The following is a 487587-nucleotide window of genomic DNA, read 5'->3' on the forward strand; positions in this document are numbered from 1 at the left end:
AATCAATGTTTTTCGAGAATGTAGCTATTGCTAAAAACAATTATTTTCCTATTCCGAATTTTGTCTCGCTAAAAATATCTGAAAAACGAGATCATTTCAAATTACTATTTGCATTACATCCCACTTGAAATATTTTGTACCATAACGGAAGAGGAGCTGAAAAAATTTAAGATATTTTCCCGTCGTTACCTTGGACAAATAAATAAAAAATTCAACATCCCCATATCCCTCTACGTGAGCAAAAGGACCTGCCGAAAACCCTTCCACAGATATGATATGCAGCACGGATTTTCTGAATTGGAATTTTTTTCGCCATCTAAAATTCTAGCGAGTCACACACATTGAGCATTGATTATATGTGATATGTTCTCGCGTATCAACAAGGACAAATTATTTATATTCTAGCTCCTAATAAAGAAACTCTTATTAATATTGTATAAAAATGTAATTGTAAACAAGTGTTTTATTTATAAATTTAAAGTATTAAAGCACGGTGTTAATATGCACGTAATTTACATTATATGTAAATGCAAGTTACGTAACAACATCCACCCCTTTTTGTATTTCTTCGATTTTTCTGATATTTTTCAACACGATATTCGTGAATCAAAAATTTCTCAATTTATGCTTCAACGACCGTAAGTATATACTCTAAACGTCTTGCGAAACACAGGTATTTTGGCTAGTGTTTCTATAAATGAAAACTTAATGAAACGATAATTCACTTTTGCTATTAAAGTGTCTTGCTTTTTATTAATAATTCCTTAAAAAAGGATTCATTGGTAAATCAAAAAGTATAAAGAAAAAAGTAAATTTAAAACAACTGAACGGTCAAAGTTCGTTACAGCAAACTGCATTATAATTAATTAAATTATAATGAAATTAAAAAAACGAAATACGGATAGGAAGTAAGAAATCGTCTGTGATTGATGCTGAAGCAAACAATTCGATGGAAGTGAGGCTGAATAATTGAAATCAGCGAAACGTAGGTAATCATGCGGGAGAAAAGCTCTGGTTGTTGTTCGTATTCCGCTTTTAGATGCTCTACTCCTGTTTTCCCATGTTGTTAATCTTGTTCGTCGAGATTTGACAAGTGTTAATTGTTTCCCGAGCGATGAAAAAAAAAGCTGTTACACACACGAGCTGTGGAATTGAAAAGGCACGAAACATATGCCGATGTTATCCCGAAAAACCGGGAGCTGTTTACGTTCGACCTCCTGTTTTTTCTCGTAAGATCATGAGCTAATAAATCTAGTACAATTACTCTTTAATAAAACGATGCTAAGAAAACTTTACCCTTATTTATCCTGTCCTCCCTTAATTTTAAAATATTAGAACTCTCTGAACGAATGAATAAGTCGACACCTTTCGTTTTATTTCTTTGAACTACATTATTGTGCAAAGCTTTTCAATCCTCAAAAAAAAAAAGAAATCGAATGAATCAAAGAAATAAAGCGAAAGTATCTAGGCTATTTACTTATTCATCTATTTCAAAAAAGAGCCCTCTACCAAACATGTTTTAAAAAAATTTCTGAAATAGTTTTCCTAAATTCCTATATTTAGTGGCAAAGCATTGAGGCACCAAAATCTCAGGTATTTAATATTTCCACTTGACATTTTTTCATCTTATTTTTTTTACACTTACTTAAAAACATGCTATACCTCCTGCTGATGAATTATCAAAGTATTTAAAATAATTTCTTAATGATTTTTTAATTTTTTATGTCGAGTTCATGTATACTATAGATTGAGACATGATGTAATGTATTGTTTTCCACCTTTAGTGGGAGGGAACGCAATTGACACATGCCACTATCGGAGAGGGGTTGAGGGAAGAAACAGACGTTCCACCGGCAGAAATTATATTCGCGAAATATGACGGTAAGAGAAAAGTGCAAGAAAAATTATCGCGGGGAAAAACTCGCAGGAGAATATGGTAGAAAACAGGATGATTAGAAAATGTGGAGCATATCTCAGGAATTAATTATGTACACTGCATTGAAAGAACTCTTATTCATTGAGAACGAAAAGTTCATAACAAATGACTTGTAAATTAAATAATTTCAGTTACCTAAATTAGAAGTTACAGCATCTTTGACACTTCAGGTTCTCCTCCTCGTGTTCAATGCTCTTACAGAGAAAACCAGTTGCTTCATACTGATTCATTTTGAAGATCCGATATGTGACATACTGATCGGCCAACTCTTCCTTCTGCCTCCTCCTTGTGAATTCTGTGAATATTCGTGAATTCCTGCCAACTTTAAGGATTCTTCGATGGCGAATGTAATTCACCTCCGATTTGTGATAGGTTTTGAAAGTTCTAATGGACGTAAATAATAAGTTGAGTCTCGTCAATTCGGGTATTTTCATAAACTTAAAGCATATTAAGCCAGCTTTGATTGAGAAAAATATTTTTTAGAGGTAACAGAGCTCTAAATTTCAGCCTGAAAAAATAAGAGAACAACGATCTAGAGATGAGATAAACGTGGAAAGAGTCTAATTTAAAAACCGGAACACTATCGGCGCGCTATTGACGGTTGTTACTTCGAAAGAATTTTGATTGCGATGAACTCGTAGCCCGATATTAGCTTACACAATGTCACAAATACTCGTTATACAGCAATACCGAAATGATGAGACCGCCTCAACTTTTGCTGTTGTTAATTTAACGGAGTGACCCGAAGTAAATGTTCTGCGAAATAATTTTGAGGTCTCCTACAGTAACGCACGCGGAAAATAATGCGAAAAAGCGGCACTGCAAACAAAATTTTATCGCACAAAACAACAGAAAATATGGAACGCGCACTGTTATTCAGAACATTTTAAATTGTGATTGAACTTCGTCGAGGCGACGGACCCCAAATTTTTTCATCCTTAAATTAGATTTGATCACTCGCGTATTTTCGACTTGTAGTAGCGACTTTTGAAATTTAGTCTCAGGGCGAATTCGGACTTCATCTCGATAGTCCGACGGGCCGCGCACACCCGAATTTGGAGTCGGAAGAAGGAGACCCGAGAAGGTGCAGACTCGAACACCGACTGACTTGGAGGATCCTCTGGAGGCATAAAGAAATATGACAGGAGTCTGAATCAAGAATCAGGTTCGGAGCTTTTTTTCCTCAGGTGCAGCGATGAATGGGGAGATGCCTCCACGGTGCCGAGTCGAAACCGCAGATCGCCACGGGATATCCCCTCGAGTTAAGTTGTTCTGGCTTAGCGGGCGAGGGCGCGGAGAAGTTTCGCGAATTCCCACAGAGCGTAGGCGGAGGATGCGCCCCACGATTGCCTAAGCCATTTATTGCGTAGGCGTCTTGTCGCCTCATTGAATGACAATAGGGCCACCGCGCCGTGCGAAAAAACTTGTCTTCGTGTTCGGTTCCGAAGTCACCAACGGTGCGCCAGGAGCTCGGGCGGTTCCAACCGCCGCCGGGACCTATCCTATTGTTCTGTGTTATCCCTTCTTGAGATTCACCGGAATTTGTCTGACTTTGCGGGTTGCTAAGACCTTAAAGGGATATAACTTACAATGTAACAGTCGCCAGGATCCAAGGAAATCAACCTTCCCGTGCGTAAGCTGGAAAAAATGCAAATTCAAACTCTTCCTCTGTGAGTTGCACACTGAAAAAAAATTCTCGGCGTTTTTACGAAGGTCCGTTGGTACCTTTACCATCTCACTTTTTTCACCAATTATTGGTAATTTTACCAAGACGAACTGGTAAGTTTACCAAAAATCGGTATTCTTACTGTTTTTCCAGGTAAGAATACCACTTTTATTGGTAATCAATGCCCGGTAACTTTGCCATTTTATCTCGGTAATTCTACCACAGTCGATAAAAAATATTGGTGATTTTACCAAGGTCCAGTAAAATTACCGAGAAAGTTCAATAATTTTACCGAGATTTCTCGTTAAAATTACCAATTCCATAAATGGTAGTTTTACCAAGAAAAAACTGGGATCAAATAGAACCCTGAATTCTTGGTAATTTTTCCCTTTTCTTAGCAAATACACCGAGATTTTTTTTTCAGTGCACCGCGAAAAATCGGAAGTGGGAACATTACAAACGTTTTGAATGGGGGCTCGATAATTTGAGACCACAGTGCTATTTTTATGACAGGCATAGCTGAAATCATGCTGCCTGAGTCATCTACAGATATGCGGGTACAATGTGAGTCGCGAATATTGCGTTAGAACCACCCAAGCACCAAGCATTGCCGGAACTTTACATGTGTCTGAAATTTGATGGATTTCAGTTTTATACTGCTGTACACACACTATTGAATGAATTCAGCACGAAAATACTTTGGTTTCAAAATTGAACAGCTGCTGAAGAAGTTATGATAATTATTTGATTTGCTACAATACATGCACTTATTTAAATGGGACGTCACAAGACTGAACTTATTTTTCACCTTTGAAGATTAAATTATAACAAAACCATGAGCTCAGTTCGTCAAGTACTTTCACACGTAATACAATTTTCTTATGCGACTTCTCCGTTGCAGAGATTATAAGCTCGTTTGCTCGGAATTTCTACAAAATAAAACATGAGTACAAAAAACGAAATTAATATAAGAAATGAAAATAAAAACGCAAAATTCCATTATCTCACTGTCAAATGTTCGCAAATAAGAATATCACACTAAATTTTTTGATCTTCCCTCTACTTTAAACTTCGAGAGACTTCCGTCTATTTCTCGCTTTAAAACTGTTACATTTCATGAAAAGCTTCGGTTGAGCTTTCGCAAATTCGACGTGTGATTTGAACTGATATCCAAATTCGTGATCGAAATCTATTCCAATTATGTTCATTAGCTCTGCATTTAAATTAATTTCTTCGATTGGATGTCTAAATTTTTTGACAGGCACAAAAAGTACCTGTTCTCGACCCGGTTGAGGTCAGCTGATGGGAAGTCAGTGGGAGCGTCCGGTCAGAATAGTTACGAATTATTTCTCATCATTATCCATTCTTTTTTTATTCATATTTTGTTGTACAAAACATTCCCTAAATATCCTTGAGAGTCATTTTTCAATTTTTTTGAATTCAGTATTTCTCCCTACCATAACTCTGATATGAAATACCTCATTTTTAAAAGTTCTCTGAGGAAAACGATGAATGTGACATTTGTATGCGCGTTTCCGAGTATTTTACATGTTCGGCTGAATGACTAGTATATTCCTGTTCATGAGAGGAGTAATCAAGGCACTTGAAAACAAAACTTAAAAGAGTCGAAAGCGTAGCGCCATCTAGACAATATTTATTCAGAGAAAAAATTGAAAAAAGCAAAGAGGAAAAATTCCATCCTGATTAAATACGTTTGCATTTCTGCATTTCCAAGTGTCAACTCAGTCTGAGCGAGTGCATCGCATTTCCAACACATTTTTTTTTTCTTTATTAGAAGCACTTATTGCATTCCTCCAGTTAATAAAACAGGGCGACTCGCTTTAAGAGCCTGCCTTTCAGCGGATTCGCTCATTCTAGAGTGTCTAGCCAAGTGCAGGGTTTTCTGTTTGAAAACGTCGAGCGCATGTAAAAACGCAGCTCATTGGTGCAATGCTATCGATGGACGTCGGAAAAAGGGAGGGCTGTGGAGGGGAGGGAAGTAAACAGTGTTTAGCTCCCTTTTTTACCCCTTTGAAGTGAGATATTTAGGGTGCTCAGCACTCAGGTACTTCTATGCTCATCGTGAAACGAAAGGGAGGGGATATAAAAGTAGTAGCTGCACATAATGGTAGAAAATTAAAAAGTTGAGTTCCATGGACAAAGCTGCTTTTCCTTTATCTCTTCCTCCACCGATAGCTCACCGTTTTTTTGTATACCTCATTTCCCTTTATTTCTCTTTTTTCCCTGCGACTTTACCGCCTGGTGCAATTGGATACGACGGCTTATTCTTGACGTTTTTCCATTTGTTTGTTCATTTATCATTAAGTCTTGATCCTAATTTATCTGAAACTGCAATTATTGCGCACAGACTGAAAATAAAAATTTTAAACAAAATTAAAACCAAGCAAACTCTCTTCAGTTCGCTCCGTGGATTCCATTGAAATGACATTCTAGTGCTTATTGCACTCATTTTATCAGTACCTAACAGCAAAAAAGTGCCTCGCACACACTTTTTCGAAAAACTGCACAAGTGACGTTTTGGATACCTCCGGCACAGTGTTCGAATCTCACAGGCGCCAACGCGCAAAATGCGCCTAAGAAATCGGTCATGGCGCCTAAAAAATGAAGGCTCTGTGCCATCGTAGCCCCTAAAAATTAACCCCTCCCCCCAAAAAAAAATAAAAATCATATTTTTTCTGTTTGGTGATTTTTCGAAATTTCCCCCCAAGTATCAGCTACTATAGTTCTGTAACTAAAACATCTTGCGTCTGACTTGTCACTAAATGCACCGTGATACATAGGCAAAAAGTCAATTTGGCCCCTAAAAAATCTTTCATGGCCCCTAAAAATCGACCTTGCTGCGCCACACGGCTCCTGAAACTCCAATGTGAGTTTCGAACCAGTGGCGTGGCGTGATTTGCGATATGTCGATTCTTATGCCATTTATACCCATGGAAAAGGATCGATAAACAGGGTGTTCGCAGCGAACACCTTAAGTATCGATTCTTTACCATAGGTTTAAATGGCATAGCAATCGATACATCGCAAATCACGCCACGCCACTGTTTCGAACACTGCTCCGACAACTATTCCGTATTAGAGTCCTTTTATACCCAGAGTTAAGACAACTCACTTTTGGTTGGGCTGGAAGTGGCCTAAAAAAAATCCAATTCTGATCGGTTCTCGGTCATGGAGGCCGAAACGAGTGCACCAAGATGGCGGTACCTCGAATGTGAACAAGAGTAATGAAAATATTACCTAATTGTGGTTTATCAAGAGTAAGTTGTTATTTCCATCGGTTCAAAATGAAAATAGATTAAGAAATTATTCACAAACCAATCTCATTCTCTTTTTAATTGATCAATTTGTTGATGTTGTTGTTTTTGTGTGACAGACATCGCAGGATTCCTGATCCTTATCCTTCAATATCGTTCATTAGGGTGCACTCGTTTCGGCCTCCATGGCCAGCCAAGGCCGGCTGCCAGTCAGCTGATAATCGAGTTGTCTTAACTCTGGGTATAAAGGGACTCTATTCCGTATGGAACTCTGATACCCTGATTTACACTGGAAAAAAACACATACAGGGTGTTTCAGACCACCCGTACCAGGCCTTTTTCTCGGTTGGTATAGGTCGCACGAAGTCGGAGACCGCGGGGTTGAATAGGGAATTGACCCCAAGGAATCCGAATTTCGTGGTCCCGAAACCCTCCCATCCCCCCTTGGGAGGTAAAGGGGGGGTCACGATGCTAAAAGTCACGGTTCCCGACCAAATTGCGGATAGATCGCATCAGAATTGAGAAGCACGGAAAATTTCACGTGGAATTGACCCCTAAAAATCCAAAATCGGACCATCCAAGGCCCAAAAATGACCCTTTAAAGAGGGGGACAGTACCCCCCTCCATACTTTCTCTTTGGTCTCAAAATTGACGTAAATTCTCCAGAAAAAGACAGTTTCCGAGGTAATCGACCTTGAGAAATCCAAATTTCATGGTCCCGAAGCTCCTCCAGCTCCCCTTGGGAGGTAAACGGGGGGGCCCAATTTTAAAAATCGGGACTCCTTTCCGAATCGCAAATTGATTGCATCCAAATTGAGGAGCAGAACACATTTACATCTTAAGTGACTCCTAAGAGTTCTAATTGACCCCCTGAACGGCAGAAAGTAACCCCCTGAGGAGGGGGGCCTCGCCCCCGCCAAAAATTTCTCAGGATTCCTCTTTGGTCGCAAAATTGACGTCGATTCTCCAGAAAAAGATGGTTTCTCATGTAATCGACCCCGAGGACTCTAAATTTCATGTTCCCTGAGCTCCTCGGGGTCGATTACATGGGAGACCGTCTTTTTCTGCAGAATCGACGTCAATTTTGCGACCACAGAGGAGTCTTGTGAAATTTTTGGCGGGGGCGAAGCCCCCCTCCTCAGGCAGTTACTTTCTGCCTTACAGGGGGTCTATTAGAACTCTTAGGAGTCACTTAAGATGTAAATGTGTTCTGCTCCTCAATTTGGATGCAATCAATTTGCGATTCGGAAAGGAGCCCCGATTTTCAAAATTGGGCCCCCCCGTTTACTCCCCAAGGGGGGCTAAAGGAGCTTCGGGACCATGAAATTTGGATTTCTCAAGGTCGATTACCTCGGAAACTGTCTTTTTCTGGAGAATTTATGTCAATTTTGAGACCAAAGAGAAAGTATGGAGGAGGGTACTGTCCCCCTCTTTAAAGGGTCATTTTTGGGCCTTGGATGGTCCGATTTTGGATTTTTAGGGGTCAATTCCACGTGAAATTTTCCGTGCTTCTCAATTCTGATGCGATCTATCCGCAATTTGGTCGGGAACCGTGCCTTTTAGCATCGTGACCCCCCCTTTACCCCCCAAGGGGGGTGGGAGGGTTTCGGGACCACGAAATTCGGATTCCTTGGGGTCAATTCCCTATTCAACCCCGCGGTCTCCGACTTCGTGCGGCCTAAACCAACCGAGAAAAAGGCCTGGTACGGGTGGTCTGAAACACCCTGTATGATCTAGAGTCCAGACTCTTGAAAACATTGACAAGAAAAAATACTCTTGACTCAATCAGATTTTTGCTTAAATCAAAAGGAAATCCGCTCAAATTAAGAGGCTTGGTTCTTGATTAAGGCAAAAATCCGATTGAATCAAGAGTATTTCTTCTTGTCGATGTTTTTAAGAGTCTGGACTCTAGATCCAATGTGTTTTTTTTTTCCAGTGTATTGCCCCGGCTGGTTTGTAAAAATTTGGTGTTCCATAAACATCACGAGTTACACTTCCGCACGATGCAGTTGAGTACCTTATGCAACAAAGTTCTGACATAATAAGAGGGAAAAAACTGTACATGGATTTCCAAAACCATTATAAACACCATATTCTCATCCTTTTATCAGAAAGGCTGAAATCCCGAAATAAATACCAGTATCAGGAAATAAACACAGTAAACTGCCTCCTACAAAATATAAATGGAAGAATAAGGATCAACTCTACATTAAAAATTGGGAATCAAACTCAAAACTACCAAAGTCTCTGTGTCCATATCCGGGGTCAGCCGGACGGCACAAACCTGCGACACACAGTGGAACGAGCTATAATAAGAGAGGTCGGACATGAATTTTTTGGATAAAATTTCAAATTTTAATGCTTTTTACGTCCCAAATTCTATTTCTGGGGGTGTTTTCGAGAGGAAATTACACGAGAAACCCATCAGAACCACTTTTGAACTTTTTTGTTTTATATTTTTGGAAATATAAGCTTTCAAATTTTCCAGATTTTGTCCGACTTCCTCTATGGACTCGGTCCAATGTGCGACGACTGCGATGCACCGAGATGCTCAAGACCTCGCTAGAACCTAGAAGTCTCTTTCGAGCCAAAAATTTGGCGAGCGAATAGTGGTTGCCAGGTGACGGACTTAAAGTAAAACGCGGAATAGAACCGCACATCCAAGAAAAATACGCATACGCCAAATCGATGGTGAATTGTATTGCCGTGCAACGCAAAAACGCCGTAAATGCCATTATAATTTTTTTGGAAACAATGTTTCATAGCAAAGAAACTTGTTTACTTTAGGTTAGGTTACTTACACATTTTTCTCTCAAATTATATCAAGAACTAAACCTGAAAATTTGAGGTCCCTGGTAAAAATTGGCGAAAGGAGCAGCGTTTCAAAATACCATGAAGGAGTTCTTATAGCCTACTAAATAAGGCTATTGAAAATTATATAGCTGGCTGTAGAAAGCGGAGCAAATCATATAGCCGGGCTATACGAAGCTATAAAAAAGTATACAGTCGGGCTATAGTTCCTATCGCCGGGCTTTACACTTTATCGCCATTGGCTATAAAAGGCTATAAGAAATTGTGTAGAAATTCGTGTGCTTTGGAAATCATTAATTTTGATACGGAACTACCTTAATATTTACAAAACGCACATTATATTTTCCTTTAAAACATTTTTTTTTTTCATCAATTCAAATGAGAATAGTCCGTACACAGTGTGCAAACATTTCAAAATCATGAGCTAAAAAACGCTGACACCGCGAGTTTAAATATTAGAGCCTAACACAAAGCAGAGCGGCGACGCACTGGCGCCTACAAACCCAACAGGGATACTTCACGCATTGCGCAATGCGTGAAGTATCCCTGTTAGGTTTGTAGGCGCTAATGCGCGTTTCGCGCTCTCTGCCCGCCCGCCGCGCCGCAGCGTGCCACGGCGTCTGAAGCAACTATTTCACACCAGAGGTCACAGTATCATACGAAATTAAAGGCGCTCCAACTTATTAAGAATGACAGGCATCCTTCTTATGTACGGAACATTCCTCGCAAAATAAATCAAGATACTACGGCACAAAAAGAGAGCGGTAGTCCAAAAACTAACTAAGTCCTAGTATCCGTATTTAGTGACATTTAGCATAAACTTTATCGTCTGGCTGTTGCTTAGTCGCCATCGGCAATAAAAGGCTATAAGAAATTGTACAGCCGGCTACAGAAGCTATTGGAAATCTTACAGCCGGCTGTAGGTCTATGGTATTTTGGAACACAGATTCTACTGCCAATTTTTACCAGGGGTACATAGGTAAAACAGTTTTTATTTTATTAAGTGTTAAGTTTCAAAAAATGCAGGAAAATCTTGATGGATTTACGGCGTTCTTGCTCATGCACAGCAGTGTAGAAATGCATATCGACGGTATAGGTCGGCAATCACATAACTCGGTTTGCGACGTAGCAGACTTCCTGTCATGTTTTATTTTTTAACGGCAATTTTAATGGAAAACCACTCAACGGCAATTCTTTAAAACTGCCCTCATTCGTAATTCGATCTTGAAAGTCCGAAAATTTTAAGGGAAAATGTTCATGAGTGTCCTCAAAAATAAATATTTTCTGAGAGAAAATTTTGCAATATTCGGATGATCATACGGCATTTTTACTAAGCACGGCAGAAATTCCCTTATCTGATAGTTGGAGACAGTTGGATGAAAAAAAAAGAGTGGAAACAAGGCGAAAAATACATAAACTTTTGCAGGACGTTTCGGTGTCTCACGAAACCATTATCACCCGGAAAAAAGTAAAAAAAAAAAAAATAAAAAAGTTAGAATCAAACCAGCGCGTTACATGGTGATGACGTCCTGCAAAATTGTATGTGTCTTTAGCCTTGATTCCAATGTTTCTTGTTTTCATCCTACTATTTCCGTTTTGAGCTTTCTTTGTGCTTCGTTTTCTATATGGTTGAGAACTTTACATTTCTTCCTCCTCTTCATTTTCTCAGTTTTTTTCCTCATTTCCTCTTTTTTCTTCTTCTTTTAAGCATTCTTCTCATTATTTGTGAACGCACTAATGCATGAGAATAAACGCACTTTATATTATTGGTAAATATAGCATATTTAAATGAATTGATCGTACAGCAAATGTGAATAGTAATGGTGCGTCGAGTAAAATATATACCACCCTCAAAACAGACAATTTTGAAACTTCGTATCATTGTATTTTTTTTTCTTGTTTTCCATGATTTTCAAAGAAAAAAAATACACAAACCAACGAGAGGAGCCCGGAATCAGCTCGAGGACAGCTCCATGTCAAAGAGCACTTTAAGATAACTGCGGCCAATCATTTTCACTCCCCCAGAGTTGGCTTGATGAGCAAACGCGGCTCTTATCATCCGATTTTTGCATTTAATGCCCAGTGGCGTGGCGTGAATGATCGATTATCGATATTCCCCCATTTGAGGCGTGGCAAAGAATCGATATATCGCAAAGCACGCCACGCCACTGTTAATGTCCAGGTGCCTAATTGCTCGAGACGAAAAAGGGACCGGGAAAAGCGTAATGGCGGGAGGTCGCAAAAAGGCTGCAACAAACTTGTCGAACAATCGCTTTTTAACACACTGCTCTTCGGCGGTGGAACGTCAAAAGCAAAAAGAAAAAAAAAGAGATAAGTTTTAACGGCAACGGCAGGGTTTAAAAGGGTTTTCAGTAAATTTGATATTAATTATTTTGAGTTGTCGATCAGTTTTCAATTTCCAATTATCTTGTCCGTTCCTCCGCGCGGCACTCAGGCCCCGTGCACAATAGAGCAGGCTAGAGCGTAAAAACGAAAAACAAAAATAAAGGGCCCAGGTTATAATGGGCCGAGTTTTTCCGCTCTCCCGTCCGTTTTTTCCGGCGTCGCCGCCCGTTGCGCACGCGTCGCGCCACGTCGCGTCGCACGGTGGGTCGGAGCAATAGGAGAGGTCGGACAGAATGGACCACTAGACAGGGTATGAAATTCAGCATTCTGATACATGTTTCTCAGCCAAAATTTTACGTAGAATACGTTGCGCACAACGAAAATTACCGAAATCAACTCCTTACGAAGATATTTATTGATTCTTGATGCGTGAATTCAAACCACCCGCTCATGAAAACTCAATGCTCTACGTGATTCACATCGCGCGCTAAACGTTATCATGACAATCTCTGCGATATAAAAATCTAGCAACCTCAATCTTGACGCTTTGGCTCAGTTATAGCGAATTGCTAATAGTTTGAACAACACATGGTGGGAAATGAACATTGCTCGATCGAGAAGCTTGCTGAAACCGTTGTAGTGCGCGATTTGCCTCACGTAGAGCTTTGAGTTTCTTGTGAGCGGGCAGTGCAAATTCCTCGTAACCAATGTGAAATAAAAACGTTAATATCTTCGTAAGGAGTTAGTTTCAGTAACTTTTGTTGCGTGAATCGTGTTCTATGTGAAATTCTGGTTAAGAAACAGATATCAGAATGCTTAAATTCGTACCTTGTCTAGTGCTCCATTTGGAAACTTCAAACGCTTAGGTCTTGTCCACGCGAACGCGGTTCGCGGAACTTACTTCGAGGAACTTGTTCCTCCTAAACCCGGAACTTCCCCCGTACTCCGAGCCTCTACATATCGACAGTGTAAGTCGGCAATCACTGAATCACATAACCGTTTGCGGTGTCTGAAAATCTCCATCGCTGTTATTTTTATAAAGGAGAACAAATGGACACCATTCCTTGAAGTTTTTGCAGAATTTTCTTCACACAGAGAAGAAAAATCACGGCAGATTTAAAGATTTGCCGTAGAGTAGTTTTCCGTTTAAAAAATAAAATATGACAGGAAGTCTGCGACGTCGCAAACCGAGTTATGTGATTGCCGACTTACACCGTCGATATGTTTCTTTTGATGTGAATTTGTTTGTTTCTGTTTATTACGTCCTTTACATGTCTTGACATTTACTTTTGTTACTTTGGCGGCCGTAATAATCTATTATTCTGCAATAATTGTATAGTTTTATTGAGGTTCCGATTCCAGTTCGGGCGAACTCGTGTGGACAGCATGCCTCGTTTTAAAGAATAAGTTCCGGGAACCGAGCAGTTCGAGGAATAAGTTCCGCGAACTGCACTGAAAAAAAAGTAGCTTGGATCAAGCATGATAATTCTTGAATTTGCCGCCAAGAATTTTCTTTATCTTGCTTTAAGCTGACTTTTTCTTGATTCAAGAAAATTAATGCTTGGGTTAAGCAAAAAAGTAGCTTATATTAACCAGCGAAATTCTTGATTTAAGAAGAAATACTTCTTGGCGGCAAATTTAAGATTCTTTTTTTTCCAGTGTGCGCTCGTGTGGACAGGGCCTTATAACTCCCTTTACACAAAACTTTGAGGTTCTCGAAGTGGCTTTATCGGTTTCCTCGTGAAATTTTCTTCCGGACGCACCAGTTGAAATTAAAATGTGACGAAATGAACATCAAAATTTGACGTATTAATCAAAAATTTCACGAGCGACCTCTCTGATTGACTCGATCCACTGTGCTTCGCGTCGTCAGCCCCGAGCGCGCTCGCCGCCGGCCCGATACAAAAACCAAATAAACAAAGCACCGAGCGAGAATTTATTCTAATTTATATGCAAAACTATCGGGTTTCCTGGGGAGGCGCGGGGCCGACGTTGCCAGGTTGCGCGATGTGACGCGTTCAGATCATACGGGGGCAATGTTGATTTTAGGCACCGTCCGGCAACTACGCGCGGGACCGGGTGCGGCCGCACTGGCGGAATTTCATGCCGGCCCCGGCGCGAAGATGCGATATTCATCTGAAAAGTTCGGTTTCATACAGAAACAAGAGAGCTCGTTTCGCATTATAATTTTATTGTTTCAAAATAATGAGTTTCTCGAATCGCATTAAGGGCTGAATGCGAAATAAAATAAAATAAAATGCGCTGCGCTGATTTTCATGAAAATGAACTGCCCGCTCGCCGACCGCGCTCGCTCCCGCGAGTTTCTTCGCCGGCACGGCGCACAGACGACCCTCCCTGCCGAGATGCGGCAAACGAGTTTCACCGAAAAACCTTCAAATTTCTGCACTAACCACAAACCGTTGCGAAGCTGCTTTTGAGGTTATAAACACAGTTTTGATAACAGAGATAAGGGCTGATATGCTGATAACACTAGTGAACTGCTGGGACGACGTAAGAATCCTAAAATTTCATGAAATAATTTAATTTTTCGAAGCAAGCTCAGTTCGGTACTAGAAATTCATATCCAAAGCTATTCAGTCGATCCAGGTTCTCTAATTTTCGTGTCACTTTCATAGTTCCATCGTCTAAAATTTAAAACGAGGAAAGTCTATGTAAAAGTTGTATCCCTATTTATCACATCGTGTTTCTTTTACAGCCGAACAGTATCAATCAATTTTTTGTTCTTTACTCTCAAACTGCATAGTACTTGAATTTATATCATGCTGTTTGATGAGTGGTTAAAAATTGAGGAGTTGAATCATCGGATTCTTCAGATAGAAACTTAAATCTTTTAATTGCATTTACAAAATACCTGTCACTTCAACTCAACAATCCTCAATGAATAAATTTTTGCTCATTCTTGTTTCTCGGTAGGAGTTTGTCACTGGAGGTTCGCCTTCTTGGGCCCTAAGTAATATTCACGATCTATATGTTTTGATGAGAGACATTTTTTTATGAGCCAAAGATTCAACCAGCAATTCTTGATACTGATTCACCTACAACTCACTCAGTAATCATCAGTACAGGATTCAGCCACCCTCAATTAAATATGAGAGGTCATATTGATGCTGCAAGCATAGAATAATAACTAGCATTTATTATTCTATGCTGCAAGTGTGTTCACAAGTTTTTGACTTTAATACATCATAATTGTATACAAAAATGTTGAATTTTCTTCCCTGCGTTAAAGCAAATAATCTTGGATACTGTAAGCCAAACTTTATCTCGCCCAGAAATTTCTTTACAGCCAAAAATTGTTTTACTATCCACAATTTTCTCTTCGGGAGGAAAATGAGTTTCATCCAATTAGTAAACTCTGACTCGTCCCCAGTGATTGTAAAAATTTGGGAACTAAACAGATAATCTCGTGAATAACACCAATGACACATTTTCCCTCTGTGTATGGGCATCATTGAAAAAAGCTTACGTAATATATCATTTTATTTCTTTGACCTCCCGTAAGAAAAGTGACACATAAGGCTTTAAATTTTTTTATGATGCTGCTGATCAGTTTCCTACTGTTTCTGCAATTGGGGAAAAATTACAAACCAAATGAGATTTGACTTACTCTCAGAAAAAAATAAAAGCAGGGCATCTCTGCTTTTTTTGAATATGATCGACAGTCTCCCTTTGAAAGACGTCTAGGCATTCTTGACCAAATCAAGTCATCAAATGGCCAAGGCCAGAAGCTTTTTCTTCAAATAAAAATGACCCACAGGTATTTGATGGAATGACCATGAATATAGGTACAATTAAAAGTTTAGGTCCTTTTCTGCCGGACACAAGTGCACATGGACGAAGTATTTAGGTAACGTAGATGCACCAAACTTGAACCATAGGAAAGAGATTCAAAGTCTTATTCCTCCATAATAATGAGGACCAAGTTTGAGGATTTTTTGCAACGTTCAAAATATTTTGACAGAGAAAAATTTAAGGCTCTTGTTTAATGCCAAACTACTCCAAAGTCATATTTTCCTTAATGCACCTTTAGCCTTGATAAAGATCGCAAGGATCGAAAAGCTTCAGCTATAATCTAATAAATGTATCTCTCTTAACACCTTGGCGTTTTGTATTCACATGTTCCTACTATTAGTAACGCACTTTGTTGCATTTTTGTCAAAGTATTCGTTCAAATGATGATAATGCGATATTGCTCACAAATTTCTAGGAATTTAAGGCACATGAGTCAAAATTGAATCACAACATCAAGTCTAATGATATCGAGATCCTGTCAGCAGTTCAGCATCAATATTGCTTGATCAATTAAGTATTTGCTGGTTGCAAATCCAGTTTGCTTATTAGGAAAGCATCGGTATTTGCTGCTCTCAATTCAAACTTTATCAGGTATTGAGCAACATGAATGAAATGGTAAGAAAAGTGGAACTAATCTGGCCATCATAACCAGGGCCAAATCATGATATTTGGATAACATTGCAAAATGTAAAGTATGTAATAGTAGTGTAACAGAAGAGAAAGGAAGGAGATGTCAATGCAATACCCCCTAGACTGACCAGGTCAGTCTAGGGGGTATTGGTCAATGACAGTGAGTGAGTGAGATCTATCAGCGTTCATTACATGGCAAGGGTACCCAAGTAGCATTTTTCAACGGAAAAATCGCGATTTTATCGCCGATAAAGTCGCGATTATCCTCGATTTTATCGGCGATAAAATCGCTAGGATCATCAACATTTGAGCGATTATCCTCGATCTTTTCGCGATTTTATTGCGATTTTATCGGCCCGAAAAAATTGCGATTTTATCGCGATAAGATCGAGGATGATCGCTCAGATGTTGATGATCCTAGCGATTGATAAAATCGCCAAAAAAAAGGGGTTAAAGTTGTCAGCCGATTGCCGTTAGGTTCAGCCGTCAGGTCCTTTGACGAAGACGAGCGTAAAATCCCCGGAGCCTCCGCGGGGATTCGAACCCCAATCGCTACGGTGGAAGGCCAGCACATTGTCACTATGCTATGACCGCTATATGACTTGCGTGTGCGAATTGAAGCCTCTTATACATGGATCGGCGCTTCGCAACCTCACAACTTATGTCTTTGCGTTGACTGACACCGATTTTTCATTGGATTATTTTTTTTTTTTTTTTTTTTTAATTTTCCCTCCTCTGTATTTTATTTCATACCTTGAAATACGGTTGGTAAAATAAGGTTCTATTGGTAATCTCATCATTCTGTCTCTGTAAAATTACCAATAATAGTGAGATGGCAAAGTTACCGATGGACCTTGGGAAAAACGCCAATAGTTTTTATCGACTGTGGTAGAATTACCGAGATAAAATGGTAAAGTTACCGGGGATTGATTACCAATAAAAGTGGCATTCTTACCTGAAAAAATCAGTAAAAATACCGGTTTTCAGGTAAGCTTACCAGTCTGTCTTTGTAACATTATACTAATAATTGATAAAAAAAAATGAGATGGTTAAGTTACCAACGGATCTCGGTAAAAACGGCGGCGGCGGAATAGAAACATCTTTCATATGCGTCATTCATGCGTTAATGAAAAATTGCAATTTATTGCAATTTTATCTCTATAAAATCGCGTTCGATAATATCGCGATTTTGTTGCAATTTATCGCGATTTTTCTCCCGATAATATTGCAATAAATCGCGACGTCGATAAAATCGCGATACATTCTCCAATTAAATCGCAATTTATCGCGATCACTGCTACTTGGGTACTATGATCTTGCTGGCTAAGATTCACATTCATACACTGATACTTCTTGCATCCTTGGAAGCATTCTGTTTTGACACAAACAGAAGCTTCACAAAAATTCAAAGGACGTAGCTCATGTAGATAAAGAAACAATATGTAGAATGTACAATGATTTACATTACAAAAATACAATAGTAGTGATAAGAGGAAATCAATTTCAAAAGCGCGGTGTTTACGTTACGATAGTTGAGAGGTGACACTCCGTGGTGTACGTTGCTTGTCGTTTGCCGCATCTCAGCAGGAAGCAAAAACCCACGGCGCACGGTGGGTCGAGTCGACAGGAAAAATCGGACGGATCCTGGACACTTTGAAAGCTTTTATTTTCGAAATTATGAAACAAATGAAGTTCATCAATGGCTCCACTGGGTTTTTCTTGGAATTTCATTTAGGAGACACCCCTCGAAATTGACTTTTTGACCTTATAAATATCACAATTTGAAATTTTAGCCAAAAAATTCATAACCGACCTCTTCTACATAGAGTACATAGAGTCGTAATGTAAATGGGGGAGCTGGCGCCATGTTCTGCTCGACGAGTTCCTAGCCAGGTGTGCGCCGAGTTCGGGTCACTTTTTCGATACATGTTCGATCCAAAATGGCGGTATGTAATACGTGGTGGTTCCTATCTTCTTTGTTTACATCGGATGGCCGGGTACCCGTGTATCGCAAACAATCGATAATGTATCGAAAAAGTGACCCGGCGTCACACAGGAGTCTCGGAATTCGGGACCTGGAAAATGCTTAAAAGTGGCGCCAGCTCGCCCACTTACATTACGACTCTATGTACTCTATGCTCTTCTATTAGCTCGTTTCGCGCACAGTGGATCCAGAGGATTAGAGAGGTCGGACATGAAATTCTTGACTAAAACTGCAAAGTTTGTAGTTGATTTCGTCACATTTTAAAGTTTCAGGAGTGCTTCGAGATGAAAATTCCACGAGGAAACCAATAGAACCACTTTCAGAACCTCGAAGTTTTGTATAGATGGAGTTATGAGCGTTTAAAGTTTTCAACTTTTGTCCGACCTATCCTATAGATCCGATCCACTGTGCGGCGTCCCGCGTTCGAGGCCTTCCACAATTTTCCAGATGACCGTGCGAGGGCGAGTGCGGCTCGTCGAATTAAAAACTCTGTCGCTTCAGATAAAAGTTTGATCCGTCCGAGATCAAAATTGGAATTAGTTTGCATCAGAAATACTGACGAATCATTAACATTTCACCCGAGCGCGAGGAGGAGAAAAATGCGGTCATCTGCACCCAGCGGGCGGAGTTCACTTCTTTCGCCTCATTTAAATCAGTTGTATTCAAAAGGGAACACGTCCATTTTTGCATGTCGACGGTGAAACTACCAAACCACGTATCTCGGTTTGCGACGTCGCAGACTTCCTGTCATACTTTATTTTTTAAATGAAAAACTACTTAACGTCCAGTCTTGAAAATTTCTGTGATTTTTCCTCTCCGTGCGGAGAAAATTCTGTGAAAATTTCAAGGAATGATATTGATTTGGTCTACTTCAAAAAAAGAAAATGTGAGCGTAGATTTTTAAACGCCGCAAACGAGATACGTGGTTTGGTAGTTTCACCGTCGATGTGCTTTACCTTGCATTAAAGGACATGCTTTAACTAAGACTCGTCGAGGAATGGACCTGTTCCCTTTTGAAAAAAATTGATTCATTAATTTGGACCGAGTCAACAGAAATCGTCGTTTCCTTCACGAGAGAACGTATAACTCCATTCCAATGTTGCCAAATTTCCCCTCCTCAAGTGCATATTGACCAAGAAGATCTTGGGCATTTGTTAGAGTCCCTTTATACCCAGAGTTAAGACAACTCACTTTTGGTTGGGCTGAAAGTGGCCTAAAAAAAAATCCAATTCTGATTGGTTCTCGCTCATTGAGGCCGAAACGAGTGCACCAAGATGGCGGTACCTCGAGTGTGAACAAGAATAATGAAGATATCACCTAATTGTGGTTTATCAAGAGTAAATTGTTATTTCCATCGGTCCAAAATGAAAATAGATTAAGAAATTATTCACAAACCAATCTCATTTTCTTTTTAATTGATCAATTTGTTGATGTTGTTGTTTTCGTGTGACAGACATCGCAGGATTCCTGATCCTTATCCCTCGATATCGTTCCTTTGGGTGCACTCGTTTCGGCCTCCATGGCCAGCCAAGGCCGGCTGCCAGTCAGCTGATAATCGAGTTGTCTTAACTCTGGGTATAAAGGGACTCTAGCATTTGTGTAAATGACAGTTTCACTGATTTTTTCTCAGATTTCATGCTAAAATCAGAGAATTTTGGATGAAAATTGCACCAATGTGTTTTTATAAAAAAAAAATTTATTGTTCAAGTCAAATTGGTAACATTAGAATGGAGTTTCGTTCCTTCCTCTGGGAGACTACGAAATGTGTCTCCTCGCATTCCGTGTCGTAACGAGGAACGCCGTATGGAGTACCCCCGGAGTAGCCGGTTTGTGACCTGCAATGTCGAAATTTGCAATTTTTCTTGCAAGTTTTGCAATGTTGAACATTGGAATTACAAGTATAATTCCTTAGGAATTTGTAATCAGTGCAAACGATTTTTAGAAAACAGGACTATTTTATATTTTGGTCGCAAATATCTCGGCGGAGCATATCGTAAAGACTCCCATATTAGCTCATAATTTTTTTTCATTGTCCTTGAAATTGTCATTCGGTAATTTTGAGTTTGGGTCCACCCAGCAGCCTGGGGGTGCCGCGGGCCGCCTCCAAAATTTTAAGTATGCCCAAAAGTAGTTCCTTTCATCCAAAGAACAGTGTAAAAATTCCATTTGTCTGAAAGCGACCGATCAAAAGTTAAAGAGTGGAGGGGGGGAGCCAAACTTTTACAAGGCCCTGTATGGATCGTATTCGATAGTGGTTTGATGTATCGTTCGGTTCATACAATAGAACATAACCTCACACAAAAATTTTAGGATTCCAAATTTCCAAAATGACCGCTGGATAAAGTTCAAAATGACCGCTGGATAAAGTTCAAAATGACCAAAAATTGGTTTTCTAAGAAATCTAAGTTCAAATGTGTTAATCTTATGCCAAAATACCCTCAAATTCCAAGTTTTAAGCAAATATACATATGAGTCGCTTTTATAGCGCTCTTTGGCGCTTCACGACGCCTAATCGCCACAAAGCTCGGTCTTCCCACAGGTCATCAGGGAGTTGACACTCCCTCATCTCATTTAACACCACCTGTCGCCAACCTCTCACACGGCGTCCCCTACGTCTCCTCCCAGGAGGAACCCAATCAAGCATCTTTTTTGGCAGCCTCTCTTCCGTCATCCTATTGACAATTGTTTTAGGCAAATCAATCAGCATAAAACCGAGGTGGCAATTTTCGGCCATTTTGAACTTTAACCGGCGGCCATTTTGGAAATTTCGGTTTCTTGGAAAATCTAACGTCAAATTCGTTTTTTTCATGTCAAAATACCTCTAGATACCGATTTTCGCCCAAATCCATTGACAAAGAACCGGTGTGAGTTTTCGGCCATTTTGAACTTTAACCGGCCGCCGCGCGCCGTTTTGAAACGGTTTGAGATATCGACTTCGGGTTTGCGCGAAAAGTTTTCTTTTTTTATGCTCTTTCAAACAAGCTATCACAAAGAGGGTCTTCCCCTCCCTAAAAATTGTAGGGGGGCAAAAAAGTAGCTCCCTTTTGACCCGGAAACAACCCCCCAAGTTTCAAATCTTTACCTCAATTAAAAAATTAGAGGGAATGGAAGGGACTTTTGGATCACCCTGTATAAGATCCAAGTATAATAAGTATACCTAACGTTGGAGAAGCTTTTTAATTTTTAAATATGTTAGTAAAAAAATGCCGGGGTGATAAATGTTTGGAAAGCAGTCAGCGTTTTCCAAAGAATTTTATTCTAAGACAATCACAATAATTATACAGTTTTGATATAAAATTTAGTATACTTAATATGATAAAACAAACGACGCTATTGAGATTTTCCCATTATTCACGGTTTGCGAGAAGTTTTGCAGGATACCTGTTTTTCTCGATAACCCTCGTGAATTCTCTATTGGTTCTAATTACATTTGTCATCAATGTCCATAGGTCGAACATTGAGTATATGACGGAAGTGATGAGAAGTCAGGGTCATGGATATTCTACTCGTATTATTCACGAAAACGGTCTAATCGTGACATCATACCAGTTTATACTGACAACGTCACAGTTATAGACATTGACGAAAATCGTATATGATCAGGCTATCACGTGCATTGCGAGATCGGAGCCAAGTGGTTTCTCACTTGATTGTTGCAGTACGTCATTTTCAAAGGGGAAAACATATTAATCATTTTACCCACCTTTTCCTTTGCTCTTTCTCTAACAGTTTTCGCCTCTTTCTCTATCACATGGCATAAGCACGCTTTAACGGCAGAATCACAGTTGCCTCGGTAGAGTGCTATGCGGTCGCAACCTCTCTTCCCATACGATCCATTACCAATCTCTGCTGCTCTGGCCATGAGGGTGCATTGTAGCTTGCAGTTATTTTCGATTAATTTTATTGTTTCATTCGACAGTCTTCCTTTTCCTCCCTTAAGGTATAAGATGTAACAAGGATCGATGACGGAGTTGAGCATGATCTTGATGAGGATGTGTAGGTTTTGCCTCTCTTCTTCTCTTCGTAGTTGCTCCGCATCTTCACTCTGCTTCCCCGGACTTAGCGTTGCCGCGGCCGATTCCTCTGTGTCCAACGCGATGTTTTTATAAGTCGAATCCATTGAGGCGCTACGCGACAAGTTTGGTGACTGCGTGCCCGATGGCGGGCCTGACCATCTCCCCGACACTCTCCCGGACTGTGATCCCGACTTTCTCCCGGACTGTGATCTCGATGTTATTCCCGGTAACAATTGGCTGAACGACCACGACCTCGATTTCCATTTGAATAGGTTTCTCATAGATGACGTTGCTGTCAACTTGACCTGGAAAATGTGGGGAAAAAGCTTGAACAATCTAGAGTACAGCCTGTATAGCAGGAGTATAGACGGATGTGAAACTCCAAAAATCCATCAGGCCTTCACCGATGTCTCCGCGAATAAAGTTAGGGCCCAGAAATGCAGCCAACTTATGAATCTCAATTATCCAGAGCGCTTTACTAATACAATTCTTACGAGCCATCGTTTATAAAGCACGTATTTGACTTAGTTTTTGCATGAATTTACTCGTTTTGCGGAAGAACGCTCATTTATGTACATTCTTAGCCATCTTGGTTAGAATTGGAATCTGCAGACTGGCAGTGAAATTTTGTGCGTTAGAAGTTGGTTAGAAGGGTGGCTGCATTTTTGGGCCCTAAGACCTCCATGAAGCGATCTGTCCATACTCTCGCTATACAGGTACTCTAGAACAATCCACCGCAAATCTTTGTGGGTCGTGCCTGGTTCAAGTTAGAGTACCTTTACAGACAGAGTATGGCCATTCGTATCTTTTTACTACAGGAAAACTGTCCCGCTTTTTGATTGGTCAACGAGTTTTTAGGCTTCATGCTGCTCTTACGGCCGTACATAAACGAACAAGATGGCGGCTCACCGTAACATCGAAAAGAAGCTAAAGACTATAATTTCAACTATACAGCAGTAACAATTTAAACCAGCATATCTACGAATAACACACGAAATACACACGAAAACATTGTTAAATCGCCTTTCACCTTTATCACAGGAGGATGTAAGATGTGCATAACCTCAAACTTGCTTGCTGATAAAAGCCATCTTGCTTGTTTATTTACGGCCGTAAGAACAACGTGTCAGCCTATTTTCACGCGACCAATGAAAAACCGGAACAGAAATGGCCATACTCTGTCTATAAAGGTACTCTAGTTCAAGTATGCCGGTCTAAATCAGTCTGACGTCAGCCTGAAAACCGAGGCTGCCTTTAAGCCTGTGTTTCAATGTCAATGCTAGCCATCAAAGTATCAAGGGTAGGTGTTGTGATTGGATAATTCGATGACTTGGACGAATCACAGCCCTTGACCTTGACATTTTGATGGAGTATTTTGATAGTGTGACGCAGGCTGTTGCCTGTTCCGGCTGCTCGAGCTGTCATCAAACTGACTTCTGACTCACTTTTATTTAGAGTCCCTTTATACCCAGAGTTGAGACAACTCGATTATCAGCTGACTGGCAGCCGGCCTTGGCTGGCCATGGAGGCCGAAACGAGTGCACCCAAACGAACGATATTGAGGGATAAGGATCAGGAATCCTGCGATGTCTGTCACACAAAAACAACAACATCAACAAATTGATCAATTAAAACGAAAATTAGATTGGTTTGTGAATAATTTCTTAATCTATCTTCATTTTAGACCGATGGAAATAACAATTTACTCTTGATAAACCACAATTAGGTAATATTTTCATTATTCTTGTTCACATTCGAGGTACCGCCATCTTGGTGCACTCGTTTCGGCCTCCATGAGCGAGAACCAATCAGAATTGGATTTTTTTTAGGCCACTTTCAGCCCAACCAAAAGTGAGTTGTCTTAACTCTGGGTATAAAGGGACTCTATTATTAGGAAAATTTCTTTCTTCAGGGAGGTCTCTTACGATATTCTTAAAGTAAACAAGCATTATGCTTGAAGTAATGGCAAATCCTTTCGATTGGTAACTAGGAGACGGGGTTCATATCCCTGTGCTAACCAAGGAATTAATCAGACTCGGGCTAACATATGATGGTGACAATCTGGTGGTGAAAACACGAAATGTTGTGTAGGCTGGCGATAACCGAATGGTTGAAAAGCTTCCCTACGGATAAAATCTGTAATATGTAAGTCGCCAGATTCTCATACATTCCTTGTTTAGCACAGGGATATTAGCCCGGTCTCCTAGCTCTTACTATATACTTGCATCGCGATTAAGGGATGTTTAAAAAGCCTCCAAACATAATATTAGGCAGAAGACAATGGGCCTGTTGCAAACTTTTGCTAGAGCAGAATGAAGAGTTGTTTCCTATAGATAATGCCTCAAAAATCACGATGAGCGCGTCGGCAAAGTCTGAAATGCACTCATAAATTCACAATCTGCGTAAAAAATTTGCGTTATTTTGAGCTTCCCGCTTCAAAAACGATACTACTGCACAGGTGAACATTTTGTTTGACGTTTGTGTTTGAGGAGTCGCTCCATCGTCGGCAATATTCATCATGGCCGACGCTTGCGAAGTTCCTCGCGTGATTCGAGGAGAGTTCAAGGTCAGTTAAGGCGGGCGAGGAAAATATGAACGTAAACACGCCGATTGTTATATGGTTTAATCCTGTTCAGGTGTTATCTCGTCCCATCACACGTGTTTTGGCGGACTGGCGTCGGCCATGATGAGTATTGTCGCCAATGGAACGACTCCTCTAACAAAATGTTCACCTGTACCGTAGTATCGTTTTCGAAGCGGGAAGCTCAAAAAACCGCAAATTTCTTACGCAGATTGTGAAGTTATGAGTGCATTTCAGACTTTGCCGATGCGCTCATCGTGATTTTTGAGGCATTATCTGCAGGATACAACTCTTAGTTTTGCTCTAGCAAAAGTTTGCAACAGGCCCATTGGACTACATTTTGTAATTTGGAACTACAATTTCGGGCTCAGTTTAGAAACGACGCACAAACAGGGTGTCCCAAACCACCCGTACCAGGCATTTTTAAGCGTGCCAGTGGGGCTCGCTTTTTGAAATTACTCGGATGTATCACAGTACAGCACACCGTTCAAATTGACCCTCTCAACCCCCAAAAGTATCCACCTGAAGAAAGGGTCGGTGCCCGCTCCACAAATTGCTCATTGGTCGGAAATTTTACGTGGATTCTTTAGAGAATGGTATCCCAGTCAGTCCGCAATTTTTTAAAAACATTTTAAAAATATTTTCATTATTGCTATTAAAATATCCTCTGAAAAATATTGATACAACTTTTTTAAAATAGTTTTAAAAAATATTTTTGAAAAAGTTTTAAATAACATTGCTGAAAATTTTTGAAAATAATTGGAAAATACTTTTAAAAAATAATTTACATAGCAATATTGTAAAAATATTTAATGTAATTATTTATAAAATGAAAGCATAAAAATATTTTTATAATATTGTCACGTAAATAATTTTTAAAAAATATTTTCCAACTATTTTCAAAAATATTTCAAAACTTTTTAAAGTAATATTTTGAAAATATGGTTTCGAAAATATTTTGAAAATAATTCAAAAATATTGTCTGTAAACATTTTTAAAATATTAATAAAAAAGTTTTGAAAATATTTTTAAAGTATTTTTTAAAAAATATTTACAAACAATATTTTTGAATTATTTTAAAAATATTTTTTAAAAATATTTTCAAGTCCTTATTTTCAGTTATTATGAGGTGTTATTTACATTAGTGTAAATTTAATGTAAGTACCTATTACGTGAGATCGAAAAAAACAAATAACAGGAACGAGCCGCGCACTGACGCAACGCATGCTATAACAGGCGTGATTTTAACCCGGCCCACCATGAGCTCTCTGTGGCTCAGTGGCTAGAATGCTCGGCTACCAAACCCGCGGCCCAGGTTCCAGTCCGCACGAGGGCGTCCGGGTATTTTACGCTCCTAAACGTCGCAGGAATTCAGGTAAGTGGTTTAAAATGTTCAGTACTTGTGTATTTCATGTTTCAAATGTAATAAAATTGCAGTACTATGAAAATGACGAAATTTGTCTGTACTTCCACATCTACTTGACAGAGCGCGCTGAGTATACAGAAGGGAATAGTGTCAATAACCATTGATAGAGCGCGCATGGTATACAAATAGGTAAACATTCCGGTAAAATATTTTCGATAAAATATTTTGAAAATATTTTTAAAATTTTCCTTGAAAATATTCTTAAAATTTTCCTTGAAAATATGTTTAAAATTTTCCTTGGAAATATTTTTAAAATATGTACATGGAGTTAACATGTAGCAATTTTGAAAATATTTTGACAATGTTTTAAAAATAATTACAAAATAATGTCAAAAATGTTTTAAAAATATTGCGGTGCTGACTGGGATGCTGATCAACTGACATCGAGGAATTCAAATTTCATGGTTTTAGAGCTTCCTTGACATCTCTTGGCGATTTGAGGGGGAGGGAGACACTATCATACCATCTTTTTCCGAAGAATCTACGTAAGTTTTCCGACCAATGAGCAATTTGTGGAGAAGGCGCCGACCCCCTCTTCGGGTGAATACTTTTGGGGGTTGATTGAGTCAATTTTAACTCCTAGGCGTAATTAAATTTTAAATTTGTTGCAGTGTTCAATTCGGATGCCATCAATTTGCGATTCCGCGGAAGGGAACCCCGGCATTTGAAATGAAGCCCCCCCTCCCCCCTCCGTTCACTACCCACGGGGAGCTAGGGGGCTTCGGAACTATGAAATTCGAATTCTTTTGGATCGATTCTCTATTCAACCCCGCGGTCCCGACTTCGTGCGACCTAAACCAACCGAAAAAAATGCCTGGTACGGGTAGTCTGGGACACCCCGTATGCATCGTTAAGTTCCTTCTGCATATGAGTGTTTTTGCAGATGAGCCAAAAATTTTAGTTTCGAATTGCAAAATGTAATTCAATGTTCACGATCCTCGAATAAAATCTTACAGTATAACTGAGGGGAGAGATTGACATTTTTTGCTGCTTCCAGGACTTTATGTCCATCTACCTTTCGTCCATTAAATAAATGTCCACCGCTATTTATGTCCACTAAACGTTAAGTCCAGTCTTTATTAAGTCCACATGATTTAATTTCCAACCATGAATATGTCCAAAATTGTCCAAATTGTGGACATGTTATGTCCACATTTTTTCTTCTCATAGGAACCACCTCAAAAATAAATGCACATTACTACTGCCTTCATTCTTACAAACATTTCATTCATGAATCAAGTCATGAAAGAGTTAGTTAGTCATTATAATTTTAAGACATTCAGCAGTCTCAGGCTATTAACGTCTTTACAGATAATTTTGAAAATGGGAGTATAAACGAAAATTTAGATTTTTAAATTAAGAGAGGTGAAGAGTTTTAGAATTTTGATGGTAATATTGGGTTCATCGCATGAACTAAGAGCAGATAAAAACATATGTTCATGTGCACACTGTATGGATATGATTAGATGAAAACCAAAGCGGGAGCCTAGGAAACGCTCCAATGCCAAATTAAGCATTTTTCAGTAATAATCTATACTAATAAAGTAGACTTCACGTTGATTGACTCACTCACTGACTGACTGACTGACTCACTCACTCACGTATCAGCGGATCTCGTGAACGGGAGGCCGTGTGACCCTGAGATTCCGCACTGGGATCCCTCTCTACCCCGAGGCGCCGGATAAGGGAGGATTTCGCGATCCGCCCGCCGGTTCGCGGGATATCGCGATTCGCGTGGGTCGATTTTTCCGTAAGGACAACGGGTGCGAGAGAGAGTGCGAGCGAGATAGAGCGATTTCCGCGTCTCGCGCTGGAAGACAGCTGATAAATTTTACGTACGTTCTTCTGGTACGCGCAACGGGTGCGAAGAAGATGGAAGGAGTTCGGCGTCCAACGAGTGCGAGGAGGATGGAACGAGTTCGGCGTCGCGCTGTTGGAAACGCCGCGCCATGATTTTTGCGAGCTCCGACTCGTGCATCCGTTGCCGGGCTACTCTCTCAGGGATGTGAAAATCTGGAAAATCTGTCTGTGCATTAGTTCTGTTTTGAAATGATTTAGGCGAATTCTCGAAAAATTTTGAGAGAAGCTGTTGTTTGGCTTCAAAAATAAAATAAATAAACCCAAATGGAACATAAAGACGGTGTGCAACGTTGCAATCGGAGGAGAAGCGGGGTTTTTGCGCGCATTTCATCAATACTTGACTCCGATCGTGGAAGGCGCTCTTGATACAACTATTTCACCACGGGGGATGTCCACATTGCTGCTCGCTATATTGAAGGCGTTTTGTACTGTGATGACGGCTCGGTCGAACAGCGCCTGCAGACGCGGTGCTGACAGCAGAGCAAAACTAGAACATCGTTTCGACATTCTCCACCTGCTTTCTGTTTCTATCATAGTTTACCGAAACACATGAGTCATACTTGCAAAATTTTGGATCATCGCTAATGTTTTTTCCTTTTTTTTTTTCTTAATTTCAAAGCATTAAATCTTATACAAGGAAACCGATGGTTACATCCCATAGTTCTCGTAAAATCGAGATTGGATTCTTGCAATTCGTCACTTTTAACAAGCAGAAATGAAGCGAGCAACTATTTGAACTCCGGAGTGGGTATGTGGTATCATAAAAAATTGAAGGAAAATCATACGTTTTCGCCCATCCCAAGTAACAGATGTTTATGAGTTTTATGCGCACATTTACGTAGTCTTAGTTGAGTAAGAAATTCGCGTGTATGCCACGATATTGATTTGAATAACGCGCAATTATAATACTCTTAGAAATTCGCCAGGAACACGACGTATTTGCCGTGATATCGTGGTGATTATCGTGTAATTTCTAATTTGTTTTTCAAAATCCCTGGAAAAATCACGTTTTCTCCGCGATGTCGATGACAAACCCGCCATTGCTGAGAATTAAACGAAACCGTTGGTTAAATCCCGTAATTTTCGCGGCTGAAACTCACCAGCTGTAACTTCAATTAAACATTGGACTGACAAAAGTAACACATCTTTATGAAAATAACCAACTTTTGATTGGGTATTGTTGATTATTATAATGATCATATGACCTTACTGCAGAACAGACCAAAATAGCAGCTTTAATCAGCATACTACTAAGCTCTGCATTTTTATCAAACCAGTGCGTCTCGCCAATTTTGAAATAGTAAAAAATAATTCAGAAACACAATTAGTAACTGATCACTAATCACAGTGATTGCTGATGGTGGGGGTTTTCCTGTGCGTAGCACGGGTTTCCTGCTAGTGTAAAAATATTTTAAATCTCATTGCAAAATGAAAAGAAGGGTAGGTGGAGATTAAATCAATTTTGAATTTGATTTTAGTGGACTTTACATTTGTGGACTTAACTTAGTGGACGTTTAAGTAATGGACTTAACAATAGTGAATAGGCTTTAGAACTGTGGACGTAAAAATTGTGGACGAAAAGTCTGTGATCGTAAAAAAAGTGGACATAAAGTCCGTGTACCGCAGCAAAAAGGTACAAACAATACGAAATAAAAACAAAAACACGAAATACCCCCTCCCCCCAATGTGGCGTCTGCCCCCTCCCCCCCCCCCCCTATGCAGGTACTTCTACTTCAAAGTTCAAATGCTCTAAGTTCAACTTGACGTGCTTTTTGAGGGCCCGCGGCATTCGCACTACTCTGAACTCAGTTTGTTAATTTCATTTCAGACTCGGCTCAAATTCGCAGGGAGGTGCTTCCTGACTCTGGACCCGGCGTTGATTTTGAGACCAACACCCGAAACGCGACGTTGCCATTATTTTAAGTCGAAACACGTTTGCAGACATAGCTTTTTCACAGTTAAAGATATCGAATTGCTGTATTAACTTGAGTGGATAGCGCAGTAGTTCCCAACCGGTACGCAGTGCGAAACTTCCATAAGCGGTGTGGACAAAATCTAGGGCACCGTTAAAATAGACATACGGAGCCAAAAAAGGCATTAGATATTTAGTTGAGCTCCACAGGACCTTTGTTTAACGAATTTTGACTTTCTCAATCATCTAAGAGGCGGCGCAATGGGCCAAAAGAGGCTATCCGTTAAATGCACGTATATTTAAAAGTTATGAAACTAAATATTGCGACTAAAATTGCTGAGTTTAACCTGGTTTTACCAATTTTTAAATGCAAATATCTCCGATAGTTGCAAAAAGTTGCAAAAGTTCTTTTGAAGGATTAAAATTGAGTGTCCAAAGAGTGAGGACATGTCAACCTTCCAAAGGGATATTCCCAGTTTTTTAGAAAGTTTTATCTAAATAAGTTGACAACCAAAATACTGTGTATTTCTTACGGGACAGTTCCTTTTCGATCGAATTAACTTGCACTTCAAACCCATATCTAGACGGGTTTTTGGAGGAAATTAAAACAAAAGTATGCCCTCGTGTCCGAAAACTTGTCTTGATCACAAATATTTAGAAAATATGAGGGTCAGTTTTCGATTGTCCGTGGGATTCCGCACTGTGCGGTGGTCCGCGGGCTGCTACTTGCTGGTCCGCGAAAGCTCGCCGATATTTTTTATTTTTCGGCTGACAAGCAGCAAGACCGAAAAAAATTATTTTCTGCGGAAAGGAAGAATTTTCACGGTCACTTTGATATTGAAGTCTGTTTGTCGTTGTGACGAATTCAAACCTTGATTGATTCGAAATTATCATCATTAATATGGACGAGGAAAGATTCCACTTTATTCCGTTCCAAAAGTATCTTGCTCTATGCTGCCGTGTTAAGGAAAAAGGCCGTATGAACATCCGAGAGTTGCCAAATTTCCCTTGATAAAACATGTGTTTTTTGCAACAGTCATGCACATTTTCTTTTAAATTTTCCGATATTTTAGATTAAATTGCGTAAAACATTTGTTGAAAAATTTTGGAAAAAAATATTCACAATAATCTTAGTAAACTTGGCTTTTATGGAAGGAAACTTGGCAACGCCTGAAGGTTCATACGGCGATCTTCCTTAGCATGGCAGGATGGAAGTGAAGTGTAGCCTTTGACGAAAAGAACGCAAGAAATGTTGAGGGCAACTGAAATGGATTTTTGGCGATGATCTGCCGGTATTTCGTGACGGGGCCGTGTCCGTAATGAAAGAATTCGCCAGGTGATGCAGGTTGAATAAGATATCGTGCACGACGTCATGTCCAGGCAGCTATGCTGGTACGGACATGTGCAAAGAATGTCGGAGGAGAGGTTGCTCAGACAAGTTCTGGATTGGGTACCCCCTTGGAAGAGGCGACGGGGACGTCCCGCAAAGGGGTGGCGGCAGGGCGTTGACGAAGAGATGTTGCGGTGTCAGTTGCCTGATAACCTCTGGGAGGATAGGCATTTGTGGCTTTTAGGTATCGCAGGACGCCAGAGTGAGTTGTAGGCGCGAATATATATATCATCATGTATTCGAGTCGAACAGGGGACGGTAGGGATAGTGCGAGTTCGAAGCAGCCGAATGGGAGGGAAGGCCTCGACGGGCAGCCCCTAGGCTAGTATTAATAAAGTCGCTAAGTTCAAAATTTTAGCTCTACATAATCTAGACTAATCAGCCTAGAGTCGGAGCTGAGGATCCAACTTTCTAATACTAATCCGGATGATGATGAATCCACCGGTCGGCTGGAATTTCTAGAAGAGATCGGGTCCGCAATGATAGAGTGAGTCATCATGCGAGAGGAAAATTAGAGTAACTTTTTCAGACAGAGTATGGCCATTCGCACCTTTAAACTACAGGAAAACTGTGCCGCTTTTTGATTGGTCAACGAGTTTTTAGGCTTCATGATGATCTTACGGCCGTAAATAAACAAACGAGATGGAGACTCATCGTAACATTGATAAGAAGCTAAAATTTGAAAAAAATTTCAATTATACGGCAGTAACAATTTAGAATAGCATAGCTACGAATAACATATGAAAAACACATGAAAACACTGTTAATTGCCTTTCGTGTTTATCACAGGAGGATGTATGATGTGCATAACCTCAAACTTGCGTGCTGATAGCAGCCATCTTGTTTGTTTATTTACGGCCGTAGGAACATCGTGTCAGCCTATTTGCTGGCGACCAATAAAAGACCGGCACAGAAATGGCCATACTCTGTCTAAAAAGGTACTCTGAGGAAAATGGCATCGTATCCGACGTCATGACCAAATAGCTTGTCTGGTATCGTCGAGGTAACAGGATGAAGGTTAAAAAGGCTGCCGAAGCAGTTGCTTGATTATGTCCCTTCTAGACGGAGACGGAGGGGACGCCCAGTGAAAGGGTGTCGACAGGGGGTTTTATAGGGAATGAGGGAGTGCCAACTCCCTGAAATTCTTTGGGAAGATGCAGGACTTGGGCGGCTAGGTGTCGCAAAGCGCCGAAGAGCGCCATGAAAGCTGCTTTTATGTATGTATAATGACAAATTGGTGCAGAGATGCTAGTCTCAACGCTTTGTTCCTCTTCTTTGACTTGGTAACTGTTAGGTGGTTCCCCCTACCTTTTTTCTATTATAGCACTTGTGATAAGTCGAATTCAAAAAACAAACCCCCCAAAAAACCGTTCCTTTTTGTTGGTGCTATCCGCGGCCTCCTCTCTCGGAAGAAGGTGGTCCACGGCCTAAAAGGTTGGGAACCGCTAGGATAGCGCGTATAAAGGGCTTCAATTTATGGTTGATTTGTACCCACAGTTGCCAAATTCATCGGGAAATTTCTTATTTTCCCTTTATTTAGGAATAAAATAAATGGTTTATCTACAGAAAAATGGATCAAAAACATGGACATGGATTGGTTACAGGCTTTCGTGCATGACTTCCTGATTATTATAACAGGAACGTACTTTTGGATGAAATACCATGTCGTTTATCATCCAACAAGGCACGCCTTGCAACCTCATTAACTGCATCATATGAACTTCGAAAGCTTAAATCTTGCGACACATTTGCCCCTCTCCGAAATATCAATGAATCGTTGGATAGCTCATACATAGCTCTTAACATAACCGCTGTATGCGTTTCTGTTGTACATGTTCGCCGTGCTGCTTTTATTTTTGGGAATAATGAGAATCTTTTTTTTAGTTTTACAGTGGAACGTTTCTTATCCGTTAGCTTAGCTTTGCTACCAACCCTCCTTTTTCTAGTTTCTTAACCCCCTCATTGAGCGGGAAGGAGAAGGGGGCCGAATTTGCTGTTTGGGTGGTTGACGATTTATCCTCGCGATGGCCTCGGCGACTTGGAATGTTCATACGAATGCATGCAGAGGTCCAAAAATTCTACTTACCTCGTCGTCGTTCCTTGACTCTGACTTCTTGATTGACTTGCTACCCGAATCAATTCTTTTTGGTGATTCCGCCCTCTGAAGCGATCCCGAACGCTGAAGCGATTTGGATGATATTGGAGTCCTCAGATAATCTTTTTTTTTCATTCTTTTCGAGATATTATCGATAACAATGTTTACAGATTTCATAATCTTTACCCTCTCATCGGCTCTCTTGTCGCCAAAACAAAGCAAAGGGTCGTTGCAGCAGAATAATCCTGTTAGTGCCGCGACCTCCTCTTGGGTTCTAGGGAGATATGGCTCGAACACTGGGGCAGTTGCTATTTCGTTACGCGCGGTACAGGTATATTCTTGCAAGAATCCTGGGGAGTCTGGGTGTTGCTGCGCAAATCCAATCATCATCACCGCGGGGAGCTTTGTCACCTGTTTTCCGTTAAAGGTCAGAATTTGGTTGTCTTTGAGCCGAGCGCCTGAGATCATGAAGAAGCTCGCCCCGTGGTAGGCCTGCTCCCATAAGGATTTCTGTAAATACCGATCCTTCGGAGCCATTACGCAACGTACTTCTTCATTGACGGTACGTTGGACTATCATATCTCGTACTTCATCATCCCTCATTCCTTCATCCTTCATCGCAACCTGAAACACAGAAAATCTGTTTTTAATGTGCTCCTTCCAGGTTTTTTTTTTTTTTTTTTTTTTTTTTTTTTTTTTTTTTTTTTTTTTAAATAAAGATTCGATCGTCGATTGATCAATCAATTGAAAGTATCCGGTTTTTAAGGCACTGCTGTGGTGAGTCATATATCGATGGTGTAAGTCGGCAATCACATAACTCGGAAAACGCGATTTTTCAGGGGAGGGAAAAAACCCTCTACATTCCTCATTTTTGAGGGTAGAGGGGAAATAATTGTTGAAGACAGCAAGGATAAGATACTTTATAAGACTCTAGCATCATTTTGAATAATATTCTCGTCTGTCAGGAGAAATGACCGAAAAACCGAGTTATGTGTTAGTGGAACTAAGGTCCAACGTACTGAATTCCGAGATACGTGGTTGGCGAATCACTGATTCAAACCTATTCTTTGCGGATGTTGACTGAATAAAGACTGAATAAGACTCCCCTCACTTTAAGTAGCCTAAAGTTCCTTTTAACAAACTTTAATTAGTAGCGAATCTTAAGAATGACACCAGAAAACAATTCGACGGCTTAAGTCGGCAATCACATAACTCGGTAGTGCGGTAAGTGTAGTAGAGGCCTGCTACACATGTTTGCAAGAGCGAGAAAAAATGGACTACATTTTGGAATTTGGAACTATAAATTAATTCCAGCCCGATTTTAAATCAATTCATGTGCCATTAGTTTCCCGATGCACCTAAGTGTTTTTCCAGAAGAACCAGAATTTATAGTTCCAAATTGCAAAATGCAGTCCAAATGTTTTTGCCAACCACCCCTTGCGAAAACATAGGCTCGAACATCACGATATGCTTAGCGGGTACTTTTAACTCCAAAATCTGTGCATCAGTTCTCGTATTGTTGAGCTTCCCGCTTGAAAATTATACAGAACCAAGGACGTAATTTGACAAAAATCTTACCCCGCGTAATCCCTTGAATGATAGCTATCGTGTGAGGTAGACATTGTATTACTAATCAATAACAAAGACTTACGAGCACGAACTCACAAAAATCTAAAGGAATCCGAACACCCGATAAATAAAATATACGAGCATTTAAAATAATACAAAAATACCATAACAGGGCCACTTATTATGAATCGAATCGCATGCATTTAGCCACCAAGGTATAAGCTAGTCTTACAATTAGTCTAATGCACAAAGGTTTTTTCCATAGCTCTCAACTTAAATATCGATCGACGTTTTAAGACCGCAAACATGCATCTCGTTTCCAGTGTTTGAAAATCTCCGCTCCTTAATTGTTTTTTTAAAGGAGAACAAATCGACATCATTCCTTGAAGTTTTCGCAGAATGCTCTTCGCGCAGAGAAGAAAAATCACGGCAGTTTTTAAGCATTACCGTTGATTGGTTTTCCGTTTGAAAAATGAAGTGTGTCAGGAAGTCTGCGACGTCGCACAGTGCGGCACCCTTATGGACGATGCGGACAAAAATCGGCAAAAGACACTGAACTTTAAATAATGAAGATAACAGCACCGACATAGGAAAACCCTTTGGCATTATCAAAGTAAAACACTCGAGGAATAAGAAAATGTTATACCTCAGGTTTTTTTGCGTATTTTTCAAGAAAAGTTCATTCGAAGTTGGCAACCTCGAATTAGCCCTGTATTAACAATGTAAAAGCAACGTGAAACACCCAAACTTTAACTGCAAATATCTCTGATAGTCGCAAAAAGTCGCAACATCTTTTTCTTAGAATTGAAGTTGGATATCTGAGGATTAAGAAAATGTCAACCACCCAGAGCATTTTGCGTTTCAAGCGAGAAATCTCCATTTGAAGTTGACGTCTTTTACCCGTGTATTTCCTACGGACCAGTGATTCCCGACCTATTTCCTGCCCACTTTCTACCCACATTTGAGGTAGTTTTGAGCGGAAAATTTGAAAATGAACCATCATAGTGAGTCAAAAATATCTTTAAGATAACAAATTCCGAAAAAAATATTCAGATGTCGAGTTGTGAATTTTTGACTTTTGTCCACAGAGGGCCGCACTGTGCGTCGCGTCGCAAAGCGAGATACGTGAGTGCGAACTTACATCGTCGATGTCTCTTTTGCTTAATTGGACTGCATTTTGCAATTTGGAACTATAAATTCTGGCTCTTATGGAAAAACACTTATGTGCATATGGAAACTAATGGCACATAGAGCACATACGTTGTTTTTTTAACCAGGCTAGAATTTATAGTTCCAAATTGCAAAATGTTGTCCAATTAGTCCTATCCATTTTAGGGCGATTGATAAGGACTTAGTGTTAGCGTACCGTGACAGAGACGACCTTTGGTTGTATCGTGGTAGTTGAACATTTATACAGTCCACCCGTCAGGCCGGATAACTTGCCTTCTGTGGTACTTTTACAGGATTGCGCATCGTCATTGTCTGCGCCAGGCTGCTCCGCATCTATACGTTGTTTCGCACCTTTGAATTTGCCCGCCTCTTTAGGGTTTTCCCCAGCGATCTCTATGAAGTAACCGCCGAATACTTGCGCAATGAAGCTTAGCGACAAGAGCGCCGTCAGAGCTGCGGCGAACTTCATCTGATAACACACAAATTCGAATCTCATTTTGAGACACGTCAAAATCAGATCACAAAAACTCTAAATGGTGTTGCTTACACTAGAAATGGATGGGTACATTTTGGAACAAAATCATTATATGCACAACAGAAATAACTGGAACTTTTTCATCTTTACAACTTTTACATCTTACAACTTACAAATGCGGCGTGATACCCCCCGCATCCCGGAGAGTTCAAATAGTTGTATCATTGTGCCGTAAGAATGTGACGGAAGATTTAAATGGAAATAGCCTCCATGCACGCTAGGCGTGTCGATTTCCTTTGACATTTTTGCAGTGGTGAATGCATAGCTGAAGTGCGCTTCAGCTAGAATTGTATTTACAAATGGGTGGTTTTTCTACGAGGATTAAAAATAAACGAGTGGTACGGAATATAACAAATGAATATGAACTATGCAAAACAATAATCCAGGTATCGAAACTTGGCTTTTTTGACAACGCCTTAAATGCGGCGTGATACCTCACGCATTCCAGAGAGTTCAAATAGTTGTATCATTGCGCCGTAAGAATGTGACGGAAGATTTAAATCGAAATAGCCTCCATGCACGCTGGGCGTGTCGATTCCTTTGACATTTTTGCAGTGGTGAATGCATAGCTGAACTACGCTCCAGCTCCATTGTATTTAGCAAATGGGTGGTTTTTATAGGAGGATTATAACTAAACAAGTGGTTAGAAATGGAAAGAAAATAATGTGAACTATGCAAAACGATTATTCCGATAACGGATCTTGGCTGTTTTGAAAACGCCTTCAAATGCTGCGTGATACCTCACGCATTCCGGAGAGTTCAAATAGTTATATCATTGCGCCGTAATTAATATAAGTCTATATAAGTAAGAGTTTAATATAAGTCTTTTAATTTTTAAAAAATTCCTCCCTAAAAAATTAGTTTTTAATAAAAAATTCCTCCCTTCTAATAAAAAGTTAGTTCTCAATAAAAAACACAATATTTATGATTTCACTTATTAAAATACAAAGCTTAAAAAGATGTCTTTCAATGTACAGTGCTTCACCATCTTAATAATTAAACGCTTGTACTAGCCCGTGGCGATAATCACACATGCACATACTTATAATAAAGCGCTAACATCCTTAAATGGTCCTTTTTGAATACTTCAAAAAACTCTATTTTATCCATCTTATCTTTTTTTATAGGTACATGCGCCTAAATGGCGCCAATATGGGGCATTTTGCGATGAAATGAAAAGTGTCTTCTTCCTCATTTAAATTACAGAGTGAGCAGTTTGTATTTTCAATATTAAACGGATACTTATTAAGCTGAAAAAGTTCCCCCTCTTGCCTTGAAAACCCATGCAATTTCCGATGTTTCAAATCCAGGTAAGAACGAGTTAATTTCGTTGTGAATCTTTGCCTTATCAATTACCGTCGCGTCGTACCGCGATACGTCCAGTAGCTTTTACTCGATTCTTCCGGCGGAAAACAATTCTGATATAGTGACATTGAGATAAGTCGCAAGTGTTAGAATTTAATACCATTCTTGCACTCATATCTGAATAAGTAAAAGCATCAGTGGGAAATAGAGTTCGCCTTCAACTAAATGGGTGCAATTTGAGCGGCTCATGAGTTAAGATGGTTGTATCACGGAGTTTAGTTTAGCGCTATGTTCGAATGGCGAGCGACTTTCGTTGTAATCTTCGTGTTTTCAAGAACTCGGAACTCCGCGCAATGGCGAGCGACTTTCGTTGTAATCTTCGTGTTTTCAATGACCATCGCAGCGGAACGTCCGGTAACGTTTACTCTACGTACAAAATCAGTTTGAAAGTGCCATCGAGGTAGAGCGAAAGTTGGAATTCAGCATCTGAATAACTAAAAATGGGAGCGAGAAATCAAGTTTGCTTTTACCCCGATGGATGCAATTTGATAAGCTCACGAGTTGAAATAGTTGTGTCATGGATTTTGGTTCGGCACGCGATGTTCGAAAAGCGAGTTGCTTGTTGCGAGTTGCGAGTTGTAACCTTCTTCTTTTTTTTATGGAAAGAGGATTTTTGCCACACCGCCGGATCCGAATACCCGAAAGAACTAGACCGAGTAAAAAAGTTCGATAATGCAAACCGGATAGTTAGGAGCATGTATGGAACCACGAACTACTCGGTATAAATTGGTGAACTAGTTCGGTACCGGAACTACCGAATAGCTCGGTTGTGGTTATCCGAATTATTCGGTTCGTTGCACCGAACTTTTGGTGATTATTTTTCAGCCAAAATGATTAAATTTAGGCGCGCTACACGTTTATTGTGTTTATTTTATATCACGAACACCAGTACCAGTGGCGTGACTTTGAGTACCCAAGAATCAAAGTTGGACGGGATCAAACCACGCTGCGCCTGGGTCCCTAGGCGGTCACCCATCGAAGTACATACTAACTACCCGACATTGCTGAACTTCGATGATCGCCCGAGTCTGCCTCGCAGAAATGGATGTCGGGGGGGGGGGGGGGGTAGAGGCTAATTTAACACTAATGAACGTCCCCACATCTGGTTCAATGATTGGTAGCAATGATATTCTTGCAATTCCGTAGGTACATCATTCAGTTTCACACTGAAGGATACGAAACTAATTTAAGTAGATCAAGTTTTTAAAAGGAATTAGTAATGAGCAACACGTGAAAAAAATAAAACAAAATATGGACGGATAAATAGTTATTAAAATAAATAAAATGAAGTAAATGAAATACGATTAATAAATCATAAAATTAGTGAAAAATGAATGACCCAACATTTCTGGATCATTACTTATTATTTAAACATTCTTTTAAGAGTATAGAATAAGTGAAAAAATCGTTAAGCTCAAGCTAAAGCCAGGAAGGAAGTGATGATCTCTAAAATATAGCCAAATGCAACGAAAATTTTTTTTTTATAATTACTTCCCGGTCCCATCTAAATTGAGCAACATTCTTTTGACTTTACACCGCATATATAAATTAAATTTTATTCAATGCACAAAGGAGTTGGGAACGTAAAATAGATGAAAAAAATGTTTAAAGGAAAATTTACTCACAGAAAAAATATCAACATGGATTTCAAAAATTAACAAGAGACAAAGGCAAAAATAAGAAAACCGTCTTTGAACATATCTATGAATCAACACAGACGCCAACCGAACGTTTCCGACTTTCTCCGAATATGTACTGAATTCGGTGCGAATTACCGAATGATCAGTTTCCATGACCTTTGAAGTTTGGTGAAACCCTACCGAACTCGGTTGGTAATATGTGTTCCATGTGCCGTAATGCCGTTCGGTCCACGAAACCCAATACTTAGGTTTGTGCCACCGAACAACCGTATAGCGAAGGGTTCGGTAAAAAATACCGAACTTTTTTATTCAGGGTATTTAGAGAGAGGATAAAAACTTTTAGAGGAGAGCAATACTCGCCGAATATTATCGCAGGGCAATTATTACAGTTCGCTTCTAACTTTTGAATTGTCTTTCCTCCGTGATCGCGCCGTTAGGATTCGACCATTTTGAAGTCTTGGCCGGCCTAGAAATAAAATGTAGAACTCAAAACCGAAGAAAAATCTTTGCAGTTATTTCCAAGTAGACGAGGTCTGTTACTTACCGCTTGAAAGAGATGCCGCAGTAGTTATCAACAGTTAATGACCCCGTGAAGGGTCGACGATCGGTCGACAAAGGCTCATACAAAGCAAACTAGATGGCACCTCTACTCTTCACGATCGACTGGAATTTGAAAAACTGTTGGAGTTTCTTCCATGGTATGCGCATTTATAAATTTTTCTCTTTTACTCTCTCCCCCTCCCCACCCCTACAATATCAGAAAAACTCGAATGCGAACGAGGGAGGATAGAACTTCTTGCGTCATGTTCGCCAACGATATGGAAATTTTTCATGGAAAACGCACATTTTTTCTCAAGGTTACACTCGCGAATCATACTCGGCCGCATTTACGCAGCAGTCTACATTGCCGTGTTTCAAAAGAGAGCATTTGCGTAAAAATCAAGTTTTGAAAAAACAGATACAGTTATCACGCGAGCAGAGGACAACAGCCTGAGCGAGCCTGTCGAAAAAAGGCTAATCGGCTTTTTGTGCCCCTTTTTAAGAATTTGGGGATTTCATTCAGTTGTATCCCCTAGAATTAAATACAATTTCATTTATATCTGCGGCGTAAAGTCAAAAGAATGTTGCTCAATTTAGATGGGACCGGGAAGTAATTATAAAAAAAAATTTCGTTGCATTTTGCTATATTTTAGAGATCATCACTTCCTTCCTGGCTTTAGCTTGAGCTTAACGATTTTTTCACTTATTCTAAACTCTTAAAAAAATGTTTAAATAATAAATAATGATCCAGAAATGTTGGGTTATTCATTTTTCATGAAACCCTAGGAAAAGCCAACCCTCCCTTAGAAGTTTTCGCTTGAGTTCTGCTCATTTTAGCAATAGAATTTTGCAACATTTACGTTTCTCTCATTGAAACATGATAATGTTTTGAATGTTCCAGTTTAATGAAACCCTTTCTGTTGATCTCTTTAAGAGGACCTTCAAACTCTTCCGATTTTCCAATGGTTAATACCACGGAGAAAAAAAGGTAGGGGTTAAGTCCTAACCGTTTGATGATATGGACATTCCCAATTAATTGGACGTATTTCTGGCAAACGGAACTATGGCTCATGTCTTTATGCACATAGTTCCGATTGGCAGAAATACGTCCAATTGTGGTTGTATCCCAATTAATTATGGTAGTATCCCGATAAATTAGGTTACTAACACTGGAAAAAAACGTCCAATTGTGGTAGTATCCCAATTAATTATGGTGGTGTTCCGATAAATCAGGTTACTAACACTGGAAAAAAACACATTGGATCTAGAGTCCAGACTCTTGAAAACATTGACAAGAAAAAGGACTCTTGGTTCAAGCAGATTTAAGCTTAAATCAAAAGGAAATCCGCTCAAATTAAGAGGCTTGGTTCTTGATTTAAACTTAAATCTGATTGAATCGAGAGTATTTTTTCTTGTCGATGTTTTTAAGAGTCTGGACTCTAGATCCAATGTTTTTTTTGTTTTTTGTTTTTTTTTTCCAGTGAACCCAAATGTTGCGGTGATATCCCAACTTTAGTTGCGGTGCTACCAAAATTAATTGGAAATGTCCATATCATCCAACAAATTCGGGAAGAAGAAAAATTTTGGGGGATGACTCCTGACACTTTTTTTCCGTGAATGTAAACTTTGCAACGATGTATCGCCCACACTAGCTCAGAATTCAATTGTTCATTCTGGTTTCACCAGGTTCTTTCATTGTTTCCCCTTTTTTATGGGCAGTTATGTTGTTCAACGTTACTACACGGATCCGGGTGTTTTCTAGGAAATTTGAGACCACACGGAATTAATAGGATGGTAGTCACAAGCAGCCGCCGGTTGTGACGACAATCCTGTTTTTCTCCGGACATATCAAGCGACACAAGAATTAAAATGTAAAAGTTAAAATTTGCTCCTGAGCATTGAGTTTGACATTACGAGGTTTCGTTCCGAACACATTTGAGCGAGATTCTTGTGCGCTAAAAAAGGAAATGTAGCATCACGTCCATGATATTGGACTCCATGCTCACCCTTGATCAGGCCCGCCACATCCCATCTCGGGCCCTGGTACCAGTTTTAAGGTCTGGGCCCCAAGCACTGGGGGGGGGGGGGAGGTCCGAGGGGCATCTCCCGAGAAATTTTAAAATTTTTACGACTAATCGGACGCATTTTGAAGCTTCCATAAAGAATTTATCCATAAATTTCTGCGGAATAATTATGTTTTTTTTTATACTTTCAGCACAAAATACTTGCGAATTGTTGCATTCAAAACATCTGGAAAATTTGAATTTTTTTTTTTTTTTTTTGGGGGGGGCATATGATACTATTTTCAGTTCTATGAGGGCCAGGCCCCCCTGGACTCCCCCTTTGTTTGTCTATGGCAAGGGAGTTGAGCCATGAGCCATTGAAGTCGAGGATGCCCAGACTGGAGACTCTTAGCATCTGACGACGGAAGAAAATGAAACGCAGTTACTAAAAATATCCCTCTGTACTGAAAATCTTGAAAATAGAAAGAAATTTTCATAGAAGTATACTTCTTCGAAAATTTAAGAAGAATTCTACAGTGCCCCAGCGTGTTTCTAAAAACCTATTCACCTTTTGCGAAATTTTTAGGGTAAATTTCTCACTTTTTCTAACGAAACAAGGGTTGCATGTGAATTCGTAGTGGTATTTAACGGGTAACACGGGCCCCTTTCGGTGTCCGGGCCCCGGTACCAGGGACCCAGTATCCCTCCCCCCCTTGTAGCGGGCCTGCCCTTGATATATTTGCCTGCTCATCTCGTCCAAGATCTTGGACTCCATGCTCATCGCTAAACTTCTCACTTCTTTGCTTGAGCGTAAAGTCCAATAGCAAGTAGACGTCTCTTAGTTTTAAAGTTCATCATGATAGAAACGTATACTTCCCTTATCTGATCTAAATTGAACTAACCTCTAACCTAACCCAACCTAACCCAACCTGACCTGACCTAACCAATGCAAAAAATTTTAAGAAAAAAAAACTTTATTTCACGAAAATTGTCTTAATAACTTTGTGGGCCATATATGCTCGTGTGTTGTCAAAGAATAACTGCATCCCACAATTTTGGACGCTATGCTCACATCGATTTTTCTAGAAAATTATCCATCATTAAAAAGAGCATGGAATCCAAGATCTTGGACGTGATGAGCAACCGAACATTATATAGGTGATCATGGAGTCCAATATCATGGACGCGATGCTATATTACCCTTTTTTACTTGATTTTCAATAAATGAATCCTTGGATCTATGTAACATTGTCAATAATCATCTACTGGACTTTTAGAAACTGTTCAGATGATTGAAAATCGATAAATGTTTTAACTTCAGCTCTCACCTCATTTGGACTACATTTTGCAACTAAGAACTATAAATTTCAGCCCTGTTTAAAAACAACGTATGTGTCATTAGTTTCTCTATGCACATAAGTGTTTTTTCAGATGAGTTAGAATGTGTAGCTCCAAATTGCAAAATGCAGTCCGCATTCAATGCTTTTTTATTTCATGTTAAGCGAGACAGCGGTAGGTATGTGCTATATTCTGCGCCCTTGTGTGATGAAGTTTTGAACGAATAACAAACAAATCTTAACCTTTAGAATTCTGCAGAAAAGCGTACCAACTTAAGACAACGTTAAATCCAGATAAATTGATGACTTTCTTTCTATTAAGAAAGAATCTCATGTCGTATTTTTCATTCAGTCAGAACAAAAACACTTGTCTTATTCGAATGGGGCTTATACTATGCTGTTTCGACCAAAATTATGTCAATTTCTGCCAACGAAATGGAAAGAATTTTGCTCAATTGGTTGGATTAGTGAATGCATTTAAAATATATTAGTCGAATTTTGCGGAAAAGTCGCTTCCAAAAATGCGTGTCATAGGGCGAAATGCAGATGATCAAGACATCCGATTATTTTTTAAGCTTAAAAAAGGGCATGCGTCTATTCTAAGAACATCAAGTAATTGTACAAGTTTTTCCCTCCATGCCAAACTCAAGTAATGAAATTTTCGCCATAGGTCAGGCACCTCTCGATCTTTCCACTCCATTCGCACCATAAAAGCATTTTGCTAATCGACAAAATTGTAATTTTGCAAAAGATTAATGTAAGTAGAAGAAATTATTTGATTATACATTTTCTGTGTTGTTTTGCTGACCTTCCACGAAACAAACGGGAACTAGGTAGTGCCGGTTTGGCACTTGTTCTTAAAAATACATCAGCATATAGGTTAAGAAGGGAGGGGGGGATCGGCTAAAACTTATCAACCTTTCGAGTTGAAATAAGAATTTTAATTTTAATTATTTTTGACGTGCCGCACAGTGGATCGAGTCAATAGGAGAGGTTGGACAAAATTTGGAAACTTAAATAGGTTGCAACTCCGTTTTTACAAAATTTCGATGGTCTAAAAGTGATTCTATTGGTTTCCTCGTGAAATATTCTTCCAGTAGCACCCCTTAAATTTTAAAATGTGACGAAATAAACATCAAAAATTCATGTCCGATTTCTCTGATCGACTTGATCCTCTGTGCGCCGAAACCGCTCGGTAGCTCTACTGTAACAGGTTATCAGGGATTTTTTCCTCATATCAGGGATGACATGCTTGATTAATATATGTATACATATGAATACCATTCCATTTTTCCATCATCCCCAGAACATTCTTCCTTCTGCATTTCGTGCTTTGCGATGCATCAATTGATCTGCCAAACTTACGGAGAGGGATCGATAAACAGGATAGGGTATTCGCAACAAAACTCTTAATAATCGATTCTTTACCACATCTTCAATTAGGGAAATATCGACTATATATTGATCAATGACGCCTCACCACTGGCATTCTCTAGGAGGAATAGAGCATTGAGATGAGGATGCTCTCGACTTTTAGTATTTCACTTTTGACAAAAAAGAAAGTACTGCGTATTTGATTGATACCGCTGTTCCCAAATACAAACGCAGTGTATTTTCCTCCCGTTCAAGTGTTCACGCAATTGTTTCTGTCAAATAGTGAAAACTTTGTTTTGAAGGCTGTCATAATGAATTTCATTCGACGGACATTGAAAAAAGAAATTGTGATTGAATGTAAATGTGCATGTATAATTTTCATGGAAATACGCGTATTTCGGCTTTAAAACGGGACAAACAGGAAATGGCCAAAACAGAAAGAGGAAAAACCGTAAAAAAGTAAAATTCTGGCGTGGAAAGCCCATAATTATTGGTATAAATGAAAGAGAAAGAACAAGACACATTCTGTAGAAAGAAAAAGAAATAGATCTGGAGATAAGTTGATCATATGGCTGCCAGTGTCACAAAATTGCCAATAATTGATTGGTTAACAAAATAAAATACACATTTTTTTATGATAGGTATTCTAATTTGTTTTATTTCAATTTACTAGAGAATTTTGTTCGCAATTCTATCGAAAGTAAAACGGAAAAAAATTGGAGAGCGTTCAAATGAATCCGAAAGTGTTTGCGACCAGACAGTATGGTCTCTTACGTTAAACGCTAATGGGCCCTCACTTTTCCTCTAAAATTAGAAGTGTGAAAATGAGTTTTCATCGGTAGTGGATTTTTTTACTGGAGAAAAATAAGAGCTCCCTCCACTCTCAATCATACTCGTGTTAAGTGCTCGAAAAAGTAGAAATATAGGCCTTGGTGACACCTTTATGGCATTTACCAGGTTGAAAATCTCCTCTTCGATAAAGATGGCCTTGAACTGAGTATTGACGTACATTACAGTCACTACCATGAAAAATGCTCCCAAGCTGAAAATATCACGAAAGTAAGAAAATTAAATAAAGAGAGCTGTATACGTCATCATAAATTATTTTGTTTAGCTCAAAGGCCACAAGATATCTTTCGTAAAAGGAGCAGGTAGAGCTGTGAGAAAACGTTGCCTTAAAAAGGATTTACGAACAGTTTGTGGGGACAAAAGCACTTTTGGGTGCCTCAGTTTTAGGGAAAAACTTTTTTTTTCGACTTTCCGCAGGAATACCTGGCAATAAGTTACCATTCGGTCAGAAAAAAAGTGCAAAACATAGTGCTAGCACCGTAGCTCCTACTTGTATGCGCCCCATACCCCAGTGAGCACTTCAATTTTCCACAAAAAAATAAGCTCGGCGTTTTGCACGATTCCAAATGGTTTTTTCTCGTTTCATACACTCGAGTAAGAATAATCGATGGATTACACGAGTATCTGGTGAGCATTTTCCGCCATTTTGAAAAAAATTGTTTTGATATAGCGGCTACGCATGACGAAAACTCCCGGATTTAGTTAATGTTTTGAATAGCTGACATAATTTTGAAGAAAATGGTATATACATATGCTAGATTTGCTTAAAAATTGAGGAAGATACAGCATCGTGAACATGGCGCCCATTCACGTTTTCGCGGCGCACCCATCAACGCGCGATCCAGCTCGCCGCGGCCAGCCAAGTTCCGTAGCGTTCCAAAGTTCCGAGATCTGAGGTTCCTCAATTTTTGAGCAAACCTAGCATATTCATATACCATTTTCTTCCAAATTATGTCAGCTATTCAAAACATTAACTAAATCCGGGAATTTTTGTCATGCGTAGCCGCTATATCAAAAAACCGCAAAAAAAGGCCTTTTTAGGTCATTTTTTCAACATGGCGGAAAATGCTCACCAGATACGCGGTAGGAAACTTCAGATTCGAATTTAGCAACCCAAAAAAATCGCTGTGTACCCGAAATTCCAGGTAGCTTCATTTTTAGCTACCAGGTGCCTGGACTACTATGTGCACAGGCAGGCCCGCCACATCCCATCTCGGGCCCTGGTACCAGTTTTAAGGTCCGGGCCCCAAGCACGGAGAGGGTGGGGGGGGGGGGTCCGAGGGGCATCTCCCGAGAAATTTCAGAATTTATACGACTAATCGGACTCATTTTGAAGCTTCCATAAAGAAATTTTCCATCAATTTCTGCGGAATAATTATGTTTTTTTTATACTTTCAGCACATATTACTTGCGAATTGTTGCATTCAAAACATCTGGAAAATTTTTATTTTTTTTTGGGGGGGGGGGTGGGCATATGATACTATTTTCAGTTCTAAGAGGGCCAGGCCCCCCTGGACTCCCCCTTCGTTTGTCTAGGGCAAGGGAGTTGAGCCATGAGCCATTGAAGTCGAGGATGCCCAGACTGGAGACCCTGAAACGCAGTTACTAAAAAGATCCCTCTGTACTGAAAATCTTGAAAATAGATAGGAATTTTCCAAGAAGTATACTTCTTTGAAAATGTAAGAAGAATTCTACAGTGCCCCAAGCGTGTTTCTGAAAATCTATTCACCTTTAGCGAAATTTTTAGGGTAAATTTTTCACTTTTTCTCACGAAACAAGGGTTGCATGTGAATTCGTAGTGGTTTTTCACGGGTAACACGGGCCCCCTCCGGGGCCCGGGCCCCGGTACCAGGGACCCAGTATCCCCCCCCCTTGTGGCGGGCCTGTGCACAGGTCTCATGAGTGACAGACGACGAATGGCTACTGGAGTTGCGGCTACGTCACTAGCGCTTTATCATTCCCATTCATTGTTATGGCCCAACCCCTGACGAGCACATCCTATCTTTCCCAGCTCCACAATTTCCGTTTGATAGAAATACGTCCAAATTTACCGCGTATGCGGTCAGTTTTTCTTTGCGGCCGCGGGTATAGTCAGGTTTTCCCGAAGAATGACTTAACGTTCTCGCGAACTGCCATAAACTATGTGTAAGATCTCAATCGATTCGAGGCTTTGGTTTTTGGTAAACAAAGAAAGAAAAAGGGTGAAACGGTTGAGAACGACTGAAATCGTGCAATAGAAAAAGTTAGTGAAATCGTCTGTTTACTCAAATCAGTTTTTCGGACTCCTCTCTCTGTCGGTGGCCAGGCGTGAATGATCGATAATCGATAATTCCCCATTTGAAAGAGTGGTAAAGAATCGATTATTAAGGTGTTTCGGTGTGATTCGTAGCGAACATCCTGTTTATCTATCCTTATCCATTGGTTTAAACGGCAGACCAATCAATATATTGCAAAGCACGCTAGGCCACTGCTCTCCGTCCGAACGTGGTCGACGGTGACCGATAAAAAATTGCCCTTAAACAGGAAAGGTGAATGAGCTTGTTACAAACTACGCAGATTGCATAAAAAGAAATGGATTTCAGACTTTTCTGACGTGCTCACCATGATTTTCGTGCAATATTACTTCTTGTGAAGAGGGTATTTTTTTGTCTGTGCATCTTGCGTGCGACAAACCCATTAGGGAGAAATTCGAACTTTTTTGCTGTCTGACTGGAGCAACTCTTTTTAAAATGGAACCTCCTCGAGTTCTCAGTACTACTACTTCTATTTAATGGAAAAACCTTTTTGTTTTCTTCACATAATTTGCGCTGGAAAAAAAAAATAATCTTAAATTTGCCGCCAAGAGGTATATCCTCCCTATTCTAATATAACCATTTTTAAAACGCTTGATGGACGGAGTGAGAAAGGGGAGTAAAGCGGTCGATGGGCTGTATTTCAAAGTCCGTAAGTGGGAAAATTCTAATAAAATTAGTTTTAAGGTGCTCGATGGGCGGGGTGAGGGAGGGAGGTAAGAAGAGTTCTAAGAAGCGGCCTTGGGGGGTGCGCAGCGCCCCAGGGGTTGGGCTGCGACCATAAAATGCTGTCACACCAACTTTGGACCAAAAAAACTAGAAAAATTGCCCTGGTATAAAAATATCACATTGATCACCATTTAGCTAATTTTTCTTTATTCAGAGGTATATCGTTATTTTTAGTCTAGGATGTGCCAATGAAAAATATAAATTCAAAGTCAAAATACTTCTATGTGAGTCAATAACCCAGTATTCAATGATTGTGCTAAAATGGAAGGCAAGGATTAACCAGAGGATCACGTCCAATTGACTATAAAAACTTACTGCCTTTTCCGGGATCCCAAAGTCATGAATTACGACCAACAGGGATGGGTAAACTCGGCTTCAAATAAAGAAACTGTGCGCTATCAAACTTTCGACCCGGATGGAATTTGAAAAGAATGTGAATGATCCCGCTGAAGCATCGTATCTCTCATACCAAGCTATACTAGCCAACGATACGAGGCAATTGTTCGCATCATGTGTGATACCACTATTCGAGCTTGAAGGATGCTGTTTTGCCTACCCAATGAATTGAAGGAAAACTGCATGTGAGTGACCCACACTTTCTCATCATTCGTGTGAGGGTCTGCTAGCCAACGCTGCGGGATGGTGAACGCAGCAAACGTGATACCACTATTCGAGCTTGAAGGATGCTGTTTTGCCTACCCAATGAATTGAAGGAAAACTGCATGTGAGTGACCCACACTTCCTCATAACTCGTGTGAGGGTCTGCTAGCCAACGCTGCGGGATGATGGTGAGCGCAGCAAACGTGATACTGCACTATTCGAGCATGAAGGATGCTGTTTTGCCTACCTAATGAGTTGAAGGAAAACTGCGAGTGACATAAGTGGTACCGAACCTCTAAATAAAATTCGCCCTATGTTGATGAATATTGTACTTTGAATGGACCACTAGACAAGATACGAATTTAATCAATCTGATACTAGTTTCTTAACCAGAATTTCACGTAGAACACGATTCGCGCAACGAAAATTACTGAAATGAACTCCTTATGAAGATATAAACGCTTTTATTTCACATTGGTTACGAAGAATTTGAACTACCCATTCTCCAGAAACTTACTTAAAGCTCTACGTGAGTCAAATCGAGCACTACAACAGTTTCAGCAAGCTTCTCAAACGAGCAATGTTCATTTCCCACCGTGTGTTGTTCAAACTATAAGCAATTTGCTATAGCTGAGCCAAAGCATCAAGATTGAGGTTGCCACATTTTTATATCGCAAAGACTGTCATGATAACGTTTAGCGAGGGATATGAATCACGTAGTGTATTGAGTTTTAACGAGCGAATGATTTAAATTCACGCATCAAGAATCATTAATTATCTTCGTAAGGAGTTGATTTCGGTGATTTTCATTGTGGGCATTGTGTTTTACGTGAAATTTCGGTTCAGAAACATCTATCAGAATGCTGAAATTCGTGCCTTGTCCAGTGGTCCATTGTCAGTTTTTGTTAGCCAGAATATGCCTTGAGTTGCCGTTGTTAGTTTCCAAACACGGTGACTAGGAACTGCTACCGGATGCGGGAAAATAGAATAGGCGTGTTCCGAAGTGCGCAAACTGCGCACTGAAAAGTGAATCACAGATATTTTTTATGTGACCATCATCATCCTTACAAAATATCCCCACACGACTGTATCTCTTGATTGTGCACTCGCACCCATTCACAACTGTGCAATCAAAGCGCCACGTCAGCCGCAGTGTCACTATATCAATGTCCATGTACTGCGAGTGAACTTGTCAAGAAACATCTTCGGAATTCTGAAAAAGGAAGGTCATTAAAATTCTGATTGTTCAGACGTGGTGATTGCTCTATTGACGTGGTAAGACAAAAAAATGCACACAGAATCTTTTATTGTCTGACCATACTGCAGTGGTGCCTCTGGAAACTTTGCAACGCTATTTTCCCCCATAGTGACGGTGAAAGTCGACAATCACATAACTCTGCTTGTGACGTCGCGGACTTCTTTTCATACTTGATTTTTCAACGGAAAACTACTCAACGGCAATTCTTTAAAACTGCCGTGATTTTTCCACTCTGTGCGAGGATAGAGTTTGTTCTTCTTAGAAAAATAACATAGAGGCGGAGATTTTCAGACACCGCAAACGAGATATGTGATTGCGGTCTTACGCCGTCGATATAAAGCCACCATGCATATCGATTTCAGGTGAGGCAAGCTGCTTTACCGAGCATCGATTGTTTTACATACACTTAAATGAAAGAAAAACTGTGTCGCCAACTTATGAGAATCACCACGGTCGCCATGCCGAGGAAGAACACCGCATAAATGTTTGAAAATTTGAGTGTTTTCAAATAATTCCCTGTAAAATATTTATTTTTGAGGAGAGTTATGGATGTTTTTCCTCGAAATTTTCGGGTAAATCAGATTGAATTACAAACTAGATTTGCTGAAAAATTTGAGGATAAGCATTCAACAATTTCCCTGTAGATTCGTATTTTATCACGTTTTTGTTTATTATAAAAGTTGAAGTACTTAAATTGAGGTTTTGATGAATAAATAGAGAATTTGCAGGTATCTGAAATTTGATGAATTTTGTGTTTAAGTGGAAACTACTGCGAGTGAACTGAACACGAAGACCTTGGTTCATGAATTAAACGATTATTGGAGAAGATGTGACAAAATGATCTAATCTGCTAAAATACATGTGTTTAAATGGAAAATGCCGGCATATGACATATGACGTCACTAAGCGGTGCATTTTCTCACTTTGAAATATCTTTTTATACCATTTCCCATATCAGAAAAAAAGCATGATAAATACTGTGAAATCAGCTCTTCCGGCACTCTCAGATGAAGCAATAAATAATTTGCATGCAAATTCTCCATTACGATTTTCTCATAATACATGTTGATTTAGTTTCATATTTCTCATTGTAATATTGACCCTTACATCATGCCGTGCTAATCACTTTGTAACTATTGTAACGCAATCACCATTTTGCATTGAAAATTCATCAAACTGAAGCCACTTATGCTTGTCATTTTTCCACGTAACGAACACACAATCGAAAAACCCAAGTCAACGGAGGTTGCGGAGATTATTCGGTTCAAAACGGGAAGTACGATTTTATACCATTATATCGCAATCATCATTTTGCACTAACAATTCATCATACCAAAGCCAGTTTTATTTTGCCATTTTTCCCAAAATGAACATATCTTCCATACAAAAAACGCAAGTAAACGGAAGTTGCGGAGATTATCCCATTCAAAATTGGGAGTAAGATTTTATTTTATGGTGAATTGTTGGGTTAAACTGATGTAGCACAGAAGTTTATGAAAATGCACCCAGGAATTAAAATTAGACATCATTTAATTAAATGCCCAAAAAAATTAATTGTAAATTGAGATAAAAGTTTCTCGCGATTCTCACGATCGCAAGATCGGGTCCCGCTTGTTTAAACCCTCTATTGCCTACATACACATATCGACGGTGAAACTACCAAACCACGTATCTCGGTTTGCGACGTCGCAGACTTCCTGTCATACTTTATTTTTTAAATGAAAAACTACTCAACGTCTAGTCTTGAAAATTTCTGTGATTTTTCCTCTTTGTGCGGAGAAAATTCCGTGAAAATTTCAAGGAATGATATTGATTTGGTCGACTTCAAAAAAATAAAATGCGAGCGTAGATTTTTAAACACCGCAAACGAGATACGTGGTTTGGTAGTTTCACCGTCGATATACGTAATTTAACGTATTTTCTTTTTTAAAAAATTCTGTACGAGCGCAACAATCTTTCTGAATGCATCCACGCAAGCCCAAGGTTGAATTCTATTGGATAAAAATTACGGAGCCCACTCCAATGTTGCTAAATTAGGTTAAAAAACGTGTTTTTCTCGGCAACCCCGGGCTGCGTAGGTCGGCTCTGGCAACGCATTTTCGGCACAGGATTTGGGTTGGTAAGAGTGGTCCTAGGACAATCGAAAAATATTTGCATATACAGCACACGTCAAAATTTTTTTAGGTGACAACAGGAAATATTAGATGCAAAATGGGTTTTTAATAAATTGATTTAAAACCGAATAACATATCGACGGTGTAAGTCGGCAATCACATAACTCGGTTTGCGACGTCGCAGACTTCCTATCATACTTTATTTATTAAACGGGAAACTACTCAACGGCCATTCTTTAAAACTGCCGTGATTTTTCCTCTCTATGCGAAGAAAATTCTGCAAAAACTTCAAGGAATGATGTCAATTTGTTGTCCTTAAAAAAAATAATATACAAGCGGAGATTTTCAGATATCGCAAAGGAGTTATGTGATCGCCGACTTACACCGTCGATATATGTGATCTCATGCAACTTACTCTGGCGGCGAAAATCACAAGTTACATATGTCATTCCATGCAACCTAGTGTGGCCAATAAAAATATTCACCTATAATTTGATTCATGCTGGCAAAAACAGTGTTCTCTTAATATCTAATCTCTGGTAAGACTAATTTTCTCTCTCTTTTTTTCAATGAAATGTACTTCCGCATGTTTTTTATGTAACATCTATTAATAGGGTTTTTACCAAAGTTGCATAGAATCACATATATGTAATTTCTCTTTTTATTTTTTTTATCAAAGTTGCATGGACCTACATATATGTAGCTACCACTTTGGGGGGCCATTGGGGGGGGGGGGAGCCCCGTCTCGCCCAAAAAAAAATTGGGACTCCATTTTTTTCAAAGATCTTTCAAAAAAAAAAAAATAATTATTTCAAAATCCGTGATCCAAAATTAATTCATGCAATAGAGGGTTAACCATACCTCTCTCTCTCTTACAACTACTGCGGCAAGTGGCTCAGAAGATATGAAACGTTTCCATTTTTCTTTAATGAATTTGTCGCAAGAGGACAAAATAAGTCTCGAAGCTAGCGGAGACTGAAATTCTTCAGTGCAGTATAAACCTGGTTTGAATTTACAAATTTCAATTTTCTATTCTCGATGCTGAACAATTCCTGATTTTTTTAAGAACGTTATGGGTCGAAGTTTCAAGTCAAAATTTGCAACGTGAATGAAAGCTCGAGGTGAAAAGCTCTTAATCAGATTCAGTGACGTGGCGTCCTTTGCGATTCATCGATTGATCTGCCACTTAAATCTATTGAAAAGGATTAACAGATGTTCGCAATGAACACTTTAAGAATCGATTCTTTACCACAGCTTCAGATGGGAAAATATCGATACTCGATCATTCACGCACTGATCAGACGGGTAACCGTGCCGGTAACAGTCATCGTGTTTAAATGGATGCATCGCGCGCAAATTTTTTATTGCTTCATCTGCAAGTGCTTGAAGAGCGAATTTTGCAGTTTTTTTGTAATTTCCCTCCGATATGGGAAGAAGTATCAAAATAGCTTTAAGAGTGAGGAAATGTGCCTCCTATCGTGACGTCATCTAGCGGATTTTCAAATTTGGACACACGGATTTTAGCAGAACGGAGCATTTTGCCACATCTCCGCCAATAATTGTTTAATTTAGAGATCAAGGGTGTCGTATCCTTGTGTTCAGTTCACTTGGTTCCCAGACTTTTGAAACGTTTATCAGACGGTTTGAATGGTGCACTGGAAAAAAAAAACATTGGATCTAGAGTCCAGACTCTTGAAAACATTGACGAGAAAAAATACTCTTGATTCAATCGGATTTCTGCTTGAATCAAAACGAAATCCGCTTAAATTAAGAGGCTTGGTTCTTGATTTAAGCTAGATTCTGATTGAATCAAGAGTACTTTTTCTTGTCCATGTTTTTAAGAACCTGGACTCTTGATCCAATGTGTTTTTTTTTTTTTTTTTTTTTTTTTTTTTTTTTTTCCAGTGTGGTATGCGGACCAAAAATGCGGTAGAAGGATGACACTGCACATTTCAAAGGAGAATTGTGCCGCACCACCAAAACATGTGGAAATATATAGATTACCCACTTAAAGAAAGAAGAATCAAACAACAGAGGGTTAATCACTCAATTATTTGCAGGACACCGAAGGAACCGCTATCCTATTAAAAAAAGTACGTTACCAATTTGCGTGGAATGAAAGAAATGGTCAACGCAACCACGGGGAATACAAGGCGGATGGAAGGATACCTGCGTAACCTCGCGGAGGCTAAACGTCAATCCTGAGGAGCTGTTAGACAAGGAAGAGGAAGATGAGGAATAGGTATGCCTGCATCAATACAAATTGAATGAAGTGGGCATGACAGGACACAGAAAAAAATAATAGCTCAAATTGAGCTCATTTTGAGCTCAATAATAATTAATCGACCCGTTATTTTGTGGACAGTATATTTGTGGACGGTGGTGAAAGGGTGGCGACAGGGGATTTTAGAAGAAATGAGGGTTTGTCAACTCCCTGAAGGGCTTTGGGAGGATAGGGGACTTTGGCGGCTAGGGGTCGCAGAGCGCCAAAGAGTGCTATAAAAGCGACTTTATACATACATACATATTTGTGGACGAATATTTATGCACACGAATTTAGGTAGACATTTGTCAGTGAGCGTAACAAATTGGACGAACAATCCAACCGTTCACTCAGTGGTTTCCACTTAAACACGAAATTCATCAAACTTCAGACACTTGTAAATTCTCCATCCCCAACACTGTAGGTTTTTTATTACATTTTAGGGCTTCAAAGAAGAATCAACGAGCATTTTTTCTGCTTTATCCTCCGTGAAGTGTTGCGTCAAAATTTGTGACGAGAATATCACTGGAAAAAAAAAAAACACATTGGATCTAGAGTCCAGACTCTTTAAAACATCGACAAGAAAAAGTGCTTTTGATTCAATCAGATTTTTGCTTCAATCGAAAGGAAATCCGCTCAAATTAAGAGACTTGGTTCTTGATTTAAGCAAACATCCGATTGAATCAAGAGTACTTTTCCTTGTCGATGCTTTTAAGAGTCTGGACTCTAGATCCAATGTTTTTTTTTTCCAGTGCGCTGAAAGCAAGTGCGGAAGTCAAAAAAGTCAGGAACCCCGTCAGCTGTGATAATGTCTTGCATGGCGAAAATTGTATCCGTCAACTTCCACCTTTCTTGCATGTGAAAGTATTTAATTGATTTTGATATTCGTCGTGCAAAAAGCAAATGTTCGAATGCATATGGGTCGTGTGAGACATTATAGGTAACAACTGCTGATGAGTCCATGGTTTCAGCGCATTTATTTGTCTTATCGGGCTGTTTTTAACTTTCAGGAGTCGCCCCGTGTTTTTTTTCCAGTGATTGGTTTTCCCCAAGACAAAACTGAAAAACAGTAACAAAGTAAATTTCGAAACGTTGAATTCGAGATACTTGTTTTCGAACTTTGACCACCGCTCGGTTCAACTGTGTTTCATTCGAGGATGGAACCGCGTACTTCCGTCGCGGGCCCGCGCCAAATATTTGCCGGTCGCCGAGGTTCGGGGAAATTTTACAAGTGCAACGTTTGAAGCTCCGCTTTGATCATAGATGAATGGCAATCGGCAAGCGCTGTTGCGAGCGGGGCTCTTTGTCTACGTTGAAAAAGCGGGACGAGTCTCGGGGCGGGACGAAGGAGGCGGGTGAAAAATGAGGCAGGGAAACTTGACATTACCCACGGCGGGGGCATAATAATGATAGAGTCGCCCTTCCCCGCTCCGGACTGCACATTTTTCGCATTAACATTTTTGCCGGCCTTGCGCAAAAACACAGGAAATCATTAAGCCGGGGAAAAAGGAAAAATAAGCGTTTCTATGACAACGACATGCACATTAATATGCGACTTCACCTTTCCTCCCTCCGACCCTTGCGCCGCGCGCCCTCCCCCACGCGCGCCCCCCGACGAGATGCCTCCGCCTGATGCGCCCCGCCGAAAAATCCATTGCAGGGCGCCTCTCTTTTCTTCTCACATCCGCTTCCTGGATTCTCCTGCGCCGCGCCGACCGCGCCACCTCCACCCGCGCTCTCTCGCGAATTGATTAAAATTTCCACGACCCCCGCGAGCCGCGACCATTAAACTATTTCCCCGAATTTCGTCTACCTCCGAAACCCGCTCACTCGCCCGGTCGTGGTATCCCTCGTTTCTCCGTCGCACAGTGGATCGAATCACTGAAAAAAAAATCTCGGTGTATTTACTAAGAAAAGGGTAAAATTACCAAGAATTCAGGGTTCTATTTGATACCAGTTTTTTCTTGGTAAAATTATCATTTATGGAATTGGTAATTTTACCGAGAAATCTCGGTAAAATTATTGAGTTTCTCGGTAATTTTACTGGACCCCGGTAGAAACGCCAATATTCTTTATCGACTGTGGTAGAATTACCGAGATAAAATGGCAAAGTTACCGGGAATTGATTACCGATAAAAGTGGTATTCTTACTTGAGAAAAACAGTAAAAATACCGGTTTTTAGGTAAGCTTACCAGTCTGTCTTGGTAAAATTACCAATAATTGGTAAAAAAAAGTGAGATGGTAAAGGTACCAACGGACCTTGGTAAAAACGCCGAGAATTTGTTTTCAGTGAATCAATAGGAGAGGTCGGACAAAATTTGGAAACTTTGAAAAGCTCATAACTCCGTTTATACAAAACTTTGGGATTTTAAAAGTGGTTCCATTTGTTTCCTCGTGAAATGTTCTTCTAGAAGCACCCCTCAAAGTTTAAAATCTGACGAAATAAACATCAAAGTTTGAAGTTTTAGGCAAACATTTCACGTCCGACCTCTTTGATCGACTTGATCCACTGTGCGTCACGTCGCTTCGGCGTTAACCGACCGGTAAATGAAAATGTAGAAAGAGGGAATAAAGGGTCCGAGGAGAATGACGCGTGAAAAGTCGAAAGGAGAGCTCGAAAGATCTCACCCGTGGAAACATGAAATAACACGTAAAGTAAAAAATACAAATTCTGCAAATGATTCGTTGTGACTGAATCATTATGATGAGTATCATTCATGTTCGTGTGTGTGTACTTGAGAATAAACACTAAATAAAACCCTAAGAGGTGGCCCGAACTCTGCAGTGCTGAGCAAAAACGCCGTAGAAGCATTAGAATGTTGCCAAATTTACTCTTAGAAAACATTTATTTTTGAAGAGTTTTCAATATTCTGCCTTAATATTTTCAGCCTCTTCAGATCAAATTACGAACTTCTCTGAAAAATCGGAGAAGAAATAATCTCAGGTTTTGCTGAAAATTCGTCATTTGTCAAAGGAAATTTGGCAACGCCTGATGGCTATTGCGGCGCTGCGTTCTTTTTTAGCAAGGCAGAACTGTAGGTAACAAGGTGATGATATAATGCTGGTTCTACATCATTTCGCGGGGAAAACAAGCCAAAAAGTTCCAAGAATCTCAATTATAGTGAAAGTTCTGAGCTCTAATGATCACCAGTGCATGACTGAGGGAGGATGAGTGGTCAGCTCAGGCAGCATGCGTTGGAATATTCAATGAAAGTAACGCCGAGTCTTCTGAAACATTTTGGGTTTTTTCAGACCTCCTTAGTGAATCGCATTCGTCAGTGAACCCAACTTGGAATCCCGCAAAATCCAAAACGGCATCGAAACGCCGTCATGAAAATAATGCGAGGCATGACACAAAAGTGTGATCCTCGCTCCATCCACCGTCACTGCTGAACAATTCTCTTAGAAAAAAACAAGGAAACCCTGAAAAAATTATTATCAGGCTGGTTGGGCATGCGAACGCGTCTAGACTCAACCGCCCGCTCTCAAACGGGGAAAAAACACATATCCCCAGACTGTAAGTACAAATGAGGAAAAATACTAAGAAATAGCCCGAATGATCTGTTTCAAGGTGGTGAAATAATGCTGGGTCCACGCCATTTGGCGGGGAAAACAAAGCCAAAAAGTTCCAAGAATTTCAATTTCAGCTCTAATGCGTGCCAGTCTGAGGGGGGAAGGTGCCATTTCAGAAAAAATGTCGGATCCAATGGAGATGTTGCGTGTGTGAGGGTCAATTTGACTGTTGATTCTTATGTAAAAGTTCGCAAGAAACACGATGGTGCCTCTGGTTATCTCTGAAATCAACTCCCAAACTCAAAAAAAGCTCTCAAGTTGAGGCCAAAATGGAGGGAATATCCCACGCTATCCTGAGAGTCCACCTCTACATCAAAACAAACTCTCCATGCAGAGATAGGGAGCAAATACATTGACAGGGCTGCCACTTTATTTGGGGACTCCAAAACTAAAAACACGGCATCCCTGCTAATGTATTTGCTCCCTATCTTTGGCATGGAGAGTTCGTCTTGATGTAGAGGTGGACTCTTAAGATAGCGTGGGATATCGACGGTGAAACTACCAAACCACGTATCTCGGTTTGCGACGTCGCAGACTTCCTGTCATACTTTATTTTTTAAATAGAAAACTACTCAATGTCAATTCGTGAAAACTTCTGTGATTTTTCCTCTTTGTGCGGAGAAAAATCTGTAAAAATTGTAAGGAATGATATTGATTTGATCTCCTTCAAAAAAATAAAATTTGAGTGGAGATTTTTAAACACCGCAAACGAGATACGTGGTCTGGTAGTTTCACCGTCGATATCCCCTCCATTTTGGCCTCAACTTGAGAGCTTTTTTTGAGCTTGGGAGTTGATTTCAGAGAAAATCACCGCCACCATCGTGTTTCTCGCAAACTTTTGCATAAGAATCAACAGTCAAATCGCAAATTCCTCATATATCGACGGTGAAACTACCAAACCACGTATCTCGTTTGCGGTGTTTAAAAATCTACGCTCACATTTTATTTTTTTGAAGTAGACCAAATCAATATCATTCCTTGAAATTTTCACGGAATTTTCTCCGCACAAAGAGGAAAAATCACAGAAATTTTCAAGACTGGATGTTAAGTAGTTTTTCATTTAAAAAATAAAGTATGACAGGAAGTCTGCGACGTCGCAAACCGAGATACGTGGTTTGGTAGTTTCACCGTCGATATGCAACATCTTCATTTTTAATCAAGGAAAGACGGCCAAAAACGATCAGAATCCCTATATAGTCTTCAAAATCCGTCCCTCCCGCGTTCTTTCCCCCGTGTCTGAAAGTCTACGTGTGAACCCCGTCCAGAGCCAGAATCTCCCTCAGATACAGAACCCTCTCCCCGTCCTGAATCAATGGCAGAATTCTGCAGGACACCGAACCTGGGTTATGTCTATGTGCCGCCGTGTTACGCTTCTCCCAAAAGTTGAGAAGACGTAACGTTCTATTATTAGAAATTGAATCGCAACATTCTTCAACCTCCTACATGCACTCCAACCCCCCTAATCCCTTTTGCATGACGCTCTGATTTCCCTTGCAACTGCCCACCAGAGATCGCGCCACAGGTCTATTTATGGAGGTCGCCAAGTGCATAATAGAGTCCCTTTATACTGAGAGTCAAGACAACACCCCCTCATGGAGTCACAAACGGGAATTAAGATTACAGAAATTGAACGTTTTTGGTAATCTTTGATCGGCCCATTCTCAAATTCCTTTCTCCGTTCCCTCTCTCATTCCGTTTGTTCCTTGCGGAACTCGTAATTCCCTGGTCCAATCCAGATAATAATCTTTGCTATCGGTAAAAATGTAATCTTTATTCCCGTTTGTGACACGGTGCAGGCCTAAAATACGGGAACCAATCAGAAATGGATTCACATTGTCTTGACTCTCAGTATAAAAGGACTCTAGTGCATAAGCTGTCCACGAACGACGAAAGCGCCCCTCAGCTGCAAGTTCAACCACGTGCAGTGCACGACATGCTAAAGTACGTTCTTCCTTTTTTTGTGTGAGGTCATTATCAGCCGGTTAGTGAAGATAATGACCATCAATAATTAAAGATACCTACTATTCTAAGGATAGAAGGGTCGCTTGTTGGCGGGCCATGGACATCAATGGCTAGGGGCGAGAATGGCCCCTGGGTGTTTTTTTCAGCTCCTCTTTTCCGGGATGATGCAAATAAATAGTAGACAGTAAACAGTATTTAAAAGCACTCTTCTTAGTTTTCGGTCCATTGCGTCCAACTCCTTAAGTATCAGAGGTAGTATTGCTCCATAATTATCAGAGGTATAGTATTTTACTTCTTAAGATAAAAATTGCAACTTAAAGTTAAGTGTACAGTTAACGATTTAATTAAGCTTTTAAAAGTCTTATCCAAGGTCGAAAAGTGTTTCCTTGTACATATTTTGTTTGTGTAATGAAAAAAAAAATGCGTTTAAACGAAATTTAATGCTCTGAAGACTAACTAACTAACACAAATAGTGGACATTTTAGAAAAAAGGCTTTACCCAAAGTATCCATCAGACAAGTGTTGATCATAATTTTTTTAGGGTTGCTAACATACTTGATTACTTTGCAAATAAACATGGGTGCTGCGCATTCAAATGCACCTCAAGAAGTGATCGGAAAGATAAAGAGAAAGAGAATAAAGAGAATATTTCCATGTTCAGGTTTGTATTTTCCTGTTTGGCAAGTACGCATCGTAAAGTTAGCTGAGACTGCGTTTGATCTAGACTCAATCATGTGTAACCAGGTTCTCTTTCTCAATTACTGTCCTGGTTTTCACATCAAAATTAGGTATACTTAAATTAATGACCTCGAAAATTCAATCTCTGGAGAATAATGGTAACTTGGCTCATCGAGATCATTTTGTCACATGAAATTCCTATCATTTCGCTCAGTGTCGGCAAAAGAAGGAAGGAGAGGGTGTGGGCCTTCAAGAGCTGTAACCTCCTGTGCTTGCTTTTTTACTTTAATACTCGAACATTCTATTGTGTTTGTTTAAATTTCTTCAAAGTCATTGGTCTTTTCTAGAAAACTCATTTTTGTAGTCTGTTTTTTTCTACCCGCTTAATTATGGTCTTAGCTTCTTCAGGTTTACAGCCTTGTATCTCGTATAATGCCACTCCTTCTTCATGTTTTAAAATGTACTGTGGTCCCTATGAAGGCCTATTTCTAGGCCCAGTTTTTTTTTTTTTTTTTTCTCTCCAACATCATCATGAGATTTTCACTCAGTGCTCTCTGTGTCACGAAGTTCTCTTTAAATTGTTTCCCATTAAAAAGTATTGCTTATAATCGATGTTTTGAAACATATTCTTTTTTAAATATTGTTAGATTGCCCCTTTCAAATGAAAAAGTTCTAGAATAATGGCTCAGGCTTACAAGGAGAGAAAATTGGACGCCGAATGAAAACTCAGGGATTTGCTTCATATCCACTTTTGCCCAAATTGTGTCATTCGAAACCCCAAATTAGGAAACTTACTCCTACTGAAACTGGAAATTGGAACTTACTCCTACTGTGGGACCCTCAATATTTCCCTCTTTTCAGAAGCAAAAAGAGAGAGGATCGGTGTAATATGACATAAGTTTTTTATCGGAATTAATTAAAAATTATCATGGTACTTTCTCTTGCTTTTTTAACATCTAATTTTTTCTCTATTCTTTTTGGAGTGGTTTGTGGAAATTTACTGAATTCTCGAATTTATTGACTAAAAAATATTAATGAGAGAAGTAAGAGGTTTAAATGCTGCTCAATTCGATACACAACATATTTATTTATAAACAATTTAAATGAAAAAGAAAAGTAACGTAACCTACACCTGTCATTATAACATAGTAGCTAAGCTGCATAATGCAGTTTACTACTTCCTAGCATGACTGATATACCAAATTTACCGCTACGAAAGTATACGGTTAAATAATAGAGCTGTGTTATTACTGCGGCTGTAGCTGTGAAAAATGGAAATTAGAGCAGCATATGATCCTGATCCTGATTTCTGACTCTGTTATTAATTTTTGTAAACTACCATTCTATGCATCTATACATTTCTACCATCTATGCATATCTTACTGGTTCTACTACCGGTATCCCTCTTGCAAGATTTTTAATAACTTCAAAGGAAGTAAACCATTAGCTCCACTGTTGGTTTTGATTATACAAACTAACTCATTTTGATTGCACTTGAGAAGCCTCTGAAGTAAACATGAAATTAATGACTTGCTTTTTAAAGCAAACCGTTCTCTCATCACCAGTCTTGTTCCTATCTTTTCTATATTTTCTCTGTCTACCTAAAAAAAATATTAGGTACCTCTTTCTATTTTGCTTCTTTCTATCCTTTTTCTAGTGCCCATTGAGAGAGACTGTCCCAAGATAATGTATATGAAAATTCCCAACCCCTCCAAGAACAAGAGGAAAGTCCAAGCCCTCCTTCTATTGGACGCAGTGGCGTGGCGTGAATAATCGATTATCGATATCTCGCCATTTGAAACTATGGTAAAGAATGGATTACTAAGGTGTTCGCCTGATAATCGATCTTCTTTCATAGGTTTAAATGGCATAACAATCGATAGATCGCAATTCACGCCACGCCACTGATTGGACGTCACACAGTAAATCCAGTCAATCAGAGAGGTTGGACATGAAATGTTTGGCAAAAATGTGGATTTTGATGTTTCTTTCGTCACATTATAAATTTTAAGTGGTGGCTCTGGAAGAAAATTTCACGAAGAAACCAAGAGCCTCAAAGTTTTGTATGAACGGAGTTATAAGCGTTTAAACTTTCCAAATTTTGACCGACCTCTCCTATTGACTCAATCCACTGTGCGTCGTAGACATGGACGGTGATCCTTGAAAAAAATGAAACACGAAAGTTATTGTACTTTGAATGTGACAGAGTAAAAATGCACAATAGAATTTTGAGCTTTGAGCTGCGTCACGGAATTGCACGCAAAGTATGCACCTCGGTGAAACCCCGGCATAACCAAATCTGCTAATACATTCAATAAAATGAAGAAATTATACTAGAACCTATCTTTAATATCCAAACAAAATCAGACGTACAAAAAACGATGGCCAATACGTGTTAAAATTGTTGAGCCCCTCTTGACGTTAGAAAAGTCAAATAATCCAATGGGACCATAACGGCAAGACCAAAACCTCTCGAGGACCTCCGAAATCTCATGCCGTTCTCCCACACTTGGGTGACCATAAGAGGGGTCTTAAAAAAAGTTTGAAAGCAGCAGCTGCTCCTTCAAAAAAAAGTAACCCAGGTTCGAGACGAAAAATTGAAGGAAAAAATAAACTGGTGAAGAAGAAACAAGCACGGCGTTGCAATGATATCCTAACGAATGAGGGAAAGAAATATTTACAAAGCTTTTGAATATTATTAAAATCAATTCAAAATATTTTTTTCTATCACCTAAGAAATACAAGATCTCAATAGAGTATCGGTTCAGCATGCAACAAGCTCAAAAACTTGTACTCCTGTTCCTCGCTATGGAACCAGTTTCTCATTCAATGGGGCAAAAAATTGTCTAAAACTCGGACGGTATGAAAAAATCGCGAGCCCTTCCACGCTACATTCAAAGAAGTTAAATTAATTAAATGAGAGGGACATTTATGTATCGCATCTGTACAGGTATTTTGATCGAGGCTTTATAGGGTCAGTACCGAGGAGACCTGCTGTCAGACTTCCTGTTAGTATAAAATTGAGGGTCCATGTTTCCTCTTGACCCTTGACCTCCCTCCTCAAAACAAAATCATTCGTCTTCCTTTCAGACCCCTTTCCTCTTTTGATTTAAAGCTCTTTTAGGGTGACTCGTGAGGCAGGCTAACGCTTAAGTGAACTTGCAATGGACCACTAGACAAGGTACGAATTTCAGCATTCTGATACATGCTTCTTAACCAAAATTTCACGTAGAACACGATGCCTACAACGAAAATTACCGAAATCAACTCCTTACGAAGGTATTTAATAATTCTTGATGCGTGAATTCAAACCACCCGCTCATTAAAACCCAATGCTCTACGTGATACACATCGCGCTAAACGTTTATCGTGACAGTCTCTGCGTTATAAAAATCTGGCAACCTCAATCTTGACACTTTGGCTCAGCTATAGCAAATTGCTAATAGTTTGAACAACACATGGTGGTAAATGAACATTGCTCGATTGAGAAGCTTGCTGAAACCGTTGTAGTGCGCGATTTGACTCACGTAGAGCTTTGAGTTTCTTGTGAGCAGGCAGTTCAAATTCCTCTTAACCAATGTGAAATAAAAATGTTAATATCTCCGTTAGGAGTTGGTTCCAGTAATTTTCATTGCGCGAATCGTGTTTTACGTGAAATTCTGGTTGAGATTCATGTATCAGAATGCTTAAATTCGTACCTTGTCTAGTGGTCCATTATTTCTCTTAAATAGACCTTCAAAGTTGTGTCCAATCCCCGATCGGGACCAGCTGATGGAGTCTTGGAGAGGAACATGTTTATATTCACTAACCTGTTGGTGCGAGAAATGCGAAATAGTTTTTCTTGTTCGTTAGTACCCAAAAAAGTTTCTTAAAAGTTAAAAGCTTCATCCCAAAAGTGGAGTTCCTTTTTTGTTCGTCCCCTGAGGGTCCTTTACGCTTACCTGAATCCCACTTGGACTGCATATTGCAATTAGGAACTATAAATTCTAGCCCGGTTTAAAAACAACGTATGTGGTATGTGCCATTAGTTTCCCATTGCGCATAAGTGTCTTTTTTTTCAGAAGAGCCAGAATTTATAGTTCCAAATTGCAAAATGCAGTCCAATCATTTTTCAAGTTGTAATGCCAATAAAACTAGCCCTGTCAGTACTTATTATATTGGCTGACTTTCCAATATCAACCAATTACGGTGGTCAAAAATATGCCGCGATGGGTGGGACACTAAAAGTACCCCTCTTCTTTCGAAAACAATACTGTAGAGAAATATATCCTCTCCTGGCACAGATATCTTTTTAAATGTTGAGGCCAAGAGATTGGGTGTGATTATCCCATTCTACGTATTTTATGAGTTCGGGCAAAAGCAATTATCATATAAGCGAGAGACTCGGTGTGACGGCTGGAACACATAATATTTTAAAAGTTTCGATCAAGTTCCTGGAAAATAAAGAAATTTCTTTTGTGTCAATTTTTAAGTCAATTTTAAAAAGGGAACATTTGAACAAAACAGTGCCCATCATTATGAGCAAGTTTCAGCGATACGCTGATGGTGGGTCTAATGTGTGTGATGGAAGAGATAAACGAAAAATGAAATTCACACTTTTATCAGAGCAACGTCGTTCAGTGCGAGATTCCAAAGTTTGAATGCATTTTTATTCCCGCCAGACGCGGCAACGCTAGTCTCGGCGGTTGAGTTTTTCCAGGATTTTTTTGTATCTTTCTCGTCCTTCATAAAATATTATGGAAACCCTTTTTTTCCAGCAACTTGATCGAAACTTTTAACATTGCATGTGTTCCAGCCGTCACGCCAAGTCTTTCGCTTCTAAAATGATTACTTTTCTCCCAACTCATAAAATAGAATGGGATAATCACACCCAATCTCTTATCGGCCTCAACCTTGAAATATGTACATGGAATGGGAAAATGTCCCAGACAAAGCTCTTCAGACACTATGCTATACATGAAAGATCATTTCAGGCAGTCGAAGTTTTAATCTTTTCTGTCCAACCTGCATCTCTCGGAAAAAAAGTCAAATAAAACTGTATTAGCAACGAGTTTTGCCAACAACGCCGAAGACATCGATGGCTCGATGGACGATCGTCATGGTACACAATTACCAATTCTCAAGAAATCAGGGATCGAACTTTCCTAGAGGAGATGTCCTATGAACTATTGACAGTCTGGTCTGCATCAATGTTTTGCGTCAAACTAGAACTCTCTCACTTGCATCGGTATTTTCCGTTTACTCAGGCAATTTAAAGCAGCTGCGACGAGAGCATATTTAATTGATGGTTTCGTGCGAACTTCCATCACTGGGTCCACACCATTTCGCGGGGAAAACGAGGCCAAAAAGTTTTAATATGAGTCAAAAAAAATGTTTTGCTCTGATAAGTACCAGTACAAGACTGAGGGAGGGGGGTGTTTATATTAAGGCTCAGCTTATATTAAGCATCTCTCCGAAATACGATAGAATTTGCTGGATAAATATGGTTCGGGAGGTGATTACAGGTGTTAACGATAAAGATGTACTATAATGGCTCTGCTAGGAAGGTACCTGCTAAAACTTATTGATAACGTGGCAGAAAGAAGCAGAGGCAACCAGTCACTGCTTCGATTTTGGCTAAATATAATTAGCTTCGACTGACCATTGATGCATAATTATCATGCTGTTAGGTGTTTTTTTATTAGAATATTTCTTTACTTTTTATTTTCTATCAATTAACAATTAATTTTTCGTAGTACATGGTAGTTGTTAAAGCTATCTAGCCTCATGAGAATTTTCTCTTGGTCCGTAAACTTTTCGTTCAGTAATGTGGAATTGCAAATGCCGCACCAACCGTGGTCTTCTACCAGGGAAAAGCTTTCGGTGAAAATGATGAAAGGGATAAGGACGGGAATGAGAGTCAGGTTTCTCGGTTAGCCAGCAGAGAGCGCGTCATGATAAGTCACCCTGCCGGGCTGGAGAGAGCTTCGAACTTTCGTCGGTAGGTTGCACTGTGAGTAATTTGAATCTCAGTGCTCTTCGCAAACGACGCATAGCCGAATACTCGTTTTACCTTAGAAATTATACTTTTCAAATTATCCTTTAAAATGTTTATGTGACAAGGTGAAGAAATGGTGCTGAGTTCACACCATTTGGAGGGGAGAACAAAACCAAGAAAGTCCAAAAATTATAATTAGAGTCAAAAATAATTTTTTATAACTCTAATGAGTACCAGCGCAAAACTGAGGGAGGAGAGTGTTTAGGTCAGGCAGCTTGCGTTGGAATATTAAGTTGAGGTCACACCGAGAGATCTATAACGTTTTTGGCTTTTTTAGACCTCATCAGTAGAACACATTCGTCTGTGCACCCTCACACACGTCACACTTGTACTGCCACTTATTAGAGCTCAAACATTTTTTGACTCTAATTGCCATTTTGGAACTTTTTGGCTCTGTTTTCACCGCGAAATGATGTGGACCAAGCACCATTTCTCCACCTTGTTACATTCAGTTCGGGCCATTTCTTAGTGTCTTTTCTCATTCGTAATTTTTGGTAATAGCGTCAAATTTCAATTTATGGAAGGTCGCGCCTCAAAAAAGTTTTAAAAAAATATAAAATAAAAAAATATTATTATTTAAACAGTTTCCTACATTGGAACGATATGAATTACAGGCACAAGGGTCTATGCTAAGTTGTCAATTTGATGCATATGAAAAGCGAATACCAAACTAACTGGACCTACTGGGGCTCATCATTCTTTACTCCTTTCTGTTTGGCTTCTTCTCATTCGATTGCTCTAATTTAAAAAATATTTTTATCTGATATAAGTCTTGAAGATTTTTGGATAAAAAAAGCGAAATTGGAGGCAAATTCTTTTTCCTACAATTGGCGGAGTGGTCTCTTGGATAAATTGTTCTCTCCTTCTGTCATACACCTAAAGACAAATTTTGAACGTCGACACCTGTAATAGGAAAATCCTTAGAAACGTTCAAAGAACATCAGCCTTTTTCTTTTTTAATGCATAAATGGTAATACTAATGTTATAGGGGATCATGGTTGTTCAGAATGAATGAGTTACGACGCAAACCGTGAGGAAATCAACCGAATCCGTCATAAACTTACTACTTAAAACAATTTACAATAAAACGTGTTTTTTTTTTTTTTTTTTTTTTTTTTTTTTGTAAATGGTTGTACGTGGTAGGTTTACTTTCGTCTAAAATAAACTAGGTTGATTTTCTCATGAAGTGTTAGTCATAAGTCATAAGTTTATACTGTAATAATATTGGTAGTTTTAGGTAAAGTCATACAAAATACTTAACACAAACTGATTGCGGTGGACGCACTCATAAGACAGTGTGTTGGATTTTTTCTTCTTTTTTTCTTTTTTTTCGTTATTTTTTTTAATCTTGAGGGAAAACTGTGCTCAAATAAGCTTTTTTCCTCTGTATTGAAATTTTCAGCAAGAATTTATAACGCACGTTGGCAAGAAAAAAAAAAATTAACTGTGATTCATAGTTTTTGTTTAAAATTACTTGCACTTATTTATTATTACAAATGCATTTTTTATGATAGCTATATAAAGGTTTCACATAGCACCTTAGCATAATGAAGAATACCGAAAATGGCCTTTCAAGGTCTCCTCAACGTTCCTCTTAGCGCGTTTTGGAACGGTGAGACGTGCCTTGATGCGAGGATGCGACCATATGATAAAGCAGAGCAGCGCGCCTTCAAATTTTCGTATATGCATCAGAGACGTTCACCGAGTACGAATAGTTGTATCCATCAACAGCTACTCTCTTAAGCTGTTCAATTGAAGGCGCTGCTAGCGCTTTTTGTCTTTTGAGGCTTAGTTGATTTTTTCTTTTATTTTTACGAAACAATATGTGCAGCTTTGAGGGTGTTCCCTGATCCAAAGCTAGTGCGTGAAATTAAGGTATACCTATACTTTTCTCGGAATCTATTCGGACAATCAAAAGTGTTCCGACTCCTTTGAAGATGTTATATCGTTTATTTACAGACCTATTCTTGAAAATAAAAAGTTTCTACCATTATTTCTTTTTGAGTGCTCAATTTCTCTCTTGATAATAATATATCTCGATTCAACGAACTTTTAATGTTGTGCTTGCAAAAGTCAATGCTTTAAAATGAGTTATCACCTTAACCATTATATAAGAATACCAGTTTAAACCACTGTTCTGGTGATGAACTTGAGGAAACTTTCTGAAAAGTTAAAAGAATGTGCTATGATTTTAATTTCCAATCAGGCCGAAATTGTAACGAGAAGGTTATGTATTTCAATCGTGCTCGCAATATTACCGCTGTCTGGGGTGAATATTCGAGTCATTTTTTAGTGATTAAATAGTTTTTTCGTGATTTAAATCGTCCAGCGGCCATTTTGCATTGGATTCTATAGGTAATTGAAACCATGAGTCGTCATCTTGTGGAACGTCATATGCGCTTCGGACCAACGAGAAACTCTCTTTCTCTTTCTTATAACAATGCTTATGGGCCTCCGACGCCGGAATTTTACTTTATAGTATATTTCCTTTTTCTGTCTAGGTATTTTCCTGTTTTTTTCTAATCATAGCCAAAATTTGTGAAATTCCATGAAAATTCTGCATGAATATGTATTTTCCATCTAACCTCAAATTTTGGCATTAACCTCGATTATTGGTAACTCTGTGACACTGGCAGTAATATAATTGATAAAACTGGATCTAATTTAGAAAAAAGGAACCAGCACGATTACAGTATGTTTTCAAAATCGTGCGACTTCTTCTTTCCTTTTAAAAATTCTCAATTTATGTACAATATTAAATTTTACACAGTTATTTCCTTTAAAAGTAACAAGTTTTAAGTAGGAAGCAGAAGATATTTGCTATTCTGAGACTGAGAGATTTATTAGATAGCCACGAAGAGTCGACATTTTCACAACCCTGTAATCGCGCTGCTTCCTTTTTGCAAAATGCAATCCAACTTATTTCCTAACTAATGTCCTTGTTCTCTCTATGAAGTGTATGTCTTGTTCTTATCTCTTCATTGACAACAGAAAGGTTCCTCTTATAACTTCAACTTTAAGCCTTTTTAATCAGACAAAACCCTGGTTTTAGCCTACCAAATATAAAAAATTGCGTACTTCGCAACGAGTTTTTTCAGATACACGTGTTTTTAAGGCTATTCCTGAATCTTGCAACAGCCCTATTCTGCCGTACTGAGAAAAGACGCCGTAAGAACATTCGAGAGTTGCCAAATTTCCTTCGATAAAATGTTTATTTTTGAGTAAAGACATGTATATTTTTCCTTGAAATTTCCAGGAACTTCAGGTGAAATTGCGAACAAAATTATCTGAAAAATTGGAGGAATAATATTTACAAGTTCTCCCAAAAATTAGTGATTTGCCGGAGGAAATTTGGCAACAACTGAAGGTTCACACGGCGTTCTTCCTTAGCACGGCAGTATTAGTAGGCCAGGACTTAGTCATGAAAAGACTGGAATTATTAGGAGTAATGCCCGTGTTAAGTAATAAGATAGGTACCGCGGACGAGGGCGAGGTTATTAAATATTTAGACCAGGAAACAACGTATTAGCAGCCCAAGAGCCGGGCAGGAAGAATAACTGATACGTTTTATCTGCGCCGGTGATCATCAGCGGCGGATGACTTATTTTCTATCACGCAATATTGCAATCGACTGTTGCGTTGCATGGATATCATAATTCACCCGTCGTTCTCAGCCCCAACCTCTTCCGCAAGATCTTATCAGTTCCCCTGAAATACCGTCAATTATTCAACTCTCTGTCCTCATACGACAACTTGCGATCTTCAGGGCTTTGGCTTGGCTGTTTCTCACAAAAATAATGAATTCTTGATTCGTTTCCCTCAACACGGAGAAAAAAACCTCGTGCGTGAGACCCGAAACTTAGGTCACATGGATCTCTGAAGTTTTCAGATTGAGCATCTGAACACTTTAGGTCTAGCTGTCGAGGTGTCTGAAGTACTTCAGATGTAAGAACTGAAGTTTCAGATGTGTGATCCAAACCTCAGCAGTTGGACCTTAGGTGTTCGGATGCTCAATCCAAAACTTCAGAGATTCATAATTATGTTCTAAACTTCGGGTCCCACGCACGAAGTTTTTTTCTCCAAAATAAATCCAAAGACAAAACGTATTGGATATGCCGAGAAAAACCCATTTGTAACGGGAGAGCAACGACCGCGTCTGATCCGTTAACGATCATAAAGGCAAGCTGCGAAGAGGAGCATACTCACGCGCCCAATCCGGAGGCTGCAAAAGCGGCGGTAATTAGAGATAGTTTGAAAAGAAAAGCGGAGGACCGACCAAAAGCGGGCCCAAGTCGATTGATTCGAGATGAACTGAGCGGAGTGCCCTCGGAAATTTTGTCAGAGCTCCCACAGCAGGAATCATTGCGGCGGATGATGAACAAAAAGCGTCAATCACAGCTGCCAAAAAATCAGTTTTTGATTATGCAAATAGCAGACTTTGCTACTTCCACCTCGCACAATCAGTGTACAGACACGTACAGGATGCAGGATTGCAGGCTCAATACCGAGATGAAAATGATAGGTCAATAAAAATCGGTGTCCACAGTATCCTCGGGTTGGCGTTCGTTCCAACTGACGACGTGGCAGAAGCCCTCGACTTACTTGAGGAAGATCTGCCAGATGAACTTTTAGGAACAGTCGAGTACTTTGACCGGGTTTACGTCCGAGGAATTGCAGCACGAGGGAGGCGTCGAGCGGTCCCGCCTCGATTCCCACCAAAATTATGGAACCAGCATCAAGCGACACTGCTCTCTGGTCCTCGTACGAATAATGACTGTGAAGGTTGGAACCGTCGTCTAAACGCAGTGGTTGGGAAGAGCCATCCATCTTTTTACCACTTTCTGCGGGAGCTTCGGAAAGAACAAGGTGGCGTAGAGACGATGCTCCTGGACCGGCAGCTGGGTAAGGCCGTTCGACCGCCACAACGTAAAAAATACAAACAGCTAAACGAGCGGCTTCAAAATCTATGTATGTCAAAAGTACCAGCAGTACAAAGAAGAAAAGAACCTTCTAAAGTTCTTAAAAGGATGCGGCCTGTGCATTCATCTTTAGGTACGTGCACCTTATTCACCTACGGTACTTGGTGAAATTACACATTACGTGAAATTGCACGTTAGGTGAAATGACAGGAGGTGTAGTGGTCCGTAGGTCTGTAGGCCCGTAGGTGAAAAGTTTTAGGTGAAACGTCTTTAGGTAAAAAGGATTAGGTGAAATATCCAATAGATGAAAAGGCTTTAGGTGAGTAGTCCGGTATCGCTATTAAGGCGATCGCGTATTCTCCAGAACTATACGATATACTAAAGGTATGTATTATTTTTTTCCTAAAAAAAAAAAAAAAAAAAAAAAAAAAAAAACAAACACACAATTCATTTTATTTATCTCTTCCTCTACTTATATTTATTTAAAGTGATTTTTACTTTGGAATTATTTATTCTATAATAAATTATGGTATTTGAAATCGAATACATTCCTATTTTATTGTTACTTTTTTTCAATATGTCACTGGACGGGTAAGGACCGTGGTCGGCTCGGCTGTCGCTCGGCTTGCGCTGCTTGCCGGGGCTCCTTGACCCCCTCGAGTGGCTATTTAAAGTTATGATTTTGCCACTGCAAGTAATTAAACGATCCTTGATTAAGATGATTTTTTATATTCCTACCTTTAGCGAAAATCTTTTTTCTTTTCGTGTTGTTATTGTTTCTTTTAACTACCTAATCATTACTTCTTTCATTTTTTAGGAAGAAGAGACTGTGAAATTGTCAGAATTAAAAATTTCACGTAACAAATATTCAAAGCAATTGGAACTTCAGTTAAATAAAAAAAGTGTTGTTCACTTAACGGAAAAACTAAATTTACAATATTTTTTAAAATGGTGCAATTTTACAATGATGGTTTTTGTTCATTTTGTTTCATTAATAATTGACGGGGATTATTAGGAGAACTTGAATCAGAAAAATTAAAGCATAACACATTCTGTGAAAATAAAGGGGCCGAAATTGTCTGATCGGCTCCTGATTTCTGGGTTTTATGTCAAAATTGTAATAACCAAATAATAGATTTGGTTGAAATTTCTGTAGTAGAATTAGAACTTTTATTAAATCCAAATTTAAATTTTTGTAAAGATAAAAAATTTAAAGGATCAGAAGACCATGGAACTTAAAATGATTAGTACATAGACAATCTGGGTTTCCTTCATCCTATAGCAACGAATGTTGGATCTATTTTTTCCTTCCCAGTTATTCCTAAGTTAATTAAAATAAATTTTTTTATGACGTTTCGCACCAAAATTTTAAAAAAAAATCTACATTTTATTATGTCAAAATTTTACTCTCAAAATTTCATTTTCAAGATTAGATGTCAAAAATTAACAAGTGGTTAATTTTTAAGGGGGCATATTGGCGTATCATCGTCAAGCGTCAGCTGTTTTAAAGTTTTGTTTTTCCAGTTCCCTTTTTGGATCTTTTTTTCTAGCTCAGTTCTGTCTGCAACCTCGTAGGATGAAGGTGTATAAAAACGTCCCTCGCAGTGTTCTTTTTCTTTCCCAACTACCTTTACTTAATTAGATGAAAACGAAAAGGACAACGAAGCTATAATTTCTCGACCGCTACCTGGAGACATAGAACATCAAGACAAAATACACATAATGAAATCTATACTAATAAAGCAGACTTCACGTTGATTGACTCACTCACTCACTGACTGACTCACTCACGTATCAGCGGATCTCGTGAACGGGAGGCCGTGTGACCCTGAGATTCCGCACTGGGATCCCTCTCTACCCCGAGGCGCCGGATAAGGGAGGATTTTGCGATCCGCCCGCCGGTTCGCGGGATATCGCGGTCCGCGTGTGTCGATTTTCCCGTAAGGACAACGGGTGCGAGAGAGAGTGCGAGTGAGATGGAGCAAGTTCCGCGGCTCGCGCTGGAAGACAGCTGATAAATTTTCAGATGCCGTATGCACGTGGATGCCTGCAGCGCAAAAATTTAAAAGTTTAAAATTTTTTTCGAGTGCTGAATTCCTTGAAAAGCTAAGCATTTGCTTTACGTAACCTTGCTTTGTCTTAATAGTTCTGTGAAAAATGTGCTCTGCGGAACCTTTGAACTTTTGCATTTTCAATTGCAAAAGTTTACTTGTGAAAGTGAAAAATTTACTACTTTGGATTGTCCCGTTTTCCTAACTTGATAAAGTTCCTTTCTTTTAGTCATCTTTTGTGAAGAATGTTCTCTGCGGAACCTTTTAAGTGCTGAAGGCTGAACTTTTGCATTTTCAATTGCAAAAGTTTACTTGTGAAAGTGAAAAATTTACTACTTTGGATTGTCCCGTATTTGTCTTCAAGTAAACTCCTCAAGGTTTGTATTTTTTTGAAATTTTTTGTTTTCTTTGTATGTTTCTTTTAATTGGCTTTTGAACTTTTCCGAAACATTTTCATCCTTGAATCCGGCCCTTGCAAGCTCATTTTTCGGTCCATAAATTGGTGCAAATGGTACACATAAATATTGCTGTTAAACACAAGAAAATTACGGACTATTTAAAAAAAAAAAGTTACTGCATTTCAAATATTAAGAGCCATATTTCAATGGCGTCTTCGACTCATCAACTTCCAGCGACATTGCAACCTTAGTCTCCGCCTTCAAATTAAGGAGAGTGCGTTAAAATCTATATAATCGATACAATCGATATAATCGATTATAATAGAGTACCTGTATAGCGATAGTGAGACAGATGTGACATGCGAAAATCCATCAGGCCTTCACCAACGCCTCCGCGAATGATTAGGGCCTAAAATTTTAGCCAATCTATGAATTTCAAAAATCCAAAGCGATTTGCTAATGCAATTGTTACAAACCATCGTTTATAAAACAAGTATTTGACTTAGGTTTTGCATAAATTTACTCATTTTTGCGGAAGAACGCTCATTTATGTACATATAGTAGCTATTTACGTTAGAATTGGAATTGACTGGCAGTGAAATTGCGTTAGAAGTAGGTTAGAAGGGTGGCTTCACTTTTGGGCCGTACGACCTACACGAGGTGATTTGTCCATACTCTCGCTATATAGGTGCTCTAAGTTATAACCCATATCGATTATAACAACCAAGACCGGTACTTGCAAGGTCGTTATGAGCGATATCCACTGTAATAGGATTATTTTTAATAGTTACATTATTATAGTTTCGTTTTTTTATCCCGAACCGTTCAAAAGTTAGAGGAGGAGATGCCACCCCCTACAACCCAAACGATTTAATGGTTTTCCTAAAACGTACCTCACTTCTCAACTACAAAACTTAGGTTCAATACACGTTACGGCTTCGCTGAAGCCATCCTTCACCGCTAAACCTCATGAAACTTGAACTTTCACGTTTAATAAAATCGACCATAATAATATACATCAAACTATAAACAAATGCTGAGATGCATTAATGATTATACTAAAATTATTAATTAAATAGCAAACAGTTCATTTCAGTATTCATTCATGGAATGACAATTTTTCTGTTTCAGACATCATGGGAAAATTCACGAGCTCCCCTAAAACTACAAAACTAAAAATTAAGGATGGGACGGAGAAACGCAAATTTTTTGGCGAGTTCACAGACGAAGAATCAACTGTAAGTACTTATACATTTTATAAAATGTTTTTAACTTTCAAAATTATTTTCCTTTGAGCGAGTGGAAATCAACGTATTGTTAGGAACATGTTAACTATTAATTGTTACGTGTATAAATAAAGCATTACAATAATAGCTACATATAGCTACAATAGTCAAGTACTTTGACAGTACATGACTAGATATCAACGATACTAAATTAATCTATTTAACTTGTTTTCGCAACTGTTTCAGATATACATCAATGCCTGGGGCGAGAACATTCCAAACGAAGATCTTTCTGCCAAAAAAATCAAGTTCTTTAACTTGGTATTAAAAGAATACAAAAGTACGAAACATCTCGAATATAATTCAAGATCTTTCTATGAATTTGTAAACGAATAATTCACCTGCAATAAAATCCTTATATGTATTAAAATCTGTATTACTTCTGTACCATATTTTACCGAAACACATGAGTCATACTTGCAAAATGTTTGATTAAAAAAAATTAAAGAAAGAAAAAGTAGAAAAAAAACATTAAATCTTGTATGAGGAAACCTATGGTTACATTCCATAGTTCTCGTGCAGTCTCGTGCATAGTTTTCGCCCATCCCAAGCAACAGATGTTTATGAGTTTTATGCGCACATTTACGTAGTCTTAATTGAGTCAGAAATTCGCGTGTATGCCACGATATTGATGTGAATAACTCGCAATTAATTATAATGATCTTAGAAATTCGCTAGGAACGCGACGTATTTGCCGTGATATCGTGTAATTTCTAATTTGTTTTACAAAATCCCTGGAAAAATCAAGTTCTCTCCGCGATGTAGATGACAAACCCGCCATTGCTGAGAATTAAACGAAACCGCTGGTTAAATCCCGTAATTTTCGCGGCTGAAAATCACCAGCTAACTTCAATTAAACATTGAACTGACAAAAGTATCAAATCTTCATGAAAATAACCAACTTTTGATTGGGTATTTTTCATTATTACAATTATCATATGAGCTTACTGAAGAACAGACCAAAATAGCAGCATACTACTAATTTCTACTTTTTTATCAAACCAGTGTGTCTCGCCAATTTTGAAATAGTAGATGATAATTCAGAAACACAATTAGTAACTGATCACTAATCACAGTGATTTCTGATGGTGGGGTTTTCCTGTGCGTAGCACGGGTTTTCTGCTAGTTAAAAATAAAAGAGTAGGTCAAGTCTTCTTCATTAAAGTAGAATTAGATGGGCTGCTCTTCGGTTGATTAGGTGGACTTTGGGTTGCTTGCAATAATAATTAAAAAGGTAAAAAGTTGACCGTAAGAAGCGGAGGCAACAGATACGAACTACGAGGGGAATGAAGAAAAGAAAGCTCAACTCGACATTCGCGGGAGGAAGAGTTGAGAAAACGTAAAGCGTGCCTCTCCTCCTATAACTTCCCGCGCCCACCCCGAGTAAGTTTTTTAATTAACATTTGAAAATCTTTTATATTCTTAAAAGTTATTCGTTGTAATTAAGGTGAAGTTAGGGATGGAAGTTTGCTCGTAGATTTTTCGCTAATGCAGGCGATTTCATCTTCTCGGGCTACTTTCAGTCGACGTGGACTTCATTAAAATCGAACTCACTCGATAGTGGGCAACCATTCAGAGAGGTAAAAAGACTCTAATTGATGTAATCCTTCACACAAACTTCCCTCCTTTTTCTTCTAAGCTTCATTCTTTACAAGCCGACGGTCGAAGGACAGTGAGGAACTGGAAAATGATACCGGAAAGTTTGACTTTCAAATGGCTCCTGTCTGACCGAAAATTCGAGGTAGGAGTATAATAATTATATAGCTTCGTGCTATACAAATCGAATGAAACGTGGCTGTTCACTTAAGCTGTCGTTTTCTTTTTGTCATTACGCCAAGGATCTTCAAAATTACCCGAAAGTATTGATTTTCTCGGTAATTTTAGAAATACCACATTCAATTGGTCAGGGTGTAATAATGTTGGCAATTTGACATCAAATTCGAAATCAGCGACTCAAATTCAACAGGTAACCAAAACTTTCGTGATCTTTCAGTCATTAACCGACTTAATTCTTCCTGTTTTTGAGATGTGGACCATGACGCACCGCAAAGTTGACCACGGCGCATGCATACAACTATTCGTACTCGATGGATGTCCGTGTTGCGTACAAAAAAGTTGAAGGCGTTTTGACTTTCCTCGCTCTCTATATTTTCAATCCCTGCATTTATGTCTGAAAACTAGAGAGTGCACAGAGTTCACATGAATTTTCCCCGATTTTTTTCGAGCAATATCAACCCACGGAAAACGAGCTTAAAGTTGCGTATTCTGAGCTCCCATTTAAACGCGCGTCGGCGGGTCACGCAAGATGACCACCGTTGGTGCCTGACGGAGAATGGATATTTTTGAATACAGCGTGAAAAAGTATATATATGACACCTACCATATGTTGAGCTTTGTTTTCGGATGCAGGCCTATGAGATTCATCACCGCCTTTTACCATTTTTTAGCGTTTTCGAATAGATGCTTCAGTTGACCCCTAAAACGAGGAGAAATTTTTTTTTTTTTTTTTTTTTTTTTTTTTTTGGAGGTGTCCGATATAACTTCGCCCGCTTAATTTTTGCTGCTGAAGTTGAATATGCCCTCAGATTTTTTCTAGAAATTACACATTCTATATAACATATTTTATATTTTTCGGTATTAATGACACTCAATGGTCTACTTACGGCAACATGGCAACACGTTTTCCTTACCCCGCTCTTCACTAGTGTTTCCGAAATTCTAAATTTCTTAACTCACAACAGGATTGCAAAAGGTGTGGTCACGTTGTTATTAAAGGGCTACGAATCGCAACAACTTGCGCCTATTTCATTCATTAGGTTGAGTCCTTTTTAGATTATGTTTGGACGCCTTATATCAGATGAGTTCTTATTAGATATTTTCATAACCTTTTGAGCCTTATTAAAAATAATATGCACCGCAAGTCTCCGCTTTACAGTTTCTCTTTTAAATACCCCTTTAAGATCCCTTTGAAAAATTTCCCTAAAAAGTGAGAAAATACGGTAAGAGAGGAAAATCTAAGATTTGCTTTATGGAAAAATAAATTAAAAGAATAAGACAACCAATACCATTTCTGATAAATTTACTCTCTACCCTGCTTTTCCTACTGGCGAGGCAGTCAAGAGTTCTCTCAGCTCGACGTTTGATAAGGACGGAAAATCGATGCTAGATAAAATTTGTGGCTTACGCACCTGCCTCACATCCGATCCAAGAAATGCGTCTGTATCTTAGCACAGAAATAAAAACAAGATTATTCCAGCGCTCTAAACGGCTTAAAAGCCTTCTTATCAGGAGTGTTAAAACAACTCTTAAAGATACCCTCAACAGCTTTATTTCTACGCATCATCTCTTTCTCGCTCTTATCTTCGTTGTTTGAACAACTGTAGCATAAGTGACAAGCCTACTGATACCAAAACAACTTGGTTTTTTTTTTTTCACCCTCTGTAATAAAGTAGTTTTTCAGAAATGCTCCATCGGTTTCAAATTTTAAAAGTGGATATCACAATAATGAAATTATGATATGAATACTTACTCTAAGGACCTACTAATTACTTTGATGCATGTTTGTGCTGACTTTAAATGTGTGCAAGTGATTTAAATGTAAAGGAATTCTGTTAAACCAAGCCAGTCTTATAACTCAATATGCCCCGAAAGCCTTAAAACGATTAAATTCCATCACTTTGTATCGTGTACAAGATATCATGTATGTGATAGCTGAATTGACCGCAAAATCAAATTTAAAATCTCTTAGAACAATTAGTGACAGATTGGGTTTAGTTAATTTCGAGCTTGAATAGGCCATTGGCTTCAAAATGAATGTGCCAACCATAAACAATAACTCCACCTCTCATCGAAGTTTTCCAGAAAATTATCAGATGCTAATATATAATCCCCAAACTGTGCGAAGTACGGCCACGACACTGCCATGCTAAGGAAAAACGCCGTGTGAACCTTCAAGCGTTGCAAAATTTCCTTTGATAAAACGCGAATTTCCTGGAAAATTTATGAATATTTTCCTCCCAATTTTTCAGATAATTTAGTTCGCAATTTTACCTAGAGATGCTGAAAATTTAATGTAAAAATATCCATAATTTTCGTAAAAAATAAACATTTTATCGAAGGAAATTTGGCAACTCTCGAATGTTCATACGGCGTTCTTCCCTGGCACGGCAGTACAGCTGAGATATAAAATAACATGCCAAGAAAAAATTATATTCGAACAGCTATTACTTCAATAAAAACTAATGAAAAATACTGGGTCACATAACTCCCCCCCCCCCCGCCGTAATAGAGGGGCAGCTCTTAAAAAGGCAAGTATGTTATAAACGGCCCTCTTACACAAAGAGATTAGTTTTACTTTCATTATGAACCCTCCACGTGAATCTTATGAATTCAACCACGGAGAGATTCTCTAGCGGTTTGGTGCGCCTTCAAATTGTCGCGTATACTACAATATTACCAGAGTGTTCGAATAGTTGTATCAAAAATTGTCCCGTTGCGAATACAACTGCTTTGAAGGCGCTTGTGAGAGATTCGTAATACGTAAATCCACAAGTGTTCATGACGATTATTAACAAACCGTGCGTTTATGCAAATTGTTAACGCGTTCAAAATGTATGATTAACAGTATGATTGTAACATACAGTTTAACAAGAGAAACGTGGTATCGATTTAGTAATGTATTCTAATGAATGAATGGAAGGTTAGGCAAAAAAAATGGTGAAAATATTATGGAGAATGGGAATATTATGGGTATTATGGATGGTAGAAGCTTGGCTGTACAGCGCAGAAAGGAGGTACTACTGCCGAGCTAAAGAAAAACGCCGTATGAGCCTACAGAAGTTGTCAAATTTCCCCTTTTAATACAATAATTTTTGAGGAAAGTCATGAGCATTGATCCTTGAAATTTCTAATACTTTAATCAAATTTCGAATGAAATTCTCTGAATAATTGACACAGAAATACCCTAAATTTTCCGTGAAAATTCGTGTTTTATCGAAGGAAATTTGGCGACTCCTGGAGGCTCATACGGCGTTTTTCCTTTGCGCGGCAGAATAGAAGGTGGCAGATGGGCGGAATCGTGAACTTAAGTTCCACGAGGGATTGGAAAACTGCAAAGCAGTCATTAATCATAGGAGGATGAGATTGCATTGATGGTACCATTCAGAGCGAGCTCCTTGCCTTATCACTCCCTAAACAATAATCTTCTCCACCAAGGCGAGTTCACACGACAAATTGCCACCGGTGCAATCTACCATAAATGCCTGCCTTCCTTCCCTTCCCTGTTGCTATGCCGACTTTCCATCTAAATGCAACAAAGGGGTCGGTTCCTCTTATCAGGCTATGTTCATGTATCAATGAGGCGCTACCGATCAATTCGCGGAGAAAAATAATAACGTGCTGAGGAATACTGCCATGCTGAGGGAGAACACCGTATGATCCTTCAGACGTTGCCAAGTTTCCTTCGATAAAAACCGAATTTACTGGGAAAATTGTGAATGTTTTTTTCCCAAAATTTTCAGACTATTTGGTACGCAATTTAATCTAAAATATCTGAAGATTTCAAAGAAAAATGTGTGTAAATGTCGTCAAAAATTCATGTTATATCAAGGGAAATTTGGCAACTCTCGAATATTCATACGGCGTTCTTCCTTAGCACGACAGAATAGACCGCGTTTCAGCACAGTCGGTGGATATCGATTTTTCATCCATTTTTCAATCCGTAAGTTTTTATTTATTTTATTTTCAGAAATGACTGAGGACTTTAAAATAGAGAACCAGGAAATTGGCTGCTATACAAGACAAGCTAGTTCTCAGATTAATATTTGCGCACAGCTGAGCTGTTTGCAGCGTTGCTACGTAAGGTTTAAAAATCTACACCGTACCTGGGCTGGGGTACAGCCGTCAACTTTAAAGAGTCCTCGGTGCATTCTTATCGCGCGATGGGTGACGGTTTTTCTGTCCTCTGGTATAATCATAGCTAGTTGAAGCAATATTAATTTCATCTCCGTATTTGACGAGCATTATAAGTGTAATTGTAGTTGCATCAGAAAGGGTTTGCCATGATTTAAGAAAGATGGGGAGTGTAAAAATAATCACACTTACTCGGCTTTTGGGTGTAATAATATATGTATGTGGCTTTTGGGTGTAATAATATATGTATGTGTCATTATTTTTAATTGACATTACCAGTGGCGATTAGGAGACTTCGCAGGAGAGGTTCTCGCGGCAGAAGTTGCAGTCGCAGTGCACCTTAAGGTAAGCATCAATCAACTCAGTCTTTCAATTGCAGTAGCCGCCACCGTTTTGCCAGTAGACAAAACTATTTTTCATCAATTTAAATATACATAATGAAACAATTGATTCTAGGTGAGGCAGCCTGCCTAGCCTATAAAGAATCATTACTTTTGATACATCCAATGGATTAAAAACAGTGTTTCCAACATGCAAAATCGCTAATGGACATATTTGTTACAATAAAAATGAAAAATGAAAAAAAGTGAGAACAAAGCTAGAGAAATGAAGACAATCATCGTGGAACGTTTTAGGTAGTTTTGTATTTATTTTCGGATTCAGGTGCTGGGAAAAATTATAGAAACTAAGACTGAAGTTCAACATTTCCTGACTGTAAAAATAGAGGCAACAAAAGTAGCTGTAAGAACCTGTGAAAAGTCATTTTTCTTGATTTTTTTCCGATTACAAGTTTTTCCAGATACTTGTTCACAACGTATCCCACAAACACTTCCTTCTTCATCCCTTAAATGTAACTTTATTATTTTTTTTGGCTTTTTTGGACCTCTGCAACTGGAAGACACCGCTCTTCAATCGTGCCTCCTCATTTCCAATTATCGATATTTCTCCATTTGAAGCTATGGTAAAGAATCGATTATTAAGGTCTGCGAACGATTCTTTCCCTTAGGTTTAAATGGCAATCAATCGATTTTTCGCAAAGCACGCCGCGCCACTGTTTCCAACACGTTTGTATGTCAACCAGTCATCAGGAAGCAAGAATATTTATCGCAAATATTATTTTTACCGATCCCACTACGTTGGCATTGATTTTGTAGATACAGCAGGCATATACAAGGAATAATAGCTGTGTAAAACTAATTTCTTTCAATCTGCAACCAAGATTTGCGATATTTCATTCGTCTTGCGAATCGGGGTGGGAGAATAAGACAAAGAGGAAATGACTCTGAAATGCTAATAACTTAGCCCTTCGGTGATTGCGACTTAGTGGGCAGCGAGAGAAGTACAAAGGCGGTGAGATATTCGAAGTCTCCTCAGAACTTCCAGAGTTGTCAAGTAGTTCGAAAATAATTTCAATAGCTTGTATGGTGGTTTTAATTTAAGAGTTAAGATTTAAGTTAAGATTTGAGTTAAGATTCGTTGACATGAACAAGTAATTATTCATACCTCCATAGAAATCAAACTGAATGGAGTTATTTAAATTTATTTTTTGTTGTTGTTGAGTTTTTTTTTATGTGGCCTTGTTCCACGTTGCGGATCGACAGCCACTTCGAATGGCACTTTGGGCTCATCAAAAAGTTAATTTCTTCGACTATAGAGTACTTCTCTAGAAAAAATTATGCCAACTAATATGTTCCAACATATTATCATGTTTGGACCAGAGATGAGGAATTGCATCCGTGCTCTTGAGGGCCTTCTGGACCAGAGTAGACAGAACGCGTTTTCGGCACGAGCCCGCATTTTTTGCTTTATAAAAACGCAACATTTTTGTTTAAACAAGGCTCAACAAGAAAAGTCCCCCAAAATCCGTTGTTGCAATGCTTTTTGAACACTATCAGGAATGTTATTGCGTAAAAATTACCCGGTATATCCGCTAATCTGTGAGAGGGGTTCATTTCCTCCCCCGCAAGGCGTAAGGTGAACCTCAGATTTTCTCTCCTAATACTATTCATTTAGGAGCCCAGATTAATAATTATTTTTCTTTTTATTTTATTTTATTATTATTATCTGTTTGCCTATTATTATTTTTATTTTATTGTTATTTGTTCCAGTGCTTTACCGTCACGGCTTGGCTGCATCATGCGATTTCGAATCGGGCTGCCGCTTGCGGGACGTCAAAGTTGAAGAGGCTCGTCGCAGGTTCATCGCTGCGCCAGAGAACTTTAACCGGCTGTCCCGGTCCCTTGCCCTTTAACTGTGCATATACTACTTTTGCAAGGTCGGTACCATGACTCACGGAAATCCTCGCACCTGTCATGTTTCAATCCATCATTTAAGCAACGTTAGAGCTGTCACGTTACGATCCCAACACCGGGGAGTTCGGCGTCAAGGGCATGGCCAAGCGTATCAAGAAGATCCAGGGCGACGTCATGAAAATCCGCAAGGTGGGTGCTATAACTTCACGTTCAGAATTACTCCTGGAAGACATCGAGAGCATCCGGCGCGACGTTGCGGACTTCCGGGAGCTCGCCGCCCTCAATTGGGATGCTGCCATGGCAAATAGAACTCGCCGCCCCAAACTGGGATGCAACCATAGCAGGTGGGTTCTATAACCTCACGTTCAGAATTACTCCTGGAAGACATGGACAGCATCCGGCGCGACGTTGCGGACTTCTGGGAGCTTGCCACCCTCAACTGGGATGCTGCCATTGCAAACAGAGCTCGCCCATGGAAATCCTCGCGCCTGCCATGTTCCAAGCTATCGTTCGGGCATCGTTAGAGCTGTCACGTTACAATCCTAACACCGGAGAGGGACGGTTCAACGATGCGCCAAAGAACTTTAAACGTTTGCTCCCGTCTTTTGCCCTGTACCTGGTTATTTACAGCTTCCGACGCCCCGCCGCAGTCTCGAGCGCCACGGTAGCTGACCGGACCGAAAGATACCTCGGCTGGTACGCAGAAAGCTGCTGCTGCTCTGAACAACCTCTAGTCCCATCCTTATTTTCGGGCAGACGTTGGTCAATCGCCCGCCTGCTAACAAAGCTCAAGCAGGGTCTGTAGCCGACCAAATTGACCACGGTGACGACGTCCGGCTCAGCCACTGTCGGCTCCGGACCAAATAGTTCCAAAATCCTGCGGATGCTTGTTTCAATCCAAAAAATACATCATTTTATTGGCGGTGCGCGGAGAGGAAAGTATGTAATGCACGCTGTATCACAAATGCCAATTTTGAAGAAATTACCATAAAAAAAAGTGGAGGAAAGAGCCACTAGAAGACATTTTAACCGATTTTGAGGCAGCTGCCATTCACGCTTTTCGAACAGCCTTCCTTAGTGCAACACAATACGGCTGATTGTTTTATTGGACTCAAGCGATTTGGCGGAACGTCGTGAATAAGTTTTCTCCAAAATTCTAGCAGAGAGTTTTATCCCAATTTGACCCGTGTTTTCTTCCAGACTTGTTTCAACATGCAGCACCCACAATCATGTAGGGCGCGGGTTCTCAGACATTGGAAAACCACTTTAAAATGCCCAATTTGTCTCTTCACGGCGGAGCCACCGTTTGAATTATGCATCAATGGACATAGAATTTGCCAGATATGTAGAAGTCGTCTGGAAAATTGTCTATTTTGTAGAGCGTCATTAGAAAGGAAAATAAAAAATAAAGCAATGGAGGAACTTTATCAAGTAGTAAGGCCACCACCTGGAGCAGGTGGAGGACGCCCCTCAACGGCCCATACCATTGCGCCGGAGAATTTCAACCGGCTGTCCCGGTCCCTTGCCCTGTACCTGGTCATTCACAGCGTCTGACGTCCGACGCTCCACCGAAGTCTCGCGCGCCGCGGTGGCTGACTGAAGTGCGCGCCGCCTCGGCTCGTGCCCAGCCGATGGCACAACTGCAATCTCGAGGGACTTCCGGACCAAGGGAGATGTGGACGCGGTTTTGGCGCGAGCACTGGAGCAGGTGGAGGACGCCCCTCAACGGCCCATACCATTGCGCCGGAGAATTTCAACCGGCTGTCCCGGTCCCTTGCCCTGTACCTGGTCATTCACAGCGTCTGACGTCCGACGCTCCACCGAAGTCTCGCGCGCCGCGGTGGCTGACTGAAGTGCGCGCCGCCTCGGCTCGTGCCCAGCCGATGGCACAACTGCAATCTCGAGGGACTTCCGGACCAAGGGAGATGTGGACGCGGTTTTGGCGCGAGCACTGGAGCAGGTGGAGGACGCCCCTCAACGGCCCATACCATTGCGCCGGAGAATTTCAACCGGCTGTCCCGGTCCCTTGCCCTGTACCTGGTCATTCACAGCGTCTGACGTCCGACGCTCCACCGAAGTCTCGCGCGCCGCGGTGGCTGACTGAAGTGCGCGCCGCCTCGGCTCGTGCCCAGCCGATGGCACAACTGCAATCTCGAGGGACTTCCGGACCAAGGGAGATGTGGACGCGGTTTTGGCGCGAGCACTGGAGCAGGTGGAGGACGCCCCTCAACGGCCCATACCATTGCGCCGGAGAATTTCAACCAGCTGTCCCGGTCCCTTGCCCTGTACCTGGTCATTCGCAGCATCACAGCGTCAGACATGTACCTGGACGCCCTTCAACGGCTCATACCGATACGCCGGAGAATTTCAACCAGCTGTCTCGGTCACTTACCTCGGTCCTACCTCGTCATTCACAGCGTCCGACGCTCCACTGAAGTCAAGAAAGAAATAAATAAAAATGAAATAAAATAAAACAAGGAATAAGAAAAATTAAAAAAAAAAATAATGGATAGTGTAAAAAACTAAATTGAGAAAAGATATTTGAGAGAAAAAAAACCAGCAAAATGGAAAACAAGAATAAGAAAATGAAGAAAAGCGATGAATATCGATTTCACTGGCGATTGGGAGTCGCAGAGCGCTATAGTGGTCCGATGTACAGCGGCTTGATATATTTTGTTTAAGTAATAGATTTTGTTTAAGATTTTTTTTTAAGTAATATATTTTCTTTTGTTGATATATTGTGTTTAAGCAAGGATAAAAGTAATGCAGATGGTAGTACTTACGGTTGCATTACTTAACCCTAACCTCAGATGAAAATGAAAAAGGCTTGTTGATGGAAATTGGACAAAAAAATGGAGGCTTCTTTCAATACAATTTCACACTCAGACGCTACAAGGCCCATTTTCGGAAAAATTCGTTTTTACTTTTCCGGCTCCCTCCTCCATTAGTAACCCGGCAGAATTGTGGATTGTGTCACTGCTCGAAACTAGCAGATACCTACCCTCGGTGCCGTGGCGTTGGTAATTGAGGAAGCGCCACAAACGTGGCAACAACCCCTGCGAGACGCGGACAGGTCAATTGAGCCGTGGAATTGTTGAGCAATTCGCCAGCCGGATTCACAAAGTAAACATTCTCCTGAGACATAAATTATCAACAATCACACTTCTTGGTCAGTTGTGAGCTGGCTGCTCTTCTCTCGGGCGGCCCGAGCCCGCGGGCGTTTTAAAACTTGGTAATCGGGCAGGAACCCCGGACGCGGACGCCCCGCGATCTGCCCGCGCCCCGGGACCGCCGACCAGGGACCCGAAGCATGAAATCGTACAAGTTGGCCCTCTTGTAATTTCCACCACTTGGGGAGTTGGATAAGTTAGCAGGCTTACAAGTTCTCAAATACCTCTTGGCCAACTGGACAAGTGGCCGGCATAGCGGAGCCGCGAAAGTTCCTAGTTTCGCTCTGGGCGCCGCGCTACTGTCTCCCTCGCCGCCCGTAACTTTAATGCTGCTTCCTCCACTTGTTTATATTTTCATAAATTATTGTTTAATAGATTCCAGACGTCAAATTTAAAGTGTTTTATGATCTTCTTCTTGTCTTTCGCTCGAGTCGCCGCGCCGAGTTCGTCCTTCGTGCGGTCTTTGTGTCCTGGTCCGTGAATCCGTCCCTTCTCGCGATTAATTATACCCCCGCGATGTCATCAAATCAAACTCCTTGACTTGGTAATAAAACCATGCTCGAAGTTTGTAACTCAGTTTGAGTGGGAGCTTTCAGCCATACGTGCTCCCTTGTAGAGTTCCTTGATAAATTGGACTGCATTTTGCAATTAGAGACTAAAATTTCTGACTCAGTTTAGAAACGTCGGATTTCCTATTAGTTTCCCTATCCACAAAAGTGTTCTTACGAATGAGGCAGAAATTTTAGTTCTTAATTTCAAAATGGACGTATTTCTACCAAACGAAAATATGTGCATTATGACGTGGGCCCTGTTATGCATATATTCTTATGGGTCTCAAGGCTCATGTTTCAATGCACATAGTTTCGTTTGGCAGAAATAATAGTCCAAATGTAGTCCAATTGATTAAGAGAAAGGAATGTGCTGCACAAAATGTTTACCTGTAAGCATAGTATGAAACTTGTCATTTTTCAGGAAAATGGTGATAAAAAGAGTGCAATAATGCTAAGTCTCTATGATGCGGCTTTTTCGACTAAAGCGAGAAAATAAATTTCATGAATGTTCGAAAAGCGGAGGACTCTGCACGGCAACGTATGATAAAAATATTTTAACTCTGGTGTTAGCGGTGAAGTATCGCGCAAAACTGAAGGCGTTTTCGACTGGTGACAACAATACGCCGCGGCTCACCGCAAAAATGTGCCAACGTAAGTGGCTAACCAAAAACGATGGCGGAATTTTATGGAAAACCAAATCTCGCATACGTGTATGTGCCGCCCGGACACGATCCCTCTAAAAGTTGGGACGATGTCACTTTTTATTATTAAAATGTCGTGCGTTCTAAATTCATCGTTTTGTAATATTTGAAAATTCTCTCCCTCCTGCTACGTTTCTCACTTTTTTTTCCCAATCCGCTTCTTTTGTTCTGGTTGACCTTGCAGATGTCGACTCGGGAAAGAGTGATCGGACTCTTTTTAGAAAATGTTACTTGTATCAGCTGTCCAAGCCCCGATCGGCATCAGCTGATGGAGCCTTGAAGAGGGAGGAGTTTTTGAGTTAAAATTGTTATAACCTAAAGAGCTTGATGCAAAAACGGCTTTTTTCGCCCCCCCTCTGGAAGTTCTTCAGACTTTGTCTATTGATTACTCATACTTGAGCGCTTCTTTTCCCAAATTTTCAGACCCCCAAAAAATTTTGGGGGGGAGCTAGGGGGGGTGGAAGTCAAAACCTATGAACCTCGATATCTCTTGAACAAAGAAAGATATCGAAGTCCGGTTTGGACGAAAAATCGTCTAAAATTGCATACTTTAAGATTCTAAAGGTCGAAATCCCGATATCACATTTTTAAGTCAACATATGTGCTTTTTTCCAGTTTTTAGGTCTAGAAAATTTCTTTTAAACGAAAAATTTACAAAGATCTCAATTTTTTATTTGAACCAAAACCAGTTTTTTAAATTGTTCGTCTTTTTCCGCATCCAACGAGTGGTCCAATAAGCTGGGGAACCAAACGGTTCCGGAGTTATGATCGATTGAAGTTTCCGCTCAACGCGCGCCGACCGATTTTCGCGCGCAAAAAAGTCGGATTTGACTGTTATTAGATCAGATTGAATGTTCAAACTGAGCAAAATGCTTTATTAGGGACTCTTGAGGGTCGCTGAGTTCAGAAATTACCGATACTTCCAAAAAATTCACGTTTTTAAAATTGCAGCTTCGGACAGGACCACTGAGCGGCCGGTCGGCGCTCAGTGGGCCTCTAAAATAGCGCTGCGGAGCTGCAATTTTAAAAACGTGAATTTTTTGGAAGTATCGGTAATTTCTGAACTCAGCGACCCTCAAGAGTCCCTAATAAAGCATTTTGCTCAGTTTGAACATTCAATCTGATCTAATAACAGTCAAATCCGACTTTTTTGCGCGCGAAAATCGGTCGGCGCGCGTTGAGCGGAAACTTCAATCGATCATAACTCCGGAACCGTTTGGTTCCCCAGCTTATTGGACCACTCGTTGGATGCGGAAAAAGACGAACAATTTAAAAAACTGGTTTTGGTTCAAATAAAAAATTGAGATCTTTGTAAATTTTTCGTTTAAAAGAAATTTTCTAGACCTAAAAACTGGAAAAAAGCACATATGTTGACTTAAAAATGTGATATCGGGATTTCGACCTTTAGAATCTTAAAGTATGCAATTTTAGACGATTTTTCGTCCAAACCGGACTTCGATATCTTTCTTTGTTCAAGAGATATCGAGGTTCATAGGTTTTGACTTCCACCCCCCCTAGCTCCCCCCCAAAATTTTTTGGGGGTCTGAAAATTTGGGAAAAGAAGCGCTCAAGTATGAGTAATCAATAGACAAAGTCTGAAGAACTTCCAGAGGGGGGGCGAAAAAAGCCGTTTTTGCATCAAGCTCTTTGTTGCAAAAGTAAGTTTTGTATTCGCATTGTGGTCTCTTGTTCCATCCAAAAAGAAAAGTTTTGTTCCATCCCAAAAGTGAGTATTCTCTCTCCTGCGGTTCCTTTAAGGTTCCTGAATCCCAATATTCCTCATCAGCTGCCAAAAGACAACCACAGCCCCGTTCTGGGCGTGTAAACTTGACCATGTCCAGTGCTCCGTTTGTCATAGAAGAAGATGTCCTCTTTGCCGAAATATGCTGCGGAGAAGTCGACTGTTGGATCGTTTTGAGAAAGCAATTTTTGACGAAGTGAGAATTTTTCGCGGCCCCCCATGACGAACAACTCTGATTCAGAACTTCGGGGAAGTTCAGGGGGGGGGGGGCAAAATGAAGCGGGTCCCCCCTTGATTGCATTGGTTGCCAAAATCTTTAGTGTCTAATTAACCTCTGTTATCCATCGTGTGTTACCTCTGTTATATTATATTTCCTCTTAAAAAATCTCCGTCGTTTTTTCTCTGTCCGTCTTTGTCGGTTATATTTTTCTGAAAAATTAAAAGGTTAAAACCTCAATTCAAGTAGTTAAGATTTTATCAAATCCTTAAACGTAAGTGGGCCAAATAAACCCGCATCCCTCCAGTCATTTTTTTTAAGACTTGAATGAAGATATCTGGAACTTAACATTCGCAAATTAGGCAAACAGCCTCTTTAAGTTTTTTTTCCGACGAAGAGCCATACAACTTGGGAAACAAAGCTCACAAACTTCTTTAATTTTTATTAAAATACTTCGTTCATTTTTTTCCGAGATAGTTAAAATATTAATTTTAAAAAAATGTAAGTGAACGGCATAAAAATTATAACTCAGAGGCACTTTGTAGAATATTATATCGATTGAAAATTATATCCGGCGTGACATACATCAAAAATGAGAAGAACAAGGAACTCTGAATTTAATGATGATTCAGAGATTATGGATGGAGCATATTACGAAGGAAATCCACTAAATACTTCTAACAGTAAGTATTGCATTACGTATTGAAAATAAAAACTCAACTTTAAATATTAAAGCATGTCAATTGAAGAATTTTTCCATGAGTAATAATGCTGTCAAGAGGTTTCGTCCAATGGAAATTTATCCAACGTAAATGTCCCCAGAAAAAGTTTTCCAAGAAGATAATATAAAAAGTCCGATAAAATTTGTCCGGGGCCCACTTTATCAAATATCAATGTGTCCAAAAAAAAATGTCCAATGTGAGTTTTATTGTAATTTTAAGAGGAAAAAAAATCTACATAATATAACAATGATATGCGAGTTGACAATGCGCTCCCACAAAAACGGATATATAAATCTTTTCCGTTAAAATAAAAGTTTCAGTCGGAAAATCTTGAGTATACATTTTCTAAATCATGATAGTATAACATTTTGCGAAACGTCTCTAAATTACTATTTGTCATGTCGAGTATTGGATCTAAATTATTATGTTTAGTGAAATTATGACTATGTGATTTATTACGGGAACGAACGAAAATGTTAAAAACGCAAAGGAGTAAGCCATTACTGAAGCATCGTCTTAAGTACTTGTCCTAAGCGTTGGCCTATCAGAGAAATGATCGAAGGTATCGATGACATCCCTCTATACGTCCCGAGGGCACTTATAAGCTCCACTTGAAAGATGCAGAGCAGCGTGAATAAGCTTAGAAAGTAGAAGGAGCCGGAGCGCACCTGACGCGGCAACGCAAGACCTTTTAAGAGGGAAGCGGCGCGATCGACACACTGGGGCCGAAATTGGTCAATATATCTGTGGGTCAGAGCCAGGGACGGTGATCGCGTTTCCCTGTCTGGCCGGACCCTGGTGCGCGAGCCCGCTGGGATAATGTCCCGTTAAGGGTCCTCGCCTCGTAAAAACGGGGATCGACGACGCGCCCAAGGAGCAACAAAGGAGCAACTAAGAACGTCCGACCAAAGTGAATCCATCGTCGTTTAAACCCCATCGTTTTCGAGCCCTAAAGGTCATGTATTAATATGCGTCGCGGGGTTCATTCAGGGATGGACATGGTCCCTTTCGCGGGGCGGACTCAAGTACGAACTTTCCGGGGTGGTTGCGACCCTCCTCGCCGAGTTCTTGAACGAGTTCTTTTATCGGGCGAGCCCTCGCCGCTGCGTTGCCGCTTTGAGGAATTGGCGAGGTTTTTGAGGGGGGAATGGCGATTTTGGGCGGGTATGTGGCAGCGGCTGCTGGACTGTTGTTCGCGGCCAGTGTGCCCTTCAGCTCTTTCCGGCCTTTATTTAATTTTCCCACAGGCCTCTTGGCTGTCGATCTGTCGGGACATCTCGTGGCTCGTAGACTCCTGAGGAGATGAAATGTCGATGGCAAAGTGCAACGGTCTTATATTCTTGCCAGAACGGCAGTGACAAGCTGCTGACAACTCGAGTAGAGCAACAGATCAAATTTTCCAATCTTCAATTTTGAGGAGCTAAGAGCCTCTGCAAAATCTCAAATTTCAGATTTTTTTTTTTTTTTTTTTTTTTTTTTTTTTTTTTTTTTTTTTTTTTTTTTTTTTTTTTTGGTTAGTTAGATAAATAGCAATATTGACAGAAATAAAAAAAAAAAAAAAAAAATACAATTCTGGCATTATAGGAGAGATGCACATATTATTGAGGAAATTTGACAACCGATGACCAAATGTCATCGATAACTTTTATATTTTTAATGAAGCCTGTATCAGAAATTAAATAAATTATCAGGTTAAGGGCCACACGGCAAATTAAAGTAAAATAAGTGCCTGAGTTAGTGTCAAAAAGTGAAATATCGGTTAACTGTTGAAAAATTAAGTCATCAAATAAAATATCAGTTTATTATGGTGGATCCAGCAAAATTTGTAAAAATCTCTAATTTTTCGATAAAGCCACTCGCGTCCCAAAAAGAATAATGGCCGGTTTGGAAGCGCAAAATTTGTGACTTGTGAGATTACCGTGACGGTGCTTCGCAAGTGGTTCATGGAAAAATTGGAAACTCCTCCCTTAAATATATCTTTTTTAAGTAGGTATATAACCTATATCAGAGAATAAATCATATCACATATTACTGCAGGCATAATACAACTGTGAAATAGACATGGAGAAGTCGGATTTGAGCTATCCGATATCTGGCATACATTTTTAGATTGAAAGATAGTTGGTATTCCGATTTAGAGAGGTTATTTTTAAAAAAAAATCATTTCAAGGTTGAAACGCTCTAAAAGGAACGCTCATTACTGAACGAACAGTCCTAAATTGCAAAAATATGTTCCATCTTAAAATAATGTTTTAGTGAAATAAAATAAAAAGTCACTTTGCGAGGAAACTTATATGTTCCACTCTTTTTACAAAAGGGTGGTGATACATGGAAGTTTAAACCAGCTCGTTAAAAGAAACATCTCAAGTCATTTTCACTCCTTTAATTTGAAAATGATAATCAAATAGAGGAGTGCGGTGCGCGGAAATGGACTTCAGGAGAAGGAACTCCCTCAAAAATGGTTTACTTGGAAACTGTTTATTTCCTGGACTTTCCCTTTTTAATTCATAGACGGCTGATTTCAAAAAAAAAAAAAAAAAAAAAAAAAAAAAAAAAAAAAAAAAACTCCTAGAAAAAAGAGACAAAACACTGCAGTTAATCTATGTATGTTCCTCCAAAAATGTACAATTTTCCACACAGGATTGCAAAACTGAAACCGAAGAAGGAGGTCATTTGTTGCGTCTTCCTTAAGTAATTCTTCAAACAATGTCTCCTTCATGATTTTCAGTTCAGGAGTTTATACGTCCTCGTTTGCTTACGAGTCACCTGATGCAATCATTTCAAATCCAAAGTTATTTGTGCATATTTCATTTAATGAAGGCGCATTTTCACCATCGAGTGTGCCGTCTTTACTCAGCTCACTCATTCTCAATTTTCGTGGATAGGTTTTAACATAAATAACGGAACTTCTTTAAAAAAAAATTTGAACAACGCAAATTTGACTCTTCTAAGTTACAATTACTCGAGTCGGTTTCATTAAGATCTGATGTGAAATTAAAGCAGGTCAAAGTCGCACATCCATTGCCCGAAAAATCAATTTACTCCGAGGTTTGAAGAGTCATTCTCTTAGCAGGATACTAAATCAAACATGACCAAAGAAACAACCCCAGAAGACTCGGATATTACCAACATGCTGAGGTTGAATTTATCAAGGATTTCTCTGCGTAATCATAATACTGGCAGGAGCACAAAATGATAAGACAGAGTTGCCAGTTTGAAAAATTTTTCTATTTCTTCGTCAGATTTTGACAATAAGCTCTCTTTAGTGTCCTATAGAATGAGTGGCAAATGGTTTAGTTCATTTCTGTGGCAAAAAAGGGCGAAAAGTAACGTGGTAATACGGCAAGTGTGTGCCTTAACGTAGCAGATTAAGGATATGAATCGTTTTTTTTAGAAATTAGTATTTCGATCTGGAAACTTCAAAGCAACATGACTACGGTTTGGTGTGACATTTTTCAGCTTTTTTTTATCTTCAGATGTTCCTAGAATCCTAGACCACCTCTTTACGCCCTCATATCGATAATTCCATTTTGAGGATTTTTTGGATTTTTGGTAAATTATTCCATTAAAATTCACGGCAAATGGGCCAAATTTAACAGGAACCCACCGAGTTGCATCCCAATTGAACTTTGAATAGTAATAAGTTTGAAGCTTTATTCCTACGTATATGACTTAATGCTAACTACAAACTTTGTAGAAAATTATACACTTTTTTATGTACTTACAATGTTTTTTTACTTGACTTTGTCTTTTTGACAGTAGAAACTTTACGGCTGGTTGAATTTAAAACATAGTAACGGAAAATTTGAATTGACGAGGATAGAAAACGATTGTAAATGAGTCAAATTTTGGGAATTCACCGTATCCATCACAATCTGGGTGAAATTTTGATGAAATAACCAGGGTGTCTTCTAAAACAGGCTGGTCAAAAATAAGTACTTTTACAGTACTTTTTAAGAACATTCTCAAGAAATTCAGTACCTCCTCCAGCGGAAAAATCTCGTTCTTTTTCAGTACCTCCATTTGACGAAATTAGGAAAATTTCAAAAATTTGAAATTGCGACAAAAGTTTAAAAAAAAAACTTTAAAAAATTCCGGACCTTTTATCGGAATTTCCGCCTTTTTCAGTACTTCCGGACCGCCCTTAGAAAATCGGTACTATTTCCGGACTTTCCGGAAATTCCGGACTTGTAGACGCTCTGAGTAACGTACATTGAGGTATTGATATTTGGACGGAGTTGAACAGAAATGAACCAAGCCACATTGGGATCGAACTGAGGAAAAGAGGCTTAAAGTTTAGCTTCTGCATGAGACTCAATGTAAAAGTTAAACTTCAAGTTCAATTTATGCAAAATTTGCTCCAACAAAAACTTTGAATTTTTGGCGATAGATAGTAGAGCAGTGGTTGAGTTCAAAACCACTCATAACTCAATTTTTTCCAAAATGTGGGTTGGTTCCTTTCTGCTCAACTCAGTTCGTTTGACCACTCTGTCCGGGATCCACTGTAGCTCTCAACGCCAAAATGGCCGAAAATAGTAGGCTCCTAGACAACGCTGGACGGTACATTTCTTTATCAAGTATAAATCTTCATTGGGAGGATGTTCCCGTATGCAAATAAATTTGGCGGTCATCTTGGGCCCAGCTGGTCGGTAAGGAAGTCTTTGGGAAGACACGGGTAATGCTCATCCCGTTAATGAGAAGCGCGCTCGTAAATATTCTCGACGACAAGTCTTCTGACCGGTGCCCAGCCCGCCCCATAGCAACCCCTGCATCACATTCTGAGACTCCCATGCAGGGTTCGCAGCTAAGTTAGTCGTAGAAAGCCTCCACCCCGTCCGCCCTAAGAAGTCGACTTGGTCAGGGGTATGCTCGATTCCTCTGGGGGAAAAAAATTAACCTAAGGGATGCTTCAGCACTTTCGAGAACGATTCAAGAGTGGTTGATGATTTCTGGATTTTAGGAAATTTCTTTAGAATTTCGGAACATTGCAGCACACTGCATACATGGTGCAAGATATTTCCACGAGACAGCTTGTCTGCTATGGGCATGTGCAACGGATGCCGGATGATAGGTTGCCTAAGAAGGTTCTGGATTGGGTCCCCCCTGGCAGAAAACGTAGAACTATCAGTGGCGGTTGGGTGTCACAGTGCGCACACTAGCGCTTTAAGAGTGAATTTCCAGTAGTAGTAGCACAGCACACTGTGTTACGTCACGTATTTGTAACTAAAATTTGTAATAAAAAAACGCTTCGAAAGTGCGTTCCGAGTGAATACCGTATGTTGAGAAATGAAGCAACTACAGTAACGAGCGAGGCTCTTTTATCACTGTTTTCTGCGTGACATAACCTTGTGAAAATACATAGTATAATATTGTAAATATTTATCTTATTGTGTTTGATTATTGCCCTAATTGGTAGCACCGTAGGTAGTTTTGCATTTAACTCATTGACGTATTACACAGTTTTGAAAATTTTCTGACAATTTTTATAAAAAATGGGGGGAAAATATTTCAATACAATTTTCGTTTAATCCAGTGAGACAAAAACTTAACTTCATTAGAAAAATGAAAAAGAAAGATCTTTTGGTCGTGTGAAATACACAGCAGTAAATCGACGGTGAAAGTCAGCAATCACATAACTCGTTTGCGGTGTCTGAAAATCTCCGCCTCTACGTCATTTTTTTAAAGGAGAGCAAATTGACATTATTTCTTGAAGTTTTTGCAGAATTTTCTTCGCATTGAGAAGAAAAATCATGACAGTTTTAAAGAATTGCCGTTGAGTAGTTTTCCATTTAAAAAATAAAGTATGACAGGAAGTCTACGACGTCGCAAATCGAGTTATGTGATTGCCGACTTGCACCGTCGAAATGGTCTTACCAAGGAATTTAAAGCCAGAACAATTTTTCTATAGAGTTTGTCCCGTTGAATGCAACTGCTAGCGGCCTGAAGGACAGAGGGCAACAGGTTTATTCCTCGAATTTGCAAGGTGCGTTACCTGTTTAAAAGACTACCATGGCACAATTTTGGTCCTGTAAAAGGGATCATGTCCAATGTACTGTTTATTAAGGTCGGGACCATCGGTGACGGCATGTTCTGGTCCTGTTTTCATATTGTCATCGTCGTAAAAATATTGAAATATCACCACCTCAAATCAGTGTCAAGTGGGAAAGCACAGTCCCTAGTATCAGGGTTGACTTCTCCTGAAGAAAATTATGATGTTGCAATTTTAACTTTGAAAGAAAGATTCCAAAATAAGGGACATTTCATTCAGAAAAACATAATAAAGCTCTTAAATGCTACAAGCAGTACATCCTCTAACAGTATCACACAGTTGGATGCCAAAGGTGTATAAAAGAAATATAATATCTATCTAATCTAATCTAATAAATAAAATTATACGTGGTCCACCGTGACCTTGAACTTCTCGGCCCCGTCCCGCGGCCCCCCTGTGTCCCACGGGGACGGGGGGTTACTGGAGTTGTGAAGAGACTAACACCGATTCGTAATCGTAAGAAAGTCTCTTCCTTTTATTTCACAGTGTCGGACCAGAGTGGTAGTATGAAGTGAGTTTGCCTCAGTAGTAACATGCATTCCAAAATTACCGTGAGTAGTTTATTTCATTTAGTTATTCTTTAGATATTAATTACACAATTCTTTTGGTTCTTGAGATAATTAATTTGCTTACTATGCTTGCTAATATATCTATGAGGGATTTTCGAGGAAATCATTTTCAGTCGTGAGTGTTAAGGTGCAGGCTCTTTGGGATTTAACCCTCTTTATTTTTCATTATTAGATTAAACTTTAATTGTTTCCACTAAAATTTCTTAGTTTTTCCTCCAAATCAGTACTAGATCTAGCATAACTGTTTAATTATTAGTAATTTCCCACCCCTTCCCTCCACAGGACCCGAAACGAATAGGCTCCCGAACCGCTGGATGGATTTACGCCGGGTTTAGCCCCGAGATCCTTTTTCGTACTACTATATAAGTACTTATGAACTTTTATGAATTATTCTTACTTTCAAAGATTCTTGGAAGTGATAAAAAATAAAAAGCATGACAATAGTCAGCTTAATATCTGTCTCGCCGTATGTCAACGATAATCATTAAATCAATCTATTCAACTTGTTTCCATGCCTGTTTCAGATCAATATAAATGCATGGGGAGACAAGGTTCCTGACGCTGACTTCGCGCTAAAGAAAGTCAAGTTTTTCAATTTAACGCTGAAAAAATATAAGCATGCATACAAAGCATATATTACAATATTTCGATGTTAATGACAACCCTTTTGAGCAAAGCTCAAGGGGAAAGAATGCAAAGTAAAAACAGCTAATACTTATACTTCTAGGTTAGATATATTTTTCATTGGTCATTCGTTTATGTGCTGTCGACAAGTAATGATCATAATGAGAAAACCATAAATAAAAATTCATTATTTCAAAGTGCGTTTTAATGTTGTTATTTAATTCATCATTTTGCGTAAGTGGAATACAATAATCCTAATAACAGTGAGGCAAAAATTGGATTTTCTAATTTTCTTTCTAAATTATTGGGTGAAATTGTTGGGTGAATTTTCTTTGGATGAATTTTTGGTGGTTTTTAGGGTGAAAAAAAGTAGGGACAAATGACTCTGAACATTTTGGCTATTGGGGAAAATAGTTTGGGCGAAAAGGCCTCCTACCAACCAACTTTTGATTTAATTGGGTATTTTTGATTATTAGAATTATCATATGAGCTTGCCGCAGAAAAGATCCAGATATAGCAGCGCTGATCAGCATACCAGCATACTGATCTCTGCATTTTTATCAAACCAGTGCGACTCGCCAATTTTGAAAAAGTAAAAAAAATCACAGAAACAAAATTTCTAACTGATCACCGATCACCGTGATTGCTGATCGTGGGGGTTTTCCTATGCATACGGCACGGGTTTCATGCTAGTTCAACTAAAGTAAAACCGGTCAAAATCGTATGTAAAACTATCAATAAAGTTATTTCAGTTAAAAAGAGAGAGACATTCGTCCAGTATATTATCTTCTCGTGACGTAGACGCCTGCCTTAGAAGATCTGTTGATAAAGAGTTACCAAGTCTCAACACCGGTGCAAAACTAGCTAGGAATCGGATGAGATTGCTTGTTCAATATTATGATGGACAACAGAATTTACTCCCTTTGGTGAAATGGATTGGGATTTTTTTTATTTTTTATTTTAACAGTTTAACAAAATGCTATATGAAAGGTAAGTTGAAGATACATCACGTTTTTCTTACCTCAAAACTGATATCAGCAACAACTCAAATACTTTATGAACCTTCCGTGGAAACCCCACAACCGTGACCCAGTCCCTCTCAGCTGATATGTAATTTATTTTGGCGGGAATATCTCCTTGACTGCTGACCCTTCTTCCGAGCCATAACGGAATAGTTACAGCAACTTGAGCTATGATAATTTGAGTTCGCATTTGTAAAAATCAAACTTCTTGACCATGTATGAACTGAAATTAAAAAGAGACAAAATTGACATCAATGGTAAAACTCTCTCAGCTGAAAGTGGGTGACAGTGCTACCAACAGTAAACGGCTGTTAAAAAATTTCAAATCCTTTGAAATGTTTAAACTAAAAAATAAGTTAATAAAAATCATCTTAAAGCGTCAACCATTGCGAGATGGATGTATAAGATACTCATTCCGGATTGGTTTTTATTGATATGCAGCTTAACTGCCTACGGCAATTGTGATCGTGATGCAAGTTGACGAAACCCGTTAGTGTGTCCGATTGGAAACGAATTCCAACGAAGAAAAGAAAAGCTACAGCCGAAATAGACCTCACAGTGCAAAACGCTAAAAAAGAACTCTAAAGTACAGACAAAAATCAGTTAAAAATTCTTAATAGCTATGCTACTCTGAGAAATTGCGTCCTAGACCAATTTTTCTCACAACGCCTGAAAACATTGATGCCTTATAGAAATGGACTGCTTTAAGCAGAGAGGAACCAAGCCAAATCAGCTATTGCCAAATTTAATTTTTTATGTGAAAACGGTTGTGCGGATTTTTAGGCTAATTTCGGAGAATTTTCTTCATGGTGCAAAGCAAATTCCATAAAATGTTCAACGGAATCCGCACAATCGTTTCCTTGTAAAAAATTAAATTGTTCAGTGAAATTTGGCAACAGCGGATGTGGCTAGGTTCCTTACTGCTTAACGCGGTCCAAAATGATTATTGGCCGAAGGGGCAAAACCAACATTTTCCCTGAAATTGGAAAAAGAATCCATGAAACTGCAACTTGAAACTACTACAGAATTTCGACCGATCCAACGGGCTTTAAAAGCTGAAAATAAAACATTGTATTATTGTCAACTCCCACAAGACAAACCCTTTAAAGTAGTAATGTTCGCATCTCTTATTCTGAGGAGGATGTTACATGTATCATACACTTACAAATTCACATACAACTACACACATGTAGAGGGCTATCAAAATGATTTCATGTTTCTTTTGTTTCTTACCATTTCTCGATTTTTAGTCGCATTTATCACATCGGAGTCACCATTTTTTTCCGTAAAACAAGAATAAATACTCACTAGATGTGCACAGCAAGATATACGTTGAATAACTGATAACTGAACTAGGGGCACGTATGAGAGGTAAAAAGGATAGGACTCAGTCTTGAGACAGCTGATCCATTGACAGTGTTGTCTAACGAGAAAAAAGTAAACTCTCAATTCCTCTCAGCTACTTTCATCTTCTTTGTGGATCACTAATCTGTGGTAAGGATATGATATTTGCCACATCATCTGAAACGACCAGAGTTGCCGAAGTATCAACAAATTTTTTCTAATTTTCTCCGCGAACCGAGGTATCAATTTATATGTAAGTAATTTTCACTTTTTAATCTACAGAAATAAAACTGTAAGGGTCAAAACCTTATGATCCTTAATTCGGAGGAACCGCTGGGCCGATTTACGTGATTTTTGCTGCAAAGAAAAGAAGCTGTTGATGTCGAGATGATACCAAAAATCCGAAAGTTTCAATATCCGCTCTTGAAAGTTTTCCGCGCATTCTCGAAGCGGCTAGGTGCGGATGTGAGCGAAGCACGGTGAAGCAGCTAGTCTCATTAAAAACTGAGTTTTCCTTTTTTTTAAATCTAAAAACACGATTCTCCTCTATTCGATACTAGGGGGCTACGCCCCCTGGCCGCTACGCGGCCCAACCCCCTGAAGGCGCTCCGCGCCATCAATGGGCCGCTTCGCGGCCCTATTTTTACCCTCCTATCGGTGTTAGTTTTATTTTTCCCTTAAAAAATTACGATATGAGGTATACTTACTTTTAGAATGAAATAATTTTTGGTTTTGATGAATAAAGAAACAAATTTTTTTTTTTTTTGAAGTCTAATGGACGCGTTTTGGAATGACTACTTGATGAAATATTGCAGTAAAACAACGAACATTGATGATCAGGTATTAACTAAGAAATTCGGGAGACGGGGATCGAACCCACATCATAATTTAAGTGGACGCTTTCGGCGTCTTTGACGACTCGGCCACCGCTCGTCTAGTGGAATCAGGGGCGAATCTTGTGTAGATAAGTGTAGAGCTGATGCGCAGGCTACACAGCTACTGCGCAACCTCCTCGACCACTGCGCATCCTCCCGCGCATAGCGGTAGCAGTCTCGGAGCATTCTGAAAATTCACTCACTTTTATAACGTGATTGTAAAAAAACCTGGGTCCTATTTCCAAAATCTGAATAGAGCGGGCTCATCTAGGGCCAATTACCCGTCGATTACCGCAAAAAACTTAGAAATCGGCCCGGTAGAACGCTCAAACGAACTATGACAAAAAATATAAATTTACATTGTTTAAATGGGAGAATTCGCAACTTTACCACTTAATATAAAAAAACCTAGGCCATATTTTGAAAATCTGAAAAGAGTTGGCTTATCTAGAGACAATTGCCCGTCGATAGCCGCAAAAATCATAAAAATCGGCTTTGTAGAACGCTGGAACTAAGCGTCACCAGTTTCGCAAAATTAGGAGGCTTGAGAGCTTATAGTATAGAAGATATAGGCAATATTAACTAACTTCAAGTCTGAACAGCTGTATCTATCATTTTGGGTAAAAATTAAGGAGAAAAGACCGAAATATTTTCAATAGACAATAAACAGAAAAATTAAAAATACTTCTTTTAATTTTTTTTTTTTTTTTAACTGTTTGAAACATTAATTATGTATCTTTTTTTTTTTGACCTCATCTCTTTCATCTTCATTCTTTGAGTTTTTTTCTATTATTCTGCTTTCTGTTATCGGTGAATCTTTCAGCAGATGAAAAACAAAATGCGTATCGCAAAATATCAAACACGTCTCTTCATCAACACATCCTAAGTCTAATAGCATGTTAAAATATTCACATCGGAGGCATTACAACTTGAAGTAATCGATAGCTTTTCAATCGCAGAACATTTAAAGATAAACCTCCCTCGTTTAGTGCATGACTTGTAAAGAAAAATGCATAAAAATGACGCTTACAAAGATACCTGATGGGAAAAAAGGGCTGACTTTGTACAAACAAACTCATCAACGTAAGAAGACACGCTAAAAACAAGGAGAAAAGAGGTTACAGGCACAGTTGCCGTGCTTGGCTGTAAACCCTCACCCCTCAGCGATAAAAATCATTTTTGCCACGCGAACTGGCTGCTATTGACATGGGCCGTATATTAATACATTTAAGACAGACACCACGAGACTCGTATCCTTCGAGTCCCTCGGGGCGAAAGCAGGCGTGCCCAAGGGTGTGGCCCACTCTGTCAGATAAGAAAATTAACTAATTACCATAAAAATGTGTTCTGTGGTTTATAGTTTTCTTAACAAGCAGTCTCTGAGTACCAGGAGAATTAATGAAACCCAACTCCTTTCCATATCTCGCCACGACTCCACTGGACGCACACCCCCTTGTTACTGCGAATGATTTTAAAGTTTCCGAACGAAACGGCTGCATGTTTATGCATCTAAGTGATGAGCTTGATGTTGGCTCCCAAAATGTTTGCTTTGGATAATTTATTTTAAAAGTTTTACATTCATTTCCTCGTTTTTCTTATTTTCTTTAACACTCACCTTAATTTGGATATTTACGAGAAAAAAAAACACTAAGAAGTGACCCGATCACTGAGAAAAAGCTACGGCTTATAAAACAATTAGTGGTTCATATAGAAAACCACTAATAGTAGTAAATGCTACGTATTATAATAGCATATATACCTTGGTGATAGGATATATACCTTAGTATGGCACGAGATACCTACGAGTATGGTTCACAGACCGATTATCATTAATTCATTTACGACTATTAGTGGTGTAATTAGTGGTGGTATAATTGGTTTATAAAGCCATAGATTATTCTCCGTGTATGCAACAAGGTAGAGAATTCATTTATTTCCTTTTCTTTGGTAACGAAAATACGATCGATGACCAAAATGCAAAACCACGTATATCCATTGTAGTATTTCATAAGTTCCGCTCCTATTTTATTTTTTCACAGAGAAACAAGCCAATTTTTTAGCTTGAAATTTTTATAGAATTGTCCACAACATTGAAGGAAAATCAAGGAAGCGTTCAAGAAATTGATATTGACTGGTTTTCAACAAAAAATTAACCTTTGATCAGGGCCGGATTTTCCTACCTACCGCCCATGGGCCGCCTGTATTTTGCGGCCCACTTCTCATTCGTTTTGAAACATCAATAAAAACCATCGAGTGAACGTGCCAGCGGGAGAGGGGTGCATAAGACGCGTTTACTCGTGTTGGACACATTTTTTGGGAAAGCCCTGTCAACACTACTGGCAAAAGGTCACGGAACTTTGCGCGAAAGTCAAGTTTCGTAAACCTATTTCTAATGGACAAGGCTATCCATTCATAAGAAATGAACGAAAAAATTATGAAAGAACAAACACAAAATTTGGTTTAATGATTTTAACTTCCGCCGCCGCGCCGACCGCACCGTGTTAAGCGCAATGCGTGAAGTATTCACGCAGGCTTGTAGGCGCTATGCGTTTCACGCTGACCACAATAACCGCACTGTGTTTGATGCGATGCGTGAAGTATTCGTGCAGTCTTGTAGGCGCTAATATGTGTCACATGCCGATTGCCGCGCCGAGGGCTTCTCCTATTCATCTCAAGTCCTCGTCATCATTTCTCCCAAAGTCGCGCCGTTCCAGGCCAAATTGTGTGTTTGGTTTCTCTCTTAACTCGACTAATTACAGGTGCTGTCTCTTGTATCACTGAAAGACGACAAAATTAGAAATTACTATACTCTGCGGAAATGAGAGATTTTGTGGCCCTTTCTCGTTTGTAATTTTTTTTTCTAAATCCGATTTCTTCTTATACCTACATTTAAAAAGATTGCGAAATTCGCCGCCCCCTAGATTTGCCTCCATGGGCTGCGGCCCATGTGGCCACCCCCTTAATCCGGCCCTGACTTTGACAGGAAGTCTACAACATTGCAAACGGAAACACGTGATTTTGCACTTTGGTCATCGATTTACTTTTACTTACGACAGTTTCCAATTTTTTTAACACTATTACTATTGCTGCTTTCTTCTTTTCCTTTTTAAGGGTTTTCGTCGCTCCTCACTCTTCCACGGGTTTTTTCAATTGGTCACACCGCAAACTTATATGAAAGTGTCATCTGTATTGCAAAATTGTGCACTTGGTTTAACATATGTGATCAACACAATGACTCACAACCCAGTTGGCGAACAAAACCATAGTGGAATGTTGATCGAGCTAAAATTTTTAAATGCCCTTTTGAATTCTCATTACTTGAAAACATGTATGGTGAGCAATCTTAAAGACCCTTGTTTCAATTCAGGGAAGAAACACAATAAAGCGAGCTCGTGTCGTTTGATTAGGACTGTTCGACCGTCACTCGCCTTGATTGAAAATCCGATGTTTGTTGACTGTTCGCTGAAACGACACGGAGAAAATCTTTACGACTGAAAGGTCGTTCGAGGCGCCAAGAACAGGCGCAATTGTTTCAGGTCGTTTCGACTGGCTGAAAATTAAAGGTGTCTCGGAGAGGGTTTGCAACGTCGTGTGTCAAATCTCTTCTACTTGGTAGTATTCAAATAATTGAGAACAATTTCAGCCTCAGACAATAACTATGGTACTATACATGCTGCTTTTGACAAGATTAAAAAAAAAAAAAAAAAAAAAAAAAAAAAAAAAAGTGCTTTATCAAAGACATTCTCGTGGAAATGGCATATCCACCAGAGCCACTTAAATCCTCATTTCGACTCCTTCGAAAACTACATAGTAATTTTAAAATTAGTGACTTGATTAACTTTGACCAATTTTAAAGGTAAATTGATTGATTGACTGACGGAAACTCGAAGTTTTTCTTTTGATGGTTCCGCACATAATTTTGGGTCTCTAAAAGAGATCTTACGAGTATAGTCTGCTAAAATGTACTTTGAGTTTAATAGAGGATTCATGTTTCTGATAAAAATCGTATTTGATTGAATCTTCTCCGTGTGCCTTTTGACTATTTTTCCACGTAGATTTCAATAAAAAATTTGATACTTTAGTTCGATACTTTCGTAAGTAATGTTCCAAATTTGTAAAGATTTCATCACCTGGAATGTCTGAAAATAAATTATTTACCTTCCTAAGAGAAAGGCGGGGACAATGTTGTACCTTTCTCTTGTTTACAGTTCTCGCACGTTTTTTCTTTTTTAATCTATGCATCAGGGACTGAATTTGACGCCACTTTCCTGTTTTTTCCATTGATTTTCCTTGAAGTCTTCATTCTAAGTCTCTACACTGGAAAAAAAAGGAAATTCGGTCACGTGAACCAAACGTTCGGTATTCCATACCTATCATCTGAAATATTCGGTTTGTCAAACTGAACTGTCGGTCCACGTAACCGAACGTTCGCCATATACCGGGTGTCCGTAAAGTATGACCAAACTATGTTCGTCAGTTCACTATACCGCACAAGTTCGGCAAACCGAAAATTCAGTTTGACAAACCGAATTAGTTGGGATGATATGGAACACCGAACCAAAATTGATACATGCGACCAAACTTTTATTTCAGCGAGAGTTTTAAGGATGACAAAATCTAGATTTGGTAGCTAGACACTTTACCCAATTTTTTTCACCCGATACCTAGTTTGGCCAACAAATTTAATCCAAGTTAAACATCGGCTGTGTTGTTCACGTAGCCCTCAAAGCACCGCCACAAATAAGACAAACGAAGCCAACACAATATGGAAGTAGAAAAATGAAAGGGTTCGCTTTGATGACGGCGCAGAGATACAATTATTCGTGCTAGATGAATGTCCGTGTTGTATCTGCAAAATTGAAAGCGCGATGCGTGAACTCGCAATGCTCCGCTCTATTCTGTCAGTGATGTGTCGCTTACATTCGGGAGAGAGTGTGAAAAATAAGGCACAATTACATCTCATGTATCTTCGGCTACTTTGCTAACGTAGCCCTTAAAGCACCACCACAAATAAGAAAAATGGAGCCAACACCATATGGGAATGGGAGCAAAGGAAAGAACTCGCGTTATGACGGCGCAGGGATACAACTATTCGTGCTTGATGGATGACCGTGTTGTATCTGCAAAATTGAAGGCGTGATGGCGAGAGGTGTGGGATTGCGATGCTCTGTTCTATGCGCCAATAAAATGTCGCTTTGATTGGGGAGAAATGTTTAAAGAAAAATAAACTGAAAAGCGTCTCTCCTATTTTCTGCCGTGTTGATATTTAATGATTTCTTCTTTTTTTCAATTTGAGGTCTTATTCTTTTTTTAAGATGTACTTGTGGCCTACGTCTAAAGTTTGGATGTGTCACCTCCATAAAACCCGCGGGGCACATTTTTCAACGATCTTATACGGGTCAGTTTGATTCGGTTTTGATATCTAAGTGTTAAATTTCATTATTTGATGGAATCTCAGCACCTATATCATGCACTGGAAAAAAAAAAAAACATTGGATCTAGAGTCCAGACTCTTGAAAACATTGACAAGAAAAAGGACTCTGGATTTGATCAGATTTAAGCTTAAATTAAAAGGAAATATGCTCAAATTAGGAGGCTTGGTTCCTGATTTAAGCAAAAATCCGATCGAATCAAGAGTATTATTTCTTGTCGATGTTTTTAAGAGTCTGGACTCTGGATCCAATGTGTTTTTTTCCCAGTGTATAACTGGATTAAGTAAACTTTTAGTTCAATAAACATTGCATGAAAAAACTATTGAACAATCTTCATAAATGGACCTTAAAAACTTTGGACCAAACAAAATTGGGTAAAGTGTCTGGCCACCCTAGATTTTTGGCGCTACAACATAATCTCGTTATTATGAAATTATACCTTCAATATCCCCAACAAAGAAGTGCAACGCACTATAATCAAGCATGCAGGTAGGAAGGATCCACCTGAAACCTGTGCGTCCTATTCACGACAGCACGACGGCAACGACGAGGAAAAATGAGTGTTTTATAGCTAATTTGCGTTCTGGCGGTCTCTGTCTGTGGGGAAATGAATTAAGGGGGAGGCTCGTCGCCGGCACGGGCGCGGGTCTCCAAGAACGCGAACGGGTAATTTCGGGATAGGCGAAAGCAACAACTTGTCGGATATGTAAAGATAAAGAGCTCATCACGTGGTATTTCGTGTCTGGTTACTAGATTCACACTTCCCCCTCCCCGCCCTCGGACCATCCCTTTAATCACCCCCGCCCCCGCTGCCGGTTGACGACGCCTTCGGGCCGTGCGCCCGGCGACGCCGACGCCAGCGACGCCCTGTGCCCGTACGCGTGGCGTGGCGTAACGTGGCGTGGCTCGCTAAGTGCTCCGAGTATATGACTTACGGCTCCGGCTCTATTTACTTAATGTCCCCGCATTTGTTCCGAGCGAGGCTTCGGCGATTTCCTGATAAGAAAAGTGTTTCGGCGTCAAACCACCGACTAATAACTGCGGTCTGATTATTGGAATTGATTGACAAAGCGATAGACATAAAGACCGAGGGAAAGTGGGGTGATTCTATTGCTAGAAGCGGGTGGTTGCAATGGGTTTCCTGATAAGAAAAGTGTTCTGGCGCCTAATCACCAACTAATAACCGTGGGCTGATCATTGAAATTGGTAGACAGAGCGATAGACATAAAAACCGAGAGGAAATGGGGCGGTTCTATTGCTAGAGGCGGATAGTTGCAATTGATTTTCTGATAAGAAAAGTGTTTTGGCGTCAAACTACCAACTAATAACTGCGGGTTGATTATTGGAATTGATGGACAAAGCGATAGACATAAAGACCGAGGGAAAATGGGGCGATCCTATCGCTAGAGGCGGGTCGCTGCAATGGATTTTCTGATAAGAAAAGTGTTTCAGCGTCAAATCACCAACTAATAACTGTGGGCTGGTTATTGAAATTGATAGACAAAGCTATAGACATAAAGACCGAGGGAGAGTGGGGCGATCCTATTGCTAGAAGCGGATGGTTGCAATGAATATCCTGATAAGAAAAGTGTTCCGGCGTCAAATCACCAACTAGTAACTGCGGGCTGATTCATGGAAATGACTTCCTCAGTTAGAAATTTTTATTATGCTCTAATTTTTTGGAAGAAGGATTCCTAGTAATTTAGAATCTCCTTTCATTGGTCCATTTTCTACAAGCGTTAGCGTTGAAATTAATATCGTACGATATCTTACTTTCTGAAATAGTTTTAAATCAAGTCTCTCGACTTTTTTCATCAGCGAGTTGTATTCTGTGACGTCTATGGGACACTCCACAGTGCACAGGAGGCTTCGTATAATCGTGGCACTTCTCAAATTTTTTGGCCCGACAGCAAAGCAAATTACATCAACACAGTTTTCGTCCATGGATGCGTTTAGCCCACCCTCTGAGGTTTTTTCACACGATGTAATACTCGTGTAATTTCTAGAGAGGTAAAAAAGCGGGCAGGGTGGATTTAGGGGGTGGCCACGTAGGCCGCGGCCCATGGCGGCAAATTGGGCGGCAATTTTGCAATTCATTTAAATGTAGCTTTGCAAAAAAATCGGATTCAGAAAAAAAATTACAAACGAGAAATGGTGACAAAATCTCTCATCTCCTGAGAGTATACCTCTAATTTTGTCGTCTTTCTGTGATACAATAGACAGCACCTTTAATTATAGTCGAGTTAAGACCAAGAGAGAAGCCGAACTCGGAATTTGGCCCGGAACGGCGCGGCGCAGAGAGCAATAATGACGAGAACTTGAGATGAAAAGGAGAGACCCTCGACGCGGCGCGGCGGTTTGCATGTAACACATATTAGCGCCTACAAGACCGCATGAATACTTCACGCATTGCGTCAAACAGTGCGTGCAGCAGCGGGCGGCCGGCGTGAAACGCATAGCGCCTACAAGACTGCATAGATGCTTCACGCATTGCTCCAAACACAGTGCGTGCAGCAGCGCAGCGGTCGGCGTGAAACGCATAGCGCATGCATGACTGTAGGAATACTTCACGCATTGCGCCAAACACAGTGCGGTCAGCGCAGCGCGGCGGCGGTAGAATAATTTTTCTTTTATATTATTTTCGTTCATCTTATGTATAAAGTAAAGGTCGGTTTTGACGGTTTTCACGAAATGGGGGTAGTTTTCATATAAAAGGAAGGTCTTGTCCACACAGAGATAGATTTACGGAACTTAACTTTCGTGCCAAGTTCCGTGAACTTTTGCTAGTGGTGTTGACAGGGCTTTCGCAAAAAATGTGTCCAACACGAGTAGAGGTCAGAGTTTTAATAGAGTGGGACTTTACTTTCAGAGGCTTTTCCTTAGTCATGGACAGCTATGTGGCCTTGTCATGGTCGACTTCCAAAAAAGGAATCAAAATTCAGAGTAAAAATGAAAGTTTTTAGGAATATTGTTTGGCAGAAAATTGTTCTTTGAAACATATTTTTGTTATTCAATTAAAATTGTTTGCTCATTAACCGCCAGCGGGCTATTTCGACGATTTCGCTAACCATGCACGAAGCAGCCTTTGGGGGCGCGCAGCACCCCGGGGGTTGGGCCGCGTAGCGGCCAGGGGTTATAACCCTCTAGTAAGATTCGAAACTCATCTACCTAACAATCACATCCTTTCGCAAAAATTCCATCCGTTCTACGCCATAAAAAGCGCTCTGAAGAAAAAACCAACCCGTCCTGCCTTAAAAAGACGGAGGAGCGAAGAAACAAGCGAAACCGCGGAGCTGGAGTTTGAATATAATCATCATACCTGGTTGAATGAGTACTTGAAACTCAAACATTATTGCGGGAGGATTGTCCCGAGGGGCGGGGGGCGAGCGGGGGCGGGGGTCGAGGAAGTCGTGTGCCGGGTCCAGCACGGCGAAGACCCCAAGCGGAACAAAATAGTAACGAACTAAGGATAATAGGACGAGGTGCTTGGCGTCGTCTTTGTCTTAGCCGCGTCTTAAAGATGCTCACAACCGTGTCCGGATGCGACGGGACCAGTGGCGTGGCGTGAATTGCGATGTATCGATTGTTATGCCATTTAAACCTATGGAAAAGGATCGATTATCAGGGTGTTCGCAGCGAACACCTTAGTAATCGATTCTTTACCATAGTTTCAAATGGCGAGATATCGATAATCGATCATTCACGCCACGGGACGGGGCGGGGTGGGGACGCGGGGACCCTTGCGAGCTCCTCGAGATTTCAACAACTCTCTTAACCCTTCCAGCACGGCCCCTCCAGTCGCGCCACCTTCCGTGGATATGAATGGACCCGGCGCTCGTAATCAAAGAGCTTAAAAAGGGAAGAAAAGCCACGAATCTTCCTCCGGACCCCAACATCTCAATATTAACTCGAGAGGACCGCGAAAAAAGGAAAGGGGGAAAAAGTGAAACACGCTAAGTCCGTGGCGATGTTGCGGGAACTTTGCAGGGTTTTTGCGTCATGGAGAAGTTGCAGGATTTTGCCGAAGTATAGGCTTAAAGGTTTGAGCGGAGTGTCGTCTCGGCGACGTGACGCTATCTTCGACTTTTTAGAAACACATAAAAAGGTTGAAAAAAAGTGGAATTGCTCTGTTTTACAAGTATTTTCAGTGATTTTGAGAAAAAATAGGGATTTCACCCTTTTTTCCCTAAACAAGCTTAAGAACGATTATGATTTGAATGCAAACGATTTTTATCGTCTGCTCTTGGATGGGCGAAACTAAACCTCTTTCAGGTTAATTAACGATGAATATAACTTGAATTTACTCGCTTTAATCATAGAGATTTAATTACTAGCGTATTTGACTTCTGCCCTATTATCAAGCTATCCGAGCTAGCTCTATCGTTACTCCTCCGTTGCATTAAAGATATTAAAAAAAAAAAAAAAAAAGCTGCAATTGAAACACTACGACCATGTTTGAACACTTATTTTATCATAATTTCGTATTTTTTAACCCACTCATATTGTCATGTGTACAGGGGTGGGATCCAACATAAATTTTGGAACCGGTTCCGGTTCCAGCAATGCCAAAATTTTGGTTCCGGTTTTGATTGAGAGTATTATTTCGATTCCGGTTCCCGAGCCGGTTTCATTTCTGGCCTGTAAAGCCGCAACTCCAAATTAATTCTGAGTAAGAAATTGTAAAACCAAGGATTTGTAAAAATGATGATCGAAGATTTATAAAAGAAATTATGAAATAGGAGTGGCGCATAGCTTCATATCATCTTTTCGCCTTTAAGTAAAATGAATTTCTGAGGACACGTTTGCAATACACATGATTTTACATGGATTTTCTAATATTCCGGGAATAATTCAAATGTCTCTATTAGATCCAACGTCCCCAAAATATCATTTCAATTGTTTACCTGTAGAGAGAAATATCCCTCCCAACATTCAAGAGATAAAAAAAGAAGATTACGTAATGAATAAAAGCTCAGGACTAAAAACTCGAGCGTAAGACGGAAACTGCACAAGGCGGGTCGCAAGTCAGAATCAATTAAGGTCAAGAGACATCGATTTGATAAAGTGAGTGAAACGTTTTGCATACTCAAGAGAGAGAAGGGGCGGCTCGCAACTCGTCAGACGCTCGTCCACCCTCCTTACTCGTCTCGTGTGCAAGCCTAATTACTTGCCAGTCACTGACGACGTCGGTAAATTAGACTCATAGGGACGCCCTGTCGTCAAATTGAGCGCAAAAGCCTTTCCCTTTTTGCCCCTTCCTAGAATTACCTCGTTTGAGTCAAGGAAAGTATGAAGTCCAGGATTATTAATCCAACATATATACATAAATTACATGACTTGATGAGGAATAACCTGAGCTACAATCTTGTATAATTCTACACATTATGTAGCATCATTCGATGTTCCTACTCTTCATCCCCTTTGCGTCGGAGAGTGTAACATTTTTCAACACTCTATAAAAAGAACGACATTTTCTCGTAATTACCTCTTTTAAGTCGAGGGAAATATATAGTTGAGGAAATTATATAGTCAAGACATTATAATCTGAAATGTAAACGTAAATTGAATAGCTCGATTAGGAAATCCTAAGTTAGTCCTGTCTATTCCAACACAAACTGAAGCATCTATGCTAATTTTCCTTCCCTTCATTTCCTTTGCGTTGGAGAATGTGACACTTTTTAAGAATCTATGGTAAGAGAGAAGAGACATTTTTATTAAAAATCGTGCGTCCCAAATTAATCTGCCGGTTTAAAAAAGTGCAAGAGTGGTTGCACGCATCCTTTATTTTTTATTTTTTAATCCAAATTCAAATAAAACACCGTCAACAAAAACACAACAAAAGTCACAACAAAGTTAGTCAACGAAAAGTCAACAAATTACCTAGCGCAACAAAGAGTAAGTGTTTTTCATAACTTGGCAGGGCGCTTAGGTAAATTAGTGGGAAAACAACTATGTTAAAAATATCATCTGCTTACGTCTATCACTGAGAATATTTCAGAGTTGTTGGTGCAAAGGAAAAAAAGAAGTTATTATTGTACTAATTTGAAACTCTACGGAGTCTTAATCGTTATATGATGATATCCACTTAGAATTTATACCTTAGATACTTGCTATGCATTGACAAACCAGAATTTTTTTAATGTATTTTGATCATAGCTTTGATCATAACTTTGCCCATGAGAAGCTTTGATCCATAGCAAACGCCAAAGAAATAGAAGATTGACGCCTTTGTAGGATGTATTTTTGGATTGATAGTGTTAACCCCAGCTTTTGTACCCGTAAATGTAATGAATGCAGTATTAGATTTGATAGCTGATGCACATAGCCTACTAGGTCAGTCCCGATCTTACGTCCCAATCGCTTATCCAATCTCAATTGGGCTCTATGAACCTTTCTTGAAACTACCGCAAATTGAAGCGAGCTAAAAGTAACCATTCTTATCCCTCCAATCATAAACGCAGTTATTCTTGAAAATCATCTTGTAATATTTTTTTGTACTTTGTACCTATTCTTAACTCACCCTTAAGTTGAATTATTTTTAGAAATTGGGCAGAATTAACTCTTGAACAGGTTACATATAGTTGACCGTGTGAAAAGCAGTCTTCTCTGAGGTCTTCCTCGACACCTCTCAAAGTTGAACTTTGAGATTTACTAATGGTCATCGCTAAACATGACCTCGCAAGAAATTGTGATCTTTTAAATTCGAATCTTTCAAATTCCCTCGAGAGATGATTCGAAGATTCAGGAGGTCGGGGAAGAGCTATCTGAAGAGGGTAAGCGGGCCCTAGGAGCTACGTCCGTTCGGCAGGTGAGAGGGAATCACCGGACTGTAACGGCGTGTGTTCCTCGCGAGCCCTGCAGACGTCACAGGAGCGTGGTGCGAGGCACTTCCGTGGCTACCAACTCAACGCACAGTGCACACCTACAGCATTATTTTGGATGTGTATTGGATGTAATTAAATATCTCTTGAGGTTCACATGGTTACTAAACGCCGCAAATCACGGGGTCACCAAAAACTGGAGCAGCGAGGGAAAAGGGATGGAAATAAAAAGTGAATTGACGAACGGAGGAGCTTGTGCATCTCAGCATAGGAGAGGAGACAAAAACCCAAGGCGTAACCTAGGAAACATGCATAATCGATGGCCAAAGTGCGATTTCACGTATATCCTTTGCGGTGTGTCATAACCTCTCTATTTTCTTTATGCGTAAAGAAACAAATCAACATGCAGCTTGAAGTGCAGAGCCGGATTAAGAGGGTGGCCACATGGGCCGCGGCCCATGGCGGCAAATCTATAGGGGGCGGCAAATTTTGCAATTTTTTCAAATGTAGGTATAAAAAAAATCGGATTTAGAAAAAAAATTACAAACGAGAGAAGGCGACAAAATCTCTTATTTCCTGAGAGTATAATAATTTCTAATTTTGTCGTCTTTCAGAGATACAAGAGATAGCACCTTTAATTATTCAAGTTAAGAGAGAAACCAAATAGTTAAAACACGCAATTTGGCCCAGAACGGCGCGAATTAGAGAGACATGATAACGAGGACTTGAAATGAAAAGGAGAAGCCCTCGGCGCGGCGATCGGCATGTAACATATATTAGCGCCTACAAGACTGCACGAATACTTCACGCATTGCATCAAACAGAGTGCGGTCAGCGTAAAACGGATAGCGCCTACAAGACTGCGTGAATACATCACGCATTGCGTCAAACACAGTGCGTTCAGCAGCGGTCGGCGTGAAACTCACAGCGCCTACAAGACTGTTGGAATACTTCACGCATTGCGCCAAACTTGGTGCGATCAGCGCGGCGCGGCGGCGAAAGTGAAAATCATTAATCCACGTTTATGTTTGTTCTTTCATATTTTTTTTTCGTTAATTTCTTATGAATGGAAGGCCTTGTCCAAACAGAGATAGGTTTACGAAACTTGACTTTCGCGCAAAGTTCCGTGACCTTTTGCCAGTAGTGTTGACAGGGCTTTCCCAAAAAATGTGTCCAACACGAGTAAACGCGTCTTATGCACCCCTCTCCCGCTGGCACGTTCATTTGATGGTTTTTATTGATGTTTCAAAACTAATGAGAAGGGGGCGGCAAAATACAGGCGGCCCATGGGCGGCAAGTAGGTAAATCCGGCCCTGTTGAAGTGCATAAAAGTTTGCATGGAAGTTTCCAAGAAAAACACGTTTAAAAAACCACCATAGTTCTAGGCTTCATAAAAATAAAAGTTTATCACGAACATAAAATTTTTCGTCGCAGACAGTTCTTTACACGTTTCAGTGTTTCAAAATATTTGCCTTACAACAGCGATGATTTTGGAAAAACAAGTGAATGAATATGACGAACTTCGAGGGTGAAGACGAATATTTTTCCGTTACTTCCCCAATTTCATGTCTATTGTGCGGAGATATCAGTGATTGAGCGGGTTTTTGGCGTCTGGTGGAATCTTGTCATCGCTTATTGGTTTTAGGTGATTCCCCCACAAAATCCATGATACGTTTCATACGGTTAGCGGCTTCGCTCTGTGCACAGGTTAAAAAGCCGGCTCGCGCTGATAGAATGCTTCATAAACGCTTCATGCACTATCAATCTCTGTTGAATAACGATTTCCGCTTTGACCCGTGTCCCTTTGATTTAAAGAATAGCGTGACGTCAATTTCTTGACTCTGGACTGATTTTCTAACTTCTCATTTTTATCGTTATTATGGTTTCATGCTATTTGACTTCATCGACCGCAACCCTTCGAATCCGTTCACGTTAACTGATGATTTACATTATTTTGAATGTTATGCAGTGCACAATGGAACTTTTAAGTAAAATTTCATGATTTCTCTTTCCTATGCTGACTTCCTTTTCTCTCCTGTCTCCTTTTCTGCAGTTCCTCCCTGGTCAGCGGTTCCGAAGTTACGGCGATCATCGATGACTACGTGATCAGTCAACTTTACTCGCGTTTACATGTATAGATATTTATTAATTTTGTTTCAAAATTGTATAACATTTGTTTGAAATATGCTCAAAGGATTAAATTTACATTTAATTTTGATCAAATTGCTAATCTTTCCATCAAATTAGTAACAACGTCTTTGATTTTGACTAATCGACGTGTATCCCGTGCCTGGACACAGCGAAAGCGACAAAACATCTGCGCGCAACTATTCGTACTCTTAGACAACGCATATTGCCATCACGGTTATTGAAGGCGAACTCGACTAAGTGAGAAACACGCAGTGAGGCAAGTTACTAACGTGTGTTCCTTGCTGAGACGGGAAGTAAGATGGTGCTATTCTGATACCGGTTTTCTCATCGAAATCTTAAGTAGAACACGTTTTGGACAGTAAGAGTCACTGAAACAAACTCCTAATTAAGATATTTGACGTTTTTTGTTGCGTTCATTTAAACATTCCACTCATGAAAAAACAAAAGTCGAGCTGAGTCCAATCGCACACTAAATGTTATCGTAACAGTCCTTGGAAATAGACTGGTAGGAAAAAATGGCAACTTCAACTTCGGTGCTTTGGTCCAGCTTTTGCTCGTTGTTAACACTTTAAACAACACAAGGCGTGGAAGAATCAGTGCTCGCTCAGAAAATCTATCAAAACATTGTGGTGTGCAATTTGATTTACGTATATTGTTTCTCTTGTGAGCGGGATTTCCAAACTCTCGTAATAAATGTAAACTAAAGACGTTAATATCTTGGGTAGGAATTAATGCCAGTAATTTACGTCACGAGAATCGTGTTCTCCATGAAATTTTCGTAAGGAAGCAAACATCATAATACTTAAATTCTCACTTTGCCTTGTACTCTATTAAGCATTGATTCGTCTTAAATTTCATTTAAAAACCAGGGCTCAGCTGAGATTTTACAGATAATAAAAACAAGAGAGGGAAATTACAAACGGCGCGACCTGCTTTTCGACTTTCGATCTTTGCGGTTTATTTCCCCATACCGTCTGTCAAACTGTGTAAAGGGGTCAAAGACAAGCAACGCCCTGCAGAGAGAAAGCCATCAAAGGCAATCTTGAGAGATTTATTGTCAGCACAATGAGAACTGTTCAGTCGAACCCTTTTTCTATAAACAATTTTGGCTTTATTTCTACCCCTAACCCATATACATTCGGACCTCTACAAATTAACGTATAAGCAAGTTTCCGAATTTGACGCAGAGAGAGACAAAGTTGTAGGGGACAAACGTATATACTTACTTTTTCACGAAATATTGAGTCGAAATTAACGTCATCGATGCTTTCTTTTTGGCCTAAAATTACGTCATCCTCAAATTCTTAGGGGTCATTTTTAAACCTTTCCTCATTACACATCCCCTGCAACCGACTTGTGTGTAGACACATTATCTCATGTTGGAATTGCAAGAAATTATTCAAATTTTTCGTTTGTGTTCCATGCTGATGTCAATTCATTCAAATTCGATTTCAATCAGTTACATCGTTCTCAATTACCATATCACGTGTATTTTTGCTCATTTTGTTACATACAAACAAAATAAAAAATCAAATACTCTAGGCCATAGAAGAAGTAAAAACTGCCCGACGGGGTGGGAAGTAAGCTATAAAATAGGCACAACAAAAGGATAGGAAAAAGTAAAAATAGAAAGAATATTGAAAAAAATATTGCATTAGAGGAGCTCCTGACCCTATCGAGGTTCTATCTCTGGTGGATGTCCTTCTCTACGTTAAGTATTGAAGCACTAGTCTGTTCTGAAAACATCGATGACCTTTTACTTTTCTCTTTTCTGCTCAGTCAACGTCTGCTAGTCAAGAGAGAGATAGTCAGACATGAGAATTATTGAGTCTAATTATTGTCAAGCGTCTTACGTTCTGCAAAAAGAAGCCATAATCATTTTGTCGAGGATCTTTTAATATTTCTTGGAAACTCTATTTCCGACTATGACTGGGTAATTACAGGGTTAGAATCAGTCGGCAAATATAAGGGTGCTGCAATGCCATGATCAGCGCAGGAAATGTCGAGCTGGAGCGGAGCTGATTTTAAACGTCCCGGAAGCTTGGATGAATTAGAAAACGTACAGGTGTTTTTGTCGTGATGCCGATCTGTTCAAGAATATTATGAAACTTTCGTATTCGTCAAGAAAATAAAAATATGAATATCATTCAAGTTTATGCAATTTTACAGAGCTTTTTACACCAAGACAGGAAACAGGAAAATTAGATTTAATTACTGCTTGCAAATAGTCCAAATGATAAATGTTACAGAATTGCAGTTTTAATTTTTTACAACTGGAGAGAGAGGAGGTGATTTTATTATTTTCACGAGACCAAGAGCGGAATTACTAAAGACAGAGAGAAAACATTGAACGCAAATCAGTTCAGAAATTTAAAACATATTATTGATTTTAAAAATTGTTTAAAGACTATATTTTTCCAATTTTTTTCATCTGGAAGATGAAATACCGATGACAAATGGGAACTCATTTTCCTTGCATTCCTTACATTCTCTTCTTTTGAGCGGAGATGAAGACCCTAGCCTCTATCCCAAATCCGCAAATGGCACCATTAGCTCAACGCCTTAGTGATAAAATCGCGTACAGAAAAATTACCCGCGTTTTATGATGTTACGTTAGAGATCTGCTTAAACCAGTGGCGAGACGTGAATGTTCGATTATCGATAGTTCCCCATTTGAATCTATGGTAAAGAATCGATTACTAAGGTGTTCGTTGCGAACACCCTGTTCATCGATCCTTTTCCATTAGTTTAAACGGCAGATCATTCGACAGATCGCAAGGCACGCCACGCCACTGGCTTAAACCTACCATCGTCACAATCAAACCATACCCCCCCTTCCCCCCCGGTCTGAGCTGTTAAAGGTGTGATTGTGGATGCGGACCCCACACTGAAAAAAAAAGTAGCTTGGATCAAGCATGATTATTCTCGACTTGGCCGCCAAGAATTTTTTTATCTTGCTTTAAGCTGACTTCTTCTTGATACAAGAAAAATAATGTTCGGGTTAAGCAAAAAAGTTACGTATATTAACCAGAAAAATTCTTGATTTAAGAAGAAATACTTCTTGGCGGCAAATTTAAGATTATTTTTTTTCAGTGCATATAAGTTATACAAATTAATTATCACAACATTTTCGCAATTTGCCGCAAATTTTTCTCCTACGCTCCTAATAAAACGCTCCTTGGAGTGCATTATACTTGCAGCACTCAGTTGGAGGATGATGATACACGAGGTCATGGTGTTATGAGTAGTTTGTGGCACGCGCGGGGCGCACGCCGGCGCAGCGCAACCGTCAAAAAAAGCACGCAACCTTGACGGGGAGCAAGATGTCTAGGAAACGGCCGATAATTACCATCTCCAGATCAACTCTCGGGGGTGATCCAGCCGAGAGGGCCCCCAATGGTCGTTAAAGCCACCCTCCCCCACCACCCCTCGCCACCCCGTGATCCGCCAACCGTGGAGATCTCCGTTTTCTTAAGGCGGTTTTGTTCCCGAGCATCTTACATCAATCTTGATCTAGTTATCACCCGCGCTGGTTCCTGTGCGGTTGTCGGTGTGATAGTGCCCTTAACGAGACGATTGTGTTTTTTTAGCGGTTTCGCACGGACTGAAGTTAATATTTTTTTAGCCCGTCTTACTTTCACTTCCAATACTACCTCGCTGTTTTTGTTTGGTTTTTAGTTGTTTTTTTTTTTTTTTTACTTTTTTTTCTCTACTTAAGTTTTTTTATTATTTTTCTCATTCCCCAACCCACTAGATCTCATTTTTCCTAATTCAATTTTTCCCCTTTTTTTACTTATTCGACTAAATCTTCGGATTAGTTACGCCTAATTTTGCCGTAAAAAGTTTTTCGCATCAAAGGAGTTCCCCTTGTTAAATTTTCTTTTCAATTTTTTAAATCATCATCCTCTCTAGACGGTTTTTTAAAAATATTTTTGGTGTTAAATGAGGACATAAAGAGAAAAGTAAAACTTTTTACTAGTGCAATTTCTTAGGAATAAATTATCCCTCTCTTTATCCTTAAATCCAAAAAATGAACTCTTGATTTACGGTCTACTTTCCTTTTAGAGTACCTTCCTTTGCTGATTACCTCATTTTCTCGCTTTCCTCCGATTTCTTTCTGTGGCTTGTTGTGTTGGTTTTTTCCCTTTTTTGCAGAAAAAACGAAACTTGTGATTACTTTAATCGTTTACCGTGTGCTGATTTGTTGGATAATCTAAGGTAAGCAACAAAAACTTAATCAATTTATTACCATTCATCTCTATTTAAATTTTTTAAAAAAATAAACGGCGTTTTTTATGAGGAGGTAATGTCTTTATCGGCCAAGAGGGGCCCTTTAATTTTACCGTAAATAACTAATGGAGGGAAGAAGTCCAAGCTTACTTTATCACATCTTACAAGAGGGAGAGGGGGGGGGGGGTTCAGGCCAGTCTTAATTGATTGTCCCTCTTTAAAAACAAAATAGTAGTTGTCACAATAAACAATTTTATTTTTTCCGCCATTTTTCAAATTATCTCTTTTCTTATCTGAGAAATGGGGGTTTAGGCCAATCTTACGTTATTTGAAAGTTTGGAGAAAAGAGATTATCAGACGGGTACCCCACAAGGGTGATGGGGGGGAGGGGTGTAGAAATGGGCCAAGAATCGGCCGAAATGCCTCACTTGACAATGAACAACCGTAAAGAGCAGCTTCGCGGAGGGTAGAGGGGAAACTGTCCTAAATTATACCACTACATACACAAATATGTAAATTCTGTAATAATTCTTACCTTGAAAGACACAGAGCAAAGACTACAACTGAATAGTTTTTTTACCAGTATGCACCGTTATAGGTGTGATACATACGTTATTCTGCAGAGTCTGAATTCAATATTGCAAAAACAGAGACTAGTGCACATGTACTTATCGCTGTAAGAATGAACTGTCGAGTTTGTCAGTTGCTCTGTGCAGTGTCGGCTTCGTGAATTTTGATAACTGGTGCGCGATATATTTAGCGTCCCATGAAGGGACTGGAAGGAGAGAGGTCTCGATGCCTCAATGCAAACGTAGGATCCAGGGAAAGACTCCCAAAAATGTTTAAAAATTAAGAGTCTTTCACGTGGCATGTTACGCATATTCAGTATGCTCCTCCCTTTGATCAATAAATAAGCTGAAAATAAAAGCAAAAAATTCCTTAGTTCTCTTGTACTTCTCGGTCAGCGGGGATTCTCTCTCTGTTTTTACATTTAATTGACCGCATTCGATCAACATAAATAAATGAATCACTTCAAAAATTCTAGGGCAATATTTACCGTGACTCCTACAATAAATTAAAAAAGATTAAAAACATTTCACGAGCCGCAATTTTCTCGGCAGTTCAAGGATTGATAATCTTACAGCCCTGTCTGATTAAAGCTCTCAAAGTTTAAAGATCGGGAGATTGTATGCGTCGTTCGAGAAGATATATCTCTTCGCTCTCCGTGGTAGGTTTGTTGCATACAGCGAAATTGAAGGCGCACCTCAAGTAGACGATTTCTTCTCATAGGATAGGTCATTGCATTCTCTATTCACTCCATCGAAGTTCTTGAACCGAGATATACAAATGTGTGTTATTTGAATAGATTACAATTCGACCGTGCTCCCTGGCAAGTTTGTTGCCTATTCGGTGACATTGATGGCGAACTTAGAGTTGACGATTATCGTCAGACGAAATCTGCAATTCGAACAGATGACAATTCGCGCTACCTGGTTTATTTGTTGCCTATGTGGCGAAATTGAAGGCAAGCTTCAAGTTGACTACATCTTTCAATAGGCTCAGGCATCATCTTTTTGGCCTTATCGGAGTTTTTGGAGCGAGATATTTGTACTGTTGTCATCTCCAGATGCAATTCGTAAGCTCTAAATCAATGTGAGCTACAACTTTAGCTGGCGTCATTTTAAACTTTGACTCCTTTTCCCTATTTTCCCGCTCTTTTTACCTTTAGTCTTCCTTTCTCCCTTTTATTTTTTCTCTTTTCTCATATTAGCGCCCCTTTTGAGATGACAACTGGTGCAGCTGGTCTTAATACGACCTCACCCCCTGCTTAATGTGAGATAAAAATCTCAAAAGTAAAGGTGTGCGGCAACAGTATCGATCACATCTTCGATCACTTGACCCATAAGCTTTAGTCCGAAAGCTACCGATACAATGTCATCCCTCGGATTTGTAAAGCTAGGATTCCTTACTGAAACATGTCATACATGTTCTAAACCTCCGTTCGAGATCTAAGAAAAACCTCACGGCAACTTTAAAATAAATTTATGAGCTTAACATACGTTTGATACGTTTCAGAGGCAAAAAGTCCTGATGAGCACCGATAGACGTTTCTCTTTATGTCGAGTATACGATGAAGAATTAAAAATGTTCAGCCTCGTTCAACAGTTAGGATGCGGAAATGAGAAGTCGTCATGCAATACAAAGTACTTACCATTAAAAAACACTTTTTGAGCTTAACAAACATTTGATACATTTCAGAGGCAAAAAGGCCGCATGAGTACCGATGGAAGTCCCTCCTATTTTCGAGTATACGATGAAAAATTCGACTTTTTCAGATTCGTCCAACAGTTAAAATACGGACATGAGATGTCGCCAATGGGCACCAGTCTTAGTGCGACGAGTGTAATTCTTCGCCTTCCTAACAAAAGGACGTAACTACACTTCGCGATGAAGCCTGTTGTCCATACAGCTCAATGCTTCCCTTGGCTCATCGCTGAGTGTAGTTACGCTCTTATGTGAGCCGAGCGACGAATTACGAACCTGCCGAAGCTGGCTCCTGAAGCGTAGGCAAGATCAAGACTAAATTAAGTTGGCAGACGCTGAGGGTTGCTTCGGAGACTGGAGCAAGTTGTCTCTTGACAGAGGTCGCTCGTAAGATGCTTGGATTGGAGCCAGATGACCCGTGTCATGATAACCCTGCAAATCAACGACGCAGACGGATGTTAGCTCGGACACCCTCCTCCACCCTCCCCTACGCAGTCCACACTACCCACCCTCAGAAATCGAACATAGCACTTTACTTCTCAAGACTTTGCGCGAGTGCATTGAGTTTGAAAGATACACCCTGTTGGAGGCTAGGAATATTTTTGGTGGTCTTCTTTAAACGACATGACCTATATCATGACTCTATTTTTTAAAGTTTTTGATTTGCTTGTTTCTGATTCAAACTGAAATACGTCAGATACGTGATGCGTGGTTTTCCTTTTTTTACGTGCTTTTATCCTTTCAATATTTCGATGTGACATATTTTTTCAATATCGCTCATTTTTTCTTAAATTCTTAACTTTTTTCTATCTTTCCATAACTTTCTGAGTAAATTCAGAATAAAAAATACAGTCAACTGAACAGAAATGGACGGAGGCATGTCCATCTTCCACGCAATGCTGAAAAAAAGCATTATAACGAAGAAAGAGCGATTGATTTTAGTATTAGTTAAAGAGTCTACCAACGTCAAAAATGTGTATATAGGTCTTATTATTTTTCATTTACGGAACAAATTTGCGCAGCGTGCACTTTTATGTTGATTGATGTTCATAAATGAAAAGAACACATCACGGTTTGCGATTTTTTTTAGAATGTAGTTGCCATCCTCTCCGTAGTTAAATTTTGCAGACTGCATTGAAAAGTATTAGGATAATGCAACCCTTTACAGTTCCTGTTTCCGGAAATATAACTATTTTCTCCCTAAAAATATTCTTGATGAAATTGTGGGAAGAGTCATAACAGGATCTTAACATCTTAAAATCCCCTATGGTCTACAATAATTTCTACCATTTTATCCAAAGCTTAGAGGAAAATCATCGAGACCAATATAGCCGCTATGTACTGGACCGTCGATAAAGCCACTTTATGAGGATATTTTGTCCTTCGCTCGTGTGCGACGACTGGCAACACCGTATGAGCGGGGCCCCAGCTTCGCTCAGAAAATAAAAGTATAAAATGTATTTCATGACAACCAGAAGTTTCGCACATATTTGGAGTTGCATATTCGAAATTACTACATAGTTGACTTGGGTCAACATAATTTGCCGAAATTCGCGGAAAATAATTATAGATGTAAATGAATAAAACCCAAAAACCACTCGCGGCCCGCGTATCCTCCCGTTAAAAAATGCCTTATGGTTTCCAGAAGATTTGCACTTTTCGGCGAACGAGAGGCTAGAAATACATCAATCCAGGTGACTTTATCTACGCTCCAGTGCATTGCAACTATATGTATTGTACTCTATGTGGAAAATATAACATAACCAGAAAAACATAAAAGTAATGGAGATGAGAAGAAAATATTTTCTTGTAGATAATTTTTATCCTCTTGAAAACGAACATGGATCCCTCTTTATATTGACAGACACGGTGACGATGCAGCGAAGACCTTGGACAGCGTTTTGAAGAGGTATAACCGATAGTTTAAGTCAGGAGGGCCCTCATTTTTCAGGCGAACGCCATGGTGCTTCCTCTCTGTGTACATCGCTTCTTGTCCAGGGTACTTTCATTATCGGACAAACGATCTTTTGTCCCTAGATAAGTACGTTTCAGTGATGCTGTCACTCTCCGATATAGTTCACATCTTTACTGCGGCATTCTCTAGGACGCTGGACCAAGCTCAAAACAATTGAAAAGAGCTATGCCACTTAAAAATCATTTTCCATTGTTTTTTTTTAATCTCGAATGTCATCCCTCAACGCAAAATTGTCCAGGCTGGAAGCCCCTTTCCGCAAGGCTCCTTTTCTGAACATTCCAACAGCTCAACATCAACAAGCTGTCGCGAGAAAACAACACGACAGCTCTTTATTTTTCTAGCATGCCTTCAGTCTTCGATGTATCTTAAGTCTCTTAAGTCTTAGGATCAACTTTGAGTGTTAGCCTCACAAAGCTGCGTGAGGATATGTTAAAAAAAAAATTTAAAAAAAAAAAAAAAAAAAAAAAAAAAAAAAAAAATCGAGAAGAATTTTCGCCAGGATTTTAGAATACATGAAAGAAAACACACTGACCGAAATCGAGCTTGCATCTTTTATGAAAAAGAGTAGGTATTTACGATCTTATTGGAGCACGGTTGTAGAGTGAACCTAGGTGGTTTTTTCCTCGATCGCGTTGTATCACCCTCTCGTACGATACATGACAAAAAAAAGTAGCTTTTCAATCTGGTGCCAGAGAAATTAACAAAAAACAAGTTGGAAAACTAGGTTAGTAGGTCTTTATAATGCCCTGGCTTGATAACCCCCCCCCCCCCTTAATTCCCATCAGCCGGACCCAACCGTGGCGTAAACAATACGGAACCAGTCAACCAGAGTCCAAAATCAGAATGTATCTTTTAGATTCTAACATTTCAACAAATAATAATTGCCATTCTCCCAAAAACCGTCTCCATGAAGGTTCTGGGATCGTAATATTGGGGCATAGAGTCGAAATGTAAAAGAGAGAGCTGGCGCCAATTTTAAGTATTTTTCAGGTCCCGAATTCTAAGACTCCTGTATCACGCCGGGTCACTTTTCCGATACATAATCGGTTGTATTCGATACACGGAGACCCGGTGATGTAAGCAAAGAGGATAGAAATTACTATATACGTATTCTACATCGCCATTTTTGATGTACCGAACAAAAATGTACCGAAAAAGTGACAGAAGCTCGGCGCACACTGGGCTCGGAACTCGTCGACCAGAACATGGCTCTCCCATTTATATTAGGGCTTTATGTACTCTATGTATTGGAGATCAAGTGAGAGTGAGATATCGTGTGGAAACCCAAGTTCACATTCTTGTTATAGGAGGCAACGGATATACTTCCTTTACTGTGATATGAGTCCTTCTTGAATGATTCCTTCTCCTTTTTCTTATTTTTCTTTCTCTCTCCCTCCCCTCTCTATCTCTCGCCTTCCTTTCCCTCTTTATTTCTTCATAGAGGAAATAAGTTATCAAGATTCCGGCTCTAGCAAAACTCTGCAGTGGTATGATTCATCTAATATGACACGTCTTTGACAAAGCCTTATCATAGAGAGGCATTTTTTCCTGGATCCCTGACATGAGTAACCCTGCGCCTCATCAACTCCACCCGGCAAAGAAACACGCAGATTAGAAATTTTTACAGCAATCTTTATCTGACTCCTGCCCCACCAGATGCTGAGTAATTTGATCCTCGCGTTGCAAACGCATAATCTCTAAAAAGACCGTGTTGACAGCTTCCGTTTTCGAACTATCAGCTTCGAATTTTAGACCTACTCTTTTACAGAATTTCTTTTCTCTTATCCAGATGTCAGTCAAAGAAGAAAAAAAAAAGGGGGGGGGGAAACCCTTATTTAATTGAAATTGTAGTCTACATGTGCAGAATGCAACTTGAATGCAAATCACAGTGCCAGGGCGAAGAAGATCTAAGTAGCCTTGAAACCATTTTGGTTAATGAAAACAACTGCATTCATGTATCGCGAAATTTTGGGGGTCTTCTTCTTTTCTATATTTACATTTCTCATAACGTTTATGAAAAGAAAAGTGCGGTGTAACATTAAATAAATTGGTAAAAAATATCATCGACTAGGAATTGGCAATCGCTTTTGATTTAGTTCTTCAAAAGAAAGCCATCATTATTTTGTTTTTAAATTCTGTGTATATTTTCTTCACTATAATTCAAAAATAATCAAGTTATGGTTTGACTGGTTTCCTTTAAACAGATAACAGTAAGCGGATATTTTGAAACGTTGCAATTACGATGTGCATGTTAACCTTAGCTTTCAATATGATTAATATGATGATAGCGAAGATACTCATATTGTTTCCTTAACCAAATTTTATTCTAAAAAAACAGCATTACAGTCTAAACGAGTTTTAAAACTTTCAATCAAGACCCTCTAAAAGTGTTGAAAGAGGAGCCAAACCGTGCCACACACTGGCGAGGCGTGAATGATCGATTATCAGAGACCCGAGTCTCACATCTGGAGGTAAGAACTGAGAAGACAGAGTCGTTCGGGGGCCTCTCAGACTAATTTTTAAAAAATCTTCAATGGTTGGACGTACATTTTGCCGAAAAATAGGAGCAATGCCAGGGCATCAAGAAACCTGAAAAATCAAAATTATCAATTATTTTTTATTTTCGGCATAAGTAACAAAACCTTGAAAAACTTCATAGGTAGATCTGACTTTAGCGTACTGTCAGTTTGCCTTCAGTTTTCAGTGTAGGCAGCCCGAGCGCCCACGTGGCCTAATAGTGGTATCACTCTCAGATGTCACGATTGATCGAGGAAGAAAGCGGGAACAATTCACCAAGCGTAGTGTGCGGGAGCGGTGACTTTAGCTCACTGCCAGTTTGCCTTTAGTTTCCAGAGTAGGCAACCCGAGCGCCCATGTGGCCGAATAGTGGTATCACTCTCAAATGTCACTATTCAGGATTAATTCAACTAATGTCCAACCAGCGCGTTTGGGATGGAGCGGCAACTTTGCGAGATATTTACTCCCTATCATTTTGAAATCGCTCGATTGAAAAATGTATACTCTGAAATTTCTGTATTGGTGTGTCGAGATACATATGTCATTTAAAACACAATGAAAACACGGATAAATGAATATAACTAATTAAAAACACCTAATGAAAATTGATTTTATATGAAAGTAGTTTTTTGTGTAAACAGAGACGGGCCCCTAATTTTACTTCTGATGGGTCCAAGTCCTCCGTGCAAGTAGTAATTTGCACTCAGAATTGGTCTCACAAATTCCAGTACTTTTATTTTTCATTCCATTTTCCTCTGTTTTCACACTTTCACCGCATTTCACCTTTTCTACCATCTGGGCCCAGAGACTCCCAAAATCTGAAGCCCGGATGGCGATCCTCACCATGCCGCCCGGGAAAGTCCGGCTCTGAATGTGATTGCGGTTTAAAGAAAGTGGTGACAAAGTTTTAGCCCAATCCAAACAAGTCAGTAACAACTTTGTTTTTATGATTTCTCATTTAACCGTGGGCCGTGCAGAATGGACCACTAGACATGGTCTGAATGAAAGGAAAACGTGACATGCTTTTTCTTTAAAATCTAACACAGAAAGCAATTCACCCAACGAGAAGTTTTGAAATCAACCTCTAAACGAGATATTAACAAGCAGGGCCGGATTTAGGGGATGGCCACATGGGCCGCGGCCCATGGCGGCAAATTTAGGGGGCAGCAAATTTTGCAATTTTTTTTTAAATATAGCTATAAAGAAAAATTGGATTCAGAGAAAAAATTACAAACGAAAAAAGGTGACAAAATCTCTCATTTCCCGAGAGTATATCTCTAATTTTGTCGTCTTCCTGTGATACAATAGACAGCCCCTTTAATTAGAGTTAAGACTAAGAGAGAAACCGAACACGGAATTTGGCCTGGCACGGCGCGGCGCAGAGAGCAATTATGACGAGAACTTGAGATGAACAGGAGAAACCCGCGGCGCGGCGCGGCGGTCGGCATGTAACACATATTAGCGCCTACAAGACTGCATGAATACTTCACGCTTTGCGTAAAAGGTAGTGCGGTCGCTACGGTCAGCAGCGGGCGGCATGACGCGTGAAACGCATAGCGCCTACAAGACTGCACGAATACTTCTCGCATTACGTCAAACTTAGTGCGTGCAGCAGCGGTCGTGAAACGCATAGCGCATACAAGACTGTAGGAATACTTCACGCATTGCGCCAAGACGGTGTAATCAGCGCGGCGCGGCGGCGGAAGTTAAAATTATTAAAGCACATTTATGTTTGTGCTTTCATAATATTTTCGTTCATTTCTTGTAAATTGAAGGCCTTGTCCACACAGAGATAGGTTTACGGAACTTAACTTTCGCGCCAAGTTACGTGAATTTTTGCTAGTAGTGTTGACAGGGCTTTCGCAAAAAAAGTGTCCAACATGAGTAAACGCGTCTTATGCACCCCTCCCCCACCGGCACGTCCACTTGGTAGTTTTTATTGATGTTTCAAAACGATTGAGAAGAGAGCGGCAAAATACAGGCGGCCCATGGGCGGCAAGCAAGTCAATCCGGCCCTGTTATCAAATCTTCTAAACACAGATCAAACGGCAGTTCGATTTTACAAATGATGTCATTAGTATTTGATTATGTTGATAAAAAACACTTATATCTGTTCAGGAGTTGATTTTCAGACTTCCCGTTGTGTGGTGTGTTTCCCTTGTAGAATTTTGAAGAAAAAACACGCAGCGTTGTGCTTTAATTCATACCTCGTATGGAGGCCCATTGGCTCCCTTCCAAATGGACCGCATTTTGCAAAAAGGAACCACTAGCATTGCAATGATGCTAAGATTGTGCAACTTCATCCTTTGCAATAAAATTGCGGAAATTGTGAAAAACTATGAAATTTAGATGGTAATTTTTGTCTTAAATTTACAGTTTTTAGCGAGTAAAATAGAAACTATGAAGGGATAGTCGGGGTTTTCCTCCAAGACAAAAGAGGGTGCACAATCTTAGCAACATTGCAATGCTAGTGGTTCCTTTTTGCAAAATGCAATCCAAATGACGTAATAAAAAATGCATTGGATCTAAAGATCCCAGCGTAATTATAGGAGGTTGCTGGTGAAAGAACCCAAATTCCAGCGTTGCGTTCTCATGAACGATCCCATTAGTATCAGACTTTTTTAGCTCTTCTAGTGCGGGGGAAAAAGAGTGTTATCACTAAATTATGAGTGCATTTCGAGTGCGTAGATAAAATTAAGGGGCATGAGAGCGGGGACCGGTAACTGATACACGAAGAGTGGATTATTCGACAACGAATAAATAACATAAATCATTCCCGAAGGAATTCACGCAACGTGTGACGCGCTCCGGTGTCGGGATTGGCACGCGGGACCAGGCCGGACCCTCCACCTGTGCGAGGTCCCCGGTCCTCCCGACATGCCGGCAGTGACTGAGGGGCAGCTGTCAAAATCCCCGCGGTAATTACTCATATCGAATATCAACTGCACAAAATTCGGCCCGGTAAGGAGCGAAAAGCCCAGCGCCCACTGCACAAAAAGCGAAAAATATTAATTATTAAAACCCGATGCACCGTCCAACTTCCCCGTGTCGAAGGAAAACGCAATACCAACCTCTGGGCGTTGCCAAATTTCCCTTGATAATGTCAACATTTTCTGGGAAACTTTTGAGTACTTGCCAGAGACAAGAGACCCTCCACTCGTATCTTGGCTATGGTGGAGGCTTTTACTTTCGGGACTTCAACATTAAACTGTTGACTTACCTACATGGTTGATGTTTAACAACGTGTTGGCAGTTCCATTTTGCAAACAAGCCGAAGCTTGAGAAACATGTTTGGCTCATGGCGTCACCCGAAGCTCATCATCCACCATATAGGTAGGTCAGTAGCCGAAAAAAGAGTGATAACTGGTGCTCCCCTATAATTTTCCACTAGGAACTGTTGAATTCCCAAAAGTAAAAGCTTCCACCTGTCCCCAAGAGGCCAGTGGAGGGTCTCTTGTCTCTGATATTTGCCCTCCAATTTTTCATAATTTTTAATTTTCACTTTAATCTACAGTATCTAAAAATTTCTAGGATGATAATTGAGGGACTTAGAAAACAAGGCGTATATGTACAGTTTTTGCAATTTCGAGAAATACGCGTTTGGAGTTACGAAATTACGTGGATCCTAATAGCGGAAAGAAAGTTCAAACTGATTTTTTGATGCTTAAAAATTGGAATTTGGAAGCGAATTTTTCACAGAATATGTATTAGGACTAGTTTCACCTGAAATCATTAAAAATTCAATATTTTCAATAACTGCACCTATGCGCCTTGTCCTCCAAGCCTCTTTATTCATAACTGGACCGCCGTAAGCAGAAAGGGACCAAGTCACATCAGTATTGCAAACTTCAATTGGGCAATTTTATTTTTTACATGAAAACGGTTGTGCGGATTTTTGTGCAAATTTCAGTGAATTTTCTGCATCAAGCAAAGCAAATTCCTCGACATTTTAAAGGAATCCGCACAAACGTTCTCTTGTAAAAAACTGAATTGTTCAGTTAAATTTGGCAATAGGTGATGGGTGATGTGGCTTGGCTCCTTTCTACTTAACGCGGTCCAACTTTCTTTAAAAATAAAAATTTTCCAAAAAGACATTTGGCAACATTAGAATGTTCATACGTTGTTTTTCCTCGGCCCGGCAGGGCTCGTTGGGGGAAATGAAACTCGGGTATATGAATGAGAGGGAAAAAAGGTTGAATGAGCTTTGGCGGCGGCGGGGGTGCGAAGCGCGGGTAGATGGCGCCACCGGACGGTGAAACAAAGCGGCCTGTAATTATTAGGAATCGGGGTGAGCTTTGGAAAGCGAGCTTCGAGGAAGCTCCCAAAGATACCGTTAGCTGCCGGGCGGAGGGGCTCGTGGAAAGCTCTCGCAGGGGCGTTTCTTCACCGCGCGCGTCCGTTTACACATGCGCCGCGCGTGGCGACGCATTATCTTGCTCGGCGTGCGTCTTACGGCCGCCGCGTCTTAGTGCTTTTTTCACACTTGCAATATGCATCGCGGACTTAGTTGAGTTTTCGCCGCGGGTTCGCTTGGACTCTCCCAACGAGGTGTCCGTCGACCTCTCCTCTTCGGCTCGCCCGCGCGTATCCTCTAATAACATTCTATCTCGCTTTTATTTTTATTCTATTTTTTTTTTTATTTTTTTAACCTTCACGGTTTTTTTGTGATCAAGGAAATTGGTGACAAGACTTGGTGACTTTTGTGCGTTACGTGTTTGAAACCGATATTTTTTAAAACGGTGTTTTTATCCGGGAAAATTACGTGTTGTTGTTGATACATACTTTAATCGACGTGGAGTCTCTCATGACTTGAAGTTTCATGTGCGCTGAGAGCCCCCTCGGGAAACTCGGATTTTCGCCGGAAAATTGACAGCCACCAGGTACCAAAAAAATTAAAAATTCACGACTTGTATTTAATGTTTTTTGTTCGATTTTTCTTCGTTATTGTAAACCGAATTTGAAGTCTTTAATTAATCTTTTAAATTCTTGAAAAAGTCGACAAAAAAAAATTATCTTGCGGTCACTGCTCTTCTCCACCCCTGCCGTAGTTTAAAGGGGGCGAACAACTCATATCCATACTGAGCAAACAGCGTGTAAGATATATAGTCCGTGGCGGCGACACACCAGGTGCACTGTAAACACGTTCCGAGTCTTAAATAACTAACTAGTTTTATTCCTCTTCTTCTTTATATTTTTTCTGCGAAGGGTTGAGCCCACCTCCCCGTCCAGTGGTCGTGGAAACCAGTTTTGCCGGTAGATTTGGTCCACTCAGCTGCCGAGCTCTGCTTCATCTCAGTGTTTGAAATCCTCTGACTGTGATTGTGCCTCGTGTTGACTCCGCATTTTTTTTCCACAGATTAAAAAAAATTATAAATTATTTTAAAGCTTTTAATCATTTGAGTGTCCTTGCAGGGTAGAATTGTATGAAGTGGTGATCAGTGTTCGATACTTATTGGATTAGTGATGCTCCACCTACGTTATGAAAATTCCACAGTATTAGTACTATATTCTTTCGGATTTCTAAAATTAAATTTTTTTATTTTTAATTCTCTTCGCGTGCCATGGACCTAATTAAATACGATTGATTGATAAAAATAAATAAATTGTTAAATTAAAATATTACGCAAATTATTCGGACGTCCTAAATTTTAAATGTTTTGGTGAGTTTAAAGAATAAGCAATCAATACATTATTTTGAAAATAAAAAATAAACAATGAAGTATATCCTCTGAATTATTGCATAGTTTAACCTTGAAAATTTGCATGAAAATGAAGTTATTAATTACTTTGAAAACTATAGTCTTCACTTTTAACACCACGCGTTTCACTCGCTTTCAAAATTTTTTCGTATTTTATAAAAATAAAATTGCAATGCGACATGCGATTATTCAACTTCGGTGTACAGTTTTCACACAAGATCAGCATACGGTCAATTGAAGTTGAACGTCCAAAACGTGCGATATCATACACATTAATAATAAAAAGGAAGTGTAATGTATAAGTTGATTCCCCGATGCCCAAAGCATAACTGCTTCATTTTGTTTTACAATATTCTTCGTCTAAATAATGACAAAAGTTTAACCAAAAAGTTATAAACATACAAAAAATAGAATGTATTAGGAGCCTTTTGGGTAATTCAAGTAAAATTCCGCAGGGTGGAGAGAAGGAAATGAAGGAAATACGTAATAATTTTTTTTTTTTTTTTTTTTTTTTTTATTTTCCATATTATTTCGATTTTGGATAGACCGTGTTTTAGAGGAGGAAACCTTGCCCTCTAGTTTCACAACACAACATTTTCAATAAAAACGTAACAATCTGACTAACACAGATACAACATTTTCAGCATGTATCACGATATATTTTTGGATTTCCTCTCATTTCTTGAGCGCAAAAATATTAATCCAAAACATTTGGAAATAACATTATGGACCCGTTTTACTAACACGATGCTCCAATGCATGCAGAAAACAGTTTGTGTTATTGCTTTTCATGTTCCTGCTCCTCTTTACTTGAACTTATTTTTTGAAGTTTCTCTTTCAAATGCTTTGTAATAGTCTGAAAGTCAATATTCATCGACAGATAACATTTAAAAACTATTTCTAGCGGTCATAATTATTCTTATTCTTGATTGACGTCGTAAGTGATAGTTACTGAGTCGTGCATCTACGCCCCCTATCATGCGATACTGGACAAGAAATTCTATGACACTGGATACTGAGTGCGTAATGAATCTTATCTAAACGGAAATAGTTGAACCGTTAAATTTTACGCTGAACCACAGCATCATGCTCAAAGCTTATGCCTGACACCTCATTTCGACAATATCCTTCGAGTTTTTAAATTGCTCTTGATTATTTTGTTTACGATAGAAGATTTATTTCCCATCCTCATAGTAATCAGCGGCCTGGTCGGAATGTATCAGATAAAATGACCCAGTCGACTTTCTTTTTGGCAATTTTTTATCATTCGCACCCAGCTCCATTTTCTTTACAACATCAGCAAGAAGTGTCGAGTGTCTTAATTAAGCAAGAGAAGAAAAGAAAAGAAATTATCCTGATCCTGCTTTTAGCGCTAGGAGCACTTTTCCTAATTTTCCTACCTCAGCAAAATCCAAGACTTTCCCCCCTCACTGGGGAAGGTTTTTGAGGAAGAGTGTCGATAAGGAGACTGCTTTCATAGCGTCGATCCAATGTCCTCTCTAAAAACGAGTCGGTGTTTACGGAACACTCAAGCGAGACGATGGCTCTGCCCCTCTCTTTCTTCGCGGAGAAAATATTGGCACGGTTTTTTAATAAAACACTCTGCGGTGAGTGAGGTCACTTAAAGCTCAAAGACTGTCTCGAGCGCGAGCGCAAGGGTTGACTACTCGAAAGCTTTTCCTTGTTTTTTAATACATTTGATGGGTTAACCAAAAGGTGGGCGGGCGTATTAATTTCTGGGGTGTTATCTTGGAATGCGAAATTGAAAGAAGACTCGAAAGCAGGTGGCGAAGGGCGAGCTGAAGGACCGAGATCGTAGATATAAGATGCTGGCGAGACAGTCGCTCGAGGGATGAGCGGAGTGGGCCCGGCTCGGAAGATGGACTGAAAAGCAACGGAGAAAGGAGGAAACAAAAAGGACGCGAGTAAGAAAATCGCTCCTTCATGAATAAGGAAACTCTCTCTCCCCTCCGCGCGGAGTTTCCCTCTTAGCGACCCCCACTCCGGCGCGCTGCGGGGTGGAAGGCGGAGTTCCGCGAAAAGGGAAAAGGGGAAGAATGAAAAAAGGCCGAAGGAGAAAGCTGGAGAAGGAAAGAGGGGAACTTTTGAGAGCGGCGGCATGGCGCAAGTCTCTTCCTCTTTCCCGCTCGCTCTTCGGGCTTTTTCACTCTTTTCATTTTTTATTTTTGCCTACCTTTTCCGGGATCGCGGAAATCTCTGGCCCCGCGTCCACTCAGGATGCAGTCGTAATTCCGTCGCGCAATGATTAAGAGTATTTATCCAACCATGTTCCTAATTTACCAAACATCTTTCAACTTTCACGAACCTTCGGCCTCGAGTTAGGATTTTACTTACACCTAGTGCTCCATCAGTGATTGCCCACGACCTTAGCTTAATTTTTCCCGTAGATCACAATTTTAAGGTAAAAATTCCGACTGTAACCTGATAACTTGGATTTTGCTCGCTCGCATGCTTATACAGCCATTTGTTTACATGCGTGTTTCTGTTTTCTCTCAGCCGGTTCCTTGCAATTCACTTGTAAAACTGTGCTCTTGTGCCGCAATAAGATTGCAACGACGACTTGCGATGTATTTTACCTCTTCGTTTTAACATGTATCATATGGAAAGTGTTTGTGTGCTCCGTCTCATGGATTAGACTGTGCTCACCTTATTGGACTAATTTTGGACAAGCCCCATGAATACTTCGTGCCTCCCACTTAGTGGAAGAATTTTCGAAGGATAAGCTTACGAGGTAAACATTTGATGAATTTAGGTTTAAAAATGTGCCGGACTTGGGGAAAAAACACTTATCAGTGTTGACACCATACGCCCAAATATCAATGATATTTGATTCGTATCTTCTGTTTTTTATTTCATTGAAACCCGCCGGTGAATGTTTCAAAAAATATGATGCGCCAGGATTAAGTTAGTTACTTAGTTATTATTGTTTAGGGACATTCAGCTACTGAAGCTATTGATGTCTCGAGTCACTAAAGAATGAAGTGTTCAATTTTTCCGCTTCGTCGAAAATTTTAGGCAGGCTATGTAAACAAAACGACGATGGATTGACAAACTCTTCAAAAATATAAATACTGAATTTTATTTTATTCCTGATACTGCATCTTTGGCCAAAAAATACTTATTATTATATCACATCTTTGGAAGCGAACTCGTCCCAAAAATTACTTTATTAAATTTAAACATGCATCTACTTATCATTTACATATTTACTTATTACTGATCTTGCGGCAGGCTAAAAATAGATCTTCAAATGACATGTATTTACACATTTATATGTTATTTTCGTTGATTATCACGATACGCCAATCTATTGCGTTAGATATAAACTGTGGAACACTAAGAATTAAACCAGAGCTTTTCACATGTATAGATTCAAGTTATTTACATTTTTCTTAATACCAGGTTAGGATGATGATGAGTTAACTTAAACCACAAAAAGTATCGCTTAATTTAGTAAAATGGCTTGTTTCTGTGGTTTAATCAATCTCAAGCAAAAGATGTTGGAAAATCAATAATTTCTAGACATAAGAAACTTCTAATTTACCCATGCTACGATAAAAATCCAAGCGTAAACCTTAAAAACCCCGCCGAATGTGTCACAGAAAATTCAAGATTTAAATAATACACCTGTAAACAATGGGCAGCCTTTGAAGAGGATACATATTAAATATTATCGTTCAATCGTACTATTAAACCAATGTTTGCAAGGCTAAATGATAACACACCTCCGTGGTGGAAAAAGCCTTTCGTCAAAAGTTGTCAGTGCTTAAATAGTAACCAGAAAATCCTATATCTTTTGCAACGATGCAAACTTTGTGTGAAATTTAATTCAATCGACCGTTTTTACTTTTGTAGATTTCCAGTTTTTTATTTGCTTATTCAGATAACTTAAAAATTTTTTTAAAAATAATCTTAGTAGGACCGGAAAATTTGAAACACTGCAATTGAATTATGAAATGATCTCTAATATCACCATAAAATTAATATTCTTAACATCAGAGAAGTCATACGACCGAAAACAATTGGACGTAAAGCGTGTAAATTTCATTAAGTTAGGAGAGAAAAGAGAAACTAGCATCGGTTACATTTCACCAGATATTTTATACGATGATTGCATAGGTGGAAAAACTAGTCTTAACGGGATGTTTTGTAGGACTTACACTGCAATTTATCATCAGCGGAAACCCCTTCTCTTCCCCCACCTTGCCCCCTATTCATTCCATCGTTCATGGCTGACGCACTCCGGATTATTTCGTAATATATGAACTTTTACTAAGGTGAGGGGGGGGGGGGGTAATTTAATTAAGGCGCCAACATAGCACAATACATCGACAAGTCTGCACAGGTACTGAATAAGGGTTCCTGTTCCGAAATAGTACTGTTCTCAAGAAAAACATATTTCAAGACGCGTGATTATCACTTTGCCACTTTTTATTGCGTTTGGCATCGGAACTCCTTATAATCTTCTCTTTCTCTCATGAGGCTGAGAAGGAGTACGTTCCTGATTGATAATATTGGAGGTTGCTGAAAAAAAGGGTTTCATGGAAGGATGAAAGAGTTCTTCATAGAACAAATAATATTCAAATTCCAACACGATTTTTCTCGAAATCTACTCTGAGCATAAGGATCATGACTACCATATTGTGACATGCATTTTGCTAATGTGATCAAATTTGACTGTACACTTAGTTTATATGTAGTAGAATAGAGTATTTCTCAAGAGGTTGTCTCTTCCGATTTTATATTGGAATCCAGAATACTATTTTCCATTTTAGTATCATTCCATAATGTTTTATTATACGTACTGATATCCATAATTTAACTGCCTACCTCATCAGCATTGCTCGAATTTGTATTAGGATTTCCTTTGAAATTAGAAAAAAGCACTCGTACACACTCAAAAGGCATGCACTCGTGTCTGGCCTGATAAATAGTGTAACCGCATTTATATTAAGCCGGTAAGTTTCTTGTTATGGAACAACCGATTGCCATCTAATAATTTTATTTTACTAAAGGCATTTTGAAGTAAAAAAAATTTCCATTTACGTGTGAAGTATCAAAATAAAATATGAAATAAACAGCCTCTAATTGTGTCGTTAAGGGTGTATTGGATTGCTTAAAAGTAATAGGGGCATCATGTTAAATACAAACGTGGGTCGAGACTAGCCAAAACAATTCAACGTCTCATCATAAACCATTGGCAACTGTCTCTTCTTCGATTTCCGTTTCGAAATTTTCGCGAACCATTTGTTTTAAAGAAATTCATATTCATTGATCGACGTCACACGAACTTCATTTAACCTCTTTATCTTCAACTGATTTGCCAGATTAGTGACGAAAAAATCGTCTCAAGAAATGAGAGATATTTTTCGCACCCCTACATAAATTTTAGTTCCTTCACTGATGGTCTAATGTAGGTATACAGCTCTTAAAGTTCAGAATAACCTTAAGAACTTTCAGGAGAATCAATTTTAATCCTTATTTTTCCTGGATAATTTAGAGTTATCTCAATTTTAAAAAGAGGCGCATTTAAAAATTAATCATACGTATATACGACCAACGTCAACGTTTGGTCTCGTTTTTTACGAAGTCACGCATGTATCACACAGGAAACTTCCTTTCAGAAAGTATGACTTTCTTACGTCAAATAAGATTAGGATGAGGAAAAGTATGGATAAATTAATTCTGTGTAAACTTCAGCTCTATCCAACGCACGGTCAATCCTGAATAAAAAATTATGAAGATAGACAGCTGTATACGGGCGTACAGAGTTAGTTAGTTAGTTAGTTATTTTATTTATAGACATTCAGCATCCTAGGCTGTCACAGAGGGATTCCATTGAAACATTGATTATTTACGTTCGAAAATGCTTTGCTCCGTTTTTACGCTAAAATGTATTATTGTGGTTCCCTTACTTATTTATTTATTTATTTTTTGTCAAATATTTTCAAGAGAAAACTGACGGAAATGTCTCTTTAAAATTTTCTGGAAATATGTTTGAATAATTTAGGAAAATCCACAATAAAATTATAGAGAAACCAAATTTTAGGCGCCCACTACAATCAGAAAACATGAAAAAAGATTTGCAACGTCGAAATCAGTTGAAAAAACAGGCTGATTCACACTTGATGTGACCATAGGGATTTTAATCAAAACAAGAAGCGGTTTTATCAAATTTGTTTGGAACAGTAACATAACTTCTAAACTACCAAATCGGCATTTATCGTTATCAGAACAGACCTATATATTTCTGCGATTTGAATCTGAATCAGTCAATTGGACTTATTTCTCCCAAACGGAACTATATGCATTATGGCGTGAGCCATGTTATGCATATATTCTAATGGATCTCAGGGCTCATGTCTTAACGCACATAGTTCTGTTTGGAAGAAATACGTCCAATTTGTTTCTGCACTTTCCCTCTTGGGCACTGGAGTACACCCGTTTTCATAAAAAACATATATGGACTACTTTTTGCGTGCAACGTTATCCGTCTGCAGCAGTCCAGCCAACCCCACACAACGAACCTGAATCGTGACAGTGGCGAGGCGTGAGTAATCGATTTTGCCTATTTAAAGCTATGGCACAGAATCGATTATTAAGGTATACCCCTATAATCGATCCTTTTCCATTGGTTCAAATGGCAGATAAACGATTCCTCGCGAAGCACGCTACGCCACCGAGTCGTGGACCGGGACCGGGGTGGGCCAGTCTCAGACCGCGAGTCCCGGCGATCTTTTGACCCTTACAAAAAAACCGGACCAAACGATGCTGCGGTAAAAGATATCTGCAGCGTTGCCAAACGATTTTAAAATATTTAAATTTTCTGGCATCAAAATTCTATCGGGCATTAATCGTGTCATTCCCTCCAATCTTGAGACATCGCTGTCTTCTCGATTATTCCCTGACCTTCGCGATGAAACGTCTTGGTGTTTAAGACATCATCCCGTGTCTGAATGGCTTTTGGTTGTCCCTTCTTCCTTCCGAGCAAGATGAGGGAATTCCAAACCTGTTTTGCAGGCTCCCAGCCTCGAGACGGGCACAGTTAGGATCGAGGCTCTATTGAATTTTGTTTTGTTTTTTTATTCGTGATTTCAAGCTCTTCCCTGAAATTTGGCAGGAATTTACAGGAGTAATATGGAAGAGGTTGTAACCGAGTTTTTCGAGGTAGTAAAGCAGTGGCAAAACCTTGATGCGATGGATACAAAGAAAAATTGCGCATAATCATCGCAAAAAACTTTAAAAGAACTAGGCTTTGGTAGCAGAATGTTCGTAGTGTTAAAATGAGTCGTCACATAAAACCCATGTAGCAGACAAGCAAACAGCTCAGGAAATGCGGCACCGACTAATTTCCTCCGGTATCACTAAAATCTTTAAAATTTCTTTCAATTTCTTTGTGTGCAGTTTTGTTGGTTGGCGAAACGTTGATGGAGATTTGGGCATTTCCTTGGAAATTTTCAAACCATCTCGTTCAGCACACACAAAAATACCCAAAAAGTCTTGCAAGATTTAATTTTTTAGCAAAATGTACTCTAATACTTAAGAGTTCCAATTTGTATACATTTTAGTGAGAATCACCGGAATTTTACTCTCCTATTTTGAAAGGAAGAGAGTCAGTATGTGCGTTGTCATGCACAGTAACTTGAATTCAAAGAAATCACGTTTGAATGTAAAATTGTGCGTAGAAATCGCTATTCCTTTCATTTCTAGCAGTGAATATTACGTTCATGTAATTAAAAAACATCAAAATTTTACACACTCATCTGTAATTTTTCTTCTTCTTTCAAACAAGGCAAATTTTCTGCGTTTTCTAACGAATTAAAAAATAAGTTCCCATAAACTGAAAGTTACAACCAGGTTAGGAGCCAAGACACCAAATTTAAAGTTTCCGAACGAGATGAAAAAGAAGGATAACGAGCATTAATTTTTTAACCTAAGACTAAAATTACTTACCATTCATCCTAAAAACTACAATGTTTTTCAAAGATGTCTCTCCGGTCTCATGGCAATAATGTGGATGAAAATGGTAACTACCTTAAGACACGTTTGAAATGTTTTAAAAGAGGAAAACACTTTTTGTAGATATTTTACCGAAAGTTTTTGACATCACATTTTTACTAGACAGAGGAAAACTCCATCCGGAAATGACAGTCATCAGATGACTCAAAAAAATAAACTGGTCTACAAGAATTTCTTTTAGTTTCATTAATCTCTTCCAATTTTTCTGAAGATGTTTTCATTCTGCAGTTTTGTTGTTCAGCAAGATATTTCTAAGAATGTGGGTATTACCTTAGAAAGTTAAAAACGCCATCTTACGTGACACACCAAAAGATAAAAAGATGGGAAAAATGATCGCGGTGAAATGCGTTTATATCATATCCAGAAATGGTGGGTTGGTTTGTACCCAACCTCATAGTTAGTAAATAGTCTAAAATCAGGAGCAAAATGATGATTACGCACTACCGACTACACTCTAATTTTGCGGTACAGGCATAATACATTCAGTGCCATAAGTTTATATGATGATGTTATTTAAGATAAGTCAAAAGAGTTAAATAAAAATATTAAAAGCTGAAGTCGAAACATTCGTATTTCTGATTATGCTTCTTGCAGTTCTGCAGTTATATTCTTTTTTTTTAAAATTAAAACAAAATTAGAGATTCTAAAACGCTGAAACGGTGATTTACCGATCGTAGCCACCGATATGTAAGTTAAACGAAAATTTAAAAAAAAAAAATTAAAAAAATAAAAATAAAAAAAAACAGTCGGACGTAATCTTTGAAGTTATTGAGCATATCCTCTGATTTGTGACTGTCTTCATATCGGAATCTTTCACGTTTATATGCGTTAAAAACTGTACAGGCAGTGATACAAATATTACAACGATGCAACTTCAAGATATGGTCCTTTCAGAGGTAATGTGATGGACTCTAGCTTTTTCTCCTTGTTAAGTATACTAATAATAATTAAAGGAAAGTTTAATAAAATGAAATAATAAAAGACGCGGTACGGGCGAAGACGACGGTGGGTGGGAGACGGAGAAGGAGGAGTAAAAATACGAAAAAAGATGGAGAGAAAGGAGATGGAGTCTCTCGAGACTGGACGGGGTTCCGCGAGCATCGCGGTGAGAGGCGGAGGGTCGCGAGGTGCCTTTGCGCAAACGCAAAAGGCCTCTCGCCGCAGTTGACTGGTGGCGCTCTGATAGCGGCAAAGGCTCAAAGTTTCTCGCAAGGTCGCAAGTTCAGTTGCTCGCCGCCGGTGAACACTGCCGAATGTGCGATATCCTCTCAGCAAATGGGCGACAAATATTTTTTTCATTTCAATATGTATCCAAATGCGCTTCATGCCAAATGCATCAAAAACTTCAGGTACACAGGAAGAAAAAAAGTAGCTTTTACAATCCGAAGAATTTGATTGATATGGGACACCAAGAGTTTGCCTCATAAAATCGAACGTTTTTTACTATAGTTTAATTTTTTACTTTTTCCAATCGCGCCTTTTAACAAATGCACCAAAAGAGATGTACCCTGCACTTACAAGTTCGTATGCGCACCGAATGTTCAGTATTCCATCTCGATCAAACAAGGCAAAGCGTCTATTTAAGCAAGATTTCGGTTCCGAAGAAGATCAAACGTTCGGTTATTTTCCTCGAACTTCCCTTATCAGTTCCGTTTAATCGAAGAGTTCGATCTCACGAACCGAAAGTTCTATCCTACAAATTGAAATTTCGCTTTGACAAAAAAACGAATGATTCAACCGGTTCACCGTCTGATTTTTTTTATTTCATCGCAATTTTTTATTGTTTAAGGAGGAGAAAAAGAAAGAGAGGAAGATAGAAAAAGTGAAAAGAATAGAGAGAGAAGGGGAAGAAAATGTTGAGAGAAAAAGTTATTTGATAGAAAATATAAACAATAATAAATTCAATAAAAGCTTTTTTTGTGGGTAAATATCCACTGGTTAGTTTGATGGCATTAAATCTCTTTACTCACAATTATTGAAGATCTATAAAATTTTTGGAAACTGAATAAATGAGAACACCATTGATCACAACCATTTCGTCAATTCAAAGAGAGATGTTGCATGTAAACGTTCAAATGGGTTTGTCAGCCACCGCGTGGAAGAAAAATGAGAATAGGAACAGAGGAAGATTACAAGCAGACAGGATCTAAACGACGGGAAATACTTTACGATGATACAGTTTTGTATTAAACAGTCTGGGGCTACAAATGAGAGCAACTTGCTGCAGGGAAATCCTCAGCTATGAACCATCACATCTCATTAAAGTCGGGGCAAAATTCCAAATACAACGGAAGTTATGCCGTACACCAGCATGGCGAGAACATTATGTATTCTTAAAGACGTCAAAACAGGGGATACTTCCGCAGATAAAATCCCATTAAAATACAAATAAACAATGAACTTTAAGATGAAGGAAAAGTTGAGCGAACATCCTTGGATGTATTCCAAACTTTTAAGCCGGGAGCCTGTCCAGCACTGGAAAAGTCTCGTCGAGGAGCAGGATTTCAGTCGCGAGAAATAATTTTTTCGGAGCCAGGCTGGAAGGAACATTATGAGCTTTTTTGGCTCGGCAGAAATACGACGCGTGTTAGTGCCAAAATCTCTTGGAAGACATATTTTTGGACCGGAGATAATTTTGCGGCCATGTGTGAGCGTATTAAGCGTATTCTTTGCACAAGAGGAAGACTTTTTATCGCGCATCAATTAAGTTTTAGCTACTAGGGATAATGAAGACTCTTGTGTCAGATGATTTATCTAGGCTTTCACGAACAAATAGTCATTCTGATGGTAACCCAACATGAAATAATTGTATTAAGAGTAAATCATTCATTGGCTGCCTTTTAGTCCGTATGTCGCACTGCAGAGACATTGGTGATGGCCTCATTAATTTCCATTCTTTCAAACGAATCTGTATACCCTCCGAATTCACGCAATCTATCCTAAATGAGCAAAATTTATTGTTTCACAGTTGCATCCAATTTTTTTTTTTTTTTTTTTTCTTGTTTATTTTTATTTTGTACATCGATTGGCTGAGGAGCAATACCGCCTATCTGCCAACTAACGATTTTCAGGACGAAGAAAGTTCGCCATTTTTGTAATATTTAGGTGAGCTATATACGTATTCTTTTATACATTAATGCGTCATTACAATGCTCCCATGCCGCATTGGGAAAAAATAAAAATATCAGCTTGCCTATTTTATATTGTAGAACGCGGCAAAGTAGGTAGCTATAATTAACTCATTTACGCCAAAATTTTCAGTTAGGCTATTTTGTTCCTTAGCCCTTAATATGTATTTATGAGTTTTGATGGTATTAAAATATTCAATTAAAAACCGAGCTAAGCAGATACAATTTTTCTTTCCAATCAACAAAAATACACAAACAAAAATCAAGAGAAAATTCATGAAACTGCGAAAGTTAGCGGTTGACACATGGATTACATTTTGCAGTAAGGAACTACTATCTTTGGCTCTTCTGTAGAAGCACCTTCCTTTATAGGGAAACCGACGGCATATAAGTTGTTTCTAAAATGAGCCAGGTCTAGTGGTTCCTTATTGCTAAATGTGATCCACATTTCCAGAGCAGTAATTCTGGTTTAGGGGTACCAGTGCCGGTTTGACTCTTGACGCGAGCTTTTGCCCGTGTGAATTTGAGTTTCCCGTCGCCAGAATCCTCGCCTCATCGTGAATCTTTAAGGAGATGAGAATTTCTCGAGCTTTCCTTGCTCTTAACGGACGAGGAAGCTGGAGTGTGAAGGGAAGCAATTAAAACAGTGGTAAAACGCTGGTGGATGTGTAATACGATGTACGGTACTAATTTGCTGGATGGCGAGCAGTTTGACTCTGTTAGGACATCTTAAGAGCGGCACCCGGGTCCTCGAGGCCTCCTTCACCTTACGGCCCGGACTGGGGGGAGGGGGAAGGGGGCGCCACGAAATGAGACGAGAGGGGGACCCAAGAGTCTCGATGGCGTCTACTTTGCAGCCCTCCCTTGCATTCGACTGCAAGTGCAGTGCACTGCCGCCAAGTTTTCGCGCTTTCCTAAGTTTCGGGCCGGTATGATCTCGAAGAATGCCATTTACCATATGACCTCTGGATCGATAGGTAAGGATGGCGATTAGGTGTCGCAGAGCGCCCGGGCGCGCTGTAAAGCGACTCGAATGTATGTATGATCTCGAAGAAAAGTGATAAGTATTTAAATTGTTAAGCACTTCTCTCAATATTTACGTCTTAAGAATGGCCCGCTGGCATTATAGGAATTTAAGCAATATTTTAAATATTTTCCCTCAAAAATGTTGCGTTTAAAGCAATTGGCGCAATAGGGAGCTTGAGATTAGGTTCTAATTTTGAGATTTTATATGTACACATGACATTCGACAAAAGATGTTTTTTTAGCAATTAACTAACGATAATTGGAAATTTTTATTTATTCTTTAGCAGTCAAGCTCAAAACTTCTCTCTCTATGAATCATTTTTCATGTAAAATTTGAAAGTGGGAACATGAGAGTAGATTCCTAATATTTTTACTTTGTCTAATGTCCCAGTCAACCTGTTTACAAAAGAAAAAAAGAAGGATTCAATTGATATAAAAGGAACTTCTTTTGAAACAGAAATGCATTCTTTCTGTAACGAACACGGTTTTTTTGCGGGAAATATTCATTAAGATGTATCTTTCAATGCCGTTAACAACTTTTCTCGGCTTATCTGCGTATAGTGGGCAAAAGGAAGCTATTATAGCAGCTTTACTGAAGTATACAAGAATATGATTCTATTCAATTCAATTCTCAAGGACCAAGCGGTTTAAACAATTTTTCTTAACTCAGAGGAACAATTCAATATATGAGTCTGAAAAATTATTTGAAAGAAAAACGAAAGAAAAAAACAGGGAAGGATAAGAATCGCAGGAATCATTCAATCGGCTTGGATATATATCATAAAAAAATAAAGTAAACTAGTAGACGATAGTATTTTTTTTATCGATATCCACGCTCTTCCTTCATTGAAATACCATCATTAATGAGAATGCGACTAAATCAGCACGCGGGGTAGTTTTTGACCTGCTCGGCCAGAAATGAAGGCGCACGTGTGCAACTACCAATCCGCCCATAAAAGCTGCGTTTCTTTTTTTCAAAGCTAAATTTACAATATACACAGAGTTCATTAGGAATTTTGCTCAATTGTAATCGTGCGTCAACTTCAACACTTAAAAAATAATTACAACAAAATTCATTTTCTTTCGGTCGGTATTTCTTTTCCTTTCTTTGCAAGTTAATATCTTATTAGGAGTTGAAAGAAACGACTGAGACCGGCGAACTTGAATAAAATTTAAGCCTCAAGATTACAGCCCACTCAACGCTATTTCAGCAATTAAAAGTGAAAAATCCTGACCCCGAGCAAAGTCGAAGCGGGGGTAAATTAAGAGAGGCCGTTTCGGTCCCCACGCAGCCGTGGCGGTGCCCGATGCACAACCGGACGTATTCCTCCAAAAGAAACTATCTGTATCATGACGTGAGCCCTGTTATGCATGTATCCTTATGGGTCTCAGGGCTCATGTCTCAACGCACATAGTTCCGTTCGGCAGAAATACGTCCAACTTAAAGGTCGCGAAATCTCGCAAACCTCCTACGGGTGTACAGTGCACACATTCGCGTAGCTCTTTCATCCCCCATCGCGCGGTTGCCAAACCGCCCACCCAAACATCCCCTCGCATCGATTTAAAAGCGAGCGATTTCCCCGATCGGCAGCGTCGCCCGACTGCATTGCCTACCTAATCAGGGCCGCTATTCCTGTTTTTCTACTAATGAGATTTCCCCCTTTTCCCTTTTTATTCGGGAACAAACGGCGGACGGATGTTTCCTCAGGATCGGCGCGCCGTTTTTGCCCGTAGGAAAATCGACGCGGATACGTAACATTTATTCCGCGTCTGCTTAAAAACATCCTCCTCGGCGCGTCTTCATAGACAATTGCCCGGCTAGATGTGTAGGCTTTGTCTCCCACCCCCTTCCGCGAGTTCTATCCTGAAAGTTGGAGGAACTATCGAGAGTTACAACTAGTGCGGGTAATTAGCCGATAGTATTAGCTTCTCGTTTCCATTGTCCCGAGGGCTAGCGCTGGCATGGTGTCTCCGAGTCGGGAAATGTCGTCGCCCATCTGAAGTAAGGGCGTACCTCAATTTTTGCATGAGCCCTGTTCTCCGTTTATTTCCATGCTTTTCAGGATGCTTTTTCGTCCTTACGTCAGAGAAACGACGATGTATCTGCTTCCCCTTGCTCCCTTGCTCATTGAAATTCGAATCTCTGACTCCGGGTGAAAACGGTCCTGCTGATTTCCTCAAAATGGCTTAAATACGAAGAATGGTGAATACTTGTTGGGGTTCAACCGATGAGGACACTATCTCCATTCTCAGGAACTGGTGAACGATAACTACGGTAGTGAGAAAAAGTTAGTGAGGAACATTCTTCAATGGAAAGCCCATGGAGAAAACATTTTCCGCGAGAAATATTCAAAACATGACCTCTGGGAATGATATTACCGTCTTCAATATTTGATGCCTTCATCTAGTCTGTAAGTCATATGCTTAAATCAACGCGGAAAGGCCTTATATTTTAATTATTTAAATATTGTGTTCTGCAGTATGTTAAAGCAATTTTAAGGTACCCATCATGCACTCATTATTTTCATGCCCCTGGGATAAGTTTGTAATTCAATCAAGTTCAAGGCTATCCCGCTGAAAAAAGACTAATTTATTTCAAAACTTTCTTTAATATTTAAACAAAATTGCTCTCTTTCAGATATAGATACAAGGAAAATTTAATTTCCATGTATTTATATGCAGAGTATTGCGGAGATTTAAAAATGTCTCTATTTATAGTTTTATTTAACCTGAGGGGATGACTTATTTGCGGCTGTAACCAACGAAATACAACAATTTTGTCAAGTCTTGTTTCTGGTGCAATACGTACTCTGTCACGGGTATCTTATTTGTTCGTTTCTTTTGTTCACAGTGCTGTATTTTTTCTCAAGAACCACGGAATCAAACAGTCAAAATTCAGAACGGAGCGCCTTCACCTTTCCCTGGGTAAGCATAACTGAATCTCTCAGTCATAAATTATGTTCTATTTGCATGTTTATAAGTCAGAGGTATAATATAGGTATATATTGAGTCAAATTTGCGGTGAGAAAAATTAGGGTAAAAGGATTACAGAACGCTCCAACTTTCTCTTTTTCTTCATTCTGAGCAATTTTTTTCTTCCTCATCTCCTCCTCCTCCTTTTCTATTTTATAAGAAACCCCTTCATCACACCGTGCGATGGCACGTATTGCTTCCCTCCCAGTTTCCCTGAATTTAATCTCTTGAGGGACGGCGCAGACTTCTCGGGAATGTTGAATCAAATCTGCTTTACTGATGCGCAACGCTCTCATTGGTGAATAATTTGCAATACGCACCGACGCACCCATGTATGAAAAATTGTGGATTAAAAATGGCGTGTCTTAAAGGACAATTCGGAGATGAGTCGGATCAATTTTCTTCATAAATTAAGGGATGAAATTCTGTGCATAATGGTCCAATTTCAGAGTGACGAGTACACAATATAAAGCGGGATTTTTTTCCATGTCAGAGAGAAATTGCAAGAATAATATGTGCAGTGGGCAAAATTTAGAATGGCATAAGTTTTGCTAATCGTGTTTGTGGTTAATTTTTTCAATCTTTACTTTACCGAAATTGATTTGCAGATTCTTCCGATTAACCTGATATGTTCCACGACCCTGAAATCTCACCGCATCAATGGTATGTACTGAACAGATTACCTTGCGAGAATATAGGAGAGAAAACAAGCATTTTCATGGGTATTCCTCCTTCCTAGAAAATGCGTCTGTGTTTTGTGATATCTCATCCTCGAACTATAGTGTCTTTGCCTCAAATCAAAATGCCGAGCATGAATGATGCTAGTCTCGATGTCCCCAAGCAACGAAAAAAATGCCGTTTTCACACCTTAAAAAAACTACAAAATTTGAAACATAGGCTGTGAAATATAGATTAATCTTGGTGGAGATTAAATCAGCCCCGTTTCACAGATACGCAAAGTTCAATAATAATTCTTCCATTTAGGCTAGGTAGTAACAACTGACAAGACCCTTTATATTCATAGATTTTGAGAGAAGTAAGGATGTAATGGAGGTGTGAGTAGGATGGCATAATTTGTCACAGCGTAAAAAGATAGTATTCCGGTAAGTAAGTGAAATCTTTACCGACCGATTAAACGTATAATATTCCAAAAAGCATCTTTTGTTTCCAAGTTTGCACTAAAACGCACTTTCAAGAGGGGAGTGAGTGAGAGAGACGGAAATATGAGCTCTGGGCTGGAGGGGGAGCGGAGAGGACTAGAGCAGGGCAAATTTGCAAAGAGTTGATGAAATCTTGAATATGTCACTAAGACAATGGCCTCAGCCTCCCTCTCTTCACTAAAGAAATCGCACAAAGAAGTGGATAAAGCCCTGGAGCGGGGAAGAAAGGAAGAAGAAGAATAATGAAAAACGCGAATTCGCCTCAACCCTCTCCTTACCACTCGGCGACGGAAGCGAGAGAGACGCAGATGAGAGTCATCCCTGTCGAAATATATTGTTGGGAAAAAGGAGTGAAAAAATTAAGTGAAAGATTTCTTTGTTTTAGACTTGATTTATTTTGTGTCCATTGTTTCGGCGCTAACAACGGTTCGCGCGACGTGTGCAATTATCGTGTACTCCGGCGTATATACACTCATTCACGCGTTCTAAACATGCAAAGCCAAGAGGTGTGTGAGAGTTATGTCATTCCTAATTTGTCAATTCGCTGTCTTTGCGAGTTGTCAGCAGGTTCAAAGCGCGGACTGAAAGGGGGAGTCGGCCCTTTAAAACTACTAATTTTTAGCGGTTACGCTCGTGGTAAATTCGTTGATCTTCTCACAAAAGTACCGCGCTTGAAGTATAACTGTGGAAACTCGTTCTCAGGAGCGAATGGAAGAATTTAGAAATTCTTCGAAACTTCCAATTTGCGCCTCCCAGCGAATCTAACTAAAGTGTTTCCGAGTGAAAGTAATAAATTATTCTATTCTCAATATTCTGGAGTATCCTCAAAATAATATACGATTTGTACAATAGGTAAATCAATCACGTAATGCTTCCATTTGCACTATCAAATTAATGACGTGTTCCGCATGTTTATTACATATTAACAGCAATTTGCGAGTAAAAAAGTGAGTACGCTAGAAGGGGACGTTCGAGTATTACGGGAGGTTTTTTGACAGATTTTTTACCACTTACCCTCCCCTTCTGTAAGGCACTCGCAAAACAGCCTACTCTCTCACCCCCCCCCCCCCCGAATTTCGTAAAATTTGCAGGACCCCCTTCTCCGGATTTTTTATTTTCCAAAGAACAAATGTATCCCAAAAAGTAGCTGAAAAATGTATTCAGAATAACACTTTTTTTTTTTTTCATAATGGGAGATTTACGAAATACTGAGCTTGCATCCCCATTCCCTTCGTCATATCTGATAAGGTAAAGTCACAATTAGACCTCTCCTCCAAGTAGCTTTCGCAATACTCGAATGGCCCCCATCTTGCTGAAAATAAGAAAGGTGACAGAAGAGAAGAAAGTAAGTATACACGGAGAGAGGAAATTCATGTCACCGATTGGCATTTCCCTAATCGACGAAAGCGGAAGGAGATAAAGCCGGTCTTTCTCGATTGGTGGCGCGGTCACCGCGGGAAAAAACACAATGCCGCAGTTGTGAAAAGATGGACTTGCGGCACTCCTCGTGACAATCTTGGGAAAAGGCAGGAGCGATAAGTTATCTGCTGCGCGGTTATCGGTGAAGAAACATCGGTCCATCCCGACCAACAGGAAGCAGCGACAGGAAGAAGATCAAAGTCAACCTCCCTCATCCTTAATATCATATCATTTGAAAAACGAATGGGCTTTATCAAGTTATTGGCGGTTTTGCGTTTCAGCCCTCTTTCTCGGCCTCCTCCATCCTGGACGGCTCGACTCAAAGAGTTAGCCAACCAGAAAGCTGATAAATCTCAATCGGTGGCAGCAACGGCTCTAGTTGGCAACACTGGGGTTTGTCCCGGCTAAAACATTACTAATAATAATCGATATTTATAGAATAGGGCTTTCTCACCTAGAATCGGTTTTTCATTATGGGTTTAAATGGAGAAATTAGAATGTTGCCATTTTGCAAGAATTGCACTGGAAAAAAAACACATTGAATCTAGAGTCCAGACTCTTGAAAACATTGACAAGAAAAAATAGTCTTGATTCAATGAGATTTAAGCTTAAATCAGAAGGAAATCCGCTCAAATTAAGAGGCTTGCTTCTTGATTTAAGCAAAAATCCGATTGAATCAAGAGTATTTTTTCTTGTCGATGTTTTTAAGAGTCTGGACTCTAGATCCAATGTGTTTTTTTTTTCCAGTGTGCCACTAAACAGTAATGCCGTTTCCGACCAAAATTTGGTGGATAAAAATTCTCTGACCGCGCTTGGGAATGTAATTGTGTATTTTAGAAATTGCTCATGGATATCTCAAAATTTAGAGTGTAAGTTAGTTAAAATTATATATCGCCTCAAAAGATTTGCATTAATGCGATTCTTCAACATTGACGAGAATCATTTTAAGGTCAATATTGATTGATTCTTTGATTTGGTACGAACAAAATTTTCTTTTATATTTCCATCCATTTCATCCATAATTTTCATCTATTTTATTCCCTTCTAGATAGTGCAAAATGTATACAGTTTTAAAAAAATGAATAAATAAAACATTTTGAATGTGGAAATATTGTTCTAATTAACAATTTGGGCAAATATAAAGGAGGCGCGGTTCGTGCGGTGTATATGACAAATGCAAAAATGAAAAAATTCACCTGCAAAAACATGGCCCGCAGGCCGCAAATAATACAAAACAAAAAGTGAAAATGAGAGTTAAATGAGTAATACTGATGCTGATTACAAGCGAGTGAAATTTCCTTCAAAACAACGAGTAGGCCACAAATGGGCAAGGCCAACTGAAACGTTTGAATAGTTGACTACCATACCAGGCGTTCTGAGCCCTCGTCTACATTGATGTGGACTCCACTCTCGAGAGCAGCTGCACGGATGATTGTGTGCGGCACGCTGCCTACCTAGCCGGGCGTTTTATACGCTCAACTTTTCCGCGAGGACTCACCGGGAGGGTCGAGGACTCGAGGTGGGACGATCAGCTACTTGACAGAAGGTGTGCGTTGTGTTGCATATACTGGCATATGTTGGGCGTTTTATGTCGGTAAGATGTCATCGCGTCGCGTCCGTAGCTACGTTTATTCCATGCCTATGCTAGCGAAGGGATTAAAATCTCGCAGATTTCTTTAAACATCGATTTTCTTTTATTCTTTCTCTCCTCTTCATCCCGTTTTGACGACCATCCATGATATCCTTTTTTTACTGTAAATCAATCAATTAATTGCGAATTTAAAAAGCATCGCGTGAAAAAGACATCTGTTCACTTCATTCAAAATGCATATAATAGGATAAAATTAATTCACTGAGAGAAATCGAAGTTATATTGCTTTTATTTCCTTATACTGAGATCTATACCGACTGACCGACGAGCAAACTCCTCGTTTCGCGCTAAACGTTTCTATTTATGCTCACACGACTCCATACCTCATGTCGTTAAAAAACTTTTAAAGGGGGCGTCCTTTATTTCTTGAATAAAAAATTGGCCGTAGGAATGATTTCAGTTTCATAGAAACGCGTTCAGTCACCTCCAAACTGAGTCATCCGACATTTTTTCTTCAGATGCATGATGACACTACCCGTAAAAAGGTCAATGTAAGTAGACGCATAATTTACCAGGTTAGCCACTTGCTTGCAGCTCATAATTTTCCGCCACGATCAGTGCCTGCTCGGCAGTGGGGTGGCGTGCTTTGCGATGTATCGACTGATCGGCCATTTAAACCTATGGAAAAGGATCGATAAACAGGGTGTTCGTAGCGAATACCTTAATAATCGATTCTTTACCATGAGCTTAAATGATATAACAATCGATATATCGCAATTCACGCCACGGCAACGCCACTGCTGCTCGGAGTGAATAACCGGGATGATGAATGCAGCTTGCACGCACGCTGCAATACAATCGCTGAAAATCTGCCGTTCACATGAATGAGCGGTTTTCTTTTTTCTTCTTTTTTGGAAAAAAGGTGCCTGTGTATTCAAATCTGCGTGGGTGGAAAATTAATATTGCCATTTTTTTAATCACAGTATCTTGCATGAATAATGGCGGTTATATAATAACTGAGTTGGTGTCCACATGAAGCTATTTTTGAAATTTTAACACAAACCTGTTTCGAGGCTATAAATAACTCTTCCAATTGAGATTTTCTAACTTGTTTCTCTTTTCGCGTGCTTCCGTAACAACAGCCTTTTTGCATCATTGATTTGTGGGTTGATGAGAAACCTTGGTATCTGATCAATGCGTAGGTTGATCTGATGTGAACTTTCAAAATAACATCATAGCCATCCCGCGCGAATATTAAGATGAGGAAAGCTCAATCCGACTGCCTGTCGTAAAAGAATGTTTTATTTATTACATGATAGATGCGTGGTTTTGCATTTTGGTTATCAATATATAGTGCCGTGTTGGTTTTCATACAAGTCCCACAAACTAGAGCCCATTTACCTGAATTGTCACATCATGAGGATTCTTTCGAGGGGTATAGAATAGGAAAAAGTACCCTGAAAATTAGAGAAAGAGTTTGCAGTCAAGAAGATTTTCTTTATCTTACGAATCAAGAAGAAAATTGCTCGAATCAAGCAGGTTTTCGATTGATATATGATACTTTCTTCAAGCTGCAAGCCTATTTTTCTCATAGTTTCCAAGAAATTTCTTGGCGGCAAATTTAATAATATTTTTGTGAGAAATATTCCATGTCGCAGAGCTTTCAAAAATAGGAGTTTGATAGTGATAAATGGCAATTAAGTAGCCATTAACAATTCAACAAATAGGTGATGAAAGAAGTCCAAAATAGTTGTCAAGAATAGCGATCTCATAGCAATAAATATCAATTAAATAGCTATTTCGTATTCAAAAATCGAATACGAATATTCATAGCAAGTTTGTACATCACATGTAAATTAAAATCGCTGTTAGGAAGACGTTTTTTAGCAATAAAAATACAGTAAATTGACTATAAATAGCTTATTTCAATCATCAATCAATCTTCAATCCTCTTCCATCAATTTTAAAATTCCCTTACATGGGTGAATCATCACTGGAAAAAAAACACATTTGATCTAGAGTCCAGACTCTTAAAAACATTGACAAGAAAAAGTACTCTTGATTCAATCAGAATCTAGTTTAAATCAAGAACCAAGCCTCTTAATATAAGCGGATTTCGTTTTGATTCAAGCAAAAATCCGATTGAATCAAGAGTATTTTTTCTTGTCAATGTTTTCAAGAGTCTGGACTCTAGATCCAATGTGGTTTTTCTTCCAGTTATAGATGAATCATGTCCTTGTTTTCAAATAAGAGAATCAACAGGTTGATTTCGATTAGTGGTGACGTCACCATGGAGTTTCTCCGTCATATCGAAGTGGATGGGTAAATAACAATGCCGTAACCTCTTCCGATACAATCAATGAGAATAAATCGATATAAATCGCTGTTTTGCGACTTCAGATTGGTTGGCGTCGAGTTCCCGACGCACGTGGATCGACGCCCGCGGGCATAAAATCACGCATAGATGAGCCGCGTCGCTTGGCCACCCGAATATATAAATACACGCAATTACGCGCGCAGCACCGAGACGGAACCGGGGCCCGGGGGGTGGGGGTGGGGGGAGCCTAAAAATGCCGTAAGAAAACGACGCCGACCAATGGGAAGCGGCCCGGCGCGCCACCAATCACGAGCTCTCTCTCTCCTCAGCCTCCTTTGGCGCAATAAAAAACCGTCGGGGGCCGGAGGGGGGAGCTAGCGCGGGATCGTGATTTTACACCGATCCTCACTATCGAGCCGCTCGTGCTGCGCGATAGCGACCGGCACCCGTTCGAATAATGATGGTGTTTGCGTCGACGATGTTTTTTTAAACTTTAGCGACGATTTCGGAATTTGTCTCTAGGTTTTAAAAATCTTGAAAAATAATTTGGGAAAGTTAAATTAGTCCACAAACACTGGGGGAAAAAAACACATTGGATCTAGAGTCCAGACTCTTAAAAACATCGACAAGAAAAAATACTCTTGATTCAATCAGATCTAAGCTTAAATCAAGAACCAAGCCTCTTAATTTGAGCGGATTTCCTTTTGATTTAAGCTTAAATCTGATTGAATCAAGAGTCCTTTTCCTTGTCAATGTTTTCAAGAGTCTGGACTCTAGATTCAATGTGTTTTTCTTCCCAGTGAATGGACCGAGTTTATCAGAAAGGAACCAACCCACATTTTCGAAAAATTGAATTGAGAATGTTTTTGGATTTCACTAGCCGTATATTTTCTCCTGCCAAAAACTGACAGTCTACCTACAAAACAATTTTTGTGAAAAGAGGGGTTAAAGTTTATTTTTTGTATGAGCCTTATGCAGTAATAAAACTTCAAATATCTTTTTCTCAGTTTTAACTTATTGTGGGTTGGTTCCTTTCTAATGAAGTCGGTTCAAATATTACTCGACTAAGAATGATAAATTTTGCTGGCTGTGTTAGTCGGTTTGAAATTCGAGCCCTTCAAATGTATTGAAAAAAACATTTACCTACATGTGTATGATCCTCTAAAAATCGAGAGGCTGTCTGCTCAAAAACTTTCAAAAATTATGAAAAATCGACTCATTACAAAATGAAAGGAAACTGGTCATTTTAAATGGAAGTAGTTCTGCCAAACGGAACCATGTGCATTATGATGGGAGCTCTGTTATTCATACACTCTTATGGGTCTCAGGGCTCATGTCTTAATGCACATAGTTCCTTCTGGCAGAAATACGTCCAAATTGATTTTGGAAAATCTGGTCTAGATTGTCGCTTTTTTGGAGCTTGGAAACCCAGCGATGAGTAATGCAAAGACGTCGAAATCGCAATAATTGCTACTTTGGCTCGCACGTGTGTAATTTTTTGAAAGAATTTTACAATTCAACCAATATTGAACAAGGAAACACCATACAAAATAAAAATACCAAAACTAGCAAAAATAACGTCATCCGCGGATAAAAAGAAAAAATGCCAATTACCAGGAATATACAGTTTGATCTTCAAAAAAGCCGATTGTTTCGGGTCGATGTGTCGAGTCTGTCTATTGCTAGCACCCAACCATTATAAAAAATTAAATCGACGGATTCCGGCTAGAAATAAAGCTCAGAATCGAGGAAATTTAAAGCAGTTTTCAATGTGAGCTCTGAGACAAACGATCTCGATGACGCTGTAGCATTCAGGTCCGGGGGGATAAAATATTGAAAAAGAGAGTAAAATTCCACAAACGTCAAGAACGCGCTCTTTATCAGTCCCGTGTCATTAAGGCCCCGAAGTGAATATATCAGTGGGCCTGTTGACTTCGCTCATTCATGATTTCTTGGAACTCGACGTTTTTTACGAACGAGGAAAAGAAAAGACCACACTCGTTCCAGAGAATATGCATCGAGTCCACAGAGGAGGTCTACAAAAAAAGTCGCGGTATCGAATTTTGAGAGAAGCAGACGACTTACTCGGAATCTGACACTGAGGGCTCAACTTTTGCCATATTCATGAGCTTTTTTCATTTCTTTGCGTCAAGCTCAAACGAGATATGCCAGTTATTCAAATGTGAAAGTATGCGTCTCCTATAATCATTCGGAGCTCGCCGCAACACCCCCCCCCCCGCCCTCCGCGGCGTCTCATTATGAAGGACAAATGATATGCATTAAACTCTCATTAAAACAATATCATCAAAAATCCATTCTTTTCATCCCCCCATCCGCTCATTTTCTCTTGCTCTGCTTTCCAAGCCTTGACTTGTCTTAAAGTCGTTAAGTGAACCTCAGAAACAAACAGAACTATCATCTTTTGAACGGGATATCCGCGTTTACTGATCCTCTGAAAGATTCTCCTGAATCTCAAATTTCAGTATGCATCAAAGCACCCACCTTATATCTTATAGATGTCTCAGAAACAAAATGTTTACGAAGCTCTCAAGAATATATTGCCCAGCATTTTATCACGCAAACATTGTTTTCCATTTTCGATATGGGGCGCAGCTCCGAGAAAATTTTTAAACATAAAAAAAAGCTTGTGAAAGTTAAGTTTGACTGGCTTGTTCATTACCGCGATTAAACATCAAGCATTGTTTGGTCACACTAACAACTAACATCCCTATACATGTTCGATTGCGAAATTAAACTTAGGTGTATCCAACCACCTGACCCTTTCTTCCAATCTGCGACCCTAAATTCCGAGGTAGGTACTCTGCGATACAGGTGTATAATTGGATTAGGCACATTTTGCAATAAGGAACCACGATCTCTGGCTTTCCCATGAAAGCGCATATCTGCAAGGGGAAACTAATGGCATGTTTGTTGTTTCTAAAATAGGCCAGAGATTGTGGTTCCTTGTTGCAAAATGTAATCTAAATCTCTTCCTATTGAAACTAAGAATCTACTTCGTGAGGGTATCTTAGTGGGTATTTCTATCAATTAAAAAACGTCTTCCTTAAAAATGGCCAGGTGAGTGGGAGTCAAATTTGTTTTCTAGTAGAATGTTAATCGATAGATATCATCGATTATAGGGTGACAGTTTTGATACGCACATGAGCGCCTCCATGCGTTACCATTGGGTTGCAGGAGGAAAATGTTCCAAAACGGTCCTAATTTGGGATGGTTTGATTGATAAACTGCCATTCTGATCGATAAAATTACCGTTAAATTACGCATTGGCCCCATTTCAACAAAATTATAGCATTTGAGGTTTTTTTATGTTTTGTTGAGCCCTCTGACTGTGTTGCCATGTTTGTCTTTTTATGTGTTTTTCGTTGTATCTATCAATAATGAAGTCCCTACTAGTGTGAAGAGTGCTGAGGAAAATCAAAGAAATAATTAGAAAGGAGGATCATCCATTCCGATTAAAAGAAAAACAGACGCAAGATGCAAAAAAGGCTGTGAAAAGCATATTTTAGACAGATTTGGGCTTGCAAATTTCATTTGTAATGGCTAGGTTCGTCCCAAGAGAATGTATGATTTTTTAAACAAACTATTTTTTAACATTGTATCTTTATTTCTTCAGTCTAAAACTAACTTTCAATCGTATTAAAAGCTCTAAAAGTTGAGACCGTATTTGTGACTCGTTATTATACTATAAAAACGCACCTATCTAATTATTCTAGGCTTTTTTATAATTAAGAGCGTAGCTAGTATTGAAATTTTAAAATTAAAAAATACAAATGTAATTAATGGAGAAAATTAAATAGAAAGGAACGAAGTCGGAATAAAAACGAACCATAAAAAGGAGGTTGGAAGTAATTATTCCTCAAAATCCAAGGTTAGCGATAAATTTCAACGCCTACTTTCACATTAAGATTTTTTTTACTTAAAATTTATGACACGAGAAAAGTATGCGGCTAGTGGAGCTGAGAACTACTGCTACCTCAGTTTGTTTCCTAAAGTTGGCGCGGTTCTTTTCTGCTTGAATAAGCCCTGATATCAGAACTCAATTTTTATGTTTGGCTAAAGTGCTTCCAGTCATTTTTCACATTTAAACCTATTTTTCGTTGAATCACACAGACGTCAGCTGCCTGCTCATGCAATAGCCCCCTCAAATATCATTAGCGGTTGATCCATCAAATATCCATAGTCGGGAGTATAGTCGCATCGCGTTCGTTTTCGTTTGCCTCACTTTCAAGTGCTTTAATGTACGTTCTCATTTTATTTTATGACCCGACGATGAGGCGGTAAATTTCTAAACGGTCATTGTTACACAGCAAGTTAAACCTTCAATGTTCTCAGGTGAGTCGATTGAAAAATTATTCGTCCTGCTTTGTCGTTGTTAACAGCTTCAAATGTATGAGAGCACTCCCACGCAGCAGAAGTGAAACATCTGAAAGCGCGAATTTTTTTTTACCGAGTTTGAACCACAGAAAATGGAAAGTTCACAGCGATGTGTTCATTGTTTGGATAGAGTATAGCAAATGAAGTTGAGCAATGGGTGAATGGATATCATTAAGTAAAAGGCGTCATCCACATTACATCTTTTCCTGAACGAAGGAACGCACACTATCACACAATTGCAAAATTTACTCACACTATTCAATTTCATAACAAGAACAATGAGCGTTGGATTCTGTTCAAAATTTGTCTGTTTTTTGCGTGTGACCAGAAGAAAATTTAATGCAATTTTTAGCCAAGAACAGACAGAAACGGCCAAAAACAGCCAAAAATTTCCATGTAAAAATAGAATCATGAGTCAAAATTTTGCAGTTTCGGAATGAAGTTACGTTCTTCTATTCGAGGGGCTTTAAGGACAAGGCGCATACGTGCAGTTTTTGCTATTTCGAGAATTTTCAAAATTACAAGGAACCTCATGGTAAAAAGAAAGCTCAAATTAACTTTTTGATGCTTAAAATTAGAATTCGGGAGCGAATATTTCACATTTTCACAGAATATGCATTGAGACTAGTTTCTCTTAAAATCATTAATACCTTAATTTTTTTCAAAAACTACACTATGCGCCTTGTCCTCCAATCCTTTCATTTGGAAAACAACTAAAATAGACTGCGATGAGAAATTTCATCTTTAGATTGATGTTTTTAGTTCAGTAACGTCCAAATATAATTTGATTTTCCGCCCTCCGTTTCCTTGTGAGCACAGCACCGAACGAGGTCCCACCACGAGGCTGGTAAAAATTCTATTTGAATGATTTTTATGGCGGAGCCAACTGTGGAAACAAAGCGAGTGACATCTTTTCTCGCTGCCGCGACTTGTTTTGTACTAATGTCTGCTTTGAAGACGCTCAAATATTGACTTAGGAGAGCACGCGCGAACTTGTCAGTCTCTGCCAGTTTCCTACGTTTCCCGCTCCTCCGCGACCCCCTATTTTTTACGTAGTCTCCCCGTCACGTATGGACGTAACCGAGGAAGAGTGACCCATCTACATTCCTGCCGTGCTAAGGAAGAACGCCGTATGAACCTTCGTGCGTTGCCAAAATTCTTTTGATAAAAAACGAATTTTCAGGAAAACTTGTGAAAATTTTCCAGAGATTTTTCTTCGCAATGTAATCACAAGTATCAGATAATCTCACGTATAGAAATATTCATTATTTGTCTCAAAAATCAGTATTTTAAGAAGGGAAATTTGGCGACTCTTGCACGTTCATACAGAGTTTTTCCTTAGCACGGCAGATCGAACGTAAATGGACAATAACGGCGTATCTGCCAAAGTTAGGGTACCTACATAGGGAGACTACAGACACGTCAAAATATAAAGCTCTGAAGGGTCAAAAGAACAGCCAACCTTCGAAAACGAAAAATGTTACCACCGATCTTCAGATTCCAATATCAAACCAAAATGGCCGAGAATATCCATAAATGAACGTTCTACCGCAAAAATGAGTAAATTTATGCAAAAACGTGAGCCAAGCTAGAGTCCGCCCTTTTTAGAGAGAGTTAAGACAACGCGGCTCATGGATGTCACAAACGGGAATTAAGATTACACAAATTGAACGTTTTTCGTAATATTTGATCAACTCATTCCCGAAGACAAAAATGTCTCCCGGACGAGATAAGGTGATCCTTATGTATTTTGAGGCGCTGAATCCGAATATGACCTCCGTTTTTTCCCATCACCCTCCAGTTTTCCGGAAAAGTCGATTTTACCCGGAAAAATGGCCATTTTTGGGCATTTTTGGTGTTTTTGCGACTATTACCCCCTGCAGAATGTAGGTAAAATTTTTCTCCGGTACGAGAAACGGCTAATCCGATGTATTTTGAGCCGCTGAGTCCGAAAATGACCTCCGTTTTTTCCCATCACCCTCCAGTTTTTCGGAAAAGCGACTTTTCCCCCGGAAAATGAGCAAATTTGAAGTATATTTGTCATGCATGCAATTTATTTGTATAAATTTTTCTGGACCCGTGGTACAGTCATTCTTATGTATTTTAAGCCGCTGAATCCGAATATGACCTCGGTTTTTTTCCATCACCCCCCAATTTTCCGGTAAAGTCGATTTTTCCGAGCCTAAATTTGTGTATAAGCTTTCCCGGACTCAAAGGGGATCAAAAATATATTTTAAACGTGTCCGCGACGTGCGATACATCGATTCTTATGTATTTTGACTCGCTGAACCCGAATATGATCTTGGATTTTTCCGATCACCCACGATTTTCCCGGAAAATCGATTTTCCTTGGAAAACTACCTTTTTCGGTGTTTTTTGGACGATTTTCCTGTTGTGAGGAGTCTAAGAAATTTTCTGAGATCCTCTCTAGGTCTCTTCTGCTATATTAAGAGCAGCTGAATCCAAATTTGACCTCTATTCATCTCTGACAACCCCCCGTTTTCTAGAAAGTCCGATTTTTCAGGGAAAAAAGCTTTTCCGAACCGTCCCCACCTCCAGGGAAATTTGAAAATTTTTCCGCACGTGTGATACATCGATTCTTATGTAATTTGAGCTGGAAAACCCGAATATGACCTCAGAAATTCGTTATCACCCACCATTTTTACGAAAAACTCGATCTTTTGGGAAAAATGGGTATTTTTGACCATTTACGGTGTTTTTGCGACTGTTGCTCCTTGTGGAATGTGCGTAAGATTGTTCTTAGCTACAAATTAGATTGTGCATCAGGTATTGTGAGTCCCTGAGTACGGAAATGGCCTCTATTTTTTTCTATGAGCCCTTAGTTTTGTAAAAAATACACTTTTTGCAGGGGGACTGAGTGAAATTGACTTATTTTAGTCTGGCATGCAATTCTTTATTTAAATAATTATCCTGGATCCGTGAAGGGGAGATTCCTATGTAGTTTCAGATGCTAAATCAGAATATGACCTCAAATTTTTCCCATCACCCTCCATTTTGTCGGAAAAGTAGATTTTTCTTGGAGAACGTGTTTTTTGGTATATTTCCGAAATTTTCCCAGAAAATCGAGTTTTTCGTAAAAATGGTGGGTGATAACGAATTTCTGAGGTCATATTCGGGTTTTCCAGCTCAAATTACATAAGAATCGATGTATCACACGTGCGGAAAAATTTTCAAATTTCCCTGGAGGTGGGGACGGTTCGGAAAAGCTTTTTTCCCTGAAAAATCGGACTTTCTAGAAAACGGGGGGTTGTCAGAGATGAATAGAGGTCAAATTTGGATTCAGCTGCTCTTAATATAGCAGAAGAGACCTAGAGAGGATCTCAGAAAATTTCTTAGACTCCTCACAACAGGAAAATCGTCCAAAAAACACCGAAAAAGGTAGTTTTCCAAGGAAAATCGATTTTCCGGGAAAATCGTGGGTGATCGGAAAAATCCAAGATCATATTCGGGTTCAGCGAGTCAAAATACATAAGAATCGATGTATCGCACGTCGCGGACACGTTTAAAATATATTTTTGATCCCCTTTGAGTCCGGGAAAGCTTATACACAAATTTAGGCTCGGAAAAATCGACTTTACCGGAAAATTGGGGGGTGATGGAAAAAAACCGAGGTCATATTCGGATTCAGCGGCTTAAAATACATAAGAATGACTGTACCACGGGTCCAGAAAAATTTATACAAATAAATTGCATGCATGACAAATATACTTCAAATTTGCTCATTTTCCGGGGGAAAAGTCGCTTTTCCGAAAAACTGGAGGGTGATGGGAAAAAACGGAGGTCATTTTCGGACTCAGCGGCTCAAAATACATCGGATTAGCCGTTTCTCGTACCGGAGAAAAATTTTACCTACATTCTGCAGGGGGTAATAGTCGCAAAAACACCAAAAATGCCCAAAAATGGCCATTTTTCCGGGTAAAATCGACTTTTCCGGAAAACTGGAGGGTGATGGGAAAAAACGGAGGTCATATTCGGATTCAGCGCCTCAAAATACATAAGGATCACCTTATCTCGTCCGGGAGACTTTTCTGTCTCCGTTCGTTCCCTCATTCCGTGTGTTCCTTGCCGTGCCCCCAATTACCCGGTCCATTCCAGTTTATAGTCGTGAAAACGTAATATTCATTCCCGTTTGTGACACTGTGGAGGCCTCAAAATACGGGAACCAATCAGAAATGGATTCGTATTGTCTTTACTTTCAGTATAAAGGAACTCTAAACCTGACCAACGCCGACATCGGTTGGTCCAGTGGTTAGCGCAACTGATCACAGACCTAGATGTCCCGGGTTCGAATCCCGGCCACGGTGGCAAGATTTGATGGTCTCAGATCTTGTCTCCGTGGAGTGGCATGGATGTTCGCTCTTCGTTTCTTCCTCCTTCGTTTCTTCCTTTGTACTTCCGTTTCTACTGTTGTTGTAAACTCTCCTTCATTTAGCGGTGGCTGTTTGTCTACATGACTAAAGCCAATAAACTATACCTAGAGTGCGCAAGCTCTAAAAAAAAAAAAAAAAAAGAAAAAAAAAGAAAACCTGACCAACGACGGATTGTAAGAATTGTAACAATAAATCACTCTGGAAAATTTGAATTCATAGATTGGCCACCGGCCACCGTTTTGGGCCCTAAGAGCTCCGTAACTTAACCTCAAAATTACCGAATTGCCCGTACTCTTAGGTGCTCTAGTCAAAGCACACGACGACGCGAGACGATACGATGCTCTTCGAATCCCGGATAATTTTTCATGAGTGACGTCCACTTAATAGCCCGTCACGATTGACGTGCTTACCGTGTTGTTTGCCATCGGTTATTATCCGCAAACCTCGTTATTCTTGGTAATGGTCCAATCACACAGTACTTGGCCTGAGCACGCCCATAAAGGCAGGCTTTATGGAGTTTAGCCCGACGTAGGAAAGAAAAAATAAGTAGGATCTGCGTAAGGTGATTCGTTACGAGAGCCAAAAGGCATACGTATTTTCAAATCAACTCAATGAATCATGACTAAATGATTAAATGAATGAATTTTGCTAATATTTTTCGAAAAATATTAATTGCCTAAGCGCAAACCTCAGAGAGACTTTTATGTTAACTTCGGCTAAGACGAGAAAAAAAGAATTAGCCATTAGTATTCGATGAAAACTTTGTTTTAAATATGACTCACAATGGGACTTCAATGGGTATTTTTACTCACTTAAGTTTCTTTTCTATAAATCTCTACCAAAAGGTAATAATGTTAGACATTTTCAAACCATAATTTTAAATTAATTATCTTTAAATCGGAGGTTTTGCGGCTTGAAGTTGTTAAATCATAACAAAACCAAAGTAATTTGGGAGGTAGATTTGAGATCAATGTTTCTAGTACGGTGGAAAAGCTTTGCAATTTTCTCCCATTCAATCTATTGTATGATTGAGCATTCTAAGACTATTTCAACTTGGTAAAATGCCTGCCTGCCAGTCGTTGGTCTTGCACCTTACCACGACAGTTAATCCTACCTATAACACGGAAAAATTGTATTTTCAGCACTATCTGGCATCAACGTTTTCAGTCATCATCTTTCATTAACGAGGAAAAAATGCTGACAGTATTGTGCGCCGTCTCGGTCAAGAGAAAAATTCCAGGAAATCAGAAAAAAAATGCATAATTTAATATGGCAGAACACTAGCAGCTGTAAATTTGATTATAAAAATTGTGATCTGTGCGTCTCTTTTTTGCGTCATTTTATACCTGGCTCGATCAAAAAATTTAGCCTTGAAGCAAAAACTCGCTTTTCACCGTTTCTCTCTCTCCTCCCCTGCTTCAAATGATATTCATCCTTCTTCTGCTTTCGCTAATGATCTTCTCGTCAGCGCTGGAAAATTTTAAAGTTTTTTACCGCCGAACACTTGAGAGAGTTTTCACGCGAAAAAGAGTCAGACGCACAGACATTGACGTCATTTTTTCAGTGGCGAGGTGTGATAATCGACTATCGATATTTTCCCATTTTTAGGTATATTAAAGAATCGATTATTATGGTGGTCGTTGCGAACACCCTCATAATCAATCCTTTTCCATAGATTTGAAAGACAGATTCATCGATTTATCGCAAAGTACGCCACCGATTTTTTCTATATTTTTCCCCCAGAGCTTTTAGAGTAAAATACCAAGCCTCATTTACAGCAAATGCGCAGAAGTTACGCAGAGTAAAATTAAGACCTTTTTTCCCAGAAACCTACTAGAGACTCAAAATCAGTATTGAAATTAGGCATGTGCATTGTGCACCGATTCACTGTAAATGACATTGGCCTGACTTGCTCTTAAAAGATAAATTACACGTATGATCTACAACCTGAAGTTCGAGATGTCATAGCCAATATTATCCTTGAAAAAGGTCTAGTGAGTTTTCTTTTTCACAAGACCCGTGTGTCAATCAACTACGAATGCTGATGAACTCAACTTGTAAATTTACTAAGCGTCTATTTGTATTCTTGCTGACGTTTTCGTCGTACAGTATTGAAACTATGTTCGACGACAAACTATTTGAACTACTACGTTAGAAACGACTGAAATCGGCAAGAAATTTAAAGAAAACATACAGAGAGAGCTAACAGAGTCTAAAAGGCTCTCAATCCTTTCTCCTCCGCTCACCTTCTTAAATCTATTTCTTTTAAGCTGTAATCATTAGCCTACTTTTCCCTGAATTTCCTACCAATTTTTCTCCAGATTGGAAGAATAGTCAAAGAAAAAAAACTTCACTTAGTTTCATCATAATTCTTTATTATTTTAATTTATTTTACTGTGCTACTATTTGCAATTTAATCAATTTTTAAGGGGACCTCTATGCTTTTGCTTTAGCTTTAAATTCTCTAAAAAATGAAAATTCAAACTTGCCTCTATTAGTCTCAATTCGTGCCTCTATAAATTTCTCTGAAAAACAAATTCTTGATCAAAGGTTTCGCTGAGTTTAGCCTTACTCAACCTTCAAATCCATCGAGCATTTTCACAGTCAGACGATGATATTTATAAATTTCCTTGAAGGAAGGATCATTTTTTCTCCCAATTTGTAGCTCTACGTGACAGTTAATTGGTTTTGTTTCGAAGTTTTTCCATTTGTTCGCAGAATATTTATTGTTCCCATACGACTGCAAAAGAATTTTTGAAAAAGGATGATTATGGATTTTTTCACTGAAAAAATAGTTCTGTTCACACGGCTTTTGTAACAGTCACAGAAGCTTCCGTTATGAGGACAGAGTACTCTGTTCCCACGACCGAAGTTCTGTTCTCACAACAGAAAAATTCTGTATGTGTAACAAAAAAACTGCAGGAGCCCTGTGAACAGAGGGTTGTCGTCAGCACCACCTATTTTTTCCTGTATTCTTCCATATTACCTCGTTCAACATTCTTAATTTCCAAATTCCTTAGTTGAAACCCAGATAAAATCCGCGCAAAGAAAAATGTTTCTACTTCCACGTTTAAAGTCTTCCTGGGTTCCCCAGCAAATGATGGCCAAGAAAATCAAAATCAAAGTATGTTCTCTAGCGTAACATACACACATCATCTCTACCTTTCAACGATTCGATGGATTTGAAAAAATGAGGAAAAGCACTTCTCGTCAAAATGTGTGATTTAAGTAATTGTGCGTTCAAATTCGCTGGAAATTTTGAAGTCCGCGTGTTCTCCACGAATTTCCGTACGAACACTGAGACTAAAAAAGGCAAGCTTTGGGCTTTTTTTCATGGTTCTTGCCAGTGACGCACCTGACGCACCTTACTTGAGCTTTGATTGAGTCGCAGTTCGTTGGCGACAAGTGTGTTCTGGCGAGTGACTGGAACGTCGATGGAAATTGAACAAGACACTCCTGATTGGAACAGTAGCGTGGCGTGCTTTGCGATAGATCGATGGATCTGCCATTTAAACCAAGGGAAAAGGATCGATAAATAGGGTGTTCGCGACGAACACCTTGATAATCGATTCTTTACCAGTTGCTTCAAATGGGGAAATATCGATAATCGATCATTCGCGCCTCGCCTCTGGATTGGAAGCACCACGAAGAGTGTGAGACTTTACGCCTCGGGCCCCCAAATATTGAGGAGAAACATCGTATGAAGATTCGCATGTTGCCAAGCAGCCTGACCAAACAGTGCCCCTTTTGGAGGGGACCCAGAGATTTCGTTCAAATGTGTCTTAAACGAAACCTTATGATGTGATAATTCTCCACTGAAAATTTTAGCTTGAGTTCAAGGCTTATTTTTGAAACACAGCGTTGCGAAGTTTACATTTTTACCATTGAAATGTGCTATTATTTTGAAGTTCCTCGGTTAGGAAAAACAGCTTTAGTTGGCCTCGTTTTATTTTCTAAAGCATAGTATCATCAGTTAATATTAATCATCATTAAAATTCTAGGCCTCAGAGAATTAAAGATCGATTGAAGTTGTCTTTTCATCCGAAAAACTTCAGATTATCAGATTCTTTCAACGGTAAAAAATGTGAACTTTGCAACGCTCTATGGTAGAAAAGAGCTTTGAACTGTAGGTAAAACTTTCAGTAGAGGATTGTCTCGTTTTAGGGATTTGTTTAGGCCACATTTGAAAAAAAAAATCCCTAAATTCCCCCGAGAAGGGCAAAGAAAGGCCGGTTTAAGGACATATTTCTCTCCGTATAAAATTTTTATTAGTAGGAAAAGTAATGATTATTCTTTTCTTTGAAATTTTGAGATACGTTACCTAACCTGACCTTACTTTTAAATGTTAATAATATCTACATTAATTTCGCTAAGTATTAGCGAATAAAATTCTCTGAATAGATGCTTGATTGGGTTCCTCCTGGGAGGATACTAAGGGGACGTCCAGTGAATGGGTGGCGACAGGGGGTTTTAGAATAAATGAGGGTGTGCCAACTCCCTGAAGGGCTTTGGGAGGATAGGTGACTTTGGCGGCCAGGTGTCGCAGAGCGCCAGAGAACGCTATAAAAGCAGTTTTATATGTATGCAAATTCTCTGAAAATTTTTGGGAAATATTTCCGCAAGTGCACCGAAGAATTGATATGTTATTGGGGAGAGATTGGCAACGTCTGAATGCGCATAGGTCGCTTTGCCCCAGGCCGGGAGTGCTGGTCGCGTCGCGGTGGGTGCACGCGAACTTTGGGGCGTCTGTTGGAGCAGATGTCTATTAATATCGGCTATTGCTAGGAAATCGTTCGAAGACGAAGCTCCTCACAACTGTTGCCTTGTTTGTTTCCCCAAGTTCTAGTCCCGTTTATCAAGAGTATTTAAACAGATGTTCCGTCGCGGCGGCGGCGACGCCGGAGAACTGCAACCGTAACGCCGCCGTAACGGGCCACTTTCTAGGACGTTAACTGCAGGGGAACCCGCGACACCGACGCCCTGAAGACGCGGCTCCTGTTTCAGGCCCCAATTTTATCTACTCGCGTGTACCTGCTTATCTTCAGTTGCACCGAAACCGTTAACTCAACGGATTTCTGAAGCGCATAGTGCGGCCTCGCAAAGTCAAAACCACGCAAGGTATACGTAACAGAGTGCATATTTGCCGTGTTAAGGAAGAACGCCGTGAGTGCCTTTAGACATTGACGAGTTTTCTTTGACGGATCACGTAATTTCCGGGAAAATTTGAAAATATTTTTCTTTTAATTTTTCCGAGAATCTCGTTCGAGCTTTGTTCTTCCGTGTTAGACACTATCAGAAAAAAGTATTTATAACTTCCTCTCAAAAATAAATATTTTCGGAGAGGAAATTCGGCAACATTCAAATGCACTTACGACGTTTTTCCTTGGGACGCCAGATCTAAGTAGGGTGTCCCAGGATTGAACGATCACGATCAGACTGCAGTTGCGGATGTATGATTCAAGTAAGACTTTTTTCTTCAGTAAAGTTTTTTTTGAGGTGCCCTTAGTTGGTGCTCCATCCCCTAACATTTAGGAAAAGTATCGTTTTCACCTCCTGAGATCTCCGGCACTCCCGTTTGATTCCCGTTGGAAATCACCGATGTCAAATACGAAAATGATAAAGAAGAAAGGGAGAAACAGTTAGAAAAATAACATTTGAAAAAACGTCTGAATGGAAACCCAAGATGTTCAAAAAATTTTCACAGCTTTAAATGGAGCATTCAATCGGTGAGAGGAAGCGTTTGACTTGCTGTAAATTTTCCCATTTTTTTTCTTTCCTATTAATGCATAAAACTTACTTTACAAAATCGAGAAAAGTTGTTCAAATTCATGACTTCGCCCGCCTAACGTAAACTGCCTCTGCCGACAACCGCGATTTTCTTGCTGTCATTAAAATCCGATGATTATGAGGACATGCACTGCATGGCGCAACACTCCACCGCATCGCGCTCCTCGCAGCCCAAGAGTGCGTGTGATAACCATTGTCTTACCAGATACGTGAGTACGGCACAGGATATGCTCTGTAAAGACAAACGCTGCAATTAAAATCGCTTTAATTGTCGTCTGAGATTGGCCCTTTTGGCATTACTCCTAGCATCCGCTCCGTTTTACCGCCGTTTTCCTCGATCGGAACTTTATTCAACTTGGAATCTCGGTTCATCCGTTTAACCTTGTCCTAAATCGACATCTTGATCAGACGAACGACTGCTAGAGTGGGTTTTTATTTTCTTGACGAATATGGTTTATCCATATGGTTTAGCCACCTTCCCTCCTACCCCTCCTCCCCGTTCGATCATTCTTTATTGCCTCGGTGTCATCAATAATGGGCTACAGAAGAAATGTCTAATGAATAGGTATATGTTTTAAGAATATGTTTTTGATATCACCATTGTTACAGGCTGCTTTTTTAGAAACCTAACCGCTAAAGAAGAATCTATGCACAATCAAAGCAGAAATAACTAAGCTTAATGAATCCATCAATATAATTTTAAACTAGCTTTAAAGTAAAGGAAAAATATTCATACATTTGTTTTCGTAAATTTTTCTACTTCGTGTAAGATTTCCACTCAACTTTTTACTGGATAGTGTGATTTAGATTTCATTTTTTATGGAGGATGTGATTACTTTCCATCACCTCTCGAAAAATGATATTTCAAATCCTGAATGGATACGAACTAGGGATGCTCGCATTTTTAAACTCGCTTCAAAGTAAAGTAAAAAAAAATATATGTTCGTATATTATTTTTGCTTTGTATAAGATTAAATCCTCAACTTTTTACTGGAGAGTGTGATTTAGATTGCATTTTTTATGAAGAATGTGATTACTCACCATCACCTCTCCCAAAATGATATCTCAAATCCTGAATGGATACGAACCAGTGTTTTTTGCTCTTTTCCTCCCCGGCCCCACTCTTTTTGGGATTAATTAAAAAATTTACGCGGCTCTCAATGTCTAATCCTCAAAATGATCCACATCGTCAGTAAAACTCTTAACCCACGTGCCTTGATTTGGAGCGTTTCAGACTTCCTATCATACCTTATTTTTTTATGGAAAAGTACTCGATGGCAGTGCTTAAAAACTGCCGTGATTTGTTTTTCTCTTAGTGCGAAATACATTCTATAAAAACTTCTAGTTAAATATTTTATATTTTTCCATTAAAAAATAAAATAGGAGCGGAAATTTTAAAACGCGTCGCAAACGAGATATGTGGTTTGGAAGTTTTACCAGTGACATGAAACTCAGCTGTATAGACATCGAGGCAATGAGACTATCTAAAGAAATGAATTAAGGAGCTTGGGTGGATAAGACGCGTGAGTACAGCTTTTGAAAAAATTGATTTATTATTTATTTAAATTAGAACTAGTCTTAATGCATAATCTGTGAAAAATTCGCTCAAGTTTCAAATTTGTAAGCATCAATAAGTCAGTTTGGACTTTTTCTCCGCCGTAAGGGTCCATGTATTTTCGAAACTTCAAACACGTATTTCTCGAAATATTAAAAACTGCACCTATACGCCTTGTCCTCCAAGCCCCTCAATTCAGCACGAACATGTTCTGTCGTTCCTCTAGTAGAAGCAAGGGCCTCGACGGGCCGAAAAGTAAAACACATGCAAGGATTGACGAGGCTGGGTCCTCAGTTTTCCAGCCAAGGTCGAGTCCACCGAGCGGAAATGATTCTCGCAAAGTTCCCGACTTCCGGTCGTTAGAATGGAATGAAAATGGGCGAATAAAACGAGGCAGGAGACTGAATACAGAATACATTCACACAGAGCCACTGGAGGCTAATAAGCGTCGCTGTATCTTCGATCCGTGTCTTTCATGGCGATGTATCCGTGCTCGGATGGATCTGGATAGATAATTGACGAGAGGAAGTCGCCAGTGGACAGGAAGTAAAAAAACAAAGAGAAAATGTCGGTGCCGGCGAAAAGAGAGCAAAGAGGAGGAAGTTAGACAGAGAAAGAGCGTGGAAGATTGAAATTCCTCAGACTTTACCGACCGTAGCCTGCAACTCCGCTACTGTTTGTACACGTTTTCACAATGTGTAATGAAGGCCCGGACATCACCTACGCTGGTACGGAACTTCGTTTCTCATTTTCGTGCGGTGTACGCGCAATATTTTAAAAGTTGCATACGTTATGCCATGCATGCTTGCAAAGAATTAATTTGTATCTAAGTCAAATGTGATTAACTTTAGATTTAAGTCAAATGTGATTAACTTTAGATTTAGAATTGATACCGTTTATTGACTTCACTCCAGTCTATACGAAACGAACCGCATCGTTACAAATTCATCGCTGCAAAATTAAAGAAACTACTTTGAACTCTGAAAGCTTTTGATTCTTACAGCTTTTTGTGGGTGGCTTTTTTGTGCACAGAGAAAAATTTTCTCGGTCCTAGAGCTTAGGCCCTTAAAAAATTTGACAAGAAAAATCACTTTTGATTCTATCGGATTTTCGCTTGAATTGAGAGCCAAGCCTCTTAATTTTAGCGAATTTCCTTTCGAACCAGGCAAAAATGTCATTGAATCAAGAGTATTTTTTCTTAACAATTTTTTTTAAGAGTCTGGTATCTCTGTATCCAGAGATTACTTTATCCAGCGTGTCTTCACAGACCTTGTCTCCTGAGTTTGAAATAAGCTCTTTAAGGTGATTCGATGGACGCCATATTTTGTGTCAGAACGGCATGGGATATATCGCATCAATTAGTTCCATATTTTCAGCTCCTCGTCATTTTTCTCCTATTTTGAGATCGCACTTCTGTTGTCAGGAGTCTAAAGCACTCACTTACCAATTTTAACAAAGAAATTCAACGTAATAAAGGCGTGGTTTTTTCAGAGAGAAAATATCGCATTCGAGTGCAGTTTCGATATCAGTATCGAATGCGATGTTTTCTCTCTGAAAAAACCACGCCTTTATTAAGTTGAATTTCTTTATTAAAATTTGTAAGGGAGTGCTTTAGACTCCTGACAACAGAAGTGCGATCTCAAAATAGGAGAAAAATGACGAGTAGCTGAAAATATGGAACCAATTGATGCGATATATCGCATGCCGTTCTGACACAAAATATGGCGTCCATCGAATCACCTTAAGTGAATGAATACAAACAAAACATTATTGCAAAAAATGAGGATTGTGATTTTAATCCTGCGACCGAGTTTATATTATTTTTCCTTTTTTTAACAGAATGGGTACCCATCATTAAGAAATATATAAATTTCGCTAATTTCCCTCTCCCTCCACAAAAAGCAGAAAAACTGAAAAAAAGTTTTAAATTGACAATCTGCTTTCGATTTCACCATCGAATTAATTGTATACCTGACAAATTCGATCAGACACAAACCAACATAGGTCTCAGACGCTGTCACCAAATCCTAATCAGGCACCCATGCCTATTCGGGTTGTACCGTTGCACAACTCCTCTTTCCCTCCGCCACATACCTCTCACTTTTGTTGGAACATATGTGCCTAAACCTTAAATGATCAAAACCACGCGACCCGACCAGACCCACTTCGGAATGAGGTTATTTTTTACTTTATGTGTTTGTTTATTTCGATCCTCCAGTCAGGCTCGTCTGGTGATCTTTCCTTTTTATCAAATCGGTCCACAAAGAGAGACGCAGGAATCAATAGCTATTAAACAAGTTTGAGGAGATAGAAAAACAGCACCCATAACGCATTCGAGTCGTGGCATTCAAAGGGAGTGAGAAATGGGATCTCTCATTTACCGCGCGGGAGAAAGGTCGGAACGCGCAACATATGATCCCGACCCTTAAGTAATCATTTAAAGCGTGCCAGACACAAAAAAGCAGGTACCCCCGCGAACTAGAACGTCGGTTTTGAGTCAACACGGCTCGCGCTACCTGGCTGCTTCGCTGTTCTAAGGAAAAACACCGTATGTGCTTCGGATGTTGTCAAAATTCCCCTGATAAAATACAAGTTTTCCCCTAAAATTTATGGCAGTTTTATTCCAAGTCTCCAGAAATTTAATCGCCGTTTACTAAAGTTAGGGGCTGTCCCTAAATTGCGTAACCCACATTTTCGGCATTTTTCACCCCCCCCCCCCTTCTTGTAACGATTTTTTTGCATATGTTCGTATCATTTAACACATAAAAGAAAATGACGTAACACTCTTCTTGACCCCCCTCCCTCCCCCCTAGAGCGGTACATAATTTAGGGACGGCCCCTAACGCACTTTTTCGGCATTCCTGACCCCCCCCCCCCCCTCGTAAAGATTTTGTTGCGTAGGTTCCTATCCTTTAACACAAAAAACAAAATGGCGTAGGGCGGATAACGCTCTCCTCGACCCCCCCCCCCCCCCCCTAGAGCGTTACGTAATTTAGGGATGACCCCTCACGCGGAAAATATCAGAGAACTATACTAGTGACTTTCGCCCAAAATGAATGATTTTTAAGGAGAAATTCGGCAACTTGTGGATGTCCATATGCCGTTTCTGCTCAGCACGGAAGTAGCTCCTATCAAAGCGGACACACGTAGCACGCGTTAAAACCCCGCATTCATCTCGAGGGCCGAGAGTCTGCCTCCCGCAAGTTGGCAAGATTGCGTTTCCGCATATAACTCAAGCCCCCTTCATTTGTCTGGCCCTCGATTCGGGGGTGAATGAAATTAAGCCGAAGATATCTAATTTCACCTCAAGAGGTCCGGCCGCGACGCTGACCGAGGCCCGTGCTCAGCGGTCACTCTCAGCGGCCGCCCGGCAGCTGAACCCACCAGCTGACTCCCCCGGCCGGAGTAATCTTATCGGGGCTACTTCATCCCCCGACCAAAAACAATCGTCGAAACAATTCCTTTCGCCCCGAAAAAAGAGGGCGAATTAGCGGAGGTGGTTTTACACTCCTCCTTGAGGGTCCGACTAGACAGTTGGGGATGATCGGGGGTAGTTCTGCCGTGCTAAGGAAGAACGCCGTATGAACATTCGAGAGTTGCCAAATTTCCCTCGATGAAACATGTATTTTTGACCACATTCATGCATATTTTTCTTTGAAATTTCCAGATGTTTTAGATTAAATTGCGTACAAAATTGCCCGAAAATTTTGGGGAAAAATATTTACAATATTCCCAGTAAATTCGGCTTTTATCAAAGGAAATTTGGCAACGCCTGAAGTTGTATACGGCGTTCTTCCTTAGCGCGGCAGAGTTGGGGGTGGCTGGGGAGGATAGCGGTGCATCCCGACTGCTTTACCCATCCACGTGTTCAAACCGTGCGAGACTCGTGACTTTCGTTTTCTATTGGAGAAAATATTCTGATTAAAATTTAACGCGAATCGGCGTCGGAACAGATACACAGACGCATTTCGCAGCTGACATCGGCTTGTAACTCACTCGGCGATGTCTGGTAATGCGTTTCCACCGTCGATGCTTAAGTGTGTCTAGTTCCTTGTAACTTATTACCGCCGTAATCGAGCGATTCCCCGAAATCATAAAAAGTCGTCATCAGACACGAGGGGGAAAAATTCAAATTTCTGAAAAGGCGTAGTTACGGGCGGATGATGAGTCCAAAGGGGAAAGCAAATTGCTTTCAGCATTTGTGACGATTTAGATGGCGGTGAGGCAAAGAAATTACGATGAAGCCTCGAAAAGCTCAAAATTTAGAACCATTAACCGTGTGCCTTTACGATTGTGGTCGGTGCGTCAAATTGTGAACGAATTGAAACCATCAGTTTGTAAAAAAAATTATGCATGCATATATCAGGGGTTCCATTGCTTCTCTAATCGTCCTGGCTTGATCGTATTTTCCATTGTGGACCATTTTTTGACATTCTTTCAAGAATTGAACAGTATTTCACACACAAGGTTTAAATAATCATTGACGTGAGGGCACTTTTCAAAATGAGTGTTTTGTCGGATCTAAGTGAGAACTTTTCCGGTCTCCGGAAGTTGTCAGCAAGTTTCGGCAAAAATCTACTTTCCAAAAAAAACTTTAACAGAAAAATACGCACGCGTGCACATATACTCGGTATCACCCACGCTTTGATGAACCGTCGTTTAAAACGTTCCAGGGAACTGTCCCGATAATTCCCCGAATCTTTTCCGTTCCCGGCAATTGACTTTCCCAGAAAACTTTGATTCCTACTCTTCTATGATGAAATGGCGAAAACCACTCAATTAGAATAGAACTTCCGCGTGTCAATCAACTTTTTACGTCTTCTGTCAATGCCATCCGAAGCCCTCGCTTTACCGAAGTATGCGATTTTACTCACACTCAAATTCGATAATTTACATTTGAATTATCCACGTCTCATTCGGAAGCTCTCAACTCGGATGAGATGGCATTGAATATTTTTTAATCTAAAAAATTAAGTTTGCTCAAATCGAGGTAGACATTTTTTTTTAGTTTAGTCTACATGTCAAAAGGTATTCTTTAGGGCGTAAAATAACAACCCTCTTGTAAATTGATATTTTAAAGTTGTATTCACCATGACGGGAATCATTTGCAGGAATTTTGGGATTACGTTTGATCCATCCGTGAGTGAAGGAACGTTAAGAAAGCAACGCACAGTGGATCGAGTCAATCAGAGAGGTCGGGCATGAAATTTTCTACCATAACTGCAAATTTTGATATTTAATTCGTCATATTTTAAATTTTTAGGGGGTGCTTTGCGATGAAAATTTTACGAGAAAAGCAATGGAGCTCCTTTTACAACCTCAAAGTTTTGCACAGAGTCACGAGCTTTTAAAGTTTCCAAATTTTGTCCGACTTCCCCTATTGCCTCGATCAACATGGAAAAACCACATTGGATCTAGCGTCCAGACTCTTAAAAACATCGACAAGAAAAATGACTCTTGATTCAATCAGATTTAAGCTTAAATCAAGAACCAAGCCTCTTAATTTGAACGGATTTCCTTTTGATTTAAGCTTAAATCTGATTGAATCAAGAGTCCTTTTTCTTGTCAATGTTTTCAAGAGTCTGGACTCTAGATCCAATGTGTTTTTTTTTCCAGTGTGAGCTTTTAAAGTTTCCAAATTTTGTCCGACTTCCCCTATTGCCTCGATCCACTGTACGACGGAAACCGCCGATACAAGACGGTTGGAGTAAACCGTTGACGTAGAAATACGAGCAGCGGCACTTGAACAGTCTCTATGAAGGTGTCAAGAAAAAATTCGGTGTAGGCAACCCGACTTGAGGGATCCGAGGGTGGGAAGGAGGGGGTGGGGGAATTAAGAACTAATCCAAGGCGGAAACGGGGATAAACTTATTAATTGGTTGGGGTTTCTTGTGCGATAATGCACTCGAATTGCCGGTATCACTCGCTTGCTTGCCCCCGCCCGAAGTTTCGGGTCATTCCCTTAAGTTGACCCTAAGTTTCGGTCGATTAACTTAGCACTCCATTTAAACTTTGCCGCGTCGGGCGTAATCGTTTGATTTAACTTGGGAGTCTTATCAATTTATCTCTACCCCTGGAAGGCGGGCCCTCGCCCTGGCATATTTCCTCCTCACACGTCACCCGGAGACTTGGTCACGGAACTTGCAAACGGCGCACACAATCTTTATACCTGGATACGATGCTCAATTGCCATATCGACGGCGTAACCCCGCAACCACGCACTGGAAAAGAAGTACTTGGACCTAGAGTTCTTCTTCTTCTTCTTGTAACTTCTGACTAGGGCCGTGACCCTGTTTGTCCAGCCTCTAAATTATTAAAATGAATCAGTGAGTTCGAAAACACACCAACTCGGGTTTTTTCGATTTCCACTTTTTTACGGTTCGGTAACACTTATGGATAGAAGCATCTGCACGCAAAAGGAAATTTCGGAATTGCAATCGGAAGTGCTCGAAACAGCGACAAGAAAAGGGACAAATCGAAGCATTTCATTGGAAATACCAATTTTTGGCCATTTCAAGGGAAACGGGTGACCATCCGATCTTGCGGTTTTCTTTTTTGGGTTTAGTATACCTTGTACCAACAAGTTATACAAATATTCAAGCATTATTCAGGTCGAAAAATATACATGTTTCAGGGCAGACTATGAAAAATCAGTATCTGAAAGTCGGTGAGAATGAAAACACGCCCACTCGGAAATTTTTAAACGCTTGATTCTCTGTCATCAAACATGGTGTATCGATTTCAACTTGGTGCTTTACAAAGTCTCTAAGTACTTGTCTTTTGGCACCAAAAAGGTTTTTCTCAAACTAACTTCTTCGCCCGCTGCGCAGTTTTAGGTGTTTCCTGAACAATTTTTTTTTTCCGAGTTGGTGTGTTCTTGAACTCACTGATTCAATTTGCGTTAATTGTAGGGAGGAGCCGCGAAAATCTAATGAAAAGAATGTGAAAAATAAGAGAATTTAAATTAATTAGTTTCCGGAAAAAAAAGAAGATGCCATCTCTTCTTTCCTTCGTCAGTAAGGTTTTTGTTTCATCGTGGTATACCTATCTCACTTGATGACTTTCTCCTTGTTTCCTCCGGCTCAGTGTCTTCCCATTATTCTTGAGGTTATTTCAAAGGACATCCTTTTCACGGCTGTACCCATATCTTTTCACGCAGACGTACTAAAAGAGCTCATTGAAGACAGGAAACTAAATGTGAATTTTAATAACAGTTGGTCTACATTCCTTTGAGTAGTCGTCTTAAGGGTTCATTAATTTTGATCTTGTCAGCGCTCAGGGTGAAAGGGTTGCTGTGATTATGTTTGAAGGAGCTCCTATGCACCCTTACTTGAGTTTTTTAACGCTGCGAGGATGGTATCGCGCTGCATCACTCTCGCCAACGCTAAGACAAGATTCAAGTGCGTCAGATAACTTAAGAGCGTTCATCACCCCTCACCACTCTTTCACGGACCCCCCACCCCTCCGTAAGCCCCCAGCCCCTCTGCCCCCACCTTTTTTACTCCCCCAAGAACCCTGTGCGAAGCCCGTGTTTCAAATCCTTCCATTTTCTGGTTCCTGTCTTCGAACCGGTCCTCAAAAAGCTCTCGAGCGCTGAATTTTAGGAATCCATAAAACCTATCTTTCTTGAAAAAAATGTAACGATATTTTTGAATGCACAAAAAAAGTCACCTTGCACACATCGATATGTAAATTGCGTGACTATTAATACAAACTTGTATTTTATTTAAAACTATCGCTTTTGAATGAACCAACATTTTGCGATTAATAACTTAAATTTCTGCCTTATCCGTAAAAGCACTTACGTGCATAGGGAAACTAACGGTACAAACGCTGTTTATTAATTGAGCCATAAATCGTTCAGTTCCTATTTGCAAATTGCAGTCCAAACATGGAAAATAAAATAGAAATATTTCTTTTAAGAGCCATGCATAAACTTGATATAATCCCACGATTATCGCGAGTACCTTTGAAAAATGAGACTTGCGGCTTGGTAACAGGCTTGGAAATCGAAATGGCTTATTTAAAACCTGTTCTACTGAGTATAGACCGACAAAAAACACATATATCTCCGTTGCTGAGGTATTTTATCTGAGAATCGCATTATCTTTGAAACTCCTCGGATCTTTCCCACAAAAATTCTTCGTCCTAAAATTTATTACCGCAGTTTGAATGAAGACACCTTCTCCCGGGGATTGTGCAACATTCTTTTCGAACAGTGTTTCCTCTTTCTTTTCCCGTAAGTTTAATGCTTTCTCCTTCCGAGAACAGCGCCTTACACCCTTAAGACCAAGGGCTTAACGAGGACTCCTATTCAAATTTTATGGTCAACCGAGAATGTCTATACCACCCTCGATGTGACTCTTGATTGAGGTCCGGGTGGAAATGGAGAAAGGTCCCGTTGACCAACAAATAAACAATTAACCGATGACTGACGAAGGAAGGAATTAGCATCCGGGAACATTCGGGATAAGGAGGAGGGATGCGGGAGGATAAGCGAGATCTCACAAACTGAGCGCCTTCATTGTAAACGTATTGGGCATTCATTCACACACTCGGAAATTAGAATATCCTCACGTGACGCAATTCGGTAGCGGGCTCCTGTCTCCTTTTGTGCACTTGCTTGTCTGAAAAGACTTTGAAGGTGTGCCATGCCCTCGGCCGTATTGTCCGTGTTTGTTTCCTGTAGTTGGCATAATTGATGTGATCTGTGTCAAACATTTCGACAACATTGTGACTCGTGTCGCCCCGCAGTTCTTCGAGCATCCTCCCCTTCCCCCGCCCATCCTCCCTAACACACGTTCGCCGGCAAGTGCCCTCCCCACAAAAGCGCACAAGCTGCGCATATGTGTATATCGCATAACTAAATGAAGTCTAAGTTTCAATCACCATAGGTGATACAGATTTCCTCGCTTTTTTTTTTTTTTTTTTGTCGCACTAGGTGGTTTTAAAATTTTCAAGGAAACACCCAGATCCGTAGAAAACATTTTGCCTAACAACAAAACTGCCCAAGAAAAATTTGGAAGAAATTTGAAAGAGCTTCAAGTGAAACTAGAAAAATTATTGAATGACACATTTCTTGTATTGTTTTGCTGTGGAAACGAGTTAAAGCAACGAGCCAAAGCAAGTAATGGAGCTCTTGCATGTTTGGGGGAACGGCGATTTAAATATTTCTTCTTGCGGTAAATTTCGCGAGAAGCATGATGGTGCTATTGGTTTTCTCTGAAACGAACCCCAAAGCTCAAAAAAAGCTCTTAAAGTTGAGGCCGTGATGGAGGGGATGTCTCATACGTTATATTCTGAGAGTCCACCTCTAGGTCAAGTCCCTTGTTGTTGTTTATTTGTTTCACTTGCCACTTCGTTTGGGGACTTCAAAACTGAAAACACGGCAACCCTGCTAATGTACTATCTTTCCATGGAGAGTTTGACTAGATATAGAGGTGGACTCTTAGGGTAGCGTGGGACATCCCCTCCATTACAGCCTCAACTTTAAGAGCTTTTGTTGAGCTTTTGAGTTTGTTCCAGAAAAACCAGAGGCATAATCGCGTTCCTCGCAAATTTTACACAGGAATCAGTACTTAAATCGCAAATTCCCAACACATGCAAGAGCTCTCATTTAAGTTTTCCACACCCCGAAAAAGGTGGTGAGTGGCAGCCCTTCTTTTACCCGGGTCGCAATCTGAATAGTGTGATAAACGGCAATCCAAAAGCTCAGGAGGGGCGCTCGAGTAGTTAAACGCTCGAAACAATCCCAGCACGAGGCGACGGAAAGTTGTGCTTTTCTGATTGGGACTAAGTGGCCGCGATAAGAAAGTCGCTGGCGGGAGAAGGAGGCGGATGAGTTTAAACGGAAGGTGGGAAAGTGAGAACTGGGAAAGCGGTGTGAGGGAAACCGACACTTCTTAAGACGGCGAGACCGGCAAGAAAATTAGACCCCCCGAACTCGGTACAAACCGCGTATCTCCCGTACGGTTTTCATGGCAGTTAGGTGCTTCTTCCGAAGGAGGGCGACGGAGGGAAGCAACAGGTGACTTGGATTTCTTCCCCCGCCCAGCCCCGCCTACGACGCCCCCCGAGCTCTAAGAACTCCGCTTAAATTAAATAAGAAACCCCGCTCTGTAAACTTATCCTGACGTTTGAGGGTAGATTTTATCTATAAGTAGACGCGGCGCGATTATTTCTCCTCCTTGCTTTCTCCTCGCTTTCGACTCGGGCTTTTCTTTCGCGCTCTCGTGACGACGATTTCATCGCCGTCTTAAAGTGGAACTCGCCGAAGGAGAAGTCTCTCGAGTGTACTCAAACACCTCGCAACCTTCTCTTGATTATTCACTTCCCGGTGATTTTTGCTCGCGATAAACTTCTTTTCAAACGTCTTAACGAATTGCGCTGTGCTTGTGGATTAAAGGGTCATTCATGGAAGGCTCCTTCAGAGGTGTTTAATGTATCTACGCTGGGCGCTGTTTCCTCGAAGGACGTTGAGAATGGATTATTATTTTTATATTATAATGTTTTTATAATCTTATCAATCACCTACATGTGAATAGAGGATGAAAGTCAATATTAATATCGTTAATTGTAATGAAACATAATTTAGAGAAAACTAGGGTCGATTATGAAGACAACACAAGAAACAAATCCTTGATTGACACGAGGGATGATTCCTGGCCTCCCACGAAAGTTTAAGGCGAAGTAATAATGCGCGTAACCTCAACCTCTGATGACCCTCGTGTGAATTCTGTTTTCTTTAAATTTTCCGACGGAAAACAGTATTGGCACCTGGAGTTTTCTATTGAAGTTGCCGAAATCGCAAATGCCCAAAAATTGTTCAATTATTTTCTTTTTCCTTTTCTTTTTTTCGCGCGGTACTACGTCTTTTACACGATCACGAGATTTTGAAGTATCTTTAATTGGTCAAGACACGACATGCTCTTGACAAATCAAAACGAAGGATTTAGTCAAATGGCATTCCCAAGAGGGTCTACGATTATCTGCAGTTTTCAGAGTTTTGCAATTACACATAGATTTCGTCATTGGAAATGACGTCATCGCATGAATGACTGTACATTGATGATGACGTTAAAATCTATTTGTTCCAGTGACGTTATGACGTCGTCATTTATAAATAACTCAACCAACGCCTTTTGTTTTTTGATACCTGGTTGGTTGGCATTGCATGTTCAAATCCAAGATTGAAAAATACCTTAATTTGTAAATTAGACCAAAATAAAACTTCAATTCCACAAAAACTTTATTTCAAAGAAAACGTAGGCTTCATTTTCACCATACCGTACAAGATGTATTTCATCTTTTATTCACTTGTGTCAAATGAATTTGCACGAAACAATGTGTACTCGCCCTCCCACCTCTGTTGCCTGAAGAATCTCTCAGTAGTAACCGTGTATACCACTACTCTTTTCCTTTAACTCTTGACCCTCTCTTCTCGACTTACTTCCAATAATACACTCGCAGAAAATATATTACACATAGAACCTATAGGCTGGAAATAAAAACGAAGACACACATGAAGCGTCGGTGTATACGTCGTTTGAACAATTTTAATTCCAGGGAAAATAATAGCCATCTATGTTTTAATCTCCATAGGCCTTCCTTTCCAGATATAGTATAGTATCAAGTAGAGATATATTTAGAAATCAAATTACATGCAGCTTATATCTGATGACGGTAGAGACTGCAGTAAGGTCTATTTTATCCTCGCTTATGATGATAGACAAAAAAAATGTGTACGCTTTAAAAGACGAGGAAAAAATGAAAATTGAGCGTCTGATGATGGTTGGGAGGAAAACCAAGCAAAGGCCATTAAAGCGAAGCACCTGCGTAAAAGTTCCGATTCGCAAATACCGTGACTGTAGTATTTCCCCTTTGTTTCCCAGTACACTGAAAAAAATGCTGAGGCCTCTTATTTAGCGGAATAAATGAGATGGCTGGGCGACCGACTCAGCAAAAAGTTGCGAGTAGTGCTTCTCATTGGCTCGTCATTTCGTGGTTGAATCACAGAGGTTAACGCAAATTAATACGAAAAGCTCTTTGTGTTTTACGTCCAACATCATCAACAGAACTATCGCCTTTTGAACTTTAAAATCACCATAGCTGACAATCCTCGCAATGACGTAATTTCAGCTGAATTTCAGGAAGGGGGGTAACTTTACGTGGAAAAGTTGCGTAACTCAAAAAACATATCAAAAAGTACTCTAAAACGGATCTAAAGTGCTACCCATCCCCTCTCCTTCTCCACATGACAATCAATTTTCTTTAGCAAGAAATTTTACGATCTAAAAACTGATCCTCTCGCCCTTCGAAATTGCGTCATCGATTGTCCACCGCGTTGGTGCATGCTGTAGGCAACAAAAATCTTGCTCGGCGCGGCGATCGATCGGCATGTAACACATATTAGCGCCTACAAGACTGCACGAATACTTCACGCATTGCATCAAACACAGTGCGGTCTCTGCGGTCAGCGTGAAACAGATAGCGCCTGCAAGAATGCATGAATACTTCACGCATTGCGTCAAACACAGTGCGTTCCGCAGCGGTCGGCGTGAAAATCATAGTACCTACAAGACTGTCGGAATACTTCACGCATTGCGCCAAACACGGTGCGGTTTGCGCGGCGCGGCGCGGCGCGGCGGAAGTTAAAATCATTAAACCACATTTATGTATGTTCTTTCATAATTTTTTCGTTCATTTCTCATGAATGGAAGGCCTTGTCCACAAAGAGATAGGTTTCCGAAACTTAAATTTCGCGCGAAGTTCCGTGAACTTTTGCTAGTAGTGTTGACAGGGCTTTCCCAAAAAATGTGTCCAACACGAGTAAACGCGTCTTATGCACCCCTCCCCCGCTGGCACGTTCACTTGATGGTTTTTATTGATGTTTCCAAACGAATGAGAAGGGTGCGGCAAGATACAGGCGGCCCATCATGGGCGGCAAGTACGTAAATCCGGCCCTGCGTGCAATATGCTGACCCATACATGCTGACTGATTTGTTTGATTACATACAAAAAACAGCAGAATTTTGAATATAAATTTAAGTCATATTTTTGTGAAAATTTGCATTGTTTTCGAGTCTTCAAAACTTCAGAATAGATTTACGTCTTTCCGTCGAAGGAATGAGTAAGTGTCAAACATTAGATAAACGCTTTCGAGTGGAAACCATTGAGAGAACCGAACACGAGGGTACCCTTGGTTTATAAATTGAAAAAATATTGGCGACGTGACAAAATGATCTGATCTGCTAAAATACATGTGTTTAAGTCGGAAATGCCACCAGATAACATCACTAGACGCACATTTTCTCACTTTTAAATCTATTTTTAAAAGTATGTCCCTTATCAGAAAAAAATTATTCACAAAACTGTGTAATCAGCTCTATATGCACTGTTAGATGAAGAGCCAAAATATTTGGGTAAAAATTCTCCAAGAAGGGTACAAATGCCTAAGTATTAACGCTAGGAACTAGGCTTTTAGGCTGATATTTTCATTCGTCACTGCATGAAATGCAACCATCAAAAAATGATCCTGGAAGTATTACAACTTGCCCATTTTAACGTCGCCTCCAAACTGGATGCATTCAGGTCCGCTAAACTCACAAACGCGAGGCGGAACGCCCAGAGGAAGTTGGATGTTATGACAAGTCTTTTAGGTGCTCATTGACAGACTTTTGAGGAGACGAGCAGAGGTGTGACGAGGCCTAGTTCCTGACACACGGCACCGCGCACGAGCGAATGACTGAAATTAGCCTGATTGACTGTCGTACGCATCAATTTCAAACGGGGGTATAATTTCACGGTTTCGAGGATGGGTCAGAAAGTCGTTTCACGGGCGACCACCCCCGAACGCCCCGACGCCCCGCACGAGCCAAAAGCCGGACCCGGAAGGGCCCCAGCGACAAATCGAGGCAGGAAACCCCGCTGGAGAGGGGGGGGGGGGGTGCGAGCAAAAAAGGCCCGTCTAATAGAAATTAAAAGGAAATGAAACTTTGTCATAAGTCACCGGGGCCCGGGGTGCGGTGGAAGCGCTGGTGGAGGTGGTTAAGTGGGGGTGTAAGTTGCGTCACCGCTCGAGCGAGGCGCAGGCGTGTAAGGAAGTCGACGGGCCCACCTCTTCTCCGGATCTGTCCCACGATGCCACGCCGCTCATCCTTCTTCGTCAATTTTTGGAAGCACCCGAAAGCTTCCTTACACAGTCATTATCTCTATAAGTAGGCTCAAATTTTCCAATTCCACATGCATGCGCTCAAATGGAGAAAAATTTTTCGGCAGTATCTGCACCCCGAAAAGCTTCACGCAGCTGATTCTCAGTCTGGTGCCAGACTTTCTCGTGGTGCGGATATTGCCGAAAAAGTCTTCTTTCCGTGCATGTGGATCTTCGGGAGCCGTTCATAATGACTTGAGACAACTTTTCCAATTTTGGTTACCCCATTCTCTCCTATTATGTCCCCTCCTCCTTCCTCCTTCTCCCTTTCTTAAAAAAGACATTTCTAGACAGTCCTGAATCCCCTCCCCTTGAGTGCCTGTTATCATTTATGGACGTTCTCTCAAATTTTTTACCGATTTCTTCCTCATTCAATCACTTGATCAATCGTTCATTCCGATTTTATCGTTATTTTGCGTCATAGCTTGGTAGGTTCTGGTCCCAGGGCCGCCGCCCCCCTTCCCTAAAAAAGCTGTTTCCACTCCGGTTAAATGTCATCGCTTGTTGAATGTACTAGTTCCATAATAAACTCCAAGCACTAGTTTTCTTACTCATGAACTAATTTTGAACACTTTCAATACCTTGAACTTGTCCAGGGTAAAATTGTGATGAGAAAATATGCTCCATGACAGTTTGACACTTAATCTGTCTTGTCGCTTTTTTGCACCGGAAAGTTGTGAGATTTTTCAAATAGGACTAAATGTACGAGAAATGGGACTTGAAAAAGTTCGTGGAGGTGGAAATCTGGCACTTGGAGGACGGAGTCAGCCACGCGGACGAACCGGACACAGGAACAATTGTTGAATGATGCTCCGCAATGCATGTAGCCTAGTATCCGGCGGAGTACCCATCTCCTTCCGGTGGCGCCTTTCCGTGTCACCGCAACTACCGCCGCACGCCAGCCCCCCTACCTTGCCCCCCCCCCCCCCTCCGCACCGCACCGTGTCGGCAAGTGGCAAGTAAGACAGGTCACACTCCTGGCAACGCTCCTTGAGACGGTGCTTTTAATTGTTCTCCTTCTCACCTCCGCTCCCGTAAGACACTCCTTTTGGAATTTCATTCATGAGTCCAGATCTTTTCGAGGACGAGGTGCACCTGTTCTTCCGCGAGTAGGGTCAGTGGTGTCATACGTATCGTCGCTCCTCTGCGTTAGGGCGTATCTTGATTTTCACGTGAGCCCTGTTGTACATAAGAATATATGCTTTCTGGGGCTCATGCGAGACTCAAGATGCGTCCTCATGCCAGAGAAGTGACGGTGTGTGCTCTCCTGTCAGGGACTTCTATATCTTATAGAGCCCGCGCTAAAAATTGAAGCAATGTAATTGGGTGAGTCGGAGGTAGGTATAAGTTCAACGGAGGGCAACACTACTTTTTGCTTGATGATGATTGATGAGCAACTATGTTGAGCATAACATCATATAAAATTCCCCTGGTGATGAATGTAAAGAGCTCTTTGCTGGGAAGTTTTTGCAAAGTCGGTTGGATTGCCAAACCAATTGCTCAACCGTTCGGTCAATTGTCATCATCAAGCAAATCGGAGCGTTGACTCTCGGAAGTAACCTCTATGCTGCAGGGCAAATAGCAGTGCAAGGTTTCTAAAAAATATTGTTTCGGCCAATGAGACATCATTTAACCATTAACTGTTTCGACTAATGCCCTAATGCATTGCAAAATCCAGCTCTGTCTTGGTAACTAAAATGCCTCTCTCGAAATCTGAAACAGCTGCTGACGTTTATCAAATTTTAAATTACATAGCAAAGCAAAGTTCAGGTATTTAGGGCCATAATCTTATTATTCGAATAAATGAACAACTTTATATAATTTGAACCAAATTGTGACTGAGGTGTCTTGAAAGCTTCCATATTTTTCAAAATAATAAAGATTTGCATGAAAATAGTTGCATCGTTAGCTTGCTAATTTTGCGTGATCGCATCGCACTTTCCAGTTTCACGTCCGAAGACTCTGTAAGGGAGCAGCTTTGGCTTTCTCAAGAATTTGTGGGGTTGGTTTCTCCAAATTTCAAAGCGCCACAGACCCTGCTACACAACGGTAGAGAAAACCTACCGCTAAGTCTGAGAAGCACTCACCATAAAATACTGAGAGCATAGAAGCAAGCTTTTGAAAAAGCATTACCGCCGCAACTTGCAGGGAGGAGTGCGTGGACGTAGACCAGAGGGTTGGGCGAGGGGGGTAGGTGTAGGAGCGGAGGGAGGGGGTCATTCCTCGCCTGGAATAATTATCACCCGGGATGCCGGGATGCCCGGGGATGGGTGTCCTAGTGTCCCACTCGATGAAGATGTTCCCTCATCACCGCAGCTGGAAGATCGCAGCTCCGATATTAGTGACATCGTGGATGCATCGCACCTTATCGACCATTTTATCAAGCCCGGCCAATAAAAGGGTGGAAGGGTGGAGGGGTGATGGTGGACTAAAAACAAACACCTTTAGCTCTGAGTGCCATAAAATATAGACGCCGCTGTAAATTGTCTGGGTCGGTGTGTGTCTGTGTCATGCGTTCTCCGCGGGTCGCCAGTTCAAATCTCCTTCCTCTCTCGAAGAGAAAGTATATATTTATATGCGTCTTCATTAGAGATATACACTAGGAAATAGCTCACGGTGGTTTAATTATTGGAATAAAAATCACGATGTAATTAGATTTATGAAAATTTTAATTTTTAGGACTAAAACTAGACTAAAATTGAATGAGAAGTTGTTTTCTTTAGGAAGCTGTTGAAAAAAAAGAAGGAAAAAAAGTTTTTTATTCGCTAAATGATGTAAAGGTGCATTTCACATTTTGATCACTTAACTCGTAAAAAAAGGCCGTGCAGAGTATACTGAAAGTTACTAAGTATACTGAGTACGCTATAATTTTAAGTATTTGGCGCCTATCAGATATAAAATAGGTTTTTAGATATAGCATAAAAAATATCGAAAGTAAATGCAGAACTAACCGCTTCATCGGAAAGGAACTTGGTCAAGACAGATCTACTGTTTTTCCTCTAAATCGTGTATGCTTAAACGTTTTTTCTCCATTTTGATAGAAACAATAAAGCAGAACGTTCATAAAGTGGCAGAAACACTTCCGAGACTCTACTTTCTCCTTCATTGGAGAGGCTATGCAATTTGACCTGCCTAGGAGTTGATAGAATTGTATCACGGTTTTCGCTCGTAAAATGACAGTTTTGCCGAGAGTTGCTCGACCGTATCCACCTCGAAACAAGCAGCTTCGGGATGGATGAGCATGGCTGATGTTTATTAATTCTAACAATAGGTTTGAGAAGTTATTCCAACTCAGAGCGAATTCCTCAACAAACATGTTTTGAAAATTCGATACGATAAATGGAGAGCGTCCTCGTATTTTAGATTCAAGAGTTCTGCAAAGGTCTTCTCAGTGCAGTCGTAAGACTACAGTCTCAGTATCGAGTCGAACTCAACCTCTTAGCAACTCGGTGATGCAGTGAAACTTGAGTTTTTGGTCGAACGAACTCATTGTCTTAAGTATTTCTTCATCAGAAGACAGGGGTCGTCGCGGAACTTCCTTTTATGATCCCCCCTCCTCCTTTCATGGTCGATGATGAAACAGTCGCCTGAATAGATATTTCTCGCCATCTATCGACGATTTCTTCTTTTTTTTTCAAAGCGCTCGCGGATCAATCTTAATGCAGTTCTCAAGACTCATTTTCCCATCCTTTAACCTCACATTTTCTTCGCGGCCCGCGATTCAGCGAGCTCGAACAGTCCTTTGAAAGGCATGACCGTTTCGCGACAGGAAAGCTTAGACGTAATCATCGTCGTTAAAACTCCGCCGAGGCCTCCCGGAACGAGGAATAAAACGGTGCATGAGTGTGTGTGAGCCCGGGCCCGTGTCGGGGGGCATGCATGGTGGTATGTGTGCCGAGTAATACATATATTGAAGTGCATCAAATGCAAGCTAAGATGCATCAGCGCTTACTCCCTATGATCATCCAAAGTCTTTGATCTCCTCGTCGCACCCTGTTCCCCTCTCTCTCTCGCTCACTTTCTCCTCTCCGGCTCCGCGTTTCGAAACCGCACTCTCCCGACGAGCCCTTTCCTTAACAAGTCTTATCCCCTTTACTTTCAGCAGAATAAGAATTTAATGCGGCTCTCTTCGTTTTTTTCCTTTTGCTCTTTCCCTCTTTTTTCCTTCTCCGTGCTTTTTGTAATTATTGATACTGGTATAATAAAACAGCTACTGGCTGCTCCCTTTCAACTATCTGTACCCTGAGTTGCGCCTATCTTAATATCTGCCGTATCCCGTGTATGCACTAGTTTTTCCACGACTTTCTCTCTCGCTCGTCTCCGTTTTCTCCCGGTTTTCCAATAATGGGTAGTTTTCATCTCGTTGTTCTTCGAATCCCACCATTCTCGCGTTTTGAGATTTAATCATTTAAATCCTCTTCCTTCGAGCTCTCGCCGCATGCTACACGCATTTTCTACTGTCCTGCTTAGCAACATGATGCCGAGCATTTACTTACTCCTGAAACTGTCATAAAGTGTGGAGGCACTTAAAATATAGGGTAGAAAAACCACACTAAAAAGAAAGAGAGGATAAAAAAAACCGCAAGGAACTAAAACTCTAAAATAAGCAATACAATGGTTATGCATTTTTAGAGTCATATTTAGTTAATGAAGAAGCTGCATTTGAAATGGAAGTTGGAAAATCAATGCTTTAAGCTAAACTTGATGAGACTTTTCCTATCGATAAACATCCCAGATTTAATTACTTTATATTTCAGTGACATCAAACTATACAGCTCTGTAGCTACATACTCGTATAGCCCCATCGAACCATAGCCACTTTAAAATGGCTCCACTTCCAGTCCACTCAAAGCTAAAATGTAGACTTTTTCTCGATCATAATTTGATTTGATTAAATGAACGAAATTTCATCGTTCACAATCTCTTGCACTGAATGTCTAACATGATAAATCTAATTATTAGAGAGCATAAACTCTGAGGACATGCACTTTGAATTTTGAGGTTGCAAACTTAACTTAAACTGCATACTTCAACTTTCTAAAACAAGAATTAATCAACGGAATATCTTCTGCACATTCAAAATACGCTGGGATGATTGCACTAAAGTTTGCAATTTGGAACAACAATTTATGGTTTACCCGTAAAAACATTTAGGTGCTCAGGGAAACTAATGGTACGCACGTTGTTTTTAAACTGAGCCAAACATTGTAGCTCCTAATTGCAAAATGTAGCCCAATTATGAGGCATAATGTTACGTCATTTTTCTAAAGACGAACAAAATGTGAGCGAGAATTCTGAGGTATATCACAACTAAAATAATGTGGTTTTAGATTTTAACTATCAATTACATGATTATTGCCTGAGATTTAGATAAAAATTTCGAATTGACGTAAAGAGGACCCAGATTTTTAGTTGAAATACGGAGAAGGTTACGTCTGCTACATCAGTAAGATACTTTTCGTGACTGCACTTGCACAATACAATCCCGCGAGCATGACCTGCGACAAACTTGCTCGTGGGTATGAGCTTATTTACACAAGGAGATAGAAGATTTGAATAAAGAGAGGAAACGGTTCGCGAGCCTTACCCATGCGTATGATAATCTCTTCATTACCTGCTCCATTGCTCCTTCCTCGCGTATCCTTTGCGCTTGCATAGCTTTTGTTCAGATCAGGAAACTACCGGTATTGTCTTGAGTCGTCGAAGGAATACACGTAGGGTACATTATCCTCCGACAATTATTACCACCCACTCGCACTCTAGTTTTAATTAAAAGGAGACAAGAACGCTCGATTCAGAACTAAGAATCGCTGGTCTTTCATACGAACTACCCTCCAGCGGCTAGGGCTACTCAGATCTACGTCTTCTGCCAAGATCTGAAATAATATCTTTGTAAAATATGCGTCAGTAGGTTTAAATCATAGGGGTAGCATACAAATGATGGCGATTGTAAAGTTTCAAAGTTTTTCCCACCGCTCGGCGCAAGTATGGGCTTTTGAAACCAAGGCATAATTTCGAAAATTGGGTAATGCGGACTGAAAGCTGGGCAGCTCGTACACTGTTAAAAATCGTTGATTCCGTCCGACGGAAAATCCGGAGTGAGAATGAACACGGGAGTGCGGTTCAGCGCGTAGGTGCTGAGACGGGCTGCATGTGTAGTCAAAGCACTCCGCACCGGAGCTGCAGTACGGCCCGGAGTCACGCGCACCTTCTCTCCCTCGCACTAGCGCTATATACTGTCTCTTCTCCCCTTTAAGCCTACCACTCTCAGAATGAAAATGAAAAATTTAAAGAGAAAAAAATAGAAAAAATAATAGAATAGTGGAAATAATAGAATAGTCGAAATTATGGTATAACAGAGACAATAGAAAAGAAATAAAATAAAGTAAATCAAATATATGATAAAATGAAGTCAAAGACTAAATTGAAGTAAATAATTAGAGGGAGCAAGGAGATGAAGAAAAAAATAAAATAAGGGAAACAACTAAATGATGTTAAAGAATAGAATGAATTTTAAGAGTAAAGTGAAGTCCAAAAATTATGATGAAGTATTAAAAGAAATCACAGTAAATATAAAACAAAGTAAAGGAATGAGAAGTAAATAATTAAAGAAAAAAAAATGAAGTGCTTGAAAAAATAAAATAGAGTGAAGAAAAAATAGAGACAACAAGGAAATAAAACAAAGTAAAACGATAAAATATAGTTAAAAAATATAGTAAAGTAAACTAAATACACGGACAAATCCAGGTAGATTGAAAATATCTTAGCGGCCCGTTCAAATCGACGTTAAATACCGTTTTTGCGTCACATTCATGCATCGTTCGCTATAGCTCAATCGGTAGGGTCGTCGGTTAGTGTTAGGTAGGTCCCGGGTTCAATTCCCAAGGTAGGTAGAAAATTTCTAACCTTCAATATCGGTTAAATCACGTACCAATGGTTTCATTATTTTTATTTTTCATGGTTTCAAAAATTATTTCCACAATTAACCCCTTTCCACCATCCCCTAGCTGCGAACCCCTAAATTTGCGGCTCCCGCGAATCCGTCCGGCGTCGGAGTGATTTCTATGCGTACGGCACCCAAAATCCGTCCAGCCGATTCTCCGTCGGAGTGACTCCTCGGTCCGGCGAAGTGAGGGCCCGTTCTTACTCGCGCTTGTGCTGAGTCTCACTCCGTTTTTTTTTAACAGTGTAAGTCAATGTATGAACTGCGTCATAAGCGGATACCATACTTATGATATGCTGACGTATTTTATATGATTTTTAAATGTTTTCGGGTGGAATAATTTCCTCTCATCCTTTTTAGAAGGAATATCGATTTTTAGTGTCTACACGCAGGGTAAAGGTACATACATGTATAAACTTACCATTTTAAACTCTACGTCTGAAATGCATACTGTATCTAACACTGAACCTAACTTATTCTCTTAATGTTTGTTTCAGGTAAGCACTGTCAAAATCTGGAACCATCATTCATTCTTTAAGGCAGGGCATTCTAGTAAGTAAGTAGCTCTGACGTAATTTGCATTCACAATATGACAAAAAGGGGCGTTCCGATAAGGAACATCGAGGATTCAAGAACTCTTTGCTCGTCCTGAGAAAATAATTGCAAAAAATCGTATCCGTAAAATAACTTCTATTCGTCGACAGTTGCCGTGAGGAATATTTTTTAAACAATTTCAAGAAACAATGGTCTTTCATTTTCAGAACGCATACCATACGAAAATTTTTTCGATATTATTTCTATGTTTCTATGTAACTCAACAAAAGCCTTCTTTATGCTATACCCTGAAAAAAATGACTCGAATTTGTCGTCAAGATGTTCTCTAGATAGAAGCATTTGTAAGTTTCTGTCTCGGTGCATTGAAATGCGCCTCCTCAACGAAATTACATAAGACGCTGGAATCATTCACATGCACACATAAAACTATCGTCAAGGTGCAACTTCTGATATCCACAGGGGATTTCCAGCCCTCCGAACTTTCTCCAGTTTCCCGGTAGGCAAAGTACGCGATAATACGGCCAGTTCGAAAGTACAAAAGTTGCGAGGGAGGCATGGACATGCTTATCGTTTAAGATACCTTGACATCAGTTAACATGATTGCGTGTCTAATTGCCGGTTCCGGGGGTGAGGCGGTCTAGGGGTCTAGGGGGTGGTTAGGGGATGGGGGTGGCTCGGCGGCGCGGCGGACCCGCTAAGAGCGCGCGGTGCTCGAAACGATCCAGGGGAAGCCGAGTGACTTAAGGGAACTAACAGTCCGCTATCAAGGCATTTTCTTGCGCAATTAATTAACTTTGAAATTTCCCGCCTTCAAAGTCATTCTGCATTTAATCCGATATGCTTATTAAATGATTATCAACGCGGCTGCTTGTGCTTGGATCCAGAACTTTCTTACGTCACTCTCCGACTGATAGTGATTCCCCCTTGGTTAATTAGACGCATTTCTACCGAACGGAACTATATGCATTATGACGTGAGCTCTGCTATGCATATATCCGTTTGGGTCTCAGGGCTCATGTCTTAATGCACATAGTTCCGTTCGGCAGAAATACGTCCAATTTATTCTCGGCTGTTTAAATGAGCTTTGATTGGACTTCAAATACTTCGCTTCAACTCCGAAGAAATTATTAATTAGAAGTAATAGGTAAATTAGCAATCTTCAAGCCTTTGATAATCGATCGGACTTTATCTCTTTACCTCTCTTAAGTCATATTTCCCTTTACTGAAGCGAGTAATGGACAAAACAGATTTTATTGTGTTGAGGCAATTGTTGTAAGAGCGCAATGAATTTCGTCAAACTAGGCTTGAAAACGAAAGGGTGGACTTTTCTCAAAAAAATCTCTCGTATATCTCTGTGAAACTTGTCTCCTTTATCAGTAGTAGGAGGCGTTAACATCGCATTTTATTCAACGATTCTAAGCCCCAAGCTGATACATACTTGAAATAGCTCTCTCTCCCCCCCCCCCCCCATTTCTCTCCTTACTAAACAGGAAACGTTCTGGCAAGAGCAAACTTTTTTTAATTACTAAAACTCCGGCCTAGTTTGAAATGTTTGGGAATTTTTCGTACTGAAATGTACATCGTTTTAGCAATAGCACCGAAATCATAATTCTTATTTTTTTAGCATTCGAGCCTATTTTTCCGTTGACGTTTAGTTTTGTAGACAATCCGTCGTTTCCCCGAAATTAGGAGCGTAAATACATTCCAGTGTCGCAAATTGTATTTTTACTAGACATTTTTGGGAGTTTTTACCTAAAAATTTCGCCAATTTCTTTTGATTACACACAAAAATCGTGGGTGAATTTTTTAAAACAAATTGCACGTCGTACTCTCATGAATATTTAAATTGCCTAAATACATTATGCAACCTGGGAATGGAGTTACATTCCTGCGTCAAGTAAACGACGAAATGTGCATTAAAATTCTGCATCAAGATTGTTCCTCGCAAGATTTCAAGCGATAACATCTCCCCCTATTATGAAAGACTTCGAAAATATCAAATCAGCACCCTGTTATATTTTCATTTCGAAAATGCACAAACTTTAGGCGGGTGCGTAGGTGTGGAGCAACATCCTCCTGGCCGGCTGTCATTTTATCTCCGAGGCCTTGCAATTTGCGCACACGTCTTTCGGATTCGTGGACAGAAAGGATTGGATCCGGCGAGTCACGGTCGATTTTTGAATCGTTATTGAATAATCCCGATCGATAAATCCCAATCTTAGGAATGCATTTTATCGATTAAGGTCATTTGGTATCGATTCAACGATCGCACCGCTGGTTCGTGACACGGGCGAAAAGCGAGGGCTTTCAAGGAGGATCACAGATCAAAAGAACGCATTTAAATCAAAAAGAACTTAACCATTGTACCATGAGCCCTGCCATGAATATATTCTTATGGATCTCAGGGCTCGTGTTAGGATGGATATAGTTCGTTTTGATTTAAACGCGTCGAAAAGAAAGTATCTCATTGTCCGGACGACCGCGACGGAGAGGGTTGAAATTTGCACATGTCACGATTCGGCCTTGCACCTTTTCGCGATAAGAGCCGGGCCGAGCGAGCGCCCCAGACGGACGCGCGTCTGCTCGAAAGGGTCAAAGAACGGGGCGAGATAATTGAAGGGTTGTGTCCAGCTGTGTGTTGTTTTGCTCCAAGACACTTTTGATTCTTCGGTGATCGAGGCAGCTGTTTTCGGGGACCCCGCGCCCGCAGGGCTGGGGCGCAGCCCTTCTCCGCAAGAATGTGCACCCTCCGGGTTCTCCGGGCGGCCTCCCCGTGAGCCGCGACCCCTTGCTCGGTCAAGTCACTCCTGTTCCTGGTCGCGGTAAACAATCGCTCGTCTCGTGGGCTGTCCGTAGCTCGTGCCTCGTGTCTTGTATCAATCATGTAAATCCATCGGTCGCTGAACCTACCTCCTAGCGCAGACACCCCGGTTTTCTAAACGATTGAATTAATAGCTTGGTCTAGCTCAGGTTTTTTTTCCCCAATTAATTTTTGAAGCTTTGATGGAGCCTCGATACATGAAATTGGGCTGCGGGTGAAAGTATCATTACTCATCACATCGTTGACTATATCTCTTAACCCTTTGACTCTTGAGTTAGATCATCACACCTTGCTCTCCAGCCTAGGTTAGGATTGGGAAATCATGCAAAAATGACTATGTTTAGTTTTGTTAAGTCCGTTTGCTTATTTTTCAACCAAACACCTTGAAACTTGGGGTGCTTCATCCATAAATACGTAGGAGTGAAGATCAGTCGCCAAAAATTAATTTTCAGCAACTATTTTCTTTGAAAAAATAAATAATATAAAAATAGAAGACTTTTTAAGTTCCAAGACGAGAATTCTTATCCGTAGGAATCAAAAAGTTAAAGCAGGCTGTGAAAGCATGTCAATAATTTGAGGTCGGAATATATTTCGTATTGGGCAATCGTCGAAAAGTTCCCATTAAAACCATTTGCTCGAAATGAAAGAGAAAATTGTAGTCATTTTCCACAGAAAGAATAACACTTGATAAAACAATGTATGCATACAGTTAATAAAGTCTATTTTTGGAGGTAGCTCGCCTTTATTGTATCGGTAAATAAAAAAGAGCTATTTTGAGGCAATCTACATTATGTTATCAGTTTCCTCTTTCTTCTTTCACAATTTCTGCCAGGATTAGTCAATTTTTCCCAGGATTTGTCAATTTTTGCCAGGATTAGTCAATTTTTTTTTACGTAACTAGTTCACATAATATGTGATTATTGACTTCACCAGGGGAGAGGGGAAATGCACATAAACGTGGATTCAGAGGTTTTTGTTTGGTCTGCATGCTTGCATAATTTGGACATTTTTATACAGAAAAAAACTATGTACAAGTAAATTGAATCAAAAGAAATTACATGCATAGGATTTGCGCGCTTTGTAAGTCCTTCACTGAAAATAAGTATGAACCATGTAGTACCATTTACTATGAGACTACCCGATTTTTTACAGTGATACTATTAAGTTAAAATAACCATAATCATAGTAGTATTCACCAGAATTCAAGTGATTCTTATACCATAATATGGTAAATGCTACCATAGTCTTGTGTTTATTACCATACTCGAATCACTGTGTCAGATTATGGTAAAATCTACCATTTTTCTTTTCAGTGTTCAGGTACCTAAATGATGATTGATACAAAGTTCCTTTTAACGAGAATAGTTCAACTCTATTTATCTTTTATCGCACTTCTGTTTGATTACATAAAAACCGTGCAAAGAGAGAAAGATTAAAAAACAAAGTTTAAAAAAATATAAAAAAAAATCGAAACTTAGGTCTTGAGTTCTATTAACACCTTTTTTGAGTAACCGATCGATTGAATTTTTGAAAAAATGATGGCTACAACGGGAGTCCTGGCACTCAAAGCTAGGGCAGAACACTATAATTACCATTTCACTCACACAACAGCATGATAAACTTCTCTTCGAGTGAAGGAACACCCGACGTGTGTGTACGACAAATTGGATAAAGCAGCCTCGCCTCCAGGCAACTCGACGAAGGCATGCATGCAGCTGGACGGGGAGAGAAAATTTATGCACGAATAAATATAGGCCAGTGTCGCATCGTAAGATAAGTGTCTACCTTCAATTTCCAACCAACTTCGGGTCCATAACCACCCTCTTCTCTGCTTCGATACCATGCAGCGATACCGGTAGGAAAGTGGCTGTCTACTTGGACGCCGCGGTGCGACATCCAAGAGCCTCGAGCAAGACTATAAGGGTCGATATTAGACCCCGGTTAATAATTCATAACCACAAGTATGGACAACATTAAATAAGCCCTTATGCACTCAGAAACTAATTGATCAAAGAATGAATAGAAATAGCTTGCAATAAAGATCTAGACTCTGTAGGACGTCCTCTCCTCATCTTGGAGCTGAGAGGTTCTGGAACCTTTCAATGGCGAATTGCCCGCACTTTTCTTACGTGCATGCTTTGTTTGCCAATCTCATCGACACTTAGCACACGCGGTGTAAGTAGATGGTTGCTCTTTTCGCTGGTGAATTTATACGGCGTCTATCAGCTGCCACTCAAAGCACGCTCTGTACTAGAGAATTTCTTTCATCGATCAACTTGGAACTTTACTTCGTCTTAGAAAACTCATTCCTTACTCTAGCGTAGCGAAAATACATACATCAACTACAGCGCTTAAGGCCACCTCATTTTATCAAGCAGCGTCGTGTGCGTGAATTTTGTCCGACTTACCGTCATTATCCGTCATTTTTTTATTAAATTTCAATTTGTTTTCTCAGTTCAAAAGTCACTTTAATTTTTGGAAGATAAAACTCCTGGAAGTCTGAGAATTATGAGCATCGCATGAAATGTTTTGTTTTCCAACGAAGGGACGTAACTAATTCCAAAATTGACGCTAACAATTCAACTTTTTACACCTAATTTGACTGTACAATTCGTATCCAAAATTTTACTAATTCTTGCGTGCAATCAAAAGCAAAATCAGTAAAATTTTTAGTCAGAAACTTTCAACAGTTTTCTGGTAAGAGCATAGTTTGTGAGTGGAAATTTCGCAACTTTAAAAGGAATTTTGGGAAAACGACGAATTGGAATAGAACGCATGATACGCTACATGTATTTGTAATAATCATGAGGTTATACCAGAAAAGCTTGTCAACTATATCAGCAGGTGCGATAAACGATTAGAAGGAAGGGGAGGTAGACTTGAAAGGAGGCACTGATTCCGCAGTTTTTTCTTCCCTTTTTTAAGTAGGCCCTCTATTAAAATAATTAGACTTGTACGCGCGCTTAAGGGCGCCAACCAGTGGAGTAAAACACCTTTCCGCATTTTATAGCTGCACCGAGAGCGAACATCTGCCAAGTTGAGGAGGACTCACTCGGAGCCTTGTAGAACAATCGCGGGCAACTGGATTTACACGGCGAACAAAAAGGAACCCGAGCAAGAAAACAAAATATGCAAATGCAAATTCACTATTCGCCGCACGGAGACAAGGTGTTTAGCAGTTTTGGGGGAGGGCGAGAGGGTCCTAGGCAAGCGCGAGAGGGCCGAAGGGGTTGGCGGGCTCGTGTGTAGCACGCGCAGCATTGTCTAAGGAGCAGGGCGCGGCCTGCGGGGTGCACCCCTGAAATATTTCCTTTTGACAGAGAGCGCAGCTTCGATTCTTTTTATTGTCAAGTTTTCAATGAGGTCTCTGCCCTTCCCCTAACCTTAATCTCCATCTCACCCCGTAACTTTTCGAGGTCTACTCGCTTCATCGGTTGCAACCTCTGGATTTTTCGCGCACTGAAGCTTGCGTCCACGCTGAGATTATACCGTAGATTTGGCAACGACGGGTTGAGAATATTACTAGCTTTGGCTCGTGCCGAGACCCATCAAACGCCTTCCCTCCGTTTTTGACCAATTTTCCCTCGTCTTTTTTATTATGTAAGGAACATATCGCTGAAGAATAATTATTGATGACATTGGGGTCTTTAAACCCCTAATTTTCTTCTTATACGCACATGCTGTTTGCATCTATTGTTACAAACCGCTTAATCTTATACTTGTTTTCTTCTCGTTTTCAAGTGGCTGTCATAGAATTCTACCTGCGGTGGTCTCTTTAATTATTTGTTTCGCGTGCAATAACTTCTCTTGAGAAGGCACGAAATTCCTCCAAAGGGAGCGTGATTGTATCTCGCTGCGCGATAATATATTTTTTAATGAATATTAAATAATGATCTAATTAACATGATCAAGAATAGTAGAGGAGAAGCTTAAGTTTGTTACTGTTTCAGTTGTGTGCACTCTTCGGAGAGTTTATCAAGATACAGCTAGTTACAAACTAATGAGTGCGAAAGGCACGGCGCAAGGCGCAATAGAGCAACTATTCGCCCTTGAGCGTAGCGCAAAAAGTATCAAAAAACTTGAAGGCGTTTTGCACTCATTGCCGGTGATATCAACCTCTCCGCACGCTTTAAAATAATTGACTATGATTAAATCCGACTGGGTCACATTTCAGTTTATTTTTAGTTCCTTATTGTCCAAACGAACCCATATTTGCGTCAATAATGACGTATTACCCACCATTTAATCCAATATGACCGTCTACAGCTTTAATATTTACTGTGCAAATGGTAAAATTAGTCGCGACGATGTAAAAATTGTAACACATACAATGAAATCATCCTGAGTATATGCAGACGTCCGTTTTGTCTAGACGGAAGATTTTCTCTCCTGTTTTCCTAAAAAATATAGCAAACCTCGTAATTAACAAAAAAGAAAAAAATATTAGCTGGCAAACCACAACATTTTGTAATACTCTCTTCAGCTTTGAACACAATGTTCAGTGCAAAATCACTTTTTTGGAAGAAATGTAGCAATTTTTATGAAGACATACTGGCGGTGTCAGCGTACCTTCGCCCGGTAACAGCGCGTCGCGTAATACGCTGCGCAGGAAAGAAAAGCAACGCGCCTTCAATTTTTCGCAAGCAACACGCTCATCGAATAGACACGTATAGTTGTATCAAGGCGCCGTTAACGTATCCTCGCCGATTTCTCTCACTCTGAAGATCGAAATCCACTGCGTTTTCCCCGGTAATCGCCATTTCACCTCTCGAATTGATTTTGTAGAAAGTAAATTATTGATTTCCTCTTACCGTCCTCTTGCTTTTCAAGACCTTAATACAAAAATACGTAGTACTCTATTATATTTATAAATCAAATCATCAGTTATTATGAGTCTTAATACATTTTACAATTGTTATATATCATTTTTCCATTATTTTTTTTTTTTTTTCAATATTTGTCTATGAACTAGGAGGTACGTCCCCTGACCGCTTCGTGGTCCAACCCACCTTAGGCAGAGGCGGATCCAGCACTTTGGCAACACCGGATTTCCTCCATTTAAACCTATGCAAATAATCGATTCTTGTCGGAGCACCTGGCCCCCTATGAATCGATACATTTCCATAGGTTTAAGTGTAGGAAATTCAGTGTTGCCAAATCGTTGGATCCGCCTATGACCTTAGGTAATTCATGATATTATGTTATAGAGTAAGATTTGTTCAATTAATATTTATGAAATAGGTCTTTTCTGATACCATTCGATCATCAAAAACACCAATCGTCATTTTCCCAGAATCATGGGGGTGCCGAGGCCAGCGCAGGAGATAAAAACGGTCACCCGTCACCCGTCGGTTGCGCGGCTGTCACTCCGCGAGCCGTGACGTCAATTTTCGGGGTTGATCGACGCCAGTGCTCACGCTGCGCGTCACGCCGCCCCGCGAAGATCAGCGCGTGCGCCATCCACATGAATAAAAAGTATCTTGGACAAAATACAAAGTACGAAAACGGTGAAGAGCGAAAAAAAATCCAGTTTGATAACGCCTTTGTTATTGAAATTGAAGAGAATCGCATGACGCTCAACTTCATTACGGCGGGGGGAGGGGAGGCCGCTCTAATAGTCGTTCACCAAACATCGGGCCGATTTCTTACAACGGCCATCTGCTGCGAGCCCCTCAGCCTCGGCCCCTCTTGCTCTTGGGGAGGGTAACAAAGAAGGGGGAAGTGAGCGACCGTTTGCTCTTGGAAGTCGAGGCTCCAGGTACCTATTCTTTGACGGTGGCTCCCTCTTACTAGGACTTAATCTATTAAATTGTTCTCCCTGCCGAGGCTGAAGTCAGCTGTACCTATACGCCGCACTGCACCGGTGGCGGCGCAGCCCCCCTAAGCTAAAACAACGCAACTCGAACCACTTCCTCGTTGGGGTTGCGTGGTTTAGGGTGGTTGCGATGATGATTGCGGTGGAATTGGTGATGGTCTCATCTAGCCCCTGCGCATCGCACCGCTGCGCTCCACCCGTGTTTACTCGCCACTTTTCTCGCTCTTAATTATTTCTCTCGTGCCGCTACCCCCACCCCCCCCCCTCTCCGCGGCCCGCTGCTAGCACTCCGTCAATTCCATTATCGGTATCTGCTTTTTTCGTTATTTATAACTCTTTAATGCCTCCGTCTAGCAGTAGCATTTGTCTTAATTGCCGACGCTTATTCTTCCTTCCCCTAAATTTTACACCTTTTTTTGTCGTTTTTTTAAACTGAAATCCGCCTTGTGCCCGTATGTTCCTTTTTCTCCTTCGATTAGCCTCTCTCAGTTGTTTTTCTTATTTTTTTGGTACCAAACTTGATAAATGCAACGATTCTCCAGATTGCCAGTTTGCATGTAAGAGAATACATTTACTTATTATGAACTATCCCAGCTTCATTTTTAATTTAAATTAAAACATCTCGTAATTTTCATAAAATTGCATATTGCAAAAAAATAGTAGTCTTACGAATACGTATGATTTTGAAAAATTCTCGGATTTCACAGCTCATTCACGCGCATATCAGAGAAAACTTTTTTATACTATCAGATCTTTTTTTTTTTTTTAGTTTTCGACATCTTATTCTTAGATTTGGTTCCTACACCATATTTTTCCATTTCCCTTTCACCCCCCCCCCTTCATCCAAAAACTTCTTATTTATTGCCCTCATTCTCACCTCCTTCATGTGCGCAACTAACCTCAACTTCACCGTCGAATCTCAAGTGAATAGAAAATTCGAAAGTGTTTCGGCGAATCGCGCATAAGAGCCCCATGCCGCCACTTTCTATCAAGACCCTGCCTGCGCTGAAGAAATGTGAAAGGACCTTGACTAGCACCTTACGGGCGCCACAATAGGATAAAACACTTGATCGGGAATATTAAAAAACGCAGGTTGCCGCGGACAAAAGAAAAGAAAAGTAGATGCACCTTCATTCATGTTTGAAAGGACCCCTCAAGAAGGCCCGAACAATCGGCCGAAGGAGAGCCGAACATTTTGAGGACGGCTAGTAAAAAAGGTGAGCCCGAGGGATACGTCACAAGAAAATGACGTCACGCGAAGGGAGCGGGATCAGCTGTTGCATTGTTAAGAAAGGTCGGAAGGAGCCGAGTGTAGTAAGATAGTAAAAAGGGGTCCCAGCTGATTTGTAAGGAGGGGAAGTGTCTTTAACCGCGGGCCCATTCAGTCTGACGCACCTCAAGGTCGGGCCGCTTCCTCCTTGGGCCCGGCGCCTCCTTCCGTGACGTCACAGAAGGTCCCCGACCCCAGACGCGAAACCTGCACCCGAGGACGAGATCCGATCCACGACCTCCATCTCGCCTCCTTCCCACATAATTGACAATGCAGATTTACCTATCCTTCGGGATCCCCTGCCATCGAGGGCCCCCGCCCCCTTCTCTTCCCGCTCGGTTGGATCTTGTTCTTTCTCCGGTTGAAGATTATTATCGTCCGATCTATCATGTGACTGTGTCACACCGTCGAAAAAGAATCAACAGGTTATTTTTGCTTTCTTTGACACGCGACACCCACTTCACCCTCGATATGATCGAATGACACTTTTTGGCGAAACATCCTCCTATTGCGCACACTTTTTAAAATTGCATCCGTGTCAAGAGTTGTTTTGACAACCGAATAGACCTCCTTAGTCATTTTTGCCTTTTTTAAGCATCGGGGCCTTTATTGTGGAGACCACAAAATGTCAAGGGTTTGCTAGGTATTTTTGCACTGTTATGGAGACTCTCGGAACGCCCGTTGATATATTTTTAAAAGAGAGGCAATAATATATGTATTCGGTATTAAAAACTGTCTCGCTATGACTTTTTTTTGACTGATCAATTTAGAACCAACAGCAGCTGTATCATGCGAAGATTTTCTGATCACAAAGGCATAACTTCCGCATATACAAATCAATAAATATGAGGAAGTAATCGACTCCAGGCCTCTTATGTGTCCGGTAATCTTGGTCAATTTCTGGTTTTAGACCAGAAAGGTCTCTCTCGAAGCAATAGACTCTGTTTTAGAATTCATTTCTAACACTTTTATTTCCACATTCGATGTATCTCCTACCCTGTTTCTCTCGTTATTCTCTCGTTTCTGACGTATTCTCTCATTTTCCCTCTTTCCCTCTGTTTCAATCTCCTAGGGTATCAGAGACCTTGGAAATAGAGTGAAATTTTCCCAAAAATGATCACTTCTCAGAATGGCCTCATTGCAAGTTTGACGTAAATAAAGGTTCAAAGATCTAAATATAATTTTCACGGATAAAGGATAAATCAATGCCTTGTTTTCCTTGCCTGCGGAACATTGAAAATGGGAGAGGAAAGTCGATGTGGAAAGGAAACGAAGATTACCGAAAGGGGAAAGAGGATGGAAAAATTCGATGCTTAACAGGGAAAAAAGAAAGAAAAAGGGAAAAAATTAAAACAACCCAACTTTACGACAACACGAAGCACTCACCACGCTTTTGCTTTTCTTGTTTTTTAGCGCTTTTTTGTGCGATGTTAATATATTTTTTCATCGATTTCAGGAATCACTTTCGTTCGAGCGAGGTGGATACTCCTCCGAAAGAGTAAAGATTTTGATCCGCACTTCATGCTAGGATGTACGTCAAAGAGGAACGCGATTATGAACATTGTAATTTTAGAACCCGGCTTGAAATTGATTGCATGCGGCCTTGGGAGGGTGAAAAAATCCTTGCCGTTGAAAAAAAATTATCCAGTCATTGTGTCGCTAACCAAATTACTGGAATGAGCTGAGACGAAAAAAAGAGGGTTTAACTTTAAAATCTATATTTGTGAAAGATTTTGCTGTACCTATACCAGTTTATGCACGATGGCTAACGTCATACACATGTACATGCGCATGTTATCCCGTCAAGGCCGTATCCATACTAGAATTTTACGTTCTTCGAAATTTGATTACTAGACACGCCCAAAAAACACTTGGACGTGATCAAGCGTTAACAGAACATTCTCCAATTAAAATTGGTCAGTTTCTTCTATCAATTGGACTACATTTTGCAATTATTAACTATAAATTCTATAATTCTATTTTAAAAACAACGTATATGTCATTAGTGCACATAAGTGTTTTTCCAGAAGAGCCATATGTTATAGTTCCAAATTGCAAAATGCAGTCCAATTGATAAGTACCCAATGGGAGGGAAGTTCAAAAACTCTTCTCCTCATGATTTGACATTTTCCACCAGAAATTTTAATTTTCTAAAATGTCAGGAATTTATTCCTGAATGTAGTTCAACAGAAACGCAAAAAGTCGCATTTTGGGGGAAGAAATGAGTCTGAAGTATTTTGAATTCAAATCATTCGATTCATTCTCCTATCAATTTTCAAAGTAAAGCGAAATATCTTGAAGCGGAAATAGTCGAGAAACTTTGCCTTAACCTACAATTTTACAGATGTAAAAGGCATCAAATCTCTTTCTTCTTAGTTCAAATTTGGTGCGACTCGGCGCGTCTCCTTTTGACTCGAACTTCTCCTCACTTTTTAAACCCATACGATTTGGTTCCTATTTTGCACTGTCCTAATGATCAGTGACCATCATCGCTGTCCAACGTGATTTCTGCCTGCATGCTCCGAAAGCTGTCACCTTCGAGATTATCACGTAGATCAATACGGCTGTAAGCCTCCATTTTTCTCAAAAGGCTTTTCTTGAAAATCCTCGGGATGAAGACGTCACCGTCGCGTCATTTTGTTTCCTCCCCGATAAATCTTGACCACCTCGCATCCAACCTTACATTTGAATAGACCGCTGTCGTTAAACCATTCGGCGCGTAAAAACATGCATAACAAGTGAAGAACCTTTCCCGAAAGTGGCGAGTGTTTGCGTAAGACAAATTGGGGAAACAGAGAGTCCCTTTTACGAGCCGCGCGGAATGACCACCAATTTTCTTGTATCGTTTCCGGCCGATTTTACGTGACTCGCGGGCCGGGCACAAGAGGCCTCGTCAAACAAAACATTAAGGATTAGGGACATCAAAGAGATTTAAATCAGGTCAGCACGGTGACCTTATTAGGCTTCGAGAGACAGATAAATAGGCGTATAAATCAATCGGGGCTGAGGTGGGCAAACACTCGGGCCCGCCGAAGACATTTCGGGGGTAAGTGACACACAAGTTGCGTGAACACGTTTCCTTATTGTTGTTTTTTGTCGTTGGCGAGAGCTGAGCACAGGCACGCGCGGGGGTTGCACCCCCTCCCCCCCTCTGGCAACCCCCGAAACCGCGGGAGGTGGGCGGGCAGAGTATCTGCCAAGATCACCTGACGAACGCTATGAATGGGATAACAGGATAGTTCCCCAGCAGCTCAGCTCGCCCTTCGAGCTCTCTTCGAGAGAAATTCGTCGCTTTCTTTCCGCTTTTTCTCTCCGGGCTATAAGTAGGTGATTAAAGAGTCATTGTGTCGCGTTTACAACCGCTCCTAAATTCGCCTCAGATCTCAATTACTGAATGGTCAGAGTATAATAGGTTCGTTATTTCGGGGCGTCTTCTGTTGACACAATGTGGAGTAACGTAACTTCTCTATCAGTGTTCCTCTTTGTTTGCCTTGAGTAGCAGGATGCACTGTTGTCGTCCGCTGTTTTAATTGTCGATCGATCTACCGGAAGCTTTTTTGTTGTCTCCAACGATATCTAGAGGAAGCTCTTAGCGTCTCTGTCTTCGTGCGTGGCATGCTGCCGCTGCCATGATAGTCGGCGGGCCGTCGCGTCGTCGCATTTCGTGACTCCGATGTGCTGTACTTTTGCCATTACAGTATCGTAAATTTTACAGCCAATGAGTTGTAGATGTAGCCGACGTGCGTTAAAATCCAGAAAACTGGAAATCTCAATACAGAGGGAAAAATCTCATTCGAGCACAATTTTCCTCGAAGAAATACGATATTTGGTGCAACACTAAATATTGGTTAGGTATTGCAGTGTTTTGTGCACTGTTTTGTGCACTGTTTTGTGCACTGTTTGGTGCACTATTTGGTGCACTCTGTATTGAGATTTCAAGTTTTCTGGATTTTAACGCACCTTGGCTACATATCCAACTTATTGTCTATAAAACTAATGCGTCTACCCGCAATCGATATGTAAATGTTATGGTAAAAAATGATCATGTGTCAACAATACCATTTTCATTTGTCGCAGACAAGAGAGAAAATCCGGCGCACAGTCAAATGCCTAGACAAAGGTCAACAATTGAGAGTTTTTTAGGTTGTTCATCTAAGCGTTTGACTAAATTCAGAGCGCATGTTGAGCCAAGGGTAAATGGTGTTTTAATACAACGAATCTCAATGATTTTTTTCGTTCATTCCCTATGTGCCTGCGCATTTGACTAAATGCCGGATTTGCCTTTTAGCCTACCACTCATGCCCAGCAGGTGATGATCGCTAAAATTTCCAAAAAAATCCTTTTTTCGGTACATTTTTATCCTTTATTTCATATTTGAACTGTTCAAATAGCGACCTTAAAATTCCAGGGAAAAGCTCTGAGAAAAATTAAACAAAAATCAATTATGAAAAAAAAAAATATATCAATGGAATCACGCAAAATTAAAGAGGCAAAATAATTCGTGCAGAAATAAATTAACTTCCAAGAAAATTAGGTACCAATGAATCGATTCTTGATATACACGTGTGGCCTATTAAACACCTCACTTTTGTGCTGCTACGAAATCTGCACCAGCATTTTATTAATTATGACAACCGCAGGTATTTAGTTCATATTGTTTCCTTAACCATTCTAGTGCTTAGTTTGAGCACCAGCATACCAATAAATGTTTACTACTTACGGAGTACCTGTTTGCGCTGACAACTAAATTTTCATTTTTTGGAGCTGTCAATAACATGTCAATGCAGCGTTAGCGCGATCGACATCCCATCAATTCGATTCCACCATTTTACAGCTCATCCTCCCCTTCCCTTAAAAACTTGATCGGGAAGTATGCATGACGATGCGTCCAATTCATTGTCCAACTTTGTAGTTTTTCAAACAGGTGGAAGGAAGAGAACTATATGTAGTGTACGGCAGAACTGACACAGTGACATACACCCAATTATCATCAGCACCTATCATGTTTATGTGACATCAAACGTTAATGATCAGTGACACAGAGAGAATGTTCATTCTGACCAGATATGTGTATTGCCTGATTCCTAATGAAAGTCATTGTGATTAGAATTACTCACAGTGAAGAACTGAGATTTCTTAGGTCTCGTTCATTCAAGTCTTTAATAATATCGCCCTTTAAAAAATTGTCTGTTTATACCGTCAGTTTCGTTTAGAAAGAGCTTAAAACTTGATGCGATAGGAAAAACAATTCAAAAATTAAAATTTAAATGCCCCACAATACTGAATTTTGAAACGAAATGCAACATAGAGCCAAAATATTTAGTTTAAAGCTCTCATGGATATAGCCTTCATTCTGAGTTGAATAATCCGCCATTCAAAACCCAATTTATAATAGAGATAGTTAAATTAATAGATATCACAAATAAAATTTAACGACTCTTCTTTTATTTTTATTTTTTATACTTCCTTCTTCATATTTTGCTTAATATCCAGTATTTTTAGCAACTAATGCATCGGTATGCATACACACACTAACAGATTTGTTGCATAATGGCTTTCAAAAATTATCTCACTTCGTTTAGTGTTCATAATTTTTTATCGTCCTCGCTATCATCTGTGCCTAACTTGATGTATTTCTGCCAAACGGAACTATGTGCATTAAGTCATGAGCCCTGAAACCCATAAGAATATAAGACATAACAGGGCTCACATTACAAGGGACATAATTCCGTTTGGCAAAATACATCCAACTGAAAGTGGCAGTTTCCGCAAAGACCGTCTTGCGAGGTGGCTTGATCAAATCTTTTCATCTCATGTCTGGCACTCAATCATATTTCCTCATTTAGCAACAAAGGTGCTCAGACTCGTTGGGCGCTTGAGACTTTTTAAAAAGGGCTCTTTTTAAGTGTTCCGAAGTTTCCTTTTTCTGCAAAACTAGGATTCTCATTCAAGAAGAAGCGATACTTGTGCGAGGATTTCGCAGACACCATTCAAGGCGCGTGTACCGAAACGTGTGGTCGCGCTCATTGAAATACCTTTTAAAAACATATGGCACGGTTCCTCCACAAGTTAATCGAGGGTAAATAGGTCGCGGGCGTAATCCACACAGAAAAATCAGTTCATTCCTTTTTTTCTGATTTCGCCTTCCTTTTTCAAGATGCCATGCGATCAACTTAAGTTACCTTTTATCCGCAGTTTAATTTCGTCTGATCGATGTGAATCGCCATGTGGTATTTTCAGATTTCATTTTCTGCATTCTAAAGAACGATCGCGTGAGGAAGTGATCCCTCACTTTTTCGAAGCGCATTCTCGATTCTGAATTCTGAAACATCTAGTTATATCAATGAGTTTATTCAGGTGACTTTTAATTTTGACTCTTACATGTCGAAATGAGAAAATCTCAAGCGCTTTAAGTGCACCTTTCATGGTAGTGACAAAAATTCATGTAAAAGCATATAAATTGTGCAAAACTTGGAACACGAGGTAAGAATGTGACTAAAGAATGACATACCTTGCCGTATTTCTTCCAAAAAATCATGTGAACATTCATTTCACTCTCTCAATTTTTCCCTCTTTATTCGCGACTTTTTTATGAAAGTCTTGAACCCTAATTGTTTATGACTCTAATCTACTGACACAATTTGAAAACACAATTAAAATTTTCGATTGGTAATACGTTTCATTACAAACTGCGCCATCATGGTTATAATGAAAGTTTGTGGGACATCAAGGATGTGTGTTAATTTTTAACATTATTATATCGCAGACGAATTATATCCACAGTTACAGATCAATAATTTCGTTACTTAATTGTTAAAACTAACGCAACTCTTACATCAGTTTACAAAACTTCCTGACATTTATTTCAATGATGGAGAACCAATCGTTTATATTCTCAGAATCACGTTATTGTTCTTATCGTTCTAAAATATTTTCTAAAATTTGCCTGCAAAATTATTGATTATTTTTCTCTCGGAAAAATGAAGCGAGTGCAAAAATATTGAAATGCCACAGACAAGATACGGGCTTTTTTCAGTTTCGCCATTGATGTGCACTTCTATAGAAGCAAGCTACATCTCGGATGAGACAACTTAATCCGAGCTTGTTTACAACGACGCAAAAGACTCAATGACATATTGAGTCACTTGTGCGATTCACAGTGACATGTTACTCAGAACCCGCGTGAGCAAAAATTTGCGGTCGGCGCGCGGCTGAATGGAATTATAAATATTTTATTAGGGTTTTGTTTTATAATTTTTGTTTAGTTTTTGGGTTTTGTTTTTTGTTTATTTTATTTCTTTGTTATTTTTTATTTTTTGGGCTTTTTAGTTATATTTTTTTTTTTCTTTTTTAAGCCTTTATAGATTTATTTGTATTACTTTTCTTTATTTTACGTCTTTTATTAGTTAGATAAATATAATAATTTTGTTTATTTTAATACATTTTTGGATATTGGTTAGTGATAATTTGTGTTTTTTTTTTTAGTATGTTTTTTTAGATTAAATTTAAATATAAGAAGGTCATTTTAATAGTGTTTTTTATTAATATCTAATTTTAATTTCTTTTTATTTTAAAGTTATTTTTGTAGTTAGTTTATGATTAATAGATATATATTAATAAAAATTATACATTATATATATATATTCAAATATATATAAAGGATTAATATATGAATTTTGTAATGTTATAATTATAAATAAATATATAATAATATATCATCTTATTATTGGAAGAATGATAATATTTATTAAATTTAATTATTTAGTATTTTAGTTTTAATTTTATAAAACTTTTTTAAATTTTATGGATATGTCTATATATTTATTTATAGGTTTTTGATTTTTATTTTTTTTTGTGTTATAGTTTGATTGATATGATGCATATTGTTTTAATATTTTTTAAGAATTATTTTAATATATTTGTTTTTATAAAATTTTGTATTTACGTATTTAATATTTATTTTTTTATTTTTTTTTTTAATTATTTATGATTAAGACGATTAATGAGTTGGGTTTTTTCCACTTTTTTTCGGCGTTAAGTTTCCCCGCTCCCTAAAAAAGAAAGGCGTAAGAGCATGTAATCTACACCGCGCCCGGCTAAAACGTATAAAATTCTCCTCAACGTCTTGCACATTGCCATTTGGAATCATGATTCCGCTATGCCAGAAGGTCACTCTAAGGATTTTTCTCGTTTTTCAAACGCGATGTTGGGTTCTGAAAATTCCGAACGTAGTAAAATAAAAAAAATATAAAATAACAAAAAATTACACCGCGGTTATAAGGTTTTTTATCTTCGAAACATGGCTGCATTTGCAATTTGGACACTCTAAATTCTGGTCTTATGGGAAAAACACTTATGTGCATAGGGAAACTAATGGCACTTACGTGTTTTTTACAGGCTAGACTTTATAGTTCCCCATTGACAATGTAGTCAAATACGCTATGTTGCTCGCCGAGATCGGTATAATGTTTACACGGTATTTTTACCTATGTTCATTCCATTCTGGAACTTTATGGTCTTCGTGCATGTTTTTTGTGCATCTTTTGTATTATGTTTAACTGTGTTGATGTAGGTGCTAAGACGCCCGCGTATGCGCTAGGCGTTTGCCATTTTTCTTTAGAATCGCTAATTTCCGGAACTGTTGAATATTTTTCTGTCAATTTCTGGATACTTTTGTTTGTAATTTGATCTGACGTGTCCGAAAATTTCAAGGAAAAATATTCATAATTTTCGTCATAATAAATCTTTATTCGAGGACTTTGGCATCTCGATTTTCATACGGCGTGCTTTTAGCCGGGCCAGTGTAGATGGCTGCTCAAACTATTGTGCCTGCGAGGCGTACGCTTTCAACAATTAAGAATCGACTCTGATGATATGTGCCTATTTTGAAAAATTGTGTCTCCTGAAAAGTATTTAGAGAGGGCACTGTCAAATTAAAACAAATACGCTTGCAGGCTCGTCAAGTCTTGTTTTGCAACAAGGTTTTAATTGACCGTACACCGCAACGCTAGAGTGTTGCTAATCTTTTGACAATTCTAATTTATACCCATGAGACCGATGAAAAAATATTTGAACAAGCAGAGTTAAACTATTAAAAGTAATTAGTGGCCGAAACGAATTTTATGAGCGCGGTTTTGCGTTCCCTCCCTCGCCAACCCTTCCTGCATGGTGGTGGGGTGAGCGAGACGTCGGTCCTGTCCGATAATGCTTCGACCTAACAAACTTGAATCGACGCGCCTTGTTTCTGCTGATGGATAACTTACTTGTTTAGGCTGTAACTGTGAACGAACCCTACATGCAAAGTCGGAGTAGTTTATCTATACCCATTATTTTTTAGAGGGGCGATCTTCTCTCTCACCTTCCCCACCGGTTCTGATTTTTCTTTCAGTTTTATAACCTGATCGTGTCGGGATGCTGACGTTGCGCGTGCCATCCTACCCCCCCCGTTAACAAAAACACCTCACACCCTACTTAAAATGGAGAACCCATGGATTACAGCTTACGTATTTTGCTGTATAATCACTAATACTAAAGTTAATACTGTGTGTAAGTAACTAAACAATAAACTACTCATTTAACATTTTCATTTTTTTTGTGACATACATAGAACAAAACACACTTGGATCTCAGAGTCCGGCTCTTAAAAACATCGCACAAGAAAAAAATACTCTATGATTCACTCGGATTTCTAGCTTAATAAGACCCCAGCCTTTCTTAGTTTGAGGCGGATGTTCCTTTTGGATTTAAGCAAAAATCTGAGCTTGAATCAAGAGTCCTTTTTCTTGTCCAATGTTTTCCAGAGACTCTGGACTCTAGATCAACATGTGCCCCCCCCCCTCCCCCCCCCCCCAGTGTATCATTGACTTTTTTATTCCTTATATTTTCGCAATAAATTTTCTAGACGGATTGATATTTCAACTTCCAATTTAAAGCATTGAATTGTGGCTTGGTCTTCCTGTAATACGGTTCTCGGTTCAAAATAGAAAATATTGTCTCGGCATAAAAACCGATTCACGTTAAAGAGGGATGTGCTCGCTGAAAAAGGCAAGGGCACAACAGCTTTGTTTTTCCTCTAGTTGTCGTTCTTAGACCCGAGGGGTTACGTGATAAACTTTCAAGTTTGGGTTACCACCCACCCCAAAAAAACTTCACCTCAATAGGTTTGGTTAACTTTTAGTGTTGCGTGTGCGTGCACCCCCACCTTCTTACTCGATCCTCAAGTTCACGCGAAACAAAAGGGTAGAAGCATTGCCCTCCCATCCACTCACAATATTACTCACCTTACCCCTTCAGAAGTTTTGTGTTGCGCTCTCGCGAAGCCGCAGAACAATGTCTGCACGCCGTGTTTCATATTTTTTATTTTCTGCCAAATGCACAATCAATTTATGTACCGCTGACTTCTTGAAGTCAAGCATAATTTATGTGTCGGTTTCACTGGACGGCTCAATTTTATTGATTTATTTTTCTTACCTATGACCACTCCGATTAGAGTGTCAGGAGAATTTTTTTCGAAGAGAGAGTCTTGCCACTTTCTTTGAAAACCCATCACCTTTTCTGCCTTACATCCAAAAATGGACTTCATTTTGCAACTAGGAAATACTATTTCTGGCTCATTTTGAGAAGCACCCGTGTGCATAGGGCAAGTAATTTCAGATATGTTAAGTATGAGCCAAGAATAGTGGTCTTTGATTGAAACGTAAAGTCCAAATGATTTAATTTATTCTACTCACAGCGCTTTTCCTATTATTTCCTACGTTGACCTTTCCTAGTATGCCTCCAGCAGCGTTCCTATCTGTGGACCGTGGTTGACGCCGGAATTTCACTACTTCTGCTTCCCCGAATCTGGCCCTCGGATTTTTTAAGAATTTTCATGGTTTTATTTCTTGGAGCATTGGATTTTTCGGAACTTTCCCCGCGTTTGATCCGGGGCCTGCAACAAGATTTCCACTGGAACCTGCCTACCGTACGTGAATGGACTTCATTTACATTGGAGAACTCTATTTTGGCTTATCAGATACGTATTATCTGCCTTGGTTGGAATCGCTATTTTTTATTTCAAAAATGCGTCAGGAATAGTAGCTCCTCGTTGCAAAATGAAGCCCAATGAGATAAAAAAAAAAGATCCGGCGGTGTTTGGATGATTGGCCATTTCTATAAATTTGGTACTACCCAATAAATAGATACTAACCCAAACGTTGCGGTACTACACTTAATTGGAACTGTCCAACTTATCACAATTGGGGGTGTAGTACCACACTTTTGGGGCGATACTCCCTTACTTTTTTCGTGCAATTTGCTTTTCCCAGAAATGACGCGGTGCTGATTTTTCATTGCAATTCTTCGGGAGTATTTGGCACGAAGAAGAAACCGTCGCAAATAAATCGCCAGCTCATTACGCGAAGAAGTTGCGTGCTTCATAGCCCTTTTGATTGCATCATGGTGCGCAGTTCATGGGATAAACCGTTCATTTGGAAATGGATTCAGTATCGAAATTACAAGCGGGGAGTAAAAACACCATTGGACGGATCCGGTTGCCCGCATAGGCAACTGGGAGGCCGAGCTAGAGGAGGCATGTGGGTGGCGGGGGGGGGGGAGTTGACTATGTCATACGCCGTGGCATTTGCACGGCTAGGCGGGGCTGAAAGCATTAATGGATGGCGTTTGCAGTAGGGTTTATGCGGAGCTTTGCGCGACGGGAGGGTTTGGTAAGTCGGGCGAAGGGTTGTGCGCGGGGCGTGGGGCTGCGGGGCGAGTGCACGGACGACGGGCGGAGGTAGTACTGGAGGAGGGATTGCGTATCCCCTTGATTATCGGGGCTATCTATTTTATGCGTTTTTTTATCATTGTATCATTCAATTTCGCGGCTGGGCCGCGTCTAACGAAGGTAAGGGTCATTCGGTTGGGTAGGGGTGAGGCAGATTACGAAATTGGGAATGGAGGCGGTGGTGGGGTTATTTCGGGGCCCTGATCTGAATGGTTGGGCGCGCCGAACGCGCACGTGGTTCTCGGTTCGGCGATGTCGACCCTAAAGTTTTGCTAACCTGCCAATTTACATGTATAAATGTCCCACTTTTTAAAATATCAGGTGGTCTCCCGACGCAAATCACACGAGGAAACAATGGAGCCACTTCTTAGAACCTCAAAGTTTAGTCTCAAATGGAGTTGAAGTTTCAAGTTTGATGAACATCCGTAGCTCGGTCTTGTGGGGGGGAGCGGGGTTGGCGGGGCTAGGCTTGGAGCCCGTAGGGAAGGTTACCTTGTTGACGTATATCTTCGGGATCGCTGCGACCGCGATGCCGCCCGCGTATCGATGATGTAATGTCTTCGTAACAAGTCTGTGGGCTTCTCCACAAGGCAACCTGTTCGTCGACCCGAATACGTGAAAAGGATCACCACCCTTGTGTTTTTCCGATTCAACTTTGGTTTTTTTGTTTGCAATTTAGTCTCGTGCGTTGAATAACGTTTATTGAGTCAAAGCAGCAGGTAAGGAAACGGGGTAAAGGGTTTGGGGGAGGGTGGTCCTTGTTTCCAGAAAATTTGAATTTTAACCTTATACTTACACGACTTACTGCTGCCCCTTGTATAACATTAGCGCAAAAAAATTGAACGTGATTAATTTTATCTCAATGGTGTATGGCAAAAATACGCGTATATTTTTGCGAGCAGCCGACTGTTCATTTTATCAGTGGTTAGATTTTGCATAGAGACTTAAAACAGTGGACCAAGGAATCGACATATGATGCGATTTTGATATGACATTTTTAGTGTATTGAGTGTTCCCACTTTAGACAACTTCACGCATACTTCAGTAGCGATGGAGTTTGCTCTCTATAAGATAAATGACTGAATAGAAGTGCAATTTATTACTCTTCTAATTGGAAATTTCCTTGATATTCGCAACATAATGCTGTGTTAAACAAATTAATTGAAAATCGATCTTAGAGGGTCCATAGTTGAAAATGAGGTGAAATCGCAATGGAATAATGCTATGAATTATGGACATAATTAATAACTGGTTGAAAAATTGACAACGAGAGAACACGGACGATGAGAGGGGAGGGGCAATGTTGTTAGGTTGTGCGTAGAAATAATGGTCTATCCTGGGGCCTTATTGGGAAATAAGTGTCATTTTTACAATGGTCCAATGCTTCGACGATTAAGGGTTGTCAACAGGCGCAGAGTCTTCGTTGCCCTAGTTTTCTCCTATTTTTTGACCGGCAGGCTGACATTGGGTCCAATCAAGCTAGTATAGATTTAAGCCCTCTCACTATATAAGAGCCTATTTCGGCCAATGAATCGGCATTTTTTTTAACCTGAAACCGAGTCAACGACCCCGTTTTACTTGCTGTCTTAAAGTCGTCTTTTAGCATAAACTGTACACCATGCTACTGCCTTCATTACAGTTATGTTCAGCGGCGGCGCTTTGAGGCGCCGCTTTGAGTGTGCTGTCTCTCCTCTTAAATCGCTCCTGCAATTTTGTTTTTTTCCTTCCACAAATTCGCGGGGGTGAATTAATGTAATCTTCCGATTATCCCGTATCAGATTGTTTTTTTTTTTGTTTTTTTACTCTTTCTCGCTCGCCTTCTTTTCTAGTTTTTTGCTCTTTTTACAGGCACCTTTTGCAAATTCATTGATTTGTTTTATGACGAGATCACAGACCACCTTTACATTCCTACACGCCGTATTCGACAGACTAAACTAGGCAATGATTGCGAGATACCAAATGTTCGTTAGTTCGTGGGGATTTTATGAGGGTTCGTGTATTGTTGCTTGCTTTAGTAGCGATGTTGGTGTATCTGTATTTTAACCGGCAGAGAATATTCGACCCTTTATATTCGTATTAATAGTCATTATTCTTTCTACAAATAATGAACCCAATAATTGCACCGTGTATATCTTAAAAATTGTGGGCAACCTTGGGAAAGATGCCAAATTTAGACCAGATAACATTCGGAACTGGCATGATTCTTTCATGCTTTTCGTGCTGAAATTGGACGGCGTGTTAATAAGACTTGATTTTTTTGATGCGAATGAGATAAATTTCTGGCTTGAGAGTCATTGGTGTGCAGACGCCATTTCACAAAGTAATTCCGGATGTAGAGCGTTTCATTCAAATTCACTCAATACTAATTTCAAATCGATTGATATTGGGCGTTTAAGAAGTTGAAAATATGCTAAGTAGAACTCCCGACTTTGATACCACATTTCTGGCAGAACCATAGTACTGCGAAAACCATTCACAACGCATCAGCTTCTAGAATACTGGTCTCTTTCTAACCCCTTTGGAATCTTTTCACGTACTTTTTTTTGCACTTTCCATTTGTAATATCATGATAAAGGCTTGAATTAGAGACAATTCCTCCACAGTGCTGCTGAGAAGCAAAGCAAGAGAATTGAAGCAAGCAAGCGGTGAAAACTAGATATGACAAGGGTTCGAGCGGGTGTCCTATTAGGTGTCAAATTGCAGCCCAGGTGGGAAGTGGAAGACCGAGTGGGGAAAAGATTAAAAATAAACAATTCATTCCCGGATAAAGGCCCGGTTCCACAAGAGCAATTCCTTTAAAACGGTATCCAAAGATGGCGAGAGGCCATTGAGCGTATTAAGATTGGATTGGACCGTGGGGTAAGCGGAATAGTAGAGAACTTCCCAGGAAGAAGCAGCTGCGCAGTCCCCTACAGAACATAAAACTACCGGAAGTTGAGGGGGGGTTGGTCCGGACCCCGCCTCCTCCGTGCATCGCAACAATAAACCTCCGCTGGCCGAGCGTCTGGGCAAGTGAGCATTGAAGTCACTAAGTGTATATCTCTAAACATATGACTATTGTGAGTTAAGTAACCGGGTCGTACGTTGTTGGCGTGGGAGCAAGGAAAAAAATTAGGCAATTTGCATTCAATGGTTATATATATTTAGAGCAGCTTGGTGGCGGCAGGGGCATGTAAAGGCTGCGCTTTGCAGAAAACTCTTTTCGGAAAGAGACCTGGTGGCACCGAAAGCCAACGGTCATATCGTGGGCTTGGACAGCACTCGCGCAGGAGACTTGGATAAGTATTCATTTAGGCTCTTTTATTCCATACCCTTCTCACCCAACTAACCACTATGGTCATTAGTGCAGGATGTGGATGTGGGGCTGGTCGATAATCGAATTATAGCAGGATCGGGGGGGGGGGTGGTGTTCACATTAGCGCTACTTCCAGCCGGAACTAAACATATCTGTCGGCCAAAAATAATTTTTTTGTTCTTCGGCCTCGGTTAAAGGATGCTGCTCCGCAAGCCGGATCGTTGTTTTCATGATGGCCATACTTCACCTCTCTGTTACACAAAGCCATGTCCGTGGAAATCTCACGGTTAAGCGAGTAATTCGTTGATGGCGCAGGAGTGGGTGATAGGCAGCTCCAAGTTAGTGACTTCAACATTGCAGCGTGCAAGAACGTGTGGTGCTATACAATCGGGGAGGGATGAAGCGCAACAGCCTATTGCCCAGGGGAGATCATGAACGGCTCATTGTATCTGACTTTTATGAGAGGCGACAGTTGCTTATTGGGGTAATCTTAAGAATCACAAGCTTTTAATATCGGATAAATTCTTTATGGGTGAGGTTCTTTATGCGCGTTGGAAACTAATATTGATACCAAAATACCAAAGGAGGGTCGAAACTCTTGACCATTTTCTAAGGAAGTAATGGTAAGGATGTAGAGGTAGGGTAGGATGGCGTGCTCCGCGGCATGAGCATATTAGTTACTACAAAACTACCCATTATTTATTTCGTAGAGACTATTAACAATACCTCTAGTGCATGGTTTAACCCTCTCACTAACACAAATAAAACCAATAAAAAAACAAATTATACTAAATCAAATAACACTATCTATCATGACATGTCAGTCATTAAACCCAGCCCAAATTTACTAATACTTTACAAAAGAGTACATACTACATACATCGTCCAAACCTGTACTCCTTCAACAACATACTTTACTAATCAACCCAAAAACCATCTGTTAACACTAGTAACCTATCCTTTCCCCTCATACAAATCCTCTATTACCTAAAACACAAAACCCAACAATGTGAAAATACACTTACAAGAACAACACTTTTTCTATCAGTCCTTCCAAAAGTGATCACAATCGTTTAACAAAAATTTATTTCAGTTTGCCCATTTTGGTCGAGCGATATGGCGGTTGTTTAACAAGCAAAATGCTATCACCCACCCATCCCCGTAGAGGCTCGGTCGCCCTGAGACATGCATAACTTCCATTGGTGTGATCCGATCACTCAAGCAAAATTGGTTATTTTGAGCTAGCATTAACAAGGCTTCCTGCACGTGTGACACAAATAGTAAGGCGGGTCGTCGTCGACCCTATTCTAGGACCGAGTAGGGTTCCGCGTAATTCAAGAGTCGTGAGATCAAGGTAATATGGCGGAGCGAGGAAATCTGAACGTAACAGGATTAATGTTACTGTGGTAAATCCTGAGTTAGGTGATATACTTCATCACACGTTTTTTGGCGGAATGGCGTGGCCTGTGCTTAAAGCTCGCCATGGAAGCACCTTTACACATATTGTTCCAGTTCCGTAGTACTCGATTAGCAGGGGTCGACAAACAACAACCGCAATTTTCAACCGCCGCTTACTTGTAGGACCAGTTATGATTAGGGAATTATCGGTCTATTTGCGATTCGTGTCCTCGAGATTTTTAGGGCACTATTGTACGCAACAATCATAGTTTAGTTAGCAAACAGATTGAACAGGGCTCCATTGAACTAACATACTACCTTTTCACACTCATGAAAAAGTAGAAGTTTTTGGCTGATGATTTTCACATCATGAAAATCAAGCTAGGCTTTCTGCCGAATACTAGAACATTCGATAGAAGAACAATTTCGAGGAGGCATATGCAACTAGCTCATTTTCAACACTATGTAACAAGGACTTAAATGAGGGGCGACGTCCGAGTCGCAAGGTGAAGGCGGGCGGTCGTCAGAAGCGCGAATCTGAAAACGGCACAGCATGGTTAATTAGAGGGATATTTCGCAAAACAGGAAAGAGTTGAGGAAGGAGGGGCATCAACCAACACCCCCCTCAATATTCCTGAATTTGCTCCTAGACTCCCTGCAAACGATTCTTGCGGCTGTCGACTTGGGTTACGTTATCTTCTGCGAACTTACTCGGTTTACCATTGACCGATCGGTGCAATGAAGAATATAATTATACATGAATAATTCCAAGGGTTGAGTCTGCAACAAGTTCCGAAATTTCTGTTTTAGGATGTATTTTACCGATCTCTCCTTGTTCAAATCTATAGAAAATTCCACTCACTAAATGTGCGAAATTATTTCCTTGAATTCCCGAGTGCAAAATATACAAATCGGACTGTTAGTCAAAGGAAAAATATCATGTTTTGTTTTTTCTTTATTTTCCAACGTGAGCGTATTCTGTCAGGTATGAACCATATATCTTAGTACACCAACCGAATATCAATGACTGGTGATGGTTTGTGTGATGATATGATGAAATGCACTGACCCCGTATCTTCGGCTTAGCGAACGTTGTAGCAATTTTGCTTTATCTATATTTTAATTTGAAATCATGAATAATGTTTACATTCTGGAACTACTTCATTACTTATTACTTTGAATTAATACAAACTACAGGTCATGACGATAATTTGTTTATCTCTAATACACAACCCCCTACTACACCAACAAATAACAACCACTCTCACAACGAGGCAGGACACCTATTATAAGTCCCGACCAAGGTATGGTGCTCCTGGTCGTCTTTCGCACCGTTGAAATGAGTTTCGTCATACAATAACAGACCAATTAATTTTAAACGGAAATCGAGGCAAGCGCTCGGCATGGAGAAGGGATCGCGCACGAATCCGAGGGACAATGAGGCAAAAAAAAACAAAACCAAACGATGAGAAAGTAGGGCATAGAATTTCAATCGGCAAAGGTGGGCTTGTTACTTGGCCATCGGTGATCTTTTACCTTGTCTTCTTTTCCTTTTATTCAATTTACTAGTTCGTTCGTGATTTGCGTGTGTTGAAACGCTCTAGATATGGGAGTCGGTTTGATGGTGCGGGGATTTCTGCGCGGTATTTCACCTCATTGTAGGATTAGTCGTTGGCCAAATGCAGGTTCGGTCTGATAAACTATTCCCCTGGCAAAAAACAAAGTTTTGTAAGCAGAGTTCTCATACTTTAACGGTCTTTCGCGTAAACGATATGACAGCCTTTATGCTGTCGAAGTTTTTCAACCATAACAGGTATTTTTTATTCCCACATGCTTAGCCAAGTTAGTCATGCCAGTCACGGGTTCAATTTTTCTGCGACCACTCTAGGAGAGTTGTGATATTATAGAGCTGGCAATATCGTCCAGTATATTTAAACACAAGATCGATAAATGCTTCAGGGATGAGTGACGTCTTAAATCCGATGTCAGGCAGTCATAGGTATTGATTTACACAACTAGAAGCGATAAACACTACGGTCCACACCCGGGGTGTTTCGGTTTTGCGTTGACACTCCCGCCCCGTATCTTTTAGTGTCGAGATTACGTGTTTTGACGCCACGCACGTAAACTCTGTGTCCAGTCAAGGTGCAAAAAAGTTGTCCTAAAACTTTTTTTTTTATTTATTTAAGCATTATACTTTAAATTTTTAAGATTTTTTGCTGTTGGGGAGTATTCGGAAGAAACACTTAGTGACTTTACTTGGCGAAGTCCATAGTTATTGCTTCATCACATTACACGTTCCCATTGGCAAGTACGAATGTAGTTAATGTTTTTTCGGTCTTTATTGCAAGATGGCCAGGCACCAGCCACATACACAAGCAAGTATAGACGATTACTAAACATACGTAGAAAATTGTATCGTCCTCGTGCTCAATGCGGTAAACTAGAATAATCCGCTAAAGCAACAGGGATATCATCTAGTCCTTACCCTCTGGACCGTGTGGGCTCGTTGTCTCGTGCATACGAACGTGCGATCACGTACCTGGACAACCCCACAGGATCAGAGTCCAGGATTTAACCATTGAACGAACCCTTCTCTTAGATTCACAGCTTTAAGCTTAAATCAGCCAGCATTCATTTGCGGTGCCTAATTATTTGATTTAATATCTTGATAGTGTATAATTGCTTTGTACACTATTCCATAAATATCAATACAACTCTTATATAATGGGATCGCACGTGGCACCAGGGGTGGATAGTCTCGGATGAGAACGGATACAATGCGGAGAATTTTTGTTTCTCAAAGGGCTGGAATATATCTTACAGTTAGTTTTGTATCTGCGATCACATGAGGATCAACGGTAGTGGACAGCGCAGGGATTACGGTTGTTTCTGTGTACCCACATTATTGCAAGACCTATATACTCATTTCTTGTTTCATGCTGCGGTTTCATTTTTATCAGATACAAACTCTGACTTTTTTTGTTTATCAACACGCGCCTATTGTGGTGGTGGTAAACTCTGGCACTCTGCGAGTGGCTCTGTAACCACGTACAAAAGAATAATGTTATGTTATATCATTTCTTGGGGTTGGTAGGGGGGCGGCATCGCTGGGGGCCGGGGGGGGGGCTCTATAAGGCAATTAAGAAAGTATGAAAGCACAGCGGACAAAGTGAGCCAGAGTTATCCCCCTCATAATGGACTTTCTTACAGCATCTATTATTACTCCGATTTTCGAAAAATCCTTTTTAAGCGTTAGAGTTGGTAAGCAAGGTGGGTTTGCAGGGTTAAACCTTCTGACTTGAAAAAATTGAGTATGGTATGTCAGCATTTTTTTACAAAGAACACTACTCCATTGGACAAAAAAAAACACAACAATCTTATGATTTGAGGCATTAAAGCAACCGACTAAGATTTTGGGTGCGTCGCCATGCTCAATCAGTCCAACCCCACCCGCTAAATATATCAACAATATAGGTTAAAAAAGCCCCGAACCTTCTACCACTGAATCGTACAGAGTAAACAACCCATCAGCAACAAATATATTAAGTACATTTGGCGACACAGCTATTGCCTAACCCATACCGACAAGTTATTGGGACACAACCACCACATAAACACCTGAATTACGGATTTTAATTCACGAATTAGACGATAATGTAGAGCAGGAAGTGTCTACTGTCCTTGTTCATATACATCAATTTCCACGCAACCTTCTTAACTCTTGATAATTTATCATCTTTTTACAATTTTGCAGTTTGTTATTGCACTAAGGCGGAGTTGTGCAAGTGGTAATAGTGTTTTGGTACCATTTTGTTTAGGCATTCGGTGATGGGATCATATGCAAAAAAGTATGAGTTAAGGGAGTAAAGGAACATAGAAATAACAATGACCAATAGAAACAACTTACAAATTAACTACCTTGGTGCCAGAAGGGTAAAGCTTTAAATTGATTGAATAAGAGTAATTTTCTTGTCAAGTTTTAACATGAAGTTGGGCTTAAGATCCATGAGTTCTTTTTTCGAGTTCATGAAATGTTTTGTTTCGAGCTTTCAAAGCTTGCGTCATAAGTGGAGACGTAAGTGGCATCATCCCACATTATCCAGATCATGACTGCGTTCGCTGTGCTTATTGTGCACGCTGGACCGCCTTTTTGTGGAGTAAGGGAGGCGGCTCGGCTGAGTCAACAGCGCAGCAGACGGCGCGATCTTCTTCTTCTCGTCGATGAGCCAGTCAAAAATGTCCTTTTCTTCACGGTTTACTCAGCGTCGACAACTACGCCAGTTATATTTATGGCGACAGTATGTTGTAGATGGGTAGGGTTTTGTGAGGCGCCCGCACTGCGGATCCATGAGATATGGCAGGTAACTTACTTTTTCATTTATTATAATACCAACAGCACCCGCATTCCTTCTTCCTATAGTCGAAGCACTATATTATCCTTGAATTCGAGGCAAAACTATTTAGTATTAAGATCTGCACCTTCGTGCCACCAAAGAATGGTCTCATTAAATTTATTTACTATTAGGTATCTTACAGATGTTGGATCTGGTAAGGCCCCGGGCCACTGGGTAGCTCTCGGTAGTAGAATTGGTACTATGATTGGGTTTTCTGGGACAGGAGGGTAACGGGGAGTCAGTACTTGATGCTAGGATGGAATTAAGTGCCTACGATGCCATTTCCAATGACTGGGATCGATAGGCAAGGATGGAGATATAGGTGATCGCGGGCGTGTCCCAGGACTCCGCCAGTCTGTAATTTACTAATTAGTTATGCTATTTGTTATTTTACACGATGCTACTCTATAATCTTTCACCGAATTCCCAGCTCTGAATATATCCCAATGAAGATATACGCCTCATCATGTCTACATGTCACCTTAGTTGGTTTTCCTTATACTGTGTCGAGTTGTTCAGATTGAATGGCAAAATCCATATTTTTTCAGTGTTCTCCCATGTTAAATTTCCGTTATAACTAGACAAAAAAGTTGAAATTCTTTCTCTATAATATTTAATCGTTTACAAAGTTTTAATCGTGGTACCATAATTTTCAGTGATCTGATATAGTTTTGGAGGTGCCGGTTTGATTACCCTTTTGTGATTTGCCCATACACTTGGCGGCAGGTCCGTTCCTGAGCTATGCTACAAATGAAAAGCTTTGCCCTTCTTTGGCCACACTACTCCCAATTGTTTAGGAGGCACTTCACATTTGAGCTGTGGACCCTCCTGGACCTCGTTGTTTTAACCCCGGCTGACCTTATATCGATCATATCCCACATTAGACACATTCATTGCATGATGGTCTAGACAACCGTACTCATTTGATGCATCCTTGGATCTGCGGGTGTAAACATATTTCCTCCCCTCTCGTGCACACTTGAGTAATTAAACATCTGTCTAGATATATTTTACAATTCGATCCCTGAAGTGGAATTAGGTCGGATTGATAGCCGCATGCCATAAGCCAGAAAGCGTTTATTTTGGCCCTAATCCCGCGTGCAATTTTGGCAGCAGTTAAGCTATAGTACCATGCCGTCGCCCGGATTCACTTTATAAGTACTCCAACTATCGGCCTATACAATTGATGCTGTACGCTTTCGAGACACATATAAGCACTGAACACACAACTATCCACAAACATATAATTAGTAATGAAGTTGAAGTTTCTGAGGGCCGACCTTTCAGAGATTAGATGACTTATATCTACCGCGGGCCGGGTTGACGCTTATTCCAAAGCTATTACGGAGGAAAATCTCGTTTTCTCTGGTAATATGCAGTTCTCGAAATGGGATGCGAAAAAGCCGGACCAGCCATCGTATTTCCTCTCAATAATGGGATTTCATTTTTACTGACAAACGCGTTGTTTGGTCTTTTGAGCCGAACTTTCCGTGCAAAATATCAGGTGCGACGCAAATTCCTTATACCTAAATATGAAGAAATCGGACCCTCCTAATCGCCCACCATTTCAATTGCCGAAAAACTTGGCATAGTGATGTGACTTGGTTCTTTCTCTTAAACACGGTGCACATATAAGACAAATCTTTTTATCCTAACTTTGTTCGGTGAGGTGCAGGACAATGGTTTTTCCGCTGTGAGCAGTCAATTTAATTTTTTTACCTCTTTTTTGAACATGTAACTATTATATATTAAAATTTTACTTTCTCGGCAGGTAACACACTTTTAACATATCATTTGTATGTCACCTATCAATCTCAAGGGACGCCGCTTTCTTGTATATCATACGACTGCACGCACATAATCCCACAGTGCGGAATTCGAGGCTATATTCTCACTCTCCTATCCAAATGACCTGCATTTGACCTCCTCTGAGACGGTCCTGCATTAGAGTTATCGAGGAGCAATTGTTGGGCGGAGCGCGAAGGTGTAAACTTCTCTACCTTGGGTGCGGGCCCCTAAATTCCGCCACACATCCCCACAAAATCCCTGCTGACGGTATTAACTGTTCACAGCCGAGGATACGTAGGCACTTCTACGATGAAGAGCGCGCGGCGAGAATCCAGGACGCTCGCGCCTTCGCGCTTTCATTTATCAATACTGCTATCCCAAAAAAAGGGTCGGAGCAGTCTCTCCCATTCGCGTTGTCTGGCCGCAGTGAAACGCGAATATGCAAGGCAGGGCGCGGCTGGGATGGGACAACCAGGTCCGGGGGCGGAGAGGGGGAGGGGAGGAGAGAGGGAGGGTCTCAATTTGTCTCGTCAGTTGAGTTGGACGGCGTACAACAATAAAGGATCGCCCTATAGAGGATAATCATTTTATCTGCGTAGAAGGCCGAGTATCCTGCCGTGGAATTCGACTAGAGGAGTGGCTCCGGGGTGGTACCGTCAGCGGCGTGACGACCTCTACCCAGCTAACAGTATAGCTATCCCCCCCTCTTGCGGACAAACATTGTCGAGAGGAGGTGAGACAGCTGTGTGCGAAGAACACGGTTCTGCGCTTGGGCGCGTTGCCAAATTTCCCTGGACACATCTAAATTTTCGGTAAATTGAGAACTCTTTAACTACGGTTTTTAGCAGTATTTTGTTCGTATTTTGAAACCTTTGCCAGATTCAGGAAAAATCATCCATCGCTTAGAACTCACCTTTTATTAGACAAGGCAAATAGGCATTTGACATGTTGTCCCGGATTCTTAGCGCGGGAGAATGAGGATGAGAACGAGACGGAGCGGGCCGTTAACGCCGCGTTAGTTCCGTTGGGAAAGGGGAGCAGTACATAAGTACCCATAATGGCACAACACGTAAAAGGGACACAAATTCTGCGGTGGATACGGCGGGGTGACTTGGGGCGTTGAGGGGAGCTCTCTGTGTTTTGTAGCAAGCGAAGAATGTGGAAAATGAATGCGGAGCTTTCTGAGCATTAGAAATTACGATGCAGCTATGCTCAGGCGAGCCGATAATTTCTATTGCTTCGCTTTATATAGTGTGTCTGCGGTGTTATTCTAACTTTGTCTCTTCTTATTCTTCCTTAAGTTGGCTCCGATAAATAACGAACAAAACTTTCAAATTCTTTAAACTTCAACAATCTTCTATTAAACGGTCTCCGGGTACGACTCGGTTAGTCTCCGTTTCATCCGAGAATTACTTGAATACTCATATATTCTATCTGCAACAGCCAGTATATTTCCATGTGTCTGCGTTATCTATACACATTTTTTCATTAATTTCTTCTGTAGGCCAATAATTAAATACTTCTGTCGCATTTCACAGGCACTCATCAAAGCATGGTATCGATATAACGGTTTGAAACGATGATTGTTCAATTGACCGGTTGATCCTCTTCCGGGGCGAGATCAGCATATAGGCAAGTCGGCTTATCACTTTACACAAGTTTCTCATAACATGCTTTTTGTGGACGCCTTGCTTCAGACATGCTACTTTCATCTAGGTTTTCAATTGAGCGAAAACGCAGTTGCCACTTTGATGGGATCCAAATGCTATTTTACTCACTATACACATTCCATAATCTAGAAGGAACTAAGGTTAGAACATGTATTTATTTTTCAACTGCATGACGGCTTATCTGATCATTCTTATCTCGTAATTTATTAACCGAGAGCTGCGACGCTAGAGAATGACATATTTTAATATCTCTTTGTGTACCTAACGATTGAACGAACAACAGGTGTCCAATGTCAGCTCCTACAATAATCATGACCTCCGCGTTTTTTTAAAAATCTGCCCTGGCCTGCAATTGCCAATGCTCTGTGGTTAGCGCGATGAATTTCAGCTTCACGATCCACTAGAATCAACTGACACAGCCTCAGATACTCTATGGTCATAATACAACGCGTGGAAATAGACAATATAGCGAAGTTCAGGCATTGGTATCCTACTTTCAGATATCTGCATAAAGTAAACTAATTGCAGACGTATTTGAACATGAGTACCAAAAATCGTAGTTTTTCGCGAGAGCAAACTTAGTCCATTTTTGTTGCTAATTGTGTCGATTCTTCGAGCTGTCCGTGGAAGGCATATGTTTTATCCAGTTCCAAAAGGTCGCCATTTAAAATCGTGTGTACGGTATGGGGAATAGGACTGGGTTTAGCACGGTATGTGGAGGGAGTAAGAGGGGCAGACGAGTTATGCAGGGGCGCTTATGTGCATAGATCTCTTTGGGGTTACAGTTGTTAGCCCTTCTTACTCTCTTCGCATCCGCGCGTTGTTATTGACCTCAGTACTCTGTCGGCGGAATCTTATGCTGTGTATTCAAAAGATGTTTCAATAATTGGTCTTTAATCACATATTATCTTGATAACGACAACAACTAATTTTCCCACCGTATAACTTATGACTAACCCATACTATCGGTTTATGGATCGCATAATAGTTTGCAAAAATGACATTTTGGCCATTTAGATTGATGCAGGCTTTATCGGGCACCTCGTATGTACGCCGAGAGACTATTCTCTGCGCACCCCCCAATTGCTGATCACTTTATGAAACCAATATGGAACTCTTGGTGATAAACTTTCTAGTACCTGTAAACGTGACGATATGAAACTAAGGCTTTCATTCACTATCAATGTTACATATTTGTACTGAACATGCGAGTTTTATCATTTTTGAAATAGTTCCTAGCGCGCGCGTTAAACACTGGATACTTGGAGTTGTCGTCACAATACAGGAAAAATTATGTGTCATTGCGAAGATATGGCACTTTTATTTGAAAACTTGTTAGGCAAAAAACAAAAGGCACATTAAGAGCTCATACCTGTTTTACTCCTATATCTGTAAGGGGATTAATATGGGAGAGCTAAGGCAGGATGACTCTGGCGATGCCAGCCGGGGACTATGGTGGCACCGGACCCAGTGTATTTCCGTATGTGGTTCCAACGTTTTCTGGGGCTCGCCATTTTGTTATTTGCGCAGGCCATTCATTGGCACAGTGTGCCTTACCCTGCAGTCATAGGCCACAGTCCATAGAATAGGATGTATAAAGATAGAATCCCCTGCTTATTCCTTTTTATTATCAAGTCGCTTGGTAGGTGGCTTTAAGTATAGAAATCGGCAGGTGCTACCGGCGTTTACACCGTCCCTATTAGCTCGTGCACTTTCCTCAAGACTCCATGAATGATATGTATAATAAATCCATCGACTGCCATTGTAACGATTGATATTTGACGCGCTTCATGGAGGCCCACAATGTTCCATGTCATTGATTCAAGAATGAAGAAATTGATATCTAGTAATCACTTCAAGCTATCAATTTGAGTGTACTCGTGGTTTACGGGCTTTTCGCAGCCTTCACTTTTGCGCGACGCATCAGGCTGAATTCCACGAGACAGCATAGCGGCTCTGCGGAGTTCATTCCGATCCAACACCGTTTCGGCTCAACTCTTGAGGCGGCATTTGCAAACTGCTTTGCCTTGCGCTCCTTATCGTAAACAAGGACATTTTCTCCACAAATTTTGCTCGCGAACTGAGGAAGAACGCGTGTGTGCTTTCAGTCAAGTCGAATTTCCTTAGGATAAGTATCGAATATTTGGGCAAGGGACAACCACTATTACCACTTTTCGATATTATATTGCCGCCTTTAAATTGCCGTATCAGATCGGTTACGATCCTCTCATTCTGATTGCAGGTCGAAGCGACCGACAGGCATCTTGTGTTAACGGTGGATCCTATCGTCCACCGCGTTAACGCTATCATACCCAACAAAGCATGAGAAGTCTCACATTATATCCATTTTCAGTTATCTTTTTCAAATGACAATGCACACCTTTAGCTAATTCGCCACAGTTGTCTTCACCATGACCGTCGCAGAGGCATTTATGCCCCGCCCACACCGCTGCTTTTTTGCCTACAGAACCTATATTCCACAAAAATACTAAATTTAATCGGGGGAAATAAGGCAATTTCAATTGGTTATAGGCGTTTTTCCTTTCTGTCCGGTAGTCTCGGAGGGCAGGGGCACACGGATCCAAGGCGCCGCCTCGCTAAGGATCTCTTCGCGGCACTCGGTGTGGGCAGTCTGAATCCAACAGCGGGGACGAAGGGAGCAAGGTGGGGGAAGGTCGCGGTCCTTTGTTTATTGTTTTGTAGGGGCACGGGCGCAGAGACACTGGGAGGCGGTGGGTTGCCGGCGCATATAACCGGTCCGGCTCGCAATCTTTAGGTTCGCCAAGCACCCAATACGTATGAGCAATCGAAAAACCGTTGGGAACTTCTTAGCCGTAACGGTTGACTCGCTCAGACGTCTTTTGTCCGGATTACCACTTCCACTTCCCCCTCGGCACCGGGTCCTTTTTGCTCCAAGACTCCGAGTGACTTGAGATTCCGTCTTCGGCGACAGGGGTGACTTCTTAAGGAGAATAATGCCTCCAGCAAAGAGGGTCGCGCGGTGTTGCATTCGATTTTTTTTTATCTCCCTCCCCTGGCTCACCTGGGCTCCGCCGCGGCAATGACTCCTTTCAAGCAGGGGAAAAACCGTTACATCATTTTGTGCACCACCGCGCCGTTCCCGTCTTTCCTTCGCGACTCTGAGTCTTATTCTTAAACTACCCCAGTAAATGAGAACCGCGTAACTGCTATAAGGGTTTTGTGGGTAGGTATGCTGTTTCTGCTTAGTATGGTAATGCACCCGTAGGCCCTCGCTAATCTTCCCCAGCAACTTGCGAAGGCTCATCTCTCCGGCCCCTTCGCGATTTCTTCCCTGGGTCACCTCAAGTTTTTCGTCGTTCGAATCTTCTGTTGCCGCATCTCGTTCCTCGAGTTGATTACAGTGTTTTTTTCTTATATAAAATTGTCTTTGCTGATACTAACTAACAGAAAAAAATAAAAAACACGGAAAACAGATCTTTATTTTTTTCCCTTTTTCATTTATTTCGAAAACTAACACGTCTTCGTGTATGTTAAAAGTAGCAAATAGCGAACTTCTCCAGTGTAAACTTTCTTCTTCCTATGGATGGACAGAATCTAAAAACATGTGTAGCATAAAAAATTGATGGCAGATTGCGGATCGCGTTGGTAGATGGAAAATAAATGTAAAATTGCAAAAAATAGACTGAAATCAATAAAGGAGAGACGGATAGAAAAAAATCATGGGAACAAAAACAGAGCAAAAGTCACCTAACACCTTGCAAGTCTACGCACTACCAAGTAATGTAACCACCAATGTGGATCACCACTCATTTGCATTAAACTTTGCATTAGTGGACTGAATAGTGCATCGTTGCGCGCTTACGCTGGCCAGTTCGCCTTCAATACTAAAGTAGGCAATGTGAGCGGCTTGGGAGCAGTAATAGTTGCTCGCAATAATAAAGCCACGTTCATTCGTATCAGCATTACACCAAATGACTACTTTTTACTAACAAACGCCGTCTCACACTCATTCAACCAGTTCACCTTCAATTCTAAAAAAGGCCATATGGCCGGCCAAGAACCAGTAGTAGTTGCTTACAGCAGTGCATTGCGGCCACGCTGATCTATTTTAATGTAAAAACATCATGATTGATCGAGGTATGAAGGGCTCTGTCTTGTAGGTACCTGTGAATAACCACATCATTGATTGACTTTCAGTAAGTTTCCTTTGTATTTGGACTGTGATGTAAAACATATTAGTTTGAAACAAACTTAATTTGGCTCTTGTAAGTATGAAGGTGCAGTATTAACTCCAATTTATTTGAGTTACTATTTTAAAATTATATTGAATAGAAAGACTGCTCTAACCTTCCCATCCTATCACAGTCGCCTCTATTTTCTGCTGCTGTAGGACGGAGTCGAGTTATATGAGCAGTCTCTTCCACTACGTATGCCCTCCAGTAAAAATATCATCACAAGCACCGTGGTTGTTGAAAATTCCCCACGATGATAAAATCAGAAAATTCCGGTCTATGACTATGTTCGTTTTTTTGTCCAGAAGGTGAGAGAAACTTTAAGAGAATATATTATGGCACGTAATCAGATTACGCGAATAACACAAAAAAATAGGAAGGTCATACTGTGCGTGATTACTTTCCAGGAAAACCGTTCAAACATTTCGAATTAAATTACGAAAGGGAGTAAAAAATATGGAATTTTCAAGCAGCGAAAGAGAGAGATAATTTTTTGTCTTCTTTTGAAAATATCCCAGCTCGCTGATAGATAAGTCCGTGTAACATGAGAGTAAGAACGATCATTTTCACAAAATACAGAAGTTCCGATTACCAAGAAATACGTTTTTCGAAAAATATAACTGCATGAAAAATAAGTTTTAAAAAAATATATAACTTACTTTCTCTAATTTTTTTCTACTTTTAGAGAACGTCGCGACAGTAATTTCACTCAACAACAGCGAAGCAGCAAAAACGCAAATCTCATTTGCAGTGTTTCAAAATCTCCGCTCTCATTTATATTATCAAGGGGGCACGAACCAACGTTATTGCTTGACATTTTTACAGATTATTTTTCACGCAAAGGTGAAAAATCAAGAAAGTTTTGAAGAAATAACGTTAAGTGTTTTTTCATTTATAAAATAAAGTATGACAGTAAGCCTGCAGCGTCGTATTGCCCAAGATTTGCTTTGTTTTTTTTTCAAATTCGCCGTCGATGAGCAGTGTTTATCAATTTTATATTTTATGACGCAAAATATTGTCTAATCAGTATGATATTTTATGTCTACAAATTTCATATCTTTATTGAAAGAGCGCATTTGAGCCTTTCTTGAACACAATTTATGGAAATCTTACCAGAAAGGAGCTGGCTTGGATTCCTGTTGACACGGATAAGTAAATAGTAAGGAAACAAGACGGTTGACCAGAACTTCCAGCCATCATATCTTCTTTATCTAAGAGTGGGAATTTGTATGATTCCAAGTAAAAAATGAACATGCGTGATGTCGATATGAACTTGGAATTGAAATGAAAATCGATCATAATAGTGGCGCAGGAAATCTTGTCGGCAAGTGGTCGATCTGATTGCTTGATTATACGCAAAAAATTGTTCGATAATGTTTCGAAAAAACAGGAGGTTGATTCAAGCTTTGGAAAACCCACGTGTTTTCATCGTCTGAGCCGCCCTTGTTATACAGTTTGACGTATTTAAACTACACTGGAAAAAAAACCACATTGTATTTAGAGTCCAGACTCTTAAAAACATCGACAAGAAAAAATGCTCTTTATTCAATCAGAATCTGGCTTAAATCAAGAACCAAGCCTCTTTTAAGCGGATTTCGTTTGGATTCAAGCAAAATCCGATTGAATCAAGAGTATTTTTTCTTCCCAATGTTTTCAAGAGTCTTGACTCTAGATCCAATGTGTTTTTTTTCCAGTGTAGAAGGAACTATGTCGCATGCTTACCCAATACACATAGTTCCTTTTTAAGCATAAATACGTCCAGTTCTGAATGATAGTAAATCAGAGGCGGTGGATCCGGATTCTTGTCGACGCGATTTCTGGCGTCATCTCAATTAAAAGTCTTCAAGTTTTTATGGGCTCAAATGCCTGGAACAAACGATATAAAATGCAGGAAGCGACCGATAAGGAGAGAATGAGCTCCCTCCAGTGGCGAGCTTTGTTTTTCAAAGGCAATTACGCCGAGTCCGGGTCCGCGACTCGCGACATAGCTCCCTTCGATATTTTTCCATTTAAACCTACGCAAAGAATCGATTATTAAAGTCTACCCTGATAATCGATCCTTTTCCATAGGTTTAAATGGTAGATTCATCGATTAATCGCATCACTGCTGGTGAGGGCACTCGCGGTGAGCCTCGCGCCCGGACCAGACGCGTCTCAAGTCCGTCCATCCTCTCAGCATCCCTCTGCATCCCATTGTCCACCGTTTTCAACTTCTGATTCACTTTTATTGCTGTTTTGTTTGCCTCTAAACGACACTCTCGCCGGCTAATGAATTGCTGTCGACATCTTTTCTTTCCTCTCTCCTCTCATATTCGCGCCCAAGAGCCAAGACTTACACGCTTTCATGCTACGGTCGGTTTAAGAGATGAACTTGCTGCTCTATCGGAGATGTCAAGTAATTAGATATAATGGATGTGTAATAGGTTTTCTAAATTTTGTGATGATTGAATAGCATCGTCGGATTTATCCTTAAAAAAGTCAGCTTACGTTTCAATATATTTGACTTGAGGAGGACTTCAGACAAATTGTATGTATATATTTTGTGCTCCTAAAGTATAAAATATAGTCTAGCCTTGTTGACTCAAGTTACAGGGTAACGGAAAATAGTCAGGCTTTCGAATTTTTATACTTATTCACTTTCATTTTTCACTTATTGCAGTGAACTCATTGTCATTGGCAGTAAGTCGAGGTTTCCAAAATCAGGGAAAACCTGGAGATACCAGGGCAAATAATGAAAAAGCCACGAAATCACCTTTATTTGCCGTCTAGAGTGTGGTTGACGTTTCAAATGATAAATTTTGCGTGAGAACTGTTTCAAATTAATGTATTTTGAACCATCTCTCATATCTTCAAATATCAGGAAGTTTTACAAAAACTTTTGAAAAAAATCCTGGAAATGTCAGATATATAGTTTCAATTTCTCAATTCCGTGGAAACTCTGGTTAGTTTTTAACTCGTGAAACCTCCAAACTACCCTCCATATGCCCACTAAATAACTAAAACTAGGTATTCTTGCTTCCATTTGAGGTCACCTCTTTAAAATTTTAATTTTCGACGAATCATTCAATGCTGGATAAAACTTTTCCAAGGGTGGAGAGTTTCAAGTGAAAGAAAGAAAGAGCGGACAAGAATGAGAACTGCATCTCTGATATAAATATAAACATGCAGATAAAACCAAATATTAATTTGATTCAACTCTAAGAGGTGAACTTATCATGCTATTATCACTTAAATCACATTAATATTTATTTTTCCGGTAAAATCCAGCGATTACAAAAGCTCCTCTAGTGAACGACCCGACAGTAATCATTGCCAACATGTTCAGCTCCAGCGCCTATGATAATGTACCTGTTGTGGAGCGAAGCGGGTGAGATGTGCTTTATGGGAATCCATGAGAACCAGGCTCGGGAAAGAGGGGCCCGAGGGGGAGGGGGGGCGCTCGGGTACAGCGGCGGTCAGGAGTGGGCAGTGCCGTGGCGGGACCGGCGACCGGTCGGCCAATCGGTCTTGGAGGGGCCGCGGGACCGTGGAGCAACCTGTTGCGCGCGGCGCGCGGGGCCGCTAACCTAACCGCGAGAGACGCGCAATGGCCGAGGCCGGAGCGGACTTGACGGCCGAAATGGGCGTAGCCAATCGCGGCCGCAACTTAGTGAGTTCAATTAACGAGCGTCGAGATTTGCGGAGGCAGAGGCGTAGAACCTGCTCGCAGGTGACCACTGGGCCTTAGTTCCGACTTCTCGGCCCCGCTTCCGGCGCGGATCCGGCTTCCGGAAACCTTATTGTTCTTTCCGGAGCCGGGAGATGCTCGACTCAGGATGTGGAACAATCCTCTCTGATAGTGTGTTATCGTCGCCCGTCACCCGCTCACTGCGGAAAAACGCCGTATGAACTTTCAGGCGTTGCCAAACTTCCTTTCAGAAAATGTACATTTTCGAAGAAAGTTATGAAGATTTTTCCTTGGAATTTTCACACTTTTTTTTATCGAATTTAGAACGAAATCTTCCGGAAAATCGGTGGAGAAATATCCACAAATTTTCCTGAAAATTCGTCGTTTCTCGAGGGAAATATGGCAACGCCTGATGGCCCATACGGCGTTCTTCCTTAGCACGGCACCACTGCAGTGCCGTACTATGGAAGAACGCCGTATGCGCCTTCAGAAGTTGCCGTATTTATATCAAGAAAAACCGAATTTACTGAAAAAATGGTGAATATTTACCGTCAAATTTTTCAGTCAATTTTGTTCACGATGTAATCTAAAATATCTGAAAATGTCAAGGAAAAATATGCGCAACTTTCCTCAAAAATACATGCTTTATTCGGGGAAATTTGGCAACTCTCGAATGTTCATACGGCGTTCTTCCTTAGCGCGGCACTGTTCTCCCGTCCACGTCCATGTCCACCCCCTCGGCGCCCGGCGCGGTGCGCTACTGTTTCCAAACAGGTCATTTGAAAGAAGTATCAGTCAAGAATGTATTTCTATTTCCTGCGGGGCACTCACACGCTCGCCGGCGACACGCACACATGCCCGGGTAATAGCCGCTGTTTCCCGGTGGCGACTGGGAAACGAGCAAGCAGTCGTTCTGCCAATCAACTCATTAGCATCCAGAATTGGTTCTTCTGCCTCCCTCGTTCCGCGCTTGCCCGGTGCCCACCGCCGGTGATCTAATGCCCATGCGATCGGGGTGATAAAAAACACGACAGCCAGGTACAGGACGGGAAGCTACCGGTCTCGCTGACAACGTTGATACGTAGAAATCGGAAGCTTTGTCGATCCCCGTTGGGCAGAGAAAATCGAATATTTCCTGTTGCTCTATCCCGCCTGGTGCCGACGCCTTTTCTCTTCCGCTATAGATTTGACCGCCTGCCTCTGTATCGACATTTAAACCCAGCTTCAATCATTCCAACCACACTTTTAAGTGTGCCCTTATCAAATTAAGGAGGAATATGCACTCTTCTTGCATACATAACTGTCGCTTCTAACACACTCTAGCGCTCTGAAATACTCAAACGCCACAGGTGCCACAGGTGCCACAGGTGATGTTGCGTTGTCAGATAACCCTCGGGAAGATAGGCATCTTCCCGAGGGTTATCTGACAACGCAACATCTCTTCGTCGACGTCTTAGCGCCATCCCCTCATAGGACGTACTCGTCGCCTTTTTTCAGATAGTGCCCGAATGCACTCCTTTTATTCATTCAAATTATTGATGCATTCGTGAGGTAAAATGAAATGTATCACATTAATGTGGTGAAGAGCGAAGAGCAAGGGAAAAAATTGACTCTCAGTTCAATTATCTTGTAAGTTTAGGTGGATAAAAGAAGCAATAGGAAACCTAGTAGGTATCGAGATAAATTGCCAAATCCAATGATGTAATGGTTACATCTTATATATTTCACCTTCTCCAGATCTTCACAGATCGCATTAGTGGTTTATTACTCTCGGGAAAAAAATTCAACCACAAAAAGATCCTCATTTGATTAAAGAGTTACTTCAGGTTGATGAGACCTTTCCTTTAAAGTAACCAGCATGTTAGACATGCTGATCAACTGAAATAAAAAAAGAATAGAAAAAAATTTGCTACACACAAAATCCTCCTAAAAATCGTTGATTTAAATTAAATTTGAGACATTCATGAGAGAGAGATACTTAAATTTCAAGGACAAAGGCAGATATTGTGGCCTGCGGGTAGGAAAAAAATGAGGGGGCTGAGCAAGCTTCCCCTTAACGTTGACATCCCCCCCCCCTTTCACCTTTGTCCTCAGCTACAAGGCTAATTAAACCTTTGTCGAGGCGTTTTCTTATAGTCAACTTTTGTTCGGTTGTTTGTTTGATGCTCGGAGATTCGGTGCGGTGGTGGTGGTGTGGTGTAAGACGGCGCGGTGCGCGACGCTGGCGTTAAGTTTTGCGCCTCTCATTAAGGTCCTCTAATTGCATTCTTTTTCGAGGCTCCTGCAACCCTTTCGTTTTGACCCTTTCACTCGTGCTTCTTATTCACTCTCCTCCTTACCTCAGCCCCCCGCCCCCCTATCCTCCACCCCCCATCTCCACCCTGCGCCCTCCACTCATGGCAACACTTATCCATGCAGTTCTGAACCGACGACCTAAGACTGCGCGAGTGTCAGCGTTAATTAATTGGGCCGAACTCGGAACAAGTATGTATTTAAAATAGGGAGGTAATGAAAACATAAAGACCAAAATTTTACAAGTCGCAGGGAAACATCGACACCCTCTCTTTTAATTTTTGCGTTAGTCTTAATAATGAGAAACTTTGGCCGAACCGAAAGTACTACAACTTTAATTATAGTCTCTCTCATCAGCCAGTTATTGAATTCGTAACTGATGCTAGCATGAAATTGCGTAATCCCTCTTCTTTCAGTCATGTCATTCAAAAGAACTTTTTGACTGTTCTTTCTCTGTCTGCTTCATTTTCAAATCAACTTTCTTCCTTGTTTCCGAAAAGGGGGGCTTCCAGGGCCGGATTAAGGGGATGGCCACATGGGCCGTGGCCCATGGCGGCAAATTTAGGGGGCGGCAAATTTTGCAATTTTTTTAAATGTAGCTATAAAAAAAATCGGATGTAGAGAAAAAAATTACAAACGAGAAAAGGCTACAAAATCTCTCATTTCCTGAGAGTATAGTAATTTCTAATTTTTTCGTCTTTCAGTGATACAAGAGACAGCACCTGTAATTAGTCGAGTTAAGAGAGAAACCAAACACACAATTTGGCCTGGAACGGCGCGACTTGGGGAGAATTGATGACGAGGACTTGAGACGAAAAGGAGAAGCCCTCGGCGCGGCAATCGGCATGTAACACATATTAGCGCCTACAAGACTGCACGAATACTTCACGCATTGCATCAAACACAGTGCGGTTATTGTGGTCAGCATGAAACGGATAGCGCCTACAAGAATGCATGAATCCCTTTCGCATTGCGCCAAACACAGTGCGGTCAGCGTGAAACGCATAGCGCCTACAAGACTGCGTGGATACTTCACGCATTGCGCCTAACACGGCGCGGCGGCGGAAGATAAAATCATTAAACCAAATTTTGTGTTTGTTCTTTCATAATTTTTTCGTTCATTTCTTATGAATGGAAGGCCTTGTCCATTAGAGATAGGTTTACGAAACTTGACTTTCTCGCAAAGTTCCGTGACCTTTTGCTAGTAGTGTTGACAGAGCTTACGCAAAAAATGTGTCCAACACGAGTGAACGCGTCTTATGCAACCTTCTCCCGGCACGTTCACTTGATGGTTTTTATCGATGTTTCAAAATGAATGAGAAGAGGGCAGCAAGTAGGTAAATCCGGCCATGCGCAGTTGTGGACTGCTGGTGGTGCATCCGTAAAAAAACATTTAATTAGGTAAACAAAGCGAGTTAAAAAGATCATCCGAGGTTAACCGTTCGGCTGGCGTTTCTTCGAGTGCAATTTAATGAAATCTGATACGGACACAGATGTACATCCCCTCGTCGTGTCTTGTTTACAAATTCTTCAAGAGAGCGCCCCGCCGCCCCGCGCTCACCGCAGCGTGCCGCGGTATCTTCACCTTAATAAGGTCATTATCGTAGTCACTCAAGGGATGATTTCATTCGGAGACTTCTGCCCACGTCTTCGCCGAAACTAGGTCACTGCGCGTAGGGTGACTAACCTTCTCAACGCGTTAACGGTTGATGTTCACGGTCCCTTTCATCAGATTTTCGAGGGGAGGCGTATCATTTTGAAAATTAGTGGTTGTGACAGGGGAGCATGCTTTATGCCCCGGTAATTGAGTAATTTATAAATTGGTCTTCTCGGATTGTTGGAGGAAACTGAATGCTGCACTTCCTTTTTTAAGGGGTTTTAAATTTTGCAACATCTCTGAACGAATTAAATTGTATGAGAGCGCAAGTCCATTGTAACGTTTCAAAATTCCTGAGGACCGACTATGATTGTATGATTGATATGTATTGACAAAAAGCTGAGCACATTTTTTGGAAAATGAAAAAATCCTACTTACGACTAACCAAATCCAATGAAATTTTTAAGGAGCTTTTCTGGATGTTCATGTTTTTTGTGTTAAGGGAAAACATAGTATATATGAGCTTTCGCAAAACCATCTTTTGTGCAATTAAGTACTTATTCTTTGGGAAAGCCACACATGTTTTTCCTTAAAATTTGTAGTGATTCAGCTGAATTGGCGATTAAAATTCTTTAAGAAATAAAATATTTAAAAATCTCCCTGAAAAGTGGCATTTTATCAAAGTAAATTTAGCAAAATTTGTCAACTAGTACGGTTTAGTTTCGGTTGAGTTTGCATAGTAGACCTGCACAAAAATAATCTATTCGTGATAATTTTAAATCGTTTGGATTGACTCATGTTCTTATGCAAAAAGATTATTTAAATATAGAATTTGTGTTTCGGTTGACCGAAAGAGTGGGTGCTCCGGAAATCTTAACGTTTAATGAGGGATGAATTTTTAGTTTCATTTCCGTACATGAATCCCTGAGTCATTTTCTTGTGTTCGTTCATTTTTATTTCTAATTCAGAATAAGGGCAAATGTAGTATTTGAAAATTTAGTTGAGGTTGTTTTGTTCGCCCACCTCGATAGTACTGATGGGAACATGTCGCGCGATAAAAGTAATGTGTTTCTGTGAAAGCCTGCATGATACGAGCTGATCACGCTGATGCCTTGCTTCCACAACTTTTTCTATGATACGTGAAATTAGAAGGAGGAGGCGAAGCCATTAGGGATCTCAACGCAAAAATAGATATCAAAGTTGCGTCAACGAAACTAAAACGCAAACGATTTTTTACTACGTGATTTCCCTCTCTTTCCTTTCTCTTTGATCGCTGCATAGTAACTTGTAATGAGTAGATCTGCCACCACACCATGGCTGCGTGAGTAAATGAAGTTCTCTGCTCTTCCTCCTTTCCTGACTCATGTTTCAGGTGTGTTTCTTTCTCCTTTTCCACCACGGGAAAATGAAACCGAAATGGTAGAGGTAATCACTGGAAATGAAAAATGAGGGAATGGATTTGGAAGCTGAATCTGGTGATTATAGCTATGACCTTTTCTAGATGTGGGCATTTTCCATTTTACACGTGGCAAGTCCCTTAACTAAGGAAACTTCTCACTCTCTGATTACACGAAAATAATCCGAGGTAATGTGTTTCTGGCAGTTGGTAAAGTCTAAACCCGTTGCCAAAGGTACAAAAAGCACGCAGTAGCTATCGTAAGGGCGCCAAAATGTCTCGCATTTTTTGTATTTATTTAATTTTTAAAGATTTAATTCTCGTGGGATTTATTTCTCATGTGTTTCTCTCTTCTTCCTCCTCTCTCACCTCTTCTTCTTTTTCTTCTTCCTCCTCTTCTTCTTTTTCTTCTTCCTCCTCTTCTTCTTTTTCCTCTTCTTTTTCTGCCTCAGCCTCCTCTTCTTCTTTCACTTCATTTTCTATATATTTTCCTCTTTCTCTTCGCCTCTTTCTCTTTGCCTCTTTCTTTTCGCCCCTTTCTCTTCTTCCCAACCTCCCCGTCTCCTTCCTGTTCCAACATTCTTTTGCGTGAGTGACAATTTGCCTTCAAGACTGCCCTAGGAAAGTCCTTGCAGAGCAAGAGACAAACTAAGTGCTCCTTCATCTTCATACGTAGGCAACACTATCAGTCGTCGAGTGCGAATAGTTGTGTCAAAGCGCAGACTGCAGACAACGCAACGTTACAATCAAAGAAATCACGCCTCGAAGAAAACATTGCATCGAGCGGGCATTTTCACATATTTCCTTCAAGAATTTTATTCAAGCGGGGCCAAGGGGCTTTTAAGGGGAGATCCTGAAAAATGAGACGTTTTTGGAACAATTATAGTTTTCTCTACCGAAAAATCTATTAAAATAAAGTCTCAAAGATGATAGAAATGTTGAGAATTTGTTTTCGTTTCAAAATCAGTTACATACTTCGAGGAGGCCAATTGAGGGAGTCAGGCCCCTTCGACCCCCCCCCCCCCCCCCCAGTTCTGTCCATGCTTAAGTCTTACTCTGTTTGGTGATCTACCTAGGGCGGAAGCGGTGCTTGAGTCGTCGTGAGTCGCGTTTGACACATCATCAAAAGGCAGCGACACGATTGATATATGACTCCGGCGCGCACTTGCCGGGCCTTTACGGACAGGACGCGATCTTAAATCGAGCCCATTACTGCGCCCTGATTGAAACAATGAGCCCTGGGCCCCCCTCCCTCGCCCCCGGATCGGGGGCCCGGTGAGAACCCGGACAAGCGATCCGACGCCCCCGAGTAAGTGACGAGTTATTACTTGGTGGATGCTGGATCACGATTAAGATGGGAATTCGCGGGCCGGTGAGTGGTGAGCGGTGAGTGGTGAGCGTCGAGTGGTGACTTGATTAGCGCCGCGCGGCCCAGCCAAGCAGTTGGGAGAAACAATTAGACGCCGCGACGTAATTCGTAGCTCGTAAGTAACCGGAGCAAACAGAGCCGCCGTGAGGCCACTTTGTCGCCCCGGCCGCAGCCAAGTTGCCTCCTCGGACTCGCACTTCACGGCCGAAGCTCGTTTCAGCCGAATCTTGGGAGGAAGAGGGGGGGTAGTTGAGGTAACAGATGTTCATATGAGGCTTCAAGTTGCTTTCAAAGATTGGGGCTGGATAGGCACATATATTAAAAATTACAGAAAATAGAGTGAGATGAAGAAGAAGAAGAAGAAGAAAAAGGAAAAAATGAAAAGAAGAAAAAGAAAACGAAGAGAAAGAAAGAGAAGAAAAAGAGGCAGAGGAGCAAATAGGAAACTAAGGGAAAAAAGAAGAGGAGGAATTAGAAAACTAAGGAAAAGAGGAAGAAAAGAAAATAGAAAAGTAAGAGAACTAAGAAAAAGTAGAAGAAGATAACGAAGAAAAAGAAGAAGAAAAAGAAAAGAAAAAGAAGAAGAAAAAGAAAAGAAAAAGAAAAGAAAATTTTGAAAGTTAAGTGTACTTGAAGTAAGCGGGGAGAGTAGGCAAACCTTTACATAATCTCCTAAATTACCGTAGCATTGATTAAAATGAACTAAAATTGCCTCAATGAGGGTCATCTTTCAAATGTAGGGCCGGGAAGTTCGTCATTATTGCCTCGTTCGCCCTCCTCAAATAACGCTTCTGTGACACTACAATAAACTTTTAAAAATACGTTAATTTAAAGGAATAACCCTATAATCAACGATCCGCTTTTACCGTAGGTTGCTTTTGCTTCGAAATTTTAATCTATAATGACCATTCAGTTCTGTAGCATAATTGGAATGGATACAACTTAATGGATGTTTTTGGCGCTAAGTCGCAAAACTGAAAATCGAAGGCATTTTTACAACCATTTTCTGGTTTACAACACAGTTGCCGCGTAATAATGCAACTGCTTAAAGTTGTGGATTGTGCTAAGGCGCAAGATACAACTTAATCAACTCTCGGGTCGTGAAATTGCATAATCAATTAGTTGAAGGCACTTTCCGAAACCGTCAACCGTTCCTACAGCAACTTCTGGTTTCAAAGAGACTTCACGTTCATTATTGCAGTATGCTCCGTTGAAGAGGATACAACTTAATTAACGTCCTGGTCGTGAAATTGCATAACCTGTTGATTGAAGGATTTTTCAAATCTTATAGGGTCGTGCAGTTATATAAACAATCAAAACAAATCAAACATATTAATCAAAGTTTATATTCTGGAGTAATCGGCTGCACTGCCGACCGCGAATATTATTATAGCTCTGATATTTTGGGCACTGAATTTTTTCAAAGGTAGAGACTATGAGATTTTGAAGAAAAAAAATTAGTTCGCTGGAACTGAAATATGTCTAATTAAATCGCGTTGACTACTCGACTATACTTTTTTTCGATAGAATTGATCTATTTTCAAGTGGTTCTCAATTTTTTTTTTTATTTATTTTTTTTTTTTTATTTTGAAACATTATGAGACTAGAAGCAAAATCGATCGAACTTCAGTCATATTTTCTGATTTTGAGTATAGTCTAACTATCTTCTGAGTAAATGTGCGCATTTTGGTTTTGATGCATCAATCCTGTGATTCATTTCAATGTCAATCCACCGCAAAGCCCAAAATAAGTTATCCCTCTTTGAGGTTTTGCAGTCTAGCAGATCAAAACAAATTTTTTCTCACTCATTAAGTCAGCCCTTTCACCTTGAGGGGCGAAGGGGGGGGGGGGGGCAAAGAATAAAACCGAATGGCAAGCAGCTCATAATGCTGACCTACATGTATCGGTCTCGCAATAACATCGAATCGACGACTTATTTTTATTTAATTTTTGTTTCCGGCTCATAATGCATTGTAATTATTTCGAACCGTTCCGGGTTTTTCTTTTGATTTGTTCCCCTTTTACAGCCTTTACCCAAATTAAGTTGTTATTTTATTGCTTACCTACAGAGTCACGGATAAAAAATGTAAAAAATTGGCAGCTATGGTAAAGCGCGAAGTAGTGAAGAGTGATGCAATTTGTTTAACTTATCAACAAGGTTTGTCCGGTCGTCTTGCGGTTCCCAGACTCCGCGCCCCCGCCTCCTCTAACTCACACTTCCTCATTATAAGTCACCCCAGTTCCTCCTACGTTGACTTCCAAGTCATATTTTCAATTCGCCCCCCCCCCCCCCTCGCTAGCACTTGGGTGCCCTCTGCCACTCTGGCCGGACCACTAGGCCTTCAGCGTTTAGCTGCACTTATCTGTTATCATCAAAATGACATCTCCTTTCCCGTGTCATCGCTCGCGCTAAAACTCTCTGTCATATTTCTTAGGACAAGATCACAAAATGCCCTTGAGGGGCATAATTACTGCCTCTTCATCATTTGCTCCTAACCCTGCTTTTATTTTAAAAAGTTTTGCCATTTTCACGGATATCTCATAGTTAATCAGTCTTGTACATCAATCCTATCTAATCCTCGGGGGCTGACCATTAGATGAGGTCCTGATCCTACGGGGAGAGGGAGGGTCAATCTGACATTTACCTGATGATCGGAGGCAAGGAGGGGTTCGAGTCAAACTTGATAAGTAATATTGGAAAGTTGATCCAAATATGACGTAATTTTCAATGGGAGCTCAACAGTACCTAGCATTTATCTGAAAAGAGAAAAAATTGAAAAAAGCCTAACATAATTTATGAACCGCTCATTAATTGTTAAAAAAAATTAATAAAAACATGAACCAGGAGTCATTCACTTTAATTTTTGTGTAATAGCCGCATTTGAGACCTCAGTTTTTCTCAAAATCTAACTTTTTAACGCACTCATCTCCAAAGTCTTTGCCCCTACAGATGCAGTTTTATTTTTTAAAAAATGATAACTGTTTTATTTTCTCGTTACCCTCTCTAAATTTCTAACTCCTCTTGGATGATGGTAAGCTAAAATACACGTACATTTTGGGTAAAAAGAGATGCATAAGTGTGTATCGCATAAATGGTTTTTTGGGAGTTCGCAAGGAGATTTTACAGGCTTTTGCTTTTACGATTAACCTGAACAAGTGGATCATTTGCACGTACTTTTTTGGTGCGGAAACTACTAAAATCACATTGTTCCGTCCGGAGTGCATGTGTCCGGGATCAATCCTCCCAAAGCTTTTATTGACTTTCACACCACTTTTAAGAGTGACTCCCGCACCACTTGCGATTAAAAAGTGTAGTTCGGTGACAGTGAAGTATTAAGGGATAAAAAAGCAACAGATGAAACTGCGTGTTGCATAAAACAGAAGTGCGCACCGTGACTCCCACGGTTTCAGGTAAGACCCCAGTGCGTGCCGCGCCATGATGCCAAATTTAAAGCTAACGCATTATATTTCCCCCATCCGAAGGGATTAAATAGGGGAGATCTGGTGGAGTTGCCAACCCCACAACGGTGCGATGGTCGGTGGCCCGGCCAGAGACTATCTCTCCACCTTAGCGTGGGCTTTCAATTAGTAACTTCCTACCCCGAACCGACATATGCTGATGGCAATTCACCTGGGCAAGACGAGGACTAGAGGAGCTCGCTCTAGCGTGACTTTACCGGAAATAGCTATGTGATCAATGGCATGTTTTTCGTGACGTCATCCTAGGTACCCGCTCTCCCCTTCGCTCGCTTCCTAGGTTGGGCTGTGTTGGTACTGCAGTTGTCTTAATTTTTTTCCATTATAATTGTAATTATGGGATCCGACGGTAAGGGTCCAGGTCCGCGAGGGTGGATGATAGAACGGACCTGGGGCGCACTGTGAGGGGGTGAGTGGGGTGAGATAGGGAAGACAATGAGAGGGAAAGGTGAATTTTGCATTCCCTCGACTTGGTGCTGACCAGTGAGGATGTGGTGGGAACTGTTCTCACACGAAATTCTTAATTAACTGCACGTAGAATGATCTAATTTACGCACGCACAGGAGCTTTCCCCCTTTGTCTCTCGCACTTGCTCTGTTTGCTTTTTATTGGCCCAATTCCTTGGACGAGAGGTTTTGGTTCTAATTTTTTCTAAAATGTTTTCCTATTTCCCGATCACTGTTCCACATATTTTCAGATTATACGACTCTTCATTTAAAAGACATAACAATCTCTCATAAACAGGATAAAAACAGTGGCGATTCTTGAGAGTTGTCATCACTGTTTTCCCTCCTTTAAATGTATGTAAAACAATCGATTCTTGGTGAGGCAGCTTGCTTCGCCTAAAATCGATATTTTTCATGGATTTAAACGGAGGAAAAACAGTGTTGCCAACTTGGAAAATTGCCACTGGATAGTTTGCTGATTTTGTTTAAAAGGAGGTACGTAGATTCTGGGCGCGTCGAAGGCATGAATTAATCAACGATCTTGAAGAAAAAAATGAGAAATACAGGCAGACTCAAATTTTCTGCTATCTTTATTACATAAAATACCGTTCACCAAATAAACCTCACCTTTCTCATTTCACTCTTCTTTGAAATAACTTTTCGCGGCGGAGTTATTGTTTTAAAAGAAGATTGTGGCTTGCACCAAGTTCACAGCAAGGAACAAAGCTCTCTCGACTTCGTTAAGGTCTTTTTTTCAAAGCTGTGGGACTTGCCGAGTTTAGAAAATTCCTACTTTTTGAAACCAAAATGAATAAGTAGTTTTTATAATTACAGGAAAGAGATGACGAAAGACGCAAAGCCTCTTAGATCTTCAACCCTTAAGTCTCTAATGACAAGACTGTTTGAGTCACTTTTATAAAGACTCATTATTATTATTATCATCATAAGTCGCATTTCGTCAGTGATTCTAATTGTTATCTGCCCCCTTTAAAGGTATTTTCACTAATGAGGTACACATTATTCTGATAGTTTTTATTTGGACTAATAATATGCCTTTCGTCTTTGAATATAATTGACACAAACAATTTAATTTTCTTTAGGATTATGATCCTGCACGTTCTGTCCAAAATTTTGCTGAATTTTTACGCTTTCAAAAGACAGATCGGTGTTATTTTTAGAGAGGAATGATTAACGGTTTCCTGGTAAAAATGAGATTTGGAAATAGAAATTTTGCAACATTGAAATGGAGTGACCTCTTTTCTAGGAAACGACTTTTTCATAGTGAAAAATCCATTAAGATATTTTTTTTCATAATTTAATAGCAGAAAATCGTTTTCTCTCGTTACCTTTTAGGCAAAATCTCTTTGGAAATCTGTCCATATCCCATTTTACTCTCACGTTTGAGTCATGAATATCGCACAGAGGTTAAATCATCAACTATTCTGAATAAATTAAAATGAAATGATTGCCGCTTAACTAGGCGTATTTAAGATACAACTTCTATTCGTATTCACATTCCTCTTCCAAAAATTAAACCGGCTCGGCGCTGATATGTCACAAAAATAGGATTTGACAAAATCCAAACTGAATTCGTTCTGTTTCAAATCGGGGGAAAATAACGATTTTGTACAGAAGTCTCATCTATAAGGTGATATCGATTTATAAAGGCATGGGTTGACCGAAACACATGTCAAGGGTGCAGAGGTGTTGTAAATGTTGGATTCACAAAACGTCATCATCGGCAAAGTCAAAATCCGAAGATTTCTTTCGGAATCACGTTTGACTCCACGGTTGACGCGGCAAAATTGTCCTCTGCTCTCATCACTATTTTAGGCTGTCTCGGTTGATAAAGCACTAAACAGATATGTCTTTCTGTGGTTTTCTTCACTTAATTTCAGCAACATTAATATGCACAGAACAGTTTCTTACACTGGATCCAGAAGATTTCCTGTCAAAATGTTCTATAGTATAGAAAGGGGGGGGGGGGGGGTAGGGCAAAACGCGTCCTTCGAATTTCACCGCTGTTTCCACACAATGCTAATGCAGTTCAAGAAGTTTGAAAATTACAACTGCCTTAAAGTAACATTTAATGTGATCACGCCTTAAAATTCTCTCCGCTGTGTATGCCTCTTATTTGTCATATTCTGAATGCAAAGTACGTCGCACTTTTTGATGCAAATCAGAGCAAAACTCTAGGAAAATAAAGAGAGGGTTGAGTGGCTGCTTGCATGCTGCCAAAAAACAGCTCTTTATTGTCAAATGTTTTAAAATGCCTCAAATATTCATCTCCTCCATGCAACTTTATTAAGTGTGTTCATGAAACCAAGACAATGTGTCCGTAGCGTAATTTCAAGTCCACAGTGAATGAACATCTCTGGGAAGTTTAAATCTGATATAAATATTACGGCCAAGAAAGTTTCGATCAAGTCAATTTTGTCAAACGTGCCACCGAAGACGAAGCTTCGCCCGAGTGGTTGAAGTTAAACTTGAAGGGATCCGTTAAGAGGATTAAGTCTAATCATCGGCAAGAAATGAGGCGACTTCTTCAGTAATGGTGAGAGTCAACTTGTTGGTAATGGCACGTTTGAACTTCCACACACACACAATCGTCATTTAAATGCCTCATAATCAGATGCTTTCTTACGTGGTTGAATTTTCATGTTTCTAAGCTTTTAAATGACGTGTCGCAAAAGTTCTCCAAGACCATTTCCTCGCTCATGTAATCAGCATTGTTATGAAGCTACTCGCTACAATGTTCTCGAATGCAAAGTGAAGCTAGTCAAAGAATCTACTCATGCCCAAAAAACTTTCATGAGGCCATTTTTCTCGATCTTACAAAACGGCGTAGAATACCTGAATAGGTACAAAAATTTTAAAGCCCAAAACTTATTGTAATATATCTTCCCGAATTCTGTCAAAATGCCCATTCTCTCTATTAAATACTAGTGCACACGGTTTTAAATTGACTATTTGTCGCTTAATTTCTTCACAGGTGAGATGTACACTTAACGTACTCAATTTTTGAACCAAAAAAAAAGTAGGGAAAATTTAACGAGGACTGATAAATCTGTTTTTCCATCGTTATCGAAGCGAAGGACACTATTTTATGAATTGGAATAAAGCGTAACCCGAAATCGTTATGCAAACAACGTTTTACGAAATTTTTGATCTATGACTTACAAGTTGGAATAAAGGTAGACGATTGTTCAATCTGTTTAAGTCACGCACATTTGTAGAGACAAGTGTTACAAGCAAACAAACTTCAACCAAATGATTCACATTTAGTTCGTATTCAGATTCTCCCAATTCCCTCATTATCGGTCTTTTTTTCTTTTTTCGGATAGTTACATAAAATTCCTGCTGGTTCGTTCGGTTTCTAGTCCTCTTAGATTTTGATCATAGCACAGAGATAACTCTTTCTATTCAAATTATTTTTCAAATTTATTCATGCCAATTCGAGTATCAGATTGATCCTCTCTTTCTATTTTTCTGTATTTTATTTTCAATTTCATTTATGTATTAAAATTTTCCATCCGTCACGTAATAAACCAATAGTTAAAAAGAATACATTTTCTCTTTAATATTCGTTTGAATCATATAAATTGTAACCCAAAAAATAAAACAATTTAGTCATGGGCACTTCTACACTTCGGTCGAAAAAAAATGAGGCTGTGGTAAACCAAGTAAACAATTATTGAGGTTGAAACGAAAATTTCACGTTATATCTGTTCTTTTAATTAATGAATAAAGTAAGACAAATAAATAAATGAAATAAAAAAGTCTGCGTTCCAAAGGGCATTTACTGTAGATGGTCTTTCCCGCCAAAAAATTTATCACACCTCAATACATCTCTTGCCCGATCCAGTTTCTTTTGTGAAAGCACGATAAGGTAACAATCTTCACGTAAATGTTTATTTATTAATTCAAATTTCAAAAATTCCCCAGGTTTTATAGTTTTGTAAAACTCGAGGAAAAAATTAATGAAAGTATATAAACTATTTTCCTTTTTCAAAAAATTAAAACGCTGTATCATAGGATGCTTCCTAAAGTTTCATAATTAGTTTTGATTAGCTGATAGAAAACTTTCAGACGAATGAGGACCTGTCAGTGTATTTTCCGAAGAGAATGCACTATTTTTAATGGTAAGTTTTAAAAACCCCAGAAAAGAGCAATTGAGGGGAAAATTACCAATTAGCGGGATGCTTTTCATGCATTTTGGAGACATGAGGAATCTAAAATTGTGTACATGTCATCGAAAAACTTATCGATAACACGGAAAATTCTTCCACGAAAAAAGCTAATGAATTATATCATTTCCACAGGTTTCGAGGCGACAAAAAACGGTTTTTATTAATCTTCATAGCATGTGTTTTGTCCTTTCTCTTTTATGCGTGTAATTGATTGTTCTTTTGGGTGAAATTGAATAATGAGAGTAAGAAGTGGGTAAAATTCACAAGAAGAGAGTGATGGAGATAGAAAGTGAATGAAAATAATGCGAGGTGATGCTGGAGCGATAGTTTCGATGATAGTTCACCGGAGAGGAGGAGAGAAGTAATGAGAAGAGAGAGGGGAAGAGGAGGTGAGGGTTGATGAGCCCGGTTGGGCGCTGAGCTCCGAGTGGAAGTAGTGGCTTGAGGAGCCGGAGCCAGCGGTAACGCAGCTGTGAAGGTGAATGAAGAGCGAGAGAGGGGGGCAGGTGTGTTTAGTTTTTCGTTCCCCTCCCGGCTCGAAGCTCGGGAAGGCATAGGCACGAGCCGTGGAGTTGGGAGCCTCATAATGCACATAATAGTGACAGTTGGTATTGTTGTGGACGTTTGCAGGTCCCCCCATGGGTGCGTAGAGGGGCCGCCCTCTGCCGCGGCGGCAGACCAATCACAGGCGGAGGCTCAGATGATGTCATCAGAAGAGGAAAACGACAGCTTCGGGTTGCTGAAGAACAAGAAAAGGGCCAGACAACGTGTAGACGCCGGCGAGCCGCGTAACAGCTACTCCTCGATCCCCAACTTCAGCTCGCGTCCGAGTTTTTTGAATAGTAATTTGTACAGTGCGTTTTTTAGTCAAAACCCCCAACATTTCGGGCTGTTCAACCAGGGCTGCGCGCCCGCCAAAATGCTCAACGAGTTGTTCGCGCGTCAAGTGAAAACTGCTTCGGAAGCGGACGGCTCGACAATGATGACCATGGACACAGGAAATACGGACGTCAACGTGGGCGTCAACTTCGACTGCCTCGGACAAACCCCGGCCATCCACCGAGGACTCGACGTCAATTCCTCCCCGCCGCCGGGCGACGTCGCCTCTTATCACAAGCTCCGCGATATTCTCCAAGGCAGGAAAAAGGACATTCTCGCGCTCGAACAGGAGTTCCACAGTGTAAACAACAGTGCTCAAGATAGAAATTCCCCCGATAACAATAACACGATCACTAACAATAACAACAATAATAACGAACTTAAAAACGGTTTAACCAACGGTAGTGGTGTCAGTGATAACAGTGCAGTGTACAAAAATGTCAAGTCTGAAATTAACCTAGAGGAACAAAGTGGCGATGAGGATGCCACAGGTGATGAAGAAATGAACGAGGTAGGTGATGATATCAAATCAGAATTATTAGTTGAAAATTTAAACGGTCACGCCTCGGATTCTGAGCGTGGCACTCCGTCCCCCGTCTCTGATTCCCCCAAGGATGATAACGACGATTCCAACAGGGATCCCTCCGCCCCCAAAACTGAGCAAATTGAATTGAAAAGGGCCCGAGTTGAAAATATCGTCTCCAGTATGCGATCTAGTCCTTCGTTAATTACTCAAGTCAAAGGCTGCAACAAAAGAAAATTGTACCACCCACAACAGCATGACAACAGCGCAGTCGAGCGCTTTGCTAACATGAATGTTAATGATAATTTAAATTTATCAATGGACGAAGATGAAGAAATGGAAGAAGATGATGATAACGATAATGAAAATGATACCGATGAAACTAGTCCCAATGAGCTGAAGCAAAAAATTGTAGAAAAAGATGCTTTGAAAAATCAGTTGAGGACAATGCAGGAGGCTTTAGTTGAAATGCAAGAAAAATATGTGCGTTTGTGCTCGCGAATGGATCGGGATCAAAATGATGACACCGGTAGTGACGTTGAAGAAAATTTACCGGAAAAAGCTCAAGTGACCCCCTCGTCGACCCCCGTCAAAGAACCCACGACCCCCCGTGCATCCACCCCCGTCTCGCAGCCAGTCATCCCTCCAGCCATGTCAAAAATGATTTCCAAATTGCAGCATCCCAAAAACCCATACCTCCCCCCTCACCTCCCAGTGGCCCCGAATTTTAACAATGGTGCTCTCTCCATGATCCAGCAACAAGTCTTGCAGGAACACAACTCGTCCAACCTCGGTCAACACCACCATCTGCCTCACCACCCCGCTCTCAGCAACACCGCAGCTATGTACCTAGGAGTTAGTCATAAACTGTTCATGGAACAAGAGGCCAGGATGGCCAAAGAGGCCGCCATGGCTGCCGAGCAACAGCATTTACACCAGCAACAACAATTCATGAACCAACACCACCACCACTCCCACGCTCAGCAACATCAACATCACCAACAGCAACAACAGCAGGCGCAACAACACCAGCAACATCAGCAACAAAAACATCAGTCGAGTAACCAAGCGCAGTTATCACAGTCCGGCAACGCAGCGAACTCCCAAAAATCCCTAGCCGAAAACCAACCCAACGATTTTTCAGAGAGGTTATCCATGCTGAGGTCGAGCGTGATGGGTTCATCCGCGAATCACGATCTAGAGGGTCTAGCCGATGTCCTGAAATCGGAAATCACTTCTTCGTTATCGCATCTGATCGATTCGATAATGAGCCGGTTCATGCAGCAGAGGCGGTACCTGGGCAAGCTCCCCGAGTCTGCATCCGCGGCCAGCGCCGAGCAACTCAACAAGGATCTCCTCCTGGCATCGCAGCTATTGGACCGAAAAACTCCTCGCACGAAAGTGATCGATAGAGGCAATGCGGGCGCCGTCAGCGACCGACCTAACGGCAACGGCCCGAGCAACGTCAACAACCCGCTCGTCGGCCTCCCCCAAAAGATCAACGGAAGTAATTTCTCATCGATGAACCCCGGACACCAGAACAATCCATCAAGCATGGCCAGCAGCAACGCCAACTCAATCAGCACACCAACCACGGTCAATTCAAACGTCTCGTCTAGCAACCCGGAAAACAATCTCAACACGATAAACCTACCCCACGTGAAAGCATCACCCACCGCGCCGATGTTCTCGACGCCGAAGCCGCCGCCGAACAACATCGGTGCCCTGTACAACATGTCATCGCTGGCGCCGTTCAACCTCTCGGAGAGCCGGGAGTCCCTCTCGGAGCAGAACGAGGCTCTGAGTTTAGTCGTCGGGCCTAAGAAGAAGCGACACAAGGTGACGGACACGCGGATCACCCCGCGGACGGTGAGTCGGATCCTGGCTCAAGACGGACCCGGGGGCAACGTCGAGATGCCCGGGAAGTTCAACAACCTCTTGGCGATGGTCCCGAGCGGTTCGGAATCGCCCCCAGCCCCGTCGCAGCAGAAGCGACCCTACCACGCGCCGCCACCCCCGATGCTCCCCGTGTCGCTCCCGACTTCGGTGGCCATCCCGAACCCAAGTCTGCACGAATCTCAGGTCTACTCGCCGTACAGTCCGTTCTACCACCAAAGCTCCCACATGCCGTCCTCTAGTCCGCCGGGAATGGAACTCCGGGATTCGCCGCCGCTCCCGCACCCGCCCTCGCTCCTCCACCCGGCCCTCCTGGCCGCGGCCCAGCACGGAGGATCGCCCGACTACGGGAACATGCGGTCCAGCTCGACCCTCGGAGGAGCCGACAGCATGGACCGGGGATCAGACTGCGCCTCTGCCGATGGAATGACGCCTACTATATCCTTTTCAGACAAAAACTTAAATCGTAAGATTTTTTCACAAAAAACTTTATTTGCATGCTCACACTGGAAAAAACACACATTGGATCTAGAGTCCAGACTCTTGAAAACGTTGACAAGAAAAAATACTCTTGATCCAATCGGATTTAAGCTTAAATCAAGAACCAAGTCTATTAATTTGAGTGGATTTCCTTTTGATTTAAGCTTAAATCTGCTTCAATCAAGAGTCCTTTTTCTTGTCAATGTTTTCAAGAGTCTGGACTCTAGAACCAATGTGTTTTTTTTTTTTTTCCAGTGCAGTAACTCAAGTAAGTCAGTTGCACGTATCACAGAATCGTCTTTGAGTGACCAAATGTTTAAATTCAGTAAAACACAATAACATCTGCTTGAACGTCAACTTTCAATACAGCTCTTTGGGGTTCCTGTGAAATACGTGATGGATGACGTCATCCGGCATGTTTCGGGTGTGCACTGAGAAAAAAAATGTACGTATTTCATACTGATCACGGAAATTTTTCGGTTCAGATAACCGAAAGACTTCGGTGCTAAACATGAACAGATTTTCAATATCTGTAACAAACTTTTTTCTCAGTTAGAGGTGTTGAACTCGAAAACTTGGCCTTCAAACAGATGTCATTGCTTTTTGCTCCTTTGCCAATTTCAATCATGAAAACACAACTCTGTGACATGCACAACGGACCATTAATAGAGAGAGAAAGAGAGCAATTTACATTTCCAAAAGAGAAAAAAAAATAGTTGAAATTGATTTTAAATAGATTTGGCGGCAAAATTTGCCTTTGGCGAGTAAAGAATCATGAGTCAAATTTTAGTCCAAGTATTTATTTCGAAATTGATCAGTGCCATCTAGATCAATACATATAATTTCAATCTTAAGACCTTCATTTTCAAAAATAAGTTCATGTAAATTGGTCTCTCTGACTTGACTTTCATCAAAATGCACGGCTCAGATTTCAAATGTGACTTATCTTTAGTAAAATGCGCCCAAAAGAACTCTGAATGCTTTTCTTTTCACACATTAAAGAGAGGTTTTTTCAACAAAAATGATTGTCAAACTTTGGTAATGATAATTTCAATAATATTCGTATAGAACTTTCTTTTAGGTGTCCGTCTATCTCTGAAAAACAAGAGAAAACGGTTACAGAGTAATCGCATTGTTGCCGTGCACTTCCGTCGCACGACTTTTAGAACTTTCAAAATGGAAACATAGAATTCAGGAGGTGCAGTGAACCATGCGGCAACCCTGCGTTGAGGCGATTAATTAAGGGTGCATTGATCTGAATTTTAAGGGTAGGGGACAATGCGGGTTTGTTCGGGTGAGTTGTACAACGAAAGAAACCATATTTGAATGAGCCCTTAATATCTGAATACCTCTTCAGTACAAAAAAAGAAGAGAAAAAAATCACTCTTAGTACTTACGGATGAACTTAAGAATTTGTGATTTATGAATTAAATTAAATTGAAAAAGGATTAAAAAAACGTGCGAATTGGTTTCTACCCAATAGTGAAATGAGAGAAAAGAGTCTTGTAATGCTATTATTTTTCATAAAATCTCTTGAAACTATTTAACATTATTCTAACGCATTATTTTTTCTTCTCTTTTTTCTGAAGATGTAAAAAAAAATAAGCACCCGAAAATTTTTCTCTGACTTTATGAGAAAAATGAAAGAAATTTTGCCGTGATAACTCCTCTTGTCGAAGTTAGAGTGATAGCAGATCTTTTGATAGGTTATGTACACAGATGTCATTCCGCTGAGTTAAGCTGATTAGAAAACTTGACGGTCTCCTAACAAGATAATCTAAGTAAACGGCAAAATAAGAAGCCGTAAAAGTCGCAATCGAAGTAGCTGAACAAACAGAAGAATATGATATCTTAACCTCCTTGCGTTAAAAGCTCTGACAGCATTTTTGTCCTCTCTACAACATTTCATCCCCTAAGTATTTTTCTTTTTGACGATTTGATTACCATTAGAGCGATGAACAAACTTGCATGATCTTTTCCCGCCAAAAAATTAATGACCCGCTAAATTCTTTGCTCATTCAAAGCCTTCCTTTATATCAAACGAGGTATAAAATGTAATTAGTAATGATTATATAACTTTTATCTTGAACATCTTGCGGAATTTAAGAAGACCGAAGACATTTGAATGACTGATAATGATTTCAACCTAAATAATTCACATTTATTTGGCTTAAATAAAAAGTAATATTAGCAGTCTGCCTTAATTTTTGTAGAAGTAGGTACGCGGTGAATTTTACTGTGTAACTCCTAGGTGTCTATCACGTAACACTAATTTACATAGTCTTTACTATTTAGGATTCCAAGTCTTTCCAAATAATATTAATTACTAAAAAAGAAGAATTACTAAAAAAAAATGCCGAATGCCAACCTGAAGTAATCGAGCCAAAAATGTATTCGTAAGTTTAAAAAAAAACTCTCCTTTCAACCCTAATGAAAGCCTCTTTTATTGATTTATTTCAAATTATCATTCCCTCGTATACTTGTATTTTAATTACTAAAGTTCGAAAATCGGGAAAGTTTCATCAAATACGGTTAGAACAACTTTAAAAGAGTAACATCATTTAAGATTTCAATAAATATTTCCTGACGAATTTAGGTTTTTAATGCTAAACTCATTCTACCTCACGCGATAGGTAACAGTCAGCTTTCAAGGTATAGCTTTTTTTAATTTAAGGATACAAAGGAGAGAATAAATAAATAAAAATGTCTTCATAAACTTTATTTCCGGATCCGGCTATGCAGTCCGATGCATAACTGCTTGAAAGGGGTGAAAGAGGGGGGGGGGGGGGTAAACGAAAGGACATTGTTGCGTGTATTTGTCGGATTAAATTCCCCTAACCTCCAATCATCGTTAAAGATGAGAGGAAAGCGACACCTCGTAAGTCGATTTTCCGGCGCGATCCGACCAGCCCTCTTTTTTCGAAGGAAATAGAATCCTTACAGGAAAAGAATTATAGAAAGGTCGTCATCCTTGTGTAGGTCTTCAATCCACCGTTGACTTAGTATCTGAATCACAGTATTCCGATACATTTGTAAGGCTTCTAGATATCCCGGCAAATCGCTCTTATTCTTTATCTTTGTTTAATTAAAAGGTGAACCTTCTGCTCGATGCCAGAACTTCTCACTCAAAAGTCATTATTCCGGTGTAATGAGTTGAAATTACTGCTACCAAAAATTAAAATTGCAAAATTTTCTCTTTAGATATCAGTTTACTTTACTTCACTTCTTTTGTCAGCTCTATTTTTAATCATTTAACGTATGCACAAACGCTGTTGAAATGGAGGCTAAGAAAGGCAACAGTTCAGTATCCTTCAGATTCAACTGAACATCGAACGATTCAGGGCATAAACATTCAGGGAACTTTTCATGATTTAAAGCAAACCAATTTCAAAGTATTAAAATTGAAGATCTGATAGGCATAATTCTTTTAAAAAAGCTAAATTAAATTTTTGAAACCAAAAATTGAAGTCATAGCGTTCTATTCTGTGTGCCTCTGGTAGACCAGCTTCACTTAAAAATCAATATTTAATTTTTTTTTTTAATTTCGGCATAGAATCGTTTACCAGATAGACAAAACCCAAATTTCAATCATAAGACAAGTGGAAAAGCAGTAACCGTTGAATATATCGACTGATCACATTGCTCAAATCTAGTTTAGTTTCATCAGAAAACCTTTCGATAACTAATTTTAGGAATCATCGTCTATTTTTTTAATTTTTTATCGTTCATAATACAATTTTTCGTCATTCACTTTTCAATTATTTTCCAAAAGTTGAATCGGAAGTAAACCCGCGCAGAGGTCAGAAAAAAATCAAGTCGATGGGTAACGCGCCTGACCGCTTTAAGACTGAAGAGGTCCCTACGGCCCCAAAGCATCCCTCTAGGACGGCGCGAGGGGATGAAAGCGGATATTTATCAGTTCGAATCTGAGATTCGAATCCAACATACTGGCGGCCGGCGCCGCCCTACGCCACCGATTGAATTTCCAAGACTCAACAAACATCCTAACGAAATAAAAGGAAGGGCTGCTCAAACTTCCATCCCGACTCTCCGCGCTACCCTTATTGAAAACCGTTTGCGTGGGTCAGAAACAACCCTCCTCTTCGCGCCCCTCCCCGGCCTTACTATAGCTGCATGCTCTTCATTGGCGTGGCGTGAATTGCGATTTATCGATTGTTGTGCCATTTAAACCTATGGTAAAGAATCGATTATTAAGGTGTTCGCTGCGAACACGCTGTCTATCGATCCTTTTCCATAGGTTTAAATGGCATAACAATCGATATATCGCAAAGCACGCCCCGCCACTGATGCTCTTCCTGACTGCAACCGCGGATTGCAACCCCGATGCATGCGTGAATAAGGAAATCCTCATGATCGCAAGATGGGCAGGCCCCATTAACAATATTAGCTCATGTTAGATTATCACGTATCATTGCCATTTTGATAATCAGAAAAACTCAGTGGAATGTTCATTAAAAGAAAAGGCCGGGGTGTCCGGGTGATCAGTTGAACTTGAAAAGCTAGGGTGTCTTTTCAAACTTTTTATGATATATTGTTTGAAATTCAAATGTGAGCTTTTCAAACTTTTATTCCCTATTTATTTGGTTCATAGTTTGATATCACGTATCATTGCCATTTTGATAATCAGAAAAGCTCAGTGGGATGTGCATGAAAAGAAAAGGTTGGGGTATCTGGGTGATCAGTTGAACTTAAAAAGCTAGGGTGTTTTTTAAAACTTTTTATGATTTGTCTTTTGAACTCAAATGTGAGCTTTTTAAACTTGTGTTCCTGTAATTATTTGAAAATTTCTCCTTGACTGAAGATTACTCTGCAACATTGACGCCGATGCACCTGAGAAAAGCCAAACTGATGTTCTTCTGGGTGAGGTACCCAAGCTCAGCCGTTCTCAAAATGTACTTCCCTGACATCAAGTTCAACAAAAACAACACTGCCCAGCTTGTCAAGTGGTTCTCAAATTTTAGGTGAGTCACTCCTCTAAGATCGATTTTTCCCATTCTCTTTCTACATGTTTCCTCTTTTTTTTTCTTTATGGGATCGTATTCGATACATCAAACAGGTGAGATTGTATCGATATCGATTGGTTTTATCATGTAAACATAGCCTCAAAAGTCAATCGAGTAATCTGAGGGAACGGGCCTCTTGTGATAGATTTTTTATTCTTATGAGTATAAAATGGCAGTAAAATATGAAATTGTTAGGAATTTTCTCATTTTCAGTTGTTCCTACTTTAATCATAAGAATTTTGTCTGAGGTTATATTCTATCGTTTTGAACCAAACAATAGATCGAACCACTATCGAAAACGATCTGCTGAATCATCGTGCTTCGCAGAAAATGAGTTGTATCAGGGGGTGTTAATAAATTACATAACGCTGTAGGGGGGGGGGGCGGATCCTGCGTTATGCTACTTTACAATACGATTTGTATTCATAGCAAGAATATCTAGAAGGCGTCATAGATTTAAGTGCAAGCAGGAATCCGGCTCACAAAGGTGTTTTCCTTAAACAGAGGACGTGGAAGCGCCGGGCAGAAAATAACACATTCCCGCACGATAGAGAACCCTTGCCGGCGATAGTAATTAGACATTAAGGGAGGTTTGTTTAACTCTTAATGTTTCCTTAACTTACCTCGCTAGGTGGGATGGAGGAAAACTTTGGAACCTCGCATGTCGGAAATGTCTCATTTCCTCCCCATTACGAGCGATAAAACTTGGGTGCAACACCTCGTTCGGGCTCTCGCAAGCACTGCTGGGGGTCAGCACTTGCTTGAGCTTCGGCTTGCGTCATAGTTCATTTAAATGACGGCTGATCAACATGTACGGTCTAAGGACGTTGCAAGCACCCCCAACTCTTCGGCAATAACGTAGCACGTCTCGTCTCGGTCTACTTAGGGAGCACTTTACTTGACGGAAAACGCTCCCGACTATACTGCCGTGCTAAGGAAGAACGCCGTATGAGCCCTCAGACGTTGCCAAGTTTCCTCCAATAAAAACCAAAATTGCTGGGAAAATTGTGAATATTATTTTCCAAAATTTTCAGACAATTTTATACGCAATTTAATCTAAAATATCTGAAAGTTTCAAGGAAGAACATGCATAAATTTCGTCAAAAATACATGTTTTATCTGGGGAAATTTGGCAACTTTCGAATGTTCTTACGGCGTTCTTCCCTAGCACGGCAGTATAAAAGGTGGGTAAGATTCACGAGGCTGGTTTGATATTTTTCTCTCACCTACGCCCCCTTGTGATAGACGGATCTAATTTGATGAGCTTTTTATTACGATTATGCTGCTTCCGGAAGTCTTCAATTACGAAAAAATGAAAATCTGGATACGCCCTGTTTTGTTCCTTAAAACTTTGTCCTTAAAATAAAAAAATCGCGAGATTCAACTCGGAACTGAGGTATAGCTGTTGTGCATTATGTCGAGCGAGTGGATTATAGATGACGTCATTGGTCTATTTCTAGTTTTCTACATTATGATAAAAGTCGGTTTTTGTATTCGAGTTTTAGAAGAGGGAACTTGTAAAATGCATGTTTCAGATTACAGCTTGTCTAATATCTTGTCCGCGGCTCCTTTATCTTATACATGAAAATAGTGAAAATGGGAACTTCGAAACTTTAAGACTATTCTTGGCTGAAAATTGAAAATTCAAAACTTGTTTCGAGGAGCTTCAAGATCGGTGTCTCAAAAAAAATGTTATTTTGCCAGCGGAGGTCATTATCTCCTGACTTCCCACGTCATTGGAGAGGCTTTCAAACCTGCGCAAAAAAGAAAAAATCCATCACTAAGCGAAGAGAGGGCGGAGAGAGGAATCAGTGGTGTGGCGTGCTTTGCGATATATCGATTGTTATGCCATTTAAACCTATGGAAAAGGATCGATAAACAGGGCGTTCGCAGCGAACACCTTAATAATCGATTCTTTACCATAGGTTTAAATGGCATAACAATCGATACATCGCCATTCACGCCACGCCACTGAAATGATGACTTACTAAACAACTTTTTAAGAATATACAGAAAAAAGTGCAAAAAGTACGCTCTGTTTCAGCCAGAAGAGCTTTTTGAAGTCCTGCTCAAAAACTCTCAGCGTCATCCTGTTTGCATTTTTTTTCTTCTTTCTAACCGCAAAACAAAGAGAACATTTTATCCTCAATACTAACACATATTCGATAGCAAAACTGCAGAAATGTGTATTTCGGTCAACGACGTTGCAGTGTGTTTTCTACATTGAAAACAACTGAACGTCATTTTTTTTTAAATTTCAGTGATTTTTCCTCATACTATGTCAGCTTTGAAAGACAACAGCCCGATTCGTAATCGATGAAATTTTTCGTTCTCAGCCGAGAAAAATCATAAAATCGAAAAAAAAATTTACCGATACCCCTCCCCCATAATGATTCTCGACGATCGTTTGAAAACGCCCCGACTCGACTGCTACAACTTTGACAATACGCAAGTTTCACGTGCCGGATCACTTCCGGGTTTCGCGGGAGCCTGCTCCTAGAATAATTCCTACTTTCATGCTGAAGTGCGCCTAGCTCCTGGTTCGAAAGTTGTGGTCTCGAGTTTACGTACTAATTTATTTAATGAGTGGCTTGCGCTCACAAGTGGTAAACTTTCAGACTTAATCTAGACGGGGCAATAAGAATCCGGACTACTTCTTTCTTCCTGTCCGCAACCTCAAGTTGCGAGCAAAAAGGAGAATAAACAAAATGAAAGGGGCGCGGGAGGGCGGGCAATCCAAAGCCCACCTGAATCGCTTAAAATTACTTATGTAGATTCTTGGTTTGTTTAATTAGTAGTTTTTCCCTCGTTCTCTTTCTCCGGTTCTCTCTCTCTCCGTTCGCGTCTAAGGGTCGCAGCCGAGGCGGTTTTTACCGTCACAATGTTGAGCGCACCGAGCGGCGTAAGAATAGTTTAAGGGGAAAAATTGGCGAGTGGCATTAAACGGGGTTTCAGAACTATGGAAGCGGCACGCATGAGCCTGTCGATTTCAGAGGGAACTCAAACGAATTTACGGTTCATGTGGGAAAGCTTTACGGCCGCTCCGCCTCCTTCTCTTCCTCCCGTCTCAAACTTTACTTCGAGTATGTTCTTTCATTTGTTCCCTCCCTCTGTCGAGGGTATGACTCTTAGCTCAAGTTTACATACATTTACAGTATCTTTTTTAAACCGCTTAAATTGGTAAAAAATTAAAAAATAAAAATAAAAGTCCAATATAAAACGTTGTACCTGTGAAAGAAAAATTGTCTATGAATTGATATAACTACAAAACGCGTTTTTCAACAAAAAAAAAATCATTGAGGGAGGCTGAAATATAGCTGTATCAAATTGAGAAGTATAATAAATCTTGTACCGCACCTTTATTCTACGAGGTTAATCACAAAATTTCTCGCGTGCAGTAATAATTGAACTCAATTTTGCAGTAGTAACCACTGATTTTGTTCCAAACATAATAGCACCTACCTAATGGGAGAACTAACGTAACAGATATTGTATCATAGAACTGAGCCCGAAATAGAGTTTTTTAATTGCAAAATGTAGTTCAATAATAAATTCAGGAAATAAGTATACTTCGGCTGTAATTAAGTTTGGGGACAGCCTCACACGGAACTTCATATAGCCGCATTTTACCAGAAAAAGTGATGCTCACACAATTTTTCCTTTTCATCTGGATCTTCGTCCAATCTGTATACGTTGGAGGAAAAAACAATTGTTCTGAAAATCCATAACATACAATGATCATTTTTCGACTCGTCAATCCTCCTCAAAATTGAAATCATTGTTTGGTCTATTTTAAAATAATTGGAAATTTGGAATTTTAGCGACTGGGATGTCACTTATTAGGTACCTCATTACAACATCGCGAAAATGACGATTTAAACTTACACTAAGTCTCTATCTTGACTTGATGGTCAAATGTACCTTAGCCTTGCAACCCTTCATTACGTGTAGGAATTTAGGATGCTCCCTGGAGAAAACAAGTGCGTTGAGGGCAAAAGGTGCATGCGCTAAGTGCACTGCTTTTTCCTTTCACCCTGTTTAAAAGCTTTGTGAAAAAGTTAGTTGTTATTGTCTAACTTTATAATTAATCTACCCGCGCTTTTCTCTGACTTCATTCCCTCTCCTCTCTATACGTCGTACAACTTCCTGAGTCGATATTTTTCACCTTACATTAAACATGCATCATTTTTCTTCTTCTCTTTTTTCCCTGAAACAATTACGAATCGTACAACCGAGTTTGAAGCGGAGGTAAACGGTTTAGTTTTTCAATTCTGAGCTCACTTCTCCGAGGAGGAAACTTTCAGTGGCGTGGCGTATTTTGCAATGTATCGACTGATCTGCCATTTAAACCTGTGGCGAAGGATCGATATACAGGTTGTTCGCAGCGAACACCTTGATAATCGATTCTTTACCATCGCTTCAAATGGGGAAATATCGATAATCGATCATTCACGCCTCGCCACTGGAAACTTTGTAAATGCACAGAGCATGAAGCTCCGGTACTACGGTAATTGCATTCGTGCAAATGTACGTACATTAAAAATCTTTCATAATTTTCCTGTCAAAGTATCGACAGTGAGTCGGTTTCAGTAGAATCAAGTATGGTGCAAGTGAAGGAACTGAGAGATTATCTCATTCATGATTTCGTGGATGAAATGACGAACTCGATCTGAGCTATATCATCGGTCATTTTTTTCGCGTCGGCACTGAAAACTCATCAGGAACGATATCAAAGATGCCAGAACGACGTCTATCAAAAGGGACCTACTTTTTTCTCAGAATCAAGCCATGAACTGTATCGTTCTCTACACACATGCCATAGGATCTTTCATAACTGCAGCTGTACCCTCGGTTTTCTCACGATTAGCGCTGTACTTGGTATTTCGACCTTGTGATATTGGTCATCCATAATTTCGATGACTTCTGTCGAATTATGCTTATCTGCGATTGCGGCGTTGCAAATCTCAGCCTGAGTTTTATTTTTTTTTCTTTGAAAAAAACCAACCAACAGATTTTCCTTCAATATATTCCTTCGATTACTCGAAAATATTCTGAGAAAACTTCAAAGAGATATTTTGATTACTCTTCTATTGAAAAAACAAAACATACGAAGAAGTTATTAAACGTTACGATAGAAATGCGCATTTTTCGACCTCAGCCATCCATATGTACTGTTCTTTTGAGGATAAAGAACTTGTCCTCCTATAACTATTGATTCCTGGCTCGCTCCAAAAATTTTATGGCTTAAAATTTCGCATGATTCGGCGGTACGAGAGGAAAAAGTTTCGATTACCTTAGGGGTGGGGAGGGGGGGGGGGAGCTCAACTGATGGATTGACCTATTTCTCTATGCAATCCCAAAGTGCCTCGGAACGATTTTAGAGCATATCACAAAAATGTTTTCCAGAAAACGGTCGTATCCAGAACCATGAGTCGGATTCTCTCATGGCAAGTACGCAATGCCAATTTTAACAGAATCCGGCTCTCGCGGTTGGTGTGAGCCAAAATCCCAGACTGCAGAATAAGAGAGCTCGCGGCGGAGATGATTTTTTTAATGAGCACTTGCACGAGACACGTAATAACATATGCCCCGAATATCTGACTCTGAAAGCTCTCGAACCGAAGGCGGAAGGAGCGGAAACCGAGCCGGCTCGGAAAAGCGAGGGAATATTTGCATTCATGCCCGTGTCATCAACTCATCTTCATGCTAGGATTCACCTCCGAAGACCACTTACAGCCGCTCGTCAATACCTACTTAAAGCGAATCGAGTCAATATGAAAATAAAACAGTGTATCAAAGAAAGCTCGGACGATCTTGACTGAGGAGTAACGAGGTACCCGCCGGGGTAATAGTGTAATGAGCATGAGCAGCCAGGTAATTAGCATCTTTTGATTGCGGAGGAGGGAAGCGTAAAACAAACGGGGACCTCATAATCTATTATCGGGACTTAGTTCACCGTGAATCGGTGCTGCCGCGTCATCCGCTTTTCCTGTTGAATCGGGTGTTTTTCACGGGGGTTGTGGCAGAGGAGGGTGATGCGAGAGGTCGGTGTCAGCACTCGAATCCGATGGCAGGGAAAAGACTCACTTTTTTCACACTATCTTGGTTGTCGATGGCAGTTACGATACGTAAGTGGTTGCTGCTAACACCGCCAGCTTGATCAGCCTTGTAGCGCCACCTCTCCGGCGTCAATGGAGGCAATGAATAGGCACACAAGCCTCGTTATTCTATCTCCGCTTTTTCTTCCTCGCTTTTTTCTATCGGCTCTCGATGAGAATGACGGAGTTGCCTCCCCTGCCAGACGCTCATCAAAGCCCCCCCAGTCCCTCGTTTCTGGGAAAATCCCATCGGCAATCCATGGAAGCTTGAAACCTTGTTTCTCCGATCAGATGATGCTCATTTCCTTCACTACTCATGCAGACTTTCAAATAGGGTACGCAATTATACTCATAGGCGGCATTAGGAGACTCGAGCGAAATTTTAGAGGGAACCTCTCATAGGTATTACTTTTTGGAAAAAAGTTTCTTGGATCCTGAGTCCGGACTCAAAAAATTTGACAAGAAAAAATACTCTTGATTCAATCGGATTATCGTTGATCATGAATTTTTCGTATTTGTGCATTGCTTGATCCAAGACTCTAAATTCAAGTGAATTTTCTTTTGATTCAAGAAAAAATTCGATTGAATCAAGAGTATTTATTGTTTTTGTTTTTTGGTCAATTTTTTTGAGAGTCTGACCTCGGGGTCCAAGAGACTTTTTTCTCCAGGGTATAGTATTCTAGCTAAAACTGAATTTTTCACGTAACTAGACTTTCGACCGGTTTGGCTCCATCCAAAAGTTCATCACGAACCTAAAGTTCATTGTGCCAGACCGAATTTGCACGACTGACATCTTTTTTCCATTTAAAGCAAGCGAGGAGGTCAGCTTCGCCCGTCATGGAATCTTCCTTGGTTATTGGAATTCGAACATTAGTAAAAGGTAACCCAGATTCGCTCCCAAACTTAGTATTCCTACGTCTTTGACGAATACATCACCCTTCTAGGTACGCGTTGATTGACGTAGTTGACGTCATCGGTCGCATGTAGTGCATATACTTCGGTCTCCTTCTTTTTCATGTATCGATCGATGATGCACACATTTGCGCTGGTCGATCCACGTGTATCACGGATGAAAGCCAAGGTGGAATGCACTTCTGTGATGAATGACGTATGTGATTCGACGCGTTTGCCGAAAGTGGTCCGGAAAAGTTCGGCGTAGGAGATTAATGTTCACACGGATCTGATTTTTTTATACCTACTTCGTAAGATTCTATCGCCAAAATCAGGCTACACTGGGCAAAAAAACACATTGGATCTACAGTCCAGACTCTTGAAAACATTGACAAGAAAAAATACTCTTGATTCAATCAGATTTTTGCGTAAATCAAAAGGAAATCCGCTCAAATTAAGAGGCTTGGTTCTTGATTTAAGCAAAAATTCGATTGAATCAAGAGTATTTTTTCTTGTCGATGTTTTTAAGAGTCTGAACTGTAGATCCAATGTGTTTTTTTTCCAGTGTATGCAATCTGGAAAAAATTTATAATTATGACCACAGATCTGGATTACGTCACAATTGGAATGCGTTCAGAAAGTCTTTGTTGCCATTCCAAAAATGGAGAATTTGTATGCACATTTTTTATCGCCTCATCTAAGAGTGCTTAAACAGCTGATTTGGCAGGACTTTTTACAGTTTTTTCTGGTATGGGAAAAAATACAAAAATAGACTTCAGCGAGAAAAATCATTGCAATAAGGAACTACAATCTCTGGCTCTTCGATAAAAGCACATCTCTGCATAGGGAAACCGATGATTCATATGTTGTTTCTAAAATGAGCCAGAAATGAGTGGTTCCTTCTTACAAAATGTATGGTCCGTATTATCATATCTTCTCCAATAATTGTTCAATTTATGAACGAAGGGTATCCTCGTGTTCAGCTCACTTAAGAGCTTCCCATTTAGCACGAAATTCATCAAATTTCTAACACCTGCAAATTCTCCATCGCGTTTAAGAACCACACTCCTCGATCGTTCATCGTTTCACATGATTCCCCCTCAAGGATTTTTGTACAATGTACACCCACCGATGACACTATCACTACTCATCGAGTAGGAAATCACATCTTTCCGAGTCGTATGGCTCATGAATGTCAGAGTCTGTTGTTACAGAAGTGCTATCCGCCGTGATCCGCAAAAAATTCGAAGGCTTAATGAGCGGAAAGCTTGATCTACTTCTCTTCGGGATCCATTAAACACGTCAGTCTTCTGGTTTGTCGCCCAAGCAATTGACGTGGGACCTTGCAAGGAGCCTAGAAAAACTCCCTTTTTTTCTCTTTTTCCCTGATGAACCTACATTAAGCGTATTCAAGGCTTCATGCCTGTGCTTTTGAGGCTAAAAAGTCGTTGCTCTCCACTCCGCAAATGCTCTCCGAAGAAAAGGGTCTTTCGTGGAGCTGAAAAAAAGTGAATACGCTAAAAGTGAAAATGCAAATGAGCTAAAAGAAATGTGGCCGTGCACGCAATTTAAGAGGAAAAAATCTTTCATTTATGACTCAAGATCCAACTTACTGCGCAAATGTCTCGGTGAGCTTCGGTTTAAATGGCACGTCTGATTGCATTGACGCTCGTCGGTAAGAACTAACGCAGCGTCTCGGTTTACCTGGAAACTTACGTACTTTACTCGCGTACTTTTGTAATCTTCGATTTTTTTTTTCATCACGAGAAGAATTTCATCGAAAGGATTTTAACTTGATCTGATGGACGAGAGTCTCGGAAGGTAAAGTTTAAAATTATTTTTATCGGAGGAGATCCGAGGAACCAATATGCATTCAGATGGTTTAAAATGTTCTCCGAGATATTATCTTCTCACAAAGAAAAAAAAATATATAAATAGAAAATAAAATAAAACAAAATAAAAATTAAAATCGCGATTGACAAATTTAGAATTGCTGTTAGGAGAGACATCCCTGAAAATAATTCAAACAGCTTAGTATAATTGAACCGATTACTTTCCAATTCACGTATGCGCCAATCTCTATTTTGGGAGTAGAGGGGTTGGTTTTTCTTTGTTTTCTCTGGTATAATCAATCGTATGTGATTTTAAAATATCCTTCTAAAGGAACGTACATTTTTTGAAATTAAAAGATTGTCAACAAAGCTAATAAAACGGGTTTTCTTGTTTTTCTCACACTCGCAAATTTGGCGCATGGCGCTTACGTGATTTGGGAAATAAATACTCGGTTCAATTATGCTCCTTCACTTCTAGGTAGGTCCTCATCTCCGACCGTTCGACATTTTGCGGTACATTTTGTCTGCGTCTGGTCTTGATGTGCTTTTTGCAGATTCTTGTGCGTTTTAAATTTAACAGACGCTCGTTAATAAACTATTATCCAACCGATGCGAGTGTGAAACGTTTACCGCACTTAGGAAGGAATCAACGCCTCAAAAAAAAATCGAATCAAGCGTTTTTCCTAAGACGTCACTCATTTGGCGAACACTGTAAAAATTAATCTTCAATTGAGAAGAAAAGAAAAAAACACTTTGCCCTTAATTAAAGCTAAATGTGATTGATGGGTGGCTTTCCGTCTTTTCTCTTGCAAGTCTCTATTGTTTTCCTCCTGCTCGGTGCACGCGTCATTTTAGCGATGTGAGAACCCGATGTTGCCATCGGTGTTGAGCGCTTTCGTCGCGGTTATGTGGGGAAATTCGAGGATTTTTCTTCGCGAATAGCAACGCTGATTAAATGAAACGGGCGCGTGCCCGCATGTTTTAAGGAATCACCCGAGCCCGGTTTCGCCAGAGGTAGAGGTAGTGAAAGGTGCTTACCCTTTCGTAACGTTACTTAGCGATGTTGCCAAGGACTCTGGAAAAAAAAAACACATTGGATCTGGAGTCTAGACTCTTGAAAACATTACCAAGAAAAAGGACTCTTGATTCAATCAGATTTAAGCTCAAATCAAAAGGAAATCCGCTCAAATTAAGAGGCTTGGTTCTTGATTTAAGCTTGAATCTGATTGAATTAAGAGTATTTTTTCTTGTCAATGTTTTCATGAGTCTGGACTCTAGATCCAATGTGTGGTTTTTTTTTTTTTTTTTTTTTTTTTTTTTTTTTTCACAGTGTGGACAGTCTCAGAAGCAAGCCATCAACAGGGAAGAACAAATTCGCCTCAAAACTTATCCCAGAAATGAGTCATTTGTTCAAATAAAATGTTGATGTCCTCCTACTTTGACCCGAACATGTGTAAAATAGCATATTGGATGATCACAAACGTCTCAATGAGCTTACAGAATTAGCACCCTTTCCTTAATTGTTCAGCTTTTTCACAAGGGAATCAACCCCATTTACTCTAGGAACCATAAAATATAGCTACTTCAAGTTTGAAATTTGGTGCGATAAGACCTCAAAAAGAGATAATTATAGAATAGACCGCGCAGCTGATATAATAACCGCTATGGCCTTAGATACCACTTTAAATTGCAAATCAGCCTTAAAACTATTTCAATTATCGCGAATTCAACGTAAAATTAATGATATGTAAAAAAATGGGTCAGTTTTTACTGTCGATTTCCATTCGTTTCGTTGCGAAGAAAGAATACGAATCTTTGTTGCTTTCTCTTCCAGTCATAGGATCTATTGTCCCAGTTCTATGAAAAAAGAAGTCGTAGAGCTTTTTACCATTTTCCTTTTTTTTGGTAATCATTACCGGAGAAAAGCAGGTTCTTTTCCTTGCTCCATCGCGCATCAGCTTAATGGATGTGTACGTGCGTTTTGCGATCGTGACTGCAGACTGAGAATGAGTAAACGAACTTTCGGACGAAATAATTCAGACAGCTTGAATATGATCATCAAGCCAGTGCGTGCAAGAAGAGTTCCTCAGAAGTCAATATTCTCACTGAATTTTCCCAGCCTGTGGTTTTTTCTGCGAGGTATATTCGTCACTCCAACAGCGATCCAGGAAAATGAAAAAACCGCTCCATCTTTTAATGATGAGGCTCAGTTTGGGGTTTCGTAAGTTTCTATCCTTCGAGCTGAACTTAGAGCTTCTTTTCTTCACAGAAAAGAATACGAGAGAGATCGTAGGCATCGTTGATAATCTTATTACATCGGCAATCGTATACCAATTCGTTAGGTTAATACTTTGTTGTTCTTAAGCTAGTTTGTTAGTTCGTTAGTTATCTTATTTATAGACATTCAGCATCCTGGGCTATTAACGTCTTTACAAAGAATTTGGAAGATAGATGTAATAAATATTCAAAAATTCGTAATAATCCGTCTCTGGTCTGATAGTGGCGCACAGTGGACCGCGTTAATGGGAGAGATCGGACGTGAAATTTTCGACTAATACTTCAAATTTTGACGTATATTTCGTCACATTTTAAATGTTGAAGAGTGCTTCTAGCAGAAAATTTCACGAGAAAAATGATGAAACCACTTTTAGAACCTTAAAGTTTTGTATAAACGGAGTTATAAGCGTTTAAAGTTTCCAAATTTTGTCCGTCCTCTCCTATTGACTCAATCCACTGTATGGCGTAGCCAAAAATTTTTCATAAGGGGCACTCGCCGATCAAAAATTTTCCAAGGAGGGTTTGAAGGTTCAAAGATAGGATAGTCCTAAAAATCATAAAAAATTAATTTTGGGGGGAAATTTTCCCCTGTTCAGTCATAAAAATTCTCGTTAAATATCAATATATTCGATGGACTGGAATTAAGGATTGTGGTTATCGCATTTTTTCCCGAGCATGTACAAAATAATAAATTGCGGGTATTATGGCAACTTCGAGGCAAGATCCGACCCCCATATCGAGAGACTAACCCACTCTTCGCCTTGTCGAGTTCTCGCGCTGTTTATCGGTCTTATTTTCCGGGGCTACTTTCACCGTGACCCTCTTTCCCATCATTTTCCACTTGTTTTTATGACTCAAGATATTTACATTTAACGCCTAGATTATATTGTTATTGAAGTGTGCCCGGATCTGTAATAAAACCCTCGGTCTCAGGGTCGAAAGTGAAATCGCGCAGTTTTGCACTGCAAATAATTTCATTTACATCTCTTTCAAAGAGGAAACTAAAATCCGATCAGTTGAAAGAAAGCGTTTCCACGGATCAGGATGTGCCTTTGGAAATTTAAAGACTATCTTGTGTGACACGGTGACACGCACTCAAAACTGAAAATGATAGAATTTCAACCCTTTTTTTTTTTCTTCTTTTGACAATTCCTCGACTCGAAGAGGAGCAAGAAAGTAAAAATTATTCATTCGAACTCAAATCTCCTTCCTTGTTCCCCTATACTCATAAGATTATCTTAAATTTGTCAATTTTTGAGAACGTGCTGAAAACAATAATAATAATAAAATTTCACGTAGTACCTATCCGTTCAGTGGCATGCAGAACAGCAAAACAGCACAGGGAAGTTTCATCTACTAGTTTCCTCCAGCATCTGTTCCAATTTTTTTCCTGCGTAGTTTAGTTACTTGGTGGAGCGTTGACTATGGATTTAGATGTTTCGTCTGAAATATTTCGCCGTTCCATTCATATTTACAGTGGAAGGTTCCTGAATCCGGCGTTCAGACGTAATGAATTACCCTCTGGTGCTTTTCCCACCTTTTGGGTGCTCTAGCCACTGCAAATTTATTTGAATTTTGTCTCGTGGAAGCCGCACTCCCGTAAATACCCAATGCATTTACAGCACGCATCCCAGCATGAGAATTTTCGGTCTCTTCTCCCCATTCAAAGATGAAAAATTTCTGAAAGTAGAAATTAGCATTTTGAATAAACCGCAGACTTCTTTTTCAACCGGCTCTCATGATTCGAACCGTGGACTTTGAGAGCACCTCTGAAGGGAAGTCTACAATATTATCATCTTGTAAATTCATCTGCAAGTTAATTACGCGGCTTTTGAAGCACATACGAGTAAGTCGACGTATAATAGCGACTGTCGAAGCGGGACTTTGAGCGTTAAAGCAACCATTAAGCTGCACACCTGGTGGTGAGAACTTTCGTATCGGAACAAAACGTTAAAAAGAGAACTGGCCCAGTGGAAGAACCGCCGAGCTAAGTAGGAACAAGGACATGAACCCAAGTGCGAACATGCTCGCGAAGCAACTGCATTCGAATGGAATCGTAAAATCCCCCGGACAAAAAGTCAGGGATGAAATGAATCCGTCCCATCTTTCAAGCATATTCTTAACGAACGTATGTAACAAGTAAACTAATTACTAGGAAATTAAACTTCCTTTCCGAGGTGGAGCCACTTAGTGTTACCGCGTTGATTCATTTCAAACGGGTCTAGCCCCCCTCCCCCTCCAGCGTCCCTTTTTTTCAAAACGGATGGAAACAGTCTCCACGGGTTACGGGACAGGGAAAAAAGCCACGTTAATTCGGTCTGAATTCAGTTAGCGGCTACGCCTGAGTGTTGTTTTGCATAAATTAATCAAAAATGAAAGATTTCGCTCAAAGGGCGCGGATTCTTTCAGGGCCGCGCGGTTTCCAGCCAGGGTTCCGATGCGTTTTTTCTCCTTAGCTTTTCTCCTTTCCGCGGCCGCGCTACGAAATTATCCGAGGTGAAATGAACGTGTTTGCGACACGCGCCGACCCGTACTCCGCCGTCATCGCAGCCGTGAAAGCTAATCTAAAATCTACTGAAACGCGAATGTTTTCGTTGCAAGCGCCAAGCATGGGCCATTGCCAGGTCTCCTCGTAAACCCCGTCGCTCACCGCGGGGGGATTCGAGGATTCGCGTTAAGTTTCGCGACAGCGCGAGCGGGGGTACGCGAAAAGGCGGGCGCGGCGGAAGGTGGCACTGGGCGATGGCGGCACCAGGAGCTAAAGCTGAGAGTGGAGCCATTTGTAAGCCGTTTGCCACTTTGAGCAGAGTAAGTTGCCTGTATTGTTCCCGGCCGACACCTTTTAATTAAAAAGTAGCAGGTTTTAATCAACCCCTGACTTAGCGTGTAATTATATTATCGCAGTTATGCCTATGATTTTCGGTTCGGGTCCGCCCGGGCGCCCCCGTGAAAAAGTCGGGCCTCGACCTCTCAATTAGAATCGTTCTCGAGAAGTGTCGTTCTAAATGCTTTAAGACTCGCGTGCGACAATGACGCGAGTACTTTTTGACGTTTCCGCAGCCTCGAGACCCATCTTTTTGTTGCTCCCATTGAGGTGTGCTGAATCGACGCGCCTTCCCGGAGTTCTCTCCCAAGTTCTAATTAACGAAGCTCATTCTTAGTAGAAAAGATACCGAGCAAGGGCAAGTGGTCTGTGGTGAAAATTATCATCCCCAACGCATATTGTGCGCAAAGAAGTCGCTCCGGGCCACTCCTGAATTATATTTCGCGCTCGACTTGAGCTACATCGTTTCTGCTGCCCTCTCGCTCCTCGGTTACTTAACTGAACTTTAATTAGAGCTTTCTCCTCTTTTTGGTTTCACTGGAAAAAAACACATTGGATCTAGAGTCCAGACTCTTGAAAACACCGACAAGAAAAAATACTCTTGATTCAATCAGATTTAAGCTGAAATCAAGAACCAAGCCTCTTAATTTGAGCGGATTTCCTTTTGATTTCAGCTTAAATCTGATTGAATCAAGAGCCCTTTTTCTTGTCAATGTTTTCAAGAGTCTGGACTCTAGGTCCAATGTGTGTGTTTTTTTTTTTTTTTCCAGTGTTCATTTTCTTTCGGTGGAAATCGTCTCTCCTCGACTTAGACAAATAAACGGTCAGATTCCACCGTCCTCATGTCCCTGCATGCTCCCACGCTCATAAAATCCTGCAAAAAACTGTCGGATAGAAAGTGGGATTGAAATAAGTTTGGCCTAGTTGTAAGTTCTAGAGAAAGGTAAAAGTTAGAGACGTTGACCAATAACTTTCTCCTCTCTCACTGGAAAAAAAAACACCTTGGATCTAGAGTCCAGACTCTTAAAAACATCGACAAGAAAAAATACTCTTGATTCAATCAGATTTAAGCTTGAATCAAGAACCAAGCCTCTTCATTTGAGCGGATTTCCTTTTGATTTCAGCTTAAATCTGATTGAATCAAGAGCCCTTTTTCTTGTCAATGTTTTCAAGAGTCTGGACTCTAGATCCAATGTGTGTTTTTTTTTCCAGTGTTCATTTTCTTTCGGTGGAAATCGTCTCTCCTCGACTTAAACAAATGAACGGTCAGGTTCCACCGTCCTCTCTCTCTCTGCATGCTCCCACGCTCATAAAAACCTGCAAAAAAATATTGGGAAGAAATTGGATTGAAATAAGTTTGGCCTAGTTGTAAGTTCTAGAGGAAGGTAAAAGTTAGAGACGTTGACCAATAACTTTCTCCTCTCTGAAGTAAAACTGCTCGGTCTTTCATGTGAACTTTTTGACTGAAGAAAGTGGGGAGAGCTGATCGTTACGCATATTTTTTCATCCACTGCGCCTTCATTTTGTGAAAATACCACAAGTTGTTCTCCGTGCGGCAATAGATATCGGTTTGAAATGTTCGCTTGCGCCGTTCACATGCGGCAGCGACTCGTGAAATATTTTGACCAGTTGTATTGCAATCCTAACAAAATGGATGATTATTTTCTCCATTGAGGTTCTTGCAAATCTTTGATTACAATAAGTAATGAATATATCAAATGCTTTTTCGTCTCTCAATTTCTCTCTGGAGACGGGAGTTCACTGCCATGCATAATGGGAACGCTGCTGGGTTCCCTTATTGGCAGAGTCTGGACATTTAATGTTTGGAACGTTTATGTATGATTTGACTGTCTTCATTGCGGTTATGTGTTTGAACGAATGTTGAAATGCTGATGCTGATACTTAATGTTTCGTTTGTTGAAACAGGGAATTTTACTACATTCAAATGGAGAAGTATGCGCGACAAGCAGTGAGCGAAGGTGTGAAGAACGCCGACGACTTGCACGTTAGCGGAGACTGTGAAATCTACAGGGTACTCAACCTCCACTACAACAGGAACAACCACATTGAGGTATGGGGTCTACAGGTGCGCTTTAATTAAGATTTCTTCCCTAGATCCATCCATGTGACCCTGTCCCGATCAATCAGTTGCCTACCTCAAAATATCCTATTCACTATGTGTCCTCAGAGCTGCGCTAAGTGAGCCCCAAAACTCAAAATCCAAACGAGATATTAATCAATCCTCAAGTATATTCAGCTCTATTTAATTACGCATTTCAAAATGTTGGATCTAGAAAGACATATTTGTATTGACGAAATTGTAGCGAATAAGATAGGATTCTGAGCCCACTATAACTCATATGTAAAACGTGACTTGATACTTATGAAATACGAAATATTCTTCCATCTGTCACTAAACCTTGGAAAATCGCTTGATATACTTATCGGCGAAATTTTAGCGATTTGAATAATTTCAAAAAAATTGTATTATACTAACTTATATGAGGAACGTGCTTTGATACTTTTAAATCACGGAATATTCCTCAAAGTTCTATCACTGCACTCAGGAGAATTGCATGTGCTGATTGCAAAATCCCAAATTATTCAAGTACTTATCTCTTCAGTGGCTTTTATGCCGGATTTTTAGGTGTAGCTCCTCGAACAGATACTCTTTCAACTCGACTGCATTTTGCAATTTGGAACTATAAATTCTGGCTCCTCTGGAAAAACACTTATGTGCATAGGGAAACTAATGGTACATACGTTGTTTCTAAATCGGGCTAGAATTTATAGTTCCAAACTGCAAAATGTAGTCCAACTGAAGATCGCTATTTTGACTTTTTAATATCCTTAAAATGTGGGCAAAATAGTAGTAAAAAAACTGTAATAGAAAAGTGTGTTGTTTTTTACGAATGCTCGATATTGCAATATTTTAAAGTTAAAAATGTGTGTTTACAGGTCCCTCAAAATTTCCGGTATGTGGTGGAACAAACGTTACGGGAATTTTTCAAGGCCATCCAAACAGGGAAGGATTCCGAACAGTCGTGGAAGAAAGCCATCTACAAGATCATTTCTAGGCTGGACGATCCCGTTCCGGACTACTTCAAGACTCCCAACTTCCTGGAGCAACTTGAATAGCTGGAGCAATACTGCGGCTCTGAAAGCAGCCCCCTGTGAGATATTTATACTGATTTTTATAAATGTTAAATTAAAGTTCCTCATTTACATCTGTAAACTGTATCTGATTTAGTGAATATGTTGTTCAAGTTAAATTATTAGCGAATAATTGCCAAAGACAATAAATAAGAAACTGAATAAACAGACAAAACACACAAAATAAATAATCGAATCGACGTTGAATACGAGAAGGTACATGATTTTCTTTTTCTTTTCTTTTCGAGAAAGCAAACGTTCTGCTTCCTTTATTGATTATTTATTTTACTCCTTTATTCACTCATGTTTTTGTACATAGACTTTTGTTGTCTTTGTTAATATGTAACCGATGATGTACACTGTTTGTTTTAAGGAAGAGACTCAAAGAATAATTGAAGTTTAACTGTAAATAATGCTGTACCTATTTTTATAGATATGTTACCTACCTGGAGAAGATAATTCTCAGTTTTGCAACATTACAATCGCAGTTCCAAATTAAGTCGTTGAGACTTTAAATGCTGTTCCTGATACTCTTAAGGAGAAATGGGATAAGTGACTGATTATGACTGAACTTTGAGAAGGTGCATTATGCTTCGATTTAATGTCATTTTTCGATTGAGCATTAATTTCAGTTCTAAGTGTAAAATTTATGCCTAAGGTATGAGATAACCTCGAAAGAGAGGCTCCTAAAGTCCTCGTCCAATATTTCAACTTAAATCTTAGGCCTGGCGAAGCCCTTCTCCCCCAATCCCTAAAGGACAAGTAAAATAGCTAAAGATCTTTAAGAGATCGGAGCACAAAGATGCATTCATGAATGCATTAAAATTGTAACTAAAATCCATTGGATATTGTATGTATTTATTGTTTAATTATTCCAAAGGCGATTTCTGTAAAAATGTAAATAACCTGAAATGATTAATTAGTGACCCAATAACTTACAATTGGCAAAAACTTCTTTGCCACATAATTCTGTCATAATGCCAAGCATTATGTTCCCCTAAGGAAAAGATAATATCAGTCTTGTGACTGCCATCCTTAGTGCTTCTCTATTGCGTCGTAAAATCTGGCGGGTTAACATTATTTTAACCATATTCCTCACCCAGTCGTAGGTATTAGTACGAATATTTATATTTTAATCTAATCTTACGAACCAATGAGAGACAATGATCATCCCTAAAAACCTATTGATGTCAATTGCAAGTTCGTTTGAAATGTCATTTTCTTTTCCTTTATGCAAAGTACATCATTATCATCAGTGAATATTTACTCGGGAAACGAAAATAATTCCTCTCCAAACCACTTTTTGAAAACTTATTTTTCGATAGTTAGGTTTCAGTCGGTTGAATTAACAAATAAATGTATGTCCATTCTATCTTCCTATTCTGTAAAAAAAAGTGTCGTCCAGCCAATCCATTTGCGTTCATTCTGATGAAGGGTTCGATGCATCTATCTGAGAGTACCTAGTTTCATTTAAATTTATGATGTAAATATTTAATAAAACCTGTAAATAAAAGCACTGATTGAAAACACTTAATTTAAATCAGATTATCTTGTTCTGTACATAAATAGGTCAGAAGTTTTGTTGAATGAGATATCAACAAGGCAAAAGTTTCAATCCATCCGATATTTTTTTTTTTTTTTTTTTTTAACTTTGTACATACAATGCCTCAATTTTAAAATAATTGATTTGATTTATAATTTGTTATTTTGTGGTTATCGACCTCCATTAAATTATTTTATTTAATTTTAGTTGCACTCGCTTAAACATATCTGAGATTTGTAAATAGAAATCATTGAACTAGTCCTGTTAAATTGTTGAATTTACAATATTATTTTGAATTTCTTCATTTATAATTTTAGTTAATTGATACAGAAAGAAGAACCGTTCATCCCAACTATAGTTTTCAAAAAAGGCTCTCCTCAAATGTTTACCCTCGTTCTACAAAGGAAGAATATTTTAAGTAATACATGATTTTCCATAGATAACAGTGAACCATTAAATTTATTTCATCTGCATGACCTCACGTTATAGACCTTGTGCGGTTGTGCTATTTTTAAAAGTAAATAGAATAGAGCTATCACCTACAAATCTTTATTAAATTATGTGCGCAATTTCCGATTTATTTCAGCTCTGTAAACTTGACTACGTCCTTCACTGATGTGTCATTTTACGCATTACGGAGTAAAACATGAGTCAAAATTAATGTTGTCTCGTTGTCTTGTGGGCCGGAATTTTCTCAGTCCCAGCAAGCTTGCCTATGTAACTCAAGAGGACTTCTCTTATTCCGTCCTAGAGCTTTTAAATTTGAACCCAACTTCCCCTCTATTTTTGTGCAATATTTTTTTAGACTGAACGCTTTAAAAATATTTTCGGATCTCTAAACATCACCTGGAAACTGGTGTGTCATCTGACAAATCAGAAATGCTCCTAATATTCAATGCTCTTAAAGATTGATTTAGGTACGTTCTTCTATGCATCATTCTAGTAGCTGGGGAAAACTTAAGTCAACTTTAGTATACTTATTAGCTCTACTGTATCATATGTAACATTTAAATAAGATCATGTTTTACTTAAAGTAATTTTTGAGTCATTTAAATTATCTGCAGATCATTTGTCGTTACAGTTCAAAATTTTCAAATTCGATTACAAGAAAAAATCCGCTGACTCAACAGGAGTAAATCAATTGATCTAAATTTAAAATAGACACTAAACATATCAAAATATCGAAAAACCCATCCCCCTGTAGCGTCGCAAATGTTCACCACCGTTTTTTGTTCACAACATTCTCTTCGCAGTTCACTGGTAGTAATTACTATTTATTTTAATTTTTTGCACCTTTTTTATTTGATTTTCTTCTCTGTTCTGTTAATTTTTCTCTCTCTCTCTCTTGCTTTCTTCGACTAATTTTAAGAAATTGCACCATCACACAAAATCAATCTTAAATCATCTATCTATTATTCAATCTCATTTCACTATAATTTTATTTTTTATTTGATTTTCTGTATTTTTTTTCAATTAATTTTTATTATGGTGTGGAAAGTTTTACTAGTCAAATATATGGAAAAATATTTTATTTTATTTATTTGTTTTGTTATTATTTTGATTTTTACCTTGATTTACGTTTCTCCCAATCAATCATTTTTTTTTTTAATTTTTGCCATCCAGACATCAACACATCTTGAAACACTATTTACAGTAGGCAAAAGAATAAAAAACAACAAACAAACAAACAAACAAACAAACAAACAAACAAATAAAAACCCCGCATTACTACGTGATTGTAAAATAGCGAAGATTTATTTACGAAAACTGCACATTCGTATTCTGAGGAACTTCATATCAGTGCTTTTGATAATCAAGAGTATTTTGCAGAGATAATTAATTAACAAGAAGAATTACGCATGAATCAAAGTAGTCAAAACATAAGTTAAATTTAAAGGCTAAATTAGCAAGCTGAATTTTGTTAAATTTGAAAGAATGACTACTGAGTAAATGAATCAATATAATACGACAAAATGAGGCACTAATTTTGAAAGGATGTCCATTTTTAAGTATTCCTGGTGGTTAACAGGATCTGACTTGCTTTTCTCATTGTTGAATTTTAGTAAATTCATTTCAAAAATTAATGTGAGATGGGCAGGATATGCACGTCCTCTAGAAATGTTTTAGAATCTCGCGTCATCTCTAAGCGAAAAAAGAAACCAAATTAACTAATTTGCACTGATTTCAAAGAATGGATAATCAAAAGTTACATGGGAATATCATTCTAATTTCTTTGAGTAAATTAAAGCTTTTACAAACTGCTTTGATGGACAATTCCACCGCCAGTTACACGTCGAAGAAATGGAGAATCCTCGAATTTAATTAATTTTTCGTGTATAATTGAATTCTGAGAAATCAGTCACATTTTCAAACGATTTTTTTCCTCCATTTAATTGATGGAAAAAAAGTCAAGGAAAAATTACCTATCATCAGGAAGTTTGACATGCATTTATCGTAAATATCTTCGACAAAAGGCAGGTGTATAAGATTTAATCCTAAATCAGCTCCCAAGAAAACGAAACATTTATGCAGATCGTTTAAAAATGATGAAATCGAAATAGAAATGGATAAGAATGAAGACATAGCGAATGAAGTCTAATCTGACAAATCTATATTTTTTCTTTTTCTTTTTTGATTTCAATGTTCAGTGTGCATCGATTTGAAGAACTGCTCCTTGATTTTATTATTTTTTTCACTATGGTTTCACACGCTTTTATCTTATATTTTCCCTGCTCAACCCTTATACTTCTATATTTTTATTGAGGGAAAGCACATGGATCACCATCCATGTAATTTCAAAATGACGAGTGCAAGTATCTTTTTGAACTTTTGCGTAAATAAAAATAAATAAACACCCGAAATCATGTTATGTCGCAAAGCTATAATTTTAATTAATTTTCTGACCGTTAGGAAAAAATTAAAGGGAAAAATCTACTTTTAGGAAAAACATACGAATACCAAGAGCAATAGCCTAACAAAACAAGGTTCTTCTCAGATTTCAGATCCTCTCTACAATCACGAAGTGCGTTTCATCTTCACCTGAATGTGCGCATTCTTCTCAATGTAAATGGACACACACTTATTTATTTATTCGACTTTCAAAAAGCGCTTCCATTGGAAAGACGAAGAACACATTGGTTTCGATGGCGACATTCTCATCAAATGTAACATAGAAAAAGCTAAATGGAAAATCTAACGGAAAATTATTAATTAAGTGGCATTTTTTTGACAGGAAAGGAAATCAATAGATATGGGATAACCAAAATGAACGCAAATAAGTAAGCAAATTCAAATTTCAAAATTCACTGATGTTAAAGTAAGCGATCTTGCAATTTGGTGTCGGTGAGTTATGAGCACCTACGGGTGTGTTGTCTCGACTCGGTATCAGCCATACTCGGTTTTCCTTTGCTTCACTTAAGCGAGTTCTTAAAAAAAATGGCATGTTCCGGCAGTTTTTAAAACAAGATTTCTTGATAATCAATTATTATTTCGATGTAAATATATCATGTGAATGTTTAGTCATTATATTTGTTTCATGTTTTATATATATTTTTTTCTGACATTTTTGTGGCTGGTGTGTTTGAGTTTTCATTTTTGTGCAATAACACAGACCCGCCTTATTTTGCGATGGAATTTGAAAAGTGCAAAAAGTAGAGACTTCCATTGTCTTGTTAGTCTGGTCAATGTTCTTTAATTGAAATAACACCTCTTAAGCTTTCAATAGACATGTGCAACCATTAATTCAACTTGACATTGTTTTCAGTTCATTCAAATACAGTTTACAGATTTAAACACTAATTTTAAGGAATAGTCAAAGTACATAAATGTATATATGAAAACTTACTTCATGTAGTAGAGCTCTTCCTTTTATTTTTTTATTTTTTTGAAAAAACGACTCTAGCCCTACATTAAAATGACAACATCTTTGATCAAAAAGCAATGTCAACACAGACCTCTCCTTGAACAGTATAAATTTTTCATTTTCATCAAAATACGCAAAGAATTATACATTCTTAACTATGTTATTCCTTATGCTACATGGCATAATATTTCAAAGCCGGTCGAAAAACAAATCGCGACTAATCGTAAGATACCTAATAATCTCAATTTCTAATGAAATCGTTGCAACTCAAAATTAGCACGCATCACAATTTAACAAAAAGAAAAGAACTTAAAATAAAGTAAGAATAAATTTTTACTCGGCAATTCGAGAGAGCAAAATTTGCTTGGCATTAATAAAAATAAAACCTAAGTTATATATGTGGTTCTAAGTTATTAGTCCACTGTGCTTTGTTTCTCCAAATTTCCAGTGAACTCCATGCGAATATTTTTCGATTAATCACTCAATGTGGGGCATGTGTCATAAAAAATAAAAAATAAAAATAAAACTAAAGAAATGGCCTATTACATGTCGTACCTGTGTATACATTTGTAATTAACTAAAAGTATCTGTGAAAATCTGTTCACACTATTTGATAGACTAGTCCCCAATTAAATGAATTTTCTTATTCTGTCCTCAAGCCAATATAGCACATGCAGCCTGATAGATCACAGGGGATTGAAGCAACACATCAATGATTCCAGAGTGTGAGAATGATTTTTAATAAAAAAGAACCTAGGAAAGTTTGCTCAAAATTATACTTGAGCTTTCGACTTTCAATCTTGGGCACGAAACGATGACGAAAATGTTTTCGAGAAAACAAACAATGGTACAAAGTAAACGCCACAGATTTTGTCTGGGCTGATGCTTATACTTTTTTGTCCATGGCCCAAGGTTTTTGATCTTTTTCCCTCACTCCTGGTGCTCTAAAAGCCCCTATCATAATTAAATTAGCAAAATCCATCGTTGATTCATCTTCCTGCCGTCCCATGGCTCAAGAAATTGTGGAGGCTGAGGACGGAATAAAATCAAGAAATACATGTAACAATACACGTACATGTATTTCTTTTCAAGAGGATAAGTCAAGTACACGTAGCAATTTATATACTCACTTGGAAAAGCTAAGTACTTTCTCGTATGGAGTTGTTGATTTTTAATTGACGTTTCAAGGAAAGGTGTGAATACGGAATTGGCACCTGAAACCTAATTTGTAGTATGATGATTACTCTGAAGTAGAGATTTTGGATTTTTGGTAGTCCATGATCAGTGTTACCACTGGAACTGTAATTTTTCCTATAATAACATCCGCATGGGGAACTTCTAAAACCCAACGTGGCTGCTTCAGAGGACGTTATCTGATCACAACAAAATCCCAATAGGAAAAAGTACTGGCTTGCTATCGTCGATAAAACACGGAATTTTCTCCAATATTTGTTAATTCTCAACACAAGGACGATGATAAAAAGAAGTCTTTTTGTTGAGCGCCACGCAGTCCTCAATATTTTGAGAAAAATACTGCCCACCAGAACTCAATCATTTATGTTGTTCTTCTCAATATTTCATTTGCAATACAGTATGTTTTAGACAGACGTTGTAGAATTTCCATTACAATCAGTATACTATTGAATAATCGTACATAGCTGGTTATACTCTTCAATGTGCAATCCATTTTCTTATTTCCTCTTTTTTATTCAGTAAGTTGTAAGGATAAGGTTTTCCGTTTTACACCAATTTACTTTAATATTAAGTTTTCCATGTTATATTTTCTCCGCGTAGATACGATTGTTAATATTACACAATTCCTTGTTTGTCTCTGTTTTTGTCACGGTGATTTTTCAACATAATCCCTTATTCCAGTCCGTTCTCTCTCATACTCAAGATTAATACTGACAACCAAAGTTTTCAAACTCTGGTTTTCTTTTTGTTCTCAGACTCACGCTCTTTGGGTTTCATCACTTTCATGCTCACCGACCTCAAAACTTAGTATTACTCTCCTTTTTAATTTGCAGGCAGATCACGACATTCATCAGATAATCGTATTGAAACTTTGATGTTTTCGTTTTCAATTACTCTACGATATCACAATATTGCTCTCATAATTCCATCCCATTTTTCGTTTACAGAACCTATTTACTCATGGTAACGCTACATCCGGTTTTATTTAAGATGTTTCCTGTGGGGCTATGAGTTCCTCGGCAAAAAATTATTAATGTCGCTCACAAGCCTCCAAATTCAATTTCTCATGAGAATAGTAACAATGTGTAGCATATCCTCAAGCACGTGGGTGGTAGAAAGAACTGAACTTCGAAAATGCGGAGAGCTAAAACTCTCTAAAATAAATTTTACCGATGCTGCCCAATAAACATGCAATAACGCATCACCATTACTTTATGACAATCCAGAAACTCATGGCCTCTGTCAGGACTTTCAATCCCGGAAATTGATTCTCAAATCGATGAAATAGTCCACTTTTATACATTCACATACCTACATCGAGTTTCATCAATGAAGGGTGATTTAGTTTCTCATTCATTATTCAATTATTTCTACTTTGTCTCATGTCTTTTATCGGTTCAGTATGATTTTTTTCTTTTATTATTTACTTAATACTTTTGGATCATTTTGGATGATTTATATTTTAGGTTTGCGTTTTCTTATCAGTTCTTTTTTTTCATTCTTTTTTTCTTTCTCTTGCACACAATATTTTTGGCCAATTTTTTGCAGACACTCTCCGGTTTCCATTTACAGTTAAGGTGCTCTTAACATAGCATTCAAGATTACAGTCAAACATGTTTAGGTTTCCACAATTTTTCATTTGATTACCAAAAGCTCTCGAAAATTCCGGTTGCTCAAAATTGAAATTTCAGTTAGAGTTTCCTCATTCTTTCCTCAATAGAAAAAAATAAGAAACTTTGGCTTTCATAGATTTATTAAAATTTACGTTTCGGCGATACTGAGGAAAGTCTCATCAAAATTGTGTTTCGGAAAAAAATATATAGAACTTGAATTGTCCTCACTTAAGTACAAGCTATTCGAAAATAGGAAAAATTTAAACTAAAGAAATGAAAAAAAAAATCAAACCAATGAAAAAGCACCTTTGCGCCTTATGTTATTTTTTAAAATTGTTAAGCAACATTTAAAATTATTTAATTAAAAATATTTAATTGTGTGTAATTTTAACCAAAATTTGCCTTAAATTCTATATTTTCTTATATTATGTAAAGCGAAATTTAAAAATTAGATTTTATTATATTATCGTCATTATTATTTTGATTTTCATTATTTTTATTCTCTTGTCTGAAAAATGATGACTAATTTTAAAATATTTAGGACTAATTTCATTTGTAATGTACTCACTTTACGTCATTTCATCTTTTTTTATTGTGAATTTTTGTAAACATCATACTTCTTTTCAATTTATTTTTATGTTCACGCATAATATTTTCATTCACTTATTATTCTTCCTCTTCAACAAAATTGTTCGCGATTTTTGGGGATGTTTAATTTTTGAACCAAAAAATTAACTTACGTGTCTAATTCTTTTATTATTAAAAGTTAATCGTAAAGAAGTTTTTTACAATTGTTATATTGTGCAAATTACTTGTTCGTTTTTTTTCTCTTTCATCTGTAGGTACTTACTTATGATTTAAAGTCTTTATTGGGTTTTATTTTCTCTCCGACCTTTTTTATGAGCCCCCGACAAACTCACTTTGCAATATTTCAATACCTAGCGTTAATTCATAGACCGTAATCCAAAATAGGTTATTCACAGTGAAGGGCTAAAAAATCTTAGCCTTTAATTCGATATTTAATTCCTAAATGTTCATAATGTAGCATATATTACACGTAAAAGCTAGTTGCGTGGTTTCCTGTTCCCTTCATTAATATTTCATTTGTTACTTCTTGTCACTTTGTCATCATTTAACTTTTTTCTAGTTTCAATTATTTTTGTTATTTATTTTGTAAAATAGTATATTAGTGATTTTTTGTAACTGATGTGAAAGCGTTACTTTCAATCGAACTCTCCCCTCTCCGGAAGATCATAGGACATTGAAAGTAACCTTTTCAACAATTGTTTTCCCCAAACTTTTATAATTTTGACCATTTGTTAAACTCCTGTTTTTCTCCGTTTCTTTTACTTCACATTTTCTTAATCTTCAGTGTTCAGTCAATAATGGATGTTTTATCGATTAAAAAGCTTTTTTAAGATCTAACATTGTCTGCCGTTGTGTCATTTTCCTGTATCGCTTGTTTAAGCGTCCGAGCCTAACCATAATACACAACCAACCGAGTAGTAAACGATTAACTCGCACAAAAACCACAAACCATAATTGCCAAAAATCCACTCTCACGCATAATTAGGTCGCTTTTTTTTGCTGTCGCCGAGAATCAGGTTCTCTTTTTATGTTTTTAAAATGAGTTTTATGATTTTTGAGTGATTTTACCTTTGAAGAGTCTAGCTACTCAGAGTTTGGCTGTAGGTATCTCTCGTGTATAACACCTATTTTTTCAAGTTACCGACAGCAGTAAGTGCATTCTGGAATCAGTGGCTGTTCCAGCAAGTTGGCAACACTAACAATACTCCATTTAAATCCATTAAATATATCGATTCTGAGTGAGACAGGCTGCCTGACCTAGAATCGATTGCTTTATATTTATTTAAATGGAGAAAAAACAGTGTTGCCGACTTGCAAGAATCGCCATCGTCTAAAATTATCCTCGAGACACATAAGAGCATATACCTACTACCGCGGCTCATACGTAAATGTACACTTACGGCTCTCCTCCTTAACACGGTAGCATGGGACATATTCAGAGACGTGGCGTGATTTGCGATGTATCGATTGATCTGCCATTTAAACCGATGGAAAAGGATCGATAAACAGGGTTTTCGCAACGAGCACCTTAAAAATCGATTCATCACTACAACTTCAAATGGGGAAAATCGATAATCAATCATTCATGCCTCGCCACTGGACACATTTCTCGTTGCTGTCAGTAGATCCACATGGAATCCCCCAGCAAATGATTTTTTTGGCAAAATAACACAACAGTGAACCCTCTGTCCCATATTTTTAGACATTTTTCGTTCAAAATACACTACAGTTGCATCGAAGAAATGCTTGTATTAAAAATTGCACAATTAAAAATTGTTCCAAGCCGGATGCGCAGACATCCCTTTTAACAGAGATACCTCCATTTCTTGGTATCCATAACCATGAGATTCTCGATTTCTAAAGAAAATATCACTCCGCATATTCATGCTCTAAACCCTTCGTTCCCTAAAGCTTTTTTCATACATATGTAGTGATATAATGCAAAGTGGAGTAAAAAGTCCTGGGGGAGAAATCAGTTTGTTGTACCCATCGTCGTGGTTGAGAATTAACTTTGACTAACTAACCTTATGTAGGAAAAAATTTTTTAGGGAGAATGACCAAGCACCTTCCTCTTGAATGTTACAATCAGTCCTATTTCTGAGGCAGCGCAGCGAGGCTTGAAAATTGAATACAGCTGCTGTAATGTAACTACTTTTGCCTATTCAATGCATGGCAGGCGTTTTATGCACCTCAACCATGCGCAGAAATCCATTTCACCGTTCACAGAAGTCAGAATTATGCTTTTTGCAAGTAACACAGAAGTAGCAAAATATTTCATTTATTAGGTACTCTGTGCACAAAAAGAAAAATAAAAATATGATAAATCGTCGTAATTCGAGTAATTTTGACACTCTGTTTAGAGGACAAAAATCTATGTTATATCTTTCGTAAAAACACAAAAGACTTAGATGTTTTCTCTTAATTATGAATACTTCTAAAGGGGAAGTTTTTCAATTTTAAGAAAATACTAATGCCGCAGTATAAATGAATTCATTGAGCCTTCCACCTCTTCCCAGTTCTCAAATGTCTTCTTTCAACATCATTTGTACATCCAGAATAATCTTCATTTGAGCAAATTCAAATTCAAAATATTTTACTTCCGTCTGATTTTTTTTACATTATTTAAGAATTATAAGGTAAAAAGAAAAATATACGATAAAAAAAGGACGGGTTCTACCCACTAAGATAGACAGAACGCTGTCTTACAGTAAATACAAAATGAGAAGAATGTGATCAACAACAAAAACAAGAGATGTATCCCTTCCCCTCTCCCCTGTAAAATTCCTTTGGAACTTAATTTGCAATTTGATTTTCAAGATAGACATTTCTTATAAGTTTCACAATTTTGGTATATGGTTGTTTATCTGAGCAGGACAAAAATTAACAACAGCAACAAAACAAAAAAAAAAAAAAAAAAAAAACAAATAAATACTTCTTCAGGTGATTTGTCAAGCTCAAGTGACGTGTTCGAACTGGCATGCGATATATCGCATCTTTTAGGTTAAATATCTCGGCAGATTTTGAATTTTCAGCAAAAAAAAAGGACGATAGCCCCTGCGCATGAGCCTAAAGAATCATTCTAAACGCAAAAATTGGCAAAATTCAGACAAATGAAAGCAGGATAGTGTTTGAAAAAAACCTCGCATTCGATACAGAAATCGATAGCTGAATCGAATGCGAGGTTTTTTTCAAACACCATTCTGCTTTCATTTGTCTGAATTTTGCCGATTTTTGCGTTCAGAATGATTCTTTAGGCTCATGCGCTGGCCGCTGGGGCTATCGTCCTTTTTTTTTGCTGAAAATTCAAAATCTGCCGAGATTTTTGACCTAAAAGATGTGATATATCGCATGCCAGTTCGACCACTTCTTTTGAGCTTGACGAATCACCTTAATCAGGTGAGTGCCAAAAATATCAGCGAAATGTGCAAAAAAAAAGTTGATAAAGCTTTGAAGGGCAGAAATTTTAATAACTACACATCTGTAAATCTGCTTTCATATTTTCTCAAGATTTATAATGCTGGACGTATGTATAAGTTACACTCATTTGGCAAAAATGCCCAGTCTAGAGACTGAGCAAGTTTTTTTGTCTCGTTCGTGGTCAGGTCATCCCGGTTGCTCAGCCCGCGAACTGTCCGATTTTCTTGCCCACTCCTATGGAACCAGTCTGCAGACTTACTTGTCAAAAGTCAGAAAATTACGCCAATGGGCCGACCGTTAATTTTAAATGCAATCCATACGCTAATAGATGAATATCCTTCACTGATCGAATTCTGACTAATTATTCGCGAGACAGGCCCGGACTTGGGGCGTGTGCAGGGCGTGCGGCGCACACGGGCGCCGCCAGCCTTTGGGGGGTGCCACGAAAGAGGAAGAGAGGGGAAAAAAGGGGGGAAAAGGAAAAGGAAAAAAAGGGAAGAAAGGACAAGGGGAAAAAAGGAAAAGGAAACAAGGTTGGGCAGTAAAAGCAAGGAAGAAGGGGGGGAATGGAAGGAAAATGGAGGCAAGAAAAGTGAAAAGAGAGTTCGCGAGAAAGGGGGGGGGCATAAAAACCATAGACAAAATATAAAGAGAATTGCCGTCTAAAGGTAAATTTTCCGGACAAAAACTCCACCTGGTCCATAGACGGTCAGGCGCCCCTTCACCCTAAATTTGCGGCTGTACAGAAATACAAGAGTAGGCATATAGTAAGGGGGTGCCATAAATCCATCGAACAGGAGCCGACATAGCATTTTAGGCCACGTCCGCCATCTTGGATTTGAGAATTTTCAAAAATCGACTAAAAATTCGAGTTTCCCGTCAAAAAGTACCTCTGATCCCGCGGTTCACAAAGCTCTAACGAACAGAAACGGAGGCCAGAACCGGGGCTCATTTTAGGCCACATCCAACATTTTGGAGTTGGGAATTTTAAAAAATTGACTAAAAATGGACCATTAGACAAGGTACGAATTTCAGCATTCTGATACACGTGTCTTCACCAAAATTTCACGTAAAACACGGTGCGCACAACAAAAATTACCGAAATCAACTAATTCCGAAGATATTTAATGATTCTTGGTGCGTGAATTGAAACCACCCGCTCATGAAAACTCAATGCTCTACGTGATTCACATCGCGCGCTAAACGTTATCATGAACGTCTCTGCGATTTAAAAATCTGGCAACCTCTATCTTGACACTTTGGCTCAGCCATAGCAAATTACTTATAATTTGAAAAACACATGGTGAAAAATGAGCATTCCTCGATTGAGAAGCTTGCTGAAATCGTTGTAGTGCGCGATTAGACTCACGTAGAGCTTTGAGTTTCTTGTGAGCGGGCAGTTCAAATTCCTCGTAACCAATGTGAAATAAAAATATTATTATCTCCGTTAGGAGTTGATTCCAGTAATTTTCGTTGCGCGAATCGTGTTCTACGTGAAATTCTGGTTAAGACACATGAATCAGAATGCTTAAATTCGTTCCTTGTCTAGTGGTCCATTCGAGTTTTCCGTTGAAAAATACCGTGTGATACCGCGTTTCACAAGACTCGAACAAACAGAAACCGAGATAGCATTTTAGCCCACGTCCGCCATCTTGAATTTGAGAATTTTAAAAAATGGACTAAAAATTCGAGTTTCCCGTCGAAAAATACCTCCTGACACCGAATTTCAGAAAAATCCGTCGAACAGGGTCCGAGATAGCATTTTAAGCCATTTCGGATTTTCGAATTTTGAATTTTTTGAATTTTGACAGATTTTGATTTAAAACGCGTGATCCCCAAAATCGAAGCTCAGATTCGGATTCCTTCGTAAAAAATCGATGCAATTTCATGTATCATACCCTGACACCGAATTTCAGTAGAATCCATCGAACAGGAGCCGAGATGGCATTTTAAGCCACGTCAGTCATTTCAGATTTTTGAAGTTAAAACGCGTGATACCCAAAATCGAAGTTCAGATTCGGATTCCTCGTTAAAAATTGATACAATTTCATGTATCATACCCGAGCATAGCGTGAAGGAAAGAGACGTAACGTTGACGTACTGATTCGAGCATATGAATGCAACATGGCAACATGGGTAGTGCTCAGTGGGTCAGCGGAGGAGGAAGAATAAGAATTTATCGTGAGGAATTCCTCGGGACGAAACCGAAGCGCCGCGGCGGCGTAGTTCAAAGAGGTAGTATGACAGAATCTAAACGCGTCGTTAAACCTTTTTCCTTCACGCTATTTTAACATATAATACATGAAGTCTCATCAATTTTTCACGAAAAATCCGAATCTGAGCTTATATTTTGGATATTACGCGTTTTAATCTATATAAAATCGTAGGAGAATTTACAGAATTGTCCTTGAAAATTGATCACACATTAGTGTTTTTTTACGTCATTAAACCTCTTTTCTTCACGCTATTTTAACATGTGATGCATAAAATCTCATCAATTTTTCACGAAAAATCCGAATCTGAGCTTAGATTTTCGATATTACGCGTTTTAATCTATTTAAAATCGTAGGAGAAATTACAGAATTGTCCCTGAAAATTGATCACACATTAGTGTTTTTTTACGTCATTAAACCTCTTTCCTTCACGCTATTCTAAAATTTGATGCATGAAATCGCATCAGTTTTTCACGAGGAATCCGAATCTGAGCTTAGATTTTGGATATTACGCGTTTTAATCTATTTAAAATCGTAGGAGAAATTACAGAATTGTCCTTGAAAATTGATCACACATTAGTGATTTTTTACCCCGTTTTTCTTCTACGTTCACGTAATGAAATTAGATCAACAGTTGACTCATCGACTAGTCTAGCCTAACCCCCCAGAATCGGTCTAAAGGGCGAACGATTTTATCAGATAAGATGTGCGGTCCTAGTTTCCGGGCAATTGCGGTTTGATGGAAGCTGCGATGAGGCGAAACGGAAGATATGCGAAACTCGGGCGGATATTAAGTGAGAAACCAGGTAGGGGAAAGGCTTTCTTCCCGAAAAGTTTGTGCTCGGGCCAACTTACATGGTCACTGGAGCATTGTATAGCAGGTTGTGGGAAACTATTTTTTTGCAGCAACAACCAATTGAATCGCATTTTGCAAAAAGGAACTATAAGAGCATTTCAATGTTGCTGGGATTGTGCAACTAAGGTACATTCTTTGCAAGAAGTAAACTTTGCGACGGTAATTTTCGTCTTGAATTCATAGTTTATTGGGAGTAGAGGTGAAACTAGTTTAGATGATCGTTTCTGTTTGCAAGGGTAGCGACATTGGAATGCTCTTGCGAGATTTTGAACATTACTTAACCTCCATTGACACTGATAATGAAGATGTTGCATGTGTAAGGAATTTGCGATTTGACTGTTGATTCCTATGTAAAAGTACGCGAGAAACACGATGGTGCCACTGCTTTTCTCTGAAATCAACTCCCAAGCTCAAAAAATGCTCTCAAGTTGAGGCCAAAATGGAGGGGATATCCCACGCTATCCTGAGAGTCCACGTCTACATCAAGGCAAACTCTCCGTGCAAAGATACGGAACAAATATATTGACAGGGTTGCCGTTATTTCAGTTTAAGAGTCCTCAAATAAGGTGGCAGCCCTGTCAATGTATTGGCTCCCTATCTTTGCATGGAGAGTTTGTCTTGATGTAGAGTTGGACTCTCAGGATAGCGTGGGATATCCCCTCCTTTTGGCCTCAACTTGAGAGCTTTTTTTGAGCTTGGGAGTTGATTTCAGAGAAAATCAGTGGCACCGTCGTGTTTCTCGCGAACTTTTACATAGGAATCAACAGTCAAATCGCAAATTCCTCACACATGCAACATCCCCATTGTGGTGCAACTTAAACTTCAAGATCTGACAGCGGAGAGTAGTGGGGAAAAAATCCACAAATTCCGCCCCTTAAGTGCCGTCCAACAAAATATGAGTGCCTTCTCGCCCTTTACACGGTCGCAGCGTTTTTTGCAACGCACCTAAGGTTCCGTACTTCAATAATTTGATCACGCTGAACCTCACGAGAGAGGACCCAGGCGGCAAAATGCAAGAATCACTTCAGAGACTTAAACGCAGTGTAGAAAAGTAGGCGTACCGACAAATGTAGTTGCATGACGCGTAGAGTGATTATTATTTAGAAATTTTCTCATGCTGAGCCAAACCAGAGATTTTTAGATCTTAAGTGGCTCACCTTTATTTTTACCTGTTGCTTCGATGTGCGAAAAACGGGATTACATTCGTAATGAATGCGAATAATCGTTGTGGTTGCAAATGTGGCAAAGTTGTGTGGGAGGGGGGGGGGGTATAAAAACTTATTTGGGGAGAACTGTGCTAATTTCGTAAAAACGTACAAAAAGTTATGAATGTGAAAATTTTTTAGATCTTTAGTCGAAAGCCTTTGTGCCTCGCATGGCACTTCGATCTGAGAAAAACACAATCTGCAATGAGTATTTGCATGAGATATGCGGATGTGGCTACATTGAAATCTGAAAGAGAGATTTAGGGAAACGTTTTCGCAAAAAAACTGTCAAACAAATGAGATTATGCTAGAATTTGTGCATTTAGACAAATTTTCAGACTTTTAGCCGCACGTCGCACGTGTTTATACCGCTCGGAACCTGCCTTCTCGTCCGAAAACGCAATGTCAGTTCAAGTCGAAGATTCTCCGAACTTAAGGAAATCAAAATTATTTAACGAACTTATTCGTGGGCTTAGGACACATCCTAAAGAATGTATATTAAACACCAGCTGTTTTTTGATGAAGCAAAAGGTTGAGAAAATCAACATTTTCCGAGAGCTTGTAATTTTCAGCAAACTGAAGTATTAAATATTTTACTAGAAATACTGATAATCAATTTCGGAACGAAAAAAATTGCTCCAACTGAGCTAAATGTTGGGTTAAAGCCTCATTTTGTGCTGCATAGAAGAATTATCACGAGTCATCACGCTAATATATCCCCTTCATGGAAAAGTACAAGGTGAAATTGACCCAAAACATGGTGAAATTAGAGGAGACGAACATGAAAATGTTCAATTCGGAACCTCAGAGAATTAGAAACTTTTGATGCGATTCGGACAATTTCTCATCATTTTTGCGCTGAAAAAGTATCCCCACTAACCGCAAACGATTCCGATGGAATTTTGATGTGCCCACCCTATTGGTGAGGCACTAAAGCACTGCCGTGCAAAGCAAAAACGCCTTAAATCCATCAAGATTTTCACGCATTTTTTGGAACTTAACACTTCATAAAATAATAACTGCGTTTCTCATACGCCTCAAATTACCAGGGTAAGTTTTTTATAGTATTTGCGAAAGAATTCTGTTAAAACATTATCCCAACCCCAAGGTACACAAGTGTTACTGCTATGATACATTGTTTCCAAAATAAAATGGCGTTTTTGCGTTGCACGGCAGAGCAGTAAAAATAGGGTACGGGATATCTGCATGGGTGGTCCTTTATTTCACTCAAAAATAGGTCAGGAGGAACCGGAAGAAGCTCTTGAACAAATCTGAATTCTCTAAGCGCCAGGCGCTTATCTGGAATCCTCGAACAGGTGCGTCGGCGGCGCGGATCAAAGGAAATTGAAAGATTAGGAATCCACCAGCCGAGTCGCCAGACAGCGTGGCGCGGAAGGGTGTGGCGCTCAGGTACGGGGCGGGAGCGGGGGAGGAGAGTGAATGTGTTTCGGTAGTTCTTCCGCTAGATGTCGTATCAGCAGGCCCTCTAGTAGTCGTCGTCTCCCGGACGAAAGAACGTAACTCCATTCCAAAGTTGCAAAATTGACTCTAACGATTCAATATTTAACAAGAATAGACCTGTGCAATTTTCGTCGAAAATTGGTTTGCTTTCCGCATAAAATCAGAAGAAAAATCAGTGACTTTTTCAGTCAGAAATGCCCAAAATTCTTCCGGTAAAAATGCAATCAGCGTTAGGAAATTTGGCAACATTGAAATGCAGTTACGTTCCGTCGTGCGGGAAACGACGTAGTGTGGAGCACCCACGAAACTCGGAAGCTTTTGAATTGCGTATATGTTAAGGCACGCATATAATTGGACCGCGTTGAACTGAGAGGAACCAAGCCACATCAGCTGTTGCCAAATTTAATTGGGCAATTTAATGTTTTACATGAAAACGGGTATGCGAATTTTCGTGCAAATGTTAGTGAATTTTTTCCATGGTACGAAAGTCCTTAAAATTTTCGAAAGAATCCGCACAAACGTTCTCTTGTAAAAAATTAAAGTGCCCAGTTAAATTTGGCATTACCTGATGTGGCTAGGTTTCTTTCTATTAAGCGCGGTCCAAATTTGGTTCACTTTTTTAATTCCACGACTCAACAAGCTGACAAGAAGCGGACGGTATTTCAACAAGCATTGGTTGTAAGTGATCATCACAAACATAATCAGTAGTCAGTAAGTTATCATGCATGTACCATTGTATCATGCGTGTATATGGATATACCTAAATGTACGTATTGTCGTAACAAGCATGTGCCGTCCATAACCCGTCAGTTTCGATCATTTCTTAGGTAGTTAAAAGCTTAATTAACTAATATTTTTCTTTAAGTCATCCACGTCAAATTATGAGTAATTTTTTTCTAGAAATGCGTAAATTGAAGGTAATTACAGAAGAAACAGTTTCCAAAAAGAAGCTGATCGTTCCCATGTTAGTCACAAGAATTGAACCTGAGCGTGAGGCGACGGAAAATGAAAATGCCTTCAATGAATCGAATAGGCAAACCGAGCTCCTAGGAGATCAAATAGTGGTATCACATTTATGTTATGAATGGTCATAGGTCATGGATCTTAATTAGGTCATGATCATTAGAAAGAAAATTCGTGTTTTATCAAAGGATATTTGGCAACGCCTGAAGGTTCATACGGCGTTTTTCCTTAGTACGGCAGAATATTTTGCCGGTTGCTTTTTGGTTTCAATCCTCAAGAAGGAAAACAGAACCACGACCGACAGACTAATGCGTCCGAAGTCCGATCCCGGCTTTCATTTTGGTGGACTTTGAAGTGAAGAGAAAAGTATCCACGAGTGGATCAAACCTCCTAAAAAGAATAAATCGCTTCTCCTAGAAGAGAAAGAAAAAGATACTCCTTGCATTTCACGAAAGTCGTTTCTCATTCAGCTTTGTTTAAAGTAGACGACTGTCTGGATCAAAGTCCCACGCCATGAAAGACGGTGTCCAGACATGCACGAGGTGGCGCCACGGTTCAACCTTTAGTTTTCACGAAAACAGGGGTGCTAAACCAATATGGGGTTTTCTTCTTTCAAGTCGACGTTTACAGAATCTAAAATTTTTACAAGTCAAAATCGAAACTGAAGTAATATTTGTTTGAGCAACCTGTCGAGCATAATACTGCCATGCTAAGTAAAAACGCTGTAAGAGCATTCGAATGTTGCCAGATTTCCTCCCAGTAAATAATTATTTTTGAAGAAAATTATGAATATTTCTCCTTAAAATTTTCAGGCTTTTGGGGTCAAATTACGAACAGAACCCCTTCAAAAATCGGAAGAGAAATATTCGAAAATTTCCCAGAAAATTCGAGATTTTCCGAGGGAAATTTGGCAATGCCTGGTGGCTCATACGACGTTTTTCCCAGGTACGGTAGAATAGGAACGGAATTGTGTGCATTGAGGAATGAAGGTTTGTGATTCCTCTTCAATCGCGCAGAACCACTTTAGAGTGCTTCGAGAAGTCACAAGCACTTGATAGTGAGCTATAGCCTATTTCACTCGGAACATAGATCATCTCACTAATCGCGCTCCTTCGACGTAAAAACATGTCTCTAATTCTCCATAAGCCCTATTGTCCGTATAAGTCCATGCTTTTTGAAGCTCAAGTGGAAATAGAGATATCGACGGTGAAACTACCAAACCACGTATCTCGTTTGCGGTGTCTAAAAATCTACGCTCACATTTTATTTTTTTGAAGTAGACCAAATCAATATCATTCCTTGAAATTTTCACAGAATTTTCTTCGCACAAAGAGGAAAACTCACAGAAATTTTCAAGACTGGGCGTTAAGTAGTTTTTCATTTAAAAAATAAAGTATGACAGGAAGTCTGCGACGTCGCAAACCGAGATACGTGGTTTGGTAGTTTCACCGTCGATATGCGCTTTATGTCGGAGGAGCGACGTAATCAGCAAGCGTGAGGAGATTGTAAGACACTTGATTCTGAATTCAGTATCTAGTACAGCAAAATTTCAGAGTGAAACTTATTTAAACTTGAGAGAGGACAGTCTCCTAAAGATGGTGAATCATTATTGAGCTCTGATTCTACTTATATTTTTTGCAACCCCAAACTTATCTAAGATAATTATAAGGTAGAGTGCATATAGAGTCGTAATGTAAGTAGGAGAGCTGGCACCACTTTTAAGCAATTTCCAGGTCAGGAATTCCGAGACTCCTGTGCGGCGCCGGGTCACTTTTCCGATACATAATCGATTGTTTGTGATACACGGGGACCCGGCCATGGAATTACTACGTACGCAACACCGCCATTTTGGATCGAATATGTATCGAAAAAGTGACCCGCACACCGGGCTCGGAACTCGTCGAGCAGAACATGGCGCAAGCTCTCCCATTTACATTACGACTCTATGTACTCTATGAAGATAATCTACGGGCCGTTATTATCAACAATGCAATTATCGATATCTGCTTTTTCAGCAGTGGCGTGGCGTGCTTTGCGATTTATCGATTAATCTGCCATTTACACCTATGGAGAAGGATAGATAAACAAGGGTGTTTGCAACGAAGACCTTCTTAATCGATTCTTTATCATTGCTTCAACTGGGCAAATATCGATAATCGAACATTCACGCTTCGCCACTATTTTTCAGGATATCCTCGAGGAGATAAATTTTTCACTAACGAAAGTCGCTCTAAAGCTGGAAATTATCGCAGCCACGGATAAAGCAAAAATAATCACTCACGGATATTCTCAAATGCACAAATCCTGTGCTATTTGTTGACTTTACTCCAGCAATCTTAATCACTCGCTCGTATTTGTGACGTACATTCTCATTGAAATCTTTCGAGGAATAAACATCCCCGGAAAATTCGAGCAAAGTTTTTCTCTTTTTTTTTCTTTGCAAGGCAATTAGCGAGTACCTATGACTAGCAAACAAATGTGGGAACACTTATCACAAACTTGTTTTTCCCAGAAAATAATTCCCTCTCGACAGATACTTTAACTGTGAAACTATGCGAATATTCATGTTGATCTCAAAAATTCTGCTTCCTCTGTAATTTTTCTTTTTCTTCTTTTTTTCTTCCTTTTTTAAATATTAATTTTGGACATTTTTAAGGGAATTTTTCAGATCATTCATAAAAACGTGAAACAGAATCATACTGTATATCGTCCAATATGATTATAATCAGTAAAACTCTTCAAAAAACAAAAAATTGACGAGAAATCTGTAACGTCGCAAACCAAGCTACATGGTTGAAGAATTTGAATAATTTTGATAGCCTGGTCAACTCTTTTATGTTCCGTAAACACATTTCGACCTAAGTGCGTAATTTAATCACCCTCCCCCTACCACTTCTATATCATTTTACCCGTTGCTTTCTTGCTATCCAATATTTACATTTTCTCAATTTATTTTTTCTTTAAGGGGGGGGGGGGGGGCTCATAGAGAACGTTGGATACTATACTGGACAAAATATTCAAGGAGACTATTTAAAATATTCCATATTTAAGTAAGGCATTGGTATAATTTAAGTTTTTTTAAACACATGAAGGATGAGAGGAGGGATCAACGACTTGAGAGATGACCTCTAGCAAATGAAGATCTCGCGAAACGAGGAAAAAAGCATAGCTTTCATTGACAACATATTAAGTATCAACAGTAATGAGTCATTTTGCACCAAAGTGTACGTATAATAGGTACGATTAAGTGATCAGATTGTTGAAGGAATGGAAGAGACGAGAAGTACATGTCAAAAAAACACTTCAATTCGTCGAGAGCTTTTGACTTCACTGAGTCATGAGACTTGATAAAATTCAACACCACACTGATGAAAGTATAACGCCACGCAATGTGATTTCCTGCGAAGACATCCCGGGCCAAAAAATTGTAAAATTTGACAGTCAGTCAAACCCAGTTAATTTCAGACGTCGTGTTACTGTATATTTTTTAAATTCACTACTTATTTTTTAATGAAACTTCCAAGATCCAGTCAAAGTTGAGGCAACATAACACCTCCAGCCTTCTGCTTTAGTCCTTACCTATAAGAAGAAAATATTTTGTTAATGGACACCTACGATCAAAATTTGCATTTTACACATGATCATGAATCAGCGGTGATTCGACCTTACTTAAATTACCTGCAATAATGAAAGTTTAGGACCACCATGTGCGACAAAAAAAAAGAAAGCTTTATTGTTGAAAATGCAAAATATTTAAATATTACTGACGAGTGAGTTTCTTTTACGGATTGGATGATAAGGACTAGGTTAAACTAAACTCATACTAGCGTTTTGATGACGTTTTTGATGATTAAACGACAGGATGTTGGTGCCTAAGCGCGTAAATCATGTCAAGATAAACTGAAAATGAAACTAAGGAGTCAGAAGAATATGGATATTTTCGAGTCCATTACTTCAAGACATTAATAATTCTAAGTTTAGTAAAATGCTTTAAAATTTCAAGTTCAATACAGAGGAGGGCTAACTGACCAAAAGGAAGAATAGAAAAACTCTAAAAATGCCAACCCTGACCTATCCACTGGGGCGCTTTTAGCGCAAAAGAAGGAGTTTAAAAAATATAATAAAAAACTGCAGACACAGCCACACCTCCTTTCAATAATATTTTCTAGAATAAAATACAGTACCTACAAATATTTTATATGCTACATTCAACCTCTCAATCTATCGTCTTTTTTATCTCGGATTGTAAATAATTACCGTATATCTCTTTCTAATGTGTTAAATGGCGCTTGTAAGATGTAAGTATTTTTAAATCGAGAGGACCTAACCAGAATCACTGTAACAACGTTAAACGCGTTCCTCACCCCCCCCCCCCCCCCAGAAAAATAAGTAACATTCTTACTTGAAATTTTGTGAGAGCAACTTCATTATCCAGAACTCGCATAGAGAATTTCAAGGCGTTACACGCTGTTTCTTTTTCGTTTTATTTAAGGAGAGGCAGAAAAAAAACAAGAAGAAAAAACTAAAACATGGGAAAGGATGAGGCACTACTGCGAAAGCGGTTATGCTTAAATCCGTTTTTTTTTAATGTCTCTCGGAACTCAGTCCGAGTTCCGGGAGCGAGAGGACGAAGAAAGAGAATGAAGGTTTACGGAGAAGCAAACTGAGTGGCTGACAGTTATTTCGATTTGGATCTTAGCGTAGGCGCAATTTAGTTCACTACACGCTAATTCATACATTGTTTAAAAAAGAAGCAGTTACTTGTACCAGTAAGATCTGGATACCTATCAGGCCAATTCTCACGAATTTTTCTTTCGGTGCGTCTAAGGATTGAACACATTCGATTAGATTCGTTGTCATTTCCTTTTATAAAAAACGAATTTTCTCGGAAAATTCTGAATATTTGTCTTCCAATTTTTCAGAAAATTTTGTTCGCAAATTGATTTAGAGTATCTGAAAATTTCAAGGAAAAAAGGCACAACTTTCTTCAAAAATACATTTTTTATTCGGGGAGATTTGGCAACTCTCGAATGTTCATACGGCGTTCTTCCTTAGCACGGAAGTGCTGCTCAGATTCGATGATCCTGAAGTATCAACGCAAGACATAATCACAACAAGCTTAGAAGCCTGCAGCACCAGGCTCTGAATCAATCGTAGGTTAATATAAATTTCTGGCCGGACTCTTTTCTAACTCTTCCGAGAAAAAAACACTAATATGTTGAGATGGGCGCTCGAATTTGCCCGAGGTGACCATGAAACGACTTTGACGCATTCGTCGTTCTTGGATCAGCGAAGGTAAGGGCCGTAACCCAAAAGGACGGCAACGTTGTTATGTATTTGAAATATCAAAGCATTATTCGGAAAATTGACAATATCGCGCTACTAAAATCAGCAATTGTTTACTTCATCGGCACTGTAGGCAACAGTTCCGATGGAGGAGAAACAAGCAAAACGCCCTTAGTTAGTTTCGAATGCGACGAAAACCAAGTGAATTTCATTTTAACGCCTGGATGCAACTATTCGAACTCCATGGATGTCCGTGTTGCATATGCACGAATTTGAAGGCGTTTTGACCGTCCAGGCACTCACCACTTTATCCGCGGCGCGGCGCCAATTAACGACTGGCGCTGGTTTTACTGCGAGGTTCCAAAATAGCACGGCGCTTTAAATTCTTTGTTTTTACTACGAAGATATTTCCCAAGCACGAATAGTTACATACAGCCGAAGGATGTGAGTACTTTTTGGGTAGTTTAAAGGGATATTTTTAGTAACCGCGTTTCATTTTCTTCCGTCGTCAGATGCTGAGAGTCTCCAGTCTGGAAATCCTCGACTTCAATGGCTCATGGCTCAACTCCCTTGCCATAGACAAATGAAGGGGGAGTCCAGGGGTACTGGCCCTGATAGAACTGAAAATAGTATCATACGCCTCCCCCCCCCCCCCAAAAAAAAAAATAATAATTATCCAGATGTTTTGAATGCAACAATTTCCAAGAATTTTGTGCTGAAAGTACAAAAAAAAACATATTTATTCCTCTGAAATTCATGGAAAATATTCTTTATATTCCATTTCTAACCACTTGTTTAATTATAATCCTCCTATTAAAACCACCCATTTGCTAGATACAATTCCATCTAAAGTGCACTTAAGCGCATTCATGACCACAAAAATGTTAACAGAAATCGAAAAGGCCAGCGTGCATGAAGGCTATTTCAATTGCAATCTTCCGTCGCATTTCTAAGGCGCAAGGATACAACTATTTGAACTCTCCGGAATGCGTGAGGTATCACGCAGCATTCGAAGGCGTTTTCAAAACAGCAAAGTTCCGATACCCGGATTATCGTTTTGAATATTTCATATTCTATTGTTATATTCCGTACCACTCGTTTATTTTTAATCCTCGTAGGAAAACCACCCATTTGTAAATACAATTCTAGCTTAATCGCGGTTCAGCTATGCATTCACCACTGCAGAAATTTCAGAGGAAACCGACACGCCCAGCGTGCATGGAAGCTATTTCCATTTAAATCTTTCGTCACATTCTTACGGCGCAATGATACAACTATTTGAACTCTCCGGAATGCGTGAGGTATCACGCAGCATTTGTAGGCGTTTTCAAAACAGGCAAGTTCCGTTATCGGAATAATCGGTTTGCATAGTTCATATTCTTTTGTTTCCATTTCTAACCACTTGTTTAATTATAATCCTCCTATAAAAACCACCCATTTGCTAAATACAATTCCAAGTAAAGTGCACTTAAGCGCATTCATGACTACAAAAATGTAACGGAAATCGACAAGCCCAGCGTGCATGAAGGCAGACCTGCCACGAGGGGGGGGATACCGGGTCCCTGGTACCGGGGCCCGTGTTACTCGTGAAAAACCACTACGAATTCACATGCAACCCTTGTTTCGTAAGAAAAAGTGACAAATTTACCCTAAAAATTTTGCAAAAGGTGAATAGATTTTCAGAAACACGCTGGGGCACTGTAGAATTCTTCTTAAATTTTCAAAGAAGTATACTTCCTGGAAAATTTCTATCTATTATCAAGATTTTCAGTACAGAGAGATATTTGTAGTAGGGTCAGTGGACCCCCTATGGACACGGGAAGACACGGGACCCCCTATGGACCCTTAGTAGTTTCAGGTTAAAAAACAAGGTGACAACATAACCAAACAACCTGAAAATCGCGTCAGCTGTTCTCTGGGATCAGCTGAATGATGAGAAAATTTTCATTTCATGATTGGTTACGTTGTCACCTTGTTTTTTAACCTGAAACTACTAAGGGTTCATAGGGGGTCCCGTGTCCATAGGGGGTCCACTGACCCTAACTGCGTTTCATTTTCTTCCGTCGTCAGATGCTAAGAGTCTCCAGTCTGGGCATCCTCGACTTCAATGGCTCATGGCTCAACTCCCCTGCTCTAGACAAACGAAGGGGGAGTCCAGGAGGGCCTGGCCCTCATAGAACTGAAAATAGTATCATATGCCCTCCCCCCCCCCAAAAAAAAAAAAAAAATTCCAGATGTTTTGAATGCAACAATTCGCAAGTATTTTGTGCTGAAAGTAGAAAAAAAAATATAATGATTCCGCAGAAATTGATGGAAAAATTCTTTATGGAAGCTTCAAACTGCATCCGATTAGTCGTTGTAATTCTAAAATTTCTCGGGGGATGACCCCCCCCCCCCCTCCGTGTTTGGGGCCCGGACCTTAAAACTGGTACCAGGGCCCGAGATGGAATGTGACGGGCCTGCTGCCATCACACCAGAGGAGTAACGTTTTGTCAGACTCCTCTCATGGACCCGCTGCACTGAGCGCTGCTGGTGAGACGATTGGTGTCTGGCTCTGTCTGGAGTCAAGGCGCCTTCGCGTTGGCGCGTATGCAACACGGACATCCATGGAGCCCGAATAGGTGCATCCAGCCGTTAAAATGAAATTCGATAAGTATCGGTCGTATGCGACACTAACTGAAGCTTTGATTGTTTTTCTCTTACACCTGCACTTAAGTCTAGCGTGGCCAATTGTGCCGATGGAGTAAACCATTACTGATTTTTATCGTCACATTGTAAATTTTCCGCAAAATGCATTATTTAATTGTATTACGATGTACCCGCCCCTCGAAATCGCAAAAAATTAGGTATCTGAGCATGATATGTAGAATTCCCCTCAACCTACTTCCATGAGTTGTCCTCTGTTTAGACCCCCCCCCCCCCCCTGCTTCTTTTTGTGAAAATTAATTTTGACGCTTAAGGACGGTATTTTCAGAGGAAAATATTTCCTGAAGAATTGCACGGAATTTGGAGCGCTGCTGAAGTCACTTTTTGAGGCTGTTTTGTCCACTGCTCCTGAGACTAGTGTGCGGTGACTGGCGATGCCGTGTGCGCGGGATCCCAATCCCAGCTCCGGACTTTGCTCTGAAAATACAGGTATAACATTTAGTTCATAAAAACCGGGAGTTACGTACCTTTTTTAATTTGTTATGACGTTGGTCATCATAATTTACCAAAATTCGCGAAAATAATTATTGATTTAAATTAATGAATCCCGAAAACCACTCCGAGTCCTCGATTCTCCGATGCGCCGCCGCCGCGCGGTGCTAAAAAATGCCGTTCGGTTCACACTTGGTTCTCAATTCCGGCGAACGAGGGGCTCAGAATGGTCCGTTCATGGATTTACTCCATTGGTGCTCCAGTGCATTGCGACTCTATTGCACTCTATGTGAGTCAAATTGATCCGTATTTAAATACATTGATGTTGATACTCTTTGATTTATTATCTCCATGTTATTTCTATGTGTTTCAGGGTAAGAAATACTTTTTTTTTTTTTAATTTGATCCACCTTATCCGCCATACCTATGCAACTCCCCTAGAAGAGATAGTCGGGTCAATTTGACTCGGCTTGGAATTTCTAGGGGTAACGTTAAAAAAAAAAATTCCCTGACACAACGCAATTCTCGCCAATATACCAATTTTTAGACGTGCGCCCTTTAGGGCGCTCAATAGACCTCTAAACATTTTCCCTCCGAATGTTGGACAAACCACAGCATTTTGCAAACGTGACCATAACTTTTCTCAAAAAAAAATTAGAGAAGCCTCAACGCGCGTTGATGACAGTGCAAAGACACCTACAACTATTCGTGCTTGATGGATGTCCGTATTGCGTCTGCAAAATTGCAGGCGCGATGGCGCGGGACGTGAATTCACAAAGCTCCGCTCTATGCTGTCAATGAGGTGTCGCTCAGATTCGGGAGTAAAGTAAAAAACAAGGCCCGATTACGTCTCTCCTATCTTCGGCTGTGTTGAGTGCTGCTCACGTAGCCCTTGAAGCACCACTACAAAATAACAGGACTCACGGAACCAGCAACATGGAATTAGAGCAAGGAAAGGATGCGCGATGATGAAGGCGTAGAGATACAACTATTCGTGCTTGATGGATGTCCGTGTTGCGTCTGCAGAATTGAAGGCGCGACAGCGCGAGGCGTAAACATGCAATGCTCCTGCAATCCTGCAACTTCTCTTTTCTAATTAACACCCCATCAGGGCCGGATTAAGGGGGTGGCCACATGGGCCGCGGTCCATGGCGGCGAAATTAGGGGGCGGTAAATTTTGCAATTTTTTTAAATGTAGGTACAAAAAAATCGGATTCAGAAAAAAATTACAAACAAGAAAATGTGACAAAATCTCTAATTTCCTGAGAGTTCATTAATTTCTATTTTTGTCGTAAAAGACTGCGCACCTTTAATTAGTTGAGTGACCAAAGAGTGTTGACCAAAGGGTGTTGTGATTAGTTGGTGGAGAGAAACCAAACACGTAATTTGGCCTGGAGCAAAGAGAAATGATGACGAGGACTTGAGATGAAAAGGCGAAGCCTTTCATCTCAAGTCCTCAGTCAGACCAGAACTCGCGTGGAAATGGAGATGTACCCTTACGTCAAAGGAGCGACTTCGTGAGCGCATAGGGGCCACGCACTTAAGCGCAGTTGCAGGGCCGGATTAAGGGGGTGGCCACATGGCATGGGCCGCGGCCCATGGCGGCAAAATTAGGAGGCAAACTAAAACTGAGGCGGCAAATTTTGCAATTTTTTTTTAAATGCAGGTACAAAAAAATCGGATTCAGAAAAAAATTACGAACTAGAAAAGGTGACAAAATCTCTCATTTCCTGAGAGTTCATTAATTTTTAATTTTGTCGTATTTCGGTGATACAAAAGACTGCGCACCTTTAATAAGTTAAGTTAAGAGAAAAACCAAACACGTAATATGGCCTGGAGCGGCGCAAAGAGAAATGATGACGAGGACTTGAGATGAAAAGGAGAAGCCCTCGACGCGGCGGTCGGCATGTAACACTCGCGCCTACGAGACTGCATGAATACTTCACGCATTGCGTCAAACACAGTACGGTCAACAGCGGTCGGCGCGGCGTGAAACGCACAGTGCCTACAAGACTGCATGAATACTTTACGCATTGCGCCGAACACAGTGTGGTCAGCGCAGCACGGCGGCGGAAGTTAAAATTATTGAACCACATTTATGTTTGTTCTTTCTTAATTTTTTAGTTCATTTCTTACAAATGAAAGGTCTTGTCCCCACAGAGATATGTTTACGGAGCGGGAACTGAACTTTCGCTTTGCTAGTAGTGTTGACAGAGCTTACGCAAAAAATGTGTCCGACACGAGTGAACGCGTCTTATGCACCCTTCTCCCTCCGGCACGTTCACTCGATGGTTTTTATTGATGTTTCAAAATGAATGAGAAGAGGGCGGCAAAATACAGGCGGTCCATGGGCGGCAAGTAGGTAAATCCGGTCATGCACCCCATATTACCTATGAACAGTTTTTATTTTCCCACCAAAAAAAGGTTAGTCTTAAGCAGAGACAAAGTCTTAAGTAAAACAAATCCTGTAAGTTTCGTTTTTCTGCTTGCATGCATTCAGTTTCCTTTCGAAGAAGTTGCAACATACGTCGTTTCCCGTGCGAAATGACATAACTCTATTCCAAGATTGCAAAATTGATTCAAACCGTCCAACTTATGAAGAGCATATACCTACTTACCTGGGCAATTCTTGTTTAAAATTTGTCTAAATAGCTTGAGGTCAGTGGAAAAGTCAATAAAATTTTTAGATAGGTAGAAATTCCCCCTACTGTACCCCCTTGAAATACTATGTTCCCTATTAGTTATATTCTTTGTATTGTACTTTTGTTTGTTTGTTTTATTTGTCAGTTGAGTTTATCATTTGTTCAGCTGTTTTGCTCTTTTTTGTTAATTACTTTGTAATTGGGCAACTTGCCCGTTTTGTATAATAAATAAATAAATAAATTCATAAAATTCTCCTGGGAAAAGTGCAGAGGGCGCGGGGAAATTTGAAAACATTGGAATGTAGCTACGTTCTTTCTGAGGAGAGAAGACATATTTTGAGCGCACCGCAAATGGATTTGGGCTCCTTTCTACTGAGCGCTGCCCACTGTGTCTTGTCCTGCGGCTGAATAGTGGAAAAATAATTCCTAAATTTCTCCCAACTCATCAAGTAAGTAATAAAGCACTGCCGATATCGATGGAGAAAAAATAAATAAATAATCATGGACGAGCGGCATTCCGCTAAACGGCAACCTAGCAAACGGAGAGTATACGGTATGCGTATGCATTGAAAATATTCCCGTGTTGTCAGACGAGTCTGGCGTTATCAGCTCTGCGTTTTGTGGCGCTACTCACTGGCGCTGGCTGGATGGCGGCGCGGTGGGAGGAGGGGCGAGGAGAGACGGAAAGGGCTAGGGCTTCCCCGGTGATGAGTCATCGCTCTTTTCCAAGTAACTGGCTAATGACGTGCTCTGTATCCTTGTGCAATTCTTGTTCTCTGTACTCACTTCATTGTTGTTACGCTCAGCTAGCTTAAGGTGTCCGCGCTTTCAAAGTCGTCCGTTTGTATTTTTCGTCGCCCTACATTTTCTGATGTTTCAGTTCTAGCTCAAATTGCGTTTTTAGTATTATTCTAACAGTTTTGTGGTGTTATGTCCCTTGGTATTGAATCGCCAGTCTCCGCAGCCGTAAGTTATCTTTTTTTGTCTCGGAGCTTTTCGATATCACGCAGAAAGTTGTCTACGTAGGAAAACGTCCTCTTGTGTCAAACGATGACTTTTACTTCGTTTCTCAGTTATCTTTAGTTCGTCCCCTTCATCAACAAGTTTTGAGAATCACTTATCTTTGGTGTTGACTTCAGTTCTGTAGCTGGCCCATGAAAATCATTACCTACGCAGTGTGCTTTAACCTCAAATGTAGGGACGTGCACCCTCAAAGCTCAATTTTCCAAAAATTAACCTCTATTACTACCATTTCAGACTTTTAAAAAGATTAAAAATTTGTAGCTTATCCGCCTACGTTTATCTATTTATGATGCAAGCACAGGTAAAATTTCACGCCATGTGTCTTTGAGACTGATGGCTCTACACAGGGCGTCGAAGTCGTTTCTTAGAATGTTTTGGTCCTCTTAAGTATACTTAATGCTTTTAAAAACTGACTTTGTCTGTATACTCTAATTAATGCGACTGATGATTTAATGATTTGTTACTCTAATTTATCTGTAGTTAAGAGACTCATCAGCTCAGATGTTCAGCGTGCACTCTCTTTGACTCTTTTTATCATCTACTAAGCTCCAATCATACAGTATCGGTCAGCAGTATCAAGTCAGCAAGATTATTAAATGACCTCACTAACCAACGAAGTTTCGACATGAGAGATTTAAGGAGAGGTACACATTGCTTAAGGACAAAGCTGCTTCTAAGTATCAATACTGCCCTCCCTCCTAATTCTTTTTTTATTCGCATTCACAAGCTTGAAAGTGGGTATTTAGTAAGTATTTAACCAAATGTTTATTTCTTTTGTTTCAGATGAATATTCTTCACAGTGGAGTTCCAACTAGAACAACCCCCACATTGACGCCCACAACTTTGCGAAAGTTTGAACAAACTCTCCTAGATCTCGAGGGTGAAGTTAGACCCCACCAAAATGAAGCAAGATTTGTTCCTCCTCCACTAGATCCATCCATGTCCCAAAGTAAGAATTTTTTTCCCTTTCCCCTTGCTTGTACTAGTGTTTACCTCTTGAAACTCTACAACTGCATTTCAGACTTCACCTAAGTATATTTGATTCAATCGGTTTTACTTACTGTAATGTATTTTTTAAGTTGAAGTCGCATATTGATGGTGTAAGTAGGCAATCATATAACTCGGTTTGCGACGTCGCAGACTTCCTGTCATACTTACTTCATTTTTTAAAGGGGAAACCGCGCAACAGCAACCCTTTAAGACTGCTGTGATTCTTCTTCTCTGTGCGGAGAAAATTCTGCATAAAATTCCAAGAATGATGTCAATTTGTTCTCCTTTAAAAAAATAACTTATGGGCGAAGATTTTCAGACACCGCAAACGAGACATGTGATTGCAAACTTGCGCCATCGATATTCATTTTCAAGATGAGCCTGGGGACTCCAGAGTGTCAACTGTTAACTGTTAGAATTTTAAGCAAAGTGGGTTAGGGAATTTCAGGAATGTATATTTTTGTCTTAAATTACTCTGTGGAAGTAATTTTACTTAAATCGACCAAGCCAGGAGTTGACAGTAAATTGTCCATGTTAAAATTTTTTTTGTACCTTTGAATAGTTTTTTTCCAATATCATTTATCTACCAGTGCATTTTATTAAAGAAAATATCATATTTTGTTTCAGATGGAAACATACTCTTGAGTTTTGTTGACACCAAAAGTTGGCAAGGTTCAACCGTGAATTCTGTGCCTTTGACCCCGATTCCTACGGTTAAGAGTCCTCCCATTCAAAACCTGCAAAACCAAAACCCAAACCCAAACCCTACTCGTAAAAGTATGGGAGGCAGAAGACCAATCAAGGATAAATCGGTAAGGTTCTCCTCAATTTTTGTTAACGTCCGTATCCTCAATGAAGAATCAAAAAAACAAAAGATACAAATCCGAGCCCCATTCCCTTCCAACTAGCGTACTTAAGTACCCAGGGATCTTCTGTAATTGTATAGACTTAAATTTATGTTGCTTCTTTAATCAATTTTCAACGCACTACATCCTGTTTTTCGTAAAATTCATTTCTGAGGAATCAAACTTGGCCCTCTTCCCTTGAAGGCTATGAAAGGGATATTTCATAAAAAGTGCAGCAATGTAGCTCTTAAGATAGCCCCTGTAGGTTGTCAATTGGAGTTAATACCTTGCATTCAAAAAAGAGAGTTCCAAGTTTACACTGTGTTTAACCAAATTTCCAGGCAAAATAAAAGTAGATAATTTGGTAGAAATTCTAGAGATTTTTTTTTCTTTTTCAAAGAAAAGGGCAGAAGATAATGTCATTGTCAATACTAAGAAACAAGTGCTGGCAAGTGAGAAGTGGCGTAAAGTTACTGATTTGAGCTCTTGTTATAAGGGTTGATAAGCCCTGGCGAGCCTGAGTCCTTAGAATGTACCAATACATTTGCATCAGTTCTTAAAGTTTAATTCGACGGATAGATAGATATACTTTATTCAGAAAAAACAAATCCAAATTATTACTTACTTAGTTGAACTCAATACCATTTTTTCATCACACTGTTGCCATCACAACCATGCAAATCTTCTGTGAGAAACTCAGAAAGTGTCATGAGCCAAATTCTATTCTTCTGTTTTCCTATCACGGACACTACTTTCAATCAATTTTTCAACTCTTCTATCTTTAAGATTTTTGCAAAAATCGAAGTTTATTACCAGTTCTCAATGGTAGAGCTGCGGTTAGGAATTTTCTTCTGTCAGTACACCTACTTTCAGCTTAGTCTACATAAAATGACTGTCTTTAAATGGTTCTTTTTAATTTATTTATTTTCTTACTTGTCAATAGATTTCCCCTGAAGAAGAAGAACGAAGGCAAGTTAGGCGTGAACGCAATAAATTGGCTGCTGCCCGTTGTCGGAAAAGAAGATTGGATCATACCAATGAGCTTTTAGAGGTGTGTACTCACATTAACTTGAACTTTTTTTATCCATGAATCATGGTAAACATTGTTAACCTGAGGTGCATAAAATGTCCGGCCCAATTACAACTATCACGGCCAACAAGAGGCAAAATCATAACCTCTTTTAATAGGTTCTGAAAATTAGATGATACTTTAGTATCAAAATTAAGATAAATTCTAAAGGAACCCAAGCAAAACGGGTCCAATTTTCCTCATGGTGGATGCCTCCAAGACTTAACTCCCTGCCATGCCTTCTCAAAATTTTTGGGAAACTCGAAACTTAAGGAAAAGTCTGGCAGTATCTGGAGATTGAATATGTTCAGTCTGGAAAATACATTCATAAGAGCAAGTTAGAGTCCATTTTACAGATACCCATTACATTGTGAGGTTGGAAGTTTGGATTGCAAAAAACCATTGGCATTTCTGAACTTTTTTAATACGGGGGGGTTGAGATGTGAGGGCTTACAATTTTTGAAGGATAGAGGCACAGCAAATTTTAAGAGAAAGGATGACAGACTTTTTGAACACGCTCATCTGACCCTAATACCGGCAACCGATGCAATTTCATATATATCAAGTGTATTTATATAATTACGCACCTGCACTGTGTGAAAAGCTGAGAGAGAAACTCACTGTCTCCTTTGCTAAGCTTGGGTTAACCAAATGTACCTCTCCAATCTGACAGTATCCCCATTATAGTATCCCCAGTATCTCCCATTCAATCTAGATTTATTGGTATTTTATGAAATAGCAAGTAGTGTCTTTCTCATTTTAAGATCGCAGAAGTTCATATACCTATCTTGGTCAACATTTTTCGACTGAACTCTGTTCAAAATGTTTAAATTTGCCCATTTGGATCCTATTTTCTTACTCTTAATTCATTATTTCTATGCTTTTTAGGAGACAGAAGGACTGGAAGAAAAGAAGCAGATGCTTCAGAATGAACTCACTCTTCTACAGCGGGAAAAAGAAGAATTAGAAAGCCTACTGGAATCACACGAGCCTGCTTGCTTGCTGAAAAATGCCAATCCCACCTCAACAGAATCCATTGATATGAAACCGCCACCCATTTTATACATTAAACCAGACCCAGATTCCGACGTAGATGGACCATTGAAATCGAAACTGGATCCGATCATCTCCAACCCAATGTTATCTCAACAGCCATCGCAGAAACCATTCTCAAACCAAAGAGTCCGTCCTAATTCCTTACCTGTTTCGTCCGGCTTTACGCCCAGCCATAGGCCTGCTGAAATGATGGATATTCCAGTTTCTGCAGCAACTGTTATGCCATTAAATTTTGATTCATTAATGGAAGGTGGCACAGGGCTTACGCCAGTGTCGGGTCCCCTCGTCCCATCATGCTCATCACAACAACGCAATATGGGCTGTGTAGACTTATCCAGCCCAGACTCCGCCTCAAGCAAACTGGTGTCTCTATGACATGAAACAGTTGCCCTCAACCATTTAATAAAGACGTACAATCAAACAGCTTTCGTTATTCCCTGCAAGTCTTTTTAACCATGAAATTATACCATGAGTTACGAGCATACATTGCAAAAATAAGTATTTTTCTAGTAAAGCAACATCAGTTACTTGCATATTTCTTCTCTCTCTCCAATTAGTACGTAAATATTTATGTATTCAATTCTCGTTTTAAAAGTCATTTTGTGTTTTGTTCTTTGTCTTTTCTCTGAGATTGTGCAGATTTCACTGAGTGAGATTAATATTTTTTTTTTCTCTCCGTTTGGATCAAAGTGTTAACCCTGGTTGTTTTAATTAAGTTAGCTCAAACTTAATGTCAAATAGGTATGCTAAAACGTTCAATGCCTACAGATAATTTAACTGCCAAAATCTTGTTGGAAATATCAAAAGCTTCACTTCAAAATTTTAAATTTTAATCAAGCGCTTATCAAATAAGTTCTCATTAAATTCAAACCTCACTAATTTGAATGTTGAGTGCATCTCCCCTCCCTAAGTATGAAGATTGGTTTTCGAAATTTTTTATTTTGTTGATGCATTAGTTTCTTTTCTTTAATCAACATGATTTATATTAGAAGAAAAATTATATATATTGCCAGTGATGCGGAAAAGGTGGAAAAAGTTTTACCTTTATTCCTTAATGCTAATGATCATTTCGCGCCTAAGCGCATCATCAGGGCGTAGATACCGCAATCATATCGCATTGAGGAAATGCACGTCACCAATATAAAAATTATTAAAATGTTTAAAAACTTTTTTCGTACAATACGCATGATTTATATGTCTCAAACCCTGTGTGCTTGTCTCCAAATATGTGCCTCAATTAGCTTCTGTCAATTCTTTCTCCCTTCTTAAAGTTACTTGTTAGTATCAATGAAATGTTGAATCTTCAACAGAATTTAATGTAATTCATCCATGTATGCCTGAAATATTTTTCAGTGCTGTCAAGTCTGACAAATGTGTTATTATTTCCATAGTTATTTTTCCTCTCCGATGCGTTCTAGAGTAAGATAACAAAATATTTTGTTGATAAACAATAAATATAAGTGACCAAGTGACCATACTGTTTAACCCACTCAATTTGCACTGTTGCTCTTGTTTCCTTTTAACATGAATGAAGCAAATGCCTCTGGTGTTAACATTTAAAGCCCCATGCTCAAGTACAACAAAACTTCCTTTGTTCTTGTACCCTTCAGTATTGACTGTTTTTTTTTCACCTTTTAAGCAATGTCAGCAAATTTCCGAGTCCTCTGATATATTTTTCGCCAAGCCTCTTGCGTTGCAACTTCAATTCTGCGTAGTTTACTTTCAGTAAGGATGATTGTCTGTTATCAATAACTTCAAATGTACCTACACAACTAAGTTGACAAAACCATGGAATGTAACATCACAAAAATTAAATATTGCTTTATATCTATGTCTGCAAGTGTTAATACATGTACCCACAGTTGCTGATCTTCAACCAACAACTTCGGTTTATTGAAAGTGTTGATATACAACATTATGGTAGTAGCACTTAGTGTAATTTTTGGTTTGTTGGGTGGCCAGTGCAATGGGTTAAACTGACTGGAAAACGTTTTTATGAACTGATATTAATCAAAATTAATCATGTTTTGTCTAAGACTGTGCTTTTTGCTAAGTCCTGACGATAGTTAAAGCCGAAAAGCTTCGACTAATAAATTCTTCAGTTTCAAATTAATGTGAGTTAACATTTTATTTTAACCCAAAGCACTGGCTACCCAACAAACCAAAAAAAAAACTTCAGTTTGCTTACAATTTTAAAAATTGAATTTTGTAAAAACCATGACTAGGAAAGTTCTTCTCTTCAAAGTTTAAATAGCGTCTTTGTCATGGAAAAGTTTGCAGACTGCGCAGAGTTGAGTTTTAAAGAAGAGAAGAAAACATAAATACAAAATATTTAAAAATGATCAGCTTCCATTTCCCCAGAGGGCTTAATAAAAAGCCGTTTTTCTTTTTTCTAATTTAAAGTTTATTAAATTAGATAATTTACACTTGGTCAGTCAAATATTTCTTCTTCTTGTTTTGAAGATTTTTTTACAAGTTCTCATTCTATTGTAATATTAAATTATTGAAGTTATTTTTGAAAGTCAAATTTTATAAATTTTACCGTAATTTAAGATATTTTATGAAATTATGTAGAGTATTTATTTTTACCCGATTTCTTATCTATTTAAAAGTTTTATTAATTAAAAATTATGAAAATTTAATGCCTTTTTTTTTTTTTTCAGTCCAACTTCATTTCGCATGTCTTGATTTGTTTATCAGGTTCTCTACAGAATTCAACAGAACCTGGAAACAAAGCAGTGGCAAGGAACTTTTCCAGGGCTTTAGTTTTTCTTCCATAAAATTTTGTTAAATTATCAAGAAGTTCAAAAAATCACTTCTAAAGAGAGGAAAAGCCAACTAAAATTTCAAGACCAATCAAAATCCGACAGTCAAGTTGATGTAGCATGGTGATGCCTGGAGCTGAATTCAGCCATTTAGCAAACTCTGTTTCCTCTGCATAGCTATGTCACCAGAGTCCGTCCAAAATATCTGTTTTTAGAGCTCATTTTTGGTATGCCCAACTCTCAATGAAAATATAACTTTCTTCAAGTAACAAAATACCTAACTCTATATGAGATAGAAGAAATTCGCCTTGCTTTTATAGTTAGAATAGATGGAAAGGGGTAATTTTTTGACAGAACTTGATGAGAGTCAGAAATGAAAGTTAGCCTTCTTTAGATTCCTGTCTCTGGCATCCATCAAGATACTACTAGTCTACAGAATCTTTAAAAAGAGAAAATTAAGCTTGAGCTTTTGTGGATCATTTAATAAAACTTTACAATAACCATGATCAAAAGTCAATTGTCTTAGACTAAGGAGAGTAATGAGTAAAAAACAATTTACAAATGAAAAGCTTGTTAATTTCAACAGTTCTTAAAACGAAAATAGTACCTAAATAGATCACAGAACAGAAAAAACTCAACGATGCTTATGAATATTAGGTGCAGAAACTTTGACTTTTCCAGGAATATTTTTAGCGAGATCTTGTGATTTTACACTTTTAAGACATTCTTTTTCTCTTGGGGTCCCGAGTTTGTCTTTCAAAAACAAAGCTAACGCAGTGTTGGCTGCTTTACCACGTTTTCCTGTTCCGGGAGTTAATTTGACTTTGTACCTGAGAAAAAGGAAAAGTAAATTTTTACTTACTTAAATTGGAGACGCACAAAATCAACCAACAAAAAACAGATATTGATCAAATCCCATTCAAACAAAAGAATCTTCTGTTGTCAACCAGATTGGGGGAAAGGAGGGGGGGCCTACACGATTATTTAGCTCTATTAAATAACCCACTTAAGGTAAAATACTGGAAACAAGGTTATTAGCTGGTTTGCTACATTTTACTGCAGAAAATAACTTAATAATTAGTTATAACTATTATTTCCACTGAAGAGTTTTTGTTGAGAAATAGAAAAATAGTTATCTGATGTGACGAAATGGTGCAATTTTTATCCTACTTTGCCCCTATTTTGCAGTGTCAAATGAGATCGTTCACAGGAAATAGGACTTCAGCCTGCAGAGGTCTTTGAGTTGGGTTAAAAAATCAGATTTTGAGATTTCGGTGGAAAGCTCTGCTCAGTGTTCTAAAGATTAAGGGCTTTTTTTGTGCAAACTTCCATACTCAGAGCATGGCAGAAAACAACAGATTGTGAACTGCCAACTACTAACAGGCAGTTCTCCAGTTTAGTTTGACTTTTTTGTTCCAAAACATTCGCAAAATACTCCTCTACACTCTGATGTCACTGAATCAATTCTGAATAATTATTGTAAACCGAGGTCTCTAAACCTGGGCTGTCACATACATTGATAATTTTGGGGGAAACAGATCTGGTCAACACAATTCAATAGAAACTCAGAAAAAATGAAGGGAAAGAGGACTGTTTTCCATCTTACTAACCTTTCTCAGCCAGTGCTCTTAAACCAGTATGTTATGAATTTAAGTAGTCACTTTTCACCAAAGGATGAAAAGTGACATGGACGCTTAGAAGATATGTTGCCAGACATCTCAATATTGTTTTAATTTTATCTATCAACTCTCGCACATACTTTTGTGCAAATTTTAGGGATTAATTTTAATGTTATGAGAAATACATGTATTAGATACAATTTTCAAGTGATTCTGTTAGTTAGGTTTTCCATAAATAATTGTTCTGGCGCTTGTAAGACTTTTTAATATGATCGTCCCTTCTCCCAATTTTAAACTTAGAAACAAAGGAGAAATGAGAGTAGTTTTCCATCTTAATCTCCTTCTTCAAGGAGTGCTTATAAGTCCAGTTTGAGATAAATAGGAATGATGGTTAATTAAATAGGTCCGATGTATTGCAAGGAGATGAAGCGGTATCCTCTTAAATGCTGCATCATACAGTGAAACCTCGCTAAGTGGAATTATGTAGGGACCGACAAAAATTCGACTTAAGGAGCAATTTGTCTTAACCGATTCTCCACTTGTCTTATGGACAGGCCTAGGAACTAAAAAAAAATTCGATTTAATGGGCATTTTGGCTTAAACGTAGTTTGACTTAGGCCTTGTCCACACGAGCGCGGTTCGCGGAACTTATTTCGAGGAACTTGTTCCCGGAACAAGTTTTTAGCTGAGCTAAAACTTATTCCTCCAAAACCCGGAACTTCCCCCGTACTTCGAGCTTCTACATATGTTTCTTTTGATGTGAATTTGCTTGTTTTTGTTTTTTACGTCCTTTGTATATCTTGACATTTATTTTTGTTACTTTGGCGGTCATAATAATCTATTATTTTGCAATAATTGTATAGTTTTATTGAAGTTCCGGTTCCAGTTCGGGCGAACTCGTGTGGACAGCATGCCTCGTTTCAAGGAATAAGTTCTGGGAACTGAGCAGTTTGAGGAATAAGTTCCGCGAACTGCGCTCGTGTGGACAGGACCTATGTGCGCTTTTACTGTATTCGAAAAAATAAAAAAATGCACTAAAAAAAAGAAACTTACTTGTAATTAGATACAGCAGCATACGGAGCAATCACAGGGATGGCAAATAAGAGCTCATCCTCTGGATGGGGTTGCCCTGTGAGAGAGCACAACATATTAACATCATCATTCACAGCGACCTCTTCCTCTTCCTCGTCACCATCTCGTTTCACTGCTACTTTCGGAACAGGCTTTGGTTTCACTTCATCTGTTTTTGGCCTATTGCTTCTTCCATCTTTGTTTTTCTTCTTGTCTTTCTTTGTTTCCTTTTTAGTTCCAGCTGACTGGAGTGAACAAAGAAAAATTGAAAATACAGGTTAGATTGCATGATGGTTCACTTACACTTTATCTCCTGGGATTGATACCTTTTGAACTTTAGTCAGCTTATCAAAAGTAGGTACTCCGTGCATGTTTTGGAAAAAAAAACCATCAATCAGTTGTCCGACTTCTAAGGTGGAGTGGCTGTGACACAAGCCCTGTGATTAGATGGTTCCAAGTTCGATTCATGGTTGCTCAACCTGAATTTGATGACCCCAGACGAGGGTGACCTAGGGCTGGGTGTAAAATAGGATTGGGTCGTAAAGCGCAGGGGTGGCTCCTCGGGGCTGGGGCTACTTGAAAAAATGGTTTTAGAAAAAAGGTTTTCATGATTTCATGGTTTTCAGGATATGTTAGGAGCAACGGAGATGGATTTCTGGAGAAGGTAGGCGAGAATTTCTAGGAAAGCTCGGGTCTGTAATGACAGAGTGCATCAGATCATGGAAGTCGAAAATGATATCGTGTTCGACATCATGTCCAAACAGCTTGTACGGTACGGTCATGTAAATAGGGTGACGGAAGAGAAGCTGCCAAAAAAGATGCTTGATTGGGTCCCTCCTGGGAGGAGATGAAGGGCATGCCCAATAAAAGGGTGGCGACAGGGGGTTTTAAATGAGATGAGGGAGTGCCAACTCCCTGACAGGTTGTGGGAGGACTGAGTTTTGAGGGCGATTACGCGTCGCAGAGCGCCAGAGTGCTGTGACAGTGACTTATATATATGTAAAAAAAGGTTTTCATTAGTTCAAAAATTTGTTAAGTCTGCTGGGTGTAAGATAAATCTTCATTAATGTGAATTTTAATATCTTCAACCAAGTGGTGCAGGTTTATCTGATCTGACAAAATAAAAGGGGGTTAAAATCTGTTATCAACGAATCAATGGTGTTGCTACAGAAATTCATATTTCCACTTGCAGCATTGCAAACTTCCAGCCATACTTTATTTTCTACATGGAAAACAACTATACGTCATTTCTTTGAGACTTTGGTGATTTTTCCCCCTATGTGACGAATATTCTGAATACATTTTGAGCAATGATGATGATTTGGTCTCTTTTTAAAAAATAAAATAGGCACATAGATTTCGAAACACTGCAAACGAGATACGCATTTCAACAGTTTCACCAAAAAAGGATAATAGAAGCAGAGAAGGAAGAAGTTAGAGCAAAAGAGTTTAATTTGACCTGACGATATTAAATTGGGGAGTAAAATTTGTTCTATCTCAAAACTACAAAGAAAACCACAAAATTTTCTATAGGAGTTCTACCATGAAACAATAAAAAATGTTGGGTGTCCTATGCAGCAAGCCATTCAAGACTGTTCTTTTTTGCAATGAAATATGGTTAGGTCAAAGTTCACCCCCTTAGCCTAGGCCTTCTTTGCCTTGTCCTCAAAAAAATTTGAAAAATAACTCACCTGAAGAATTAGCATCTTCAACTTTCTTTCTTCCTCATCCTGGTCCTTGTATTTTTCTTTTATTTTTTTCATTTTACTTCTTTGACCTCTTTTAATTTGTGGTACAGGTTTTGTTTCTTTGTCTTTCTCCGCTGTAAAATGAATGACAATAAATGAATCTTGTGTTATTTTAAGGGAACTGATATGTACATAATTAAGTGAGCCCCCAAGCACTTCTACACTCTGATATGTACTTCAAGGCTCATATGGAATGAACACTTTCCATTGGCAACATTCACACAACATTCTTCTCAACGAGTTCCTCCTCATTCTTTAAAATTGTGGATCATACACTGGCAGAGATGTTGAATTCTCCGGCAATTTTTGTTTTCTTTGATTTTTGCCCCTCTTGCTTTGACTACGTCTATAAAAGCTCATATATTGGATAATACTAATGTCTTACACTGTTCAGATATTTTGCCGCAACGAACAGGTGAGACAACAGACTGATTCACGCCCACAGAAGCTTCAAGATAATCAGGTTTATGATGCAACTTTTTTCGGGATACTGCATTTTCAAGTTACCAAGGTTTGAATTAATTATTAAAGGCCGACAGTGTTTAGAACACTCACCTTGCATTTTTTGAGGTTGACTACTTTTTGTCTGCGATGCTGCCGCAGAATTAGATTTCTTACTACTTGGTTTCAAAATTACAGGCTCATTGTCTCCTAAATAGACAACTTGCTCATCTTTATCTGAATCACTATCTTCATCGTCGCTAGATTCATCACCGCCATCCTCTTTCGTTGTTAGAGTTGTGTTTTTTAATTTCACGCTAACTCTGGAATGACAAAAAGATAGGAGGTTTGACACACAGCAAAAATAAGCTGGCAAGAAATAATATAAAAAAAAAGAGAGACCTACGATTATATTAGTGGTTACAGGTCAGAGTAATTGTAAGAGATCATTAATTTCAAAGTCTCTGAAATTTGATCTTCTTACTTTTTTCTCCCCTTGTTTCTGTACATTGAAATTGAATAAAATTAGTATTATTGCAAAACTGAAAACAGATTCTTCTGTTGTCTTCATTATGATTACAGTTGCAATGAGAAATCTTATTAATTTTAAAATTACATATTGATGATTTGATTAAGTCCAAAGAAGAGGCCAATTTTTTTTTGGGGGGGGGGGGGAGGGTTGCTTTGAAGCAGGAAGAAAATCGTGTTATGACAACTGTCCCCCGCTAGGCCACGGAAAGGCAGTAAATTATCCCAGCCTTCACCGATTGCAAGCCGATAAAGACAGGAGTCAAAACCGTACATAGGTAGGCTCAGTTAGGCAAGAAATTACATTATGATTTCTGTGTAGCCTCTGCCATTGGGTCTAAGTCACTTACGATTGGATAAGGAGATTTTAAGAATCAATTCAAAAAAGAAAAAGTTTCTATCATTGCAGAACAAATTTTCCTCATTACTTATAACTTATTTTTCAAAAAGGAAATTTTTAGACTATAAAACTTGGCAGTTGTAAAATAATGAGAAAATTAGCAGGGTCAGACACTAATCAAATGAATACAATTTTGAAATTAAATTTAGTTGTGAAAGAATCCTGAGGTTTTCGAATATAATTTCTGTAATTCATGTCGATGAAACACACACACATCTAAGGATTTTCTTGTTCATTTTCGGTTGAATTCAGGTAGTGTTTTAATTTTAGTCTAATGGTCAGAGTAAATTGAATTACTTATTTAAGCCAGAATGTTGTATCTGCAACTCAGTGTCAGGAAACTCGATAAGCTCTTCTTTCTTTTCTTCATCGATATTCTCTGTAAAAAAAAGAAAGAAAAAAAAACCATACATTTAAGAAAGATGCATAATTTGGAGGAAAAGCCATTTCAAAATTTTTTTGAGAGTACTTGATTCAGAGTTTATCAGTATAAAACGGGCATTGGTTTTTGAAAGGAAAACAAGGGACATCAGGTGTTATCTTCAGAGGGACTATTTATTTTTTTTTTTTTTTCACAAAAAGTCATTTGTTGTTTCTCTGACAAAAAAATGTAACTACATTTCGAGGTTGCAATCTTTCCATACAAAAATTGAGCTTTGCTTATGAAACAATTGGGCATTTTTAATTGAAAATTTCACAGAATTTTCTTCTAATTACACGCAAAAATCAGTGATAATTTGGATAGAATTTGCGAGTAAAATTCAAACTACATATTCTGTTAATGGAGTCGAAAAATCAAGGCAGTTTTTGAGAAACTACTTTGATCAGTTTTCCAAAGAAAAAATAAAGTATGACAAGAAGTCTACAACGCCCCGCTTTAGCCACCAATATTCAACATTTTCAAATCAATGGGTATGTCTTTCTGAAAGCAATTGGAATAAATACTCACCACTGGTAGGCTCATTGTCGCTAAGTTCTAATTCCATTTCTACATCTTTTTCTTCTTCTTTGATGGGTTCAAGTTCATCATTTTGCCTCACTTTCCTTTCATCCTTGTGCCTGATTGAACAGAATTTTTTTTATTATTATTATTATCATGGTGTCCTTATATGGGCACTCAGTACCGAGTTGTACCGATTTTTTTGAAAGATTTAAAGAATTCCCTTTAGGGCGTTGATTAAATTTCCTGAAATTTTTTAACAAGTCTATGAAATTGCTCTTATGTAAAAAACAGAGAAAAAAGAGGAATGAATACATTTTTTAAACTTTTCTGACAGATTATGTAATTTTGTGCCCTTTTGAGAAACACCGTCCAACTGACAATGAGGTTGGTGCAAATTTGAAGTCCAGGAAATTTTAAGAAAGTTAAACATGTTGGATGAATTTTGATATCTTTTAGTAGAGGAAACATTTTTGGATAAAAAAATCTTAATTATTTCAATTTAAATGCTAGCGATTTGGACAGCAAAAAATCAAATAAAAATTTTGAGCTCATTAATAAAGTTAAAACACAAACACGAAAATTCAGTAAAAGCTAAATGATTGGATGAATAAATATCAAAAGGCCAGGAACTTTCCGAATCTTATCTTCTACTTATTGAAAAAAATCAATAGATAATAGGTATCCAATTACTTACCGAGACACAGAACTTTCCTCTAATTTGAATAAGAAACTAAAGCCCATGGCGAGCTGAGCTGGAAGCAAATAATTTTTCTTTCCTCGGATCATGAAACTACCTGTTGTTAAATATTCACCGGTGGGCGCTGTTTTGCTGACCTGATTTGCATTAACCCAATAAGCACCAGTAAGGACTTTTGCATCCCATGCGACACTGCAAAAAATTTAAATTAAGATCAATTTTATAAATTCTAAAAAAATTCTATGGCTGGTGTTCCCTACAAAATTTACAACAGCCATAATGAAATGTCTGGAATACAGAGACTTTACTATACAATAATGATTTGCTGCACTGTTACGTATTAAATGTAAAAGCAGATCAATTAATGAAAATCAAATACCTGGTGGTATTTACATTTGCGTAAGGAAAAACACTTATCTTCAAGACAACACCTAGATCCTTCAGCAGCCCCATTTTTGTTTACAACTTGTTGGAAGACTGTTTTTTTTTCTCTTTTGAGTGAGTTGGTATAATTTTCATGTCTGAAGTTCCTATGATAAATATAATGGAACTGATTGCTTTAAAAAAAAAACCTGGGGATAGTATTGACGTTAAAAAGCATGAGAGCCTAACAGGCTTACCTGTAACAAACTGCCATGACACCAGCCTCATTCAACGTTTTGGGTGGTACCGGATCAGATGTTGGATTTTTTATGACCACACTACTAGCGCCAGATATGTCAGCGTGAACATAGATATCATTCTCACGGAGATACCTCTTTACTATTATTTCATTTTGAATCTGATCTCTTCCAGCGACCACTAAAAACAAAATATTCATCCCATTGTAAATACACATTAACTGAAAACTAAAGACTAAAGTAAATGGACCACTCAGTAGAGTAAGAAATAAACACTGTAACACACACACACACACACACACTGTAAAATATCAAAATTTCACAGTATTATACGGTGGGTGAATTGAAAATATCTAATTTCAGTACGTACAGGAGGGATTAATAAGCTCCATTTGTGTCAATCAAAACCTCCTAATTGCCAAAAATCAAAGTCAACTCGATACAAATCGGAGACTTCACTTACTTAGTATTTTGAGGAGAGAGATATAATTAAAAAAACAGTAGACTTTATACTGAAAAGAGTGAACCTGGCCATAAAATTTTAAAAACTCTTGGTTCACTCATTTGATTATCAGGCATTTGTTTCCCTGGCCCGCTTCATCCTCAGCTCTCATCATGACTCTGATGAGAGCTGTGAATGGAGCGAGGCACCAAAACGATTGGCTAATAATAAAATGAGTGAACTAATAGTTTTAAAGTTTGATGACTGAATTTACTCTTTTTATTTCAAGATGTAATACAGTTGAAGAAACTTCTGTGAGTGGTGAGTTTTTCTCGACAAGTTAACAAGGTTCCTGAGGTTCCAAGGTTAAATTAAATACTAATATTCTGCCAAATTTACAGGATTGTTTTGAAAGGCACATGTTTCATGTGCATGTGTGCATGTGTGTGTGGCATGTGTTTGGGTTGTTTTTCATTATGTTCAGTGAAAAACGTAAAAGATTTTCGCAGGCGAGAAGTTTGAATGAATCCATGCTAAGGTGAATTATAATTGCTATTCCCACATCTACACAGATTTCTGCTGTATTAGATACCCTCTGCATAAAATTTTGATAAAGAAAGCATCTCAAATATAATGATCAAAACAAAAATAATACGACTCAAATTACCAAGGTAGTTTTCAGATGAGATAAACCAAAAAAACTTTTCAAACCAAAACACTTTGCGTGCTTTGATAATATTTGTTGTTGTTTGCACTTCTTTCAAGGCCTGCTTTGTTTTCTTCTCCGCAGATTTCAAGGCTTTCCCAACAGATTCAATAGTTTTCTGTTGTTTCTTGGCTGCGCTCCTTTTGGCATCAAAATACCTGTCAGAGGAACAATAATTCGTTAGAGTAGAGTTGATGAGATAGTTGTCTGGTTTCGGATGTAAAATCAGAAATGACTTCATTTAGTATTTGCAAGGTCGTTACATAAAAAACTCTTTACTTTCTTTAATTTTTAATTTCTTTTCTTTTCTCGTCTTTAATTTTACCAGACCCATTTTAACGGGTCTACTGCCTGTCCTCATAACAGCCGAGCAAAACTAAACAAGTCCGGTATAATCAAAGGTCAGGAAAGGTGGCAGCTTGTTAAAATAACGACCTTACCAGTAGTTTGATACTCCTCCTATTTCACAATTTTAGCCTTTTTCCTGGTTACGATTTAGAATGCTTGGTTAGAGTTAAGTTTATAAGACAGTTCTTCAGTTGGGAATGCTAAATCAGGATTGACGTCATTTAATAAAGATGTTAGGTCAACAAAGAGCCACTTACACAATAGTGTATTTGTTTTTGGAATATGCACTAAATAAATGCAAAGCTCACAAGGGTGCTTTCATATTCGATTTGAAGCGACTGCAAATGGCAGGGCAAATTAAGCAGGGGACTGTTTTTTTTAATTTATACAATACACTGAATTTAATTCAATGAAATTGTGTGACATCAATTGCAAAAATAGGAAAATTAAAGGTGCAGGCATGTCTGCCAAACAAGAATTTCTTGTTTCAAAAAAAAATCAAATTATAACGATTGTGCAGTTTTTGAAGGCACAGTGGAGAAAAAACTCCATTCCATAGCAGTAATACGAGTAATCAGGACTTGCTGTTCCTTGTGTGTCATGAGCCTAACTTAGGGCGCTTGTACTAGCTAAATGAAGCATAGTTGAAACATACAATTTTCAATACTTTTCTTCACTGATACTTCCTCTTGATTAAATCCGACTGATTTTTAAGTTTAAGTCCCTTTTTTCTAAAATTTCAGTACTATACTAGTCAACTTTAAAAAAACAACATTTCTGACCTCCAATTTGTCTCAAAATTTTGAGTCCAATTTTGAGACAAATTGGAGGATCATGAGGGGTTGATTAGCAAATTTTATCTTCTTAAAGATAAAAATGATGAGTAACTTACTTTTTTGCATTGGCAAAAGCAGACAGATCAAGATCAATGTCGACCAACATGGGTTTCAAACTGTTCTCTTCCTCCTCTTCAGCATACGGGTCACTGGAAAAAAGGAAAGAGATGGATGAACACAGTATAACAGACAAAAATTAATGGAAACGCCAAACTTCATCAGGACTAACTTTACCCTTTTTTCCAATTTTTTTAAGAATGCCCTTTTTCAACAAATAAAAATATTCAATAGGTGTTGCAACAGCCTCTGCATACATAGCTGCATAAGCCTGAAGTAAGGTATTAAACATTTCAAGGTGATAAGAGGGCTTGAGGGTTTAATTGAGTTCACTGACAGACTTTTGTGGTGCATTGTGAGCTGAAAGTACCTACAAATGAGAAGGGTATTTGAAATTTTTGAGTCTTGCTTGTTAAAATAAACCAGAGATAAAATTCTAATACATAAAGCACAAACTAGATCCAAGGAAATGTTAAAGACAATGTGAGGCATAGAATTATTTGTGGTACTAATAATGAAAAGAAAATTAAATTAAAGTTGAGGCCGCCAGTAGAATATACATAAAAATTGTGTAACTCATAAGTATTCTGGCGGTTGTTAAAGCAACTGCCAGCATGCTCGTGACAAAAATTATTTACATTTGTACTCAGATTAGAAATCTGGATGCAAATAAGAAGAATGGAATCCAGTTAACACAGAGGAGTTTGAAGGGGAATTTCATTTTACCTGAGCAACAGTGTTATATGGTTGATGTTAAGCTTCAGATCTTTTATTAACAAGGCTATTGGATCATTCTGTGCGGCTGCTTCTTTGATGTAGTTGCCGATGTCGTCCCACGACAATTGAGCTGCAATGCATCTTCTGATGAACATGATAGCCGCATCGACAATTGCTTGATTACGTGTTATAAGCTCTCCTCGTAATTTATCATCCAACTGGACCTTTTCCAAAGCACTTACTCGTTCATCATGATCTCTTTGTACGTTTTGCAGTTTCCGGAGAGCATCTCGCTCCTAACAGATTAAAAACAAACTTATATTAATTAATCGAATAAAAAATTAATAATGGAAAGTTAGCGACACAATAAAAATGCTGGGATAAAACTCTTACGAACTAAAATTGAATGGATTATATTTACTGCATACTCACAGAATACATATTCAGGGTGCAACTTTAAAATTTGATAGCATCAATTAAATGCAAACAATATTTAAAGCTGCATATAATTTCCTGTAAATTTACAACATAAAATTGACATTCAACTCACAGACCAAGTACAGTTATGCCTTGATTAATTGACGATCTGTGGGAGGGCTGCATCGGAGATGGAAGATGTCAGGTAATCGAAACGTCCAAAAAAAACTGAAAAATGCCATTTCAGGCTGTTTTAAACTAAAAAGCACAAACTTGACCAATTTCCTACCATGGTTGTAAAACATATTTATTTAATAGGGAAAAAGTATATAAAAATGTTTAACAGTAAATTCTTGCCTAAAACCCGGTTTCCGTCATGTTGACTAATTTGTTTTTGACCAAAACCTCAATTTTAACTGAGGCGTTGGATTATTAGTGATTAGATAACTGGAAGGCTACTATAATCGGTTTGTTGAATGTGGCTTCTTTTGATACAATTGCATAAGAATCTTGTTCTACTCCTTTTTTTTATCCCCTGTAACATTCAAATACTTAAAAATTTATGCATAAGTTGAACATATTCCAAGAGAGAAAGATTTTTTCTATCGAACAGGTACTTGAGAAGTATTTTGAAGTGGGTTCCTTTTTTCATTTACTCATGGAGACTTCAAATAATACTGGGGAATACCTTTCTTCAGGCACTGAAAGAACTCAAATTGTGGTACTTCAAGCTTCTCAAGAAACTTGGTTCCTATTATACGGCTACATCTGATTTTAGATGGAAGATTATAATCCAAATTTCCATTAATCCAATCAATGCAAAGATAGAAAGCTGTATGAATATTTGGATGAGACTTTACATTCAAGTTTCAAAAAAAAAAAAAAAAAAAAGAGTCGCGATCGAGCATTGAAAATGGTCCGTACTGACCGAAACGCGTCTGCGGAAAAATAATTAAAAAACCGTGCAAGTGAGTAAACAATTTAACTTTTAACCTTTTAAATCATTTTCTTGTGCGGTAAAGCTCCCCCAAAAGTATTCAAGTTTCAAACCAACTTTTTACTCAATCTTTTTTCCATTGTTTCAGGATCATTCATTGAAATTTTTGTTCAATTAAAGGGACCTTGTGAATTGGGTGTAAGATATACTTCCAAAAGAAAATAAAAAAGCCACTCGTATCAGTGAGAAAATGAGCCCTATTTACTTTAAAGAGAAATTAATTATACCTGTTGAACAGCTTTCAAGTCAATTTTTTGAGTTTCCAGAGATGAAAAATATTCATCAACAGCAGGATTGAAACCGTCAAACCATCGGACATCCTGTGCAGCATGTTGTCTAGCCACTGTTTTCTCAGCTCCTACTGATGGATGGAAAGCTTGATAAGTATAAAGAGGTCCTTCACCTGAGGCACGCTCCTCTTTCTTCTGAATAATATAACCCTGGAAAAAACATTTTCAGTTAGTAGTATTACTTTGTCAGTATTACCGAAGCCTTTACCTTACACACTAGGATGTTAATTTCTCTACTCTTCATTTTCATTCAGGACCATTGATTCATCTGACTGGGAAATCTGAGAGAACTTTCCGAGAGAAAGAGGGGAGGGAGAGAGAGAGAGAGCGAGAGATAAAAAAATATTCAATTCCTTCTAATTTATTAAATTATATAAGATTGAATTTTTAACTGCAACTAGTAACTTAACTTGTTTTGTTTGTAACTTCAATAACTAGGACAAGCTGATGAAAAATAATTGACAAGGCAACAAACAAAAGAGTTCCATGCATTCGGATATGAATCACTTTAAAAGATTGAACAAGTTTCCTGTTATAAATCTCAAGTTCACAAATTTCTTTGATCATCCGATCAAAATTTAATGCATCTTTCATTATGCCTAAAATATAGATTAAAACCTGCGAGGTGATTTTTTTTTTCTTTTTTTTTTTTACAAGCTTGGAATAGCCCCTATTGGCAAATGCATGCACACCACCAGCCCCAGGTGACCATTGTCTGAGACCATCAAACTTAAGTCACCTGGCCAGGAATCGAACCCAGGACCTCTTGAATATAGGGCCTGCACTACAATCACTACACCACAGGAGGCTGACACAGGATTGCAGTTTGACAAAAACCTAAATCTAAAAGGCTTTTGGTCGATGCACTGACGTGTGACACCTGACCTTTTTTTTTGTCATGGGAAGAGAGTTAAGGGGAATCAGTTGGCTAATGATACCCAATTCGGTGTCAAGTGTGCCTTAGGTTTTATCTTACTGAGTCCTCATAACAAAAGGTTATCTATGATTTCACTATGACACATTACCTAAATAATAGCTAACAACTAGTACTGCAAGTGCACAAAAACAGGTTATTGACAAGACATTTTAAAAGAAAAAAGAACCTTAGTAGTGAATGAATACCTTTGCAGGAGACTTTATCGCTTCGTTGATGAGCCTCTCAGCAGCAGAAAAAGCCTCGAGAAGCTGCGGAAGGTGTTGGTCAATTATGAACGTTTTACCTACTTTCATATTACCTGCTAGATTGACCTCTAACAAGACATGCTCCAAGATCGTTGGCCCATATTCTGTAGTCACAGAAAAGAACAAGAAAAACTTATAAATCTATAGACACTGTGACAATGGGAAAATAAATATTACATCAGTAAAAGGGGTTTATAAAATTACTCAACTTTTTCAATGAGAGGAAATTTATCAATCAGATATGAATTTAGGGAAAAGTTGTACGCATTTTTACCAAAAGGAAATTCAGATAGAAAACTTTATAATTTAATATGGAAGAAACAAAAATATCAATTTCACTTTTTCATGGGTTCTTTTTGATTCTTGTTCTTCGCAACAGCTGAACCTGAATTGATGTGATGAGAATAACGCAAACAACAAAGCACAATTTCTGTCACAGCAAAACAGCTGTAAAATTAGTTGAAGAAGACGAGCAAAAGCCAACCCTAACTTACTTTCATCAAAAGGTAGCTAAAGAATGCATTAGTGTGATTAAATCTGCTACCAACTGTGAATACCCAACAAACTATCTTTCTTCTTTATTAAAATCAATGAATATAAGTATAAAATAAACATTAAAGAATACTGTGGTATCTGTTATTTCAGCTGCTTTGAAAACATAGAGCATATACTTGTGATAAATGCTACTCTTTTTTTTAAAAAAAACCTGAAATTGGATGAAATAAATAAATAAAAAAAGAAAGAAATACTTTTATCAAATTTATTTTTCTAATTTAAGCCTCTAACTCAGTACACTGGGGCGTTCTGCGACTTCCAATGGCCATTGATACCTATCCTCCTACAAATAAAGAATTTCAAAAAATACAAATTTAATTTTTATAATAACAAATTCATTTTGAGAAATTCAGAGTATTTTGTCCTATAAATGTATGAATTACATCATGAACTTACCAAAATGTGGGTTGAGGACCTTTTTTAGATTCTCTCCATCTTTATTTCTGAGAATCTCACGTAGTTTATCTTCTGTTGGAAGATCTGATCTCTGTTTGGCGAGGTTGAGAGGATACTTTTCACGCACTGCAAATCTGTTCTCACAGAAAAAAGAACAGGTAAAGAAATAAGTAAAACCAATTACAATTTTGATCTTCTTCCCGGCTTAAGTCATTCTTCAGATGCAAATTATTTTCCAACAGCCTCCCTCCTTCCCACTTCCAGTCAGCCAGAATGACTTCACCTAATATTTTAAAATTTTTATGCTAGGCAGCTTTTTTCTAATTTCTTGATCTGATTTAATTACATAGTTGAAGTTCATAATTAAAGGAGAACTAGAGAAGCAGCAATGATCATGGAACTAAAATGCGTGAACTCAATTTAGATTGTGTTTTGACTTTCTGGATTACATTCACTGTTCCATACTTGCATTTTCTGAAGAATGCTTTTTATAAAACCTGGAAATGAATTTAAAGGTGAAAACATTCCATTTTTCCAAGTTTCTGTGTGTGTTTTTTTTTTACAAATAAGGGGCTTGGAGAACAAGGCGCATAAAAGCAGTTCTTGAAAAAATTGAGATATTAATTATTTCGAGTAAAACTAGTCTTAATGCATTGTCTGCAAAAAATTTGCTCCTAAAATCCAATTTTTAAGCATCGAAAAGTCTGTTTGAACTTTCTTTCCACCATAAGTATCCATTCAATTTTGAAACTTCAAACACGTATTTCTCGAGATAGCAAAAACTGCACTTATGCGCTTTTTTCTCCAAGCCCCTCAAATTATCAGTATCTGTAATCTGCATTCTCCTCCAAATTTTAAGGAGCTACAAAAATACAATTTTCATTCAAGTTTCTGGTTCTTTTTTTTTTTTTTTTTTGAGAATGTAAAAAATATGAATAAAAATAATTCATATTAAATATTTCTTCTTCATTTTGCCAACCCAACTATGGTTTAAGGGCAGAGAAAAGTAAAATAATTTCTTTGGAAAATACAATAATGAACAAGCAAAGTCTTTTAAAATACAAGAAGAAAAAAAAATTCAAAAATTATACTTCATACTCCATATACAGAATCAATGAAACTGCATTGTGCTTGGAACTCATTCTAGTTAATTCTAAGTTGCTAAATTTTACTCAATTTACCTTGCATCTTCACCATGGACATGGTATCTCAGGATATTGAGAATGACGTGATCTTTATCAGCTAGGAGAATATTCCCACGATCATAGAGTTCTAAAATGACGTAGTATGCTGCCTCTCCAGTTCCAAATTGAAAGGACACAATTCTGTCCACTCCTAGTTGATGAACTGCCTCAAGCCTTTTATTTCTCAGATGTTTCCGCAACTATAACATTGAAAAAGGATAGTGCTTACACATAAAAAAGCCTTTACCTGTGTTGATTATTTGAAGCCATGTTTAAGTATACCTAGAATTTGACACCACCAAGCAAAATGTTCTGAGTGAAAAAAAAAATTGTACAAAATCAGAGCAAAAAGTATTATTAATATAGTTATGGGCAAATACAATTCAATATGAATGGCATAAAATTATTTTATTGACTTTTGAAGAGTTTGAAAAATTATTATTGTTTAATTTTCAAAGGCCAACGTAAGCAAGAAGTATTTGACTCAAATTACTCTTCATTGAGGCAGCACAACAGCAATTGTAGCTTAATCAAAGGCTTTGCAATAATTTCCCTTACTCATCAAAATTACAGGGTACCTACAGCTAATAGAATGTGTTGTAATATGAATATCCAAAATAGTACACATCTCTTCAGATTCAGAACTTCCAAAATCTTTTATGAAAGTGTAGAGATCAAGACTGAAGACGCCTTTTTCAATGAAAACGGCTCATGAATGTGATTAAAAACCAATTAGATTAAAAATTGATGCGTGCAAAATAATAAAATAATAGAAAGAAATTTAGAGATCATGTAAAAATTACCTTCATACTGAAACCAGAAGGTGAATCATTTTTTGGCCACTCAAATTGAGTTATATGGAAACGAGTTCCAGATTCTAACAACAACACACACTTTTCTTCGCCTCTTTGAAACCGGAGTAAATATGTTTTATTATCAATGTCATAAACTTGATTCAAACGCATTCCAACAAGCCTGGAAAAGAAAACCGCAGAAAGGAAATTAGATTGAACATTTCTTCAAAGTCCAGTGCAGCATTAAGAATTGAACATGACTTGGGTTTGTCTGATCATGAAATAAATATTTATTTTATGAAAGGCATAATTTGTGTCTACCAGATGACCTCTGGATCGATAGGCAAGGATGGCGATTAGGTGTCGCAGAGCGCCCGAGCGCGCTGTAAAGCGACTGGAATGTATGTATAATTTGTGGCAAATGGTTTACTGAGAGGAACATTAAATAAAATCTGTAACCTCTCAACCAATAGTAACTGATAATAGTGCTGGGGGTCCAAAGAATGCTGCAATCCACCAATCACAGCAATCTTAAGGCAATTCTAGCGGCTTAGAGAGAAACCGTAATTAACTTCAGAAAGGATCCCGAAAATTTGAGGGTTTTCTATTGTCAAAAGTTAGGCAAACTGCAAATCTCGCTGACAGGCGAAGATGCAGGATTAGACTGGCGAGACTGGGGCTCTCCATTTTAGATGATGAGACATATAGTGGCCCTCGAGTTTAGGAACTTGGAAACAAAATTTTGTAATTGTGTGTTTTTAATATTGCATTAATTTTGTTAGCGTGCCTTGAACCCACCTCGGAATCAATTGACATGACAGTGGATGAGTCTAGGCCTTACATTAGAGATAATTTACTCCCTTGTTTTGGCCTGGCTGATTTCATGTTCACAGGATGAATATTAGGTGATATTATTAGGTGAATATTAGATGATAATACTAGGATATCAGTGGAAAATCAGTAACTTATACGCTTACATAAACTCCTTGGGATTTTATAGGTGCGTTGCTGAAGTAAACTGTTTTGGAACATTAGGAAACGGAGTTACCGGATGCTAACGAATGGTGTTGTAAGACTCCATTTTACAACCAAATGACTTGCGTGATTACATGTGAATGCCTAAAGATTCTGCCAAACTCTTGACGATCTCAGAAGGTCAGTAGAATCGTTCAGTTGTGTTCCATAAACAAAGGTACCAAACAGAATCAGACGAGTTTATTTCAACAATGCACCTACAGTAAGCGGCTAAGTTACACCTCCAATATTAGGGGATTAGTTTCAGTGAACTAATTAGCCATTACTTTCTCATATACTGTCTCTTCTTCCATAACAAAGTTCAGTGATAAGCAGCGGGAAGCACCTAGTAGACTGCTTCTATTTGGAGTACGATGTGTCTACAGGAAATCTGGACCGCAGTGCCACCATATTCCTTGAGCTCAAAGACAGAAGACGAATAACTTCAGCGACTGCAATATGGTAGTTTCTAAACAACTAATATTATGAGAATAATGGCTGTTTTCCTAGATTTATACTGGTTGAATTGTCATAAAAGATACTTGGATGAAAAATTGATTTGACATGGAATGAAAGAGTGGGCTCGCCACTCATGAGGAGGAAGCTGTACAAGAAATTTCTGATTCTACAGAGAAAACTTGTGTGATGGAATGTTGAGGTAAAATTAGGTGAACAAAATACAAAGAAATCAGCCAAAAAATGAAAAATATTATGAAAAGAGTGTAGAAGTGCTTACTTCTGAAGCTCGAGGAGAGAGCATATTATATCAAATGTGTCGAACCGCGGCTTCATGACTGCTGTTGAAATTAATACTATGGAGACTGACGCAAAAAATAACGTAAAAATTACTGAGTTCTTAATTGGTTCTTGCTGAAGCAGACATATCAGATAAAGTGGCAAGACAAAATGATAGATAAGAAAGCACAGAACACAAGACAGGTAAACTAATCATAACCTCAAAAAAAAAACAAGTGATGCAATCAGGTGATTGGTGAGATGCGCCTGCGCCGTTGTTGTTGTTATATCTTTCTCTTATCAGTTACTTGTCAGCTTTTCAAGTTCAACCCTTGCTTTCAACAATGCTTTCACTCAACCCTCGCTGCCGGCTCTCTAATGTAATGTTGTCAGTCCTCCTCAGTTCTGATGGTTGGAGATACCTGATCAAAGGAAGAATAAACACGAAGTCCATGCTCCGACCTTCCGGCGTGACGGCTTAGGAATAAAGGTGAGATTCACTTCAGGCACTTGCAATGTCCAAGCATTACAGGCCCAGCCATTTTCAAAATGCAATATGTCATCTCTTTCTCAGCTTACTCAGGCTTGCTTAGTGGAGATAAGTGATACCTGTTGCTTTGATTCAGATAGATAATTTTTTCATCAGGCTTTTCTCACTGCTCAGTTGACTTTGAACATATGTTATGTTACTAATTCTATTGCTCCTGTAAGATTGACGGAACAAACTAGTCATTGGAATTTTCTGTTTATTGACTGAACAAGACTAGGGCCCTATGGAGTAATGTGACCTATCAGTTTTGTTGATTCCTGGTGACACGCTCTGTTGTTTGTGCCACTATGTAGGGATCTAGAAACACAGTGCGTACTCGCATCCCCTTTCTTATGGTAGGAAACAATAGAATCTCCCAGCCAGCAAATGAGAGTCTCGAATGGTGGACTAGTCGCAACGGAGCATGAAATGGACTAGCCCCATCGCGCAGAGCATGATAGGAGAATATGAATCTCATGCAGTCATAAGAACATTAAGTTTTCCCACTGTTTAAGATCTTCACTTCAAGCTCAATTATTTCATCAAGGAAAATTAATATTCAGATGAAAGTTTTAGAACACATACTTTATCAAGCTGCTAATACATTTCATCCATATAAACTTTTCTTTTCTATTCTCGCATAGTGACCTTGCGCGCAGAAGGACAGGATTTCCCCGTGAGAATACATGGCGATTGGAATTCGCACTACGTGCGATTAGTCCACGGCTGTATTGTGCGAGTACCCACCTTGCTTCTAGATCCCTACCTCTATGGAGTTGGATAATCAACTGGTTCCAAGGTGCTCCTAGCTTGACAGTTTTCAATAATCAGCCACATTACTCCAGATCACCTTTATTTTCTTTTGTGCAGTTGACACAAAATTTCAATAATCAGCCCGCAGAACTGGGTTTACTAAGAATGAGGGAGCTCTCGGGACTGTAGCTGCAGGTAATCAGACTTAGCAGCTGCTGTGCTGCCATCGTTTACAGGCACCGACAGCAGATACCTTCCGCTGACAGCTTAATGCCCAGAGCTGTCATATAGGCATGACAGTCAAAAGTAACGAACTGCCAACTTACACGGGTTCTACATTAAATTGATGTTGCCGAAATCAAAATATGTACTCTGATTTTTCTTGGAAACACGTTTGAATTTTGAAAACCATAGAATTTTTATTTGGTCAAGATGGAAATAATCCATAGAGAAGAAAAAGGAGGTGTTTGCATCTTGAGGACTGTTTACCCTGTGACGTAGGTTGGTACAACCTGGTCAGCAAAATCTAGGATTTGAAGTATGAAAAAGGGACCATAACGTCCAATTTTTTTTGCTTAAATTAACTCATGATATAATTTCAAACACTTTATATAGAATGACTTTTTTCCATTATCTACACCATTTCCAAGAAAATCGATGATAAATGTCGCCGTACCAACCTAAATCATCGAAAAAGTCCAAGATGCCCGTATTGCAAACACCTCCTTATATTTCTCTATGGAAATAATCAGTATATGATTAAAAATTATCGTGGAGTCAAAACCTTAAATACATTAAGTCGGCAAATTAGCTGTGCACGGCCATTGAAAACACCTGCCAAAAACTTCTATAGGGTTTCTCAGCTACAAGCTAAAGAAATTTTCTCATGAAAACGGGGATATCATGACATTTAAGAATCAAGAAAAAGACATAGTGTGCTGAAAATAATTTTTTTTTTTTGTCATCTGGCCCTCAATTTTTATCTGGTATAACTAAGTATTTCCACCTCAGCTGCTCCAGGAAGTATTGTTTTTGGTACAAGATTTTGAAGATTACAGATCTTGCACATGAGATGAGATCCATCTTAAAAATAAGCCTTAAAAAATGCATTTTCTAAATGCTGTGGACTTTGAAAAGTGTATTGCAGTAGCCTGTCGCTTCTCTTTGGATGTTTCAGGAAGGATATTAATGTCTGAAGTTGCAAAATGTGTCTCTCTGATCGTGACATGGCAAATCTCCCCTCATGTCTTAATTTTCTACAAGGAACCAAACCATCAGTTCTGCTGGAAATTTTTCACTCATTCAAAAGAATTTACAGAAGAATTCCAGGAATTATTATAGTCTGTTACTTGTATAGAAATTACAATATAATTAGAAAATTTTAAATGTTGCAATGGAGATAAGCATCTTTCATCTTCAGCCATCAATATATTCAGGGGCTATTGTATTGTAAAACACAAAGGACACAAATGTACTTAAATGCATTTTTCAATTTGTTTTTTTTTTTAGAGTGACCTAAAATATCCATGAAAGTCAGACTTAAAGGTATAAGGGAACCACAGTTCACAGCAAATCCACCAGTGAAATATATATGGCATCACAAAGTGATATGGTCACCTTCCGGCTAAAGTATCATAAGCACCATGCTAGGTTTAAAAACTGCCACTGCCATTTTATTTTTTTACAGAGAAATCGTTCGACGAAGCTGTCCAAAAATGTCACTGAATTTTCTTTGTACTGCCAATAAAATTCAGTGAAATTTTCAAACAGATTCAACCAACATTTTCTCTGTAAAAAAATAAAATGGCAGCGGAAATTTTTAAATGTCCCTAGGCGCTTGTGATACTTTGGCTGAAAGGTGACGATATCTTAAGGGTGTTTAAAGCATCTACCAGCATTTTTTCCTAAAAGTATTGAGATGCCCTTGATTGTCTACATATTTTCAATCAAAAGCCCTAGATTAAATTTATCATAGTCCTTCAATTTTTTTTAGTCTTGGCTTTATGCAAGCTCTGAGAATGCTCAGGCAATTTCATCCCTCTACACCTCCTCAGTTCATGTGTAATTTTGTTTGTATCCAATTTCTTAATTGACTTGAAAGTTTGAAGAGAAAAACAGATGTGAGACAGAGAATGAAAAGCTTGAGTTTGTCCACTGAATTGCATGCGTTTAAAAGATGAAAAATATCTCGTAACTTTTTAGCCAAAATAGCGACTATGTAAGCTTGCTGCTTAATAAGATATTTCCCCCAAATCCCCCCCCCCTTTCTGTCAGTTATCCATTAACAAACATCTCCCTAGTAGTGAGAGGTCTCTCCGTAATGTGTTTCCTCTCAACCGATTTTCAGACAAAACTTTTTCTTTATTTCAGGATGATAGACTCTGCATACGAGAAAACTTTAAAAAACTGGCTTGGAAAAGTGGAAACTATGGACAGCAAAGTGAATAAAAAAACCTCTCGCGAGCACAAGAGAACCCTCCATAATAGTAGCGGCAGTATGGACGATTTGAATAAAAATTTCAGCCGTCAGAACAAACCCTTCCCCAAGAGTCAAGTTTCAATGAATCCTCATTCTAAATACCCACCACATCCCAAGGCAAATAATCACACTTCTTGTGATGTGCGGGATACCTTAGAAAAATTATACAATAAGCATTCACACAATATTAACAGTAAATTGAACACAATAATGCAAAAAGTCAACAACTTTTCCAGTGAAGTCGAAAAATTAAAAGAACAGAACAAAGAATTGCACCAAAGAAATGTAATTTTGATGCAACTGCTCCAGGAAAAAGAAGGTTTAAAGGGAAAATATTTTGCTACCGAAAAAAACCCTAACTTGAATCAAACTTTTTCACTCTCGCCAACACCAAAAAAGTCCAAGTCACCCAAGAAAATTGCGGATGAAGAAGAGATACTCCTAGATGATCCTACAGCCAATGAAGATGAAAAGGCAACTACTATAGTCAACTCCATGCGGTTAGTGTCAATGCAGTAATAATTAAGCAGTTGCTAAGCTTGTGTCAAATCTTGAGCCTGTATAAAATTAACATGTAACAGAAAACTTATGTCCAACAAAAATGATTTTATCAGTCAAAAATATCTGATAAAATGATTTTTCTGGTCGTTGAGTAGTTACAGGAAATGAGTAACAGTTGATTGGTTCAAATTCAGTGTAATTTTTTATTTTGATTGTATCATTCCTTTGGTTGGGAGTTCCAACTTTCAGGGTCGTAAGCTCCAAGTTATTCTCCAACTATCGGACACTTCTAAACCACCCATCAGAAAGTTGCTGCGTTTTTTGGAAAGTGACAAATTCATCTTTGTAACATACGTTGAAGATGTAAGCTTTTCTTATTCTGGGTGGATTTTTAGTTAATATTTAAAATTGGAGAAAAAAAAGTGCCGATGATTTCATATGCACGTCTAGGTATAAGGCTGAAAAGTGTTTAGTCCCAGATTTAAGTCATTGTTGATTCTTAACTGCATAGTTTTTTCATTATTACTTCTTTGCTGTATCCATCAATTGCTCTCAATTTTCAAACCATGTAGGTAGGTAGTACACCATTATTTTAAAGAGAATTTTCCAGGTACAGAATATAAACTTTTATGTTAACTTTTCCTCGTTTATTTTTCCCCCTATTTCTTTTTTTTTTCAGTGATCTTGTGAGGAAATGCGCTTCCGCGATAGATTCTCCTGTGTTGTTCAATCTGCAAGAGAATCCTGGGCCTTCAGGAGTAGGTGATCAGACCAGCACGAATGAGTTTTTCATCTCGGAACAAACGGTAAATTGCTTGGTCTCTCTAGCTTTTTTTTCTGGAACTAATAGTGCTCCGCCAAATCAATGCACAATATATTAAACATGTAGCATATTATTAATGGAGATGTTGCATGTGCGAGAAATTTGCGATTTGACCATTGATTCTCATGTAAAAGTTTGCAAGAAACTCGATGGTGCCACTGGTTTTCTCTGAAATCAACTCCCAAGCTCAAAAAACGCTCTCAAGTTGAGGCCAAAATAGAGGGGATACCCCACGCTATCCTAAGAGTCCACGTCTACATCAAGACAAACTCTCCATGCAAAGATAGGAAGCAAATACATTAGCAGTGATGCCGTGTTTTCAGTTTTAAAGTCCCGAAATAAAGTGGCAGCCCTGTCAATGTATCTGCTCCCTATCTTTGCATGGAGAGTTTGTCTTGATGTAGAGGTGGACTCTTAGGATAGCGTAGGATATCCCCTCCATTTTGGTCTCAACTTGATAGCTTTTTTGAACTTGGGAGTCAATTTCAGAGAAAACCAGTGTCACCATCGTGTTTCTCGCGAACTTTTACATAAGAATCAACAGTCTAATCGCAAATTCCTCACACATGCAACATCTCCATTGATGATAACTAGGTTCAAGAAATGTATTAAAATCACCAATGGAACGTTGTCACCAGACATTTCTACGGCTCCATATAAAGGTGCTCAATAAGCTGAGTTCATCACTTCTCTAAAGTAAGGACGCATCTCTATTTCCATATGAGCCCCGGAAAGTGCAGAGTTATACGGAGAATAGGGTTCACCAAGAGATCAAAGTACACTCTTACATCAGAGAAGCAACAAGTTGAGAAATGAGTGAGACATTTTTTCTGGTCTGGGTTTGAGGAAAACAGAATAAAGGTCTAATGGAGTTACTGCCTTTACTTTATGAAGTCACAGGGTGTCATTTCTTATGTAAACACATGTACTTTAGCAGATTAGATCATTCTATTATAACTTTTCAAATAATTTAGAAACCAGGAATATTCATGTACTCAGTTTACTCAAAGGTTTCCATTTATGAATGCAATTAATCAAATTTTAAACATTTACAATTTCTACCTTCAAATATTCTCATTCTAAAAATTGCGTCAGCCAGCAAGTTGGTCTTGGTCTGAAGTGAACGCTTTTTCCTTTGCTCGAATTTAAGAGGCTCATTAACCCAGTTGCATACGATGATGAATTTTCCTGTCGTGCCCAGAAAGACAACAATGTTCTTCATTAAAAATACTTTGTTGCTCCATGTGAAAAAAAAAATCACTAGGATTCATGCAGATTAGCAATTGAATACTCCAGAATGATATTTAGAATTATGTTAATAGAGCTATGTATCAATGAGCCAGAGAAAACTATTGCTTAGCAACGTAATAAGACGGCGTGACAGACGCAAGTTGTCTCGTCAATGCATGTATGTCCCAGGCGCGCCATAACAAGTATGTTCACCAATACATGCGAATGGGTTAATTGATGTCAGGTGGCTGTATTCCAAAATCACAGATTTCAGTTGCAACGTTTTGAATTCTCTATCCATTGTTCATTTCTGGAAGGAAAATAGGTTAACATTGTGGCTTAAGATTCCAACAGGATGACTTGGGGACAAAAAAATGAAATCAGAGCAAACAAGCTTCGATAATAATTTTGTTCTCCTCCTTAAGATGAAGTATGTATTGAAATTTTGAAGCATTGCAATTAAAATTTAAAGTCCAACAGCATAGTATCATTCAAAATGTCAAATCATTTACACGGATTCAACATTTTTTTAAAAGAACAAGAAAAGAAAACATTAAGAAAAGATTAACAGTTTCCAAAGTGACTCCTCAGAAATACTTACAATTCTTTAACTTTCATACCTTTAAGGATTTTGCCAGAAAAAGGAGCAGAAGTCACAGTGTTGAGAAATGAGGAGGTTGGAAAAATTTTATCCAGAATCTTTACAAACCGTAATGTTTTAAAATTCCTTTTTCTTGTTACAGCCAATGTCTGAATATGATCAGCTCCTCAGCCTTGCTGAGGAAAAAATCATTTATGCTAGTGCTGCCTTCAGATGTGATAAATGCCTACAAAACTTTATAGATTGCAACCAAGGAGACGGAGTGATTCTTAAGAATTGCAATCATACATACTGCCAGTTAGTATTTTAAACCATACAAATTTTCCTCTAATCAAATGAAAACACCATCCTGTCTGAAAAGTCAAATGATAGCGAGCTGTAACACAACAGTCCTGAGACAAGAGTTGCTTATCATGGATACATTAGCACTGTTAATACAAAATGGCAGTCTAACAGCCTCACTGCTCTAAATTTTGTTGTAAACAAACTGTCACCATCAAAGAGGGAAAAAATAAATTTCAAGCAGTTAATCCTTTGCACAAATTTTTATTCTCATGTATTGTTACCTTTTCGTATGTTCGACAAATTAACAAGGCAACTGAAGACTTATTTCAGCGGGCAGGTATCATCGAACGGACAGCTGTGATGCCTTTCATCAGAATCTTCATGTAGAATCTTTCTCTGGTCAAAAATTAGATGTTTGTTGAGGTTTTTATAAATGAGCCCAACTTGAAAGAAAATTCCACAGATTACCAAGGAGTTCACCATGAGCTTTTTATTAATTTTTGGTATCGTATTTTTAATGATCCTCTAAGTACAATGGGCTCTCAAAATTGAACCAAAGTTGTGCCAATTTTGAGGAAAGCAGGGCTAAATAGTGACTTTTTTAGCAGTTCAACTCATACTTCCTTGTGGAAACGTTGCAACATCAGGTTGCTGATTGAGAAGAGCTCGCTTTTCATGGCTACTGATAGGAATATGAAACAGTATGCAAGAGAATTGAAGCAAGGAAATGACAGTTGAAGAACCAAAATTCCTATGAATTATAACAGTGTGGGGCGCAGAACTATGTCAACCTCTGAATGAAAACTTGTCTGCTGATTAGACATAGTGGCTGTGCCACATCTCAGCAAGAAAAAGAGTTTAAAAATGCTCCAAAATTAATTATTCAACCCTGCCTCATTAAACTCAGCATAAAGTTAGTTCGATTTTCAAAGCTTACTTTGCCCAGGAGGAATACAAATTTAAAAAGTATGAAATTTCATCGGTGCAAAATCCCCATATTATCTGTGAGTCCGTTTTTTTTGCAGGTCACTACCAGTCTTAGAAGGAAGAACCAAGTGTTTCAATCCATTCATATGGCCTCTTAAATTTCAAACTCCCTTTGCACTTTTAACTCCTTTTCTTATTTTTTGCTCCTTTTTTATCTGTTTCCAGAGGCTGCATCAAGCAACATATACTTGAACATACAGATCTAGGTTCTATTAATTGTCTTCAAGAGGACTGTGAATTTTCAATCTTGGAGAGTGAGATAGAGGCAGTAAGTAATTAATTCTACTTGGCTATTTCTTAATCTTTGTAGCCATCATTTTTCTTTCTTTCTTCCCCCTCCCCCTCCCCCCTTCTGAAATGTTAATCGGTCGCTCTGCTTTTAAATGAGAGGATGATTCAAAGTATTTTAACAAAAATTATCGTAAAAGATGTACCTTTTTAACCAAAGCTCTTGTCAGAGACTGAAGACTAACTGATATCCCATGACATAATTTATACCTGTTAGCATATAGACTTTGCCTAAAGTATAATGCAAGGCAAGCTATCAACGAATCATAGTGTCAAAAGTGTTCATAAATGCGTGACAGTTTTTTTTAGGTACAGAATACCAAAGTGAATACATTTTTTTTTATTTAAACTGAACTGTGTGAATGAAGAGCCATATAACCACTTCAGTGTGTCATTTTTCAATGGCATGTTCAATTTTTCCATCCGAAATGAATTTATAAAAAATCAAAGAATATTTGAATTGAATTTTAATGCCAGGCACAACAGCCTTATCTCTAAGGATGTACATGAAACTCGATCAACCACTTTCTAAGATCCCGTGGCTTTTTAAAATACATTCTTTTCGGGGAAACGCTCTTCATGTGTATTGTTTCATCACCAAAAAATTCTTATTTTGATCTGAAGTATCAAATCTGGGAATATTATCCTTGACTACTCTGTGGGTAGTCTCTCAAAGTATCTGTCTCATCCTCTTGTTTCCCTAGCTGTCTGTGTCTGATTTTGCAGGAAATATTCTCTCTTATTCTCAAGTCATGTACTCAGGAACTAAGCACTGTGACCATTAATAAATCAAATAAAGGAAAAACTTCTTATTCCCTCTTTTCAGCTCATGACTAAGGAGGAATATGAAGTAAGAGACCACCATGCCATCAAAAACATCAAAGCCAGTATGGAAAACCCAATCCAATGTGTTACAAAAGGGTGTGGAAACATTGTTGATGTTGGGAAAAATGTGTTCGACTTTAAATGTCCGCTGTGCAAAAATGTCAATTGTCTAGACTGCAAGGTATGTAATTGTTCAAATATTCAAACTGATTTACCGTTTTTATAGCCCTCTCCATCTTTCGGGGCTCATATGTATTGATATCTGCCTCCAAATAGAAAAGAGAAAGTTGACTCTAATTTTTTAGATGTTTTGCGCAGAGACCATTTGTGACACAAGTCAGCAAGATAGCTTAATCTCTTAGTCTTCATATTTTGAAACAGAATTTTGCAGTTGGAATCCTCACATTTCTGCGGAACCATCCCAAATTTAAGATAGGGTCCAAAATGAATGAAGTTGATAGGATGATTAACTTTCCTCATTGCCATGGATGTCAATTTCTATGTATTTTTGGTTGTAAAATTCAAAAGTGAGTTTTAAAATTCACTCTGATCTTTTGGGAAGCCCCCACCACTATATCCAACCCATACCACTTCAGCCAAAGCTTGTGGGACCAAGATTTTATTTTTCACTACCTGTATCATGTGGCATATTGGTCTCTATGTGCTCACTTTCCGTTGTGAAATCAGAATATTATATTGCACATGGCATCTAATTTCACCTCTGTCCATGATTTTCATCTTGATTGATAAGCACATACCCACAATATAATCAGCAGAAATGACCATCATTCATCAAATAATTTTTTTAAAAAAAACTTTAAAAATATAATAATAAATGTATGTAAAAAAAAATCCTTATCTGCTCCTTACTCTCATAGTCATTTGCTAATTTTTCCTCTCTTGCATTTCAGTTGTTAAAGAAAATGTTTTTTTTAATCCTAAAGGTTTCCCCAAAAATTGGCTCTACAATCAAGTAGCTTTCACTGATCAAGGAGCATGCCAGCTCTATTTTCTGTAAAGATGAGTTAACATAGTTTCTGGCAATTTGAAAAACCTAATAAGTTGGGGAATTCTCAGGGACCTGAAAAGGTCAGTGAATTCATAGGAAAAGTCAGGAAATTCCATGAGTAGCAAGTCAGCTCAGGAACGTCAACAACTTGATTTAATTTGAGAGAACGTAAACAACTTTGGAGTGCCATTTTCCTTAAGGACCCTACAACAAAACGGCCAAATCGGCCTAAACACGGAATCGTACGATTTTCTCAAGGATGATAGAGGGTCTTCCCAGACACTCAAAACTGGTCATATTTTTTGCCTAACCCCCAGGGAAAAGGGGGGAGAGGGGGTCAAAGTCAAAACCTTTAAATTAGCATAACTTCTCAACGGTTTGTCGTAGAAAGATGATCTTGGTGTCAAAATTTCCAGAAAAATGAGAGCTTTCAGAATATATGTATGAAATTAATTAAATTTTAAAATTTGACCCACTTTTGGGGCATTTTACGAGGTCCCCCTTTCGTAAATTTTCGTTTTTTGAGATTTTCGGTTGTTTGGTTCTTACGGATCAAAACAAAAACAATTTTAAATGAAAGTAGAGCGTTTAAGCTTTAAAAGAAGCCCAAGATAATCTTGGGGAAACGATTAGAAGCGGAGTTATGAGTCTTCAAAGTTGACGCGGCGCGCGGGAACCTTGTATGTTCCGAGTCTCAAGGTCACCTGCGCGCCCCGGATTGCCTGCAGGTTGCAAGTTTTTGTGTTTTTATGCTTCTGTAGGTCATTTTTAATGTAAATCATTCAATGAAGATAGTTTAATCAGAATTTTTTAATTTTACGGGAGGAGCGAGAGGGGGCTTAGAGTATCAACCATTATATCCATCATACCTCATTAAACATTTGCTGACGATGACCATTCTGCTCTTATAATTTAGTAGAAACCATGGACCCTCAGTTCAAATATACATATGCTCCATACAGAACTGAACCATTTAGAAATTACAACCCATTGATGCCAAATTTTGGGGTACCCCTAATTTTAAAATTTTTTAATTGAGCTATAAGCTACAGCGCTTGACGGAACTCACTTGGTAAAGCCAAATAGTTTCTCGTAGAAGCAGAGGAGCTTTCAGCTTCAAGACAAGTCTCAGTTATTCGTGAGGGGGCTATTTGAAACGCAGTTAAAGTTTTTTGACGTTAATGTGGTGTACCTCGCCGAAGGCCCATTGTGTAAAATTATAAAATTCTGATTAAACTATCTTCATTGAATGATTTACATTAAAAATGACCTACAGAAGCATAAAAACACAAAAACTTGCAACCTGCAGGCAATCCGGGGCACGCAGGTGACCTTGAGACTCGGAACATACAAGGTTCCCGCGCGCCGCGTCAACTTTGAAGACTCATAACTCCGCTTTTAATCGTTTCCCCAAGATTATCTTGGGCTTCTTTTAAAGCTTAAACGCTCTACTTTCATTTAAAATTGTTTTTGTTTTGATCCGTAAGAACCAAACAACCGAAAATCTCAAAAAACGAAAATTTACGAAAGGGGGACCTCGTAAAATGCCCCAAAAGTGGGTCAAATTTTAAAATTTAATTAATTTCATACATATATTCTGAAAGCTCTCATTTTCCTGGAAATTTTGACACCAAGATCATCTTTCTACGACAAACGGTTGAGAATTTATGCTAATTTAAAGGTTTTGACTTTGACCCCCTCTCCCCCCTTTTCCCTGGGGGTTAGGCAAAAAATATGACCAGTTTTGAGTGTCTGGGAAGACCCTCTATCATCCCTGAGAAAATCGTACGATTCCGTGTTTAGGCCGATTTGGCCGTTTTGTTGTAGGGTCCTTTAAACCTCTAGGCGTGGAAAATTTTATCATTGAATAGCTGGTTTTACAGAAGTTAGTGTTTTTAGAAGAAAAGAAATCTAATTCTAGGTTTTGATGAAAGGCCCGGGAATAAGGAAATTTTGGAGTCAAGGGAAAGCATGGAAACTTGAAAAGTCAAGGAGGGAATAGAAAGGAATCATGGAAACTCAGGTTAAAAAATGAAGGACTGGGAAGTCCCAACCCTAATTTCTTAGTTAAAGTTGAGAGTAAGACTCATTTTATAACTTATCTATTTTGTATATAAAGGAATTTTTTTAATTTGAAATATCCACTCTCTTTCAGAAAATTCATGCTAATGGACTAACTTGTCGGAAACTAGCTGATTTAACCTTCGAAGTAAGTCTTGATCCCGATAGTGATGATTCTGATAGTAGTTATGATTGACTTCCATAAGCCACTATACTTAAAATTAAACCTCCAACAGCACATTTAGCTTTTCAAAGCTCCAAAAACTTTTTTCCCCATTAAACAGTTCCAACAAAACTTCATAATGTTTTTCAAGTTGCTCAGTCTCGTAAACTTTATAATAATACAATAATTATTTATAGGCAAAATAATGTTAGAACAATGATATAGTGCTGGTGGTGAACTAACTTTAATATATTGGAAAATATTTTTTTCTAGTGCTGAAAGTCAACCATTCCGTATGATGTTTTCGAATTTATTAAGTAATAATTGTTATCATAATTTTTTATCTATCTTGTTCATTCTTGTACTTTTTTTAAATCAAATTATTACTCACTCAGTACACTGCTTGTATGCTACTCCTTTTATTATACTTTGTATTCTATTACTTCTACTACTTTCTTATGTTCCTCTATCCATCTGTCCATGATTACATTCCTGTGCATGCCAATTTTCATTACCGCACACTTGATGTAAATGCCAGACACTCTAGAGGAAGTATTTGAAGAATATTTAGAGTGCAATCATACGGAGGCAGTCTTTTCAACTTATTCGTTTCAAACTCTTTTTTGAGGTTTAGGAGCAATCTTGCCCATTTAGCTCAGTTTTCTGAGGCCATTGAAGGAACTCATGGAATCAAATTAAATTTTTTCCTATACATCCCAAGGCATGCAGTGAAAAGATATACACTAGATGTGCAGTTACAGGACTTGCAGTTGTAATTCAAAAAAAGCAAACTTATAATGATATTTCGATGAAAAGAAAGAGCTTTTGGTTATTTTAAAAGTCCAAGGTTTGTTCAACTCAAACAAAAATTTTTGTGACTTCCTGTTAAAAATAGAAGAACTAGAAGCATCTCATTTTAGGTCCTTTAAATAAAAGGAGATAAATATGCACTCATCTATTTATTTTGAGAAAACGAGAAAAAACAGGAAAATTAGGATTGCAGCAATTTTTTAGGGGTGACGTTTGGCAGGATTCTTCATTTTTTGAGGGCCATTGCCGATTTTTTATGGAACATTTGGTTTAATGGCACCTGCAGGTTTAGAACTCTGTCATCAAACAGAACTCTGGACTTGACTTTTGGACTGTAACTGAATTTTAAAAAACACACCAAAAAAAGCGTCATTTCCCTCAAACTGATAAAATCTTATCAAAAATTCATGAAAAAACTGAAGATACTCATAATGTGTGAGGTGCACACACACACACACACACACACATAAGCTTAGTTAAAGGCCAATGGACCGAACAGAAGGTTAGGCGTGTCTAAAGCAGGAGGGTAAATTTAGCTTTATTGGTGCATCAAGACAATCAGAACGTTTGGTATTTTTACGAGAATCTGAATGTTAGAATGGATCAGATGACCCAAAAATTGTGAAAATCGCTCAAAGTAGGTGTTACAGGGCACAACTCTCGGAAATTTTGGGAAGAAGAATGGATTTGACTTAAAAAATAACACAACGTGATTAGAAGTCTGCAGTGTCGCAAATGAAGGTACGTGTTATTCTTTTGTTCTCTCAAACATACATTCACTTAGTTGCCGTTTTAACATTTTGCTGCAAATTATTTTACTCCTCATTCGATTACTATCAGAATGTTGTGCTTCTGTAGAGCTAAAAAATTCAAATTCTGTTATTTCAGGAACAAGTAAGGAATTTTGCCACTTGGGAGTCCTACCACAACGACCCTTTAGTGTTTCACACAAAAGATTTTGAGTGCCAAATCTGTTATGGTCAATATGGGCCTGGAGAAGGTGTTACGCTGAAAGAATGTCTCCATACTTTCTGCAAGTAAGGCACAATTTCATTTCGTTTAAGGTGTACCCAATTGACTATGTAAATGTAACTAAAATACCCTCATAATCAATACGAATGAAAGACATAACAGAAAATGGGACCTTTTGTACAAATTTTAGAAATGAATTCCTTTTACCATCTTGGGCATCATCACAAAGCTTCAAATTTGTTTCATGTTTCTTGACCAAAATGTTATGTAGAACATAACTTGGGCAACGAAGAACAGTCAAGTCAACTTTTGACTGAAATATTAACGTTTTTAGTGTACATTAGCCACAGGAACTTTGAATTCTCCCCTCACAAAAAGAACAAAGTCTATTCGAATCAAATTTTGCACTAAAACAGTTTTGGCTGACTCCTAAATTGAGCAGTGTTTCTTCCTGCATTGTGTTGTTCAAAATGTTAAATATTTTCAATACCTGAGCTAAAGCACTGAGATTGAGGTTGTCATATTTTCATACTGCAGAGACTGTTACGGTAACATTTAATGTGGTGTTTGACTATCATTTACCTTTCTTTTTTAATCGGGGGGAGGGGGGTGTGTTTTATTTAAAGCATAAAAAAATGTTAAATTATATCTGCGTAATATCGTATCGCAGTAATTATTGTGAGGATTGTATTCTTTGTGAAATTTTGATTCCGAAATTTGTATCAGAATTCTTAAATTTTCACCTTTTCTACTGGTGTATTGGAGTCAGTTTTTGCATTTGGTGCAGAGCCAAAAGAATGACAGTGATAGCTGAAAAGTTGCCGGGATAGAAATGGTATAGTTTAATGACAAAACTGGAATGAGAGAAAGAAGATATGAGTGTAATAAATTGAAGTGAAGGAATGTGGAAAGGAAAGAAAACAAAAAAAAATGACTTAATACGTCATAATAAGCGTATCTGCTTATTACAGGGAGACAGTGTTTGCACATGATGTTTTGCTGTAAGGCGCTATTCTAATGTGTGCTACCCATCTTATCTTTGGCTCTATCCTTATTTATTGACGCAGGCCTATCATTCGTCATCATTTTTTTTCTTTCTATCATTCTTCCTGAAAAACTGGGCATAAGAGCTGAACTAGCAGCCAGGGCTACAGGTCTACTAATTCTATAACAGGATTATTTTTGTTCCATTAATTTTTTTTTCTTTCCTCTTATTTATTTTATTTACATTTCTTTGTTAATCATCAACTATCTACAAAACTAGAAAAAGAAAATTAGTGAAAATTTGCTAATGCACGTTTTTATTCAAAACATTAGCATGTAAACAACAAGTTTTTAATTTAGGAATATACTCAACATGAACTGAAAACTGCGGTCTTTATTTGCTGGCAAATCAGTTCTCTCGGACTAATTTGAATCGGAGGAATATTTCCAGAACTGGCATAAAGCACAGATTATTTTTTACAGTATATCTGTGTAATTTTATGATGTTTATAAAAAGTTGTCATCCCCATCTATTTCCTTTTATTTATTTTTTTTTTCAAAATATGTTTTATGCCTATCTACATGAAAAATTTTTTTCAGGGATTGTCTCACAGCATACATTGAAAATGAAGATAGTGCTTCGATCAAATGCCCCTATGCAGATGATAAACACAGTTGTTCATTTAATATACAAGACCGAGAGGTGAAAGCGGTGAGTTAGTCAAATTGAAACACAATTACTTTTAATTCTTTTTTTGGAATCGATTAAAGTGCTGAATGCCAAGGAATGATTCCATTATTGAGCTATGGAATATTTTGGAAGAAAAATGTCTTACGAGTGTCTTTAAACCCCTCCTATCTTCCGCTGAAATGCTGTCAGAGTGTAGACCTAGGCATTTTAAGCCATGAAAAATATAATCAAGCTATCACTCATAACCAAAGTTTGAAAGAAAAAAAAATTAAGTCCAGAAATTACTGTAAGAATCATCTATCAAGCACTCGGCATTTTTTGGCTTAAACCAGTGTATTATAAAGTAGAATTTATAAAGAAACTTCTTTGGAGCACTTCAATTGTAGGGTTAATAGAGCCTCTAATGGGCACCCTTCTTTTTTGGGGCAAATTGCACTTTATTGACTATCATTTTTTCATTAATGAATCAGTTAGAACCGTTGAAAATCAGGTTTAACATCTTGTGGTGCCATTTTGAATTTTGATTGATAAGGACTTCTTAGCACTTTCCATCCCAATCAGATACAACTAACCTAACTAAATGGAGGATACAGCTACAGCTACTTGTGTAATAGATGCTTCGTCTCTTCCATCGAGTTTCCAAGCAAATTCCTAATCTTCTTGATGACTTTTTCACCACAGTCCTATTATGTACGCTATAACATTGCTTGAAATTACGTTTTCCCGGAGACAACGTTTAATTCTTAACGTACCTACTGGCCATTTCTCATTTAAGTGTTGCTCCAAATAACCTTTTTCTGGAAACAACGTTTTACTTTTAATTCCCCTATCTAAAATATTTAATGGAAATCCTTTATTTCAAGCATTTACAAGAGCCTAGAGCCACTTGTTTCACTCACTGATCTCAAAAACTTGCTTCTGGAAATATTTTGAACAAGTTTTTATCTTCCAAAATATCGAAATTGTTGGAATTTTCTAACAAAACATCATACAGTTGAAAAATGCAAGGATGTCGTTACATATTTTGTATCAAACATATCAGATTACGCTACAATATTGTTCAATAATGACAGTCTTTTTTTGCAGCTGCTAACCAAGGAAGCTTTTGAAAAATATGTATCAAGATCAATTAAACTTGCTGAAGGGAGTATGCAAAACACAGTACATTGTTTAACACCGGATTGCGAGTTTTTTCTCACAATCGAGGATATGCCAAATTTCACTTGTGAAAAGTGTCATGAGCTGAACTGTCTTGAATGCAAGGTCAGTAGCTGATAAGATTCATACTTGGATACTTTCAAGACCAATCTCTTATTCTACTTTTCATCTTTAGAGTCTGTGTCCTAATCAAGGGGATCTGCTAGGCCTCTGTTCAATCTAATTTATAAGATGATAGAACGTATTAAAGACTGAAAAATTTAGTTGTGATGCTCTCTCAAAGCCTTTGGCTTTTCTCTGCTGAGAATTATAGTATGGTTTTTTTTTCAATTTTGCTTCTACTTTTGCACTTTAGTGCTTTTTTTTTTTACCTTTGCTTTCACTTCATCACACCTGACTTGAGCTCGCTCCTTAGAGTGCATGCAACGTTTTAATGGAGAAACCAAGGTTGAGGAACCATGTTGTGAGGTATTCCATTGGTTTCTTGACTATTCGCGCACTGAATGATAAGCAATCGAAATAGCAAGAGTAAGTTTGAGAGAGCAACAAGTTAAATGTTTATTTTTGGGAGAGTAAACGTTGAAGCCTTTTGCTTTTTAGTCGTGCAGCGAAGCCGTGTAGACTCTAGGTTTCGCGGACGCTAAAAACTGTTCACACTTTTTGAATTTTAACCCTGAAAACTTTCAAAATGAGAGAGATCTATTTAAGCAAAAATTGAAAAATCACCCTTAGTTCAGAATGCATTTTCAGAATCTATGACTCATAAACAATGCTCATTACATGGTCTTCGTGTGATTTGTGTCTGAGATTAGTGGAGAAGGCAATAATAGCGTATTTCCTTCAGAAAATACACTAAAAATCGAGCTGTATCCTGATAAGTGGGCACTTGGGCAGTCTTTTACAACTTGTAGATATGTAAAGCCTTATAATGATAGTTGATTATATTCATGTTATTGTGAAATGTTTTTAGGCTATTCACACCAACAAAACTTGTCGACAGCACCAAGAGGATTTGTTGGAAAAGTCAGACCCAGAAAAACAAGCTGATATTGCGGCTTCTGAACACGCTCTTGACGTAGGTTCCATTTTTCAGATACGGATCTTCCCTACCTCCCAAACCATATGAAATTCAAAAAAATTATTTAAGGGTATAAAAAGAGAGGAGGTGGGGAAAAAAATATCCTGAAATTTAAATCTGTGCAGCATGCTGTATGAAGGGTAGTGAAAAAACAAGAAACTGGAGAAAATAATAGAATTTTGTAAATTTGAAGTTCATTGGTGTCAAAAGTTTCCATGCAATATTTCAACTCTCAGTGTAACTTTCTCTAATTACAAAGATACTACAGAACTTTCTCACCCTTAATCATTCTCAATGTATTGATTGTGCTGTCTGCAACAAGAGGGGGTTTGAAAAGACACAACTAAAAAAATGTGTGCTGTTGGAAGCTTTCCAAAACCAGAACCCTCGTTATGGTCTATGAACTTGAAAAGGAAGAAAGAAGGACAAACCGACACAATTTGGAGTTCGAATGCATTTTCTTGAATTTTTGGTCAGTTTTCTTTGAGAAAAATTAAACATAATCGAAAATGTGGAATTGTTGCAATGAAGATAAAAATGTTCTGACTTTAGCCATGAGTTAGTATTCTTTACGCTTCTTTCGTGCACCAATCTTATCTCTTGACTTGTTCCAGAATCTGGTGGCTCAAGGTCTGGCGATGATTTGTCCCAATTGTGGTGCTCATGCAATGAAAGCAGAAGGCTGTGATGCAATCGTGTGTCGTTGCAAAACAGAATTATGTTGGGCCACTAAAAAGACACGATGGGGCCCAAGAGTGAGTATTAGTCTACACCAAATTGTAAAAACTACTTTCTAGAGTGTACAGACTTGAAATTTATTTCAAAACTCCTCAGCTTAATTAGTTTTGATGATACATATGATTCCGATTAGGTATATTTGGACGTATTTCTATCAAACGGAACTAAGTGCCAATTTGAGTTCCTTTTGAGGAATTTAGAATCCTGGATAGCGCGTTCTGTCAAACGGACCTAAGCGCCATGGAAAAGCATTGCGAGTATAGGACAGAATAATCCAGACGCCCGATTCCACCGCCAATCCAAGCCCCCCTCTACCTTCCTCACCCTATGGCGCTTAGGTCCGTTTGATAGAAATACGTCCATTTGATTTGTCGTATGTGTAGGCAAGATCTGTAAAATTTTCTAAAACAGAAATTGTGCATCAGTTCGTTAAACCTGTCCTCCTATAGGCTGAAAGTAATTTAAAAAGTTGTTAAATATAATTTTATGTCCTTCCAGAATTTTTTAATTTAAGGCTCTGCTACACCCTAAAGTGTGCACCGATTGACAAAATGTTCGGCATAGAGTCTTTTTTCATCTTGCATCTCCAAATATTGTCGTTTTATTTGTCCTTAAAAGGGGAAAAGAATTAACATGTTGGCTTTGACTAATCCGTAGCTTTTCATTTAGATTCAGATCACATAGAGTTTACAAAATGAGCACATTTTTTTCAAGTTGCACTGTAACCCGAGCACCTACACTTTGCGTTGCAGGATTTACGTAAATTCAATAGCCTTGGAAGTATGTAACACTTGGCCAGATCCAGGTAGGAACGGATAAGGCCCACTCCTCCTTTCATTTCTCAAGAGAAGCCGTCAGAAGGGAGAGTGGCGATGAACACGTTAGATTGATTATGCTAATAGTTAGAATGAGTCGCAGATAGTAGTCGAAACAGTGAAATATATTTCAAAAGACTCATAGAATTAATAACGATACTTTACAGACATGGAATCGGATGAGATCGAAGTGGATGGCATTATGGGGAGGGCCTCTGTTAATAGAAAAACGTTATGCACCCTGTAAAATACACACCAACTCTGAGGACGAATTTCCAGCACAGTTTTTTCACACCGTCATATACCTAGCTAAATGAATCAAAACTAATAGTTGGCTTGATGCTGAGTAGAGGAGGGGGTGAAGCATTGCAGAACCCAGTATCTTGTCCTTCCTAATACTCCTATGATCATACAATGTTATGTGCGGCCAATTATAACAGCATCACTTCGTCAGAAGGAATGCTGTGCTCCTGCTTAGGAAGTTTGTGTGAGGTCATAAGCAGTTCGGTCACTGGGAAGCATATCGATGGCCAAAGTGTGAAACCACGCATCTCCATTGCGGTATCTCAAAATCTCTGTTTATTTTTTTGAAGAGAAACAAGTCAACTCTATAGCTTAAAATTTCAATAGAATATTCTGCCAATAGAGAAGATTAATAAGGCAGTTTTCGAAAGATTAAGTTGAATAGTTTTCCTAAGAAAGAATGAAGTATGACTGCAAGTGTGCAACACCGCAAATAGAGGAAAATTGTTTCGCACTTTAGCTATAGATATTAAAAAAATTTAATCACAAGGTAATTTTGCTATAAAGTTCCAAAAGTCTTTCAGACGTCCTTCAGTTTAATTGATGATAATTTGGAATTTGGATTTTACTTTGATTTTCGAGATTTTTGTCCTTCTGATTCATCTTGATCTCTTTTAAAAACTTTCAGGGTACTGGAGACACTTCAGGAGGATGTCAGTGCAATGTCAACGGGAGACGATGTCATCCAAATTGTCAAAACTGCCATTGAAAATCAAAATATTTCATCAATAAATCACGATATTTTTCATTTTTTAGTCTCTTGATTTATTGCATTTCCTATTACGCTTTAAGTCAGGGTTTTTGCCAAATGGATTGGGATAATGCAATACCTAATCAGTGAAAATTAAGTTTTGTAGATGAACAGTGAAATCAGAAGTCAGAACCCATATTTAATTAGATTTATTAATATTTGCATTATCTTAGGTACCAGTTACATTTCACATGTATAAAAAATATTTTTCAAGTTGATAGTATGAGACGTGCATTATGATTTGGGAGGGGGTATTTTGATCTGTATTTTTCGTTGTCACCTCCTGTTCATAAAATCCGCTATTTGCTGAGATCTAGTTAAATTAAAAGTGGTAATTGAAGACCTTTATAGGGCAAATGACACATATTGTACTTTTTGAGAAAATGCATTTTTTTAATTGCACCATCACATTAGGTACCTATGGGTATTTTTTAGAGTTTAGTGTGGCAAAGGCTACGTATCCTTGAAAATAACCTTATTTTTTTTCCTTTGGGGAAAAATTGAATGGTAGTAAAATACAAGTCTCTCAAAGATTTGCTTCCAGGATCTTTTCGACCTAATTTGCAACTAATCAGAAGTTAAGAAGAATTGAAGTTATTGGAGGGACTTCAAGGACACCTTTGTGTAAAGCATTTAAGGTGATTCGTCAAGCTCAAGTGACGTGGTCGAACTGGCATGCGATATATCGCATCTGTTAGGTAAAAAATCTCGGCAGATTTTGAATTTTCAGCAAAAAAAAGGACGATAGCCCCTGCGCATGAGCCTGAAGAATCATTCTAAACCCAAAAATCGGCAAAATTCAGAGAAATGAAAACAGGATAGTGTTTGGAAAAAAACCTCGCATTCGATACCGAAATCGATAGCTGAATCGAATGCGAGGTTTTTTTCCAAACACTATCCTGCTTTCATTTCTCTGAATTTTGCCGATTTTAAGGTTTAGAATGATTCTTTAGGCTCATGCGCAGGGGCTATCGTCCTTTTCTTTACTGAAAATTCAAAATCTGCCGAGATTTTTGACCTAAAAGATGCGATATATCGCATGCCAGTTCGACCACTTCTTTTGAGCTTGACGAATCACCTTAAGTACTTGGCGTTGAGCAATCATACCACCAATCATAGCCTTCCTTGTTCTGCATCAGTGTTATTAACGAATGAACCTCTAGTAGCAAAACAGAGGCAACTTTTCCTCTTTCTGTTCATAAAATTATGGCAGAATTGATTTTTTTTTTTTTTACTTTACAAGGGTTCCTGGTTGGAGTTGGAGGAGTTTAAACTTCTCGTTAAATTCAGGAAATTTCAACTCAACTACATTTAGTTCAGGAATCCACGTAAAGAATATTATCAGATCCTTCCATCAGTCAAGAGAATCTTCTCTATTATTCAACAATCTTTTATTCTTAAACATATTTGTTTCGGGCTGTAGAAAGAGATACTGGGGCTCAACCTTCAATTTCCTTCAAATCCTGATGTGGTACTTTTTAAAATTCCCGCTGAATTCTACTCGTCTGTCACACGTGGCGATATGCGTGGTGATAGTGCGTTGCTGCCTCTGTACACTGTTGCCGCTTTGCGAAACGTTAATTTTTTCACTGTTCTCAAGTCCCCAGAAAAGAACAATTTTTCGCACGATTTGTATTTATGCAATTGCAAATAAACAAAAATTTGTCAATGTTGTGTTGATTCAGTTGATAATAAAAATAACAGTCTGTGATTTTTTATTCGATGGATAAGCAAAGATATTGATGATAACTGCAAAATTTGTTGTGCTTTTAGAATTTTAATCAATTCACCTGTCATTTTTTTCCAGTTTTTTATTCACCGCAGGATTGGAATTAGTTCACTGATTGTTGGCGTATTAAAATCTTCCCTCTGTCGGAAACTTTACATCCTCCGGTTGCAGTCTATGTGTTGATAGTGCACTGTCATCAAAATGAATTATAATCACTCCAGAGGGCAATTTGGTAGAGTATTTGCTATTATCATTCAGTTAATTCTCCCAGCTTTCTCACGTATTAAAATGATCCGATAGTGGTTTTGAGGTTAGGTTGCGACGTCAACTCATCTCGAGACTAATGAAGCATCCCCACGGGAAAGTCCTGCTCGTGGCCAGATCAGCCACTTTATCTAATCAAAGGCAAATGATATTACTTATTCAGCGAGTAGAATCAACATTAATTTTGCAACTTGAGTTACCTCTGCTGAAGTTGGAGTAATTACTTTTCTTCACCAACCATGGTCGCAAGCATCATTTGAACATATGAACGATAAGTATGTTAAATTAAGGTTCTGGAAAACTGGTCCTACACGTTTTGGGTGGAAATAATGAAGATCACTGATAGCACATGATTGTAATCTTGGCTACTGAATAACTGCCGGAGGATAGCGCACCGAAGTCCATGCAGCATTAGAATAAATACGTATTTTTCCTTACACCAAGTAGTTGCCAGTATTTTACCAGGTTAACATACCCTAACTTCAGCTTAAGATTAAACAGACTTATCAGCCGTTTGAATCTTTTTTATACCAAATCTCTCGATTGCATCTAGATGACTTATTGGAAAAATTCTAGCGAACCCCTCAAAATCACAGAGGCCTTGGAAAAGCATTTACATGTGTGGACTTTATTGCCCATTAAGTCTTATTTATTTAATCACCATGTGCGTTTTCTCCATTTGTTTATAGCCCAAACTCCTGGGAGGAAGTTGACGAAAAGGCCAACGGAAACACCCGGAATGGAAACCTACGCTCGGTCTGAAAACTATGTGCCTCCTCCTGCTCCTGGATTCCAGCCCAGCATGCATGCTAACATTAACTACCCCCCTCAACCCGGTCCAACACCTACCTGTAAGTTGTTTATTGTGGTGATTTTACTTTTTACTCAATATGGACCTCTCTATCATTTGAAAAGATAAAATTATACAGAATTCTATCCAAATGTGTTCTATAAGACCTAATAGTTCATAAAAAATGAAGCGATTGGATATGGACATGGTTTCCTCTGGAAAAATGTTATTAAAATTCAATGAATTATTTTGAAACCAGTCATTGGCCCAAGGCCGAAATCCATGCAGTTTGAATGATTTGGTGCTGCAACATATCAATGACCAAAGTTCAGAATCACCCATATTCCTCTCATCATGGTGTTTCAAAATTTGCATGAATTTTTTAACTGAGGCCTTTCTTTTGTTTTTTAAAACAACTAATTAAATTTATTACCAAATTTAATCGAAGCCCTTGTCCTTAACCTACGCTGCTTCAAGGCCTAGAAATATTCTGAACTTAAATTTCAGTTGACAGAAGGATGTTTTCTCTCTTTTTTCTTCCTTAAGTTAAACCTAGTGAATATTCAAAGTCCTCGAATGTAAGTTGTAAAAGAAGAAAATGGGTATTTTGACTTGTGAAGTACCAACCATTATCTTCTAAAAATATTGAGTACGCCTGATTAGTATGAGATTTTTTTTATTTTTCAGATATGAATCCTAGTATGCAAAATATTCAAATGCAGCCTTCACAACCAACGGTGCAGCCAAACATGGGAGCTCCCTCTGCTAATTATTATAACCAGAATCAACATCAACCATTTCAAATACTATCGGATCCAATGGTAACAAATATGGCCATGCAATATGGTTCCTCACTTGTTGGATCTGGCCGTCAAATTGTGGATTCACAGTTTGAAAAATATATACCTGTCTCAAGGTTGAAATATTATTTTGCCGTTGATACCAATTATGTCGCTCGAAAACTTATGTTAGTCTTATTTCCATTCCTACACAAGGTAAGAAATATCATAAATACGCACTTCTTAATTTCCATTGCATTTTTACAAACAGTAAGTGAATATTCAGATCAAGTGGTCGTTTCTCTGATGGAATAATAAGTTTAAATATGTTTATCGAGCTGTCAGTCTTGACATCAGTATATCAATGGTGAAGTTGGAGAAGTGTGTATCTCAGAAAACGTGATTTTTCAATCAAGAAAAAAATTGTCCACATTCCTCATTTTTATTAGGAGTATTAGAACAAAGTGCTTTTTCTGACCTCATCAGCATTTTAAACAATTTTTTTAACTGTCAGGAAATACGGCAAGAACACAAATGTATGCATCTTCAGCATTAAGGAGAAACGCAAAATAGCATTAAAGCTCTGATCTGTTTCCGTTTTTGGCCTAACTTAGTCAAATCAAGACTGGACAAAGAGCTCAGAAGAACATAGTGGTTAAATTTTCTTAGCGGAAGTATCTATTAAAGGGTAACTTCCTAATTTTTTTCCCCGCAAAATAATTTGATGGTAGACAGAGACCTTCCTATACAGCTCATTTATGCAACTAATCCAAAACTGTCTAAAATAGAGGTGCGCTTTTTTGCAGTTTAAATATCAATATAGCAATCTTAACAGGTTCAAAAAAAAAAAAAAAGGATGCACTTGAATAAAATGACTTCACATTATCTAAATCCCATGAGCATGAGCATGTATGCTCAAGCTGCCTGAGTATTGAAAAATTTCTCTCTTTAAGTGACTTGACAAAAATATACATGGGAAAGAGAGAAATACCTGAAGGGTCAAGTCTAGCGGAGTCCCAGCTGAGCCGAAAGCAATGAGTCATGGAGCAAAATTTGATCATCAAATCAGAGTCAGGTCAAAATCTTGTTAAAGTAATTCAACTTCATGAATTCTACAACCAACATCAAATCCATGTCTACTTAGTCTAATTTAGCCTGGTCTACTCAGTACATGTACATATACGTTTCTTAAAATTGACTTAATATTCTTGACACTGCGATTGCAATTTTGCTTCTAATCGGAAGAGTATTTTTACTCTTGTGCTCCCCTTGCAGGTAGAGGGGGTATTGTTCTATGTCGTTCTTGTATCATACAAAGTTTCTTATCGCTTTTCTATGTCTTGTGCAGGATTGGTCAATGAAATACGAGCAAAATGAACCTGTGCAACCAAAGTTTGAAGTTAATGCCCCTGATTTGTATATTCCTGTAATGGCTTATGTAACGTAAGTTTTTTACTGCCCCCAAAAATTTGTTAAAAATACAAATTTTTGTGATATTTATGAAGAGCCAGAAAAATATATTTAGACTTTGTTTTGATTTTCTTAATTGCAAATTTTGACTCTCTCCGCATCTGTTTACTTGCGTATTAAAGAACAATGGATAAAAACATCATGTGGCTAAAATAATAGACCCAGCAGGAACTCCTAGAATATTTTTCTGCTGTGATCCATATAAAGATAAGAAAGATGGACTCAGAGATGTCGCCGGCACTGCCAGAGATGCAAAATGAAATTTCTCGGAATGGAATGTCATGAAATTTCCCTTAAAATTCCATTACGCTGGAAAGGTAACTTCAACGATTTTTCAAGGGATGTAATGCTGCACACACAACCTGCAACAATTACGCAAGAATTTTACAAGAAACTTTGAATTTTGACTCGTGATTTTTTTTTTTTTTTTTTTTTTTCAAAATTAGGATTTTACTGCTTTTATGATTTTTCTGACAAACTAACTCCATTGTTGAAGTCTTAAAAAATTTCATGAAATTTCATCGAGAAATTTTGTTTCCTAAAGTTTCATGCAATTTCGCATCTCTAGGCTCAGAGTATTTGACCTGTATGGAAAGATTCTTTCGTAGGGCTAAATGCAGAAACTGTCATGTCTTGGCAGATCATGTACACCAGATCTTTGACTCTCAATTTCTTTATAAATGAGGTAAGAAAGTATCACTTAGTTTTCATATTTTTTATGTCATGAGACTTCTTAAATACATTTTAATAGCTCATAGCCCACCATCGTAAAATTGAGAGGAAGTGAATTTCCCTCTTTTTAATTCAATTCCAATTGTTTTTAAACGTTATTTCTGTTTTGAATTGTTTTTTGAAGAATCCATTACAAAGTGTGTACCGCTGTGTTTTAAAATTTCATTTGTTGCTGACAATCAGATTTGATTTTTCCATCACAGCTCTAGGAATATCGAAAGTACTGTATCTAAATGTTTCCATTTTTCAGATATGTTCTAGTGGCAGGATTAGCATTAGGCACTCAAAGTAAATTTAGTCCAGAAGCTCTTGGTATATTAGCATCTTCAGCTTTAGCTTGGACTGTCGTAGAAATAGTCATTGCATTGCTCACACTCTACATTTCTAGTATAGACACTCTCTTGAAGACTTTGGATCTACTTGCTTATTCTGGTTACAAGTTTGTTGGGTAAGTTTAATTTTTTTCTCATTTTCAGCCTCTGGCTCATTTCTGGTGTCTCCAACGTGGATGCCAATTAACCCTAGCTCATCAACTTTTTCCTTTTTCTTTTTTATATCATGCGTGACCCTTGCTGCAAATCTTCCGACAATTGGAGCATTACTGAATTAGGTATCTCTTTTCTGTCAAAGTGATTTTACTAATATTATCAGAAGCTTTTACAAATGTTTCAACTCTTTTCTCTGAAAGCTGTAACGAAGGTACGTTCGGATTGTAGCTATTCACTCAAATGGACGTATTTCTGTCAAACGGAACTATGTGCATTAAGACATGAGCCCTGGAATCCATAGAAATATATGCATACCAGGGCTCACGTCATAATGCACATAGTTCCGTTTGACAGAAATACGTCCAAATAACTGATCAAGCCATGCTCATGACTAATGTGCCTTGGAATTTTTTGTTGCCAAGTTTTTAATCGTGAAGGAATTTGTGAGGGCAAAAAATCTTTTATCTCTCCCATGCTAATCTACTTCCTCCATGTTTTTGTTACAGGATAAATTTGGCAGTACTTTTAAGTTTGATGTTAAGTAGGAGTGGATACTACATCACGCTTGTTTATTCAAGTTTTGCTGTAGCTTTCTTCCTGGTGAGCTCTTTTGAGAATTGATTTTTTTCTTTACTTCTTTCTTAGATTGCCTCGTATAATCTGATCAAACAAAATTTATTCAGGTTTGTGACATCGATTCTGAGGTTGCCTCAGTTACATTTTTTTAGATGGTCCTGTTTTCAGCAACATCTCATCTTTATTTTCCAGTAATTCATGAAGTGCTTGAAGTTACCTGACAGTTAATGAAAAATCGATTTTTATTGTAAAGTATACGAAAGGAGGAAAGAAATACACAGATTTGTTGAAAAGTTGAAATTTCCTGAAATATATTCACCCATGTGGATTATAATAAAACTTTATATCCTGACGTGTTTTGACTTTACAGTTGTCAATGATGGAACTATACACTCGAGTTTCTTCACTCGCTGCATCCTTTATTTTAACATGTGCAAGGTCTCTATCATGATGGCTATCGTTTGAATCTAAAGTAAACCATTCTACACAATATAAACAAGTTGCTCATAATTCTGATTTTTTTTTTTTTTGTTTATTTGAAAGCTTTTCCAAGTTCTTAATTGTTAAGTCTGGAGCGAATTATTTTATGCTACTAAGTAATTAATTTTAGGTCCTTTTATATCTTCAAAATTAGTTACTTCATTTACAATAGCTACTTTAAACTCTCCTTTGTGCATCTCCCTCTGATTAGGTTCATTTACTTTCTTTGCAAAAGAATAAATATTCTTTACCTTATAATGACAATGCTTTGATAAATGCTTTGATGAGGGTTTCAATTTGTGACATTTTCTTTTCGTTATTTCAGGTTAGAACGCTAAAACTGCAAGTGCTAGCTGGAAACGACCCTTACAAAGGATCTGTAGGAAATAAAAGAAGAATGTATTTCATATTATTTATTGCAGTCATGCAACCAATCATGATGTGGTGGCTGTCATCTCATCTCATCCCATCATCGTAATAAAAGTACTATTACCAGGAACTAATTTTGAAAGTAAGTGAGTCTGCAATATTACTGTGCCAGAAGCAAAATCTAATTGATATTAATTAATCGCTAGAGGAGAAAAAACTTCGAGGTTTTGCATAAAATAATGATTTGTAATATCATTTCTCATGAGAATGTGCTTCCTCTGCGCTTGTAATGAGATGACCAAGGAAAGTTTATGATGAGAAAAAAAATTCCTGTGGGAAGAGATTTGTTTGAACTAAAGAGACTTTATTTTAGTAGGAATTCATGTTAGCCCTGAATGATAAGCATTAAATTATGGGAGTTTTGACAGGGCTATGCATTAATTCAACTTGGCAGAAAATTTTCCCTACGCAATGTACAACATAGCAGGAGTTGACTGTGCTCTAATTTTATTTCATAATTGCTTTGAAAAGTGGCCAATATGAGAAAAATTGTAAAATGCACATCGTTGCAGAAAAGCAATTTTTACAATTTTATGAATATTATTTATGATTCTGTTATTTTACATTTAAAAGTTACGGAGCTAGTTATAAAATACATGACGCTTAATTTTGTATTTGTTTTATCCTCTTTTCATAAAAGTTTTGGGACCTAGATACCTATTCTTTAAAACGTCCAAACATGATGGCGTAGCACTCTTTTTGACTAATTTTATGAACGGTTCCTAAGTACAAACTTTGTTCATCCAAAAAGTGTCCAACTCTAGAACTAGATAAGATTGATGCTGTATTATGAAAAGAAAAGCTTCATAATTTGACTGCAGAGCTCTGAGGAACTAATATGAATGACATGTGTATGAAACCTTTTACATTCAATCATTTTCGGCTAAATTCAATTTTATTTTTTTTTTACGAACAATAGTTTTTTTTTTTTTTTTTTTTTTTTTTTTTTTTTAAGTTGAGTACTTTTTGTAACAAGCTTTTTAGTTAACTTATTCATGTTTCTTATTCTACTTTTCTCATTATTTCATTTAATTAATTGAATTTTATTTTTCAGACTTTCCATGGGACTCTGATAACTCTGCAAATGACTAGTCAATTTCATAATTTTTTCTTGGACTCCAAGAGCAAAAACCTTGAGATGAAAGAGTCCAACACAATGGAACAAACATGACCAATTGCCAGAATTGCCTTTCCTTCAGTTTCAGCAAACTTTTTATCATATTTTGTGATTTCATCCTTCCTTCATCTCTTTATCATTTCTGTTAGAAGTCTTATTTACTCTTTTTGCTAGGACTTTCAAAATATAAACTCGTTTTTTAACTTTTTGTCTAAATAATATATTATGGGAAATTGTCATCTTGAGTATGGAAAATAAATTTTCTCATCAATAGTATGTAGTCCCCAAGATATGAGGTAGGGCCTTGAAGGTAAAGCTCTAATGGCGGTTTTTATTTTTAAAAGTGGAGACCTAAGATCCACAAGTTGCTGAAATTAAGTCCTGCTGCCTGATTGTTGAAATTTTGTGGTCGTCGAACAGACATAGATGACATAGGTTAAAAGGCGGAGCGTGATTGGTCGGCTATGTCTTATCGTGCCTTTGTCAGGTGGAATGGACGACATACGGTCGGAAACTTAAGAGGTGCCTTTAACTTGTCGAGAGTTCCACCTGACATAGGCACGATAAAGCAGCGATAAGACATAGCCGACCAATCACGCTCCGCCTTTTAACCTATGTCACCTATGTCTACCGGATACACACAAAATTTCAAAAATCAGGCTGCTGATAAGACATGAATGAGAAAATTGACTAACACCTCTTCAAGAAAGGATTACAGAAATTGCCTTCAATTTATTATTTCAGTACCAGTTCAATCACTCCAAAGTCTTAACTGTTCCATAATTTTTCAAAAAAAAAAAAAAAAAACTTTACGCATTGACAACAGAGGAGTTTCTTATAGTAAGTATAACCATGGCACAGATATAGTGTCAGGCATCTACGCTAAACACGTCCCCAAATCAGGAACCTACTAATTTTTGAAAGGGATATAGAAATCCCAAGAAATTTTTAAACTAGAAAACTTTTATCTGAAATGTTTTGTAGGGCTTCAGATCATTATTTGTGAATGATTAGAATTATCATTTTATACTCTGGTATTCACCTATGCAGATGCCATCTCAAAATTAACAACGCTTTCAGGCACCTGATGCTGTCACTAATGCATCAAGAAGTAGTTCCTAGATGTTGGATTGGTCTCGCATCAAATGGAATAAAAAGAGCCCATCAGCTTTGGCGAAAAAGTGAAGCGAACCTCGTTTTTAAAAAACCTCTATAAAATTCTCTCCAGTTATGAGGAATTAAAATTGTTTGGAGGTAAAGATAAATTTTTAGAGGTAAAGATAGAACATTTAGGCCGAACATCTAGTTTGCCGGAGATCTATTACCTAAAACTATTTTCTTTTTTTTTTCCTGGGGTTTAAAGGTTGAGTATGATCCCAATACTTATAGAAATGTGTCATTATCTTGCTCAGTGAGTACTTCTGCAATTCTTCCGCATTGTCAATCAAACGATTAAATCCTGTGAATTTCTGCAAGGCAGCTGGAATTCGAACATTTCCATCTTCTGTTTGATGAGTTTCAACTAGAGTTAACAAAAGGCGGGGAATGGCGCATGCAGTTCCATTTACTGTGTGCGCAAATCCACCATCACATTTTATATTGAATCTGCGAGCCTGTAAACAAAAGGATAGTACCATTAGGTATTGTCCGTTACAACCTATTTTATTAGATTAGAGGTAATCCTTATTTTAGGATCAGAATTTTTCAGTTATTGAAACAACTTATCAGAAATACATCAGAATATAAAACTTGATAATATTCCATCAAGATACTGAAGGTTCTAAGTTTACAGTATCATGGTCATTTCCAACATCCAGCTTCTTTCATATTACTCAACTTTTAGTATTTTTATGGCTGTTATTACCATGACTGTAGAAATATAGACCGCCGGCTAAGATAAAAAGAACACGAAAAGGGGTTTTGAGAATGAGATGGTTGGGAGAAATAACTTTGCAAATAGAGAAGGCTGTTTTTAATTGCAGGAAAATTGTTATCATCCACCAAATTTCCGACATTTATGAGTAAAAAAAGTCAGCACTTAGGTAAAGACAGCAGGAAACAATGCAGAGATGGGATTTCAATTTTATGCATCAAACTACATTTCATTAAAAAAATGAAGTCTAAAACCCCTGCAAATCTGCGTTTTCGAAATTTTTCAGTCAGTTTGCTCTTAACATAATTTTAGCTCTTATCATTTTGATGTTATTCCTTAGGCCAACCTAATATCTGAGCTAGTAGTTGTTCTTTCTAGGAATGTCTATTCTTACGAATACTTATTTAAGGGCCCAGTTATGTTGAACTGGCATTGATTATATCTTGGTAATTAAGTAGAAAATTAAAGGATTTTTAGTTAAAAAATAAATTTAGGAAAAAACCAAGAAAACAGTATCATATTCAATGCTGTGATTGAATGTGAATGGCGGTTGTGGAACTTTTGAACAGTTTTTCTGTTGGAAATTTATACTGAGTAATTTTACCTGAAAATCAGTGCAGTCACTGCAGCTTGATATCTCTCCATATTTTTGTCGTCCAGGCATCCATGCCTCAATGTCATATTTTCGATATGCTTGAGCACCTAATTCATGAGCTGCCATATCTAGTGTTAGAAAGTGTAAATTAAGATCTGCAAACAGCTTTTCCTGGTGTGCTCGGAAAGTGTCAAGGATGGCAGCAGACTCATCAGGCGAACAAACGCTGAACATCTCAACTTTGGTGAACTGATGCACTCTGGAAAAATTGAAAATATTTCTTAAGGATTAAAACGCAGGTAGGTGGATTATGACTCATTTAAATAATCAAGGCTTACTGCTCATCTGACTCTGCTCATCACCCCCTAATGTTCATCGGCGACTATATGGATTACATTTTGCAATAAGGAACCCTTTATCTCGGCTCTTTCATGAAAGCACGTATCAGCGTAGCGAAACCAATGGCATGTATGTTGTTTCTAAAATTAGCCAGAAATAGTGGTTTCTTATTGCAAAATTTAATCCATGAGTGCTTGATCGATACGTTCATGGAATTCATCAAGAAAATAACTTACCCTAGTAGCAGTGGCTGTTGAGAAAAGTTGTAAAAAACTCGTAAATTTTAAGAGAACTTAAAATTTACTTCAAAACCACTTAAAATTTACATAAAAAAACTCTTGAAATATTCGTATCAGGAAACCCTCTTTGGGGCTTTTTTACATAAAATTGAAGAAAAATTGTAAGTAAATTTTTTTACGTAACTTTTAAGTAATTTTTTTTACGTGAACTTTAAGTAAAATTTACGTATTTTTTTTTATGAACTTCCTACAGGCAAAAACGAGGGGAAAAAAGAGGTGAACAGAAAAGTATAAAAGGAGGTGTTGCGCAGCCCATAAAAATTGAGGATAGTTCGTTGATTTTTACGTGAATTTTACATTTTCTTTTAATTAAAATACTTAACACTTTTATTTTGAAGAATTCCCTAAAGGGTTTAATCTTAAAATGATGTATTTTAGGAGTTTTTTCACTTAAAATTTACAAACCCTTAACCCTACAAGTTTTTTACTTTTTTTTCACTTAAAATTTACAAACCCTTAATCCTACAAGTTATTTACTTTTTTTTGACAACTTTTAGTAGAATTTTTTTAAGAGCCATTGCTACTGGGGTAATTGCTATTGATTTTGCAATCTTACCTGTATAGACCTCTCTCTTCAGCAAGTTGAGATATTTCAGCTCTGTAACATCGGCTGACAGCAGCGAAATTTATTGGCAGCTCAGAAGAGTGGAATTTTCGATTTCGTAAGTAGTTAGCTATAGCTATTTCAGATGTCCCAGATAAGCACCAGTCCTTGCCAAAGAGATTTTCATCCAAGCAGTAGATCTGTAAACAAGTTTGATTTTGAGAACCTTGATAAAATTCCAAGTTCCGCCTCATTTTCGATGAGCCCAGTAAAACGTTAACTTGAGCACAAACATTTTTGCTACTCAAGCGAAAAAGTGGCTGATACAAAATCGATTTTAAGAAACCCCAATTCGTAAGGAGATCAATAGAATTATCATAGAACATTCCTTTCTAGAATATCAGTTCATAAAAATTCTTGTGAGGAGGCTGTCAAAACTCATAAAACCCCGTGCGATTAACTCATTTTTACACAGATTAAGATAAAGGTCTTGTCTCTAGGGCTTTGTGAACATTTGAAAATCTCGATTATTGGACTTCCCATTTTTTTTTTCTGATATTCGGTTCAAACTTGAACCTAGAAACCTTGAATAATTAAACTATTTGACCACATTGATGAAATTTTCGCAGCAAATAAAAATATATACAAAAACACTAAGTCAGCCTCAGTGGTCTAGTGGTCAAGGCAGTTCGCTGCAGACACTGAGGTCCAGGGTTCAATCCCCGGAGGTGACCGTGGATGACTATGTCACTCCAATCCCCTGACCCTTCGAGGTAACAGGGTGCGTGAGGGACATAGTCACCCAGTAAGTAATCCGTCTGCACTGTTCGACTGGGTTGGGAAAAATCGGTGATCACTCATAGTTTGCGCAACTGCAAGCGCTACCTATCAGTGGAAATTGCAACAACACAGTCAAACTCAGTGGAGGCATGGCCGTGCTCCAAAAATCCGTGTTCTGCAGCGTCTGCCACAGTCTTTGATGAGACCTACTGTTGGCTATCAGACGGCTGGGGAGTCTTGCGGGCATATAAAGGTTACACAATGTGTCAAGAGCACGAAGTTAAAGTGCACGATCCAACTTCGGGGTGCATGACGGCAGTTGCCAGTTGCCTTGGCCCCTTGAGGGCGCCTTGCCGGTCAGCCTGGCCTTACTTACTTACAAAACCACTTGATCATTCAATGAATTGATAAATTCTTGATCTTGTTATCTTTAATAGTCATTTATTTATTCAAAATTGAATTTTCTTTCCCAATTGTGAGGAAATTATATGGAAAATTTTACATTCCAGAACAGTTTTAACACCCTTCCCTTAAGGTAAATCAGAAAAAAATAATGTGACATGATTCTATGCTGAAACATTAAATGTTAGAAAAAAAGTATTTATCAAATTTTAAGTAATTTAATACCATACTTACTTGGTGTCTTTCACCATCTGTGACCATTCCACAAGATTTGATTATGCTTTTCTTGAAAATGTCTGGGACAGAAATCAGTTTAAAGCCATTCTCCAACAAATAAGAGAGTGTGTATTTGATTAACGCAGCCTCAAGAGCAGCCAAGTTTCCGGACAAAAAGTAGCTGCGGAATCCAGTGAGGTTCGTCATATTTTCATAACGAAATAAATTATGCTGCGCTGTGAGATCTGGAAAAGACTTGGGCTTAAAATTATAATCAAACTTCGACCCAGTTGAACTGATAACTTTAGAATCTGATCCATATTCAAGGACTTGCGGATGGGTTCTGTTTGGGATGCATGCAGCTGCTTCCAAGAGCTTCCTTTTGACATCTTCATTGCCTTCATCATTCAAGTGTTCTTTATAAAGTGCTAACACTAGATCAATATTGCCGTCACCTTTCCTAGATGAAATATTCTGTCTCACTGATTCGACAACTTTATCGCCACACAAGTGTTCAAAATCGAAGGTTGGTGGTGATAAATCTGGTTCAACGCTTTTCATAGCACCATTCAAAAATTTAGCATTTCCACTGACATTCCTCAAGAGTAATGACGGAGGCAAACAATTTTTTAAGAGATAAGAGGCCACCTTTAAAGTTGAGCTTCCTCGCGAAGTTGCATTCATGGTGAATAAGTTCAACTATGGAAGGTCCTTTAAAACTTTATGGAACGGACTAGGTTTTGAATAAAAAAATCACGAGGTGAGGTAAGGAAATGGAGTATCCAAATGGGCGATATAAACCGCATAAACTTTCTCATTTCCTTCAAAACTCAGTTTTCTTTGCAAACTTCTGATAACATTTCTAAAATTTCTTAACCTAAAATAATCACGTTGGGTTTACCATGTTATCAAAAACTAGAGCTCAAAACTATGTACAGTTTTGAGAGTAGGGAATTTCTATTCAATCAATGAAACAGAAGATGAATCTCATGACTCATGAGAAAAGTCAAGAAATATGTTTTCAGTTGATTTACTGAAGTAAATAATTTACTGGCTTTTTAATTCGGAAAATTATCGGAGATAATAAAAGGTCCACAGAACTCATGTACCTAACAGCTCCACCTTTTTGAGTTTTTTTTTATGGTCATACTGTGAAAGCGCGCATTTCTTCAAGGCCGCCTTTATTTTCGGCGTTGTGGTTGCTGTGCTCTTATCAATTCGTCGTCGCTATTTGCGCTATTTTATCTCTCTGTCAATGCTCAAAGGCATTCATGTAATTTATTCTCCTCTCTATTTTGTTTCTCACCCTTTTTCTAAGTTATCTGATTATTTTGAGTGCATTTGTTTTCCTGCGAATCACTGGGTAAGTTTCCTTAAGTACTACCCCTGTCTGCTCCGCATGCTCTTACACTTCATCTTTCCTATCGGAGGATATTGCAGGATGTCATGCCCATACATCTCACCATCGCTCCTTCTAAATTCCTCACAGTTGTTAATAAATTCATAGCACAGAAGTAATTTGCACTTTATAGACTGGTGGAGGTCCATTGAGAGATGACTGAGTCACCTAGAACGCACTGTAGACAATAGACTTCAACATTTGAAACAAAGAATAACTACGCATTGCGAAGGGATTGGTAAAGTGTTCCAACAAACGTAGAAAGCAACATGGGATAAGTGAAAGAGTATAATTCGAAACAAACGTGCTGAATGGAATAAAACATCTTGTGCGAATAAATCTTTTGTTTATACCATCATCAGGCTGGTTGAATAGCCCCAGTGCTTGGTTGTCAGCATCTATGAAACCTTTCTTTCTTTTGAGAATATAAGCAATTATCCTACATCTTGTCATAATTGCCTATTTTAGGCAGATGAAGCTGTTAGTCTGATTTCAAGAATGTAGTATCCGTCCAAAGCCTCTGGTCGCAAGTGGCAACGCAACCTCAAAGCCCCTCAAAATTTGACTTATGAAGCAGTTCCTGTTATCTCCTCTAAGAGTATAGTACCTCAAGTTTATTGTTCCTGCCCTATTGTAGCATTTTCAAATATTGTTGATCAACAACCAAGAAAACGTTTTGTGAAATGCCCTAACACCGGCCTCTAACTTGAACTAAAAGTTACTCTAAAACTGTTGCTAGCGCTCAAGCTTCCGGTTCTGTACATTATCACTCCTACCGTGAAGAGCTACTTTTATGATGTGTATCATCATGATGACGCAAGAGTTAATATGAGTTTGAGTTGGATGAAGACAATTTTTTTTGGTGCAGCTGCCACTGGTTATTCAATGACGCTGGTTTCCCTCTTTACTTACGAAGGAAAGAGTATGTGAGTAAATTACTTACAATTCATTTTTCCCCTTTCCTACACGAAATAATATCAATAACCCAAAGTAACTATTTTGTCTTTTTCAGCCTTTCTAACCATGGAGTCTTTAAAATCTGTAAAATCTGATAACAACATGTTTGTCATCGATAGCAATGAAGCCTTGGAATTTAAATTTGGTGAGTATTGCCTTTTTGCCCATGATCACAGAACAAATAATTTCAAATATTGCAAGAGTAATTGTGGCGTACTTAGGAAAAACCGTTTATACTCTACGATGCAGCCATATTCCCCTCTTTGATTGTATTAGACCTATCTGATATTTTACCTCTACTCTCGTGAGGCAGTAAAGGTGGCCCAGTAGTTTACTCTCTATTGTAGTTCCTCATCAGATCAGCTTAGGATGTTGGTGCTAGATCTGATGAAATCAATAATGTAGCAAAATCAAAGTATTGCCTTGTTGCCAAAGACATTGAATCTTGTATAGCGGGTGTCCGTCTCAGTTTAGTACAGGCAGAGCGAGACAAGTCTCTTGGAGCCCCATGATAGGCGGGCAGAGAAGGAGAGAAAGCGTGTGTTCCAAGCACTCGAAGAGACTGCAGAGATGTAGTGGAAAATTCATTTGCGCGCTCGGTTTTTCACGAATATCTCGTTTAGATTCTATTTTCAGACAAAATTCCTGAGAAGAAAGTTTTAAAACGTATAATTTTACAACTGAATAACAATGTTTCATTTTCCTGAACTAATTATTAACCGAGAAAAAAAGCATCACAATCCGACAAAAATTCACTTGAGCCGCTACTGCGCATGTGCAGATGTGTGCAATTGGGACACACAAACTCATCAATGCGGGTCGGTGCTAACACTCATCGGCATGCGAATTTTTAGAAGTTGTCCCGCTTTCCGTAACACAGGATGCACGGTCTACGTTATTCAATGTTTTTGCTCGTTACCCATACTACTGAGTTTAAGTTTACAGAAACCTGAATACCAAGGTGTCTTTAGCCTCATGCTTTAACCTAAAACTAATGTATTTATCTTTTTTACAGTGAGAACAGCAGAAGATGTTCATGATGATAAGTGTATCTTCAAACCTGATTTGTCTCACCAAGTTTTTGGTGAAAGGTAAGCTTTCTTTTCTCAAGTAGATAATTTTGTGGTTTTCCTCCTTTCTGCATTTCTTGTGATCCTCCCAAAGTCTGCAAATAGTGAGAGAAGTCTTCAATTTGGCTCCAATAAGTTATGTACATTTTTAAGGAGGAATAAAAGAAGAGACCAGAAGACTAGATTAAAAGATCTTGTCTGATATCACTATGAAAGAACTCAAAAATCAATACTCAGAAATTTTCTGAAGAGAATGATGTGTATTAAGTCTTACTTCAGTCTCATCACGCTGAGAGATGTTCTTTTTGAAGATCTTCAAAACGATGGATGGTTGTTTGATGTATTCTTAGTCATTTCCTCGCCTCTGTCCACTATTCAAGGGATTTTTTAAAAGAATATCTGACGTGCAGTGAATAAAAAAATAGAGACTGAACCCATGGTTCTCTGCAGAAAATTCTCTGAAATTGTTTTTTCAAGCTATTGACCTGTAGATTTGGTTCATTGTACGCAAAGGACACAGCCAAGAAAGTCCAGAAGAAAAAGTCATGTTTCAGTAAGTTAGTCTTTTTTTTAATTCCATGCTCAGTCCTTGAGATGGTGGTAATGAACAGGGCGGTTCAAACATGTTTCAGAGGATCCCACAAAATGAAGCGCTCCTTCAGCAGAAATATTTTTTCGTTTTTACCTCGCACATCGTTACTCCTCAACTATTCAAGGCCAATTCCTCTCCAGCTTAACTGACCCATTATCATGAGTAACAGGAGTTTTATATTTATTTTTCAGCGAAACTATATTTGGTTACAAGAATTTGAAAATCAAGATCTATTATTCTGCTGGGAGGTTGAATACATATGTTGCTGTTGAATATGATGAGAAAGTTAATCCCAACAAAGCAGACGGTCTGAAAGTAAGTAATAACATGATTTGTTAATTTTACTTAGCTCTTCTTAAGCTTAACTGTAACTATATATAAAAATAAACCAACATCACCTCAGATAAAACTGTCAAAATTTATCTTATCAGTTCAGACTAATTGTCCAAAATTGACCAAACATTTATCAAAAATAAATTAACCTGTCTTGGAATATTTGGATATCATTCAATGTGATAAGTACTTATGAAGGTCCTAAGCATAGAAGCAAAGAACCCCGCACAGAGCATGGGGTCAGCGGCTCTCGATGAAAGTCAATGAAACTTTAATAGATTGATATAAAGTTCATAATTAAGAGAAAGTCAAAAAATTAGCTCACTTTTGCGAGTAGAAGCCGAGATATTCGTGTTTGAACCCGGACTATTTTCTGTGCGGCAGAGGTAAATTCTCCGTGTCGCCTTACCTTGCTTGAGCACTTCGGCCAGGAAACCCCCTCCCCCACCAGGTAACTATGATGTGGCATTGTTTACACTCACTCCTTTCATTAGGACGCTCCGTTCGGGCTGTGCGATATGGAGTTCCCTGCTTCTCGCACCTCTCCCGTGCCGGTGCCGCTGGCCGGTTTAATCTGAAATCTAGTTGCTGAAACAGAATTGACAGATGCGGGGAGAGGGAGAGAGTACGGCATTCGCACTGGCCGAGCGCATAAGCACCTATCTTCACGTGAGTGATGTGAGGTCTGTTCGAGAACGCCGAACAACGAGAGGAGAGGGGACTCGGAATTCTTTCGCCATGCTCCGGCATAATAGAAAATAGTCTGGATTTAATTGCGAATATCTCATTTTCTACTCGCAAAAATGAGCTAATTTTTTGGCTTTCCCTTAATTATGAACTTTATACCAATCTATTTAAGTTTCATCGATTTTCATCGAGAGCCGCTGACCCCATGCTCTGTGCGGGGTTCTTTTGTTGCAGGACTTTTATTATGATCGAACCAACAATTTGAGCCCCTAGCCAATGTAGAAAGCTCTCTAAGTATGTAGTATATCTTTGGTATTTATTCCGTAGCTTTTGCGTCATGAAAACTTCTATTTCTCTTCAGTTCTGTGATATTTATTGTAAATCTGTTTTTCTGTTATAGCCAGATCCAATTCTCCAGGCTTTAGAAGAAGTCATTCCCAGTGGCTACACTCAAAATTTAGATGACTTTATCGCTTCACTATCCAAAGAAGCCACTTTCAAGCCTTTTGGAACTTTACTGCAGAAATTCACAACAAGTAAGTTTAGAACACTCGAAAGAGAATCCTGCTCCGAGGGCCTGAAAAGTAATTTTCATCTGATCAAAATAAAAATTGAAAGTCCATTCTAGGTACTGATCATAACATCATCACTTGTTTTTTTAGGTATTTGTGCCTCATTGGCCAGTTTTCTGGACATCGAAACCCTGCTGTTTTTTATGGGACTTTGCACATTGGTTTATTAGTAAGGGTTAAATTAGGATTCAAATGACGATTTTTCCATAAGAATCCCAACTATTTTTTGTTTTAATAGCCAAAATTTGCCTTCAAATTTTCGAGCAACTACCATTTTTTCAATTATTTAGATAAATCCCCTCTAAACTGAGCCTTCTATTCCTCTCCATAATCTATAAAATGTTTCGAAACAAACCTAGTACTTTTCCAATTGTTAGAAAAACCCTCGGATGGACAGTGAATACACCTTAAGTGTGTAAAACAGATTATTTTGCTATCAAGCCTTGAGTTTTCTCCCAAAAAAATGACCAATGAAAAAATGAATTTTTGTCAAAATTTTAAATGACCCCTATTACACTAAACTATTGCACTGGAACTTTGAAAAACAATTTGACATAGTTTTATAGAAGTGGGCCAAGTCGCATTTTGGAAGTAAATGAGTTAGGAGCAGTTTTGAATTAAACTAATCGTAAATTTTCTCCCATCTACAATTCAAAGTCGAGAAAAAATATTTTTAATATAAAAATGGTCGTTAAACGTTGTTCTGAAAACTGAAAATTGAGCCCTAAGTCTCACAAAGGTGTAAAACTTCAAACCTTTTTTCTGGTTTGAACTTGACAGGACTCGGTGTGTTTCCATTCACTTAGGTTCAATTTTCATTCTTGAAGCCATTTTCAAGTTAAACTGACACATAGTTGATTGGTTTGATTTTCAACAATGTTTATACCTAGTCTCCCAACTCAGCAGAATCATCACAGTCCAAAATAAAATAATTGATAATTTGTTTGTTTTTTTTTTTTTTTTTTTTTTTTTTTGTATTTGAAAAGGTATTACTTTCTTTTCTTAATTTTAAATCACCACCTGTTATCGTTTCAATTTTCAGATATGCACGGGAAGGATCGAGAATACGAAGTCTATCTTGTAGATACTACTACAAAGGATTTCATTGCCTACTTTAAAAGACTGCAAACATTCGTTATGTGGTACATTGATGCTGCTTCCTTCCTCGATCACGATGATGAGAGCTGGCGTTACTTCCTAGTGTAAGATTTTGAACTTCAATCCTTTAAAGTATTGAATAAGAGTCATTTCTAATCAACAAAGTGAAAATTTTACTCAGTCGTGGGTTTTTTTCTGATTAATGTGATATTTTCACCATGCACTCTGTCTCTCCATTTCAGCATGATGTGAATCAAGTCTTTTCGCTTAACATGATCTAATTTTTCTATCATACTTATCCAAACTCCCAGTTCAACATATCGTAAGGGTTTTTCTCTCTTTTTTTTTTGTTTCTTTGTTTCTTGTTAATTTATTCGTTCTTTTTTATCAACCCAGTGGCTACCATCTTGGTCTATAGGATTGGCTTGAAAATTACTACTGATAGCACAACCACAAGCTCAGCATTCATTATTGCTGTGGATTGGTTAGTTTGAAGCATTCCCTTGACGCTTTCAGCTCTAGAAATGCATTTTTGTACACATTCAGCAAAAAACCCCTGTTTTCATCCCTGTCCATTTTAGTTTTTTGTCTCTCTCTCTTGTTTCATCCTCATTTGCCGTGAAAACATTAACAAAAAATACTTTGATGATCAACTTCACCATGAATCATGATCAATTTCAGGTGACTTTGTATCATTTGAGTGGTGCTTAATTCAGATACCTATGAAGGTGGTGTCAGCTGTCATTCCATGTTAGATTAGTTACAGAATAAATGACAAAATTATTTCATTAAAGGGGGAAAATTGATTGCAATCCCAACTCTCTGGCCATGAGGTATGCTACTTGCAACACTTCTGCACATTTTCTTCTTGCAACTAATAATTCTTATATGTTTCAGTTTCGAAAAGTACAAAAATGATGATAATCAAGATGCCTACGCCGTAGTAGGTTTTGCCACTGTCTTTGAATACTACGCATATCCTGAAAATATTCGACCTCGCATAAGCCAAATATTAGTGTTCCCACCGTTCAAGAACCAAAGCATTGGAGCTCATCTATACAATGCCATCAACAAACATTATCGAGTCAACAGTAAAGTAACTGACATTACAGGTATGATCTGTTTTACCAGATGGTTCATATTAATTAAATATTTAAAATCCTGTGCTTAAATAATTCAAGTTTCTCTCTCCACCGATCTGTAGAAACTCTCTTGTCAAAATCCGGAAGAATATTCATTAACCTTCAGAAAACATAGATGGATGAAATAGAGCCAACTTTAGTAATTCTTCTGCCTCGGAATTTTTTTTATATAATATTTTTACAGTAAATTTTTAAATGTCCATTCTACAATGGGCCTGTTGCATCCAAGAGATACAGCCGTGCGAATAGACTTTTCAGAGGTTAAATGACACGAAAATTACGATGGTCTCATTGAAAAAGTCTGAAATACACTCCTTACTGCGCAATTTGCGTTGTTAGGAACGCGCTTTTTCAAATTTCCCGCGTCTGGGGGCAGTTTTCTGACGGCAACTCGCGGCTATTTCCGGTCAACTAAAACTGACAACATAACCTAAAAATCGGAGCTCGTGATATCCTGAAATGAAATGTAGAAGGATTGCGTTGGATATTTAAAAGTTGATCGATTTCGTTACCACATAAAGCGTACATGGACCACTATGAGAGATCACGTTGGGTTTGTAAACAAACTGAAGGAAAAAAGAACAACAACAACAACAACGACTCGGCATCTTCCGGAAATCACCGAGCCCGCCGTTTGCTCGTTTCCGGTGATTAGAAAACTGCCCCCAGACGCGGGACATTTGAAAAAGCGCGCTCATAACAACGCAAATTGCGCAGTAAGGAGTGTATTTCAGACTTTTTCAATGAGACCATCGTAATTTTCGTGTCATTTAACCCCTAAAATGTCTATTCGCGCGGCTGTATCTCTTGCATGCAACAGGCCCATTGATTCCTTTGCCTAATCAAAGTATAATCTTAATATTCTGTGTACCATCATAAAATAGGAGGCATAACCTTAAATCTCTTGTGTTAGAGAATGATTTTTTGCCCAGAGGATACGTATTCATTGTTCTTAAAATCTCTTTTTCTAATTTTTCCAGTCGAAACTCCATCTGAAGATTTCCAGCGTGTTCGAGACTACGTAGATGTCAGCTATTGCTCCACTTTAGAAAGTTACAAACCAGATAAAATACAGCAAGGGTTCAATCAAAACATGATCCAACAAGCTAATAAGGTCTATAAAATCAATCCAGTGAGTATTTTTTCTTTTTAATTTTGTACATCCTTTATACTCTCTATTAAAGCTATGTCATGCAATCACTGGTAGTCAAAAATCGTTGATGTTGGGGAATTTGTAACAACCAGGAAATTAGGGAGAAGTCATTGAGTTCAAATTTGAACATGAATGTGGCAAGCATCAAAACAAATGGTTGGTAATGCTTTTTATTGCCTCTGAAGTAAACTGCCTTACTGATAGCTTGACCAATTTCCTCTGTCTTGCTACAATGGGAGAATAACGTGCAGCACAAGGACAAGGAGTAAGTCAGGAAATTTAAAATAAAAATATGTTTCTTGTTTTGTAAAGTCCAAAAATTTCCTATAAAGAGTCAAAAAGTTAAAGCTCTGAAGGTCAAAGAATTCTAAAATCTAAGGAGTTTTATCCCAGGGATGCAAGAAGTCCTTAGCCTTCCTTTTTGTCCTCTCTAGGAACTTCTCAAATATTACCAGAATCATACATATAGATTGTAGTAAATTTATATCCAAAAATTCTACTTAAGTTATCACGAAATAAGTTTTTAGTTATTGAAGCTTCAAAGAATTTTTCAAATTTTAAATTGAGTCTGGAAAAAAAATGTGTAGAGGATTTCATAAAGATCTCAAATCACTTTCTCAAGTTAAATGAGTGTCTGAAAATGTCGACCCTCTTTTTCCTCTTACATCAAAAACTGGTCTGGTGTACCTCTGTGCACTGTGAGTTCTGCACTATATGTAATTGTTTTCCCCCAGTATGCCTCGTCTTTATCTTTGCTAAAGCAATACGATGATATAAACTGCGTGATTATCCTGTATAATTTATTTCTATCATCTGTGCATTTTCAAAAGGAATTACTTTGCTTTCAGAAACAAGCGCGTAAAGCATACGAGATTCTTCGACTGAATTCCACAAATCAAGCAGACAAAGCTCAGTATCAAAGTTATCGACTGGATGTAAAGAAGAGATTAAATGTACCTTTCCAGGTACGTGGTCCAACTTTTTTTCTTCGTTCTGTGTATTTATCCTGTTTCAATTTTCTACCACTGCTAGTTAAGTGTACTGCTAAGCTGTTTTGCTCTAAGCTTAGATAATCTACAGAACTTTTTGTTGGTCTTTCAATCAAACTAAGTGGAGATGAGATGCAATAATGAGACAAATGTCAAATTAAAAAAATGTGGTTTAGTTTAATAAGATTTCTAGGGCTGTGCGAATAGTGATTTTGAAAATTAAAGCAAAGAGGGAGGTGGATAGCCAATTATTGGCAATTACAAATACACTAATTCAAAACCGAAAGTTGGAAAATTTTAAAATTTAAATCTATAGGGACAGATTTGAACAATACTAATATCACTGTCTACCGTGAAAAAGACTTCGGTCCTCGAGGCAAAATCTTCAGTACGGTAATTGTGGTTGAAAAATCGTTTTTTAAGATTTCTTTGTTGAGCTCTCTCTTCATATGCACTCCGATTATGGCAAATTATAATCTTTATAAGCTTTTTCTTTGAACAACATTTTTTGAACTAGAAAGTTCAAGCCACAGAGTTTGGTTTGACTTTTTGAGGGAAAAATTTCGCACTACTGCTTTTCTCCAGGTATGAGAAAGTTTCGAAGAGTAAAACCAACAGTCCAATCATATCAGTTTTTAGCGATGCTAAAGCTGCTTCCGATTTTTAGTACCCATGAAGAACTTTAATGGGTCTTTCAGCAATGTTTTTACCTTTTGTCGTTGACCTATGGATGGCCGAAGTGCAAAACCATGTATCTCCATTTGCAACGTTGCAAAATCCCCGTCATACTTCATTTTTTCCCTGGGAAACTAGTGAACATAATCCCTTGAAAACTCTCTCGATTTTTCCTCCCTGTTGGCAGAATATTCTTTACAGATTTCAAGCTACAAAGTTGGCTCATGTCTCTTCAAAATGTATAACAGCAACAAAAACGTGGACTTACCGCTATGAAGATTCGTCGTTTTCCACTTTAGCCATCAATATGGTGTCTCTGGGCTGATATTAAAAAATAACTTTTAGGGCGAGCCTCTCCGTCCTTTTTGTAATGTCTGCGTGTTACAAAGTTGGAAGTATTTTGAACCGTGATCTTTCAGGCTTTTTTAATATTATTATTTTCGAAATTAGTTATTATGTCACCATTTAATGCATCTCAGAGTTGTTTCATAATGTTTGAGACTTACAGATTAAATATTATGTACAAAATCCTTCCAACTGCCGAGTTTCAACACAGACTTTGTGCTTGTTCTTCTAAAATGTGATATGTCATCCACCATAGTGATGCATATATTAATGATTCTGAAGAATCAGAAACATTTTTATTTTCTTAACATTGTGTATCCTTTGAGTTTGTCCCGAGCAACAATGCCCTCAGAAAGTGACATTTTTGCAAATATGAAGAAAGGAAAAAAACAACAAAAAACTAAAAAATCGGTTCAGAAAAATAGTTTTTCTTAAATTTTGATTGTTACCTAAAATGAAATCCTATAATCAAGTACTTATGATGTGTTGTGCCAATCTTTTCTCCTCATTCCCTCCCCCTTCCATAATTCTCCAGTTTTCTAGTTTCATTTATGAAGAAGTATGCATTATTATCCTGTCTAGATAAATTTCTTACTTAATCTTTGATTCTCTGATTACAGAAAGAAGTCGCGTCCCTCAAGAAACTTCAGTCAAAGATGAACTCCTCTGAACTTCAAGCTGCTTTAAATTTAACTAGCTCCGAGAAGAGAATAGAGAGACTAGACCAGGATTACAAAAAATTAGAGGAAGAATACCGCCGCATTCTTGACCGCTTCCATACTAAACCAATGCAACCAACATAAGAAGTGTTTTTTCTTTTATACCTCCACTTTTACCATGTAATTCAGCGTCTATTGGACTGTTCTCTGCTGTGAAAAATTTGGTCTCAGTTTCCATTTCAACCGTAGCTTAAATGTTGGAAAATTCATTTTTTTTTTCATTTTTTCTATGTCTCTAAAACTTTACCTTCGTACCCATGTATCATATTTTAATTTATCATTCATTTTCACAAGGGTCCTCATTTTCAATGATTTTTTTTATTTTTAGATAATTTTTTAGATCTTAAGTTTTATTTGGCTCATCACACCCTGTCATCAAGTAAATGTCACTATTAAAAATAAAATCCAACTGCCATTTTGTACTTCAGTGTATAATTTTCTCTACCTCTTTTCGACTGTGAGTCTAGTTGATGAGAAATCTAAAAAATGGTCCAGATAGAAGGATTTGCATCTTACAGTGTACTGATTTGCGGTCTGAAGTTGACACCAGCAGAGCATTCTCTTTTTTTCACATAATACTTGTTTAGAAAGCTCCTTTTGTGAATTACAAAGAAAATGCTCCTATAAGGTTCAATTGATATCTAGCCCAAGCATACAGCGGTGAAACTCCCAAATCACTTATCTCCGTTGTGGTGTTATAAAATCTTAGCACTTATTTTATTTTTTATAAAGAGGTCCAATTGACACCAATCCATGAAGTTTGCACAAAAATGTTTTCGCTCTGATTGAAAAAATTACAGCAGTTTTTAAAAATTTCCGTTGAGTTGTTTACCATTTAAGAATTAAAGAATGGCAAGAAGTCTGCGATGTCGCAAACCCTTTTGGAGTTCCACCGTTGATGTGTAGTCTGAAAAAATCACATTAAATTACTTAAGTTTATCAGACGTAAAATTTGTTGCTGCACGAGTTCCTTATTTGCATTAATTGGATGTAACTATACCAAACGTAAGTCGTGGAGGATCCAAATATGTAAAAAACATATGAAAAAAGTTGTCACTTCTCGTCCTCTCTCTGCATAACTTGTCAAATTGGAAATCGCGTTTTCAGTCGCAAGAAAGTAATCATCTTTCAAGAAAACTAACTCAAACACTTGGCAAAAATCTCTTCCATTAGTTTATTAAGGCACTAAAACTTAATTACAAAAACAAAAACAATGATTTCTCATTTAACAATGTAACAATAACTAAAATATCTGTCTTACAAATCGGGGAAGTAACAATCAACGGGACAGTCTTGCTGCAATTTTAAAAACATTGAGGCAAGTATTTACAAAGTTCAACTAAGGTATCCACATCTCAATTTGAATAGAATTTTTAATATCAGGATGAATCTGGCTGTTGTTGCCTCAGAGTTGTGACAGCAAGTTGTCTCAGCGTTTTCAGTACAGTTTCCAGCAACTTCTTCTTGTCCCTCTCAGTTTTCTTCAACGCAGAAAACACAGACTTCCTATCAGCTTCTCGCATCCTGCAATGAGTTAAAAGGTTTTCCATAAAAAAATGCCCAATTTAGCAACACAAGAAAGGAAAAAATTGAAATCTGGCTGTACATTTCAAATGACATTCAGCGCAATTATTATGGTGAATAAAGCTGCATTATTTATGGTAGCATTCAAAGTATATACAGGGTTATTCAAAAGTCACGCACCACTGGCCATAACTTTAAGTTCTAATTATGATATAGACTTGCGGTTTAAGACGTTTTTCCTCATATTGAGGGGGAAAATTTTTTAGGTACCTTCCAGTTTTTGATCCCCTCGGGGGAGGATGACGGGGGGCAACTCAAAAATATCAAATGGCCACCCGCCCCCCTCATGGCCAGTGGTGCGTGACTTTTGAATAACCCTGTATCTACACAAAGGCGGCTTATCAGATTGAAATAAAATAATGGAGGTGCTCTTATAAAACCTACAAAATTTCAGAGACCAAAACGCTTCGAACTAGCAAACTGCACTTGATTGCATTTTCATTTTGCTGGGAAGGATCCCACAGTGGATGAATAGGAGAGTGGTTTTTTAGTAAAAATTACTCTTTTGAAAAAAGGGAAAAATGGAAATTCAGGACACCTCATGCAACTAAAGGGCTTATTTGTTGCATTGTCTGAGGAATATCAAATGAGTAGGCTCAAATACCTTTTCAGGAAATACACTTTCAGATAATGTGAGCTTGGGCAAAAACTGTATTGGACTTTCTGTGGCAAGTTAGAACCAACCAGGGCACTGCTCAAGGACAAAAATCTTCGGCATCTTCTGATTAAGTGGGCTCCATTGCCAGGAGTTTCTCCAATTTATTTATAGTTCTATTTTTCACTTTGATATACCTGTACTCTCACGATGAGAATGAGTTGGTGGAATAACATTTTTGCCCAGTATCTGACAGATGATCCTTACGTAAACTTTCATAATAAATCAAGAAGTCCATTAAAAAGTTCAAAAAAGCTTCCAAGAGGAGAGAAACCTGATTCTAATCTGATCAATCAGAAAGTGACAGTTGTAATGAAGTAACTAGGTCATTTCTTTGATTGGGCTTCGACCAATCAGCAAATAATGCAGACTCCTACCTACACCTTAACAGGCCGTTGAAAATATTGTCTCAAACGGGTCCTGATTTTGGAGACTCAAAAATCGATTTTTTTCTGTGATTTCGGGTAAAAAAAATTACTGGGAGCTCAACTCATCACATTCAGAGAATTAATTAAAAAATTAAAACTAAAAAAGGCGCCACTGACTCACTGAATCTGGTATCGTGAGAAATGCTTTAGATTCAATGGTAATGTTATGTGAAAATTTAAGTTATGCAATCAAAGGAGCATATTGAAGCAGCATTATCATGCTACACAGTGAAAAACTTACTTCTCAAGAATTCTGATGGCTGTTAGAGGATTCACAAGATGATATTTTGAATTTTCTTGGCCATGATCATGGAAGTATGTAGACCAGTCTTCAGTGATGAGTAAATCAAGAAGCTGGCGCAGCTCCGTGAAGTATTGAAGTAATATCCCCTCTTCCATACCACCAACTGGTTCTGATGCGGCAAATTCTGATTAAAAAGTAGAACCAAACAGAATAGAAAATGATGATTTAGTAAACCTAAAAGAATACTTGGTAAATATAAAAATTGAGGCATTCTGAATCACTTGCTGATGATATTTGTATAGAAACACACTTGCATAGTGCATACATAAATACATAGAGGATGAAAATGGAGAACTTAAAAAAAGAAGAAGAGGTCACTTTCGACTAATCACTTTGATGTTTATAGCAGAGCTGCTATTTTATTTTGCCATCAATATCTGTGCCAATGGTCTGAAATTAATTGCTAATAGATGATACCGGTGTAAGAGGGCAATCAGAATGAATGAGTTTTCGACAGATCACCATAACTGGTAGTGACTGATAATGGTATGTCACAGAGGATAAGACCATCAACGTAATGCCATCATTTAGCATCAAGTATGATGATAATAATATCGACGGTGAAACTATCAGATTATTTATTTCATTTGCGGTGTCTAAAAATCTTCGCTCCCATTTTATTTTCTTGAAGGACAACAAATTAATATCAATTCTTGAAGTTTTTAGACAGCTTTTTCGTACATAGACGAAAAATCATGGAAGCTTTTTAGAATTGACGTTGATAGTTTTCTATTTAAAAACTAAAGTATGACAGGAAGTCCGCAACGTCGCAGACTAAGATACATAGTTTCAGAGTTTCACCGCTGATATTTAATACTGTGTCCATAACATACAGGCAGAGCTCATCCAATTTCTTGGATGATTTTTTTGATGATGATTTCTAGTCCAATTTGAGAGACTCAAGCTGATGGCGCTGATACCTAGCGCCCGTTAACTTCCTGATCGTAACTTATTTACTTGAAACACACAGATGAAAATGTTTCACGAAATACTTACGTTCACACTGAATGGTGTCCAGATTAATCTGTTGCAGTGCACCACTTGATATTTGTTTGACATTCTCACTCAACATGCTCTGTAGGATAGAATCTGCTATATGTTTGCATGCTGATTTGCAAGCGACCTGAGCAACTTCCAACTGAAATAAAAATCGCAGGGAAATATGTTATAAGAAATTGAAAAATAAGTATTAGATCCTCCAGATTAGAAAAATATACATACAAAGAAGACCTGTGATCTAATGTAAAACAGATGAGGAGGATGGTCCATTTTTTTATTTTTTGGGAATTGCAAGGCCAATTGGTTCACAGTGCTCATAATGCTCAGTGCTATTCATGCATAACTCATTGACACCAAACGACAGCAGCTATCCATACTGCGCTGGGCTAGTTCTGAACTAACAGTGGATTTGGCATCAATATTTACCATTTATTATTGATTCTATTATAGACCACGTTTTCAGCATTGTTTACATGGGTAGTGTCACCCTACAGCATCATTCATCATTTTCCCAGATTTTTTCAATTGTCGTGATTTTGACAGCAATAGATCAACAAGATGAAATTATTTCAAGTGACTAAATTTCCTCCCTCTTGCCACAAAAAACCTGTGATATAGATGCTTCGTTTATCGATTTTCAACTCTAGGAAATGAGTTTCGAATTATCAGTCAGCAATAGAGGTTACTGATTTCGCATACTTGAATGTTAATTAAAGGTAGAACAGGGTCAAATCACATCGTAAATAAATGAGTTTAAAGAAGCAGTTACCTGCTGAATTATTGCTTTTTGCTTTAGCAAAAAGAAAACAAGAATGAGAACAGAGTCTGCCGAAAGGGACCAGTACTCAGGGAAATTCAAACAATTTGGCATTGGATAGATTGTAAACAAAAATGATTCACTGACTTACTGGAATATTCGTGAAAGATTGGAACTGACTATGAAGAAATGCGATTAGGTCTGTAATGAATGATGAAGCATGTCCTTGCGGTTCAACCAGCATCCAATCATAACTATCCAGCTCTAAGAATTCATTTATTTTACACTTTAACTTTTCACATGTGTGGTGCTCGGCATCATCTCTTGCTACCCTGAACAAATGACTTTGACCACCAAGCTGTCCTTCACGATGGACTCTGCAAAAGATAGACTTTAATGTAATAAGTCAGAAACAAGAGGTTGCTGAATATAATTACGGCTATTTTATTTATATCTTAGCAAAAGCAATAAAAAAAGCAGGAGCCGTATTAGTTTGATGTACTACAAAAAATTTAGAGATCTTTATACAAAAGAATGATACAAACAGAGGCAGAGGGATGATCTCCTTCAGCATATGTTAATCTATTAAATGATCAACTAAAGCGAGAACTCCCCCCCCCCCCCCACGTCTCTATGTATGTCACATTGTAAAAAAAATTTATGTATAGAAGAATTTTAAACACAGAACTATATAACATACCCTGTAATGTTAGAGACAAACTCTTCCAAAAATACCGTGGCGTTCTCCAAATAACCAGTATCAACAATAATCTGTATAACCTGAGGAAGCGCAACGTTTGGTTTACGGAATAATGATGACAAACAACCGCTAAAAGTTCTTGTTAAAAGTAGGTGCGTTGACTTCCTTAGTACATCTGTTACTTCTTCATCACTGGAACAGAAATTACATAGCATCTCCTTTTAAAACCATTGTTAGGAGAGAGTGAGGAAAAAATAATCTGCAAGAGTAGTGATCAAAAAATATTAAATTCACACTACTACACTTATTCATGAGAAAATTAAACGAAATTAGATGTGTGATACTGCAGTTTATTGCATGAGTAAAAGGATCTAAAAGTATTTGTCATCAGGCAATTTTGGTAATCAGTGGGGATAGAGGAAGGAACTTTCCCATTCTATGGAACATCCCGAAAGACTTGCAACTGAAATCTTCTTTCTCACAGACTTAGATGGAACACACAAACACAGGGCGAGCTCATGAAAATCCATTCCACTTAAGGAGTGGAGAAAGGTATGATCATCTTACCTGAGATCTAAATCCTCAGAAAATTTTAGACAAGCGTAGATGTACTCTTTCACTTGCTGGTAAACTTTCGGCACCATCGGAGAGAAAGGAAACTGCCTAGGAAAAGGTGATGAATCCAATGTTTCATTCATGAAGGGGAATGTTAACAGTACTTGATTGTATTCTTCAATATCTGATACCTACAAGAAGAAAAGAATTACATGAAGAGGTAAGAATAATATCATAATTAAAGAGGCGATAAAATGTCCTCGAAAAAATATTGCTATTATATCATTACACGTTGTTCCTGTATGGTGTGTCTATTCATAGTTGATCTGTAGGTAAAAATATAGTGAGAAATATTAATTTGCATCTCAAAAGTTAAGTTATTTTCGGAACTTCATTACATAGAACTATCAATTAATGCTCACATAAAGGTATAATACCCTACTGTCTTTCTATAACAACACCCGTTAAAAAGTTAATTTTTCTGTGAAAAAATGATTAACTGGTCCTCTGAACAACCTATGTTAATTACAGCGCCGCTTGTTATAGAGAAAATTTCTCTACGATGAAAAATCATTCAGTCTGTTGCCGATTTGATAAAGACAGAAAACAGTATTTGGATCATTGCTCCAAAGGGCAATAGGATAGACTCTATAAGCAGGTTTTGTAACAGGTTAAATTCTCATTAATGAAACGATTTTCTAACCCGAATGATGATATCTCCCTGAAAAAAAATAAGAGAAGATAAAATAACTGCGCATACCTGGATTGGAAGAAAATCTTCAGCCTCTAAAATTTCTCTAAAAATTTGAACCCAGCGTTGCATGAGCACCTCATTATAGTGATCTCGAATTTCATGCAAAAGCTCAAACAACTGATTAACAGGATATCCATAGCTCTAAAACAACAGAAGGTAGAAAATTAGACCATGAATAACAAAAAAAATCAACATACACTTCATTTAAAAATGTTTCTTCTTCAATGTTCCTCCCTAGAAAGGAGATTTGATAGAGCTCAGCAGCGCTTTTTGGGAGAAAATTTGAAATTTCATCGTCTTTGAGTAGATACAACATTCAATAGAGTACAAATTGAAAAGACTAGGTTCTTTAGTTGCATAATAGCAGTGAAGATGCAAGAAATCATATCTCCATTGCAGTATTTCAAAGTCTTCGCTCTTATTTTATTTAAAAGGAGACCAAATTACTCATGGGGTATATTGAGGAGACAGAAAAGAGTAAATTGTCATGACTTCTATTCGCCCAAATTTTTTTTAAAGAAATCTCATTTTAACTGTATTGTTAAACAGGATGAGGAGGCATTTGCTAAATCAATTTAAAGAGCTCGCCAAACTTTGGTAAATCCGATCGCATAACAATGAAAATCTTAACAAGTCTAATTGAGGGATCTTAGACATGGCTCAAGAGAAGATTATGAAGATGGATTGGAAATTGTAGCATAGTAGCTGTCTGACCTCCATTGCTGCCACCATTAGAATAAAACACACTCAATCCTGGAGTCTTCCTACTTCTATCCGTGTATAAGTCTCGACTTTTTTTTTAAAATACAACTTTGGTAGACTGCTGACAATCGTTAGGCAGATGAGAACTTAACATCTAATTCATGCTTGGACATTTTTTTTACATTTATTTATGCGGTTTTGTTGCTTTTAACCTGAAATTACTTAAAAATTTAAAACACAAAATTCCCATGGTGTAGATTTTTAAAAGAAGCAAGATAGTCAATTTTTTAATCTTCGTTTCACCGTGCTGTGTTTTAACAAGAAACAACTGGATAATTGCATTTTCTTTAGGCACTCAGAACTATTTTTATCGTGAGAAGGCCAACCTGCTAATTAACGAAGCAAGACAAATTCCTAAGGAGGGAGCAGATCTCTTGCCTTGTAGTAACATTGAACCGTTATCTTCACCTTGACTTATGGAAATTGACAATTGCCAAAATGAAAGAAAGCACTACAGGACCAATTTATCAAAAAGAAAGTAAAAACGCCATAAGAAGAAGCATGGGTTTTAATAAAAAACACAGGGAAGGTTCTAAGTAGGAAACTTACCCTAAGAGTGGTGCAGAACAGCATGATCAAATCTTTAATCTGAAGCATTAAGGATGCATCTGTACAGTATGCCTGAAAAAAGTAGTGAAAAATCAATTGCTTTGTCAAATTAAATTATCTTACAGAATGAATTTGATGAAAGGAAAGAACTCATCTTTTACTATTAATAAACTGATTTATATATAAAAATCAATGCTCATTAATATTACATATGAGTTAAATTATTGTTTGGAATTTATGTACTGTTCTGATTTAGAAAATATACATTTTGAATAAGGAATGACATTGCATTTAGTGGGACTACTTTCTTACAAAATTTTACATACATGTAAAGTATTGTGGAACAGAGAGTACACAAGATTTATATCCATCGTTCGAGACACAGCCATGCTGCCCATAAGGGAGTTCCTACAATCTTTGAAAATTCACCTAACCACCAAACATAGGGCATTGAGATACAACAAGTAAAAAAGAAGCACATACAAATTACATGTACGTACACAATGTACAAACATACATGAACATGTGTATAACATGTAAAAGTAGGGATAAGTTGCATTACATGAAAACCGAGCTAAATTTCCTCAGTCCATCAGTCTACTGTTCCTTGGCCCGAATTATCTGACGGTAATCTGTAGTTTTCATTATTTATTATTTAGTGGTGGAATATTGCAATATTTATACACAAAAGAGAAATTAATTTAAAAAGAGGAAAACATTTGTTTTAAAGACTTACTGAATGTGTCCGCAATGCATTGATAATATTAGATAAAGCTTTACTCCAAAGTTCATCGAGGTAGGTTTTACTAACAAGACCATTGCTTGTATTTAATATATGATCTTCCACAACAAAAAATCCGACGACTCCATGTAAATACTGTCGATAACTTGCAATAGTTTCATGCTGATAGGACAAAAAAATTTAAAACACAAATTATAGAAGATTTAATAAGTTTCTTTTAACTATTCAGGAAAGAAAATGAGCTAATTGATAATTGACACACAAGATTCAATAGCTCCTATTGACCTCACATGACAAGAGTTAAGAGAGAGCACCTGTAATGGTGAATATTCTTATTTTTTGACTGTCCAGTTTCATTGATACGTTACATCCTCGATTTTAAGTTCAGGAGCTTACATCATATCTTAGTTTAGCTTATTTGAAAAACTTTAAGAATAACAAATTCAATTCATTCTCTGTTCTACTTCCTCATCTTTCCTCGTTATCCTTTTGGGTCAAATCAATGTAACTTGTTGGATTCCCCCAAAAAATTAAAAACAATGACAGTTTCTCAAGCCTTTTTTCTGCATAAAAATTATTGGAGGATGAGCCAAAGATTACAGAAAATCAATTTTTCCACTCAGTAATTTCTGACTAATATTTTGACTGATGGGAAAATGAAACTAGTACAGATGAGTAGTTCTCGTAAAATGGATGAGGCCGAAAGATGTAGAGGCATATTTTTCATAACATTCTAAATCTTGCAATCAACCTGTCATTCTTAATTCCAGACTATGCAGGATTCTTTCATACAGAAAAGCTATCTACCTGAGATCTCCATGAAGATAGTTAAAAAGATGGATTCAGTGGGGGAGAGAATAAAAAAAATGAAAGGGTAAACATTACCATATTAATCGGAGGTTGCAAAACCAGTTTTGCTTGACTTTGGCGTTGATTTCGATAATACTCTTGGAACACTTCTCGAGAAGACAAGATTGAATGAATATGCAAACACCTGTACACTGGCGAAAAATCTATCAGATCTTGAGCACTTAAATCCTCTTCAGGCTCCGATGTTTCAACTTCACCTAAAAAATTATGATTCCATAGTAAATTGGATATGAGCAAAAGCATAGGTTTTAAAGATGAGAATTATTTTTTCAGGCATGCTACAATTTTATTAATATACTTAGAGCACATTCTATTATAAATACAGCATCTGCCCAGATCTGAGCACTCGTGGAATTTATGGAAAGAATCATGAGTAATACTTTTTCATGGCCAGTTATACATTAAAATCATTATATTAGGAAAGTTTTTCTGTACCCTCCACTTGTCGAGAAAAAAAAGGTTTTGTTCATTCTAAAGCTTAAAACAATGAGCATAATAAGCGTGGTTGTTCAATTTAGAGTTGATGCAGAGAATTTATGGGGAAAAAATGTTTCCTGTGTCACATTTGACAGAGATTAGAGATTTTAAAATTTCTTTTTCTCACCGGTGAAAGGATTAGGAGGAGGTGGTGCTTGTCTTTTCTTCTTTGTTTTACGATTCACGAGAACAGGGTCACTTACTATTTGTTCTGCAGTCTGTAAACAGAGGAAAGTTAAAACAATTCACAGATGAAAGATGGAAATAAAATGGAAAAATTGAGGAAATACTTTTTCTCTCTCTTGATATGTACTCATTAAAGGAGGCACTTTTAGATGAATTTTCTCGAGGAAACAGCTTAAAGTAAAAAAGGGCGGCCGAATAATCTACCTAGAACTTTCCAAAAATATGGGGTCTCTAGATCAACCCCTTACCCTTGTATAATGGCCATTTAGGGGAAGAAAGTTAATGCTAGGATTTTATAACCCTAAAAAATAAAGCAGGTCACCACCTAGGAGACTGAAAATAAGTATACATTTTTACGATAAATCTTGCAGATGAAGTTGTAGCAATAATTACATGAATACGCAAATGTTCAGGCACTACTTTAAAACTAAATGAGAAAAAAGAGTTAGCATGAAACATAGTTTGAAAATAAAGATTGTTCTTAAAAATCAAAAGAGTACATGCCATAATTAGTAGAACATTAAAATGAGTTAAAGAGGTAATCTGAATGAGTTAAAAAATAAAATCAACTTACGTGTCTCATTGCAACTTCTCCAATTTTAGGAGAAAATTTCCAAATATTTTCCAAAAAATCTTTCAAATCTGACATGGATGCATCTTTGATATCTTCTCTCATCCTGCCAAACACAAATTAAATATTGAATATTATTTTCAGAATATAGACTGATATTATTTGCTGCCTTATGAGATTGAGATTGATTTGCTTAACAATCCTCTGCACTATTTTTTTCCCGTCTTAAGACTCCATCTTTCTATTGGTGCATTAACTGTGAAAATGGAAGACCCTCATTAAGAACCTACAATCTTTGTTACAGATGCGATACAATCCTTCGAGACAATATTGAATGATGTATATAAAGATCACATGTTTTGGTGAATAAGTAATTAGAATTCACCGATCACTTGAAAAAATGTTTATCCTTTTCACAAATGTTGTAAAAGTCACAATATAATGTAGTCATATTCTATAACACTAGTTGGGCACTTCTAGACTTGCAAAATCCACTTGTGAATGTCAAATTGTAGTATGAGACCGTGTTTTAGAGACAATGCCAGCATAATATATGTTGCTACTGTATATCTAGGATACTAGGAGATTACTATGGCAAAAAATTCCCCTCTCTTGAAAAGAGCAAAAAAAGAGCCACAATGATCAATAAAATCGATGACAAAAGTCAGGTACCACTAACTTCCATTGCGATGTTTCAAAATTATGGCGCCTATTTAAATTTTTCGATGAGGAGTAAGCCAACTTTTTGGATTGAAATTATATACAGAATATTTTGATGGCAGAGAAAAAAAATCATAGAATTTTTCAAGAAATCTCAATGAATACTTCTCCAAAGAAAGATAAAGTACGACAGGAAGTCAACATCGTCGCAAATGGAGGTATGAGGTTTTAAACTTTGGCCATTAATATAATTATGATATTTTTATTTACCCTATTTGTGAAAATTTTAAAGCATAGATAATCATGTAAATGGTGAGCCATAAGGAACTTACGTGGAAATACTTTCTTTCATACGCTGTAGAAACCTGTACTCTGAAACTCTGGGTAGATGTAGATGTTCTAATTGCTCTAAAGTTTTCAAAGCATGATAGTACCTGGTAAACATGAAATACATGGGTATGAAACACTTTTCTTTGAGTTCATCTAAACTTGAATAAAATTCTAGATACTCATTGCTTGAGAATTACTCAGAGTAATTTAGAATTATTGCTTGATGATAAAGGGGCTAGAATCTAATGGGATATGCACAACAAATCTTACTACGGTAGAGTACACACCGAATAGTTGCACTTTTAAACTGTAACAGAAGGTTGTGTGATGCCCGTTTAGCATTGAAAGTAAATCCAAGAATCAAGATGTTGGATCTTCTGTTGCAGTCTGAAAGTGAGAAAACTTATTTAGCATGGACACTATTGAAAGTGTTAATCCAGTATTGCCAGATAGTGCTAAAAATCATATATTTCCCTCCATTTAAACTCATGTAAAACATTGACAAATTATTGCAAATACTGGCAATTTAGGGTTATTCTCAGAAATAACCGTAACTAAAAGAACTATAAAAAAATATTACACTTAATTATTCCAGTTGATTTAAAAAATTTCACCATGCACCTTCTGTAAAAACTCCATAATTTAATCAATAAGAAAGTTCACACATATTTTTATCTCATGGTGTATGCCAATAACAGATAGCAAGTGAGTCTGCTGGAAAAACGAAAAACCAAAGACTTACAAAGAGGAGCAATTGGAGAATTTGATGAGAATTACTTGAATACAAAAACTAACCTCTTTTCTTTCATCTGTTTCTGAAGCTTTGAGTAAGTGGTGAATACAGGTAAACAAAGAGACAAGCATTCAATCGTTTCTTTAATGTTTTTTTCAACTTGTCTAGCCTCGATTAATTCTTCTCCTTTGGATACCACTTGCTGACCCGCAGTTTGCAAACGTTCATCAATTTCATTTATTTCAACCTACAAAAAGAGGGAGACATAAAAATTGAGGAACTTAAAACAAATACTACCTCTATGCATGAAATCTACATGCTTTTAAGTTGTTTGTTGATTGGTGCTTATTGGTTTTGTTCAAACTTATATCTTATCTCACATTGACGGTGAAACTGCAGGAATGCAAGGCTCTGTTTGCCATGTTACAGACTCCCTGTCATGGCAGACAAAATACGCTTTTCTGCAGTTACAGCGTCAAGATAGCTACTACTTACAAATGGACTGACAAAGGCACGAGTAACTTCACAGAATTGGGCTGAGTTTTCAAGACAGACACTATGTTTTCTTAGATATAGAGAGGTGAGACAGACCAAGGAAATCTGTGCTCGGCAGAAAAATGAGGAGCTCTTGATAGAAAAAGTGGGAGTCACTGAGCTTGAGACTGAGAATGAATAATTCAAGATACAAAAAATTCAAATTGGGAATTAAAATCGGCATAACAGGACTTGGTTACCTATAACATCTGGATACACATGCGCGCTCTTACATTTTCTTCTAATAAAGATTGGGTGAAAACATAGGATAAAACACGGGGTAAACTTAAGGTGGGAGAATTTTTTCCAAAAATGATTGAGCGAAATAACCATATACCATCATGGTTTTCGGTTAAAAGGACTCCATGAAAGTATATTCCAGCCAGAATTCATCAGTGTTGATTTCCACAACACAAAAAAGAGATGGGAATACAATAATTTAAAAATGTAACTTCTCCGATCAAGTTACAGGTAGTCCAATTTTTACGTCTCACTTTCAGAAAAAATTAGATTGCTTGATATCAGACTTACATTCAATTTTTTAGCTTGCGTTCGAACTTGCTCCAACTCGCAAATGGAATCAATGAACCCCTGGTAATGAAAATTACACATGCGTTCAATATCTTTATCTCTTCCTCGAATGCGAATATCCAGAAGCTCCATAAATTTATCCAAGTCCGTCTCATTGTTGCCATCATAAATTGTTCTGGAAAAAACAAAATGACGTGTGAATTCTGATATAGGCTGGAAAATTCAAATGAGCAATTTATGAAGATTAACTGAAAAAAAAACAGGAGATGATTATTTCTTAAAATGACAGTGAAAAGAGCACATGCAACCCCTTTCAAATATCTCTCTAGAGCAAGAAATGAACCAGAAATGTGGATATTTGTGGATGAGAAATATTCTTGTTTTACTAGATGCAGATCAGGAATTGAAACTTGACATAAACATTTCCGTTCGAACTATTGGCTAAAGACTTACAAAACGGATTGAGACATTGGAAAGACTCTAATAGCATTGTAATTGTCGTATAGCAGCTGCAAGCTGTGACACCACCAGAATTCAGTGTGAAACTGTGCAACGACAAAGTATAAAAGGGAAACTGACAGCTGCGGTTAAAATGAACAGCAGGTAAGTAATGGACCTTGTCTGTGACAAGTTTACCCATTTCGTGTATGGTCCCATCTCCCTACATCCCTTCAGTCATAGCTAATATAGGATATAATCTACATCCCTGACCAGCGTATAGATGTTGAAGCATCTGCGTAAGTAAAACAATGGTAAGCTTGTCTGTGATATGTACATCCACCGCAATAGTCAGGAGTTGTCTCACTTGGCAGCGGAACAATGAAGGGCTGCGAGTAGATGAAATCAAGGATTGTACTAGGACTACAATAAAAATCAGCATGTCAAACCTGATAACTAATCCAACATTATTCGTTTCAGTTTGTTCTAATTCATTCAAAAGATGTTCATGTTTGGACTGTAGTGGGACCAACTCAGCTTGAGGAATTTTCCCAGAACTAGCCATTCTGAGACTAGGTGGGTTTATTAAAAAAGAAATCACAGATTAAAATTCACGATAAAACACACAGAATAACGAGAAATCATTACTAGAAGATTATCAACATCGAAATAAAAGTAAAAAAACAAAACCGCCTCCTTTTTTCACACCCCAAATCTGAATGTTTACATTTTAGGGTCCAGTGATGTCAAATCAGGGAAACGAATATTCTCAAAAGTCAAGGCTCATAGTTTTATTAGTAACTCATGACAGCTAGAGGGTGGAAAAAAATTGGAAAGAATCTCGGGTATGTTTCAAAATTTAAATAAAACTAAACATAATTCTTGGAAAAATATAATCATATTGAATATTTGGTTAAAAAGGAATTATAGCAGTCCCTCGCGAGGGATTCTTGTAATTATTTGATATTCCTCTCTTGCCTGTTTTCCCAAATTTTCAAATCTCAAGGCGGTAAAAATAATTTTCCCATCGGCAATGGTCATCCATGATATTTTCAATCTTTGATCTTTTTCTATTAGGATGTCTTCAAAATTGCTTAAATACTGTTTTCAATCAATTCTAGATCACAAGTATTAAGTCACTTCGGACCTAGTCAATGTGAAAATGTTAATATCTCCGCATCCTAGCCATAGAGTAGGTACAAATCCTAGCTCTATGAACTTCAAGCACACTACTCTGCCATGCTAAGGAAGAACGCCATATGAACATTCGAGAGTTGTCAAATTTCTGTTAATAAAACATGTAATTTAGACGGAATTCGAGCATATTTTTTCCTAAAAATTTCAGACATATTAGATAAAATTGCCTACAAAATTGTCTGACAAATTTGGAAAAAAATACTCACAATTTTCCCAGTAAATTCGGTTTTTATTGAAGAGAATTTGACAACGTATGAAGGCTCATACAATGTTCATACTTAGCACGGCAGTACTAATATCACTAACAAATCAACGTGTAGATATATAAGAGGAAAGGGTCTACTATAAAATAAATTTCGAAACCAAAATTGCCGAAGCTGTATTTGTAGGGAGGCATACTCGCAATCAAAATCAAACCGACGATCATAATGGCTCTATATGGAGAAAAATTTTGTTCTATTAACACAATATCCTCATAACTTACCATTTTTCTTTGGATATATATACTTACCTTCTTACTTTACCTTCTGAATTTTTCCATCACAGTGTCTTGGCGTCCTCGCAGGATGCTCCATGAAAGTTCAAATCTAAAACAGTTTTTTCTCCTTATTTCTCTCTTTCTACATTTTTTCCTACATTCAATTATTCTTAAAGTTCATGGCCTGCAAAAGTGATTTACATGGGAACATAATGCATTTGAAACATGGCTCTACAAACTCTTAGTCATCAAGGTCCTCATATTGTTAAAACTCATATTATTGGATCCTCTACCACAGCTTGCAAACAACTGGAAGGACACCCCACCCCTGCTCATTTAATGCTGCACATCCCATTGTATTGCACACTTAATGAGTAATAATTGAAATATCCTTCTCCCTGCCCCCCCCCCCCCCACAGTTAGTTTTGAAAAAAACCTCTTGAAAAATGGATCTCAACATTTGCTACTGTGTAGTATCAATTATCAGATGGATGAAAATGGAAATTTGAAAAATCAAATTCATTCATGGAACAAACGATAATACAAACTACTCGTTGCGCTTTTCTAATACATAATTTTAGCTTGCAAGCCGTCATTGACTTTCTAACAGACTACTCTGATGAGTAAAAAGGATTTTGAAAATGCAACTTTTTCTCAGACTTAAGTACAAGCTATACAAAGCCAAAATTTAAAAGAGCTCATGCTATTAACATTTGTAGTCAAATTATATTTCAGGAAAGAGTTCACATGAAAAAATTTGACAGATTTTCAGGGTGTGATAGAAAAATTGCCAATTAACATCATTTAAGGATTGAAGATAAATCCAGGAATCAAGAGAATGGTCCTCCTGTTTCTCTCTAGAAGATGATCAACTCATTTGGCATGGACTCTAGTTACTTTAACATTGACTCTAGTTACTTTGACATTCATCAGACATAAGAAGGAGGGTTAATAATATGAAAATGACTTTGGTGTGGTGTTGCTTTTATTGATCTGACTTTACATCCAAACAAATGTCCAGTATAGGCAATTAAAAACTAGAAATGCGAGAGGAAAAAATAGGCGACTTCTTCGATCAATCCATTGAGCGATTTCTTGAGGAGTCATTGTGAAAAATGTCTTGGCAGCATGCGGTTCACCATCGCAAGAAGTGACTTGAATGTTAATGGTACTTCTGGACAGTGAGGACGGAAATGGGTCGTGACTGAAGGCATTCAGAGAATTGAGATTTGTCTCACTCTTCATTTTCTGAAAAGAGACAAAATTGATTGATTAAACAAAATGATGGGAAAATCTTTTTTCCATTTTAAAAACACTTCGACGGATCGTCTCAAAAAATAAATCAATAAATAAAAATAACACAGAAATTCAAGGGCAAATGATTGAACATAGCAAACAATTGCTTGAGGAGATATTTATGTATTCAACTTTCATGATCATCCGGAGGAAAATTTCTAACAAGTCTGAAAAAATCCATGGTACAATTTTTTACAGAATATTTTGGCAAACGAAAATGCATTAAACATGCCCAAATGGGCAAACACTACTTTGTTGGAAAGGGGTACGAACATATCAATAGCTAGGAAGAAAAAACACGAAAAATGTGGCCCAAACTGTACGTTACAGGATGATAGAAAAGAGCTGAGCATCAACTGGGGAAAACTAGGCCAAAAAATTGTATTAGATTCCAAATTTTGAACTCGAATGTTAGGAAAACAAAGGTGGCTTACAATTTGTAAAGCTTCGTGATTCATACAATTTTATAAAAGTAAAGAGAGTGCAGTATAATGTTGATAATACAGGTACATTATTTCCGAATTGAGCTCTCAATTAACAGCCATATTTTTCTCTGAAAAAGATATTATAAATGGTTTAAAACGTAAGTAATGCTTTCAGTTTTCCATTAAAGTACCTTAAGAGGTTAATACTTTTCAAGGCACCCTTTCTTGAAAGATAGTGAGTAAAAAGATGACTTACCTTTTCCATTGCATATTGCTTATTGATTCCATTTATCATTGATGGAAGGGATCCCGAGTGGGAGTCGTGCATACTAAGTCGTCTTTTTTGCTGAGGAGTCAGTGTTGATTTCAAAATATGTTTACTTGTTACTTTTTTCAGTTCAATATTGTTCCTAAACAAAAAACAGAATTATTGAATTTAAGAGAAAAAATTATAAATGAGTATTACAAGATAAACCATTTAAAGACGTGGATTGAGTCATGTGAACCTGTATTAATAAGAGGTAAAACGTTTCTTGATAAGCGCTATAAGAAATTTTTCAATGTGTTCGACACTGACATCTAAAAAAAGGAAAATTACACTCACAGAATGAACAATATTAGATATATATCCAATAAGTTAATTTTTTGGATATATGTAGTAATTAAAATTACTGAGTAACCTGAGCTTACATTACTACAGAATATCCCTGAAAGCGGTTTAAGCTGCATGCTCACGTAGAAGAATATGCGATGCTGCGTTAGTGATCAGCATGAGATTTGAGAATGAAGTATGCAGTCTCAAGCTTAGCACTGCCGCTACCTTGCTTACACGGCATGACTTGCCAGGTTTGTAAGTGGACACAAAAGGAGACGTTATTCTCCGGCAGATATGAATGATATCTTGAAGGTTTTTAACATACTCATCATTCTTCTTGTGCCAAAAACTACACGGTACAACAGATCCTGAGACAAACCCCTCCCCCCCTCCTCCTTGCAATTTAAGTGACTCATTATTGACAGTGCAAGAATGATTGTAGATATTTAGATTCTTAAAGACGTTTGATTCCGAGACGGGACCGTGTCCGTAATGAGAGAATTCGCCAGGTGATGAAGGTTGAGAAAGATATCGTGCACGACGTCATGTCCAGGCAGTTATGCTGGTATGGACATGTGCAAAGAATGTCGGAGGAGAGGTTGCCTAAACAAGTTTTGGATTGGTTACCACCTGGGAAGAGGCGACGGGGGCGTCCCGTAAAGGGTTGGCGGCAGGGCGTTGACGAAGAGATGTTGCGGTGTCAGTTGCCCAATAACCTCTGGGAAGACAGGCATATGTGGTGTTTGGGTGTCGTAGAACGCCGAAGTGCGTTGTAAAGCGACTTTATATATATATAAAGACGTTTGATACCAAGCACTCCCCTCATTTGTAGTCTATGATTTAGGGATTTCTTCTATTCACAAATTTCAATTTTGTGTTTTCATTGAAAAACAAGCTGCATGGAAACGCTATCCCCTAAATTTCCAAAAAAATATGCAAGTTCTTTTGAGGTTTCTGATGAAAAGGAAATTATTTAATTAATTTGTTTATTTATGAAGTTGTTCTATAGATCATTTTCCAAGTACCAATGAATTACTACTTACCTCCTTCTCCAAATAGTATTGACAAAAGCAAACTCAACCAAAGAGCCAAAAATAAACCCTGTGCAAACTAGGAACCAAATTTCAGTTGCTTTGATGTAGGAGACTTTTGGTAAAGAGCTTCCAGTATTTCTCGAAAGTGTTATAAAAGTCAACATTGTGCTTGTACCTGCAATGAACAGATAAAGTTAATATTGAATAGTTAACAGAAAACTTTCTTTACAACTATAAGGTAAAGAAATTTTTTAAAAAAACCGAATAAATTGCTGTAATATTATTTGTCAGATTTTGAAACTTCTTCTACACTAGTTTTTGAAAACTTTCCACGAGAGAGCTGTTAGTTTTTGAGATATGTTGAAGACAGACACAAAAAATTTATCACAGCGTTTGAAGGTTTTGAATTTTAAAGATTTGTAGTAATTTCTACGATTGATTTTGGATGCTGTAATATTGAGGAAAACTACTTACAACTGACTAATGCACCTGTAACATCAGAAGTATGGTGGTACAGCAGTAATGAATTTTACAGTAAAGAGAGAAAACAAAACTTTCAAGTGTTTCAAACATTTAAACACCACGAAACACAGCCAGAAAAAAGGCAATTGTGAGGGAGATAGTCGAGTGAGAAACAGTTTCATTTGAATGGTATTCATCTTGAATTCTGTACTAGCTGAACCAGTTAGCCTACAATTTCGCATTTGCATATTTGGGTGTACATCCCTTGCTTCTAGAGATTTTGTTAGTTAGCGGCATGTCATGTTTAATAGGGGTGCACAGTATGTGCAAGTTCATACCGTCTATAATATAACAAACCTTGTGATGCTATTTCAAGTAGGTAGGTAGTTATGAGGGGATTTTAGTGTGTTCATTATTTTCCTTGATTTTGAAACAATGAGGAACAATCATTCACCAGCTGATGCTTCTCTTCTTGGTAGAACAATTCAAAAGGACTACGTGCAAAACGGGCCATTTGGGGCTCGGGGAGGATACCTCTGAGACTTGCCCTATTCATTCACCTAACAATGCCCCATCTTTTCCCAAAGTTTCAAGCCCCCCAAAAATTTTGGGGAGACGCGGCGGGGGGTCAAAGTTAAAAACCGGCAAAATTTTCGCGAATTTCTTACTCGAAAACCAAGAAGTTTTGGAAAACGCGGTTTAAACTAGCGTATTCAGCGTGACGAGAGCTTTCAGAAAATGTATAACATCATAGGGTTTTGTCAACTTCAGCTCGAGTTATCGCCTCCGAAGCGCCGGAACACTCAAAAAAGACCCCTTATTTTTTCACGTTTGGGCCGATTTAAAAAAAAGCCATTTTTTTATTTTGATGAAAAACTGATATGTTGTTCCTGACTCTCTGTAGCCCCTCTAGCTCTTTACCGCATGCTGGGGAAATGTTTTGGTCGCGAGTTATAAGAGCGGAAAGGAGCGAAGGTCGGGAAAATCGGCTATTTTAAACTGCGCGCGGCGACGGATCAGGAGACATGTGGCAACAATGCGAGGTCGGCAGTGGAGTGTGATTCGCCGAACTGAGTGGGAGGGGACGTTTTCCTTCCGATCAACGCCGCGCGCGCAGTTTAAAATAGCCGATTTTCCCGACCTTCGCTCCTTTCCGCTCTTATAACTCGCGACCAAAACATTTCCCCACATGCGGTAAAGAGCTAGAGGGGCTACAGAGAGTCAGGAACAACATATCAGTTTTTCATCAAAATAAAAAAATGGCTTTTTTTTAAATCGGCCCAAACGTGAAAAAATAAGGGGTCTTTTTTGAGTGTTCCGGCGCTTCGGAGGCGATAACTCGAGCTGAAGTTGACAAAACCCTATGATGTTATACATTTTCTGAAAGCTCTCGTCACGCTGAATACGCTAGTTTAAACCGCGTTTTCCAAAACTTCTTGGTTTTCGAGTAAGAAATTCGCGAAAATTTTGCCGGTTTTTAACTTTGACCCCCCGCCGCGTCTCCCCAAAATTTTTGGGGGGCTTGAAACTTTGGGAAAAGATGGGGCATTGTTAGGTGAATGAATAGGGCAAGTCTCAGAGGTATCCTCCCCGAGCCCCAAATGGCCCGTTTTGCACGTAGTCCTTTAGATGAAAAAAACACACTTACCTAAGGTAGTTCGTCCGGGAACTGCGTTTGGATCCAACCAGAAGGAAACCCATGAAACAACTACTAATAAAATACTGGGAACATAGTAATCCATAATATAATGACCAACTTCTCGTTCAAGTTGGAAATATACGGTTAAGGAACTGTAAGTGCCGGCTGTGGAAAAAAATCAAAAACAGTTTGTTAGATACCACCCCATCCATTTAGATTTGCAATTAGGTAACCAATGATTTTAATAAAATACATGTGATTTTAAGAGCATCAGAAAAGGGATGAAATCTTTGTGAGCTCAAATCTACTGACTTCCTGAATTATGTGCATTATGTATTTCAACGGCTGATTTGAACTGCGTTAACTATGGTATTGTTTGTGAGCAAATAATTGAAATTGGCTAATTTAAAATGTAAATGATGAAGTCTAATTATTGACCAGAAAACTTTTGACATTTTTGAAATTTAAAATAATTTAGCATTACCTTCTACTGCTTGGGAAAAAATCAAAAATTGACCGAGTAAAAGTAGACAAAAAATCCTAAATTCAGACTTACCAAATTTTCCGTAGAGGTGTATATTGTCAAAATCTGATGTTGCTTGCTCGGGAATCGAATAGACAACATCGCTAACATTAGTCCACATGGCAACCAAATTGTATTCGGTCATCTGCAAATGGCTATTGACGACAACTGGGGATCGCTTCTCCCACGAAAGCACTAGCTGTGTTGTATTGTACATCCCTGGCGATAGAATCAGTGTGAGACACATAAGGTCAATACTACTTAAAGAAAACGCTTGTCCCAGAGGAATAAGATTAAATTTCACTCTAAGATACTAAAAAAAATATTTGTGCGGATTTTTTATGGACAGAAACATCCCTCAGGACACAAACGAATAGAATTACTAGGAAGTTTTCAAATAATACAATATCAGATTCCGCAATTACGGATACCTAAAATAAAATATTTTAGATACAAGCAGCTTTCAGATTTGCAATTTAAGGTATCCCAAGTAGCATTGTCATCTACTTTCTAGGTGGCGCTCATCAAGAAAATGTCTACACTGAAAGAAAAAACTGCTAAAATCAACACATGAAATAGTGAAAAAAGGTGACAACTCATCAAAATAGACTAAGAACACCGGGTTGATTTAACTAATCTGGTGATTTGTTACCGTATTTTAGCAATTTTTTTTTCAGTGTACTTTCTAGATATAACAATTTTCTTGAAAGAAAATATGTATAAAGTAGATCTAGTAAATAGACACAAGAAAATAGAAAGAAAATGCATTTTTCCTTGCATTTTCTTAAAAGAAAACGATAAGAAATTGGCTATAAGATAATTCTACTATCAATAAATTTTCTATCTTTTTTCTAAATGGGAAGTTGACAGAAAGTAGACCTATGAAATAGATCTATTTTCTTTGGTAAGACTTTTGACTCGCAATGTTTTTCCTTTCTATTTTCTGGATAGCTCTCATTTTCTTTGTTTTTTCTAGAAATTTTCTTAATATTTTTTCCTAGAAAAAAATTCTATTTTGCTACTTGGAAAGAAGCAAAATGAGCGATTTGAGCTATCAAAGGAGTCCGTAACAACATTAATTGTTTCATTGGGGTTCTCACTGATTATTTTACCTAATTTATAGGGGATATTGCATCACACATTCAATTCAAACTTAAAAATGTCATTAGAACAGGACCAGGTTTACGAAGTGGGGCATATTCTCGGATTTTTTAGAGTTTGGCAAAACTCTCTGATTTTTCAAGAAGTGGTCCTTATCAGCCTGCTATAGTGTCTCTAACACTTATACATTCCTACAGAACAATACTAACAGTAAGGCTATCATTTGATGTCAACCTATGCAAAACGTAATACCTAAATATAATTAAAGAGTACTTACAACTCTCCAGGATGAGTGGACACTTCTGCTCATCAAATGGGAACTTTTGCAACTCCATCAGGCAAAGGAGAGTGACCTTAAGTCTGGTAACAAAAAGGAATTATTCTCAAACTTGATGTCAAATTAAAAAAGAAGCAATGGTGGCAAAAAATAATTTAACCACGTCTTCAACATTGAAAATTTACAATTTCTTGGATTATCTCCGTCTTATTTACTTCAATGCAAACTGACTGCCTTCAAATTTTAAAAGTGAATAATATAAAGGGTTTCAGAGGAAGGGCCTCGGACAAGTAGGTTATAGCTAAGGTCCTGGCTACGTTGTTTTTTATCCAGATGCTTGGAGGCGCAAACATATCTCGACTGAAGAAGGCCCTTTTTCCAGAACTCTTCTCAATTGTTGAGTCTGATCTGGGGCGCATATTATTATTTTCATGAAAATGATCTGAGTCTTTGCTTGAACTTCAAACATGTGATAAAGAGTCGAACTCAAAACTTGGAGGGAAAAAAGAGAAGTCATGTTATTTTGCATGCCAATGAGGAGGTCAGATATGAGTTGGAGCATGTATTGACGCAAAAAAGAGAGAACTATCACACCTAAGTAGATTTAACAAAATCAGATTTAGTCTAGCTTTGGACTTACTCCATTGTTTAAAGAAACTTCATGAATTTTCAATGACACATTATAGATAAACATGCGTATTTTTTACTTCCTGAACAACACAATTCATTAAAATTTTCTTTCGTCAAGATAAGCAAATACAGTGGGAAAAAACTATAATACCTGTTTTAGGCGATACCTCTTATATCTCTGAGAAAAAAATTACATAACTGACTCAAAAAGCTTCTTATGTTGATGCTTTCGTAACGTTTTCGACCAATGCGAGGCTTATAAAATGTTATTATACACAATATTTTACACAATAAACTTATTGCCTATTAATGAGATAAAAGAGGAAAATAATATTTTAATTACAAATTAGATACTGCACCTTTTCGAGTACAAGACATAACCATCTGGTTGTACGGTTATTAATGTATCTTCTTTATTTACACCCATTACTTGCGAGTCATGTTCATTGACAATGTAGATGTGCGGTGTCCACAATCTGTTTTTGAGATCATTCTCACCTTGAAAGCTTGCAGTTGCATTGTGAATCAATCTTGGGTCATACCATCGAAAACGTATCAGAATATGAGCAGTGAAATGCTAAGGAAAAAACGAATTAATGCTTAGAAATGTAAAAAGATTCAGGAGTGCTATAAAAAAAAATATGCTATGAATTCTCCAAATAAAAGTGCTTAGTGTATTACAGGAGGCAAATGTTTAAATTTGGAGATTTTGGGCTATACTCATAGAGAAATCTTCATTTTGAGGGTCGTCATTTTTTTTTTTGCAAAGAAAAATAGTGATATGAACTTTTAGTCCAATGAAAGTAAATTAAAATTTACGAAGCTGGATGCTGCACATTTGACACAACAACCGTAACGACATTGCTTAGCTTATTTAAAAAACAAATTTAAAAACTATCAAATTTCAAAGAATGAAAACTTAACAATAAACCAATCAGGAAACTTTTCTGGTTCTTTCTTGTGTAAAATGACACCTTGTACCTAAACAAGTTTTTTCTTTCTATTTTTAGCAAATTTAAACAACAATTTTCATTTAATTTTAGGTTTTGTTTGTTGCATATTTTGCAGTTTACTTTGCATTTTGTTTTATCATAAACAATTTTTAGAATTTAACATAACTCTAGTGCTACAATTTTTTTAGGGCCTTTTGAGCATACATATGTTGGAAAAAGAACAATGAGGATTTCCTAACTCATACATTTTTTAAAATTCAAATTCAACAGCCGATGTCACTAGGGAACATTTGAACTTGTCACACAACCTCGAGGATTGGGACTTAGATATTTAATAGTGGTAGCATGCTGAAGGCCTACATTATCGAATTTAACAAAAAATATTATTGGACACTTACAAGTTGTTGAACCTCCACAGATCCCAGAAAGTAAACATAAATTCTGGTTGTGACCTTGGTTGGACCATTCTCTGGTTGGGGTCTTTCCCATAAATCATAACGACAAGGCTCTGTTAGCTCTTTTAACACCTCTCGACCAGATGCAGTAAAATTAATAGGTGAGCACGACCTGTAAGCACAGAGAAATTACATGAAAAGATGTACAGTAAGTCAGATTTGCTGCTAGATCTTAAAACAGGGACCTGTACCTACATATTTTGAGAAAAAAAGCCTCACGTCCACTCATTTATGTTTCTCACTCAAGAAACATAGGTAGCTGATTTGCATATCCGTACTTTTGGAGTTTTGCCACGCTAAAATTTCACTCTTAACCTGCCCACAATTTATTATTTTAAGGAAAGTCTATTCAGACTGACAAAACTTTATTTTGAGGTAATTACCCCAACAAAAAAGCAAAGGAACACTACTGAAGACAAATATTTCTAATACAAACTTGAGATAAAAGTTTGGTACCTGCAGGTGACACCATGAAGAAATTACTTTTTAATGGCAAAAAAATACCATCCAAAAGACACTTTTACTCAGACCATGTTTGATGGTCGCGTTTAGACTTATTACCATAAAGTAAAATTGGAATTAACATGTTATTCTGCTTGAATTACACTATTTTTTTTAAAGTAAGCAGAAAGAGGCACAATGAAATTTAAGTGCATGTATTAGAGTGGTTTTTTTTTTTTTTTTTTTTTTTTTTTTTTTTTTTTTTTTTTTTTTTTTTTACAAACTAAACTTTGAACGCTTTGAACACTTAAAATAATTTTAAAAAAATCGGAGAAACGAAATGACATCGTGAAAACATGAAATTTTACTAAGACGTGAAATTCGTTTTAATGATCTTAAAATGTACAGTCATGGTACTCAGAAAAACAGAACACAGCGCAATATTGACTTTGGGAAAATTTAAGAAACTTTTTTGGGTTAGCTCCATCACTGCATTTTAGACAAAAACCTCTAAAATCAGAACAGTGGACACCAAATAGCCCTATAAGACTTCATTTTCTTAAACTTCCTGTTTACAAGAGCTGTTAAACAACTCTTTAAGTAAGTACACCAGGGCCAGATTTAGGGGGTGGCCACATGGGCCCCGGTCCATGGCGGCAAATTTTGCAATTCTTTTAAATGTAGGTTTAAAAAAAAAATCGGATACAGGAAAAAAATCTCAAACGAGAAAAGGCAACAAAATCTCTCATTTCCTGAGTATAGTAATTTCTAATTTTGTCGTCTATCAGTAATACAAGAGACAGCACCTTTAATTAGTCGAGTTAAGAGATGGACCAAACACGCAATTTGGCCTGGAACGGCGCGACGCAGAGAGCAATGATGACGAGGACTTGAGATGAAAAGGAGAAGCCCTCGGCGCGGCGCGGCCGGCGATCGGCATGTAACACATATTAGCGCCTACAAGACTGCATGAATACTTCACGCATTGCGTCAAACACAGTGCGGTCAGCAGCGGTCGGCGTGAAACGCATTGCGCCTACGAGACTGCATAAATACTTCACGCATTGCGTTAAACACAGTGCGGTCAGCGAGGCGCGGCGGCGGAAGTTAAAATGATTAAACCACATTTATGTTTGTTCTTTCAGAATTTGTTCGATCATTTCTTATAAATGAGAGGTCTTGTCCACATAGAGATAGGTTTACGGAACTTAACTTTCACGTAAAGTTCCGTGAATTTTTGCTAGGAGTGTTGACAGGGCTTACGCAAAAAATGTGTCCAACACGAGTGAACGGGTCTTATGCACCCTTCTCCCTCCGGCACGTTCACTCGATGGTTTTCATTGATGTTTCAAAATTAATGAGAAGAGGGCGGCAAAATACAGGCGGCCCATGCGGGCGGCAAGTAGGTATATCCCCCCCTGGTTACATTCCGGCGGGTGCGAAAAAAAATTTCATTATAGAAAATTTATTAACTTACTTGGAACCATTCATATATCGACGGTGAAACTACCGAACCACGTATCTCGGTTTGCGACGTCGCAGACTTCCTGTCACTTTTTTAAATGAAAAACTACTTTAAACGTCCAGTCTTGAAAATTTCTGTGATTTTTCCTCTTCGTGTGGAGAAAATTCTGTGAAAATTTCAAGGACTGATATTGATTTGGTCTACTTCAAAAAAATAAATTGCGAGCGTAGATTTTTAAACACCGCAAACGAGATACGTGGTTTGGTAGTTTCACCGTCGATATGAAATATCTCCCTGATTATTTCATATTTCCCTCCTTCCGTGAACACACGCGTATATCCCGACATAACTCCTTCAATGACTCACGAAACTATTTCTTATGCACGAACCGAAAGTAGCTTAGCGGACGTAGCTTTGAGGAAACATTCGTGGGGTGTAGAGCTAAGTTTAGAAAAAAAGAACCTATTTAATCGTAAAAAATATATAAAGAAACAACTCTATTCTATTAAAATATTACTTCACGTACAATTTGCAGGAGAATTTTTTAGTAGAGTAGGTATTCATAAACGCGCTTCTCTAAATTTCCAGCGAGATCGCGGACATTCAGCGCGAGACGTCGTACCTACGTGTCATACAATACCTACGTTTCATGATGGGGGAAAAAAATAATCTAAGTAAGTTTTCCACGTCAACTCAGAGGACCCTAAGGTAACAGTTCTGCTGCTGTGCAGAAGGATGAAAAAAAATGTGTACTAAAGGATGAAGAGTAACTTACTGCGCCTCTGTCTTGGCAACAACAACAAGGAAGAGAATGGTCCATCCCAACATTATAAAGGACTGCAAGTTCGCGCGTTCACTTCATCATTTTTTCCGGCGCATTTTGCGAGACGGCAGGAACCTGTCAGGTCCATGATCCATGTCAACGATTCATCACAGCCACAATATGACGCAAAACTCTGTAAGTTGGGATTAATAAACAGTCAAAAATTAGTCGAAATTGAACCACTGCGGACGTATAAACACAAAAAAAACTGCGAAATTTTCAAGGCCCGGTCGGGTGCATTTTGGGAGGCCCGCGGGACTGGATACGGTGGCAACCACGCAGGGGAATGTATCGTCGGGAGCCTTGTTTTTCTATTTTTATTTTTCCGCCAAAAACACCTGTCATCTCCACATGATCACGAACTCCAATACGGGTATCGGATTCATGGCAGTTCTGCTACGCGAAGGAAGAACGCCGTATGAACTTTCGAATGTTGCCCAATTTCTCTTGAAAAGATATTAAATTTCGACAATAGTTAAGACAATTTTCCCTACCTTAAAATTTTTAGATACGGTTAAATTACGAGGAAAATTTTTCGAAAAATTGAAAAAAAAAAATATTCACCTTCATCCCGGAAAAATCGTATTTTAACAGGGGAAATTTGGCAACGCCTGAAGAATCATTCGAAATTTTTTTCAGCACGGCAAAGAGGCGATTTGCTTTATTAGGTACCATTCACACTTTGACTCAGAGAGGGTAGGGTACCTGCGTGAGAAAAAAAAAAGATCATGCACGATCGCCAGCGGTTTTAGTAGCCGACCGCTACTCCCCATAACTTGCCCCGGAAAATCAATTTCCAGAATCCAAGCGCCCTCAAGATTGAGAGCCATTCTTAAATTAGATATACCATGTCCTTACGTCAGAGAGGATTGCCTGAAAAATGCATCATAAGAAAGAGGGGGGAGGGGGTACAACATCTGGGGGGAGGGGAGGGGGGGGTTAAAATTTCGATCAAGGGCTCAATGTAACTTGCGGTCGGCTCCTTCGTAACTGTGATTAAGTCAGGCAAAGTGGTGTCTTCAGAGGATTGAAATTTCCCTAGGTACTTCACGAGTCTCTGTGTGAAGAGATGAAGTTCAACGCATATTTAAGTATCTTATTTCAGTTTTTAAGATAAATATAATCTTAATTAAAGAGTATATCCATTACACTGATAGACAGACTCTCAAACATTCGAAATGTTTCTTCTAGATTTTGAATACTTACAAAATTCAGTTCATTACGTAGGTAAGTATTGCAAAAAAAAAAATAAAAAAAAATAAAAAATAAAATAAAAAATACCAGAGATGAGGTACTCTAGTTCAACAGACTGTCAAAACTTGAAACCACTTGACAAGCTCCTGCTTCGATCCAAATGTGCACATTAACACTCGAATTACCTACAACAACAAAAAGTTCCCTCCACTGATAACCATTAACGGTGCAGTGCCTTTCATATCAAACATCAACTCATCAAATAGATCATGCTAACTGACACTCATTAAAAAGAGCACTGCTAACACTTTCGATTGACCTCCTACAGGGATGGGAAAATGTAGGTATCAAAATAAAACAGCGTCCATCACTGGCAACTTGTTTCCCTGACAAGTGCCTTGATAAAAGCCAGTTTTAGGTATAAAAATAAGTCACCTGTTATTGATCCGGGACACGAAATTGTTCTACCAAGTTCTACTAAATTTTCACTTTGACTGAAGACTGCTAAATTTGGAGGGATGAGATGTGGCTTTGCACACCTGAAGAACGAGATTCACTAAAATATTACAACTTAATTCAGAAGAGTGTTCATGGTAGCAAGTAAAGAGGAACAGTAAAGTTAGGAAAATTTATGCAAAAGAATTATCTTCCAAGGTTGAAGAAACAATTGTTTCTCACCAACTGAAAAAGATAAGTGTCGGTAAATACATTTATGCTGGCCTAGTGATATAATACCACCTCATAAGTAGAGATACCATTTATTTACAGCAGAAAGCAACAATTTGTCAATATTTTAAAAACTAACTTTGATATATTTGGGAAACAAATTACTACAACTTGACCAAGAAAAGAGTAAGTACAGACATCATCAGTAGCTACAGACCTGAGAAATTCAATGCAAGGAAAAATCCAAGGGAAAGGGACTCAACATATGAAATATTTTTAGAGATCTTGAAGAAAAAACTTATACCTACTCTAAGTTTAAATTTTAAGTAAAATGATAGATGCTAGTTTGATCTGACGCCTCAGAATTTAAATTTTGTGAATTCTTCTACATTTTTAACATAAAGAGATAGTGTGTACTTACCTTCACATTTAAGATTTTCTGTTAGACACCGCAATTTCAAAGCCAACACAAGAAATGATTAGAGATGACATTCACCTTCTATTGGAGTTTCGGCACAGTTAAAAGAAAAATTATTTATCGTTACCACTCAGAGACGTTATGGTGCTTCAGAAAAAAAAATGTTCTAGAAGAGGTAAGAATGAGCTGTACTTCTGGTTACAAAAATGAGATTGAAAACTGTCCGATGAAAGATGTTGTCAGTCAAAAAAGCTGTCTACTCTTCTAGAACGGAATGAGACAAATGACAATTACTTTCGATATAAAGTTTTATATTTGGACTCGGATATCCATGAAGTAGTACATATATAAATAAAATACATTTTTTCCTGATTTTATTATAAACTCACTCTTATCTTCCAGAAAAATGAGGACTGCAAACCGATATCTGTCAATGGATAGAGCCACTTGAGATAATGTATTCGCGCTCATGGTTCAAAGTGATTAAAAATTCACAGGAGAGTCTTAGGACCACCGAAAAAATATCGAATGAAAAACACAGAGGCTTCTGAAAAAAGTGTCTTCTAAATGTTATGTCTCCATTAACTATTGACAGCCAGCCGCAAGGTATCCAATTTCTTTTTTTAAAAGAAGAAAAATTCTCATTCGATCATGAAAGCTAAGGGCATTTTTTAATTCAATTACATTATTCTTCCTAATAAAAAACTTGGCATTATTCTTTGAGAATTCATGTAGGGAATCTGGACCTGTGAAATTAAAGGCAATTTGATGATGCTCGAAAGGAACTTTGTTACCAAGGACACTGCATCTTAAAATTGTTCAATAATGTCTTTGGCCAATGAAGAAGTTCAACTTGAATTAGCTTTTTACTGTCCACACATTAAAAAAGCAGTGAGTAAGTTCGACATGTACTTGGTCAGTCATAGCAGTTAAATTATTTCAACACTGATATAAAGGAGGAGTTCAGATACATCTACGACACCCTTATGGCATTACTGCTGATAACTTCTCTCACTACAATTTCATTTGAGTAGCTGCTACATTGTTAATGAGTCAATTGCTGTTGTATTTAAAATTAAAATCATTAAAAATGCAAAAATCGGAGATGTTTAAGTCAAGATCATTGATTTGCTGGAAATGTACTTGATTTTGGCATCAGAATTTAAAAAGGGTAATTTAGAACCTAGTGATTTTTCTCTTCATCAAAGTATAGGGAAAAGCAGTTTTTTCTGGGTACATTGGGATTAACCTGGGCCAAAATATTAATGATGAAGCAATTGAGCACAGACCTGACATTTCAAGCAGAAGGGTCTTGTAAAGAGAACATTCAATGGAATATTGAAGCTGTTAGCGATTGTTTTTATGAACCCACAGCGGTAAAACCTGCCCCATTCATCATCTATCATCTTGTTTCTAGAAAATAATATAAGATTGAGTGTACAATGTATAATTTTGAAGCACAGAGCAAGAAAGGCAACAAGAAGAATTGCAAGATTTCTTCATTTTTAGAAGATGATTATCGTTAGAAGATGGAATACGCAATTGAATGCCTTGCTTCGAAAAATGTCCGACTAAGAAAAAATGAAAAATCTGTTTAGTTGCAGTTGAGTTACTTTGAGGGTCTCACACTTCTTTAAATTTTTTTTTTGTTCCGAAACCTTTTTTACACTTGGGATGGAAAAGATAGGCCTAAATTCTTATTTGTTCCAATAAGTTTCATATTTTAGGCTACAAAGCTCATTTGGGAACTGAAAAATAAGAAACAAAAACATTTTTAGCTGAATTAAGTGTTTCCTGTTTCAGGGGATTCTCCCCACTCCCCTCTCAATGAAGTAATGAATTTCTGAAACCAGCTATTCAATGGAAAATGCTAATTATAGAAGAACTAATCGTATTAAATTCAAAAACTTAGTTGTGACATTGTGAACTGTGCTGAATCTTTGAACGCCAAACTCACTTGCTTGCAGAGCTTCCCAGTAAAGAAGAATGAAAGTAAAAATAAGAAGAAAACCAGTAAGATAAAAAAATTAATATCTTATTCAATTATACGTACAAGAATTACTTAACATTTTGGACTGTTAAAAAAATAAGAAAGGAAATAAAATTATACAAGTATATATAAAAGATGATGAAGCAAATACTAAATTCGTCCTGTCTCCGATAAGCCTTCAGATGGTACGGTAAAATCACAAGAAACGAAAAGCTTTAGAAAAACGGTATTTTCAATGAATCAAAGAAACCGACATCCTTTTAATATTTTACTGAGCTTCTTTGTTGATGAATGGTTTGATGTCAAAGATATTCTACTAAACGGCTCCAAAAATTAAATGGTGAATCAAAATCAAGAATGTTCTTAAAAAAGTAGACACAGTTCTTTTCTGCCAACTTCAGTTAGATTTTCATCAAGAGAAAATTTTGGAGAAAACTGATGAAGCTTTAACTCAAAAACGCAAGTTAGCAAAACATCTTGTTCATAAAACGAAATCGTACGAGATTTAAATAGGTCCTCACAGAAAATTTGGGCCAACTGCTTTTGCTGTTGACATTAGTTCCCGGAAAAATTAAAAAAGAAATATTTACTCAAATTTCTCACATGAATCACATATGAAATTTTGACAGAGAATAAAACAAAAAGAAAGAAAAATAAAAAGGATATTAGGAAAAGTGAATATCTTTGAATCAAGGCTCTATAAAAATACTCTCATCCCAGTTAGGTATAGACTGTTTTTCGTTGATTTAGTTAATAGCGAATTTAAAGGATTCAATATTTTAAGGACTGAGTATAATTGAAAAAGAAAGAAGAATTAAAAAGGAAGTCTGCCCTCCATTTATTTTAAAAAATACAAAACAAATGGAGAAACCCCATAACTTAAATTATTACAAGTTATCTTAAAAAAAAGAAAAAAAATGATCAGAATTTTTAACATTATGATAACAAGCTAGTGAGGTTTTCTCCTAAACGAACATCCTGAAACAGACAAAAATTGGATTGTGTGAATCGACTTGCAGTGTTGACACGCTAGTTCTTACAGTGCAACGAGAACAGGTAAAAATCTCACCTTTTTTCTTGGGAGGCACAAGCTACTTACAAAACGAAGTTACAAACTGTGCTGCCTTAAAGGTGAATAATTCTTTAAATCACGACACCCTCAAAAGATGAAAAATTACACTTTAACTCAGGTTACTTACAAAAAAATCAGATAGACAAGAGGTAGATCGATGCCTCAGGAGTATGTGATCAAATTTTGAAATTAATTACCCTATGAATAAAGGCAAGGGAACGGCTGAAAACATGTTATAGGTCGAACTTGATAAGCGATTGATTATTTCTTTTTGGCCACACTTATGGATAAGTATTATTGGAATTAACTTCATAATTTAAACATATCAATGAGCACAGTGTGAAACCACATATCTTAATTGGATTGTTTCAAAATTTTTGCTCCTTCCTAATTTGTCTTTTCAAAAACGAATAAGCTAACTTTATAGCATGAAATTCATAAAGAATGTTCTGCTAGCAGAGAAGCGAGATCAAAGAAAATTTCAAGAAATTCCCTTGACTAGTTTTCCAATGAAAAAATGAGGAAAGGACGACAGATCTACAACACCGTAAAAAGGAGATGCACTGTTTCGCACTTTGAACACTGATGTGCTCTTGAGGCATATATATATCTCTTATTGATCCAATTATTTTAAAAAAGTCCCTCCGGAAACTCTGAATTAAACTTGATACTTTCAATTAGAATAATGCATAATCCCTATCTTTTAACGATTTCAATTGTTTGCAAAAATGCTTGTTAAAAGAAGAGCATTATTAAAAATGTTGATGTCTGCCTTTAATTGAGGGTCATTTTTCCTTTTAAAATGCACAAACCAAGATATACAAGTATACCTACTTACTTAGTTTCTGTTTTTTATTAGAGCTCCTGCTTTTTTAAATAACTATTATTTAAAAGAGGGTACAGCTCTAGTTCATTAATAAAATTTTTGGAGAATCGCATGACAGTTGCACTGAGGATGCTAGAGTGCAAGTCGGAGAAAAGCGCCAGCATGTATAAAATCTACGCGCAAGTGAGTTCCAAGCAAACGTAATATACGTTTCTGAGCTCTAACTAGTGCTTACGACTGCACAGAATTAATAATTTAACTCTGCCAACACAATTCTGATTCATCATGTGGATGTAACTTTAAATCATCCAAAGAGATCCACTTTTTAAATCAATACATTAACTTCCAATTATGTGGTATCATTGATCTTTTAGATTTCAAAGATTTAGAAAAGCGCACACACGAACACCCCCCCCCCCCCCTCAAACACATGTTAACCTTACTAGAATCAAATATCAAGGGAAAATATATCAATATTAATCAGAAAAAAAAGAAAGAAACAAACTCTGGTTCTCTGGAGAGGGTGGTTAATGTTTGTAACTCTCAATAGGTAAAATGACAGGGTGGCCATAGAAATTTTCGATTTGACTCTTCTGGGTTTTCCTCCACCTATTTTTACAATATTCCCTGACTTTGGCGATAGTAAGGCACGCTAAATATCAGTTGTAAGTCACATTGATCCGAAAAAGAGAGGAGCTGAAGCTATGAATTATGTGTAAAAACTTGTCACTTTCTTATTTAATGCAATTTTTTCTGGATATGGTCTTTTACGCTGATTTTTCCTTGTTCGCCCTGATCAATTTCTTCCAGCCATTCCTATTTTTCCTGACTGGGACCACTCTTACATAAGACAGCTCTATATTTTTTCAATTGTTTTAAAATCGCTGATAAACTCTACTTGTGAGAGCTTCTTCAAGCTCACTATAGAGATTCTTTAACTATTTTATGCCAAAAATAACTTGTTCACTTTCAGCCTACTGCTAAAATAGAGAAAAACTTCATCAGGCAAACTTGGGGACCCTTGGAGTGACAGGGCATAGGGCTACATTAAAATGCAGGCAATACACAGGGTTGCCAGCCAATTTAATTTTTTCCATTCCCTGACTTTTCCCTGACTTTTAAGTATGGATCTGACGCAGTCTGTTAAAGTGAAAAGTAGTTAGTTAATCCCGCAACGCGAGCCCAAGACCGCCCGCACCTAATTCCACGAAAAATCAGAAAAATCCCTGACCAACACCGAAATTCCCTGACTTTTCCCGGTCGCTGGCAACCCTGAATACAGGAATAAGCTGAGCGAACTTGTTACTTGACATTGAGCTGCAATTATGGGTGCACCTGAACAGCTTTATTTACGGAACGAAAAACGATGCAATTATGCTGGTTAGCTTTAATTGCATTCACACTTTTCTGCTTGTCCGGACTCTTGAATATTAAATAGATAAATACAGAACAGCAATTTTAAAGGAAGAAAGCCATCAGTGGCAATAATGGGTCATTCACAACAGTGACTAAGATTTCAGGTACGGAAGTTTCAAAGACATGCGGCATTTCGCAAATGGAAATTCGGAGATTTCTTTCCACCACTTACCCCCCAGGTTGTATGAAATCTATATTTGTTAAGTCAAACTTCGAAAGTATTCACTATTATTGTTGAAGATCCATGAGTTATCACTAACATTGAAAAGAAGAAAAAAGTCTTTTTCCAAACTCAAAACTTCCTTATTCCCTGACTTCCTCTGACTTTAGAGCAAAAGTTCCACCCTACTTTTTTTCTTTTAAAATATGCTGACATTTGCTAAACTTGGACTTGATTTCCGTGTTCAAAGATCCCATTATGGAAAAAGGCATTCAGTACCCGGTTAAAAATGACAAGCCGTCGAAAGACCATAAAAGGTGAACAGTTGAAAGATCAGTGATATATTTTAGTGATTAGTAGATGTGTTAGGAATTCCCTGACTTTTTTCTGTTGTCACAAAATCCCTGACTTTTCCAGTTTTCTAGACTGGCAGCAACCCCAAAATATTCTTTGAAGCCTTTCAAAATTACTGTCATAAATCAACAGACATGACTGACAACTTGATTATTTCGAGTGACAAAATACAATCCAACTTCACAGCTACAGGGCAAAATAATTAAAAGCGAGAATCCAAAACATCTTACCTTCTGTTAATCTTGCTTTACCCCCAGTTGGCTGGCATAAGATGGCAGAACAGCCCGTACATATGACTACTGTCTGTGCATGACTGAATACTGTTGTTATTTTGTAACAGCCTGAAAAAAAGGACACAGCATTCTTGTAATTTTAGTGGATTTTAAAAAAATAGGGAGAGGGGAGGAACGACTTACAATTGGTTTTCTTTGAGGGAATAGGAGGTTGGTTTGATAAAATTAGAACATTAAATGATCTTAACGGATAGTAGGGCAATAACCATGTTGATAAACCTCTAAGCTGATCACTGGTACAGAAAGTCTTTAACAACAATGATACAGAAAGTTCTGAGGGTTAGCATAACGCACACCAACCTTCCTACTTTGAAGGTCTGTTTCCCACACCTCCTTGTTTTTAAGACCTCATTATCAGAACCTTCATGTATGGCATGTGGCTCCGTGATTAAGAATTTTTTGCACCTTGGATTAACAATTTGGCTTCAATGGGCAAACTAATCCTAAGGTTTGCCTCACCTCAGCTCGGTTGATTCAACAAATTGGTCTTAGCTATGAAAATCAGCGCTGAATGGAGACTTAAGTGAATTTTCCTGTGCAAAATCTATAACCCCATTGATTCATTTTGCACCCTGGTAAGTAGATCAGGTGATAAAACAAGTTTGTGTAATTTGTTCAGAAGAATCATTTGACCATGCTGGTACATCCTAGTTGTGGAGAGACCCACAGAATATTGATTGGCAGATGTGATGAGAATTTTCTTAAAAGTACACGCAATTATAAACGGAGAGCGACATCTACTAGACCATCATTTCAATGGTTACATATTAGGTTAGCTGGTTTGACCATAGAATTCCTTCGTTATGTTTAGAGACCTACGTCACATATTGTTAATGTTAACTCATGGCAATAGTTCACTGGTGTCTACTTTCAGTGTGGGATAGTAGTATACTGGAATTCACTACTACGGTGTTGCCTGTGAGTGCGTAATGAAATATGCAATTCTAATTGAGACATCATTTTTGATGAATTACATACAATGCGCAATTTGGATGTGTGCACACTGGAATTACACACATTCGCTCAATCACACCCCTCTCACAGTGGTGATTTAATGTCAGATTACTTTGGCCAAAATTGTCTGGATGCTTTAGTAGAAGCCAAGAATGCAAAATTCTGAGCCTGAACATGCATGATTTTGAAATTTTCCAACATCAACACTGATTAGGTGTGCTGATCCACATAATCAGATTAATGTCCATCTCCACATGCAAACGGAAGGCTCAGAGCCTCCAGAAATCTGCCCTTGACAAGGGAACAACAACTTACCTGGGCATTTGACATCCATAAAGTACGAGTTCGGATGTTGCACCAATCTCTTTAGTTTGTGCTTTCGCTTTTCATCGGCGAGCGACGGATGCAGCAAATCTGTTGCGAGCTGAAATAAAAGAGAAAAATTGAATTATTGTCTTATTCTCCATGGAAGTTGAAACATGAAAATTATAAGAGCTGGCAATTTATACGCAGAAATTGATTCAATTGTTTTCCCGTTTTGGAGAGGACTCATCGTATGTTGAGACAAATGTCAATTTCTGATTACCTCCGAATCAGCACCACTCAACAGGATAATACATGCAGTCAGGTGGCGCCACTGATGAGTGGTGACCTAAACAATACTTGGCTGTTGTCTCAACATAGGATGAGTCCGCTCTAGTCCGTCAAGATGAGACACGGGGGGAGCAAGACTGAAACAGGAAAACAGTTCCAGGGATCCGTCAGAGAAGGTTGCTCAAACCTCAAGTAGGGAAAGAAACCACAAATGACTACGGTAAGACCTTGGAATGAACCTTCAGATCCTGAGGTTTATAGTATGAACAATCAGCTAAAATTGATATGACAGGACATCAACGCTCAGCACTGTGTACCCAATCCGTAAACCTAAGTGAGTGATGATTTTGCATCAAAAGTTAAGAGCTAAAACGGGTAGGTACAAATGACAATAGAAAATGGTTAGAACAATTTACTCAGTACTTTCGCACATGACAACCTACAACATATTTTGGTTATATGAACGGCTAGGTAAGTGATTACCTTGAGATTCTACTCTGTCGCAGGGAGGGCCCAATGACCAATGGGCTAACCACTGATTTACATCTGAGGCTAAGCGTGGTATAATAAAGTAAAAGACGACACGAATCGGTCGAGAGTGAGTTAGAAGACGAAAATTTTCAAGATTGCATGATAATGGAGATGGCATGAACATGTCAACAAAGGATGGTGAGCTGAGGGTGGGAGCCACTGAAACCTTGAATTTCAAGGGATGCATGAATAATATCAAAACATTTCGTTCGAAAATCGTTTGGAATATATTTCCGTGACATGAAAGGGATGTAATGAAGCATTGCAACATGAAATAAAATGCAGACACGGGGCCCTCTAGGCCACTTGACCTGCTGGCAACCACATTGTCAACGAAAACGCACATTAGTTTTACGAACTTCAGACGGAAAATACTTGACAAAATCGAACATTTAGTAAGTGAGACTTTAACGATAACGTTAGTTTCTTGCGAATAAAGAAAATAAACTATAAAATAACAAAAATGAATTACTTACAGGCATGATGTGCTTTTCTTCACGATAGGCACCGGAGAGGAAAGTAGCAGCGTGATCACGGATAATGTCGGCTTTCAAGATGGCAACTTAATTGAAGAAAACAAGGAAAATCCCAGCATTACTCGAATAGAGTCTCCCGCTACGTTAGGTTGGTAGAACTTACCATTGCGCTCGAAAATTTGAATCCGGCTCCGCCATGCCCGCCATGCGCCAAACATGCGCTCATTACTGAAATTTTCCTCTCAAATGAGGTTGGACAGAAATTTTATCCATCTCATTGAAATTCAATTAAAATGTATTATGTAAATAAAGTAAAATAAAATGACAGAAGGTGAATATTGATAACGAATCAATATCTAAGTTACAATTGGTGAGAAAAAAGAAGCAAATAAGTAAAGAGAAATAAGCTTCTTTGAAATTTTTTATAAATACTTCCAGCATTTCGCAATGCTGTGTCCTAAATTTGATATTAGTATACAAGTTACTTCAAGACACGAAGTGCCTAGTGTAGTGAGTAGGTATCTAAAAAAAATCTAAAGATGAGAGAATTTGAATAAAGTACCTAACAATTAAAGGTATCTCCTTTTTGGGTTTTACTCTAAAGTAAAATCTTAGATTTTCACCAGGAGAAGAAAAAATTGATTGTTTTTTGCAAAATTTTACTTGAACTATTTGCAGAGAATTTTTTAAGAAAAGAGATTATTGAGTAAACCTATGTAAGTAAGCTACCTAGTTAGCATTTTCTATACTTATTAAAGGAGCTCTTCAGCGACACAAAGATTTGCAACCTAAGCAATTTCGCAACTATAAATGAACCCCATGGCTTTCTCTGAATCAAACTTCAAAGCTCAAAAAAAGCTCTCAAAGTTGATGACATGAGAGAGGGGATCCCTGCCATTCTGATACAATGAGAATCTACCCCTCTATGGATCATTACATAGGGAACTCTTTCCATTACAGCCTCAACTTGGAGAGCTTTTTGGAGCTTGGGAGTTTGTTTCAGAGAAAACCCTTGGCACCATAATATTCCTTGCAAAATTGTACAAAAGGAGAAAAACATCATTTAAAAATTCTCATGCCATGCAAGAGCTCCATTGTTTCACCAAGAACTTGTAAGTCATAAAGCTGAATATGAATTGAAGTCAAGAGAAATTTTGAGATGTGAAAGTGGATATTGGAAGTGAAAATCCTGCGTGCACATCTAGAGATCAAGTACTTCCATTGAAATAAAAATCTGAGACGTCATTCATGAGGGAACTTTAAAAAACAGGAGATACCTAACTTACATTTTAGGCCGTAGCATAGTCTACTGGGCAGAACTATAGAATGTGTCAAATGTTTACCTATTGACCTTTCGGCATCACTTTTTAATAATGGAACCAGTCTAGGGTTCAGCTGGAAATTTCCAAACCACTTTTTTGCTCACTTCATACATTTGCACTCTAAGTATATACATATCCGTCATTGTCTCAAATTTCATGTAGGGTAAATACACCTAATCTTTAATTTTGTACTATAGACAATGTATGTCTCTGTATGAGGATAAAAGTAGCAGATAGAAAAAGATATTAAAACTTCTCTTGAAAAACAAGGTAACACAGAAATTTTGAGGTGCTTTAAGATCTCTGCTCATATTCCATATTCCTTCCAAAGAAAATAAACCAACAATGAAATTAATCAAGGATGACTTGGGCATAACATTATAAATAATCACCTAAGCTTCAGGAAATCTTAAAAAATAAAGAATACAAGAGAATGAAAAACCTGTCAAATTGATGTTTATTTAAATAGAAACAGAGAAAAAACACAGAAAAAAAAATAAATTACCACTCATTAATAAAATTTATGTACATTTTATCAAAGCTTGTTCTTTTTCTAGCTTTAAAAAGAAACAGACCTAAATTAATATCACAGATTCTTACAGGGCTTCAAACCCGTGCAAGAAAAATGGTAAAAAGTGTACAAAGTGTGAATTAATGCTTTTTTTTTTCTTCTTTATAAATCAGTTTAGAGTTGAAAGATCAATTAAAAGGCTTTTTTACTGCGCTGAGGTAGGACAGACTCTTTGGCATAGTTGAAGAAACTCAGAAGACCATATTTCTTGCATCTCCTTGAGAAATAATTGCTAACAACATCATTGTCATTACCTGTAAAAGTTAATGATAAAAACAGAACAAAAATTAATAAAAACCACTGATGACTTCACATCGTTATTGAAACTTTTTTGCTTTGACATTTCCAGAATTTGAGGGAGACAACAATAAAGCTCAGAGGATGAACAGTTCTCTTCATGGAGATTTGCCAGCTATTAGCTGCTGGAATCAAATCACAATCGATACATCACACCTGTTTGATTTCAAGATTGTGTAAGCACTATTTACTCTGAGGAAATAAAGATCAGCTGTAGCCATAAGCTTTTCAAATGTCATTAAAATGATCTAAAAATTTGAAAAAGCAGAAGTGGAGTCCTTTAAACAAAAAAATCAATTCATTAAAAAAGGAGCTTTATATAAGATACAAAACACTAAATTTCGGATTCTTCAACCCCTACTCCTCCCTCTCGCAACACTTTGGCACCATAGGTTCCTTTCCTTTGACACGTAAGAACAAAATGGCCCAACGCTCTCTTCAACCCCTCCTCTTATCAGAGCTTTACGCATATTATGCCCCTAGGTGTATTGATCAATTGATTTAATGGATGTATCACCCAATTTATTGAAGACTTTGCTTTCCTGTTTCTTGAGTTTTTTTCAGTACCTCTCAAGCAGTCCTTTGAATTCAAATTTGGGATTCTGCTCAGTGAACTTGGAGTTTATTTTTATAATAAATGAAAACACAAACCTAGAAGTGGCCGAGTTTCAGCGACAGTTGGAAGAATATTCTCGTTTGCTGATAATGATACAAAGAGGGCACAAGGAACAAGCCACAGACAAAGAGTGAAATATGCCATTACCTAAAAAGCAGAAAAAAATTAATGATAAAAGCAGAGAAGAAAAAATACGAGGGAGTTATTGAGCTTTCCAGCATCATAATTTTAAAAAACCGAACTTCCATTGAATCATAATAACTAATAAGTTATTGAGGAAGTAGTGCAGTAAAGGAGCAAATCAGTTGAGAAGCAATGCCCTGACTTTACTGGCATAAGAAGTAAAAGAACACCTAAGATTAGGCTTGAAAATGAAGGACACAGGGTGCTGACACAATAAGCACAAAAATAATTGGTGTAACCCTGCTTACAATGGCATCCTTGCTCTTTGTAACTTCCAAGAACCTTGATGAAACATTTTTGTAACTCCTGGAAATGATTAACGGCACCAAAAAATTTGGAGCAGAGTTGGAACACAGTTTGGAAGGAATCTATTGTATTAAATTTGAAAATGGGAAAAAAGGAAAACAATTTAACACTTCAATCCACATGGAAGAGAACTTGTTCGTCAAAAGAGAATTTGCAGGTGTCTGAAATTTGATGAATTTTGTGTTTAAGGAGTAACTACTGAGTAGACTGAACAAGACTTTTTCAAATATTAATTTCTGGGGAAAACGTTACGGGGGAAATCCCAGAATCAATTAACACTTAAATTGAGAATTACCTCAGAGAAGGGATGATAAACACTGCTGAAATAGTCGAATGCTAGATAATGGTTCACGAAGAGTAAAATCACAGCGACTATGAAAGTGGGAGACGTTATGGTAAAGAAAGGAAAAGTCTGAAGGATGAGCAGATGAGTTACTTGACTAGATATCCCACAAATGATCAATGTCTTTGGAAGATCTTCGAACAAAATAAATCCAATATAACAGATTATTGTTGCCTGAAACAAACAAGAATAAAAAATATAAAAATAGCAATTTGAGAGGAAAAGAAAAGTTTATGCTCAATTACATAATAATGAATGTTCCTAATATTTTTAGGTGGATACTGTACTCTGCATTTTCAGAAAAATGAGGCTATTGTAATTAATTATGCACAGTTGAGGGCTGTTTATGAAATACGTAACGCTTTATGGGGGGTGGAGGGTTAAGGAGAGCAATGCGCCATTTGGCTTTCACATGTTAAAGGATAGGGATCTACGTCGCAAAAGCGTTCAGAATGCAACACAAGATCTGCCATTTTGATTCTCGGGTCTACTCTCAATACTAAACTGAATACAAGTAATTTTCTGTCGCACTCTAAAAGCGCTCAAACTTATTTTGTGTGGACTCAGCCAATTTTCAATGACAGTAATAACTTTTTACACTGTGCTGCAGTCAGTTTTTGCTGTAGCTTTTCTGCAGCAGGGGTGGTTTAAAAGAGGAGTTATACTTACAAGGGTCATCCAAGTGATGATTTTCTTTGATATGACAGTGAATTCTTCAACTAGCTCGGCTAAGTAATACAGTCCAGCAGCTATGTGTGGAAAACAAAACAGAGATGAGTTAAAAAGGTTTAAGAGAGCAACAGTAAAACAGATTTACAAAATGTTATTATTAAAACAAAAAAATAATCATGAAAATACATTATAATAGAACAAGTGGCCATGGAGGACGACTGTATACTCAGGATACAATAAAAGCTGAGTTAAATCAGCCAATTGAGATATAACAACAGGGAAAACAGGTCTACTGTCACTCTGCAGAGGTAATACTTATCTCTCGATAGGTTAGACAGGCTCAGCTATGACCGGTAATTAAATTTCTGAGTTACCGTTTTGTGAACTTGCCAACAAATGTCGGCCTCCTATGGTGTAGTGGTTGTAGCCCTTGCTCTATGATCGGGAGGTCCCGGGTTCGATTCCCTGCCAGGCGAGCCGAGTTTGACGGTCTCAAACAATGGTTGCCTGGGACTGGTTCAGTAGGGACGGAAGGGGGATGGGACTTAAAGCGTGGGATTAGCCCCTGTGGGCTATTTGAAGTAGTAAAAAAATGATTTAAATGTTACAAGGCTCAGACCTGCCGGGATCATCAGCGCTAAAATATATTCATATGAATTCTAATGATGCAATACCTACATGTTAAAGTTAAATATATTAGCAATAGCCTTAACTTCTTCACCGCCTGCATAATAACTTGCACAGAATGATGAAACATGTTAATACCGATTTCGGACATGAATACCCTTTTCCAAGCAATAGCTTATATAATGATCTAGTGTAAGAGAAGGGCATTCTTTCTTCGAAAAAAGCTCTACCTCCTACTTCGATCAATTCAACTTGCTCCTCCATATATGATTTTAAGATAACAAAACAGGAAAATTAAACTTTGTAACATTAAGAGGAACACATCAATCTTGGTGTTAGGTGAAAATGAAAGTGCAGTGCTACTATGCAGCATCCAATTGACTTACTGAAACAAACAACGACACTCTATTAATCTTCTGAGTAGACTTTACTTACCAACGGCTAGCGTGATGAAACAAACTTGAATCGTTGTAGATAGCCAGCTTAGGAGGTAGAAAAACCACATTGTTGCTGCAAAATCTAGGGTTTTCTGAGTAGAACTGAGAATATTAGATCAGACTTGGTGTTTTTTAACACTGGTAGTAGGACGCAAAGTTGACGATAGAAAATTTCAGCGAGTCCTTCATGATATTATGCTACATTTTACCTTGCAAAAGGTGGAATCAAAAACATTTGAAAAACAGCAAGTATAGGACTTCCTGTGTGTGGAAGGAGCTTATGAAGCTTGACACAAAGCAACTTTAAACTTTAAACTTAAAGCTTGAAAAACACCAACACCGCACTCTGCAACACTTTTTTTTTTTTTGCAACTTTTCTTTATTTACATATGCAGTTCACAAAACTGCCACCAGAGACCGATGCAACAAACATGAAATACAATGTAGCCGAATGTAGTCATGTAATTTACAATTAAATTTACAGAGAATTATTAAAAAGTTCATAGTTCAAACAGTCATTCACAATCTTGCAATCTATGGTAATTAAAGAAAAATTTCTATCAATTTTGGCATATTTTTCACAGCTTTTTATGGAGTAGCATTAGTGGCAAAAAAATATACATTTTAAGGGGAGATCTAGAAACAGCGTCATCTGCTAACTGATATCATCGCACGTGGGTGAGGGGGGTGCTTTCATAAATTTTGTTTTCATTTGATTTATGATTGTGAATTTCAATTTAGTCAAATTTTTGTGTGCATTTTCAGTCAGCTTCTCATTTAAGAATTATTATATTATTATCGGTGTAAGCATTATATTTGTTCAAGCGGGTGACTGCATGAAGGTAACGTAGGACAAGAGGTCCAGTAGGTAAGGATAAACTTTACTTTTTCTATCTCTATTCTCTAGATAGAGCCCGTGCCGAATTAGCACTTAGCAGGCTGATTCTATTAGGACCATCAGACAAGGCTAGAGAAGCATGGTATAATACTGCACAGTGCACACTGGTCTGAGGTCGAATTCAGACTATCAAACTTTTCATCCAACATAAGTGGACGAAAGGTTGAATGGAAAGTTTGACGCAAGTATATTCGATTTATTACTGTTACCCTGTGACATCTTGATCACATCAGACAGGCATTCGGTTATTTCTGTCAAATTTTGGTTTTCAAACATTCAGCTTTGGTCACAATGGTGTCATAGTCGGCCTCCTGTGGTGTAGTGGTTGTAGCGCTGGCTCTAGTATCAGGAAGTCCTGGGTTCGATTCCCGGCTAGGCGTCCCGAGTTTGATGATCTTAAACAGCGGTTGCCTTGGGCTGGTACATTGTAGGAACGGAGGGGGGAGGGGCTCTAATTGGAAGCGCAAGGATTACCACTTGCGTGGTATTTGAAGTAGTAAGAAAAAAAAAAGTTGGGAAAGATGGGGTGTGCTCTAGAAAGCTGTATAAGAAACAATGTATTCGTGGGCAAGATTCCCTCCGGAGGAATATGGAGAAAAAAGGCGGGATTTTACATTGTGTCAAACTGTACTATATGTGCCAACCATGCCATGAGCCATGGTCATGTGACAAAAGCGTCGTGGACGAAGCTCATGAGTTAATGCTGACCACTCTGAGCAGCAGCGGCAGCTTAGTCGCCGCTGATGTCCCTGCTGCTTTACAATTACCATTCATTTTCACGGCCCTTGATTATCGAGCACACCCCTTCTTACCCACCTGTCTTTGGTGCCGTTCAGCAGAAATAGGCATACATATTTTCATCTGATTGTTATATTTTTGTGCCTGTATGAGACGATTCAACACTTCATTTTTAAGAACAATAAATCTATTAGTAATTCCAATAATACTAGAATTTCCTACGAATTCCTGTTCTGAGCTTGATACTGGAAGTATTATTTAGAGTAATCACTAATTTGACTCATGATAATTACTTGCTTATGTTATCCTCTTTTATTCTACAGGGAGGATGTCTCTTCCAGGATTGGAACCCTGTATATTTTATGGATTGACAAATGGGATCAAGAACAATGCTTGGTTTATTACCGAAGATGAAGTACTATATCCTGTCGGAGCTGTCCTGACTCTTCATGATTTTAATTCCAAAACTCAGAAATACATAAAAATTGCTGCCCCGCAAAAAGTCCTGTCAATTTTAGCTCTTAGTCCCAATAGGTAAGATCGCTGTCAATATTGCTTTCAACGCCGCGCCTCTACCAAAGTAGCATTTTTCAACGGAAAAATCGGGATACACTGCAATTTTATCCTCTAAAGGGGGTAGAGGGCAGTCAATTACTAAAACTTTGAGGTTTAGTCTTTTTTTTGTTTTTCAAAAAAATATCGAAAAATAACTATCAGAGAGCATGAATAAATGTTCTAGAGTGATTTAACAGAGAAGAAAACCGATGCACTGCCTCTCCTTTGAGTTTTAATCAAGGGCATTTAGATCTGGTGATGAAACAAGAGAACTGTTTTGCTCATTAATTTTGTGAAGAAAATTGTTGTGCACGGTTATTTTTGTAAAGAAATCTGTCAGTGCGTTACTCTATGCGCACTAAACACTTCCACAAAAATGACATTTTATGTGAAAATGAATGGAATAATATCAAAGGATAATTGAAAATGAAAGTTTATCAGGATGGCCAATCCAAGAATCCTAAAGGAGAGTCAAAGAAGATGAATTTTCTGCAGCCCGTAAAAAAACAGGGTCTATACTCTACACATGGTAAAGGTGAAAGTATTCTGAATCCAATAATTGATCAAATATTTATTCTCGTTAATCGCTGGAAAATATTACAAGAATGAAGTGTTAAAATATCACTTGCACCAAGTCTATTGATCTACTTTATATTGCATTGTTTGTAGTCAAATAATATTACATTTTTGCTGTTGATGTGTCTTTCTTTAGGCAGTATGTGGCTGTCGGAGAAAAAGGTGACAAACCATCAATATCAGTTTACAACTTGTCTTCCTTGCAACGTGAGAAAGTGCTTCGGTTGCCATTTGAAACCCAGTCTCAAGAATTTGTCTGTTTAAGTTTCACTTGTGACAATCGTTACCTAGTCGCTGTGTCTGGTGATCCGGACTGGATGTTGTATTATTACAACTGGGAAAAAGGAAAAGTCGAAAGTTCAGCCAAAGCAATCTCAAGTTTACTCCACCACGGCTCCATTCAAGATGTACGTATACTTTTTGTAAAGCACTAACATGACCTCTTACTATACATCGTTTTTTAGTTTTTTACTGACCTTATCTGATGTTGTAGTTCCATACACTCTTGGCTTATGCAAGTGCTCAAAGCAACACAAATTTTTTATCATTTCTTTCCAACCCTTTTTTTCATCTTTTTTCTTTTCAACCTTTAATGTATTTGAAATTTCTGGAAAGGGAGACAAAAATTCTTTAAAGAATGTCACATGTAGCAAACCTTCATACAGGGTTATTCAAAAGTCAAGCACCACTGGCCATAACTTTAGTTCTATTTATGATATTGATTTGCGGTTTAAAACGTTTTTCCTCATATCGAGGCGGAAACTTTTTCAGGTACTTTCCAGTTTTTGATCCCCTTGGGGGAAAGGGGCGGGGGGCAACTCAAAAATTTCAAATGGCCACCCCCCTCATGGCCAGTGGTGCGTGACTTTTGAATAACCCTGTATACCTAAGTCACGGAGTTTTCAGTAATCCTTTGGGCCAAATTATCCTAATCCAGTTTCAATTTCCTCAAATGAGTTCATTGGTTAAATCTATGAAAATCGCTAACAACCAAGCGTCATTTTCGCAGAGAAAGTTTTAGTTTTACCTATCGTGAATTCTTTTTCTTGTATCATTCACATTTTCTTGTTTGCAGATGGCTCCAAATCCAAGTGATCCATCGACAATTGTCTTGGTCGGAGCAAGTTTGTTTCGACTGCTGACAATTCAAGAGTCTGTTTGGAAACAGTACGGATTTCAGAAAGCTGATCTACTGAGTTTCACATCTGTTTGTTGGATTTCAGCTGAAAGAGTTATGGCCGGCACTAAAGATGGGCGTTTAGTTTTTGTGGAAAATGGAGAATTGAGAGCTACATTCAACGCAATGGAGGTCACAACGATTAATTTTTTACCTCCTCGTAAAGAAGGAGAGGAAACAACTGAGTAAGTTTCATATTTTTGATTCATAGGTTGAAACAAGAAAGGGCCTCTGAAAAATGGGTATTTTTTAGATACTTGACCAGGTCTATCAAATATGGCTTAAACAAAAGCTCATGATAAAATAGACTTCCAAATCAAATTTTAGCTTGAAGGAGTACCTCCATTAGGTTGTACAATAGGGGGTTTGTTTTTGCACTTTTTCAGAATTTGAAAACAGAAGTGTTTTCAATTTTCATCATTAGTGTTTATCTATGTCCGGAGATTTTTCTCTAACTTAGTGGCGGCATATCCTCTCCCCCCCTCTATTACCCTCTGCCTTGAATTACATGTTGAATCATGTTAAATTTCTCAACACATTGTTGCAGCTCAAGTTCTCAAATAATCGCAAGTATGACCTCTAAAATTGAAGCAACTTCAGATGGTGATCGATCAGTACGATGTCTCACAGGATATGTGAAAGGGTTTTTGTTTGCTGGTGCACCTGGTTTGGTGCTTGTCTTTGGCAAAGAATCAAATCTTAGGTAGTCACTGCTGTTCTATTCTTCTGATTTAAGTAATTTTCCCTAAATTTTATGAATGTTCCAGCCCGACAAAATCAAAAATTTTTTAAGCAAAGTCCGCTCCAGCAATGTTTCACTCATTGTCTCTGTCTAATGTTTAGTCAAAAGCCAAAGAATTTTAACGCTAGTTATAATAATTTAAAAGATCAGAGAGGAAAAATCTGTGGCAACTCTACTCGATTTACTAAAATTTATTTATCTTAGAGCAAAAAGATAAAACAAACAGAGAACAAAAATGTCTTCTATCAGCCAAAAGCTCCTGAATCTCTTTATACTGTCAGCTTTTAATTTTTGCAGGTATGTCAAAAAGAATGTGTTTCATGTCGAGGGCTGCAAAATAAAAAATCAGTCCCTACAAGAAACGCATTTGGTTCATCGTCTATGTGTGAGCCCAGAAATGGACAAACTATTGTGCACAACCCAAAGATCCCAAATTTTTTGGATTGAACTATCTGACTCATCATCAAACAAGGTACGCTTTCCTTAAAATTACCATGTTGCTGAGTCGTGTCCTAGTCCTAGTAACATTCTACTGTCACCTCTATTGAAAATGCCTATTCATAATGAGTATCTATAAGCAGTGCAAGGCTTTTTATGAATGATGATGATTATCATCAGAAGATTAATTTGAAAAGGTGTAAAGGTAAAGGTGATCCTTTCAAAGCTTTTGCATTGAAAGTCTCTTTATCAAAAACTGAAATTAGTTTTAACCATGATTTCCTCTGAAGTTTTAAAACATGTTTAATGAAATTTTAGCAAGTTCAGTATAACAAGTTCAAAGTAATTAAACAGCCATCTCATGTTTTGAAAGTGAAGAACCAGCCGTAGTTTCTGTTTTTGGATAGACCCTATACGGATCTTAAAACATTCATCTCATTTTCTAGAGCAATTTCCAGAAAAGTTTTAAACTGATGGGCGAGAAGATTCATCATGGACCCATTATTAGCTTATCAACATGTGCCTGGAAGAATATTTTCATGACTTGTGGTGAATTAGACCAAACTGTGTCTCTGTGGGATTACACTACTTTTCAACTTTTAATGTCGCATACGTTTCAAGAGAGTGTTTTCTGTGTCAGTTTGCACCCTACAGGTGATTGACTATCCGATGAAATGAAAAGTCCTCTATAATCAAGTATTTTTTCACTCCAGAGCACCTACCTTCTTTTGCAAATTTTTTTGCACCTCCACTCACCTCATTTTTTTTTTTCTTACAAAATATGAATGATGTAAAGTTTCAAATTTTCGAAGTCTTATCTTGCAAAGGCAATTCATTAGCTACCAAATCGCATTTCTCGTTTTTTATTCAGTTGTTATGAACCTCTATACTATGAATTTTAAGGCATTATGTTTTCATATCAAAATTCCAATGAAAATTATCGAAAGTAACTCCAAGCCAAAATATTAACTTTTGTAGTGCATGAATTCAAACTAGCTACCTATGTAAAAAAGCCATGATATACTTAAATTGAAGAGTTAATAAGAGTGATTTTTGTTGTGCGAAACATGTCCTATGAGAAATTTTAAAGATAAAATGTTCAACAGAATGCTGAAATCAGTACCTTGCATTGTGGTTCATTTTATAGTCTACCCAATTTTATAGTTTTATAGCTGTAATGTTATAAATATTTTATTTTTACTTCTTATCAGGTAACTTTGCTATGAAAAGAAGGAACTTTTTTACAGCAACTGTTAATTTTTCTGTATTGTCTTTTAGGTCTGTATGCAGTGATTGGGTTTTCTGACAAACTGAGGTTTATGTTGGTCCTTATCAATCAATTGCAAGTTTACCACGAGTTTCCCATCAAAGGAGCACAAGAAGTTGCCTTCAGTCAAAATGGCCACTTATTTGCCGTTGTTGATGAGACATTCATTCTCATTTATTCTACCATCACATTTCAGTTGCTGTACACTTTTAAAGGACACTGTGACACGGTAAACCAATAGAAATTCATAATCATTTGGACTAAGTTTATCAGAAGTCGCATTTTGGGAAAAAATCAACTAAGAGTGGCTTCGATCTCAACAAGTTGCACATTCCTGTATATTCCTGTCATAAATTCCAAGTCCAGGAAGAATATTTTGACATGATAAAAGTTGTTAAATGTTGTCCGTGACTTTAAATCTCATGGAGGAATAAAACTTGTATTGTCTTTTTCTTTGTTTAAATCTGTTTCAACTTGATGCATTTCGTTAAATTCAGTTCATTTGTATATCATTGAAGCATAATGCACTATGGTCAACTTTACCCTAAACAGTTTGAAGAGAAAACTTTATAATTACCTAAACTCGAATCAGATGTTTTCCTGATCAAAAAACATATGATCAAAACAGGTGCTAAGGGAGGAGAATCAACCATTTTTAATATGTAAAATGTACATCATCATTAGTTTGATACCTGGAATCATTCTCTGTTTTCATGCCCGAATATCAGTTAGTTTTCTGGTAAAAAAAACAATAATAAGCAGAAATTGGTGAATATTATAGTTAAAATGTATGGTTTATCAGTTTCACCACAAACGTACTCTCACAATTTCTCAAAGAGACAATCTAATCTTTAGCACTTGTTGAGTTTCTTTTTTTTTTTTTTTTTTTATCTATTTGCAATATTCCAAAGGTTCTTTTATCTGACGCAAAAATGTAAACCGTGAGAATTCTCAATTCACCAAATTCACTTTAAACAAACAGTACAGGTAACTGTCGGAAAGATTTTTTCAATTAAATCAAGCTGAGAATCTGTGAAATTGAAGCACAATTTTTCTTCTTTTGTGGCCTCATGAGTATTTGGTATGGTGACTGTTGAGTTAAAATGAGAGATCAAAATGTTTTAGATCAAAAGCATGGTCTGGACCAAAGATGATGGGAACATGTTCTCTTGTGGCTTGGATGGCGCTATGTATCAATGGGATACTTTCAGAGGCAAGCGAGTTGGTGATGTAGCATCAAAAAGTTGTCAATATTCAGACGTTGCTGTTACTGCTGAAGGCAAAATTGTTTATGTGATTGGCAATGAGGGTGTGATCAGTCAAATAGAAAATTCTGTGGTGAGCATTCGCCTTTGTATTCATTATTACTGTTTTAAGTACACAAAAAGTTGTTTGAAACATTCATTGTCTAATGGGTTTTGAGACAAGGTATTAATAAAAGCACTAAAGAATTTGTTTTCTCCTCAACATTGCATGAGGAAAATGCAACGACAATGTGAAGTCTATGCATCTCCTAAACATGGTATAAGTACTTACAATCAACATTGGTTAAATGGCAAAAATACAAATGGCATAATTTGTACAATCTAATTTTTATTTCATCTGCGTTAAAAATATTTGTTAATATCTCGTTCAGTAGTTGCTTTAGAAATTTTCTATTCTATGAATAATTTTTACGCAAGATTTTGAAGAAAAAACGTGACTTTATTTCTAGTTCAGATCTTGTCTTAAGGCCAGGCCCATTGAAAGATTTGGCTAGTTTTCTAATCTAGTTTTACTTTTCAGCTTTAATCAACTGCAGTTAGAGTAATTCAAAGTACAGTAGTTGGATGGCACAGCACCTATGCAATATTAATTTGTTATATTTCTTGAACTTGCCAAGTTTTGGTAAAAATAAATCTAAATTAAATTTGTTATTAGTCAAAGTAAAACTCTGAAAGCCAGATCTTTTTAAAAAAATTAAAACAACGTAAACAATCAGTGGTCTCATTTAAATGGACAGAATTATATCAGGTTACAATTATTTAAGTTTAAAACAATTACATTAAAATTTTTAAGCGGATGTTTAATTTTTTCTGTAATGTCTCAAAGGTTGTAAGTCGAACTGATTTGATAAATGCCCCACTGGACTGCATCGTTTTATCGGAAAAAAGGAAACTTCTATTCGTATCTAGTCTGAACGGAGTTATTCTATCCATACGTTATCCTTTATTACCAACAGCAGAGTTTGAAGAACATGTGATGCACAATTCCAATATCTCTTGTGTAAGTATGAATCAATACATCAGCACCTGTATTTTTGAAGTACCATACAGAAGGAAATCTACAAAATCTATTCCTTGTTGATTTCTTTAGGATTGCATTAAATGGAAATCACACCAAAAATATTCTAGTAGAAGGCCCTTTGAAGGATTAAGTGCCAACATCAGGATACATTCTTAGATATATGCCTCTCAGTGAAATTAGTCACCTAAGTCATGGCTGAACTTGTAGGATGTGGTATTCTTATCAAACTATATTGGAAAAATCAACCGTATCCAGATTCATGAAAGAAATGAGTTCTCCTAGTTAAAATTTAATTTAAGAGAATGCCTAAAGAGACGAAATTATTTCAACTGTAATTCAATGCCTTCGCGCAATTTCCTTGAATACAATTTAATTTGCAGAACTATTTTTCAGATGCTGTTGACCTACAATTACGATTACTTGATAACAGCTTCAGTTGATGGCTGTTTGTGCATTTGGAAAGTTATTATGAAAGATTCCTATGAAAGTGAGGCTTTAGTTCAATCTAAAGAAATTTTAATAAGTAAGGATGACTTAGCTGAAAAAATACACTACATCACCGAATTAAAATCTAGAATAGTTGAAATGGAAAATGAGCATGATTATGTCACGAAGAAAATGGAAACAAAGTATGAAGAAGAAACAGCAAAGCTTCTGGAATATTATAATTCGGTGATTGAAGATTTCAAAAAGAAGAACCACGTGAGTTACTTTCATTCTTTAATATTTAAGGATAAATCATTTCATTCTTCTCCAAGGGAAGAAGAATTTTCATCTCTCAACCTATTCACCCAAATGAAGAATTCAATAGTGTTTGTTATAATCATTATCGTAAGGCTAGCAACACTCAAAGTCAGTGTTCGAAACTCACAGGTGCCAACGTGCCAAATGCGCCTGGAAAATTGGTCATGGCGCCTGAAAAATGAAGGTTCTGCGCCAACGTGGTCCCTAAAAATTGCCTCCCCCCCTCAAATAAAACCTTATTCTTCTGTTTGGTGATTTTTTGAAACTTCGACGCTTGGCATCATATTCTACTTCTCACTAATTGCGCTGTGGTATATAAGTAAAAAGTTGATTTGTCCCCTAAAAAATGTTAAATGGCCCCTAAAAATCGAGCTTAATGAATTACATGGCTCCTGAAACTCAAAGGTAAGTTCCGAACACTGCTCAAAGTGGATAGGAGAGGTATTTTATCTGCTGATACTTACAGGCAACTTAATCTCTCTGAAACAATATTTCTTTTACTGAATGTCCCTTAAATCATATCGATTCAATAAGTGGTTGCCAATTTGGTAATTTTTCAGGAACTTGAAACTGAGCACAAAGTGAAATTGAACAGAATACAGGCAGAGATTGTACAATTAAATGAAGATCATCTTCAGGACATGCAGAATATAGAAAATAAGTACAATCGAAAATTAGTGGAGGAGTACGATAAATATCAACAATTTGAAAGCAAGGTCCAGTCTATGAAAGAAGACTTTGAACGGTATTAATGCATGGCTTTTTAATATTAAATCACAACTTTTCAAGTAATGATGGTGCCAAACATTCAACCTCTACTCATCTTTTCATGATCTTGCAATCATTTTGTAGGCTGCTGTTGTCAGATTAATTTGTAATTCTGTTGTATGGCAAAATCAGAAGTAAATGCTGAAGGAAAGATAATCAGTAGGTAAATCTTGCTCAGCTGGCTTCAGAAAAAGCTACATTTTCTGCCTTATTAATCATTCATCAGACAATTTATATTGCTTGTTCCTTAGAATAAAACCAAGAGATTGCTCTAGTGATCATTTTACCACAAAGTGATAATTATTATTATTTTTTTTTTTTTTTTTTTTTTTTTTTTTTTTTTTTTTTTTTTTGTAACTCAGAAGAGGGAACACTTCCGGCACAAGTATTACTGACGGGCCACAGGCCAAAGTCAGTAACACATACTATCTTGCTTGAAAAAAAGGGTAAACGTTATTTTAAAGTAAAATTTAAAAAAAAAAAAATTTAAAAAAAATTAAATTTTAAGCGAAATCAAAAAAAATTATTCGATATTAAGAAACGACCTGACAATACTTGACGTGCTTATAACGACGGACTTCTGCATTGAATGAAGCAGGTAACTGTTTATTCCGAGGTCTCGAAGATGTTGAACTAAACTTTTTGGAACTATCCCCGTTACTGACATTATCAGGGGTTTGATACAAACAATATTCAGGTTCCATAATCGCTTCATTTCTGCAGCTAATAATTATTATTATTATTATTATTATTATTATTATTATTATTTTTTTTTTTTTTCGGATCACATTATTTTGGCCACACATTGTTTACCAATCTAATTTTCATTGTTCAACTATTTTTTGTCACAGGCAAATGGAAGAACAACAAATGCAGAAACTCAAGGAAATTGAAAAAATAACCTCTGAATTTCAATCAGAATTACAATCAAGGAGTCTGGAAATCAGCAAGGTGAAGATTAACTTATCCATTTTTTTCCAATCAGGTTTAAAGGTTTCCTGATATTTTTCAGTTTGGAGTCAGCTGTCTCAGCACATATGCATATATGCTACCTTGCCTCTGAGAATCATTGAAAAGGTTTCTAAACGGATTTTATGATCAGAACTAATGGTAAATTCGTGCAGTTAAGCCAAAATTACAGACTGCTGATTATGATTCATATTCATGATGAAAGTACTTCTTCTCTTAATGCAATGTCTGAGAAGAGAAAAGATTTTTACACTTTTCTGTTTAATCTTCACCCTTAACATGCATCGAAACTTTGGCCTGAATACGTAATTATTAATCATGTGTCCTCATCTACATACATTTGACCTATGAGTTTGAGCTTCTGTTTTTGCTGTTTTCAGTTACAAGATGAGTTGAAGCAAAAAGACATCAATCATGAAGAAATCAAAGTTCAAATTGAAGAAGATGCTGATAGAGAGATAATAAATGTCAAAATTGATTATGAAAAAGAACTCGAAAAAGAACGTGATAATTTGATCCAGTTAAGAAGAGAAGTCGGTGTCAATAAGAAGAAATTCGTAACGTAAGAGACTTACTGAAAGAAGTAATTAAATTTATTGTGCCTGAAATCTAACTCTTTTAGAGGGTCTTTAATTGTACCCAAGGAGCTTAAATTGCAACTGTAATTTATGTTTCACTGACGTAAGATTTTACTCACAAAATCAGACACTTATAATCTTTACGAGTGCATTTACGAAACTTTTTCAGATAGGTACTTGAGCCTGAATTTGTAATTTGTCATATCACTTTTGCTGTCGCTAAACCAGCTCTTTTTCTTTGTAGAATATTTCTCCTCCAAACATGATCCTTCAGGTACATTTCCTTCCATGATTACCTCCCTTTATTCCTACCTTTGCTTTTTTACACAGGGTTTCATATTACATAAAATTGCATCCTTTTTCAGGGCGCAAAAAGAGATTGAAAATTATAAAATCGAGATTGGTCAGCTCCGTCAAGAACACAAGCAGTACGAGAATAAAATACAAGTGTTAGAGAAAGATGTTGAGGATGTTCTCAAAGAAATCGCTGAAAGAGACAGTATAATTCAAGAGAAAGAGAAACAGATAGCTGCCACCAAAAGTAAAGTTACTGAACTAGAGAAATTTAAGTACGTTCTCAACTATAAAATCAGTGACTTGAAGCATCAGATTTTGCCGAAAGATCAAGAAATTCTTGAGAAGAATGCTGTCATTAAAGACGTAAGTTAAACAAGGGGAGTTTTCCTCACTCATTTTATGGATTTATTTGTATCTTTACATATTATCATCATCTACTAACTTATCTTATTATCATCAAATCTAGTTCAAAAAAGTTTTTAACTGCCTAAATTGACTCCACCGATTCCGCATTTTATTTGAACTTCTGCCATGATTCTTTCTTGGATTTAGTTATTCTGAATGTCATCATCCTTTTTTATTTAAACTGTGGAGGGTAATATTCATGAGATGAATTTGTTTTGAGTCTATTCTCTCTTTATCCCTAATTTTTCTTTACCATGGGTATTCCTTTGCCTGCACAATGCGGCTAAATAATTTTCATATTTTTCTCAGATAAAAACGGAAATAGAAGATTTGAAAAAAGAAACTGCAGCCTCCAAATACCGAGCGGAAACAGCAGAACGGAAGTTATTAGCTTTGAAAACAGAACTAATGAAAGAGCAGGAAAAGAATCATAACTTGTATCTCCTTTTGGATAAAATTCGTATTGATATCTATTCAGCATCGTGTTTACTTCAAGACCCCAAAAAATTGAAAGAAATTGTATTAGTGAGTATTAATCTTTATTCAGCACTTTTATCTTACCTTTAAATTGGAAAGAAGAAAAAAAATAAAGCTTTCTACTAGTTTTCAAAGCCATTAAGTATGAGTCCAAAAATTCAAATCATCACCCCAGAGCAAATAGTACCTAACTCAAATTTTTTTAAAAATTTAAAGAGCTACTATAACAGTTGAATATGAGGAAAATTTTGGTAGCTCCATTTAGTGCCAGCTATAAGACACAGTGCTCCAACAATTGTAATATTCGTTAGATTCGTTGTAATGAATGAAGTGATGATTATTTGGTGAAGTAATGATTTATTGGTTTTGATTATTTAGTTGTAATTATTTGGTTATCCTAAATTAGCTGATTGGAATTAGGTACCTCTCTTTACTGGGCCTCTGAAATAAAAGTGAAGTGAAGACATTAAATCCTTCAGAAGGATAGATAATGTGGATCTATATTCAAATTATTTTCTGTGCTCTAAAAAAATTAAGAAGAAAGGAAAAGAGCATGTTTTCATCACAAACTCTAAAATCTTGCAGGTCGCAAAATTGTATCATCATAGTGTGATAGACTAGTATTGTAGCAGAGAAGTAAAGTGCTCACTGGTTCTTTATTTTCATATTTTTTTCAGAAATTGCACCATAATTACAGTGCTGATGACAGATTCGAAAAAATTCAAGAAAAACAACTGGCAACACTATCTGAATTCAATGAACAGAGAGAGTACCTTGAAAATATGATAAAAACTCTCACAAACCGCTTGAAGAAGCAATCGGAAAAACCATCAACTCTAAATAAAATGATGAAGGTAAAATATTTCCAATTTAAGTCTATTATTGTCAAAGATGCAATTAGCACACATAAACACTTACCGATCCCATACATATGATAAGTTTCTCTTCTTTTCTTGTAGTATCGTTGTATTAGCGCCACCTCAAAGTATGTCATGAAATACTATAAAAGTCCCGTAATAAAACATTTACTGCATGAAAATATTATGTGTCATGGTTTATTTGAAATAATTTAACGTTATATTTTTTGTGTTTTAAAGGAAAATAATGCTCTGATGGAGGACATCAACAGATTTCAAAGTGAGCTGAAGCAAGTGCAGAGTAAGACAGAAAAATATAAGAAGTTACTTCAAGAACGGCCTTTTAAAGCCACTGAACCTCAAGACACATTAATTGCTGATGAAAGAAAATTTTACCGTTGCAAAATTAATGTAAGAATGATTTTTTTATTCTCTTACTTTTTATTAATTCTAATCTTACACATCAGATCCTCCATTCAACAGAGAAAAACCTAATGTATGTACCACTAGACAAGGTACAAATTTAAGCACTTTGAGTTTCCTCTTCAAAATTTTGATCAGCAAATGTTTCTTGCAACGAAAATTGCTGACATTAACTCCTAACCAAGATGTCATCGTTTTTATTCAGCACTGGTTGTGAATCTTTTGAATTTTCCGCTGACGAAAAAAAACCAGAGTCCATAAGAATCAAACCGTACACTACAACGGTTTTGGCAGGCTTTTTAATGGAGCAGTGTTCCATTTCAGCTCTGTGCTGTTCAAAGTGTAAGCAACATGTAGCCACTGAGCAAGTCGCCAAGCAGAGTGGAAAAGATAAGCGGAAGACATGATTATAGAGACTAGAAATTCAAGAAAGAAGAAAACTTATATCTGATAAAAGGTGAAAGTAGAGAGCATTGAAGGGTTACAGAGTTTACTTATGGGTGACGTCATAGTAAAATGTAAAAATAGTAACTCAAAGACTTGAATTGGCTTCTGAAAAAAACGCCTGGTCTCCATTTTCCTCCTCTCAATTATAATGTGTAATAACATTACCTTTCTAAATATGCGAATGCATTATTCTTCAGCTCTTAAGAATTGAGTAAATTCTTACCTTTCATAAGTTAAAAAGGAATTCTTATCATTTATACATCCACTTTTGAATTTCTAGACCTATTAAACAGAAACTTCAGTCGGCCTGCTGTGGTGTAGTGGTTATAGAGCTGACCCTATGATCAGGAGGTCCTGGGTTCAGTTTGATGGTCTTAGGCAGGGGTCACCTGAGGCTGAGTGGGAAGGTCGTGGAGGACCAAGCTCAGGATTAGCCCCTAAGGGCTGTTTGAAAATTGGTAAAAAAAAGAATTTTTCTTTGAAAATCTGATGTTTTGGCATAAGAAAACTCAAGTATAATATTTTAATGCACTTTTTTCTGTTTTCACAGGATCAGCAAGCCAAAATAAAATCTCTAGAAGAAGAAGTTGAGGCTTTACAGTCTAGAATTATGCAGACAGAAAAAGTTAACGAATTGTCCACCTAAGAAAGAAGTTGAAACTATCATGTAGCTTAGCAGATATTCATTCCCTAAAGTTGTAAAAGGTAAGTGTCGAACCTACTCTATGTAATTAACTTATCCAATTCTGTTTGTGTAATGTGTTTCATTTTCACTCATCTTCTTTAAACTGGCTTTCTCTATTTTTATTTTTTCATGAATCTCATTTTTTCCTATACGCTTTTTGAATTTTTTTTATTTCCCTCTCTCTCTTTCTTTCTCTCTTTCTTCTTATTCTTTATATTTTTACTTTTTTTCTAAACTTAATTATTTTCTAATTTTTTTTCTCTTTTTGTGCTCTAAAAATTTATGCTGCCATAAATGCAAGCATTCTGTCTGCTCATTAATGAAACAATGAATCAAGAAACGACAAAAAATGTGTGTTTAAAATTTTTATTTCATTTTTTTTTATTTACAACTTCCATCTTGTTTCCAAGATGGAATAAAAACAGAAATAATAACAATGAATATCATTCTGTTACGACTAGTGGTGTTACATTGATTGGTAACCAAAAAATCTTAACTCACTGAACACATCTTGAACTATCCTGAGGTATACATTCAGTAGGTTGTAGGATTCTCTAGAACTATTTTTTTACCTCAGAAACCCTGTCTGTCATTCTTTCACCAACTAAAAGCAGTTAAGTTACTTTAGATCAAAAACGGGAAAATGGCCTTCCGTTGCTTTGGATAGGTTGAAAATTCTTTCTTGTAATTTCGGTGTTTTCCAAGAGCCCAGATTGTCATCTGATAAGCACCAGCAATTGTGAATATTAAAGCTGGAACAATGAAAAAATTATGATTCGAATAAGAGACGCTATTTTGGCTACAATGATTGAGCACTAGTATCAACAATATTTATGAGTAGTTCATGTCAGCTACTTTGAGCGTGAATTGAATTTGAAAAAAAATCAATGGGAATGTTTTTTAGGAAACAACACTAGTGACTAAACTGTCGATATTGCTCAGACTTTTTTGTTTCGCTGAATCACAAAAACTTATTTAATAAGGTACCCATTATTAGATGAGACTGGTGCTAATAATTTGGCAACTCAGTGTCTCTCTTTGGGTCAAATAAGTACATAATTATGAGGGTATGCTTCTATTATTTTTGTTGAAAATTGTGTAGTGCAATCCGCAGCTTGACTAGGACTACTGTATGATATTATATTTGGATTTTTACCTGGCAAACTTCCAGTCATCACTGAAAAAGCAATCCAACTGCCAATTTCATAAGTGTAGTTGGGGCAGGATACAAGACTGAACAGAATGGTGAAGGGGTTGCCTGTGGCTACTGGGATCTTTCGAACTTTGGTCCCAGGTGGTCGAAGGTTTCGCAATGCAATGTGGATGCTCAAATTTCCCAATTCACAAATCTGTAAAAAATAGAACCCATTGTCATTTTAATTACAAATGAGCAGTCATTTAATTTTGTCTCATTTAGGCGAATTTATTCAAACAAGTTATCCTTTTTTAGTAGCTGTGTGACAATGAGTCGTAAGTCATAAAGATAAAGCTCCAACTACTTCCAAGTCGTCTATAGCTAGCTTTCAGATGGATTTTTATCGGAGCAGATTTGAAGGGCTTGGAGGACAAGGCGCTTAAGTGCAGTTTTCGCTATTTAGAGAAAAACATGTTTGAAGTTTCGAAATTATATGGATCCTAATGGCGGAATGAAATTCCAAACTGACTTTTGATGCTTAAAAATTGGAATTTGGGGCGAATATTTCACAGAATATGTATTAAGACTAGTTTTACTTGAAATCATTTATATCTCAATTTTTTTAAAAACTGCACTCATGCGCCTTGTCTCCCAACCCCCTCATTTAGCGTATGCAAATAAAGTCACAAAGGCTTCTTTCTTTGGATTTTTTTTGTTTAAAAAAATACATACTCAGCTTACCAAAAATGCTGCTAGTCCAACTTTCATCTGGACATCGCTAGGTGGTGTGTAAAGAGGATGATTAGTGAAATATGATACAAAAGCAGCAAAGCCCCAATAATATGAACAGTTCTTGAATAAGTTAGATAATGGCATTGTAGCATTAGAAAATCTGTGTACAAATATAGTCTCTAGAATACGTTTAGCATAATGCACACTCCAACAAATAGCTGCAATCCTGCAACAACAAAAAAAAAATAAATAAATAAATAAAACAATAAATAAATATATATGTAACAAAAATAAGATTCTCAAAAGAAAGACAAAAAATGACATTTTCAAAATTACTGTGTATTAAGTTAGATAATTAGCTTCCAACAATTCAATCACAAGAATCATTCTATAGCTTTGTCTAAATAATTATTTATAGAGGGGTGACAATTCCAATTCTCATAGAAGTAAACCCGGGCATAAGTTTTCAATACTCACGTGACAACACATTCATATTTTGAAGAAGCTGCATCAGCCCCATAGATGAAGCTTGGTCGGGGATAAAATAATAGATATGTGAAAAGTGGGCCAGCATATTCACTCAAGAATACTGTGGACCATCCAATTTGTGGTCCTAAATCCTTAACATATAAAGCTCCACCATCTTGAATTCCTGCGAAAAATTGGAAAAGATGAACATCAATAAACAACCGTACTTGGCTTCTTAGATGTATGATCAGAGCATATTTATTTTGTCATATAAGCTAATTTCAATTCAATGTTAGTAGAAAAAAACGAGAATAAGTAAGTAAATAAACAAGAATGGAAAAGAAACTTCATTTTTTTTATTTAATTTTATTTTTTCTCATTCATTAAATAATTTATATTTTTTGCAGATTAATTATGTAATGAAAAATTCAAATTCAAAGATACAATTTTTAAAAAGAAGGAGAGAGATTTTTGAGTTTTTAAAAGTTTATTGCGGTGATAAATATATATTCTCATTGTTAAATTTCAAAACCTCACAATTTTTTTTCTTTATTTTTGCATAAAGTATTCATAATTACCTAAATTTTCTAAAGTGTCCGAATCTTTGGCTCCTTTGCCTTTTACTTCCAGTCTTATTGATTGTCGTTCTGGGTAAAGTTGCTTCTTGATTTTATATACTTCTTTTTTCACATCCTGCACAGTGCTTGCCTTTGAAAGCTGTGGAAATAATAAAAATTATTTATAGTTTCTTTTTAAAGCCTCTACCTCTTCATTCCAACTTGTACATACTAAAACATCTTATTAGAAAAGTTAACAGCTGCGGAAGCCTCAAAATGCGTCCGAGTGGAGTCAATTTTCAAAAGTTTAGGATAAGCATTCATGATCCCCCTCCTCCTCCCCTTTCTGTAAAGCACACCACACTGGAAAAAAAACACATTGGATCTAGAGTCCAGACTCTTGAAAATATTAACAAGAAAAAACACTCTTGATTCAATGGGATTTTTGCTTGAATTGAAAAGAAATCCGCTTAAATTAAGAGGCTTAATTCTTGATTTAAGTTAGATTCTGATTGAATCAAGAGTACTTTTTCTTGTCGATGTTTTTAAGAGTCTGGACTCTACATCCAATGTGTTTTTTTTTTTTTTTTTTCCAGTGCACATGGCGCATACTTTTATATAAGACCCTTCTTCGATATCTGAAGCGTATTCTGCCGTGCTAAGGAAAAACGCCGTATGAACATTCGAGAGTTGCCAAAGTTCCTTCGATAAAATGTTTACCATCGAGGAAATTTATGAATTTTTGACCTCGAAATTTTCAGGCATATTAACGTTAGTCGAAATTGAGAGCGAAATTATCTGAAAAATATTCATAAGTTTAGCAGGAAATTCATGTTTTATCAAAGGAAATTTGGCGACGCATGAAGGTTCATACAACGTTTTTCCTTAGCAAGACAGTGTTGAGGTTCAGTTACACGATCAAATTGAGCCATCAAATTGGGCCTCTCATCGGTCGCATCCTCATCTCAGGTCTTTTTCCATCAGAGCTTCAGTTTGATGGCTCAATTTGATTGTGTAACTGAACCTTTCGCGTATTGCACGCCCTCAATCGTCAACGTTTATGTTGCATGTTGCATCCTCGAAAGTCCACCATATCAGGCGGACCGTGAACTTTAAGAAAGCAGACCTATCGTAGGAGTGACCGTAAGATTTGAACGAAACATCGGAGAAAGAATAAAAAAATCTACGATTAGACTCACGACAGCTACTCAAGGTCCATACAGGTATAATTGTTCATCACCTCTACTGAAAACTTCCATAAAACTCCCAAGAACATGATTCTTAATTCTGTCAAAGACTCCGTGGCCTTCATCCGACGCACTGCTCTAAAGTTGTAAAAATTGTCATCGTCGTTGTCATCATCTCTGGGTCGTACCTGATCGCTCACCATAATTTTTTTTCAAAGACGAATATGTGATTCGAGTTTAGGATGGATATTGCCCACGAATGTTGTATTTGCCCGAAGCAAAACGTGATTTCATTGATAAGATATTTTGATCCCGTCTGTAAAGTCTCTCGATAAGTAACGTGAGCCCTTTTTAAGTCATTGATACAATAAATATTGCAATAGCACATTAGCGTGGCAAGAACATCCCAAAAGAAGAGCGCATAATAATGGTTTTTTTTTTTTTTTTTTTTTTTTTTTTTTATTTCCAAATGATCCGCCTTTTGGTGACTTGAATTGAACTTAAATTTACTTTTCGGCAAAATTCTAAAAAATTGCACCGCTCAGTTTGAATTTTGTCATAGTAGTTTTCTTTCTTGTTGAATGTGTGAATAATGTACGCCTGTGACGGGTCATGATAACTTCATGCAGGGTAATGTTTCTCTGAAAACAACAAATTGGAAATCAACAGCTTCTCGTATAGTGGGAGAGGATGGTTGATTTTTTGTCAGATAAACGTGCAATTTGACGAGCCTTCTCGACTTTTTTACATTTTTTCACGAGCCCTCTGTTATAATTTTTTTTATCTACTTGTTGCTCAAACCATCGACAAAACAAAACAATAGGTACGGTCTAGAAATGAGACTGAAAAAGGGGAGATACAAGCATGACTATATCCAAAATAGAAAGTGGCTGCAGCGGCGACTTTAGAAGTTGACAACAATTTTTTCTCCATTTAATTAATCTATTCAACTGCATCGATTTGAGGTCAGGCAAGCTTCCATTCCAAGAATCGATTGTTTTACGTACATTTAAATGGAGGAAAAACAATGTTGCCACTGGAAGAATATGAGTTATCATGGAGCGGTGGTCCAGTGACTTTAACGCAAGGTTATAAAAGTGACTGACGTGAAGTGTCGCTCAGGGATCGGGAAACCCTCTGTGAGTTATCCGTGTGCAAGTATATACTGAGACATCGATGCTCAAAACCGTAAGGATGCTTGTATGTGCATACTGCCGGATTGAGGTGAGACGCTGTTTAAGCCTTCAGACGTTGCCAAATTTCCTTCGATAAAATACGACTTTTCTGGGAGACTTGTGAATATTTTTCTTCCAATTTTTCAGGGAATTTTGTTCCCAATTTAAAGAATCTGAAAATTTCAAAAGAATATTCATAAGTTACCTCAAAACTAAACATTTTATCTAGGAAAATTTAGGAACATCCGTTTTTTTTTGTAATTTACACGTACCTTTTTCACTCAGCAAAAACTTCGCGGCACGCACATTTCTCTTTCTTGCACAAAAACAGCCAAAAACTTGTACACTATGCAGTAGTAACATTAAGAGTGGCCATTAAAGAAATCGTCACCTTCCAGGCAAAGTATCACAAGCGCCATGCGACGTTTAAAAATTTCCGCCGCCATTTTATTTTTTTTACAACGAAGCTGTCCGAAAACTTCACTGAATTTTCTTTGTGCTGCCGATAAAATTTAGTGAAATTTTCAAACAGATTCAACCAACAATTTCTCAGTAAAGAAATAAAATGGCGGCGGAAATTTTTAAACGTCGCATGGCGCTTGTGCTACTTTGCCTGGAAGGTGACGAAATATTGTTCAATATGTTGAATCGCAAGCACTTGCGTCTTTACGTCGATTTGAGCAGTAACACGCCTGCCATTAATCAAAGCTTAGAATTCACCTACTTTGCGACTTTATATGATGCTCTGTGATAACACCCTCCATCTTCTTAATATCTCGTTTGTTACTTTCAGAGTTCAGTGAAGAGGGTTCACTAAAACCCTAAAATTTAATCAGCCCAACAACAAGCACAGGGGGTTTCGAATTATTCTAACCCAAACCCCTAAATTTAAAAAAAAAAATCGTTTAAACGACTAAAGAAGAAAATCAAGAGGAAGTGTAGTATCATAAAAAATCACGTAAAAATTGACTGTACTTAGATGGGACCTTTAAATATCTGTTCAGTACCAATGTCCGCAACAGGCATCAACATTTACTCTAGATAAAATCAACCTGGAATCCGGGTGATTATATTGATCAGTTTTTCGCGCCGGCCGAAGCAGCTTTCCCGTGTTTTTTTTTTTTTTTTTTTTTTTTTTTTTTTTTTTTTTTTTTTTTTTTTTTTTTTTTTTTATTAGAAATATGTCGAGCTAACAAGTCCCTTTATTTTGCAAGTAGATTTGGTCCACTGCATTGTATACAAGTTACAACGCGTTTAGGATAAAATCAACCTGGAATCCGGGTGATTATATTGATCAGTTTTTCGCGCCGGCCGAAGCGGCTTTCCCATGTTTTTTTTTTTTTTTTTTTTTTTTTTTTTTTTTTTTTTTTATTTATTTATTTATTTATTTATTAGAAATATGTCGAGCTAACAAGTCCCTTTATTTTGCAAGTAGATTTGGTCCACTGCATTGTATACAAGTTACAACGCGTAATTTTCCGAAGTATGTGGAAGAATAAGTGTACTTTTCCTCCTCGTTTAGTCCACTACTCTTTTTCTCCGTTTGAAATACGCATGTTTAGTCAAATGAGTTCTAAATTGAGCCGACAGCGTTGCCGTTTTAATCGTTACAGGCCTCGGCATTTCCTTTAAGTGAGCTAAACTTGCCAAAATTTAGCCTGGAAAAATGTTCCCCCTCATTGTAAATTTCCAAATTAAGAAGGGGCACGGCACATGAGCGATTTTGGGCATCTAAAAGGATAAGGCATTCCCCTCTTGACATGATTCAGCTTACTTAATGCCTCTATTTGATTGTCTTTTATAACGATCACTAAGTATAAAAGCAAACCAGAAATCCACTCCTCGCGTAAAGAAAAATCCAAGTTTATCAATAAATCAGTCAAAAGTTAGGTAGACCACCAAAAATGTGCTCCGACCAGCAAATCGTGGGGCAGAGATTCGTTTTAAACGAATTTTAATCAGTCAAACTCGAAAATATTGACGGTAACATCCTGGTACAAACAATTGGATATGAGACTTCAGATTATTTTAAAAGTTTCCGATCACTGACAAGTTAGAATGATCAGCTTTTATGCAATATACTTACATTGAACTTAAATACTAGTGTTAACTAGAAGTTTCCTACTATTATTCAATTATTTTTTGACACGGATCGGCAACTGTGCTCTGAACTAAACGAGATATGCTCTCAAACTTGAAGTTGTGAGCGATTGACCTTGAGTTGGTTGCATTTGATCGCTCGACCGAGAATTTAATCCTTCTTTACAAGTCGGAACTGAGAACGGGTAAAAATTCAAACAAATTCATAACGTGCGTTTCAACGACTTCGCAGATTTTGTTACATTTTTTTTAGAAGCTGGCTGGCTCGAAAGAAGTTTTGCATGGAGAATCAGAAAGTTCAAGCGAAACTCCTGTGTACCCGCCGCGCCCTAAGAGTCGATGATCTGCGAAATAAAAGTTTTAAAAAAATCTACCAGGAACTTCACATCTTGAATTTTACTTTTCGGCGGATTTTCCTGAAATTGCTGTCATATATGGGAAGAGCTATATCGGGTGTCAAAAAAGCGGACATTTACTATGAATCGTCACGTTTGGAAGTTTGAATGGTGAAGACTGAGAGTGCATTTTTCATTGGATGGCAACTTTATTGCACAACTATGAAAATGATCGTTCCGGAGAGAAAAAGCTCATTCGAGTGCAATTTATTTTCCCTCGGAGTAAAAACGTGGGGCGAATTTAGATGTAAACTTGAATTAGCAATGAGACTATACGCCGCCACCCATTCCCCTCTCGCCCTCAGTAATGCCGATTAGTTCTAAAAAACAATTTTTTTGCGATGCAGTTGATCAAATTTCAGAAGATATCTTTTACCCAGTTGTCCTAAATTTTGGTTCCACTCGTATGCTACTAGAAAACCTTTATTGTAGTACAGAAATCGCTCAGGCCCCATCATCAATGTTCACATGCAACTTCAATGATGAGTGAATGAAATGTCAATTATTATCTCGTCGTGAAATTTTTATCATTCGGGCTTGCAACGAGCTTCTTTTCTACGTGATATTATATACCACTGATGTGTGATTCAAAAATGCTCGTGTACATGTTTCAAACAGTAATAGTAGGGAATGGTCATTTTGTAAGAAAAATCCGTAGTTCAATCCCCTTAATATGAATGATCCTTTTATGCAGAAGAAAAACTTATCAGTAACATACCTCTACCGCTCCTATAGGCTTCCCAGATGTCGTTAACAGCTCCACCTGCGAAGGAAAAAGAAAGCAAATGAGTGGTAAACTTCATCAGAGGCACCATTTCACTTTCCTTTGGAGCAATGCCAGATTTTTTAATTTTTTTACCCGTGTAAAATTTATTCAGGCGCCCCGCGAGATAAATTCAGAGGGACAAGGACACCCTAAAGAGGGGAGGGACCCTCCCTAGGATTTCTAGGAAGGACTCCGAAAAAAATTCAAGAGTCTCTCTATTAGCATTTATAGTAGTGTCAGTACTTCCAGTCCCTTTATTATGCCCCGTTATCTAGAAAATTGACAATATCGCGATTTGAATCAATAATGGTTTACTTCATCGGTACAATAGGCAACGCTGGAATTAAGTTACGGCACAAGAGAAACTAGCGAAACGCCCCTAGTTAGTTTAGAATGCGACGAGCACCATTCAAATTCTATCTTAACTCCTGCATGCAACTATTCGGGCTCTATGGATGTCCGTGTTGCATACCCACGAAAACTGACGGCGTTTTAACTATCCAGGCACTCACCACTTCACCCGCAGAACCCCCGAACCGCCCGCAACGGCGAACTTTACTGCGAGGAGGATCCAAGACGACAAAGCGTTTTCAATGGAGATGTTGCATGTGTGAGGGATTTGCGATTTGACTGCTGTCTCTTATTTCAAGAGGTGTCTTCGAAGTATAAATGGAGAATGGAGGTGTTGCATGTGTGAGGAATTTGCGATTTGACTGTTGATTCATACGTCAAAATTCACGAGAAACACGATGGTGCCACTGGTTTTCTCTGAAATCAACTCCCAAGCTCAAAAAAAGCTCTGAAGTTGAGGCGAAAATGGAGGGGATATCCCACGCTATCCTGAGAGTCCACCTCTACATCAAGACACAATCTGTCTCCATGCAAAGATAGAGAGCAAATACATTGACAGGGCTGCCACTTAATTTGGGGACTCTAAAATTGCAAACCCGGCAACCCTGCTAATGTATTTGCTCCCTATCTGTGCATGGAGAGCTTGTCTTGATGTAGAGGTGGACTCTCAGGATAGCGTGGGATATCCCCTCCATTTTGGCCTCAACTTGAGAGCTTTTTTTTGAGCTTGAGAGTTGATTTCAGAGAAAACCAGTGGCTCCATCGTGTTTCTCGCGAACTTTTATATATGAATCAACAATCAAATCGGAAATTACTCACACATGCAACATCTCCATTAAGGGCATCTGTCTTTTTCGACCCTCGCAGGAAAGCCTGCCGCACAAGAAAACGAGCCTTGCAGAGAGGTTGAACATGGAATTTTTTACTAAAACTGCTACTTTTCATGTTAATCCTCCATATCATTTTTATAGGGTGTCTCTTTAAAGAAATTTTATGAAAAAATCAATGCAATTATAGGTACTTCTAAGACCTTTACACTCCGTAATAACATCGATATGAGCTTGTAATGTTTCCACATTTCATCCGACTCCTCTTATTGACTCGCTTAACTGTGCGTCGCTGGTGAGGTGCTGTAGTGTCTGATTTCAAAACGCCTGCAGTCCCGTGCTTATGCAACACGGACATCCATGGAGCCCGAATAGTTGCATCCAGGGGTTAGAACGAACACTCACCGAAGCTTCGGTTGTTTCTCTCACACCTCAACTTAATTCCAGCGTTGCCTGCCATTGTACCGATGAAATAAACCATTGTTGTTTATCGCGACATTGTCAATTTTCCGAGCAATTCATTATTTAAATGTATTATAACGACGCCAACCTTCGGAATCGCAAAAAAATTAGGTATCTGAGCATGATACGCAGAGTTTCCTTCCACCTATACTTTAATGAGTCGTATGTAAACAGATTGCGATTTTACGCACGAGTTATTCAGACAGATAGTTTGTATAGTTTTTGGCAAACGTGCGCAAAAACTCAGTTCAAAACCAAAGTTGCACTTGTGAAGTTGAACTAGTGTTGCGCCAAACAGCATATCTTTTTGAGGGAAAACTGTGCTTGATTTGGCTTTTCCCCTCTGTATTGAGTTTTTCAGTTTTAAATTGAGTTCTTATACACACGTTGACCAAAAAACTACGAAGTCTCTGTCTCAGTGAGTCGTCGTTTGTGTGGATTTTTCCCCCTTTCAGAAAACCTAATTTTGACGTTTGAATGCGAAATTTTCAAAGATCAATCCTGATAAATCGCATGGAATTTTGAACAAAAACAATGACTATTCGTCTTTCGAACTGGAATGTCTTGAAGTGGTGCAAGCACGCGCCCAGGTTTAAGTTCAAAGAACCCACCGGAAGTGTTTTTTTCTTTTTTTAAAAAGTGACAGACAGTGTTCCAATTTCATTTGCTCTAATGAAGCAATTTTCATCGTATTTAGAAAGTGCTGGCCAATTTTTTTTGTTTTGTTTTCATTTTCTCCTCCGTCGAGTGCTTGTCTCCCCGCAGACAGCTTCAATTTTGATAGGCATAGTTTGCATAATGGTGAAATGAGTCAAGCTCGCGGCTTGCTCCCAAATCATATTTGAATACAATCGATGACTCTGATGAGAAAGAGTAACGTGTTTGAATATCAATTTCTCTCTCCGTTCTATATGAGACCCTAGGTATGCCTAAGCTGCCAAAAGGTATAAAGCTCAACCATACCTTCTGGGAGAACCTATCGTGACTTTTCCCCAAAGTGCCGTCGCATGAATGGACTACATTTTGCAATAAGGAGCCACTATCTCTGGCTCTCCCATAAAAGCACCTATCTGCATAGGGACATAAATGGCAAGTATGTTGTTTCTAAAATGGGCCAAAAATAGTAGTTCCTTACTGCAAAATGTTATCCAAATACTATACAATGTGAATTTGCATAACGCAGACGCAAATTGTATCATTTGATGCATTTATTTCGAAAAGTTTAACACTTTTCCGAACTTCATGCCATCTCTGAAAACCCCTTGCTTTTCTTTTAATTTGAATATTGTAGGGTATGAACACTTCCTCAAACTTCTTGATGGCTATCACGAGTGAGTTTACAGCTATTCGACCTAATTTTTAGATAAAAATCACTATTATTGAGGGAGAAAATTGGAGAATCATGATCTGCATTTTATTTTTTATCTCAAAGTCCGCTTAATTTGATTGCTCTCCCCCTCTCCCCCTGAGTGAGATAACGTAGAGGAAAGAGGGAGGAGAATATAGTTAATTTGTGTTACATATAATTTCCGCGATGATGAAACAGAAGAGAGTATTTTATTGCAACTCGGCAACTTGTTTTTCTATTTGCAATGTTGCAAATTATTCTTAAATTTTAAAACCAGACAACGTTGTCTCTCACAAATTTCCGCGATTTTTCGTGGCTCCAAATAATTTGATAAAAATTCTGAATATTAATGTCGGTTTGTTTTCTTTTAAAAATAGAATTGAACTAGAAAATGTTTAATATCGCTAACAAATTATTGGTACATGCCGATAATCTAAGGTAAAAATCATGTATAAAAAGTCCTACTTATTATCGCTGGCTAGAAATAATCTCAGAAGTATATTTTCCTACTCAGTTACATTTGACACTTGACTCTACATCCTCCCTTCTATACCTATAATATTTATGAAACATTTCTATAAGCGCAAGTTTGTATGGTTCCCCATTCTAAGAGGAGGTCGGAAGTTGAAACGGTTCAACATGAACACAAGTTCTAAGCCTGAAATCAATCGAACCAATATTCGATAAATTAAATGATGAGAGTGACGACGTCGCTATACGTTCTATCCTAGAAGTGCCTTGCGCTCACGGCAAAACATTAAAATGATAAACCAGTTTTTCCAATTTTAAGCTGCGCGTTTTCCTCAGTAAGTAATTGATCATTTGAACCTCATTTGGAAGGAAAGAACCACTATTTCTGGCGCACTCATAAAACTACTTATCTGCATTGGAAAATCAAAGAGACGTATGTTGTTTCTGAAATGGCTTCAATACCTATACAGCTTCTTCATTTCATAAGTGTAGTCCATTTTATCATGCACGCACGATTTGGTTGACGGAAGTATTATTTAGTATTTTTGAAGAAGAAAGAAGTTGAAGAATCGCGTATATCTCTATATTTGGACGTGTAACAGTGCTGAGAGGAACTGTGTTTTGCGTAAATCCTACTCACTTAACTGCCTAGTTCCTTTTAGTATAAATACGCTGTCCATTTTAGAAGAGGGGAGGGGAAGGTTACCAAAAACTACCCAATGAGTAGATAAAAATATGTAATACCTACAGTCTAAAGGATCTGATTTTCCCCCAAAATACCTTCGAGAAATCGATTGCATTTTGCAATTAGGAACTACAGTTTCAGGCTCATTTTAGAAACAACCTATGTGTCGTTACTTTCCCTATGCAGGTAGGTGTTTTTGGGTATTAGCCAGAAATTGTATTTTCCTTATTTTTTTAATATGCAGACCAAATAATTCGCGTATGACATGAAGTCTTTGCCTGAACAGATGAATGTGCCTTATTTCCAAGCAGAATCGCCCTAGTCAAATTTCCCTGCAAAGCATGCCTTATGTTGACTCTTTTTTGCTCCTATCTACCTTTACCACTCGTAGTTTTCCAAACAACGGTGCTAATCACGACTTTTGATGACACCTTCTTTTCGGGAAAGATTTCCACAAAAATCTCAAAAGCAGTCCTACTGAGGATGTGCTTTGTTTCAAGTTGCGCTTACTCGTTTAGGTATTTTGGTTGCACTATCAGTCTCACAATAACAACGGTGAGGCTCATAGTGTCCTCCTTATAATTTTCTTGTTTGCCGGTTGAAAATGCGGGTGTGATCCCTGCGAAACGTCCCGGGTTTTTTATTTTTCTTTTATTTCATTTTATGTTTATTATTTGCGGCCTTAGTCCCGTTTTAAGTTGTTTCTTTATAAATATTTCGGGCCGATTAAGTTGTTTTTTCTACTGAGGATGTGGATCAAGAAAGGGACACGGAAGCCTTTTATTCGATGGCAAGGTCACGGAACTTTTTTCCCGGTGATTTTCCCGGCTTTTTTCCTTTTCAATTCAGTTGGAAGCTATCCAGTCATCAGAGGCACGATGACTTTTATTTTTGTAGGTTGGGATTGAGCTGCGAGTAGAGTGTAGCGCTTACCTTCATTTTGAACGCAATCAAAGCGACCAAACACGGACACTAAACGGAATAAACGTTAACTGATCTAAATGACCGCACTTCGGAAAAGAGACGCAGATCAAACTTCACACACAGATCCGTCGCGGCAATCACAACCAGTTCGGGAACATACCTAACCTGTTTCACGATACCGCTGCAACTAGCTTTTCTTTTTCGCCACCGGCGCCGGGACTCATTTAATTGCAAGTAGGGTTTCTGCCGAGCGAAGTTCTAGCCGCGCGGATTCCGATCCAGTCATCCTTGGTTTCGCGCGCGATTCTCGAACCGCGGTGTTCGCTCCCGTGCTAAGTCGGATCAGCACTCAGCAGCGCTCGCTGTACTATAAACAAAAACAAAAAAAATTGAGGAAACTGGAAAAAAAACAATGCGCGCGTGCCGCACTTGGGTCACTATTCGTTGAGTTGGCTGAGGTTAGTCTTGATATGTAGTTTTCCAACCAGGGGCGGATATAGCAATTTGGCAACAACGGATTCTCTCCATTTAAACCTATGTTAAATAATCGATTCTTGTGGGGGCACTTGGCCCCTCCAAGAATCGATACATTTCCATAGGTTTAAATGGAGAAAAACAGTGTTGCCAGTTTGCTGGATCCGCCAATGTTTCCAACACTACTTCTCCGGACCACTGTGCGGAAGGTGTCGTGAACTACTCTACCGTGCGAAGGAAGAACGCCGCATGAACATTCGAGAGTTGCCAAATATCCTTTAATAAAATTTTGATTTTTAAGGAAAGCTCCGAATATTTTCCCTTGAAATCATCAAACATATTATATCAAATTATGAACAAAATTAGCTGAAAAATTAAATGATAAATATTCATAAGGTTAGCAGGAAAATCGTGTTCTATGAAAGGAAATTCGGCAACGTCTGAAGGTTCATACGGCGTTTTTTCTTGGCACGGCTACATGGGTCATTCAGGTCATTTAGTGGCCGAACGTCAGGCAAGCCGTCTCGCATAGGCGGATTTGGACACTTCGAAATAGGGGAGGGGGGGGGGGGGGGGTAAAGAAGGTCCGGAGACGGAGGGCTTCCTCCAGAACATTGTCAACATTTTAAAGCATGTAACATGCACTGTGAGTCAATTTCGTCATGACTAATCATTCCAATCACAAACATCCTTCATTCTTTGTTTCTTCAATTTTCTTCCTCGTTCGGAACTGAACCCGGGGGGGGGGGCGGGGGGGGGGGGGCGGCGGCATCCCTTAGAATCCTTAGATCCGCGCGCGTATGCCATCCCGTGGTAGCGCTTAATTTTATTCGGAATCTCAATGAAAAACAATACAACATGATCTGTATCGTGAACAAGGAGTAGTAGAAGGAGGAAGGGGTGCAGGAAGTTTTTTGTATCAAGAGATAGTTGTTATCTCAGTCTTAAAATTTCTTCACTCTTGGAAACTTTTCGGAAAGTTTTTGCGGAATGAGATCCTACTCCGCCTAAATAGTTTGGAGTACGCATTGTGCTAAAAACTTCCCAAACTCAGCGACTTTCTTCTCATTGTTCGCTTAAAGCAAAAAAGTTTGCCGAGAGGGTCCCCCCCCCCCCCCCCCCGCCCATGCCGCGCTTCATGCCACCTAGACCAGCGCCGGCGCCACAACCGGTCCTCCCCGCGCTAACTCTGCGGGAAATGTGTTTTCCGAAGGGCGGTGTCCGTTTAACGAGTCGCCTGAATCACCCCCTCACTGGAAAAAAAACACATTGGATCTAGAGTTCAGGCTCTTGAAAACATTGACAAGAAAAAGGACTCTTGATTCAATCAGATTTAAGCTTAAATCAAAAGGAAATCCGCCCAAATTAAGAGGCTTGGTTCTTGATTTAAGCTTAAATCTGATTGAATCAAGAGTATTTTTTCTTGTCGATGTGTTTAAGAGTGTGGACTCTAAATCCGATGAGTTTTTTTTCCCCCCAGTGCTCTTGTCCGAACTTTAAGAACTCGCTGTCCGATTGCGCAAAGCCGATTGCGCTCCGAATCAAGATCGCTCCAGCCCTAGATCAGAACTACACACCGCAAAAATTTCACCTCAATTATCTCAAATCCAGTCGATTGATCGAATGGAACAAAGACCGCCCACCTCTCCGCGCATACCTACCCGTCGATAGCTGAGAATCCGATTTCCGGTATCTTTTCATCAAACTGCAGTCTAGACCGCCGCGAACAATTTGGCCTAAAAACGTTTAAAATTAGCAGAGATAAAAGCCCTCTTAATCTGGCAAAGTCGTCAACAGTCCGAAAAAGTTAGAGATCAATTTGAGCTCAATTGAGCAAAGTAGGGACCCTGAAAATAAGCTAAAAAAGGATATCAGTGAAAAATCTCTCGCCTTGCGTGCTAAAACAAGTCCAAAGACACTGTAACTACCCACCTTTTTTTTTTTTTTTTTTTTTTTTTTTTTTTTTTTTGTAAAACATATGTAATGTTTTCCCACTCCTTCCCTGTTACGAACCTTAAATTAAGGTCTATTTCTATGTTCAATGCAAGTAATATTTATTAGTGGATGTTAGTGGCCCACGACCAGCTAGCTTTTTCCTATGTATGAGTTCATTCAAGTATGCATGCCAGCGCCGCGCCGCTTTAGGTACGTAACTAAACAATCTTGTCTGCTTATACATTTGCCTACAGAGCAGTTTGAAGGAGTTTTCACGTCAATCAATTTTGTTCCTACGACCTCAATCGCGCTAATCACTTTATTTCAAAAAGTTATTATTTTTTTTTCATTCATTCTGCTGTGGTCAGACAATACAGATTTGCTGATTCTTTTAATAATTTCAAAAGCGTCCCTGCATTCTTTCATTTAGAGAGACGAGAACTAGGATAGAAGCGAATCATTCTGTGTTCGTAAAGTCGCGAGACTTTCGTCGTTTCTTCAGTAGCTTCGCTTTGAAACGCGTTGCAGGAGACGAGTAAAAAAAAATTGAAATTGAAATTCTTTAGAACAATAATATACGCTGTACCTAGAGCACATCTGCTAAGGTAAGTTTCCGAACGCCTCACCACCACGGAGATAAAAAGAATCGTTGCTTTTACAGTTCTGACAGTGAATCCCAAGTCTTACCTATTCTTCTTTTCGTAGTTACAATGTTACTTTTGTGGTACCAATGGAGATGTTGCATGTGTGAGGAATTTGCTATTTGACTATTGACTCACATGTAAAAGTTCGCGAGAAACACGATGGTGCCACTGGTTTTCTCTGAAATTAACTCCCAAGCTCAAAAAAATCTCTCATGTCGAGGCCAAAATGGAGGGGATATCCCACGCTATCCTAAGAGTCCACGTCTACAGGCCCGCCACATCCCATCTCGGGCCCTGGTACCAGTTTTAAGGTCCGGGCCCCAAGCACGGAGGGGGGGGGGGGTCCGAGGGGCATCCCCCGAGAAATTTTAGAATTTATATGACTAATCGGACGCATTTTGAAGCTTCCATAAAGAATTTTTCCATCAATTTCTGCGGAATAATTATGTTTTTTTTCTACATCCAGCACAAAATACTTGCGAATTGTTGCATTCAAAACATCTGGAAAATGTATGTATTTATTTTTTTTTTTTTGGCGGGGGGGGGGGCATATGATACTATTTTCAGTTCTAAGAGAGCCAGGCCCCCCTGGACTCCCCCTTCGTTTGTCTATGGCAAGGGAGTTGAGCCATGAGCCATTGAAATCAAGGATGCCCAGACTGGAGACTCTTAGCATCTGACGACGGAAGAAAATGAAACGCAGAAAGTAAGAATATCCCTCTGTACTGAAAATCTTGAAAAAAGATAGAAATTTTCCAAGAAGTATACTTCTCTGAAAATTTAAGAAGAATTCTACAGTGCCCCAGCGTGTTTCTGAAAATCTATTCACCTTTTGCGAAATTTTTAGGGTAAATTTTTCACTTTTTCTTACGAAACGAGGGGTGCATGTGAATTCGTATGTAAATGACGGAAGACTTAAATGGAAATAGCCCCCATGCGCGCTGCGCTTGTCGATTTTCTTTGACATTTTTGCAGTGGTTAATGCATAGCTGAAGTGCGCTCCAGCTAGAATTGTATTTAGCAAATGGGTGGTTTTTCTAAGAGGATTAAAAATAAACAAGTGCTACGGAATATAACAAAAGAATATGAACTATCCAAAACGATAATCCGGGTATCGGAACTTGGCCGTTTAGAAAACGCCTTCAAACACGGCGTGATACCTCACGCATTCCGGAGAGTTCAAATAGTTGTATCATTGCGCCGTAAGAATGTGACGGAAGATTTAAATGGAAATAGCCTCCATGCACGCTGGGCTTGTCGATTTCCTCTGAAATTTTTGCAGTGGTGAAATGCATAGCTGAAGTGCGCTCCAGCTAGAATTGTACCTATTTAGCAAATGGGTGGTTATATTCTACGAGGATCAATAATAAACGAGTGGTACGGAATATAACAAAAGAATATGAGCTATCCAAAACGATAATCCGGGTATCGGAACTTGGCTGGTTTGAAAACGCCTTCAAATGCGGCGTGATACCTCACGCATTCCGGAGAGTTCAAATAGTTGTATCATTGCGCCTTAGAAATGCGACGGAAGATTAAAATTGAAATAGCCTTCATGCTTGCTGGCCTTTTCGATTTCCGTTAACATTTTTGAAGTCATGAATGCGCTTAAGTGCGCTTCAGCTAGAATTGTATATAGCAAGTTGGTAATTTTTATAGGAGGATTATAATTAAACAAGTGGTTAGAAATGGAAACAAAATAAAATGAACTATGCAAAACGATAATCCGGGTATCGGAACTTGGCTGTTTTGAAAACGCCTTCAAATGCGGCGTGATACCTTACGCATTCCGGAGAGTTCAAATAGTTGTATCATAGCGCCGTAAGAATGTGACGGAAGATTTAAATTGAAATAGCCTCCATGCACGCTGGGCGTGTCGATTTTATTTGACATTTTTGCAGTGGTGAATGCATAGCTGAAGTGCGCTCCAGCTAGAATTGTATTTAGCAAATGGGTGGTTTTTCACGGGTAACACGGGCTCCCTCCGGGGTCCGGGCCCCGGTACCAGGGACCCAGTATCCCCCCCCCCCCCCTTGTGGTGGGCCTGCACGTCTACATCAAGACAAACTCTCTACGCAAAGATTGGGAGCAAATACATTAGCAGTGATGCCATGTTCCAGTTCTAGAGTCTCCAAATAAAGTGGCAGCCCTGTCAATGTATTTGCCTCCTATCTTTGCATGGAGAGTTTGTCTTGATGCAGATAGGTGGACTCTCAGGATAGCGTGGGATGTCCCATTGTCCCCTCCATTTTGGCCTCAACTTGTGAGCTTTTTTTGAGCTTGGGAGTTAATTTCAGAGAAAACCAGTGGCACCATCGTGTTTCCCGTGAACTTTTCCATCAGAATCCATGGTCAAATCGCAAATTCCTCACACCTGCAACATCTCCATTATTTCGGTCCCAGTAAGCCCTTGTCTCTACGGGACATTTTCCCGGGATTTGTCTAAGAAAAATATCCCATGGGCATGTATGCATACCAACTCGTACCCAATTATTTTTGGGCACCGAAGCCAAGAAATTGCTTTGGTTTTTTTTTCCACCTACCTCCAGGTTTCCTGAAACACGTTCCTGTGGCCGGTAAATGGACCGCGTTTAGCAGAAAGGAACCAAGCCACATGCTAATGCCCAATTTATCTGGGCAATTTAATTTTTTACAGGAGAACGTTTGTGCGGATTCCTTCGAAAATTTCAAGGACTTTGCTTCGTACCTACTGTGCAGAAAAGTCACTAGAATTTGCACAAATATCAGCACAATCGTTTTCATGTAAAATACCTATTAAATTGCTCGATTAAATTTGGCAATAGCTGGTGTTGCCTGATTCCTCTCTATCTTACGCGGTCCGTATGAGGCATTTTTTTTTTTTAAATTTTTATTTCCCGTAAAATTGATGGAATAAATTTCTTTTAAAAAATCCGAGGTCATTTTCGGTTTTAACAGCCAAAATTAAGTGGGAGTTTTCATTGGATCCGTGAATTAAATGATTTTCCCGTCCTTGTAAATAAACAGACCATAGTTTTATATAGAAGTATGTGAACGGATCACTGAAGCCATTTGACCCAAAACATCTTGTCATCAGTTGTAGCGAAGAAAATTTTTGGCATGCTACTTATTGACACCTGCGCTTTTTTGTGTATATTTGCCTCGCGAATGAACTCGGTTTTTCCTTCCCTTATCATGGATCAATTTTACGGTAAATTAAATTTATCACTAAAATGTCAGTTTTTAAGGGGAAGCTCGATTTTCAGAATATTGGGCCTGGAGAACTAACTTAAGCGCTTAAATCACATTTTAGAAGCAACTATCAAATCGCTTACGTTAAAAAAAAAAAAAAAAAAAAAAAAAAAAAAAAAAAAACAATAATAATAAAAAAAAATCCATCTGCTTTTAGACCTTTGTAATTTGCACGGTCCGTTAGTTTCTTTTCGATCCATAATCCGCGAAACAGTGAAAAGCGCGAAAAAATCCACGTAACGACAACGTTACGTCTTACGAACGACAACGTTACGTCTTACGAACGACGCGAAAAAGGGTTGTGCCCGCGCTCTGCACGCGGAATCAGTAAGCTTTTTTCGTCCGTGGAAGTACGGCTTGAACAGCACGTCTCTCGGCTGCTAGCCCGTGGAGTTGCGGCTTGGAAAGAGGAAACGGAAACGCTTGTATCGATCAATCGATACGTGGTGCGATAAGAGGTTCGATTGTTTCTAGAAAGTTCCAGAATCGTCCGTAACGTTCCATTCAGCATTCAGTTCAGTTCCATTTGTGTTGTTGCTCGTGTCAAAATCCTATGGCGTGTAACGTGAAATCAATGCACTCGTAGTTACTTTCGTTCGTCAGTGGATCCGTGTTCAGTGGAATTCAGCGTATTTCGCTAGACGACTTGAAATTTAGTGCATTTGTGAAGTGTTCTAGTGCAAAAACTAGCTCAATTCATTGCAGATTTTAATTGTGTCTGTGTTGTAGCTCAATCTTTGGATATAGATTGTGGATAACTCAATTTTTGGTTAGTATAATCATTGACTCTCTGTTCCAGATAGTTCTATCTCCCCTTTTCTTTCACCTCTCTAATCTCTCTTCTAATATCCATTCTATTCACTCTCAAACTCGGTTTTTCGTGCTATTGTTCTTGTTGTCACAATTATTTTTCATAGCCAGAATAAAAAGATTTGGCTGAACATCTCGTAGCTTTACGCCTCCCTACACCCAGTCAGACTTTAAGAAAGGTTCAGGCTTCCTCTGATTAAATGGATTAGAATTCTAATTGCCAAAACTTGGTTTATCACTCTCTAGCTTTTCGCTGTGAAATCTCTGAAGTTTCTAGACGAGACGTAACTGATGATAGGTAATGATAATTTTCAATGAGAATGTGTTAGTAAGCCTACTTGAGGATATCTGATTTTGATGCGGCAGTCGGTAGGCAGAATCGGTTGACTTTCTAGTTGTCACAATGGAGCCACCAATTTTGGATTAAGACCCGGAGCTACTTTTCATTCGTTAGCTGTACTTAATTAGTCCAATCAGTGCAAATTAGGGTGTGAATCTCTCCTGTCAGTAGGAGGCAGAGCTAGTAAATTTCAAGTACCTTCTTGTGTCCAAGGCATGGAAATTAGACCAAGGTGCATTCTTTGAGGAAGTTTATTTACGAAGAGAATAGAGAGCTCCCTGGTCCTGGTTGAGAATGATAGGTGTCGCAAGGACTGGCAAATCCTTTGACATGGTGTGCAGTTGACTTATGAGCTGGTGTCGATTGTTCAAATAGGTTATGTTTGTGAAGTTGGCTTGTATTTTCTAGGTCTTTCTGTTGATCGGTAGGCAACTCTAGATGCTCATCAATTATGCAAATTGTGAGTGGCCTCCCCTTTTATTCCCTGTACATGGTAAACATGGAAGAAAATGAAGGATGAATCTCACTTGTCCCTTGATCATTTTCTTCTTTTCTTGCTTTTTCCAAAGTTTCCAGTACCTATATTCCAGCCAAAGTGCCACTTGCGCCATGCAACATTTCAAAATTTCTATCTTCATATTATTTTTTTACAGAGGAATTGTTACTAGTTGAATGTGATTGGAAATTTCACTGAATTTATCAGTAGCTGAAAAAAAATTCAGTGAAATTTTTGGACAGCTTTGTTGAACAATTTTTCTGTAAGAAAATAAAATGGTGGCAGAAATTTTTAAACGTTGCATGGCATTTATATTACTTTGGCCGGAAGGTGACGACATCGAGCTGTGCGCTTGTTTTTGTCTCTCTTTCGATTGGCTCCATTAGATCCTCCCCCACAGGTGCCCAATGCATTCTTTCGGGCAACTGCTAAAACTGATTAAGTATGTCCTAGAACCACTCCAAAGACTGTGTACTTGCCATATCATATTCTTTTCAATATTTTCTATGACTTCAAAAATATGGAACCAAGAAGTAATTTTTTCTGCAAAGCTGAGCGCCCTTGTAATTTGCAATATTTTGCTTCCTTTCTTACAAGTAAAGGTGTATCATAACATGGATGTCAAGAACATTCTGAGGAAAAAAAGAGTCACCAGTTTTAAGGGTCGAATTTTTTACACACGGAAGCTTTTGTTGCAAAATGATTGTGTTGTTGTAAAAAGTTGACATGAAGTACTTTTCTGTTTTCTTGAAGACTTCAAGAGAAGCTCATGTAAACACACACCTCATGACATATGGTTTGACCCTGGTCATCATAACAAAATAATTTCTTCGAAGTATATTAATTAAATGTAGAATAGAGGAAGTTACTCACATCATAATTTAAACACTTCTTAAGTAAGGTCAGTTACCTCAGTCATCGCATAACCTCCCCTCTCTTTCTCTCTTCATCCTGTCCTCTTGGTTGACAACATCCAGCAATGGTCCGTATTAAAAAGGATAGGTCGAATTTATTATGTGCCTTTCTGTGGGAACAAAACCTATTAAATGTCCAGTATCCTCTGTAATTATTATTAGCATCCATGGCAACTTCTGAAATTTATTATATTTGGACAAAAAACAGGTCTCTGTGTACTTTTGAATATTAAGATTGCTTACAAATCTACAAGCCTTGTTTCACACTTACAATTGCACACTATTTAATGCGATTTTTCACCCTCTTCATCTTCAATTGTCGTCGTAAAAATGGGCTCACTTCAATGGAAAAAGCTATGTAAATTCTAACGGTATTACTCTCACCATGTTGCTTGATGTCATGTGCAAGGTCATCTTGATTTAAATTACTGGAATAACTGACAGTAGTTCCCTAGTTGTCACTCGTCAGATCTACATTGATTAATATTACTCAACCTGTCCAAATCTTTGCTCCCATTTTATTTTATCAAAAGATGAAAAACTATCACTGCTACTTGAAATTTTTACAAAATCATCTTCTCACTGAGAGGAAGAATTAAGGAAGTTTGCAAGCAGTGACCCTCAGTATTTTTACTATCAAAAAATGAATGATGATTAGAAGTCTGCAGCAATGTAAACAGAGATATGCAACAGAGATGACTCCAATCTTTTAGAAACATTTGGTGTCAATTCAGGCATGAACTTTTGTCCTTGATCATATGTCAGTAGCACTGTGCTGCCGCTCTAAGGAAGATCGCTGTACGAATATTCTAGAGTTGCCAAATTTCCTTCGTTAAAATGTTTATTTCTGAGAAAAGTCATGAGTATTTTTCCTTGAAATTTACAGGAACCGTAGGCAAAATTGCGAACAAAATTATTGAAAAATTGGAAGAGAAATATTCATAAGTTTACCAGAAAATTAGTGTGTTTTCAAAGGAATTTTGGTGACGCCTGAAGGTTCATACAGTGTTTTTCCTCAGCACCCATCTTGGGTATGAGGTACTTACTCCTGCCTTTTTAAATTCTCCCCTGATCATTCATCTTCCTTGTGATGAAAATGTTTTTTTCTAATTGGACTATTTTTTCTGTTTGTGCAGGTAACAACAGATAGCAAAGGACTGAACATATTATGGGTAAAGATTACTACTCGATTCTAGGCATTTCAAAAGGTGCATCTGATGATGAAATCAAGAAGGCCTACAGAAAACTCGCCCTGAAATACCACCCTGACAAAAACAAGGCCAAAAGCGCAGAAGAGAAATTCAAAGAAGTTGCAGAAGCTTATGAAGTTCTCAGCGACAAAAAGAAACGAGACATCTACGACAAATTCGGTGAAGACGGACTGAAAGGCAATGTCGGAGGTGGAGGAGGACAGGGAGGTCCTGGAAACTTCCAATACACATTCCATGGAGATCCTCAAGCCACATTTGCTCAATTTTTCGGCACCTCCAATCCCTTCCAGTTCTTTGATCTTGGAGGCGGAGGAACACGTATGTTCTTTGGTGGAGACGATGATGATGATGACCCATTCTTCTCTACCGGTGGTTTACATCGCTCTGGTCCCGGTGGTGGTGCATTCCGTTCTCAGTCATTTAACATCCATGGCTCACCTCACAGAGACAAGGATAAACAGCAAGACTCTCCTATCGAACATGATTTGTATGTCTCATTAGAGGATATTCTGAAAGGATGCACCAAGAAGATGAAAATTTCCCGGCGAGTACTCCAACCAGACGGAACCTCAAAGAAGGAAGACAAAGTACTGACAATCAATGTGAAACCTGGTTGGAAAGCAGGAACAAAAATCACTTTCCAGAAAGAAGGAGATCAAGTTCGAAACAAAATCCCAGCAGATATCGTATTCATAATCAGAGACAAGACTCATCCACTATTCAAAAGGGAAGGAAGTGATATTCGATACACTGCCAAAATCACCCTGAAACAGGTAAGCTGGCCTTTAATCTCTTCCCTAATCTCAAATATATTTTAGTGTTCAAAATTTTAGCCGTGGGGCTATCCCAAGTTATATTAAACCTTGGAGTGTACGATGATTTAATGAGGGATCCTGAATAACCTACTAGCTTTTCACAAAAGTTCCGACAAATTTTAATATTTCCAACATCCTTTTTCCGTTTTCCTTAGACTCTTGCAGAATCGGACATTTCTTGCATCCCTGGAAATACAGGGCTACTCCATCAGAATGTATAATCTATGCCAAACCCGAAACAATTGTCCGAAAAAGAAGTTCACTCTTATTTTTATACCTGGAGATGTTAAAAACATGTGCAAGTCTTGATATCAGTATCTAAGCAGCTGCAACAGTACTTACCAATATTAATTCTGACTCCCAAGTGTTGACACTGTTGGAAATACACTCTCTCTCAATCTTTAATCGGCTGGTATCCCAGAGGAGTTTTTTTTTCAAAATGACAATTTTAAATTTTTAAATTCCTTCTTCTCCTCACCTCACATAAAAGCATCATCCTTTTAATATATATCTGTTAAGTATGACAGGAAGTCTTCTATGTTGCACATGGTGATGCATCATGTCGCTGTTTAGCCATTGATATTCTACAGGATCAGTTTCTTTTCAAAGGGTTTATAAATTCCTTTTTTATATTGTCACTTTTCATTATACTTGGGTGCTAGAAGCTAGGTCCTTCAAATTTTAGGTCGTAGGTAGTCTGAAAACCTTAACGAAGGCTATCCCTGAGACTTTTCTTTATCTTTATGAAGGAGTTCAAATCCTTAGAGCTTCAGTGTTTCGAATTTTACAGTGAATTTTTCTCTAAACTTGGTGTTTTGCCATGGGCTGCTCTTCCACAAATTCATTAGTCGTACTGTTTAATGAATTGTAAATGGAGCAGTGGAAGTAACCGCAAAATTTAGGAACATGTGTTTAACCGTCTCAGCTTTAATAGTCTCAAAATATAGCGGTCACAGTCAGTTTTAGCTTGTCAAAGAGTAATTCATGTCATGTGATACATCAATAGAGATGAAGTACAGTGGAATACCTATAAGTATTTTTGGTACTATTTCGAATCCAATCAATTTGGTAATCAGGTACATTTTTGGAAAATATGAGTTTCCATTCTAGTGTTTTAATCTCTTTTCTTGCTCTCTGTTCACAGGCTTTGTGTGGAACTAATATCGAAATACCAACGCTAGACAATTACAAAGTTCCCCTGCAGCTGACTCACAAAATCATTAAGCCAACAACTGTAGAAAGGATCCCAGGTAAAGGTTTACCATTTCCTAAAGAACCCAGCCGGCGAGGAGACCTATTAGTTTCTTTTGATATCAAGTTCCCTGAAACAATATCTCCAAGCGCGAAAGAACTTTTGAATGATATCCTCCCTAATTCATAAGAATTTCTAGCTGTAAAGTTGGACTTTTTTTACGACTTTAATATGAACTGTGTTAATAAATTTTAAGTAATCAACCTAGCCCAAATTCTTGTGGTGATTCCCAATGGAGTTAATGTTAAATCACTTACATTAAGTGCATTTATTTTCAAGTTGGGAAAATCTTGTTGATGTTTTTAATTCCTTATCTTGTCTTAGACAAATCGAAGGAAAGATTATTTGACATGGTAATTTATTACCGATAATTTAAATCGTACAAATTTTTCCTCCCCATCATGTCTCATTTTAAGTGAAGACTCGCAAGTCTTCCTCGAAGAAAAACTTTCAATATCAGACTTACAGCAGAAACATGTTATTAGAACTTCTCAGGTAATTTTTCAGACAACTATTTTTTTTTTAATTTTGATTGTAACTCCTACCAGTTTCTCAGATGCTTTAGAGAAGTGGTAAATTTCTGGAAATATCTTTGGCATCTTTTTGACGAATAAAAGTATTTGTTCCTGAGACTGTCAGTATTAGTCACTTCTTGATGAATGATGCTCCAACCTTAGGTTCAGTTTCAAGATCTGATTTCAGTTGAGCTCATTGTAAAAATGAAGAGAATATAAGAACTGGGTGAGGATTATCTGTGTGGGCTGTAGTGTGTAATTCGAAGAGATGAGCATTATTGTGAAGTTAATTCCAACATGGAAACTGGTTTTGTGTAGACAAATCATCCATTTCTTTTTCTCCTCTCTTTTGACTCTTGTCATGCAGAATTTTCCCCAAATTGTGATCGTAGTTTTGGAATAAGGTTCCCTTCCTCAAATTTTTGTCTTTTATTTTATTGTTTCGTTTCTTTCACTCTTTCATTTATTTATGTAGTCAGTTTCCTCTTTTGTTAATTCATCTCTTAAAGCAAATATTTAGAAGCCAAAAGAAAACACTATCTTCATTCTGGATGAGTAAAAGTCATTGCCAGCTAGGTTGATGTATCAAGTTCAACACTTGCTTATTGGCTGAAGCATGCTTCAGAACCTTTCACGGTCACTATCAGAGAGTTTATTCTGATCGTTGAAATGATTTATTGTCAAATTTGTTTTGCCCCTCCCCCCTTTTTCCTTGTGTGAGAGTTTCCTGACTTTCGTCCCTTTTTTTATTACTTAATTTTAGTTTTGAAGCATGTTTCTGTCCTTTTTCCTCATCTCTTATTTGTAGTTGTGTAATGTAAACTAATTTATAGTATTTTATCATTTAAGTTATATTTCTTTAATGATTAATTTTTATTGTTTCTTTTGTTTATTTATATTTGCAATAAAATCTAATAGAAATTACTGTAAAACTCTTTGTGGTTCTTTCCCTATTTCTCAAATATTCTCATTATAGATAAGGTAGTGTTCTTGTGTATACATATAGAACATATGAAATACACTTGTATCTCCCTTTTGATATTTCTCTTTTTTCTGTTTTCAAGTAAATTTTGCTCTTTTCCCTGAAATTATGGGTAGAGGGGGGAATCATATTGACTATTCGACTCAAGATAGCATTAAGTTTCCTCACATCTGAGAATAGCTGCATCAATACGCTTGGAGATTCAACGAGATGATAGCTCTGATTCATTTGCACTTCTGTGCAAGGGTGTGAAAAATGTTTGATTTTGTTTATCAATTTTGCAATTTTCAAAATGGCACATTATGTGATCAAACCAATCATTTTTCTATGATGCAAGCTACAAATCTTGTCATGAGGCATAAACCCTGGATTGTAAGAAACTGTCAGTGGCATGGAGCTTTTTGCACCTTTGCCCAAGTGTGAGTTCAAGGCTGAGTTTCTCTTTTTAATCATTTATTGCAGGCATTGCCTTATTGTTGAAATTATCAATGAATGAACCCAGGACTAAGGACATACTGACCTTTCTACTCACCCCTCACAACACTTTATGCACAAATTTTCATCAATTGAATTTTACGGTTATCCCCTGAAAAACAGGTGAAATTGAACTGAATTTTTTCTTGAAAACTTAGGCATGCTCTAGGGCCAAAGCCCTGTGACTGAGCCAAAAATAAATGAAGAAAAAAAAATTATCGTTGTATGTGTTGTAGAACTTCAGCCATCAACGTACAATTCTTTTATGATTATTTTGCCGTGCTACGTATTAACGCCGTATGAGCATCCGAATATTGCCAAATTTCCTCGCAATACATATTGATTTTTGAAGAAAGTTATGATTACTTTTCATCAAAATTTTCAGACTTCTCAGATCAAATTACGAACGAATCCCCAAATCTGTAGAGGGCTTTTACACATTCTCCCAAAAATTCGTGATTCGTCGAAGGAAATTTGGCAACGCCTGATGGCCTATACAGCGTTCTTCCTTAGTGCGGTAATATTGCTGTAAGAATGATATCAGTAGTAAGGGTTTCTTCTCTTTAAGCAATTATCGGTCATGTGTACGAGAGAGCACAATAACTCGGAAACTCGGAAAGAAATCAAAGCCTCTAATCAATTAACTGCCGCACAGTGGATCGAGTTAATAGGAGAGGTCGAACACAATTTGGAAATTTTAAAAGCTTGTAACACCGTTTATACAAAACTTTGAGGTTCAAACATGGTTTCATTGGATTTCCTCGTGAAATTTTCCTGTAGAAGCTCCCATTCGAATTTTCAATGTGACAAAATGAACATCGAAATCTGCAATTTTAGTCAAAAATTTCATGTCCGACCTCTCTGCCCTGGTAAAAATTGGCGATAGGAGCTGCGTTTCAAAATACCATAGGAATTCTTATAGCCGGCTAAAGAAGGCAATAGAAAATCATATAGCTGGCTGTAGAAAGCGGAGCAAATCATATAGCCGGGCTATACTTACGAAGCGATAAAAAAGTATGCAGTCGGGCTATAGTTCCTATCGCCGGGCTTTACACTTTATCGCCATCGGCTATAAAAGGCTATAAGAAATTGTGTAGAAATTCGTGTGCTTCGGAAATCATTGAATTTGATACGGAGCCAACATAATATTCACAAAACACACATTATATTTTCCTTTAATACATATTTTTTTTCATCAATTAAAATGAGAATAATCCATACAGGATGTGCAAACATTTCAAAATCATGAGTTGAAAAACGCTGACTCCGCAAGATTATATTGGAGCATAACACGGAGCGGAGCGGCGTGCTGCCAGCGGTAAGCGCGCACCAGCGCCTACAAACCTAACTGGGATACTTCACGCATGGCGCAATGCGTGAAGTATCCCTGTTAGGTTTGTAGGCGCTTTTCGCGCTGGCTGCCCGCCCGCCGCGCCGCAGCGTGCCACGGCGCTTGAAGCAACTATTTCACACCAGAGGTATTGCACAGTATCATACGAAATTGAAGGCGCTCCAACATATTAGGGATGGCAGGCATCCTTCAAAAGTACGGAGCTTTCCGCGTAAAATAAATGAAGATACTACGGCCCAAAAATAGAGCGGTAGTCCAAAAACTCACTAAGTCCTAGCATCCGTAATAAGTAACATGTAGCATACACTTTATCGCCTGGCTGTTGCTCAATCGCCATCGGCTATAAAAGGCTATAAGAAATTGTGCAGCCGACTATAGAAGCTATTGAAAATCTTACAGCCGGCTTTAGGTCTATGGTATATTGGAACACAGATTCTACTGCCAATTTTTACCAGGGTGATTAACTCGATCCACTGAGTGCCGACCCGAAGGTACATTAACAATAAAGTAAATTTCAACTACTCCCTTTCCTTTAGCATGAAATTCTTACATAGGAAATCAGACTGTTGATGGAATATTGACAGATAACTATTGAAATAGGTCAAGGTAGGTATAGAGAATTTCATGATGCAGCTATTAATTGCATCTTTCTGTTCCATTTCTTTTACGTCGAGGCACTGTCCTCATCCCTCTTCAAGTCTCCCTCTTTCTTTTCAATAGGTACCTACCTTCTCCTACATTCTTGGGTATTGGAGAAAAGGACACTATTAACCCAAAATCTCGAAGAATAGGAGCTTAATTGATCAACGCTCTCATCGCAATTTCGCTTTGTGCTTGATAAACTATAAAATGTGCTCTCAATTACGCAGAAATTCGTAGGTAATTACGCATGTAACGGCAACACTGTGGTTGCCGCCAGTTGAAACTTTCGGGACGACTCAATGTCAACGCCTTGATGCAACTCATACAACTATACCTGCTCTGTGGTTACCCAAGTTGCATATTCAATAAATTGAAGGCGCATTGGCTTCTTCTCTCTGCCACAGCGTCCCTCATACTCATGCCGTACTTCGCGTCGATGGTAAACCTGTAGGAACGCGTTCTCCGTTGCGACGTTGCAAAGTTGGAGTCTTTTTCATCTTTCAAAATATGCCAATTCTCAGCTCGAAAACTTCCCTGATTTTGGCGCGTATACGTAGTATACCGCCTTTGCGATCGTTTCGACCCCCCCCCTCGATACAATAACCGAGTCCCCTAGTTCCTTACCGAAAAGTGACTACCGCGAACTTCTGAGATTTTCCAAAGCGTGTAAAAAGTTTACTAATCCGTCAATAATAATGATTAAAATTTGTTTCTCATTCTGGGGCTCGCTAGTTTATGTGTAATGAATACCAAGAGTCTACGTTTCTTGGTTTTTTTTAAAAAAACCTTAGAATGGGGCGCGCTGATTTAAAATATGCATATATAAGCGGAAGCAAGCGAACTGATTCGAGGATGGCTGACCAGTTCGGCACTCCTTGAATGAGAATTTCACTCACTCCGTTTTGTTCACAACGTTGCTTTGACATATCTCCACAACACTGTTATCCTTTTCAAAAGTTGGTACTCCTTGCTCTGATAGCCGGGGCCACCAGGATAGTGGTAAGTGCAATCTGTGATGAGCCTCGAGACTCATTAGACCATTTGCTAAACGTGGCTCATACAGGAGTCCACTAAGCCCTCTCGTCCCCACGCTCCTGATCACTGCGTCGGCGTCACGAAGAACAATGGGCCTTGGGTCCCAACGCGGCCGATACCCGTACCCCAATTACTCACGCTTCATTAACCATTTCACCGTCACGCTAGGATTCATCCAATTTTCAAAAAAAATTGTTTCGCATGTATTTAGCAATTTTTTCCTTACTCTCCGTTAAAACACAAATAAAAAGAGACCTCATTCATAAAAATCGGCCGAATAGAAGAGAAGTTACAGTAATCGAAATCCGAAGAAATCAACAAAACCTCGACTCCTCGATACGAAAAATAAAATGAAGGGGAAAAAAAGAAAGTATAAATTACAATTAAATATAATTGACCTCAAAATTTGACAAACAATTCATTTATATACCTAACGCTGAAAAAACTGGGAGAAATTACAAAAAATTTGCCTCTTGCAAGGGGCTTCTTTGTAAGAATTTTGACCTGAAGACAACGGTCGAATAACAGCAGTACTCCATACAATACACGGTGTGCCTGAACGAGTTAAACATTTTTCATACGTCCAAATCGAAAAATCTTTATATTTTTAACTACAATGTTTCTTGAATCGTTTAAGCAAAAAAAAAAAAAAAAAAAAATTCCGTCGAGATTCTGGAACGCAAAAGGCGCTTTAAAAGTATTCTGGGGCTATAATAACTAAATCACCGGTAGTAAATTCGTTATATTATTAAAAAGAAATTGACTCCATAGTTTAATTCCTTAGTTTCTTGAATACGATTATTTTAAGCACTTAAACATTTATACCACCAATTTTAGCCATGGGGTGATTTCCTGAGAGCCGATAATATCACGAATTTCTCATAGAACCCCTCAACAGTGGCTTGCTTTTTTGGCAGCCGATTCGGCCATCGAACCGGAGTTTAAATGGAAGCTGATAATAACCCAAAGCTCTGAGAAAAATTTTGAGATGAGTATAAGAACGGTTTGTTGTAAGTAGCGAGGAGAGGCGGGCAAAGCGGCTAAAATCCTATCTAATTTTTACAGTTTTTCTGTTGAATTAATGTTGCCGCGGGCTTCTGACTGTCCACACATAGTTCTGTTCAGCATATCGATACATAAGTATTTACATTTTACATACGTAGAATCTAATTTTCACGTCGGGGAGTTGACATATTTTGATTTTTTCGATTTTATACGGAAAATTGATGGTTTTTCGGGATTGAAATTATTATTGTTTCATGAAAAATAAATGCACCCAAAATGACTATAGCATATTGATTCTTACACATTTGCACTCACAAAATTGGTTGGTAAATTCAACGAGTGGGTGCATCGACCTGGTATATCAAGTTTCTGCAATTTTTTACGGCAAATCAGTAGATTTTCGGGATGTAGATTGCTTACTTTCAATTCATGAATGAATAAAGCAACGACATGGTTGAACTTCTTTGCATGGAAAGACGTTTAAAATAACAAAATCAAGACGTATTTAATGCAATTGCATTTATATCGAGTCAATTTCTTTTCAATAATATAACGGGATTTTTACTACCGGTGATTTGGGTATTTTAGCCCCAAAATACCTTTAAATCGACTTTATCTTCTAGGAGTTCGACAGAATTTTTCCTTTCTTCGCTTAAATTATTCCGTAGCACTTTTCTTCAAGAATCTGATAAGATTTTGCTTGAGGCAGATCAAAAAACTTAAATTCGATCGAATAGCTTTCTACTTTCACAATACACGGTCTCGTCAAGGTGCGTCTTTGACCTCGCAGTGTTGGATCGTGAATTCTCTTTTTATGCTGTTTGCCTATTTTGAAATCTCTGTAAATGAAAACTAAAGGGGTTGATATGTGCGAGTTAATGACGCGCCTTATCAACACATTGTGTTGGAGTTCACTGCTTGTTTTTCTTTGAATGAAGAATATTCTGTGAAAATTTCAAATAATAGCGTTGGTTGGTTATCTTTTGATGAAATAAAACGAGAACTGAAGAGTTTGAAACACCGCAAATGAGATACTTTCACGCCTCTGCAGTTCCACCGTGGACATGCGGCGCTTTTTATTAAAAATAAAATGCGGTAGATTTTAACTTCAACTTTATCGTTCGTCGAAACGTAATTTTTTTTTTATTTTTTTTAAAAAAAATCCAATTTTCAGCCCGAGTCATCTTGCTTGAATCGAGTAGGTGCAAAAAATTTGAAATGACCAGAATATGAGTACCTATTTACGTACGCCCTCTGGCAAATTGTACGTTAATCGCAACTATACCTCTCTCAGTCAGTCACAGTCATGGCCTCACATAACTGTTCTCCCATGCTAAGGAATAACGCCGTAAGATCATTCCAGAGTTGCCAAATTTCCTTCGTTAAAATGTTTATTTTTGAGGAAAGCTACGAATATTTTTCCTCGAAATTTTCAGGAACTTCAGGTGAAATCGCGAACAAAATTATCTGAAAAATTGGAAGAAAAATATTTACAAATTTTCCCGAGAATTTGTGATTTATCGAAGGAAATCGGGCAACGCCTTATGGCTCATGCGGCGTCTTCTTAGCACGGCAGTATTGTTGCAGTCTAGTAGGAACAATAAATCTTTAGCGCCGGAAGTGAACCTCTAATCATTCCGGCGAAGTAGAATCATTGACTCTGGATTGATGACCGATTGTTTTACAAAAGTTAAGTAACTGAATAACTCATTGTCAACCACCGGAAAATGATTGCATCGAGAAAGCGAAAAAAAAAATGTTCTTACAAGGATGCAGGATCGAATAACTGGAGTGCTGCGGTACCCCGGCCTCGTGTGGCACCCTCGAAACGATTCTTCTCCATTATTATTTTCAACTTTTTTTCTTTTCCGCGAGTGGTCCAATCAAATCTTTTGGGGGCTCCTGGAGTCTTTAAAATTTTGAAGGATTGGAGAAGTCCTGAAATTAGGATTTTGGAGGTCATGGGCAGTCATAAGGCGCTTGAAGTGTAATCTAGGATTTACGGCTCTCATGACCTTTTGAATACCTGTGCCTGGAATTTCGATAAAATTTCGAGATCAATAATCTTTTCCCTAGTAGCAGAACAAATTTTTGTTTTTCTAAAAAAAAGTATAAAAAAAATATATCTGTTATCTAAATGATTTTTTTATATAAAAAATGTGTAACGCTTATATAAAAAAAATCAAAGTTCAGACCTGACCGTAACATATGAAAATGATAAAAGCTAGATAAGGTAATTTTTTTTTTATACACACATTTTTTTTTTTTTTTATATAACGCATGCATACGAAGTGTTAAAAGTGAACATTTTTATGTAACGATTATATAAAAAAATAGGTCATCATTTTCGTGAGCTTTACGCGAATTAGAGGAATTTTTAGTATGTTCGCGAAAAGCTCACGAAAATTATCACATTTTTTTATATAATGGTTACATAAAAATGTTCACTTTTAACACTTTTGTATGCATGCATTAAATAAAAAAAATTAACTTTCGTACATAATATTTATCTTTTCCTTCTGTGGTTTTGCTACTAGGGTTGGGGGCTCCTGGAGTCTTTAAAGATTTTGAAGGATTGGAGAAGTCCTGAAATTAGGATTTTGGAGGTCATGGGCAGTCATAAGGCGCTTGAAGTGTAATCTATAGGATCTATCTATAGGCTCTCATGACCTTTTGAATACCTGAGCCTGGAATTTCGATAAAACTCAGAGATCAAGATTTTCATGGGCCCTGCATGCGCCAGTGCCCATGAACTCTTAAGCTCTGATCTCAATAATTTATCGGGTTCTAAAGACCAATTTTTGATGGGCTTAAAGGGTATTTTCGGGTTTTTTGGGGGGAGGAGGGAGGGGGCTAATTAGGAAGAACCAATAAAATCAGTATTTGCTTATCTCCAGGGCCGGATTTAGGGAATGGCTACATGGGCCGCGGCCCATGACGGCAAATTCTGCATTTTTTTTAAAATATAGGTATAAAAAAATCGGATTCAGAAAAGTAGAAAAGGCGACAAAATCTCTCATCTCTAGAGAGTATAGTAATTTCTAATTTTGTCGTATTTCGGTGATACAAGAGATAGCATCCTTAATTAGTCGATTCAAAGAGAAACCAAACACGCAATTTGACCTGGAGCGTTCGCGGTGCCGAGAGCAATGATGACGAAGACTTAATATGAAAAGGAGAAGCCTTCGGCGCGGCGGTGGGCATGTCCACTTATTAGCGCCTACAAGACTGCATGAATACTTCACGGATTGCATCAAACACAGTGCGTCGCGGCGGCGGATGTTAAAATTATTAAATCACATTTATGTTTATTCTTTCATAATTTTTTCGTTCATTTCTTATAAATGGAGGGCCTGATCCACAAAGAAATAAGTGTACGGAACTTCACTTTCGCGCAAAGTTCCGTGAAATTTTGCTAGTGTTGACAGGGCTTTCACAAAAAATGTGCCCAACACGAATAAACGCGTCTTATGCACCTCCCCCCTCCTTCGGCACGTTCACTTGATGGTTTTCATTGATGTTTCAAAACGAATGAAAAGGGGGCGGCAAAATATAGGCGGCCCATGGGCGGCAAGTAGGTAAATCCGGCCCTGCCTATCTGCGGGGACCCTAAGTAAGGGCATTTGGGACCTTTTATTTTCTTGGGAATGTGATCCGCCTTCAATTTAGGAAATATACAATCCGCAATGCACGGACCTTTTTACCCGTGGGTACCCCGGACCCCCGAGCGCTAATTCGAGCCCGCAAGGATGTAGGCACGCGAATCCAATTTGCTGACAAGACAAACTAGGACGCACCAAAGCATGTATTGTCGTCTCGATGGGTTAGCCTGCCCCTGTAAATTCGGTATTCCTCACTAGCAAAAAGAAGATTCACCTATTTTAAGGCATGACGAAGGATGCCAGAAAGGAAGGTCAGTGTGCGCCTTCAATTTTTTGCATATACAACAAGGGTTGTCGCAGAGCACGAATAGTCATATCTTGTCGTTATCGTTCTACCTTCATTGTTCAAATCGTCGCACAGGGGGCTGTCCTATGTCCTCCAAGTATTTGAAAAAAATTCCCTTCTTCCGAACGGAATACAACAGCGAGTTATGGACTCCTACTTTCGGCTTATATAGGGGAGACCGGGGTTATGTTGGCCACGGGGCTATGATAACCATCGTGAGAATTTTGTAGAGGAAAATGTAAATTTGATGTTTTGATGAGCAAAAAGGTTGGCAGCGATGTAGACTAACAATTTAAAATATCAACATCGATGGTGTCCCCCTCTGTTATGCTCTGTGCTGTAACATTCTTGTTTACCTTCGAAAATAGCCCGAAAACGCGATTTTTTTAATTTTGAATTTTGTTTGCTGTGGCGAGTATTTATTTTGTATCTTATTAATCTTTGTTTCTATTTGAAGTAGACCCCTTTCCTTTGATTTTAGTGTATGGATTTATGGCTTTTGACTCCTTGTTTCTTAGTTGGATGACTTTGATTTGAGGTAACCTCGATCGGGGCTATGTGGACCATTTTTCTGGGGCTATGTTGACCTACTAAGAAGACATACATTTTATACTTTTTTTTGCGTAAGGTTTCAAATCCATTCTCTTTGAGTTTAAAACGGTCCTATTTAGTGGAGAAGTAGATCTTCTTATTATTTTTTAAGTTGCTTTTCACGCCAACTCACTTATTAAATTTGATACTGTTCTTTAAAATTTTTTTTTTTTATTTTTAAATTTTCAGCTCCAAAGGTATTGAGTTTTACAAACATTACGAAAGATAAGTGTAAGGGCATAATACTAAGCTTTTTAAGTGCAATTACAATCAACTGAACAAGGTTAACATAGCTTCCTTACAGGTGGCTCACTTAGCCCCGGGGGTGGCCAATATAGCCCCAAGCAGGGGCTATGTTGACCAAAATGGATTTTCTTATAAAAACGCATGAAACTCACAAAATTAAAGTATTTTGTACAATGTTTTCAGTTGATTTTAATTTTACACTGTATGCTCAAGGATTAGAGCATCAAAGAAATGGCATTCTATTCTTCTGTTTCTTCAGACACAAGTTTTCAAAAAATCTGGTCAACATAGCCCCGGTCTCCCCTAGTCATATTTGTTCGAAAAGTGCCCTACGGCCATGTAAAAGTCAAATCTCTTTGAGAGGAGGTTTTTTTTTGGGGGAGGGGGTGGGAGCTGGGGGCGACTGATCTTGAATTTTTATAGTACGAACGTGGGATGGGCAATTGAATCGGTCAGTTACCAAAAGGCTCAAGCGCCAGATACAAAAATACGAAAAAACAGTAAAAACTGTATAAACCAACCCGTTTTAAGTCGCAAATTAATGAATAATGTGATGAATTAATTCATCGCTTTAATATTTTAGAGCTCGGAGAATTATTATAAGGGGTCAATTAAAATGGATATTACCACTTTTCTCGAATTCTCATTATTGGTGTTTGAGCCATTTTGTAACTGACCGATTCAATTGCCGATGGACTCAATAATCTCTCTAACCAACCCTTCCCTGCGCTCTCTCCTTTAAAAAGTACATGTTTACGCTTGTGCCGCCCCCCCCCCCTCCCAGTCCGAGGCACATAATTCCCCCTGATGGGATTAATATTGAGGGGCTTGGTGGACAAGGCGCATAAGTGCAGTTTTTGCTGTTTCGAGAGACACTTGTTGGAAGGTTTGAAATCACATGGAGCCTTGTGGCAGAGAGAAAGTTCAAACTGACTTATTGATGCCTTAAAGTTGGAAATTGAGAGCAAATTCACAGAATATGCATTCAGACTAGTTTTACTTGAAAACATTAATATCTCAATTTTTTCAAAAACTGCACTTATGCGCCTGTCCTCCGAGCTCCTCAATCGAGAGATGGGTGAAAATGGCAATACGATGCGAGGCTCTCGGTCAAGTAGAAGAGGTTTGATCTATGTATAACGTGACTTGTGAGTCTCGTGCCCCAGTGTAGGTATCTCTGTTATCAGTGCCGCTGCCCCCCACGCCCCCCCAGCCCCCACTCATTCCCCGCGGCCCTTCTCACTGGCGCATCGATGACGGTCAGCTGTTCTCGAACGTTCGAATTTGTCGTATCAATTTTGCACGTTCCCGTACCGCGTCATAGTTCAGTCCCCCTGCTCGAATCACACGACTCCGCGCCACAACGGTCTGGACTTCTCCAAGTGGATTCACGAGTGGATATTTTGCTTGATAAGCACTATGCTGCCGTGTTAAGGAAAAACGCCGTATGAACCTTCAGGCGTTGCCAAATTTCCGATGATAAAACATGAATTTCTCGCCGGCTGATTATTGAAATGGAGATGTTGCATGTGTGAGGAATTTGCGATTTGACTTCATATGTAAAGGTTTGCGAGAAACACGATGGTGCCACTGGTTTTCTCTGAAATCAACTCCCAAGCTCAAAAAAGCTCTCAATGTGAGGCTAAAATGGAGGGAATATCCCACGCTATCCTGAGAGCAGTCCACCTCTACATCAAAGCGAACTCTTCATGCAAAGATAGGGAGCAAATAAATTAGCAGGGTCGCCATTTTTTTAGCGTAAGATTCCCCAAATAAAGTGGCAGCTCTGTCAATGTATTTGCATCCTATCTTTGCATGGAGAGTTTGTCTTGATGTAGTAGTGGACTCTCAGGATAGCTTGGGATATCCCCTCCATTTTGCCTCAACTTTGAGAGCTTTTTATGAGCTTGGAGCTGATTTCAGGGAAAACCAGTGGCACCATCGTGTTTCTCGCGAACTTTTACATGAGAATCAATAGTCAAATAGCAAATTCCTCACACATGCAACATCTCCATTTCCCGCGGGCTGATTATTGAAATTGGCAGACACAGCTATAGACAAAGAAGACATAAGGAGTATGGATCGATCCTATTGGTTGCAACGGGTCGTTGTTATAGACTGAAGGGGAAAATTACGGACTAACTATAGGGTCTCTGGTGAGTTGCCGTTAGATAGTCTATCCTTTACTTCCTTTGTCCATTGCCACCACCCGCTTCCACCAATAGGATCACTTTATTCTCAATTAGTCATCTTTGTCTAGCTTCGTCTATAAATTTCAATAATCAGCCCGCTGCTCGGCTTGTAAAATAATGTCTTTCCAATTTGTCAGAAGTTTGTTAGCAATTTCACCCGAAATTCCTGAAAATTTCAAGGAAAAATATTCATGACGTTCGGCATAAATAATCATTTTATCGAAGCAAATTTGGCAACACCTGAAGGTTCGTGCGGCATTTTGCCTCAGGAGGGCAGTAGGGGTACACCTTGTCAAACGTTGCGTTACTACCTAATATCTCCGGTATCGCCGGGTTTAGAGGGTCATGTCAGGACTTTACTCGGAAATCGTGGAAATGATGATGCAACGGAAAAAGCTGACGATGGCCGGCGGAATGATCTAGAAGAGATGACCCGGAAAAATCCAGTGGCGTGGCGTGCTTTGCGATATATCGATTGAAACGCCACTCAAAACCTATGAAAAAAGATCGATTATCAGGGTGTTCGCAGCGAACACCTTAGTAATCGATTCTTTACCATAGCTTCAAATGGCAAGATATCGATAATCGATTATTCACGCCACGCCACTGGAAAAATCTTGACTTTTCCCAACGAGTTTCTATGACGCGTGTTGCTTCCCACTATCGCTTGTCACGCTGCATAACATGGAAAAAGTTCTCAGGAAGGAAGATCAACGGCCCCGGTCGTATTGCAACAGTTTCGTAACTGTCTGTCCGGAAGGATCGGAAAAAGAGACTTTTGCGTTGTAAAAGTCTCATTTTAAATTCTCCCTCGCGGTTTTATTTTCCTCCCCAGAAAAATTTATGTGCACAAACATTCACCCTGTACAACTTGGGGAGGGGAAGTAAACGTAAAAGTCCGTCTCAAGGGAGAATAACCTGTAAAATTAAAAATGATCCAAAATGAACCTTAATGATACACCAAAAAAAAAAAAAGAAAGAAAGAAAAAAGAAAGAAAAGTGCATAGGTGTTAAATTAGTAACATCCCAGATGTAAAAAAAAATATGCGACAACTCTTGGATGTTATCATTAACACTCTGATATTAAAGTAACATCCTAGAATGTTACGTTTACATCCTAAGATGTTACTTCAATGTCAGAGTGTTAATGACAACATCCAAGAGTCGCCGCACATTTTTGAACACCTTTTTTCTCGGTGTATCTTCTCAATTTTACCTGTAAAATACAAAGAACAAACATAACTTTTTGAATTTTTGAAAAGCTTCTCCGGGCGTCGATTTTTTGTCAAGAGGAAGTATCAGAAAATTGGAGCAGGGATAATAGCACAATTTTAGTTTCCTACGAAATAAATACAAAATGAAAGGATAGTTTAAAACTTAGTTACTCCAATTTTTTCATCTGCAACCGCGTACGTTCATGTGAGAATATCAAGAAAAAAGAAGGTAGGTCGATGACTCTCTTTCATGCTTTTTACGATGTACAGGGAACGAAATAAAATAAATAAGCGACCACGAAGAAGATGTTTGCGTCCTCTTAGCCCCAGCAAGTAATGAACATCCTTTGAAAGCTCTGAGGCCATCTGTGAATTTGGCGCTTTGAGCAATGCATGGTCCTAAAATATGCTATTAGACACTTGACTAGAGCCACCCTAAAGAGTGACAAAGACTGCTGGGCAGTACAAACTGCTGCGAGCAACTATTAGTGATTCCAAGCCGCTCAAGTTGCTTATCGAGATATTGAAGGCGAACTGGTCTTAGCGAGTGAGAAACGATATGAGTGAAATATTTAACTGCTGTGCAGCTTGAGCAAACCGAGTAAATGTGGCCGAGATGCGGCGCGCGAGCAACTATTACTGCTCCCAAGCCGCTCAAGTTGCATATCCAGATGTTGAAGGCGAATTTGTTCGAACGAGTGAGAAACAACGTGAGTGGAGTATGAATCCGCTAATGCCACGAATAAAGCTAATCTGAATTTCGGGTTCCTGAGAGCTCACAATTAAACATTCAGTGGGATTAATGGGGTCTTAAAAGCCTCTAAAGCACCGTAGGGTGGGCCCTCAAGACCTCAAAATTATGTATTCAAATATTTAAATGGCGCCTGGGAAAGAATGAAGGGGCCCCGAAAATCAAAACTGTAATGATCATTAGGAAGTCATATTTTGCATGAAAACAATTGTGTGAGTCTTTCGGTCCCTGGCTAGAAATTTAATATTTGCCTTCAATCTTTAAACGGATCTCCAAGGAAAAGTCTTTTCCAATATTTTCAATTTTTCCCCCGTGAGTGGTCCAATCAAATCTTTTGGGGGCCTTTTGAGTCTTGCAAATTTTGAAGAAATGGAGAGGTCCTAAAATTAGGATTTTGGGGGTCATAGGGCCCTTGAAGTTTAAGATTTATGGCTCCTAATGACATTTTGGATACCTGAGACTGGAATATCGATAGAACTTTGAGATCAGGATTTTCGTGGGCTCTACACACTACAATGCCCATGGATCTTTGAGCTCTAATCTTAATATTTCATTGGGTTCCTCAAAACAATGTTTTAGTAAGCAGTATATTTTTTTTTTTTTTTTTTGAGGGAGGGGGGGGGGAAGAACCAATACAGTCAGTATTTTTTTTTTTATCTCCAAGGACCTTACAGAGGGAATTTGGGACCTTTTGCTTTCTTGGCAGCAATGTGATCCGCCTTCAATTCAGGAAGTATACCACCCGCAATGCGCGAGCCCCTGAACGCTGATCCGGCTCTGTTGGAACTTCCAACTTGGAACTTGGAAGTTACAGTCGGGAAACAATTATGATCGGAATGTAGAACCTACTTTCAATCATTTTTCAGAATTCTTTCCATCAGCTGATTGTAAGGCGCATCGTTATCTCTAGTAATGAGCGCTATCTCTGTGAACTCTTTTCCGGAAGACGATAAAATGCATTGCGTACTGCACTTGAACTTCATGACGAGGTTGGGAACAGATCAATAATGCGACGCCGACGGAGAAACACGACAATACAATTCGGTGTTTGTTTAATAATCATAACGATACGATACATCACTCATCATGTCTCCATCCCTTACACCGCATCCTTTGTCGTGCCTTATGGCCTCAATTATTCCAGTTCAAGAACGTAGTTTCTGCATGCTTCTTCCATTATTGATTTCGTCTATTTTTTCTATTTCAAAGAGGCTGTAAACAAGGTGACTGGATTCTTTGAGTCCGTAAGTGGGTTATTCGATAAAATAATATATCCTCCTAAAACACACTTGCACTCAGAAGTTTGAGTGAAAAAAAAAACCAGAACAATAATTGTTCTTTCAACATTGAATGCTGTTGGTATGTTGATCAATCAAATTATGTTAATATATCGCGATAAAAAGTTAATTTTCAGCGCTTTCACTTGTTTGTGACCTTATGAAATATTTTTTGAGGGGTTTCAGAAGGTATCTGATCTTCAAATGACCAGAATGAAAGTCGGTAAAAATAAATCAATGCCCTTTTTCGTTCCCCGTAAATAATTTTGTTATCTAGTCATGGGGTCTAAATAAAGCCCTTTTAAAGCGTTTTTAATTACCCAGGATCGTTGCTTCATCTATTCCGACTCTTAAACATTGCCTTGATGACACAACAACTATTTTCCAGCAATTTTTGGAAATTGTAGCTCCGAGTAGAGGATGGTGTCTTAAATGAAGAGTATTCAACCGGTCCAAGTTTGGTCCCACTCTTATCTAGATGAATGAAAAACTGAAAAGAAGAAACAGTTTTCAGAGGTTTTATTTTTTGATGAATCTCATTTTCAAAAATCATTCTTTCCACAAACTTAAGTTCTGTCTAACATGATGAAATAACACGTCTAGATCGAAAGAGATTCGAATCGCTGGTAATATACAAGCGCCTTGCGTGTTTTCAAAGTCAAGCATCAGAATCGATTCAATGAAGGGTTACTTGGTGAAAAAACCTCGAACGCACGACCTCCGCTCAGAGCGCCTACATTTTCTCGTGATACTCTACGCTTTCCCACACAATTAGTGTAGTTGCCTATTTATCTCCGTGGTCTTGGACTTTGTCTGACCTAAATTAACCGAGGAAAAAGTTTGAAGCCACTTTGTACATACCCAAAATCCTTAAAAAATCAGGAAAAATTCCGTAAATTTTGTTCGAGATTCTTGGAAAGTCAGGGAAGAGTCATCAAATTTCTCCCTTCAAATACCTTAAATTCCGTTGTTTTGTCCAAAACTTTGAGCGGCTCCGATCGCATTCATGCTTTTTTATCACAAGATGAAAGAGTTTGATTTTCGAACAAAACATACCTCCTGGAAAACATCTCAACAAAAATCATGCTCAACATCCTTAAGAAGTTAGAGAAAATTCAAACGTATTTTTTTATTTCATTACTCTGAAAAGCCAGAAAGAAAAAGGGGACAATCAGCAAATTTTAAAATTTCAGAAAACTTACCTTGCTAAATCCATTTTTCTCCAAATAGATGGATACCCTCCCTGATCTATTCGTAGCCCAACCCCAGAAGCAGAGGCGGATCCAGCAATTTGGCAACACCGGATTCCCTCCATTTAAACCTATGGAAATGTATCGATTCTTGGAGGGACCAGGTATTCCGACAAGAATCGATTGTTTAGCATAGGTTTAGATGGAGGAAATCCGGTGTTGCCAAATTGCTGGATCCGCCTTTGCCCGGAAGTGACTCGCCTCTCAGAGACGTACGCGTTACTCTTATGATTTTGCATCATAGAGAGTATTTGAATTTTCTTTAGATTATACTTTTCCATCATAAAACTATAGCTTTCTCGCTCTGGTCATTTAAGAAAAATCACAGAAAAAAACAGTGTGAAATCAACCCATGCGTGAGGCATTGAGCAAGACGCTCTCCAGTCTCTTGTGCGCAAAAATGAAATTTTCTCCCGCAAATGCTTCATCATTCTACCGCATAAATCGTAAAAAGGTGTGGAACCCGGATGATTCCAGCTCACCTCCTAGCTTTTCTGATGTAAAGACACGTGTTTCTATCTCCACATGAGCCGCGGAAAGTATAGAGGTATACGGAGAACATGGCTCACGTGGAAACTGAAGTATGCACTAAAGTCAGCGGAGCGAATATTTACCGACTGCCGTGCTAAGTAAAAACACGGTATGAGCATTCGAATGTTGCCAAATTTCCTCTCAGAAAATATTTATTTTTGAAGAAAGTTATGAATATTTTTCCTTGGAATTTTCAGACTTTCAAGATAAAACTACGAATGTAGGTAATCCTCTAAAAAATCGGAGGAGAAATATTGCAAAATTTTCCTGGAAATCCGTAATTTTTCGATGGCAATTTTGGCAACGCCTCATGGTTCTTACGGCGTTCTTCCTTAACACGGCAGGCGACTACACAGCATGGCACGACGAAGCGCCATGCCACTCTACTGCCATGCTAAGGAAGAACGCCGTATGAACATTCGAGAGTTGCCAAATTCCCTTTGGTAAAATGTTCATTTTTGAGGAAAGTTAAGAATATCTTTCCTTTAAAGTGTCAGCATATTTTGGTAAAGTTGTGAGCTAAATGATCTGAAAAATTAGGATGGAAATATTCATAAATTTACCAGGAAATTCACGTTTCGTGAAAGGAAATTTGGCAACGCCTGAAGGTTCATACGGCGTTTTCCCCTAGCACGGCAGTCTAGGCCTGGCATTTTCCCGCGCTTCTTCCTCCCTCAAATGGAGACGAAAGCGAAGGAATGAGGAAAGGAATCGGAGGTCATCCCGATTCTCGACTTGGATTTTTGTGGCTCGATTTGGAGCTCGAGTCCGGGACCTGCCATCTCGTGACGTCGCCGTCGACGCACAATGGATCGAGTCAGTAGGAGAGGCCGGACAAAATTCGGAAACTTTAAACGCTTATAACGCCGTTCTTACAAAAATTTGAGGTTCTGAAAGTGGTTACATTGGCTCCCTCGTAAAATTTTCTTCAAAAACCACCCCTTGAAGTTTAATATCCGACGAAATGAACGTCAAAATTCGCAGTTTTAGTCAAAAATTTCATGTCCGACCTCTCTAATTGACTCGGTCCACTGTGCGACGTCTCGAGCCGCACGCGTCGGGACAAAAGTGAACTTTGGATGCCCGTCCGGGCACGTGCGAACTGCGAACTGCGAGGATCCGAGTGCCAAATTATGCCGAGCAGGGCCTTGATCATGCTTCTTGACTGCTTCTCGTCCGATCGAGATCCTCCTTCGACGCACCAGGCATCCACCTCTGACATTCAGGGGTGATACAGGTGATCGCTCACACGCAGCATCCGTGTCCCATAAATCCTCGCGTGGTCCATCCGCGTGATACGACGGATCCCTTTGTTTGATTTTAAGTGTTTTTTTACACGACAGGGTCGAGATTCAAGAGCCGGGACTTTCCGAGCCTTGAAAGCAGTGATAGATTAAGGAATGGGGGACCTCAAGGTTTAGGTTAAATGCAGTTCAGTTGGACTGCATTTTGCAATGCGGGACTACAATCTCTGGCTCTTACGTAAACACACCTATCTACTTATGGAAACTAATGGCACATATGATGTATCTATTATGAGCTAGAAATTGTCGCTCCTAATTGCAAAATGTGGTTCAATTGGTCACAAAATAGGTATGTACCGAATAAAGTTGGCGCATTCTATCAGGAGTGTCCTTTACGGGTTGGAGGTTGAAGAGGAGGAAAGTGACTGTTTTCCAATGGAGATCTGATCCGGGCTGGCTTTTGCCATAGACGCACTAGGTGCGCGACTATGGGCCAGCAACCTGAAGGGGCACGCACCACCCTGGTAAAAATTGGCAGTAGAATCTGTGTTCCAAAATACCATAGACCTAAAGCCGGCTGTAAGATTTCCAATAGCTTCTGTAGCCGGCTGTACAATTTCTTATAGCCTTTTATAGCCGATGGCGATTAAGCAACAGCCAGACGATAAAGTTTATGCTAAACGTTACTAAATACGGATACTAGGACTTAGTTAGTTTTTGGACTACCGCTCTCTTTTTGTGCCGTAGTATCTTGATTTATTTTGCGAGGAAAGCTCCGTACTTTTGAAGGATGCCTATCATTCTTAATATGTTGGAGAGCCTTTAATTTCTTATGATGCTGTGCAATACCTCTGGTGTGAAACAGTTGCTTCAGACGCCGTGGCAAGCTGCGGCGCGGCGGGTGGGCAGAGAGCGCGAAACGCGCATTGGCGCCTACAAACCTAACAGGGATACTTCACGCATTGCGCAATGCGTGAAGTATCCCTGTTAGGTTTGGAGGCGCCAGTGCGTCGCCGCTCCGCTTTGTGTTAGGCTCTAGTATTTAATCTCGCGGAGTCAGCGTTTTTCAACTCATGATTTTGAAATGTTTGCACATCCTGTATGGGTTATTCTCATTTTAATTGATGAAAAAAAATGTGTATTAAAGGAAAATATAATGTGTATGTTTTGTAAATATTAAGGTGGTTCCGCATCAAACTTAATGATTTCCAAAGCACACGAATTTCTACACAATTTCTTATAGCCTTTTATAACCGATGGCGAAAAAGCAACAGCCAGGCGATAAAGTGTAAAGCCCGGCGATAGCAGTGGCGTGCGGTCGGATAAGCAAGGCAAGCACTGCTTGCCCAAAGATTTCAAGAGAAAGAAGAAATTACACCTTTAACATGTTTTACATTTTAGCAAATATAATTTATGAAAGGTGTTCAGTAAGAAAATTGCATTAAAATAGAGAGAGAAAGAGACAGAAATACGTATAGAGCCACTAAAGTCAACTAAGTAGGAAGCGGCAGAGAGGATGGAGGTGGCGCAGCGCGCTGCGCGGCTGAACGCGGGCCAACTCATGCGCTGGAGAATCGCTTGCGATCAGCTGAGCGGAGCGCCACTGCTCAGCGGCGAAATCAAGGCAGGCGGGGAGTGCGGTACGTTCCGAGGCCAGCTCTTCGCTGCGCGATCGCAGCTCGCTTCTCTTGGCCGTCATCGCAGCGCGCTGCCTCTGCCTCCGATGCGCTATCTTGTTCCTCTTTCCGTCGCGGTTGTAATTGCTCCTCGAGCAATAGAGTCCCTTTAGCAGATGCCCTTAAATTCTATAATATGTCGCTCACTCGGATATATTGGTGATGAATTTGACAATTCTCAATCATGTTTTAAACGCAGAATTGCCTGTACTTGGGGGCTATTGGGGGGGGCTATGATTTTTTCTTTTCTTGTTTCATCTCCTTCTGTTGTTAATCTTAAGTCAAAGGTACGCACGTCCTCAAATTCCATTACTCTGCCACTTGATTCTGCAATGAAATTTGCCAAAATTTGTGCGCTCATATTTAACCTGAAAATCAGCGCAACCATATAAGCGGATCCAAGGGGAGGGGGCGGAGGGGCATAGGGGGCGCACGCCTCCCCTTCCTCCCGAAAAAAGGGTGGAAGAGAAAGGGAATAAAGAAAGAAAGAAAGAATGAAGGTAAGAAGGAAGAAAAACGCCCATATTTAGCAATTATTTATTTCAAAATTGACTCAAACCATAGGCGGATCCAGCAATTTGGCAACACCGGATTCCGTCCATTTAAACCTGTCCTAAATAATCAATTCTTGTAGGAGCACCTGGTCCCTCCAAGAATCGATACATTTCCATTCGTTTTAATGGAGAAAAGACAATGTCGCCAATTTGCTAAATCCGCCAATGACTCAAACTGCATATTAGATGCTTTAAAATTTCTAAAATTTTCCGGGGGAAGCTCGACGGACCCCATGCCCCCCCCCCCCCCCCCCTGAAGTTCGAAGTGTCTGGATCCGCCTATGAGCACAACGAACTAATCGTGAAAACAAGTGAAAGCGGAAGGTCACATGTTCCCTGGGCGAATTTGAGGAATCCAAAATTCGCAATCGAGTCAGAGAGAGGAAACGAATGACGAGGTCGGGACGTCTCGCATGTAAACTGAGTTTTCGCTCACTGACCAATTTACACGTTTGAAAAATTCACGAGGCGATGCGCGGTGGCGGGGCAGCCTCATTCATTCCGTTGGGTTATGTTATCAAACGGGCTTGCGGTCTATTTTTAATCTCTCCTCTTGGCACCCGCCTCGGTTTCCGAATGACCCTCCGTTTAGGCGTTTACAATCCCTAGAACCGGGCGAGAGCAGTCACTCCGATCCCAATTTCGGTCACGGCGATGAGTGCCCGTCGACGTCGAGTCCCCGTTCCCGCTCCCGACTTTTCCCCCACTTTTCAACTTTCTCTTGTTACAACCCCCATCTTTTCCCACTTTCCCTCATTGAACTTCGTAAATTTAATTTTTTTCAAATAAATTGGAGGCGACGTATCGAAATCTCTGCTGAAGTCGCTCAACATGTTATCATAATGTGAATCGGCCGATTCTCCCATATGATATCTGTCTGATATCAGTGCGATGTCACTATAATATTATCGTAACAGTGTAATATCATTCTGATATTACACTGATATCACTGGCATCATACTGATATTATACCAAAATCATACTGATATCATACCAAAACCATACTGATATCATACCAAAATCATACTGCTATCATATTGACATCATGCTGGCTTTCTCGATAAAATTAGCTACACATGGTTCCCTCAGGGTTCTGTACTTTTTCAAATTCCAATTAAAAAGGCCCATAAAAGGCTCCATGAATTCCAATAGGTAATTTTTCAAACAATTTGATTTTGGCCCCATTCTTTGTAAGATTAGACGGTAGGGCGATGGTGGATTCAGCATGAAAAGTAAGAGAAGTAAAAACTTGCATTTAGAAGGGAGGAATATCATCTCCATCCAGGAGGAGAGGCACAACCCCTTCTGAGGGGATCTAAAAAGACTCCATTAGCTCCAAAGGGAGATTTTGATGAATTTCATCCTCAGTTCCAAAGGGGGGTCCGGGGAAAATTTGAATAAAACAGTTTCTCTCAAGGCAATTTTGGGCTGCTATCGGAAAAGTCGATCGGAATGCAATATCAACTTGATGCGGTTATTTAGCGAAATCTCTCATTTTTTAGGGGTCCAAGTAGATTTTTAGGGGATTTAGCCCCCCGGCTCACCTTATGGCCCACACCAATTGAGGATATCCCTTGAATTAAACGAATAAGGGAAGTATTAGAAAAATTGAAAATGAAACATTTGAATTTTAATGCACGAATAAAAATATGCATGGGTATGTCAAGCACGGAAACGATTCTTTTACAACTTAATTCTTTCCGGCAAATTTTCACGGCGGCGAGGATAAACCGTACGTCGCTGAATTTTGCGGTGAATCATCGACTGGGGCTGGACCCGCCAACGACCGCGCGAGTCCGCCGGGACCGCCTCGCCGATTGCCACGTTGCCGTTTCGGCTCGAAACTACCGAATTTCTGAATTAAATCGACGCGGTTTCTTCATCGGTTCGACAATCCCTCCACTACCGGGTGAAGAATCTCCGGGAAAAGTTTTCGCGGTTGAAGGTCGAGTGGCAGGTCTTCCTGAGATGCCACTCTCGAGACTCAAGATCAACCGAGATGTAATGACGTTCCCAATCAGGACGTGGGAGGCAGTTTCGTTTTAACGAGCAACCTTTCTGTCCGAAATAAATTAATTCAAGTGCGTCCAAACAACTGAGGAACGATTCGGTTTTCGGTTTTCGCAGACGTTCCGCTTTGCGAACGCTAGAAAAAGCTACTTCCTCGTGGAGAAAAATCTGAACGTTGCGCTTACTGTTAGTTTCTTTCTCGATGGGTGTACCAGGGCCGGATAAAGGGGGTGGCCACATGGGCCGCGGCCCATGGCGGCAAATCTAGGGGGCGGCAAATTTTGCAATTTTTTAAATGTGGGCATAAAAAAATCGAATTTAGAAAAAAAATTACAAACGAGAAGAAGCAACAAAATCTCTCATTTCCTGAGAGTATAGTAATTTCTAATTTTGTCGTCTTTCAGTGATACAAGAGACAGCACCTTTAATTAGTCGAGTTAAGAGAGAAACCTAACACGCAATTTGGCCTGGAACGGCGCGACTTAGAGAGAAATGATGACGAGGACTTGAGATGAAAAGGAGAAGCCCTCGGCGCGGCGGTCGGCATGTAA

The 487587-nt window shown here is 38.6% G+C and overlaps 15 protein-coding genes across 28 annotated transcripts; 7 read left to right on the top strand and 8 right to left on the bottom strand.

The window, feature by feature from the left end:
* Nucleotides 1–21205: 21205 nt before the first annotated feature.
* Nucleotides 21206–40737, bottom strand: LOC109040554 (uncharacterized). Its single transcript, XM_019056532.2, has 4 exons — nt 40565–40737; nt 36677–36949; nt 33733–34365; nt 21206–22782 (listed from the first exon to the last, which is right to left on the bottom strand). The coding sequence occupies exons 2-4, from the start codon at nt 36947–36949 to the stop codon at nt 22069–22071; spliced, it is 1620 nt and encodes a 539-aa protein (XP_018912077.2). The 5' UTR covers nt 40565–40737; the 3' UTR covers nt 21206–22068.
* A 91046-nt stretch (nt 40738–131783) lies between these two features.
* On the top strand, nt 131784–284989 carry LOC109042749 (homeobox protein prospero). 9 transcript variants are annotated; one of them, XM_019059686.2, is made up of 7 exons: nt 131784–132301; nt 148166–148239; nt 148896–148950; nt 250106–253239; nt 258076–258235; nt 274126–274285; nt 275158–284989. In XM_019059686.2, the coding sequence occupies exons 3-7, from the start codon at nt 148916–148918 to the stop codon at nt 275335–275337; spliced, it is 3669 nt and encodes a 1222-aa protein (XP_018915231.2). In that variant the 5' UTR covers nt 131784–132301; nt 148166–148239; nt 148896–148915; the 3' UTR covers nt 275338–284989. The 9 variants fall into 9 exon arrangements, with proteins under 9 accessions (XP_018915231.2, XP_072157259.1, XP_072157256.1 ...); XM_072301155.1 differs by having other exon boundaries at nt 131786–132301; nt 274126–274270; XM_072301156.1 differs by having other exon boundaries at nt 131788–132301; nt 250106–253211; nt 258081–258235.
* Nucleotides 284990–306025: 21036 nt separating this feature from the next.
* Nucleotides 306026–312958, top strand: kay (transcription factor kayak). Of its 2 annotated transcripts, none has more exons than XM_019058150.2 (5): nt 306026–306299; nt 307140–307305; nt 307974–308158; nt 309135–309242; nt 310149–312958. In XM_019058150.2, exons 1-5 carry the CDS (start codon nt 306264–306266, stop codon nt 310689–310691), a joined length of 1038 nt encoding a protein of 345 aa, XP_018913695.1. In that variant the 5' UTR covers nt 306026–306263; the 3' UTR covers nt 310692–312958. The 2 variants fall into 2 exon arrangements, with proteins under 2 accessions (XP_018913695.1, XP_018913702.1); XM_019058157.2 differs by lacking the exon at nt 306026–306299 and adding an exon at nt 306415–306657.
* A 584-nt stretch (nt 312959–313542) lies between these two features.
* Nucleotides 313543–332028, bottom strand: Clbn (Nuclear export mediator factor NEMF homolog Clbn). Its single transcript, XM_019058137.2, has 17 exons — nt 331820–332028; nt 330079–330250; nt 329273–329475; nt 328092–328225; nt 327081–327244; nt 325896–326108; nt 324264–324550; nt 323537–323629; nt 322258–322454; nt 321149–321329; nt 320526–320720; nt 319838–319947; nt 319186–319267; nt 318075–318283; nt 317463–317593; nt 315754–316016; nt 313543–313911 (listed from the first exon to the last, which is right to left on the bottom strand). Exons 1-17 carry the CDS (start codon nt 331873–331875, stop codon nt 313716–313718), a joined length of 2886 nt encoding a protein of 961 aa, XP_018913682.2. The 5' UTR covers nt 331876–332028; the 3' UTR covers nt 313543–313715.
* Nucleotides 332029–332149: 121 nt separating this feature from the next.
* Nucleotides 332150–352647, top strand: LOC109041723 (uncharacterized). Of its 2 annotated transcripts, XM_019058145.2 has the most exons (13): nt 332151–332308; nt 335471–336079; nt 336760–336886; nt 338877–339031; nt 340172–340274; nt 341121–341300; nt 344284–344337; nt 346051–346199; nt 347719–347830; nt 348896–349072; nt 349938–350042; nt 350660–350800; nt 352530–352647. In XM_019058145.2, exons 2-13 carry the CDS (start codon nt 335472–335474, stop codon nt 352608–352610), a joined length of 1992 nt encoding a protein of 663 aa, XP_018913690.2. In that variant the 5' UTR covers nt 332151–332308; nt 335471; the 3' UTR covers nt 352611–352647. The 2 variants fall into 2 exon arrangements, with proteins under 2 accessions (XP_072157545.1, XP_018913690.2); XM_072301444.1 differs by lacking the exon at nt 344284–344337 and having other exon boundaries at nt 332150–332308.
* A 1653-nt stretch (nt 352648–354300) lies between these two features.
* On the top strand, nt 354301–361709 carry Yif1 (Yip1d-interacting factor 1). Its single transcript, XM_019060335.2, has 8 exons — nt 354301–354613; nt 355335–355496; nt 356123–356430; nt 357563–357657; nt 358667–358864; nt 359411–359504; nt 360286–360471; nt 361444–361709. The coding sequence occupies exons 1-7, from the start codon at nt 354583–354585 to the stop codon at nt 360436–360438; spliced, it is 1041 nt and encodes a 346-aa protein (XP_018915880.1). The 5' UTR covers nt 354301–354582; the 3' UTR covers nt 360439–360471; nt 361444–361709.
* SerRS-m (Seryl-tRNA synthetase, mitochondrial) lies at nt 360673–367442 on the bottom strand. Its single transcript, XM_019060148.2, has 4 exons — nt 366573–367442; nt 365169–365356; nt 363984–364233; nt 360673–363119 (listed from the first exon to the last, which is right to left on the bottom strand). Exons 1-4 carry the CDS (start codon nt 367236–367238, stop codon nt 362838–362840), a joined length of 1386 nt encoding a protein of 461 aa, XP_018915693.2. The 5' UTR covers nt 367239–367442; the 3' UTR covers nt 360673–362837.
* Nucleotides 367443–367731: 289 nt separating this feature from the next.
* Hat1 (histone acetyltransferase 1) lies at nt 367732–378707 on the top strand. The gene is made up of 10 exons (XM_019060159.2): nt 367732–367917; nt 368966–369055; nt 369926–370001; nt 370764–370887; nt 371993–372128; nt 373207–373366; nt 374160–374374; nt 375385–375536; nt 376406–376522; nt 378187–378707. Exons 2-10 carry the CDS (start codon nt 368977–368979, stop codon nt 378367–378369), a joined length of 1242 nt encoding a protein of 413 aa, XP_018915704.1. The 5' UTR covers nt 367732–367917; nt 368966–368976; the 3' UTR covers nt 378370–378707.
* A 728-nt stretch (nt 378708–379435) lies between these two features.
* On the bottom strand, nt 379436–393140 carry Sec15 (exocyst complex component Sec15). Its single transcript, XM_019060497.2, has 16 exons — nt 392854–393140; nt 391967–392141; nt 390964–391148; nt 390171–390272; nt 389182–389284; nt 388549–388639; nt 387960–388141; nt 387069–387236; nt 386333–386404; nt 385028–385162; nt 384280–384458; nt 383713–383904; nt 383164–383389; nt 382253–382394; nt 381194–381380; nt 379436–379809 (listed from the first exon to the last, which is right to left on the bottom strand). The coding sequence occupies exons 1-16, from the start codon at nt 392967–392969 to the stop codon at nt 379665–379667; spliced, it is 2400 nt and encodes a 799-aa protein (XP_018916042.1). The 5' UTR covers nt 392970–393140; the 3' UTR covers nt 379436–379664.
* Nucleotides 393141–395046: 1906 nt separating this feature from the next.
* LOC109043036 (pH-sensitive chloride channel 2) lies at nt 395047–411104 on the bottom strand. 3 transcript variants are annotated; one of them, XM_019060068.2, is made up of 10 exons: nt 408480–411104; nt 406151–406331; nt 403413–403581; nt 402421–402638; nt 401432–401514; nt 400087–400272; nt 399540–399695; nt 397439–397604; nt 396057–396210; nt 395047–395327 (listed from the first exon to the last, which is right to left on the bottom strand). In XM_019060068.2, exons 2-10 carry the CDS (start codon nt 406201–406203, stop codon nt 395079–395081), a joined length of 1434 nt encoding a protein of 477 aa, XP_018915613.1. In that variant the 5' UTR covers nt 406204–406331; nt 408480–411104; the 3' UTR covers nt 395047–395078. The 3 variants fall into 3 exon arrangements, with proteins under 3 accessions (XP_018915613.1, XP_018915620.1, XP_072157267.1); XM_019060075.2 differs by lacking the exon at nt 408480–411104 and adding an exon at nt 407828–408398; XM_072301166.1 differs by lacking the exon at nt 408480–411104 and adding an exon at nt 407480–407498.
* Nucleotides 411105–411280: 176 nt separating this feature from the next.
* On the bottom strand, nt 411281–417299 carry RpS27 (ribosomal protein S27). Its single transcript, XM_019060086.2, has 4 exons — nt 417143–417299; nt 415857–415965; nt 414525–414635; nt 411281–411444 (listed from the first exon to the last, which is right to left on the bottom strand). The coding sequence occupies exons 1-4, from the start codon at nt 417146–417148 to the stop codon at nt 411416–411418; spliced, it is 255 nt and encodes an 84-aa protein (XP_018915631.1). The 5' UTR covers nt 417149–417299; the 3' UTR covers nt 411281–411415.
* Nucleotides 417300–418898: 1599 nt separating this feature from the next.
* On the bottom strand, nt 418899–422894 carry LOC109043684 (protein TEX261). The gene is made up of 5 exons (XM_019060979.2): nt 422515–422894; nt 421450–421529; nt 420733–420954; nt 419984–420095; nt 418899–419289 (listed from the first exon to the last, which is right to left on the bottom strand). The coding sequence occupies exons 1-5, from the start codon at nt 422582–422584 to the stop codon at nt 419168–419170; spliced, it is 606 nt and encodes a 201-aa protein (XP_018916524.1). The 5' UTR covers nt 422585–422894; the 3' UTR covers nt 418899–419167.
* A 269-nt stretch (nt 422895–423163) lies between these two features.
* tous (testes of unusual size) lies at nt 423164–438060 on the top strand. The gene is made up of 19 exons (XM_072301535.1): nt 423164–423384; nt 424476–424686; nt 425420–425690; nt 426359–426645; nt 427008–427163; nt 427500–427674; nt 428087–428294; nt 428919–429136; nt 430033–430245; nt 430999–431172; nt 431587–431895; nt 432498–432682; nt 433557–433656; nt 434055–434236; nt 434618–434912; nt 435264–435479; nt 436109–436285; nt 436529–436699; nt 437709–438060. The coding sequence occupies exons 2-19, from the start codon at nt 424481–424483 to the stop codon at nt 437802–437804; spliced, it is 3639 nt and encodes a 1212-aa protein (XP_072157636.1). The 5' UTR covers nt 423164–423384; nt 424476–424480; the 3' UTR covers nt 437805–438060.
* Nucleotides 438061–438195: 135 nt separating this feature from the next.
* On the bottom strand, nt 438196–451754 carry LOC109042406 (probable very-long-chain enoyl-CoA reductase art-1). The gene is made up of 7 exons (XM_019059114.2): nt 451436–451754; nt 446311–446355; nt 440757–440895; nt 440188–440362; nt 439720–439936; nt 439000–439192; nt 438196–438595 (listed from the first exon to the last, which is right to left on the bottom strand). The coding sequence occupies exons 1-7, from the start codon at nt 451439–451441 to the stop codon at nt 438468–438470; spliced, it is 903 nt and encodes a 300-aa protein (XP_018914659.1). The 5' UTR covers nt 451442–451754; the 3' UTR covers nt 438196–438467.
* Nucleotides 451755–458220: 6466 nt separating this feature from the next.
* On the top strand, nt 458221–465104 carry LOC109042392 (dnaJ protein homolog 1). 2 transcript variants are annotated; one of them, XM_019059103.2, is made up of 3 exons: nt 458221–458479; nt 461417–462254; nt 463441–465104. In XM_019059103.2, the coding sequence occupies exons 2-3, from the start codon at nt 461439–461441 to the stop codon at nt 463675–463677; spliced, it is 1053 nt and encodes a 350-aa protein (XP_018914648.1). In that variant the 5' UTR covers nt 458221–458479; nt 461417–461438; the 3' UTR covers nt 463678–465104. The 2 variants fall into 2 exon arrangements, with proteins under 2 accessions (XP_018914648.1, XP_018914641.1); XM_019059096.2 differs by having other exon boundaries at nt 458223–458479; nt 461407–462254.
* Nucleotides 465105–487587: the final 22483 nt, after the last annotated feature.

Source organism: Bemisia tabaci, chromosome 6, assembly GCF_918797505.1.
Source record: "Bemisia tabaci chromosome 6, PGI_BMITA_v3".
NCBI lineage: Eukaryota > Metazoa > Arthropoda > Insecta > Hemiptera > Aleyrodidae > Bemisia > Bemisia tabaci.

What these genes read in the sequence shown, in the direction of transcription:
- LOC109040554 (XM_019056532.2), bottom strand. Translation starts at nt 36,949, where the DNA reads ATGAAGTTCGCCGCAGCTCTGACGGCGCTCTTGTCGCTAAGCTTCATT. An exon ending in CAAAGGTCGTCTCTGTCACG is followed by an intron (nt 34,366 to 36,676) that starts GTACGCTAACAC and finishes TCTGTGTTTCAG; the next exon opens with GTTGCGATGAAGGATGAAGG. An exon ending in AGTCAAGGAACGACGACGAG is followed by an intron (nt 22,783 to 33,732) that starts GTAAGTAGAATT and finishes CACATTTTCCAG; the next exon opens with GTCAAGTTGACAGCAACGTC.
- LOC109042749 (XM_019059686.2), top strand. Translation starts at nt 148,916, where the DNA reads ATGTTCCACGACCCTGAAATCTCACCGCATCAATG. An exon ending in GAAATCTCACCGCATCAATG is followed by an intron (nt 148,951 to 250,105) that starts GTATGTACTGAA and finishes GGACGTTTGCAG; the next exon opens with GTCCCCCCATGGGTGCGTAG. An exon ending in TTGAGGTATGGGGTCTACAG is followed by an intron (nt 274,286 to 275,157) that starts GTGCGCTTTAAT and finishes GTGTGTTTACAG; the next exon opens with GTCCCTCAAAATTTCCGGTA.
- kay (XM_019058150.2), top strand. Translation starts at nt 306,264, where the DNA reads ATGTCCCTTGGTATTGAATCGCCAGTCTCCGCAGCC. An exon ending in GACCAATCAAGGATAAATCG is followed by an intron (nt 308,159 to 309,134) that starts GTAAGGTTCTCC and finishes ACTTGTCAATAG; the next exon opens with ATTTCCCCTGAAGAAGAAGA. An exon ending in ATACCAATGAGCTTTTAGAG is followed by an intron (nt 309,243 to 310,148) that starts GTGTGTACTCAC and finishes TATGCTTTTTAG; the next exon opens with GAGACAGAAGGACTGGAAGA.
- Clbn (XM_019058137.2), bottom strand. Translation starts at nt 331,875, where the DNA reads ATGAAGCCGCGGTTCGACACATTTGATATAATATGCTCTCTCCTCGAG. An exon ending in TCTCTCCTCGAGCTTCAGAA is followed by an intron (nt 330,251 to 331,819) that starts GTAAGCACTTCT and finishes TTTCTTTTCCAG; the next exon opens with GCTTGTTGGAATGCGTTTGA. An exon ending in GCTTTTGCCAATGCAAAAAA is followed by an intron (nt 322,455 to 323,536) that starts GTAAGTTACTCA and finishes TTCCTCTGACAG; the next exon opens with GTATTTTGATGCCAAAAGGA.
- LOC109041723 (XM_019058145.2), top strand. Translation starts at nt 335,472, where the DNA reads ATGATAGACTCTGCATACGAGAAAACTTTAAAAAACTGGCTTGGAAAA. An exon ending in TGTCTCCATACTTTCTGCAA is followed by an intron (nt 346,200 to 347,718) that starts GTAAGGCACAAT and finishes AATTTTTTTCAG; the next exon opens with GGATTGTCTCACAGCATACA. An exon ending in AAGACCGAGAGGTGAAAGCG is followed by an intron (nt 347,831 to 348,895) that starts GTGAGTTAGTCA and finishes CTTTTTTTGCAG; the next exon opens with CTGCTAACCAAGGAAGCTTT.
- Yif1 (XM_019060335.2), top strand. Translation starts at nt 354,583, where the DNA reads ATGAATTATAATCACTCCAGAGGGCAATTTG. An exon ending in TATTTCCATTCCTACACAAG is followed by an intron (nt 356,431 to 357,562) that starts GTAAGAAATATC and finishes TGTCTTGTGCAG; the next exon opens with GATTGGTCAATGAAATACGA. An exon ending in CCTGTAATGGCTTATGTAAC is followed by an intron (nt 357,658 to 358,666) that starts GTAAGTTTTTTA and finishes TCCATTTTTCAG; the next exon opens with ATATGTTCTAGTGGCAGGAT.
- SerRS-m (XM_019060148.2), bottom strand. Translation starts at nt 367,238, where the DNA reads ATGAATGCAACTTCGCGAGGAAGCTCAACTTTAAAGGTGGCCTCTTAT. An exon ending in CAGATGGTGAAAGACACCAA is followed by an intron (nt 365,357 to 366,572) that starts GTAAGTATGGTA and finishes ACTTGTTTACAG; the next exon opens with ATCTACTGCTTGGATGAAAA. An exon ending in GAAGAGAGAGGTCTATACAG is followed by an intron (nt 364,234 to 365,168) that starts GTAAGATTGCAA and finishes CAATTTTTCCAG; the next exon opens with AGTGCATCAGTTCACCAAAG.
- Hat1 (XM_019060159.2), top strand. Translation starts at nt 368,977, where the DNA reads ATGGAGTCTTTAAAATCTGTAAAATCTGATAACAACATGTTTGTCATC. An exon ending in ACAAAGCAGACGGTCTGAAA is followed by an intron (nt 370,888 to 371,992) that starts GTAAGTAATAAC and finishes TTTCTGTTATAG; the next exon opens with CCAGATCCAATTCTCCAGGC. An exon ending in ACTGCAGAAATTCACAACAA is followed by an intron (nt 372,129 to 373,206) that starts GTAAGTTTAGAA and finishes TTCAATTTTCAG; the next exon opens with ATATGCACGGGAAGGATCGA.
- Sec15 (XM_019060497.2), bottom strand. Translation starts at nt 392,969, where the DNA reads ATGGCTAGTTCTGGGAAAATTCCTCAAGCTGAGTTGGTCCCACTACAG. An exon ending in GGACACCATTCAGTGTGAAC is followed by an intron (nt 381,381 to 382,252) that starts GTAAGTATTTCG and finishes CTTTTTAATCAG; the next exon opens with AATTTGCCGCATCAGAACCA. An exon ending in GCCATCAGAATTCTTGAGAA is followed by an intron (nt 379,810 to 381,193) that starts GTAAGTTTTTCA and finishes AACTCATTGCAG; the next exon opens with GATGCGAGAAGCTGATAGGA.
- LOC109043036 (XM_019060068.2), bottom strand. Translation starts at nt 406,203, where the DNA reads ATGTTGGGATGGACCATTCTCTTCCTTGTTGTTGTTGCCAAGACAGAG. An exon ending in TATGTCTTGTACTCGAAAAG is followed by an intron (nt 401,515 to 402,420) that starts GTGCAGTATCTA and finishes TTTTGTTACCAG; the next exon opens with ACTTAAGGTCACTCTCCTTT. An exon ending in ACACCTCTACGGAAAATTTG is followed by an intron (nt 399,696 to 400,086) that starts GTAAGTCTGAAT and finishes TTTTTTCCACAG; the next exon opens with CCGGCACTTACAGTTCCTTA.
- RpS27 (XM_019060086.2), bottom strand. An exon ending in TATGGATGTCAAATGCCCAG is followed by an intron (nt 414,636 to 415,856) that starts GTAAGTTGTTGT and finishes CCTTTTTTTCAG; the next exon opens with GCTGTTACAAAATAACAACA. An exon ending in TAAAGCAAGATTAACAGAAG is followed by an intron (nt 411,445 to 414,524) that starts GTAAGATGTTTT and finishes TGTCTGTTTCAG; the next exon opens with GATGTTCGTTTAGGAGAAAA.
- LOC109043684 (XM_019060979.2), bottom strand. Translation starts at nt 422,584, where the DNA reads ATGTGGTTTTTCTACCTCCTAAGCTGGCTATCTACAACGATTCAAGTT. An exon ending in TCATCACTTGGATGACCCTT is followed by an intron (nt 420,955 to 421,449) that starts GTAAGTATAACT and finishes TGTTTGTTTCAG; the next exon opens with GCAACAATAATCTGTTATAT. An exon ending in TTTATCATCCCTTCTCTGAG is followed by an intron (nt 420,096 to 420,732) that starts GTAATTCTCAAT and finishes TCTGCTTTTTAG; the next exon opens with GTAATGGCATATTTCACTCT.
- tous (XM_072301535.1), top strand. Translation starts at nt 424,481, where the DNA reads ATGTCTCTTCCAGGATTGGAACCCTGTATATTTTATGGATTGACAAAT. An exon ending in TTAGCTCTTAGTCCCAATAG is followed by an intron (nt 424,687 to 425,419) that starts GTAAGATCGCTG and finishes GTCTTTCTTTAG; the next exon opens with GCAGTATGTGGCTGTCGGAG. An exon ending in CTCTAAATAAAATGATGAAG is followed by an intron (nt 436,286 to 436,528) that starts GTAAAATATTTC and finishes TGTGTTTTAAAG; the next exon opens with GAAAATAATGCTCTGATGGA.
- LOC109042406 (XM_019059114.2), bottom strand. An exon ending in AGCCTATAGGAGCGGTAGAG is followed by an intron (nt 440,896 to 446,310) that starts GTATGTTACTGA and finishes TTATTTCCACAG; the next exon opens with CTTTCAAAGGCAAGCACTGT. An exon ending in GATGACTGGAAGTTTGCCAG is followed by an intron (nt 438,596 to 438,999) that starts GTAAAAATCCAA and finishes TCATTGTTCCAG; the next exon opens with CTTTAATATTCACAATTGCT.
- LOC109042392 (XM_019059103.2), top strand. Translation starts at nt 461,439, where the DNA reads ATGGGTAAAGATTACTACTCGATTCTAGGCATTTCAAAAGGTGCATCT. An exon ending in CCAAAATCACCCTGAAACAG is followed by an intron (nt 462,255 to 463,440) that starts GTAAGCTGGCCT and finishes CTCTGTTCACAG; the next exon opens with GCTTTGTGTGGAACTAATAT.